Raw genomic sequence first — 576,716 nt, 5'->3', positions numbered from 1 at the left:
CGTATAGCTGATTCATTTTGCTGTACAATAGAAACTAACACAACATTGTAAAACAACTATACTTCAATAAAAATTAATTAAAATAAAAGTCACAGAAGACCAACAGAATAAAAAGCTGAGACCAGAACCCAGGTCTTCTGTCTCCCAGTACAATGGGCCTACAAGCAAAAATAGCATTGAGAACAGAAACTAATGGATGAACAGCTAATGTTCATTGAGCATTTACTATGTGTCAGCCATCGTTCTAAGCACTGTGTTGTGCATTATCTCATTTCAGTCTCACAAAGACTCTAAGAGGCAGGTCCTACTGATATCATTCCCTTTTGCAGATGAGGAAACTGAGGCTCAGAGAGACTGAGAGACTCGCCGAAGATGCCACAATTAAGAAGCAGCACAGACAGAATTTTTATGATGCCCAAATCAAACTATCTTGCTAAGTAATGCCAGCCCCTGGGCTCGAGGAGACAGGTATTTGTGATGTTTTAGGGGCGTAGAGAAGGGGGACCTTATCTGACCTTGTGTAAGTAGGTGAGAGGGAGCCGAAGAAGGCGACATCCAGGCAGACTCTGAAATGACTCAGATTCAACCATTTTTTACTGAGTGTCCGCTGTGTGCTGAGCAATCCGCCAGCCATTTAAGGTCTCATTAAACCTGCCTAGCCCTGGGATGGAAGCATCAGTGTGACCAATGAGGAAACTGACAATTTTCAGGAAGAGGACCACCGCCCAGGGCCTTCCAGGTTATGAGTGAGGCAGGATGTGAACTCAGGTCATTCTGACTCTACTGCGTGCTGGGTCCTCAGCCCAGGATGGGAGCACCTGAAGTGGAGTGAGATGCTGGGGGATGGGGTGTGCCCTAAGGACACCAACCCAAGAGAAAGCTGAGGGGCCCAGAGTCAAGAGCCCCTTCCCCATCCCAAGAGTCACGACACCTGGGTTCTAGTCTCTGGTCTCCCGCCAGTCCAAACTAAGACCTTGGGCAGTCACTCAGCCGCCACATCTGCACCTTGGAACAACTAGACTAAAGACCCCTTCAGATCTAGGATTCGATGCTCTTGTCCACCCCCATCAGCCTGGCCTGGGACAGAGCCATCTCTTCTCACCTGAACCTGACCATGCACCAACTCAGGGGTAAACTCATGCTGTCTCTCCAGCCCAGAGGGTCAAGTTCACACACTGAGACCCACCTTCAAGGCCCTTCACACTCCGTCCCCCAACCTCCCCTTCCCCTCTGACCCTCCCCCAATCCCATGCCCCTGCATGTCATCACCAGCCCCTCTGTTCCGTTTCCCCCCTCCTCCACCTCCCCCTCCATGAAGCCAGAAATACGAGAGTCAATCTTGATTCCTCCTCAACCCTGTGACCACTGACTGGTCACCACATCCTGTAGATTGTCTCTGAAACACATCTCATCTAACCCCCATTTCCCCGCAGCCGGTGGTTCCTCACTGTCACCACTGTAGCCCAGGCCACATCTCTTCCCTTGGCACATTGCAACACCACCGTCCAGGGGCTCTCTCCCTCCCACCTTCCCCTCCAGGTCGCCCTCCACACCTCCTGAAACAACAAAAATTGTTTGCACAAGTGGTGTTTTATTATAGGAGACCATCTAATTTACAAATCAATACACATTTCAAGGAAAACATTGAGGCATCACAAAAGGATGCACAAATATAAAAATTTCAATGTGCAAAATTCAACAAGGAAAGGCACATGAAAACTTAGGTTTGGACCATGTGGTTATTCCTGTGCCACCGTAAAGGCAAAATAAAACTCCCAGAATCCCAAAATGGAGGAAGATCTTAAGAATGTAACAGAAGCATTTCCATACACTGGTTTCAATAGTCTGGTGCGTGCAGAAATGCTTCCTCAAGACTAGTGAGTGGTCTTTGGAAGGAGAGGAGGGAAGGTGTTTCACGTGACTGCCCTTTTGGACCTTCCGCTGCTCTACAGTGCCACTGATGGTTGATTCTCACGAGCTTCTGAGGCTTGTCAGGATGCTCAGCTTCCCAGGGTACCGGATTGGTTTTTTTTTTTTTTTTCAATGATTACAACAAGTTTCCGACAATGGAATGGAATGCAAGGGAATGAACAGCAACCATTCTCATACCCATTAAGGAGGCTACTATCACAAAAGAAAAGAAAAGACTAAGGATTGACAGGGATGTGGAGAAACTGGAACCCTGTGCATTGCTGGTGGGGGGGTGAAAAATGGCGCAGCTACTGTGCGCCAATTCTTCAAAAAGTTAAAAATAGAACTACCAAATGATCCAGCAATTCCCTTTTAGGTTTATACCCCAAAGAATTGAAAGCAGGGACTCAAACAAATATTTGTGCACCCATGTGCATAGCAGCATTATTCACAAGAGCCAAAAGGTGGAAGCCAAGTGTCCACTCACGGATGGATAAAGAAAATGTGATCTATACATAAAATGGAATATTATTTAGCCTTAAAAAGAAATGAAATTCTGACACACGCTACAACGTGGATGAACCTTGAGGACATTACGCTAAGTGAAATAAGCCAGCCACAAAAAGACAAATACTGTCTAACTCCACTTATATGAGGTACTTAAAATAGTCACGTTCAGAGAGAGAGAAAGTAGATAGTGGTTGCTAGGGGCTGAGGGGGGAAGGGGAGTGACTATCTAATGGATAGAGAGTTTAAGTTCTGCAAGATGAAAAGAATTCTGGAGATGGATGGTGGTGATGGCTGTACAACAATATGAATATATTTAATACCACAGTACTGTACACTTAAAAATAGTTTAAGTGGTACATTTTATGTTATGTCTCTTTTGCCACAATTCAAAAATTTTTCAGTGTATCCAAAAAAGGTGTGGGGAGGATAGATGGCAAAAGATGAGGCTCTGATCACTGCAAAGGTTACAAGAACTGCTAGTGAAATAAGTTCTTTCTCCCTCATCAGGATCAGGAGTTGGGGAAGTCTGTGGTTGGTCTCAGGGGGCAGCCTGGTGGGTGCAGCTGAGTGGAAAGAAGATGCTGATGAGCACATGTGTTGAGGTCATCCTCCTGCTCATGACCTTCCCTGGTTTCCCTGGCATCCCAAGACGCCCCTGAGCCCCTTTCCAGTCAAATCACTCCTGAATACAGGCAAACGTGCCATTCTAAAGTCAAGCCCTACACTCTGCACACATCCTGCCCATATTATTCCTTCCGCCTGGAAGTTCTTTGCCTGTTGCTTGTTAAGACCTGATACATCCTTCTCTAGGAAGACTTCCCAAGTCCAACTACTCCGAATGTCACACTCAGGCTATTTTCATGCCCTGAATCCTTGTTTTATAGCTTCCTGCTGGACGGGCCTTTCTAAGCACAGATGTCCCATGACAGAGTCATCCTGTATCCCCACCGGTGCCTACAACTGTGCTCTCCATACAGTAGATATAGCCACTAAGCCTGGATTTGTCTCCATATAACCCAAAAACTCAGAAGAACGGTAGGTTTAAAAGGAAGGACGTGCATTCCTCTCTCAAGTCAAAGAAACAGGCATCAGGAACCCAGAGACCTTCTGTCTTTCTGCTCCACTTCTCTCAGTGTGGCTGCCCTTTGCAAATCCACCTCATCGTCATCCAGGGTGGCTGCTGGAATTCTGACTACCACGCCCTGCAGGCAGGAAGGAGGAGAACGCAGGAAAGGGTGATGTAAGGAATGGGCGCCCTGTAAGCCGTCTCCCTGAAGGCATCCCCTAATCTTCTGTTTAGATTTCACTGGGCATAACTTGGTCCCCCGGACACATCTTAAAAAGGACCCTGGTTGGAGCTTTGTGACCACCTAGAGGGGTGGGATGGGGAGTGTGGGAGGGAGACGCAAGAAGGAGGAGATATGGGGATGTATGTATACATATAGCTGATTCACTTTGTTATAAAGCGGAAACTAACACACCATTGTAAAGCAATTATACTCTAATAAAGATGTTAAAAAAAAAGGACCCTGGGAAATATAATCTTTCAGATGGGCATACTGGCATCCCAAATAAGATTGTGATTCTGTTACAAAGAGGGGATGGGTTTTGGATGGAAACTAGCAAACTCTCCAACGGTAGACACTAACCCACAGTGAGCAGCTGAGTGAGCCAGGGAACAAATGATCCCTGGGATCACCACGGGCCGAGCCTCTTGAGAAAGCTTTGGTAAGACAAAGCTGGGCATTAATCACTCCTCCAGGACTGTTGCACCCCTGCAAGACCCCAGCTCTATGGAATGATGAAGTCACAAATATATATTTGGGGTCACCCATTTCACCCCTGTCATTGTCCACTTTCCTTTCATGGGAGACAAGACAAGAAGCAAGAAGTCACTTTGGAGACTGAAGGTTCTCCATTCAAATCCTGGGGACAGCACTTCCCAGCTTTAGGACCCACACAAGATGTTTCTCCAAACCTCAGTTTCCTTATCTGCAAAGTGGGAATAACGTCCCATCTCCGAGAACTGTGGAGCCTGGTATCTCGTAGGCCTCCTTCCTGCTGTTCCCACTCCTGCCCTGGTGCCTCATTCTCTGAGATCTGGGGCTCAGCCGGCTGCCAGCCAGTCTCCACCAAGAGGCTTGTAGTGAAAATCGGACGTAGTATATATACAACACCTGTCCCAGACCTGGCACAGGGTCGGGCTGGTGTGGAGGTGGGAACAGCGGCACCAGTGTGTGTTTCTCAAGAAGTATTTCCATTGTAACTGGGAGGGGAAAATGCATTTGAAACCAAAAGAAGTAGCTGTCAAACAATGTAATGCATCACTGTAGCAGAGTCAGCGAGATGCTGAAAAAGGGTCATTTGGTGGCTCCCCCTGAAGGATCCCATGAAAGCAGCCACCCGTTACAGCCACAGGTAAGGCCACCTGGCCTTTCCAAACTAACCTCCCTCCCAGACTGCTGCTTTGCTTTATTTTGTTTTGTTTTATCTGATTGCTTTATGGAAACCAGCCTCTCTCGGGGCCTTGTGATAGCTCCTGAATAAGCTCTTAGACTCTTCCTTAGAAAAAGCTCAGAAAAATAACGATAGCTAACATGTATTGAAGACTTATAAAGTTTCAGGCACTGTGCTAGAACTTTACATCTACTATCTCACGCCTTCTTTACCAAAACTTTTTGAGATGTGTACCATTATTAAATCCATTTCACAGAAAAGAAAACTGAGGCACAGAGAGGTTAGGTCGTTAATGCATGGTCACACAGCTAGCAGGCAGAGGAGCCAAGACTGGAAGGCAGGCTTCTGGCTCCAGGCTGTACCAGGTGAGATGGCCGTGCCTGATTGCCTTGTCAGAACTTCGGCCCTCTCCATCTGTAAAGTTACAATACCATCCTGCTCTAGTCAAGGGAACACGGGAGGAGCAAAGAGAATCATGGAAAGCAAAGTGCTTTCTAAACCCAAAGGATGACACATGAGTTTAAGTCTCACCTCTGCCCAGGTGATCTTTGTCCTTTTCAGGAGAGGGCCTCAGTTTCCCAGTCTTAGAAATGGGTTGCATTGAATTGTTTCTTCTAACTCTAGCATGAACTAAATTTTGATTTCCTTTTTGCATCATTGAGCCAAACAAGGAAATTATTGCCTCTGTGAACAATCCTTATCAGACTTTTTCAACCTGAAACTTGACTCTCCTAGACTGAAAAAGAAAGCGTCAAAAATCCCCAGAAGTCAACAAAGCTGCAGTTAAGTCACCCAGCAGAACACCTGTGTTCACATTGGTGCCCTGAGCATATGGAGTGTCACAGCCGATTGCTGAGCAGGAACTGTGGAGGGTGGTCAAATGTCACTTGAATCTATGTATCCCCCTTCTATACCTTCCTGCACAGCAAGACTCAGAGGTTAAAAACTACATTTCCCAGATGTCCTTGCAGTTAAGGATCCGGAGTTAAATCAGACTCCATCCATGAGACGCATTCCTGTGGGATTCAGCAGTCAGAAGGGAGGTCCCTGTGAGTGGGACCTTGGCCCATGAACTTTGCTGGAGTGTGGGATGTTGAATGGAATGTTTTCCCTTTGCTTCTGAGGACCACTTAGATCAGTGCTGCTACTCAGAGTGGCGTCTGTGGACAAGCTGCTTCAGCATCACTTGGGAACTTTGAAGTAAAGCAAGGCTCTGAGGTCCCGCCCCAAACTCACTGAATATGAAACTCCGGGGTGCGACACAGGCATCTGTGTATAACACACTCTCTAGGTGATTTTCATGCATGTTAAAGTTTGGGAACCACAGGCTCAGAGTGCCTTACTGTGGGACCCTAGCTCTGGAAGTACCTGACATCTTCCATTGGGACCCCAGTTGTTAACATGCACACACGCACACGCACACACACACACACACACACACACACATGGGGTCTACTATCTGATTTTTGTTAATATTTATAATTGCTTTATTCACCTTTTTAATAATATCCATACAATGACACGCAATACTCATGCATACGGTTTGATTAATCTTTCCATTTGTACACACTCGTGAAGCCGCCACCCAGTCAAGGTATAGAACATTTCCAGCCCCCCATCACACTTTACACCCCCTCCAAATCAATTCTCCCCAAACGAAACTACTATTCTGAGCACCGTCTCCATAGAGTACCTTTGCCTGTTCTTAACGTTTCATATAAATGGGATTATGCCATAAGCACTCTTTTGTATCCTACTTCCTGCTCTTGGTATTGCATTTGTGACATTCTCTGTATCATCGTGTATAACACCTATTTGCTCTTTTTGATCATTGTGTAGTATTTCATTAGATGGATATGCCACAATCTATCCATCCTACCACTGATGGGCATTCAGACTATGTCCAATTTGGAACTATTATGAATAAAGCTGCTGGGAGTATTTTTGTACTTGTCGTATATAGAACATAAACACTCGTTTCTGTCGGATGGATAGATACCCAGGGTGGAGTTGCTGATGTTCAGCTTGTGTAGATACTGCAGACTTTCCAAAAACCTGGAACAACTTTCATCTGACAACAACGTCTACAAGTTTATATTTCATTTAATATAAACAGTTCAGCAAAGACTTTCCCCCTCTCACACTTACAGATAAGAAAATCAGACTCAGAGATGTCACGTCACTTTCCCAAGACTCTAGGTCAACTCCTGACGTGCCCTGTCAACGTGGGCAACTTGCTTCCTCCATCTGGGCTTCAGCCTCCTCATCTGTAAAATGGGTGCGGGAAGGCTGGCCAAACTATTTAGCCACAGGACTTATTCTTCAAATGAAATCTTATGCTGAAGCACAACATATAACAGGAAAAAGAAATAAGAGTTAGGGTTAGCTCTGATTTAAGCTGGAGGGGCACAGAGTCCTCCCACCCCCACCCCCCTCCATCACCTGAACTCCAAGCGTTCCTCAGGCCCAAGTTTGACCCCCGGGGGGCCAGGTTAACTCAGAGTCTCTGATCCATTCTATGCATCTGGGAATCTTCTCAACTCTCGCGAGACATTGCCTGTCTGCCAGGGCCAGCCTGAGCCTGCAGGAAAGCAGGGGAGGAAGAGGAAACAACACAAGCCTGCCCTGAGAAATGCCCTTTCTGGAGGAAGTTTCCTTTGGACTGGTCCTCTTCTGTACCCTGTTGAGCCTGAAACTCTGGAAACAAATGTCCATGGTGGGAAACGCTGACGGTCCCTTAACTAATGACAGTTGAATGAAAAGAGAACATGGTTTACCCCAGGTAATGCCATGGTGATGGTTCATTTGCATACTGTCGAGATGCAGTATGTGAACTTCTGAAGAAGGAAAAAAAATAGTGATTTGGGGAAAAAAAAAAAAAAAAGGCACTCGCTTATTCCTGGAGCCACTTCCGGGCTCTGGTGACAGAGAATGAAAGATGGAGGGAAGAACAAACGATCAGAAGCCAGGAAGAGGAGCACAGAGGAGGAGAGTGCCCCGGGCCGTTGTATTCCCTGGTGTGAACCGCACAGAAAGCCATGCTGTGTACCAGTGACCACCATGCATCTCCCCTCTAATTTTATCAGTTCAGCTCCCACCCCTCCAGCCCCCAAAGAGCACCCTGTTTCTTCCCTTCCCACCTTCATTCAAAAATTCAACAAGCACTGAAGGAGTACCCATTAGGTGTGTCAGGCATTGTTGTAGGCAGTGGACCCGCCAATGGTGTGTCAGGCATTGTTGTAGGCAGTGGACCCTCCAATGAACTGAACTGGTGACCAACGGAAAGTTTCCATTCTCCTGCACTGCTGTGTCTCTCCGAAGGTAACCCAGGTGACCTTCCTTCTGGTGACCACCATGCTCTGATGCAGCAGAGGCTGCCACTGTCCCCACATGGTCTCCTTTCCTCAGTCTCTCGTTCCAGTTCTTGCTCCACTAGGGTTGCACTGACCTCCACACAACCCTGTCTGGGATCCCATCATGTCCTGATTAACCCTTCCCTGAGCCCCTACTGCTGTGAGGATGGAGTCACAACTCTTATTGTCCAAGGCCTCTCACATGTATCCCATGACTTCTTCTATGCTGCACTTCTGCCACAAACATCTGTAGTGTCCCAAACACACCCATTACCCATTTGCATCTTCTTTTCTCTGCCCCGAATGTCCACCCTATTTATCCTCTGACAAACTCCTACTCATACCTCAGAACCCAATTCAAAGTGTGTTTTTGTATTCTGTATTCAAAATGGAATTTTGTGATACCTTCTTGTCCCACCTTCTTATGAGTTAACACTTCTTCCTGGAGGTACTTAGTACCAACCTCTGATGTGGTTCTCACCTGCACTGTATCATAGTAAGATATTTGAGAGTCTTTTCCTCCACACTAAGCTGTGAGCACCTCCAGGGTAGGGCCTGTGTCTTATTCACCTGTGTATCCCCAGGGCCTGGCAGATCTCTCAGTACATGCCAAATCAGTGAATGGATGGAGGGATGGAGGAATGACTATATTGTTCCCAAAACATTTGGTTTCATATAATCACATAATGATACAGCTAGGAAGAAGATGAATGATTTCCAAAACATTTGATTTTGCATAGAATCAGCTGGCAAGGCCTGCATTTGTTAGGGTGAAAATTCAGCTGAATTAAAGAACCAGGAAATTTCTCTCTCGCACAACAGAACTCACAGAAGTAGCCCAGGTCGGTGAGCAGCTCTGTTCTACCCGGCCCAGATCAGGGACCCATTTCCTTCCTTTTTTTTTTTTTTTTTTTTGCTCCTCCAACTTCTAGGACAGTTTCATCATCTTGTGGTCAACATTGTTTCACCGTCGTGTTCAGGTACCAACTCACGGGAAAGGAAAAGAGTACAGAAGAGGCACAGCTAAGGTCTAAAGCCCAGATCCAGACATGGTACACCTGTTGGTGAGGCCGTAGCCCCCCAGGCCTGATGACCAGGGAGGCTAAGAAATAAAGCACATGCCCAACTATAGTGTAATCACTGTGGACAAAGGGGAGAAGGAATTTGGGTTGATACCCACCAGGCTCTATAACCCCCTCATTGTACATATGGGAACTAAGGTTCAGAGTGGGGAATCACTCGGCCAAGGTCATGGAGCTGATCTTCTCTTTCCCAGGCCACTTTCCCAGTTCTCAGGATAAATGTCTATTCTCATTTGTCTGGTCATAGAGCATATTCCTGGGAAACAGACTCTAAGACAAAGACCTACATGCAAGTGGTTTACTGGCCAGGGAGTGGGGTAGTCTCAGGACTGACACTTGGGAGGCAGTAAAGTATAAAAGATCAGGCAGAGGGAGAAACGGAATTATAACGTAGTTGTAACAGAGGGCTCGGCCAGTCCCCAAAGGAGCTCTGAATTGCAAAGTGATGATCCTATAGAGTTATCCCAAGTGGAGGTAAGGGGGCTCGGCTTTTTACCCCAAACCCTATGTGTTGCCCCAGATCTTGGGTCGGGTGCCTCCCTTCAGCTATGGGCAATTGAGCCAAAGCAGTCCACGCTTCCAGCCTTTGGGAGAGCCTGGGTCCTGATGGGGGACCTGGGTGGCATGTGACAGCATCTACTACAGTCTCTCTATGACCCAAATAATCCAGCCCAGGGCCTGGCTCCTACAAGATGTCCAATAGTTTGTGGATTGTATGGTTGTTTCTCAAGTTTGTGTGACACTATTTTATGATTTACCCTTTCTGGTGGACCTCTCTCTCTCTCTCTCTCTCTCCCCCCAATTGCTCTGTGCAGGTGTGCAACACCCCATGCTGGAAGGCGCCATGTGGAGCATGGCAGACGGTTTTAGCGATAAAAAAGACAATCTCTACCATCTAAGATTTCGCGATCTAGCAGGGACAGGTAAGACAAATTGAAAAAGAGATATAAGATGTGATGAAATATGATGAGGGTTCATAGTAGACCCTAGGCAAACGTCTGCAAAAATAACATGAAATCTGTTTGAGGAGATCAGACAAGGCTCCCTTTCATACTTCTTTTGATTCACTTGGAAATTAAAAAGAAATGGTGAACTCAATACTAGGAAGGGGTCAAAGATTTGAGGAGCTTGAAATGACCCTATGATCACATGACATGAGGGGTCTAAATGAAAGAGAAAATAAACAGGAAAAGGGGAAACTGAAAAGAAAATCTGAGAAAGAAGTATGAAGAGATAAGCAGCTTTTGGGTTCCCCGTGCATTTCCAAGCACTCATGTGGCAGCCTGTGGGTTCTAGATCGGATGTCCTGGGCCTTGTCTTGATTCTGGTTCTGCCTGGTCTCAGCCCTCTGCCTAGGTCATCTTTGGGCTCCATCGGTGGCCACTCTCAATGCCGAGCTGCCCCTGCCCCCAGCACAGAGCAACCATCCCTCAAGATGGGTCCTGCAATTCCAGAAGGTCCTCAGACATCAACTAGCTCAGCCCTCTGATTTTATCAAAGGAAAAAACGGAGGTCCAGAGAGGCTAAGGATGCCGTCAAGACAATCCAGTCAAGCCAGAGACAGAGCTGGGGCTACAACCTGTACAGTAAAATTTCCACCACGCATGGCAGTGCCACACCCCACCATACATACACACACTCATGACTTACACGCGTGTCTCCCACTTTTATCTCCTCCCTCCCCCTCTCCAGTACTTTTGTTTATTAAGTTCAGATATGTGGGTTAGAGTTTGGTGCATGGACAATGAAAAATTACTTTTAAATGAATTTGGATTGCTCTTTTCCCCCATAAATGCCTTAAAATGATGCTATAATGATGATTCTGAAGTCCCTCACCTTCTCTGTTAATCTAAAATAAAGGAGAGAGAATTATCCATAATTGGAAGCTGACTGGGGCCTCTGAACTTGGTATATCAACTCCTTGGATCCTCACCCCAACCCAGTGAGATGGGTGTGTTCACCCCATTTTATATGATGGGGTTTCGGCTCAGAGATGTGGTGTGATCTGTGAATAGTGGAGCTGAAGCTTGAGGCCAGTCTTCGTGATCTCAGAACCCGGCTGTACCTGTGAGAGTGTGGGTGACAGGCAGCATTGCCACTTCCAGCTGACATCCTTTCTGGAGGATACCCGGGGGCTTGTATTTGCCTGCAGGAGCCAGCAAGGGACAGCTGAGCAGTGGCTCAGGAATGAGATGCTTGAGGTCTAGAGCACATTTGCATCCTCTGACAGGCACACTGCCACAAGCAGGACTCATCTCAGAGGTATTCATCCAGCCCAGCAGGAGAGGAGATTATTCTAAATAACATACAGTCTGACGTGACATTATTATTCTTAGACTATAAATCAATAACCAAAATAAAGTAAATTGTTAGGTCTGGGTGGCATAAAATACGGGCACAGACAAAAGAGACTTAGGGGTACAATTTGCTCTAAGTCAGTTTAACCACCTTGTAGCTTCTGGCATTAAGTCTTAATCTAGCACATTAGCGAGATTAGTACGTGGTTTTTGCAATTACATTGCATATTTTATCACTTCTCCTTCTTTCATGCTATATAAACTTCCAGGATATTACAGGCTCATAAACTGTGGCATAAAGCATGAAGCGGTAGGAAGTGGAGAAACCAGCAAGGCATTTGGGGGCAGTTGGTTCCACGCTCCTTATATTTATTTGATTTTAGAAAGTCCTCCATTCAGGTAAAGAAATTTCAATGGACAGATTTAGAGATGAGTCTTTTGATGCACATAACTGGGCCCCTGGGGATTACAGTGTGGTTTTTACTGCTATGAGAAAATGTTTGAGATTTTAATAGAGATGGGTTGAGGGGGTAGGTTATTCTGCTCTAAGAGCAAGAAAAACACATTTTCTTCTGAGTTTTGATTACTGACTTCACCATGGGCCTAATACACATGATCAGGAATCAGAATCTATTACTTAGTAAATTAGAGAGTGAAGTCCATTTCATAGGGGCCTATCCGGTGAGCTATTTCCTGTGACTTTGTCCTTGTGATGTTTGAGGGAGTAATGCATGATGCACACACACACACACACACATGCACAGTCTTTCACAGATCAAATCCCTTTCCTGGAAATAACTCCATTCTCCAACAGGTCAGAAGCCCCAAGTCCATAGCTTAGCACATATTTCAAGGGCTGGACCTGGAAGGATCTTCCAGCTCATCTTCTAGAGCCCTGTCCTATGAAGCCTGAAACACAGAAAGTCTGGGAACTTACCAAGTCTCGTAAGGTCTCGAAGCAAGGTGCTGACAGAGGTGAGACCGGAAGTTACAAAGCTGTACAAACTCAGTCCCCTGCCCTACACCTGCTTCGGTTTGGCAATCCTAACTCCCATCGCTGCCTGTGACATCATCCATGTTGGCAAATGGCAGTCACCAACCTCAGACTGGACCTACAGCCTGGGGTACAGCCATCTTGACCCTCAAGCCTTAGACTGACCACTGCTCAAGTGGTCAGAGGCCATGTTGAGTTAGTCTCAGTCCTGCAGAAAACTATAAACAAGATCCAAAGAAGTGAGTAGAAGTACCAGGACCTGCAGCTATACTAATGAAAGCAGAGTTCACCTGTGCCCGCCATTGTTCTAAGCATTTTTCTTATAAGTCATTTTTTTCCTCACAACAGTCCCTACTGGAGGGTAGTTGCTATTACCTTCCCCATCTTATTGGTAAGGAAACTAAGGCACAAAGAGGTTAAATAGTTTCCCCAAACCACGTAGCTACTGAGTGGCAGAAACAAGATGGTACCCAGGCAGTTTGGCTCCACCACTGGGCTGAGCTGCTTCTTAGAACCTATGTGTGTACGTAGGCTCTTGGCTCCAATGGAGCACCAGCCCCAGGAACCCCTTCTGGCTGTGCAAAGTGAGACGCAGACAGTCTACAAAAGCCCATCATCCTGGAACCCGTCTCTGCTGGCCACTTACTACTCCTGCCACAACAGCCATCCTTTTGGCTAAGAGCAATACGCCACCTTTTATTTAAGCAATGATTGGGTGGAATTGTTGCTTTTGCCTCCTGAAAATGTGTCAGACAAAAGCACATGCACGTGTCTGGGTGGGAGGGAATTATCAACTATCAAGTTACCTGGCTACACATTAGAATCATCTGGGAGCTATTAAAGCTCCTGATGCCCAGGCAGCACCCCAGACCAATTACATCAGCATCTTTGGGGTTGGCCAGCATTACCATTTTTTTTTTTTCTTTTGCTACACGGGCCTCTCGCTGCTGTGGCCTCTCCTGTTGCGGAGCACAGGCTCCGGACGCACAGGCTCAGCGGCCATGGCTCACGGGCCCAGCCGCTCTGCGGCACGCGGGATCCTCCTGGACGGGGGCACGAACCCATGTCCCCTGCGCCGGCAGGTGGACTCTCAACCACTGCGCCACCAGGGAAGCCCCAGCATTACCATTTTTTAAAGCTCCCCAGGTGACTGCAACATGCAGCCAAGTTTGAGAACCACTACTCCAGACTAATTTCTTGGTAGGCAGACCACGAATGGAGAGACCCATGAAAAGTTAAATCACCACTTGACGACTTCTGCTCAGCGTCTGGGGTATAGGAGAGAGCCATGAAGGCTTCCTGGAAGAAGCAGCACTTGCTCTGGGCTGTGAAGACAGACTAAGTCTGGAGAGGTGGCCATGAAGATTTTTCTTTAGCCCTGAACTCAGCCCCATCTTCAGAAGCCGCAGCCGCCCCCCAACAATCTTTCCTCCTTCTCTCCCCCTCCAGCCGCATCCCCACACGGTTCCTCATGTCCCCCAGGAGTGAGCCAAGCACTCCAGACAAACGTGATGTTGGATGAAGAACATATGTCCTGCCTGCGTTTAGGGAGCACTTCTCTTCCTCTTCACCAGTCTCATCGGGAAATAAGTTCTCTCGGCTTTCACATTTTAGGGATGAGCAGATGGCAAAAGTTTTGATTCAGGAATAATGTCCATCTGAAAGGCCCACGCTCAAGGGCCCCTGACTGTCATCAAAGGACCGTCATGGACACACAATCTGGACTCTTAAAAGTTCCTCTTTTGGGCTTCCCTGGTGGCGCAGTGGTTGAGAGTCCGCCTGCCGATGCAGGGGACACGGGTTCGTGCCCTGGTCCGGGAAAATCCCACATGCTGCGAAGCGGCTGGGCCCGTGAGCCATGGCCACGGGGCCTGCACGTCCAGAGCCTGTGCTCCGCAACGGGAGAGGCCACAGCGGTGAGAGGCCTGCGTGCCGGAAAAAAAGAAAAAAAGAAAAAAAAGTTCCTCTTTCATCCAAAACGGAAATCTTCACCTACCCACCCCCGGCCCAGCTTCTCCTCCTGTGTCCCTGTCTCGGTAAGTGGAACCCGCATCACCGCAGCCCTGACTGCTCTGACTAGCCCTGTCAATTGCGCCTCCTGAGTGCGTCTTGACTCGGCCCTCTCCTCTCTGCTCCTGCCCTTCCCAGCCTGAGCTCAGGGCTCCCCACATATCCCACGGGCCGCGCCCCAGCCTCCCCACTGCTCTCCTTCCCTCCAGCTCCCTCTCTTCCATCAGCACTTGTTCTTCATTGTGGCCTCAGAACTTTCTAGAACACATCCCTGTTTAACAACCTCCGATGACTTCACCCTGCCTGCAGCATGTTTCCTGCCTTTGTCATTCCATGGCTTACCTTGAAAATGGAACTATTTATCCAGCATGTTGGAGAAAACAGATGAGCTGCTTGTTGCTGGGAGCAACCAGCCCTGGAGCCCTGGCTAAGGGCTGAGGGGCTTTGGAGTTCAGGACTGTTATAAACCACTTGCATCTGACTGACTGGGAAGCTCAGGCCGACAGCTATGGATCCCAAACATGAGTGACCATCAGAACTGTCTGGGGACCTTTTTGAAAATGCAGATCCCCAGGCCTCCTCTGACCAGTACTCCTCCCCTACCTCCCACCTATTTTAGGGTCTCACGGACCTGGGCTTTTTTCCTTAAGAGCACTTATCTCATTGGTAATTATACAATCAGATGTATCAGGATCTGATTATAGATTACCTCACTTACCATAAACCATAAACTCCACTAGCCCTACTGTGCACCCAGTCTTCCTAGCTCAGATCAAGTGCTGCTCCTTCCACGAAGCTTTCAAGGATCTTTTATTCTTGGTACCCCAGACTGTCCACCTTCATCAGGCATATGTGATGGGCATTGATCCTGTGAGATGTCGCCTGGCACATAGTAGATGCTCCAAAAACATCTGTTCATGATGGGTGGATGGATGGATGGATGGATGGACGGAGGATAGATTAGAAGGAGGATAAATGATGGATGGAGTTTGGCTCTGCTGAGCTCTCCAGACTTCTTTTCCACCGTATCGTCATAGACGTGCCAAAAGCTCACAAAATTGAAAGCTGTCATGACTGTGTTTTTACATGGTTTTGTCCTTTTAAAAGAGGAGTCATTTTGCTATTTGAAGAGGCTTTTCTGCTCCCAGGAAACAGTTCTGGGAAGAACAGGAAGAGATGTTTCCAAAAAAGTCATTTCCAAGATGCAGCTTTGACGCCAAAATAAAAACTTCATAGCCTTGTACACTCCCCTTCGGCTGCAGGGGAAGTGGCATCAACACCCAGGGGGAAGATCAAGAATAGCTTTATTATTAAGCATGTTTCATCATCCAGCATGGGACACCAAGCAGAGAGAAGGCTGTGAGTCCAATCCAATAACTCTGCAGCTGGATCGAGCTGAGGGTTCAAGGTGAGCTGTTACCCATGGTAACAGCAGCAGTAATATTAGCTACCGTTCTGGTTGAGCACATCCCACGTGCCAGGCACTCTGCTGAGAACCTTATGCACAGTATCTCCTTTAATCCCACCAAATTTACACTGTAGGAAGCACCCTAAGTGGACTCTGGATCCCTACCGCCTGGGTTCAAATCCTACCTGCCCCTCCTAGTGGCTACATGGTGTTGGGCAAGATATGTCATCTCTCCCTTTCTCTGTTTCTCATCCGTGAAATGGGCATGATTCTATTGGCTACTTTGTGGAGTAGTGAGAATGAAATGAATTAATATATACAGGTGAAGTGCTTTAAATACAGTCCAGGCACATAGTAAGCATTCATTAGTTGTTAGCTATTATTAGTAGTAACTCTATTTAACAAATGAGGAAACTGAGACTCAGAGAGTTTACATAGTAACCAAGTAGCAGAGTTGGGATCCGAATCCATCTCTGTCTAGTCAAAGCCCATATTCCTAACCACCAGGCAGTGCTGCTCTGGTACCCTGGATGTGTGGTCTCCACCTCAGGTGCCTTCCACCTCTGTTCCATTGTATCTGGCAATTTCATCCTCTAGATGCAGTCTGCCAGTCTTAAATAATTCCTGTGTGATTGCGGCATGCTGGCACCAGGTGGATACATAAAAGGATCAGACACAATGCCTACCTCCAGATGGTTTCTGCCTAGTAGTTAAAGACCTGGCTATGAGTATTAAGGTACAAAGTAGAAAGGGAGTTGTGTGTATTGCACACCTACTGTGTGCTGAGCCAGGATCCTCCTCATTTCCACCTCGCTCTATGAGGTAGTGTTAGTATTCCCGTTTTATAGATGCAGGAACCAAGGCCCAGAGAGGTTCGATCACCTGCCCAAGGTTGCACAGCTAGGAAAGAATTTGAAGTAAGGTCTGTCTGATTCTGATCCACTCAGAGTACTCTGAGCTAAAGGATGACTCACTCTAGCATGGGTGATGGACACTGTACTGGGATACGTGGGTCCTGGGGACAGTATCATCTAAGGGTCACAGAGCCTCAGGTTGAGAGGAACTCCATGGGAAGGGCTCAGATGGTGATGACAATAAATTAGCCAAAATTGTCAATTTTCTAAAGGCATATAACTTATTGAAATGGACTTGAAAGGAAATGTCAACCTTAAGAGGTCTATAATCATTACAGAAATGTAATCAGTAATTTAATGTCTACACACACACAGGAGTACAAAAGGCACACACACATACACACAGGAGTACAAGTAAAACTGGGGAAATCTAAATAAGATCAATGGATTGTACTAAGCGATCTCTCCACTGTGATCTTACATTGCTCTTTTGCAAAATGTTTCTATTGGGGGAAACTGGACAAAGTGTTCTGTGGATCTTTCTGTATTATTTCTTATGACTGTATGTGAATCAATAATTATGCCAAAAATTTTTTCAACTAAAAACTCAACGATAAAATAAAATCCCAACAGGAAAGTGAGCAAAGTATATGAGCAGGCAATTCATGGAAGAGAAAGCATAAATGGCCAATAAACATATGTAGAGACAATCAAATTAAAACAATGAAGTAACATTTCACACCAAGTTAATTGCCAATTTTTAAAAAAAATTTGATAACACCAAAATTGGCCAGGATAGAAGAAAAAAGGTATTCACTCACTGCTGTTGAGAATACAAATTGGTACAAGCACTTGGGAAAGCAATTTGGCAGTATGTAGTAAGCTACAGATGCACACATTCTCAGCAACTCGGCTTTAGGTCCCTACCCTAGAAACACTCTCATATATACACACAGGGAGACATTTACAAAGACGCTTGCTATAGCACTGTTTATATAACAAAATAACCCCACTGTCCTTCGACAGCAGACTACAGAAATAGCGATTTGTTAATACAGTGGAATATAAGGTAGAAGTTAAAACAGCTAAAACTGATCAACATGGAATAAACTTAACAACAAACTCTTAAGAGGGGGGGAAAGCAAGTTGCAAAATAATGGGAGAACATTTATTTTAAAAAATTAAACCTGTAATACTCTGCTGTATATTGCTGATGGAAACATACATATATAATGGAAGGTCAGATATACATGTGAAAATTGTGTGGAAATGATGCACACAGGAGAGTGGGTACCTCTGCCAGGAAAGTAAGGGAAAGGATCAAGGTGAGCTCTCCATGCAGCTATGATATTTGTTGTCTTTAAAAGAGAGAGAGAGAGATGAAGGCAATGTGGCAAATGTATATGCATGTTATATCTGAGAAATGAGTATGGGTGTGGGTAACAGTTATTTCTTTACATTTTAATAACTATTGTGATGCTTCAGAATTAAAAAGAAAAAATATGATTATGAGAGCATTATAATTACTGATTCAGCTACGCCTATTTTAGGAATGTAGCCAACCGATAATTTTGTGCATGTACTCATGAACAAATATTTTTCTTGTAGCATTGTTTGTAATAGCAAAAACCTGAAAACAAGCCAAAAGCCTATTCATTGGTGACTGATTACACAAAATATATAACATCTGTAAAATGGAATACTATGCAACCATTGAAATGAATGACACGGCTCCTCTGTGTGCTGATATGGAATAGTCTCTAAGGTGTAATATTAAACGGGAAAAAAGCAAGGTACATAACATTATGTATAGCATGACCCTCAGTGTGTTTATGTATGTGCATGTGTGTTTCAAAGGAGTCATGCAAAAATTCTTGTATACACATAACAACTTAGGAAACACCATACGGTGGGGAATAGAATGAAGAAGAGAGATTTTAGAACTAATCTGATAGGAGAGACAAGCATAAAAAGGAATATAACCAAGATGCCCAGTGGACTCTCCTGGTCCTCAAGAGATGCAGGTGCCTGCCTCAGACATCCTCATTCCAAGAGTACAAAGCACTTCTCATGACTTCTCATTCCCAGAGACGTGTGTCTTCCAGGACCCCTCTGCCTACACCTTCGTCTGAGGCTGCTCTCTCTGCGTCTACTCTAAATCCTCTCCAAAGCAGAACCTGAACTTTGCCAATTTCCCAACATGTGCACAAGCATCTGTGAGTGATATAGACTTACCTAAAGGTCTTGAGGGGAAGATGGTGGAGGCATAGTGCACATCCTACAGTGATCAACTTAAAACTCTCATCTCACACACTCTCCGTCCCCCTAAATGCCTTCTCAGCTGCCCTGCTGGTGGAGGGGAGCTTTCCACCTCTGGCTCTGCCCCCATACAGTGTCCAATCTCAGGGACTCCTCTCTCCCTGGCCCCCACCCCAAATTATTTTCCCATCCCCCAACCCCATTCCTGGATCTTCAAGCTTCTCTCCCTCCATCACAAAAAGTTATTCAACTTTGGCTCCTGCCTAGATGTTGTTTATACACAAATACAACGAGGTGCTTGGCTGAACAAAAGTTTGCCTAGTAACTTAATCCACTCTCTTTAAGAGCAATTTGGCTTATAAACAGGAAAAGAAAAATTTATTACGCACAACAAAAGTTACAACACAGTGTGATAAACACTGCACCAGAGAAAGATGGGCAAGGTGTATGGGAGCGGCGGGGATGTGAATTCTGCCCAAGGGAGCATTAGGGAGGCCTCCCCAAGGTGATGTTGGCAGTTTTTGACAGGCAGGGAATAGAGGAAGCACATGACCGACAGAAGGAAGAGCATGTACCAAAGTGCAGAGATGGGAAAGTTCATGGTCAATGTGTGGGGCAGCTCATGGGGGGGTCCCAGGACAAATCGTGAGTGGGGAGGGGCTGAGGAAGTGAGTCAGGTGAGGTTGGCAGGACCCCAATCACGAACGGTCTTAGAAGCCAGTGAGCAGATAGATTCGTCCAGGAGGTGAGGGGAAGCCATTAGCAGATTTTTAAGCAGAACGGTGACATAGTCAGATTTTGTTTAGAAAGATCAGGTTGGTCATGAGTTTGGAGGAGAATTTGGAAGGCTGATGGGAAAGGGTAGAATTGGTGGGACCACGAGGTGGTTAGGAGGCTGTTGCAGTGATTGGGGCTGGAAGTGATGGTGACCTGATGGGAATGAGGGGAAGGGAGTGAGACACACTGCAGAACTTGGTGGCCCCTTGAAGGAGGGATAATTATCTGTCTTCCCCCTAAAATGTAAGCCCCTCGACAGTGGGTCCAGACTTCTCTCTGTCTGTATTCCCATCATAGGATCCTGCACAGGGTAGCCCCTCACAGCTTCATGCCTGCATGAATGAAGGAATGAGCACTGATGAATGAGCTCCAAGCGTTCTGCCTCGGGCAATGAGTGAGAGGCTGCCCCCACTGAGATGGGAACCCAAGACAAGGCACCAGTTTCAGAACCCAGGACTATGTTCAAATTCTGCTCATTGAAAAAGCTACAGTAGACCCAGACAAGATGTGAGGCAGGGATCCCTGAAGAGGTAAGGTCACCTGGAGTCCCCACCTCAGTCGGGAAATAGGTCACAAGGTGAGCAGCCCTGCAGAATGGAAGTACTCAGGATGCTGAGCACAGATCACGGCAGGGTAGGCGGTTCATGGCTAGGTTGGTGAAGGAGTCTCCAAGATCTACTTTTCTGTGGCACTGAATCAGACAGACATGCCAAAAGGAGCCTCAAAGAACCAACCAAGGGAAGAATTTCAAGCAATAGTCCATTTCTGCCCTGTATCAGGAAGCTGATGCTGCCTAACAAACCACCCCAGAACTCAGTGGCTTGAAGTACGAGGCATTTCTTCTCGTGCTCAAGTCATGCAGAGATGCAGGTCATTGTAGTTTGGCTGATGAAGGCTGGACTGCCTGGGCAGCTCCACTTCTGCCTGCACTCCAGCTGGGCTGGGTTGGGCTTGGGTTCAGGCTGCAGGTTTGCCTTGAGGCCACTTCAATGTCTCTCAAGTTCCTTGCACCGATGGCGCATTCTTCTCATGGCAAATGGTAGATGCATGAGAGCCCAAACCAAACTGTAGGAACACATGTAAGGTCTCTGAACAAATCTCATCCACTATCAATCCATTGGCTAAAGCAACTCAGGCAGACAAGCCCAATATATACTCCACAGTGTGCAAGGCATGGCAAAAGGTGCAAATGTATTATCCTATTACAGTGGAGTGAAGAATTGGAACCAATAACCCAGTCTATCACACACCATCTTACTTATCCAGAATCTCCAGTCTCCCTCAAACCCTACAGCACAATCATCATGCAAAATGCTCCCACCTAGAGGGACATGCAAAATTCATGGGAAAGCACAGCTAATAGAGGTCTAGTTAACCATATCATCTGGACCTCATCCACTTATTCATACAACCCACACATCTAAAGTAATTAGGAGTCTTTTAAGGAAGGTTAAGTTGGAGGGCCTAAGAAATTGACAATGTCCTTACGAAAAATCTTCCATTTCCTTGGGAAGACCACAGTGGGGACTTCCTTAGCAAATTCCATCCACGTAAGTCATAGCCACCAAGGTTAGCTCTAATGTCACCCACTCCTTTGTCAGCAAGCTCCTCCCTGCATCCACTTCATGCATCTTTTATTACCACCTTAACGCCTTTATGAAATATTGATTGCTCATTCCAGTGGCCCAGCCAAGGGCCCCAAAATGAGCTTGTGTGCTGATGTCGGGAGTTTGGGACATGCCACAGATGACAGAACCCACCTGGGGGGACTGGGAAGACCCTCTAGCCCCAGGCTGGAAAGGATACTGGGGAGTTATATGAACATTGTGTTTACTAATGAGAAAGTGAGGATCTAGGAGGGGGGTTCATGAGAAGGGAGATGAAAGGAAATAAAAAGGTCAGGAGGAAGGAAAAGGAAGCTTCTGAGTTGATGGTGGGACCAGGCTGAAAGCCTGATCATCAGCTGCATTTGTTGTTAAATTTAATGGGCTGTAAGTGTTGATTGCTCAATCCATAAAATGAGCTATTAATTTGCTGTTCTAACAGGATAGAACCTATCTTATGCAAATTGATTTGAAAGCCAGCATCAGCTCTCAAAGAATGGTTCAGACCTCTCTAAGCAAAAAGTTTCCAGGCTTTCCTTTGGAGGGCGCTCAGCCTGCTTGCTGCTGTGCAGAGGGATGGTCCGCCTGGTGGAGGGTCCCTGAAGTCAGAAGACCTAAGTCCCTTGTTCATCCCCTACTAGACATGAGCTCCTTAAGGCAGGGCTATGCCTGCCCTGTTCACCTCTGTACCCCAGCACCTAGCATGGTACCTGGAACCTAGAAGTATCTGTTGGAAGAATAAATGTGTGAAGGCCAATGGTAGGTCCCCGTGTGTGACTTAGGGCAAGTTACTGTCCTTCTCTCAGCTGGTTCCACCATATATAAAGGGGAGGGTTTGGACCCAGTGCTGTCATGGAACTTCCATTGTCTGGGTCACCCATCATCTCTGGGCATGTCCTACGGAAGCCATGAGTCACTGAGAGATGAGAAGGTAGGTGGAGAGCTGGGAGGCTTCTGACAGCCCTGGATCTCACGTGTTTCCATGGAGCTATTCTTCTGGACACAGGGCTTGTTGACCCAGGTTTCAGGGAGCCCTGGCCTGAAAGACCTCACCTCCAGTCCTGCTCTAGTGCTGACTTGCTGGGAGACAGTCACTTTTCTTCTATGGGAATAATGACTTTGACCTCCCAAGGCTGTGGGAGGCTCAAGCTGAAACAATGGGGGGAAACTGTGCCTTAAAACCAAAATGTTCTGTGAACATGTCAGGTGAAAGAGGGTGGGCTTTGGGGACAAGGTGGTAAGGGTTCAAATCCCAGCTGCGTAACTTTGGGCAAATAACTTAACCTCTCTGAGCTTCAGTTTCCACAACAGTAAGGCTAGAATGATCATTCCTACCTCACAGGATTTGTCAGGAGAATTAAATGAAAGAAGGTATGAATAATGCATAGTATCACAGCACCTAAGTACTACAGGACTGGCTACACAATTGACAGGACCCAGTGTGAAATAAAAATGCAGGGACCCTTGTTCCAAATTATGAAAAATTTTAAGGTGTGATCTCAGAGCATTAGAACAAGTGCAGGACCCCTCTGGGTGCGAGGTCCTGTGCCATCCACAGGTCACACACAGGAACCCAACATTGCTGACACACAATAGCTGCCTAAGATTTGCGGGACCTTTTTCTTTCCTCTACCTTGGACCTTGCCCTCCTCAACACATATAAATAGGATTTGGAAACTTTTTTTAGAAGAAAATCACTATTATTATTCTTGAGGCAGCTTCATTTTTCCTCCCCTGAGTGGAACAGAGTCACCCATCCTGATAGACATCAGATAAAGGTAGAAAGAAATCAAACTCCTGGTTGCTGGCAAATGCTGTCGCTGGAGGAACAGCTTTACAGGATAAGCCAGGAATTAGAACAGGGAAGACGTGACCAGCAATGATTTTCCACCCATGGCAGGAAACCATGAGCAAGTTACTAAACACACCATGTCCCTTGTTTGTGAACCTCAGTGGCTCCTCCTCCGGCACCTTCAAAGTAAAGTTCATGGGCTTCCCTGGTGGCGTAAGTGGTTGAGAGTCCGCCTGCTGATGCAGGGGACACGGGTTCGTGCCCTGGTCCGGGAAGATCCCACATGCCGCGGAGCGGCTGGGCCTGTGAGCCATGGCCACTGAGCCTGCGCGTCCGGAGCCTGTGCTCTGCAATGGGAGAGGCCACAGCAGTGAGAGGCCCACGTACCGCAAAAAAAAAAAAAAAAAAAGGTTGTAGGGAAGAGGAGGAGTTTCTCACAGGAGCCTCAAAATGAACTGTCTACGTTTTGCTAGAAACGTTGCAAATGTCGTCTGATTCTGCAAGGAATTGTCTTTGTAAATCACTCAGTTTTTCAAGTGAATGAGAAGAACCACGGGGAAACCCTGAGCTGGATGGTGATTTAGGTCTCAGCCTCAAACAAGGGAGCAGACAGTTCCCTTAAGAATGAATGGGAAAACAAGCAAAGAAACTTACTCTCCCACAAATTCCTCCAGCATCTCCCGGACAGTTATTTCTATAGAAAATTCACAAATCTCAGCTATGTCTTTACCATCTCTGTAGCCCTGGGCAAGCTGCTCCACTGCTGTGAGTCTCCATTTCCTCCAGTGGTGAGAGGCGTCAGGAGGACACTCTGTTAAAAGATGAAATGAGATACTGGGTGAAAAGCACCTTGTCAGTGCCAGGCACGGAGCGGCCACACAGAAGGTATTAGCTCCTTTTCCCCTCACTGTGTTGGGAAGGAAATCCTACTTGCTTCAGAGTCAGATGATTAGAAAGGGTTCTCCAGAGAAACAGAACCTGTAGGATGTATATAGAGAGAAATAAATGCATTCTCAGGAATTGGCTCACATGATTATAGAGGCTGACAAATCCCAAGATCTGCCATCTGCAAGTTGGAGACCCAAGGGAACTGTTGGAGTAGTTCCAGTCAGAAGACCAGCAGACTCAAGACCCAGGAAGAGGGACTTCCCTGGTGGTCCAGTGGTTAAGACCCCACACTCCCAATACAGGGGGCCCAGGTTCTATCCCTGGTCAGGGAACTAGATCCTGCGTGCCGCAACTAAAAATCCCACATGCTGCAAGCAAAGATCCTGCATGCTACAACAAAGATCCTGCACGTGGCAACATAGGTCCCACGTTCTGCAACTAAGACCTGGTGTAGCCAAGTAAGTAAATAAATATTTTTTAAAAAAAGACCCAGAAAGAGCTGACGTTTCAGTTTGAGTCCCAAGGCAGGAAAAAACCACCAATGTCTCAGCTTAAAGCCAGTCATCCAGGAAGAATTCCCACTCATTCATGAGAGGATTAATCCTCTGTTCTATTCAAACCTTCAACTGATAAAACGAGGCCCACCCACGTTAGAGAAAGCAATCTGCTTTCTTCAGTCTATCAATCTAAATGTTAAACTCATCCCAAAACACCCTAACAGAAACACCCAGAATAACGTTTGGTCAGATATCTGGGCACTCCATGGCCCAGTCAAGCTGACACACAAAATTAACCAACACAATTCCTAAATCAGATGCCAAGGTACTCTAAGGGGACAGTGCTGTTCACATCTCGCGTGGAAGTGCATCTGATTACTTTCTATCTGCCACGCTACTGGGAGAATCTCAGCAACCAAAGCACAGAGGGCTTGGTACCATCATCATTTATCATAAAAGAAGTCACCCTCTCAGGCTATTTCCCACTCTGTTAAAAGGAGACCAAAAAAAAAAAAAAAAGGTCATAAAGAACCTAGGGGTAAGATGGGAATAAAGACACAGACCTACTAGAGAATGGACTTGAGGATATGGGGAGGGGGAAGGGTAAGCTGTGACAAAGTGAGAGAGTGGCCTGGACATATATACACTACCAAATGTAAAATAGATAGCTAGTGGGAAGCAGCTGCATAGCACAGGGAGATCAGCTCAGTGCTTTGTGACCACCTAGAGGGGTGGGATAAGGAGGGTGGGAGGGAGGGAGACGCAAGAGGGAAGAGATATGGGAACATATGTATAACTGATTCACTTTGTTATAAAGCAGAAACTAATGCACCATTGTAAAGCAATTATACTCCAATAAAGATGTTTAAAAAAAAAGGAGACAACAAGCCTTTGGTACTAATGAGACACTGTCAAAGGTTAAAAGGAAGAATTTTATATGCATATGTGTGAGGCTATGAGTAATATACTCTGCGGTACCATATATGCAGGAGAAATCAGGGCAGCCTCCTGGACCTGTTGCACAAGTGGACTGCAAGTAACAGAATAAGCCAATAAGTAATTCCTTGAGTAATAAAGATACACAATCATCTCACATGACAAGAAACCCAGATTTCTATCCAAGATCGGCTTCTTCAGCAGCTCAGTAGCATCAGAGTACTGGGTCAGCCCCTCGGAGGGTCTTCTGGCTTTCCCGTTAGGGTCTCAAAAGGGCTGAAGTAGCTCACATTCCTCACTGGACAGTGGCCAGCACTGGAAAGGAGGAAAGGAATGGGGAAAGGGCTTTCTCCTCCTTCGTATCCTCCTTTTAAGACAGGAAAATCTTTCTCGAACTCTCCCCACAGACTTCCCCTCACATCTCATCCACATGACCTCTGCCAAGAAGAACAGTATCTCCATGATTGTCTTGGACCAATCCTGATTATCCCCTGATGCTGGGCACATTTCTCCCAACCAAAATCAAGATTCAATCAGCATGAAAGAAAAGAGGGTAATTGGATGGGCAACCAGCAGTGTCCACCTTTGCTTTCTTATAAGCAGTATGTCAGTGTAAGGCAGTGTTAAGTGGCTATGAAAATACACAGGATTAGGTGTGAAAAAAAGTATATCCCAGATAAAATGGGCCGTTTTTAATCTAAGGATTATGCCTCCATCTTGAGCAGAAAGGTCCCCCAAAAATCAGTAGAAATGCAAGAAGCATGAACTAAAGAAAACCTGGTTTTAGCGACCACAGCCAACTCTATAGCGATATCAAACTGACATCATATGATCATCAAATAGGTTTTTTTTTCCCCAGGGGGGAGTTGAATTCTCAGTAGTAAATAGTAGTTTATTATTAATTCCTTTACTTTGCTCTAAAAGTTATGTCTTATTAAGTTTGTATGATGCTTACTTAGTTTTGCTATTTGCTCATGAATAGTTTATCTTTTGTTCATAAACTTGGAGAATCCAGAGTTCTTATTTCTCTGATTTCTAAATCAAAGATTTATGTTCTTAGAGATACTCTGCCAGACTCTTAGATCATCAGCTGTCAAGTACCTGATACCTGTTTGCCCAAGGGCAGTAGTATCAGAGCATAGAGGTAAAACTCCCTGGTGGAATCTGTAAGATCAAGTCAAAAAGATATTGATCACAGTAGGTGCACAATATATGTTTGTTTAATTAACTAATTCTCAAGCACAACGAATCAGCTATAGCAAGGATATGACATCCTCCTCAGTTCCCTCCTAGGGCAGGCTATGTAGCTTGTTGGTTAGCTGGTTCGTTGGTTAACTGGTCGTTTGGTCGATTGGTTGGTTGGTTGGTTGGTTGGTTGGTTGGTTGGTTCCTACTATATGTAGAGCAGTCTGCTCAGTTCTGCTCCTCAAAAAGCATCTGGCAGGAATGGGACATGAAGACTAATCCATCTATTCCTCCACCTCATCTAAACCAGGACCTATGCTGGGTAACTATTAGGCTGGAGAGATGGAAAAGTCCTATAAAAACCAGGAGACAGCAGATCCAGTGCTTAGGTATACAGGCATTAGCATTTGACGCCCGTATGAAGTCTGCACCACCACTAACTCACTGGGTGACCTTGTACAAGTCTCTGAACCTCTCTGTGCCAGGATTGTGGTGGGAATTAAATGGAAAATTCATGAAAAGAGTTTAATACAGGGCTTATCCTAGAGTAAGAGCTCAAGACATTTATTACAATCATTATCAGGAAGGTCAGAGGAACTTTGATGGGGAAGAGGGTACTTGAACTGAGCTGCAAAGTGTGAGTAGATGTTCACCAGGGTGGGTATTCAGGATGATAGAAAGTGTGAGCAGAGACAGAAAACTGGGAAAGGCCTGGTGTGTTTAGGAAATTGCTGGAAGTTTGGGGTGAGCTGGACAGGATGGCAAACTAAAAAGCCCAGATAACACGACACTGGTTCCCTCCCCCAAGGCAAGCCCCAAAGGACCTGGAGAGAGGACACCAAGAAGCAAGTCAACGGTGATGAACCCCTTGGGGAAGGATCCTTTTTAAATGGGTGGAGGAGTGATTTTGACCCAAACAAGGAACCAGCCCAGCTGGATAGGTGGATAAAAGAGGAAAGGAACTGATTGTTTATTCTTCCTTCTCAGCCACCATTGTCCTGGGACAAACAGTGCCTCTCTTACACCTGCAGGGACTCACACCAGTGGCCCAGGTATCCTCAGGAGTGACATCAGGGAAATACAGGAGCCCTGTGCTTGGGAAAGGCTGAGAAAAACAGATGGGGGTTAGTTAACTTCAGGAATCCTTTCCCCACCTTCTCCCCTCCACACCCAAGGCTGGGGGACTGCAATCCAAGGAGGATTTCCTCCAAATTCTGCTTTGCTCTGGGGCAAAGGGTGAGGCCTCAAGCTAAAAACCTGTCAGGTGGGGCGAGGGTAACTGGCTGTGGTTTTGTGATGCTATGGCCTGTCCACTCCCCCAGCCTGCCCACTGAGTCCACTGAGCCTGGTACTGGCTGCCGCCCCCATGTATGTTCCCTGGGGAAAAATTAGTTCACAGGGAAACACTACTAAATATTTGAGAAGCAAACCTATACGAAAAGAAAGAAAATACACTAGCATTCTGGAATACAAATTCCATCGAGAAGCAAAACTATTACATCAGAAGGAATAAGAATTTAAAATTAGCCTAATCAACCCATAAAAGAAGATGAGGGAAGATATTTGCCATATGAAACAAGAAGAACAGAAGAAAACTAAAAAGATCGAGCAGAACATTGCAAAGAGAAAATAGAATTGTTTCTATAATGAACAAAGCAGTTGGGATATATAGCTAAAGAATGAATTAGTCAATGGGAAAAGAGATTGAGAAAAACTCCCTGAAGGAAAAAGAATGAACTAGTTAATTAATTAATTAATTAATTAATTAATTGAAAGAACAACTAATCCAGGGAGCAGAAATCAAAGTACTGACATCGAGATAGGAGATCCGGAAAGAGAGAAATGATAATGGAGATGAAAAAATATTTAAGAGAATAATGAAAATAAATGTCCTGCAGTTTCTCTTTAAAAAGGTAAAAAAATTCAAGAGGAAAGGTCTGAGAGGGGCAAAGAGAAGAGGCAAGGACCCCACACACTTCATGAGATACATTCAAGACAAAGGACAGGATGGAGCCAAGAAGGCTTGGAGCAAGAGGAGGGGGAACTCTGGGTCCAAACCTACCTCTGACTTGAGCCCCGCCAGTCCCCAGACTAGAGATCCCCATCCTCTGCTTTATGGTCTCATGGAACCCTAGGGTTTTCCTTCAAGTCCAAGTTTGTCGGGCTGGTTTCTTTGTGTGATTATTCAATTCAGGTCTCCTTCTCCACTGAGTGTCATAACAACAAAGACTCCACCTCTTCTGGGGCTTCCCTGGTGGTGCAGTTGTTGAGAGTCCGCCTGCCGATGCAGGGGACACGGGTTCGTGCCCCAGTCCGGGAAGATCCCACATGCCGCGGAGCATCTGGGCCCATGAGCCATGGCCACTGAGCCTGCGCGTCCGGAGCCTGTGCTCCGCAACGGGAGAGGCCACAACAGTGAGAGAGGCCCACGTACCACAAAAAAATAAAAATTAAAAAAAAGACTCCACCTCTTTGTCCCCTGGGGTATATTGAACACATGTAGTTGCCACTGAGTTACTGCTTGTTGAATGGACTAATTCATATTCCAATCTGAGTGTCTCAAGGCCCAGGGACCATTCTTTGTGCCCATCTCCTTCCATGGGGGTCTGGCCTGCTGGGCTGGGACCCTGACATCCCACCTAACTGTGGCCAACCCCTTCCCCCTCAGAGGACTAGATCCAGCCTCCTCCATCCCCTATGCCATTCACAGAAGGTGCTCACGCCAACCCCTTACCCACAGCCTGGACACTCACTCTGAATGCCCAGTCCCAGTGTTGGATTTCAAAAGCCTAACTCAGAGAAGGGAATGGACTTGCCATGGTCACATGGTACCAGGGTGAGGACCTCAGATCTCCTGATTCCCAAACCATGATGCTCTGTCCTGCTCCACATTGCCTTCAGAGGACACCCATAAACACAAGTTTTCTAAAGTAGGTCACTTTATAGCTTTATGGAGTCAGACAAGCATGGCTATCCTCTTTCTGTCATTCATGTGGCATTGGCTCTGGAGTCAGATAGACCAAGGTTTCCATTCCAGCTCTGCCACTGACCAGCTGCATGACCTTCAGCAATTACTTCTCTCGCTGAGCCTCTGTCTCCTCCCCCTCTAAAGGGCAGGTATTAATCCCCAAGTCCCAGGGGTGAGGACAAAAGCAAATCACGTGTGTAAAGTACTTAGCACCATCCGTGGCACACAGTAGGCACTTGATAAGTCTACTTTCCTACCAGCTTACTTCAGTGTTGCAAGGAATTCTGTGATCACTGAGATCACAGTACTCTAGCTCACCTTTCCATCTCCACACACGGATGGAGGTATGGGAGACACTTAATAGATATTTGTTGACTGAGTGGATGGATGGATGGACAGATGATGGATGGATGGATGCATGGATGGATAGATGCATGCATGCATGCATGCATGCATGTATGCATGGATGAATGGATGGATGGATGGGTAGATGGGTGGATGGATGGGTGGGTAGGAGGATGGATGGATGCATGAAGGAATGAATGAGTCAATGAATGAAAAGTTTTCCATTCTGATTATGCTGGGGAATTGATAGGAGGTGTTAGCTTGTATGATGGCCTTTGTTGGTATAGAATAAGTCACTGAAATGAGGCAAAGGAATCCTTTCTGTCATATTACTAAATCCAAGGCAATCCTCACCCAGGAATTTATTGGGCCAAGCTCTCTGTGTCAGGAAAATGGCTAAATTCTCAAGAGAAGAGTAGTCAGTTATGCCACGTAATCTCAGCCTGTAATACTTAATATTATAATCTCTACTAATAACTCCAGGTCACTTGTCTGGGGAAGAAAGATAAGCATTTGAAAATTATGCATATTAGCATGTGTAATCTACCACGCAATGTCGTTGACTCTGAGATTGAGATATTTTAATTCACTCCCCCTCACCACCACCCCACTTGCCCTCCAACAACACAGTTATTTAAGGAGAAATAAATGGAAAGAGATGATGGTTATATGGTTCCATTCTGGAAATTTTATTCCATGTAAACTCGTTTCCACCCATATTGCTAAGATAAGTCCTTTCTCTGGAGGGAAGGAAATGTTTCTGGAGCTAAATAGGAGCAATGATACCCTAAAGTTTAAGTCTGGGCTCTCCTAGTGGTCTGCTGTGTGGCTTTCTACAAATTGAGTAACTTCTCAATGCCTGTTCATTCATTTATTTATTCCCTGCCTTCCTCCACCTCCTGAATCCACACTAACTTAAAACCGGAATATAGAGGTCCTCTTTCCTAGCAGATTAAAGATAGCTGCAAATTCTTTGACCCTCCTCCGATCAAGAGATGAGCTGTATGTGCCTGCTCCTTGAATCTGGCCATGTGCTGTGGCTGATTTGAGCAACAGAATACGGCAGAAGTGATGGTGTGCCAGTTTTCAGGGGGGCCAGTTTTCAGGCCCCACGTTGAGAAACCAGCAGCTTCTACTTCTTGTATCTGGGACCACTCTCTCTGGGAGCTCCGAACGTTCTTGAAAGAAGCCCAGCTTCCCTGAAACAGCCTCACTGGAGATGACCCCGGTAGGTACTGTCGTTGGCAGTCCAGCCAAGCCCAGCCTTCCAGCCATCCCCACCAGGGCGCCAGATGTGTGAGTGAAGGAGCATCTTGGGAGTGGATATTCCAGCCCCAGCTGCCCCAGGAGATGCCACGTTTTTCAGTGACTAACTGTCCGGCTGAGCCTTCCCCAAATTCCCGACCCTCAAATTATGAGCAAAATAAAATGGTTGCTTTAAGCCACCAAGTTTTGGAGTAGTCTGTTACACAGTAATAGATTACAAAACATCTTTTCTACAGGGAACAGCAGAGCCCACTGAGATTCAATCTAAAGCTTGTTTGCTCTTGAGTTCTTGCTTTTGTTGTTCATTTGGGAAACTCATGTCTGTAGACAAAAAGCCAGAGAGAAACGAGCACCTAGAAAAAGGGGGATGATCAAACAGAAACAGGCAATTCAAAAAAGAAGAAATACGAGTAGCCAGTAAACATTACAATCTTTCTTTGACCATGAAAGACATGCAATCTAAAATAAGAATGAGGGCCTCCCTGGTGGCGCAAGTGGTTGAGAGTCCGCCTGCCGACGCAGGGGATACGGGTTCGTGCCCCGGTCTGGGAGGATCCCATATGCCGCGGAGCGGCTGGGCCCGTGAGCCATGGCCGCTGAGCCTGCGCGTCCGGAGCCTGTGCTCCGCAACGGGGGAGGCCACAGCAGTGAGAGGCCCGCATACCGCAAAAAAAAAGAAGGAAAAAAAAATAAAATAAAATAAGAATGAGTACTTTTTTCGCCAGTTTCTTTTTCCTCATAATAGTTTACGCTGGTGAAGGGAGCGGGGGGAGCGGGGGGAGCGGGGGGGGCGGGGGGGGCGGGGGGGGCGGGGGGGGGCGGCGGGGCGGGCATTGGACATCTTCACAGACTGCTGAAAAGAGTAACACTTGGGTATGATATTTCTGGAAAGCAAATTGACTAGTAAGTTTTAGATCTGCGTATTTCTCTGAGGAAAATCATCTGATACATGGACAAAGATGGATGCGCAACATATGCTCATCACAGTATCACTCGTAATAGGAAAATATTGTGGGTAGAAAAACTTAAATGTTGGATCTGGGGCAATGGCTAAGTAAATGGAACTGTCTGTACAAGATAGAATATTGTGCCACCACTACAAATGACGCTTGTGAAGTGTTCTTAATGACATGGAAAAATGCTAATGATATAACATTAAGTAAAAGAGCAAGATAGAAAAAGGTTATAAAGTATGATTCCAACTACTTTGAAAAGTATAAAAAGACTGGAATGAAATATGGTAAAACGTTAATAGTGTTTATCTGTGGGTGGTGGCATTATGGGTGGTTGTTTTTCTTATTTATTCTTTGCTGTATTTTCAACATGGGGAATGCATTACTTTTGCAGTTTAATTTTTTTCTTTTAATCAGAAAAGAAATGGTTAACAATGGTCAATCTTAGGTCCAAATGGAGAAGAATGAAAATGGAAAAAAGGATATTGGGAGATTTTTAAGAGTCCCTGGAATTGAAAACCCGTGGTAATGCAGACCCTTCAGTGTGAAGTTTACTTTTGTCCTTGTCTTTAAAAGGAACAATATTTGCTGAATGCATGAACGGTGTAAACACAGAGTCTGCTTCCACAGCGGGGCTTAATTTGATAAATAAACCCCACCTCCTTCCCAAGAAATAGAAATTCTGGGTTTACCACATGAAAACTGCTTGGGACTGAGAAACTTATATTCACCAGAGCAAGTGGGAATAGGTCAGAATCCAGGTAAATTGTCCTCAGACTGAAAGTGACAAACTCCTTGAATTTCAGACACCAGGAATCTGCCTCTGTGGTTCCTTGGGCCCCTGTTTGGGGCTTTTCCTGGCAATTTCATATGGTGTTATTTATGGAAAAAGGAATGAGAGAACTGAACTGCTTAAGGACTTAGAATTATAGAATCTCGGGGTCTGGACAGGTGAGGTGTGGGAGTGGGTAGGGTTTCAAGAGTATTTCTAGTCCAAACCTTTGTTTTACTAATGAGAAACAGAGCTACAAAGAGGTAAGGTGCTTTGCCCAAGGTCAGCCAGTGAGTCAGTGCAGAGATGGGACTCAAACATGGCTCTCCCCTGGGCCTCAGTAGCATCAACTTACTGGGTAATATTCAGCTCATTTTTGTTTTATGGGTTTTCTTGTTTCTTGGTTTTTGGGTTTTTTTGGTTTTTTAGGTTGTTCTTTGTATCTCCCCATAAGGGCATAAACCTTGTTTACCTGGCACACAGTAGGTGCTCAATAAATATTTGTTGAATGGATGAGTAGATGGATGAATGGATGGGTGAATGAGTGGATGACAGATGGATAGTTGGAAGGATGGATGAATGGGTGGACAAACTTAGGCAGAATGGTAAAATGGAAAGACCATGTGTTTTGGAGTCCTGTTGGCCTGGGCTCAAATCCCAGCACTGCCACTTATTGGCTGTATATCCTCAAGCAAGTCACACAACCTCTCTGAGTCTCAGATACTTCTCCTGTAAAATGGGGGTGATAATATCTCAAAAGGGGTTCTGAGAGTTAAATGAGATAATATATAAAGGACATAAAACTTTTTGCTAAATTCCTGCCACTGCAGTAATTGCTAATTAAATGTTACCTTCTCTTCTCCCTCCCATGAAACCAAATCTGAGGTATAGTTATTATATAGCTATTATATAGCTATAAATCTGAGTCTTGAAATGGAGACTCCAGTTGTGTCCTGACTTCAGATGTCCAGGTGTGATCAACTGGGACAACATCTGCATATATTATATCCACCAAAATGAGAGTCAGGTGAATTCAATAGGATTTATTAAGCTTCTATTAGGTGGCCAGATCAATGCTAAGACCTAGGGAGGACACAGAGGAGAATGGTCTTTGCCTTCACGTTTTGGTACAGAAAGAAACCATACATGTTCAGCCCATGAGGAAGCCTGTGCATCCACGGTTCCTCAGGTCAGATGAGGAATAACAATGTCCCTACAGCGGGCACACATGGTTATAAGAGAAAAGTTCAGCCCTGCTCAGAATCGTCCCACTTACACAGAACTCCCCAGGAGATATGCCCCATGAATGCAAACTCTTAGACCTCCTGGCTGAGATTGTAGGTAGCTTCTGCCGTTTCTTCCTCAGACACTCTGGGTATAGGCATGAGCTCAGGATCTACTCAAACCCAGGGCCATCACCAATAGATCCAACTGGCAAATAAAAGGATACCTACTTGCCATCCCTGAACCAGTCGTTGATTGGGGTAAGATTTGGGAGGCAGCATGGTGCAATGACAAAATCCTAACATCGAAAGTCAGACAGACCTGACTTTCTGTGGTGTTAGTTACATTGCTTTGTGGTGTTAGTTACATTGATTAGTCATCTCTCTCAACCTTAATTGTTTCTTTAACAAACGTTTTTGTAGCATTTACTATATGCCAGGCACTCCTCTAAGCACTTTATAAATTTTAGGTCATTTGTCCACTGCCACCCTGTAAGCTGATTGCCATTATTACACCCATTTTACAAATGAGGAAATTAAGACACAGAAAAGTTAAGCAACTTTCCCAAGGTCAAAATATTTTTAACTGAATGATGATGAAAATATCAAAATTTATAGGATGCAGCTACGACTGTGCACAGAGGGAAGAGAGTAGACTTAATTGCATATATTAGAAAAGAAAAAGGTTGACAATCAATGATCTAAGCTTCCATCTTAAGAAGTTAGATAAAGACAGCAAAATAAAGCTTTAAGAAGTAGGAGAAAGGAAATAAAAAGCAGAAATTAATGAAAGAGAACACAGAGTACAATAGAGTTGATTAACAAAGGCCAAATTTGATTCTTTTTTTTAATTAACTTTTATCGGAGTATAGTTGGTTTACAATGCAAATTTGATTTTTTTTTTTTTTTTCAGTACGCGGGCCTCTCACCATCGTGGCCTCTCCCGTTGCGGAGCACAGGCTCCGGATGCACAGGCTCAGCGGCCATGGCTCACGGGCCTAGTTGCTCCGTGGCATGTGGGATCCTCCCAGACCGGGGCACGAACCCATGTCCCCTGCATCGGCAGGCGGACTCTCAACCACGGCGCCACCAGGGAAGCCCCAAATTTGATTCTTTGAAGTTTAATAATACTGATAAGCCCCTGGCAAATCAGATCAAGGAATAAGAGAAATAGCAAGAGAGCACTAATAACAATACCCAATGTCAGTAATAACAAGGGGAACACCACTGCAGGATTGTATAGGAATTCAAAATATAATAGGATATTATGAACAACTTTCTGTCAATAAATTTGAAAATAAAACTTGAAATTGACAAATCCCTAGAAAAACACAACCCACTGAAACTGACACAAGACAACAAATAATCTGACTACTGTCCCATATCCGTCAAGGAAATTGAATTCATAAAGGAAACCTTCCCCCCAAGAAACTCGATCCACCCAAGCGGCTTCATGAACGAGTTCCACTCAGTACTTAGGGAATGATGCCATTTTACACAAGCTCTTCCAGAGAATATAAATACTTCTCAACTCGTTTCATTTTATAAGGCCAGCATCATCTTGATACCAAAACCTGAAAAATAAATTGTCAGAAAAGTACAGGGGCTTTCCTGGTGGCGCAGTGGTTGAGCGTCTGCCTGCTAATGCGGGGGACGCGGGTTCGAGCCCTGGTCTGGGAAGATCCCACATGCCACGGAGCAACTGGACCCGTGAGCCACAACTACTGAGCCTGCGCGTCTGGAGCCTGTGCTCCGTGACAGGAGAGGCCACAACAGTGAGAGGCCTGCGCACTGCAATGAGGAGTGGACCCCACTCGCCACAACTAGAGAAAGCCCTCACACAGAAACGAAGACCCAACACAGCCAAAGATAATAAATAAATAAATAAAATGTGACACCTTTATAAAAAAGTACAGACTAATTTTTCCCATGAACCCAGTAGTAGAAATCCTCAGCAATATATTAACAAGCAATTATTAACAGCAATATATTTACTATAGTGAGTTGATTCCTTTCCCTTATTGGAGGCAACTTTGGATAGTAAAGTTGCCCGTGGAAATCCTAAACTTAGTGATAAACTGAGGTCCTTTTTTCCTACTAGGAAGGAGGGAGGCCTAGAATTTCAGAGATGCCATCATCACTTTTGAGGGAAGGAAAGAAGGAAGGAAGGGACTCTTCCAAAATAAATTTCTGTGGATAAGCCACCCAGTTGGTGTACTTTGTTAAGGCAGCCCTAGCAAACTGACACACCCAATCAAACCTTAATCACCCATCAGACAGCGTCTTAGATGTCCTTCCTCCCTCCAGGGAGTCTTCCCTGACCACCACCCCCCCACTGTGGGTTAAATGCCTAAACTCTGTGCTCCCAAAGCATCCTGCTCTTCCTCTATGTCATCACCCGTCACCCTGCATAGTCTCCATGTGGGCGCCTGTCTCTGTACCCTCATGGTCACCTCGAGGGCAGGCCATCAACACTCTGGCTCGCTGCTGTGTTCCAGAGCCCAGGGCAGAGAAGGCCCCAATATGTGTTTCTCGGATGAATGAGTGAATGAATGAATGGGCACAGGCTAATAACAGCCAGGACTAATGACCAGAAACTCAAAAACTCAGTGCCCACAAAGGTGTGGGCGACTCAGGCTGGACTGAAGCAGCTGTGAAAGCTCAGGGCAGGTTGGGTAGGAGCCACGTTCAATCAGACAGACCCCAGCCTGACTCAGGCTGTGCTTTGGAGAAGAGTACCAAGTAGTTTCGGGGGTGGGGAGGGGGGAGGTCCATCCAGGAACCCACTCATGAAGGGCAGGACTTCTAAGAACTGGATCCCCCCCAGGCGAGCAAGGCGCCATTTGAGTTCACATTTTAGCCTCAGATCAGCAAAATCCAGACTGTGGGAAATTTGACAGGACTAATTACCTGGTTTCATCAACCAAATATTGCAATGAAAGAAAAGAGAGATGGAAAGGGAACCTACAGATTGAAATAAAGGCAGACGGTGGGGATGGGGAGAATGTCTTTTCATGCCCAGCACAGAAACCAAGGCCAAACCCCATGGACTGAGCTGAGTGAGTGAGTTTCAGGGCACCCAGGAAGCAGGCTCCCTGGAGAGTGAGCTCAAAGCAAAGACCAACCTAGAGTCTGCCCACTGGAGTGCTGACATGAGCTGCCCACCGTCTGGACTGGCGGGAACGGCAGGGGTGTACCCACTGATGAAGGAAGGAGGGGCCCTCAGGGTGGGAAAGTTTCCTGCATTCCCTCTAGGGTCCCTGAGGTTGATACAGGTCACACAGGCAAGCACCTGGTGCTGCAGAGGTGGGAGAGGAGCCCGGCCAGTCAGGGAGACTGGGCAGTTAACAGGCAGCAGCAGCATCAGGTGGTGTGTGAGTGTAGACACACGTGGGAACCGCAGACTGGGAGATGGGGGGCACCTTGCTCCGCCGTGACGTGGCGGTGGGGAGGGGGTCAGGATGAGCTTGAGTGCCCTAAGCACAGGGATGAGGCCAGTGTGGCCAGACCAAAGTCAGGAGGGATTTTCAAGATCAGAGAAGCAGCCAGGGGCCAGGTACCCTGTCATTCTCGGCTTCAGCTCTGTAAGGACTTTTGGATTTTTCACTGAGGTGGAGGACTTCGAGCAGATAGATGTTATGATCTTATTCTGCTTTGAGAACAACTGGCTGTTACAGAGAAAAGAGACTCAAAAGGATAAAGTTAGTGGCCTAAAAAGCACCTGTGCTCTGGAAAACACATCTGGGTTCAAATGTCTGCTTCAGATCAGCAAAATCCTGACTGTGGGACACTTGACAGAACTAATTACCTGGTTTCAGCAACAAAATATTGCAAAGAGGGAAAACAGAAATGGAGAGGGGAGCTACAGATTGAAATAAAGTTAAGCCATGAATCAACCTATCATGATCCGACTCAAAGCCCGAACCAGAAATGGCCGGGGGAGATACAGACACAGCGGATATTTAATTTCGTAAGGAACTGCTGTTAATTTCATTTACGTGGGAAATGGTGTTTGTTTCTTAAGTCCTTATCTTTTCGAAATAGGATCTGAAATACTTAGAGATTAAATTATTTTTTTAACATACAGCTTCACTGTTTGCGTGCTATGTGACGTCTAGCAAGCCGCTTCAATCCTCTGAACCTCAGTTTCCTCACCTTTAAAATGAGTATGAGGAGATTCAGTGGGAAAGTGCCTGGCACACGGTAGACTCTTGGTACTTGGCAGGGGTTATTGTGACCAGTGCCTCCACTGGACACAGGATTTTCTCATTGACCTGGCAACCCCTAGGATGGCCCCTCTGATGGGGTCTCAGAAGATGAAGGGAACTACATTTCCAAGGCAAGCCCCCTGAGAGCCCCCTGAGAGCTGGAAAGACTGGGAGTCTCTCCAGATCAGAGTTCCAGCCCCAGGGTAGCCCCCAAGCCAAGGCCAGGTCTGCCCCCTAAACCTCTCCCAGCTCAGCCTCACTCTCAGAAGGTCCAGGCAGGAGGTGGGGTCAGCAGATGAAATCCCCCAGGGGACAGCCCCTCCAACTCCCAGGTCCCCCATGTCCCCAGGCAGCAGGGCATGGGCATTTCTGAGCAGCAGCCAGACGGCCAGTGGGGTTATAATGAGGCTGGTTCCTGTGTCCTCCCGGGGCTACTCTGCCCTCTCCCTTTGGTCATTTTGCTTGTCAGATGGTCCCCCCTGGGTCACAACCACTTCTCGGAATGGACTTTGACTAAAATCCAGTGAAGCTGAACAACAAGCCAGATTCACAGGAGACGGAAACCTCAGCCACTACCTCAGGGAACTCAGCTTAATTCACTCTTCACACAGGGGAAAGGTTGGCCCCAGAAGTGGACCTTGGACCACGGGGAGTGGCGGCTTTGAGCCCCTTCCCTGCACCAGGCCTACGAATGACGTTCTCTCACTTGTTTACCAGGGTGGGAGGTCTTTCTATGTGCGCCTCTCCTAGGAACCCCTAAAGTCAGAACAGAAGCTGCAGGCTTCTACTGCCACTGTCCCCTGTAACTGGGTGTCACTCCACTGCTTCTCTGCCCTGGATGCCATCTTTCCATGACAGTCAGATGTGACCACCCCCAAAGCCAGCGGAGTTAACGCCTTGCTTCTCTTCTCCCCCCACCCATTTTCTTTACGGCACTTAACACACAGCATGATGGTAAGTCAGGCACATGCCCACCGCCCCCCAGACTACAAATTCCTTGAAGGTTTTTTCCAAACTGTAGAATGCTGAAATGAGCACGGGAACAGTGGCCCATAAGGAACAGTGGAGGAGCTGGGATGGAGAAAGTGAATAATAAGAATAATACTTGTGTCTCCTACCTCCTGGGCACTGAGCCAGGTCCTTGACCTTTGGAAGTCCACCCAAAAGATGGGGACGCTGAGGCTTCGCATTGAAAACATTTCTCCTCCGGCACAAAAGCTCCCTAACACAGATGGGCTAGAAAGCCAGAGCTAGTTAGGGAACACAACTGACAACATTGCACCCCTTCCCCGATTCCATCCCAGGACAAACTAACAAGTTGGAAGGAAACCAGCTTAGAGCAGGGGGCCGACACTTACAGTTTCAGCTGTTCTTTCGTCTGAGTAGCTGTCATTTAACTTGATTGTGAGAAACGCATTGGTTTTGATATGATACAATATGTTGTTTCAGTTTCGTCTGATTGGGGTTAATTAATCAAACTGCTATTTTGAGGTGCCATGACAAAATAATCTCAAAATCTATTGGGAAAAATTCTCTCATTATTCAAACTCCTACGAGAAAATAACTAATTGTGAGTTTGAAACGGTTACTCACTTTTTCCCCCCTCATCGAAAACAAAAATTGTTTCTAAAATACAAGTTTTGAGAATGTGAGGTTTTCATAGGAATGCAGCTGTCATGTTATCACCAATCAGGCTGTATCGTTCCCATTTTACAGACGGAGAAACCATGCCACAGGCTAAGTGACTGCATCACAGTCACCATCGAGTTACATGCAGAAGTAAGATCATCTCTAGAATACACCTAGAAATAGAACTGCTGGGTGTATTAGATAGGGCCAAATTCTGCAGCTAAATCAAGTACCATTATATGAGTAAAACATTTAAGCTTTCCAGTTTCCTTTTAAAAATATACCAATCTATAAAAAGCAAGTTTATTTTTATTTTAGAATCTATCGCTTTAGTTATCAGTGAGGTTGAGCATCTTTCAGACATTTATTCCTTTTTTTCTCTGGAAAGGTTCTGATTATACCTTTTGCCCATTTTTCTCTTTTGCTCTTCCACTGGAATTTCTAAGAACTTTCATTAATAAGAAAATGTTCTCTCTGTCATTTGTTGCAAATAGGTTTACCAGTTCAGTGTTTGCCTTTTAGCTTATTTATGGCATTCTCACCAGACAGAAATATTTTAAATTATATATAATGCATTTGTCTATCTCTTTTGGTTTTATGTGATGTTTAGAAGAACGTTTGCCACTCCCATATTCCTCTTTTTTGTTTTAACATCTTTATTGGAGTATAATTGCTTTACAACGGTGTGTTAGTTTCTGCTGTATAACAAAGTGAATCAGTTATACATATACATATATCCCCATATCCCTGCCCTCTTGCGTGTCCCTCCCACCCTCCCTGTCCCACCCCTCTAGGTGATCACAAAGCACCGAGCTGATCTCCCTGTGCTATGCGGCTGCTTCCCACTAGCTATCTGTTTTACATTTGGTAGTGTATATATGTCCATGCCACTCTCTCACTTCATCCCAGCTTACCCTTCCCCCTCCCCGTGTCCTCAAGTCCATTCTCTACATCTGCATCATTATTCCTGTCCTGCCCCTAGGTTCTTCAGAACCTTTTTTTTTTTTTTAAGATTCCATATATATGTGTTAGCATATGGTATTTGTTTTTCTCTTTCTGACTTACTTCACTGTGTATGACATCCACCTCACTACAAATAACTCAATTTTGTTTCTTTTTATGACTGAGTAATATTCCATTGTATATATGCACCACATCTTCTTTATCCATTCATCTGTCGACGGACACTTAGGTTGCTTCCATGTCCTGGCTATTGTAAATAGAGCTGCAATGAACATTGTGGTACATGACTCTTTTTGAATTATGGTTTTCTCAGGGTATATGCCCAGTAGTGGGATTGCTGGGTCATATGGTAGTTCTAGTTGTAGTTTTTTAAGGAACCTCCATACTGTTCTCCATAGTGGTTGTATCAGTTTACATTCCCACCAACAGTGCAAGAGGGGTCCCTTTTCTCCACACCCTCTCCAGCATTGATTGTAGATTTTTTGATGATGGCCATTCTGACTGGTGTGAGGTGATACCTCATTGTAGTTTTGATTTGCATTTCTCTAATGATTAGTGATGTTGAAGCTCTTTAAATCAAATATTTAGGGAGGGAATATTTACCTGCATGTCCTCAAGGAAGCATTTCTGGTCTTAAAGGCAAACGTACGCTGCAGCAACCATGAATGATATAGGCATGGGGAGTATAATTTCTTTAATTCTCACAACCCATGAGGTGTGCTCTTAGCATCAGTGTTTTATAGATAAGGATACTGAGGCTCAGAGTGATTACATGAACTTTCTCAAGGTTAGTCAGCTGGTAAGCAGAAGGGCAGGAATTCAAATCTCAGCCTCCTGACTCGGGGCTCACGTGCTACCTGGTACCCAGGCTTGGTGTGGGCAGGAGGCTGAGAGCCAGGGTGATACACAGGCATTAGCCAGCCGACACAGTGGTGCCCACCCTCGCTGAAGGCAGAGCAGGGGCATGGAGGGGGGGGTCACAGAAGAAGCAAAATAAACCAAAGCCCGAATTAAGAGTGCGTGCAACCCATTTGTAGAACTGAATGGAGCTGTGGCCGGAACCTGGAAAGCCAGAGTCAGGCGTGAGAGCTGAAAAGAGACCTCGTGGGGCCAGTTAAGGAGCTTGGAGTTTACCTGAGGGTCCTGGGGAGCTGTAGGTGGCACTGGAGAGCTAGGGAGCACTGAGTGACCAGCATTGTATTTTAGGACACATCCTGAGTGGGTCCTTGATGCCCGATGCCCAGCACTGAGCCAGGAGCAAAGAACTCAGAGAAGAAGATACGACAAGCTCCAATCTTGAGAAAGAGGAGCAAACCAACATTTACTCTCTTTCGGGCACTGAGCCAGGCTCTACACGATTATATCCTTACAGGATGGCTCCTAAATTCCCACTGTGTACAGGAGTGAACTGAGGCCTAAGGAGGTCAAAGGGGACACGGCCTAACAGTGAAGACAAATACAAAAATGGCCAACCACACTGCACTGTAGCAATAATTACAGCAACCAGCTCTGATTAAGCCCTTTATTAAGTCAAGGTCACTAGGCCATGCACTTTCCCAGTGCATACACTTCCCCAATTTTCTAGCTACTAAGAGCTAACTATCCTCAATCTACAGGAATGAAGAAACTGAGGCTCAAAGTAGTGAAGTAACCTGCCCAAAGTCACACAGCTAGCAAGGGCCAGAGCACACTCATTCTTAGCCATCATGTCTCACTGCCACGCTGCAACCCCATGTGTCCACAGAGCAGGGTAAGCACGAGAGAAGGGGCTTAACCAAGTTGATGAGGTTCGAGCTGGCCCTCGAGGAGGAGGGGAGGAGGTGTTCCCCAGGCAGAGAAGGAGGGAAAGGGCATTCCATGCACTTGACAGCATCCACGGACAGTCAAGTGCATAGTGGGTTCAGGATGTCTGCAGTGTGGGGAACGTGGTAGGAAATTCAGTCAGAGGGAAGCTGGGTTAGAACCTGGAGGGCATTGAACGCCAAGCTAAGGAGTTGTGACTTTATCCTGCAGGCAAAGGGAAGCCCTCAGAGGGGCTGTTGGGCTCATGTGGGGTTGAAGGCGCATTGTGGAGGCTTTGGGACTGGAATAGAGGAATGGCAGCCAGGATGTTGGCTGCTATGACCATGATTTTGAGGAACCCCCAAATATCGAGCATCTACGGTGCCAAGCACCGTACAATCTTCTTCTGTAGTCTTCATTTTTTTTAACTTCTTATTTTATATTGGAGTATAGCCGATTAACAATGTTATGATAGTTTCAGGTGCACAGCAAAGTGACTCAGCCATACATATACATGTATCCTTTCTCCCCCAAAGTCCCGTCCCATCCAGAGTGCCACATAACATTGAGCAGAGTTCCCTGTGCTATACAGGAGGTCCTTGTTGGTTATCTATTTTAAACATAGCAGTGTGTACATGTCAATCCCGAACTCCCTAAGTATCCCTTCCCACCTCCTTTCCTCCTGGTAGCCATAAGTTTGTTCTCTAAGTCTGTGAGTCTGTTTCTAGTCTTTACTAGACTGGGACAGGCAGACGTCATTGTCTCCCGTGTACAGATGGGGAAGTAGGCTGCAGGAGGGCGTGCCCGGGAGACGGTCCCTCCCGCCTCCCTGGTCATCCTCCTCAATGACGCATGACCGCTCCTGCTGCCCTCCTGAGAGACCAGGAACTGATGGGATCTTTGTCCCTTCACCCTGTCCTCCAGGGTCCTTCCTGGACTCCTACTATGTGCCAGTCCCCACTGGGCTCCGGGAAAGAGCCCCAGACAAGACACATCGCACTGTCACTGCTGAGGTCATCAAAAGCAAAGAAATCAGTCTGAATCCTGGGCTGGCAGTCCCAGTGCCATCCCCACCCCCAGCTCCAGTCCTGGACTCTCTAAACAATCACGTCCAGGCACTTTAGCAGCCTCGAGCTAAATGCTGAACTGTGTGTTTCCTGCTCCGAGGGACCAGTTATCGCTGACTCTGCAAGGGTTGCTCTAAGTGCTTGAGAGCTGGGGAAGGGGTCTGGCTTAGAGAAGGCTGGACCAGAGTGTGGTGCAGCCCTCTCCCCACACAGCTCAGGGCCCTCATATTTAAGGAGCAGGAGCTACCGGGGAGAGGGGCTCACGGTTAAATGCATTCTTTAAAGGCAAAACACCAGACAATTTTTGCAAGCCACAAATGGAGAGGGGTGGCCAGAAAAAGAGAAGGGGGTCTGGTTAATGGGAGGAGTAGAAATTGGAGCAGCAAATAGGATGGAGATGGTGGAAGAATGCCAAAGTGCTTTTTGGCCTGGGATTAAGGTATTTCTGAGGGTTCCCAGGTCCAAGGAGCCGCTCAAGTTCCATTCACGTCCACAAACATTTACTGAGAAATTGCCTTGATGTCAAGGTCACACAGGTGGCTGCCAGGATCACCTTGCAGCTTTGAGAGTCAAATGACACTAAGTCTGAACCCCCCTCTCACCTTGCAGGTCAAAAACCCAAAGTCACTTCCAGCCTCCCTTTGAGCTTCCTGAATGTGGAATTTAAATTTCTCCCACTTCGGCTCTGGCTCCCAGCATGTGTTTCTGCTGCAGAGATTCTGCTTACACCTTGTAAGCACTGTCCCTTTTCCACCTCACCTGCAGTGACACATCCTGACTTCCTCTCCCCCTCTTACCAGCGTCCCTGCCCCACAGTTGTGTGAGAGGCAGGCTTTGCTGAAGGTATCTGGGCAAACGGCAGAGTTCCCACAACCCTCCTGCACCCACATCTCCAACCAAGGCACCATGCTGGTCCCAGACACCCTCCTGTCTCCCTGCATGGTCTGACCCCTCCTTTCTTTCCAGGCTGGTCTCACCCCACCTACCCTCTTGCACCCTGAGATCTAACCACTCTCACATTCCTCACTCTACTGAACACACCACACTCCTTCCTGCCTCAGGGCCTTTGCACAAGCTGTTTGCTTTGTCTGCAATGCTCTTTCTCTGTTTTTCCCCTGGGGAAGTAGGAGAGGACGCCTACTCAGTTCTCAGCACAAACATCACTTACTCCGTGAGGGTTCCCATGACTCCCTAAGCTAACCATTTACCAGTATGTTCTAGTCTTCGTTATTCTTTTGCTTTGTTGCACACGTCACAATTTATAAGTGTGTGTGCGTGTGTGTGTGTGTGTTAAATGTCAAACTCTCCCACAAGATCGCAAGCTGTATGAAGGTAAAGATCAAATGTCTAGCGGATGGTCAACAAATGTTTGTTGAAAAAAACAAATGCCAGTTGAATTAATGAATGAATGATATGTATAGGATACGGAAGTAGGCTAAGAGGTATGGTAAATATCTGTCATGTTGAGGGAGGCTTCAGAAGGTTAGCAACACCTAAGAAGCGTGCTCAGATCAGAGGGCAGGGGCCGAAATTCTTTGGGGAGAACAGCCAGAGGGTATGGGAGAGAACAGCCAGAGGGTACAGAAGAGAACACGTATTTGGGGGAATTACATATGGTTTCATCTGACTGGGGAGTTAAATGCAAGAGAAAAGGCAGTTTGGGATGAGGCTGAAAAGATGGGCAGGAGAGGAAGGGAGAGCTTAATAACAAGGCAATGGGGAGCCAGTGAAGGATTGTGAGCAAGAGTGATGTGGGCAGAGCTGACTTCAGAATCAGGAAGCTGGTGCCCATGAGGAGGGAAGAGACCAGGGAGGGTTGGGGAGGGAAGAGCGATCAGAGGGCTGTTGTGGTGACCGGGGCTGCGGGTGGTTCGGTGACTCAGGTGTGTGCACTGAAGTGAGGGTTCACTCAGGAGGATGGGCTTGTGGGTGGAGATAGTTGATCGGGTTTGGGACATATAGAGTGGGAGGTGCCTACATTCACCCCAGTGGGGGTGTCCATGATCTGTGATCAGGAGCACCTAAGGAAGGCACCTAGGCCGGAGGTGACAGTCTGGGAGGCCAGCTTGGAGGTGGCACCTGAAACCGAGGGCACAGGAAGAATGCTGGAGGCATACGAGCTCCCGAGCACCTTCCAGTCCTGACAGCAGTGATTTCACAGGAGCTGGAAACTCTATCTGCGAGGGGAAGGGGAAAAGTGAAGTTCGTGCTCTCAGGTCCAGACGTGAGAGCCAGGCGGAGTGGGAGAGATAGAAAGGGCTTATTATCCTCCATCTCCTGGCATCAGGCCACACTCAGGCTGGCATCTGATTGCTGGAGCTAATGAAATGGCACGCCTGCAGCCCAGCAGCCTGTAGTTGGGGGCTCGCGAGGCTGGGCTGGACTGCCAGAGCCACTGGTTCCATCCCCCTGAAACCTGGCAGGTGGGAGCCCCATATGCCTTCAGGGCCACGTGGCTGGTCTTCTGCAGGGTGGATTTTCACCCCAGATGTTGGCCTTTCAGAGGGACAGGGACCCGTGGAATATTCACTAGCAAAAGTCAGAATCTATGTTTCGTGAGGGACAAGAACTGGAGGCCTCAACCTGGAGAAGAGAGAAAGTACAAATCCCGGGACGCTGTACTGGGCCAGGCAGCAGATATGACCTGGGGGTGACAGTGGTAAGCTCCCTGTCACTGGGAGTGAAGTCTGAACATCCCTGCGGAGATGGTGCTATGGAGAAGTGTCAAATCTTGAAGAAGGTCTTGAACGAGGTAACTCTTGAGGCCCCTGCTGACCCTTAGAATCTAATGCTTAACCATCCACATGCCAAGTCTTCTCTGGGTATCCATTCTCACATCGCACATCCCCAAATCCAGAGAGTTCTACCCAGCATCCCACCTCAAACCCTATGGCCACAGTCTCAGGTCCATGTGCCCATGTGAAGTGGCTAAAAACATTCAGGAGCCACACATGACGTTTAACCGGATGCTGTCAGCCCCTCCCCGCTGGCCCACCCCATCCCTGCCAGCCTGCATAAGTGCTGGACACCAGGAAGAGGGAAGCTGAGAGCCCAGGTGTCAGCACTGTGCAAACGGAAATCGGTCGCCACCTCAGGGAACTTGGCTCAGTCCCTGGCCTTCTCTGGGTCTCAGTTTACCATGTTGGAATACGGGAATTGGGGAGATGTTTGTATTGGCTGGGGTTTCAGCTGCAAAATCACGAAGGGTTTTACTGTAAAGTATTACATGTGTCTCAGGCCTTCTTACTGAAACCCTGTGCTCTTTCCACCTGACTCCAGTGACAGAGAGACGGTAGACACTCGGGAATGTTGTAGCCAGGACCAGGGTTTACTTCAGACAATGACTCTGTTGGTCTGGAGTTATCTTTTCTTAATTTAGAAGAAGTTATGTACAGTGGCACTTTGTGCTACAAGGGAGATGTTAGGCCTGACGCCGTTTCCTCCTCCCAGAAATCCCCTGCCAGCCTCCACATCACCTGCCTGGGAAACGCTGGCTGGACCTAAAACAGGGCATTGGTAGAAAAAAACAGTAAAAGTTTGACATACCGTTTAAATACAATAAATACAAATTCTAGGAGACACTTGTCCCCAACATGAACCAGATTTGTCAATATTAAAAACCATCTCAGTGAGGATGAAAAGTGATTGCCTCTGGTGAGTGTAATTCGGGGAACCCTACTGCTTTTCTTTTTCAATTATTTTATTTTTCAATCAGATCGTTTCATTTTTAAAGCACATGCATGTATTATTTTTATTCAATAACATTTAATTATTAAAATAGTAAATAATATATTTGCCAATGATTTTATATTTCTAATACATTAAATATATATTTTGATGTATAATATATATTATATATTGTTAAATATATATATTGTGTACACTTGGAGAGTCTTAATTTCATGACAAAGGGTAATCATGTAAGTTGAATAAATTTAGCTTTATGAAAAACTGACTTTTAAAAAATATCTGCCATGGCAAGTAACTTTATTCCTGAATTATCTTCTTTAGGATTCAGAAAAACATTTTCTCTTATGCCAACTCTATCCCTTTTTTTCATGCTAGCCCTGGTTTACAACGTGATGTCTTTTTTTTTTTCTTTTTTGCTTGCATTCTCCCATTTTATTATTTTTGCAAGACTTGGCAAAGGGCTTGGGTAGTGGCCTTTCCATAGATTATCATGATGTTAAAGGCACATTTTTCTGCATCGGTTTTAAGGAACTCTGCATTAAACAGATCTCTTCTGTCCCACAAATTTTAAAATTTGGAGTATAACTGTCAAGCTCCCATCCCACGAAATACCACGAGCAAAGCTGCAATCGCTAATGGCTCCCTGTGCAATCAGGCAGGAGTATGCACACTTACCTACTCTCATTCCAGTCTCAATAACCTCTGCCCCTGTGCTCTGGAACTTCAAGATTGAGACGGGGGCTGGCATTCAAGGCCCTGCTGAGAGTAGTGTGTCCTCAAGGCCTATGAAGTCTGGCCCCACCTACTTTTGAAAATTAACTCTTGCTACTTTCCATCACACACCCCACTCCAGCCAAGTACCCCTTCCCTACACTATACCTTTACTCACTCCATTCTCTCCTTTAAAATGCTATCTCACGTGTCCAACTCCTCAAAGTGAACTACAAGAATAAAGAATAGCCAATAAGGTGAGCCGTTATTATGTGCATGAGGATTCCTGCAGGGATTTTGAAGTAGTGAGTATAATGACTCGTATAAAGTTCTTTGCACCCATTTTCATTTAATCTGCACAACATCCTACAAGACCCACCTCAGGAAAATGAGCAACAGAGTTAAATAAATTGCCCAAGTTCTCCCAACCAGTAAAGCGTGAGGGCAGGATATGAAGCCGGCAGCTCATTACCAGAGTCATACTCTTCACTACGACACTATACCAGGTCTGGGGAGGCAATAGGTACACCACAAATAATTGTCATCACAGAAGAAAGCTAGAAACACCTCAAAAAGTTAAACATAGCGTTACCATATGACCTAGCAATTCCACTCATAGATATATATCCAAGAGAAATGGAAACATATGGGCACACAGAAACATGTACATGAATGCTCACAGCAGCATCATTCACAATAGCCAAAAGATGGAAATAACACAAATGTCCATTAACAGATGAATGGATAAGTAAGTTGTGGTATATCCATACAATGGAATAGTATGCAGTCATAAAAAGGAATGAAATAATGATACCTGTTACAATGTGGATGAATCTTGAAAACATTGTGCTAAGTGGAAGAAGCCAGCCACAAAAGCCCACTGAAAGATGGTGATAGCAAGGGAAGCTCTGCATATGTACATATGGGGGATCAGGGATACATGGAAATCTCTGGACCTTCTGCTTAATTTTGCTGTGATCCTAAGACTGCACTAAAAAATAAAGTCTATTTTTTTAAAAAGGTCACTGTATTAGTTCACTGTAACAAAACAGCACAACCTGGGTGGCTTAAACAACAGAAATTTATTTTCTCCCTGTTCTGGAGGTTAGAAGTTTGGGATCAAGGTGTGACAGGGTTTGTTCCTTCCAAGGCCTCTCTCCTTGGCCTGTAGATGGTCATGCTTTCCTGTGTCTTCACATAGTCTTCTATCTGTATGTGCCTGTGTCCTAGTCTCCTCTTCTTATAAGGGCACCAATCATATTGGAGTAGGGCCTACCTTAATAACCTCAATTTAATTTAATTTCCTCTTCAAAAACCCTATCTCCAAAAACAGTCACATTCTAACGTACTGGGTGTTAGGACTTCAACATACAAATTTTGAGGGACACAATTTAGCCATAAGCCATACATTATATGATTCCTTTTATATGGCCTATCTAGAATAGACAAATCCATGGAGACAGAAAACAGATTAGTGGTTGCCAGGGGCCAGGGGAAGGGGGAAATGGGGAGGGAATACTTAATGGGTACAGGGTTTTCTTTTGAAATGTTTTGAAACTAGAGAGAGCTGGTGGCTGCACAGCATTGTGACTCACCAAATGCCACTGAATCATACAGTTCAAATGGTTAATTATATGTTATGTGAATTTCACCTAAGTTATTATTTTAAAGCTAAAAATAAAGACTATAAACATAGGTAACTCATAGGATTGCGATTCCCCCCTCTCCCTCCCAGCCAAACTTTGAGGTCTCTTAGTCTCTTTACCCAGAAGAAGATGGGACTCTGGGGGCTGATGGGACCCTGAGTTTTCCTAAGTATGACATAAGATTAAGTCAAGTTTGCCAAAGAGAGAAAGATGAAAATGGCCCCCACTTCAGGAGAATGTAAATGAAACCAATGCTCCAAGAAGAATATCAGTCCAAAGAACCAACTGCCAAACGTCTGAGACAGGCCAGGTGTGAAGTTTATTCCTTTGTTCCTCTGCCAGTGCTTGCTGGGGGGTCTATAAATGCCACTGGCTGAGAGCTACTTCCCAGACTTGGCCTGTTGGCCTGAGAATGGGGAGTCAGAAAAACGGGGCAGCTAAATTGAGGAACGCTGAGAGGTTGTATTATGCCTCCTGGCGGCTGCAGCCTGGACCCCACCTCTTCTCAGGAGCCTCTGTGACACCTCCCTCCCAGGTCCCTCAAGCCTCAACCGTCTCCATAGAGTTGTGGATTTCCTCAACCCCAATACTTCCCAGGGTGCATCGTAAGTGTCTGCCTCTTTAGCTATGTCCCACTCAGGACTGGGAGAGCAAGGACAAGGTCTCATTCTATCATGGAACCCCATTAACCAGCCTAGGGTCTGAAACAAAAGAGATGCTCAACTAAAGTCAATGAAAGGAAGAGATGGAGGAATGAAGAAAAGAAAGAAGGCATTTAATAGGAAGGTGATGGCATGTTTAGAAACAATTCATTTGACCTTGAGATCCAATTATCTCAGGTCTCTGTCTCCAGAAGACCAAAGAAAAAATATTCTGGAAATGACTCAAACAAGCACAGGTTTTGAAGACTATGCATCATACAAGACTCTGTCCTTACTCATTGTCGAGACCATACCAGAGGCGTTCACAGCACAAACAGCATCACCTGCCATCTTGGAAATGTAAACACCATCCCTTAGGCCATGGGCATGACTATGGTGTTACTTCACCCTGGGCTCCTGGAAAACATCCATCACTTGAAGTAGAAGGAGAACCGACAGTCACAAAATACCTGCCCTTGACAGAAGACACCTCTACCATCTTGTGAGGAAATTGAGAATCAGGGAAGCTAAATAGCTAGAATCATACAGCCAGGGTGAAAGAGCCAGAATTAGAAGCTAGTTCTATCTGACAAGTTCCACTTATCACCCCCACCATGATCTCCCCAAATTTAATGCTCTGACACTAAGTCCTGTGTTTCTAACTCAGCACATGGTCAATCCTTGCTTGACTACATGATCTGTATCCCTGGCTGGTCTGGGATTACATCTAGACATCCGTCCTCACCACAGTGTCTTGCATATGGCAAGCGCTGGATAAGCGCTTGATGGTGGAGGTAGGGAACCAGTAAAATAGAGAGAGCCCAGGACTGGAGGCTGGGGGACCTAAGTCACATCCAGTCCCAGCCACTTACCAGCTTTGAGTTTTAGCTAAACACATCCTTTCTGTTCCATAGTTTCCTCATCTGTGTTTGGGCTCAGTCTTAAATGACACATGCAGATATTCTTTATTAACTAACATATATCGTGTGCCTGCCTGTACCATGTGCTTCCCACACACTGATGCACTGAATTCCACACAAGATGGAAGGAATCCTTCTAAGTGGAAGAAAGAGAAATCTCTTTGAGGTCGATTGTTTTTTTTATTTGTTTCGTGTGAGTCTGAATTCTTTTCAAAGGTGACTCTGTGTTTTATCTCTGTGGTGGTTTTGCAAGTACCTTAGAATATAAAATCGTGGGGATAGACCTGCCGTGTGTTAATTCATGCTAAAGTTTGGAGTGTTTGCACTAAAATCGTCTATAACTATTACTTGTTGAACCTTTGTGCTTTTATGTTGGAATTTTAAAAACCTGGGAATAGGCCAAAAATATCTAGGAATTATTTGGTCTTTGGGGATATCTGGAATGGAATTGGACTGAAATGTGCCGTAATCCAGTTGTTTTTGGATATTTTATGGCTGGTTCATGGGGAGCCCAGCTCAGTCAATAGTGTGGGAGCTTCATGACATCAGGGATGCTGCTCTTTTCAGGTGAGAGTTCGTATGTTTTCATGTTTTGGGCCAATCTTGATGAATAATTTGGGTAAAAGTGAGAACATAGAACCCTGATTTTAAAAGTACATACCTGAGGGCCTCTAAGAAATGGGAAGGTGAGGGTGAATAGAGTTTAACAATGGCTCTAGTAAAAGGAAAGATAGTGGGGGAAGAAATAGATGGACAGCTGTGGCTTCTTCCACCTTGTACATGGCTGGTAGGAATGTAAATGATGCAGCCACTGTGGAAAACAGTTTGGTGGTTCCTCAAAAAGTTAATCATAGAATTACCATGTCACCCAGTAGTTCCACTCCTAGGTATGTAACCAAAAGAATTGAAAATAGAGACTCAGACACTTATACACAATGTTGATTGCAGCATTATCATAATAACCAAAAGGTGGAAACAACACCAGTGTCCATCAACAGATGAATGGATAAGCAAAACGTGGTATACACATAAGGGAATATTATTCAGCCATAAAAAGTACAAATATTGTATGATTCTACTTATGTGAAATCTCTAGAATAGGCAACTTCAAAGAGACAGAAAGTAAATTAGAGGTAGGCAGGGAGAGGGGGAATGGGGAGTTATTGCTTTTAATGGTACAGAGTTTTGTTCAGGGTGTTGGCGGCATAACACTGTGAATGTAATTAATGCCATTGAATTGTACACTAAAAAATGATTTAAAGGGCAACTTTTATTGTTGTACATATTTTACCACAATTTTTTTTAAGTTGGGAATAGTGAGGAAGAAAAACAAAGAAACCCTTATAGATATCTGTGGAGCTGAACTGACTGGAAAATGTTTGGGGGTTCTTCAAAAAAAACAAACAACCCAATCCAAAAATGGGCAGAAGACCTAAATAGACATTTCTCCAAAGAAGATATACAGACTGCCAACAAACACATGAAAGAATGCTCAACATCATTAATCATTAGAGAATGCAAATGAAAACTACAATGAGATATCATCTCACACCAGTCAGAATGGCCATCATCAAAAAATCTACAAACAATAAATGCTGGAGAGGGTGTGGAGAAAAGGGAACCCTCTTGCACTGCTGGTGGGAATGTGAATTGGTACAGTCACTATGGAAAACAGTATGGAGGTTCCTTAAAAAACTACAACTAGAACTACCATATGACACAGCAATCCCACTACTGGGCATATACCCTGAGAAAACCATAATTCAAAAAGAGTCATGTACCAAAATGTTCATTGCAGCTCTATTTACAATAGCCCGGAGATGGAAACAACCTAAGTGTCCATCATCAGATGAACGGATAAAGAAGATGTAGCACATATATACAATGGAATATTACTCAGCCATAAAAAGAAACGAAATTGAGCTATTTCTAGTGAGGTGGATGGACCTAGAGTCTGTCATACAGAGTGAAGTAAGTCAGAAAGAGCAAGACAAATACCGTATGATAACACATATATATGGAATTTAAGAAAAAAAATGTCATGAAGAACCTAGGGGTAAAACAGGAATAAAGACACAGATCTACTTGAGAATGGACTTGAGGATATGGGGAGGGGTAGGGTAAGCTGTGACAAAGCGAGAGAGAGGCGTGGATATATATACACTACCAAACGTAAGGTAGATAGCTAGTGGGAAGCAGCCACATAGCACAGGGAGATCAGCTTGGTGCTTTGTGACTGCCTGGAGGGGTGGGATAGGGAGGGCGGGAGGGAGGGAGACGCAAGAGGGAAGGGATATGGGAACAGATGTATATGTATAACTGATTCACTTTGTTATAAAGCAGAAACTAACATGCCATTGTGAAGCAATTATACTCCAATAAAGTTGTAAAAAAAATGTTTGGGGGTTCTTGATTGATTTCATTGTTCAACTGCCGGTACATTTGCAATACATTCATGATATACAAATAACATTAGTGATTAGAGAGTGTCAATTTCTGTCTCGTTAAAGCATTAAAGACTTTCTTTTCCAACTCTCCAAAAAAAAAAAATTAAGGTTTGGAGTTCCAGTAGAGAAAACTAGGAGAGGATTTTAAACAAAACCTTCAACATCTGTATTTGTCTATCTTCGGCCTTTGATTTTCATCTTTATTATGTATTCAGAGAGTCTATCTGTGATACTGAAAGCGTGTGTGCCACATCTGAACTTCAACCTGAGGGCAAATTGCCCCCGTCCTCTGCTCCCCACCACTGGAATGTAATATTTGTGAAACTATGCAGTATAGGGGGTGTTTAGTACAAGAAGAGTTGAAATTAAAATTAAAGGAGCCAGTGCAGGTGGTCTCTCCTCCCCGCCAGAATACAGACTTTTTTGGATTGTTTCAGTCAGAACTTTACTCTTGGTCCTCCAGAGTGCAATGAAATGAAACAGAAACAAAAAAAGTTTGTCAGACTTTGGGTAACAGAGTGATGAGAAAATTTAAATTTAGAGGACATAACACAATGGTTTAAAATACACTGAGGGATAGCAACGCCTGGAACAATGAGATAAAGTAGGTCAGGGCTGTTCACAGTGGCCAGAGAATGCTGCTCATGGGCCTGGCAAAGAGCGAGTCGGTGTTGGGTATTGGGGTAGTTGGTATTTTCTGTTGCTTAAAACACAGAATTATAATATTTCAGAGTATTGTTATTCATCCATAATAGTAGCAAAGTAATAAGAAGGAAGGGAGGGAGGGAGGGAGGGAGGAAAGAAGGGAGGAAATGAGGAAAATCACAAATGGGTTCCTTTCAACAGGGAGATAAAAAATGTAAAAGTCACTTGGGGAAAGTGGGATGATATTAAATGTAAATTATTGATCAGAGGGAATCTCTGGTCTAGGAGGATGGGAAAGTATCAGGGTATCTAGAAAAACACCAAAACAGTAGTTGGTAAATTCAGGAGAGACTCTGCAGACCACTCAGATCTTGTTGAGGTAGAGAGATGAAACCAGGAGAAAAAACAGGCAGAACTGCGGAATGGTTACTTTTTTTTTTTTAATCTCAAGAGGGAAGCCCACTTGGGAAAGACAAAAATCTCCATCAAAGCCAACCGCTAATATTTCACTCCCTGGTGCCCTGGAAATAGAAAACCACTTTATACTAATGATATTACAATAAGGAGAAGGACATTTAGAAATGAAGAAACAGTAAATGCAGGGGGGTATTTGTTTCCTTTCGCCTCTTTAACAAATTACTGTGAATTTAGTGGCTTAAAACCACACAGGTGTATTTATTATCTTGCAGTTCTGGATGTCAGCTGTCTGAAATGGGTTTCACTAGGCTAAAACCAACGTGTTTGCTGGGAAGCGTTCCTTCTAGAGGCTGTAGGAGAGAATCTGTTTTGTTTCCTTGCCTTTTCCAGCTCCTAGAGGCCAACCTGCATCCTTGGCTCAAGGCCTCTCCCTCCATCATCAAAGCCAATAGAAGAGCATCTTTATATCTCTCTCTTTCTAACTCTGACTTCTCTCGTGCCTCCCTCTTCCACTTTTTAGGACCCTGTGATTCTATTCGGGCCATCTGGATAATCTTCCTCTTTTAAGGTCACATGAGTAACGATGTTAATTCCATCTGCGATCTTAATTCCTCTGTGCCATGTAACACAACATATTCAGGTTCTGGGATTAAGACAGGTACCTTTGGGGGAAGCTTTTATTCTGTGGGGGAACCACACATGTTATAATTAGCACAACCCTAAGGAAAGATCTGAAGAGAAGTTTGGAAGGGGCTGTGCCCCAGACCATAAAATATACATGAGGAAAGACTCTTGACATATGGCCAGTGTGAGCCTCCAGCCTAAGGAGAGTTTTACCGTCCAAGTCTTGTCGACCTGTTGTTTCTCCTCCTCAATGAAGCCAGATTCTGTGTTGAGTAGTAAATCACGTAGCTGTATATCCAAGCTGCGTAACCAGGTTGACTCATCAGCATCGCTGCCCAGAGCAAAGCGCAGATTTCCTCAGTCAAGTATGGAGAAAAGCAGATGTTCACCATCCTGGGGCTCCACGTAAGGAGGAAGTGAGGAAGTCCACAGCTTACGGTATTTCCTTGTCCTTAGCATCTTCCTGGAAGGTAGGGCCCATCCAGAGGTGGGGCGTGGACCAGGAGTCAACAGTAGGCTTTACTATCAGACTCATCCTAAAGATGAAAAAACTAAAGCCTAGAGGTTCAATGAGCTGTCCATCATCCGTTGAAGAGTAAGCCGTGGAACTGGGATGTGGATCCAGATCTGTCTGACCCCCCAAAGCTTAGCTATTCACTCAATAAGTATGGGTGTGCCATTATATTGGATTATAGGTACACAGATATAAGACCCAGTGTCTACTTTCAATGGATTCAGTTTTAAGGGGACCCTGGCATTTATTCAGTTAGACACGGCTGCATAGGTGTCTGTAGATCAGAAAGCCCAGGAAGCTGTGGGAGCTCATAGGAAGGACAACTCATCCTGCCTTGTTAGTTTTAAGTTTATAACAAGGGACAGCTAAGCCGAGTCATCAGAATTAGATAGGCATTGCCCTGGTGAAGGGGTCAGTAACAGACAAAACTTGGGAGGAATCACAGTCAGCTGCGTCCCTGCTCCCTGTTGTCAGTCATAATGGCAGAGACACGGGAGATGATCATGGCAAACCACGTGCGGCTCCTGAAGCTTCTTCCTTGAAGTCACACACATCACTTCTCCTCCACTTATTGGACAGAGAAAGTCACATGGCCAATCCTAATGCAAATGAAGGGCCAACAGGGAGGAGCCACACATATAAGCGATTCAGGATGTGACCTGTCTTGCAAAGTGCGCCAGGATTTGGGAACCAGCTCAATCCTGCATTTATCACAACAACCTAACTCACACAGGATTTGATCTTTCTTTCCCAGAGGCACGAAATCATCACAGGGAGCAAAAACTTGCGTCCATGACACAGTGTCAGATGGACCAATGCCTGGCTGTGGGAGCAGCACCTCTCCCAAGATTTCTTCATAATAAATGAACAAAAACAGTCCACTGAACTCTTTAAACAGATAGAGGAGCTTAATTATAAGAATTTAATTTTCAGAAGCAAAAAGCTGCTTTTATACAATTACAGCGAGGCAACTTTTAATTAACTTTGGAAACTTTCTTTTGCTTGGAAAATCCAATTAAAAATACTTAGGGAACTATTAACATAACAAGATTCAGGAAGGGGGGTAGAAATAATATTGGGAAGGTGTGGAAAAGAGACAGAGGAAAGGTATCCTTGGGGACTTAGGGCCCCCTAAGTTTCCCCAAGCATTCAAAGGTTCCCGTCCCTCTCAAGCTCTCGGGACATCAAGGGGAGATTTTGCCAACACCAGTAGCTCTGTGGATTCCTCTAAGCCGTGGAGTCTGCCTTTTCCTCTTTCTACTTTGGGACTCCCTCATCTCTGATGTAGGGAATGGAGAGGAGAGGGTGAGTGATTAGATTTGAGAGTCAGAAGAAATTCAAAAAGTGATGTGATAACCATAAAACATCAGGGGACAGCAGAGTGGATGCTTACTAGCTTTGCACCTTATCTGCCCTAGCATGTGCCCAGGGGATGAGAGTGTGGTCTCAACCACCTTGGTTGTCAGAGTGTGGTCGGCATCACCAGGGAGCTTGTTAGACATAATACAGATTCTTGGGCCCCCGCCTCAGATCTACTGAATCTGAACAGGCATTTAAACACAACGCTTGGTTGATTTGTAGACACATTAAGGTCTGAGAAGCACTAGAACTTGTCTGGGTGAACCCCAATTATGATCTGCCAACGACCTGCTTCAGAATTCTTTGAGGAGTCTGTCTAGAGAATGGATCCCCAGGCCCTACCCCAAACCTAGTGAATCAGAATCCTTGGAGGTGGGGCTTAGGGACCGATATTTCAAAGAATTTCCCCAAGAGTTGGTAGAGCAGTGGCCCACGGAAGAATCCAAGCTCGAGATCGGGGAAACTGACCTCCACCTACTGGCTGAGGGAGCCTCTCAACCTTTCTTTCTTTCTCAGACTCCTCATCTGTGAGATGGAGAGGGCAGTGCCCCCCACTTGCAAGTTCACTGAGCACCAGCTGAGAGAGTGGCCGGGAAGCTCTACATAACTGACAGCTGGGGATGTAAACACGAGCCTTCTTTGCTGGTGACATCACATCCCAGGCTGGTTCCACGGAAATCGGAGCCAGGTGGAGGTTAGGAGACCGAGATTCTATCCTGGCCCTGCCACTAACTCCCTGCAAGACTTTGGGCCAATCTGGCCACCTCTCTGGTCTCAGTTTCTCAACTTTCTGAACAACCAAGCAGAAAGTTGTCAAATGTGCAGGATCATCGGAGATCTAGGTCATCTCTGAGATTCCCTAGGGCTCTGGAATCTGTCATTTGCATAGAACTGCCCTTTAGGTGGACCCCACCTTACCAGGTGAAAGCAGAGACAGAAGCCGTCTCCACCAACCCATCAGGGACATCAGGTAGGGAAGGGCGTGGTCCTCTCCATGTTACAGAAATGCGACTTTCTCAGGAAGTTCCTTCTGAAACTCTTCAGATCAACGAAAAAAAGAAAACAAACAAAACTGATTCTCAAGTGGCTCTGCATCCCCCAGCCCACCTTGCCTTGTGCCTGCCCACCAGGGGTTCCAAGTATAACCAGCTGACCCAGATTCCTGAACCCAAGGGCCTCCATCAGGGTATGTGTGCCGGGCAGAGCTGTCCGGAGGAACTTTAATGCTACACTGACCCCCTGTGGAAGTCAGAGGCGGCAGCGACTCCTCCCACCTCGAGCATCCCCTCTCCCCCCTCCCTCCCATCCCCACCCCCACCGTCCCAACCAGGCCCTCCGGCAGCAGCCCAGGATGCTCTCAAGGAGGGCCATTCACCAGCTGCCACCTCTGAGGCAGAGACAACAGGGCAGACGGGATTGTATCCCGGGGAACCCCCGCCGCCAAGGTCGGACAGAAGACAAAGGGAGGGGGCGTGCCCTCCACTCCAGCTGTTGTCACCCACCGGCCTAGCTGGGATGCCGCTACAGACTTCTCAGTAGCCTCCCAAACCCTGGATTCATCCTGCACTGGAGTGAAGTCTCTTTCCTGCTCAAAAGCCTTCACCAGCTCCTTGTAGCCCACGGGATGAAGTTCAGTCCTCAGTCAGGCTGGCAAGGCTTCCCAGCATCTAGCCCTGACCTACCTCTCCAGCTTCCTCACCCAGGCTCAGCAAGGCCAGGAGTGTAGGCGTATCCCCGCATACTGCAGTTTCCCACACCGTGCCTCTGCCCGGGCTGTCCCTCCTCCCAAAGGCCTCCCCCTAGCCTCCCTGTGTCCACGCCTCACCCAGACTTGGGAGGCCAGCGGAAGTGCTTCCTCGTCACCAAGCCTTCCCTGATCATGCCAGCTCCTATAGCAGAAGGTGGCCAGAGACCTGGGTCTGCACGCATGGAAGCCACTTCCCCTCCCTGAGCCTCAGTTTTCTCAGGTGTAAAGTGAAGGTAATGACTCCAGTCTTGTGTAGTTCCTAGGATAGGCACTGAGATGTAATGAGGTTACGGGAGAGCTTTGGAAAGTGTTAAGAAAGTACCAGGCTTACTTTACGTTACGGAGGTTTGTGCCATGCTTTGTCCTGCATCACACAGAGGTTTTGTCTCGCATGCTAGCTCCGAATGCTGGAAAGTGACCATCAGAGCCAGTGGGTGGCAGGGTCGAGCCTGGAACCCTGAGGCCCAACTCTGTGTCAGATGCCAGAGACACCCAGATGCCCTCAAAGAGCCTTTGGCTAGTGAAGGAGACAGAGCCATGAGGATGACAGTTCAGCTTGATGAGGACTAGGATAGAGGTAGGTACAGAGTAGGGTCCTTGACCCAGGCTTGGAAGTCAGGGAAGGCTTCCTGGAAGAGGTGGCATCTGAATTGAGAACTGGAAGACCAGTGTGAATTGGCCAAAAGGATCATGAGTGTGGGCAGGGAAGTGCTACCGGAGGAATCTTAAGAGTCCAGTGTGGCCGGGCCGAGACTTGGGGGGAAAGGCAGGACGGCAGGAGGGGCCAAATCATACAAAGACTCCAGGTGCGAGCATAGTAGGAGCCTCTGCCAAGTTCCAAACAGGAAGTCAAGTGGTCAGATTATCATCTGAGAAACAGTCCTCTGACTCAGGGTCGGTGGCCATGCCACCAGGGAGCAACCCCTGATTTGACAGGCGACTTGGGGGACAGTAATGGGACATCCCAGACACAGCTTCCCTGTTTCATTCACCTCCTAGACCCTTTAGACTTCACTCCTGAGGGTTTTCCTTCCATTTGCAAATTTCTGGAAAGTGTGTGTGTGTGTGTGTGTGTGTGTGTGTACAAGTTTTTCTGCCCGTGTGTACATGTCTGTGTTGGGGTATATTGTGTGTTTGCCTTTCAATGTTTTGGGGTGATTTTGTACATCTCTTTATGGTACACTCTGCTTGACATTCAAATGTGTGGGTTACATTTGCCCACCTGAGGGCGTCCGTGTTGGAATCCATGCACGTAGCAGGAAGTGTACAGTTGGGAGTTCTGTTGTGGGTCCATTATCTACACCACAGGCACCCAAGTAAACTTACTACAATGCTAATCTGACCCCAGTGTCCTCCTCTCATCTTGATTTCTAGGACAGCCCATCCGTCTCTCCACGAGAAGCCTGGGAGCAGACAGTGCACAGTGGTTGGTGTCCATGATCTAGAGACTGACACCAGGGGTGTGAGTCCCAGCTCACCTCTCACTAGCTGGTGACCTCGGGGAGATGAGATAACTACTCTGTACCTCAATTTACTCAACTGTCAAATGGGGTTGATGGTCAAGCCCATGACACAGATTCGTCAGCACATGTGCACAGCAGTCAGCTCTTATTCTGAGCCCGAACATGCCAGGCCTTTGTTCATTCATGTGAGTCCATCAGCCTGGCCTGGCCTCCTCCTGCCAAGTCCTACTTTTTCTCCAGCCATTCATCAAATATTCAACTGGCCCGTAAGACAAACACTCTGTGAGTCATGAACAAGCTGAGGGTAACTGCCCTCCGAACTCCAGGTGAAGGGAGATGCTGAAGGAAGCAGACAACGCCCGTGCCAGGAACGGGGAGTGTGTTGGGGGGGTGCAGGGGGTGCAGTGGAGGGCCAGAGGATCAGGGAAGCCTTCCTGGAGGAGGAGGTATCTAAGCCATAACCCAAAACGAAAGGAGGCATTATCTGAGTGAAGGGAGGAAGGAGAGAGAGCCAAGCAGAGGGCACAGGTGAGAAAGGGAGGAGCTTAGTTGTGGAAACTGATGGAGGATGGAGCAGAGAAGGTGAGGGGAGGACTGGGGAGAGAGGACAATGGGAATGCCAGCTGGACCCCGCGGCACAGACATCCTGCTGATGAGAGTGGACTTCCGTAAAGGAAAAAGGAAATGGCGCCCTCAGAGGTGCATTTTAGAAAAATCCAATCAATGCGAAGAAGAGGATTAGTGGGAGGGGACTAAACCAGACTCAGGAAGACAGGGAGTGTTTCCTGTGGGCCAGGCATGGCCCTCAGCACCATACCTGTTTATTAACTCATTTCCTTCTCACCAGAAACGATGGTGGAGGAACTACTGTTATCCCCACTTTCCAGATGAGAAAGCTGAGGCTCAGAGAGTTTACGTAACTTGTCCAAGGTCACACAGCAGTAAGGATGCAGTGAGTGGAGAAGACTGGCTGGCCTCAAAGAACAGAGAGCATGCCAGGGCCTCAGGGACAGGGCTGCTTGGGACCAGGGCTCCACCTTGTGAGGCTGGGTGTAGGGTCCCAAGAACCCTGGCTCTGGGACAACAAGCCCTAGGAAGGCTTTCCTGCTCTGCTCATTCAGCTCCACGAGCTCAGACAACTGATGTCTCCTCTCGGCCTCCTCGGCTGCAGAGTGCACATGATGAGACACATGAGGATGAGCAGAAATTCTACCCTTCAGAAATAATGTTCATGTGAACATTTCAGTGAACGTTCTTCCAGATGGTCAGGAAATGAAAGTATAAGAAGGGGTAAGCACCCATGAGGGGCCCCCATCACCTCCCCTGCAGGGCAGCCTGCCGAGCCTCCACAGGCACACACCCAAACACCAGGCGCTGACAGTGGAGAGCAACTCCCCTGCCCTGCCTTGTTTCTCCCCTCATAAGCTCACATCACTGCCCTCATGGCCCACGTTTAGGAGTCTCATTCTCGTGTGTACTGAGAAGATGCATGGAGAATGCTGTTCATCGCAGCAGGAAGGAGCCTCTCCCTAACACCCAGGAGGAATGGCTCTCTCAGCCTCTCTCAGGAATAGGATCTTCCTCTATAAATAAGTTGTAGGTGCTCCTTGCCCTCTTTGCTTTGGCTGCCGGGGAGCTCAGAGCCATGTATAAATTTGATCATCCAGCCCTATCAGTTTTCTAGGGCTCACTGAGAGGGGACAATGTAGAGGGTCTTTCCACAAATGCAGAGGACTCCCCAGTGTACATTTGGGGGAACAAACATTCCCTTGGGTATATCTTATGTCACTACATTTATTTACTCCTAGTTCCAATTTCCTTACTCTTTTTCCCCCAAAACAAAAATACATACCTACCACTTGAAATTCTACCCTTCAGAGATGACGTTCATGTGAACATTTCGGTGAACATTCTTCCAGATGGTCATGAAATGAAAATATAATTTTATAAAAATGGGATTGTATAATCAACTCAACTACATGTCATGGATAGCTTTTCATGTCAATGACTATAAATCCACATGACATATAGATTATCATAATTTATTTAGCCAGATCCCTATTTCTGTGCATTTAGGTTTTTTCTCATTTTGACAATTACAAATCAAGCTGCCATGGAATTCCTGGTGCAATTATTTTTCCCATTTCTGCAATATTCTTCTGATGAAAAATTCTCAGATATACTCTCTTACTTTTGTTTTCAGTCTGACAGTATTCTTTTCATTTTGTGACTGGTAAATCTTTGGAGGAACAAGAAGAAAAAAATACTTATAAGATAAAATAAATGATGGCATATTTAACCATTTATCAAAGCAATGGAATATTATTTAGCCATAGAAAGGAATGAAGTACTGACACATGCCACAACTTGCAAACATTATGCTAAGTAACAAAGCCTATCACCAAAGACCATGTATTGTATGATTCTATTTATATGAAATGCCCACAACTGGAAAATCTATAAAGACAGAACGTAGGTTAGTAGTTACCTAGGGCTGGGAGGGATGGTGGGTTGGAGGGTGACAGCTAAAGGATAATGGGCTTTCTTTAAAGAAGATGAAAATATTTGAAAATTGACAAAGGTGATGGTTGCACAACTTGGTGAATACCATTCAGTTGTACCATTGAATTATACCCTTTAAATGGGTAAATTGTATGGTATATATCTCAAAAAAAGCTGTTACAAAAACTAAACTATACTAAACTAAACTAAACTAAACTAAGCTGAAATAAAACAAAATAACTGTGAACAGATCCTTAGGAGCCTGAGGGGAGACAAGAGCTCTGTTGGAAGACAGGGGACAAAGGAGCTGCCATCATGGGGCTCCTCACCCTGGGGAAGAAACCAGGAGGCATGTCTTGGCCCCCAGACCTGAGACAGAGGAAGTGGTGGCGGATGACTCCCTCTGAGGTTTGGGGGGACACAGGAGACATTCCCAGGCCTGCAGGGCCTCCTGCCAGTCCAGCCTGTGTCCCCAACCCCGCATCCCCAAGCAGCTGTCTCCTTCCAGCTATGAAGGCCACGAAGGCAGGTGGAGACTCCTCGGGCACTCATATCTTCAGTGATAGATGGCTCGAAGTTCTCTGATTATAATCACTTTTATCATTTCCCCAGCAAACTTATTCCCCTGAAATTTGCTAATAAAAGCCAAGAAGCAAGAAACTGAAAAGAGGAAGAGAGAAAACGCCGTCAGCGTTCCAGTAGCTGGGAAGGGAGAGAGGAAGAAGTGGCCCAGTTAGGGCCCATTTCTCACCCCCATTTTATTGGGCTGGATCTCTGGGATCATCTGAGGGGGGTCCCCCCAGTAGACTGCAGGTAAAGCCAATAATCCCACCACAGCTCCACTCCAGCTTCAGCCTCTAAATGCCTGGCAGAGAAATGGGCCACAGAGATTCTGCCATCTGTACTCCAACAGCCAGGGCCCAGGGAGGAGGGCAGTTGGCCACCACAGGCTACCAGTTGGCCCCCAATATCCAGAAATGTCCCTCCTTCCCTGTCACCCTCAGAAAGGCCTTCGCCACATACCAGCCCATCCACTGTGTGGAACATATGCTTAGAGTCAGGCCGGGGCTTACATCCCATTTCCCAGCTCCAGGACTCTGAGCTAGTGACTTCCTCTCTCTGAGCCTCAGTTTCCTCATCTGTAAAATGGACAGTGATGGCCAATCTACCTTTTGCTCATTTCCTTGGGTGTTGTGTAGCGAAGATCAACTGAGCCACCAGACAAGATAAAGGGAATTAAGACAGCAGTTCCTTAATGCCAGACTGACTGCCCCAAAATCCCTGTGGGCACATGTTAAAATACAGATTCCTGAGTCCCCTTTCAAAAGAGGAACGGCTCATTGAATATAGGGTGGGGCCCAGGAATCTGTATCTGGAAAAGCCACTCACACTTCTGATGGGTGGCCAGGCATGGAGAACCTCTACTTTACAAACCAATGTGGCGTGGCCTCTCCGTGAGGGGCAGGGGTCCGACAGTCAGCCCTGGAGAAGCGGCTCTCACCTGGGCCAGTTACTTTTCTGCTCTGAGACTCAGTTTCCTCACCTGGAAAATGGGGAGCCACCTACCTTTCAGGATGTGAAGTACTCAGCATATGATGAGTCCTCGATAGATGGTAGTTGTTATCATTTTTATATTAGTTTATCATTTTTATTATTACTAGATATTATTATCAATCATTCAGATAACTTAGAACCTAAAAGCCAGCAGTTTTTAATGTTCTTTACCTACAATTTTTCTCTAATTTTTTTCTTTTTCCATTCAAAAAGTGCAGGTATTCTCAGTAATGCACATTCATTATGAAAATTCAAGACATCTAGAAGTATTAAATCTCACCATTTATAGTGTAGAGCATAGTTTTCCAGACATTTCTCTATAAACCAGGATAAACATATGGCTGACATTTCACACACAGACAGAAATGGCATCATACGTTGCAAGTTGTCCTGAAACTTGCTTTCTTCTCCACTCAACCATCTATCGTGGACAGCCTTCCACACTGGTATATTGATCTATTGAATTAAGGGACCAAAAGGGTTCCATTACATGGACGCACCCTGATTTATTTTACTAGGCCCCCTCTGATGGGCATTTAGGTAGTTTCTGATTTCCAACGCTTATAAACAAACCTGCAGCGCCCATCTTTGGACAGTTATCTGTCAGGTAAGCTATCCTGGACAGCCACCATGTACCTGGTGCCAAAGACTTCAAATACATTTGTTTCACTTCAACCTCATCACACCTCTGCCAGATTGGACAGATGAAGAGATTGTGACAGAGTTTCAAGGCCCATGCCTCTGCTCACATAACTAGAGGTGGCAGCGTGAAGATGGAGGAAGATGGAGCCTGTGGTAGGTTGACTGCTTTGCTGGCCCCAAGTTTTGCTGCCTCCCTGGATCCCTCCCCCTTTGTAAGTCCCTCCCACGCTGACTCTGGGCGTGGCCACATCACTTACGTTAGCCAATGAGACAGTAGCAAACCAGAGGCCAGCTGAAACCTGGATGCTTCCGCTTACAGAATACACGAAGCATCACATCCAAAGTCATCCTAGACCAGCCAGCCCCCAGCCCACCTGCCAGTTGACCCAAGATATGTGAACAAGCCCAGCCAAGATTAGCCGATCCAGCCCAGATCAGCAGAATAGCATAAGTGACCTGCAGAGTCTTGAAAAGTAATAAATAGTCCTTATTTTAAGCCACTACGTTTTGGTATGATTTGTTATGCAGCAATAGCTAACTGGTACAGAGCCAAACTCTCGTTCACAATCGCTACTATCTCCAACTCCACTGTCTTCATTCAGGGTCAAAGCCCTACACGTCGCCCACATGCAACAGACCCTGTGCTGACAGATCTGGAGGTTCAAGACTAAATGAGATATTGCCCTGCCACCGAGGAACTGACAGTCCAGTGAGCAAGAACAACTGAGCAAATGATTACCATTCACAGATAGGACCCTGGGGCTCAGAAGGGGCTTTTGATTCGATCATCGTCACACAGTACTTTAGTGACAAAGAGAAACCCCAGGCCTCCTGACCCAAAAGCCAGAGTTCCTGTGGCCCCTCAAACCTTTGAACATCCTTGAATGCCAGTACAAACTACGTGCCTAGATCCCAGCAACCCCAGAGAGAGCCTGTTTCCAATTTAGTGAGTCAAGTCAAAGCGCTCCAGTTTCCTTCTGAGGGTATTAACTGCAAATTTATATTTGAGGCTCTGTGTGCAGTTTTTTTATGCATCCTTAAATACCAAAACATAACTACCAATGTCAATACATAATGTTTATTTCTTTCAGAACTGACATTTTAATTTTCCTGAACAGGCGGGAAAAATGATATGCATAAAAATAATGACAAATATTAAAAGTCTCCCAAATAAGGGACCAGATCACCTGCGTAATCCTAGATTTAAATGCATTCACAATCACAGCCATATTAAAGGTCTGATAAGCCAAATTAAGTTCCATGTAAGCATAATTAATCTTCTTTTTCAATGAAGATATTACAAGGGCGTTAATTTGAATCCCAAAGGCCTTTGAGAAATTGAATTATATAGATAAATCAAATATTTGACCTTTTGCAGATAATTACTATTTTAAAAAAAATTCACAATGCAAATGAACTGCAAGTAAACCTTGGGTGTCACCAAGCCTGCCGAAATGAAGTTCGTTATAAATATTCAGTTATTGCATTCTATTCAGCCCCTCAGCTTTTTATTTCAAATTTGGAAGTGTAAAACTCCAGCTGGGGGTCTTGGTGTTTATTAACAAATAATTGAATGGAATTGGCCAGCGCAGATTATGTCAAATTTGCAAATTATCTGGTATCATTCATAGGTCATTAAATTTCAAAAGACATAAAGCAGTGGTGCCACAGTGATGACCCTGGGGCCAGCATTAAATGAGGCTAATGCTTATCCGGGTACATGACTCGCCATAGGAAAGGTGCTCCTGTCACCTGTGAGTCAGGTTCCTGGGTCCCCAAGCAAGATGGGAGGAGGGGATCCCCATCAGCACCACGGCCCATCCCCTTAAGCTGCCTGGTGGCCTCAAAGATGAAGATCGGGGGCCTAGGACCAAATCCTGGTCCTGCAGCTCATGGACTGAATGGCACTGGATCATCTCTAGTCTCAGTCTTCTCCACAGTAAATGAGCAGAATCGCACCAATGGTCAGGACCCCTGGGAATATGAAAGGCGATCAAAGATTTGGAGTGTTAACACCTGAGACACTTGGAGTTGGTCAGACCTGCATTGGCATCCTGGTGTCAACCCCCATCCCCACTGGTGATCAGATCTCCTGAGCTTCCCAATCTGCAAAATGGGTCTCCCGCACTATTGAGATATCCTGTGGTTCTCGTGAAGATTGTTACAAACGGGCTTACAAGGCATTTTTCAGAGAGTAAGTGCTCCTTGAGGGTTGACCCTATGTCAGAATGCTAAGTCACTTCCCACGCTCCCAGAAAGTAGCCATGTACCTTGGCCCCTTCCCCAATTCCAGAACACACTGAGTCTCTGGGCCCAAAGAGACATTGCTGGAACCCAGAACCTCAAACAATCCCTCCTGAAGACTGTTCCTGCCACTTCTGACACTGATCCATAGAGAAATGCAAACATCCCCTGCTGCTGAGGCCAGTACTACTGAGGGTTGACCTGTGAGCCGTCCTAAGAGCTTCATGTTGCGATTTCATTTAATCCTCTAGCGTTTCTACAAGGAAAGCCTGTGGACATCCCCATCTTACAGATGAGGAAACCGTGACCTGGAGAGCTTAAGGCAGTCCCCGAAGTGGTAGCACTAGGGCTCATACCCGCGGTCTGGCTCCAGGGCTCACAGTTTTTACCCCATCGGTACTGCCACCCAACCCAGCCACATGCCATGGCCACCCTGGGCTCAGATTCCCTATCCTTTCTCAGTGGCCTGAGATAGGAGCCTACCCCTCACCAAAAGCTAGGGCCTTTATGTCCATTAACCCACTCTAGCAGATACCCCAGGGTCCTGGCTGGTCAGGCCTGCAGCTGGAGTAGACCATGATCCTATGACACAAAGGGGCTGGCCTGAGGGTCTCCCTGGTCCCCAGCATGGCCAACATTGTAGAATGGTGTCTGCCTCAGTTTCCTTCTAATACTGAGCTTGGCCCCAGCTAGATGGGACAGAAATGGCCTGAGTTCAATCTGACTAGTGCTTCCTTGAGAAAAGCAGATGTGTGACAAGAGATACTGATGTTGAGCCACGATGGGACAGAGCAGAGTGACCTGATTTGCCTGGGGGAATTGATGACTTGGCCTTCAGACGGGACATTTTGAGTGGGCTTTGAAGGATGCATACGAGATCACCAGGTGGAGCAGGGGAGAAAGGGCATTACTAATGGAGAAAACAGCAAGACAAAGAGAGGGAGGTACATGGAGCACAGGCTGGGGGGTCAAGGCACTCTCTGCCAGCCTTGGTCATCACTCCTTGGGCAACGTTTCCAGCTCCAGACTCCCCTCAGCCCAGAGGGTTGCCACCAGGTACTTGGACTCATCCTTGGACCCACAGGGGCTGGCAGGATGCAAAGCTGGGCCAGCTCAGAGCAGAGCAGAGGGATGAGTTCTTCCTATGACACTATTCGCCATCATGTTCCAAGCTCTGCCAGAGGCATCATTCAAAGGCTGTCCAGGAAAAGAGGATATTGACATATCAAGATCAGGTAAGGAAGCGCCACCAAACCCTTGCCCTTCCCACAGCCCTGGCAAGGCCAGTCCAGAGGCCTCAGCTCCCAAGAAGTGTTAAACAAAGACATTTTCCCTGTCATTATCACACTGGAGTTTTCTCTCTCTCTGATTAGAGCAGAATTGAATCTGGTCGGGCAAAATTGAATTTGTACATTTCCCTAATCATACAATCTTCAAACACTGAACGTTCTAGTCCCAATTAGTCTGCCCTAATCTGGAAGGAGCAGGGAGACATCCTTATCGACAAAAGGAGAGTTACTGGTGATTGATCCCAAATTAAAGTCAGGGCCTCCCCGGATGCCAGGAGGTTACCTCCCCTCCGGGTAGGGGATGGGCCTTGGTGAGGTCCACCTGCAGTGGGCAAGGATTTAGGGCATTTCCTGGGCCTTTCCATATGGCAGAGGTACTTCCACAGGAGATATTTGTTGTGGGTCAAGTAACTTCTTGACCTCGATCGCCTGGCGGGCTCCACAGCCAAGAACAGAACCCACGTTAAACCACAGGCTGGGCTCAGACCTTCTCCAGGTCCCCCTTTGCTCATCACAATGGTGGTCCTCCTGCAACCTCTTCTTGCACCAGACACACTTTCTTGGTGATTTAATCTGCCCCTCCAGCTTTAGTTACCGTCTCCACCCCCAGACCTCTCTCTTGAGCTCCAAACCCAGGGATCCAGTAACCCCCTGGACATCTGGGGATGTCCAAGATGCCTCCAACTCCACATGGCCCCAGTGAAGTCAGCATCTTCATTTATTGAGAGCACCAGGCCAATCAGAATGAATGAAACCCCAGGCTGGGCACTGTTCTAAGTGTCTAAATCCATGCATATTTCACTAAGCGCTCTAACAATCCTGTAGGGAAGAACTGTTACGAGCCCTATCTGACAGTTGCAGAAACAGTTTACCTTTCTGTATGTAAGATTCTTTGGAAGAACAGAAAATCACTGGGCCATGACTCTGTAGATGCTAGTTTGTTTTCTCAGAGGAAGTCTGAAGCCAGCCTCACTTGTTCATTGCTGGGTCACCTCTTAGGTGTGTCACTTTCTCCTGCCAGGATCCTTGCATGTTAGTGGCTTTGATCATTTTCTTTGTCATTCAACACATTACCCAGGGTCTGCCCACTGGCTTGGTCAGGAAGGAGGGGACTTTTTTGACCTGCACAGTCTGTCTTTAAATTCTGCCTTGGTGCCAATTGTCTTGTCTTTCCTCAAGAAGTGCCGTCATATCGATATTGCCCCATCTTTTCTGTTTTTATCCTTTCTTCTGACTTCCAAGGGAGACTTTTAAGATTGTCCTCCATACCCCTGACTTGATTTTCCATCCAGTCGATTCGGCTGTTGTGATGCTTCCCAGGACATTGTAACGATACTATCGCCTTGTGGGTCCCTTGGAAATCTTCCTTATCTCATCCATCTCTCTTTATATTTTATCAAGGTATCTGTTCATCTCAGCTTCCTCTCCCTATGACTTTCTGCTCTAATTTCATAAAAACCACCCTCTCCTTGCACTTACATGAGGTTCCTCACAAGATTCTAAAATTTTCTTCTGGATCAAGAGAAAACACTTTTCAGAGATCTCGCCATCCTCTGAACTTTGAACAGTATTATTCTTCAATTCTCCAGCAATTGTTTTCCAGAGGTCCCAAACCATTTCTTGAAGAAGAATATAAAAGCACACTCATTTATTCATCAAGTATTTCCTAAGCATCTTTATGTCCCAAACTGCAAAGAATGCTGGAGGGCTCCCTGCTACTCAGTGGTCCAGAGAAACGTGAAATGTGTTTCTCCTTAGCCCAGGGGGAAACTCAACAAGGGCAGGGGACAGGACTGTCTTCCGCTGCTGCCACAAGCCTGGCAGAGCGCCCACGGATGGGTCACTGGATCGAAAAGTACTAATCATTCAGGAGAGGGAAATGGTGACCCTTGATGTCCTTTCTGAAGCCTGGATTTAGACAAGAAGTTCCCAAGAGATTATTTCATCTCTTTTGTGATGGAGCCAACTTTCCTTCCGAGCCCTTCCTTTGCCTGTTGAAACAGAGATCAACCATGGAGTGGGGAGCCCGGATCCTGCAGTGCGGAAGGGAAACTGAGAGCAGCCGGTTCCAGAGCCGAGCACAGGAGTGACCAAAGCAATAATGGCTAAAAGGCTGACTCCTAACAGCCCTGCTCAGATCCTCACCACCCAAACCACGCCCCCTCCACCACACATTCTAAACCACGCCCCCTCCACCACCCTGGGACTTGGTGCTTGCCATTTCAGAACAGAACAGCAGTGGCTTGGGCAAGGCAATCATGAGGAAAGAGAAAGGTTTTGTTGTCCACAAGAGAAGTGTTTTTTTTAAACAGCTGAACTGAGGTTAAAAAACTGCATATATTTGATGTATACAATTTGATGAGTTTGGCAGTATGCATGCACCTGTGATACATCACCACAAGGAAGATAATAAAGAGATCCATCACCACCAAAAGGCTCCTTGTGTCCCTTTCTTTCTTTGCCTGTTTTTGGTTTTTTGTGGTAAGAACACTTAACATGATATCTAACCTCTTAAACATTTAAGCGCACGACTCGGTATTGTTAACTTCAGACACTGTTATTGGTTATTGATCACAGGTATTGTTAACTCCTGTCATACAGGAGATATCTAGAATTTATTCATCTTGTGTGACTGAAACTGTGTATCAGTGGAATAACGGATTCCCCATTTCGCCCTCCCCCAACCCTTGGTAACCGCCACTCTATAGCTTGACTATTTTAAATACCTCTTAGAAGTGGAATCATGCAATATTTGTTCTCTGTGGCCGGCTTATTTCACTTAGCATAATGTCCTCGAGGTTCATCCATGTCGCAAGTGGCAGAATTTCCTTCTTTTTTTTAAGGCTGGATAATAGTCCACTTTATGTATACACCACATTTTCTTTTTCCATTCATCTGTCGGTGGACGTTTGGGTTATTTCCACATGTTGGCTATTGTGAGTAATGCTGCAATGTACATGGGAGTGCAGATAAAGAGAGAATTTCCTTAACCTTCCCAGATCAAAGGGAAGGTCCTGTGGGAGAAATGACAGGGGAAGAAACTCCTTACAAGATTCACAGGAGAGAGCGGGTGCTATATCTCCTATCTGCTCCTTTAAGGAGCAGATATAATTTAGCAGGAAAAAAGGACGGAACAACATGTGAACCAAGCAAATACACGTGTGCATGTTTGATTATTTCAGAGGTGCACCAATTCTGTGCATCTTAGCGGCATCTACTAAATAAGGTGTAGAAATTCATGATGTCTGAGACTTGCCACTCAAGTGCAACCCTGGAGGACCAGCTGCTCTACCTGGGAACATGTTAGAAATGCAAATTCTCAGGCCCCATCACAGACCTACTAAATCAGAATCTGGAATTTAACAAGATTCCCAGGTGATTTCTTAGCACATTAAATATTGAAAAGCACCGATTTAAAAGGAAAACAGCACTGATTTAACAGAGAGAGAAGAGAGAAAAGGGCGAGTGAAGCAAATAGAGACAAATATTGCTAACTGTTGAATCCAGATATGGATATACGAGAGCCCATTGTACTATTCACGGCTTTTGCATTTATCTGAAAATGTCTGAAGTAAAAAGGCAGTGCCCTGACGGATTGACAGAGGAAACCATGGTCAGAGACAGCAGCGATTGCCTCAGGAGAGACGCTCCTGGGGCCATGTCACAAATGCAAATAGCCATGCCAGCCCTGGGTACAAGAACATGATCAGATTTTATGTCAAAGGGCTGCATCTGGATGCCGGGGGGCTAGCTGTGGCCTCAAAGAACAGAGAGCACCAAGGCCACGCAGCATAAATGAAAAAGACAGACACGGGGTGCCTCCTGGTGAGGCTTCAGCACTCCTCAGATACAGAGAACATTTCAAAAGCTTCAGAGAGCAAAAGCACAGAACCTAGAGATGCTAGCTGCCCCCTGGATACTGCAGGCCTGGATGCTGTAGAGCTGTGCCTCTGTGTCAGCCTCCTATGGCCGCTGTGACAAACCACCCCAAACTCTGAGGCTTAAAACTACACAAGTGTGCTCGCTTACAGTCCGGAGGCCAGCAGTCTGAAATCAGCCTCACAGGGTGGAAAGCACGGTGTCCGACTGTGCTCCCTCCAGAGACCCTAGGGAAAAACATATTTCCTTGCCTTGCCTTTTCCAGCTTCTAGAGCTTCTCTCCTCACATTCCTTGGCTCAGGGCCCCTTCCTTCATCTTCAAAGCTAGCAGGTAGCATCTTGCCTCAGTGGCCACGTTGCCTTCTTCCTCTGTAAACAGATCTCCCTCTGTAAACAAATCTCCCTCTGCCTCCCTCTTATAAGGACACTTGTGGTTACATTTAGGGCCCCCCTGGATAATCCAGGGCAATCTCCCCATCTCAATATCCTTGATCACATCTGCAAAGTCCCATTTGTCATAAAAGGTAATATCCATGGGTTCCGGGATGTTCTGGATATTTGGGGGGGGGCATTATTCAGCCCGTCGCAGCTTTCAGGTTCCAAGGAAAAGTGTTTTTATCCAAGGATTCTATACAAACTATTAAATAGGGGGAGGGCAAAATAAAGATATTTTATGATTCCCAGGAACTCAGGATTTTACTGCTCTGCCCCCAAATTAAAAACATGTGTATTAAGATGCTTCTACAACCAAATAACAATATTTTTAAAAATATTTCAACAACAGAGAGACAAACAACCCAGTCTAAAGATGCACAAAGGACTTGATACTATCGCAAAGAAGATACACAATAACCAATAAGCACATGGAAAGGTGCTCAGCATCACTAGTCATCAGGGAAATGCAAATCAAAACCAGAGCTACTGCTTACACCAAGAAGGACAGCTAGCAGCAAAAACCGGAAGATAACAAGTGGTGGCAAGAGGATGGATAGAGGATGTGGAGAAATTAGAACCTTCGTACATTGCTGGTGGGAATGTAAACTGGTGCAGCCACTGTGCAAAACAGTTTGGCAGTTCATCAATAAGTTAAACATAGAATTATCATAGGACCCAGTAATTCCACTCCTAGGTATATACCCAAAAGAACTAAAAGCAGGGACTCGAACAGATACTGTACACAAATGGTCATAGCAGCACTATTCACAATAGCCAAAAGGTGGAAACAACCAAGACATCCATCACTTTTTGAGTAAATAAACAAAATGTGGTCTATCCATACACTGGAATATCATTCAGTCACAAACAAGGGAGGAAGTAGTGTTACACGCTACAACACAGATGAACCTTGAAAACATTATGTCACGTGAAAGAAGCCAGATGCCAAGAGCCACATAGCACACGAGTCCATTTACATTAAATACACACAATAGACAATCCACAAAGATAGAAAGAATATTAGTAGTTGCCAGGGGCTGGTGGGAGAGAGGCATGAGGAATAATTGTTTAACGGGTACAGGGTTTCCTTTTGAAGCAATGAAAGAGTTCTTCTGGAGCTAGATAGTGGTGATGGATGCATAACATGGTGAATGTACTTAGTTGTACACTTTAAAATAATTAAAATAGTAAATTTTATGTTAAACAAACTTAGGAAAGAGAAAAAGAGTAAACATGGGAAACAGTGGCAGTTAAGGATAAGTTAGGATCAAGGAAAGTGCAAACAAAATTACAGGAGAATCCACTGGCCCTGGTGTTTAGAACATTCCTAACAAAGCAGCAAAGCTTTCAAGACATAGGATTACATTCTCTTACCTATAGATCTAATCACATCACTTAGTTCTGCAGTGAATATTTCCGTAGCCTAAAGTATATAAATGGCATTTTATTGGGTTTAAAATTTTAGAACCAACCTATAGAGAAATCATGAACGACCATTATAGTAACAGAGAGAATGGAAGTGTTACGAAGTTGGACCAGGTAAGAATAATTATTTAACAAGAATTGGGAGGTGTGCAGGAGAAGAAGAAGGTATAAGACCACCGACAAAACAAATGAAAGATGTCTTTATTTTTCATAGCAGAGATCAGTACTTATAGTTCAAAATGAATAAATCAAGAAATAGAGATTTAGTATGGTATTAAAAGTTACATAGGCAATCTGTAGAAGAATTCAGAATAATACCATAACTACAAAATTCAGTAAAGGAAAGAAGAGGTGAAAGATAGTAAACTGTGCTCAATTTCTCATTTTTCTTAGCAGAGAGGAAATAGATACTGACTAAAGGACATAAGTCAAGAAATAGAATTATAATACTTAAAGACTTCAGTTGTTGGTACATATCTGTTTTTGTCTGGTTTCAGATACCTTCTTTCTTTGGCGATTATCCACTTGTGTGGTCAAGGTGGGGTTGACCTATCCTTTTGGCCATGAGGGTGGTCACATGACTCAGCCTGGCCAATCAGAACCTCCCCTGGGACTTTTTGGTCAGTACTCCTAGGGAAGATACCAACTCTTAGCCAGGGTTGTCAAGTTTGGGGAATGTGAACCTGGGCTTGTCTGTGTCCATCTTCTTACTACTGGGCATGAGTCCAAGTACAGGCTGAAGCAAATCAGGGCAAATGGCATTAGTGAGTCCCTAGATGTGCTGAAATTTATATCATGTTCTGGTTTCTGTTATCCAACTCAGTGAATTCCCCTTTTGCTTGAAATAAGTAAATAAAATGCCCTGGGCAGTCATCTGGCTCACATGCTGTGCTGATGGGTGGTACTGATCCAAGGAATCTTCTAGGAGGAAGTGGGGTTCACTGGCATTGAAAAAGAAGTAGAACAACAACCCATGTGATGACCCTAAGGTGTTACCCATCTGTGCTCCATTCTGCCATCCAGGAGCTGCACAACTTAGATGCGATTCTTAACCACACTGACCTCAGCTTCCCTGGTACCCAAAGAGGTTGGGGACTATCCCATGGGGTTGTGAAGATGGTTGAAATAACAGATGAAAATATACTTTATAAACCACACCGGGTTTTCTTTTTTATGATGATTGGTTTGGTCCCTGGGTTGGTCAGTTAAACTGGTTCTGTTCTCTGACCACAGACTGAATCCCTAATTGTACCCCAACCACCCCATGAATGTAAGCTATAGTCCCAGGTGGTGAGGGTGAGAGAGCCTGAAGGATTCACTGCAGCCTCTTCTAACTACTGGGGAGAAAAACCTATCCCAGCAATCACTGTCACTCAACTGAAATTGCCATCATTTTCTCCTCCTGCCTCTCCTTCCTCTTTCTACAAGGTATGGCACCCTTCTAGCTAGTTCTTCTTTTAGCTCTACTGTCTTATAAAAAAAATTTTTTTTTTGGTTTTATAAATGCCATCCTCGGACTTCCCTGGCGGCACAGTGCTTAAGAATCCGCCTGCCAATGCAGGGGACACGGATTTGTTCCTTGGTCCAGGAAGATCCCACATGCCGAGAAGCAACTAAGCCCATGTTCCACAACTACTGAGCCTGCGCTCTAGAGCCTGCAAGCCACAACTACTGAGCCCACATGCTGCAACTACTGAAGCCCACGTGCCTAGAGCCCGTGCTCCGCAACAAGAGGAGCCACCACAATGAGAAGTCTGTGCACCAGAACAAAGAGTAGCCCCCGCTCACTGCAACTAGAGAAAACCTGTGCGCAGCAACAAAGACCCAATGCAGCCAAAAATAAATTAATTAAATAAATAAATTTAAAAAAAAGAAGACAATAAAAATAAAAATAAATGCCATTCTCATGAAGTGACAAAGGGGACTTTTTAAGGTAGCAGGATATAAATTCAGGTGACCTGTGCCTCTGGAGAGACAGTAAGAAAATCCACTGTAATGGCTTTACACTGAGATAGTATCATTTACAAATTATGTAGGGTTAAGTTCCTTTTGTAAACTTTTACGCTTTTTTTTTCTTATTCGAAAAATAATATTGTTTACGTTAATTTTTTACTGTAAGTAATATAAGTAATATTGCTTATTGCCGAAAACGATGAAAGATAAAGAAGGAAATAAAAGTCACCCACAATCCCACAATCCAGATACAAACCCTGTTAACATTTTGGTGGCTTTTCTTCCATGCTGTTTTACTAACACCTCTGAAATCATGTCATATATTGCACCCTGCTCTTTCCATTCAACACTATATTGTGAGTGTATCCTCACTTCATTAAAAATTCTTAAAAAAATTTTTTTTACCAGCGTAATACCCCAGGGTACCAAAATCTGTTTAATCAAGTTCCTAATATTGAATATTTTAGATCTTCTAGTTGTTCACTACTGATCTCTCAGCCTAACATTTTTTTATCTGTTCATTTGTATGTGTTGTCATAACTGATGGGTTTAGCCTTGCAGCTCCCGTGGTTTCCGGTACCACATCCGTGATGCTAGGCAGCGGGTCCTGAGGGATGCCACCATCACCTACACACAGGGACAGTCCCCCTTCCCCAAAGGGCAGCGTTACTTCACAGGCCCTCCCTTGCTTCTGATCCTCAACCAGGGCCACGCCAGAGCTCCCTGACCGAGCTCCCATGTTTGTATCTCCGGAAACAGAAGTTCTCAGCCATGTCCTTCTAGAAGGCTCTGTGCTCCTTATGTGAATAAGCCCCTCCCTCTCAGCCCCCCAGCCCCAGAAGGTGAATGTGAAGTTTTCTAAACCCCCAAAATAAACGGCTGCCTTCCACCCTAACCCCCGAGAATCCGGTGCCTACTGACCTTGCATCTGCATAATTAAGGTCCCCCATCTGTCCCATCTGCAAGGGGAGGGGGCACGAGAGGAGATTAGAGGCCAGAGAGGACCCACCGGAGAGATCCTGGAGCCAGTGCCCATCCTCCAAGCCAGGAAGTGGAGCTCACGTCGGAGAAGGGATGGCATTGCTCCACACTCACGACTTCTCATCGGATGCCCCATCCAGTTGGACTTACTCACTACCTCTCATTATGCTAGGGTCTGGGCTAGGGAAGGGGAGGCCTGGGGTCTCGCTGCAGCTCTACCACGAGCATCCTGTGTTAGTGGCATGACCTCCAGAAGGTCACTTTCTAGCAGCTCCCAGAGGCCATGCTGTTTCTCCTCCTAATCATCGCGGACTCATTCAGAAGGCGCCTCCTCCCACCTCCGTGTCCTCCCAGCCCCCCTCCCTCCCCGATCCTAGCCCCCATGTAGCCCGTGTTATAAGGACGGTACCATCTGACTGTGAGTTCAGCGAAGGCAAAGGCTCTGTCCAACTCCAAGTGGGCACTCAGCACTCAACCCCAGGCCCAGCCCCAGCACACAGAGGGTACTCAGTGCCAAGGGCCCACATGCCTGCCCGAGGCATGATGGGGGAAGGAGCCCCACCGTCGCTCCCCCCGGGGCCACCACTCCAATGGTCGGAGCAGTACAGTCAGGGGTCAGTCTTGGGGTCCCAGACACTGGTCCCCAGAAGTGGCCTCCCTGTGATGGGCCCTCAGCCCCCAGCATTGTTTTGAGATGGCCCCCAGGGAGTTTCAGGTCCTGTGAAGGAGCAATTTGTACTTCAGGCTGTTTGTGAATCCCTGAACAGAGGAATTAATTACTGTCTGTCAAAATTAGACTTCTCCCTTCCTTCGAGATGCATCTTCTTTTTATTCTTAATTAATTTTTAAAATTACAGAGTTAGTGTGGTCTAATTTATTTTACTTTTAGCATTATTTCTCTGATAAGCAATTTCGTTTTATGCCAGGCACTCGCCTCGGCACCAGTTTGTCACATCGGCTCTCCCTTCCTGGGGCTGTGTCAGACCCGAAAGCCCAAGAACCAGGGGCCTCAGATGAGTTGCTCCCTTCCTGGGCCTCAGTTTCCCTGCTGAGAGATGAACACATTCCACTAATCCACTCCTGAGGGCCCCTACCTGCCCCGTTGTTTGTGGTTCCATGAGCTCATCCCTCCCTGGCCCCAGGATCGATGGAAGGGGGTATACTGAGGCGCTGGCCTTGTAAACGCACAGCCCTCGAGTTTATGATGTGCTTCCCCATGCATGTCTCACTGACCCTACAAAAACCCTCCAAAGCAGGGTCTGCCATCCCATTTTACAGGTGAGGAAACTGACACCCAAAAAGGAGGCATTACTCGGACATGTTGGAAAAAAGGATTTCAATCCAGGCTCCGACTCCAAATCTGACAACTCTTCCACTTCATCCTGAAACCGAAATGGTGATGGTTATAAATTTCCACTTGAAGACCTGTGATTGAGACCCAGATGCTGACAGGACAGGTCCTGCAGGATTCCAGTTTTAGTCTGCCCCTTACCCCTTCTCCCTTCTCCTGGTAAACTCATCCTCTTGTTTGGGGGTCTGCTCCCCCACCCGACCTCCCCACCCCACATGCTAGCCAGGAACCCAAATGAGAGGAACTCGCTTCATCTGGGACCCTCCTCTCAGCCACGAGGACTGCTCACAGGGTGACCCCATGACTCAATTCAAGCCAATCAGGGGCTTCCCTGGGATTTTTCTCACCACAGCTGCAGGGAGAGAGCATTTTCCTCTCTAGTTATGAAGCTGAGAAGGCGTGAGCCAGAAAGCGGCTACGGCCGTGTCCCCCACCTCCAGCCCACCCAGGAGGGAGGGGGTCAGACACAGAGATAAGGTGAAGCTAAGTTGTGTGAGTCCCTGGTTCCAGCTCTTCCCCAGGCCGGCTCCACCCTTGGCCTCCCAGCTGGGCACACAGACAATAAACCTCCTTTGTGGTCCAAATTGGTCTGAATGGGGTTTCTTTCACTTGCTGCCCTAGGGGGTCTGATGGGCATAAATTGGCTTGTAGAGCTGGAAGAAAATAGGAGCCCAGCCTGATGTGTCCAGGAACTGCCTTTAGTCAGTGAAGCCAAACACCACGGGCTAAGGGGCTAAAAGTGGATGTTCTGAAACCCAGGAATGTCCCTGCCTGCTTGTCCCTTCCCCCTTCCAGAGGAGGAAGCCACGAGGAAGCCAGGCCCTCCAGGCTCCAGCCCACACTTCCTCCAGCTCAACTCCCACAACAGTGTCTGTCACACACAGCCTCACCTCACCAGGTATCCACAGCAGTGTGGGGACCAGACCTTGCCACACTTCTGCACACTGGTTCCCTCAGCCAGGCCCTCCTACCACCACCTACCTACTCATCTCAGACCACACGTCCACCGAAGGCCTTCTGGCCACCCCAGAAAGAGGGACTCACCCACTCCCTCGGCCATGCCATTCTAACTATTGGTGAATATGGCACCTGAGTTGGAATTCTTAGCTTACGTTGTCCCCCATGATATTGTGAGCCTTTAAGCTCCATGTATCAGTCTCCCCAGTGGAGCGTCATTCACCCAACAAGTGTTTTCTGAGTGCACACTAGGTGTCATTCAAATGAGCAAAATGGACAAGGTCCCTGCTCTCATGGAGCTTACAGGCTATGATGTGAATATAGACAACAAACAATAAGTACAACACACATGTCATGGATAGCTTTTCATGTCAATGACTATAAATCCACATGACATATGGATTATCATAATTTATTTAGCCAGATCCCTATTTCTGTGCATTTAGGTTATTTCATCAAGCCGGCTAAGTGGGAGCTGGAGCACAGGGGGCAGGTTGTGATCGTATAGGGGTCAGCATAGGCCCCACTGATAGGGGACATCTGAGCAAAGTCTCTAAGGAGGTGAGGGAATAATCCACAGAGAGGCTGGGGAAGGGCATTCCAGGCCGACGGAGCACCCAAACTTTGAGGCAGGAGCACCCCAGGCATGTTTGGGGAAAGAGCAAAGCAGCAGGGTGGCTGGGCTGGAGGGAGTGATAGGAAAGATGATGGGGGTGAGGGCAGAGAGTGACCACCTGGGAGGCTGGAAGATTCAGGCCTAACTTGTTAAAAAGCACAGGATGTGCTCGAACAAACTGAACGGTGATTTGAGAAGGTTCTTATAGTCTAGGTAGCAAGAACTATATAAATAATTACAATTGGGGAACACAGATGACCTGACATGGCTATATGGTGATCAGGGGATAACTGGGTGGAATAAGCCAGGGGAATCTCAGAGGCTGTGATTGAGCCGAGACTGGGGACACGTGTCTACACGTGTCACTCTGGCCGAGTGTGGAGCGTGAGCACAGGCCCCAGAGGGCCACTGTAACAAGATACCACCAACTGGGTGGCTTAAAATTTCTCCTCTCACAATTCTGGAGGTTCGATGTCCAAAATCAAGGCATCATCTGGACCAGGCTCCCTACCAGACTCTGGGTAGAATCCTTCCCTGCCGTCCGTTCCCTGTTTCTGGTGTGGCCGGCAATCCTCGGCCTTCCTTACTCGCAGCTCACTCCAGCCTCTGCCTCTGTTGTTACATGGCTTTCTCTGTGTGTCATTGTGTCTTCACTTGGTGTTTCCCCCCATGTCTGTCTCACCTCTGCTTATAAGGACACCAGTTTCCTTGAGTTAAGGGCCTACCCCCTCCAGTATGGCCTCATCTTACTTACATAAGATGCAACGACTCTGTTTCCACTAAGGTCACATTCTGAGATACTGGGGGTTAGGACATCAAAGTATCTTTCTGGAGGGACACAGCTCCACCCATACCAGAGGCCACACCCCCCAGGGACACGCTGTGTGACCTTGGTTGTGCCCATTCCCTCTCTGGGCCTCAGCCTGTCCTCCTGTAAGACAGGGGCTGGCACATCACCCCTCTGGTGCTGCCTGTGTTTCTCCAAGTCCTTCTGAAGAATCTGTTCCCCTCCCCTCACTGCACCGCCTCTGATCTCCGGCAAGGTGGCACGGGGAAAAGAGCTCAGATGACTCCAGACTGTATCTTCACCATAAAACAAATATCATGAAAGCCGTTTGATGTCACCCTGACGGAGTGCAGAAAACCCCCTTCAAGCCCCCCACCCCACCTTTGCGCTTTTAATTGGATCCTTTTTGCTATTTTTTCTTCTCCTTTACAGCTTGTGTTTGCTTTCATGTTACGCATTATTTATTTAGTTGCTTGTCAATTAGTGTCTATTCTCCAAGTGACAAGCACATTAGCAGCTGCAGAGATTAGAATTAAAATGTGCAGCCCAGTTGGTGCCACCAAAGCCACGCCTACCCAACTGAGAGAACAGCACCTCTTTGTCATTTCAAAAGATGACCTTCTCCTTCTCCCCGGTCCTGGCTCCTGATTTAATTCCAGCTGACTGCTCCATGGTCACTGCACGATGATGGCTTCGAGATGGAACTTTTTCAGATGCACAAAGGAAGATGCAGGCTCCTGTTAACAGCGGCCTTTGATGACGGTTAGTGTAAAGAAGGAGTCGCTGGATTTGAGAATAACGGGCTCCGATGGCCTGTTAATGGTTCTCAATCAGCCGGCCCAACGTGCCACACCTCTGGCCCACAGTTCAGCCAACATTCCTGACATGGCAGCGTGACCAGCTCCTTGATTCACTGGGTATGTGACCCTGGGCAAGTGAATTAACGTCACAGATTTATTTCCTCCTCTGCAAAATGGGGGGATTAAAACCAACTACATACAGATGTTGTAAGAACTGAGGTTATATGCGTAGAGCTTTGCAAAGAAAGCTTCAGCATCTGTTTCTTCCAGTGAATCTGAGGAGTTTACTGGCACGAGTTAATCACGTGGCCAGGAGGGCTTTTGTGAAGGGAGCCTCCCTGGGCAGAGACAGGCTGGGATCTGACCACTGTGCACCTCAATGCTGCAAGCAGAGGTGGAGGGACCGCAAGCCTAAGTCAGGTGGCTTCAGAGCCCAGTGACAAGGCAGATAACCAGGGAACTGGGAGGCAGCATTTTCCCTTTCTGCCCGTCCCGGCTTCCCGCAGAGCTGACCCCTTGGTCTGCTTGTATATGAGATTCTTTCAGAAGAAGGGGTTCCAGTTCCCCCAGAAGGTATTTGGGGACCACGGGCAGGACGATGGCTGGGACGGGAGATGCTGGCGTTGCCAGGTCTGGACCTTGCATGGATCGCCTCATCCATCAAGGATCCACCCTCCCCATCTGTCTAAAGGAGGGTTGGACCAAAGGACCCCAAAGTGTCCTCCCAACTCGGAAGCTCGGGTATCCTGATTTCACCCCAGCAGAACCATCATGAAGGAAGCGTGGGAACCGGGTGAAGACGGACAATTATCACCACCCAATATTACACTCTAATGGCAGAATCTTTTACATTAGAATAGATATTATGGAGCACAGTTCCATCAAGTGAATATAATAGACTTGCTTTATATTACAATGCACACTGTAATTACATATTTCAACAATTCCTTCAATGCATTACATAGAAGCGTTCTGAAGTAATGGAGTCCTGGAAGCATATATAATAAATCACCTAAGGGGAGGACGCCGTGGGTGGTAACAGGGTGACAAAGAGGCCTCCTAGCCGGCCGGGAGAGCCATCATCTCAGCCCAGGGCCGCTTGGCTGTGACTCTGCTCTCTGGAGGCTCTTCAGAGGAGGCCCTTTGTCCAAGCCCCTGCCCATGTAGGCAGGAATCCCCTCTCTGACATCCCCAATTGCACGTCTGCAACCACACCTCTAGGGACCACGGGGAGCCCACCCCCCCAGGCTACCTATTGGAAGGGCCCTGTCATTAAGAAATTACACTACTGCATGCATATGGCACGCGATCTCTAAATTCATATGATCATATCTATCCTATTTAAAACTTTATAGTAGATTCCTATTGCTGCTATAACAAAGCACAGCAAACTTAGTGGCTTAAGACAAAGTTATTCTCCTATGTTTCTACAGATCAGGAGTCTGACCTGGGTCCAACTGGGCTAAAATCAAGGAGTTGGCAGGACTGTGCCCCTTTCTGGAGTTTCTAGGAGCACATCTGCTTCCCTGCCTTTTCCAGCTCCTCCATGTCGCCTGCACTCCTTGACTCGTGGCCGCTTCCCTCCACCTTCAAAGCCAGCCACTCTGACCCCTTTTCTGTTGTCACGTCTCTCTGACCGTGGCTGGGAATGGTTCTCCTCTTTTAAGGACTCGTGTAATCAGCGTGTCCCACCTGGATAATCCAGGATAACCTCCCTAGCTCAAGGTTTTTCACATTAAGCACATCTGTAAATTCCCTTTTGCCATGTAATGTAAATATTCACAAGTTCTGGGGATTAGAGGTTGGACATCTCTGGGGGACACTGTTCTGCCTACCATGGGCGTTATTTTATTATTATAATACCAAACAGACTGTGAGTTCCTCCTCATCTGTAAAAGGACATGACAGTTTGTAGGATTAAGTGTGACAATATATGTGTAGAGCGTGGCATATACATGCTTGATGAATGGAAAACAAATTCAATGAACCAGGGTGAAAATATCAATGAGATAATCTACTTTGTCAATATCCCTCCAAAAGCAAGTCATGGGAAATGACCTCAAGGCCCTCAGTGCAGTATGGCAAACATGGACAGAGCAAGACTATTCACCAACCTTGTTTGGACTCTATATCTCTATTAATGCAGCCAAGGTACCATTAGCATTTGAGGTCCCTTCTTCTTCGGTCTCAGTTAACTTAGCTGATTGTAGTCAATTAAAACCCTAAATCTGTCTCTGGTTCCAAGGGGCAAATAAGGTCATGCCCATTTTATAGGGGGACAAACTGAGGCTTAAAGATGGAGACCCAGAGGTGACGGCTGAGATGAGTCTTTTTTTTTTTTTCATTCTCACAATGTTGGTTCTTCCAATCCAAGAACATGGTACATCTCTCCATCTATTTGTATCATCTTTAATTTCTTTCATCAGTGTCTTATAATTTTCTGCATACAGGTCTTTTGTCTCCTTAGGTAGGTTTATTCCTAGATATTTTATTCTTTTTGTTGCAATGGTAAATGGGAGTGTTTCCTTGATTTCACTTTCAGATTTTTCATCATTAGTATATAGGAATGCCAGAGATTTCTGCGCATTAATTTTGTATCCTGCAACTTTACCAAATTCATTGATTAGCTCTAGTAGTTTTCTGGTAGCATCTTTAGGATTCTCTATGTATAGTATCATGTCATCTGCAAACAGTGACAGCTTTACTTCTTCTTTTCCCATTTGGATTCCTTTTATTTCCTTTTCTTCTCTGATTGCTGTGGCTAAAACTTCCAAAACTATGTTGAATAAGAGTGGTGAGAGTGGGCAACCTTGTCTTGTTCCTGATCTTAGTGGAAATGGTTTCAGTTTTTCACCATTGAGGACGATGCTGGCTGTGGGTTTGTCATATATGGCCTTTATTATGTTGAGGAAAGTTCCCTCTATGCCTACTTTCTGCAGGGTTTTTATCATAAATGGGTGTTGAATTTTGTCAAAAGCTTTCTCTGCATCTATTGAGATGATCATATGGTTTTTCTCCTTCAGTTTGTTAATATGGTGTATCACATTGATTGATTTGCGTATATTGAAGAATCCTTGCATTCCTGGAATAAACCCCACTTGATCATGGTGTATGATGCTTTTAATGTGCTGTTGGATTCTGTTTGCTAGTATTTTGTTGAGGATTTTTGCATCTATGTTCATCAGTGATATTGGCCTGTAGTTTTCTTTCTTTGTGACATCCTTGTCTGGTTTTGGTATCAAGGTGATGGTGGCCTCGTAGAATGAGTTTGGGAGTATTCCTCCCTCTGCTATATTTTGGAAGAGTTTGAGAAGGATAGGTGTTAGCTCTTCTCTAAATGCTTGATAGAATTCCCCTGTGAAGCCATCTGGTCCTGGGCTCTTGTTTGTTGGAAGATTTTTAATCACAGTTTCAATTTCAGTGCTTGTGATTGGTCTGTTCATATTTTCTATTTCTTCCTGATTCAGTCTTGGCAGGTTGTGCATTTCTAAGAATTTGTCCATTTCTTCCAGGTTGTCCATTTTATTGGCATAGAGTTGCTTATAGTAATCTCTCATGATCTTTTGTATTTCTGCAGTGTCAGTTGTTACTTCTCCTTTTTCATTTCTAATTCTATTGATTTGAGTCTTCTCCCTTTTTTTCTTGATGAGTCTGGCTAATGGTTTATCAATTTTGTTTATCTTCTCAAAGAACCAGCTTTTAGTTTTATTGATCTTTGCTATCGTTTCCTTCATTTCTTTTTCATTTATTTCTGATCTGATTTTTATGATTTCTTTCCTTCTCCTAACTTTGGGATGTTTTTGTTCTTCTTTCTCTAATTGCTTTAGGTGCAAGGTTAGGTTGTTTATTCGAGATATTTCCTGTTTCTTAAGGTGGGATTGTATTGCCATAAACTTCCCTCTTAGAACTGCTTTTGCTGCATCCCATAGGTTTTGGGTCGTCGTGTCTCCATTGTCATTTGTTTCTAGGTATTTTTTAATTTCCTCTTTGATTTCTTCAGTGATCACTTCGTTATTAAGTAGTGTATTGTTTAGCCTCCATGTGTTTGTATGTTTTACAGCTCTTTTCCTGTAAGTGATATCTAGTCTCATAGCATTGTGGTCGGAAAAGATACTTGATACAATTTCAATTTTCTTAAATTTACCAAGGCTTGATTTGTGACCCAAGATATGATCTATCCTGGAGAATGTTCCATGAGCACTTGAGAAAAATGTGTATTCTGTTGTTTTTGGATGGAATGTCCTATAAATATCAATTAAGTCCATCTTGTTTAATGTATCATTTAAAGCTTGTGTTTCCTTATTTATTTTCATTTTGGATGACCTGTCCATTGGTGAAAGTGGGGTGTTAAAGTCCCCTACTAGGATTGTGTTACTGTCGATTTCTCCTTTTATGGCTGTTAATATTTCCCTTATGTATTGAGGTGCTCCTATGTTTGGTGCATAAATATTTACAATTGTTATATCTTCTTCTTGGATTGATCCCTTGATCATTATGTAGTGTCCTTCTTTGTCTCTTCTAGTAGTCTTTATTTTAAAGTCTATTTTGTCTGATATGAGAATTGCTACTCCAGCTTTCTTTTGGTTTCCATTTGCATGGAATATCTTTTTCCATCCCCTTACGTTCAGTCTGTATGTGTCTCTAGGTCTGAAGTGGGTCTCTTGTAGACAGCATATATATGGGTCTTGTTTTTGTATCCATTCAGCCAGTCTGTGTCTTTTGGTGGGAGCATTTAGTCCATTTACATTTAAGGTAATTATTGATATGTATGTTCCTATTCCCATTTTCTTAATTGTTTTGGGTTCGTTATTGTAGTTCTTTTCTTTCTGTTGTGTTTCTTGCCTAGAGAAGTTCCTTTAGCATTTGTTGTAAAGCTGGTTTGGTGGTGCTGAACTCTCTCAGCTTTTGCTTGTCTGTAAACGTTTTAATTTCTCCATCAAATCTGAATGAGATCCTTGCTGGGTAGAGTAATCTTGGTTGCAGGTTTTTCTCCTTCATCACTTTAAGTATGTCCTGCCACTCCCTTCTGGCTTGTAGAGTTTCTGCTGAGAGATCAGCTGTTATCCTGATGGGGATTCCCTTGTGTGTTATTTGTTGTTTTTGCCTTGCTGCTTTTAATATGATTTCTTTGTGTTTAATTTTTGACAGTTTGATTAATATGTGTCTTGGTGTACTTCTCCTTGGATTTATTCTGTATGGGACTCTCTGTGCCTCCTGGACTTGATTAACTATTTCCTTTCCCATATTAGGGAAGTTTTCAACTATAATCTCTTCAAATATTTTCTCAGTCCCTTTCTTTTTCTCTTCTTCTTCTGGAACCCCTATAATTCGAATGTTGGTGCGTTTAATGTTGTCCCAGAGGTCTCTGAGACTGTCCTCTGTTCTTTTCATTCTTTTTTCTTTATTTTGCTGTGCAGCAGTTATTTCCACTATTTTATCTTCCACCTCACTTATCCGTTCTTCTGCCTCAGTTATTCTGCTATTGATCCCATCTAGAGTATTTTTTATTTCATTTATTGTGTTTTTAATCGATGCTTGATTCGTCTTTAGTTCTTCTAGGTCCTTGTTAACTGTTTCTTGCATTTTGTCTATTCTATTTCCAAGATTTTGGATCATCTTTACCATCATTATTCTGAATTCTTTTTCAGATAGACTGCCTATTACCTCTTCATTTGTTAGGTCTGGTGGGTTTTTATCTTGCTCCTTCTCCTGCTGTGTGTTTTTCTGTCTTCTCATTTTGCTTATGTTACTGTGTTTGGGGTCTCCTTTTTGCAGGCTGCAGGTTCGTAGTTCCCGTTGTTTTTGGTGTCTGTTCCCAGTGGCTAAGGTTGGTTTAGTGGGTTACTAGTGGAGGGGTGGAGGGGACTAGTGCCTGTGTTCTGGTGGATGAGGCTGGATCTTGTCTTTCTGGTGGGCAGGTCCACGTCTGGTGGTGTGTTTTGGGGTGTCTGCGGACTTTTTATGATTTTAGCCCACCTCTCTGCTAATGCGTGGCGTTGTGTTCCTGTCTTGCTAGTTGTTTGGCATAGGGTGTCCAGCACTGTAGCTTGCTGGTCGTTGAGTGAAGCTGGGTGCTGGTGTTGAGATGGAGATCTCTGGAAGATTTTCGCCGTTTGATATTATGTGGAGCTGGGAGGTCTCTTGTGGACCAGTTTCCTGAAGTTCACTCTCCCACCTCAGAGGCACAGCACTGACTCCTGGCTCCTCAATTTGGGATGATTTGTTGTCTATTCATGTATTCCACAGATGCAGGGTACATGAAGTTGATTGTGGAGCTTTAATCCGCTGCTTCTGAGGCTGCTGGGAGAGGTTTCCCTTTCTCTTCTTTGTTCTCTGAGATGAGTCTTTAAGGATGAGTGGAGTGAGTCAGGCTGAGGATGTGGGAGATACCTGTGCAAAGTCCAGAGCTGCAGAGAACAGGAGGTGCCTTCAGGGCCTATGAGGAGTGTGGCAAGTCTGGCCTTCATGGGTGGGAGTGGGGTTAACATCCAAAGATACTGGAGATGAAGGCCAGGGTCCGACCGGGGAGAGCTTGCATGCCGAGGAGGAAGGGAGGGGCACGTGGTCTTGGGAGGGTGTGTGCAAGCAGGGAGTGAAATGATGGGGCTTGTGATTGACAAGCTCACCTGGGCTGTGCACAGAGACCGGACGGGACAGGCAGGGGCAGGAGACAGGGAGACCCGTGGGGACCCAGGCCAGTAAGGAGGAGGCGGATGGAGAGGAGAGGATGGAGGCTGGGTGGGCTGGTGAGAGGCAGTGAGAGGACATCCTTCTGGGGAGACTGAAGTATCTAGGGGGTCAAGGGAGCCGATCTCAAAGACAGGGAGCCCCCAAGGGAGGAAGTGATCTGGGGGGAAAGGGATGCATATTACCCCCACCTTAAAGATGAGAAACTGAGGCCGGGAGCGTTCAGGGCCCTCCCCGAGGTCAGCTGGTAGTCGTGGGGCTGAATCCTGGGTCCTTCCTACACAACTGCGTGGTCCTGCCACCCTCGGGTCACCGGGTCACTCTAGGGCGAGATGCAGAGTCGGCAGATGAAACAAGAGTCCCAGCTGGTCCCCGGGAGGCCACCTCCAGGCGGGTCTCCTCCCCACTGCCCCTGAACCAGGCTTCCTGCAGCAGCAGCAAGAAGAGAGCGGGATCCCGTGTCCCCAGAGCCGTGGCTCCCTCGCCTGGAGATGGTCTGAGTCCCCCACCAGCCTTATTTCCAGCTTTTCTCTTCCTGCCTGTCCCCCTTTCCCTGGGCTTTCTCTCTCCTCTCACTGCAACCATCACCACTGGTTCCCCAAGGCCACAAAATAAAAGGCCCCAACTCTGGGCATCCCATGTATAACTTCACGCTTGACACCCTGGCCTCGAGTCACCACCACGGGTCTCCTGGTGGCCTCTGTGCCTTTGCACAGGCTGTTCCCTCTGCCTGGAGCGCCCCTTCCCTACACCTCACCCCCATAACACTCTGCCTATTTTGAAGGACACAGGAGGCATGAACACCCTCCCCACTGCGGAGCCAGACCCAGACTCCTCTCCCTCACCCTCACCGACACGCACGCACACATGTACGCACAGCCCCCAACACCCGCGCACACACACAGCTCCCCACGTCCTCCTAAGAGTCTTGAATCCACCTCGCTGCCCTGTGCCTGGCCCTGGCCCTGGCCTGGATCCTCCCAGCAGCTTCACCTCGTCCCCTGACTGCCCCCCCGCGCTGTCCCTTCCCTGCCAGCTTGGCCTTTGCCCTGACACCCTCCTGGGAGCCCTGCTGCTCCCAGGATGCCTGGGGCTGCTGCCTGGGGCTGCTGGCACCTAAGGCCTCGTCAACCTCTCCAAGCCATCTGTCCCCACAAGTTCCTAGCCGGCCTTCGCCACTCGCCCACAGCATGCAGGGCATCTTCCCTGCCCACCTGCAAGGCCTTTTTCCAGGTGTCCTTGTTATCATTTACAGGACGTAACATAATGGGGTGCTGGCCTCTCACCCACCAGCTCTGGGCGAAGGTGAGTGACGGAAGATGGTGAATTTAATTAAAAACAAATGTCTTTGAAACCCTTCCTATGCTGACAGTCCAGCCCCAACCCCCCGAGAAATGGTCTTGCCTGCAGGCAGAGGCCACAGCATCAGCTAGGTTCTCTGAACGCTCTAGGGGGAGAATATGAGGGGACCCTGAATTACCAGAAACACCAGTGTCATCAAAATAAAGTGACCTTTGCCAAGAGAACCGTGGTGAAATGGAAGCCAAAATCATAGTTTGCCCATTTTGCAGAGAAGAAAACTGAGGCTTCAAGAGGGAAAGAAAAAGAGAAGAAAAGAACACACACACACACTCTCAGGCTTCCAACCATTGGCTTCTGCAGCCAAAGAGCCTCAGGATCTGGTTTCCCCTGTCTGTGACCCCCGACCCCACCGTCATTTTGGAACCAGGACGGCCATTTTTCTTTCTTCCCTGCCGTCTGCCGTCACCGGCATCCAGCACCACAAGTGAGCTGGGGCCACACGTTGTTCTGTTTGGAAGAAGAAGATAGCATTAATACAAACAGAGGATCTTTTAAAAGCTGAAAACCTGTAATTATGCTCTCATGTGAATGCCTGTTAAAAACGACGTGATTCCAGCATTTGAGAGAGGAGCGTGTGGGAAGGTGGCCGGTGAAAACACTGTGTGGTTTTATTAACATCGTGGTCCAGTAGGAGAGGGGCTCACCAGGCCCAGTGCTGCCATTTGGGGTCAGGTGGGGGTAACTGCTTCTCCAAGGATGGGGTCAAAATGAATGAGCTGAAAGGGCCCTGGGAAACCTGGACGGAGGCTAGAGGGGTGAGCTAGCTAGAGGCGGCTTCAGCTCCCCGTCTCCTGTTCAGGATGGAGAGGCTGAGGCCAAGCCTGGGACAGGGCGGGCTTTGGAACTGGAGGCAGGAAACTTCTGGACACCTTGCCAGTGAGGATCACACCCCAGCCCACCTGAGCCACCTTGCACGTACCATACTGAACTGTGCTTGCACGCAGCACAGTGGTGGGGACCTGGGCTCTGCAGCCTGCTGGCCTCCATCTGAATCCAGCTTCATGGTCGACTGGCCATGTGATCTTGGGCAGGTCACTCTGTGTCCCAGTCAGTCCTTTATCTGAGAAAAGCAGCATCTCCCCCTTAGGGTTTCACATGATGGCCTGTGATAACGTTACAATGCCTGCCCAGCTCACAGGAGACCCTGAACAAGCCTTCCTTATTGGCCTCATTACTTGTCTGTTCTCCCCATCAATCTGAGTCCTTCCAGAAGGTAGTGGGAGAAGTTTTGGGGATGTCTGGTGAGTGAATATATTTGCTGGCCTGTGGCTGGCACTGGGGCCAGAGTGGTGAGCAAATCACACGGGGTCTGTGCCTTCATGCCCTCCCAGCTAGTGATGGGGGGAGGGGGCATAAGCCCCCCAAAATCACACTCACACAATCCAAAGCCACATCTGTGGCCATGTGCCAGTGAGGGGGAATCATCATATGTGAGAGTGAGTGATTGGGGCTCCTGATCGTAAAGAATCCTCTGACTAGGCTCTGAGGCAACTAGCAAGAGAAACAAGGGAAGCCAGGGAAGTGGACGGGAGCGTGCTAGGCAGGGGGCAGCATGTGCAAAGGCCCTGTGGCTGGAGAGAGGAACGCCCTATGAAACTGGAGCATGGAGAGCTGAGAGGGCAGGCGGCTGGTGGGGAAGGAGGAATAGGCAGGGCTCAGCACACCCAGGGCCTGCTGGCGATGCGATGCTAAGTGCAATGGGAAGCATTCAACATTTTAAACCAAGATAATAGGATCAGCTTTACATTTTGAGCTCTAGCTATGGGTGGGGACATTTGCAGAGGGTAGGGGTGGATGTGGGGAGGCCAGCTGGGAAGCCATTGCAGCAAGTGGTCTAGGTGAGAGACGACGGTCCAAGGTGGACCATCTGGAGATGAGTGAGGAATGGCCTTGAGAGGTAGAGTGGATAGTGAGGCCATGGTCGTGGACAAGATACAGCGGGTGAGGGAGAAGGAGGCGTCGAGGACGCCTCCAGCACATGCTGATGGCCAGAGGCAGGACCTTCACGGAGATGATCGAACAAGCAAACCCCAGTGATTTGGCCAATGTCCAGGCCTCCCAGCCGTTATAAATCTTTATCCTTCCCCATCATCATCTTGCAGATGAGGGAATGGAAGCAGGTTCTATTAGGAGGCCCAAGGGCCACAGCAAGACCCTGGGTCTCTGGACCCGCCCACGCCCACCCCACCTGGCACCCAGCAGAGTGAGCTGGGAAGGCCCCATCTGCGGCAAGAGGTAAACACAACTGGCCCCGAAGGCAGCGTCCTGGGCTCCTCTGGAGACGGGATGAGTAATTTCGATAATTGAATTTTTGAGTTAGACTTAAAATATGGCCAAGAGTGAAGAGGCAATTTGGCAGGGTCGGGAGCCCCCAGGCAGGTTTCTCTGCTTCACACCGCGGAGAACTTATTAACAAGATCACTCTTCCTCCCATCCACAGCCCCATTTACAAGCAGTTCTCAGGGATGCTGTGGCGAAGAATTCAATTGTGTGTCTCTGGGCTCCAGCTCTGGTCACCCGAAGACGTCTTGGTGGAAAGGGTAGAGAGAGAATACTTGGGTTGAAACACAGGGAAGGGCTGCAGGTTTTGGAAGACACAGCGTTTCAGGGAGACCCTGTATAATTCAGAGGACAGGATCATTTCGAGAACAGGTTTCAACAGACTTGGGTTCAAATTCTGGCTCCAGCACGTGCTCAGGTGACGCTCCACCCCTCAGTTTTCTCACTTGTAAAATGGGCAGGTGATACAGATAAACGAGACAATGCCCAGTGTGGCTACTGCTAATCAGGTGGGCGCCAGCCTGTGGGGGGCAAGCGGGCTCACGGACAGAGGGCTGGTGCCTCTCTCCCCCTCCTTCTCGCTGGGTATTTAGCCCCTGCAGCTGCTTCTTTCAGGTGGCTCCTCAGACACACGTGGTGGTTAATTTCACCAAGGGGGAATCTGACACTGGTTCTGATTAGGGCTTCAGAGCCTCCAGAATTCAGCTGCTGGTAAAATTAACTCACCAGGGACAATGGAACTTTCCCGGAGGGTCCAAATTGTCTTTATTTGTGGAGTTTGTTCCTGGCCCTAATCCAGCCCAGACACGTCGGGCTGCTCGCTCCTCCACCTCCCAGAGGAGGGCAGGCCTTCACTAGCCCAAGGCTGGGAATATTTTACACGATTCCAAACTGGGCGATAAAAATACACTTTGCTTTAGATTACTGTGTTCCTGAAAAGCTGTGGGTGACTAAAGCAAATGGCCAGCTGGATTCCCAGAAGCCCCTGCTCTCAGACATCCTGGGTTTACCACCCAATGGGCCGGGATGAACCACGGTCCCCCCTCACAGCCTTTCCAGCTCCCACAGGCCAACCACATGCCAGGCAATATACTCAGAACTAGCAATGAAACAGGCACGAACTGTGGGTGCATCTGAATCGGGGTCTGGCTTCCAAGGCTAGCCTGAGCTCTAACCACTGCACTACACCACCTAACCCCCAACTCCACCCCTACCCCCCACTTACACTCCTGCGTTTGTGCACATCAACCATGGGAATTTAAAACAGTGCTTCCAAAACTCGCTTGAGACTAGCCACTGAAGAAGAGTCACTGATTTTTGGAAAGGCTCTTATTGTTCAGCTATTTCCAAATTACACAGGGTCACCCCGTGTGAGCAGGGCTGGGCTGAAAGGTAATCCCCATTTCACGGGTCTAGAGACCTGTAACAGAAGCGTCTAGACCCACTCGGGTCTAGATCCCGGCCTCCCGCTCCCTCCGCAGCGCCATGACAGGAACCCAAGCGGAGAAGGTCCTTACTGACCACGTACCCGCCCACCACTTGATGGGTAAGAGAAGAGGTGCGGCCCTGGGATGAGAGGCCCAGGCCGACTCCCAGCCCGGCCTCTGCTCCCCTACGCCCCCTGCCTCCAGCTGATGCAATCACATCACCTCAGGTCACCGTCGTGTCTCGGGAGCTGCAGGAGCAGCAGCGCAGAGCGGGTCGGGGTTTGGAAGGACAGGAGGGGTCAAGGCCCGGCCCTACCAACCACTCATAAGCTAAGGACCTTGGACAGATCACTCGGCTGTCCTGTGACCACAGGAGTGGTCCTGACCTCCCCAGAGTCCCCACCTCCAAGGAGGTCACGGCGGGGCGGGGGGGGGGCAGTGGGGAGCCCACAGACCGTGACGGACTGAGCAATGGAACCACATCACTCCGCAACCCCACAGCGGGGGGCGGATTCCTGAAGGACCACTCGAAGCTGCGTCGGCAAGCAAGTGGTGGGAGAGCGTTCCAGAGAGGGAGCATCCCGGGCCGAGGCTGGGAAGCTCCCCGGAGCTGGAGTCAGCGCAGTCTGCCTGGAGCGTGGAGGCAAGGGGGCGAGGTGAGGTGCAGACCACGGCCCCGGGGACTTGTTAGGGGTGAGGGAGGGGCGGCATGGTGGTCAGACCCGCTTTCTCTCTACACCTGGTCTGCTGCAGGGCCAAGGAGGGACCAGCTGGGAAAGGAAAAGGAACCACAGAAAGGAGCCTGTGGACAGGGACAGAGGTAAAGGGAGCAGAGATGAGGATCTCCAAGCGGTCCAAGCAGAGGGCGGGGACAAGGGAGTGAGCAGGCTGACGGGCAGGAGGCGGCGGACAGAGGGCAGAATGTCAGCACGAGGGGTGCACAGGGAGAGCAAACCAGGGCGGATGCAGAAAGGCCCAGGACGAGGGCCGGAAGAGGGACAGGGAGGAGACCCAGTCGGGATTGAAGACGCTCCCAGCTGCGGGCTGACAAACGAGGCCCAGCTGCCCGGCTGCTCAGTGGCTCCGAGGTGGTGGGCACGGGGCCGGGAGGCAGAGAGAGCAGAGCTGGGCGTGCAGCGTCGCGTCAGGGCATGGCCGGGGAGCCCCCCTCGGTCAGTGCCTCTTGGGGTGCCCTGGGCCAGTCTGCAGGCTCATCTGAACCCGGGGCCAAGCCCTACCCTGTTTACTTCTCGGGGACACTGTGAAGCTCAGGCAGGACAAATACAGCTCAGGTGTGGCAAATGCACCAGGCAGGACAGTGGGGAGGAAAGACCACCACCATCGTCAGGACACTGCAATGCCAAGCCCCCACCCCAGGTCTCGCTGGGCCTTTCCCATGCTGGGCATGGCACCCCCGCAGGGCGCTGCTCCGGACGTCACCGTGCCATCACTATGCAGTGCCGACGGCGCACCAGGCACCCTGGCCGCACCACGTGGCATCGTTCCTCTCTGGACACTGGGTGGCTCAGCACAAAGCTCAGGCGACCTCTGAGGGCCACGCCAGTCCCAAGACCCCCAGGCTGTCCTGGGCTTTAGGCTCTGCACAAAATAACTGCATCACCAGGTTGAAATGAGTCGTTTAGTGAGCATATTCCAACTGCGGGGCTGGCTGAGCACCAAGCAAATCCGGGGTTGGGGGGAGCGGGGGGGAACGCGAGCCCACCCCCATGCCTGAGAGTAATGCCTCAGCTCTGCGCCGGCCCCGGAGGTGAGAGGCCTGGCGCCTGGAAGCTCCCACCCTATCTGACAATAACTCCACGCCAATCTTAAGGTGAAAGATAGGCCTCCTTTGGCCAGACAGCCCTCCTCCCCTCAATAGGCAGGAACCACGCTTGTAACAAAGAGACAGGACGAGCTAAGTGGGGAACCACAAGCTTTATTGGCTGAAAGTTCTCCTCAGGAGCCTGGCCTGCTGGGACTGGACGTTCCAGGATGGGCACTCCCGGGCCTAAGCTAGGAGAAGGGAGGGGAAAAAATGAGAATTTTAGGTCCCACGGAGGGTTGTTTCTGGAGTAAGATTACTGACAGAATTAATGGTGAGAATGCTATTCTGAAACTACTTTCAAAGACATACTGTTTGATCAGTAAATATTTATAGAACCAGATGATAATGAAATATTTATCAAACGCCTACTATGTGCCAGGCATCATTTGCTGTATTTCTCACTGGTAAAAAAAACAGCATACCAATAATTAGAACAACCATCAAAAACACGGCATGATGAAATGAAGCTTTTCATGCGCTGCTGGCAGAAAAATACAACTGACAGAGAACACGTGACCAGGTTTCACCTTCAACTTCGTTTTTCAAAAGAAGTCATTGCCAGCCCCACACCCACTCCCATCCCCCAAATGGCTTTCTCAAGGGGCATCACCTCCAGGTTTCCTCTGGCCTTCCGAAGGATTTTGTGCGTAACAACCACTAAGGAAAGAGCAAAGAACGGGATGATTAGACACAGATGCCCAGGAAGACAGTGTAAAAGCCAAACGCAGGGAGGAGCCCCCCAGCCCCACATGGTTCAGGCATGTGGTCAGCCCTGTAGCATCCAGACCCAGACGTGTAAGGCCCTACCTGCCCCATCACACATCCCAGCATCAAATAACCCAACAGAGAGGGTGGACCAGAGACCCCTCCTCAAGTCCAGGCTAAGCCACAACCTCAGCGATACTCGAAGGCAGAGCGAGCGACACCACGTTATAGACGGAAACTGAGGCTCTGCAGGGCCAGCGGGACCCCCAGGGCCTGCCTCTGCGGGCTGGGCTCGTGGTGCTGGGCAGGGGAGAGGCCTGCACCTGACTAGGGCCCCTCAGCCCCCCGGAGAAGCAGCGCCGGGAAGGGTGTGTGCCCGTTCCAAGCAAACCCACAAGTGAAGGCCAAGTCAAGGGTCGAGGGCACAGCAGTCCTTGGAGTGGGGGCCTGATGACGGGGAGGAGGACCGGACCGTGGGCATCTCTCTCCTGAGCTGCCCTCCAGTGGCCCCCTGGGCCAGGCACACTCTACCTGGACAACAACGGGCGGGGTGGGATGATCTCACAGGCCCCTGTGATCTGACTTCTGCCCTCTGAGCTGCGTGAGGCAGATCCCCAGCGCATCAGAACCCACAGCGGGCGGTGGGGGGGGTGGGGGGGAGTGCCCGCTCTCAGGGCAGCAACTGTAAAGTAAGGTGGCTTCTGCCCTCAGTCCTTGTCTTGTCCGACAAACGCCAGCAGCAGCAGGAATGCCGCCACTGAGGGGAGATCGGCCCGATAAGGGATCCGCCTTCAACAGGCTTTGGTGATGGCCAGGGACTCCGGCTACCCCCAGGGAGGACACACAGGCTTCTGGAACTGGGCCTTTGGCCAGTGGGGCCCAAGGCTGAGACAGTCTCTCTGTCGGTACACACGGCCCAGCTGCCCAATGGCTTATTCGGGATAGGTGCCATGTGGTGGCCTTGAGAAAACGTTTCTTGGCTCACGAAAATTTCCGTCTGGAGGTAACGAAGTCTGTTTGCAATCTGTGACACCGCGGGAGGGGACGGATGGTGTGGGCTTTGTTTTTAACTGGGCAAAGTGAATTTCAGAGGTGCCCACTGCCTCTCTGTGCCCCGCCCCGGCCCCACGCCGCAGGGCAGACATTCTTAAGCTGGGCCCAAGGCTATGTGTTGCAGCGTCCTAAATCCTCAGAAACCATGTGCACATCTCTGTGTGTACAAGGATGCGTGCATCCTTCTGGGGAGAGAGATCCCCTCTCCTGAGGTTCGCCAAGGAGCCTGTGACCCAGAAAAGATTCGGTACCATGGCTGTGGAGGTTAAAAATAATGTTAAAACAGTACTAAAAGTACGGAACGAGCTAAGTCTCACCTGGCGCAAGTGTGAAAGAGCCCCACGTCTGAGCAGCACTGCCCACGTTCAGAGCAAGAAACTCCCACTGAGATGAGAAGCCCAAGGGACAGAGCGGGGAAGAGCCTGTCCCAAATCCAGGCTGGCCCCAGGCAGAGGCGTGACTAGAACCCAGGCCTGTCTGACTCAGCACCTGCCCTTTCCACCTCAGCAGGGCACTGGCAAAGAAGACACCAGCCTCAGCGGCGTCCAGCGGTGACAGTGGTTTGCCAGCTGTGACCTCAGGGCACACCCCCCCGGGATTCCTGTCTACAGGCGGGAAGTGAAGTGGGCGGTTCCAGGTCACGTGGGGAGGGTCTCACGGTCACCCTTTCCCTCCTCTCCCTGCACACTCTGGGAGGAGCTGGAGTGTTCGCCTTGGCCCAGGCAGGGAGCAGCCCCAGGCCCTTTGCTCTTCCTCGTCACCAGGCGGGGAAGGGAGAGGAGGGGACACTACCCCAACTTCCACTCAGTCTCTTAGAGCCAGAGCAGATCCTGGGAGGCTGGAGGGGTTTGGGGTCTTTGGGGCAAGTCACAGGCCCGGCTCAGTCACCAGCTGTGCAAGCTTGGGCAAGCCCTCCCCTCAGCCCACACCGACTCTGTGCCGGGCCTCGGAGGGAGATGCGGAGCGGGGGCACCGTCTTGAGCACGGGAGACGCTACGACACGTTTGAGGTCTTTCTGACTATTAAGGGTTTGCCACCACCTGCATGCACAGTATTCAGTCTGACCTCATGGAATAAAGGAGTCAGAGAACTATCACTTACTGAGCACCCCTTCTGTCCCAGGAAGAGTACCAGAAAGCTGAGGTATCGCTACCATCCCTCTTTTACAGAGGAGAAAACAGGGGAGCTTTTTTATAAAGCTGTGATGAGAAATCCAGGCCCATCCGGCCAGTCCGAGTCCTCTTGAATTACCGTCTCCGGTGAGAGATAAGGAATCTAAAGCTCAGAGAGTTCAAATCATTTATCCCAGGTCACGCAGGAGAGCGGAGGTCTGAGCCACGCTCACTGACAATGGCAGGCTCAGCGACCCGGGCCTCAGGGCTGGGTTCTGTCCTCTGGACCCGCCGTGGTAACTCACCCATCTGAACCTACTTCCGAAATACGCTCACCTGCAAATGGGGGTAACTCCATGTTCCCTGTGACTGTCTGGGACAACGGCTACAGGGCAACGCCAACGCCGAGAGCGCCAGTGTTCCCTGGACCTGGGGGCTGTACAAAAGCACGTTTCCCACCTCCTCAAAAGCTGCTCCAGGGGCCTGACCCACCTGGCCCACAGCTACCTCAGGCACGGCCTCGATGGCTCTCGCCCCACCCCGCCACCTCCAGCGCTCGTCTTCTCTGCCAGTGACTTGAACCCCCAGGCGGGAACCCCACAGGCACCCACCGGTCTGCCAGGGCCGCCTCCTCACCACCTTTCAGTCCCTCCCCGTCTCCCAGCCCCTCTGTGCTCAGCCAAAGGGACCTAACACACGACGGACACCGTGAGCCCCGCGGCTCCTTCTCGGGTCTGGTCCACCAAGGCCCCTCGTGACTCAGGGATGTTGAGGGGCTGGCCACCCAAGGCCTGGTGGGGCCTGTGCTGCTAGGAGGCTCCGCCGCGCGCACGAGGGCATGGGTGCCGGGGGCTGAAAGCGGGCAGGTGGTTTGCGCCCCTGAAGCCCCCGGGCCAGGGCTGGGGCCACCTTACAAGCGTTACTGGATGTCTCCGGCCTTGCGTTTCCGTGTCTGTCTAGGAGTGTCTTTCTCAAATCGGTGCCCTCCTCTGGATCCCACTGCCCGGCCGTAGGCCCTCCTCACCTGCCTGGACCGGCCACCAGCAAGCCCTTCTCGACGTAGATGGACAGCCCGCTTGGAGGGGCAGCCCCCGCGGCTGCCACCCGAGGCCTCTCACGCGGCGGCCCCGGTCCCACAGGCCCCTCCCACCTCCACCTGCCACGGGCAGCGCCAGCTCCAGCAACGTGAGCTGCTGTCGGCTTTCCTCACAGGCAGTCTCCCTCCTTGTCCCTCTGCCCTTGCCCACACTGTCCCCTGTCCACCTGACCAACACTGACTCCTCCTTGAAGACTCAGGTCAGGTGTCTCTTCGTCCAAGAAGGCACCTCCCAGGACAGAGTGACCCCCTCCCCATCCCACCTCAGTGCTCCCTGAGCCCCTACACATGTTCCCATCACTGCACGCCACACACCTGTCTCCCCAGGGAGGGGACAGTCCCTGGCACCGAGCGGCCCCTCTACAGAGGTCTGTTAAGTGAATTCATCTGTCTGGGTGCATCAGGATGGGTGAAGTATGAAAGGAAACCCATAAACAGGAGGTGTGAGGACAACCCAGGGCTGGGTTTTTAGTCCTCAGAGGCAGGCAGTGGTCAGACGCGGTGGCCACTGCCCAACTACTCACACTGATCAAAGATGACTTTCTCCTGGTTCTTGCTCAGCTGCAACAGCTTCATGGTGTTTTGCAACTTCTTTTCTTGTTCAAAGAATTTTTTGTGTAGTCTGCTGATCTCTGCCTTCAACTCTCCAGTCTAAAGAGAAAGGGAATTAGAAGAATGAACAAAGAATATAAACGTCAGATCATACAGAAAGAATTACAAAACCACATAAAAAGTGCCCAACCTTACAAACAAAGGTATGTGAATAAGAACTAGAAGCCTAGTTTTCTAGGCTTGTTCTGCTGGTCAGATGGTGGTGAGGGTGTGGGCAAAGCCCTCTCACGACTGCTGGTGGAGCTGTGAACTGGCACAGCCCAGGTGGAACCACGCCCGGCGAGATGCAGCAGAATGTAAAATGTGCTCAACCCTCTGACCCAGCAATTCTACACTTGGGCATCTACCCCAAGGAATGGTAACGCAGGCACGAGAAGATGCCTGCGCTCCAGGATGTTCACCTCAGCACTGCTCACAGCAGGACAAAAAAAACCCCTGATTTGTTTCAATGGGGATTTAGATAACTCAACTACGGTACTTATGTACTATGGAATGATTTTGCAGCTATTAAAAATGATGTTGTAGAACTTCATTTATTGACATTGAAAGATGATCATAATTAGTGACAATAGTGCCCAGAACAGTTATTGTGCACCACACACACCTGTTCCGTAAAATTGAACACATATATTTCTATCCATAGGTGTGTATATCAAGATGTCTAAACTATTTGATGAGAGAGACATCACGAAATGTTTATAGTGTTTTATTTCTGAGAGATGGGATCTGGAGTAATCATTTTCTTAATTTATCAGCATTGAGGGTTTTTTTCCCAAAAACTATAATGCTGGTATTTTTTTAATGCTTAAATCTTTTTTTTTAAAATCGGAGTATAATTGTTTTATGATGTTGTATTAGTGTCTGCTGTACAATGGAGTGAATCAGCTGTATGTATACCTATATCCCCTCCCTCGTGGGCCTCCCTCCCTCCCACCCACCTATGTCATCACAGAGCACTGAGCTCAGCTTCTTGTGCTTTACAGCAGGGTTTCCACTAGCTATCTACTTTACACAAGGAGAATATAAAGGTATTATTAGGGGAGTATGATCTATTAGGAGAACCTGCTTTGATTTTCCAGAGGTGAGGAGAGTGGATGGGTGGCAAAACCAGAGTCCCCAGACCCCTGAAGTGAAAATGTGAACACCATCGTGGCTGTCTTAACCAATCTCCACTGAACTAGTTCACGGGGTTAAGGACACTCCCTTCCTCATAAAATACCTGGACTGTAAGATACCCCGGGCACAGGCCACCCTGTGCTACACTGAAATACCTCTGCCCCAAGAGGGGAGATGTTGGGCTGTCAGCTTACGAAGAGCCACTTTAGTTTGTCCCCAAACTTGTTTATGGCTGTTGTAATCAGTTATATGATTTAATTATTAAGTAAACCTATGAAATATGTGTATGAAAAGAGAGAACCGGTTGAATGAAAACTAACATATGTTTCAGGAAAAACTTGATAAAGACGAGCCACTAAAAAAACCACATTTCTGGCAAATTAGGTGTGGGTGAATAAAAGATGTAGGAGGAACAGTCTAGAAGGATTCTATATTCAAATTGCTTTGCAAGGGCCTAAGTTTTTTCTTCATCTTAAAGAAATGGAAATTGGAAGTGACAGACATACATTATGGATATAGTTTATGAAAGAAAGAAGATGTGGAACTTCAATCAGCAGACCCATATTCAAAGAAAAGGCACTGGCCCTATATCAAAAGAGTGGCAAATGAATGTACATTTAACTGTTTTAAGTTAAACTGAAATGTTTAAGGTACGTATCATTTTTTGATTCCCTACTTTAACCTACTTTTAAGATTAACCAATTGTGTCGGCTACAAGGACTTCAACTGTGCTTCCAAAACAGATCCTAATTTAAACATAAGGTTTTCTTTGATTCTTCCTCAAGCTGGGAGCCCAGAGATTTGTGTCCTGGTGGTGGCTTTGTAGGCCACACATTCTGGGACAAAGTCACTCTACATTCAGAGCCTTAGGTCCACATCTGTAAAACAGGGATGATGCCTGACCCTCTCATCACACTGCAGTACAGTGAGACTCAGATGAGAGGATGCCTGAAGACAGGGAGAATGATTATCGCTCACCTCGCCTGGCCAACCTCTATTGCTCTTTCTAAAGTCAGCTCAGGCATGACCCCCTCCAGGTCTCCTTCAGACTCTTCTCTACCAGGAGTCTAGGTTGGTTACTGCTCCTTTGGGCACCCATCTTGCCCAGTGCTTCCTCTAACATTGCCCATTTCATGGTGGATTGTAACTGGTCATTTACTTGTTTGCCTCCCCTCCTAGACTACAAGCTCCTGAGGGCAGAACTCAATTCTTCCCTCTGACCCCCAGTGTCTGCCATGGAGTAGGTGCTGTGAGACCATCTGTCAAGTGGTGGGTTCACCTGTGCTCTCAAAACACCCCTGAACGCCCTGAATTCTATCCGGCACTGCGGACGAGGAATTTTAATTATTTATGTGTCTGCTGTTCCTCTGAACTAAAATCTTCATTGTTACAGGGTGAAGACACCATGGTAAAAACAGCAGGGCTCCAGAGCCCAGCTCCGATGCTTCTAGCTGCTAAGATGATGGAGCAAGGGAGTTTCAGTTCTTACTTCCAGAAAATGGGAATACTACTACTTAACCCTCTGAAGGCTCCCGTAAGGGATAAAAGGAGTTGCTGAATGTACAGCAGAGTACCTGACACCCAGCAGGAGCTCAACAGAGCAACTCTTCCTCAGGGCCACAGAGCTGGGCTCAGAGCTGAGCTCAGACCTGGGACTTACTCATGAGCGTGCTGCCCGACTTCTGGAACTGTTTGTTTTGTTTTGTTTTGTTTTGTTTCTTGGTTGGTTGTTTTGTTTTGTCAAATGAAAAATCTCAAACATTTACAAAAGTAGAAACAATAAGATAATGAACCACCAGTTTCAGCAGCTATCAAATCATGGCCAGACTTGTTTATTCTATATCCCTGCCCATCCTCGCCCTAAAATTATTTTTAAAATCAATCCTAGAAGCCAATCATATTTCATCCATAAAATATTTTAGTACATAGCTCTAGAAGAAAAAGATTCTTTAAAAAAAAAACCCCACAATGTCATTATCACATCTAAAATAATGAGAATGACTGCTTAGTATCACCGACTAGATGTCAGTAGATACACTGCCCGGACTGCATCATAATTTTATAATTTTTTTTAAACAACTGGTTTGATTCAGCATACAAATAAATGCCACGTTTTGCATTTGACTGTTATGTCTCCAGCTCCTTTTAATCCAGTGGGTCTCAGAGCTCCCAAGAAGACTTGGAAAAAACAGACCACTGGGGCCACTCCCAGACTTCCTGATTCAGTAGGTCTGGGGTGAGGCCTGAAAATTTGCCCTTCCAAGTGTCCAGATGATGCTGGTGCTGACAGTCCAGGGACCATAATCTGAGAACCACTGTAAATCTGCAAGTTTCATTCTCTCTTTTCTCTCTTTTTTCTTAGGATGAAAAGGTGTTCTAAGCTCATACTGTACATTTCCTGCCCCAGACCTAGAATCAAGCCATTTCTCCAAGGAGTCCTAGTTCCTTTTAGTAAGAAAAGGTATTTAGAAACCATAATTTGGCGCCAGTGGTGCTCACTGGCACTGCATTGAACGTTTTTAGAGCCTTTTAAGTAAAAAGAACTAGTAAATTTTTAAAATAGAAAATACATCATGAGTTCATACTGGTATTTCCAATTCAAATTAGGGATTACAGGATTTTTACTTCTTTGATTTTTTTATTTGTATCTCTTCCCTGACAGTAAAAATTTCAACATAATAAGTTATTTGTTTTATCCTACGATAAAATTTAATAATTCCAAAACATACATACAAATATCATTACTAACAATATAATCACTGAAAACAGTTAAAAAAATGTTGGCAGTTCTTTTTGCCCACTAGGAACACATAGTCAAATTATTGTGTTTTAGGCATTGAAATGTTTCCTTTTTTTTTTTTTTCTTCTTTTTTTTGGCCATGCCATGCGGCTTGCAGGATCTTAGTTCCCTGACCAGGGATTGAGCCTGTGCCACCTGCAGCGGAAGGACGGAGTCCTAACCACTGCACCGCCAGGGAATTCCTGAAATGTTCCCTCTTTGTGTGGTTATGCCTCCGATACTATACACAGGAAAGTTGGTTTGTTTCATCTTGTTACGAATTTTTAAAAATTGCTTTTTTCCCCACTTGCATTTATTTTTATTTATAATTATGTAAAGCATTTATACAGTTTCAAAGTCAAATTTATGAAACAAGGTCAGTTCAGAGAAGTCTACCCTCTATCCCTGTCCTTCCATCCTCTTCCTTCCCACCCCTACATGTAGACTGTTCTATGACTGTTTATCCTTCCACTTAAAAACATTTTTATAAATGAATATGTGTACATATTTGTATCTCTCCCCACAACTTTCTTAGATAAACTGATATATATGATATACACTTTCCAGAGTAGTCCCAGGGACTAACTGCAGGAGATGCAAAAGGCAATTTAATGACGCTCAGAGAAAACACCAGGTAGTAAAAAACCACTGGAGCTGCTGGTGGAAACTTGGAAATCTGCTTTGCACAGATTTCACACCAAGAAAAAGGCACTGTGTGAAACATAGACAGGGACAGAAAAGTGGCTAGAGGCAATTTAACACCACACAGGGGTCTGTGTGCACCAGCAGCCATATCAGAGCATCTCCAAGGTCCTTTTTCTGGTTCTAAAATTCTGTGATGCTGAAGTGAGCATAATCAATTACCCGAGAAACCCTCGGAAATAAGGGGCAAATCATCTCAAGCACTGACCAGTCCCTAGACTAATTTGCTAGCGGGGGAGACCAATGTGACTCTAATTTGTATTTATACACACTCACATAATAGAAATAAGAACTGCGTTCCATCTATTTAACAGACATTACTATGTACTGAGGTCAAAAGCACTGCATCAAGGGTGAAATGTTTAGTTCAGACACAGGCTTTAAAAATCATATGGGCGAGTACCAGTTTGGCAGGATGAGAGGAAATTACTCATTCATTCATTCAAAAATATGAACAAAATAGACACGGCCCCTCATGGAAAACAGAGGGGCACAGACATTAAACAGACAAGTATGTAATTATAACTTGTGATAAGGGCTAGGATGAAGCTGAAGAGGATGCTATGATAAAGTGACCGGGAACCCTCTCTGACCTCGAAGTAACATTTAAGCTGAGAACTGAGAGGTGAGAAGGAGCCAGTCGGCCGGGAGGGAGCACCTGTGTCTTCTGGGCTCAAGATGGAAGAGAGCTTGGTGGGCTAGGAGGAAAGGCAAGGCCAGTGTGGGGCTGGAACCCAGTGGGCCGCCCTTCCTCTCCAACACGCTGTCTTCCACTCCGTGCACAGATTTCCCTGCACAATGACTGCTCGTGTACTTCCCCGAGCTTACGGCACCAAACTTCCTCCCCAGGATCCTAAGACAGAAACCTAAGCACAGGCTCAGCAGAACCTTCCGAGGTGAGAGAGCTGCTTCACTGCTACTTCTTTGCCATGGTTGGGAGATCTGAGAGCTGTCAGAGGGGTGAACTAAGTGAGTGATGACGTGGAATGCACATTTCCCTTCTGCCTTCCTGCTGGCCTTTGGCAAAAATTTATAGGTTAGATAAAGGGGAAATATCTATCGGGCCACCAAGCAAAGAGCTCTAACTCTTCCTCAACAAGCAGGCTCCTTCTTCCAGGGAGGTTTCCCTGATTATCAGAGCAGGTGCTCACCTTGTCATAATACGACATGTTTCCCACACACACAGACCCGGGGGACAGGCTCTGCTCTGCCTGACGCCTGATCTGTGCCATGGCAGATGGGGATGCAGATGGAGATGGGAGCAACTGTCCTTAATTCAGTCACGTTCAAGTTACTGCAACGTCTAGCTTTGAAGGGAAATTTCAATGGTTTTGTAATAAATCATTTTGTTTGGTTAAAAAAAAAAAGTAGTTTCTAAGTAGTTAAAATAGATTTACAAACCCCACTGAAATAGGATGCTGAAAGCTATCAAAAGGGATCACAGTCCAGAGAAAGGCATCAGAAATGAAAGACATTCTGAGCAGAATGGAATGACCTAGTCCATGAGGAAAACCTGGGACTTAAAGCCTATAAATCAAAGTCTGTCCTTGGGATTCAACACTTGTGCCTTCAAAACCAGCTCTGTACCCTTGAGTATGTGGCTCACTCCCCAAACCTCAGTTTCCTCATGTGTAGAACGTGGACAGGGTTTCCCTCAACAAAGATGGGCTGGCAGTGGGGACACGGTCGGGTCCAGGCGGCAGGCCAAGCTTGCAGGCCCCAGGGGATCAGGTCAGAACCGGCCTGGAGCAGCCAGCGCGGTGTCAAGACATGTCACTCGACCAACATGGCGCCCTCCCTGCCCCCCGCCACATTCCCCAAACTGAGGGCACACCTGCTAGAGGAAAGGTTCCGGGCTGGACATGGAGAAGCCTGAGACACAGGCCCCAGGGGCACCCTCGAGCCTCTGCATCCACGTGCCACCACCCACCTGTTCACAGTGGAGCGTGCACTGGCCACTGGTGGGCAGTGAGACCCTCCAGAGGAGCGTCAGTAACCTCGAGGCCTCATCCAGGGTCAGCCTGGCCGCGCCGACATCGGTGACGAAGCTGCTCAGGGGCGCCGAGTGTGGATGCTGCGTGGGGGGACGAGAAGGCTGTTACGTGCAGCCTTGAAAAAGATTACGGACGAGCCGGCTTTACCGGGCAGCATAAATCCCCAGACCGCAGGGCCTGTGCCCCCCCACCCCGAGCAAGAGCCTGCTGCCGGGCGCCACCAATTCATTCTTCTTAAAGACGGTGACTTACAGATTACGAGAGAACTTCGGTGGTGATTTTAGCCCGGTCAATAAGCATGATTAATGGCCACCTGAGTTCACTCCATTTACTATGCCAAGAAGAGGGTCCCCACAGCCACGGAGCCTCTCCGCAAGGTGAACGACGCCAACGGCAAGCGACGTGACATGAGTGTTTCCCCTGGAGCCTGCATGGCACCGCGGGAGGCGGAGGCGCCCACACAGGTGAGGGGGGTGACCTGCAACGCTCTTCAGGGAGCAGGATGATGGAGAAAGAGAGTGCCTTGGAGGACAGAGACCTGGGTTCCAATCCGACTGCTCTGAGTTACTTTGCCTCAGCGCCTGCACAGCGGGAATGACATCACCCACTGTAAAGGCTGCTCTGGGAGGAAAGAAAATACGATCCTAAAAGGTCCTGTGCAAGAAGAAACAGTGGCCGCCCACCATCTTGAGGCGGGTGCAGGGCGGCTCGCGGCGGCAAGCGCATCACAAGTGGCAGTGTGGTGGACCAGACCCCATGCTGTGTGAGGACCAGAACCTCAGGCATCCTGTTCACCACAGCAGCCCCAGAGCCTGCGCACAGAGGCCGGGAAGGTGACGGACAGGTGACTGGGTGGGAGAAGGGATGGACACACTGCAGGACTGAAGGATAGAGGGATGGACGAGAGACTGGACAGGCCATGGGGGGCAGTGCAGCGGAGCCCAGCGAAGCGACCGCGGTAACACAGGCACAAAGCTCAGCAGGTGGCCCTCCCACAGAACAACAAACAGCCTCGCAGGCCGGACCTGACCTCATGAGTTTCATGCGCTACGCTCCCTGGGCCCTCTTCCCGGGGCCTTACTGAGGACTCGTGAGCCCCTCGACCCCCCAGTGCCCTCGGCCAACACTTCCACCTCCTGTTCCCCTATGCGTCCCTCTCCCTCCAGCTCTGTCGCTCAGGTTACCTTTGTTGCCAGCTCTGGACTCATGGGGCTGGGAGCCTCCTGGATCTGAATGTCCAGCTCGGCAAGGAGCTTCTGGCCCCGGCCAATCTGCTCGCACAAGGCATCGTAGTCCTCAATCAGGCCCAGGACGTGGCAGCCACTCTTGCTGGCCCAAAGGCTGTGGCCAGGGACCAGGCGGGACACATGTGAGGCGCTGGTGATCGAGCTGCCACTGTCGCAGGAGAGGGTGTCCATGTCGTTTCCAGAGAGTGGAGGAGTCTCTGAAGCTACACAATGAGGAGGATGTCAGACCTCTCTGGGGCGGCACCCTGCATTCGATGAGCTGCGTTCAACGATGTCTAGCCAGCCAGGAGGGTTAAGAGCCCTCAGGCCCAATTGCTACCTGACACAGCCCCGAGGGGAAAAAGGCCTGGAGCCAGGACCTCAGTCTGGGTACTACCTGCCGTAGGTTTATTCATCCTGTGGGAGAAGCTCATTTCAATCCAACCAACACTCATCAGGCACCGGCTCTGCAGAAGAGCCCTGATTCACACAGATGAATCAAGCCTGGGCCTGCGCTTCAGGGGCCCGTGGTCTAATCGGAACACAGATGCCACGTGGGACGTGTAACAGCATGACGACAAAGAGCCGGAGCTTGGTGGACAGAATAATCAAGCCTCTGTGCGGGAAGGGAGATCAGGGACGGCTTCCTAGAAGCAGCAACAATTGCACTGGGCTGAATGGGTAGTAAGAATTATGCTACACAGAGGTAAAAGCCTGCCGCTTTCTACCTTTGGATCAACAGAAGCACGGATGGATAATTCTGACCGGGGCCAGCAGGGAAGACATTTCCCTGGGCAGTTTGCATTCAGGATGAGTCTTCAGGAAGCAGCAGGAATTTCACTGGCACAGAAGCAGGCAAAGTCAGTCTGGCAAAGGCAGGAGCCACACTGCACAGTCCCAGTGACAGGGAAGTGCAGGCCCAACTGCAGGATGGTTTGACCCATCCGTGTGGCACCAGGAGGGCAGAGGGGTGTGGCTGGATGGGCCCGCTCGGGCTGGATGCTGCAGGGCCTTGAAGCCACGATAAGGCAGTCACACTTTAATCCAGGGCAACAGGGAGCGAAACCAATGATGTCGCTAAGGTTGGTAACACCTAGGCTTGGAGAACGAGATTGGCAGCTAGAAATGCTGAGAACACAAACCCCCAACTCGTGCTAAATACCCTGCTGAGTTGGGACCAGGGACCCCCCTTTCCTCCAATTTAAAAAGTCCCACTGCCAAACCCAACTGTGCCATAGTTACCCAGACTTTAGCTTTGTACCTGATCTTGGTGACACTGCTGGGGTGGAATCAAACAGATCATATGAATTGTCAGCTGCCACGGGATACTTGTCACCATCTACAGAATGCAAAATAAGGGAAATAAACCATCAAACGTTTTAGTTCCACTCTCATCAGCATTTGAGAGAGAACTGAATGAAAACACAGTGAAGTACCAGACACACACAAGCGTTCATTCAGGTCCTCACTAGGCATCTCTCCCGCCAGGCCCCGCGCAGGACGCAGGGGATACAGAGTGAGCAGGCCCACCTGGCTGCCTCCCCGGAAGGACCCTCTTGTCCGGACAAGTAAACAAGCTGTTTCCCCTCAGGGGTCAGGGCTAAGGGAGGGAGGCACGGGGGCTGTGGGAGCTCACGTGAGGGGGTAACCCGAGGAGGGACAGAAATGTAGGCAGAGGAAGGAGAAGATGCCAAGGCACAGAGGAGGGAGCCCTCGTGACACATTCAGGGAGCGTGAAGTGGGGGACGTCAGGCGGGACAATGTCAGGCTGAGACCTGTTTGGGGCTGGAGGAGTGAGCCTGGAGACGGCTGCAGTAACCCACGTAAGACAGAAGAGTGACCCGAAGTAGGATTTGGGAGGTGATGCATTCGAAACAATGTAAGGAGGCAAGACCAGTCATATGCGGGGCGAGATGACGGGCCACACTCTATAATTCAGGAAAAGCACTTTCACATCTGAACTCTCAGTAGCTCGGGGGCAGGATGGCACTGTGATTCAGGTTTCCTGGAAAAGGAGACCAATGGGCAGAGACAGGAAGTGATCTGCCTAGCATCACCCAGAGGGTCCGTGGCCGAGAGAGGACTGTGTCCAGGCCTCAAGGTGTCCTGCCCAGCTTGTTCCCCACCCAGGCCCCTCCAAAGAGTGCACTTCAATTTTGGGGCCAAGATGCCCGGGGGTCAGCTCTGTGGAGCTGGCCCGAGAGCGATCACTTCCTGCAAAAACAGCAGTCTTTAGGCCAGCACTTTCAGACAGCTGCATTTAAATATCGTCCTGAAAAGTCCTGTGCAAAGGAAGAAATGCTGCTGCCTACTGTATCATTCTAATCTTCACTTGAGGAAACTGGAAAACTTCTCCACGGAGACGGTGCTGTGAATTTTGAGCACATTCTCCTAGATGCCTCTTTGGAGACCCCCCCGCAGGGCTGACCCTGGACAGATTTCAAGAACGGGCAAAGGCTGTTCAATGGCCTCACTTCAACTGCCTCAAAGCTCCTTCCTGGGCGCCCCAATCACTGAACTGTTCTCCCTGCTTCAATCACCCTAGCTCACACCGACAACCTCCTTGGTCCCATCTCCTCAAAGCCCTAAGGAGGGCCAGGAGCAGAGTGGACCCCTATTGAAACATGGCAAGGCCCACTGCTGACGTAACCCCTGTGCAGAAGGCGGCAGTAGGGCCCCCCCAACCCTGTGAGGTTCCCCTTGCAGGATTTTATCCTAAGAATACTGTTTAACAGAAAAAGCGTGTTAACGCTGATGTTTATTAAAGCTCCAAATCAGAGACCACTTTAATAATCATCAGGGTAATGGTTTGGTGACGACAATCATCTGAAAACAATAATTAGGAAGCCCGTGTGAAACAAGGGGAAACACTTACGTAATATTGGGCAAAAACAAAGAAAGGACACAGAATGGCACAAAAACCAATTTGAACATTATAAATTCACACCTACATTTGATTACCAGACGAAGAGACACATACAAAGCAAAAAATTATTATTTTGTAACCACGAAGCATTTTTTTTTTTTCATATCGTCACATCACATTTTTGGTTCAAATTTTAAAATCCTTACCAAGGAGAAGCCCACGAGCGAGTCACTGTAAGTTCCAGAGTTGGGTGACTAGGTGCTCTTTGAGAGATTTTAATTTTTTAAATGAAAGGCGACAGATGTAATTCCCAATCTAAGTAAAGGTAAGTCCAAACTTTTCTACACTACTTGCTTATAAAGTCTGTTGGCATTCCTTGTCCCCTGGATGCGCACACCCATCCACCTGGGCATTGGGATGATGACCCCCAGACACCAGGGCTCCTGAAGGCCAGGTGGTACTTCACACACAGCACTGGACCTGGATCTGGAAATGATTTCTAGCTCCAGCTCTGCTACCTACATGCTGTGTGACTTTGGGCAAGTCCAGTACCCTCTCTGGGGTTTAGTTCCTTCATCCAAAGAGCAAAGAGGATGGCCTGGCTGACTGATTTGAGCCTGGCCACCTGCCGGTTTATGCCCGGCCCTAGGCAGGAGTCGGGCAGACGAGGCCCAGTCTGTCCTCTTTCTGCTCCCTACGCAGCCTCTGCAGGGCTAGGCGATAAACCCAGAGGTAAACGCCAAACTGAACCAGTTTTCAAGCCTGCCGGGAAGCTTTTGAGATCCTGAGACGCTGACAACCGGAGGAAGAGGTGAAGATTCTCGTTTAAAGGCAGTAAGAGGGACTGAAAAGGATTTTCAGCAGCAGGTGATGTGGACAGGACTAAGGGGGTGGCAGAGAGCAGGACTGGAGGCGTTACGTGGGGCTGGAAGCCCAAACCCCACTGCCCTGAGAATCAGCAGGCCCCACAGATGACACTGTTTTGCCAAAGGTGACAGCTACTTAGCGGTCAGGTCCCAAGCTCCCAGGGTACACGGCGTGTCTGCTGTCAGTGAGAAGACACCTCCACGGGGCAAGGGCGGGATTCAGAAGCTCACACGTGCCACGCAGACGCGCAGGGCTGCATTTCACACAGTGAGATGAGGGAGGGCAGTACCGGGCTTGTCCAGCTGCTGGGGCCGCTCGGGGACAGACAGGGTCTGGAGAGCCGAAGTGAGATCTGCCTCCTGGGCCTTCTCCCCGCCCTGTGCCAGCTGCTCCTCCAGCCTGCTCTGCAGCGTGCTGTTGGCTTCGATGCTCCTTTCCAGCTGCGCCCGCAGAGCCTGGATCTCTGTCAGGAGGCCATGCAGGTGGCCGAAAGGGTCCTGCCCCCTCCAGCCTTCTCCCGTTGCCTCTGCCCTGGTCTCTGCAAACACAAGCAAAGGGAAGCCTCGACACTGTCAACCACCAGAGGGTCAGCCGTCGAAGACAAGTGACGGTGCTTTCCACACGCTGCCATCACCACCCTCCCCTGCCTAAGACCTAGGTACCATGGAACATAACAACTCGACCTGAAAAACAAAAATACTGGCAGACTTAATTGCTGCTATTCCACAGGCTAAATAAGAGCTGGAAATTAATTTTTGCTTCTGGCCATAAAGGCCTAACAAATTGCACACCAAACCCTGAAATTATGTCTAGTAGTAATAAAATCTATTTGGGCTGGAATTATATAATGAAAGGGCTGATTTTAAGAGCCACGGTATATTTAAAAGACACAACAGCAAGAATAAGAAAAGCAACCTGAGGAGAAAATGAGAGCTGAGAGGTGACCCTTTTCTAGGTAAACTTTCAATAGGGAGAAACCATCTGGAAAATGAGTTGCGAAAAAAAAAAAAAAAAAAGAAAAAAACCCCACCACACCTCAAAAGTGATTCTAAAACATTAGAGTTTATAGTCAAGTCGCTCTGATCTGGTATCTCTCTAGGATATAGCGAGGCCCAGGGCCAGCAACGATCTCTAGAGCAACGTTCAGCCCGTAGTAGGTGCTCCATAATTATCTGCTGAATGAATGGGCAAAAAGAAAACAAAAACAAACATACACTAGCAGGGAAATCATCATAAAAGTGATTTCTTGAGTGTCTACTACGTGCCAGGTACTGTGCTAGGATGCTCTTAATAAATGATTTCATTTAATTTTCACAACTGTACACAACAGAGATTAGTAGACATGTTTTTCAGAGAAAGGAGCAGGCCCAAAGGGATGAGGTGACCTGTGGAAGGCACACACTGGGACGCGAGGCCGTGAGAACCCAGACCACCGCTCGCCGGACTCCTGAGCCTAAGTCCTTCCATGTTTCCCACTGCCACTCGAGAAGAAGGGTGGCCCAGAGAGCCTACCTCAGCATCGACCTACTCCACCCTGGAGGCAAGCCTGGGGTTTCAGGGCAGCGTTTCAGTAAAGAGGGCAGCCCGCCATCTGGGGGAGCTCACAGGCCAGAGCGCCCAGTACCTCGCGGCCTCCTGTGCTCTTCATCCAGCTTCTCGTACACCTTCAGCTCCACCCGGAGGGACTGCAGTAGCTTGTCGTTCTGTGCGAGCAGCTGCCGCCTCACGTTCGCCTCCTCCTGCACCCTGGAAAGGCCCCGGCGCCAGGGGAGGAGAGGTTATTCTCACGCAGGGGCTTACTTGACCCACAGGGCAGGCAATTCCACCGTCAGCCGGCGAGTGTGGACAAGAGTGACAGCGTGGGGAGGAGTGCCCCTCACAGCACTGCTTCCCGAGGGCTCCTCCAGGCCCAGCCCTTTACAGACGTGATCTCACGTCATCTTCAGACACCCTAAAAGGTATGTGCTCTCTAATCCCCAATTCATGGATATGAGGAAGTGGAGCTCAAAAAGGTTATGTCTCACCCAGGGGTGCACAGCACAGGAGAGAGGCCAGCACTGTGTGATGGCGAAGACAGTGACCTTGCAAATCACCGCACCACCCTGGGGAAGCGAGGGCGAGGTCAGGAACTAAAGGTGTGGGGCGTCTGGAGTGCTGACGAAACCACCGAAACACGTAGGACAAGATGGGAGCCTCCGGGGGACTGCAGAGGGCAGTCGGCGTGATGCGCTCACAGCCTAAGGCAGGCTCCCACACGCCTCTGTGCAAAAACTCCCGTGGCTTCCTGAGTCACTCGACGTGAAAACCGAGGTCCTCACCAGGCCTCGGGGTCCTGCGGGACTCGGCCTCCAGTCACCTCCGTGCCCTCCTCTACCTCGGCCTCTCCTCCAGCTGCACTGGGCCCTGGCTCTGCCCTGCACAGGCCAAGGACACCCCGCCTCGGGTGTGACCCTTTCCAAGGAAAAGGATCTTCCCCCAGGATCTGCAGAGCTCACGCCCTCATGGCCTCCAGATGGCCGCTCAGATGGCATCCTTTCAGAGAGGCCAGCCCTGAACCACCCTGGATGAAACAAGCAATCCGCCCCCAGGCCCTGTCCCCCTTCCTTAGATGACTTCGCTCCTCGTATTTTATTCCCACCTGACGTGCCACATGTTGTGTGCTTAGTGTCCGTCCCCGGGCGGCCGGGCAGGGCCGGCAGGCCCGGGGCACCCTGACCCCTACCTGTTCAGCTCGCTGCGGCCGTGGCAGACCTCCCGGAGCAGCCGCTGGTTCTGACTCTCCTTCTCGTCCACCTCCCTCTGCAGTCTGTCCTTCTCCGCCCTCACACAGGCGAACTCCCGCTGAAGGTGCTCCAGGCCGGCGGTCTTCCTGGAGAGGGACTCGCGCAATTTCTCATTCTCCTTCTGTTTATCTGCGTGTGCAAAAAAGCACCAATGAGAGGAAACACCATTTGTTTTTTCCAACTTTATTATGCAAATATGGCGCTTCGGCTGGAGCACTCAAGAGAATACAAAAGAGTACGAGATTTCATCTGGCATTTATGATTGTGACATTCCAATTATCTCCTGCATTTGGGGCAGATAAATCTGTCAACATCTAGGGTGCAGATTAAACATCACTGGGATGAAATGGGCCCGTTTAGTCTTCTACTAAATAATGAGCCGTGCAAACCTAGTTACCTTGCCTTCACAGAGCAAACAGTAGGTAGAAATTAAAGACAGGGGCAAGAAACAGGGCCCCGAACTCTGGCGACGGGTGTTGGGAAAGTCCAAAAGCCTCCCAAGGGAGGCCAGCAGGGCTGTGCGGACAGCAACCCAGCCGTCACTCTCAGGCCATGAGGCCAGCACGCCTGCTGAGGGATGAGGAACATGGGGGCACGGGGAACAATGGTCAAGGGCACAGCCTGGAGGCAGAGGGGAATGCTGGAGTGAGGCTCTTCCGTTTACTCAAGAGTACCCCATACGCGACCCCACAACCTTGAGCCAGGCTCTTCACTCCTCTGTGCCTCAGTTTCCTCATATGTGTGGCCGGGAGTAGTAACTGAGTCACTACATGTAAGGGCTTCGCACAGGGCCTCACAGCACGCTGAAGGCTGCCAGCACTCCGGCAGGCTGTTAGCCGTGCTGGTGGTGGTAACAGCGGACATCGCCGCCGTGCTCACTGCAGGCATCACCTTAGCACCTCCCCACGTGTCATCCTGCTTGCTCTTCAGAGCGCACCTCCATGTAGGTACTTTTTTACTCCCCATTTTCCACATAGGAAACTAAGGATCAAAGAGCCTAAGACTTCACCGAAGTCACATAGCCAGTAAGTGGCAGAACCAGGATTCAGACCCAGGTTTTCTGGTTCTACTCTTAACCACAGCATGATCATCTCTGAGCAAGCTTTATCCTCTTCCCTCAGACTGCAGCCACACTGAGCTTCCTATAACTCCTGACTAGTCCAGACTCCCCCCACAACAGCCTCTAACCCTCGGGCCTCTGTCCACTCTCTTCTATTTAAAATGCCCTGGGGCTTCCCTGGTGGTGCAGTGGATGAGAGTCCGCCTGCCGATGCAGGGGACTCGGGTTCATGCCCCGGTCCGGGAAGATCCCACATGCCGCAGAGCGGCTGGGCCCGTGAGCCATGGCCACTGAGCCTGCGCGTCCGGAGCCTGTGCTCCGCAACGGGAGAGGCCACAACAGTGAGAGGCCATGTACCGCAAAAAAATAAATAAATATAAATAAATAAATAAATAAATAAATAATAAAATGCCTTGCCTCTTCTAAACCTTAGGTCCCTCAGCTAACCCCTACTAATGCTCCAGACTCAGCTCTTAAAGACCAGCCTCCCCTGGGTCAGGATGCTTTCTCCTGGGTCCTACACTCCCTGAGCCTTTATCATGGCTAATCCTCACCCTGATCTGCCATGGGTTGCCTGGCTCTCTCTCCCATCAGACCATGAACCCCTGAGGGAAGGAACCGGGTCTAGCTCAATTCTGTATCAGAATCTACACAGGCTGTGATACAGAAGAGGAACCCAGGAAACGTTTGCTGAATGAATGAATGAATGAATGAATGAATGAATATCTGCAGAAGCCCCAGTTTCATCTCTTAAGCCAGAATCAGCATCAGTATCCTCTAGTGAAAGTGGGATAAACGGGCCCAAATTCCAGCTCCACCACCTTCTAGCTCTGTGACCGCAGGGCAGTCAATTCCCCAGGCCTCAGTTTCTTACCTGTAAAATAGGACTAACAATAACGTCATTCCAGAAACATTTTAAGTGTTGAAACAAATAAGTGAAAGCTCTTTGTGGGTTAAGCTCCAAACAGAAGGAATTAAAAAAAGCGATCTTTAAAATACTGGAAAAACTTTCCTGATAGTAGGAAATCTCTGAAATTTGGGGAGCAATGTATTTCCAGCCCTTCTCTCCCATTGTGAACTAAGCCAAGCTGAGAAGTGGCTGCACAGAGGGGAGGGTGACAAGTAAAGAAAGTAACATTTACTAAGCCCCTGTCAGAGGCACCATGCTGCGGGCTTTACGGTGCTTAGCTGTCACAAAAGCCCTCTGAGGCATTCCTATTTTACAGCTAAAACATACTGAGGTTCCGCGACGTTAAGTGACCTGCCCAAAGCCACAGGAGCCACAGGACCTGGTCTCACTCCCGCGCCTGCATTCCTTCCACGCCACAGAGGGCTGTGCAGCTCCAGGCTGCAGACGGCTCCTCTAGTTTTTACCTCTGGATCCTTTAGCGAGCATTGTATTGAGGGCCTCGTTCTGCTTCCTCAGGAAACGTATTTCTGATGTCAGAGAATTATGTAGCTCTGAACCATAAGCAAAAATGTTTGAAGAACCTATAAAAACACACATAAGTAGTAATTTACAGATAGTCTCCAGGCCCGTATGGATGGAACTTTTTGGAAAACAGTTTTAAATAATGAGGAAACACAACACACAATGAAAATGACTCCTGTGAACTATCTAAGGTACTACCAGAGCCCAAAGGGAGATGAGAGTGAGCCTGAAAGAGGAGACGGAGGGGACTCCCTACATCCGACCTGTCCTCGGGGTGAACAAAGGAGGAACCGGGCTGGCGGGGCGGGTGACGGTCTTAACCTCCACGATTTCTCTCCTGAGGTCCAAACCCTCAGGGGACCTCTCCACTGAGGCTCCGGTCCACTCTTCACCTTTCCCCCCAACCCTTCCAAACCCGCCCTCCCTCCTGTTTCCTGCCGGTGTAGACGGTCTCGCCTCTATCCCTAACCGGAGCTGGAAACCTGGGAGCCAGACTAAAGGCCTCTCTCTTCCACAGCCCAGTCAGGCAATCATGACTGCCGACTCTTCCTCCAAAACGCCTCACACGCTGGCCCCCTCTTTTCTCCCCCTGTAGTTCAGCCTTATACCTTGCCCCATTGCCTTTGCCAATGAGCTTATCATCTTAAATATGATCCATTCAGGTTTTTTTCTGCTCAGAAATACGTGATGGCCCCACCATCACGTATTTGTGTTTGGTTGTGTAATTGGCAAAAGACAATCACATGACCAAACACAAGGTCCAGACTTCAGATCTCTATTATTTGGCTCGAATCTCAAGGCCTACACCCCACTCCCTCTCACACTAGACCCTGGTGCCCTCAAACGCAGCCAAACTGAGCCATGCGTGCTCCAAACACACACCACACACATGGTCACACGCCTCACTGGCTTTACAGGATGAGGTATTCCCTTTGCCTAGAATGCCTATCATCTTCTTCCCCTGTCAAAACCACACTCACCTTTCAACTCGTAGCTCATACTCGCTGCCCCAAAGTGTAGACTGAAAAGACCAGGATCTACAGCTAGACAGACTGGGTCTGAGGAAACTTACAAACTGATCGGTCTCCTTATCTGTAAATACCTGCCCGGGTACTGTCTATCTCCTGAAATCCTAGCCCTCCCTCCGGCCGCGCAGCTCCCTTGACACGCCACCTCAGCACTGCCCGTGCTCTGAACTTTCTACGGCTGCACCATATATGATGTTCATGTTCACAGCGACCCCTGGAGAGCGCTTGTTGTGTGCAAGGCACTTTCTACACTTGGCAGGCAGATGATTCCCGGCCTTCCTTACTGATGGAGTCTACCACACCGCAGAGCCCAAATGCCAGACACCTGCTCTTCCAGTATGGCTAGAACACGGTCATGTGCCACTTCTGGTCGATGAAACTTGACAGGAAGCCTGCTGGGAGCTTCTGGGAAAGCTTTTCCACCCGGATGAACAAAGAAGGACAGGCAGGAGCAGGCAGGAGCACGTCCCACCCTCTTCTTTCCCTGCTCTGGACTCTGTCCTGAGAGGAAGGGATGCTGCAGCCGCCGCAGGTACTAACCCCGTGCCCTGCTACCAATCAATCAGACTTCAGACCTGCCTTAGAAATGCCTGCCTCTGGATTTCTTGTTATGTACGAAGACATAAATCCCCATTGTTTACACCAGTTTTTACTCATATTCTGTTATCTGCAGCTGAAAACGTCCTGATACACAATTGATGACCTGTAATATTCAAACTCCCTCTAAGGAAGGTATGGTATTGTGTCTCCCAGAAGCCAGAGTTCATTCTCTTTCCACTCTACAAGCACTACCTTTTTCTCACGCTAATGATTCACTGATTACAATGTCATATGTTTTTTTTTAATTCACGTTTATCTCTCCCCACTATCCTCCTCCACTCTCCCCTATGAACTCTGGTGTCTTTCCAGAGACACCTGGGTTTAAACCATGGCTCTGGCTTCTTAGGAGCTGCATGATCTCAGGCAAGTCACATAACTTCCCTAAAGCCTCTATTAACTCAATAAAAATGATGGATGGATGTTACTGTTACTGCTATTACCATATTTGTTAATACACTACTGATGACAGGCTGGAGCCAAAAGAAGACCAAAGAGCAATCTGGATGAACAGGAAAAATTCTACAGAAGATGTCTCCTACAACCACAGCTAAGGTGGTCACTTTTCAAAGGAATAATCAGGCCGAGGAACAGTTCCTGACAAAGCCTGAGCTAGCAGGGTCCACTTCGGATGCTATGAGGCCCACCTTTCCTCCGAACATCATCACTATAAGCTTGTATAACTGGTGACAAGCCGGAAGATGTAACACATGAGATGACAGTTTTTAACAATGTTCCACCTCAACATTACAAGGAGCCATGCCTTTCTCAAACCTGCTCCCAAGATGAACATTTCACAGCAGGAGGGAGGCAGAACCACTATTATTTCTTTGTCTTTTCAGGGATTGTGACAACATGGTGAGAACAGCACGTCTTCCCACCAGCATAAATACTTTATGAATGCCTTTTTGTAAACCTTCCCATCGGAGTGAATTGCTCTCCAGAGCAATTGCCTGCTCCACTGTAGCTGGTGGCCATTTGAGCCCCCAAATAATTCTATAATTGGATTTGTCAGGGAAAATGTAAAACAGAATGAATCTAATTCAGGCATTACCAAGAGTGACTGTGATGGGCCCAGGCGTGTATTTCCTCCCTGTGTTTGATGTGACTAATAACTCAGATTAATCAATTTCCCTGGGAGTATGAAGGGGAGGAGGGGGAGGATGCTTGCGGGGGAGGAGGGGGGAGGGGAGGGGGAGGGGAGGGGAGGGGAGGGGAGGGGGAGAGAGAGGGAGGGGAAGGAGGGGAGGGAGGGAGGGAGGGAGGGAGAGAGAGATGGAACCTTTCTGTGTACCTTGCAAGCTACAGCATATACGGTACTTTGAAAAGATGTCCTTCTAAGCTAATGGCCATGATGGGCTAGAAAGCAGTGACTAGGGGTCCAAAGAAGCAAGTGCTGCCACTGACTACATCTTTCCAGAGCTCAGTTATCTCATCCCTAGAAATGGCAATGACATTAGTGTCCCCACCCACTGCAGAGCTTAGAGCTTTGCAATGTTAAACTAATAATGTTATACAAAATAAAACAGTAAAATAAAACTGATGATGATGAAGAAAACCACCATCTCTTGAGTGAGGCACTGAGCAAGGCCCTATGTATAACACTGTCCCATTTAATCTCACAATGACCCCGTTTTGTAAGATAATGAAGACTGGAAGGGAGAGGTGACTTGCCCAAAGTCATGAAGCTCATCAACAGAAGAGCTGGGTCCCTACCGAGGTCAGTCCAGCTCCCAAACAAACTCAGGCTTTTCCTGGTGCACAAAGCTGCTCTCAAGATATATTTTGAACACAGTGAGGACACTCTCTTTGGAGCAACAAGGAAAGATGACCAAAACAGATTATTCAATGAAAAAAGGAACAGAACAGTGATATAAAGCATTCTAACTTTCGGGCAGGTGAAGGAGAGAATAAGAATATACATCTGTATCTGCATTAAGACTGTAAGGATAGAGAAGAAAACTAACAAAAGTGGGAGGAGAGAAGGGAGAACAGGACTAATGGGTACAGGATGGCGGTATTAATTTTTGAACCACATGAATGTCTTGCCTATGGGGGAAAATATGTATTTTTAAGCTTCTCATGGAAGAATAGTCCATTCTGAGCTAACTGTGGTTATGTAAGAGCACTGGTGACCTCGTGATTGGCACGTGGGAGTTACCAGATTGCCAAAATGCATTATTAACAAAAAGACAAGATACTGCTTTGTTTTATTTGAACATACCTATCTATTTTGCTTCAGCTTCTAGAGTCAAATGAGGAGGCAACCACAATTCACGATGCCAGAGGCTGGCAGACTCCTCCAACGACCGGGAAACGAACATTTATCAAGTACCTGTTCTGCGCCAGGGGCTATGGGACACTCCGCTTAAGTTAGCACACTTAATTCTCATCGCCACCAGAATAAAAATGGAAATTATTATCCTCATTTAACAGAGAAATTACTGTAACTGAGAGTCAGCAAGGTGAAGTAAACAGCAAAGTCAGGATTTGAACTGAAATCTCTCTGGCCACAAGTCCAAAGCTCTTCCCAATACACAGCACGCTTATCCAGGCAAATGCGCCACAAAGGAAGCCCTCACCGCCCTTTGGGAAGGTCCACCTTACCTTGGTCAATTTCAGAGCCTTGTCGCTCCAGCTGTCTCCGTAGCTTCTCATTTGTTTTAATAGATTCTTCTAAACGTTTTCTCAAGCTTCGAATTTCTTGTATATGTTCCATTAGTAAGTCTACAGGAAGGAGGACATTTTTAATTTAAAGTCTGAAGCCCCTAACAAACTGAATAATTTATAGACTACGCAGTGATCTTGAAATTCTAAATAGTACTGGGTATGTTAAGAGAGTCTTCCTTAGGCCTGGGGAGGCAGATCTACTGCCCACAACCCACAGCCAGTCTGTGATGATTCTCTGCAGCCCTCTACAAAGAGGATACTTTATACCACATGGAAAAATTACACACCATACAATTTCAATGCTAACTCTAATACAGCCTTTTATTCTTCTAAATATCAAATATTAATTTAAAATCTTCCTTTCGGTGAAACTAAAAGATCACTTTCAAGTTCGCCTGAATTGCCTGAGAGTTGATTAAGCCACCTTCATAACGATCTCAGATATTTTTGAGACTAATCCTCTGAGAGGAATATGTTAACCATTGATCATTTACTAATTCAAGACTTAAAAACAAAGCAAAACAATAATCCCAACACTAGTGAGAATGGTAAGAAGGGTGCTCTCCAGGAGTTCATCCTGTTAGCACGAGTATAAACGTGTATGACTCTGGGGACTATTTTTGTCATTAGCCTTAGAAAGGTTCTTTCCAATGTATTTTTACGAAATAATTCTACTTCTAGGAATCTATTTAAAGAGATCACCAGAGATGCTGACCATCATTTGTCAGAATGTTTGGAAAGGTTCATCTTAGCCCTATTTATAACAGTCCGAACTGAAAATAATGCAAATGATTAAATTAATTGCATTACATCCCTTATGATGCAGTGTTACGCAGCTATTAAAATTATATTATGAAGACCATATAATATCATGAAAAAATACAGATACAAAATGGGTTATTCAGCATAATCACAACTCTGTTTAAAAATCTGCAGACAGGAAAGACACATATACGCAAAAGAAGGAAATACAGTTAAATATTAACAGAGGTTGCCTTTAGGTGGTAGATCTTAGGCTTCTCAAAACTTTAATACTATATCTTAACATAATATTTAACAATATACAGAAATTTAAATTTTCTGAATTTTCTAAAATGAGCATGCTTTTATTTTCTCAGCCTCTGCCACATCTCACTTTAACAAAGAAAAAAGGAGGTGCAGTTCCAGTCCAGAGGTAGGTTTCTAGTATCAGTGTTTACAGCATAATCACATTAAGTATCCAAAGGCAAAACTAATGTCTTTAATTCATCAATTAGGGCATACTCGGTTTTGTCTTGGTAATGTTTGTTTAAAAACATTATACTAATGTTATGACCCAGTTTTAATTCCTCCAAAATGACTTTCATTTAAAAGTATCACAATGTTCCAGATCTTTTCCTAATTAAATAGTAATTCTGCCATGAATTTGAATGTTTATGAGATGACTTAATTCCCAGATCTTCAGCTATCTCCTATTAATGCCAGGAGTGCAGCAAGTCATTTGGCGGACTGTCTGTGGACCCTGCCTGCAATAAACTGAAGCAGCACGGCAACACACCTCCCGTTCCTGCCTTGCTGCCTTGCAAATCTTCCAGCGGCCAGTCAGGTCTCAGTGAGTCAGAAACTTATCTGTTCTGACTGCAGCCTTCCTTCCTGGTTTATCCACGTCACATACTGCCGGCTTCTGGGGCAAAAACCCTCAGCAGCGATCGGTATAACACATCTTCTACTGAGACTGGTTGGAAGCTGGAATCATCCCTTGGCCTTAAGGAAACATTCCCGGTCGAATTGGACACCGCTTGTTAATTATGCAGCCCTAACTGGTCAGAAAGAAATACTATACTCATCTTAACACAGGAGAAAAATATCTGTCCCTCTTACAATAATACCCTTCTGACAAACGCCGACTCTTTAAACCCATAAATCCTGCAAGAAGCAGCCACCAAAAACGACAGTATAAATATCTTTTGCCTAGTAGTTCCAATTTATAGAATCTAGGTTAAGAAAATGCCCCAGAATAAGGGGAAAGCTTTATGTTCGAAGATACTCCCTGAAGTACTGTTCACAATTGTGAAATTTTAGAAAATTACTTAAATGTTCAGCAACAGGGGAACATAAGGAAAACTGCAGTTCAGCCATTCAACGGACTATTCCAAAGCCACTGAAAATGATGTTATGTAACACGTCGGAAAACTTATGACATAATGCTAAGTGAAAAAAGGACAAGTACTAAATTATCTTTCTGCTCAGATCACAAGCATGACAAAAGGAAAAACAGATGCAGAGACCAAAAGTCTGAAGAGAAACAAACCCAAAAAAGCTAACAGTGGGTTAATTAGGACAGCTCCAGAGAGCACTGTCCCCATTCAGGAAAGTGCCTGATAATCCACTTGAGAAGCCCAAGGTCATAGGTCCTCAGAGGAAATAAGAAGTAAAAGATGGTTCTACACTGGAAATAAACCAAGGCTGGGGTGGCGGACGGGGTCTAGAGTGAAAAACAGGAGGGCAGGCTGGGGGAGAAAGAGGAAGTGCCTGGTACCACCGAAGCAGGAGGGTCTTAAAGAACAGGGATCACAAATATCCCGTCAATGATCAGGCTTGCTGCATTGTGGACCCCGCCCCTCTAGTCCCTGACACCTCAGTCTGCTCCTCCCACAAAGGCCCTGTGGGAGTGGTCTCGGGCAGCAGGAGGCGGCACAAGGCAGCACAAGGGACAGGGAAACAATTCATGGTCTAACCCAAAGCAGGAGAAGGCAGAGAGCAGAGCCAGAAATAACCGAGAGAAACCAAGTACACAGAAACTCACAGAAACTGCAGAGGGATACGGCCAGGAATCCAAAGAAAGCACATCTAGGTAACTGGGTACTGGAGGACCCCAGCTGATACCTGAGTTACATCAAACATATACACTTCATGCTCTAGGATGATTCCAAACCGTGCTCCCCTGGCCCCTGCGTATCCTAAAGGAGCCTCGGAGGCGCCACTGGGGATAAAGGCTCCATTCCTTTGGAAAAAATGTGTATCTTTTATATATCTTTTATATATATTCAGTTTCATCTGAAAAAAAAAGGGAGGGGGGATTTCTGCTGCTAAAACAATAGATTTAGGGCCTCCCTGGTGGCGCAAGTGGTTGAGAGTCCGCCTGCCGATGCAGGGGATACGGGTTCGTGCCCCGGTCTGGGAGGATCCCATATGCCGCGGAGCGGCTGGGCCCGTGAGCCGTGGCCGCTGAGCCTGCGCATCCGGAGCCTGCGCGTCCGGAGCCTGTGCTCCGCAACGGGGGAGGCCACAACAGTGAGAGGCCCGCATACCGCAAAAAAAAAAAAAAAAAAAAAAAAAACAATAGATTTAAAATTTTTGAAACCCTGGTTCTAATGTGATCCGGTGTCAACAAAGAGTTTTTAGCAGGGAGGTGTCTGATTTGTTCCCTGGGTCCCTTCTGGGCACCTTACAAACAACCCACTGGAAAAAGGAGAGACCAGAGGCTATCAGCTGAGGCCCAGAGTCTATACCAGGGCTCAGAAAACTATGGCCCCTGTGTCAACTCCACCCACCACCTGTTTTGGTAAATAAAGTCTTATTGGAACATACCCACACTCATGCATTTACGTATCTTCTCCAGCTGCATTATGCTGCGACAGCACGACTGAGTAACTGCAACGGAGACCATATGCTCTGCAGAGCCTAAGGCACATAGTATCCAGCCTTTCACTGGAAAAGGTCTGTCTGTTCTGGTCTATACTAGTCCTTGAACTTATGAACAGTAAGCCCTACCTAACGCCCAACAGGAGGCAATCAAGACTGCAAACACAGAAGGGGTAAAGGGGAGCTCAGAGGCAGGTGGGGTCACGGGAGGCTGATTCTGCCAACTGAGCCCACGGCTCTGTGCCCAGAGGCAGGACAAGGGGCTGACGGAAAGGGCCGAGGGTCACACTAAAGAGAAACACAGCAGATTTACTGAATTCAAAAACTCCAAACAGGGGGTTAGGTACTCTCGGGCCCCTGTACAGTTCAAAGCAACGGTCCTCAAAGTGACACCACCTTAGGAAGAGCTTGAAAGAGACAGCAAGAAATGGACCAGACCCAGACCTGATCCATAACCCCAGTGCTTTCCAGCCTGCCAGATAAGGAACGGCAAGTCATATAACACGTCATCATTAAAAAATAAAAATGACTTTTTCCCAATCTCCAACACTTTCAACAACCGTAGCTTTCCCCGGTGATAAATGATACTCTGAACAATGGGCCTGGGCCCTCGCAGGATCTCCTCTCACCTGGTAACTATTCAAATGTCACTATACTCTGCTTTAGTGCGAAGGCAGGACAGCAAATTATCGTTCAAAGCAGGAAACTTTGGCTAGGTTTACGACGCTCAGTGAAGCTTGGCTTACCTTGAGAAACGTTGTTTGCCAGGACCGAAGTCGTCTCGGTCTCGCTGTCTTGCTTCTGGTCTCGTGAGAAGGAGGACTTCTCGGACACTTCACAGTCGGACAGCATGTGACAGTCGGACGGCGCGCGTGAGGCTGAGGGCACAGGAGACTCGGGGAGAATGTGTTGGTAGCTTAAGTTGTCTTCCTCAATCCTTGACCATTGGGATTGAAAGAGAAATCGTTTTCCACACTGAGATCCCAAACCAGGACCATGACTTAAGAACACTTAAGATGACTGGCTCTTTGTAATTTACCCATATTTGCAATGGTGTTCTGGAGGCTTTTTGTTTCCCTAGAGCATTTTTCAACAAGGATATTCTAAAAACAAACAGAAAAAGGGCTCAATGGGCTTGATTTGGAGCCAGTGAAGGAGAGGGAGCCACCGTCTGGCTGGTAGTGGAAGGACCCTGAGAGAGGGCGTGAGTCAGTGGCAGCTGCTTATCAACTGGCCACTCTGCACCAGGCATTTTACACAGACTGTCCTCCTTGGTCCTCACAGAATCCCTCTGAGGTAGGGAGGACCATCCTCATTTAGAGCTGTGGGGACGGAGGCGCATCAGAACCTTGCCAGCGGTCTCACAGCTTGTACGTAGCAGAGCACACATCTGAATCCACGTCTGTCTGGCTCCAAGGCCCCAGGAGAATGTGGGGGGCCAACCCAAACCCACGAGGTGGACTTACGGGTTTAAAAACCTCAAAACCCTCACGGTCCGCAAGCAGATTCCGGTATCACCATTGAGGCAATCATCTGGTTAGTGACCTGTATTTCCCAAGGGCCACCTAAGCCGGGAGGAAAACCACCCTGAACTCTGTGAAAAGCCCACGTGAATCCCTATTACAGATAAGCTCCTTAATTTAAGCTCTTTTTTCTCCCACTTTTTCCTATTACTTCTGGTCTCATTATTCATGAGCTCAGACAAGAGCAAAGGACTCTAAAACTGCAACGCATTCATTAACAGGTAAACAGCAGATGCAACTGTGCTCAGACAGCGTGATGGATGCGATGACTTGCTGCTGCCTTGCAAAGTGCAGAAGGGGCCGAGGGCACCCATTTAATTAGCGTGAGCACTAAGCCTACAGCTGAAAACAGCAGAACAGAAGGAACAGAAACAAACCTGCCAGAAAGGGAAGGGTGGCACGTGGCTGAGGAAGGCCAAAAGAGGCTCCCTGCCATTCTCGAAGCAACCACAGTCGGCTTTCAAAATGGCCAATCTGATCATGTCTAGTCCCAGCTTACTCTCCTTCAAAGGCTCCCCTCTTCCTGTAGAACAGGATTTGGGCTCTTAATGCAGTATCTGAGGACCAGCCCAAGGCAGCCCTGCCTGCCTCTCTAGCCTCACGTTCCATGCACCAGCCACGCAGCTCAAAGGGGTCGTGTCTCCGTCACCTCGAGGGGGGACACTCTTCCAACAAGCCACGCCCCGGAGCCTCATGCTTCAGATCGCAGCGAAGACTATCTCCACTCGGGGAGGCCCTTACTGCCCTCTCCGCAGCCTGCCGGTGGGACATGACCCACCGTTATGATCAGGACGGAAGTGGAGGGTTGAACTGGGAGAGGCCTTGAGAATACTGCAGTGGGAGAGGAAAGTTTCTTCTAAACTTACAGAAGCCCTGATTAAAATGTCCTCCGGTGAGCTGTGATACCTCCCTGCCTGCTCACTCTAATGATGCTGGTGGCCTTCATGATGCCAGTAAAATCTAAAACTCTGCGCCCCAGACTGGTCTTTATTTCTTTATTTTGCCGCCAGGAGTCCAAAGGGTCGCAGCTCCAAAGATGAGGGAAACATCAGTGGTACTAACGACAGTCAGAACCTTGAACAAGTCAACAGCGCAGGGCAAGGCCTTGACGTTTCCAGTTGGCCACAGAGGGGAGCTAAGAGTGCTTGCAATCCATTTATTCCATGAACATTTTTTTAAAATGCCAACCACATGCCAGATAGCTGGGGCTAGAGCAGGTGTGCAGATATTAAAGAAGTCTTTGCCCTCAAAAGGCAACGTGAAATAACAATAAGAGCCCAGGTGTTGGAGTATAACAGGTTCAAGTTCAAATCCCACTTCTGCCTCTTAATGGCAAGTATGCGACTCTGACCCTCAGGCTCCTCCTCCTAAACTGGGAACAATCATGCTCACCTTGTAGGGTCAGAAATAACGGATGTGAATGCCCAGGGCAGGAGCTGGCACACACCATAGCTAGTTAATGCTGTCTCCTTACCTCTTTCAAGGAATCCTGGGCACAGAAAGATAAATGCAGAAAATATTATACTACCATGTGGTAAGTGCTCTAGTGTAATTATGTGCCAAGTGCTATAGGAAGGACCACTGATGCTGGGACGCAGTGGAGAGACGGGGGTGGCAGGGAGAGCAAGGTCCGTTTCCATGTGAACTGACTCTGAAGACGGATTTTTACATTACAAGAGGAAGAAGGCAGAGTGTACCGCTTGTGTACAGGCATGGTCTGGAGGACAATCAAAAGTAAGATTAAGACCGAAGCATGGGGTACATGATGAAAAGGAAAGATGGGTCAGGCTCAGGAGTCTGGAATGCATCCTGCAAGTATCCAGGAGCCAACGGAAGGAATGTGTCATCTGGGTCAAATCACCCGACAGAAACGCCAAGGGCAACCTAACGCAAAGGAATGAAGGCTGCAGGACATACGGCATGAACTTCTGGTTTTGTATGACCATTGTCAGTTTCACAGGTGTTTTGGCTTTATTTACAAGGCGCAGGAAACTAATAGAACAGGAGGGAGAACACTCAAAACGCTGGCAGACAAACCTACCCCATAACGTCTTCTTACCAAAATGCCACACACTCACCTCTCTCTCAGTTCTTTCTGGGTGTTCGTTTCCACTTCAACTGAATTTCCTGGAAGCAGAGATAACATCAAGAAGGAAAACATTAAAAAAAAAAAGTGCTCCTTAATAATTCCTTCCTCATCCATTTGTTTAAATAAATGTTTAAACACTCTTCATAACAGTCCTGGATATTTAAAGTAGGATTACCAAGAATACCACTCAGACTCTAGACTCCTCCTTTATCACTGCTCCGGCGCTAGTTCCAGGAGGAAGGTGACAAGCACTGAATCTAGGAAGCAATCACAAAGGCGCTGCTGGGGGCAGGCTCTTCTTCCTTCTCTAAAACTCTGAAACTAACAGAGTACAGGCTTGTTACAGGAAACGGGCAACAGAATCAAGAGAAAGAAGATCGCTACCCTCCAGGTACCCACCACAGACGTGTTACTGGCTTTCCTTCCATTCTTTCTTCCACGCATTTTGACATGGGTGATACTGTATTACAACTTAATTTTTCACTTTGGCCTTTATTATGAGCATTTCACTATTATGAGCATTTCACTTACCAAATTTGCCTTAGTAACGGTGTGTTTAAGGAGTACATGAATATTCCCTTGGAGGTGGACATGGACCAGTTTCTGCCAGTTCCCTAGCTGATGTCTAGGACCTCACCAATTTTTCACTTAAAAAAAAAAAATAAAATAAACATCTTTGTGCATACAGCTCTATCTACACTGAAACTATCTCCTCCGGAAAGGCTCTCAGAAGTGGGATTCCTAGGACAAGGAGGCCGTGAGTGCAGCTAAAAAAGCTGGTGCCTGCAGCAGGGGGAATGACTAGAAGCAATGATAAAAGAAAACAAAATAAGTGGCTCAGAACGCAGTCGGGGACAATGCTCTGCACCCCCTGCGTGTCATCATGCGCTGTTTGAAAGGAACACGTGAGCCCAGATTTCAGAGATGAACAACTTTAGTTTAAAGATACTTCAGAACGCTGGAAACTGCAGACGGGGAGGAGCTCGATGAAGAAACGAACGCGTGGCTAAAGGAAAAACAAGCCTCCTACGGCAGCGCTGGAAAGATGAGGCTATAATTAAACTGCACCCACACGTACCATTTTCAAAACTACTCATAAAAGGAAAAGTTCTCAAACACCACAGTGCGGAAGAAAAGATCACGGGAGACACGCACATCTGCTCTGTATCTTGTGGTTCCCACCCACAAGCTCCCCAGGCCGTCTGGGTGGCTGCCAGGGCTCCCTCTCTGCCCACCGGGCCGGGCCCTGGGCACCAGCACCATGCAGGGCGCACGGGCTCCGGGAATGGGTGCTGAGGGCGGTTCCTCGGTAGCCACCGTCTCCTTCAGGCCTCACAACAACCCTACGGGCACAGTGTCCAGATCTCCGTTTGAAGGTAAAGACATGAAATCCAGGAGGTTGAATGTTCCCACTCTCCCATTCTCCCCACTTCCCACTCTCACCTACTTTACTGCTTCGGTGAAGCAAGGTCAATGGAGACATTCTCACACCTGCCCCACCACAAATCCATATCTCCATCCTCCGGTTCCATCATGACCGAAACTGGTGTGATATCTGGACTCCCCAAGAGGTAGGGAGAGGTGGACAGGCCTCCACCCCAGGGGATGCTCTCAAGGGCTCCCCCTCTCTGTCCCCTGCATCCCATCTCAAGGGGGGAATCTACATCTGATACCCCTGACTGGTCAGATTCTAAGACCCTGACATTCCAAGTCCCACATGAAAGGGCATGGATGAGCGTATCTTAGAAGAACTCACTTGGCGTTTTCCTCTCACCCCTGCACAGGGCTGCTTACTAATGTTCAGTTAATGATACGATTTTGGCCCTTAGACCCTAAGGATGGGCCGTCTGCCCCAGCCTAGCCTTCCAAAGAGCTCAGGGCTCTACACGTACTAGCCAGGCAAGCAATAGCGCGACATCTGCTTCACACTTACCGGCGTCCTTTAGAGGCACGTGCCTCAGGGATTACAACTGGCCCAGCACAGGCTTCAAGCACTCTGGCTCACCTAACCGTAAACTCATCTTAAAACCAGCAAAACCTCTCCTCGATTCCTAACTAAGTCCACGACCACAGAAGGAGTCCATGACCCGGATGCCACCAGCAACCCTGGGCTCCCCTTCTTCAAACCAGAGATGCTCTGGGGAGCTTGTAAGGACTCAACAATTGTACTCCACTCGTTTCGCTTCCACCACAGAGTTCTTGAAAACCAAGTGGCAAATTGTTATTGTGGGACTCATAGGGAGATCGTCAGTACCACTGATGCATTGAATTTCTTGGTGGAATCTGCCTTCACACAGGTGACAGGGTACCATCTGTCAGGCTATTCCAGAAGCTTAGGAAGCACGTCATGGAAACACTCTCCCACCTCTCAGGCAAATCTTATTGCTACACCTAAAAAGCTGTGGAGTATGTGGCAGTGGGGGGGTTTCATCTTTCCAGATAAAGAGACATCTAGTTATCCAATACGTAGCTGAACAAGCACGAGAATCACGATGCAGGACAGGCTTGTAACTGATGGACCCGCCTTCAGTCCCCTCCCCTCACTGACCCCTCTGTACTCGGCCACCACGTAAGAAGCCTCTTCTGAAATGGCACTCCCTAGGTCTAGGTCAAAGCCCATCAATCGTACAAAATTAAGTTCAAATATCAGAGCCTGGCATCTCCTACATGACCCAAATGCTTCTTCCTTTCCATCTCACTGGTAATTCGTATTAAATATTGACAGTCCCCCTCCCGGGTGCCTGTGCCCGATACTGAGGATATAGAGATGAATGAGGGGCCCGCCCCAGTGAGTTCACAGCTGAGCGGGGACGGTGGACCCAAAAGACAACTACACGGCAGCGCTGTGACAGAGGCAGCGTCGGATGCTGGGGGAGGACCCACAGAGGAGACCAGCACGATCCAGCCTGGACCATCAGAGAACTCACAGGAGGCGACAACTGATCTAGATCTTTCAGGCAGGAAAGAACTGCTTTATAAAGGTAAGAGGCAGCTAAGGGGCTGTGTGGAGGGCAGATTCCACAGATACTCGGGAGAGAAGGTCCTCCCCTTCCACTGGACAGCCTGGCTCACATAGCTAACCAGAGCCTGCACGCCCCATCACCACTCCTGAGACGCCCTTTCCCACCAGCTGTGAATCCTCCCAGTGTGGAAGACTGAGCTCCAATATCCTTTCCTCCCGGAAGCCTCCCTTCAGAGTCCACAGTGCCCTCCCTCCAAGCTCAACTATGTGGGCCAGACAGAGGCAGACCACATTTCATCCAAGGTTTATGTAGTATGGACCAGAGCCAGTCCATACCACATAAAACTCCCAGCAGCAGCATCAAATCCTGACGGGGCACTACTTGTCTGGTCCCTTCCCAGGCTGGGAGGCCAGGACAAGACCAGGCCCCCACCTTCCAGGAGCTTACGCTCTGAAGAAATAAAATATGCCCACAAGAAATCACTGCTGTCACCGCCTGAGCTCCCACTACTGGCCAGGAGGACACCAGATGCTTTAATGATCTCAATCCTCACCAATAACTCTGCCAGACAGGTGCTATTACCCCACAGAGGAAATCTGACCCTTAACCACAGAGGTGGGATTTGAACTCAGGCCTGTCTGGTTCCAAGGATTCTGTTCTCTCCACCCCATCACATGGCGCCCATCACAAGGCCAGAAGTGATGCCATATGCGAGCTACAACTAATCCAGCAACAAAGAAAATGAATAGGTTTGCTTTCACTTGAAGTGAACAAAGGAAGCTTCCTGGAGGACGGGCAGAATTTCTAGAAGTGGAGAGGGAGTAAAAGCCTTTTAGAAAAGGACTGATTTGAACAAAGTCCCAGAAGTGGGGAAATGCAAAGCCAGGCCCACGGAAATTGTTGACAAGGACACCCAATTTGACAGGAGTGTGAGGGGCATGACCTCATGCGGGTCAGGTTAGGCTGTAAAAACAAGCTGCCTGGGCTCAAATCCAAAGTGGGCCACTTCCTGTGTGACCTTGAGCAAGTAAATTAACCTCTCTGCTCCTCATTATTAAATTAGGATATTAAATAGTAGGCTGAGAACAATGCCTGGCACACAGTAAGACCAGCCCTCCTCATTGGTTCTCCTTCATAATCATCATTATCATTCCCAGGTTAGAGGGCTGGAAAAGGCAGACCGTGGAAGCCCTTGAAAGAAATGGATGCTTTGGTCCAGAAGAGAGTGGATATATGTATATGCATAACTGATTCACTTTGCTGTACACCTGAAACTAATACAGCACTGTAAAGCAACTATACTCCAATAAAAATTAATTAAAAAAAAAAAAAAGAAATGGATGCTTCGGGTTCATCCCTGTGGCAAAGGAGCACCAAGGGAAGGGATCCCAGCACTGGCTTCTACTCATGTGGCTAAACCCTGACACACACGGTGAGCTCTCTGAGGACAGGGACTACCTCACCATCTTCTTCCTCGGCACTCATTCAAAAATACCTGAAGACAAAAACACGGCCCTCCTGATTCATGCCACTGCTCTCAGGAGGCACCACGGACAAGGATACAGTGGAAAACCTGGGACTGCAACACCAGTCCTTGATCTATTTGGGGTCTCATCCCGCTTTGAGAATCTAAAATTTATAGACTATCACCCCAGAAAAACACCCACACTCACAAAACCTGGAGCAGGGCTCCAGACCCCTAGTGAACTCCCTACCTAGCCTATGGAGCGAGGCAAGAATCCCAGCTCTAATCCTTACCAGCATTAAGAAAGCACACTACCATCCTACTTCTTGGGTTCTACCAGTTAAATATCATTAAGGAAATAGCAAGGATATGCACAAAGATTCCAATCCACTGTCCTTTATCATAGCCCCAAACTGGAAATGACCTAAAAATCCATCTAATGGGGAATGATTAATTATGGTACATTCATACAAAAGAATGCTCTGTAGCCACTAAAACCTACAACGTAGATTAACATTTATTATCTATAATTGAACAAAGGGAGAGGTTGCAAATCGTCCTACTTCCACCAAAAATACACACACGTATAAAAAAGGTCTGGAAAGTATACACTCCAGGGTGTTCATGTTTTGCTGTATAAATGATAAAATTATGGGAGTATTCGCTTATCTGCTATCCCACAATAAACATGTACCGTTTTGTATTAATAAAAAAAAAAGGGCTACATTTAAATTTTTTAAGAGCTCATGCTATGCAACTACCTGAAATATAAAATGACTTTATGGTAAGCTCATTTCATAATCCAGGAGCCAGACTCTTCAGATGGTATCCCAGAAAGACCCACCTCTGTGACATTTTATTCTCTAAGAAAAAGAGTTGCTGTAGTGAGGATCCTGAGACTTCTATGCCTTTTGTAGAAGAGAATTAGGTTCTGTGTTTGTGTTGTCTGCTAAGCCCGAAATGCTTCTGCTTCCAGACCCATAGGAAACAAGAAGTGAGATCTCCCTGGGCTTGTCAAGGTAAATAACTAAAAAATAAATCAAGGGGAGGCGGGTGGATGAGGGAGGGAGGGCATCTGGTGCCAGAGGCAGTCTCTCTCAGCCTCCCACTCCCAGGTTGAGGGCCTGTAGGAAGAAAAGAGACAGATGGAAAATGCCTCGGGCCAGGAAGACACAGCTCTCTCTTGAGGACCCACTTATCCCTCCAATAATAAAATGGAAACTAGCTTATTTGGAAAACCTTAGCCAGAAAAAAAGTAGATTTCATAAAGCTGGAAAAAGCCAAGTGCTCCTGTGTCAGAGGTCCCGGGAGCTGGTACTAGAAAATCAGCCTGTGACGCACCTAAGCGGTTGGGCCCTTCTTAAAAATGGAGGGAAAACATTCCCTGGGCCCAGAAGGCCAAACTACCCCCACGTTCTATCTTGGCATCACACTGAACACACGTGGACCCTCATGACCCATCTGTGTGGATGTATGAAGACTGAGGTCAAATCCAGGTTCTGCCATGTCAGTTGTGACTTTGAGCAACTGACCTCCCTCTGTTAAGGCCAAGTTCCTCACATAAATCAAGTTGCTCTGAGGATGAAGCCCCCAGGCTCACAAGTACAGATGCGAGTAAGCACTCAGGACTCCAGGGCCATGCACCGAGCCACGCACTCTGCCAAGGCCTCACGTCCATGATTTAACTTGACCCTCATGACTCACAAAGGAACGCCTTTGATGCTGAGCAGAGAGCGGTCATGACCTGACTTACACTTTGTAAAGGACACTCTGGCTACAGTGAGAACGGACCGCTGTGGGACAAGGGTGGAAGCACAGAGGCTAGAGGAGAGGACCACAACCACCCAGGCGAGGTCATGGCAGCCAGCTGGAGCCGTGGCGGCAGGGAAGGGGAAACCCGCTCAGATCTGGAACCGGCGCTGAAGGCAGGGCTTCAAAGGGGCAGCCAGTGGGGTGGGCGGGAGTACTGACTCTGAATGGTGTCTTCTTAGGAGCCAAGGGAGGATGAGATTCCCCAAGGAAGAAGGAGCAACCGCAACCACTCTCAGAGGGTTAGGAAAGATTATCAGTAATGTGTGTGTGTGGGTATATATGTATGTGTGTATCTATCTAGAGAGAAAAAGAGAATGAGAGAGGAAGCATGGCAAAACAGATGAAGCTGGATGAAGGTATAAGGGAGATCTTTGTTGAGATCTCAAACAAAATGCAAATTATTATTTTTTAATTGTAATGCGATAACATCTATTCAAGTACCTAGCACGTAGCAAACGTTTTCTTTCATCCTTTCTCTGACCACCTCTGGCCCCTGAATATGTTGTTAACCAATGAAAGTTTGAGTTTTCTTGTTTGTTTGTTTTGTTTGTTGCTGCCAACATTTAAAATCCACAAGTCTTTACCTGCCAAACCCTGGTTTCCATCTTCTCTTGAAAATTTGGAGGAACTGGCAACCACGTGGCCACGCCTCACCAGCCTGGCCCCCGAGGCCCCTCCACTGGACCCCAGGTTTGGAACACTGTAGACTGCCAACCACGCAGAAGTGGCCACCAGGAAGAAGCAGCCACCAGAAGGAAGCAGCGGCCGGTGGGGCTCTGCCATCATCTCATCAGGGCCGAGGGGCAAAAGGTGAGGCCAAGGAGTCCGTTCCTCCTGGGCCCCTCCAAGAAGTCCTGGATCAATTCCTGATGGGTCTTAAGATCCGCAGTCCCTCGCCCCACTTACCCTTGAGAAACAGATTTTCCAACTGCTTCAGCAGCTCTGCACACTGATTCAGCTGCTCCTGGAAACCCTCGGCCACACGGCAATCCACGTCGCTGGCCTGCAGCAGCTCCTCAAAGGCCTTGATCATGGCGTTCATGTGCCGACGATAAACGACACAGATGCCGTGGCTGTCCTTAATCTGCTGTCGTTGAAGGGAGAGCTCCCTGGCTTGGGCCTGAACTAATGAATCATATCTGATAAAAGGAGGGAAAAGAAAATGCTTGGACCGCTTTAGAATTGAATTTCCATGACTTGAACACTAATTGGAGAAATGACAGAGCACAATTTTGAAAAGCCTGCAGCTATGCAAGTATCTATACTTCTGGAAAAATTGCAACTGTACAAGGTCACTCCTCCTTCGATTTCAAAACAGCCAACAAATGCTGGAACAAAGGCTGTTCTGCAATATTTTTAACCTTACGAAGCCCCCAATTAAAGTACAGATTGGCAAGGACTCAGGAGAACAATCAGTTTGCACTCACTCTTCAAAAATACTACTCCGAATTGTAGAAACGAGTGCTCCAAGGGTCAGGGGACCCAGCACAAATTCTCACGAAGGACAGAAAAGAAACTGTAAGGCAGGAAAACAAAAACAGGACTCTCTCCTCTCACGTGAAAGGTCAGAGGATAATCATAATCCTAACTACCATTTACGGAGGGTCTACGACCTGTCAGCCACTGAATTAAGTGTTTTTTTATAAGTTATCTGTTCCTCTCAATCTCGCAACAACTGTATGAACACCCCGTTTACAGGAGAGCAAACTGACTCTTGGAGATGGCAGGTTGGTTAAACAGTGAAGACTTCTCACTCAAACACAGCTCTGCCTTCAAAGCCCAACTCTGTTATTTGCAGTGAGGGGGATGGACCTAGAGTCTGTCATACAGAGTGAAGTAAGTCAGAAAGAGAAAATCAAATACCGTATGCTAACACATATATATGGAATCTAAAAAAATAATGGTTCTGACGAACCTAGGGGCAGGACAGGAATAAAGACGCAGACGTAGAGAATGGACCTGAGGACACGGGGAGGGGCAAGGGTAAGCTGTGATGCAGTGAGAGAGTGGCATGGACACATATACACTACCAAATGTAAAACAGACAGCTAGTGGGAAGCAGCCGCATAGCACAGGGAGATCAGCTCAGTGCTTTGTGACCACCCAGAGGAGTGGGATAGGGAGGGTGGGAGGGAGACGCAAGAGGGTGGGGATATGGGGATATATGTATACGTATAGCTGATTCACTTTGTTATACAGCAGCAACTAACACAACACTGTAAAGCAATTATACTCCAATAAAGGTGTTAAAAAAAAAAAGCCCAACTCTGTCCATACAACACCGCCTCCTGATGCCACATCCGCCTTTCCCTATGTGAGCCCACAAGTATTAGTCGGCACTGAGAAAAACGCAAGTTCAGGAAGCATGGCTCTGTCTTCCTTACCAACTGTGGGCGCACGAAGCTGGCCACAGAGTGGCTTGCCAGAGACCCTGACCCTTCCGTTCGCCATGTTCCCCGTTCCCTGAAACGATGACTGGCAACCACCTTCAACCCCACGTAAGCACAGAGAGATCACGTGTCAGCAGCACTGCAGGTGGGGCCGGTTTAATGGACGAGAAAGAGCCCGAGCATCAGCACAGGGTACCGTGGACCGGACCAGCTGGCTCTGCGAACCCTCCCAGGCCACCTTCTCAGTCACGGCAGCCTCTCTGGGGCCCCATTTCCTCACCTACAAACACACAGTTTAAGAACAACTCGTTCTGGGCTTCCCTGGTGGCGCAGTCGTTGAGAGTCCGCCTGCCGATGCAGGGGACGTGGGTTTGTGCCCTGGTCTGGGAAGATCCCACATGCCGTGGAGCGGCTGGGCCCGTGAGCCATGGCCGCTGAGCCTGTGCATCCGGAGCCTGTGCTCCGCAACGGGAGAGGCCCGCGTACCGCAAAAAAAAAAAAAAAAAAAAAAGAACACCTCACTCTCAGGTGACTGTGAGGGTTAAGTAAGAAAAGTGCCTCACTAGGGGTCTGACCCAACTGCCACTCACTAAATACCAGCTGCCCTCAAGCACACGGTCTGGGAGGTTATGAAACATGCACTCTGGCTCCTGCCAATTCAGAACAATGTGTTTGTCTCAAATTAGTGTCGAATGAAGGTCAGCTTTACAAATGAGCCCATGTTTGTCGAAGCTCGTGAAGCAAAACTGTATATATCTATGCCCGTAAAACGTATCTTCGTGACCTGAGGATTCTTCTCTTTCAACACAGGCTTATGTCTCTAAGATGACCTTGAAGGGTACAGATGTGGCCAGGATTTACTTTCCTCCCACCCTGCCTAGGACATCAGTTTCAGCACTGCCCTCTCCCCGCTGAACCCCTCCACCTCACCACCCCCCCGCCAGCACAGTAAAAGCCATTAACAGGGTCAGGGGTAAACACTGCCATTCGGCAAACTTACTATAACTCACCAGGTGACTGGTATAAAACCTTTAACCCCGAGTCCGCAGCCTGAGGAGGGCAAAACCTGCTTGGCCAATTTCAGAAGACACAGACTAGTATGTGCACAGCCACTGTTCCTTGTGGCCTCACATGTCCCTTCCCCGCAGGCATAGCTGCCTTAACGGTGCCTTCAAGCCTTCCCCAGCACACACCGGACCCCCATCACAGGGCAGCATTCCCTTTTAGCTCAGGGGCGCCGACCTAGTGGCAAGTTGGGGAACTGCAGGCTTAAACCTGGGAGAAGACAGGTGGGACATACCTTGAGGGTGAGAGATCTCTGAACTTATTCTGCAGGTTATGGATTTCACCGAAAAGTTCCATGTTCAAATTCTTCTCCTTCTGCAGCTCATATTCCTGGTCCACCAGCTGCAGTCTGAGGCTCTCCAGCGCCCTGCCGTCAATCATCTCTGGGGCCAGCGCGTGGAGGATTTTCATGTGTTTCACATAACGTACTTGGTGCAAACCTGAAAAGGTCATTTCTTCTTCATCGGTACTGCCCTTGGACTTGTTCAAGCCGTCCTGGGCCCCTTCTCTCCCGCACAAAACTGTGATGATGGCCTCACTGAACTGGGAGTGCTTTTGAAGCTGCATTATGAAGTTCCGGTAGACCTCGAGCTCGGTTTCCAAGTCACAGATTTTCCGTTTTAAGGTTTCTTTATCATTTGAGGTATCGCCGTTCTCCAGCTGATCAGTCTCAACCACAGTGACTTTAGCGGAAAACGGACTCTTAGGACTCAAGTATGTAGCTACGGAAGTGGGGCCTGGAAAATCTTCAGAAGTATTCTCTTCGCATGGTGGAAAGATGGCAAGGTCATCAGGCTGGTAAATTTCGGAGTCTGAAAATCAAAACACATTCATGTCGGTGTCTCCATCTCCACTGCTGAAATCCATCCCCTCGGTCCTTCCTCACAGCCACCGCCAAGCAGAAACCACCGCGGGAGCCTCCCACCAAGCCCCTCTGGCTCTTGGCCTTCCCTCTTCCCTCTCAATCCATCCTCTTCCTCAGAGCGACTGTTCTAAAAAGTGAATTCAACCACGATAACCACCAACTCCCACCTAAATCGAAACTTTTTCTCACGGCATCTGAGACCCTGCTTGATCTACTTCCAGGCAACCTTTTCAGGAACATCCCCTGGCACCACCTATGGAGAGTCCCTACTAAATTAACCATAATTCCCTGCACACACCAGGCTGCTCATGCCTCCGTGCTTTTGCACATGCTGTTCCCCTGCCTGGAATACGCCTGGCTCCCTCCTTAACTCCTCCTCAGTGAACTCCTCATCCTTCAGCACCTAGACCTGATTTTCTCTCCTCTGCAAGCCCATCTCCAAGCTATGCAAAACAGTCACTCCCCTCTGTGCTTCCACAGCACCTTATACATAACACCCGAGACAGAGGTACCACGTGCTCGGTGCTGGCATATGACTGACCATTGGCTTACTCATTTATTTACACAGCACTTAGTTACTTGGGTTCCTCTCTCCCTCACTGGATGGCAAGTTCCTTCCCAGCAGGGACTGGCCTTACATCTTCCCATTCTCAGTGCCTTGTTCAGTACCCAGCCCAGACCTGGTGTCAATGAAGGGCTGAAAAACTACTGGGGAATGAGTGAAGGAACATCAAAACCCAGTAATTCTAAAGTCCACAGCAGATGAGAGTCATCCTCTCATCTCCACATCGACAAGTTTCCGGAGATGCCGTGATGTCCCCTGTAGCGAGCTGTTTCACTGACTCACAATCCTACCAGGAAATACCTCCTTACAGCTAGTTTAAATCCCCAGGTATGTGGCCAAACTCCTGTGGGAGGCAGAATGGTACTGCAGAAAGAATACGCAGCTTTGAAGCCAAAGAGAAGGGGGCACATACCCAGCTTTGCTACTCGCTGGCTGCACAGCGTTAGGCAAGTAACTCACTGCCCAGAGCCTCAGTTTCCCCAAAGAGATGTCTTATGTGCCTGTTGTGAGGTTTCAAGGTCGGGCCTGAGTCTAGAGCTTCTGTCCTTAACCACGTACCACAATGCCTGCTGTCCAGGGAAAGCTCAGCTCAATACAAGGAGTGGTTTGAATACTTAAGCAGCAGCAGAATATAGTAGAAAAACCCGTCTCTGAAATCCAACGGATCTGGTTTCAAACTCTGGCTCTGCCGCTTACTAGCTGCGTGACCTTAGGCAAGTGACTTAGCCTCTCTGAGCCTCAGTAGCTTCATTTGCAAAATGGAGAGAACATCAATTACGGCGAAGCCTAAGGCTTCTGTTTTGTTTTCAGGATCAAATGGGACAATACCCGCAAAAAGGCTAACAGTGTCTGGCACACAGCAGCGAAGGAGACCAACTAATACGAATATCCTTTGCTTCCCTGAAAGTGTTCAAAGATGGAAGAGAACACCTATCACAGGAGGCTCGCGAACAAAGCCTTGTAGACTTGGGGAAACGCTGCCAGGGCAGCAACGTGGGTTGGATGAGATGACCTAGGAGACCTCTCAGAAGGAAAGGCGCATACAAATCCTTGTCAGACTGTATATTCCAATTTCTGGGTTCTGCGGCTGCTCCTCGTGGCTTTAAGCCCATCCTTGTCTCTCTGCTCATGATGCAAATACCATAAAATAAACTTTTTTACTTTAGAAAGCTGGTGCTACGTGACCTCAAGGAAGCACTCCTGATGGAGCATTTTTAGTGCACAAAATTTGTCAGAAAAACTCATCTCTTGAGGTCCTTTAGGGTGGAGACCATGTCATTCACCTGTTTCTCCAGTGTCTGGCATGGGGCCTGGAGCAGAGAAGGTACTCAGTAAGTCCTGCTGGCTGAACGAGTGTAAGAGACACAGAGGGAGAAATCTCAACAAGGCTTTTCTCCAGTGAATCACACTCCAAGATAAGGAAATATCTTTGCTATAACAACCTCATGATAATGGAATTTCATGGCAAGAAGTGATGTTCACGCATGGGAATAAAGATCAGTTTTGATGACTTTCGTTAAGTGATCATGAGGCAAAGACAAATGTAAGCCCTGTACACGTGTCCTTTTGTGACACAGACTGTTTAGACACACGCACACACACACACCCTCATCGTGTCTGGGAGGTGTCACCCTCACGTCCACACTTGGACCCCCACTTTAAACTCTGCTCCTTAAACACACTCAGACACTCGACACTCATAATTTTGACTTGAGAAGTGTCCCTAACCTACAGCAATTTGTGACTTCACAGAGGCAAGGATCTGACTTCTAGGCTCCCAGGCCAGTACATGGCAAGTCTCACAGCTCAGCATCAGCATGGCGATGCGGCTTTGCATTCTCTGTTCCATAGCCCTCAATAAAGGTCCAAAGGAGGATATTTTCATTTAAAAAAATCACTGCATAGGGCTTCCCTGGTGGCGCAGTGGTTAAGAGTCCGCCTGCCGATGCAGGGGACACGGGTTCGTGCCCCGGTCCGGGAAGATCCCACATGCCACGGAGTGGCTGGGCCCGTGAGCCATGGCCACTGAGCCTGCGCGTCCAGAGCCCATGCTCCGCAACAGGAGAGGCCACAACAGTGAGAGGCCCGCATACCACACACACAAAAAAAAAAAAAAAAAAAAATCACTGCATAGAGGGTGTGAGAGATGGAGGATTATAAGCCGTAGTGTACAGTGTGAACCTGCAGGTGTATCAAGGCGTCAGGACACGTTAACTCTGTGCTGGGACCTGGCCCAGGCACCCAGCTCTATGCTGTCCACTTAATCGTCACAACAACCCTGTGAGGCGTCACTCATAATCCCATTTTACAAAACAGGAAACTGAGGTTTAGAGGTAAGAACTTGCCCAAGGTTCGGGGCAAGTAAGCAGCAGAGCCCCCTGTCCGAGCCTGGTGGTCCAACCATCTGAATACTGCCTCCTGATATATCCCTCCTGCAACTGGGGTCCCCATCTCAGGGGGGCATAACAAGGAAAGACAGTCCTCAACCCTCGATGTGAAGGCCAGTAATGACTGTGGCACCCCCTTCATCCATTTCTCAAGTTTCTGTCCAAGAGCTACTGAGGAAGAGCCAGCAGTGAAGCTGTCACAGGCAGTACCCGCCTCGTGGAGGGCAGTCACTGAGCAAAGTCGCTATGAGACCAAAACGTGGTGGTGGGCAGATGCAAATGTTCAGGAAGGCCTTCCCTGGAAAGTGACGTTTAAGCAGAGACCAGAAGGAGGAGGCATCAGCTGGGCAACAGTTAAAGGGAGGAAATTCAGGCGGAGGCAAGCACAATAAGAAAAAGGAAGAAAGGTCACGAATGATGGGGATTTGAGAGGAAAGGGGAAACTGCCAATCAGTCAAGAAGCCTTTAGTAACCAACTAACCACGAACGGGAAATCAAAAGATGTCCCCAGGACCATTTATTTACATTATAGGAAACAGTGCAATTCTGGACCTTCCTACAGTTCAGCTAAAGGGCACTTGATTATCTGGGAGAGTGGCTTTCTCCTCAAAGCCCAGAACACGCGGAAGCCTGTGACCACGTATTCAGTGTACTGACTGGAGGCCTTGGGAAGCATACGCCATTGGGAATAGGGCCCACAGCTCAGTATTTCCCCAGAGACTACATTTCCCCATGGCCACCCCATGACAAATTTAGGATCTTGAAGACAATGATTTCTTCCAGAGTGAATCGGGGCCACCTTAATGGTGATTTTTTTTTTTAAATTAAGGGGGAAAAAGGAATCTAAGGTAAAAGAAAAAATGTAAGCATCTGTTCGTGGTTGAATGGGATCATGAATATTGTTATTACTCTTTGTGCTTATCTGTACGCCTGCAATACTTCATCATTCTAAGAAGGATACAGCTTGCCTGGGGCCTCACTCATGTCTCTGCACCTTTCCCACTGACCCACCTGACAAACCCCCAAACCAGGTGTCAGCTCAGGCTTGCCCCTCGTCCACCCCACCCCCGGGCAGTGGGAGGCCAACCGTGCACACCTACCAACAGCCAGCACTGCAGGGACGCTGAGGACGGCTGGCTGAGGGCGAGGCCCCTGAGGGCAGGCCCTGAGTCCTCTGAGGCTGAACCACCAGAGCCCAGCCCACTGCCTGTTAGAAAAGTGTCAGACAAGTGGACTATAAGCTCTGACACCCTACTATACCTTGACTCTCAAACCCCTCAGCCTCCTCAAGTGTTATATGGGAACAGTGATGACGCCCTAGGATGGCTGTTGCAGGGCTTAGTAATAATTTTTGTATAAAACACCCCAAATGGTGCCCGGCACAAAGTAGCTGTTCAAGAGGCATAGGGGGTGAATTCTGACCGGTCTCGCAGCTGGCCTGTTGATCCTTGTCCCTTTCCTTGTCTCTCCAGACACAGGGCGTGGCTTTGAGTCCTTCTTGCTCTCCCAGGCTGTCCTGGTAGGCTGCTCCCATGTGGGGCTGGGCTACAGGCATCCACAAAGAGAAAGAAAACCAGATAAAACCATAGGCTTGAAACTTAGCCAAGCAACTAAGAAAAACACAAAGATACAACAGGGAAAATAAAAACACTGGGGAGGCAAAATGCAATTCATAAGATAAAATTAATCTATCGAGCTGCCATAACAGGACATAAAAAGCATAAATATACTGCAGCTTGTCTGAAACGGTTTAAGTCCAGGCTCTTCTAAAACCATGAGTGAGAAAATGAATTCTATAGACTCATGCCCGCTTTTCCCAAGAAGACGGGCCTCAGGGGCCTTCCAGGCAGCTGCAGAAGCAGCCCCTGGCTGAGGCGCCCCAGGGTCTCAGCAAGAAATCAAAACATTGTTAAGCACAAATGGCAAGCCCTGGGCAAGGTGCCAGGGCCCCTGTGCGGCTCAGCCACCTTTGCCGCGGTCCCTGTCCCCGCCCCAGGAGACAGGGAGCCCTCAGAAGGCAGAGACTGCATCTTCTTCCTCTCTCTCCCCTACACCCTGTGCGTGAGGCCAGGTACACAGCAGGCGCTCAGGGAATATTCACTGCATGCGTGAACGGGTGCCCGGATGGGTAGATGGATGGAGGAAGGACGCTGGGAAAGGAAGGAGGGAGGGAAGAGCAATCCTACCAAAGCCCAACTTATCTTAAAACCTCAACTGTGGTAAACCCAAAAGACAACCTAAGATTAAACAGAAAATACCTCTGGCTACGTGGCTCATCGTAAAATCCATACACACGGTATCATATACTAGGCTCCCAGAAACAGTAGGGGGAAAGTAAAGGCTCCGAAATCAGGCAGGCTGGTTCCGATCCGGGTTGGGATGTCAGCAACAGTGTGACCGTAGCCAAGTCCCTTTATCTCTGAAATGCCTCGACGATCAAATGGGAATAATTAGTGTCCCTGCCTCAGAGGACTGTTAGGAGGATTCAACAAGATCATGGATGTAAGGTGGACAGTGGGGGCTTCCCTGGTGGTGCAGTGGTTGAGAGTCTGCCTGCCAATGCAGGGGACACGGGTTCGAGCCCTGGTCTGGGAAGATCCCACATGCCGCGGAGCAACTAGGCCCGTGAGCCACAACTACTGAGCCTGCACGTCTGGAGCCTGTGCTCCGCAACAAGAGAGGCCGCGATAGTGAGAGGCCCGCGCACCGCGATGAAGAGTGGCCCCCGCTTGCCACAACTAGAGAAAGCCCTCGCACAGAAACGAAGACCCAAGACAGCCAAAAAAATAAATAAATAAACAAATGTGGCGTTTAAAAAAAAAAAAAGAAAAGAATTTAAAAAATAAAGAAATAAAGTGGACAGTGGGGTCCAGTAAGTAACGGGCACTCATTTTATTTTACCACCATGGGCAGGCCGAGGCCCCCAGGCACCTCCCAGGCCTGAACTGCTCTGAAAACCCCCCGCTCGGACGCTATCGTCCACCTGTGTCTCCAACCCTTCCTCAGCAAACACTGCTTCTCCTGCCACCTCCCCAGGAGTGGGTGCTTCTCTCCCTTCTACTATAGGCCTGGAAGTGTGTGAGCACCTTTGTTCTTCACTGACACTTCCAGACCATTCTCTCTCTTCCCTAAGAACTCTGGCTTCACAGCTCATGCTGTGAGACTATACCAGTGACAACACCCGCCTTCCTGCAGACACCCACCGTCCCGATTCATGGAATCCCTCGAGATTCATGGCCACGTGGCCCCCGCCTGTCCTGCTCCTCTCCACCCCTCCATGGCGACCCCCCCGCCACCGAGTTGCCTATTCTTGTATCCAATTTCTCTCCTCCCTTCTCTCCAGAACCCACGCCAGTAGCCCTGCCCGCTCCATGGAAACAGCGCCCTTCAAGGTCCCCAAAGGACTCCCCCAACGCTAAATCCCAAGGCCAAGTCCCAGTCCTTGACTTACTTGTCTCACTAGCACATCCGACACAGCTAATCTGCTCCGCACTCGGCTTCGGGAGGCCATGCTCCCTGGGCCGCCCACCCCACTGGCTGCTCCTTCTCAGGCCCAGGCTCGGTTCCCAGACCTACCTCCTTTGTCTCCAAGCCTCAGAGCTTCAAATACCAGCAACATGCTGACCTGGCCCAGACCTCTCCTCCAACAGGCATCTCAAGAGTTCCAAACCAGACCCCTGAGGCCCCCTGAGCCTGGCTCTCCTCAATCCTTCCATCTCAGGGTATGACATCTCCATCCTTCCCATGGTTCACATTAAAAGTGATCCTTTAGGACTTCCCTGGTGGCTCAGTGGTTAAGAATCCACCTGCCAATGCAGGGGACAGAGGTTCGAGCCCTGGTCCGAGAAGATCCCACATGCCGTGGAGCAACAAAGCCCATGCGCCACAACTACTGAGCCCACGTGCCACAACTACTGAAGCCCACGCACCTCGAGCCTGTGCTCCACAGCAAGAGAAGCCACCACAATGAGAAGCCCGTGCACTGCAACGAAGAGTTGCCCCTGCTCGCTGCAACTAGAGAAAGCCCGCACGCAGCAACAAAGACCCAAAGCAGCCAAAATTAAATAAATAAATGAATGAATAAATAAAATTATATTTTTAAAAAAGTGATCCTTTAAAGCAGAGGCCAGCCTACTTTTCTTCAAAAGCCAAATAACGAATATTTGAGACTGCAAGCCCCGGGGTCTCCATCACAACTACTCAACCCTGCATCACAGCGCAAAGACCATCACAGACAAGGTGCAAATGAACGCAGGGGGCCGTGCTCCCATAGAACTTTACAAAAACCCACAGCGAGCCTGGTCCACAGGACACAGTTTGCCAATCCCTGCTTTAAAGCATAAGTCAGATCACGTGACTCTGCTGCTCAAAACCCTCTGGCCGTTTCCAACCTTACCCGGAGTAAAAGACAAAGCCCTAGGCTGGCCTATGAGGGCCTAGCGGGTCTGCCACCACCCTGACCCCTTCTCCTCCTGGTTCCGCCCGAATATCGCCTCATCGGGGAGGCGCTCTCTATGACTCCACGTACCTTAGCAAACCTGACCCCCGCTCCACGTTACCCATGTCCTTCACCGGCTTTATCTCCCTCCACAGCACCGATCATTTCACACACGATACATCTGCTCACGGCTTACTGTCTTCCTCCCCCTGTGATATACGAGCTGGACACAGACTCGGTCTCTTTTGTTCACTATCTCCCCGGTGCCTGGCACACAGGAGGACCTGATACATCCTTTCCGAATAAATACATAAAAGACCACTGTTGCTGTTCTTGTTATTGTGTGCTGTTGTCATTCGCTTAGAGCAGAAGTTCAAAATCAGGAGTCAAGGGCTTCCCTGGTGGCGCAGTGGTTGAGAGTCCGCCTGCCGATGCAGGGGACACGGGTTCGTGCCCCGGGCCAGGAAGATCCCACATGCCGCAGAGCGGCTGGGCCCGTGAGTCATGGCCGCTGAGCCTGCGCATCCGGAGCCTGTGCTCCGCAACGGGAGAGGCCACAACAGTGAGAGGCCCGCGTATTGCAAAAAAAAAAACAAAAAAAAAAACAATCAGGAGTCAACAGAATCCAGCTCTTGTGGATTCACGAGCGCTCTACAGATGATGGACGGTGCTACACGCATGAGAAGGCCCTCAGCTTTCCCCAGACTCTCAAAGGGGCAATATCTCTTAAGCACCACTGTCTCGGGCTAGAGGATCCCACTGACATGCTCCCTCCAAGTCTAGGAGTCTCACCCTGATACTCTGTAACCCCAAGGCTCTCTACTTGGGGAGCTCCCAGTAGAGCAAAGACAGCAGATTCCAAGTGAGTAGGGAGGCAGGTCACTTCTAGAAGCCATAAAGTCAGTAGGGTTTGGAATGAGCCCCGAAGAACCCAAACAACTGCGGCCTGGCCATCCAGAGAACCCTGCAAAGAGGACTGAGGCCTCCACAGATGGAGCCCCCAGACAACTGCAAGTGAAGGGGGCAGTGACCTCACAAGGCCTGGGAGCATGACCAGTCCCCCTCTGCCCCTCTGGAATAAAAGCAACAAATGAGCTTTCCTTATCATGTTCCCTCGATTGTATATTTGTCAAGAGGCAAGATTAGTCACTGCAATTCATGAAATTTACACTCAAACGTATTGCAATTCCAAACAACGCGGCTGACATTTCTGGCCGTCCCGTCACGCCGTTCATCTTCTCGCAGAGGATACGGTTTCCTTGGTGCTTACCTTTCAGGAGCGCTTTGTCTGGTGCTGGCCTCCCCTCCATCACTGCTTCAGCCAGAATTAACTTCTGGTGACATTGCTTGCTGGGAATTTTAAACTCCTTCAGCTCCCCCTGCTGCTGGGCCACCACCTCCTGGGGGGCAGGGAGCCGGCACACACTCCCCAGTGACTGCGATGCTTTTATCAGGATGGGCAAGCGGGACTTCTTCACATGCTGAAAGTACACCCAGGGAGACAATGAATACACTTCCTCTGGTCGCATAGTCAACACGCTCGTGCCAACCTTATGAAACAGGACTCAAAGTGCCTGTCCAGATAACGGCACCTCCGTTTATCCCCCAGCCTGCAGATCTGTGTCTTGGCAGGTCCCTCCTCTGACTGACAAGTGTCAAGCTGTTCCTCCTCGACACCCTCCTAAGCCCGGCCGTGTCTCTCTGAACGTTCCACATGCTCCCTACACAGCAGTCCTTTTCCCCACACAACCTTCTGGGAAACGTTTTCTAGCTCCTTATCTATTTCCTCACTTCCCACCCTCTCCTAAGCCTAAGTCAATCTGCCTCTCACCCCGCCAGGCCACCAGAACCACCCCTTACTAAGGTTTTCGGGGGCTACTAGGTGCCTAGTCCCATGGCTATTTCTCAGAGCTCTGAACCTGCCCAACCTACACATTTCTGACGGCCCACCAGCCCTTTCAAGTCAACTGAAAACTGGGCTCTTTCATTCTATCACCCCAGGCCCACATCCCACAGCTCCAGCACTCCGACGACCTCTGTCTCGGTGAATCAGACCACCCTCCACTTGCTGCACAGACCAAAACTGGCAGCCATTTTTAAAATGCCCTGAGGGAACTTGCACAAGCCTCTTAGATAGCCTCATCCACCAGAAAGCAGACAGCAGAAGCAAGAAGAACTACAATCCTGCAGCCTGTGGAACAAAAACCACATTCACAGAAAGACAGACAAGATGAAAAGGCAGAGAGCTATGTACCAGATGAAGGAACAAGATAAAACCCCAGAAAAACAACTAAATGAAGGGAGATAGGCAGCCTATCCAGAAAAAGAGTTCAGAATAATGATAGTGAAGATGATCCAGGACCTTGGAAAAAGAATGGAGGCAAAGATGGAGAAGATGCAAGAAATGTTTAACAAAGATGAACAATACAATAACTGAAATGAAAACTACACTAGAAGGAATCAATAGCAGAATAACTGAGGCAGAAGAACGGATAAGTGACCTAGAAGACAGAATGGTGGAATTCACTGCTGTGGAACAGAATAAAGAAAAAAGAATGAAGAGAAATGAAGACAGCCTAAGAGACCTCTGGGACAACATTAAACGCAACAACATTCGCATTATAGGGGTCCCAGAAGGAGAAGAGAGAGAGAAAGGACCCAAGAAAATACTTGAAGAGATTATAGTCAAAAACTTCCCTAACATGGGAAAGGAAATAGTCACCCAAGTCCAGGAAGCGCAGCGAGTCCCATACCGGATAAACCCAAGGAGAAACACGCTGAGACAAATAATAATGAAATTGGCAAAAATTAAAGACAAAGAAAAATTATTGAAAGCAGCAAGGGGAAAATGACAAATAACATACAAGGAAACTCCCATAATGTTAACAGCTGATTTCTCAGCAGAAACTCTACAAGCCAGAAGGGAGTGGCATGATATACTTAAAGTGATGAAAGGGAAGAAACTACAACCAAGATTACTCTACCCTGCAAAGATCCCATTCAGATTTGATGGAGAAATCAAAAGCTTTCCAGACAAGCAAAAGCTAAGAGAATTCAGCACCACCAAACCAGCTCTACAACAAATGCTAAAGGAACTTCTCTAAGTGGGAAACACAAGAGAAGAAAAGGACCTACAAAAACAAACCCAAAACAATTAAGAAAATGGTCACAGGAACATACATATCGATAATCACCTTAAACATGAATGGATTAAATATTCCAACCAAAAGACACAGGCTTGCTGAATGGATACAAAATCAAGACCCATATATATGCTGTCTACAAGAGACCCACTTCAGACCTAGGAAAACATACAGACTGAAAGTGAGTGGATGGAAAAAGATATTCCATGCCAATAGAAATCAAAAGAAAGCTGGAGTAGCAATACTCATATCAGATAGAATAGACTTTAAAATAAAGAATGTTACAAGAGACAAGGAAGGACACTACATAATGATCAAAGGATCAATCCAAGAAGAAGATATAACAATTATAAATATATACGCAACCAACATAGGAGCACCTCAATACATAAGGCAACTGCTAACAGCTATAAAAGAGGAAATAGACAGTAACACAGTAATAGTGGGGGACTTTAACACCTCACACCAATGGACAGATCATCCAAAATGAAAATAAATAAGGAAATAGAAGCTTTAAATGACACAATAGACCAGATAGATTTAGTTGATATTTATAGGACATTCCATCCAGAAACAGCAGATTATACTTTCTTCTCAAGTGCGTACGGAACATTCTCCAGTACAGATCACATCTTGGGTCACAAATCAAGCCGCAGTAAATTTAAGAAAACTGAAATCATATTGAGCATCTTTTCTGACCACAACGCTATGAGATTAGAAATGAATTACAGGGGAAAAAACGTAAAAAACAGAAACACATGTAGGCTAAACAATATGTTACTAAATAACCAAGAGATCACTGAATAAATCAAAGAAGAAATAAAAAAATACCTAGAGGCAAATGACAATGAAAACACGATGATCCAAAACCTATGGGATGCAGCAAAAGCAGTTCTAAGAGGGAAGTTTATAGCTATACAAGCCTACCTCAGGAAACAAGAAAAGTCTCAAATAAACAATCTAACCTTATACCTAAAGGAACTAGAGAAAGAAGAACAAACAAAACCCAAAGTTAGCAGAAGGAAAGATATCATAAAGATCAGAACAGAAATAAATGAAATAGAAAAAAGAAAACAATAGCAGGGATCAAGAAAACTAAAAGCTGGTTCTTTGAGAAGATAAACAAAATTGATAAACCATTAGCCAGACTCATCAAGAAAAAGAGGGAGAGGACTCAAATCAATAAAATTAGAAATGAAAAAGGAGAAGTTACAACAGACACTGCAGAAATACAAAGCATCCTAAGAGACTACTGTAACAAGCAACTCTATGCCAATAAAATGGACAACCTGGAAGAAATGGACAAATTCTTAGAAAGGTATAACCTTCCAAGACTGAACCAGGAAGAAATAGAAAATATGAACAGACCAATCACAAGTAATGAAATTGAAACTGTAATTAAAAATCTTCCAACAAACAAAAGTCCAGGATCAGATGGCTTCACAGGTGAATTCTATCAAACATTTAGAGAAGAGCTAACACCCATACTTCTCAAACTCTTCCAAAAAATTGCAGAGGGAGGAACACTCCCAAACTCATTCCATGAGGCCACCATCACCCTGATACCAAAACCAGACAAAGATACTACAAAAAAGGAAATTACAGACCACTATCACTGATGAATACTGATGCGAAAATCCTCAACAAAATACTAGTAAACAGAATCCAACAACACATTAAAAGGATCATACACCATGATCAAGTGGGATTTATCCCAGGGATGCAAGGATTCTTCAATATACATAAATCAATCAATGTGATAAACCATATTAACAAATTGAAGGAGAAAAACCATATGATCATCTCAATAGATGCAGAAAAGGCTTTTAACAAAATTCAACATCCATTTATGATAAAAACTCTCCAGAAAGTGGGCATAGAGGGAACCTACCTCAACATAATAAAGGCCATATACGACAAACCCACAGCAAACATCATTCTCAGTGGTGAAAAACAGAAAGCATTTCCTCTAAGATCAGGAACAAGACAAGGATGTCCACTCTCACCACTATTATTCAACATAGTTTTGGAAGTCCTAGCCACAGCAGAGAAGAAAAAGAAATAAAAGGAATACAAGTTGGAAAAGAAGAAGTAAAACTGTCACTGTTTGCAGATGACACAATACTATACATAGAGAATCCTAAAGATGCCACCAGAAAACTACTAGAGCTAATCAATGAATTTGGTAAAGTTGCAGGATACAAAGTTAATGCACAGAAATCTCTTGCATTCCTATATACTAATGACGAAAAATCTGAAAGAGCAATTAAGGAAACAGTCCCATTTACCACCACAACAAAAAGAATAAAATACCTAGGAATAAACCTACCTAGGGAGACAAAAGACCTGTATGCAGAAAACTCTAAGACACTGATGAAAGAAATTAAAGATGATACCAACTGATGGAGAGATATACCATGTTCTTGGATTGGAAGGATCAATATTGTGAAAATCACTTTACTACCCACAGCAATGTGCAGATTCAATGTAATCCCTGTCAAATTACCAATGGCATTTTTTACGGAACTAGAACAAAAAATCTTTTTTTTTTTTTTTTTTTGTGGTAGGCGGGCCTCTCACTGTTGTGGCCTCTCCTGTTGCGGAGCACAGGCTCCGATGCGCAGGCTCAGTGGCCATGGCTCACGGGCCCAGCTGCTCCGCGGCATGTGGGATTTTCCCGGACCGGGGCACGAACCCGTATCCCCTGCATCAGCAGGCGGACTCTCAACCACTGCGCCACCAGGGAAGCCCTAGAACAAAAAATCTTAAAATTTGTTTGGAGACACAAAAGACCCCGAATAGTCAAAGCAGTCTTCAGGGAAAAAAAGAGAGCTGGAGGAATCAGACTCCCTGACTTCAGACTATACTACAAAGCTACAGTAATCAAGACAATATGGTACTGGCATAAAAACAGAAACATAGGTCAAAGGAACAAGATAGAAAGCCCAGAGATAAACCCACACACCTATGGTCAACTAATCTATGACAAAGGAGGCAAGGATATGCAATGGAGAAAAGACAGTCTCTTCAATAAGTGGGTGCTGGGAAAACTGGACAGCTACATGTAAAAGAATGAAATTAGAACACTCCCTACACCATACACAAAAATAAACTCAAAATGGATTAGAGACCTAAATGTAAGACCGGATACTATAAAACTCTTAGAGGAAAACATAGGAAGAACACTCTTTGACATAAATCACAGCAAGATCTTTTTTGATCCACCTCCTAGAGTAATGGAAATAAAAACAAAAATAAACAAATGGACCTAATGAAACTTCAAAGCTTTTGCACAGCAAAGGAAACCATAAACAAGACCAAAAGACAGCCCTCAGAATGGGAGAAAATATTTGCAAATGAAATCAACGGACAAAGGATTAATCTCCAAAATATATAAACAGCTTATGCAGCCCAATATTAAAAAAACAAACAACCCAATCAAAAAATGGGCAGAACACCTAAATAGACATTTCTCCAAAGAAGACATACAGATGGCCAAGAAGCACATGAAAAGCTGCTCAACATCACTAATTATTAGAGAAATGCAAATCAAAACTACAATGAGGTTATCACCTCACACCAGTTAGAATGGGCATCATCAGAAAATCTACAAACAACAAATGCTGGAGAGGGTATGGAGAACAGGGAACCCCTTGCACTGTTGGTGGGAATGTACATTGATACAGCCACTATGGAGAACAGTATGGAGGTTCCTTAAAAAACTAAAAATTGAATTACCAATGACCCAGCAATCCCACTACTGGGCATATACACAGAGAAAACCATAATTCAAAAAGACACATGCGGGCTTCCCTGGTGGCGCAGTTGTTGAGAGTCCGCCTGCCAATGCAGGGGACACAGGTTCGTGCCCCAGTCCGGGAAGATCCCACATGCTGCGGAGCAGCTGGGCCCGTGAGCCATGGCCGTTGAGCCTGCGCGTCCGGAGCCTGTGCTCCGCAATGGGAGAGGCCACAACAGTGAGAGGCCCACATACCGCAAAAAAAAAAAAAAAAAAAAGACACATGCACCCCAATGTTCATTGCAACACTATTTACAATGGCCCGGTCATGGAAGCAACCTAAATACCCAATGACAGACGAATGGATAAGGAAGATGTGGTACATATATACAGTGGAATATTACTCAGCCATAAAAAGGAACGAAATTGGGTCATTTGTAAAGACGTGGGTGGATCTAGAGACTGTCATACAGAGTGAAGTAAGTCAGCAAGAGAAAAACAAGTATCGTATGTCAGCGCATATATGTGGAACCTAGAAAAATGGTACAGATGAACCGGTTTGCAGGGCAGAAATTGAGACACAGACGTAGAGAACAAACGTATGGACACCAAGGGGGGAACGCGGTGGGGGGATGATAAAAAAATAAAATAAAATAAAATAAAATTCCCTTTATGCACCTCACCCAACTGCATCACTCACCAGGTTTCACTAACTCCAACTCCCTAGGTGTCTATGAATTCTTCTGTTGCTTCTCATCCTCCGCGGCCACCGCCCAACTCCAAGAGGCTGTGAGCTCTCATCCAGGCTACAGAAACAGCCTCCTGAGGTGTCTCCCCACACTCATTCTTGCCCTTTGTAACCCACTTGCCATACTGTACCAAAACAGGCAACACACCCCCGCTCCTGCTTAAAACTATTTTAATTGTTCCCCAGTTCTCATATGGCAAAGGTCACAGTCTTTACCAGAGCCCACATGTTGTGCACTACTGCAGCCTAAGTTACTGCCCCTCCCCACCCCCACCCCAACCTCCAGCCAGAGACCTCCTATCCATTCCTCAAAATGGTTTGTTCCTTCCACCTCAGGACCTTGGCATATGCTATCTCCTCTGCCTAGAATACTTTTTCTTGCCTACCCCCACCTCTCCCACTAATCCCAACACATTCATTAGGACTCAGATCAAATGTGCCTTCCTCAGGAGAATGGGCCTTGATTTCCCTGTTACATACTCACTGCCCCCTCGGAATTCTCCTCAGAAAAACATTAGGACCATAATAATTAAATGCCTATGTAATTACTTGTTCTTTGTCTATCTTCTGCACCAGCCTATAAGCTTCAGGATTCATGGATTCTGTGTTTCTTATTCATACTCTATCCACAGCTTTGAGCACAAGAACTAGTAATATAGTAGGTGCTCAACGACTATTTGTGGAATGAACATACAAATAATAACTTAAGAGGCCTAAGACTTCCCTGGTGGCTCAGTGGTTAAGAATCCACCTGCCAGTGCAGGGGACACGGGTTCGATCCCTGGTCCGGGAAGATCCCACATGCCGTGGAGCAACTAAGCCCGTGCGCCACAACTACTGAGCCTGAAAGCCACAACTACTGAGCCCACGTGCCACAACTACTGAAGTCCACGTGCCTAGAGCCTGTGCTCTGCAACCAGAGAAACCACCACAATGAGAAGCCTGTGCACTGAAATGAAGAGTAGCCCCCGCTCGCTGCAACTAGAGAAAGCTCGCCTGCGGCAACAAAGACCCAACGCAGCCATAAATAAATAAATAAACACAAATAACTCAGTTAAAAGATGGGCAAAGGATCTGCAAGACATTTCTCAAAAGCAGACATACATATGGTCAATAAGCACATGCAAAGATGTTCAAATCATTCATCATCAGGGAAATGCAAATCAAATCATAATGAAATACCACCACTCCCTACCCATTAGGATGGCTATAATCGAAAAGATAATAACAATTGCTGGTGAGGATGTGGAGGAATTGGAGCCCTCACATGCTGGTGAAAACTTTTGTAAACTAGCTGCAGCCACTTTAGAAAAGAGTCTGGCAGTTCCTCAAACCGTTAAACAGAGTTACTACATGACCTAGCAATTCCACTCCTAGATCTATATCCCGGAGAACTAAAAACACATGTACACACAAAAACTTGTACATGAATGTTCACAGCAACATTATTCATAATATCTGAAAGGTTGCAACTGCCCAAATGTCCATCAACTAATGAATGGATAAATAAAATGTGGTATATCCATACAATGGACTATCACTGGGCCATAAAAAGAAATGAACTACGGATACCTGCTACAGCACGAACGAACCTTAAAAGTGGAAGAAGCTAGTCACCAAAGATCACAGACTACGTGATTCCATTTATATGAAATATCCAGAACAGGCAAATCTATAAAGACAGAAAAAAGCTTAGTGGCTGCCTTCAGCTAGGGGTGCGCAGGTGGGGGAAATAGTAAGTGACTGCTAATGGGCTCGGGGCTTCTGCCTGGGATAAGGTTATGTTCTAAAATTGATTGTAGTCAATAATGGCTGGGACCCTGGAAAGGAGGAAATCAGCAGAGCCTCTCAAGAAGGAAAGAAGAAGAAGGAGCCCTTCTTGCACGTTCTAGGATGTCAAATGCTTTCAAGCATGCACTCCCGTAATCCTCGGGTGAACTCTGCATTCCCAGAGCTCAGAGGATTACAGAAGTTATTATACCTATTCTCCAGATGAAGAACTGAGACGTCAAACAACCAGCCCAGTATCATACAATAAGAAGGCTGGAGAGCTGAGCCTCAGACTAGCTCTTCAACCTCCACTGCCCAGTTAAGAAAAGTGAGAGACTTTCTGCCCTGAAATTCCACACAAGAGGAGAGAACAGGTTCAAGGACAAGAACAGTCTGCGGTGGTGTCAGGGACCCCTCGGGAGGAGGTGGACACCTCGTCAAAAAGGGCTGGAAAATAAGTCACTTGCTTGGGCCTCAGTCTCCACCAATCTCTATTCTTGGATCCAAATCTGTGTGTCATATGGCAGCAGGGAAGATAGCTGCAAGTGCACAAATGCCAAAGCCAATTTCAGGCTGGAAGGCTGCCGTCAGTCACCCTAATGCCGCTTCCAAAATAACACCACACAAAATGCTACCTTATGGATGCCGAACAGAATCCCACCTACCACCTTATTAGAGGTGGCATCCTGGAACTTCTCACTTGGGGAGGGAAAGGGGACAGGAAGGCACACACCCTGAGCTCCCACCACGGACACGGCCTGAGGCACTCGGCACACACTGCTTCACTGAGCCAGCACGCCAGCCCCGGGTGCCAGGTCACAATGATCCCGTTGGAGCCACTGAAAGTCAGGTGACTGACCCAAGGACTCAGAGCAGGTGAGCGGCGAGGCCCAATGCAATCACGGGTGTATCTGTACAGCCCAGCATCTCGCCTCTGTAACTCAACCAGAAGTATGTCCCGTCTCCCTGTTTTGCCCCTGGGCTGCAAAGAGGTTCTTTTTATTAACAGGATGCCACAGTTCTAGCCTAAGCTCAAGGATTACTGATTCCTTGACTAACCAAAGACCACAGAGAAGACCATTAAATTTTCTTCTATGTTGCATAGACCGAAGGCCAAACTGGTGGTAAGAGAGCTCCTCCCTCCCTGAGAAAGATGGGTTACAATATCCCTGTCTGCCTCTAAAACCAGACTCCACTTTACGCCCCTGCTACTCCTCTCAACGACTGAGTCACTCAGGACAATTTTCTGAGCCTTTCAGAGCTTATATTTCTTCACATGCAAAATGTAGGCAATACCTACCTAACTCATATGCTTGGTGAGAAGATTAACTGTGATGATACATGAATAGAATATCTAGCACAATCCTGGCATATATAGCAGATGCTAAAAAATAAACACAGTAGCCTTCCTTTTGAAGATACCAGCAGGAAGATAATCCCAAATGGAAAATTTTTTTCAATATATTTGGGGAAATTAAGTTCATTTGATTATCTAATTTTCCTGAATATAGGATGCTATCTCCCTCACAGATAGCAGGGGGGAAAAAACACATGCACACACACAACATCTAGTTTTCCTAATACACAGGTACAAACTAAACTAGCTGGGGCAGATGAGAGCATCTCTATTCTAGCCAAATTGCACAAATCTGCATCTCGAGTACTGTTAATATAATGGCAGTGTCTTTTTTTTTTTTTTTTTTTTTTTGGTCTCTACTGATATCTTTAGAAACCCTTTTCTAGAAATTACAGTTTTGGTGCATAATTTAAAACAATCAAAAGCAATTTTGCTAATGATATATCTAACTCTCTTTGGTATGCACAAAAGCAGTAATTTACTGGTCAGAAAATAAACTTAATTCTCCATTCTGATGCTATGAAGCAGTGTGCACAGCTGATTTCTCAGAGACAAAACACCCATCAGAAACAAGAAGACCAGTCGCTGGAGCCCTACCACAAACACGACCTCTCTCCTTCTCTCCCAAGCCGCTCCCATATCCCTGCTATGGGGCCCCTCAATCCCAACCCCTCCTCCCCAGGAGGGTTTTAGTAAAAGGTCCGATCAAACACTGCCAGGAGAGTCTGGTTTTTCACAATCTGGCATATTTGATGGTATCTGAGGAGAGGCATCTAGAAAAAGGATCTTGACTGAAGCAAAATGCAAGCATTCACCCACCAAAACCAGACCCCACCACTCAAGCCAGCACAGGCTAGACAGGAGCCTGACCCAGGGAAAGGGCACGGCTGTGCAGTCAGGCCCCTCACAGCTGGCTGACCATGGGCACTCGGGACCTGCTTCCTCATCTTTGACAGGTGTTGTAAGGATAAGAGAATGGAGACAAAGCCCACAGAACGGTACCTCTAAGACACAAAGTCCGTACAAAATAAAACCTAGGTTCTCGTCCCTACCCCTAAAGTCAGGTCATTCCAGTTTTACTGCAACTGGCAAAAGTAAAGGTCCATCAACAGGGGAAAATTATGTAAACTTTGGTACATTCCCCACAGTGGAATCTTAGCAGCCATTACAAGGAAAGATGTTCCTGATGCATAACATGGAACAGTAAGCTACAGACAGATGTACACACATGACTCTGCTTTTATAATGAAAACACACAGATATCATGAGTTATAGATAAATAAGAGAGGGCTGGGATGGGGGAGGAGAGAGGGAGGGAGGAAATGTTGGTAACACTTTGGGGAAGATCAGGACGGACACACACCTCTAGGTAGAGGCCAAGATAAGTACAGGCAGAGAGAGACACCAGACTTTATAGAAATTTTTTAAAAGTAGTGGGATCGGAGGTGATTTAAGTTTTTTGTCTATATTTAATAAGTAACTAAGTAAGTAATATGTGGAAAAACTTACTTTTTCGGTCCCCCTGGGGAAGGAGGGAGCAGCGGCCTGCCGCCCTGGCATCCTGCACAAGTTCTCCGGCTGATGCTCGGCACTGAATACGGCGTCTGTTGGTTTCTCTTCCCAAGGCTCTCTCGTGCCCACATGTCTGAATCTGACTGTGTCGCCCTCCACAGCCATGGTCTGCACGGAGGCATCTTTCTGTTCCACCTTGGACGCCTCCGCCACCTTTGCTAGCTGGGCTCCCGGAGGCCACTTGAGTTCATCACGTGGCTTGGAAGACAAGTTGGCTTGGATGAAACGTCCGAGTTCACCTCTTAGCTGAACGGCCATCTGCCTAAGTGTCTTCTCCGTTTTCCCGTCAAGGTGTTCTCCCGAAGCTTCCTGCTCTCTCAAGCATGTCTGTTCCAGAAGCAGTTCTCGGAGAACCTTCAGAAGGTCCGGCCTGTTTTTCCAAAAGGGAAGGAAGTGGGAGGACTCAGCTTTCTGCTATGGCCTTGTCACCGACCCACTTTCCTAAGTTTTCCCCATCGATTCTGGCCCAGATTCTGTTGAATTTAAACACAGTGAGCACCTGCCACGTGCCAGGACCCACGCCAACTCTGTTATCCAGGTCACCTCAGAACAACCACACCAGGTAGGTACCACGTGTCTCCTTCATGGAGGAGAAGGAGAGAACTGATTTGACGCAGGTGCATAGCAAGTGAGGGGGGCACACAGCTACCTGGATGCAGGCTGGGCTTCGGAAGAGCAAACAGAGGCATAAGGTACGTGTGACGGTTGCAAGGTCCGCCCACCCCCCTGGGCCCATCCCTACATTCAGGGGCAAGTATGGCTTTGGATGAATCTAGCCAACCTGGCAGATCCACGAGCCACATGGTGCACAGTCGGTGCTCAGAAAAGGTATCGAATGAAGGGATGCTGGGAACTGCTCTGGATAAAAAGATCAGTGGCTTTGAAATCAGACAAAATGGCTTCAGATTCTAACTCTGTGATTCTTGGAAAGCAAGATGGGTCTTCCTCCACAGGACGCTGAGAGGATTAAACGAGAGCGTATATGGGTAGCAGACGCTTCTCACGCCCCTTGCCACACGGCCTGGGCCTCCCTGGGATTTCAGCTGCAGCTGCGTTGATGGCTCTTATAAACAGACAGTCCCTCCGCCAGCGCCCACGGCATCTCTCTGCTGCCTTGGGCCCTTTCCCAGAGCTCTCTGAGCCGGCCAGCAGGGCAGCGGGCAAGTGCAGACCCATGTATGGCTCCAGGGGAAACCCTAACCAGTGGAGGAAGAGAGCCATTGGGTGAATGTTCCAGTCTCCCGTCCTTCAGAGGGCCAGCGCTGACGCAGGGTCTACACCATCCCTCAGAGGGTGGCTGGCAGGGCAGAAGCCCAGCTGCCCACAGCAGCAACCAGATCATAACGCAGCCTTCCTGGCTTTGCCTCCATCCCTACCTTAGTCTCCCTCCTCCCTCCTTCCTTCTGCCTGGAGTCACATCCCAAATAAACCACTTGTACCCAAGTGGTTACCTCAGGCTCTGCTTTCCCAGGAACTCAAACTAAGCCAATATGTAGAAGACTCTGGAGCAGTTCCAGAAGAATCCCTTGTGAGTGTGTTTCTTGGGCCAGACACCATAATGGGCGCTGGGGCTGCAGAAGTGCCTGCAGGGCCTGGTGTTAGAGGCAGATGTGTAAACAAATCACTACTCCACAGGCTAAAAAGAGAAACACAGGCACTGTGGAAGTCTGGGAAGCTTACGGGCAAGCATCCCAGGGTGTCCAGACTGTGGGTGGCAGGAAGAACACCAAAAAAGGGCCTCTAGGGTTGATGAGAGGTTAGCTGGGGGAAGGGAAATGGAACCTTCTAAGCATGGAAAACAATATGAATGGAGTCAAGACACACTGTGGAGAGCAGGGAGGTGAGGCTGGAAGACCTCATCCATGTTAGGGAAAGGAGAGCCACTGGGAGACTCTGTGTGACAGCATGCATGGCCACACACGTGCCATGTGTAGAGAATGAATGGAGAGATTGCCCGTCAGGACGGTGGTGAGAGTACACTCAAGAGCCCCTACCATCTGCTCTAAACATACATAAAGGACAGCAAAACAGACAAGACAAAAAAATGGTCAAGGTGCACTACAGGACTCAGAATCAAATAAGATGTATCCAAAGGTCAGAAACAGAGGAGGAGACCCATTGCCATGATAAAGAGGGCATCCGCAGAAAGCAGAAATTTAACTCCCATGGTTGGAAGAAGACCCATGCAAATTTCATGCCCCTAAAGTAAGACCTAGAGGGACAAGTCAAGGCAACTTCAAAACCACCGCATGGGGAGGAGCAAGGATGGCGGGCAGAGCAGGGCTGCTGACACAAACCACTGTTGCAAACAAAACCCACTATTATGAAAGACAGCAATCTAAAAGATGAGAGAGTTCACACTCAAGGAAATAAAAATAATAAAGCAATCTGAAGAAGACTTAAAATAAGTATATGTCAATCATCTAAAAAATAAAGGAGACCCTTCTCCTCTCTGCAGTTTCTCCTGCCTGCATTATTTCAAAAAACCTTGTCAGAGACCGGAACAACTGACTGCCTTAACAGACCTTGGCCTCCCCGTCCTCTGTATCTTTGTTATCACTGGAAGTGACAGGTACCCTCATGTTGTCTCCCCACTGAGCCCTCTAAGGGCAGGGATGAAGCCTTAACTCTTACCTGGATTCCTAACATCCAGCTCTGGGGCAGAATCAATTTAATTCAACTTAAACAGCTACAGCACACTGAAACAGGGTAAAAACTAGAAGTATGAAAAACAAAACTAAAACGTGTGGTACATTTTTCATTTCTAATATGGAATCATCTAGACTACACAAACCATCTTAAAATTTAGTAAACCCAGACTTCAAAAAATATTTCTGGTATTTCAAGCATGTTAAACTAAATTTTCCTTCCCTCTCCTTCCCTTAATATAGATTGAAAATAATAACAGTTGCTAGTGAGCTAGCCAAAGGAGGACCATTACTCACTACCAAACAACACACAATAAAATCCAGGAAAGAAGACTTACAAATGGGTAGTAAAAGGTGGTGAAAGAGGCCATTATAATATACTAAAGTAGCAGAGCTGCTAACATTTCAAGTGTTACTCTGCTAGAAATCTGAACAGCAGATTCATTAAGCTATCGCCATAATCAGGACCGTTTTAATGGTTCAGTCCGAGGGTCCTGTCAGAGGCCCAAACGTTGTTTATATACCCTGAGCATCTTTGCCACATAGAAGGCATAAGGGGAAAGGAACTGACATTTACTAAGCACTTAACGGTGTGCCAGATCCCTTAAATACACTAAATAGCTTTAGTCCTCACAGTAAGACTGAGATGGGGGCTGTTACTAACCCCATTTCACAGATGAAGAAAACAGGCTCGTGAAGATTCAAGATCTCCCAGCAAAGTGGCAGAAGAAAGAATGCAGACGCAGACCTTTCTGACTCCAAAGAAGCACTGCATTCTTTTTAGTTTTCTAAACGTAAACCTTCTGTTATGATGCTGAGCTTCTTTTTTTTTTTTCTTTTTTTTTGTGGTATGCGGGCCTCTCACTGCTGTGGCCTCTCCCGTTGCGGAGCACAGGCTCCGGACGCGCAGGCCCAGCGGCCACGGCTCACGGGCCCAGCCACTCCGCGGCATATGGGATCCTCCCAGACCGGGGCACGAACCCGTATCCCCTGCATCGGCAGGCGGACTCTCAACCACTGCGCCACCAGGGAGGCCCATGATGCTGAGCTTCTAATTGTCTGCACAGTCATTCAAATATTCATTGAGCCTCTCCCATGTGTCACGTAAGGCGGTGGAAATGCATGGTGAAAAAGAATCATGGCGCTGACGTTTCACTGAGGAGACAGACATCCATACAGACACGGGTAACTAAATAAGACAGTGCAAGGCAAGGAGAAATACAAGGAAGGAGGGACGAGAAGGAGGGGAGGAGGGCGGCAGTCCTGAGACAACGTGTAGAAGCAGGGATTCTTGTTAGACCAAGTGGTCAGGAAAGGCCTCTCTACAGGGCTGAGACACCACATCCCGGGAAAAGAGCGTGCCAGGTAGCGGGAACTGCTACTGCAAAGGCCCTGAGGTGAGAACAAGCTTGGATGACTGAGGAACAGAAAGGTGAGTGTGAACAAGAGAGGTAGCTGATAAAGACACAGAAACAGGCAGAGGCCAGGCCAAGGAGCTCTGATCTTACTCTAAAGGTAACGGAAAGCCATCGGAAAGCTTTAAGCACAGAAGAAACATAATCTCATCTAAGTTTTTGAAAGCTGGCTCTGGCTCGTCTGTGGAGAATGGCTACAGAGGGGCAAAAACGGAAGCAGGGAGACACTTTAGAAGGCTGTGCTCTTGGAGTTCAGGCATGAGATGTGACAGTTTGGACTAAGCTGGACTAAGAGGGCAGCCGTAGAGACGTGAGTGGGTGGATGAGGGATACATTTTCCAGGTGGAACAACAGGACTTACTGATAGTTGTGAGGACTGTGGAAGCCACACCTTCGGCCACAGCAGTGCTATTAAGTAACTCGTGGAAGAACAGCAGAGAAGCACATTAGAACAGGGGGGTGGGTTTTAAACCAATTAGAGGGACTTCCCTGGTGGCGCAGTGGTTAAGAATCTGCCTGCCAATACAGGGGACACGGGTTTGATCCCTGGTCCGGGAAGATCCCACATGCCGCAGAGCAACTAAACCCGTGCGCCACAACTACTGAGCCTGCGCTCTAGAGCCCACGAACCACAACTACTGAGCCCGCGTGCCTAGAGCCTATGCTCCACAACAAGAGAAGCCACCGCAATGAGAAGCCTGCGCACCACGAAGAAGAGTAGCCCAACTAGAGGAAGCCCATGCGCAGCAACGAAGACCCAATGCAGCGAAAAATAAATAAATCAATACATTTTTTTTAATTAAAAATTTTTTTAAATAAAAGAAAATAAACCGATTAGAGTTGAAAGCACCTGTCAGACACACAGGTGGAGACAGCAAGTAGGCAGCTGACCCGGTGATCTGAAGGGGGGAGTCTGGGCCGTGGGTATGAATTTGGAAGTCACACAGCATACTCTGCAGCCGTGGACAAAGGAGGTACAGAGAGGGAAAGGGAGCTAGAACGGAGCTCCGGGACACTCCAACATCCAGCGTCCAGCATCCAGCAGAGGAAGAGGAGCCAGCACAGGAGGCTGAGGAGGAGAGGCCAGTGAGGGAGAAGGAAAATAGAGAGGGGAGCTGTGAACAGAGGCCGGGGAGCGTGGCCACCGCTGCGGGAAAGCGAACACTGGCCACTGGATTCACAACTTGCAAACTGGCGTTGACCTTGATAAGTGAAGCAAAGGGTATGGAAGCACTTGGCCTGAGATGAAGAGGCCTAGGTAACCCCTCACCTGTCCTATCCAACCCTGCCTTCAGACCTGGGCTTGGTCAGCTACTCGTGCTACAGGCGTTCTCGGGACGGGTCACACTTTGTATTGATCATCACTCATTTCAAAATGAGCGCTCAGCACCGCTCGGCAGCTTCTCTTCTCCCCGCCCCAGCTGACGACCTTGACCTGCTCAGGGGAGGGGAGCGCGGAGGAAGCAACCGTGAGTGCCCATCCGGAGGGACCAGCACGTGCCCAGGCTCTGAAACGAGATGAAAGGGGTCTCGTTCCAGGGACTAGAAGGACTGTGTTCCAGGGCCAGAGCACAGAAAGCAAGCCGGGGACAGTGTGAACAGAGCCGAAGGAGGGGGTCGCCAGATCACACGGGGCCCGGCAGGCTGTGCTAAGGACTCTGGTCCCAAGAAAAGTGGAGCGTCTCCAAGGGGTCTTAAGTAGAGGAGTGACTTCACTGCATTTTAAGTAACCGCTCTGGATACAGCATGGAAAACAGACTGGAAGGGGGACGGATGGCTGCAGGGGACTAGTTAGGAGGCAACTGCGGGGATGCCGGAGAAGTGCAACGGAAGCGAGGAGTGGAGAGGAGGAGACAGGGATGGGAGAAGCACATGTGGGTGGTGGAGGGTAAGGACTTGGGTTTGGGAGGTGAAGGGAAGGGGAGGATCAAGGAGGACCCCGGGGGCTTCCCTGGTGGTGCAGTGGTTGAGAGTCCCCCTGCCGATTCAGGGGACACGGGTTCGTGCCCCGGTCCGGGAAGATCCCGCATGCTGCGGAGTGGCTGGGCCCGTGAGCCATGGCTACTGAGCCTGTGCATCTGGAGCCTGTGCTCCGCAGCGGGAGAGGCCACAACAGTGAGAGGCCCACGTACCACAAAAAAAAAAAAAAGGAGGACCCCGGGTTTCTGTCTGAAGCCCACAGACCCAGTCCCTCTGTAACACAGGATCTGCCTGCAAGCACCAGCCACGTCCTCTCCCCTGCAGCCCGCACACCCAAGTCTCCTTGGCTCTTTCTCTGCTAACGTCTTCAGACGCCTCGCCAGCTCCACGCTCTGGTGGTCCCTTACCTGTCCGTTCACCATGCCCAGAAGAGCAGACCCACGTTTTTAGGAGAGTTATTTTCTCTACATCTACTAGGTATGGCTCAAGAATGTAATACTAGCCTTGAAAAAAAAAAAATCCCCAAGGGCTCCCCTTTTAGACTTTTTCAAATGTCACACCTAAGTTTAGCTACAAAGACTGAAACACAGGTAATAAATCCTAAACCATGTCCTCTAGGGAATGGGGCAAACGAACCAGAAGGACATGAAGAGAGGGTTGGGAACCACACACACGGTGAAGACCATGGGAGAGCAGGGCCGGCCAGCCCGTCCTCCACGAGCTGACCCTTCACTCCAGCCCCGGTGAACGAGTGCTCGGCTTGGTCAAGTGCAAGACAGCTAATGAGGCTACGGTGCTTCCTTATTCCATCCCAGTGGATGGGTAAGTTGAATCAGATTTACTCCTGGGGCCCAGCTACTCTGCTAGCCTGTTAGGCCCCAGGGTGGACGGCTAGAGGGTGGAAGAGCTCAGAGGCCTGAGTCTCAGGCCTAAGCCTGCCGCACTCCACATCAGGGTATCAGACGTGGGCTCAGTGATGAACACAGAGGCCTGAATCACGGGCTGGCCGACGTATCTTGCATATGGTATGAATCTTATCTGAGGGTAACGGGAAAGGGTAGGAGTAACTGGCCAGGCGCATTTTAAGCAGTAATATCACCAAAGCCCCACTTAATACCAACCTGGATCCATATGTACACACATTATTTCATTTCATCCTCACAAGATCCCTACAGGGTCGATAAGTATCATCACCCCCCACTTTACAGGTGAGGAAACCAAGATGGGGAGATGAGTCACAAGGTCTAAACGGTACAGCTGGACTGGAGCACAGGTCTGTCTGACTCTAATACCCTGCTTTTTTGGGGGATCAAAACACTGAACTCCTGGAGAGACTTTCTGGGCAGAAAAGTAGTGTTTCCCTGGCCAATGAGAATCCTAGTTACCCAAGCGGTCTTTTTAAAAGACCACAGCTGGGCCTTCAGGAGGGCCCTGGGAGCCATGACCCTGCCATCCTGGGGCTCAGCAGTGCACCATGAAAGGCAGCTGCACAGAGAGCAGGATCAGAGCAGCAGATCCTGGCCAGCATTTAAGAAAGCCTTTTCTAACACTAGAACTGGCCCACGATGGCCTGGAAGCCAATGGAACAGACACACCTACAAGGGAACAGGTAACTGAATGGCTGATGTCCCAAGCTTGCCTGCAGAGTGTCAGCCCGTAAAGCGCTTTCTTTAAAACTGTAATGAAGTCTACATTTTCAAAAATCAGGAGATTGAGCAGACAAATTCTGGGCTTCTACTGAAAGACTAGAAGCTCTGAGGCCACGTGCTGGCATGACAACCATGATTTGGGGCTGAAAAGCTCCTCCCTGCCAGGAGGGAGCACGTGGGCCCCAATTCCCTGCACTCCCACCACAGTCCACTGTACTTTCCCAGGTCACATCACCCAAGTGCATTCCTAGGTGGTCCTCAGAGAGAGCGAGGTGCATCTTTTAACTCGTAACACAGGAGCCCCTGATGCTGAGGAAATCCTCCACTTCTCAAGTGTCATTATGGTCACCCAACTCCCTGTGATAATATACCAGAAGAGCCACTGGGCGTGTCCCCCTAGCATGAGGACTCACGCTAGAAAAATGTTAAGCAGGTGTCAGGGGCTGGGGAGGGTAGCCTCCCGGAGCTCACAGAACACTACCATCCTTTTTCAGCTGAAAAGACGTCCACGAGGCTGAACCCACCAAGGACATGAGAACTACTAGGCTCCTGCTAGCTGTCCTGGGTGGTGGTACCAGCTCCCTTTCTCTGTCTGTGCTGGAGGAGAACGAAAGGTTTCACTGAACACACGCCACATGTCAGCCATTCTCCTTGAACAGCAGTTTTTCCACTCCTCACAGCAACCCCAAGAAGTGGTCAGAGAAACAGAGGCACTGAGACAGGAAAGCAAGCACAGCTCCTTCTGGCTCCAAAGCCCAGAGCAGCTGCTACAGTGGCCTGGAAAGAAGGGAAATCTGCTCCTAAAGGACTAACTTTAAAAATACAAATGTACTGAATATTTCTCCTTTTTTGTTTAAAGGAAAACAACCTGTAGTGTTTCCTCACATAGGAAAGACTCTCGGCAGATATAATGAGAAGGGAATTGTAGTTCAAGCTCAACAAAAAACAGCAGAGTCACAAGTACAATGGCAGTTTTTTAAGCTGTTGTAGAAAGTGGAAGGGATTTCGGGAGGGCTGATTCCTCGCGCTGACAGCCAGGCAGCCCTTTCCGGGCTCCCAGGAACAATTGTGAAGGAAGCTTTCTCTCTCCTCTTTATGCTGGTCTTGCATGCGGCTTTGCTGAATGAGGTCCCCTCGTAGCCAAGGCAGGCAGCCTAATTACTTAATTGCATGACTGGCAAGATTCCTTCCAAGCCATTTCGGGAGCTCTCCCAGTTAAATTACACAGCACCACCATCTAAATCCATTTAGCAAAATGAGTTTGTTCTCCCCTCAAACCAGAGACAACTGCAGTGCCTGGGCCCCATGTCTACCTGGATTCCAGTAACCATATGGCCTTCTCGCTGAAGAGCGGGGCAAGCAGGCTCAGGAGTTCGCCTTCTTCCAGACTCTGGTCTCCGGGGCAGCCGGATTTGTGGGCTCCGTCGGAGTCTAAAATATTGGAATCTGTGTGCCTTAAATATCCATTTTTGCAGCCCCCTTTGGAATTGACCTCCATAATCTGCAAATTAAAGTATGTGGTCAGATAATGGACTACAAAGGAGGGGAAGGGGGTTACGTGGAAAAGAGAGAAAGGATGGAGACAAACAGTGATGAGTGAGGGCAAGTAAACCCGAGAGAAAATGAGGGGAGAGGGAGGGTGCACGCGGCCCACACACGCTCATCTGACGCCACGGAGATGTTTACGTCACATCCTCTCACCCTCAGTTTCCTCATCCGTAACTAGGCACAGTAACGCCACTTCCCATGGCGGCTACGAGAACAAAATGAGATGGCTGGCCCACTTAAGTTCCTGGCGCAGTGTCTTACCTGCTACAGCTCTGTTCCCTCAGCCCACGGCCTACTTCCTGTAAATTCTTTCTAAGAAGGGTCCGGAACATTGTTAACTGCCATTAACAATGCTTTGGACATTTATTATATGCTTCTTGCAGTGTATTCTCCTCATTATATATCAGAAAGCCAACCTCTTTACAGACACATCCTAATTACTGTGACTTTGATTTGTCTCATCAGGACGGTGGAGAGTTCCTAATTCCCATGGAGACGTGTTCTTTACAGATCCACCTTCTTGGGTCACTGAGGGTCCCAGAGGAGTGGTACCAAGGAAACATCTAGTTAAAGCCTGTGCTGGGCATGTCTTGTGGTGCTGCAATTAGCATTCTTTCTCCTGCTTTCCAAAGCTGTAAATTTCTTCTACCAGTCTATAAATAACTCCTCTTGACTTCATTACTGCTGGTGATATACACACTGGCCATCACACCCCTCTCTCCACATGTGTAAAATGATGAAGATTTTTAAACGGAAGACAAGACCCACACAGATGAGCTGTCATTTATAGGGTCTTGTTTGCCACCAATCTAGTTATTAAATCCACCTAAATAAGCAACCTCCACAGAAGGAAAAGTCTAGAATATAATAATAAAAAGAGCAATTGCTACCATTTACTGAGCACTTAGTACATACCTTCTATTTAAATATCACAGGGAACGGTGTTATTATCTTCATTGATGGGGAAACTCCGACTCGGGGGTTAAGCAAGGGTTAACCCAAGGTCACAGAGATCGTGACCAAGACTCATAATCAGACCTGATTCTGGAGCCCCCACTTTTAACTGCTTTGCGCTCCAAAACGCGCATGAGAATGATCTCTCACTCAAGATTCCACGAACCTGAACACCCTGAAGCCCACAAACGCCCAATCTGCAGCCTCCTGTCTCCCACCACATCCCAGTCTTTACGGTTCTTTCAACCCTGGAGAATATTTGCTCCAAATGTTCACTTCAGTGTGCCTGGAGTGAAATTCTCAACAACGCCCAGATGACACTAAGCTGGGTTTCAGATTGGGACATTGCAGACGGACCCAGAGGAGGAAAGTCTGGCTCTATCAGTGGTTCCTTACACTGCACACAGATGACCTGGGAGTTCACAGCAGTCCAGAGACAAGGGCTCTGTCACTGCCTTACTCGGAGCCCCAGATAAACCATCTCCCCTCCTAGGCCTCAGTTTCCAACGCGTAAAATGAATGCGTTGGGTTAGAGCTCTAAAGAGCTGCCCAGGTCCAGTGTCCAATGCCTGCGATGCTCCTGTAACAGCCTCGTTTTTATGTGCAACTGTATGTTTGTTTTCCTGGTTCATGACTGGCTCTACCACCCCGTCTGTAACTTCCAGAAAGGAACAGACCTCCTCTCTTTGCTCCCCGCTGGCACACGGCAGGCACTCCACACAGATGGAAGGAACAGAAAACCCGTCGGACTCGTTCCAGGCTGGAGGCGGGCTTGGGCACAGAGAGGGGCAGATGTTCCTACCTTGTTCCTCTGATCCAGACACTCGCCACTCAGCAGATTATTCTTGTCATCCTCTCCACTTCTGCTCGAGTCCTCGTCCTCCTTGCTAGCCAGAAGCTACATGGAGCATGGAATGGTGTGAAAATGCAACCCAAAAATGAGTGCAGCATGAATATGTATGAATAAGTCGGTGATGTCTTTTTTAAAAGATGCAGAACAAAAAACAAACCAAAAAAAGAGGCAGAGACAAATGCCAAAGCCATGAAATAAAAATTAGCCAAAGTCAGAGCTGCTAGTTCTGGCAAATCACACACAGCTGCCTGGGATCAGGCATAATTTAAGGACAAATTCCCCAAGAAATAAGTAAAGCCATTTCCCCCTGCCCTCGCATGGCCTTCCTGAGCTGCTGGAAATTGACTGTGCTGGCCGGTGTGCTGCTCCCATCCCTGCCATTGCTGAATTCACCTTCAGATTATATAAAAGTAACAAGATTTTGGAAAACAGCTATTGATGGAATTGAAACTCTCAAATAGCGAGAAAGCAGTAAATGAAATTTATGGTGTGCCCAATTTATGCATCCCTTCTATTTAGCACAGGGGATAAACCTCTTTTTGGACTGTCACACATCTGAGATGGGCAGTCTCAGCCACACTGCCATTTTGCTGACAAAAAAGTCCTCATCTCTAATGAGTATCAAGCTTCCTTGACAATAACTTTATGCTTTTGAAAATGAAGGAGAGTTATTTCTAAAGACTGAGTAAATCCCTAATGCTCTAAAGAAGTGTAAACCCCAAAGCTTCTGCAGTTTGCATTCTACAGAACAGACAATTCAGTGTTCTCAAAAGGGCCAGATCTCAGCTCTCTGGAAAAGGGAAAATTCTAGGCATGAGACACCCGGATTAACCAAATAAAAAGTGAGAGGGAAGGTAGCCAACGCTGTTTCAAAAACTGTACCAAACCTCATCTCACCAATGAAGTACTGACCACTGCACCAAAGCGTTAAAACATGAGCTGAGTCCCAGCCGCCTGCTGGGCATGTTGTACATATGACATATCTAAGGTTCTATCTCCATACCGTGATTTCATGAATTCCCACATTTAGTCAATCACCCCATAATTTTCCGAGCCCAAGTTAAACTTTTCTGATCTTCCTTCCAAAAGAAATGCTTTTTTGGAAGAAGAAAAACAAAACAAAGCAAAGTGACTTCACAAAGTCTTTTATAGAAAACTTCCCAGGATCAGAATACATTCAACCCAACCATCCTAATCAGGATCAAAGAGGACTGATGAGTCTACAAATCTTACTACACTATCAAGCATTTAATAGGCTAAACATGTGTAAGTGTATTTCCTAAGGCATAAAAGTTTCTAAATATGGATGAGGAACTTCTCTCCCTCTGTTGGTTTCTTCCCTCATTATTAAAACATGCTCAAGTTACCAACTAGGACAATCAAATTTGTTGGCGGGAGTATAAAATGTTAAAGTACTTTAGAAGAAGTACTGGCAATTTCTTATAAAGCTAATAACCCTATGATCCAGGAATTCCCCTCCCAGGTATTCATCAAGAGAAATGAAAACGTATGTCCACATAAAGATTTGTATATGCATGGTCACATCAGCTTTTATCATAATAACCAAAACCTGAAACAATCCAAATGTACATCAATAGCAGAATGAACAAAGAATTAGAATATATCTGTACAATGGAATACTACTTAGCAATAAAAAGGAACAAATTACTGATTCACGTAACAACATGGATGAATCTCAAAAACACGCCAAGTGAAGGCAGCTTCACACAGAAGAGAAGATGCTTTATGACTCCGTTTCTATGAAAGTCTAGTACAGGCAAAACTAATGGTGGAAGAAAATGAGAAGAGCGGCTGGAGCGGGGGCGAGTGGGAATCAACTAGAAGGGACACGAGGGATCGTGATGGAAGTTTGGGTGACACAGGTACATACGTTTGTAAAACTTAGCAAACAAAGACTTACGACTTCTATATTTCATCGTGTGTAAATTTAAACTTAAAAGAAAAAATAACTATAAACACATATTGAAGGAAAAGATATACATGTTGAAGTATTTAGGGGGAAGCGTATTGATGTTTGTGATTTATACTAAAATTTATCAAAAAGATATGATGGCTGGTGGGAACGGTTAATAGTAGAATCTAAGGGGTGAGTATATGGGTGTCTACCGTGAAGTTCTTTTCACTTTGCTAGAATTTTTTCATAATAAAATGCTGGGAGGCATGGACACATATACACTACCAAACGTAAGGTAGATAGCTAGTGGGAAGCAGCCGCATAGCACAGGGAGATCAGCTCGGTGCTTTGTGACGGCCTGGAGGGGTGGGATAGGGAGGGTGGGAGGGAGGGAGACGCAAGAGGGAAGAGATATGGGAACATATGTATATGTATAACTGATTCACTTTGTTATAAAGCAGAAACTAACACACCACTGTAAGGCAATTATACTCCAATAAAGATGTAAATAAATAAATAGATAGATAGATAAATAAATAAATGCTGGGGAAAAGCCACTCTCATCTGAAAAAAAGCAAAGTAACTACGTTTTTCCTTCCTGGTTCATCAGCAGCTCTGGCCACTGAGTGCTGCCTGCCTCTCTCCAAGCTTCTTGAAAGAACTCTCCATCCTCACCTTCTGCAACGTGGCTTTTGCTGCCAACGCTCTCCAGAAACTGCTCATGAAAGCTCCCCAAGACCTTCTAATGCAGGAGATGGAACCAACCCTCCTGGGATCAGGGAAGAGGCAGCGAGGCGCTCCTCCCCAACCCCGTGGATCAGAGAAGGGTCTCCCTGAAGTTTAGCCAAGCAGAGTACTATTAACCCATGTCATTCCAGTTGACGCAGCAAAAGCATGCGAGTTATTCTTCACTTCCAGAACCACAACCACACCGTGACTCAACAGACTGAAATAAAAATTCTCTTTCATTTCTCTTTACCTCTGCTGATGTGGTTAAAATTAAAAGTCAGTTTCCAGCAATGATCAAGAAATTCAATGCTGTGGACACAGAGAAATGTCCCGCATGCCACGTGTGACTTATCAGTTTTCAAAGACAACATCCCAGAGAGACCGAAGCGTCGCTGCAGGTGGGCTCTGTTTCGGGCCCACCACCACCTGGAGAAGTGCCCCACACTTCCAAGCGCCCACCGGCTCTTCCTTCATTTCCCCACCTTCATCGCTCCTCCATCCGCCACCACGTGGCCTCGGTCCCCCTCACTCTGCGGAAACTGCCCAGGTCACGAACGATTTCCCAGCCGCTTTTCTCGTTTCCTCAGGGTACGTGACACTGTAAGCACGCCCTCCCTAAGCATCGCTCCCTAACAACTGCACTGGCCTGGTTCTCCCCCTGCCTCTTGAGCTACTCTTTCTTGACCTTTGCAGGCCCCCTGCTTCCTCCAGGAGGAAATTCCCTTGACCTCAGAAGAGGAGGCCGGGCCCATCTCCACGCCCACGTGCGCTCCTCCAGGCCCTCGCCAAGCTCCGCTTCTCTGCATCACGGACTCCACGGGGCAGGGACCGTGTCTGTGTTCAGTTTTAACACCAGGGCCCGGTGCTCAAGACAACACTGCTAAAAGGACAAACAAATGAATCAAGACTTTTTTCAAAAGGACAGCTGGAACCAACAGGTTTTCAGGATTATCCCGGTCTTGCTACTCCAAGTGTAGTCTTTGGAGCAACGAAAGCTTGTGAGAAATGCAGACTCCCGGGCCCCGTGCCAGGCTCACTGAGCCAGAATCTTCACGTTAACAAGGTCCCCAGGAAATTCACACGCACGGTAAACTTTAGAAGCACTGCCCTATGGTGTTGCTAAAACAACACTGAATAGAGTCAGAAAAGGGTTTAGTTCCAACTCTGCCGCTAATTTACTAAAAAAGTAAAATTAAAATAGCTGTGTTTTACATATTGAGTGCCTACTACATGCCAGGCACGGTGCCAAGGGCTTTATAAATCGGGCACAACTCATAATAACTTATGAAGTCAAAATGTTAGAAACTTCCTCCTTTCAATGAAATTCAATCTGCTTCTGACAAACCTTTTTTTTTTTTTTTTTTTTTTTTTTGCGGTACGCGGGCCTCTCACTGTTGTGGCCTCTCCCGTTGCGGAGCACAGGCTCCGGACGCGCAGGCTCAGCAGCCATGGCTCACAGGCCCAGCCACTCCGCGGCATGTGGGATCTTCCCGGACCAGGGCATGAACCCGTGTCCCCTGCATCGGCAGGCAGACTCTCAACCACTGCGCCACCAGGGAAGCCCCCTGACAAACCAAATTTTATTCTGTTGCTAATAACAGATGGTAACAAGCACCTTCTACTTCTGAGTACCACTTCTGTCCTCTGAGTCACACAAGGTCTATTTCTTATTCAAAAGGACAGCCCTACATATATCTGAGTTCAATTAAATTATGCCCCTCAATCCATGTTTCCTCTCCATGCAAAAAAAAATCAGTTTTCTAACCATCCCCTAAAAATGACAACGTAAGTAAGTAATGACAGCGACTAAGCATTTCTGAGCGCTCGCCCACGAATTCCACCCCCCAGGGGTGACAACTGCACGTCACACAGCTCATGGCTTACAATGCTCACCACCCCACCCCCGACTGCAGTCCACTCAAATCACTCCTGAACGGCAATTCTCAACCACACCGTTCTGTAATACATAAACTATAACCAGTAAATAAATACAAGGAAATAGGGGCAACCTCATTACAGATTTTTTCTTTTTTTTCTTGATGTACTTTAAAATAAAAGGATGCCTGTTCTTGGCCTTTTGTTGGTTTGGCTGGTTTTTCAGTGACGTGCCCGCATGCAGGGAATAAGCGCTGTGTGCCCAGCAGGAGGGAATCCAGCCCAGGGCCACCGTTTTAAAGACACAGCTGCCAAAATGAATCAAGGGCCTCCTACTCTTTATAGCCTTTGTTGAATTAAAAGTTGCAGAGGCAGGGGGGTGTAATACGAAAATAAATCACGTGCCTATTTTATACACATATCTATCTGTGTCTGTACCTTTGACCTAATCATTACTCATCTGGGAACACGGTCTAAGGGAAAAAAAGCCTACACCCAGAAAATGATTTGTGTCCAAAGACACTCATCAGGTAATCTAAAATAGTGCATCACGGGAAATATCTACAAGTCCAACAACAGTGACGCAGCTAGCATCCCTAAGATGGCGTAAGAGGTTATAATACAGCAGCCACTGGAAAGAAACAGGAAAACAGGACTGTGTATGTACTGTGTGTGGGCACGCACATGTTCAAATACACAAATAGAGGAGGAAAGATTCCAGGATGTTAATTAACTGTGTTTTAATGTGACAGGATTAGGGGTCATTTCTTTATTTTCCACGTTTTAGGCAATGCTGTGGGTTAATTAAATATTGGAGGAAAAACTACTGAATTTTAAAAATACAGAATATATTTGCTGTCTTTTTTTTTCCCTTTTCTGATTTGTAGGCTCCCGGAGCACTGGAGCAGTGCCAGCCCCTACTCCACAAGCCCTGCTGCCCAGGAAAGGCTGTGGACCACGGAGGCATTTCCCGTTTGTCTCTGCCTCGTTGCTCATCCGAGGAGAGCCACACACACTCCCAGGGAACAGCAGCCTCTCCGTGCTGCCATCCCACCCTCACCCCTAACAACCTCTCCTCCCGCAGCTCAGGATTAGCGTGGGAGCACCATCCTGCCCGTGCGGATCTTCCCGTCGCGTGCCGGGGCAGACGGGGCCTGTGCTGCAAAGGACACGGCTATTCACAGGGAACATCAAGTTGATGTGCAACCTGACGAATGACTCCAATCTGAATCGGCTGCTATTAAGATCTCAGAGTGGCAAGAGGAAAATCCCTCGGTTCTCCAAAGGATATAATAGGACATTTAACAGATTTCTTTCAAAGGGCAAATGAACAAACACTCGCCATCTGACACTCAAATGAAGCAGGTGACGAATGGGTTGCTTATTAAAAATGCCACCGTTGGAAAAAACAAACCAAGAGACTTGTTTCTCCCTAAATGGACTGCAGATATTCTTGTTTTTCAAAATTATCTGGAGGCTAAGCTCAATAACATTCCCTCTCTCCAAGGGAGCAGATGGCCAGAGCCCAGCATGAACACCTTTGAGCGCTTCCCACCTTGAAGGTGGGAGGAGACAGCTTAAGGCTGACAAATCTTTCCCCAGAAATGGTGTGGCAATGAGACCTCCATTTACCTGGCACGATGCCAGGTTGAGTTCAAGACAACCTCAACCAGGAAGGTTCTGGGGGATCCAAGTACAAAAGGCCCTAGTGCATTTCATGATGAGAACAGTTCCAGTCTTCTGAAACTAACTAGCGTAACACAGGCATGGAGCAAGGCGCTTCCTGGGGGAGCGTCAGGCCAGGCAGGGGCCAGAGGGAGGAAATGGCCAGCTCCTCCTCGCTGTCACACATCAGGGCCCCCTACTGTGCAGTCGAGTGGAGAACAGAGAAAATCGGAGCCAACACACCACAAAGATGAGCAGAGAGCCAGAGTCACAGGGTGAAGTGGCTCCTTCCGCTTTCCCTGGAGTAGGCTCATGGAACGGGCCCACACCCTCAGTGAGTACAAAAGCCCAGGAACCACATGCTCTTTAGTGCAGACACCAGATTTCACCTTCCGTGGCCCTTCTAGACTTTCAAATGCCACCAGTGGAAAAAACTCCCATGGTCAGGAAGCTGAATTTGTGGGCTCACGGGACACCGACTCTTTACTCCCTGTCGGGTCGTCGGTACACAGCAGAGTGCAGGGGTTCCTGGGTACGCGTGGGAATAAACTGCACACGTCTGGTCAAATCCAGAAGCCAGATGCCGTGGGAGTGAGAGGATGCATTTAGAGGGTTAAAACAAAAAGTAAACGAAAAGTATGTTTTCTCGTTTGTTTTTCCATGGTAATGGGTTCATTAATGTTGCATCTACACTACCCAAGTTATGTGGGTGATGTGGCAATTCTCCAGGCCCCTGAGACCAGACCAATCATCCAGATGTGGCATCTACAGCCCAGATCCCAGGGCCGGACTTGGAGTCCAAAGCATCACAGAACATCGAGTGTGTCCACGCAGATACGACCCAAACTTGCGGAATGCTCCGACAGACCTGCTGACCTAAGAGGGCCCTCAAACCCCGTCCACGGCAAAGGGAGTTTCAACAGAGACCTCCCCAGAAGAGATGCAGACTGGAGACGTGTTGGGGGGGGGGTGTTACTCTTTGTAATTAGCACGCGAGGACGAGAATATTGTTTCTTACCTCCATCTGATCTACTGACTCAGGCCTGTCCTCTCCCGGGAAACCCATGCAGGAGAGATCAAAAATAGTTTTCTTCAGGTGCTGGTTGTCCGCGTACAGCTCCTTCACCAGCTGGATAAGGTCAGCGACCTGGGAGATAAGAGCAGGAGAGGACTGACTACCCACGGGCACGGCTACGGAGAAGACGTCCTGCATCACAGTCACGGAGAGTCAGGCGGCCTGATTCCAGGCTTCAGGCTACCCTGGGTACAGTGAGAAAAACACCAGCATTTCTGTATTCTAACCCCAGCGCCAGACTTCAAGGCAAAGAGATCCTGGGCAAGCTGCCTGGTCTAAGTCTCCGTTTCTACATCTGTGGAATGGGTTCCCGTGAGAACTAAACGTGATCACGGTCACAGCACACGCCCTCGGCACGGTCTAAGTACGCTGTCCATGACAGCAAATATGACCTCTGTCTTGTACTTGAGACCCTCTGGAGGAAAATCCCCCAAGACTGAAACTTCTGAGGCTTGTCAGAGGCTTATTTTACAGCATCCGCCTTCCTCTTTCTACACCTCTCTAGCACTGTCCATAATAACAACAGTCCTCAATTATAAAGCAATTCACGGCTGCTAAAATACTCCCACAAGCTTTAGTCAATCATTCCTTACAAAAATCCCGAGGAGGTGGACAGCGGTATGACTGTCCCTGTTTTACAACAAGAAGCCCGAGACACAAACAAGTTCACTGCCCAAGGTCCCAGAGTTGGGGTGCCTGGAGAATTAAGTGACATATAACAACAGCCAAAGCGCCCGGTCATGTGGGCAGGGGCAGCTGCCCGCACAGAGGCAGAGCCGGGCCTGGACTCCCGGTCCAGTGCTCCTCCTTAAGGCACAGGTCTTGTGAGGCCAGGTACATAAAAAGCATCTGAGCAGACACCACCTTCATTCCCTGCAAACTTCAAATCACAATGGCTAGTGATTTTCCAAACCCTTCTTAAGGGGGTCATCGTTAGCCCCTCAAAGAAAGTGGGAAATCCCACCCTGACCACACACAGCAGGTGTCCACCGCACCAAAACATGAACACAAATCGGACCCAACCTCAAGGAGGCTATATCATAGAGGGAAGAAGAAAACATTCTGATTCTACAAACATTCACTAAGTGCCGACAAAGGGAACTAGCTCCTGCCCTTAACACAACCATAGTAGGTATGAGCAGTGGCTGTTACCATCTCTGTTTTCTTCATCTTCGAAACACTAACAGATGCCTCAGTGCTTCTTGTTCCACTCCTCCCAAAACACCAACATTTTTATAGTTCTCCTTCTTGTTTCTTCTGCATCTTACACCTGCTCTTTTTCCTCTCTCTCTCTCTCTGCTGAAAAAGCCTTCCAACTAGATAAACTCCTATTCAACCTCCAAAACCACTTCAGGTCTCACTTCTATTGAGAAGTTTCCTCGGGTCCAGTGAGTGCCTCCCAACCCCCGACAGCTAACCTCTCCTCCTCGGCTATAGCCCTAAACCTCGCACCTCTGCCGATTACAGCCACCCTCGCACTCCACACTGCCACTGCTGCTTCACATGTCTGTCTACTCTACCGGCATGTGAGTTACTCCCAGACAGAAACTGAACCTGTCACACAGAGATCGTAATTTTATAATAACTCACAGTGTCCTCTGAGCTCACACTTCCTATTCTTATCAATGGCCCTTAGAACCTTGAAATACTAAGCCACTCGAACCACACCAATGATCAACAGATTGAAAAATCTTTCCAGTTTTAGAAAAGATTTACTGATCAAACCTGAACCTTTATTCTTTCAAAGAGCATCAATTACCTCCCACTATGTGTGCCAGGCACTGGGAAATCAGAAATAAATAAGATACACTCACTCGCTTTAAGATGTTCACAGCCTAGTGGGGATACAGAAGAATAACCAGATAATTATAGATCAGTATGAGAAGGACATCAATGCAGTCAGGTACAGGAAGAGAGGAAAATGACCTGAGGGAAAGGTGGCTAATTCTAGGGGGTATAGAGAGCATTTCCCAGGGGAGACGGAGCCTGGGTGGGGTCCTCAAGCCTCAGAAGGCGTGCATCAGACACGGGGTAGGGACTCCAGGGAACGTACATCAAGGGGAAAAAAGACAGGCAGGGAGAGAGGGAGGAGAGGCGGTAAGAAGGGCTTTCAGAATCTTACGCCTCTGATCAGGAACCCAAGAGACAACAAATAACCAACAAAGCACTGAAAGTTAATAGGTCAATACCTTTTCCTTAAGCTCTTCTTGAGAAAAATGTTCCACTTGAAACCGATTGTGCTCTTCAAGGCAAATACTCAGATAAGATGTTTGATCACTATAAAATGAAAATGGTTCTTCTGCACCAAAAGAAAAAAAAAATGGGGAGGAGGAGAAAAAGAACATCAGAAGTAGATCCTTCCCAGACAATTCCCCATGCAATCCATCTAAGGCACTTTGAATTGGGTAGCAGGGGAAAGGGAGATAAGCACACACAGGGAGTTTAATGCACCACCTTTGGAGCAAAAGTAATTTTCTTCTTTCTCTACAGGCTGGTATCTCAATGTATGGTTTCATCGTGGGCTGTAGGCTTTCACTGTGGCCAACTCTGAATTATAATTTGCATGTCCAGTGCTGTACCTGGAGACCATTCTGAGTGGCACAAGCAAATGGTGATTTTCAATTGAAATGGGGGAGTGATTCTGTTTAAGTGAAAATACAGGAAAATTAGATGTGAGCCTCAAGGGTAGAACTCAAAAGTGCCTGATGTGTTTTTTACTGGCCCCAGAGCCCGCCATGGGAGCGAGCACACTAAGTACAGAAACCGCCTATGAGATCTACGGTGAGAGACTCTTGGGTCACCCACGGAAGGGTCGGCCTTCTCTGCAGCAAAGGTCACACTCTCACAGGGAGCAAAGGCGCAGAGAAGGGTCACGCTATTCACTAAGTGGAGCATGATCTCACTCAACACATGTGGGTAAGAGCTGATGCGCCTCGTATAGAGGAAAGAGCTAGACTTCAAAGGAAGATGGCCTGCCTCCAATCTGGGTAGATCAACCCCCACTGCCACCTCGGTTTCTTCACCTGTAATGCGACATCAACGCCTACTCGATCCAGTGGGACAACGGTCAGGAACAGAGGTGAGAAGTTAAGTGCCTGCAGCTGTGCCTGGTACACAGCAGGCGCTCAGGAAATGTCAAACCTGCCACTGCTATTACTGATTGTAAGCAGGAATTACAATCAGTAATAAGGAAGAGAAAGGAAAGGAAGGCTAGAGATAAGGAAAGGAAGACACCAACCCAGACACCATGGGGCTCAGATTCTAGCAAAGCGGGGAGCCAAATACAGCTGTCATGAGCACAGCAGTGCACGTACCACAGGACCCTCCCTAGCTGAATCCACTTGCGGTCATGACAGTGTGAAACGCAATGCTTCAGCAGGAAACAGCGGTTTCACCTGCACGTGTCTGTGCAGTGGGGCTCTCTGCAGTGGGTGCCGCGGTAGGCAGAGCCCAGATGTTTAGGGTGACGAGGGCCATTGACCAGAGAAAGCGGATGGCAAGGCCCCAAGGTTATCTGGAGTTAGAAGAGTCAAACAATGCAGGACACAGCAGAGGCAGCGAGGAAGCAGTCCCGCAGCAGGCCCCCTGAGGAATTAACACTACCTGCTGGGCCCTTCGACTCGGCAAGCCGAAGCCAGCCAGGTACAGACTAGGAGAGCGACAGTAACACCATCACTGCAAAAAAGGCTTCCCAGATGACATCCCTGGGGTGCCTCGTCTCCTACTGCAGTCTTAGGATTCTCTTAAAGTTCAGCCAAGGCCCTCCAAGTGGGAAAACCAAAGGGAAATACATACAAGACAGCATGTACCTTCCCGCCGCCGGATTTCACTGATCTGCTCCTCCAGGGCCTTCTGCAGGTTCTGATAGGAGAGCACATCCCGCTCCAGCCGCTTCCGCAGGGCATAGATGCTGTTCAACTCAGCCTGCAGGTTGCTGACACTTGGTGAAACAAGACACCAGAATTTTAAAACAGACCTACTTGTGCCTTAAGATGCAAAGCCCAGCAAGCCTTCCTTTGATTTTTATGTCATTTGTGGGGCTTTTTCTGGTTATAAAAGTAAATACATGCTTACAGAACATTTAAAATAGAAACGTATTAAAAAAAAAAGCAAAAGTTACCATAACCCGACTACCAAAAAACACATGGCAGACTATTTCCTCCCAATCTTTTTCCCTGAGTATTTCTATAAGGTTGAAATAATTCTGGACATATAATACTAAGTTGTGCATGTCTCATTTAAATATTTCCCTACATTTTCAGAAATAATTTGCAAACATCATTTTTAATGACTATATAACATTAAATCGGGTGAATGTCCCACCATTTAACTCATCCCCTATTAGTGGACATTTGGGTCATTTCCAAGTTTTTGCTACACATGTAGCTAGGTGGAAGTAATTTAATTCCCCAGAATGTTTCTCTGGAATAACGCCTTGCATGGGCTTTGGTATGGAAGGAAGGCTCTCCACAGAAGAGAAGGCGACAAGGAGAACGTCGGCCATGCCACCCCTAAAAGAGGTGGTACTGGAGGTAAAGGTGAGGGGCAGGAGGGACAAGAAAAAAGAAAAGGAGAAGACTGAGAGTCAGTAATAGGAGGAAGAGAAGGACCAATTTAGGGGTCAGAAGAAGTCTACAGTAATGGGTTGGCCACTCACAAATGCGGAGTAGAATGGCTTTTTATTGGAGGGGTGGTGATGTCAAGTATCACGTCTGGGTCAGCGTAATATGGTACAGACCTGCACAGAGAGCCTGCACGAAACCAGCAACCCAGAACCCAGAGGAGGCCATGAAAAAGCACACCTCCCAGAACCTGCATTGACGGGGGGGAGGACTGTCCCACAGACCTTCCTCCAATGATGCAGATGTTCTGTATCGGCGCTGCTGAATACGGTACCCACTAGCCGAACGTGCCTACTGAACGTCTGAAATGCGGCTACATGCTGAGGAACTGAATGCTTAATTTTTTAATTCATATGTATGTAGTCACATGGCTAGTGCCTACTAAACTAGGCAGTGCAGTTCCTCAAGCAGGGCTCCGGACTCCTACGGATGTGCCCGTGGCAGGGGTCTGAACCGGTCCTCTCAGAGGAACAGAGGCTCCAGCAGACACCTGAGTAACGTAAGTATTGTTTCAATGAAAATCTCTGCACCTAAAGCCTTGTTTCACACTCAGGGTTAGCTTCTTAAGATGGATTCCCAGCAGTGCAATTACTGGGTCAAAGTCTGTGAGCATTTTTTGAGACTACCAAAACACCTTAACATATCAGAAAGCCTCCTTTTTTTAAATCCCAAGAAATATGTCACTCTGTCCAGCGTCTGACCTATTTTTCCCTGAAAGGGTCCATCAACACTTTGAAACTGTCAGAAAAAGTGTATGAAAATGTGGATTTGTTTTAGGGAGAGGGTCCATGAGTTTTCATCAGATTGTTCGAGAGGGGTCCACAGCCCCAAAATGGTTAGGAGCCATCGCTCTAAAATATGTGTGCCACAGACTCAAGCCCCACATATCCTCCAGCGATTTCTTCCAGCTCCATCCATCGAACTGCACACATAAATCAACATCTATTGGAAGGAAAATAAACCATTATGTCTAATCTTCTATGCTTGCTGCTTTGAAGATGGTTCACTGTGAAGCAGCCTCCTTGCAAGGGAAGCCCCCCCCCCAGCAACCTGTACCTAGTTCCATTTCAAGACAATCATAATGATCAATTTGTAAGGCTGATGGAAACCGTACAGAGGTGTCACAGCACAGCACTCGCTTGGATACGGTCATGCCACAGACACGTTTAACCAGGGGGGAGAAAAGGAGATTGTTTTAGCGAAGCTCCTGCAGTGAGGGCTGGGGAAAGCTGACTGCTTCACTCCCTCTTCCATCTTCTGACAGGGTGAAAAGTACACAGCTGCTGCTCCTGTGTCTGTCATTTCTGTTTCCCCAACTCCACGATCTCTGCAAGGTGTGAGCAGTCGGTGGAACAAAAGGAGCTTCACTCAGAAAGAAAGGACAGTCCTGAGCCTTCCTCTTTCTGGAGTGGAGTCGGGGAGGAGCCGGAGGACACACGCCCCCACAGTGCCACCACTCACGAGCTCCATGACCTTGGCGGTCAGCTAAACTGCCCGAGTCCTGCTAGCCTCATCCGTAAAGTGGGGACAGTGCCTTTCCTTCAAGAGTGTTTTGAGGATTAAATGAGATGTTATAACGGAAAAAGCTTAGCACAGTGCCTGACACACACGAGGTGCTCAACAAACATCACCTCCTTCCTTCCACGTATTCTGACTCCCATACAGCAGATATTTATATGCCAAGCTTTCTGCTACTCCTGAGTTACAGGCGTGATTTTCATCTGGAGATGATTTAAACCCCCCAGGGCACATGTGGCAATTCTGGAGACACTGTTCGTTGTCACAACTGGTGCAGGGAGGGTGCTACTGCCACGTAGTGGCAAAAGCCAGAGACGTCGCTAAACATCCTACAATGCACAAGACAGCCCCTCAAAAAAAAGGACAAAAAGTTATCTAGCCCCAAATCCCAATAGTGCTGAGGTTGAGAAAGCCTGAGTTATAGGCAAAGTATAAACTGTCCTAGTCCTCCAGATGAGAGCTGTCTCAGTAAGGGCCTGGGCTCAGGAGCCACGGAGATCTGAGCTCTGAGAATTCCTAAGTGTAGGAGCCTGGGAAATACCCTTAACATCTCCAAGAGCAGATTTCCACTTCTGTGATATGGGGTTGAAGTGTCACTGTGAGGAATAAATCGTAAAGGGAAAGGACCAGGCACACAGCTGCCCTTGGTCAGTTCCTCCCTCCCCGCTCCCCCTTTCCACCTTTAGTTACAAGTACGTCCTACGTCTCCAGAGTCATCCAGCTTTCACTGCCAGTTTCCAGAGAGTGCGCAATGCTGGAGTTACCCCAGGGGGCTCCACCGGCCTTAGCCCACAGTTCTGCCCTCTCGCTATGGCAAGGTCTGAAGACTCAAAACCCCCTGCAAGCTGAGTTTATGTACAGTGGCATACTGAGGCACATGGAGGCTTTTCACACTGCGGTTAGTCTTAATAAACGTTGCCATTTATTGAGTGCTTACTACGTGCCAGGCAGAATTAGGACTTTACACATTATCATCTCGTTCCAAACAACCCTGGAAGGTAGGTAGGGAGGTAGGTAAACAGGTAGGTCTATAGGCAGGCCAATCTCAATTGCACAAATACATATCCTGAGCCTCAGGGTGAAAAGTGACTTACCCAAGAGCTCAGAGCTGCTGAATGTATTTTGACTCTGAAGGTGAACAGGAAACCTTTTAAGCATCCTTATTAGTCACAGCCCTGACCCACCTTGGTCCCATGTACCTTGTTATTCACTAAGGAAGAGCCTATGAAACTCAGAGCCGCCATCTGTGACGCTGAGGAAGCCTGACAGCGGCCTCATCCACCCCAGGGCCTCTCAGTGCCCAGAGCAGAACTGGCTCCCATCCGAGTAGCCACACAATTACACCCGCTGTGCCCATTCCCCCTCTGAGGTTCCTGGCGCTACTCAACCCCTCCCCCAAGTGAAATGACGAGCGGCTGAGGCTTCTTGAAAAAGCTCCCTTTCAGAGACTTTCATCAGCATGTTTTCATGTTCCTTAAACTCGCTTCAGATTAAAAATCCTGAAAACTCATAACTTAGAAGAGTTGGGAGGGGGTTCATCCACTGAACATCTCCCGAGTGCCTACTCCATACCAGCCCCCGTGACAGGCACTGGGAAATGCAGACGGCAAGACAGAACCCCTGCCCTGAGGGTGCTCACCGTCCAGGCTGAGTCACAGGCCATACCAGCCAAGTAACAAAGGGAGGTGAGGGCAGCTGTGAGGGCAGCAGAACAGAGCGGGCCTCCTGACAAGGGGAACCCCTGAGGCAAATCCTCAAGGATGAGGGGGACGCAGAGCAGGGTGCAGACAGCTGCTGAAGGCAGAGGCAGGAGACACCCGGCCCCGGAACAGCGAGGACCCCGTTAGGGCTGCAGTGAAGGGGAGAAGAGAAGCCGCGGTGAGGGGTGGGTTTCCTTAACTTGTTATTATGGGAAATTTTAGACATTAGCACATGAAGACAAGTCAGTATAATGAGCCCCCCCCCGCCCCCGACACCTGCCCACACCCCTGTCCCAACAACCAGGGAGCCGTGGCCAACCTTGTTCCATCGGTGTCCCCGCCCGCTCCCTGCGCTGCTGTGCAGTGTGGAAATGAACCCCAGACATCATATCCTTCCACCTGTAACCATCCCAGTGTGCAGAGAGGTGACTCCTCCACGGGAGAAATCACTGAGGCCAACCCAGTGCTGGGCAAAGAGAGGCCCAGATGTGTCACGTGCCCATGGACACAGGCAGGGCAGTGGCAAGACCACTAGCCTATAATCAGCTCTCCTCCCCACATCTCATTGCACCAAATCACCTCGGCAATTCTGTGAAGACACAAGTCACTCCGAGTCACTTATGGAAAATAGGGATAATACTATTACTTACCTCACAGAACAGCAGTAAGGATTATAAGAGATAATACACGTGGAGGCACTTTCTAAATCTATAATAAAGTATCATAAAAACCTCGGTAATTAGTATTAATGATATTTTTATCCTACATTTGCTGCCAAAAAATCAGACAATTCCTGCTAGGAAATAGGTATATCTGATTTAAATAAGGCAATCACCATCCAAGCACTTTAAGCTTCCTAAGCAGAGTGGGAAGGCTTCACTGCCTCAGAAACTACCAGCATTTATTCAAAATATGTGTGTTACGCATGCATGCGCGTGATGTCCAAACAGAAACCCTTACCTGTCTGAGTCCTGCAGAGATTTTACCAGATGTGTATAGATGTCCTGCTCTTTCTTTAAGACCTGAATCAGCTCTTCATAGCCTAATTGTTGTTTTTCCTGAAAACGACAATGGGCATCTGACATTAAGAGAAGAATTCTGAAAGCGCACATCCTTACATTATGCAAACACATGTGGATAGTTCTGGTTTATAAATCCAGACAAAGGTGATCCCCTGCGCCAGGCTCCAGATCAGGCCGCAGTCAGAGGGCACCCCCTGCAGGGGGAGTGGGGAATGACCGCACATCACTCACGGAGGAAGAAAGCTGAGCGCTGTGCTGCCGACAATACCCAACTGCCCTTTGAGAAACTTCCTCTGCCCTCCGCCCCCCAACCCAGCTCAGAGCTGCTGGTCATTGTTTTCACAAAACTACAAAGAATGCCCTTCCACGCTTGTTCTTGCTACAAAGAAAAGAAATTCATCAACCAAAACCTGACAAGTTTTAGGGACAAGGGACTTACATTAAAATAGAAGAGGTCAGGTGAGCCACGCTTTCAAGGCACCATGAACAGACTGATGATAAAGAGATCTGAGGTGGATCTCTGCCACTTACTAGCTATGTGACCTCAGCTAACCAGCTTAACAAACCTCTATGAGGTTCAGGCTCCTCATTTATGAAGTGAGGATGTAATTTTGTGAATTTCACAAATGTGAACATTTTTTGAGAGTTCAGATTTTGGCTCTGTCGCTTACTGGTTCTGGGACCCCAGGAAGTTACTTACTAGAGCCACCTGTAAAATGCTGGACGACAGCCACCACCTTATGGAGTTACAGAGCAGATAAAAGTTCAATTGTGTGCTGCAAGGAATCAAGGATCCCAGGGGAAATGGCCAATTCCAGTACTGATGCAATGAAATTCAAAAGCAATCCATGTCTACAGCATTTTGTCACACCAGAGAATAAGGAAGTGTTTAAATAATGGCGCACCATCAAAAGGATACAGGAGCCAGTTTGAAAAGGCCAAGCCTGGGACAATTGAGCATCAAAATAATGATAGTGACAGATTATAACCCACTGAGTGAAACAGAAATTCATGTCCACACGGACATGAGTAAATGAGTACATGGGAAGACGAACGGGCTTTTCTTTACAGAACAACTAATAAGTGTAGAAGGAATCATGGAATTAGAAGAATCACCATTTGCTAACCATCATGGTAAGAAATTATTCAGCCAAGAAACACAAAAGGAGGCTAAAACTAACGGGTGAAAGTTTGAAGAAGATCAGCGTATTTACATAGACCCAAAATACCTCCCCTCAAATACTTACTAAATTACAAAGGAAAAAAGAGTAACTGCATAGTCAAGACACCATGCAGACACCACCTTCACAAAGTTACCCAAGACAGCGTGGCCGGTAACGCTTAGGTAACAAACCTAAGCCGTGTACTGTCGGGTAGGACACACTGAGGACACAGCTCTGGTCCTGTGACCCTCCTGCCAAGGATGCCTCACCTGAACCCAGGCACCGAGAAACATCAGACAGACCCAACTGAAGGACGCTCCACAACAGAACTGGCCTGGACGCTTCAAAAGTCTCAGGGCCGTGAAAGTCAAGGGAAGACTGAAGACTCAAGTCTATTAAATGCAACACAAGATCCTGAATTGGCTCCTTCTACTACAAAGGGCTTTACGGGGCGGCTGGTGAGACACGAATGAGCCTGAGGGTTCGATGGCAGTCTGAGGGTCTCTGCTCAGTCCCTGGCTGTGATGGCTGTGCTGTGTCACACAGCAAAAGGCCCCTGCTGACACGAAGTACACACTCAAGGATTCAGAACTGACAGGGCTCCACACAGGCAACTTACTCTCAGAGGGCTCAGGCCAAGTAAAGCCCTTTACTCTTGTAACTTGCCTATACATCTGATATTATTTCAAAATAAGAAGAAAATGTTAAAATAAAGAAGTAAAGTGTGCAGGACACCTGGCACAGCGCCTGGCACAGACCAGAAGCTCCTTAATGCTAGGGAGACACGGGGTCAGTGGAGAGAGAGGGGCTGCAAGCAGCCCTTGTGCCTCATGTGGACTCAGCCTGTCGCTTAAAGTTCAGATAACGACCTAGGACAGGGCTTCTGACCCTAATGAAAACTCAAACATGAACGAGGGGAAAAAGGTACATCTTTATTTCCGCTAACCTCTAACTGAAATTTAGCATTTCCTTCATTTAGGGGTTGAAGGAACACTGTTACTGCTGCAAACCATAGTAGTACTCGTGTTTTCCTGAGATGCTGTCATCAGAAGAAATCGTTACTTTGTATATGTTGCAAGTATCTCAAATTATTTATTCTCATCACTATCTCAAAACTACAGCAGTCACTCTGTTCACCACTAGATCTTGTTATTTAACACATTAATAAAGAAGCACCATTTCTACAGCTGATTTTTTTTATACTGTGATAACCAAATCTCAAAATAATTGGTTTCCTTTGTAATCCTGTGCACGTATTTTGTGCACTTAAATACTTTTCCAGGGAAGAGGTCCTTGGCTCCAGCACACTACCAAAGGGATGCAGATGGCAAAAAGGTTAGCAGCCCCTGACCCAGGAGAACGCTGCTGTGCTTCTAGCCCTGAACGAAACAAGGCCAAGGCACTACCACCCGCCAATTGAGGGTTTTAAATGCTAACCCACCAGTTTGGTCATGAGAAGCTGGCCACCCACACTGCTAGACACGTCAGGCCCTTTTATAAGTCGTGTCACGTGACACCGGCACAAGGAGCTCCCACCGGCCTTCTGTGCACAGTCACCCGTGTCAGCTCCCACCCATACACACCACACGTGGACAGAGGGCCCCAGGGGAGCGCCTGGGAGGAACTCACCCGGGGATCAAGACGAAGAGGCTACCACGTCCTCAGGATGTCAGCCGTGGTACAAAGTGCTCTCCAGCATTTTCTCGTTTAATCCTCACAAGCCAGTGAGCTCAAGCATTACCACTCTCCCCATTCTGGTGATGAGGGAACTGAGGCACGGAGTCAGGGTAGTGAAGCAGGGCGTGGACCCAGGCAGCCAGGCTCCAGGGCCTGTGCTCTTTGGTCCACCCGTGAATGACCCATGGTGGATGCAAAGCACTGGGAGTTTGACAAAGGTGACACAGTCACTGTCAGCCACAGAAAGGGCAGCCAACGAAAATAAGAAAACCTACTGCTTCTTGAGCATCTACCACCAAGGGCAGGGACTGTTAAGAGCGTGTGACCTCATTAGCTGTGTGACCTTGAACAAGTTACTCAGTGTCTCTGTGCTTCAGTATCCTCACCTGTAAGTAGAGGTAATAATTCTACATATCTCATAGGGCTGTGAAACAGAGTAACTGAGCTAATCTATACAAAATTCTCACACGGATGCCTGGCACAGAGTAAACACTTAAGGAGTGTCAACCGTAACTACCATTCCCACACTCCAATGCTAGGCCAGGTCCTTCACATAGGTCACCTCTAATCACGATAACAACCAAGGAGGTATATTAATCTTCCCACTTTTCAGATGAATAAACTGATTCTCTGAGAGGACAGGTCATGTATTTAAGTCCATTCAGCTAATAAGTGGCAGTCAGAATTTGTGCTTAGATACGTAACCAACCAAGAAGGACTAGGAAAAAAGATGAATAAATGTGGACCTCAGGTGGATGTGGGAGACTCAGCTGTGGGATGTACATATCCAGTGAAAGAATCCCGACCCTGTATCTTAACTGGATCACCGTGGGCCTGGCTGGAAGCCCTAGAGGACTGCCCACTACGGTGCAGGGCCTGGGTGCCCGGCTTGGTTCTCCTCCCCTCCTTTCAGGCAGCCATTCCAAACCTTCACCAGGTTCTCCAGGTCACTGCTCACCTCAGCCCCCACCCTCCACCTGCCAGCCAGCCACACCTGTGCTTGCTTTCCTGCCCTTCCATCTCCGTGGAACCAGGAAACTCCCTCCTCCTCCTCAGAGACCACGCTCCATCAGTCGAGCCCTCTCCACTGACACCCTCCACGGTCCCTTACAGAGACCCTCCTCCAGCCCCACGGCACCCTGGTTCACCTTCACCTTCACCCAGAGCTCGTGTACTAACCACGTGTTCACAGGCCTGGGGACCCCTTGCGGGCAGCAGCATCCCAAGCCAGGCACAGTGCTTGCCACAGATGCTCGCTGAAATGATGATTAAAAAGGTAAGAGGGGAACACAGGGACCAACATGACTCTTCAGAGCAGAGATTCCTGTGGATATTTTGCATAATGGAAGTCAGAGAGAGTCAACGTCTTCCTAGAAGCAAACTGCTCACCCATGTTAACTAAATGAACTCTTCAGAGCCATTTGGGTCCCATTTCATCAATCACCTGTTCCCCTGCGCTGAATCATGCCCCATTAGAATGAAGTCATTTGGCTCCCTCGGCAGAGCTGGCAAACCAGTGGATCTCCTCGGCACAGAGGCAGAGGGCCAAGCGGCCCGGGGTGGGGGTGGGGGGCCTGCTCAGCAGGAGCAACCAATCCCCCTGTCCCCTACCCTCTGCCCTCCATCCCCACTCTCCACCCCCGCCCTCCACCTTGCCTCTCCAAACAAGACAGAGCCCAAGAGTCTACGACCCTTGGCATCTGTGAGACTCTCCAGTATGTTCCCAGTAAACACTCCCTTTCATTGTTGTCTTGCTCAAACGCTTCAGCGTTGGATCCTACAGCTTGCAATCAAAAGAACCTTAACAAATACACTCGCATTATTTTTAATCCTCTCAGGATGCAGGCATGTAACTCCCCATTTACAGACTAGGAAGGTGAGTTTCGGCCAGAGGAGGTGACTTGCCCAAGGTCACAGAGCTAATAAGCGGCAGAACGGACATTCTGACACCAAAGCCGAGGCATTTTTCTACTCCACCATAGTTTCCTCAATGACTTGAAGGAAACGCATGTAACGGGCAGACCACAATCTGAAGAAGCAGCAGATATGTGTAAAGAGAAACCTTAATGGCTCACTTCTTGGTAATCAGGGCAATTTAGTGGCCTGGTAGACAGATGGTGTCTATTTCAGTAGCTATATCACAGCTCTGCAACAAAGACATTTATTTTAATACTCAGGAAATTCAGCTGCAGTGTCCCAACCATGTCAATAGCCAAACTATAAATCACTGGCTGCAGCAAGTTAAATATGGTCAGTGTGTTTTACTCTCTGTTCTTCAATTCCCTGGTCATCCAGCATTAATTCTCAGGATCACACATGATTAGAAGGAAAACAGACTGCCCAGAGCCAACGGAGACATCATCACAGCCTCAAGTTCTTCGTAGAAATGGGCAGAGGATAAACCCTAAATCAACACAAAATGGCCAAGGGCAGAGCAGAAGAAATCTGTGTTTTCTACAAAGAAAGAACTACAACCTGAAAAGTATACCTTTCTCGGGGGCAAAATACCGTAGGCTGCAACAGCTGGGATTTCTTAAACTGACACCTAGACATGTTCAATTGCTAAATGATCATTTATAATCTTTTATCCTCGGTTTGCAACTACTCTTACAGAACAGAATTAAAACCTTTGCTAAACTATGTAGGTATTTTGCACAGTCATTTAAGCATCACCAGGATCTAAAATATGACTGAAATGCCCATGGGATGACTTTATACTTGTGTTTCTAAGAAGTACAGACAGCGGCCAGCACAAAAAACTAAAAACAATGTAGTACAGATGATCAAACTAGTGACATGAAATATTAAAATACTCTGTTCAGTAAAATTAGAAACATTTTGTTCAACATTTAGACACTTTTTACATATCTAAAACATGATTCAAAATAGTAAAGTTTAACTAAATGTATTCAAATTAGTGATTATTTGTCCATCTAAAAAACCTGATGGGCTGCTAGCTTGTTTCAAAACAGACTGTGCCTCGTGAAAAGATGCTCAACATCGCTAATCATTAGAGAAAATGCAAATCCAAACCACAATGAGGTACCACCTCACAGCAGGCAGAATGGCCACCATCAGAAAGTCTACACATAATAAACGCTGGAGGGGGTGTGGAGAAAAGGAACCCTCCTGCACTGTTGGTAGGAATGTAAATGGGTGCAGCCACTATGGAGAACAGGATGGAGGTTCCTTAAAAAACTAAACGGAGGGCTACCATATGATCCTGCAATCCCACTCCTGGGCATATATCTGGAGAAAACTCTAATTCAAAAAGGCACATGCACCCCAATGTTCACAGCAGCAGTATTCACGATAGCCAAGACATGGAAGCAACCTAAATGTCCATCGACAGCTCAATGGATAAAGAAGATGTAATGGAATATTACTCAGCCATAAAAAAAGAATGAAATAATGCCATTTGCAGCAACATGGATGGACCTAGAGCTGATCATACTAAGTGAAGCAAGTCAGAAAGAGAAAGACAAATACATGATACCACTTATATGTGGACTCTAAAACAATATGATACAAATGAACTTATTTACAAAACATAAAGAGACTCACAGACATAGAAAACAAACTTATGGTTACCAAAGGGGAAAGGGGGAGGGGATAAATTGAGAATTTGGGACGAACAGATATGCCCTACTATATATAAAATAAACAACAAGGACCTACAATATAGCACAGGGAACTATATTCAGTATCTTGTAATAACCTATAATGGAAAAGAATCTGAAAAAGAATATATGTACACACACACACACACACACACACACACGTGTATAACTGAATCACTTCGCTGTATACCTAAAACTAACACAACATTGTAAATTAACTATACTTCAACTTTTAAAAACCAGTTAAAAAAAACAAGACTGTGTCTGATTATGGGTTAACGTGCATCTTAATATCCAACTAAATTTGGTCAAAATAAAGCAACCATTCACAAAATAAAGCAACTAAATCACAAAACATTAGCCCTCTGAGATTTAGTTAGTGGACTTGCCCAAGGTCACTCCAGTGACGTGACAGAGCCAAGAGAGGACTCCAGGCCTCCAGACTCCTGGCCCAGCCCAACGGCCAAGTCCTCGCTGACATTCTTACTCAAGAGGGGTGGCAAAACACAAATCCACAAATGGTCAGAGTTAAGAAGGAGCTCCCACCGCTCAGGCAGCGGTGCCCTCCAGGACCAGAGCTGATACGGAGAGGATACACAGTGCAACGGCCGGTACTGGTGCTAAAATACCGAAACACGTCTACACCAGTTGTAAACTACCCCCTGATCCATACACCCCAACCACCCCAGCCCCTCTCCAAGACCCAGGAACTACAGGCACAAGAGCAGGCCTCCGGGACTCCACTCCAGCCCTAGCGCCTGAGTCTGTTCTGATGGCTGTGCCCGTGCTGCACTGGTTGTTAATTATTTTGAGAATCATCCTTCACAAAAACCACAAGGCGTGCGTTGGTGGTATAGTGGTGAGCATAGCTGCCTTCCACAAAAACCACAAGGCATGATCAGAGTCATTCATCAGAGAACTAATCTGCATAATAATTCCCTATTTTCTGAACGTATGTACTTAATTAAAGCCAGGCTTAAAAAAAAACAACAAACCTTGGCCGACAGTGAACGCCTTTCTTTCCCATCTCTGGCTGCCTAGCCGTATTACAGGCAAGCTGCACGTCAGAACAATCTGGACGCATCTCCGCAAACCAATATCATCAGTCATTCAATCAACAAACGTCCACTGAGCCAGGCACTGGGATTCAGACACGAACGCCAGTTCCCTTCCCCTGAGGTGCCTCCCGGGGTGCGCAGGGCTCGAAGGAGGGGAAGCAGCAAGGCGGCTCCGTAACGTCAACCCAAGGGCTAAGCGCTACGGTGGATGGATGTGCAAAGTGCCGCACAAGGTGGGGGACAAGGAGACGTAGCGTTCAGCAGGCCAGGCAAGGAGCCCAGAGAAGGTGACAGCAGAGCAGCAGCCCTAGGGGTGTGCAGGAGCCACCAGGTCAACAAGGAAGAAGAAGGCATTCCAGGCAGACGGAACAGCATGTGCAAAGGCACAGGGAGGCACAAACACAGAGTTCTCGGGAATCTGCAGGAAGTGAGGTTTTGCTAGAGATGATGGGGGATGAAAGAAAAGGAGAATGGCAAGCTAGCTTGGGGCCAGATCACGAAGGGCCCGCTGTGCCATTGTAGGTGTGCATGGAAATGTTCAACTGGAAAATGTTCTTACCTCGAGATTACATAGTTCTTGAGAGAGTTGCCCCCAGGAGGGCAAACATGAGGCTCATCTTTGAACAAGCTCTAGTTTCTCGGTTTCCTGAGCAGTGCAAATACGAACACTCAGCTGAAGGATACTAAACTGTAAGGAGGAAAGACTGAGAACCCCTCCTCCTACCCGCTGTTAGCTCATTTACCAGCACAAGAGCCTTGGAGGATCCTTAGGTCAGAGGAGTCATCAAATATGTGTCAGGAAAGGATATGAATTTGCATGTGAATGTCCAATTTCAGTCGAGCTTACCTCGGAGAAGATGCTTTTGCCGCCTGGTGACTGAGAAGAGCACTTTTCTGTTATTAAGTCTTCACTCCTGAACTCGAGATCCCCCGCAGTCATTAAATAACGGTTCTGCTGTATTGCTTCCAAGTCTTTTTCATTGAATTTCTAAGGAAGAAAACAAATCATAAGGAAGTTGTCATCAAGAAAAAAATACTAAGAGATGGTCCCAAACTCTTTAAGGGAAGATTTACTGTTTTTCCCAATTTAAACAATTTCCACCATCCCAAAATATTAGGCAATTACAAATGGTAATGCAATCCCTTTGTGCATTATTACAACCAGGAGAGCAGCACGCCAGCAAGGCATGGGCAAAGACAGTGGCAGTCATTACAAACCTCCCCGCTTGCCACCACCGGGACACCTCCCAGCGGGTACAAGAAGACAAAGCCCAGGCTCTGGCCCCACGACCCAGGCTCCAATCCTGGGTCCTCCTTGGCCAGGGTGTGATTTCTGAGTCTGTTTCCCATGCTACAGGGTTAGTGCAGTGATTAGAGGGACTGTGTATCAAAACCCAACAAAGTCGGGCTTCCCTGGTGGTGCAGTGTTTGAGAGTCCGCCTGCCAATGCAGGGGACACGGGTTTGTGCCCGGGTCCAGGAAGATCCCACATGCCGCGGAGCAGCTGGGCCCGTGAGCCATGGCCGCTGAGCCTGCACGTCCAGAGCCTGTGCTCCGCAACGGGAGAGGCCACAACAGTGAGAGGCCCAAGTACCGCAACAAAACAAAAGAAAACAAAAAAAACCAAAACCCAACAAAGTCTAGGCACTCCTGAAACATTACAAATTTGACAAAACTTGAACCGTCCATATCTACGAGGAGATTTGACTTCCAGGAAGAAAAAGGCAAGACTGCAACTACTTTGGGGGTCTGGTCCCAGGTGAAAGCTCCTCCTTCACGACGAGACACAATACAGCCCGCTTCACCAACCCCTTCAGAAGAGGTGACATCCAACGATACTACAGGCCTGGAAACCACTTCTCTGGTCTTTTGGCCAACTTCAAGCACAGAATCCATTCCTAACGATTTAAAGCCTGGTAACTCCTGAAATAGGTGTCCGTCCACTCTCTGTGGGAAATTAAGGGTGAGAACCTCATCTCATTCCTAGCCACCCATCAGAATTAATTCATCATGTCAAACATTTCTAAAATAGTTGAACACAAACAAGAAAGTAGAAGCAATTTTTTGTAAAAACCTATTGAAGCACTGGGAATTAAATAACCAAAACAGAAATTCTAGAATTACCATCATACAGTTGTGCTTGAGTTACAATTTTCATTTTTATTTCTTAAAAGTCCAACTATACATACACATTAACAAACGGGGCCACAAGGGTTAGAAGGGAACAGCCACCCTTAACTCGCCACTTCTCACCTCTGAGTCCCACTCGCAGAAAAAAACAGCTTTTGACTCTACTGATTTCTGTTATTTACTTCCATGTTTCTACATGTGTTCCTACGCTCACATTGCTTGATTTCCTAAGGTTAGATTTTATTAACTGGCTCCTGTCACAGAAGTTTAAGGATGTAGCTCTCACATCATCTACCCCCCAACGCTTTTCCTAATAGTTACATCACGATTTTGGTTAAATCAACATTCTGCATTTACGTGATTATGGCCACGCACATACTGTCCACAGCCCAGCCAAATGGTGTTCCATGGTGACATTTCCGTTCATGTTTAATTCCTTGCTTTTCTTGGAATTAGCAACAACTGCTTTGTTGTGTTTACTTAGTTCATAAAACTAAATTATGTACTTAGTGTTAATTTATCTCCAAACTTATAAATTCTTCTACATGGAGTCAAGACACATCAGGTAAATGATGGGCTCTGTTTCAGTTTCTTGAAAAAATCCCAACTAAGTCCTCCCTCAATGGCTCAAATCTGGGCTTCTATGTAGGTGGCTGGGATCTTCCTTCCCCACATCCCAGGTAAATTCCTTACTTTCTGGATCCCATTCTGTGTTACTTCCTCATTTGTACGGACTCGTCCTACAGCAGCTTCCTGCATGGAGCACATGGAGGCAGGTGATTTTAGGCATCAAATATCTGAAATTGCCTTCATTGGGCCCTCATTCTTGCTGTCAGCTTGGCTGGCTACAGAACGCTGGATTGGAAACCACTTTTCCTCAAAACTGAAAGCACTGTCCTGTCTCCTGGCTTCCAGTGTTGCTGCTGAGAATTCTGATGTCGTTTCGGGTCTGGGTCCTTTGTATGGGACCTATTATTTTCCTCTCTCTGGAAGCCCTTCAGATCCTCCCTTTGCCCCTGTGTTCTGAAATTTCACAATGACACAGGATTGTGAAATTGCGACAGAGGTCTTTCTTCATTCACCGTGCCAGAAACAGAGCAGGCCCTTTCAAGGTAGAGATATCTGCCCTTGCATTCTGAAAAGTTTTCTCCTGTTACTTTGAACTTTTCCTTCCCTCTGCTTTGCCTCTTCTTTCTGGAACTTCTGTTCGTCATATATTGGAGCCCTTGACTCGAGCCTCTGATTTTCTTATCTTTCTTCTCTCATTTGCTCACCTTTTTGTTTGTTTCTGTGTTTAACTATATTTTCTGGAAGATGTACTTGACTCTCGTGCAACTTTTCTAACTCTTTTATTAGGCTCTTTATATCTGTAATATACTTCCAATTTCCAATAAGGTCATTCCTTTTTCCCAAATATCTTTTTTATCAGATGCCGAACTCATTTCTTATCTGAAGATGTTACAATACTGAGTTTTTTGAAAAGCTGCCTAGTTTTCTTCTCTGCCTCCACTGTTTCTGTTTCCTCTACGTAGCTTTGTTCTGTCTTTGTCTTTCCTCTTAGACGCTTTTCTCCTGTTTGAGGAACTCGGGCCACCCACGTATCTTTAAGGGTAGAAGTGTCCAGAAGCTCTGTGAGTGTGGAAAAGGTACATCAACGGCAGCCTCACTGTGAGGTGATCAGGCAGGGACTCGGCTGTTTTGCTGAAGGACCCCCTACTGTCAGTCAGCATCTTTCAGTCTTCTCGGTCCACAGAGGACTCTCCGCGCTGGTACACACACTTCCACTCCTTCTCATTGAGGGATACACTACTGTTTTCAGCTGCACCTGGTGAGCCCCAGGCCAGAGCTTCTCTGGTTTAAGGTCCCCACAGAGTAAACCTCTCATATACTGCTGGTGACAATAAGGCCACCTAACTGCCCAGCATTCCAGCAACCTCTGTTGCTGACAAAGGTACCAGGTACCCCCACTGCCTGCTGAGCCTTTCTGGGTTCTGTAGGATTAATCAGCTTCTTCTTGTTGGCTTTTCATCCCCAAGGCATGAGGCAGAGGGGAGAAAGCTGAATCCTATGTAGTTATTCGAATAGCAACCTGACCTTCCACCATTCCCATTCTCCTGGTCCTGTGCGTTTATACCTTTTCACCCCTTCACCGTCACGTTAATGAGGCTTCAGGAGGAAGCAGTGTTAAACACGCATGTTCACTCCACCATGGTTACCTGTAATTCTGAGCTGAATCAAAAATCCAATATACCATCAAATGATAAGGGTAGTCCAAGACAAAAAAGGAACAGATAGAAGTAAAGTACAGAGGAGTGAGAGAGCATGGCACAAAGGAAAGCCAGTACTGCAGCAGAAGGCTGGCGCTAGAGCAAAGCAGGCTGGGGCCTGAATCAGGCCCTGCCATTTACTAGTCACGTGACCCAGGACAACTCCCTTCTCTTCTCGAAGCTTTCATTTCTCCAAACTTACCTCCCTGGTGGCTGAGGTCCAAATGACATAAAGAAAGCTCTACAGTGCTCCGATTAATAATAGTGAAGACCACACTCTTTTTTTTTGCCCAGCCTTACCTTTTTATAAGCATTCCTGTAAAAAAGTTTAAAAAACAAAGCAAAACAAAAAAACCTATGCCGAAGTCAAAAGATTTAAACACAAAAGAAAAAATGTTGTGGTACCTGAAGCAACAAGTCCTTCTGACTGGCATTTTCTGTTAGACTTCTGATCACTTGCTCTGGACTGTGCAATTTTTTATTACTTTCATCCAAAAGACTCTTGTAACGATTCTCCACTGCTTTCTCTCTTTCATTCACTTCATTGCGTAATTTCTCAACTTCATTTCTAAGGTCCTACCAGAAGAAAAAAGAAAAAATGGAATTCACTTGACAAAAATTTCAAGGTAATCTTTCACCTGTTTACCTTACTGCTGTAAGAGAGCAAGGTACATAGATATATTTTACAAACGTGATCTTCCTTCTCATTTAAAGTCTTATAAAACCAACTTTTAAGAATAATAAATTTGGGGAAAGCTTCATGCACAGACATTTATCACAAAATTATTAACAATACTGAAAAGCCAGAAAGAAACTAAATGTCTAAATCTAGCAACAGAGAATTAATTATAAAAAGCATATGGGGGGCCTCCCTGGTGGCGCAGGTGGTTGACAGTCCGCCTGCCGATGCAGGGGATGCGGGTTCGTGCCCCGGTCTGGGAGGATCCCATGTGCCGCGGAGCGGCTGGGCCCGTGAGCCATGGCCGCTGAGCCTGCGCGTCCGGAGCTTGCGCGTCCGGAGCCTGTGCTCCGCAACGGGGGAGGCCACAACAGTGAGAGGCCCGCATACCGCAAAAAAAAAAAAAAAAAAAAAAAAAAGCATATGGGGGCTTCCCTGGTGGCGCAGTGGTTGAGAGTCAGCCTGCCGATGCAGGAGACATGGGTTCGTGCCCCGGTCTGGGAAGATCCCACGTGCCGTGGAGCGGCTAGGCCAGTGAGCCATGGCCGCTGAGCCTGTGCATCCGGAGCCTGTGCTCCGCAACGGGAGAGGCCACAACAGTGAGAGGCCCGCGTAGCACACACACACACACACACACACACACACACACACACACAAAAAGCATATGGTATAAAAATATCACAATTATGAGTAAAAACAAAGCAGGATACTATGTAATATGATGCTGATTGTTTTCTAAGCGTTTACACAAAATATTGTCAAGGCTATGGGGAAACACACCAAAATAATGACAGTATCCCCAAGCAGAGGGATTATGGGTGACTTTGCATTGATTTTCATTTTTCTGAGTTTCTAAAATCTCTAAATAAGTCTGTATGACTTTCATAATCAGAAAAAAAAAACTGTCTTAAAAAATGACATTTATAATAACATGGAAAATGCTTATGTTAGAATGTTAGGGAAAAAAACAGAAAACAAACAGTATACAGTGTGATTTTTAACTACCTCAAAATCTATACTATTTATAATATTGAAGCACTATTCATAACAGCAAAAGGCTGGAAACAACCCAGATGTCCACCCACGGAGGAACAAACTCTGTTGCATTCTCACAGTGGAGCACTCTTAAGCTATAAAGGAAAAGGAATGAGGACTCTACAAATATCCCGCCCTCAAGTAATCTTCTAAACATATTGCTCGGGTGGGCATGTGGGGTGGAGGGTGGTGTGGACCCCAAGAGAAAAAAAAAGTATGTCTAGCATACTGCCATTTAGTTAACCATAAATAATGGCTGCCTATATGGAAAAGGAGAGAACAAGGTGCAGGAGAGAGTAGACTCATTTTACAGATGTGTCAGTGAAGCTGTTTAAATGTTTAGATAGTTATTTTAAAAATAAAATAATAATCTCCTAAAACTAAAAGCAAAAGAAACAGAAAAAGAATTTAACTGTGTATCAAGCTGACTGGTTAACCAACCAGAGAGGAATGATTTCAGTAACGTAAAAGCAGATTAATTTGTACACCCCTAGTGGGATATTTCTCCAATGTCAAAGGGACTGCTGCAAAAATCGTAAACTGTTTTCAGTAATCATGTTGCAGGAAATAATATTCGTACTGTTACTCTGAAACTGTGTGTGCACAGATATATACATATTTATTAAATAAGTAATTATCACTATCATAAGAACCAAGCCTCAGAGAAAACAAATACAAATATAAAAGAAGTTAAAACATGTAATTCTAAATTTGAATTGGAAATACGAATATAAACTTACATTTTGTTATTTCTTTCCTTTCACTGAAAAAGCCTAGAATCAGTATCCTCCCTAGCATGCAGGCTGTAGTCTCTAAATATCATTGCTCACCAAAAAAAAAAAAAAACAACAACAACAGGGTTCTTTAAAACAGTGGTTCTCAAAGTATAGTCCCTAGAACAGAGTTAGCAGCACCACCTGGGAACCGCAAATGCAAATCACTGGGCCCTAACCCACACCTATTAAATCAGAAACTCTGAAAGGAGGGAGGGAGGGCCCAACTATCTGTGTTTTAATAAGCCCTCCAGGTGATTCTAAATCACACCAGAGTTTGCCTTATAGAAAGGGATGATTCCAGGCCTGGGGCAGGAGTATATCGTATAAGCCCAGACATCTTATCATGTCAGAAAGGAAGGAAGCTGTCAAAGACTACACATTCACGTCCAAAGAACTCAGGAATCAACTCGAATAAGCTTTTTCACTGTCGAAAGATAGGACAATTAGAATATCAAGGATAATGACAATGAATTAAAATACGTCAAAAATGTTAAAAAGCTATGAGTTCATAATAATTAAAAAATAAAAAACCTTTTGGTCACTGTGATAGGCAGAATTACGGCCCCCCAAAGATGTTCACATCCTAATCCCCAGAATCTCTGACTATGCTGAATTACATGGCAAAGGGTAATAAAAGTTGAAGATGGAATGGAGGTAGCTAATCAGCTGACCTTAAAATAGAGAGATTACCCAGGTGGGCCCAATATAATCACAAAGGTCCTTAAAAGTGGAAGAGGGAAGCACGAAAAAGACTACACCAGCCATTGCTGGCTTTGAAGATGGATGGGGGTCATGGGTCTAGATGTGCAGACAGCCTCTAGAAGCTGGAAAAAGCAAGGAAATGGATCTTCTCCTGGAGCCTTCAGAAGGAACACAGCCCTGCCATGGTAAGACCCATTTCAGATTTCTGACTTCCAGAACTACAGGGTAGGTTTGTGTTGGAAAGCAGCCAAGGGTGTGGTGATTTGTTACAGCAGCGATAGGAAACTATTACAGTCACCTTTGGAAGATTTTAGGGAATTCTTCCATTGTCTTTCTTGTATGAACTACACCCCAGAGTAACTAAATAGATAATGAAAAACAAATTTTTCTTCATACAAGTATACAGCTATAAAAGAAGAAGGAATGATGAAATTAAATTATCACCATTTTGCAAACAATCATCAATGGCTAGTAACATCACAAAAACAGGGACTATCAGATACAATGTACCTCCTGTTGGAAGTACAAATGACCACCTATGATGTAATCTTGTCAAAAAAATTAAACCTGAATTTGATCGTGCACCTTATCTAACTACCAATTTACTAGAAATAAAAGTCAGCAGAGAAACAAGTTGAATGACATTACAAAAATACAATCAGCAAAATCCAGAACGTGGAAAACAATAAAGGACAAAGGATCCAACTTATTCAACAAATACATTTCAAAGAAAAAAAAGGAGAGAGAACCTGTGGATTAAATAATTATTAAGAAAGTTAGGGAAGGCTAGTGTGAACTCACAAATTCATACTGATTCTACTGATTCATTCTGAGTTCATTCTAGCTTCCCTTTCTTTTTTTTTTTTTTTTTTTTTTTTTCAGTATGCGGGCCTCTCACTGTTGTGGCCTCCCCCGTTGCGGAGCACAGGCTCCGGACGCGCAGGCTCCGGACGCGCAGGCTCAGCGGCCACGGCTCACGGGCCCAGCCGCTCCGCGGCATATGGGATCCTCCCAGACCGGGGCACGAACCCGTATCCCCTGCATCGGCAGGCGGACTCTCAACCACTTGCGCCACCAGGGAGGCCCTAGCTTCCCTTTCTTAATACACACACACACACACTTGCTCACAGAGATGGACATAGAAATAAATACAGATGTGTATGTGCATGTATGCAAACATATTTTCAAGCTCTGTCTACTGCCAAGGTCTAGAAGTATTGACACCCCAGTAGTAATGAGGATACCTGTCATTCAGATCTTGGTTCCTAAATATCATTCTCCAATAAAAGAAACCAGAGATCCTTAGAGAAATGGTTGATTCCAGGATTGGGTTAGGGAAAATACAAGAAGAGTCCAGGACATCCTGTGACCCTAACAAGTGTGGAAGTGCTCAAGAAATGTTAAAGACACAGGAATTAACTTGAAGGAGTTCCCAATGGCCATATCTGGGCCAATCTGAACAAGAAAATAAAACACGCTAGTAACAGCTTAACAACCTACAGAATAGAACAAATATCCATGAGTCCATACTGATATAAACAACTATATAATAAATAACTGCAGGAGAAGGGGCAGCCCTTCCTTACAGTAGAATTACAATTAGTAAGTGTAGAAGGAATGACGGAAAATCACCACTAAGCAAACACCACAGTAATGACTGTTGTAGGTAAGGGTCATCAATAAGATTCTTAAAAGTATGAGGAGAAACAAGACATTTACATAGTGTCAAAGTATTTTCCCCCAAAATACTTATCACAAATGGAGAATAGTAACTTTACTGTGGAGAAACCCAGGAGACCCCCACCTTAACCAAGTGACCAACACTAACTGCACCAGAAATAAGACGGATTGACGTTATGCACCTCCAGATATGACATAGCCTGTCTATGCTATTCTTGCCAAAAATGTATAACCTCAATCTAATCATGAGAGAAACATCAGACAAGCCCAAATTGAGGGACAGTAACAAGATAACTGATCAGTACTCTTCAAAGGAGTCAAGGTCACAAAAGACAATGACTTGAGCAACTGTCCCAGATTAGACAAAACTAAGGAGACGTGACAATTAAAGGCAATGTGGATCCTGGACCAGAAAAGAGGCATTAATGGGAGAACTGGCAAAATTCAAATACAGTCTGCAGATAACAATATTTTATCAGTGTTAATCTCCTGATTCTGTTGAGTGTTCCATAGTTATGTAAAACGTGAACACTGGGGAAGTGGGACGAAGGATACATGGGAACTCTGTTATTATTTCAAATCTTTACTCTATGTCTAAAATTATTTCAAAAGTAAAACTTTTTTAAAAAGAGACTTATCAATCAATACAACGTCCAGATCATGATTTGAACAAACTGTTTACAACAATTTTTAAATAAGACAGGGAAATCTAAACATTAATTGGCTAGTTGGTAATATTAAGAAATTATTAATCTTTCTGAAGTGGAAAAAAATATTTTTTTAACATACTGAAAAACCAACAAAATAATATGCCTGGGAATTGCTTAAAATACTTGAGTGTTGAACGAGAGGGAGTTGGGAGGAGGGTATAGCTGAAACAAGGTTGGCTATGAGTTGATGAGTGCTGAGCTGGGTGACAAGTACCAGAGGGTCAATGTACTATCCTCTCTCCTTTTCTGTGCATTTGCGTTTTTCTTTAATAAGTACTTTTTTTGAAAGCAATGATTAAAAACCTGAAAGAAATTACCAAAACGCATGATTACGGATGATCTTTTCAATTATTTTTTCTCAATTTTTAAAATATTTTATACTAAATATAGACCACATTCATAATGGGGGATAAAGTAAACATTTTTAAAGTAACATTTTTTAAAAAGAGAGAAACCACTTCAAAAATTAAATGTTACTCTTTTTCTTGGGCAAACAGATGAAGATAAGATTGTCTTAAGCCTTTAATCCAAAACAACCGGACCAAGAACCTATCATGAATTATAAATGTAAACAGAAATTCAATTCTAGAGGGAGGAAAGAAGAGCTTATTATAAGGCAACGGTAACAGAATTCTAAAGCTAAAGAATAAAAACCTTCTCCCACAATACAGTTGGGCCAACAAATTAAGACATTTTCCCACTGCAGACGTTCCTGTCAGCCCTTGTCCATCTGCAGCCATAATTTTTATACAATTTTAACTTTGGTTTGGATTTTTTCCTAAAAATGTTACTTTATTCCATTACACCATGAGCTACAAAGAGCACACACCAATTAAACAATGACGACACATAAAGAAAAAATCTTAAAAGTTAAAAAGAAAAGTTTAAGAGTATAACGTCCAGAAAATAATTATTAAAAAAAAAAAATACAAAAGACGGAGGTCCACGGAGCTGCTGCGCCTGAGCTTACAACTTGGCTCTCCTCCTCTGAGTCCAGGAGAAAGGCTAGATGAGGTCACCGGGTGATGCTGAGTGAAAGATACCACGCAATCTTCCTATCTATCCATTTGAATGAGAGTATCCTACGTCTCCTATTTCCCCACCGTCTCTGTCTGCTCTTACGGGTAATAGAGCAAAGAATAGCTCTGTGCATAAAACAGGTTTTCTCTAACTTCTGGTTTGTTTTCTTAGGCTAAATCTCCAAGAGTGGAATTACTAGGCCAAAGAGTAATAATAATAAGCATGGTTCGAGGATTCTCTCTACAAAAGAATTCACTTTCTTCCCAAAAGACAGTGGCTGAAATGCCACCAACAAAGCCTAAGTTTCCTGTTTCACCACAATCTCACCAGTACTATTTTCTTAAATCTTTGCTAATTTAATTGGTATCAGATGGTCCTTCACAAGGGTTTGAATGCGCATATCTCTGATGGCCCCCACCATCAGCTTTGATATATCTGACTATCTGGATTTCCCCTTGTGCAAACTGTCTTTAGCCATTCATGAAAGTAGTTTCGAGGACGGTTCTAAGGAAAAGCCGATCTCTCAAGAATCGCCCACGGTGAGCGTACACAAGCACACACACACACACTCGCACACTCTCGCACAGTCCCCCCCGACATCAGAAAGGCCACCAGGACAAAGTCCACCTGTCTTACTAATGCTACCAGAGAACAGGCAGATGATGAACGTTTCGTGATCGTTTTGCCTTCCTGACGGCTTAGCGAGCTGTCCTAGTCCGAACGAGGACGGGGCGCAAGCGCAGAGGAGCAGCCAGGGCTGGTGGGCAGTAGCCTGGGGCCGCCCCGGGACCGCCCACGCCTGGGTTCCATTGGTAAGAAAAGCTGCGGCAGGTCAAATCACATTAACCCACGTAACCTTTGCAACCCACGTGGCCTGCAAGGCTTTACTCCACCTGGACCCCCACTACCTCGCTGACCTCTTCCGCTGCCGTCCCCTCACTTGTTCCGCTCTGGCAGCCCCGGCTTTCTTGCCGTCTCTCTTACATACCACGTACACTCCCAGCTTAAGGCTCTTCTACTTGCTCCTCTCTCTGCCTGGAAAATTCCCCAAGGCTGCTCCCTCACTTCCATCAAGTCTGAGCTCAAATGTCACCTTCTCAGTCCAGTCTTCCCAAGCCCGTCCCACCTAAAATAACCACCACGAGTCCCACCGCAACCTCACTCCCCATATCCCTTCCCTTCGTTATTCTTCCTCATCGCGTCTGCTAATGCGGTGTTTAATTATGTGTATGTTTTGGTTGTAGTCTCCCCTACCAGGATGTAAGCTCCATGAAAGCAGGGGGGTTTGTGTATTTTGTTTACTGTTGTATCTCCAGCACCTAGAATGGTACCTGGCACATAGTAGGCACTCATGGCAGATTTAAGATAGCCATAAACTCTTTGACCTTCCCATCGAAAGGTGTGGCGTCTGTGTCCCCTCCTATTAAGTCTGGGCAGTGCGGTGACTACCAGGACCAAGAGAATATGGCAGAAGTAACACTAAGCCAGTTTCTGGGTCCAGCCTTTAAGAAACTGGCAGCCTCCAACTCGTGTCTCTTGGGACTAGGAGTCACCATCCGAAAAACACAACTACCCTAATGCTGCCATGCTGCAGAGGCCACACACAGGTCTCCAGCTGACAATCCCAGCTGTGTCAGCTTTCCAGCCATCCCCCAAAAGGCAGCAGACACGTGAGTGAAGAGTTACGGATCCTCCAGACCAGCCCATCCACCAGCTGAATGCCATGAGTGACCTGGGCCATGGAGAGCAGAAAATCACCCAGCTGAGCCCTGCCCAAACCCTTAAGCCACAAAATCATGAGATATAATAAAATGGTAATGTTTTGAGACACCAAGTTCAGGGGTAATTTGTTATGTAGCAATAGACAACCAAAACAGCACTCAGTAAATATCTGTTGGACGACTGAATAAATGAAGGAGGTAGATGGGACTGCTCCCATTTTATGAACGAGGAAAGAGGTCCAGATAGGTAAAGCAATTCTCCCAAAACCACAGTCACTAAGGGACAGCACCTGTCTGATTCCAAGCCTCTCAGTTCGTTTCCACACAATGACAAGGCTTTGGATTTCTTCGTTATCAGCCACTAATGCAATGATCCCAATCCACTCAATGGTCATCTGACACTTGCTTTTAAACAAACCTCCCCCTGAAAACTGCTGAGACAGGGACAATGAAATCTTTTGTTAAGCCACTTAGGTACATCTTTAAATTCACAATAAATTCACCTGCCATCCTAGAAAGATCCTGTCTACTTTTTAATTTTAAAATATGTGTGTATTATGCTAAGTAGAAAGTATACACTGCTCATGTGCACAGTAATTACAGGTCCACTTACATCACTTCCCAGATTCAGTTCCCTCCTTTATAAAACACCTATCAGACCCGTATTTTGATGTCTGGTCAAGTTTTTGTCTATGTGCGTGTGTTCGGCAATCATTTATGCCATCCTCCAGTTCTTTTTTTTTTTTTTAATTTTAATTCAGCAACGTAGGTTAACAACTTCTTACATGTTTTACTTGATAAAAGCCACTATGTTGTTGCTTTTCTCCCCCATATTATCCCTCAACCTAACAGAGCTGACAACGTGAAAACAACATACCTGTTCCAGAATCCCACCAAGGACGTATAGTTTTGTCATTCCTCCAGATTGGGGGGTTCTTAACCTGAGGGCCACTGAACAGGTCGGTCCCTGGGAGTCCATGGAAATTTGTTCACGTGTACATTTTGGGGGTAGAGCGCTCTCAGCATAAATCAGGAGTTCAAGGAAAGTCGGGACACCAAAGGGTACAAACTGTTTCTCTTCTTGTAAGCTTAGTAACAGAACTACTATTTACCAAGGCCAAGGCATTTTTACATAAAACATCTCTAACCCTTAAAACTGTCTACACAGTAAGTATTATTAGTCCTGTGTTTACAGAGAGGAACCTAGGGCTTGTAGAGACTGAACGATTTTCACAAAGCTTTATAACAAGAAAGTTCTGGGGCTTCCCTGGTGGCGCAGTGGTTGAGAGTCCGCCTGCCGGTGCAGGGGAACACGGGTTCGTGCCCCGGTCTGGGAAGATCCCACATGCCGCAGAACGGCTGGGCCCGTGAGCCATGGCCGCTGAGCCTGCACGTCCGGAGCCTGTGCTCCGCAACGGGAGAGGCCACAACAGTGAGAGGCCCGCGTACCGCAAAAAAAAAAGAAAGTTCTGGTGCTGAAATTCAAACCCAAGTCAGTTTGACCTCACATTCTGTGCTCTTCCCACTCAGCTGCACTACTGGTAAAACCAAAGCAAGTATTAAACCACCCTGCAACACGGGCCTCCACTGGTCAATAATCCACCCCCCGGAGCTAACTTTATAGTTTCTCAAGGACTCGGGATGGATGGAATAAACCAGCTAATGAACGAGGCAGGACCAAGGATCTTGGACCTCACATGAAGAGCAGTCGGGGAAGGCCTGGAGTCAAAGGACTACTGCAGGGAGGGGGGAAACGTGTGCCAAGGTGGCCTTGAGGAGGAGTGGCTGCCATGGTAACAGAGACAGCTGATGGGCTCGTGGGCTCGGCACCAGCAGTTATAATCAAGGTTTAGGGGAGGTATGGCAACGGCATGTCTCGCCTGAGCAAAACCATCAGAGATGAAAATTGATAAACTTGGGCGGTTTCCCCAAACCTCCTGCAATATTTCTGGGCTGTGAAGACAGACAGACCTAGCCTTGAATCCTGGCTCTACCGCTAACTAGCTGTGCGGCCAGAGATAGATAACTTAAATCTTTGTTTCCTTTCCAGTAAATGGAGATACTAATATAGATTCCTAGCATCCTTGGAGGGTTAATTGAAAGATGGGTGCCCGGCACAGAAGCAGGTGCCCCGGAGACAATGCTGTGTCACCTCCATCTCTCCCTGCAGCCCCCAACCCCCGCTCCAGAATGACCTCTCCTCCCACCCTTCCTCGTCTGGGCACAGCATCATCATCCAAGGTTCAGCTCTTCCCCCTGCCTCTCACACACACCTCCTCATCCAACAGGAGACCCAGGCCTGAAGGTCCAGCGCATCCTCCACACAGAGCCCGTAAGAGATGAAGAGTGCGGCTTTGATGCTTCCACATGGCCACGAGTGCCCAAGTCCTGCCCTGCCATCCACTCCTACTGCCCTCCCCACACCCCCAGAGTTCTCAGAGGCACTGAACATATGAAACAATCGCAGACTGAAAAGCAAAGTACAAGTCTGGACAATCTCATATCCAAAGTAGAGCTTTCTAATAAAACTGACGGCTGTTTTTTTTTTTTTCGGGGTGGGGGGAACAGGGAGGGGATATGCAGCTTAAGGGAGCCATCCGAGTCCTCTCACTCAAGTAGAGGCAGAAGTGGAAAAAGAAGACGACTGAGGAAATGAGGATGTCAGCCCGCCCAGCAAGGGCCAAGCCCGGCTAGGTCTGCAGCAGGAAAGCAGAAGAATCCAGAAGCTGGGCTCTTAAGGTACAGGAACCCATGAGCAAGGACGGCGCAATGAATATCCTGGACTCTGATTAACCAGATCAGCCCCTCCTCCTCCCTGGAGGAGGCATTAGAAGGGAGGACGGGCAAAGCTGAAGCACTGGGGGCAGAGAGAGAAGTATCCCCTCCCTCCCTCCAGCCCACCGCACTGCCTTCTTCAGCACGTGGCTCCCATCTGGTCAACGGCAACCGCTGTCTAAGTGCTCTCCTGACTCTGCGTTCACCCACCAAACCACATGCACTCCTTTGATCATGACATCTCTGCCCAGAACCCTTCAGGGACTCTGAGTTAACTGCAGGACGATGCTACCTAACAAGCAGTCACTCTGGGCTCCCCTCAGTGGGCTCCCTCCAGCAGCTCCAGCTTACCTTCTATCTAGCCTTATCTCACCCAGCTGCTCCATCAGCACTCCAGGCCCCCACCTGCCTCCAGCCCGTCCCCTCCATCTGGAAACAAAATAATAAAATCTCCCCAGTTCTGCCTGGAGACAGCACGCTTATCTTACAAGGGCCAATCCGAGGGCCACCCCTTCGAACAAAGCCCTCCCTGATTACTCTGGCCCCCAGCAATCATCCTCCCAAAATGCTACCCACCACTTTATTCTATAAACCTCTACAGCACTTCGGAGAGTGCTGGGTACTTTACATCCATCACACCTCATCCACCTCTCACAGCAGCCCTACGAAGTAGAGGTTCTGATTACACCCATTGTACCAATCAGGAAACTGCAGTTCAGAGAGCTCAAGCAACTTAACCAAAGTAAAAAGTGGTGGAATCAGGATTTAAAACCAGGTCTATCTGTGTTCTTTTTACTAAACTAGTGGTTTTTCAAACCGAACTTGCGAAGCCCTCGGATTAGCAATGCCCAAGCCTGGCCGGCTATCAGCATCATCTAACTACATGTTCCCGGGCCTTCCTCCAGAAACTGAGTCGGTTGGCTGGGGGAAAAGCATGGAAATTTATATTTGGTTTTAATGCAGGAATCTGCAGAGCTCCCTTAGTACATTTGTTTATTTGCTTCTGAACAAAGAGACAGGGGGAAAAAGTTTGAAGACCCCTATCCTACACCAGACCACCATCCTGCTTTAAAGTGAGAGTGGCCCCAGCAAGTCTGCGTGACGCCATGAACTGAGCAGCCTCAATTTCCATCCAAATGGGCCATATTCCTCGAAGATTCCCAGGCACACTCTGGGCCAACACTGAGCTGAGCAATGCCTTTGCATATCAGAGCTCTCTTAGGGCAGTTTTTGTTGTTGTTGTTGTTTTTAAAGTGGGCTGTATGAAAAATAAAATACCCCTGTAATCTTAGAATCACGTTAGAAATGAAAAGCCAGGCCCTCACACTTCCTTCTCCAGGCAGCTGGTTTGTTTTATCTCTAGCCAGATGGAGAATGAGAAGGTTCTCATCCATCAAATTTCCATCTTATCAGGTTTCACTGTGAGAAAGCTTGTCAAAGTGCTCAGTAGTTACCTTTAAATATACAAAGGAAACTTCTCCAAAATCTTAATGAGGTACAGGAACTCAGTGATGTAAGAATCTCCAGAATTAGTAGGAGATACTGGCGTTCCAGCCACGCTCTATGGAGCCTCGTGGCTGCTGGGGGCTGAGGCAGGAGTGGGATGAGGTGGGGTGAGAGGGGCTCCCAGGACTCCTACCTCACCCCACCCCACCCTGAGCAGCTCCACTTTTCTAAGTTTTCTCTCCAGAAGAGTTGATTTGAACAAAGGATTCATATGCTCAAAACATAAATAAACAGAAACCACTGAAATGAGACAGTCTTTGCCTAAGAGACCGACAAACATGCGTGGTACTGGCTGCGAGCAGTGCAGCTCTGAGCAGGGAGCTCCGTGCAGGCTCCACCAGGAAGCTGGGGAAGAACGAACGGACAAAGGTGGCGAAGCTCAAGCTGTGCAGGGGCCGAGGCCCAGCTGTCAGGCGCCAGGCGAGGCACCACACGTCTCTAAAACCCCACCTGAACGATGCAGCAGAACACACCTGCCCTCTCCTCCAGCCCCCTCCCCGCTCCCCGGGTGCCAGGCTCATTCATGCCCCAGCCTTTGCACAGGCCTTCCCTCTACCAGGAACGCATTTCCACCTCCTGTCTCCCTCATCCCCAGGCAAACTGCTACTTAGCCTTCAGGTCTCAGCTCAAACCCACCTCTTGGGTGAAGCCTCCCTCCCCCTCCCCAGCACCTCTCTCAGCACAGTTGCATTCTCTGTGTTCCCAAGGCACTTGGGCCATCCCTCTATCAGCACTCATCATGCTATACTTTAATTAGCTCTTGTCTGCATTTCTATTATATTTCTCTACGAGATTTCTTCAGAGACTGTGTCTGACTTGATTCAGTCCTGTACTCTCAGTGCCCAGGACAGAGCCTAGCACAGAACTTATGAAGGAAGAACCAGAGATGAGGGAAAGCCTCTCTGTTTGCACCCCAGAGAGACGATAGCAATTCCCCAATTCCCCGTGAAAAGCGATGGGAACAGTCTTCTAAACCAGCTTCCCCAGCAGGCCCACGCAGGAGCCACTCACACCCCAGGGCCTGTCACTCCAAAAGGGTTCTGACGCCCTTCCTAGAGGGATTAATCAGTTGAAAAGGAACAAACAAGCACTTTCTTCAGAGGAGAGGTGAGTGCTGATCAACGAAGGAATTTACAGCTTTGTTGCCTGGACTGGTGAAAGGGCAGAACACATTTATTAGTCAGCAGCGCCTGTTAGAGAGTCTAGTGGGCTGGGCTGTGTCACCCCAGGTCTTGAGACAGCTCCCGCCACACCATTAAAAGCAGGAAGAGAGGAAGGAAAAGAAGGGATCTATGTAATAAGCATCGCCCTCTGTGAGCCAGGAACCGCAGCAGGCATTCACTCCTGCATTCAATGTTATTATCCATTTATTTAATCTTAGATTAGATATCATCAACCCCATTTTAGGGGAGTAAACATCAGTTTAGAAAAATTAAGTAACTGGCTTGGAAGCTCAGAGTTAAGCACCTGCTGATGCTGAGATTCCAACCCAAGTCCGGCACTGTTTTCCCCTGTCCCAAACATACCCACTAAATTGCAAAGTTTCTAGCACCCAAGGCAGTGACGTCATCACCATCAACAAAAGAGCTACTATTTATTGATCATTGATGATGCGCCAGGTGTAACGCTAAGTGCTATACCTTATCTCATAGAATCCTCACAACTGATGTCTGTTTTTCTGACAAGAAATGGACACCGCAGTCTGCAGAGGCAAAGTAGCTGGTTCCCAGCCGCAAAGCTAGCAAGCGATGGAACCGGGATTCAAATCCGGTCTGACTCCCAAGTCTCTGCATTTGTGCCTCTCTTATGAGAAACTGGAATTTGCAAAGACAAAACTTCTCCCACACAGGTCATTTAAACTGCACATTCTACAAGGATACCGACTCAAAATCTTTACAGCTGACCTTAAGAAAAAGGGTGGGGGGAGCTCTTGACCCTTGGTAAAAATCACACTACCACCTCAGGTCTGTGGTCTCAGCCCTAAACCAACTAGCCTACAGCCTACAGACACTGTCTCCAAATGCCAGGTTTTGATGATGGTTCACCAAAAGATGTCCTGAATGTTCCCGCAACCTCATCTGGAGCTATCCGTCAATAAACACACGTGAGAACCGGAGGGGTTCAGGCTGAGCCACCCTGAAATTACACCCGCTCCTGTCAAAGCACACAGGATTAGCCAGCTGGGTGACGGGTACAACTTTAATTAGATCTTTGGGCTGTAGCCAGAAAATGCATCCCCACAGAGCGAAGGGCCCAGGTACTGAAGCACACACTTGTCAGAGTGGTGGGTGACAGGTCTCGTAACAGATGAGAGCATTATGAGACAGTCTGGGGAACAGGCTAAACCAATGTCTAATAAACGGTGCTTATAAAGGAGAAGAAAAAGACTATGACTTGTCCCTCTCCTCCCTGCACCCACCCCGAGCAGCACACAGAACGCCTGAACCAGAGACAGCAAATCTAGAAACAAGATTTACCTCTATCACCAAACACACACACACACACACACACACACACACACACACGCACAGAAGTGCCTTGAGTCTCTGGAGCCAAACAAGGTATCGAAGCCAGAGATGTGAGGGCAAGGATGTGAGAATCTAAGCAGCATTGCTGTTAGACCACAGAACCTAGGACATTTTAAACATCACAGTTAGGACACCGACTTGGGAATACTGGGGGGTTTTCTTTGTTTTTTGCAAAGGCCTCCTGAATTTCTTTGAAGGGATGTGGGTCCCTCTGGTGGCAAGGAGGTATAACACAATAAAGGGAATCTATCCGTGAGACCCTCACTTTTTGACCTTTCTTTTTGTAAGACTTCGAGGTGGAAGCCAAAGCTTGGATTCACCTGTGCCTACCGACGGTGCCTGCACTACTGCAAGTGGTCAATAAATGTCCCTTGAATAAACAAATGAGCAAACTGCAAATTACCACACATGCTGAGTTGCCTGGCACTACTAGGTCACTGCAATCACAGGCAATTAAAACAAACAAACAATGAACTGACTCTCACAGCCAAACGTCTCAGTGTTCACGCACCATTAGACACAGTGAATTCAGATGCCTCGGATCCAAGCTGCATTTTCAGACAGGCATTGTCTCCCTCCAGAATGCTTAAGAGCAGGCACAATGAGACAGCAATACATGTTTTTGGCATGAGCAAAGGATGGTTTGATCACATCCAAGAGAGGCTGGCTTGCCATCAGAACGAATTCAAGGAATGCCACAAAAGCCCATACTGCTTGACAGGGGACCACCGCAAAGGCTTTGAGTTGGGGATCATCTCTCAACAGGGCTGCAGTATTTCCCACTTATTTTGAAATTCTGGTCCAAGAAATGAGAATAATGGGAAACAGCTAGAGAGAGTCCTGGGGACTGAAAACCTTAATACTTACAAGCTTAACAGACTTGGGTGACATTGATCTGGCCCTGTGCAAAACTGCTTCTACTGAATGGGGTATTGTCGAAGAGTCTGTATACTGCTCTGAGAACTCTTTATAAAAACCCACCAGAGGAAATACTTCCCTCAGGCCTCAGTGCCAGCAAAAGCTGTCCCTTTACCTTAACGTGCTCTTCTTATAGACACCGGAGACCTTGTAACTGAATTTCCCTTTTTACTTTCGCTGCCAGGAGCCCCACCTGGATTTTAAGTCCCCCTCTTCAGCACTGTGACGGCTCTCACAAGTGGCACTTCTCCTCACTCACCTGCCTCCATTTCACTGGTCACACTTATTGTTCCGTGACCCTAATGCCTTTCACCTCATTTAATTTTATGACTTTCCATAAACCTCTGAAGATGTTTTTGAAACACAGAAAGAAAGAAATTAGAAGTCTGAAAGCTTCAAATAACCAAAATACTTCAAGGTGGGTGGTCTTGAAAATGGATTATTGTAGTCCGCTGAAAAGCTGAAATTGTATCAATCTTCCTTTTTGCTAAAAGCACAGTATTCTTAACATAAATATTGTTTGCCATAGCCTCAGCATGGTATCTTAGGTGAAGTCCTGAAATTAAGAGTCCACAGACTTGGATCCATGTCACATATTTATCACTTTCTATGTGACCATGATCAAGCCATTTAAATTCGAGGCTCCGGGGCTTCCCTGGTGGCACAGTGGTTAAGAATCTGCCTGCCAGTGCCAGGGACATGGGTTCGAGCCCTGGTCAGGTAAGATCCCACATGTCGTGGAGCAACTAAGCCCATGCGCCACAACTACTGCGCTCGAGTGCCCGCGAGCCACAACTACTGAGCCCACGTGCTGCAACTACTGAAGCCTGTGTGCCTAGAGCCCGTGCTCCACAAGAGAAGCCACCGCAATGAGAAGCCTGTTCACCTCAACGCAGAGTAGCCCCGGCTCACCGCAACTAGAGAAAGCCCGCGCACAGCAACAAAGACCCAACGCAGAGAAAAATAAATAAATAAATAAATTTATTAAAGAAAAAAAATTCTGAGGCTCTGATTAATCTGTAAAATGGGAAAAACCTTTTGCATGCCCAATCACAGGGCTGTGAGCACCAAGGGAAAGACAGGCAGTCCTTGTATTAACTGTAAAGTACACTGGAGAAGAATACACCTAAGAAATCATATCTGCTTCACTTCTATCACTCTGTAACAGCAGTTTTCATTAACAGAGGGTGTTGAGGATTGAGCTGAATGTGGACTGAGAAAAAGACCAGTGTTTGGAACACATTTTCTTACCGGTGTTTTTCAGCCCTACCTGTGGGATGCGGTGAAGTTTGAGTAAATGCTGAGTATTCACGAATCCTGGAGGGGAGCTTTAGTACGCACCCAGACAGCCCAGAAGCCACACCTGAGCGGCATTACAGAGGAGCAGGTTCCTCCTCTTTCCCCTCTATCCCCGACCTCCCGGAGCCTGACACACATCACGTGCCTTTTCTCATCTTCTTGTCTCCAGGCTCTCCGCAGCCAACCCATTCTCCAGACCTCCATCAGACAAGTCTCTCTAAACTGCAAATCTGATCCTAACAGTCCTCTGCTTAACTCCCCCTCGACAGGGGCCCCCCACTGCCTGTAGGTCAAGTCCACACTCCCAAACTCTGTATCCAAGGCCCTCTACAATTCAGCCTCTCTCTAGGTTAAAGCCACCCTTCACAACAGCCCCAAACTCTTCTTCCCCCAAACACCACACTCGCTCACACCTGTGTACCTTCACCTCCTATACGAGACTCTCCTCTCCCTCGCCTAGCTCGTAACCTTCAACTCAAACTTCAGAACCAGTTGGAAAGTTACTTTCCCGGGGAGCCTTCTCCGATCCTGCTCTGTGCTCCCGTGGTTGCTCTGTTCCTATCTCCATCCCGGAACTGTCCCCAGGCAGAGCTGAGGGGCTGCACAAAGCGTTCAATGTGGCTGAACGCATGCAGGGAGTCCTTTCCATTGCCAAGCCAGACACAGAGGCCACCAAAAGGCCTGGGGTTTTGTTTGTTTCAATCCAAAAGCAACAGCAATAGCAGCTGGTGAGTGGGAGGCTCTAGTTAATTAAAGAGCCTAGTTAGCAGAACCAGCTGATAAGCCATGCAAGGCTGGTGGGTTACACTCTACCTCTGCAAGCGTCCTAGCACCATAAGGCAAAGTCACCCCAGCAGGTTTCCCCAGACACTGAACAGGCCAGTGCCCCCAAGATTGGGTGCAAAGCATGCTCACAAGATGGACACAGTCAAATTCTTAGGATAAAACCAGAAGTTAAGAAGAGATACCGTTGTGATGCGATACATGCTCAAAAAGAAAGAAACCACGGCCAGATCGTCTTGTCAGAAACATGCATGACTCAATGTAGAAAAGCAGCCGTGATGAAACACTAGGAAGCCCTGAGTCACAGGCACGCTCACCTGAGGTGAGCATCCAGAGGCATAGCTGCTATTTTGGTGCCCACTGCCCTGAAACAAAGCCGCGCCTTCTCTGGATAACCGCTCACTCCCTCCAAACATGTGGTTCTAGGGGAAGCTGCCAGTGATGATACACGAGCTCACACACACACACACACACATGCACACACCCACTTCTGACAAAGAATGAGCATGTGACCCAAGCTGGGCCTCTCGATACCTCACCTGTCTGACCCTCCCGACCAGGGGACAACAGGGGTAGTGGGGTGTGAGAGTCCTCCTTCATCTCATGTACTAAACTGGGGAGCTGTGATCCCAGCAAGGCTGGCAATGGTGGGTCCAACCACTTGGAGCTGGCGTAAGAGGACGCAAGAAAGAGAAGCCAGCTCTCAGAGAGACATGGACTCGGTCCCGGCAGAGTTCCTGTGACCCCTGCCCTTCCAGCCGTTTAGTTACCCAAGGCAATGCATTCCCCTTTCTGCCTAAGTTACTTAAAGCCCACCCGCAGTATACTTCACTCCAGTCTCTCCTTCTCACTGTCACATGCCCCTTCCATTCCTTGCCAAGCATTCCTTGCTTCCTTATGAAGACGTATGCATGTTACTTAGGAATAAATCTTCTTATCAACAGCAGTCCAAAATTCTTTTAGAAGCACTAGGGTTTTCATGAACAAGTGAATAATGGAACCAACATTGTCTGATAATAGAGGGATTGGTAAATAAATTACAGCGTATCCACTTGATGTAATGTTATATAGCCATTTCAAGTGTAAGTTATAATGTAAAGAAACAATTAAGTATTTTATACACCTAGGTGTGTGTGTGTGTTTGTGTGTGTCTCCCGAATCCAATTTCTATTGAATAAACATTTTTATATGATACAGGGGGATGGAGGGGACAAACTAAACTGAAAAAAAAAATGTTATCCAACAGTGAAGGATCTAAGAATTGGTTATGAAAACTGACCTCTATAGAAGGACCCTCTGGCCAGTCTTTTCTTTACCTCATCCACAGAGGAACACGACTCAGACCTCACACTGCTCACTCAACTTAAGTGTCATCTCCTCTAGAAGGCTCCCCTGACTACTCTGCCCCACAAGGATCTTTCGCACTGACTATGTAAGCTGCACGAATTAGCTCTGGGTTTTACACTGCTTTGCATTTTGTCATGTATAACATTTTCACCTCCCTTAAGGAAAAAATAAAACATTCAGGGCTCATGCCATGTATTTCCATCAGCATCTCACCTAGATATATTTGGTGTTCAGTAACACTGAATAAATATGAGACAGGTCTTTTAATAACATGCAATAAACTGGTATACACCAATATTGCTGGTGGCATCATAAACTGGGCGAGCCCTTTGGACAAATAATTTGGCAGCATGATTAACTAGTATAATCCTCAGAATCTATCCTTGGGATTTCAAATAAAAAAAAATGCCTTTATGCCCAAAGATGATCATTGTGGCATTACTTAAACAGCCAAAATGTCCAAGAGAGGAGGTAATTATTAAGTAAATCATGTGAAATCTATTCGATGAAGCGTATGCATCATTCAGCGTGACGGCTCTGGAGCCTACACAACACAGGGAGATGGCCAAGAGAGAGAAAGTGATCAAAGAACACACAACAGTATTTAGCCTCTGATTGGACTGGGGCCCCAAATGCACCAGGACTAAAGGGTGATACTGAAAAACAGAGTTACTTTATGAGGGTGGTGGAATTATAGGCGACATTTTCTTATTTTCCTAAGTTTCCATTATTGCTCTCTTGATGTTCGTTAAAATTTCTGTTAAAATAGACAAACATTTATATTTCAGTCCTCCTGTCAGTGCCAGCCTTAGGATTTCACACTATGGTCCTGACGTCCCGTCCCTGCCAACAGCAGCCACCAGAGAACCAACCTCTGGTACCTGCGGGCTCTCCTTCGAGCTCTCGACTCCAGTGACTCTGCCTGCCCCAGGCGCCCGTGCAGGGAATTCGTTTAACCTGAGTGTCAACGATCACTCAGACTCAGTCCCTGTGCTACCCGACTGCACCGAGGCTGTGGATCTGGACGTGACTCTCAGGATGCTGAATACTTACGTTTAAACATGACAGAAACTGTAAAAGATCAACTTCTTTGTCTACCAGATTCAGAGAGAATTTCTTAAATACTAACATCCAATGCTAAATAGAGTAGTCTTAAAAAAAGATCACTCTCACCTAGGGAAACGTGGTGTAATCTTCCTGGAGAACAATTTGGGTGTATCTATAAAATAGTCTTTAAAATATTCATACTCTTTGACCCAGTAATTATACCTCTATCAGGAAATAAACAGTGGATAAATATTTATGGTCAAGGATGTTTGCTGCAGCATTTGTTATAAGGCAAATATATATATATATAATGAACTAAACATCCTACAGTAAGGACTAGTTAAATAAACTGTAGCACATTCAAGTGATGAACCATTATGTTCACACACAAAAAAACACGTTTTTGAAGAACACTCATGACGGCCCCACACCGAAGGGAGAACACTGAATAAAAAAAAAAAAAAAAAAGAAACAATACAAAAATGCATTTTCAGCTTGACACCAATAATGTGCACACGTGTGTGTGTGTGTGCGTGTGTGTGACAGAAAGAGAGAGAGAGAGAGAATAAAAGGACTAGAACATCAAATAGCTAAGACTGGTCATTTTTAGGTGACGAGATGGTGAGTGAAATATTTTATATTCTTCCGGTTTTTCTAAGTTTTCGGCGATGAATATCTGTCTCCCTAAAACAGCCGAAGAGCCCCGGCCAGCGCAAGCACCCTGCCCACTACCTCGAGGGCCGAGCAGCACTCACGTGGGTGATGCGGTCTCCCTTGCTCCTCTCTCGGTGGGCTGCCCCCAGCTCCTTCTCCAGTCTCTCCCTCTCCTGCTGCAGGTCGCTCAGCTCCCGGCTGACTCTCTTAATGCTCCTACGCAGTCTGTGGTTCTCTGTGCTCTTGGTGAGGTTTTCTGAGCGCAGCTCAGCCAAAAGGGCTGACTTTTCTAACAGAGCAGCCTCGTAATCTTCAGACCCCTAGAAGAAAAGGAGGGGAAGGGGAGCTGGGATGATTTTCACAGCTCAGTAAACAAACCAAGAAATCGGTGCTCCTTGTTCACCAGTTTTGTTTTGTTTTTTTGGTCGGGGCGGGGTGGAGGGAGGTGGAAATTAACATAACATTCAGGACCCACAGCACAAATAATATGAAAGTTTTGAAATAACACAGGGTGGTGTTTATGTTATGACGTTGATGTTAAGGGGGAAAAGGCTACAATTATTGTGTAAAAGAACTTTTTTTTTTAAAGATGAGAAAGAAAAGCACAGAATGTTAATAGTAACTGTATTTAGTAGGGTGGGAATACAGATGATTTTTTTCCTTTATTTCTCTGTATTTTCAAATGTCGTAAGGTTAGTGAGCATGTTATTTCTGTAATAGTTTAAGTTATTTTTAAAAGATAGAAAATAAAGAATTTTATTTGAAAAGCAGAGATGGATTCAAGTACTGGCAATGTTCATCTCTGATAGAGATGAACCCACAGTCATCTAGAGAAAAAGGAGTGGTCAGCCTAGTAATCGATAGCCACCTCAAGAGACTACAAGTTCAGCAGAGTCGGAGGTCTACACGTGTCAAGAACATGTTTATTTCATTAATACAGTTTATTAGAGAAAATACATATGTGATTATCATGCATATGAAAAAATGTCGTAACTCACCAATAATCAAAAAGAGTAAACTAAAACAAGCTTTCACTTAACAAGTGAGATTGTTTTAATGAGATTATCCAGTGCTGGCAAGCTTATTGGGAAATGGCACAATTAACATTCACGTTTCAAGAACTGACCAAGCATCTAGAAGCCAAGAAATATGCTGGCAGGAATGTACATTGATAGAACTCCCCGTGGGCAGATTATGTACATCAAGTATGTGTGTATTATATAAAGATGTTCATAATCATCCCAATAATTCCATTCCTAGGATTCAATCTCAGAGAAAAATCCAAAATATAAGGGGGAAAAGCCTTATATACAAAGTCACTGGGGTTTCCCTGGTGGCGCAGTGGTTGGGAGTCCGCCTGCCAGTGCAGGGGACACGGGTTCGAGCCCTGATCCGGGAGGATCCCACATGCTGCAGTACGGCTAGGCCCGTGCGCCACAACTACTGAGCCTGAGAGCCACAACTGCTGACGCCCCTGCACCTGGAGCCCATGCTCCGCAGCGGGAGAGACCACCACAGTGAGAAGCCTGTGCACCACGGCAGGGAGTAGCTCCTGATTGCCGCAAGTAGAGAAAAGCCCACGTGCAGCAATGAAGACCCAAAAACAGCCAATAAATAAATAAATAAATAATAAATTCTTTCAAAACAAAACAAAGTCATTCATCAAAGAATTACTTAAAACAGTGAAAAATAAGAAACAACCTAAATGTGCAAGAATATGAAAACGAATAAACTATGACAAAGCCACACAATAAAACCTTAAAACTATATTTACAAAAACTTGATAATATGTGAATATTTCTAAGTCACTATGTTACATTAAAAAAAAAAAAAAATCCCTGGTGGCTCAGTGGTTAAGAATCCGCCTGCCAATGCAGGGGAGAAGGGTTCAATCCCTGGACCGGGAAGATACCACATGCCGTAGAGCAACTAAGCCCGTGTTCCACAACTACTGAGCCTGCGCTCTAGAGCCCGCGAGCCACAACTACTGAAGCCCGAGCGCCTAGAGCCCGTACTCCACAACAAGAGAAGCCACCACATTGAGAAGCCCACGCACCAACGAAGAATAGCCCCCGCTCGCCGCAACTAGAGAAAGCCTGCGTTCAGCAATGAAGGCCCAACACAGCCAAAAATAAATAAATTAAAAAAAAATCAAATTGTAAATGATCTACAAAATAAAATCTATGCATAGGAGAAAGCCTAGAAGGAAAAACAACAAGGCGTTAGTAGTGGTTGGGGAACTTCCTGATGTCCCTTTTTTCCCTTCTTGCCAGTCTTCTGAAAAAAATTTTGAAACATATATAATACTTATACTCAGAAGAAAATTAACTTTTTAAAAAATCTGACTTTTGAATTAGATTGAGGACAAGATTAAAAATTTTAAAGCAAGGGACACTCGAGCTGTCAAGGTCGTAGCTCAGACTGTGGAGTAAAGGGACTGGCCCCAGCTTCCGGGCCTTCCCAAGAAATCCATCTCTGCCTCTGTCGACAGTGAAGTCCTAGCTGCTCAGCAGAGGTGGGCTACAACCACGGTCACTCCAGAGGCAGAGGGGTTCCACTGTTCCCGGGCCCCTACAACCCAGCCATCTGGTCCCATGCTTCCCCAACTATTGTCTAGGACACAGCAACAGAGGCTGAGGGAGAAAGCCATTCAAATTCCAAAGTAGGTTTTATAGAAGCTTCTGTTTTAGTTTCCTTTAAAATTAAAATAAATAAAAAGAAATGGGAAACCCAGGTCACAGGCGCACCCAAAAAATGTATCTGGGGCAGTGCTTATTTAAATAAACTCAAAAAGAGAAAAGAAGATAAACAATGATTTGGGAAAACGCTCACCTTGAACAATTTTCATAGTTACCTTTTATTAAGCACTGATTATGTATGAGGGACTAAACCAGGCACTTTTACACATATTATATCTCAGTCTCTCATAGGACCCTACAAAGTACACATTATTATCCCTATTTAAGTAACTGAGGCTCAAAACTGTTAAATGACTAGCCTGTCAACAGACTATAAGTGATTAAATTCGGGATTCAAACGACTCCAGAGCCTGTGTTCTTCCCAGAGCACTATTCTGTCTTGCCCATTCCAGGGAAGATTCCAGTTAACACCAATAAACTACAAAAAATTAAAACAAGCAGACTGAATTCAAGGGGAGAACACCAGTTAGGAGCTTGTTAAACAAAGGATAGCAATGGTTGATACTAAAATAATAGAGATTATAAAGTGATCAATGTTCTGTGGGATTATCATGTAAATAATAACAAAGCCTCTTTAAAAATCTAAGCTCGAATTCAAATTCATACATTCGATTCACTTCATAAAAATACTTTCCATGTTAATTTTCCCTGAGATGGCCCTCTGGAAAACTTCTTTGGAGAATTTTTTTTACCTTTTGCTGCAAGACACTCTGACTTTCAGATTCTATAACACCAGTCAGGTGCTTATAAATCAGGTGGCAAATACCTGACCCAGTTAGACATGGTCAGAAACTAAAGCACCCCCCTACCCCCCCCAAAAAAGAAACTAAAGCCCAAACAACATGAAACAAATTGTTCTTCCCCACAGTACAGAAACATGATGAGTTCAATAAAGAAAGAGTCAGAAGGCCCAGAGTTCAAAGACCAGTTCTAGCTGTGTGACTTGGGAGAAGTTAACTTCTCTGAAGTTCTGTTTCCTCGTGTGTGAGAATGATCTCTATCTCACAGGGTTGTTGTGAAGATAAAATCTGACACATAAAGTCCCATTTCAGCAGGTGCAGGATAAATAAATCTAGGTTCCCTTTTCCATCACTTACTCCATTATCTTTCATTCCCAATCAAGAGAAAATATGGAGAGTTTCCTCAAACTAAAAGCTACGTGTAGAACACCATTAACTGAGAATCTGAAAATAGACCACAGTAAAAACTACTATATTTTTATGCCAGAACTACATCACCCAACTTAAGCATGAGTTAACATTTACTGAGTTACCACCTGTGCCCAGATACATGTTCTTATTTAATCCTTGTAAGGATTATGTGACATAAATGTGACCATCCAGATTTTACAATGTGCAAGCAGACTGGGAGAGTGCAAATATCTTGCCCAAGATGATACAAGTTAGTGAAGCGGAGTTAGGATTCAAATTCATGTCCCACCCCAGGTTCTTCAGAGTAAAAATAATATGATATATACATATAATGGACTATATGCAGCCGTTTAAAAAGACTGTATAAAAAGCACAGAGATACACACAACACACACACACACACACAAATGACTGCATGTCAAACTGCTGAAATCTGAGCAAGGTCAACAGATTGCACCAATATCCTGGTTGTGACATTGTCCTATGTCACATAAGGTGCTAACTTTGGGAGAACTAGGTAAAGAGTATACAGAAGTCTACTGCATGTGAATCTACAATTATCTCAAAATATATTCTTTTAAAGATTGGTTAGATCTATATATACTGCCAGGGAAAGAATGTTAAATGAAAACAGAAGAGATTATATAACAAAACACATATTATAATGTTATTTAATTTTTCAAAGGTGATATATATATATATGTACAAATACGCTTTGAAAAGAGTCAAGGTGCTAACGGTGAACATCTTTATACGTGAGTTTACTGGTGACTCTTATCAACCTCTTTCCACCATTTTAAATATTTTATGAGTTTCCTGCAATGTGCAATTTTACTTTTATAAAGCCGAGCAGAGAGGGGAGGAGACATAACCGCTACTTCCAATTTGAAAATACATTGTTTAAATGGCTTCAGAGGTAGCACAGCCAGGCCACACTGCAACCTTCACAGAGTCACACCTGTGATTAGAATCTACCTCCCTGCACTGTGGCAACTGCTCCAAGAGTCTGAATACCACTTGCTGCTGCTTCACTGTCACGCTTGATGCCACCCCTGTGAGCTTTAGCTCTTATACTCATGCTGCAATTAGTTCAAATCATGTGACATCCCAAAAAGGTCCCAAAATGTGAAAGACAATGCATTTTCAAATGTCTGTGCAATATTCAAATTATACATACCTCGCAATGAATTAGCCGATATAAGGGTCTGGTGTGTATTGCCTCACACACAGAATCAGAAAAATGGAAAGAGGAGAGACTTTGGAGTCAGACTTTGAGTTCAAGTACTGGCAACCCGGCAAACGGGTGAGCACTCCGCCTCTGTGGGTAAGGATTAAATGAGCGCTCTCTGAACAGGCAACGTGCCATGCAGAACCTGAGGAATTTCAACAGTGTCTGATCTCCATACTTTGCAAGATGAGAAACCCGGCCAACACTGTTAACTACAAGACCTCGCAGATCACTTTTAGACTAGGACTGAGGGTTATGAAATTAATCAATGGATGTAATAAGTCTGGGTAACGCGTAAACGTATAAGACTCTTTTCTTTCCTTCAAGGTCCAACAACAAGTAAAATATCACAACACGTAAGGATGTCTGGTCTCTGCTTATCAATTGCCACCATACACTTTTTTTTCTCAAGGAATGGGAAATACAGACGGTTTTGCTTTTAAGGCTTGTTATTTTCTAAGCAAGGAAAAAAAACTCAGTGTAAAGTGTAATCTCAGCTCCACTTCATCAACCACTGTCAAAAGGGTGGGGAAGGCAAGTCTGAGAGTCCAAAGACAGAGATTTGTCTCTGCTTCTAGTGCGCCCGGACTTAAGCCAAATTACTCCAATTACTCTTACTGTGAACCAAAGCTCTGAAAAGATAAGGCATGGGATATGAATCTGAGGAGCCAAACAGTCTTAAATTAGATTTAACTCCTAACTTCTACTTTATAACCAAAAACAACACGGGAGGAAGAAGTGGGAGGGCGGAGCTTTAAGGCAGTATGGGCTTAATCCCATGATGGAGCATTACTGATTCATTAGTTATTAGTAACAGGTATACACTGTAGAGGGAAACTAGAAACATGGGAAGAAAATGTTAATTCAAAACACAGACCTAAAATTAGCAAGAAAGAGGGAAGATTGAGGCGATGACCCGCAGGACCCCTTGCTGTGCAACGTTGGAGGGAAAAAGAAGGTGGGTCAAATAACCAAAGCCTGGAACAGAAAGCTGGCAGGGAGCAGGCAAGCCAGGTGAAGAGAGGTAGCGGGTGAAGGGAAAAGCACAGACTTGGGAGCAAGACTGATTCTGGGGTCAAATCCTAGGTCTTTCACTTACCGCTTCTGTGACCCTGAGCAAGCTACTTGTATCTCTGAACCTGGATTTCCTCAGCAGTAAACAAGGATATTAACAGTGCCTACTTCATGGCGCTGTCGTACAGATTTATTGAGCTAATCCACGGAGAACACCTGGCACAGGGCTTGACACATAGTACATGTTCAATAAATGCCAGCTTTTATTAGCAGTAGCTACTACATTTAAACCCTGGTCCTGTCATTGGCAAAGCTGTGTGACCGTGAATAAACTGTATACCCTCACTGGACTTCAAAAACCCCTCAAATACAAGGGGGGTGAAAATTACCTTCCCCACAGGGTGGTGAAGATTAAATGAGATAATCCACACATCTCGCACGGTCTACTCCTGGCACAGCCTAAGCTCAGCACTCCTAACTGTGGGCGTAGTTGTCACCATCATCACTGTCATACTGAGGAAGGGGCTGGAGAAGCACCCAAAGCCGCAGAAGATGCTCCTTTAATTAGACTGAGTGAACTCTTCTACTAAAGACCACTCGGAGGACTTCACTGGTGGCACAGTGGTTAAGAATCCACCTGCTTGGGCTTCCCTGGTGGCGCAGTGGTTGAGAGTCCGTCTGCCAATGCAGGGGACACGGGTTCGTGCCCCGGTCTGGGAAGATCCCACATGCCGCCAAGCGGCTAGGCCTGTGAGCCATGGCCGCTGGGCCTGCGCGTCCAGAGCCTGTGCTCTGCAACGGGAGAGGTCACAACAGTGAGAGGCCCGCGTACTGCGCAAAAAAAAAAAAAAAAAAAGAATCCACCTGCCGATTCAGGGGACACGGGTTCAAGCCCTGGTCCAGGAAGATCCCACATGCCTCGGAGCAACTAAACCCGTGCGCCACAACTACTGAGCCTGCATGCCACAACTACTGAAGCTCGCTCGCCTCGAGCCAGTGCTCCGCAACAAGAGAAGCCACCACAATGAGAAGCCCATGCACCGCAACGAAGAGTAGCCCCCGCTCGCCGCAACTAGAGAGAGCCCGCGCGCAGCAACAAAGACCCAACGCAGCCAAAAATTAATTAATTAATTAATTAAAAAAAAAAAAAAAAAAAAAACCACTCAGAGCTCCCTTGGTTCCTTTCAGCTGCAAAGCCCTGACATCACCAGGAGTAAGGATCATGGACAGAGCCACTTCAAACAAAGCCAACACTTACCTGGAATTTCTGGGTCTGTGCTTTCTGGGGGGCCTCTCGGGCTTTAGCAAAGGCAGCATTGAGCTCTTCAATTTCAGAGTTAAGTTCTTCAATCTGGGTAAAAATAAGGAAGAACAGCCAAGTATGCAACTGGGCTCTCCTCTCTGAGCTCAGCCCACAAGCTTTTCCTGCTGAACTGGGGAGTGCTAACAACCGAGGGCTCTGTAGTCAGAAAAGTGGGATTTCTAGTTTGGCTGTCTACTAGCTGGATGACTTCAGGCCAGGCACTTCATCTCTTTGAGACTTAATTCCCTCAACTATAAAACAAGGATATGACCACTCACCCAACCACAGCACTGTTAGGCTTGAATAACGTTAATAGGTCCCCAAACTCCACACCCTCCAGTGACCTTCTCCTCTGGCCCAGAGTCAGCCAGGAACTCCCCTGGCCACACCCTGGACTCTGCCAGCAGCCAGAACGGCCCTACCACTGGTGGGTGCCCTGCACAGCAGAGGGTCTCCGACGACCACTGAGCCCTGAACTCCCAACACACGAGACAAATCACACTGACCACGATTATGAACCAAACCTCCGCTGTGGCGGACACTGGTGGTTACTCAAACTCCTACCTCCTCGGCTTCCTCAACCCCAGTTTCCTGGTCAGCGTCCCACTCCTGCAGCTATTCCTCCTGCCCCCCTTTGTGCATTCCTCTCCCTGTTCCTGAAATTTGCTGTCCCCTGCGGCCCGCTGCTCAGCCTCCTTTCCCACCCCACGCTATCCTTGGATAAGTAGATCAACCCTCAGAATTTTCACTCGTATCTGTATACGACTGACTCCCAGACCTATACCTCCAGGCCTGGGCCTTCTCCAAGCTTCAGACTCGCGTATCTATCTGCCTCCTGGACTTCTCACCTGAACGATCCATGGGCTTCTCAAAGTCGGCACCTTCTAAACAGGCTCATCACCTCCATTGCCGCCCCCATCTCATCATGATCCTCCATTTTCTATGCTTTTAAGGGAGTTGGTGGCACCACCATATCCCCATTCACGCAGCCAGAAGTCACCCTTGACTGCTCCTTCTCTCAAGTCCTACATCTAATCATCAAATTTCCCCAAATTCACTTCTTATTTTTAATTATTCCTAGTTGTATTTCTTTTCTCTTCTTTTTTTTTTTTTTTTGCGGTACGCGGACCTCTCACTGTTGTGGCCTCTCCCGTTGCGGAGCACAGGCTCCAGACGCACAGGCTCAGCGGCCATGGCTCACGGGCCCAGCCGCTCCGCAGCATGTGGGATCCTCCTGGACCAGGGCACGAATCCACGTCCCCTGCATCGGCAGGTGGACTCTCAACCACTGTGCCACCAGGGAAGCCGTATTTCTAGTTGTATTTCTTGAATAAGCCCCACCCCTCCACTCGTACTTACTGTGACCGCTGCTCTAATTCAGCCTTTCTGAATTAGGGGGCTCTCACCTCAGCTACTGGCCTCCCTGCCTCCGTTCTCACCCTTCTGCCATCCCCTTTCCCAATGCAGCCACAGGCTGCTCTCGGATGCAAATGTGACCGGATGCAAACGTGACCACACCCTTCCGCTCGGAGCCTTCAGTGGCCTTGCTACCCTCGGGAGTTCCACCACCTCCGCTGCCCCTTGCAACCTCTCCAGCTTCTTCTCTCGCCCCACTTCAGCTCTGCACTTGATGCTCTAAGAACCTCAAACCGTTCTGCTTCCACAAACACACAAGGGGCTCTTTCCTAATGTAAGGCCCTGACCAGCATTCTCCCCTCTGTGCAAAATGGCCTCCCAGTCTCTGCCTCCCTTCCCAGCTAACTCCTGGTCCTCCTTTAAGATTCAGCTCAGACACCTCCTCCAGGAAGCAGCACTCCCCGCTCCCCGCATTCACACCCTAACCTGGACTAGGCCCCCTTCCCTCTGCTTCCACAGCCCCCTGCACTTCCCTCAATCACAACACCTTCACGCTGTCTTTTTTCCCCACTAGACTGGCAAGCAGAGCTGTGTTTTCTTCTCTGTATCTGTGCCGAGGAGTTACTGAGACATAACTGATGGCTATACTCATGACAGGAGAACCGCAAAGAACCATGAGCCACCACCTTGGATCCCAAAGGCAACAAGCCAGGTAGCGGAAGTCAAGGGCGACTTCTGGCTGGCACGACTAGGGATACGGTGGTGCCACCAACACAGACAAGAGCAGAGAAAATGGAGTAGGATGGTGAGATGGGGGCAGCGATGGAGGTGATGGGTCTGTTGAGAAAGTGCCGGCTCTGAGGAGCCTGCAGACCACCCAGGTGAGATGCCGCAGTCATGGCCTTGCCTCCCAAAACTCCTTTATCTCAATTTTCTGTTGTCTTTCAAAAGATGAGACCTACACTGTCCAATATGGTGACAAAGTCAGAGTTTAAAAATGTTAAAACCTCATTGCTATTTTTCTTTTATTGATTACATGTTGACATCTGGCATATATGTATTTTAAAGTTAATTTCACTTGTTTCTTTTTTTTTTTTTTTTTTTTTTTTTTTTTTTTTTTGCGGTATGCGGGCCTCTCACTGTTGTGGCCTCCCCCGTTGCGGAGCACAGGCTCCGGACGCGCAGGCTCAGTGGCCATGGCTCACGGGCCCAGCCGCTCCGCGGCATATGGGATCCTCCCAGACCGGGGCACGAACCCGTATCCCCTGCATCGGCAGGCGGACTCTCAACCACTTGCGCCACCAGGGAGGCCCTCACTTGTTTCTTTTTACTTCTTTTAATGTGGCTACTAGAAAATTTTAAATTACATACATAACTCGCATTATAGTCATACTGGACAGCACTGAATTACTCTACAAAAGAACTTCTAATTGACTACAGGACCCTTTCCCCACTTTCTATACTCATCTCAGCTCTCTTATAAACTTTTTACCTAAAGTTAAAAATTCAGGGTAAGACAGGCCTGTCACAGAAGCTAATAAAGAAAAGTCTCACTTCAGGTGTATCAGACGTACCTCTTTTTCCTTCGACTTTAGTGCCATGGTTAGACCCTGAATGGCTTTATCCCTCTTTAAACTATTTTTCTTTTCCGTAGCAATTTCTCTTTCCTTCTCTCTCAGGTCCTTCTGAAGAGCCTAAATTAGATCAGAAAAAGATTCACTAAGTTGATGCATTCTAACCAAAATGCACTGTAAATATAACTTTAAGAGCACACTCAAATGCAGTTATTCTATCATTCCTGTCAACCTGTGATTAATGTTTCCAAGTAGAGCTGAGAATCGTGGCATCAGCTCCGAGTTACTGTTTTACCGCTCGCGGCAACAGGGCCGGGTGTAGGAAGGGGATCAGATCAGTTAAGACGATGACAGCTACTCCCGAGGAAAGGACTCCAATGCCTTCTGGAATCTGAATACAGTCACAGCAGAGCCTTTGAAACCGTACCAGGTTATTTGGGGGAAATAACAGATCATTAATTTCACTCCTTAATGCTACAAAAGTCAGCAGAGAATTCGGTTTGATGGAGACCGAATATATACATTTATAGTCTCAGTTCATTTCTAAAGATATTCACCGCTGCCTCCCTCCCGGGCTGTTGTGAGAATCAAATGAGATAATGGCCATGAAAGCACTTTCTACGCTGGCAGGCGCTACACAAATAGCGGCCGCTGTGACTAGGGGACCCTGCAGCAGTGGCTCTGCGATTGGCCTGGCAGGTCTGAATCCTTGCTACGCCTCTTCCAACTCTGTGACCCTGGGGACGGAGCCTCACCTCTCTGAGCCCCATGTGTTACATCTGCAAAATGGGAACACCTACTCCAGAGTTATCGCGAAGGCTACGAAACCCTCCTCTCTGACACACCTAGAGCTTGACTCAACGAGTGACAGCTACTGTCACACAGGATTATCTGTTGCACTCAGAAGAAAGCAAGAGGCAGGGATAAATCCTCAATACGTTTGTAAAAATTGTATCCACATACCTGGATCCTCTCTTCAAAGCGATTTCTCTCCTTCTCCTCCTCCATTTGTGCAGCCTAAGAAAAGGCATTCATTGGTGCCCGGAAGGGACCCACAATCCAGCAGCTTCCCCAGAACGGTTAGAATGAACACTACATTTACTTTCTATTCCCCACCCCACTGCTGAGGAACTCATGAAAACAAGCATCCACTCCTTCTGTCTCCCCGGAAATCCACCCGAGTTAAGAAAATGTAAAGACAAGCAACCCGCACTGGCTGACCACCAGCCCCATGGAGCGGGAACCAAAGAGCTACAGGACGGCGCAAAAGCCACGAAAGCACAGCGCCCGCGGGGCGAGAAGGGCCGGGAGGAGCAGACGTGGGCCAATCACAGCCAACAACTAGCCGGTGAGGCTGGAGGGTGCGCTGCTGTGGTCGGGACGAAGGAGACCCCGCTCCACAAAGCGACTGAGACAGTCCATGAGCGCTGAGACGTCCCCTGGCGTTTAGGGACCACACGCAGCAGCCACCCTGGGTCCAACCAGGACCGGAAGGCTGCTACCAGGCCTGCCTGCACCTCCAGGCCTGCCCACCCGCTTCAAAACAGCTGGGCATGGAGGCGGCCTGTGGGGGGCAGGGGTCCAGGGGGGCTTTGGGGTCTCTACCAGCGACCCACCTCTTGGAGCCTGGGAAAATATCACAACGCCTCTGAGTGTGTTTCTCTACCCGACGAGGGGACCATGATCTCTGCCTTGCAAGGTGCCAGGATTAATTGAGGTGCACGCTGACACCCTTCGAGTACTGCCAGGCCCGATACAAGTTATTTCCCTTCCCCACTGCCTCTGAAGTTTCCGACCGAAGGTGGCCTCAAGTCTGCCTCTAACCACAGAGACAAACCAAACCCAGTGGGTGCAAATAAAGTTCCCGGGCATCGACAAGTTAACCCACAGGAAAACAGAGGCGCGCAGGTATAGACTATTTTTTTTGTTGGTTTTTTGGTTTTTTTAAAGGTTTTTTTTTTTTTTTTTTTGGCTACGTGGCTGCATTGGGTCTTAGTTGCGGCACGCAGGCTCTTCGTTGCGGGTTTATTTGCCCCGCGGCATGTGGGATCTTAGTTGCCTGACCAGGGATCGAACCCGCGTCCCCTGCATTGGAAGGTGGATTCTTTACCACTGGACCACTGGGGAAGTCCCTGGACTGTTTTTTTCAACCGACTCTACGTGAACACGAGTCTGGAAGGATAAAAAAAATGCCAGGGCCCCCGACAAAGGAGCTTTCTGGTAATTCCTCAGCAGACAACAGGGAACTAATATTTTGAAGGCCACTGTGCGCAAACCCTGGGGACTGAATGTGCATCCATGTCCCACAGGGGGATCAGGTCTGCTAATTAAAGTCCCCCTCCATGTCCTGTCACCTCACCTCGGTCTCTCTCTCCTCGTCTCCCCTCAGAGCAGCAGAAAGTCCTCGGAGCTCTCCAGATGACACGTTTTCATCTGGAGATGCCATCCGAGATTTCTCCTCTTTCAGGCACTGAATTAAAGCTTCTTTGCTCTTCAAAGACAGCTTCAACTCCTCAATCAGTCTGAAAGAGAACAAAATTTAAATATTAATTCTAAGCTGTCCTCTTAGCTCAGTGTAGCAAGAGGAGGTAGGAAACAGGGCCAGACATCGTCAAAGTAGACGCGTCCAACGACCGAAAATAAACGGAGCCGCATTTTGCAGGTGGGAGATTTGGGGCCAGAATTCGCCTCCAGCCCAGCCCTGGTCAATCCATCCTCTGAGCTGCCAGACTACGGTCTGATCGAGTCACACTCCCGCTCAAAGACTTTCACTGGCCCCCACCATCGACAGCAGTGGATTACGAATTTGGGGGGCTGGGGGGTGGCAAGGAATCTCTCCCTAAGGAATCTGTCAGTGAGACTCAACAAACATGACGAGTAAAGTAGAACGGTTCCAGTGAGCGTGAAAACCAGAGAGCGTCCCGCCAAGGCTTCCCGGGGCAAAGTCTAAAACAGACTGGCTTCCAAAATAAAGGCCAAACTCCTCAGCAAGGCGATCGCGGCCCTGTCTTTTAGGGCCTAGGAGATCAGAGGTGCCGCTGACGGCGTCCGTCTCACCTCTCACAGGAAACGGTCACCCTCTTCACTGGCTCTCAGAGCCTCACTCCCAAGCCTCTCCAGGAGCTGGGCTGCCCTGCGCACACCACTCCCCATACCCAGAATGCCCTTCACACCTCTGCTCCCGCCTCCACCTGAGAAACACCCATTCATCCCGCCACGGCCAGGGAGGCGTTACCTCCCCTCAAGACCCCAGAGGCCCCCTCAGGAAGAGCTGAGCACACCCTTCTCCGGGCCACCGAATTTCCCCTGACCTCGGCCAAGTTACTTAACCTCCCTGAGCCTGCATTGCCTCGGCTATAAAGTGGCCATAACTTGCTTATGTGGAATGGAGATAAGCTATTTAAAATGCTGCACAACTCCAGGCACGTGGCAGAACTCAACAAATAACAGTGGCTGTGTGGCTATGATTACTTTTTCTTTAAACACTGAGCAATTAGCATTTTGTCAAAGGACCCTCAGAAGAGTCTCTCCAGCTAAGCCTAGAAAGCACCTCAGTAGGGTAGAGGGAGCAAAGGCTTGGAAGTCTGAGAGAGCTTCCCGAGCTCCCAAGGTGAAGGTGAGGAGTGAGCGAAAAGCAGTTGAAGCGCCTAGCAATGCGTATTTATTTGAGTATCTGAAAATTTGTGTCCACCCAAAATTCTTATACTGAAATCCTAACCCCCAAAGGTGATAGGATTAGGAGGCGGGGCATTCGGGAGGAGATAAGATCGTGAGGGTGGAACTCGCATGAACAGCAGCACAAATGGAGCTCCAGAAAGATCCCCCACCCCTTCCGCCAGGTGGGGAGACAATAAGTCTGAGACGTGGAAGAGGGCCCTCGCCCAACCATGCTGGCGCCCTGATCTCGGACTTCTGGCCTCCAGAACTGTAAGAAATAAGCTTCCATTGTTTGTAAGCTACCCAATCTGTGGTATTTTGTTATGGCGCCCCAAAAGGACTAAAATAGTTGGGTACAGAGGGAACCGGGCAGCGCCAGCATGATGCCCCCCAAAACTCGGAGGAGTAAGACTGCCCTCTAGGGGTTCAACTTTGAAATCATCACACAGTCAACTGGAGAGGTAAAAAGTCACTGAACTATACACTTAAAATGGATGTGTCATGCTGTGTGCAACTTATACTTCGATAAAATTGATTTGCTTTAGTTACCTAAAAGCAAGTTCTAGATAGGGATGGAAATGAGCAGGGAAGGCCTGTGGGGACTGTAGCCAGCCTAGTGCACCGCCCCCCTAAGGGAGCAGCCTCAGTCCAGCAAGACCCTGGCCCAGTCCTGCCACGCCTTCCAGGTTTTCAAGAGAAGCTGGAAATGTAGACTTTCACGTGAAATTAGGCGTTGTTTTTTTTTTTTTTTTTTTTTTAACATCACAACGAATTCCTTCTTTTCCAAGTACTGTTTGGGTCAAATAAAACATGTCTGTCGGCCATACTGACCCGCAGGGCTCCTCAAGGCTGACTGTCTTAGAGATACGGACTAGCTGTAAGGTTCAGTTAAAGGAAATCAAGGAGCTAAAGCATGTACCTTTGAAAAGGGTGGCGGGAGGCCAGGACACGGGCAGTGTCCGTCCTGGTGAGGGCCCTGCTCAGCGGCGGTCAGTCGTGTGGCAGATCTGGATCCCGCTCACCAAGGCGTGACCAAGGGCCCCTGCTCCACCCACTTCACTCACACCTCTGACCTCAGTTTAGCTTCCTGGGCAGGCCTGCCTTCAGGGAGGGAACACACTGATCCCAGTCCCAGGAGAGTTCCACCACAGAGGGCCACACCCAAGCGAGCAGGCAGAAACCCAGAGCTGGCTGCCGGGAGTGTGGCTGAGGCACCTCTATCCCTGAGAGACGGGTGCACTTGCAGGACTGACACATCACGTTTCGGTGCCTCCCCAGCAGGACCGGTAGGAGACCCCAGGAGCAGGCAGCCTTAGGGAGGCCCCGACATGATCACCCACATCCATGGAGACCCCGCTGCCCGGACCACAGTCAGTACTCAGCAAGCACTAACCCTTCCCAAAAAGGGCTCCGTCTCCCAAAATGATGAGCAGCCAAGCTTCTACAGCGAATGCTAACAGGGACCGAGGCTGCTCTAAACTGTGCCACGCGGCACACCTTTGAGGGTGGCTCACCCCAAGCCCAGAGCTCTCCTCTCACAAGCTCTCCCTGCCCCACACCCACGCAGAGCTGATCACTCCCTGGCTTTTGTCACAGCCCAGACCCGGAACTTACCTCCAGCACCAATCGTGACTTTCTGGTTGTTTTTTTTTTGTTTTTTTGCGGTACGCGGGCCTCTCACTGCTGTGGCCTCCCCCGCCGCGGCTCACAGGCCCAGCCGCTCCACAGCATGTGGGATCTTCCCGGACCAGGGCACGAACCCGTGTCCCGTGTCGCCTGCCTCAGCAGGTGGACTCTCAACCACTGCGCCACCAGGGAAGCCCCACGTGACTTCCTGTTTTTAACGCGTGTTCCCTCCCCAACATGGGAGCTCCATATAAGGAAGACAGTGTTCACCTCTGCATTCCCGGCACCCAGCCCGAGGCTATGCTCAGCAGCTGGTGAAGGAATGAACCTGCATCTCCTTTAATTCACGCCTTACTCCATAGGGCCAGCATCTCCTGAACTCTCCTCTTGGATGCCTGCAATCCCTCAACCCAATGTGTCCCAACTGAAAGCTCATCTTCCCACCTCCTCCACCCCAAAACATCTCCTCTTTCTCCCCTTTTCCCACAAACTCAGCAAACTGCCCTACCGTCCCACGGTTGCTCATGCTCAAGACCTGGGTCAGGGGGACCTCTGCAGCCTTTTCCCTCATCCACAGACCCAGCAGCCATCAAGACCTTCAAGCCATCAGGCCAATCCAACCTTCCCAGCATCTCTGCCTGCTCTTCCCCAACCCGAGTTCTGTCACCTCGGTCCTCGTCACCATCACCTCTTATCCAAACTTCAGCATCATCCCCCCTGCCAATCCATCCTCCAGGGGGCAGCCAGAGGGATCTCTCTAAATTTAAATCTGATCCTGTCATTCCCCCCACCCCCATCCTTAGCTCTTCAGTGGCTCCTCACATGCCCTGAGGACAAAACCCAAACTCTACCAAAAGGCCCACAGGACCTGCCCCAGCTTCCCGCTCCCCAGCTCCTCCTACCGCGCCCCCCCTTCCAGAACACGACACTCGGCCAGGCTGTACTCTTCCAGTTCCTTGATCGTGCTTTAGAACAATTTCTGTCGGCTTCCAAACTAGCCTGGCTCTTCAATGGATGGGCCAGAGGTTAGCTGGAAGCCTCACTTCTATTTAGTTAACTCAACCTTCCACTTAGTAACCACCAAAGCAAGGCAAGAGTATCAAAATGCAAGAACGGTAAAGAATAAAACCTCCACTCTCTCCTGACCAGTTTTGATTCAAAGTTTGGTTGCAAGACATAAAGGGCATTAAAGATTGCCAAAAAGCCGTATGGCCCACCCACTTCTCTGGACCAAATGGCACACGTTTTATTTCTGGACCATTGAAGAGCTCTGTACTTGGTCTACGTTGGTTTGGTCCCTCGCACTGCACTAATCTGGGCCCTCAGCCTGCATTAAAAGATATGATGGAAAACAGGTCACAAAAAATTCACTAGTATTTCACTGTGGGGATGGAGTCACTTACTGTTCCCTTTGGGAAAATCTACAAGAGAAATGTCTCTCTGACAATGACAAGTAAAACTGGGCTTCTCCTGAGTTACTAGCTTGTTTTGTCTTGTGAGCAATGTGAATCTTAGGTCCACCAAAATTGTTTTTCCCTTTTTCCTTTGGCTACCAGGAAGCTTAGAGCCAAAACCTGAATGCTAAATTTAATATCGGAGTAGAACTTTTCAGCATGAACTTCTGTCTACTAATTCTATCTCTGTCCTCATATCACTACCCTATTCCTTTCCCTTTCACCCTGATTTTATCCCTAGTTTTCTCACTATGGGGAACAAGTAGAAAAAGAAGGGGAAAAGGGTAGGAAGGCAACAACCCCTTCCGTTTTTTTTTGGATCATGCTGCCAGATAAATGGATGTCAGAGCATCACAGGGGTAAGAGCCAGACCTGTCCTTCTCTTCCAGGACCAGAGCCGTCTCCAGATCCCCCTCGTGCATCTTCTTCATCTCTGAAAGCTTGTTTTCCAAGCTTAACCGAAGAGCCTTCTCTGTTTCTGTTCCAGCAAAGGCCTTTTCCAGCTCTGCTTGGGCGGCTTTCACATCCTAGAGTTAAATTAAACGCATTTGATGCAATTTTTCAATACAATTGGGAACACTTTGAAAGGAAATTGGATTAAAATATAAATATTTATGACTTTTTCTCCAGCACATTTCCCCTCCCTGAATTGTACTACACATCGGGAGAATCAGTAATAAATACATTCACCAGCCATTTTTCCCTTCTTGTATCCTGAAGAGTAATAGGCATTTCCAATGGAAAAGACTCTCTACAAGAACCGTATTTTGGGTTTTGAAAAATCCGATCAATATTTACAGTTTCAATGAGAACGAGGAGAAATGTGCCTCTCAATACCTAAACATACATAAATTCCTAGGAGTATCCATAATCTCCATACAAATTCTTCCCACACCACACTGCCCCCTCACTATTTTTAAGATAATGACTACACAACTCTAAAGTGCAGTTTCTGTATCTCCAAGGTGATTTAAGTGGTAAAAAACTCTTATGTTCTTCCTGAGAGCTCAGAGAAGCCAAAAAGGAAATTGCCTAAATCATGCAGGCAGCGTCTGTGTTCGGGAAAAAGGTCCTGGTGCTCAGGAAAGTGACCAAATAGTAGACGTGAGTCTCCAAGCCCTCATGCCATCTGACTGCATCACGAAGATGAAAGGCAAATCGAACTGGATTCAAAACCCAGTTCTCGGGCCTCCCTGGTGGCGCAGTGGTTGGGGGTCCGCCTGCCGATGCAGGGGATACGGGTTCGTGCCCCGGTCTGGGAGGATCCCATATGCCGCGGAGCGGCTGGGCCCGTGAGCCATGGCCGCTGGGCCTGCGCATCCGGAGCCTGTGCTCCGCAACGGGAGAGGCCACAACAGTGAGAGGCCCACATAACGCAAAAAGGAAAAAAAAAAAAAAAAAAAAAAAAAAACCCAGTTCTCCCACCACTTATTTGCTGGGTGACCTTGAGTAGTCCCTTAACCTCCCTGAGCCCGTTTCCCAACCTATAAAACAGGGATAACCACCGTCTCAAAGAATTGCTGGGCGACTCTGTCAAATGCCTGCTGCGTCACAGGAAGCTCAAAAAACGTGGGCTTCCTCTTCCCTGACCTTCCCTCCACGGTGCCTCGTCCACCACCGTCTCCCCAAGAGGGTGACAGCCTGCCAATATCACCGATAGCTGGGGAAAACCACTTCCCCATATTCTGAGAGGAAAAAAACAGCAAAAACTATTATTTACTGAGTGCCTACTGATGCCGGGCTTTGAGCACGGAGCTTTATTTATACTATCTTTGATCCTCACTCAATCCTAGAAAGCTACATACTGACAGAGAGACTCGACCAGCCCAGAATGCAGGCTCTACAGCCAGACCACCTGGCATGTACTACCTGGGTGACCTTGTGCCAAGTGACTTGGCCACTCTGTGCCTGTGTCATCATGTTTTTGGTTTTGTTCTTAAAAAGGGATAGTAAAAGTATTTACCTCATATGTTTACTGAAGGGATGAACTAAGTCAGTGTATGAAAAGGCTGAGAAGGGTGCCTCAGACACGGTAAGCCCTCCATAAATCATTAGTTCACTGCGGTTATTACAATTACTATTGCAGGACAGACACCACTGGCCTCATTTCACAGATGAAGCAGCAGAGGCTCGGAGAAGGCAAATGTCTTCTCCAACAAGCTAGTGACAGAGCAGGGATTCAGTCCAGTACCGTCAGTCACGCTGCTACCCTAAAACCCGGGGAAGCACTTACTGGGAAAAATAAGATGACTGAACCAACAGATTAAGTCTCTTAAAAGTCTCAGAATTACATTTTAACTAAAGTTCAGAATTTGGGCTCAGAAGACCCTCCTTTTGGTTTCAGCTCTACTGCTTATGACCAAGACGAAGTTTCCCAGCTCTCTGAGCCTGTCTCCTCATCTGTAGTTTGGACCTAGGATCTACACACCCCCATGGGGCTGATGTGAACATGACAAATGGAAAAGACCATTATAAGCTGTAAAATACAGTACAAATGAATCTGCTCTTTGTATCTAGAAGTACTTTGTGGTGTCATTTCTCCTCTTATCTGCCAAGAAGAATCAGGGTTTTGGGTAGAGAAACAACAGACTTCAAAGATCAAGAATTAAAAGGAACTGGTATCACTCGATGATGAGCTTAACATGGAGGAAAGCTTTTCAACATCTAGGAGATAAAGTTTTTTGGCCAAGGAGCATCCTGACTCCCACCACAGGCTGAGAATGGGGGGCAAGAAGAGCTACACACAGCGGCTCCCCGAGAGGAAGCAGGCAGTGGGCACAGGTGGGATGGAGGGATGGAGGCTGGGCTCTGGGAACAGGGGCTGCGTGGCCACGCATGGCCTACAAGTCAGGAAACCTGGCTCCAAGCTTAGCTGTGTTAGGCGGGTCGCCTCCCCTCTCCGGGCCTCAGGCCTCAGCTCCCTCTTCTGTAAAGTAAAGGAACTAAACTAGATAAAAAGAAGGGTGGTGTTGCAGTCAGGACACAGGCTGTAAAATCAGCTGTTGTAACTTAAATCCGGGACTAAACGTGGACTAGTTAGTATTTCTCTCTGTACTTCCGTGTCCTCATCTAGAGCATGGAGACAATAAAGGCCAGCGCGCAGGGTATAAGGGTATAAATTCCATATGCTAAGTGCCTAGAACGGGGTTGGAGCCCAAGAGGTGCTCAGCAACGGGGGGCTCTTGTCCCTGCTGAAACCCTGACAGTTTATGACAAGAGGAACAAAATTCTGCCCACTCGGTTATGAACGCGCTGTAGGAAACACATTCTCCTCAGGGCTTCCAGACTTGCCTCTTCTTTTTTTTTTTTTTGGCCGAACCGCGCAGCATGCGGGATCTGGTTCCCCGACCAGGGATCAAACCCACGCCCTGTGCAGTGGAAGCACAGAGTCTTAACCACTGGACAGCCAGGGAAGTCTGGACTTGCCTCTTCTAAAAGGAGTATTCTCTTGGTTAGGAGCTCTTCGACCTGCCGCACCTTCTTCTGAGCATCTTCCTTCACCCGCTGAATTTCAGAGCGACCTCCTCCGGCGAGGCTCTCAACTGCTTTGCTGCGAATAGAGGCAAAGGCGTAAAATGCACAAGAGTGACAGTCAGATGGTGATTCCAACCGCTCCAAAGAGACAAAGAATATTTGTTGGTCACTTCTCCCACAGACCTGTGCTGAGCTTTTTTTTTTTAATTAAGATTTGTAATTCAAAAGCACAGATAATGCAATATATAAATGTATCAAGTCAACAGTGCAGTATACCTTGAACTTACACAATGTTATATGCCAATTACATCTCAATTAAAACACATATATAGGGGCTTCCCTGGTGGTGCAGTGGTTGAGAATCCGCCTGCCAATGCAGGGGACACGGGTTCAAGCCCTGGTCCAGGAAGATCCCACGTGCCATGGAGCAGCTAAGCCCGTGCGCCACAACTACTGAACTGGCGCTCTAGAGCCCACGAGCCACAACTGCTGAGCCCACGAGCCACAACTGCTGAGCCCACGTGCCACAACTACTGAAGCCCATGCGCCTAGAGCCCGTGCTCCGCAACAAGATGAAGCCACCACAATGAGAAGCCCATGCACCACAACGAAGACCCAATGCAGCCAAAAATAAATTAAATAAATAAATAAATGTTTTTAATAAATAAAACACATATATATGATATATACATATAGTTTGCATACTATCCAGTGATTTCCTTAGGGTCAACTCCTAGAAAGGGAATTACTAGGTTAAAGGATAAGCTCGTTTTTAAGACACTCGGCAGCTATTGCCAAATTCCCCACCACGAAACTTCCGATAAAGTACACCTCCACCGGCGGCAGGAAAGGCAGAGAGCTGGTGTGACAAACCAGTGTGCAAGGAGCTGGAGACAACGAAAATAAACCTGCTGGTAAAGGTCTTCTGCCACTGGAGGGGGGAGCATCTCAAACACAGCACGACCACTTGGCGAGCAGGAGCGGTGACTGAGGGCCTGAGGAGAGGAGGTTACCCGCCCTCCACGTTCCTCCACCACCTCTAACATAAAAGGCAGACTTCACATCGCCGGGCATCGTGGAACATTCTCTCTGCTCGACCAGCATGGTGGGGGTGGCCCACCAACACCAGACACAGCGCTACGACCACAGACGCCTTTCATTTTGGTTCTCGAAAAACAGTGTCAGATGTGAATTTGTGAGACACAAGACTCAGAGGCAGGTCTCATCAGATTTCTAAAATGACTGCAGGTTTCCAGAAGGCAGAATAATGAAGGCGATGGCTCCACCTAAAGCTAGCTTTTCAGAAAAACTGCAAAAGGATAAATCTATTCCCCACCAGCCTCCCATGCCCTACTTTAAGGGTATATAACATTCTTCCAACCAGGGGCCACGTGATCAGACACTCACATGTACGGGCCATGTGAATTTCTGCCTGAGAACAATGGAAAGTCAAGAGGGCCATCCTTGCTGTCTCGAACATGAGTCGCCTGCAAATAAAGACTTTATTCATATCTTGTTTCCTTTCACCAATAAGCCTTCAGAAGGCCCCAGTGTCATGATATCATTTTAATGGAATTCAATGTGAACAATTGGAAAGAAAGAACAGGGGCTCTGAGGCTGAACAGATCTGCTTCCAAATTTTGACTCTATTATGTCCTCAGCGTGACTCTGGGTAAATTACCTCTTATACCTCAGTTTCCTCATTTGAAAAGTGAGACGATTACCTCTTAGAAGTAACGTGCTAACACACGTGGTGGCCGTAGCGCGGTGCCCTCCCTCTCTGATCCGAGGGCTGCCTGCTAGCCTGTTGTCCCCGAGGCCACCGCAGCACCGGCGGCCCCTGCTGCGCCGCCGTAAGAGGCCTCATTCCATCCCCTCCGCTGGCACCTGAGCTGAGAATGGCTCCTCTCTGGCCAGAACTAAGGCCACCACGGTCACCTCCTGATTAATGCTGTGAAAGGTCCTGAGCCACCACTCCCTCGGCTCATTTCCTGATCAGTACTGTCTGGAATTCACAGTGATTCACAATCACCTCCACCGCTCCTCAAGAGGCATTATACACGGCTGGAAGATTTCGGTACTAGAAGCTTTTCCCTCCTGAGCCTTGGACACAGGATTTTTCCAGTCCCAAATTTCCACTAACCGCCAGAAATGTCTTAGCCCTTGGGCTTCATAGAGACTCCTCTAGAAAATGGCCCACTCGACTGCCTCCCCCTCCCCCGCCTCCACCACCCAGCACGTGCAAATACACCAGCTCCCTCCTATCGGCCCAGATCAAACATTTCTGTTTTGCAGTCTGAATCATACACATTGTCGAGGGGCTGACTACAATTTTTAACAAGCACTGGTATTATTTAGTTTGGCTGCACTTTAGTTATACCAATAAAATATATTCCCAATAACAAATGTTCCAACTTTTCATTTATCATCTTTGTATCTCTGTAGCAATAAAATTTATACTCAGCAGTATGGCGCAATTTTCCCCTACTGATGGAATTATTGTTTTTGTTTGTGTTTTAAAGCCACAGAGATAAAATTTACTCCCGACAATATGTCTGCTTTCGTTTTTAATGCCCCCTTATTGTAAGTCAGCCATACGATAATAGAAAGCCAGCAAACTATATATTTACTCCAGAGCAAGGCAGAGCGGGCTCCGGACCAGGCCAGTCCCAGTTCTGTGACCAACCTGGGCAAGACTTCCTACTCCTCTGAGCCTCAGTTTTCTTTTCACTCAAATGGGAACACTGGCTGCCTCAAACAGCTGTTGTAAAATCAACTGCAATAAAGCATGTCAAGTGCCAGGCACAGGGTTTGGGGCAAAGCAGGATCTCAGGAAACATTCGTTCTCTCCTTCTACCCGTTCTCTCTTTATAGAGTCTGGGGCAACAGAGGAGATCGACAGCAAGCCCTAAGGAGAGGAAAGGTTTACAGAAACTGGTCTAATCCAGCTTTCCACCCAATACAAGACAGAACTTTCTACAAACACCACCCTCGCTATCCTTTCTAACCCTCAACATTTCCTCTTGACCCTTTCCATTCTAATTATAGTTCTTTAGGAAAAAGCAGGGGCTTTTCCTGTGACAGGTGCTGGGCATTTCGGGGTAAAGAAAGGCACCTTTAGCAGATGTGTGGTGGACAGGGTGCCTAGCCCGTGGCAGGTAATCCTCACAAAGGCCCCATGAAGTAGGAACAGCTGAGAAGCCAAGACTCAGAAGCCAAAGACCCACCTACTGGCAGAGCCAACCCAGAGCCCCTGCCCCTTCCACTGGCCCCATCTCCACTCAAGTAGGGGAACAGGCTCCTGGCCTCACAAGACGTATGGTCATGTTAGAGAAATGAGAATCACATACAGGAAAATAAAGAACATGAAACCTAGTGCTAGGCTAAAAGTCAGGGACTTGAGTTCTAATCCCAGCTCTGATCTTTCTAAGTGATTTTGTCATGGTCCTTCCCATCTCCAGGCCTAAGTTCCCCCCGCTACAAAAGGTTTTCCTAGAAAGTTGCCTAGCTCCCAGGATAATGATGGAATGTATCAATAAATGGATGTGAAAGCGTTTTATAAACTGTAAAGTATGACATACACATGGGATTGTCATTATATGCCAGAGCAGTCTGTACAGAGGTTGAGATGTGGACCATTGGCAGCCACGGGACTCAGCATGAACCTTTACGGAGGGGAGGCGACAGGAAAGGCATCTGGGCCAGGAGGGGACGGGAAGCAGGAGAGATCTGCCAAGGCAAAGCTAGAGCAGCAGGGGCAGGACATTTTCAGTGCCTGCGCACTATCTGGGATAAAGTGTTGGTGGAGAGAAAGCTGGAACAGTGAAGTCACCGTGACTTTCTTCAACAGAACCCCTGCCCTAGAAGGCATCCTTGACATCGCCCTTCCCACCATTACCAAGCCCTGTGGACTTTGCTTCCCAACCGTCTCCCCAGTCCCCCCATGCAGCTCATCACGCATCTCTTGCCTAAACTACTGGCCCAGCCTCCTAACTCGACTCCCTGCTTCCACCCCGGCTCCCTCCACAAAACATTCCCCACTCAGCAACCAGAGTGACCTTTTAAAAAACAAAGCCCTGATTGTGTCAGCTGCTTAAAACCCATGACTGTTTTCCATCTGATCTCAGGATAAAGATCAAAATCTCTAGTGAGGCCTCAAGACCGAGCCCCCCAGACTTGTCGTATCTCCTGAGACCTGCACATTCCCTCCTCCTTCAACACCTTCTCCCCGCTTTCCCCTGGTCAAGGCCTACTTACCCCCAGATCCAATCTCATCTCAAACGCCACCTTCCCGGCCACACACCTACAGCTACGGACCTATTCCTGCTGCTCTAACTCTCACAGCTTCCTCCCTTTCGCTCACAGCTCTTTTCCCAACTTGTACTTATATATCTATTACTCTAAGTATTCTGTCCCCATCACTCCTTCCAGAATGTAAGCCCCGTGTGTCTGTTTGGATCACAGCTCTATTTCCAGGAACCTAGGCCAGTGCCACACACGACAACTGCTTGATAAATATTTTCTGAATACATTAATAAAGCTGGTCAGACCAAAAAGGGTCTTGGACACCAGTCTGGGCGGCTGGAAAATCTGTGCATACAAACACGGGCACCAGCCCCCAAACACTCAGCTCAGTGCGTTGGTACTGAGGCGTGCACGTGGCCTTTTTGAGTCTGGGTTTCCATGTGCACACGCCTGGCTAGAAACAAGTCCTGGCTGAGATCTGCAGCAGGCAGGGTGAACAGAGTAGGAAACAGACTGAATTCTGCTACTGACTTCTAGCCTTGGTAAAGTCGATTTGACTTCCTGCCCAGAGAACGATGTGCTTCCAAACAACAACAACAACAAAAGCAACCAACAAAAACAACGTGTTAAGGGAATTCCCTGGCAGTCCAGTGGTCAGGACTCGGCGCTTTCACTGCCTTGAGCCCGGGTTCGATGGGGAACAAAGATCACGCAAGCCCAGTAGCGTGGCCAAAAAAAAAAAAAAAAGCGTCAATCTAGTTTGTTCATTCATTCATTCATCACTCAACTCACTCAGAAAATACCACGTGTGCAGAGTCAGCGTAACTCAGAGAAGCCTGGGCCAGGGAACCTCTAGTCTACTCAGAGCCCACAGCAGTCCATGCTGGCTGCTGGCTGTGTGACAATAAAAGGAATTGTGTGGCCTGGCCCAGAGCAGCGCAGCTGTGCCCTAGGCCAAAGGCCCCATGCCCCTGGGCAGCCGTATCCAGCAGGAGCTCTGCTGCTAGGACAGATGAAGCATTGCCACGTAAGCTTCCAGCCAGGTCCTTGGTGGGTCAACTCTGGGAAGTCTTACTCCTCTCTCACCAAGCGAAACTCAGCACACTTTGGTGCCTCACCTCGTGCCCACAAACGTCCTCTGTCACTGCACCTCCAGCATACCCCGTTCACAGGCTCACCCGTCTCCAATGAGCTCCTGAGGGCAGGGACATCTCTTCTCAAATCCTCAGCGTGTGGCACACTTACGTGAGAAATGTTTATGAATGAATGAATGACCCACTGAGTCACAGACTGTATCCTCTGAACTGTGCTTGTTGTTCAATAAATACTTAAATTAATTAACTGATTGATTGACTAAAATAATAGTTTTCAAATTTTTTAAAGCAGTAGAACCCCTCTTATAAACTAAATATGACAAGGGACCCTAGTACATAAAACACATACAAGAACGAGCTCCTCTGGTTGAAGCCCCACCCTCTGCCCCCCTGCCTTACCCACCGCAGGAGTCCTTCAGGACCCCGAGGCCCCCCAGCCTTTCACAGCAATGAAAATGAAGGAGCTGCTGATGTAACTGACAACAGGGATGGATTTCACAGACACATGGCTAAGGAAAGAGGCCAGACACAAAAGGGCGGGTGCACAGTGTACGATTCCTTTTCTATGCAGTTCAAAAACAGGCAGAACTAAGCAATGCGGATGCTAGCGGTGAGCAGTGGTTCTCTTTGTGGGAGAAGGGTAAGTTCTGGGAGCACAAAGGAAGCGTCTAGGGGGGCTGGTGATGTTCTGGTTTCTGATCTGGAAGGTGGCCCACAGCTGTGTCTGCTTTGTGAAAATCATCATGCTGTGTGTACACTTACGATCGGTTCATCTTCCTGTAAGTATGTTACATTTTAAAAGTTCATTGAAAAATAATTAAATAAAAATGAAAATTTCCTCGCAGTCCTCAGAGCCCCGCTGGGGAAGAACTGGCTTAGAAACACAAGGTTCTCTTGTACCGACGCACCCAGCCTCCACCACCAGAACCCTGGGCGACCTGTGAGCTCGCGGCAGGGGGAGAGGTACTCACGAGGCTTTGATGAGCAGCCGCTCTCTCTCCTGGAGCTCCCGCTTCAGACTCTCTACTTCCACCTTGAGCTCGATGTTCTTCCAGACAAGATTAGGAAAGAAAAGAAACAGTGTGAAGCACAGGACATCCGAATGCCTATAGTGGGAAACCTGCTTTCAGCACGGACTGGCTCCGTGATGCTCATAATAGACAGATATTAGATTCAAACCCTCATTAGCCTCGGGGCACAGGGAAAAGGGAATTACTGAACACTGGTGGGCTCCGAAGAAGGCCCTGGATTTCTCCAGCCTTGGAACAATTATGTAAATTTTCCAAGCTTCTAACAGCCAGAGCATTCAAACATTCAGGCATAAATGTCATACAAGTGAGGCTGATTTAAAAATTGTTTGCCCTCCACCAGGCAAATTTACAATCAATTCTGCAGCTTGCTTTTACCATTCCAAGGCAATTACTTCTGGTTGTTTGCAATCATGCATGTGGTGGTTGTAGCAGTGGGAATGTGTTACAGCGTCAAAAAAATAAAACCTGTGCATGGATAAGCAGGAGGCCACACCACTGCCTGTCTCATTTCAATGTAAGATTTCAGGGTGCTCCCTTCCCAAAGAGCCATGACCAAACAGGGCCAGCTGTCTATAGGGGACACCACAGTGTTCCCCAGCCGTCTTCCTCTTAAGTGACTGGAACAAAGGGAGACACAGGCTCTTGGGCTTGTAACTCACGTGAGAATCCAAAGACAGACTCTTTGGCACACGGATCACAACCTGAGGCAGCGGGGAGTGATCAGCTTCGCAAACCAGTCCACAGATGTAGCCCGGGCGGAATATTAGGTGAATTCGTGCAGTAAAGAGGAAGGTCTGAGTGCGCAGCCTGCAGAGGACTGCTGTAAATCCAGGATTTCCCTAATCTTGCTCCTGCTTTATTTTAAGAGTTTATGCCAACTTTACATTTTATTCCATACTACATGTGTATTATTTTAAATAAAAATAACATTTCCAGTAAAATTTACAATCTCCGAGGACAGGTCTCCCTCCTTTTAGCCAAGGAGCCCTGGGGGGAGGAGCACCCCTGACCGAGAAGTCAGCCAGAATGGAAAGGCCACAGCCTTGGGACTAGACGGACCTGGGTTCAAATTCTGCCTCCACTCCTTCCCAGGAGGAAACCGTGGCAAGTCAGTGGATGCTCGTTTATTTACTCACTCCTTCACTTCACAGACATACACCAACCCCTGTGACAGGCCAAGCACAGGCTAAGCACCAAGGCCACCACGGCAGACAAGGCAGACACAGGCCCTGCCTTCCTGCTCACATCCAATGTGAAAGTGCAAGTGCGAGCCTGTAACTGTCCTTAGAAACAAAAGCCCAGGAGGTCGGAAAGCAAGGTGTCCCCTTTTGGATCCCTCAAGTGTCACACGAAAAACATAAAGCCCACCTGACGTGGTGGATTTGAGGATTGAATGAACGAACAAATGAGAAGAGGCTACGAGACAGGGCTCAGACTGTGTTGTTTTTTTCACTGTCAAACAACAGGAACTAAAGAAGTCATCTCTGCAGCAGAACTTTTTCTAGAAGAAACTGATCTTCGCATAAAGGATACTGAGTGACAGTGCACAGCGTCTTCAACTGTGGTTTTGTGAAAACTGCAGAAACACCCTTCAAAGAGAAGATTCCTGTTCCAGCTCTCTGAAGGGCAGAGAGCTTCTATGTAACAGCTGACATCATATGTTCTAAGTGCTGTGCTTTCTCATGAACCAACTGGCACCCCAGCCCAGCAAATTTAAAAGACTAGACTGCTAACATGTCCACTAGACTTTTTTTTTGAAAGCTCAATATTTCAAGTTATAAACTTATATACATGGCAACCGTAACGTCTAAACCAAAAATCAAGACACCTTATAAGCATAAAATAGAATATCACTATAAAAAAGAATGAAGAAACTCTTAAACCACTAAGAAGGAAAGATATTCAAGATATTGTTAAGGAAAAATGCGAGGTACAAAGCAGAACATGCTCGCATTTATGTAAAAAGGGGGTTTGTACACATATACGTACACACACAATGCTTGCTTGTGTACACATAAAATTTCTCTGCCTGAGGAATTAATGATATTGGTTAAATCTAGGAGACAAGGGTGGAAGAAAGTCTTTCCAGTGTACACCTTTTATGCTTTTTGATTTTGAACCATGTACACCTATCCAAAAAATTAAAATTTAAATAAAGTGCAATCAAATCAAGTCATCTAGCCAAACAATGGAAAAGAAGAGCTGAAACTGTGTAGTAGAATGAGGTAGGCAGACCCGGGTCCAAAACCCATCTCACAGAGCAGCTATATGACATCGAGCAAGTTGCTGATCTTCCCTGAGCTTCAGCTGCCTCTCCTGCAAAATGAGGAACATCTCCATTGTACAGGACTGTCTTGAGAATTAAAATAAGATGATGAATGCACAAATGCCCAGGACAGGTGCCTGACCAGGAGTAAGCAATTAACTTACTTTGATTTCCTAACACCCATATTCGTTCTGAGATACATGATAATCATACTTGCATCCAAAATATTTTAGGTTACTGGGTTTTCTTTAAAATTCTGATTGCACCACCACTTCCTTCCAGAAAAGGGGAGATCCTCATTGTCCTTCTCTCCCACAATAAAGAAAAAGAAATCGTGTCTTGAGGGACAAGGGAGCTTTTCAATTGTTGAAAATGCTCAGAAGTACAGTACAATCCCTCTTCAAGACAAGCCCATTTAAGTCCATCCGCTAAAATCAAGGAGAGTTCTTTTTCCTCCTTCAAAAGCTTCCACTGGTGCAAACTTCCGAATAGAAAAAAATGGAAGAATTCTCAGGCCAAGGGCTAATCTCCTAGAGAAAGTCAAGAAACGGGCACTAAAATACTGTTTGTACTCATGTCTTTTCAAGGAAGCCAAGTTCCTTTTTCAACTTTCAGAACCAAGGTTTGTTTTCAGGCAGAGACCTCCAGGTCAAGACTTGAGATAGGAATAGACTCTTTTTTCTGACAGTGATAAGCAAGCACACAAGGAATACAGAAGAGTCAGATCACAGGAAAAATGACAAGCCTACCTTCGGGCTGCCCACGGAAGCCCCCATAAGACAGTGATCATCATTGTCAAGCGCTGACTGGGTGCTGAGGCTTTTCATCTGTCAACTTATTTTAATCCACACAAATAACCCCAAGACAGAGGGATTATCACTTAACTCTGGAAGCAAGCCCAGAGAGCTGAAGTGACTTGCCTACAGTTACACTAGTTAGTAACAATAGGATTCAATTCCAAAGACACTCTACCATTTCACTGTCTTTGTCTAAATTATCAATAATGAGAAAAAGGCAATTGAGACATGGTAAATCAGAATGCCCATTTTAAGAAGAGAGAAAGACTCCCTTAAAATTAATCTCGTGTTGCCTTGTTTAATATTAAGGTCATGCTATTATCTTTATGCTCCCTGTAATCAATTCAAATGAAGTGAAGGCAGCGCTCTCTACCCATGCCAACTCTGAGAACAAATATTCATCAAACGTCTGCTTGGAATGACTGTTAGAAAAGACAATGGGGATGGCGGCAAGAAGCAGGCACTCACAGTTTTGTAGACGTGTTCAGTGGGGCCACCAAATTCCTGCTGCATCCTTTCCTCGAGGAAATAGATGCGGAGCTTTAGGTTAAAGTTTTCTTTCTTCAGTTCGGTGATTTGCTAGAAAATAAGCACAGATGGGTCATCAAAAGTAAGATCTTAAGGGACAATACCTGCATGAATCCCCATAGCTTCCAAGGCTACAAATGGAGTAAAAGCTTACCTTTGCTGTAACCGTACTAACCCAGACGTAAGAGCCAGACTCAGGACAATCTGAGCACTGAAATGAATGATGACTGAGTGGAGAGAGAATTCATGACTCCACACTGATAGTGAGTAAATAGGTAAAGAAAGAAAAGGAAAGGAAAATGGGAAGCTCTTCTTTACAACAGAAATCCAGTTAATAAATGTAGAAGAATAACAGGAAGAGAAAAATCACCCTTATACAACTGCTATAGTAATAACTGACTCAGGCAGGAATCATCAATGCGTAAAGCATCAGGTGAAAGAACACTGGAAGACACGATATTCCCACTGTCTCAAGATATCACCCCACAGATGGCTTGTTATTTACAAAAGGAGAGTATCTTCACAATATAGAAACCTACTAGACACCACCCTAATCAAGAGAATATAGTTAATACCACCTCCTGGTAGAACAAAATGACATCTCGTGCCTCCTGAACTAAGTCACTGAAAGTAAGCAATTTCATTTAAAATGTTAAAACACCTACAATCTTTTTGTTTTTTCTTTTTGCACCTCACCATTTGCAGGATCTTAGTTCCCCAATCAGGGGTTAAACCCAGGCCCGGCAGTGAAAGCGCCGAGTCCTAACCACTGGACCGCCACGGAATTCCCAAAATGCCTAGAGCCTTTAACTTGCGTCTAATCAAGAGTTGTCAGTCAGACCAATCCAAATTGAAAGACATTCTACAAACAATGGGCCTGGACTCTTCAAAAATTTTAATGACAATCTTAAGGCAAAAATGGCTGGGGGACTCTTCTAAATAAATGGAAGTAACAGAGGCCTGACTACTAAGTACAGTGAAATCATACGGTGACTCTTGAAATTTTTTTAAGCTATATGGAGATAACTGGGGGAATCTGAGTAACAATTTTATATAAGGTAAGAGTATTATGATTTTGTAGGAGAATTATCCTAAGTAAGAGATACATGCTGAAGTACTTAAGGGTGCTGTCACATGCCTGCAACGAGCTCTCTAATAAGTGGGGAGGGAGGGGAAAAAAGAGATAAAGCAGATGTAGCAAAATATTAACTGATAAATCTAGATGAAGAATATATGGTTGTTTGTTGTACTATTTTGCAACTTTTCTATAAGTTTAAGATTTGTTAAAATTAAAAGTTGGAAATTTAAAAAAAAAACAGATTAAGAAAACTGGTATTTACCAAGACCCTACTAGGTAAGAGACACTGAGCTTAGCTAATTTAAATACAATATCTGCATCCCTAAAACAACTCTGAGAGCAGATTACCCCCGCTATACACATGATCAAAAATCACATAACCAGTGGAAAAGCTGAGATTCATATCCTGCTCTGTCTGGCTCTAGTGACTATGATGTGTCAAGTAAACCTTATTGCCTATAGAAAACACCTGATTTATTTGTTTGTAACATCCAGCAAGCTTTCTGAAGCAGGTTAACCTAACTCCAAGAACAGAAATTAGCATACACACTAAAGCTACTTATATGTTCACTTTTTTGATAATTTATTGAACCGTTCTCATGTGATTTAAACGTGCTCCTACATGTATGTTACAGTTCATTTTTGAAAGTCAACAGTCCATGGTTATAAGTAAATTGTGATATGGCCACTCAACAGAATCTTATGGAGCCACTAAATAGAATAAGAGATCACTCTGTGCACTCAAAGGAAGTTATCAAGACACACTGTTAAACAAAAACACTATGGTATAGAATATTATATGTGGCAGGCTATCATTTTAAAAAGTAAGGGGAAGATATGCTTACTTGCTTGATATAAATGGTATGTATCTGGAAGTATATGCTATATAACCTTTTTACCTTTTGAATTTTTTTAGTATAAATTTCCTAACAAAAAATAACTTAAAAATAATATTAGATGAAGGCATCCTTTTTAAAGACTATTTGAACTGGGAAGAGATGATGATGATGATGATGTTTTATTAAACCCAGTGTGTCTGCCCAGGCCATAACTCATGCATCTGTTGTTCCCCTTCCATTCTCCAAGTCACCACTCCAGCTCAGTTCTCAAAGGCAAAGCAGAAAGATCAGGGGCTTTGGAGACAACATTAAGTTCAATCCTAACTCTTCTCATAGAGTAACCCTAGATTTGTTACCTTTCAGAGCCTCAGTTTCTTCACTTATAATACAGAGATAATAGGCTTTTGTCAATACTAAATGAAATAAAATACTGTATAGAGGATGCCTAAGACAGGGTCAACAAAATGCACAAAGAATGAAGAAGAAATTATATGATTTGATTATATCAAAATGTAAAACTTCTAACTACAAAAAGACTCATAAACATGGCTTAAAGTCAAGTGATTACGATGTTGGCAAAATGCCAACACACAGGGTGAACTGTCTTGAAATTTATGGCAAAATAAAGTCTCAGCAGAGAAACAGAAAACATAGAAAAGAACCAAATAAAAATTTTAGAAATGGAAAATACAAAAACCAAATAAAAATGGACTGGATGGGCTCAACAAATGGGGATGACACAGTAGTCAATGAACTTGAAGACAGATCAATAAAAATTATCCAATATGAAAACAGGGGGGAAAAAACTTAGAAAAGAAAAAATTAAGAGAGCCTCAGGGACCTCTGAGACAATACCAAAAGGTCTTTCATCAGAGTCCCAGAAAAATAGGAGAAAATTAGGAGAGTGTAGTAGAAAAAAAAAAAAATGGAAGAAATACAACTTAGAACTTTCCAATTTTTGAAAAAGGCATAAAACATACAGACTAAAGAGGCTTATCAAACACCAAACAGGATAAGTTCAAAGAAATTCACACCTAGCAACCACTGAAAAATAAAGACAAAAAACATAGAACAAAAACAAACAAACAAACAAACAAACAAAAAAACTCTTGAAAGCAGCCAGAGAAAAATGACACATATATGAGGAACAATGATTCAAATAACAGCAGATTTCTCAGTCAAAACCATAGAGGCCAGAGGGCAGTGGAACAATATTATTAAAATGCTGAAAGAAACTGTCATGCTAGAATTCTTAAGCAGTGAAGGTAAAATGAAGGCATTCTCAAATGAAGGAGAACCAAGTGAATCCACTGCCAAAAGATCTGCTCGCTCTAAAAGAAATGCTAAAGGAGGTTCTTCAGACCAAAGGGAAATGATACTACAGAGAAAGGTGGAAACTTCAAAAATGAAGGAAGAGAAAAGCAAGTGGTAGTAAATCAACTATACTTCAATTTTTTAAAAATGATAAATATCTAGATAACTATCTAGAAGAACAGTAGAAATGAAAACCCCTCAAGTTCTTTAAAACATTTATGACAGTAAAGCAAAAGTTAAAACATAGTCTGGTGGTATTTTCAATGTTTTTGGATATAAAATATACTGGGGATAGGTGCGGCAACGTTTTTACATTTCACTTATGGGGAAATGAAAAGTTCCTATAATCTCTAAAGCAACCACTAAAAATTCTTTAATGTTTTAAAATAAACTATACAAAGAGATATGTTCAAAAACTCAATAGATAAATTTAGATGAAACAGTAAAATAATTCAAATAATCCAAAAGAAGATTTAAAAGGGGAAACAGAAGAATCAAAAACAGAAGAAACAACAGAAAACAAGTAAGAAAATGGTGGGCCTAAATTAAAATGCATTGATATATGTTAAATGTAAATGATATACATAACAATTAAAATACAGAGATTATGAGAATGGATAAAAAACCCAAAGCTGTATACAAGAAACCCACTTCAAATATGATGATAGAGGTAGATTAAAAATAAAAGTTAGAAAAAGATGTACCATGCAAACACTAATTAAAAGAAAGCTGGAATGGTTATTCATATCTGAGAAAAGTATTCAGGCATAAAAGGGACATTACATAATAATGAAAAATAACAATCCTAATTGTGTATGTACCTAACATTAAAGCCTCAAATTCATGAAGCAAAAACTGATAGAATTGAAAGGAGAAATGAACAAATCCACAATTATTGTTTGAGACATCAATACTCCTCTCTCAAAGAAAAAGTAGAACAAAAAAATATATATATAAAAATGCTGAGCAACACCATCAACCAACTAGATCTAATTTACACTTATAAAATACTCTAGGGGGCCTCCCTGGTGGCGCAAGTGGTTGAGGGTCCGCCTGCCGATGCAGGGGATACGGGTTCGTGCCCCGGTCTGGGAGGATCCCATATGCCGCGGAGCGGCTGGGCCCGTGAGCCATGGCCGCTGAGCCTGCGCGTCCGGAGCCTGCGCGTCCGGAGCCTGTGCTCCGCAACGGGGGAGGCCACAACAGTGAGAGGCCCGCATACCGCAAAAAAAAAAAAAAAAAAAAAAAATACTCTAGGGATTCCCTTGGTGGTTCAGTGGTTAAGAATCCACCTGCCAACGCAGGCGACACAGGTTCGAGCCCTGGTCCAGGAAGATCCCACATGCTGCGGAGCAACTAAGCCTGGGCACCACAACTACTGAGCCTGTGCTCCAGAGCGCATGAGCCACAGCTACTGAGCCCATGTGCCACAACTACTGAAGCCCGCGCGCCTAGAGCCCATGCTCCGCAACAAGAGAAGCCACCGCAATGAGAAGCCCGCGCACCGCAACAAAGAGTAGCCCCCACTCACCGCAACTAGAGAAAGCCCGTGCGCAGCAACAAAGACCCAACGCAGCCAAAAATAAATAAATTTATAAAAATACTCTACCCAACAACTCAAGTGAACATGGAACAGTTCCCAAGATATCCTGGCTCATAAAACAAACCTTAACAAATTTAAAAGAACTAAAATCAAACTATATTCCCTGACCATAATGGACATAAACTAGAAAATCAGTAACAGAAAGAAAACTGGAAAATTCCCAAGTACTTAGAAATTAAATAGCACAGTTCTAAACAACCCATGGGTAAAAGAGAAAAATCAAAAGATATTTTGAATAAATGAAAATGAAAATAAATCAAAATTTGTAGGATGCACTTAGAGTAATATTTAGAGGGAAATTTATATTATTAAATGCTTTGGAAAAGAAGAAATATATACCTATTATATATAAAGTAGATAACTAATAAGGACCTACTGTATAGCACAGGGAACTCTACTCAATACTCCGTATTCCTATACGGGAAAAGAATCTAAAAGAGTGGATATATGTATATGTATAACTGATTCACTTTGCTGTACAGGGGAAACTGACCCAACATTGTAAATCAACTATACTCCAATAAAAATTTTTTTAAAAAGGAAGAAATATCTCAAATCAATAATCTAAGCTTCTATTTTAAGAAACCATGAAGAGAGCAAAATAAACCCAAAGCAAAATGAATGAAGGATATAATAAACATAAGAGCAGAAATCAATGAAATGGAAAAGAGAAAAACAATAGAGAAAAATCAATTTAAAAAGGAGATATGGGGATATATGTATATGTATAGCTGATTCATTTTGTTATAAAGCAGAAACTAACATACCACTGCAAAGCAATTATACTCCAATAAAGATGTTAAAAAAAAAAGATAGCTCTATGATCAATGAAACTGATACCTCTAGCAAGACTGGCAAAAAAAAAAAAAAAAAGAGAAGACATAAATTACCAATATCAAGAATGAAAGAGGAGTTATCATTACAGATCCCACAGTAATTAAAAGGATAATATGAAAATAATGCATACAAATCTATGCATGTAAATTGGAGAACTTAGATGAAATAACACAATTCCTTCAAATGTACAAATTATCAAAATTCACCAAAGAAGAAATAAGAGAAACTGAATAGTCCTATAGCTATTTCAAAACTTAAATTTGTAATAAAAAACCTTCCAAAAAAGAAAATTCCAAATCAAGATGATTTCAGTAGCAATTTCCACCAAATACTTAAATTCCTACCAATTCTACACAATCTCTTCCAGAAAATAGAAGATGAGGGAACTTTCACACTTCATTTTGTTAGGGCACCGTTACCCTCATAAAATCAGACCAAAATATTACAAGAAAACTACAGACTAAATCCTTCAGGAATGATAGACACAAAATCCTCAACTAAATTTTAACGAGTTGGAAAAACACATTAACACATCGTGAGTGGGATTTATCCCAGGAATGTAAGGTTACTTCAATATTCCAAAGTCAATCCATGTAATCCACCAAACTAAAGGACTAAAGAAGAAAAAATACATACGATCACATCAACAGAGGCAGGAAAAAGCATTTGACACTCAACAGCCTCTCAGGATAAAAACTCAGCAAACTAGGAATTAAAGGAAACTTCCTTTATCTTCTAAAGGACGTCTACAAAAACACCCACAAACCTACAAAAAACATATTTACTTAAAGATGAAGAACTGAATGCTATTCCCCTAACATCAAGAATAAGGAAAGGATATTGGCTCTCACAGTTCCTATTCAACACTGTATTTGAAGTCCCAGACAGTGCAGTAAGGCAAGGGAAGAAAACAAAAGGCATCCAGATTGGAAAGGAAGAAATAAAACCATCTTTATTTGCATATAATGACCATACGTATAAAAAATCCCAAGGGGGCTTCCCTGGTGGCGCAGTGGTTGAGAGTCCGCCTGCCGATGCAGGGGACATGGGTTCATGCCCCGGTCCGGGAAGATCCCACATGCCACAGAGCGGCTAGGCCCGTGAGCCATGGCCGCTGAGCCTGCATGTCCGGAGCCCGTGCTCCGCAACGGGAGAGGCCACAACAGTGAGAGGCCCGCGTACTGCAAAAAAAAAAAAAAAAAAAAAAAAAAATCCCAAGGAATCTACAAAAACAGCCCCCAGAATTCATTAAGTGAGTTTAGCAAAGTCAACTTGCAGATATCAATCATATTTCAATATACTAGCAATGAACAATCAGAAACTGAAAATTTTTTAAATACCATTTACAATATCTCCAAAAAATGAAATTTTTAAGTATAAACCTAATAAGACTTTATATATGCTTAAAAGCACAAAATGCTGATGAAATCAAGACCCTAAATAAGTGAGGAGGCTTACTTACCAAATTCGTGGATTGGAAACCTCAATATAATAAAGTTGTCAATTCTCTCCAAATTGATCTATAGATTTAACACAATCCCAATCAAAATCCCTACAAGAGTTCTTATACATAAAGACATGCTGATTATGAAATTTATTTGGAACAGTAAAAGAGTTAGGTGGGTGAAAACAATTTTGAAAAAGAATCCAGTGAAATAGAATACAGAAATAGACCCATACAACTATGGCCAATTGATTTTTGACAAAGGTGCAATGGAGAAAGGATAGTGTTTTCATTTTCAACATATGACATTGGAACAATCAAACATTTACAAAAAAATGAACCCTGATCTATCATACCTTAAACAAGCAGTAACTCAAATTAGATCACTGATCTAAATGTAAAATGTAAAATTGTATCTTTTAGAAGAACACACAGGGAAAAATCTCTGGGACCCACAGCGAGGCAGAGGTCTTAGCTATAACATGATCCATAAAAAACTTCTTTTTAAAATCAATAAACTGAGCTTCATCAAAATCTAAAACGTTTGCTTTGGAAAGCACAGTGTTAAGAGAATGAAAAGACAAGCTACACACTGAGAGAAAACATTTGCAAATCACAAATCCAAGACAGGAACTGCATCTAAAATACATAAATAACTCCCAAGATGTAATTGTTAGAAAACAACTCAATTAAAAAAAAAAACAGGCAAAAGATTTGAAAAGGAACTTCACAGGAGAAGATACACAGATGACAAATAAGCACGAGAAAAGATCTTTAACATCTTCAGCCATTAGGAAAAAGCAAATTAAAACTACAATGAGGGCTTCCCTGGTGGCGCAGTGGTTGACAGTCCGCCTGCCGATGCAGGGGACACGGGTTCGTGCCCAGGTCCAGGAAGATCCCACATGCCGCGGAGCGGCTGGGCCCGTGAGCCATGGCCACTGAGCCTGCGCGTCCGGAGCCTGCGCGTCCAGACCCTGTGCTCCGCAACGGGAGAGGCCACAACAGTGAGAGGCCTGCGTAACACACACACACACACACAAAAACTACAATGAGATACCACTACACAGATATTAGAATGACTAAAAAAAAATCTTTTAGTTGACAATACCAAATGCTGATAAGGATGTGGAACAAATGGAATTCTCATACTCTGCTGGTGGGAATGCAAAATGGCACAATCACTCTGGATGACAGTTTGGCGGTTTCTTACCAAAAAAAAAAAAACTACACTTACCATATGGCTCAACAATTCCAGTCCTAGGTATTTTCCCTAGTGAAACAAAAACCTATGTCCACAAAAAAAAAAACTTATACAGGAATGTTTACTGCAGCTTTATTAATAACCACCAAAACATGGAAAGAACCTGAATGTTCTTCAAAGGGTGAATGAATAAAGTGTACATCCATATGATGGAAAAATATTCAACTACTGTGATAAACGACAACATGAATGAATTTCAAAGATACATGAATGAATTTCAAAGATATTATGGTGAGGAAAAGAAGCTAGCCTCAAAGAGTACATACTGTATGCTTCCATTTATATCATATCTGGAAAAAGCAAAATTATAGGGACTAAGAACAGAGGATTAGCTGCCAGAGGTCTGGGGTGCACAGTCTGACCACAAAGAGGCAACACATGGGCAGTTTTTGGCATTACGGAACATTCTGATTGTGGCTGACAGTCACATGAGCCTAAAACTGTATACACATATACCAAAAAAATTAAAAATAAATATATATTTTTTTTTCGATTATGACGAAAGTTACAAGAGACTATACATATGTCAAAACTCAGCCAACGCTTAAAACTGGTTTTATTTCATGTAAATTATATCTCAATAAAGTTGATTTTAAAATAAGTAAAATAAAATATAGCAAAATATTAATAGCCATAATTGAATGCCAATACAGCACCATAAACATACGTTCATTGGCATTTTTCTTCAGCATTTTTAAAAATAATTGGTAATAGTATATAATACTCTTTCTAATAAACTTTTTAATACTTTTATGACTGATAAAAGAAAGTGATTAACATACTCTACATTAAGTATATTTCAAACTTTCTGCCCCTGGCCCCTTGTTAACACTTAAGGTTTCAATTTTGTGGCTAAGAAGAACAGCGCAAGAAACAATTGGTAGGTTCATTAAAGCCTCCTTTTAAATGTTTTAAGGAAACAGCACATAAAACATTCATTCAAACAAAAAAGTCTACCCCGCCAGATGCTTCCTATAAAGAGAAACCTTATTCTATTACTCGGCTACCAATAAATTATTTATGGAGTGGGCTTAGAATGCCCACATTGTGCACACTGCTAGAATTCTTAGTAACACTTGAAAGAATATTTGTCCTATTTATAGGTAAAGAAGTTTTTGGGCTTTTTTCTTTAATGAGAGGAAGGTAAATAAGCCTTCAGAAGGTCACTGCAAATGCCAGACAAGCCCAAATGAATACAATGAAATACAGGCACCATCTTTTCTGCAACAATGCCAGCCTCATTCTCTGCTTAATACCACTGCCCTCATTAAGTTTTCTCTAACTACCCCATCAGGCTGTACTGGGGTCCTTCTAAATGTTTCCACACACCCTCTAATTTCTTTATCATGGCAACTATCACACTGCATTGTACCAGTTGGGTTATTTGTCTTTCTACCCAATCCATCTCTAAGAGATGGGGAACCATATCTTTGTGTGTATTCTAGTCTAAAACATAAGAGATGGTCACTAAATACCCAATGGCCGGATGGACGGACACATTTAAGAATTTCTTGAAGGCAAAGTGATGCAAGGAGAGACCCATAGGCTTCAGAGTCAGACAAATCTGGTTAACATCACTCCATTCATTGCTTTTTTTCTATCACTCTTGGAATAAAGCTTCCTGCCGTGGCCCCAGGGTTGTGTGATCTGGCTCCGCTATCGGCCTCGGGTAGAGCCCTCACCCTCACTGCAATGCTCCAGCCTCCCTGGCCTCCCTTCCAGTCCTCACATAAGCCACCCTGTCTGCCTGCACAGCTCTTCCTGCAGCACTTCCTGGGGTGGCTCAGTCTCAGCCTTTCCACCTCAGCTCAAATGTCAGCACCTCAGAGACGCCCTTCCTAGCCACCTGCTCGAAAGCAGACCTGTCTCCACCACCTCCACCAAGTTACTCTCTAACACAGACCTCTTGTCTTCTTGCTAGAGGTTGCACAATCTGTATTCATATTATTTATTTACACGTGTGTTCTTTACTATCATGCTTGTCATATGAATATAATCCACTTCTAGAGGGCAGGCACCTTATTATCTATCTGCTCATGGCTATTTCCCCTGAGGTTTTAGCACAGTGTCTGGAAAACAGCAGACATTTGTTGAATTTGTTGACATTCAACATTTGTTGAATGAATGAATAAATTAATGAATGAATACGGTCCAGACTACCTTACTAGCTGTATGACCTTAGTCAAGTTCATTTTTCTGTGTGCCTCAGTTCCTTTATCTATAAAAATGGGATTATAATAATGCCTATTTCAGAGAGCTATTATAAGGATTAAAGGAAATTAATTGGGATGTTTAGTACTGTGCCTGGCACAGCATAAGAACTTAAAACATTAATATTCTTTTCATTTGTACTTTTCATCTGTACTTGAAACAAGTTCAAGAAATGAAAAAAAAAATTGAGTGGAAACACTGGAAACAGCTTATCATACAGCAGTAATAAATACCTCAAAATATAAAACCCACCAAATATGACAGAACCTCAATGCTCAAAAGTAATAAGCTAGGGACGTCCCTGGTGGCACAGTGGTTAAGAATCCGCCTGCCAATGAAGGAGACAGGGGTTCGAGCCCTGGTGCAGGAAGATCCCACATCCCGCGGAGCAACTAAGGCCGTGCGCCACAACTACTGAGCCTGCGCTCTAGAGCCCGTGAGCCACAACTACTGAGCCCGCATGCCACAACTACTGAAGCCTGCGCGCCTAGAGCCCATGCCCCACAACAAGAGAAGCCACCGCAAGGAGAAGCCCGTGCACCACAACGAAGAGTAGCCCCCGCTCCCCGCAACTAGAGAAAGCCCGCGTGCAGCAACGAAGACCCAACACAGCCAAAAATAAATAAATAAATAAAATAATAAATTTAAAAAATAAAAATAGTACTTAAAAAAAAAAAAAGTAAGCTAACACAAGGCTGTACCTGCCACATTCCCGCTCCTGCAACTCAAGTGTGACTGTGGAGCTGCAACATCTGAAATGGGAACCATCCCAACTTGATCATGGGGTGGAGCTTTCAGAAGCTGGAGCAGCCGCAGCTCAGCAGCAGGACAGACCCTCAAGGAGCTACTCGTTGGTCACTATGGCTTCCTCCCATTCCCACTCCCAACCCCACCCCCTATCAAAGGCCTTCCTAGCCTACAGCACATCAAAAAGGGAAGAAAAACAAAAGCCAACAACATAAAAAAGAATCAGGGCAACTCCAACCAACTGAACTCTCAGCAAGGTGCCTAACTCTGGCAATCAGTTTCAATGGCTTGCAAGAGCCTGAGCCTCCAAAGCTGAAGCTCACCCACCAGATCACCTTTCAATTCACGGCACAAGGAATAAGAGCAAGGGCCCTGGGGTCAGCGGAATAGGAAACAGATGAACTCCCAATGCTGTCACTTGGAAGCCGTGTAACCTTGGGAAAACTATTTAACACCTTTGAGTCACTGTTGGCTCATCTATAAAATGAGGATAAAACTCAATTACCTCACAGGGGTGTTGTGACAACTAAACGAGGTAAAGTACCTGGCAGAGCCTGGCACAGAGCAAGCAGAAAACACAGGATAGCTTTCAAAAGGAATCCATTTCTCACTCAAGCCCTCAATACGCAGATCTTCGGGCCACTGTCAATTTTTTAACTTCTTTGAAAGTCCAAAAACTGTTAGACCATTCACTAGACAACACAAAAACCATGAAACCTTGCTGCCCAGAGTTCACCTCCGGTAAACAATACCGCATGTAAGGCAATTCTGCCAGCAGCAACTAAGTGAGGTTAGTACAATGAGGAAGACACTTTGGAATTAGTTCCTGATTCCAGTACTCTCCCAGTGTCCTCAAATCATCCAGAAAACTGTTACTAGGAAAACATCTATTTATTAACAAACAATACTGTAGCAATAACAGAATTTTAAAACTGAACCCCAAATAACACTTGGAATACAACTATCTTACGAAATCAACTCTATTTATATTCTTTTCAGCCTTTGCTCATGAATACACATTTTTTGTAAAATTATAACATAAGTGAATTTGTGTAATCCATTGCTTTCCCCTAACATATCTTAAATATTTTCATGTTGCTGCATAATTCACATAATTATCACTTAAAATGACTGCACTAAATTCCACTGAATTGATTCACAGTCAATTACTTAACCCCTTCTCTATTGAGCACTTATGGATCCAGTGTGCTCTAGGAGAAAGCCTACAGGCTTTACAACCAGAAAGACGAGGTTTGAATTTTGCCTTCTTTTTTAAAATGTTTTATTTTATTTATTTATTTAGATGCGCCGGGTCTTTAGTTGGGGCATGTGGGATCTAGTTTCCTGATCAGGGATCGAACCTGGCCCCCCTGCATTGGGAGCACGGAGTCTTAACCACTGGACCACCAAGGAAGTCCCAATTTTGCCTTCTTTTTGTTTCTCAGTCATGCTAAACTCATGGGCAAGTCATTAATCTCTTCAACCTCCACTTCCTCACCTGTGAAATACCTTCATCACAAGCTTGTTGCAATAAGCCAAAAAGATAACAAACGTAAAATATAATTCCCTTGTTCCCAATTTTTCCCAATTACATACAATGTGGCGACAAACACCGTCATGCCCAGAGCTTTTTTCCTTCCACTGGGTTGTCTCCTCAGGACAAATTTTCACCAAATGGATTATCGGGCTCAAGAGTAATATTATTTGTATGACCATCAAAATCTCTTTTCAAATGGCCTTCAAAAAGATTGTAAAGATGTCTTGTTATTGTGTAATGCTTAAGTTGTATGTCACTGTTTGAAATTTTTAAAACCTATAGTAGCTTGCTTAAAATTACAAAAGAGAAAAAAGCGTTCACATAAAAATAATTTTAAAATAGTGAATTTTGAGCATTATGTCATTTTAGGAAACAGCAATAAGATTGCAACATCATTTTTCTGGATCACATTTATAAACAAAATTCATCACTTTGGATCATTTCCACAAATCTTTTAACTTGTTACTTGTAAAAAGTTACAAATAAAAGTTGAGTTTTGCTTCATTAAAAATAAAAAATTGTAAAAATTTACACTGCCCAGCCCGCCATCTGGCCAGGTCTTTGGAGGGCATGGCTGGGACGTGCAGAGGTCCGAGAACTCAGAGCATTCGATCCGGCATGCAGGAGGTCATCTGGCCAGGTCTTTGGAGGGCATGGCTGGGACGTGCAGAGGTCCGAGAACTCAGAGCATTCGATCCGGCATGCAGGAGGCCATCCTACTACACAGGTGAACCTCTGCACGGAGCACAGACATCCCACAGCCAGAAGCCCAACTTGATTCCCAAGGCCCTTGGCACTGACAGGCCCCATCTCCTGCAGAGCCAGCACCCCAGTGTGGCGGCGACACCCACCCTGTCAGCTCCAGACTTGGCCTCAACCACGTCCACCGGCCTGCACCGCACGCGATTCTTGCTCTCCTGCCTGGTTCTAAAGGCGTCCCTGTTCTCCTTCTCAGCCTCCCCTTGCCCTCATCACTGCCTGCTCTCCTAAGACTGGGGCATCTGCGTGCTCCCTCCCTGCTGCTACACTGCTCCAGCCACTTGATTCACAAGAACGTAGCAGCCACCCCCATCTGCATAAGACCCGGGATACCAGGCACTGTCCTGGCATATGTTACTTCATCCTCACCACGGCCCTAGGAGTTAAATATTACTTTTCCCATTTCACAGATAAGGCAACCAAAATTTACAGCTTTAGTATCTTTTTTTTGCGGTACGTGGGCCTCTCACTGTTGTGGCCTCTCCCGTTACGGAGCACAGGCTTCGGACGCGCAGGCTCAGCGGTCATGGCTCACGGGCCCAGCCGCCCCGCGGCACGTGGGATCTTCCCAGACCGGGGCACGAACCCGTGTCCCCTGCATCGGCAGGCGGACTCTCCACCACTGCGCCACCAGGGAAGCCCAGCTTTAGTATCTTATACAAGGTCACACATTCATCTTATCAACAAGAATTAATTAAGTGACTACCATCTTGCTCAGTTGGGCGCTGAGCACTAGGGACCAAGCAGAGGAGACACATATTAAGCAACCACACCAAGAAAACACACAATTCCAAACAGTCATAAGACTCACGGTGGAAAAGACTGGGTACCGAGGGCTTGCTGGGTCCCTAGCGAGCTGGGGAAGGGAGTTAGGGACGGCCTCTCTAACAAGGTCACATGAAGGCTGAGACATGAAGGTCAAGAGGCCTGCCCCTCGGGAGGAGAAGAAAGGGCGGTCCCAGCAGAGGGAGGCGACCTGTGAAGGCCCAGCTGCGCGGCTGAGAGCAGCCTGCGTGCTAGAGCACAAAGTGTGCCGCCGATGACACAGCGCAGGGTGTCAGGGACCGTGGCAAGAAGTTAGGGATTTCATTCCAAAGTCAGAGAAACATCACAGAAGGATCAGCCGAAGCTGACAACTGACGGGGCAGAACCGAGGGGCTGGCTGTAACAGAATCCTCAGATCAGAGGGGACACCGGCAGGCACTGAGCACCCACTGTGTGCCAGGCATCACGCTAGGCGCTTTCCACACCAGAACTCATATAACCCTCATGACAGTTCTGAATGAAAGACCGTATCAGCCCCCAGGTCAGTTCGTGGCAGGGCCAAGACCTAAAACCCAATTCTGGTCATTTCCAAGTGCGTGTCATGTCCTTGTACCACCGTGCTTCTGAAGCTTCAAGGGCCGTGCAGACTGGGCGGGGCTGGAGCGTGAGGGGGCGCTATTCTCTGGGAGGAAGTAAGTCACCACCTGGAGGTTACAGAGCAAATCTGAAGATGCAAACCTCCTGGCCATACCGCAGCTAAAACATTAAACTTGACCAACCGCCACAGCTCAGACCAAGACTGACCGACAAAAAGGAGTAAGGGCCTTGAAACAAGAACACCAGCACCTCAGGGCAGGTGGATGGGAAACAAGGGCAGCAGAGTCTATCCTAAGGAAATAACCACATAACTGTACAAAGACACATGCACCAGGATATTCACCACAGCTTTGTTTATAATAGTGAAGAATTAGAAACAATCTGAACGTTGCACAGGAAGAGTTTACGTAAATTATGGTTCAATCCATCCCTTTGAAAACAAGTCTTTATGAACTTAAGACAGTCATTAAATAACAGTAGCCACTTGTATCAACAGAGGTGGAAAGCTACACGTGTCACTCTCTGTCACAGTAAAAGCCAGAATTAAACGCTTCTACATACGGATAAAGACAGCTACCCGGACTGGACACGCTGAACCAGATTCTAGGTCTCCCCACTTGCTCAAAACATTTTGAAAGAAACAAAGGAAGAGAGAGAGACAGAGAGAGAGAGAAACTGTAGTCTCTGAAACAGATCACACCAGGTAAGCACAGTCCTTTACAAAACACATCTCAGCCAAGCCTCCTCTGGTCCGGGGAGCTCCCCACTATATTATCATCTAGAAAGGACCAACAAGACAGGCTCCCACTGAAGACCAAACTGATAACTAATTTGCCAACCTCCTGCTATAAGGCCTGCCGTGCAGGTGATTACACCTCAGCTGATGAGGGCACTAGACAATGGATCACCAGTTTAAAGACCCACAAGAAGGCGTGTGGCTTTTACACGTCAGAAGAGGATTCAGAGTGTAACAGAAAGACCTCCTGTGCCAGAGGCCTGGGGTCAGAACCCAAAGAAGTCCCTCTGCCTCTCTGGGCTTGAGTCCCCGCGTGTCAGATGGAGGGCCTGGGTGAGTCGACGATGCCGGCAGACTTGCTTCCCAACACCTCCGGACCCCTCCCCTTAGCTCAGGCATCATCCCTCCCCCCGCCCCCCCACCACTCACTGCAGTCTTTCAACCCGTCACGGCACCACCAGCCTCGCTCCCTCCTCCGTCCAGATAGTCACCAGCCTGGCTGATCTTTTGAAGCATGATTCCCGTCACCTCCCTTCCCAGATGAAAATCCACCACTGGCTCCCCTTCATCTTCAGGACAAAACTAAAAAGAAGCAGCGTAGCATCCAGGAGCCTGCAGAATCTGACCCCTGCCTGCTTCAGTGGCCTCACTTCTCTCAGGCCCTCCATCCCACCGCCTCCTTCCAGCCAAAGGGAACTTAGACTCCCAGCCTCCTCACACGCTGTCATGGCTCTCGCTACGTCGTCACATGTGAGCCCTTGTGCCTGGGTGCTCTCCCAGTCCTCTCACCTTAGCTAACCCTAATCCCTCCTTGTCCTGATGACCCTCCTCCAGGGAGGCTGCCCTAAGTCCCCTAGGCCAGGTTCGGGGCCCCTGCTCTGTGCCCCAGAGCACCCTGTACTTAACCCCTATCACTGCACTATTTTGCTATCCATCTCCCTAACTAGACTGCGAGCGTCTTGACAGGGAGACTTACAGGGTCTTAATTTACTGCCAGTTCCCTAGCCCCTGGCACAGCCTGGCACAGGACATGTATTTGAAAATATTCACTGATGAATGGATGAACTCTAAGCAAAACCAGGAGGCCCGTATTTTGCTAGACCCTTGCTAATAGACTCTGATGTTCAGATATCCGTCATCTAAGACCAGAATAAAAGAAATCACGAGTTCCCCCTTTAAATCAAAAGTATTCTAGCCCCCTCTTTAATATGCACGCGGACTTTAAAATTAGCATCAGATGCCAGGAGCATTTCCTATAAGCATCCCAACACAGAGATCATGCATTTAGTAGCTCAGGCCAGATGAAAATTTTCAGTGTTCTATAAAGACCTGAAAGCGAGCCACTGAGAACAGTGTGGTCATTTCAATTTCAACTGCAGAATTTGCTCTTGAAAATGCTACAATAAACAATATCAATGCCATAAAAAACCTAACAGCAGCCAAAGGACCCCAGTCATGAAGGAAAAACATAAATCCTAAAACATACTGGCAGAGAAGGCTCTCCCTCACCTTTAAGAAAATCAGTATTGGGGTCATCAAGAACACATCTGAGCAAGGGAAACGTGAATCACGTGGCAGAGTAGACAAAAATAACAACAATAAATAGAACAGTAAGAAGGAGAAATAGGTAACACACAGAATGAACTCTGTGCTAGGCATCTGTGTTTCACATATATTTACTCATGAATCTACACGACAGCCCTATGAAGTGGGAACTAGTAACATGTCCATTTTAAAGACAAAGAAAGTACACAGAGGTTAAGTGACTGGCCCAAGGTCACCCAGCAGAAGTGGATGAGCAGGCAGTCTGGCTCCAGAGGCCGTGGTCCTCAGGCAGCACAGACTGCCTCTGAAAACAGCTTTGCCATGTCACATCCCTCAGCCTCTGTTTCTCCTACGTATAATAAAGAGGGTTGGATTCAATTCAGAGATTTCTCCCAGTTCAAAAGGCAGACAACAAAATGTGAAGCCAAAATTCTAAGATTCTGTTAAACTTTTCCATCTAGAAATAAAAATCAAAACTGTGCCCTTCAAAACTTAAATAACTCTGTATCTTGCAGAGCTGCTTCAATATTAAAGTAATATATATGAAGAGCTTAACGCTTCAAGTTCCCAGCTCAGAGCAAGAGCTCAATAAACAGTAGCTAGTATTACTCTTATGATAAAACAGGAACAACCATTTAATAGTAGAGCACATTTTAATTATACACGATGTGGAATAATCAAATCTCATCTGTTTCAGGCCCCAGGCCCCACAGCATAGATCGGGTTGTACAGTTGAAATTGTAATAACTCAAAGCTCAGAAATTACTTGTTTCCATTAGAGATCTGACAAGTCATTTATTCAATTGGTCACTGGTGGTTTGCAGATAACTATTAGCAGTAATGAGTATTCTAAATTAAATCCAGAGACAGTACCACTCTGTTCAGGAAAGACAGCTGGAGAGAGAGAACATGATGGTGGTGTGTCCTTCCCTCTGTGTCCTCCATCTTCTCTCTGATAAATATCTCCCGTGTCTGGCATAGTATGGATTTCATTGGGTTACAAATGAAGAAGAGTCTAGATCTTCCCAGGACAAATGAGAGCGTTGAGCAGGTAACTTGTTAAGGAGAACTGGAATTGGGAAAATAACCTTCTTTTCCTGTTACTTGACAACAAACCCCGCCCACTAACAAATGAAACACACAATGCTGGAAGACAGCAAGCACTGAAGCTAAATCCATCACTGAGCAATCCATTCTTAGACAATTGCCAACCGCACAGCAGTGGGAACAGGCCGCTCATGTTTCATTCGACAGCAACAAAGATGCAGCCTGCAAAATGCAAGGAGGCCACACAGCGCAGCAAAAAGAATAACGGCTTTGGAGTCATTAAAAACCTGGATTCAAACCCCAGCTCTGTCACTCAAGTATGATGTGACCGTAAGCGAGTCTCCCCTAGTCCTAAGATTCTTTACCTGTAAAATGGGGATAATACAAAATACCTCAGCCACAGCGAGGATTCAATGGGGACCATAAATAACACTCCCTACATCACAGGAAAGCCCTTAATACATGTTAGTGCCTCTCAGCTGTGCTACATGGTGACATCCTCTCATTTGGGACACCAGAAATACACCAAACTCCCCAAGGCTGGAAACCACTGATCCTGTTGGAACCCGTAACTGGCCTGTGTGCAAAGGGCCATCTGTGTAGGAATGTGAGGGTCGCCCAGAGAGCGCCCACGAGCTCTGGCATTCCTCCTAACCCTGGCCTTATCCAGTCTGGATGCTTCTTAAGAAATACAGCTCCCTCCTGGGTCTGGCTGGACAGTGGCTGCAGATGTGATTTGTGAGGGATGGTAATTTGGTATCTCCACTTACGTTTTCAAAGTCCTTCATGTTCCGGGCTCTGGTGGGAGACACCGTTTCTTCCGACACATGTGGGAGCACTATAAAAAGATAAAACAGACACAGGAAAACGTCACCGTATGCAAACTGCCCAGCAGCCCTATTAGCGAAGAAAAAAAAAAAAATGACTAGCTTCCATAATATATTCTGTCCTGTGATTTGAGTCTACAGAAAGCTCTAAGCCATTATATTTCAAATATTTACAAATTACTTGAACCAGCCCCAATGTAACAATGTAAATGTCAGAAGATGAACCCAAAGAATGCATGGGGCAAACAAAGCAGAACTGTCCCGCTATGTACTTCCTTACAGCTTGTCATAAAATTATTTTGCTGAACAGGATATCATCTTCACATGTCAGCAATTCAAACAAACCAGATCTGACTGACTTGACTGCAGGGGTTGGCAAACTTTTTCTTAAAATGCCGGACAATAAACATTTGAGGCTTTGCAGGCCATACACAAAGCCTCAAATCTGTCACAAACACTCAACACAAAAATAGCCACGGAAAATTCAAAAACAAAGAAGCTCTGATCCAATAAAAGTTTATTTTCAAAAGCAGGCAGTGGGTCAGAAACTGCCAAATCCTGCTTCAGAGTGATTCAAGACTTTGCCAGTACCCAAATCTTTCCACAGCTTCTTTAATTCAACAAACACTTATTACACCCCTCCTCTGCGCCAAGCACCACGCGAGGTGCTAGGGAAGCAACGGTGACAGAGACATGGATCCTGCACCCAAGAGGATCCTGATCCCGTGGACGAGACGGAGATGTAAGCAAACTGTTCCACGCTGCACAACTGTGTGGCGCTTTTCAGGTGTTGAGGAAATGTGTGCTGAGTGAATGAATGAATTCACTCTTCCCACAAGAATGCGCTGAGGGCCTACTCTCTGCTTGGCACCATTCTAGAAACAGAACAAACAGCAGGAGCTGACAGTCTAGAAAGAGGAGACAGACAATAAACAAAACAATAGGTAATTACAGAGTATGTTCAAAGGTGATAAATGCTACAGAGAAAAATACAGTTGGGCAAGGATAGGAAATACCAACAGCAAGGGTGGGGTGAGGACTTGCAGTTTCGAATAAGGTGGTTAAATTGAGGAAGGGCTCACTGCGGAGATGACCTCTGGGCAAACGTGGAGAAGGCACAGGGGAAAGGCCTGGGGTGGGAGATGCCCAGTGGATCTGAGGACCAGCCACGAGGCCAATGGATGCGAGAGCAATAAAGGGGCATGTGTGGGTGAGCCAGGTGGGTGAGCCAGGTGCTGGCAGACGGGCTGTGTATGGCCTCACTGGCTCCTCTCAGGATGCCGAGGATTCTGAGCTCAGGAGTAGCGTTATGGGACTTGGGTTTCCACAGGCTCCCTCTGCCTGCCTCGCTGAGAACAGATTAAAAGCCGCTTCGAGAGAAACAAGGAGACCAGTTAGGAGAACAGCGGGAGAATCCAGGCCAGAGGTCCTGATGGCTTAGACCAGGGAGGGAGGGTGAGAAGGGGTCTGATTCTGGGTACTCGTTAAGTAGCCAACGGGAATAGATGAAACGAACTGCAGTGAAATACATACAGTTCAGAGAGGAAAGCACACCTAAGGCGGCCTAGGGAGAGCCAAGGAGGCGGTGGGCTTGAGCTGAGTCATAAAGACTCAGGCAGGCAGCAGGCAGATGAGGGAAAAGGCCCAGAGGAGGGAGCAGGCGTGGCGCTCAGCATTCAGCAGACAAGCGGCTCAGGAGCCGGGCAGCGGGGGACTGTGCAGAGCCCCGTGCGCCAGACCGAGGGCACCCAGGTCGCCTTCCTGTTTCTCAGATGGGCTGTGCTCTGTCAACTGTGTCTGTGTCCCCACCGAGGTCCCACTCATTCTTCAAGTCTTGGCTCCAGTTCAGCTTCTTGGGAAACTCCAGCCCACCCCACCTCCTTCATCTGAGGGTAAATCTCCTTCTCATCCCCCCTCACAGCTCCTTTCACGTCTTCGCTCGTTACACTGACTGTGCGATCTATCCTGATAATTCTTTAGCTGTCTGCCTTCTAGGCTTGATCGGAACCATGACCGGAATCCCAGCACTGAGCCCAGAGCCTGGCATGAAGCAGGTGTATACTATGGGCTGAATTAAGGAGGAGGCCTATCACTTTTCTGCCCCTAACTGCCTGGGCAGGAAAAAGAGAAACCAGAACTGCTGGATTGTATGTTTAAAGTAAAAGTTAATAGGTTCTAAAGAAAAACCTGAGGGTGGCCTGTAAGTTAAAACAGTCTCCAGAAATAAACCTTGTGAAACTTATGTCGTCTGCTCTAAAACCTTCTTCCTTTTGCACATATTTGGTGGGGGGGCGGGGAACAAGGCAAAATATCTCTAAGATATTCCAACATGGCAAATTATCAGCACTTCCCACAGACACTTATGATAGCATCCACTTTTTTCAGAAACAAAAATTATGAAGAACGCTTAGCAAAACCCAAACTGCAAAACAGAAAGTCTCCTCATGGTCCAGCTTCAACACAGCAGACTGCTTATTTCCTCAGCGCTGTCTCCTGTGGTCTAACCAACTATTTGTCTCCCAAGGGCAGGCCCGTGTAGGAATGCTGGGCCTCAGCGGGCAACTGGAATCCAGCAGCCTGCCAGGAAGGCCTTTGCACACTGAAGTTTGGACAGCAGCCCTCAGGGGCCTCCAGCCACTCGGTAGCAGGGACCAACAGATCCTCCGAACCTGACCGAGTCACCAATTCAGCATCCAGCCTCCACTGGTCATTCAGTTCAGCAAACACTGGCTGAACCCCTATAAGCGTGGTAGCAAGAAATGAAACTCATGAAATATGGCCCAAAGGACATCAATTCCTCTAGTCCAGTGTTTATGAAAGGACTAAGTAGCAGGTCAATATGTATACAAAATACTGTGTACCTCCTGGGAGCACCAAGCCATGCCAGGCTAGCTCTGGGCCCTGGAACCATCCAAGCTCAGGCCCAGGCTCAAGGCCTGAAGGCCCTCGTGGCCTCGCGTCTACTTCCCTTGATCTTACTTTGTGTACTTACCACCATTTCCCAAACCAGCAATGGGGCCGATGTCATCCGGGTCATCTGGTACATTGGGAACAAGGCCACTAGGAGAGAACACGTGTGATAAAAGAAGAGTCAGTGTTTGAACAGCAGAGACTATCAGACGGACTGTCCGTCATCAGGTCACAGCCAGCCAGCTACCTGTGAGGCGTGCAGTGCAGAGGTTAAGAACTCAGGCTTTGGGGCGGAGGTCTGGCTCTAACACTTAACAGCTAAGTAAGGTCAGTCATTCATTCACATGTCAAGGGTTCTGTGGGCCATAGACGGGCTAGGTGCAGAGGCACCATGCCAAATATAAGCTACTGACGTTCCTGAGTCTTACTTTGTTAATTCGTTACATGGGGATACCACCTTCTACCTGTAAAGATTAAATGAGTTAATGTATCAATATATAAACACTCAGCCCACAGTAAGTGCTCGTTAAATGGCATCTAGCGGTGTTTGTGTCATTACTATTATTACCATTATTAAAATGCCTATCACAACCAAAAATTAAGCTTCCAAGAATCAGGCACCAATTCGGATGCTTTGGGAATATCAAACAAAAATGCAAAATTCACTGATTCAAGAAGTTTTACTGGTTGAATTATAAAAATAGGTTCAGTGAGAATCTGGAGACACTGATAGAAAACTGTACCATAATAGAGGTGTGGTTCAACACAAAACACGCCTCCCTGGATTCTGTTCTAAACTCTGCCACATACCTTTCCCAACCTCGCTGCCTTCATCTGTAAAAGGAGAACAGCAGCTACTTGATACAGCAACTGGCAATCAAATAAGACAACAAGTGTCCAGCAAGTACCTGGCATATTGTGAGTATCCCACAAATCGGAGCAAAACACCCCTGTCACCTTGAAACATACAATGCTCTATAACTTACAAAAGATTTACCATCATGAGAACTGCCCAATTCCCTGAGGGTCTACGCATTTCTCAAAGGAAGGTGTTAAAGCCCAGATAATTTCAACAGTCTACTCAGTCTCATGGCAGTTAAGTAGAGAACCAAGTCCAGAATCCGAGCCTTTTACGTCTAACCCCCAATAATGCTTCCCTGTCCCAAGCTGTAAACTAGGAGATGATGGAACCGCAGCTTGACTTCTTGGCAATTTGCTCTTTCCATGCCTCTAAATTCAGATCCATTCTGTTCCTAGGACAATTTTGCCTGACAACCAAACTTTGGAGTTGGAATGAACCTTCAAGATCAGAACCAAGCCAAAAACTGGATGTCGTAAAATTCCATCATCAAGAAAATGATTACATTAAAAGTGTCTGCTATGAGGATAACTGGAAAAAAAAAAAAAACTAAGTAGAATACTCCTTCAATTATAGAAAAAAAAAATACATGTACACTAAAGACACCTCAAATCCTTCTTGGAAACTAGGTGGGCTTTAAATACATATAACAAGACAACTGAAATATTAAAAATCATAATTTGCAGGGAAATGAGAGATATTTTCCTCCTTTTTAATTTTCTACAATTCTCAATTTCCTCCAATAAGTATCACTAGAAAGACAAACTCCATTTTCTAAACTGAATTGTAAAAATTAAAATCAAGTTCGATCACCACCCTTTCCGGATGGTGGCCCAGTGGCCCAAGATCACACACCAGGTTATTGGTCAAGCTTAGCCTACAGTCTGGTCTCTACATTCACAAGTTTGGGGTTCTCTCCACCACAGCTATTAATTTACTACTATTGGAGGAAATGGCCCATCAGTTACTCAAGCCAAGATCAATCACCGTTGAAAACCACGTGGCAGGCAAAGCCAAAGAATTTGGTCTTAGGCAAATTTCCAACAGGCAAACAGCGAAGTTTGAAAAATGACATTTGACACCGCAACTCCGAAGAAACCACTATTTAATGCAGCAATTCCGGCCTGGCTCCTGCCAAATTTCCATTTGGGCTTTACCTGCCCACTTTTTAAATGCCATGGACCTCTGTCATGCGCAGTCTCAGTCAGTTCCAGCCACAGCTCCACCTTTAAGAATTCACCTTTTCGTATCCCATTCTGATCATTCACTCTAGGCCTGAGAACTAAAGTTGGGGCTTCATGGGGCCCCACCCGAAGTCAAAACTAGGCAAGCAAAGGAAAAGGGTTTAGACATGATTTTGTCATGGTATGGATGGGGGAGACTAAGGCCCAGAAAGGGAAGGAACATATTTGCTCAAAATCACAAGCAGTTGTAGTAAAGCTGAGACCAAAATCCAGGTGTCTCTGTGTCCTTGCCACTCGCTAACCAGCGTCCGGGCTGCCCAAAGCTCCTACTCAATGGGGCACATAGTCAGGGCCAGTTTCCTCGCATGCAAAACACAGCATAAGCGTAACCACTACCCTGCAGGGGCACCGCACTGAACAGACACCACGCTCAGGGACAGGCAGCCTCCCGCCTACTCCCCACCGCAGCCCTTCAGTGGTAGGTGGTAGTTTTTAGATGTTGCCATTTTTTTTTAATGAGGAAAAGGGAGGCCCAGGAAAGTTAATAAACTGAAAGACCAAGCTGGCCTGATTCGAAAGCCCATGCTCTTAGCCTCTACACCAGCCTGGCCCCCGCCAGCGCCTTCCTCAAGGGGCTATGGTGAGGTCCCCATGAATCAAGGCAGGGCCTTCCAGAGTCTCCTTCCTGTCCACTATGTGTCAGGTAAACGAACGAACGCTCACCTGCGCTTCACCAACCACTTCATCCTCCTAGCTCGCTCCACCGCCACCCAAAAGGGGCGATCTCCTGAGTCTGTACATGGCAGCCAACAACTGTCCATCCACGCAAGGCCCAGCGAGGATGGAATGTTTCATGCACAAAGCGTTATGAGAGCCGTGGACAGACTAGACATCACATTCAGAAAACAACTACACCAAGTACAGTCTTGTCTGTCTTTCAACAACTTGTTTTTCACTCTATGTCATGTATTCTTAATGAGAGAAAAATATATATAAATACAAACTAGACAGACAAGCTTCAAGTTCTCCTTGACTACTCACTCCCATCTTGGTCTCCTCCTAAGAGGTAACCACGCTTGTCAGCAAGACATTCCAAACCTTTCCCTATGTTTGTAATTGTATATGCAGCATCGTTTCTTCACTAATGTGTCCTAAAGATGTCTTCATGACAGTACAAACAGATCTACCTCAGTGTTTTTAACTCCTACAGAGCATTGTACAGCAGTGTTTGCAAATTTTATTGACCCCAACCCATAGAAGGAAATATATTACCCTTCATTCTTGAAATTCTTGAAATTCTGTTCTACTCAATTTTTTTTTTTTAATTCTGGTTGCAACCTACTACATTCAGTTTCATGAATTGCCAATGGGTCACAGTCTGAAAGACACTTGTGAAAGGATGTGTATTTACCAGGTCTCCTGATGGTAATTCAATGTTTCTAAATTGTTCCTTTTACAAACAATGCTGGATCTCCTTATACAGGTCTCATTGTGCACATGTGTGAGGATTTCTCTAGTTAGATAGATAGCAAGAAGTGGAATTGCTGGGTCTAAACACATTCACATTTTATTAATGGGCAAAGGATTTGAAAACATACAAAAGGCTAATAAGCACATGAAAAAATGTTCAACATCATTAGTCCTTAGGGAAATGCAAATCAATACCACAGTGAGGTACCCTGTCACATCCCCAAGGATAGCTATAAGCAAAGACAAACAATAACAAGTGTTGACACAGCAATGGAGAAATAAGAACCCTCATATACTGCTGGTGAGCATGTAAGATGGTGCAGCCACTTTGGAAGAGAGTTGGGCAGTTCCTCAGAAAGTTAAACAGACAGAGTTACCATATGACCCAGCAACCCTACTCCCAGAGAAACAAAAATTTATGTCCACACAAAAACTTGTACACAAATGTTTATAGCAACGTTATTCATAACTGCCAAAAAAGCAGAAACAACCCAAATGTCATCAACCAATGAATGAATAAACAAAATATGGCATCAATACATGTATATAATGGAATACTATTCAGGCACAGAAAAGCATGAAGTACTAATACATGTTACAACATGAATGAACCTCACTAAAGACCACATATAGTAAAATCCCATTTATATGAAATGTCTGGAATAGGCAAAGCTATAGACAAAAAGTAGATAGTGGTTGCCTAGGGCTGGGGGGAGGGGAAGGAGGAGAAATGTGGAATGTTATAGACTAAATGTTTGTGGCCCCCCAGAATTCATATGATGAAACCCTACCTACCCACCCACCCCCCAAGTGATGGTATTAGGAGGTGGGCCTTTGGGAGGGAGTTAAGTCTAGATGAGGTAATGAGGGTGGAACCCTTGGGAATGGGATTAGTGCCCTTAAGGGTTCCCAGAGCTCTTGCTTCCTCTCTCTGTTCTCCACCATGTGAGGATACAATGAGAAGTATCAATAGGTAGTCTGCAACCCGGAACAGGGTCCTCACTAGAACCTGACCATGCTGGCACCCTGATCTTGGACTTCCAGTCTCTAGAACTGCGAGAAATAAACTTCTGTTGTCTATAAGTCACCCAGTCTACAGTTTTTTTGTTACAGCAGCCCAAGCTAAGACAGGGAGTGAATGTTAATGGGCACAGGGTTTCTTTTTTGGATGATGAAAATGTTCTAAAATTAAGATTATGGTGATGACTGCACAACTCTGTAAATATACTAAAAAAAAACATTGAATAGTGTATTTCAAATGGGTGAACTTTACGGCATATAAATCAGATTTATATCTGTTTAAAAAGCTGCTAAAAAAAAAAACACAAGGCACATTTTTAACGCCAAACTGTGTTCCACGAAGACTGTACCAGTTGACACTCTGTTGTGCACTTTTTCACACAGTGATTACAAAGCAGCATTTTACTACTAAATATGGAGCTTATATTCACGGTATTTATCTTTTCAAACGGAGACTGAACAAAATTGATTTATTCAACAAATATTTGTTGAGCTTGTACCATGTGCCAGACACAGTTCTAGGGCAGATACAGTGGGGAAGAAGCCAGACGTGCTCCCTGCCCTGACTGAGCTAACTCTGGCAACGGAGAGCACCTCCTCAAACCTCACAGCCTAGGGGTACCTCTGGTCCAAGGTCGGCCTTAGATTAAGCTTTCAAGCCTTCACCAGAAATTTCATTCCACCATCCTCTTTCTCAACCTCCTTCTACAAAATCCATAAAGGCACTCACTCTTTGCCTGAGAAAGTACAAACTGTGTACAAAGCTATAAGAAACATGTCTTTTTGGTCTGCCCCTAACTGGGCAGCAAGCACTTAATGGCCATGTACTTGAGGAACCCACAGATGTACAAGCCTGGGCCAGGCCTTAGGAAGCTCACAGGGAGAGGCAGAATCCTGGGCATGAAAACAAACGGGTGAACCCAGGGGTGTGGGCACAGAGGACTTTGTCCGGGAAACAGTACAACATGGTTAACGGTAAAACAAAAACAGCCAACATTTAATGTACTCCCCAGTCGGTGCTAGGTACTTAATACATACAATTTTGCTTCATCCACAAAGTCACCCAACAAAACAGATATTATCACTGAAGAGAAACTGAGGATTAGGAGGGTTAAGCAAATTACTCAAACAGCACAGCTAGTGACTGGCTGAGGCAGGATGCAGACACAGACATCCTGCGTACAAAGTGCAGGTTCTTTCAACACCATCAGGCAGGACCTAATGAAGGGCCTTGGCTCAGGCGAGGCTCCAGGGGCCAGAGCTCTTGGGGCACCCACAGGTGATCAGGTTTGGAGAGAATAACACACACTGACCTAATTTAACAGAAGTCCAAGGACAAACTGGACTCTGGTCTAGTCTCTAAAACTGGGGCTTGGATGTTAGCAAGCAGAAGAGTACTCATGTTAGCATAAAAAGAGATTTTACTGCAGGGATTTTTCTCATCCACTGTGACCACCTGACAGAGAAGGTGACTCTCTCAGGACATTTCTGCCACTCTTTGACGGCCAGTTCAAGCACCAGCAGCTCCAAAAAATCCTCCCAGAATCCTCTCAGAATTGGTTCAGAGAACTGGCTGGAAGGCAAGACATGCTACTGATAGCCAGGCTTTGGAGTCTGTAGGCCTGGATTCAAATCCTGGCTCGATCATGTACTTTTTGTGGGATCCCAGACCATTCATTTCACCTCTCTGAACCTCAGTGTCCTCACCTGTAAAAGAGGGATAAAACTGTCCCCCCACCAGATCATTGTTTATTCAGTGATTTAACAAATGGTTACTGAGCCCCTACTATGAACCAGATACCACATTAGGAAGTCGGGTTACAAAGATGATCAACATGCAGCCCCTGCTCTCACGTAGGTCAGACTCTAATCTGGGAGACAGACAAGTTAACAGTCATACCTGCAGTGGCCAGTACAGGAGCCACCAGCCACCTGGACCTTACTGAGCACCTGAAATGTGGCTCATTCAAGTTGAGAAAGGCTGTAAGTGTAAAACACATACTGGACTTCAAAGATTTAGTAAGATCAAAAAGAAGGTAAAATATCTCATTAATAATTTTTTTCACAAGTTAGAATGATAATATATGGAAATATTGGGTTAAATAAACATTATTAACATTAATTTCACCAGTCTCTTTTTACTTTTTTAATGCAGTTATTAGAAAGTTTTAAATTACATACGTGGCTCAAATTATATGCTGACTGGACCACACTAGTTAATAAATTTCAGTGAAGTCATGGGACTTCCCTGGCAGCCCAGTGGTTAAGACTCTGAGCTTCCATTGCAGGAGGTGTGGGTTCGATCCCTGGTCGGGGAACTAAGATCCTGCATGCCGTGTAGTGTGGCCAAAAAAACCAAGAAAATTCAGTGAAGTCAATGAGGGCTGTGAACAGGTCAGTGATGGGGGGACTAGAGAACAGAGGACCCAGGTGGGGATAGGGGGATATCAGTGAAGACTTCCTGGCAATACCATCTAAACTGAGACCTGAAAAATAATAAGGCAAAGGGCGGGGGAGGAGGAGGGAAGGCAATCCAGCCCGCAGGGACAGCGAGTGCACAGGCCCAGCTGTAAGAAAGAACAAGGCAGATCATTCATAACAGTTTGGCAGCCAGCAAGAGTGACGGGCATGGGGAGGAGACAGGGAAGGAAGAGGGAGGGCAGGAGGTTAGTGAGGTAGATGCGCCAGAGTATAAAGAGCTCAGAAGCCATATTAAAGAACTTTATCCTGAGGGCAGAGAGGAGCCAGGGAGGGTATGAAGCAGGTGAGTAAGAGATTAGTTACCAGGAACGTACGCAGCACCAGGATCACCAGCAAAGGCAGGGAGAGGAGGGAAAGGAGAATATCTGATGCTCTGTTGAGCTGCTACTCTGGGTCAGACATTACACTAAACCCTTTTAGACTCACCCATGTTACAGATAATGAAAACTGAGGCTCACAGGGGGTGACTTGCCCAAGGTCACAGGATTGTTAAGTGGAAGAATTGGATTGAAACCCAGTTAGGTCTAGGTCCCAAAACCCAAGTGCTTGGCCAACTGGTGCTGAGATGTGAAAAGCTGTCTGAGAGAATAATAATGGACCTTACCTTAACAGCAATGAAAAGCATTAAACATGTAAAACAGCAGACTGTGACAATCAGATTTATATTTTAAAAAGAGCTTTGGGGCCTCCCTGGTGGCGCAGTGGTTGAGAGTCCGCCTGCCGATGCAGGGGATACGGGTTCGTGCCCCGGTCTGGGAGGATCCCATATGCCGTGGAGCGGCTGGGCCCGTGAGCCATGGCCGCTGGGCCTGCGCGTCCGGAGCCTGTGCTCCGCAACGGGAGAGGCCACAACAGTGAGAGGCCCGCGTACCGCAAAAAGAAAAAGAAAAAAAAAAGAGCTTTGAAGCTGTAGTATAAAAGGCTATCAGAGGTGTGCAGGAAACCAGGACAATCCAGATGAGAGGTCATACTGCAATATACTGGGGCAGTGGCAGACAGATGAAGAGAAAGGGACATGACGATCCTACCTTAGGATCCAATTAGCAGGAGCTGCAAAGGGCCTTGCTCTGTGCCTGATAACTAGTAGGTCCTCAATAAACAGAGTAACCATTTGTCCAAGGTTTGCCCAAGACAGGACCTGTTTATGCCTGCTGCTCAGGCATAAATTAATTGTGCCCATTTTACTCTTAAAACTGTCCAGATTTGCACAACAAATAACATGTCACTGTTTCAGTTAGGATCTGTTGACTAAAAGCAGCAGCCTGGCCCTAGCAGAGCTGGATAAACACTGCAGATTCTCAGTTAGGGATCACCTCTGAGACCTTCTACTCTCTCACCAACCAGGAGCCCAGGACAACCAAAGGGCCCCAACCCTGCAGCAGTGCAGGGCTTTGTCAGGCCATCCTACCAGGAGAGACCCCTGCCGCACCAGCAATGCGGACTCCAACTGCCTCTTGGGACAGGTGCATTGGGAGGCCACTCTCAGACACTATTCCCCAATTTGTATTACTGTTGATGATGATGATGATGATGATAACACCGAATCTCTTTTCTCTTTTTTTATCTTTTGGCCTCGCCCCATGGCATGTGGAATCTTAGTTCTCCCACTAAGGATCGAACCCGCACCCCCTGCATTGGTGTCGTCGAGTCTTAACCACTGGGCCGCCAGGGAAGTCCCCCGAATCATTTTTTAAGCACTGACTATATGCCAGGCACTACTCCTGCCAAGCAAATTGCTGGCTGGGCATCTTCTCTTTTGATCCTCACCCCAACTCTGTTGGGTGGATATTACTAACAGCCTCCTTTTACAGATGGGAAAGTAGATTAAACCATTTTATCAAGAGCATAGAGCTAGTTAGTTTAAAGGGCTGGATTTGAATCCAGTTCTGTTCAACTCCAGCCAAGGTTCCTAACCACTGCACTCCATGGCCCGAGTCTTGGTGGCCACTGTATGACCCCATAGGCAAAGTCTGTACAGACCAACTGCACTCCCCATAATGAAAGCAAATCCCCAAACCAGCATGAACCATCAAGTACCCTCGAGGTCCCCGCCCCTCAACCAGCCCCCACTAATTGCACACTCCAAGAGGTCCCCATCTCCCACCTTTTCAGAGAACCCTTTACCTGTCCCTCACCTCCTCTTCAAAGTATGTCCCGAAATGCGAGAGGCGGGCGTGGGGCAGGTCGGGACCGCCCAACCACCTACACTCAGTATCAGTGGGCGGGTCCCCAAAGAGATTCCCCCCAACACAAGAAACCCATCCTACATACTGCCCAGTACCCTCAAACACCCAAACAGCAAACCCCAAGTCTCGGATGGAGCAAAACCCCATCAGCGGGAACCCCGGCCTGGTTACCGCGAACCCCCAAAGGCCGGGCCGCACCTGCAGCCGCTGCGTATCCCGGGGAGAGTGACGTCCTCTTCCAACACCGAGTCCATCATGGACACAGAGGAGGTGGTGGCGTTGGTGTCTGGCGGCGTCGCCACTGGTTTCCCTCCCCGCCGCCGCCCCCGGTCGTGACCCGCCCGGCTCCCCAGGTCCCCGCCCCCTCCAACCCAGGTCTCGTTCGGACTCCGGCGGCGCCGCTGGAATTCAAACCGCAGCCGCTGCCATCTTTCCCGGTGCTTCTTCCTACGGAAACGAGGCGGGGTCACCGAGACGCGCGCTGTGAAGCCGAGGCCGGGCCGGGCAGCGCGGGCGGGCGCCATCTTAACTAATGGCAGGTTGGCGGGGGGTCAGCGCTTGCGCCAGCAAGACTTAAGGAAAGAGAGGCAGGATGCCATTTTTAGTGAGGGCACTAGGGCCGAGGCCAGGGCAGGTGCCATCTTTGTTGAGGGCTGAATCGGCCTTGGGCCGTTAATTTAAGCGGGAGATGGGAATCCAGCACCTCTTGCGACCCGCGGAGTTCCTAAGCACGTGTGTACTTTTCTAGAATAATGACTCCGAACCTTAGGGTCTGGGCATCCCAAAGGCTTCCGCCTTGAGTTGAAACTCAGGTAATCCGGTGCTGCCTCGCTTTAGAAAAATCCTACCTACAGAATCCTGACTCAAGCAGTAATTTGCACACTTAGTTTGAAACGAAGAAGCTCATCCCTATGAGCCTAGTGGTCAGGGACTCTCCCTCTCCAATCTCTCACCTGGTGAACCTTTATTACCGTTAGGGCTCAAATGCACCTGAGATCAGTAAACTGAGCCCAAGAGAGAGGAAAGTCTCACCGAAGGTCATGTACCATAAGTCGGTCAACTGGAACCAGACCCGTGGTTCCTGCCAACTATATTCGAGCTCTCTGCATAACCCTGGCTGCCTTTCTTAAAGCAAATAGCAATCACCAAACACCTAGGTAATTTGGCAGAGCTTGGCCAGTAAAATCGACCTTCCTCTCTTCACTCAGTGTTGCTACCCTTTCTCTGCAGACTGTCAGGACTGTTCTCAGTCCTGCCTGAAAGTAACTTGAAAAGATGAGTGACTGGGTGGATGTACCTGTCCTCCATCAGCCTCAGTTTCCTCGTTCTTTCCAAAAGAGGCCTTCTTTAATCCTCTAATCTACATCAAGCCCTTTCTTGTATTCTTAGCCATCTGTGTTTTTCCTCTGTGGCGCTTACCACATTTTGCAGTTCTATACTTCCATATATAATTTTTTTAACTGTATCCCTTTTGCAGTAGACTGGAAGCTCGGTGAGGGCAAAGTCTGTGTTCTGAATTGTTCACGGCTATATCCCCAACACTTAGCACTGTGCTTGCCACCCAGCAGGTGTTTAAATATATATGTTGAGTGAATGATTCAATCAATCTGGAAAATAGGGCTAATACCTATCCTGCAAGGTTTTTTTTTAATCCATTTTATTGAAGAATTATTGATTTACAATGTTGTGTTAGTTTCTGCTGTACAGCAAAGTGATTCAGTTACATGTATATACATATATACATTCTTTTTCATATTCTTTTCCATATAGTTTATTACAGAATATTAAATATAGTTCCCAGTGCTATACAGTAGGACCTTGTTGTTTATCCATTCTATATATAATAGTTTGCATATTATCCTGCAAGGTTTTTATGACAATGTGGAGATGACCTAAGATACCTTTAGTAGCTCAGTCAATGGTAATCCCATCTCTCTCTCTCTCTCTCTCTCTCTCTCTCTCTCTCTCTCTCTCTCTCTCTCTCTCATACACACACACACACATACACACACACACACCCCTTTAGTGAAGGCTACAAGGCTCATGGTCCTGCATGGTCCCTCTTCCATTCCCAGATCTTCAACCAGCCCCAGAATCAGCAATAAAATAACAGCCTGAAAGAGAGTGGGCAGGAACCAGCTGGCACACAGGGAAGGGGAAGTCCCTGAATCCCTGGAACCAACAGTCCTTGCCAACGCTAAGTTCAACCAGTGAGATGAGTGTATCCAAAAGCAGGGAAGCTGGGGTGTCAGGATTCCTGCCCTGGTTCTGCCACTGACTCTCTCTGATCTTTGCCAGACTGCTCCTCTTCTCTGGGCCTCAGTTTCCACAGCTGTAAAATGAGAGGGTGGGACTGGATGGGTGTCTCAGGACCTCACAGCTCTGGAGCAGATTTCTTTGTGTTGATTTCAAAGCTACTAACGCACAACCAGCTCTATTCTGGTGAGGGAGTCTGAGTTACACATCATCACTTCCCAGATGAAGGAACTAACTTTCCATCCAGCAGATGAAAGCTCTTGAGAAAGGACACAAGGAAGAGGATGTGCACAGTTTGACATTCCTTACGTGACACTTGTACTGGGTACTATCACAGGCACCACCGCATCTAACCCTCACAACCACCCTCAGCATAGGTGTTACTGTTATCCCCATTTCTCTTACAGATGAGAAGACTGAGGCTGAAAGAGGTAAAAATAATTTATGGTCTCCCTGCTGCTAAGTGGCAGAGCTGGGATTTGAGCCCAGGTCCCTCTGAACCCCAAAACCCTAATTGTTTCAGGAAGCCTGTCTTCTCTATTTGTTTGTTTTTCTCCACTTTAGAATTTAGGATGAAGAGGTGAGGTCTACGTTCAGACAACGGTATTTCAGGGATGTGTTCACCAGACTCTACTCCTTGGACATGTGCTTCAAGGTGGCCATGAGATGCATCTGAGTGTGGGTAATATAATTTCAGGACTGGAAGTCTGGGCGCCTGGATTCTGACTTTGGAAAGTCCTCCAACTTATCCTGGGACCTGGCGTCTCTTCCCCTTGCTCCTCCTTGGTTTTTCCTGTGTAAAATGGGACAGACAATGCTGAGCTCACTCGGTTACATTAGATACTTTGGAATCTATAAAGAAGAAAGAGCCGGGGAGGAATTCTCCTTATGATTAATCCATTGCCCATTCGGTGAATGGCCATATTCCTGGCTTGTGTGCTAAACATTTTAGTGAACCTGGGAACTGAAAATAGAATCAATTGCACAAAAGATGGGCTATTTGGGAAGTTGTTTTCCTGTTTTCATGGTCAGGGACGAAGCCCTTTGCCCTGTCTCTGTCTCACCATGGCCTTTCTTTCTGCCAAGCCTGGAGGTGACGTCACTACCACCAGCTGTTTGGGCTATCTGGCGCCATCTCCTTGACGACAGCCACCCAGCCACAAAGCTGGCATTATTATTTCCTTGGGCAAGGTCATACTGAATGGCTGGGAGGAAGTCGCTTGCAGCCAGATGTTTCTCATTAGGGTAGAACCCTCAAGACACAGGAGCTGCCATTACTAACAGCAAGAATAACTTTTTATAGCATCAATACATACACACTGCTGCTTTGCACTATTTCATTTTATCCTTAGAACACTGTGAAGTAGATTGGGATGACTGCCCTGCTCTTCAGGTCAGGAAACAAGACTCAGGGAGGGGAAGAGATTTGCCCAAGGCCACACTTCCTTCCTTCCTTTCTCTCTGTCTCCCTTTCTCCCTTTCATCCTTAGCTTTTTGTTTGGAAATAATTTTAGGCTTAGAAAAAAGTTGCAAAAGTGTGCAAAGATTTCCTTGTATAGCCTTCACCCAGCTTCCTAAATAACTAACATTTTAGGATTGGCCAAAAAGTTCGTTTGGATTTTTCCATGACATCGTAGAGAAAAACCCGAATGAATGTTTTGGCCAACCCAATACATAACCATAGCACAATTGTCAAAAATAAGAAGTTACATTGATAGGATACGATTCACTACAGACATTTTAAAATTTAATCCATTTTCCCATTAATGCCATTTTTCTGGCTCAGGATCCAATCCAGGATTTGACATTGCATTTAGCTGTTACGTCTCCTCACCCCCCTCCAACCTGTGGCAATTCCTCTGTCCATGCCTTTCATCATGTTGACACTTCAGAAAAGTTCTTGCCAGTTATTTGATAGAATGTTCCTAATTTGGGGTTCGTGTGGTGTTACCTCGTGATAAAACTGCGGTTGTGCACTTTGGGCAAAAGTACCACAAAAGTGATGCTGTGCCTTTCTCAGGTACCAGGAGGTGGATGATGTCAATATGTCTCATTAATTGGTGCTGTTAACTCTGTTTTCTTGCATAACGTAGTATCTGCCAAGATTCTCCATGGTAAAATTACTATTTTTTATAATTAATAAAAATCTTGTGTTGATATTTGAAACTATGTAAATATCCTGTTTTTCATCAAATTTTCACCCACTTATTTTAGCATCCATTGATAATTTTTTTTTTTTTTTTGGCTGCGTTGGGTCTTCATTGCTGCACGCAGGCTTTCTCCAGTTGCAGTGAGCGGAGGCTACTCTTCCTTGCGGTGTGTGAGCTTCTCTTTGCGTTGGCTTCTCTTGTTGCTGAGCACGGGCTCTAGGTGCATGGGCTTCAGTAGTTGTGGCACGCAGGCTCAGTAGTTGTGGCTTGCAGGCTCTAGAGTGCAGGCTCAGTAGTTGTAGCCCACGGGCTTAGTTGTTCCCCAGCATGTGGGATCTTCCTGGACCAGGGCTCAAACCGCTGTCTCTTGCATTGGCAGACAGATTCTTAACCACTGCACCACCAGGGAAGTCCCCATTGATAATTCTTACCCAAACAATTATCACAGTGCTGTTTGCCAGTTGATGATGTCCTGTTTTCATCATTCCTTCTATCTTTATTAATTGGAACTCTACTGTAAGGAAGAGCTTTCTCTTCTCCCCCATTTATTCAGTTGTTTATTTAAACCAGTATGAACTCGTGGATATTTGCTTTATTTTGTGAGCTAAAATACATTACTATCATTATTTCTTTTGTTGCCCAAATTGTCCTAGATTTGGCCAAGTCATCCTTTGAATAGGTGTGCCAAGATTCAAACCCAGGTCTGTCTGGTCCCAAGGTCAGCAGTATTTCTGGCTTGTCACCTGCCCCCTTGCTCACAAGAACTCTTCCCAGCCAACCCTGACCACCAGCAGTCCCTGACCAGTTCCCAGTTGTTACCCACTGTCTTCCGCATAGTGTGCTCGGTCGCTAAGCCAGTGATGCCTTCTAGGACCAGCATCTAACCCCAGGCTGTGCACATAGCTCAATGCCAGTTTGCCAAATTAACTCAAGTCCTAACTTCTCAAGATGGGAAGAAAACTGAGAAATACTCCATATCAAGGGAAGAGCATGTAGATCATTAGGCTAGAAGGGTAATACACATCAACACCATATGATCTCAGACCTGCCAATTCTACTTTCTCAGCTTCTTTTCTTACCTGTAAACTCAGTACATTAAACAAAAACATGGAGGCTCCCTTCAGCTCTGACATTCCATGAATAACTGATACCAGTTACCATGTACTGAGTGCTTCCTATGTGCCAGGCACTATGTTAAAACCTTACATTCAATCCTCACAATAACCATTTGAAACAGGGACTGATTACGCTCCAATTTTATAGTTGACAAAACTGAGGCTTAGAGAGGAGAGGGATTTGCCTGGCCATCCAGCTGCTAAATGTTGGAGCTGGGAGCTGAACCCAAATTTTATTCTAAATCCCAGGCTCTTAATCACTATGCCATTTGCCTTTCACTGAATTACTAGTATCCCTGCAGTCACCAGCTGGTTAAAATGCAGATAAGTAATTATAAATCAAAGTAAAACATTTTAAATACTTTGTTAGTATAAGAAAAATAAGTGTAAGATTCTAGGGACACAAAAAAAAGAGATGAGTCATTCTGACTGAGAGGTTGGGGGAAGGTGTTTTATAAGCAAGATCTATGCCCTGCAGAAGCAGGGTAGAAACCTGTATGTGCCATATGGGCACCAACTGCTCACTTTTTAATGCCAGCAGAAATAAAATAAAATTGCTATTTGATGCAACGCCATTTACAAAGCCCATGTCACCTTCATAATTCAGATGTTTGTTATCCTTTATGAATAAGGAAACTGATTCTCAAGAGACATGAACTGATTTTCCCAAAGTCACACAATAAGCTAGTGACAGAGAAAGAAACTTGGACTTCAGTTTTCTAATTCCCAAAAGGTGGTGCTCCTGAATTTTTTTTTTTTTTTTGAAACTTACAGAAGGTATCCCAAATCAAGATCTCCCTGCCTAAATTGATATTGCTCAGTACCATGGCCAGATCCCCATGCAGATAACCCAGAGGCTTGGCTGTAACAGAGTCAAAGACTTCTGGGAAAACTGTCCTAAGGTACCAGGGAAAGCTTTCAAGCACCTTCCCAGCTGCACACTTGAATATGTCCAACAACAACAGCTGTAGGCAAAGAAGGATAATTGAACTAATCAACTGTCTGGACATTTTGCAGCTTAAAAGAATCTTGATGTCTTCATAGTGATTAAATGTGGTGAATTCCTAATAAAAGAACAGACCAGGACCTAGCAAAGGCGGACTGCAAAGAGGTGGCTACAGCACCTATTTCCTCAAAGGGATCAATGTAAAGGCCCTTTGCCTTTGCATATGCCTTCCCCTCTGTGTGGCAAGCCACCAGGTACACTGCACAGGTTGTGCCCTGTTGAGGACACCCAGCCAAGGACGGGCGGCGGCTTGAAGTCCAGTCCATGCTCTGCTTGCCAGGCTGTGGGCTCTGCTTCCCAAGCTGAGTCCGTTCCAAAGCAGAGGCATCTCTTCCTAACTCTCCCAAAGGAACTCTTTGTGCTAGTGTTTTGTTTTTTTTTTTTAATATTTGTTTATTTGGCTGCACCAGGTCTTAGTTGCGGCACGCGGGATCTTTGTTGCCATGTGTGGGATCTTTAGTTGCGGCCTGTGGTATCTAGTTCTGTGACCAGGGATTGAACCTGGGCCCCCTGCATTGGGAGCACGGAATCCCAGCCACTGGACCACCAGGGATGTCCCTGTGCTGGTGGTTCTTAAGAGTCTAGAATACCTTTCCTTCCTCTTCTCTGCCTAATTCCCAGAGTTTCCCCAACCATAGTTGAAGAGAATGTCCTGGGCCACAATCTGTATAGCTGCCCCACCTCTGAACTTCCAGAACACCCTGGTCTTATTTATGGCACTTACACAGCTCTATAACTGTCCATGAACTTGCCTGTCTCCTCTATTAGACTGAGCTGGACTTTATTTTAAATCAGTTTTATTGAGATATAATTTATATGCAGTAAAATGCACCCAATTTAAGTATACATTCTGATGTGTTTTGACAAATGTGTACACCCATGTAACCACCACCACAGCCAAGGTATAGAACAGTGCTTTCCAAAAGAACTTTCTGGGATGATGGAAATGTTCTGAATTAGCACTGTCCAATAGGGTAGCCACTGGCCACATGTGGCTATTGAACCCTGGAATTGTAGTTATGGGAATGAGGAACTTAAGTCTTTTATCTTTTTTTGGCGGGGGGAGGGCCTCACCTCGTAGCATGTGGGATCTTAGTTCCCCGACCAGGGATGGAATCCACGCCCCCTGCGGTGGAAGCACACAGTCTTAACCACTGGACCGCCATGGAAGTCCCAGTTTTTATCTTTTTTTGAAGTATAGTTGATTTACAATATTGGGTTAGTTTCAGGTGTACAACATAGTAATTTGTTTTTTGCTTTGTTTTTTTTTTGCAGATTATATTCCGTTATAGGTTATTACAAGATATTGGGTATAATTCCCTGTGCTATACAGTAAATCCTTTTTGCTTCTCTATTTTATGTATTTTACTTTGAATCTGTTAATCCCATACTCCTAATTTGTCCCTCCCCCATCCCTCTCCCGTTTGGTAACCATAAGTTTGTTTTCTAGGACTGAGAGTCTGTTTCTGTTTTGTATATGGATTTTTTTGTATTATTTTTTAGATTCTACATATAAGTGATATCATTAAGTATTTGTAAAATTTTTATCTTAAATTTAAATAGCCACATGAGGCTAGTGGCAACTGTATTAGCATTGATATAAAACATTTCCATCACCCCAAAAAGTTCCTATGTGATCCAGTCCCAATCAATCTCCGTTCCACTTCAGGAAACCATGATCTACTTTCTATCATTAAAGATTTGCCTTTTCTAGAGTTTCAGGTACCTGGCATCATACAGTATGTACACTTTCTGTGCCTGGCTTCTTTTGAAAACAGGTACTTTTAATTCTATATCCTAAAGTCTATCATAGTGCCTGGCAGATAATAGGTGTTTAATAAATGTTGGTGAAAGAGTGAATTATAAACCTTAATTAGAATTAATGATCTTATCCCAAACACTCTTTTTTCCTCACCTAACAGAATACAAGAGTGAAAAAGGCCCTCACAGAGACCATTTAACTAAATCTCTTGGATGTACCAATGGAAATACTGAGACCCAGGTGGGTTCCATGGCCTGTCCCAGTTCACTCTGTAAACGTAGAGCGAGGGTTACAGCCTACATGTGCAGACACAAGGCTTGTACTCTTCTCACTTCCCAATGCCCACCTCCCATCCATTTCCCACAGGCAAACATGGCAACTCTGTGAATCCCCGTGGGACCACAGGGATGCCTGCAAGATGCCATGCTGCCTACTTCAGCCTCCTGTGGATGCCATCCTGGCCCCAGATCACCTACCGAAGCACAGAAACAGCAGCAATTAAACTCAGAAAAGTATCTCATTTCATTCCAAGCATACCTAAAACCTAGGAGTGACCTTCCTCCAATACTGGGCTGTGGGTTGGTTTTCTGCTCAGAAAACCAGCCACCCGGTACCGCTCAATAGAGAAAGAATAACACTGCATTTTGGGGGTAACACTTTTATTGAAGACCTCCTAAATAAAAGGGAGAGAGGAAAGGACCTACCATTCATTATAGATGCGGCATGTGCTGGGGTGCTTCACATATGATTTCATTTAACCTCAGTGCGACCTTAAGAGGTCAGCATCACCTATTCCTTCTACAGGTGAGGACAGTAGGATTAAGAGCCATCAGTTATCTTGCCCAGGATACTACAGTGTGGAGCCTGCACTGGAATCCTCTCTGCTTCCAAAGCTGATACTTTGTACTACAACCTATTGTTTTAGAACTCAGTTAAAGAGCTTTTCTATCGATGTTCCAGGATGCATCCTTTCATTAGTAAAAGCTAAGTAATCTATATTGTTGTTTGCTGGGAAACTCAGCTAAATTAGGTGCCAATTGCTAATGTAGCCTTAGCCTAGCTTTGCTGGTGTACTCCTCCTACCTCCTCTTTGGTATACTAAACGGGTACTTTCATCCTTTATTTAGTGGTTTAATGATCTCTGTCTTTTAATACAAAAGGTGAGGTACAGATTATAAGTAAATGAAGTTCATTCTTTACTCAGGACTAATAACCTGTTATCACTGCTACCTTTTCATTTTAACTGAAGGAGATTCAAAATGTAACTGTTGCCAAACTCTGATCCTTGCTCCAGCATATAAAGGGCTCTCCATTTCAGACAATTGCTTTGGAGATTAATGGCCCATTGGAGTCTATACAATTTGCTGAATTGCCCCCAAATTATTATCTCAACTAAAACAGAATCTTAAGAGACAACCATTAATGTCTTTATCCTTGTCTGGAAGAATCTCATGTCTTGGCAAAAATAGCTTCTTCAAATGAAACTGCATAATCCCCTGGCCATGGTGATTAAAGATAACAATGGCTCATTTAAAAAATGTTTTGGGGGAATTAAAAAGCTGAGATTTAGCCTGTTCTGCAAGCTATTGAAAATAAAGGCAGGCAGGGGAGGACAACAAAAGCATCCATATATCAGACTAAGTTTGCTTCCTACCCAGTCAGCACAGGCCACAATGTTTGAGGATACGCAATCCAGTCTGTGGGCGAGATCTCTCTCTGCACTATAGGAGTGAGCTTCATCGGCACCGTTTCGCTGAAGGAAATTTTGTGCTGTTTGTTCCCAGTGTCACTCAGAAACATCCCTATTTACAAATGACTTGGTGCTGCCCCAGATAACAGTCTACTTGGGTTTTGGTTTAGGCTTGCATTACTTTAAAGCTTACAAACTGCAGTTCTTACACGCCTTTACCGTATTTACCAGTGTAAACCCTGCAGTACAGCAGATTCCATCACTCATTCATTCACTAACATTTATTGAGCACCTTTTGGTACCAGGGCTACCAGGGCTTGGCAATGGCATTAAAAGATTATACAGATATTTCCTTCTAAACATTTTCTGTATATGCATTTTTTCAAGAGTTGAAGTCATGTGTATCCATCAGTTTTTATCCTATTAAAATTTTTCACCATGTTACATAAATATCAGAGTATACGTGTATGTGTGTATACACACACACAGTGTTTAAATACAATGAAAACCCATGTACACACACACTACTTAAGAAAGAATATTACCAATACTTTTGGAGTCATCTGTGCATGCCCCTCTCCCTTCCAAGGTTATCTTTACTTTTGTATTAATCATTCGTTTTCCTTTACAGTTTTCCCACATAATGTTTTGTTTGTTTGGTTTTTTTTTGCAGTACGCTGGCCTCCCACCGCCGCGGCCTCTCCCGCCGCGGAGCACAGGCTCCGGACGCGCAGGCCAAGCGGCCATGGCCCACGGGCCCAGCCGCTCCGCGGCATGCGGGACTCCCCCGGACCGGGGCACGAACCCGCGTCCCCCGCATCGGCAGGCGGACTCCCAACCACTGCGCCACCAGGGAAGCCCACACATAATGTATTTTTAAACACCATATTCCATTTCCCATTTTTGGCCATTATATAAAAGAAATTATATTGTATATATTCTATGACTAGCTTTTTTTGCTTGACATGTTTTGAGACTCATCCATGATGTATATAGCTGTACTTCATTCATTCATTTTCAACTACTGTATAAAATTCTGTTCAAAGTATATGGATAGACCACAATTTATCCATTCTTCTACTGACAAACAATTGGGATATTTCCAGTTATTTTGCTATAACAAATGATACTGCAATGAAGAGTTTGAAACGCGGGTCCTGGTACACATACATAAGAGCTTCTCTAAACTGTATACCAGAAGTAGAATTGCATGCACATTTTCAAAATATTCTATTTTTTTCACTTAATTTTATTGTTTTTAATCATCTTCCTTAGTCTTTTTTTAAAATAAATTTATTTATTTATTTGTTTATTTTTGGCTGTGTTGAGTCTTTGCTGCTGCACGCAGGCTTTCTCTAGTTGCGGTAGGCGGGAGCTACTCTTCGTTGCAGTGCACGGGCTTCTCATTGCAGTGGCTTCTCTTGTTGCGGAGCATGGGCTCTAGGCACGCGGGCTTCAGTAGTTGTGGCTCGCAGGCTCTAGAGCTCAGGCTCGGTAGTTGTGGCACACGGGCTTAACTGCTCCCCAGCATGTGGGATCTTCCCAGACCAGGGATCAAACCCACGTCCCCTGCATTGGCATGCGGATTCTTAACCACTACACCACGAGAGAAGCCCCATTCTTCCTTATTATTAATGACAATATGTTAATTCAGCAGGTGTATGCACTAAGCCATGTCTCTGTTGTTGAACATCTAGAGTTTGTCTCCATTTTTTTGAACTTTATACACGACTCTGGGGAAAAAGAAATTTGGGAGGGGGGGCACAGAAGTCTCTGCTTTTTAGGTCATTTCCTTATGAGAGATTCCCAGAAGTGGATTCCTTGAATCAAGGCTGTACCAATTTACATTCAGTGGGGGAGGGGATTATTGCTGAAATACATAAAGTTATCCCCATCCTAATAGCTGTTAATCCTTTCGGGATCATAGATCCTTTAGATACTGTGATTAAGGGAATGGACCTTTTCTCCAGGAAAAAAACCCACACACAAATTGTTTGTATTCACAAGTAAGCATACAATCTCAAGAGTTTCTCAGACCCTCTGAACCCTGTATGCTGACATCTCTATTAAATAGAAACATTGTCTTACCCACTGAATATAAAATTTCTTATAATACCTCACCAAATAAGTTCACAGACCAACTGTTGTATCTGTCAAATACTTTTTGTTTTAAACCACCATTTACTGAGTACCCATAACATGCCAGCACTATGCCAGGTACAGGAGACAGAAGAGGAAATGCTTGTAGCCTCAAGGAATGCAGTCTACTGAGGAAGACATAATATAACAAGTATTTGTAATAAAATATGTGCAATAAGAGAGGTCTTCACTAGGCAAATGGAGATATAAATTAAGGACTTATCAACCTTCTTTTATCAAGGGTTTGCAAAGAATGAATAAACATTCTCAAGGATGTTATAGATAGAAGAAATAGTACCAGCAAAGGGAGAAAGACATCATATAACCTGGCATATATAGGAAATTTTACATGAGTTTATACAGTTGGGTTAGAATGGTAGTGAGCATAAGAAAGGGCTAAGACTCTTCCTTATTTGGAGCAGAGATTAAGAAAAACCTATTGACATTACAGGACTTTAGCAACTGGTCTGACAACACAAAGGAAACCACAAAAGAAGATCTCCTCCCAAACACTTCATTACCCAAACCTACTCTTATTACATACAAAGAAAACATTTTGCCTGCTTTCTCTGCAACTGTCTGAAGTTTAGTGTTCAACACACAACATGTGTATTCTTCCTTTTTTAAAATTTATTTTATTTATTTATTTTTGGCTGCATTGGGTCTTCGTTGCTGTGCGCAGGCTTTCTCTAGCTGCGGAGGGTGGGGGCCGCTCTTGCGGTGCACGGGCTTCTCCCTGAGGTGGCTTCTCTTGTTGCGGAGCATGGGCTCTAGAGCACAGGCTCAGTTAGTTGTAGCACACGGGCTCCGTAGTTGTGGCTTGTGGGCTCTAGAGTGCAGGCTCAGTAGTTGTGGCACATGGGCTTAGTTGCTCCGCGGCATGCTGGATCCTCCCGGACCAGGGTTCGAACCCATGTCCCCTGCATTGGCAGGTGGACTCTCAACCACTGCGCCACCAGGGAAGCCCCAAAAACAGGATTTTAAAGTTCAAATATCAACCAGCTGAAGCTGAATAAACCAACTGAAGTTTATAAAGCTCTCAGGACAAACAAAGGCCTGACTTATTTTTTCTTATTTTTCAGGGTACCCCTTGGATCTCTAGATGGCATCCTTTGAGCTTTGTCAAAATAGAGGATCTCCAAGGGTACCTCAAAAGAGTAAAAAGATGTACTTTCATTACAGGTTATCTAACAAACACATAGAACATGGTTCCCTTCATATTCTAAAGAAAGGACGTTTTTTACATGCATGAAAAAGAAATCCAAAAGAGCAAGTTTTTTTCTGTAATATTTTCATGGAAAACCCAATGGATCTCATCGGAGGCAAGTAAAAGCACAAAAAAGAATATATGTTAGGGCTTCCCTGGTGGCGCAGTGGTTGAGAGTCCGCCTGCCAAGCAGGGAACACGGGTTTGTGCCCCGGTCCGGGAAGATCCCACTTGCCGCGGAGTGGCTGGGCCCGTGAGCCATGGCCGCTGAGCCTGCGAGTCCGGAGCCTGTGCTCCACAACGGGAGAGGCCACAACAGTGAGAGGCCCGCGTACCGCAAAAAAAAAAAAAAAAAAAAAAAAGAATATATGTTAATATATGCTTTTTTCTCAGGGTGTTTTGTTTTGTTCTGAGGGGGGGAATCTTCTTCGTGTGACATTTCTTTTCCTAAGTGGAAAACATTCTTTAAAGGAACTTCTTAAAACAGAAAGCATGGTCAGTAAATGAAGGGTTCAAAGACTTTCATGAAGTGGTTTGAAAATGAGTGATCTGTGCCATATATTAAAAGACTTCCCAAAACTCTGACCACATAAAAAAGCAAAACAACAAATCTACAATAGGTACAAATTATATACATTTATTTTTTAATAATTTTAAATAACACTCTTGTATAAATTCTTTCATATATTCAAATCATACACAAATTTAGAAATGCATCATGAAGCCTAGTACAGCATATGCATGAGACATGTTTTTAAAATTTGTGTTAGAATTTTAGTGACATAAATACAAGTTTAATGTTTCAGAAACACTCCCCAATTGCTTGGGCTGAAATTTAACGTAGTACAGAGTGCTTGTGCCTAGCATGAAAACGTCACTGTAAATCAGTTAGCTCTTGGACTAGTGCAGACCTAAAGCCTGGGCTCACGTTCTAGGGCTGCTGGTTCAGTTACTGCGTATGCATGATAAGTAAGAAAGGTTCCCAATGACCTTTGAAAAAGCATCATTCAACCACTGACATTGTGATGATCCAGAACTGTTCTAGTCCACGTGATGTCATTTGACTTCTTCCGCTGAATCAGTGTGTTCTTCCTGCTTCTCCCCTTGGCATAATCACTGGCTCGGGGCTGAAGGGAAAACTTGCATTAACCTTCCGTTACTCCCCTGCACACACCAAACTCATTTTAGCTTCCAAATTCCTATCAAGATGATCATAATAGACCAAAGGTTCTTCGTGGATGAGGCCAGAAATGCTTTCTTTGCTCTAACAGATTACATTGGGTTGCTTTTTACTTCTCTGACATTTCTGTCAGAGAGGTTTCCTTGAGATATATAAATTCAACTCCTTCCCACATACCTCAAAATATAAGAACCAGGGAATGTTCATCATAAGTGGTGCTACGTTCACCATATGTGCTACAGAAAATACAAGACCAAGGTGAACGATTTAATAACCCAGTCCAAACTGAGGCTGTCAGGAAGAAGTACTGTTGCTTCAGCTCTCTGGCTCCAAAATAGCACAAGAAGGACTAAGTGTCCTCAAGGCACTCAGCTGACCAAAATGAACTAGTGGGTCAGTGAGTATTGCTTTAATGGTCAATTTGCTGGGAATACTGGGGCTAGAGAGTAGACATATAATTTGATGCTTCCACAAATCCTCTCCCCCCACATCTCTCTCCTCCCATTCCACGTCCGCTCTGTTCTCCTCTCTTAAAATTCAGGTATCCCTAAGAGTAACACACTAGGTCCATAGGACATTAGTATAAATGAGGTTTAGTTTTTATTATCATTTTTCTCTATAACTGGAGAAATTCCATTAGAAGAGACCTCTGGGAGGCAGAGGATGGAGGGAGGGAGGGAGGGAGGGGAAGGTAAGGGAGGACAGACATACTTAACAACACTACCGAGGGCATCTGTCAGAAATGCGCAAGGGCTTACTAAAACGAATTAATGAAGATAGAAGTATCACTTCATAGCAGTATCTGTCATTCATCAATAAGATTCATACTAGTCTTATCTCATTTGAAAATAAACACATTTCTAATCCTTAGAAAAAAGTTCTTCCAATATTAGCCTTTCTAAAGGACGTATGGGATCCTGGTGCTAAATGCCATAGTTCATGGGGATCACGCCTTTAGAGAAATGACTATTGTGCAATGCATTCCATACTGGTCTCCTAGTCTGATTTTGGTGGTAGATCACTTCATGATTGATTTCATTTTAGAGCAAAATTATTTCCACCAGCAGAAGCATGGGACACTAAAGAATATTATTTAAAACAGATTTTAAGACTTTAATTTTTTCCATCAGGACAAATTGAGAACATGCCCTAGGAACTGTTCATAAATATTTAAAGGTAAACGTTCTTTGTGATTCAGTTTTTGCAATATCTTTTAAAGTGGGTTTCATGGAATCTCTACATGGCCAGAATCCGGACTATTTGGCTTTGGCTCTTAGACCCCAACAAACTTTCTTTCTCTATTCGGTTACCTTCTGTTTAACAAACGCTTATTTCTCACCATCCTCAATCCCTGGCTTGAGGAGGTAGTAATCTGGGGGAAAGGCAGGTATGTCACTTTACACAATTCCTTGGAACTATGCACTGCACAGTCTATAGACGCATATGTGGCAGCTGCTGGGGAAATCAGGTGTTCTTTCCCTGCTTGGAAGGATTAGTTCACTTTAATGAAGCACAAACTGGTATTTTAATTTTCTTATCACCAATACTGGCTTCAGAGAGTAATCCTCCTGTGTTCTTTCCACAAAGTCCTTCATGGCTGTATGGCCCTGGACTGTACCTTGTACTTAGAAAAATTAGAAACATTCACAGATGGGCTCTTCCTCCCAGCCTTCTTGTGTTCATGGCTGGGCAATTTCTGCACAAGCATATGGTTGAAAGAACATGTGCTTCAGAGTTAGGAGTCCTGATTCCAAGCCTAATAATGACATATTATATAGCTTTGAACAAGACATTTAACCTCACCTATAAAATGGGAACAACAATTACTTCCTCAGGGGCCTATGGTGAGGAACAAAGGACACACATATAGAAAGATGCTTTGCAAACTGCAAAGGGCTATAGAAATAGTAACTAATTTTAATGTAATGTAATCTCTACTTTCACAAACCATGGCCAAACATTCGGAGCACCTAAGGTTAATAGAAGTAGATTATCTGCCTGTGCATCCTCCAGAGCATCATCTCCAAACCCTGAGAACAACTACAGAGGGATGACCAAATTCCAGGTTTTTCTCTGGGGAAGTTAGGCAAAGTTATCAACTTGGATTTCCGAGGTCTAATCTTTGTTTTTTTTTTTCTAACCACTTGACAGTTTGCTCTCCTTCCTAATAAATATCTATATTTGACTTCTGGCTGCTTTTCCTGGCTTGCTTAATCTACAATCTGTCAATATCATAATTAGATGAGAGCAAAGGTAGAGATGGTCTCTAAGAAAAAACTGCATCTAAAAGCAAGGACCAACTATAGCCACTCAACTACAGAGCTACCCTCTAACCAGACAAGAAGAAGATACAAGAACTGTAGCACTGCAGAGAGATGGTACACACCTCATGGCATGTGAGTGACAGGCTACGTTCAAATGTAGGAAGTATTTTGGGGTGGGGGGAGAATATAAATATTTCACAGGCATGATATTTCACAGGGGATCCCAAGTAATATGATGGCTTTTCTTTTGGAACTAAAATATTTCTAATTCCTTTGGAAGACTATGTTTTACATTAAAAAAATTCTTTAATGAGAATATATTCTACATTAATCTATGTAAAATATATAGAGGCTAATGTCTAATTAGGTGAGTAGTTTGGAGAGTGCAGCCTGTGTCCCAGCTTAACAAACACTGTCTGCAAAATCTATTGCTTGAATCTATAGGAAGCCAAGACCATAGAACTCTATTTTTAGATTGTAAAGGGAAAGAAAAATTAGAAACATCCAACCTCTTATAAATTTCAACAGTGTCCAAAGAGGGACTAAAAATGACTGGTGCTCACCAGAGTCCCAGCTCTAGCAATATTGCCATCTATTTTACAGTATTTTAACCCCATATTTTCTTTTTACAACTCCATTAACTGCTGTACAAATAAATTCTAGATGATAAAATATGACACGATTTTTTTTTACAAATAGATACAAATACAATGCTGACCAGATATTCTACATTAACTATATACACCTTATTTCTCTAGAGGCAGGAATATTCCTTATTTTTAGATAATTTATCATTTACACTGAGACCCCAAGGAGGACCATCAGCTTCCTGCTCCCAGATGTTGCCTTCCTCTCTCTACCATTAGAAGCTTATCCTGTGCTTTAATCTTATCATTGAGCAAGAATTCTGGAAGGAAAAATCAAACCCTTCTAAAGATCTTCTTGGGACTTTTCTGCCCCTATTCTGGAAATAATCAAGGTTGTTTATTGTGATACAGCCCAAACATCAGCTTATCACCCCTGACCCCTCCTTTAAAAAAATGTGTTTCAGGAATGGAGATGAAGTCTTCTGGCAGTCCTTTCCCCGTCCACATCCATCATCCTGTTTCCGCTGGTCTGATAAACACTTCCCCAGGAGTCTATTTGGAGGTCAAAGTGGATTTGGGCTGCACTATGCGGTTCCGCCTTTCTATACTCCCATGTGGTTTGGTACAAAAATATACTTTACTTCAAGTCCTTATTGTCAGTGACTGCTTCAGATCTTCATGGGAAATCTAAGAGTAATAGGCTAAGTACATTATAAATTTGTACCTGAAAATTTCAGATGCACTATATGCCTTTGCTTTCTCATCTCAGTGACTCTACCCAGGCTTTGTTTGGCCCAGGGGCTGATGCTGTTTTAGTAAGCACTGTGGTCTCACAATCCAGGAGAACAGCTCTAGCTCCTTAGGCTTTATAGTTATGTATTGGTGTCGTCAGGGTCAGTTGCCCATTGGGAGCCACTTCATTGCCGTCATCTTCCAACAATCCTGACACATCTGCATTGGGAATGCTGTCATGGTAGCTGCTGAAACTGATATTGTCTTCTTTCAGCTCAATGGTCCAAAAGGGGGCGTTGAGTTTCCGGTTTTGGTACTCCCGGTACATATATACGGCCCCCACAAAACCCATCAGCAGCACCACCACGATGATGATGACTGTCAAAATGATGATGTTAAACTGGGTCCATGATACATCAGCTAAAGCTGATGTGCTATTTTCAGCAGAGCTTACTGAAAAGATAGTCTGCAGAGTTGTAGGGGTAAATGTACTATTTATAACAGGGGTGGGCACTGATGTGGTCAGAGAGGCATTGGAAACCAAAATGGTAGAACCTTCAGGTGTTGGAACAATAACTTCTGAAAATAAAAACAGAGAATGAAATGTAAAAGACAAAATATCTTGTTTTAAGAAACCATAGAAGAAATACACATGGGAGTGGAAATTGATATGGAATGCTGACATGATACTCTGCTTTAAGGTAATGCAAGTTAAAAATAACTTTTTAAGAACTGTCATGAAAGGAGTCAGGGTCTAGAAAGCTAGATTATTACATCCATGGCTGTTATCCAAAATGTATAACATCTATGCTAAAATCTTTGGGAAAATTCTAATGTTGGAGTTTTCCAACCTTCTGTACTCTTGAATAGATTCATACAAATTCCTGAAAAGGTAGTAAATATGTCACTAGAGACTTCTAAATCACTTGGTTAAAAGCGATTTAGATAATAATCATTTGAACTAAGATAAGTTCAACATGTCTGATGGCATTTCATAAAGGTAAAATTCTCTTCAATGGAAGCAAAAACAAAATAGGAAAAATTGTATTTCTGGTTACTTCTGAAAAACACAATTTAAATATCCAAAGTTGATATCAGCCAAGACAGAAAACAGCCATTGCAAGCGTAGTGATTCTTCCTTTATGTAGGTTATAGCTATTTTATAACTAAGGTACTATACTTTGTACTTTTTTTTTTTTTTTTTTTTGCGGTACGCAGGCCTCTCACTGTTGTGGCCTCTCCCGTTGCGGAGCACAGGCTCCGGACGTGCAGGCTCAGCGGCCATGGCTCACAGGCCCAGCTGCTCCACGGCATGTGGGATCTTCCCGGATCAGGGCACGAACCCGCGTCCCCTGCATCGGCAGGCAGACTCGCAACCACTGCGCCACCAGGGAAGGCCAATATACTTTGTACTTTTTTTTTTTTTTTTTTTTTTTTTTTTTTTTTTTTTTTTGCGGTATGCGGGCCTCTCACTGTTGTGGCCTCTCCCGTTGCGGAGCACAGGCTCCGGATGCGCAGGCCCAGCGGCCATGGCTCACGGGCCCAGCCGCTCCGCGGCATATGGGATCCTCCCAGACCGGGGCACGAACCCGTATCCCCTGCATCGGCAGGCGGACTCTTAACCACTGCGCCACCAGGGAGGCCCTACTTTGTACTTTTAATGCAGCATAGCTCAGTAGAAATACCAAAAGCTTTGGAATCAAGTAGAACTGTGTGGCAATAAATAAGTCAGTTAATCTTTTTAAAACTGAAGTTCCTCATCAATAAAACGGGAATAATGATATCTACTTTGCAGAGTTCTTGGGAAGGATTAAATTAGATAATGTACTATATAACATTCTCACATTTAATGTTTACAGTGCTTGGCACATAGTAGGCACTCAACAAAATGATTACTATTATCATTACAATTCATCACTAAAGTCAGACACATCAGTCTATCCTAAAAAGAGGCATGTTTTACATTTCCTAATAACTAGTAAGAAAAATCATCACAGTCCTGTCAGCTAAGTATGGACAAGGTATGCCTCTAGTGGGAAAGAGAATTGAGTGACAGGACCTCCAGGCTAATGACAGGGTTCAATCTGAGCTTTTGAGCCTTGATAACAGCAGAATAAGGATATCAAGATGGCAGAAGGATAACCCTTGCCACAGACCAACTGCCTATCAGCCCAGTATTCAGCATCTGTCAGAATATCAAAGAATGGTTTATAGGAGAGCATGGCCTAATCTCTATGACCTAATAAAGCCTGAATATCCCTAATTCATCCTAAATTTCTAATCATTAATTTTTATCTAAACCCTTACTGAACTTCCCTGAAAGAAACATTTTGCCATATGAATAACTTTTTCTTTTAAAAATTGAGGAATATTTTTACTGTTTCCTCCATCACACCTGGGAAAACTTAAGCCCAAAGTTAGGACAGAAGTTAGAATAAACCCTTGTTTCTCAGCTGGAACTTCTAACCAGATACAGGTTTCTACTTTAAAAGACCTTTGATGATCACTGGAAGTGATGAGAATACAGGAAGCAAAGGATAAAAGAAATGATAGGACTTTTAAAATATTTTTTTAAAAATAGATGAAGAGAAAATGTGAGAACACTGCAATGACTTTGTCTTGGTCCTCAGATTTCTAGAGTTGACTCTGGAGTCTCAGGAGAGCAACAGGAATAGAAGGAAATCTCTTTAGGCAAATATCTGTCAAAATCTATTTCCAGAAAACTTCTCTGGTAGGATTGGAAGCTTTTACAAAGCTAAAAGTAGCTGTCCTGAAATTTTCACTGCTAGGTTTAAATATTAAATTTACAACCTTAGGTGAAGTTTTACCTTTCTTGATGCAATTTCCCTCGAGGTCTTGAACATAACCTTCTAGGCAGTTCTCACACCAAAACCCAGTGGTGTTATGGAGGCAGCTGATGCACTCACCACTCTCAGGCTTACAAATCTTTGGAGTTTTAACTGGGTCCACATGGCCATGACACTGGCACTCCATACAGATGCTGTCAGAATTGTAATAGCCATTGTCACATTCATTGCAGTTCTGGCCCATGTAACCATCTTTACACCGGACACATTCAGGTTCCAATTCACCCAGTTCTGAAAGAGAGAGAACATCAAAATAATTTAGTAAAATTTCAAGCTACAATTGGAAATGCAAAACTACTACTAGTCCCCCCACCAAAACAGTTTACACACCCTGCCTACTATCTCCTCTCAAACTTAAGAAACACATGAGATTCAAACTAATAATTTACACCTTATTTATTAATTGTCCAGTTTGTTGTGAGAATGATAGGGCCACCCAGAAAATCTATTTAGGTAGAGAAGGAAAGAAGTGTGCTTACATAAAGAATCTGAGTAATTGAGATGGATAGGCACTCAAAATTTTTTTATTCCTTCCTCTTTAGTCATGTCAGATGGAACAAAATACAGTTTTAACAAAAACTTCCTCATCCCTCCCTCATGTCTCATTTCACATATGTATTTGGCTTTGACTGAAAATTCCTAGAAAGGAAAACCTATACTGTTTTTATAACTCCCTTTCACCTACAGCATCTAGAACTTTATCAACAGACTTTCTACCTATTGATAATTGATTCACTGATTTTTCCTCTAAAAATGAAGATTTAGGGAAAGGCCTTACTTATGATACAACTGCCTGTAGATGTCACTGCTGAACAGGGACAGCGAAGACATTCTTTAGTGGCATCAGGACTCTGATAAAATCCTTCTTTGCATTCTTCACAATGATCCCCTCTGCTATTATTCTGGCAATTTAAACAAGCACCTAAAAGAAGCAAATCATTTCAAGAAGTTACAGATTCAAGAAGTTAAAGATTTACTCTGAAAGCACAGTAACTTTAAATAAATCATACCTGCAACCAAAAAACCTTAAGAGTTAACCAGAAAAAGTTATCCAACAGAGATTGCACAGAGTTCAGTTTCTACCCCATCTTATTTCTATACTAAACAGGCCTATCAGTTCTGTGTCCCCTACTAGATTGTAAACTCTTTAGGGAAAGGCTAGGTACATGACTAGAGTCGCAATAAGCCCTTGTTGATTGACTGACTACATACCAAAAGCAGGCCAACAATTTGCAAAGAAAAAATAAAAACAACCTAAAGACCTATTAAAAGAAGAATAGATAAATTGTATTATTTTAATAGTTGGGATACTGTAGTTAAATTAGTGAACTACACCATATGTATGAACACACATAAATCCTAAAAACAACATTGGTTGAAAAAAGCAAATTGTAGAATGATACACAAAGAAGGAGAGTGCTTACTTATTTTGTAAAAATTGATTGATTGATTGAAATAAAAAATTTAAAAACCACACTAAACAATACTAAGCAAATGGATACATAATACTCTAGGCAGATGGATACATACATATGCAGTAAAAACTAAATCCAGACTGACAGGGTATAGGCAAGTTATATGCTGTTTGTCTCTGTAGAGGGAGGGAGAAAAACGAGAGCAGGGAAGAAAACAAAGAGGAAGAGTTCCAGCTCTATTTGAAATTTTCTATTTCAAATATATAACTACAAATATGTATAAATATTAAGCAAAATACCAAAGTGTTAATATTTATTAATTCTTTGTTATATTATTCTCCATATTTTTTTAAGATTTTTTTTTGATGTGGACCATTCTTAAAGTCTTTATTGAATTTGCTAAAATATTGCTTCTGTTTTTTATGTTTTTGGTTTTTTGGCCCCAAGCCATATGAGATCTTAGCTCCCCAACCAGGGATCAAAACCACACCCTCCCCCTGCATTGGAAGGCAAAGTCTTAACCACTGGACCACCAGGGAAGTCCCTCTCCATATGGCTTTATATTTAAAAATTCAAAATAAAAATGAAAACAATTAATAAAGGAAATGAAAAGGAAGGAGGCAAGCAAAGTTATGTGTTTCTTAATAATACTCCTTTGGTTCCCTACTAGTAAGGACATTCTACAGGCACTGAAGCAGCATAACATCTGCAAACAGGAAACAAAAATGCGTAGTGTAATTTACATTCCACAAAGATTCAAAGGGACACTCAGAACTCCTATTACAAAAATAAGTGAGTAAACTCTACAAAGAAATCTAGGAAGACAATGAAATTTTTACATGATAAGCTAAATATAGTTCAGTGCAAAAGTATCATAAGTAATTTTATTTGATTTCTTTTCCTTACTAGTGAAATATTTACAAAAAAAGGGGAGCGAGAGTGAGGATGTGGAATAAAATGGTCTGACAACTGGAACAAGATTTGAAAAACCGAAAGAATGAAAATTAACGTACATCTCAAATCTCAATTCTTATGTGATTACAGCAAAGTTCCTTGAAACTTCATGAACTTATTTAGAAAGACATTTTTTTAAAGTTTATTATATGAACACTTAACTCTGAATTAAATCAAATTTGCATGTAAATATCACTTTTAATGATATAATTTTTTAAGGCCTGATAGTGTTAATGATGTATTTCATATATGTAACAAAGTAGTATATCCTCATACGCTGATAAACACTTAAGGTACTGGTTTCTTCGTAGATCTTCTTATATCCTGATCCCTCTTTAGCTATGTTTCATTGTGACAATAAAAATAGCTGAAAAATACATACTAGGAAACTGTAGATTTTGGCTCTAAAAATAAAATAAATGTCAAAGTGTTCTGCAGGTTGGAAAAGTCAAAACCTGCTTTATGTATAAAATCTGTCTACCTGCTCTCCCCCTATTAAAAATGTCCAACAGAAATAATTTTCAAGAAAAATTTCTGATAATGTCCTAAACTTTAATATAAAAATATCTCAAAAATTAATAGTTCTGAAACAGAATAAGGATGCATTCCAATAACATGCCGTTTGCAATGTGGCAAGAAAAGGTCTTATTAAAAAACAGTATATATATATATACTTTTAATACTTTGCTCCTACAATGTTACTGGACCTACATGCTTATTATTTTGGGGCTTTCTACTATTCTAGGTAAGACCTTCAAAAGTTTGTCGCTGTGCTTATCACAATACAGCTTCACTCTCCTAAACCATTTATATTAGAATATTTAATATTTTTTTCCAGAAGATTTTCTTATTTCAATTTGTTTTATGCCACAAGCCACAATGAGAAATCAATAAGAAAAAATAAGCCTACATGGTAAATATGTTATCTGAAAAGTAAAGGAGGAAACAAGTATAAAAATAAAACTCATCAGTTTTAAAAAACTTATCACTCTACATTGCTTTAAAAATAGCATGTACCTGGAACACAGCTATAGAAAAAGAAAATTAATAAATTAAAGACAGATAAGACATAAATACACCAGAATGCTAACAATAGTGTGAGGGGCAACAGTCCTTTAAGTGTTTTTTTCCCCTCTAATTTTTTTTTTGTGTGTGTGTGGTACGCGGGCCTCTCACTGTTGTGGCCTCTCCCGTTGCAGAGCACAGGCTCCGGACGCGCAGGCTCAGTGGCCATGGCTCACGGGCCCAGCCGCTCCGCGGCATGTGGGATCTTCCCGGACCGGGGCACGAACCCGTGTCCCCTGCATCGGCAGGCGGACTCTCAACCACTGAGCCACCAGGGAAGCCCCTCCCCTCTAATTTTTAAATTGTCTCTAGTATGCACTTATCACTTTTATTTTTACTATCTTAATTTTTTTTCTGATTACAAAATTAATACATTGTAAAATCTATCAAATGCATATTGTAAAATATTTCAAAAGCTCAAGCAATTTCAAAACATTTCATGTACAAATTGAAGATTGATTTTTACAATAAAAATAAAGATCATAACTTTTAAAGTCCATATAGAGCAGGAACGAATAATATGAATTTGCTTTTCTAACAGCTTAGAACTCCTCTTTGGGAGGCAACATAACATAAGAAAAACGGTATGGGGCCTCCCTGGTGGCGCAGTGGTTGAGAGTCCGCCTGCCGATGCAGGGGATACGGGTTCGTGCCCCGGTCTGGGAGGATCCCATATGCCGCGGAGCGGCTGGGCCCGTGAGCCATGGCCGCTGAGCCTGCGCGTCCGGAGCCTGCGCGTCCGGAGCCTGTGCTCCGCAACGGGAGAGGCCACAACAGTGAGAGGCCCGCATACCAAAAAAAAAAAAAAAAAAAAGAAAAACGGTATGTATTTCATGTCAGATATGAGTTCCATTCTCAGCTGAACCTCTTACAGCTATGTGACCTTCAGCAAATAGCTTCTCTGAGTTTCACTTTTTTTAATGTGTAAAATGGGATAATAATTCCTTGCCAAATGATTTAATGTAATGTAAACATTTCAGAGGGTATATGTAAATATTCCATAGGATATAATGCTTCAAATTCCTCCTCTACAGGGCTCCCCTGGTGGCGCAGTGGTTGAGAGTCCACCTGCCGATGCAGGGGACACGGGTTTGTACCCTGGTCCGGGAAGATCTCACATGCCGCGGAGCGGCTGGGCCCGTGAGCCATGGCCGCTGAGCCTGCACGTCCGGAGCCTGTGCTCCGCAACGGGAGAGGCCACAACAGTGAGAGGCCCGCGTACTGCAAAAAAAAAAAAAATTCCTCCTCTACAAACTAGGAAAGATGAGATTTAAGTTCCCTTTAAAATCTGAAATTTGCGAATCTTTCTTTTATGATAAATGACATATAAAAATTAGCTGAAGTGTAACTTTGTTCATTATGCTCTGCCTGGAACCTCCCAAATATAACAATACTGCCTTAAAATTCACATTTTCTTTGCTGCAAGATGGCCAAAGGAGTGAATCCAAAAAAAAGAATAAGTGTTTCCTGAAGATGATCTCATGCTCTTTGGCTAAGCATCAAAAAAATCTGGTGGGGGTAACCAAGAAAATAACTGGTCAAAGAAAAGAATGTAGGGTTCTTTTCCAACCAAATTCAGTGACAAAGCTTTGAAAGCATAAGTCGCCACCTGTAAAAAGCCTTTTCCTTATTTATTTCGTTACCTCTAGTTCACATATAAACCTGTCAGAAATGCAGCAAGGTACTTTGTTATAAAAAGAGATGCCTAATCTTCTCTATGCAACAGAAGACAAACGTCAACCTGTTAAACAGAAAGAAGGCCAGCCTAAGCAAACAAGGGAGAGGGTAACAGAAGATAAGGTCAGAGAGAAAGGCAGAGGCCAAAAAAATGTAGTCATGGAAGGAAGTTTGAATTTTATTCCAAGAGGGATAGGAAGACTTTGGAGGGTCTGAGCATGCGAACGACATGATCTGGTTTTACATTTTTAAAAGATCACGCTGGTTGTTATATGAGACTGGACTGTGGTGGGGTGGGGGTCAGAGGATGAGAGGACAAGAGAGAAGGCAGAATGATCAGATGAGAGCATGTTAAAGTAGTTCAAAGAGATGACAGCTGCTTAGACAAGGATGATAGCAATGAAGGTCATGTTGAATGTCAGGCTGACAGAACTTGCTGACGGACTGGATCTGCAGTAAGCAAAAGAAGCAAATGTGACTCCTATGGTGCCAGTCACCAAAATGAAGAACACTAGGAGTAAAGCGGGCTTAGCTTATACAGTAAAATAAAGAGTTGTTTTGGATGTGTTAAGGCTACCTTGCCACTTAGAGCTGCGGTCCCCAACCTTTTGACACCAGGGACTGGTTTCATGGAAGACAATTTTGCCATGGAGGGGGGTGGGGGGGTGGGGGCATGGTTCAGGCGGTAATGGGAGCGATGGGGAGCGGCAGACGAAGCTTCACTTGCTCATCCGCCGCTCACCTCCTGCTGTGAGGCCTGGGTCCTAACAGGAACCGGTCCACTGGTACCGGTCCACTGCCCGGGGGTTGGGGATCCCTGACTTAGAGCATTCAAATGAAGATGTCAAGTGCACTGTTAGATCTTTGAGTGTAGAGATCAAGGGAGAAATGTAAATCTGGTAATTAGCTCATTTGTAGATGGCATTTAAATTAAATCCAAGGGACTGAATGAGATCATTTAGGGAGAGTATAAATGCAGAAGACAAATGTGTCAAGGCAAACAAACCTCTGAGGCACTCCAGTGCTTATAGGTGAAAAGAAGAAGATCTAGCAGAGCTGACTGAGGAGGAAAAAAAAAAAAAAAACAGGAAAGTGTGATATCTTAAAGTGAAGAAAGTCACTGACGAATGAAGGATGAAGGAGTGGTCAACTCAGTCAAGCTACTGACAAGTCAAGGTACTCACCGTGAGACACTACGAATACACGAAGTCGCCTTAAATTCTTAAAAAGAGGTACACTATGTGAACATAAAGGTTTAGCTTAAAAATGACAGTCCCTCCCACCTCCATTTTAAGGGAAGTATCTAGAAAAATATCTAGAAAAATACAGGAGAATAGAAACAAGATAAAAATCATCCAAAGAAATCTGTCATTAAGATTTTGAATACTTTTCCTTGCATCTCTCCTTATATAGAGAAGTTTGGGTTTTGCTTTTTAAATAGTCTAAACATATGGCACATGTCATTGTATACCCTGCTTCTTTCACTCTCTCATGTCGTTATGTTTCATTCTTTAAAACATTTTCATGGCAACATAACAATAGTTGCCATTTACTGACTGCTTGTAACTAGCCAGGCACTGTACATATTGCATTGAATCTTCACAACATCTCATTAGGCAGTTACTGTTATAATCCCAAATTTCTAAGTGAAAAAACAAGGCTAAGTAATTTGTACAAGGTAAGTCAAGATTTCACTTTCTGTGCTCTTATCACGTATTGCCTAGATAACATAATTTGCTTCATTCCCTGCTGTTAGAAATAGAGTTGTCTTATTTTTTAGAATTATAACTGCCACTGTGGTGAGCATCTTTGAACATAAAGCTTTTTATGAATTTCAAATTATTTCCTAAGAATTGATTCCTGAAAACAGAATTACTGGATCAGCGAAATATTTTTAAGACATATTTCTTTCCAAAATATTTTTCTCAATATATTGTATCATGAAAAGGTTACTTTAAAAATTTACTTCAATCTAAAACACAAGGTATAGATAAAGACTAGGCGGGTGGGGGAAATAAGAACTGCAAAAACACAGTAAGTGGCCACCAGAGGGCAACCGTATCACAACACTGTTGAAAAAAATTCTTTTCAAAGTTTGAGACAAAAGGAAAGACTGATTTTATATTAAGCTGGCAGTTTTATATTATTTGCACTCTTTCACATTAGATACCACTTTTATTATATTTCCAAACAGAGAAACCATTTATTTCTTATTACTAGATGCTTTAGAAATCATAACCATGAAAAGGATTTCTTTTGCCTTAAATTATCTCCTGAGCAAAAACAGGTTGGGATTTATATGACACTAAAGAAAGTTACCTTGCTGCTGCAAGGAAAATTAGAAATGAGAACCAGCAATGTAGACTGCTTCCTGGTACCATAAATGACCTAGGGAGCAATTTAAATCAACTCAGCATGATGAAGCATTTCTGTCCTTATCCAGGATTGAAACTCATCTTTGCTTTGTAAGTTTCCCCATTCATTTGTTCATTTATTCAACAAAAATTTAGCAAATACTTACTATGTGCAAATATCTTTGCTAAATATTGTATAAAATGGTGAACAAAACTGGTATGAAAACTTACAATGTAGTGAATAAACCATATATGACTCATAATCACAAATAAATATATAATTACAAACTGTGATATGTGCTATGAAAAAAGTACAAGCGTATATGAGAGTGTATAATTGGGAATTATCATTTAGCCTGGAGCATGAACTGCTTTCTAATGAAGTCACTTTTAACTGAAGGCCTGAAGGAAGGATATGGTTTAATAAGGCAAAGGGGCCAGGGGTCGGCGTACAGGTATATTAGAAAGACCATTCTAGGCAGAGGAAAGATCATGTATGAGAATCTTGGGACAGGGGAACATAACACGTTTTAGGAGTAGAAGCCAGTATGACTGGATCACAAACAGTAAAGAAAAAGAATAGCACAAAATAGAACTGGCAAGTAGGCAGGGACCAGATCACATAATTGAAAAAAAAAAAAACACAATTTCTTCTAAATCAATTTGTTTCACCACAGACTACAGGATTAGAATGAAGAATAAGATTTCAACACATTTTTCCAGGGTACTTTCTTTTCAAATATTCTGCTACCTTGGTCTCATAAAAACACTTGTACTTGTCAGACTAGTATGTTCTGATTTTTTTTGTTGGGGAAAAAGAGATTTCCAAGGAAGTATCTCTAATCCTTACATTTAGGAAAACTGAAGAGCAGAAAAGTTAATTGTCTTTAGTTTTAAATAGTTTAACTAAGTAAGCCTAGATGTGGTTTTCTTTGTTTTTATACTGCCTATGGTTTGCTGAGTTGTTTGAATCTGTGGGTTGATGTCTTTCATTAATTTGGAAAACTCTTGGACATTATCTCTTTAGATATTTGCTTCTGTCCCAATATCTCTCCCCTTTCATTCTGAGTCTTCAAGTACATTTATGTGAGACCTTTTGGCTATTTCCCACATGTCTTTCCTGCTCTGTTCTTTCCATTGCATTTTTTTCCTCCATGCTGCAGTTTGGATATTTCAAATTGAGCTGTATTTAAATCTACTAACCTTGTCTTCACTGTATACAATGGTATATAACCTTGTCTTCACAGTATATACTGTATACTGCTGTTAAGTCCATGCAATGAGGTATTAATTTCAGACATACTTTTCAGTTCTAGATTATTCTTTTGATTATTTTTACAGATTCCAAATCTCTTGATATTTTGCCTCTTTTCTCCTGTCTGTTTTTTCCTCTATTTTCTTAAAATATTAATTTTAGTTATTTTAAAGTCATTTTATGCTACCTCTAACACTTGGGTAATCTGTGGGTCTGCTTCCATTGTTTTTCTCTTTATTATTGGTCACATTTTCCTACCTGAGCATTGTCTAGTGTTTTGATTGCCAGACACATATACAAAGAACCACAGATGATTCCCCTTTCCTCTGTTAGAAAGATATAATGAGAGGATCACCTCAATTCAATCAGAAATTGAGATAGGTTGAGGATGGACTGCAATATTAGTATGAATCAGTTCACCTATGGTTCATCACTACTTCTTTGTCATGACCCTCTAAGGCTTTTGACTGAAAACCTAGCAGGCATGTCTCCTCAACTCTGAAAGACTGCAACAGATTAGTACTTCCCTTAAGTAATGTGAGCCTAAGTCCCACTCCACGCACCTCTGAATATGGCAATGTCTTGAGAGAGAGATGGTTATATGTTGTAGCAGGTCCTCTCTTTCTAAAGAGGTTTTGTCTCCTAAGCACCACAAGACTGAGAAATTTCTTTCTACCTTTTGGGACAGCCTTCCATCTCTTGCACAGTCAGCTTATGTCCTGTGGGAAAATTGGCCTTGTGCTTAGGGCTCCTCTAGTTTCCAATTCATCACGCAAGCCCCAAATGACTGCCAGAAGCTCTTCTTGTATCTCTTTCCTCAAGAAGAATTCTTTTACTTGGACCAAGCCTGCTCCTTAGTCTGTGCCCAGAATCAGCAATGTCCCTTGAAAGGAAAAAGGCTGGTTGATCATCAGCTTACTTAGGAATACCCTGTCTGGAATTTTAGTTCATATAGTTTTCCTTTCTTCCATGGATCTCCAACCAATATGATTTTTGAAATTTATATATCTTTTTAAAGTTGTTGTAGCAGGAGTTTGGCCTGTTATGACCTATTACATCCTACTTAGAAGAGAAAGACCCTTACAAACTATTTGGGAGAATCAACTCATAGGTGAAGGACTTCAAAGTGAAAAGAACAGTGGAATAATTATATAAAAAGGTAAGGAAAGGGTGTACCTGTGAGGGCATCACAACTGGCAGACCGATTATTGCATTGGCAGGGCAAGCAGCCATTCCTATTAAAGTCATAATATCCATCTTGGCATCTATCACATGAAGAGCCGGTGACACCCACTTTGCACTGACATTTCCCAGAACTGCAAATAAAAGCAAAGACAATGAACAAAAGTAAATAAGTTTGAAAGTTTTGTTGCCTAACATCCCATCATAGATGATCTTAATGTAGAAATAGTTTCAACTAGATTCTAGTCACTAGATGTACTGAGTGATTTTTATTTTGAATTGGAAGTTGAGCAGCTTCATGACTATATGAATTCAACTAACGTAGTACTAACACTAATCATTTTTGACAATTTAATCCTCTGCACTTAGGTAGTTTAAAATAGATGATAAAGGAACCATGGAGAGTACAAGTCCCTGGTCCTTCAAAATCTTTATTTACTAAAAGCACTGGGGAATAGAACTGGCACTACTGCTACATCTCATTCCTGAATCATTCCACAGTTCCCTCAGCATCTACATTGCCCAATCTGGAGAAGAAATACCACCCAGCCCTCATGCAATCTAGCTTTTGGCTGAAGAATATGAAGACCAGGACCTTAATGAATGTGCTGGAAACTCGACATGATTTTCTACTTTCCGTCAATGCTGTATTAAAATATTTCTGATAATTAACTGGAATTCATAGCTAAGTAAATATGACTATAATGGGGACCTCTATTGGTTTCTGAATTAAAACCATATAAAAACTCTAGATTGTCAACCCAAAAAGAAGACTAAAAATCTAAAGTAAGAAAAATATTTTATTTAGTATCCCATCTCTTCCTATTAACCTGTTTCCTTAGAGGTCAATTACATCAGTGACATCATCTCTCTCTAATCAGTGAAACTTACATCTTTGTTGTAATTTTCACCTCTCCTCTCTCTACCCCATGCTCTTCCAATCACTCCCTCAAATCCAATATATCAGCAATTACGGTCAAATTTTCTTTCAAATTTTCTCTTCTTATTTACTCTATAGTCACCCCTCTTAGAATATCTTTCCTCTTCTTCACCTCTCAAAATTTTTCCTGCTTTCAGGCTCATCTTTTCCCATGAAACTCTTCCCTGACTGGTCGACAGAGATCTTTTGGCCTCCTGACATCACACACTCTATACCATACATTTTATTCCTAATTATGGACCTTTCTATATTCTTTCATATATGTAACTCTTGTTTCTCTAGTTAGATTGGTAAAGACCTGAGGCAAAGGCCATATCATGCAGTTTTTTAGAAGGTTATCTTCAAGACTTAGCACGAGCCTAGGAATAGTGTACTCTAACTATTTTCATGTCATACATCTTACTCGGTAAGTTTGCTGAGTTCAGGGACCATATCTTAGCCATCTTGGTATGCTCAGATTCTAGTATAGTTCCTGGTTTGCTGCAGGCACTTAATATATGCTTGATAAATAAATACTCAATACACAAGCTGAGTTTTAGAGTTAAGCACTGGAAGGGAAAAAGAAAGATGAAAGACTATATTAATTACTAGAGTTCTCAAAACAGCTAAAGTACTTTCCCTTTTTCAACCTTTCTTTATATGCTCATTCTGGACAGCAAGTTTTTAGACTTCATCTCAGTAAAATTTTGGCACCAGTCATATTGGATGGGAGACAATATAAGGTAGATCTGCATTTCAATATAATTATTTTAGAGACTGAGCTCCTAATAATGAGCCCCTATGGGGTTGTTCATTTTAGTTCAGAAGACTTAGCTAAAATTATTAATACTTACACAGCTCTTACATATGTCAGTTAAAGTAATCCCCTACTGCTTCCCATATTCCTATTTCTGTAATAAAAATAGAAGTTCTAAATTTGAGTTATTGGAACTTTGGGTTGAACTTTGCAGAATGGAAGTAAAGCAATTTTCAGCTGTGTGTATTCTACTTGTAGCATACAAACCTAAGAATTATTTTTTTAATTTGAGATGTGCCTCTCTGTTTATCAGCATGCCCTGGGCTAAATAATGAGGCTTTTGCCTTCTATCCTAAAGAACTATTTTGAGCAGCTAGAGTTGAAGTTTACTTCTCTCTCCCACTTACCATGCTTCTTTGCAATATCCCAGGGTATGCCAAAAAAGAGTAGAAAAACAGTTCTACATGTTATATTTTTAAGGCATAACTCAAAACCATTCCAGAAAGGAAAGAAAGCCAGGCTTATGTAAATAATAAATACTTAACATATCTTAAAGCCTTATATCCTGAGAAGTCACCTATCAAACTCTGTATTTCTATCTTAAAGCTGCCTAATATACTTGGTTACGTAATTTCTTGACTTACAAATAATTTTACAGAAAGTGTAAAATGGAACAATGTCATCATTTATTGAGGGTCTATGTCAATAAATATATATTCTCTCTAATCCTCAAAATAACTCTACAAGGTGGCGGTCATAACCCTCATTTTACTACAGAGGGAATTCAGAGGGTTAAAGTTACTGTCCACACCTAGTAAAGGCAGGTTTATTTATACAAAGCCAGACTTTCCCACTCTGCTACCGACCCTTTCCTCAGTTTAACTCTATATTTGTACAGGAAATCTGACTGCCAAATAATCTGATACCCACTTGTGTATCAAGCTTCATTCTGTAGATTCCAAGCACCAAAATTCACCATTTATTTAGGTTCTGACCCCAGTGAGCTGTTTCTGCCTTGCCCAGAATAAATCCCAGTCTCTTTTCTCACTGCCAGTAAGCTTCAGGTCTTCCTTAACAAAAGCTGAGAGTTCTTTCTGCTTGAAGAGACTGCAGCCTAACAAAGTCCAAGGTTCTCAGAGACACAAGCCCAGATACTTTGATGTTTAGTTAAAACTTAATTAAAGCTTGTATGGATCATACTATAGAAGATGATTATTCTCTTTAAAAATGCAACAGAAATGTACATTTCCAAGTCTCTCAAGTAACTTTGCAAAAAAGAAAACAACTGAAAAAAAAACCCAAAAACCCACCTGCATACATATACGCAGTCTTACACCAGAATACCCCAAGGTATTTAAAGATCTAGCAAAGTAAATCTGTATTCGTCAAATATGAAGTTCAGGATTATCTTATGACTCAACAAGAAGGAATCAGTCAACGTAAGTCTCACTATACTGTCAGAAAATTATAAAGGATATAATGTACCTTTTGGAGACTGGCCTTAGCCAATTTCCAAGGCTTTAAAAATGTTCATCAAGGGCCTCCCTGGTGGCGCAGTGGTTGAGAGTCCGCCTGCCGATGCAGGGGATACGGGTTCGTGCCCCGGTCTGGGAGGATCCCATATGCCGCGGAGCGGCTGGGCCCGTGAGCCATGGCCGCTGGGCCTGCGCGTCCGGAGCCTGTGCTCCGCAACGGGAGAGGCCACAGCAGTGAGAGGCCCGCATACCGCAAAAAAAAAAATAAATAAATAAAAATGTTCATCAAAATATTCTTGCTCCCCATTTCTCTATAGACATTAGGTTATTTGGTATACAAAAGAATAAACGGTTACTTTTAATGACAGTGTCTGCCCAATCCACCACCTATAAGAAAAAGGTATTACCTTGGAATACCTAATCACCTAATAATATCTCAACACCATAATACAGCCAGTGTTCCCAAAGTAGTTGCTATTCCTGTAAGTGACCTTTCTCTTCATAGTTCTGCTCTAGACACTCAGAAGACTGATTCAAGCAGGCATCTTTCTCCCTGGAGAATATGCTCCTTAGTTCTTCATTTAAAAAAAAAAAAGTGGCTTTATGAATCTTGATGAGGTGGTTGACTAGTCTAGATACCATGCATCACTTTTCCTGGTTAGATTTTAAAACAACAAGAAAGGAGGTGTTTTTTCTCTCTTTTAAAAAAAATATAGAATGGAGTGGGGAAGTTTGGTTGTGAGCCTGCAACTAGTAGTGCTTTTCCATCAGTTACTCATGGCCCATGGCCAATTTCTGCATGTATAAGAATTAAATCACTCAGCAAATATAAAGCTTTCCCTGTGTGACTTCTTTTACAGAATAAAGCCTTTACAACACCACTTTTCATGGTCTCCCTCTGTTAAAGACTGCTGAATGCTTTTTGAAGCAAAGGTCAATGATATAAATGCAATGAAATTTTTTAAAAAAAGAAAAGAAAAAAAAGGCCTGTTAACAGACCACTTATGCTTATCCATAGGTTTAAAATGAAAGAACCAAAGACTCACATCTTCATATCTGGAGAATAAGGGCACAGAGCTGGATTTTGAAAAGTCAGAAATCTATACTACTGAGATCAACTAACAAAGAATTTAAGATGGAATTTCCTCATCTGGCATCACTTTTTATAGACATGAGTTAGTTGCTAGTAAAGAACCAATGAAGTATGGATAATTATATCAGAAAGAAGAATATGGAATTATTTATAAAGGAAGCACATTGTGGAACTAAGCTACACTGAGTATAACTAAACATATATTACACATTCTTAAATTATCCCAGACAGAATTATCAGATTTTCTTATGGTGTCAGTGCTTAATTATAGAATTTATCATACTCACAGGTGTGAACAACTATTACAAGGTTTAAACACTTGAAAAATTCTCTCTTAAAATGTAAACAAAGAATGTATTTTCTGACATGAAGTTATTCGTTTTTCAAAAGGAAATTCAATGGTGTGTCATCTCAAGATATTGTACATATTTATGTCATACAAGTAGTAACCAAAATATCATTTTAAGCATTCTGTTTTAAGATGAGTGGGTGGAGAATCTTCAGAATTTCCATTATTTTACTAGGGTAGGAAGGGTGGAACACAGGAAGGGAGGTATCAGGGTCTATGGAAAATTCATAGCCTGAGGAGACAGAGAGAGAGCTTGGTTCAAATTCCAGCTCTGCTAGTAACTAGCTGGGACTAAGTTCTTATTCTATCTTGGACTCAGTATTCTCATTTGTAAAATGAAGATAATTATACCAAACTTTGTAAAGTTCTTGTGAGGATTAAAGATCACATATTCAGGGTACTTAGCACAGTGTCTGGCACATAATCAGTACTCAAAGATGAAAGAACTATGAAGGTGATGACAGTGGTCCTAGATCTTTAATTTTTTCTGTGAATTGTAAAGAGAATGAGTTAGAATCTCTACTAGGCAAAAACAGACAAGATTATTTACTTTTTAAATTCTGTTAACAAACCTAGAAAAATGGCAAGAATTTATGGGGTAATTACTAGTTTGGAGCAAAAATGTGGCTAGGAAAAGAGAGCACATTATGAACACATGGTAGAAAATTTAAAAGTTGAGAAGGGAAAGAATCAGCAAAATCCTACATTAGGTGGGACCAAAGCCAGCAAGAACTGATATGCTTTTGTACCAACTAGCTAATTGATTTAACTTTTTTCTAAATTGCCAAATGTCTTGACATGTTTTACATTATCAAAAACATTGTCTATTTTCTTCCTAAGATTTACAAGGTATAAATTATGTGCATGGCATACCTTTATATATAATGTTATCAATTTTAATTCAAACAGTCACAGAGTAACTACAAAGGTATAGTTCTAATTAGGGGAAATTAATTTATTCAGAAGCCTTGTTTTTCCTCCTTCCTCAGACAGCTTACATGTTGTCACTCTGACATGGAAAGAACAAGAAACAGAAAAAGAGAGATAATTAAATGTATCAATTTTCTTCTTCTGCCTCTTTTAATAACTAAAAGCAATTTAGTTTAGGAAGAGACTTAAACTACTAGTTAAAACAGAATCTGAAATTAGAAAATTGCTGATTGCAAGCTCTCCAAATATATTAAAAATAATATTAAAAGGCAGCTAGCAAAAGTTTTTCTAACCAGAAAAAGCTTTTACATGGGAAAATAAACAACATGAAAAGTTATGAACAATCCTTAATATCATGTTTGGCTCATGGTTTGTAAAGGTAATGAAAAAAATAGTTTCTCCTTTTTGTGAAAGAAACTCAATAATCAGACATTTTGGCAAAAGACTATTTGCATTTAGTGTTCCTCTGTCTCCTCTGTCTTTCTACCATCATGGAAAAGACCATTATGCAATGAGCAAAGCTCCTTTTCTGGAGGAAAAAAGAAGATAGCTTTATTGTTGAAAACATTGGGCTATTATGCTAAACATTCCTTGTTTTTTCGAGTCTAAAATATGTTTAGAGGAAATTCTATTTGAACAGAAATCCTTCATACTCAAAAAGGGCACTGCCTAAGTGTAAAAATATTTTCTGATAGCTGGTCTTACCAAAGTCAAATTTTAAAGTTTATTTGAAAAGCCAGAAGTAAAACTTAATGGTAAAAAAAATAAAAGTATCATATTTCCAGAGCCACAACTTGGGAGGGCAAACTTAAACTAGGAAAGTTATTTTTTATTTCCTTCACTTTTTTTTTTTTTTTCTTTTTGCAGTATGCGGGCCTCTCACTGTTGTGGCCTCTCCCGTTGCGGAGCACAGGCTCCGGATGCGCAGGCCCAGCGGCCATGGCTCACGGGCCCAGCCGCTCCGCGGCATATGGGATCCTCCCAGACCGGGGCACGAACCCGTATCCCCTGCATCGGCAGGCGGACTCTTAACCACTGCGCCACCAGGGAGGCCCCCTTCACTTTTTTTTTAATGGAAGAAATATAGCCATAAGAATTCGCAAACCCACACAATTACTCCATTATTTGATAGTGATTTCTGCATTTCAGAAGTCATTTTGAAAACAGAAAAAGCATGAAGTCCCAGTATCATCTTCTTGAAAAGATGATGCTTCTCACATGTTAACATTTGTATTCTTTTGTAACCACTGTAAAAGGTTTGCTTAGTAAAACGACAATTATTAATACTTAATTTGTTTTCACGCTGAGTTCTAAAAATTAACTTGTAGCGCTTAGAATTTAGAACTCATTTTCTCACAGAAATGACAGCATAAGTGGTGGCTTAGTTTCCAGATGAGCGAACAAAAACCTGTTTAACTCAAAATGTTGATATCAACAGTACTGAGGACCAAGTCCTTTATACCCAAGTCCTAACTAAGCCTTTGTGTTCTGAACCCTGTAGGGGGTGGAGTGGTCAGGGGGGCAATATTAACATTTATTGAATTCCTACTATGGGAATTATAAATAAAGTGCATAGAGCAATACTTATCTACACATTACTTAATTTTGTCCTTACAATATGACATTCATTAGTTTCAGTTTTGTCACTTTCTTGCTGTTTGATTATTGGGCAAGTTAAGTTTCCACATCTGAAAAATAAGAATAATAAGCCCTGTTTCAAAACATTGTAATCATTGGCTAAATTTACATATTTAATTGTCTTCCGAATATTAGTAGCTCCATATATGGTAAAACACTAATATTGTCAACATCCCCAATTGTTAGAAAATCAGCAATGTGAACGACTCAATTTTCGAGGTCACACAGCCAGAGAGTAATCAGAATCAGAGCCTAGGTCTTCTGCCTACTAATACAATGTTTTTTTCTCTCTCTTCTATATTACAGATTACCTCTATGTACATAATGAAAGCAGTTCAGAAGGATTTAATGTGCTCATCTCTATAGACTTGCAAAACTCCTAGAAGAAGCTTTTTATGTTGATCTTCTCCTGGCTCAGTCGTCAGTCATTTAAATATCTCCTCAGTTGAATGAGACTTTAAAACAATTGCCAAAGAAATAAGACATTGCTTCCGACCTGTCTCAATACAATTACAAGACTTAGGAGCTCTTGTTTCCTACCTGTATCTAGCACGATTTGCAAATGCCCCTATAAGAGCCAGTTTCCTTGCAAAGTTTTCTTTTTCCCCCTACCAACTTTATTGATATAATTTTGCAAAAGTTTTTCAGTCTTTATTTTTAAATTATGAAATATTCTTTCAAAAGTAGACAAATTTAGGGCTTCCCTGGTGGTGCAGTGGTTAAGAGTCTGCCTGCCAATGCAGGGGACACGGGTTCAAGCCCCGGTCCGGGAAGACCCTACATGCTGCAGAGCAACTAAGCCTGTGCGCCACAAGTACTGAGCCTGCGCTCTAGAGCCCGCGAGCCACAACTACTGAAGCCCATGTGCCTAGAGCCTGTGCTCCTCAACAAGAGAAGCCACCGCAATGAGAAGCCCGCGCACCGCAACGAAGAGTAGCCCCCACTTGTTGCAACTAGAGAAAGCCCACGCGCAGCAACAAAGACCCAAAGCCGCCGAAAATAAATAAAATAAATAAGTTTATTTTTAAAAAAAACAGAAGTAGACAAATTTAAAGACAATACAATCATCTTTGAGTTATTTAAAGAACAATAAACTCAAAACTTTGATACCCACTAGTGAGACATTTGAAGCCCTTTAAGTGTCCCTCCTCAACTGCACCCTTTCTCTTGCCCCAGAAGCAACTAAGTTTTAATCATTCTTTAGCTTTTTAAGAGTTTTACCATCTCTGTATGTATTACTAAATAATATATAGTTTTGCCTGCTCTTAAACATCATTAATAAAAATAATTATGTATAGTTCGATTCACTATTTTCTTGCTCAGTAGAATATTACGTTTTTGAAATTCATCACTGTAAATTTGTATAGCTGTAGTCATTCATTCTTCTCTGCTGTATATTTCATCATATGAATATAACCCTATGTATTTATTCATTCTTCTAGACATTTGGGCTGTTTTCATTTGTTATTGTGGATACCAAAGGCTTCTGTGAACCTTCTTGTATGTCCCTTCTGGTACACATGAGCATGCTTTTCTCTAGGGTATTTACCAAGGAATGGAACAGCAAGGTAATAGTTTGTGCATGATCAACTTTACTAGGCAATGCTTAACTGTTTTCCAAAGTGGTAGCAACAATTCACACTCCCACTACTAGTGGAATAGTGGTCTCATTGCTCTGTATCCTCACCAACGCTTGATGTCATCACCTTTTTAAATTTTGGGCAATTTGGCAGCTTGAAGCGGTATCACGTTCTGGTTTTAAATTGCATTCTCCTGATTATTAATGAGATGGAACATGTTTTCTGGAACATGTTTTCATGTTTATTAGCCATTTAAGCTTCCTCTTCTATGAAGAGTCTGCCCAAGTATTTCTGACATTGATTTGTACACATTCTTTAGGTATTCCTGGAAAAGCAAACCTTTATCAGTATAATGTGCTACAATTATCTTCTTCTCAGTTTATGGCTTGTCTTTCCACTCTTTTCATAAGTTTCGTAGTTTAATGAAGTGTTAAGATATGAACTCTGGCGCTTAACGACCTGGATTCAAATCCTGGTTTTATCACCTACTAGCCATATGACCTTAAGTAAATCATTTAAACTCTTTGTGCCTCAGTTTCCTCAGTTATAAAATGGAGAAAATAATAGTACCTCTCTTATAGGTTTGTTGTGATGATTAACTTAGTTAATGTGTCAAGCATATAGTACAGTGCCTGACACATAGTAAAGACTATGTAAGTACTGTCATAACATTAACATTATTGTTTAGGAAATCCTTCCCCACCTCAAGGTCATTAAGACGCTTTATGTTTTGCCTTTCACATTTAGGTCTTTAATCCACCTGATCTTTATTTCTGCATATGAAGAAAGTTAGAGGTCCAATCTCATTTTCTTCCTTACAGATAATCAAAGCTCTAGTACAATTCATAGAAAAGTCCATCCTTTTATCCCTAAGCTTTAATACTTCCTATGCCATATGTCAAATGTCTTCACAATCATGGATTGCTTCTGAGCTTTCTTTTTTGTTCTATTTATCTGTTTGTCTATTCCTGAACCAATACCACACTGTCTTAATTACTATAGCTTTATTTCCCTCCCCCCCATTTTTCACATAAAATATTTTGAAAATATAGATATATTGAAAGAACAGTATTTTGAGTATCTGTGTATATATTTTGCTTTACCTAGTACTCCCCTAGCCCCTTCTCCCAACTCACATCACTTCAGCCACAATCACCCTGCTTTTGCTCAAATATGCTAGGCATATTCCTGCATCAGGAACCCTGTACTTGCTGTTCCCTCTATTAGCAATACCCTTTCCCTAGGGGATCCACATGGCATGCTCCCTAACTTCTTTTTGTTATTTATTCAAATGTCATATTCTCAACAAGGCCTTGGCTAGCTACACTATCTAAAATTATAATATCTCTTACTATTTAACATAATATATATTTTATTTCCTTGTTTATTCTCTCTCTCCCCATCAAGAATGTCAGCTCTTAAAAAACAAAAGGATGGGCCTCCCTGGTGGCGCAAGTGGTTGAGAGTCCGCCTGCCGATGCAGGGGATACGGGTTCGTGCCCCGGTCTGGGAGGATCCCATATGCCGCGGAGCGGCTGGGCCCGTGAGCCATGGCCGCTGAGCCTGCGCGTCCGGAGCCTGCGCGTCCGGAGCCTGTGCTCCGCAACGGGGGAGGCCACAACAGTGAGAGGCCCGCATACCGCAAAAAAAAAAAAAAAAAAAAAAAAAAAAAGGATGTCAGCTCTATGAAATCAGGGTGTTTTATCTGTTTTTTTCCACTGCTGTATTCCCACGGCCTAGCACAGTGCCTGGCACATGATAGACACTCAAACTTTTTTGTTTAATGATTATGTAATCTGGCTCCAAAATCTATGTACCTTTTTTTCATTAACTCTGATGCCTTCTGAGTGCACTATTTGTCTTCAATTTAGTCCATTTAATATTTTCCAAGCACCTAATCCTGATGCTTTATATCACATTTAAATAAACCTCCTAGAATCTTAGAAATAGGATATTTATTCTAGGTGAGCAAAATGAGACATTTAATGACTGGTCCATGATGGGTCAATCAACCTTGGAAGACAGTGATCCCTTGGGTTTGTTCTTTAAAGTAGGACAAAGAAGAGCAGATAAAAATAAAATTACTAGCCCTCAAAGAAAATGCTATGTTACTTAACTTCAATATTCTATTATGACCCTGTTAAAAGGGCCTCTTTAACGTTTATAATCCTTATATAAACAAAGAACAGAGACTAGAATGCCTGCTGGTTTTCTCCTGCATGTAAGTTGACATTAGGTTTTAGGGGGCAACATTGTCCACTAGATCAGTGGTGCTCAAACTTAGGCATGCATCTGGAAAGCTTGTTATAACACTGACTACCCGGCCCTATCCCAGGATTTCTGATTCAGATAGGTCTAGGGCTGGCCCCAAGAATTTTCATTTCTGATTAATACCTAGGTTATGCTGATACTGGTCTGAAGACCATACTTGGAGAACCACTGCACTAGACTAACTGGGAAAAAGATCATTGTTCTTATTTCACTCCCTACTTTTAATACTCTTAGCCCTGACTTAATTTCCACCTCTAGGCTTAGTGCTGAACCCTTTATTTGGTATCAGTTCTGACCTAAGGAGAGGGTACTTACAGCCGTCAACCTCAGTGATGTCTGTCATCAAGTTCCATTTGCTTACTGGTTCCTTTGACCTCAGTCCCCTGTATTCTCAATGACTGAATTACAACTATTGTCCCTAGCTTCTCAATGCCTGGCTCCTGGTCCCAGTTGCCCTGCCTCCCCACTTCCCACCTCAATGGCTAGGTCCATGACACTTGTTTTCAGATCTCCTGCATGTCAAATGCCTGCCATTTAGGCTCCAGCAAGTCAGGTGGACTCAGCTTTGATATTCATTAATGTGCTAAGTCCTACCTTTCAAATGATTCTCTACACATACTCTCATTATTTCAAATTGCCTTCTTCTATGCAATATTTATTTTTATTGCCCAGATCTGACTTCTAGATTTATGTCTCCATGAGCCAGTTCCTAGGTGGATGAATCATGCTAACCACACCCAGAACTTCACTTACACTGAGCCGCTGCCATATCTAATCTTGCCCATTCTATTTTAGGGTACAGTGGGGAGAATCTTGGAGTCAGACAGACCTAGTCTCAAATCTAAGCTCTGCCACTTATTAGTTATGCCATATTGCTAAGTAACTTAGCCTCTAAGAGCAAGATAGCTAAGTTGTTCTGAGAAGTCAGAGAGGTTATATGTGTAAAGCATCAAGCATAGAGGTTCAACAGTGTTCATTAGATGTTAGTTTCCTTCTGATCCTCCTGCTAAATTATGCAGCTTCCTTAGGTAAACAGTTTAGTCAAGAAAGCTAAAACTATTTCCCTGCAAAAACCTTTCTTTCAAATACCTATAGTATCTGTTTTACTGGACATTCTATTTAACTGTAGAACTTTAAAAAAAAATCAACTCAAGACCAGGAAAAATAAAAATTAAAGAGATGGTTGTAGTGTATGTGTTGGGAATTGGCAGAAGAGACGAAGGGATTCCGGTACTGATAATATAAGCCATATTTTCATTACTGCTTTTGGCAATGTGAGAAGAACATCTATGCCCTTCCTGTATAGTATTCAGAAAACTTCTTACACTTGATGGTATCTCAGATCTCTTTGAGAATCGACTGAATGTTGCAGACCTTCTCCACAGAAAAATGCACAGATTCACCATTACATTTCATGTGCTTCCCCCTCTTAGGTTAAGAACTCCTGACCTCGAGCACAGCGGGGTATACTTACCCAGAACTGCAAGCCATGGGAGTTTAATGCAACAGAAAGAACATGGAATATGGTGTCAGAAGACCTTGAGATGACTCTTCTCACTCTGGTATGTAATAGATATCCAACTTTGGGCTTATCATGTAACCTTTCAAATATTAATTCTCATGTGTAATTTGGTGGATAACAATTTTTACCTCCCTCTCAGGGTTGTTGTCAGAATCGAATGAGAAAATGTACAGGAGAAAAGAACACTATTACTTCTAAATGACTTTACAGATATTAGTTATTAACATTCTCTGGAAACCTACTGAATTTATAAACACAGAGGCAAGCTTGAAAATCCCAAATTATGGAAACTAATGGAATATATCATACCAGAGAATTATCTTAATAAATAAAAAAGCATAATAATGATTTTAATAATAATGAAATTAATAATTTTAAACTAGTCCTATACACTTTGAATGTCAAAATTATCATGGCTGAAGCACTTATGCTCCTTTTTAAAGGAAATCTTGAGAAACTTCAAGCCCAAATCTCTAACTGGGATTGAGAAATTTAGATATTTTGAGTGCAAATCAAATCCAAGGAGAAAAAAGATGAATAGTCCCATATTTCTCTCTACCCTACAGGAAACATATTTCTTGCTATGAAAAAACCATCTGAGACGGAGAAAGTCATGCTGATTTAATTTTCTTTCAAGGGACACAGGGGAAGACAAAGCCTTCTCTGTGGGAACAAGCGTCCTTCTATTTTAGCCTAAGTCTACTAACATTTTAGAAGCTCTTCTTTTAAAACTTTAGAGAAAGAAGATATTTAAAATATTAAAGTAGGCTACAAATTTGATCATATATTCTAACCACAACGTCATACATCTAAAATGGCAGATCTCCATGACAACAACGTAAGTTTATTTCCTTATCCTGATTCCTCTTATGGATCTAAGGCTAAAAATTGTCACCAGGACCAATTCTGCCCTCATAGTAAGACAGTAATGCTATCCATATTCCCTTGACTGACTGTTCCAAATAACAATTCTATTAACTTTTTATTTTGAAATAATCTTAGATTTAAAGAAAAGTTGTAAAGATAGTGCAGAGGGTTCTTGTATACCATTCATGCAACTTCCCCTAATGTTAACTTCTCATGTAACCATGGTATATTCATCAAAACTGAAAATTAACATCATTACAATGCTGCTAGCTAAACTATAGACTTTGTCAGATTTTCCTAATTTTTACACTAAGGTTCTTTTTCTGTTCCAGGATCCAATCCAGGATATTACCTTACATTTACTCATCTCCTTAGCCTCTTCCAATCTGACAGTTTCTTGGTCTTTCTTTGTCTTTTATTACCTTGAACCTTTTGAAAAGTACTGGTCAGGTATTTTGTAAAATGTTCCTCAATTTGAGTTTGTCTGATGTTTTGTCATGATTAGACTGAAGTTATGAATTTGGGGTAAGGATATCACAGCGGTAACATGCCCTTCTCATTTCATCATATCAGAGAGTACAGGATACTCACATGACTTATTACTGATGATGTTATCTTTACCACTCAAAGGATAATTTTTCATGCTAGGAATCTGTCTATATGGTAGCTAAACCTAGGATGGTTACCACGCTTATTTGGAAAATAAGCAGAGGTTCAGCTGCTCAACTAAGAAACTCTGGGAACTACTGAAGGCAGTATAGTCAGACAGGTATTGGTTTGAGTCTGTTTCTGCCACTTACTAGTTGTCTGTTGGGGGGCAAATTACTCAAGTCTCAGTTTCTTCACCTGTAAAATGAGAATAATACCACTTCAACAAGTTGTTCTTTTATCCTTACAAGATAGTATATATAAAGCACTTAGCTTGGCACATAGTAAATTTAGTAAGTTTTTAGAGTGAAGAGGCCCCACTGTCCTGAGAGAAGGGTTTAACAAGACCTTTTGTATTGGGGAAGAAGGGAGATTTATAGTTTGTTAGGTAAAAGATTCTACAAAATGTCCTCAACCAGTACTCTTGGAACTGGCTTATACACTGGGATGTAGCTGCACATATAAACTAAAGGAGCCAGTTGTTAAATCTCTATAACTTCCGAGCCCCAATTCAGAGTATAATTGAAGGAACTTGGAACCCAGGGAGTGGGTTCATCCTACCTCAAAGAAGCGTTGCTGCCAACGATTCTGGACCAGTAAAAGCATCATCTCAGTAGTGAGCAAGGATCATCTGTCAGGTTGTTCAGGGTCAAAATTCAATATAAGAGTAAGAAACAATAAGATCAGTGAACTGATCAGAATCATGTTCCCCTGATACTCAGCATTAGAGGGGGATTGACTCCTAGAGCTACTGGAAAATTAGTAATTAATTGTTGGGGAATGGATTGATGCAAAAAAGAGGGCACTGGATTTATGCTACTGAGGCATATGAGTGTCAGAGTAATTAATTGTAAAATAAAAGAGGTACGCCTATATTTGAAGCCCGTTCGTGGAAAGTTTATCAGTTGTATAAGCTTTCAACTTCCCTACATCTGTTGTTTGCTACCCCCACAGGCCTCTCTATAAAGACGAATAGTTTTTAAAATGCTTAAAAGGTAAAGGGCCCCTGGATTTATTTTTAGCAACACAGAAAGAACATGAGTATGGGGACATGGCTTGACACTTAGCAGCAAGGTTTATGAGGGAATAAAAATCCCATGGGATACAGTGGGTGGTAGCAACTACTGAAGCATAGGAAAGCAGATTCAATTCCTGCAGCCTGCAACAAAGGAAGAACGGTAAGCATACAGGGAGGGTATCGGCCTAAGAAGGAATCCCGGGGCTGAGCCCTTGCCTAAATTCAACTTAGAAACACAAACTGCCTTTAGATTTGTGTGCATGTATTAATGCAAAACTCATAAACTGTCTAGAGAACTATGCACAGAAACACTATCATGGGGCAGATCACCATTCTCCTTTCTCTCCGCAGTCTCTCCAATCTCACAGTTTTCATTCTGCCTCTGATCTCCCCCTACTTATATCCACCCAATCTACGACTGCTAGAACACAGTGCTGATCTTTTCCCTGCTTAAAATTGCTTTGTGAATAAAATCCAAATCATGTGTCTGGCCCTTAAGGCCCTCTGGGACCTGACCCCAGCAGGACTTGCCAGATTTATCTCCTCTGCCCCGCTGCTCTTCCACCTTACATCCTGTGTAAGCACATCTCTGAGATGTTAATCTTGCTGTTTCTATTCTGTAACGTTCTTTTCCACTTTTTGCATTTCTGTATGTCTAAATCCTTTCCTTCCTTCAAACTGAGGTCAAAAGCTATCTCCTCAATGAAATCATCTCTGATTTTTCCAGCTATGAGTGATATCTCCCAGTTTCTTAATCCCCTTAACATTTTATCTTTCTATTTTATGATGTGGCTCAGTTTTTACCTTGTATTATATATATATGTATATATATATGTATTTCTTAATGACCTTACTAGACCAGAAGCTCCTTTGGTCTTCACATTGTCTTATTTATTTCCCACAAGGTCTGTTAAAGTATCCTGCACATAATTTGTTAAACAAATAAATACCTTGGTACCAAATACTACATTTATATGAACTTGATTATCTGTACTATTAGCATATATATAACTACAGGTGTGGGGGAGCGTCTCAGAAGAAGCAAAATAAATAATCTTTTAATATTATCAATAATAAAACTTTAACTTTAAAAGATTTCTTTTGAAGATTCCAAACTGACCTAAAACTGGCTTCATAAAATGAAAGAAGCAGAGGATTCTGCAATATGGTTTAGGAAAAATTACGCATTTGATCAACAGCAACTACATCAATTCACTGTGACATGTTACGTTAATGTTCACAAAGGTCACCGATAGCTGGGAGGAGAAAGTGTTTTGCTTGTTCTTTTCATTCGACTACAGATGATATCTAGTTAATAATTAGAAGACCAGGAGGGCAGATCATGTTCTGTATTGAAAGGAGGATTTAAGACAGAGTGCACTGAAAAACATACAAAGCTTTCCAAACTGTAATAGACATGCATTATTTACACTTAAACCTCAATGCACTCAGTGCCTTTTCTAAATAAGCCCCTGTCTGGCTATTTATTAACATTCAAATTTTATTCTAATCTGTTTTACCATGAACTTTACATGATTTATTTTCTAAGATATAAACCATTTGGAACTGTAGAAACATTTATTGAAACAAATGAACCATGATAGGATAAGGGCTGAGATCAGTTACCTGCTTCTGACCAAGAAAGCTACCTTTTAAAATTCTACCAGCAAGGAAAAAAATACTGAAGTGTACCAAAAAAAAAAAAAAAAAGTAATTTAAACTAGAGATTGGTATAATTGCAAGAATAATAACAGGGGTATAGAATAAAGTTATTTTTAAGTAAAATTAAAGCTATGAGGCTTTGTTCTGTTTTCCTTAGAAAATGCTAGTTTCCTTTCCTAAGAATATGCTAGCTAGTTTACAAGATTTCTTGAGTTTGGCACACAATGCATGTGCAACTGTCTACCAGACACCACTATCTGAATGTCCCATAGAAAATGAACACGTTGAAGCCTAAGATCATAATCATCTCCTTCCAACTTGCTTATCCACCTGTATTCTTTATCTAGTTAATAGAATATCTCTTCACTCATGTGCCTGTGTCAGAGCCAGAGCCAGAGCAAAAAACATGGGAGTCATATCTATCTCTCTCTTACTCTATAAATACAATCAAACATCTAGTTCTGTAGATTTTCTCTCTTATGCTGGTTCCCTCCTCTCCAGCACCATTGCCAATGTCAGTGTCAATGCCTTAGATCAGCCCTTTAATTTCTCTTGCTTGGAGAGTTGCACGATAGCCTTCTCCCTGGTCTCTCTGCCTGAGCTCACTCTCTCTATCCACCAGACTTCTGATGGAGTAATTGTTCTAACGAGCAAATCCGATGTTACTCCTTACTCAGTATTCTTCAATGGACAAACTAATTTACATGGCATATCAGGCCCTTTGTGGTCTGGCCCTGTTTACTCTTAACCATTCACTCATTCTGTTCATTCATCAAGTATTTACTGAGTCTACTTTGTACCAGGCATTATTCTAGGTATTAGAGATACAACAGTAAACAAACAAACATCTCATCTTTTCAACCTTTCCTCTCTACCACTGCCAAGGGTTCCCTGCCATCAAGAAACAGTGAACCACTTGCAGTCTACGAAACCACGGCTGTTCTTTCGCGCAAACTTCTACTCATCCTTCAAATGTCAACTTAAATGCAACTTCCTCTCTCAAGACCTCCTGAATCTCCTGTGTACTTTATAAATACTCATATTAGGTTTGTGTGTCTATCTTTCCATTTCAAGTTTCTTGAGCACAGAAATAATATCTTTTGACATATAGTTGGCAAATGCAATGTCTGTTAAATGAAATAAGTGAATAAAATGACAAAGGTTTCCTCAAGTTTTAATTGTTTCTAGTGATCAAATAACTTTTTCTTGATGTCCCAGAGTTGCAGGCAAAGTAATAAGTAAGAGTTTACACAAGCAACTGTTACTCCTTATTATTACACAACAGATGATTTTCAGAGCCCCATATGAACGTAAGTCTTGGCGATTTTGTCATCTTTCTATTTGACATTTATTTCAGCCTAAGTTTATTTCATGAGTAAAATTTTGCCCTCTGCCCTGCGGCATATTCCCATAATTAAAAATGCAAAGTAGTAAATATTTCAACATACACTATACAGCAGCAACCACAGGTTTTATGGGAAAGGATATTACGCAACGACAGAACTTTGTTATCTCACAGAGACAGTTTTAAATGATGCATCTTGTATACTAACCTACTATGGATACATTAAAAAATCTCAAATCAGTATATGACTGCCTACATATAAGTCAACCATGACGACATTCTAAGGCTATATTAAGAGAGTTAGGCTCTCACTAGGCATACTGCTTTATTGAGATAAAATGCTATCTGATTTCTCCATTCATTTATCCAACATATGTCCAAATGTGAACCAGGAAAATATTAGAAATGCATTCCAAAAGCAAAAGTGAAAATATAGATATTGTAGACCAAATCCTTCCCAATTAAACAGGTTGGAACACCACTGTTGATGTGAGGGGTGGCCATCTGTCAGTACATAAAGGAACTTGTGTTTGCACACAAAGACATTGCTCAACCCACATCTGGCTCCTGCAGCCAAATTCTACCCTCACTGGGGCAACTCCCACTGAAATATATGGGCATAAAGATCAGGCAAAAAAAAAAAGAACAGGCAAATAAATTTTTAAAAAGCCAGCTATTCATTCATGGACAGCAGATGTATCAGAGAATCTGGATAGAATTGAGTCCACATTTCTACTTTCATTTAAAAAAAAAAAGAGAGAGAAAGAAGGTCATGACAGAAGAGAATTTGCATATGTGTTAGGAGATCATATTCCTCATCTTATTGTATAAACTTAGGAAATTCTCTTGGATTCACATGTTTTTTCTCTTCTCATCTCTCTTCTCAAATCATAACCTGTAAGGCACAACTCAGTTCCTACCTCCTCTGGGAATCCTTTCCTAATTATTCCTGCTTTTTTCCTACTCTAAACTACTCTACTTAGAAATTTAGCATATATTTATAAACTTCCTCTAATATTCTCAATGTCAACTAAGCTAAAACTGGGATTACTCTTTCCCAAGAAGAGTTATTTATATAGCACCAACTATATAATCAGAAGAAATTCCTATAAAATATCAAGTAGTTGGCACCACAGCATAAAAGTTTCTTACAATACTCACTCACTTTGCTCAATATCTGAGATTTCGAGAGGGACTATACCAACATAATGGATAGGAATATATACTATAGATCCAGACTGCATATGTTTCAATTCCAACTCTTATTTACTGGCTATTGTATCGTAAGTTAGGCAAATTACCTAACTTGCAACTCTTTTCCTGTACAAATGAAAATAATAATAATAGTGCCTTCCTAATATGGTTGCTGTGAGGATTAAATTAATCACTACATGCAAAGGCCTTAGGATAGTGCCTAGCATGCATTCAATTCATTTTAGCTGTTATTATTCTGAAGTATGAAATGTCCAATTTAAAAAAGCATATATGGGTTTCTTTAAAATGGAAGAAAATAAGCTAAACTTTTTTTTCTTCTACAGTGAACAATTTCTTCTTTAGCCTACCAACAGAAACAGATATCCCAACCCCTACTCATACCCAAGACTGGTTGACTTAATTCTCCTCTTTTGTGAGTCACCAATTCTATTCCTCACTTAAAAACAAAAACAGGGGACTTCCCTGTTGGTGCAGTGGTTAAGAATCCACCTGCCAATTCAGGGGACACAGGTTCAAGCTCTGGTCTAGGAAGATCCCACATGCCGCAGAGTAACTAAGCCTATGTGCCACAACTACCGAGCCTGAGCTTTAGAGCCCACGAGCCACAACTAGTGAGCCCGTGTGCCACAACTACCGAAGCCCATGCACCTAGAGCCCGTGCTCCACAACGAAGAGAAGCCACTGCAATGAGAAGCCCTTGCACTGCAACGAACAGTAGCCCTGCTTGCTGCAACTAGAGAGAAAGCCCATGTGCAGCAACAAAAACCCAATGCAGCCAAAAATAAAAATAAATAAATAAATTTATAATAAATAAATAAATTTTTTTAAAAATTAAAAAACAGACTCAACTACTGGGGGGTTACTGAGCCGAATCTAAGTGCCAGTTACAACGTAAGTGGGTATACACACACACAATTTAATTCTCACAAAAATTCTTCATGCTACATTTATGAATCCTATTTTACAGATGAAAACACTGAGGCTCAGAGAGGTCAAATATCTTAAGATTGTACAGTTAGTAAGTGGCTAAATCAAGAATGGAATCAAAGTACTAATTTCAGATTCTACCTCCTTTCTGCTACATATCACACTACTTGCCTACAATTTCCTTTTTCCCTTAACTTACCCACATATAATTTAGAGCAGAGCAGAACACAGAGGTGTTTCCTCAGAGTCCACCCATATGTTCTTGCCAAAGTACATAGTCCCGCAACTTCCCATTTCTGTTCCTCAAGTCTCATGTCAAATTAACTTCCTTTCTTATAGTAAGAAATGCAGTGCTTACAATTTGTATGGAAACACAAAAGACCCCGAATAGCCAAAGCAATCTTGAGAATGAAAAACGGAGCTGGAGGAATCAGGTTCCCAGACTTCGGACTATACTACAAAGCTACAGTAATCAAGACAGTATGGAACTGGCACAAACAGAGAAACATAGATCAGTGGAACAGGATAGAAAGCCCAGAGATAAATCCATGTACATATGGTCACCTTATTTTTGATAAAGGAGGCAAGCATACACAATGGAGAAAAGACAGCCTCTTCAGTAAGTGGTGCTGGGAAAACTGGACAGCTACATGTAAAAGAATGAAACTAGAACACTCCCTAACACCACAAAAATAAACTGAAAATGGATTAAAGACCTAAATATAAGGCCAGACACTATAAAAATCTTAGAGGAAAACATAGGCAGAACACTCGATGACATAAATCACAGCAAGATCCTTTTTGACCCACCTCCTAGAGAAATGGAAATAAAAACAAAAATAAACACATGGGACCTAATGAAAGTTAAAAGCTTTTGCACAGCAAAGGAAAACATAAACAAGACAAAAAGACAGCTCTCAGAATGGGAGAAAATATTTGCAAATGAAGTAACTGATAAAGGATTAACTTCCAAAATTTACAAGCAGCTCATGCAGCTCAATAGCAAAAAAACAAACAACCCAATCCAAAAATGGGCAGAAGACCTAAAGAGACATTTCTCCAAAGAAGATATACAGATTGCCAACAAACACATGAAAGGATGCTCAACATCACTAATCATTAGAGAAATACAAATCAAAGCTACAGTGAGGTATCACCTTACACCAGTCAGAATGGCCATCATCAAAAAATCTACAAACAATAAATGCTGGAGAGGGTGTGGAGAAAAGGGAACCCTCTTGCACTGTTGGTGGGAATGTAAATTCATACAGCCACTGTGGAGAACAGTATGGAGGTTCCTTAAAAAACTAGAAATAGAACTAGCATACGACCCAGCAATCGCACTACTGGGCATATACCCTGAGAAAACCGTAATTCAAAAAGAGTCACGTACCACAGTGTTCACTGCAGCTCTATTTACAATAGCCAGGACATGGAAGCAACCTAAGTGTCCATTGACAGATGAATGGATAAAGAAGATGTGGCACATATATACAATGGAATATTAGCCATAAAAAGAAACAAAATTGAGCTATTTGTAGTGAGATGGATGGACCTAGAGTCTGTCAGTAAGTGACAGTAAGCCAGAAAAAGAAAAACAAATACTGTATGCTAACACATATATATGGAATCTAAAAAAAAAAAAAAAAGGTTCTGAAGAACCTAGGGGCAGGACAGGAATAACGCTGACGTAGAGAATGGACTTGAGGACACGGGGAAGCGGAAGGGTAAGTTGGGATGAAGTGAAAGAGTGGCATGGACATATATACACTACCAAATGTAAAATAGATAGCTAGTGGGAAGCAGCCGCATAGCACAGGGAGATCAGCTCGGTGCTTTGTGACCACCTAGAGGGACGAGATAGGGCGGGTGGGAGGGAGACACAAGAGGGAGGAGATATGGGGATGTATGTATACGTATAGCTGATTCACTTTGTTATAAAGCAGAAACTAACACACCATTGTAAAGCAATTATACTCCAATAAAGATGTTAAAAACATTTTTTAATAAAATAAAAAGTCGAAAAGAAAAAAAAAAGAAATGCAGTGCTTAGAGCTGGATTCTGAGCTCCCATGCCTTCCTTCTAATGACTTTCTTTAAGCACAAGTTTTTAAATGACTTTTGTGATGCACTGCTTGCTCTGACAAATTGCCTGACATTTTGAAATAATATTATTTTAAAATTTTAATTAGGGCTTCCCTGGTGGCGCAGTGGTTGAGAGTCCGCCTGCCGATGCAGGGGACATGGGCTCGTGCCCCGGTCCGGCAGGATCCCACATGCTGCGGAGCGGCTGGGCCCGTGAGCCATGGCCGCTGAGCCTGCGCGTCCGGAGCCTGTGCTCCGCAACGGGAGAGGCCACAGCAGTGAGAGGCCCGCGTACCGCAAAAAAAAAAAAAAAAAATTTAATTAAATATTACTCTGTAGTAACTCATAGAAAAGAATTATGGATTTATCTCAAAATTTTAATATGCCTACCCTTGGGGCCAAAACAATCAAGAAATGAGGCTTCTGTGCTCCGATGGAACTTTATTTACAAAAACAGACAGTGGACTGGATTTGGTTCATGGATTTGGTTTACAGACCCCTGCCCTAGACCTTCGAATGTCCAGTGCACTTTTCCACTACTTTATAGTTACTACCTATTTTCAGAATGGTGTTTCAGCCTGTGTCACTTGATGACATTCACTGTCAGGGAAAAGATAAATAAAAAGTAATTTGTAAAAGACCTATGAAAACAGCAGTATACTACATAAACATTAGTATTACTTTTTTCCCTCTTCTCCAGCTTTTCAAACTCTCTCTACTCTTCTCATTTCTTTCTCCTCTAATAAGGTAGTTTGGCCTATAAGTAAACACAACACTTTTTTATCTTTCCAAAAGTACTCAAAGCAAATGTGTTTGCAGAATCTTATTTTAAAAGAAGTAGTGGACAGGGGACTTCCCTGGTGGTCCAGTGGTTAAGAATCCACCTTCAAATGCAGGGGACACGGGTTCAATCCTTGGTCGGGGAACTAAGATCCCACATGCCATGGAGCAACTACTGAGCCCACGTGCCACAACTAGAGAGCCTGCATGCCGCAACTACAGAGCCCATGTGCTCTGGAGCCCACACGCTGCAACTAGGGAGGAGCCCACACACCACAACAAATATCCCGAGTGCCGCAACTAAGACTCAGCACAGCCAAATAAATAAATATTATTAAAAAAAAGTAGTGGACATGCCTTTAGGTACCAGAATGAACAAAACTTATGCAAATCTCATCTTTTAAAATGGTAAGAAATGTAAGCCTTCTGAATATAATTTGTGTCGGCATGTTTTAGGGGAGGAAAGGGAGCAATGGTAAGCAACCGTTATATTCTCAAATTCAAGTAACAAAGTGATTATCAGTTTTCTCATTATAGAAGCTATACGGCATGATGATAAGAATACTGGACTTAGTACTGGAAGACCAAATTTGGAATTCCTTTTCTGTCACTTACTATCTTTGTGATTTAATAACCGACATAAAAGGAGTTGCTATGAGGATTTAGACAGTTAACTATTTAAAAATACCAAGCATCATAAACATCAATTATTGGTGTATTTGAAATTATAAACTTCTTAAGTTCACATCTATATTTTTAATAGAAGTACAATATGATACAGTATTGTACAATACAATTTTTTGCGGGGGGCTGTGCTGCACTGCATGTGGGATCTTAGTTCCCCGACCAGGGATCAAACCCAGGCCCCCTGCAGTGGAAGCGTGGAGTCTTAACCACTGGACCACTAGGGAAGTCCCTGTACTATATGATTTATAAAGCATCCAAAATATCTACTGCTAACTATAAAGAAACTTTTCTGCCAAGGAGCTAAAAATTATTTAAAATACTCCCTCATCAAGCCAACAATATTCCTCTGAAATTGAAAGAAACCAGAATTAATTGAGTGATGTGTGCTGGGTATTTTACATAGATTCTACTCATTTAACCTTCACAACAACCTTAAAAAGAAACTGAGGTGCAGAGAAGTGAAATAAGTTGCTGAAATCACAAAGCTCCTAAGTGGCAGCCGATCTTAGATCCATACCCAGGTTGATCCTAAAGCTCTGTTCTTTTCATCACATAACACTGCCTCTTCAGCTTTTTCACTTGGGGTCCACAGAAAGCTAAGTACCTCACACAAGGTCAAATGATAATTACTTTCAGTGGAGTAGAAGGCAAATCCTTAGATTACAGGGCACTGTTCTACTAGATTAAGTCACCTACAAATAATTTACTATTTTAAAGGTAATTTCCAGACAATTTCTGCTTAATCTAGTTTTGGTCCCCCAAAATGTATATACTGGTACATAGAGTGAAACCAGTCTTTTTCACACTAATTAAAGACATTAGGAAATTACCAAGTTTAAGCCTTATATGTGCAAAGAAACAGCTTTAGAATTTTGAAAAGAGAAAAAATAAACCAAAGAATAAGTTTCCTGAAACTCTAATGGTATGTTAATAAACATAACAAGGACATTTTCACTGGAAATGCCTGGAAGTTATTGCTTCCAGGAAGCAGACTGTTTTCTCAATACTTTTTTTCCATGAAATTTAGAGAAACTATTACAAGGCAAAATTGGTTACCGAGATGCTTTTGAAGAACTAAATCAGTAAATTAGAAGCTTTTAAATCTTGACATTAAATATAATTCACACAATGATAAAAATATGTGAAATATTTTGTAAATCTATGGCCCCTTTATTTAAACCAGTCTGGTCCTTGAGAACAGAAGCCTTTTTGTGTGTGTGATAAAATAAAATTAATTTTACCTTCAACTTCTGCTGCTTACCTGTTGCAGAGTATGCTGAGGGCTCCACGTGGACTACAGTCACATGGCAGACAGAGCCTGGAAGTACGATTCAGGTACAAACCCTCCTTGCAGGTTTCACAGCGAAGACCCTGATAACCTGGCTGACACTCGCATTGCCCTGTGGTCTGGTTGCAGCGATTCACATCCAGGCTTCCGACCACAGAGCAGTTACATACATATCCTGCAAAGAAAAGAGGGAAAGAGATATCAACTAAGGTTTAATGCTTTCCTAATAAAATGAACTCTATTTTATCTTTCTTAATAAATATTCATGACAACTTTGTAAGGATGGATAAAATTAAGTCTAGTTCAAATTCATTTTCTATCTTAGTTTATTTAAATTGGGAATTATATACAGTAAAGTACATAAACTAATTATAAAGCTAACATTCTCAATTTCTTTTTCAGCACTCTTCATCTTCTAGCCCTCTTACCCTATACTCCAATGTGTGGGTGGGTTTGTATATTATTAGTTTTTCTGGATTAGAAATCTCCAAAGGCAGGGCCTATGCTTATCTACATGGCACTGAGAGCACACGATGGAAATGACAACATGTTAAATAATAAATAATCCCACTGTATAGCAGCAAAAGTGCAGACGGTTGACTGTGGTAACTTATACAGGTCAGACAAGATTGTGCTACAGCTGGAATCATGAACTAGTATGTTCTTCCCAGGAAAAAATTAACGGAGAATTGAAACTTTAAGGTGAGGAAATGACAAACAATAAATCCCAGATGAGAACGTTTACAGGGGCATCCTGATCAGTGGGTTAAAACCAATCACAATTTGAATCTCTTTCCCAAATTAAAAGATTTAGAAAATAAACATTTTCTTTAGATATTCAAAGTTTTTTGAATGAAAATATTTAGAAGTAGTTGGCTTTAGCTTTTTAAAAAAAAAAAACAAAATCATTTCCAGGGGGCTTCCCTGGTGGCACAGTGGTTGGAGTCTGCCTGCCGATGCAGGGGACACGGGTTCGTGCCCAGGTCCGGGAAGATACCACATGCCGCAGAGCGGCTGGGCCTGTGAGCCATGGCCGCTGAGCCTGCGCGCCCAGAGCCCGTGCTCCGCAACGGGAGAGGCCACAACAGTGAGAGGCCCGCGTACCGCCAAAAAAAAAAAAGTTTAGCTTGAATAAAAATTGTTAACATAACTTTTGATGATTTTTAAAAAGATACTGGATAAACTGCAAATCCAGAGTCTTAAAAAGAAAGCTATAAAGAGATTTGCTTCTCTATTCTAGACAACGAAATTAACCTTCAAGATTCTTTATGTCATCACAAATAGCTTATGCACACAAGTCCAAACAAAGGATTCCACAAAGATATTCTCACTTGGCCAACTCTTGGCCCACACTTCTTCAGTTCCTAACCTTTGGTGTCAGGTTATCTCCCTGCTCTTCACACCTCTTCTAATTTGTAAATATACCAAATGAATGAATATGTAAGTGATTTGTTTATTTTATGTATATTTTAAGCTTGAGTGGTGAATTAGTTACAAAACCCAGAGGAGAGTTCAGATTTCTTAAGCCCCAAACTTAGGAAAGGAATAAGCTTCCCATCTCAATCAGGATTCTTATTTTTACTAAGCTACATAAGCATGACATTTCTGTGACAGAGTTACATGTTTTCACATTATTTCTAGTTTCTGGGTTTGTGTGTGTGTGTGTGTGTGTGTGTGGTTTTTGTAAATAAGGAAGCCGTGTTTAGTGGCCTGTAAACCTGCCAATAACAACTTCATGGCAAGGCCTTCACTCTACCAAAAATGACCAGAATGCTAAAAATAACATTTTCTTCCAAAATCTGGCAGAACTCCAACATACATTCAATTCCTCCTGCTGGACCAATTTCATCACAAGTTAAACCAAGCAAATTGTGCTGGTGTGGGCAGAATTAGCTCAAGAAAAATGAATGGACTAAAAAACTCTATAATAAAGACTGAGAATTTTATTCTATTATTTCTTTACTAATGTGCTTCCATGTGAAACCTGAATCAGTGTTCCCAATGAGTAATATTTTTAGTAAAACTGTTACGAACTTTGAGATAAAAACTAAGTATTTTTTTCAATCAAGTCTTATGGATAAAACTTCAGTAGTAACCAAGTTTGCTGGTTATTTATTATTTCTATAGAACTGATTCAGCCTTTTCATTATCCCCTGAACATACTCTTTTCAGTCCCATTCTGTGCTCCTTGTAATGTTCTCTCCTCTCCACATATTTAAATCTGTCCCTTATTTCAAGAATCAGCTGAAATTTACTCCTCCATAAACTCTAATTCTATTGCCCCTTGTTTGAACCCACAACAACAACTACCACCCATGACCCTCATACGACAGTAATTTAAAGAGGCAGTAAAGTGAAGCAGATATGAGCACAGACTATAGAAGCAGACAGCTACAGGTTCAAATCCAGCTCCATCACTTACTAACTTTATGACCTTAGGCAAGGTAGTTAACCTCCTTGTGCCTTCCTTCTCTCATCTGTAAATAGGCATAATACAGTACCTATAACACTCAGGCCCAACACATAAACTGGAAGTGGTTTGGAGTGCCAAAATAATTACTACAATAGCTGGAAGAAAGGGATTCCAAAAAAAATAATAGAAACACAATTTAGATGGCCAGATTCACAGGCCACAGCTTTGTGATGAGATCTGAAAGCCTGGGATTAGGTTTATTACCATGTCAGTTTTGGACAATGTCTGTGAAATAGAATTAGTGTCCTGACATTCAGGAATTTAAGCTGTGGGTTAGGTAGAGAAGAACAGCGTATCCTTCATATGCTGGGCTCTATACATTACCAACATGGGTGCCTACAAATACAACGATGAAAACAAAAGGGTATAGGACATGGTTTCAGAGGGGAAAAAAGGAGCATTTATTGATTATATGCCCTTGGTACTAATCATCCTAACAGTAGTGGGGTGAATTGCAAATATTTCACCAAGAGAAGAGACGATCACCCTAGTGCCAGGATGAAGTGCTATCACCTGACATAGCAAGACAAAAATACACTATCACATTAACATTCCTCCCCAGATTAACCAAAGGGAAGGAAGCTGAAGTAAAGAATACCAAGTGCCAGGGAACATATGCATCTTTTCGGTTTGGAGCTCAGAATCTGAGGCCCTATCCCAGTGTTTAACCTCAAGTGAAATGATCCAAATTAAATGAATAGTATGAGCAACAGTAATAAATATAAAGGACTATGAACATGCGTTAAATTGTGTCAGGATAACTCATTAGCTTGTAAGTAAACTCTCAGAGCCTTCACAGTTCTTGACATTCATACGGAACCAGATAGGAGTTAATGCAGAAACAATGCAATTTTCTAGGAGACTGGCAATATGAAAAAAGAAGAAAAGACATGTCAATCGATAAAAGCAGTGGGAAGGACCTATAGCCAAAGACAAGAGATGAAGTGCTGACTTTTTAATGAGGTAGAATCTTAGACACCAGAGCGGCACAAAGGAGTCTGTGACATGACTGATGGTAAGGCACTAGTGTGTATGTTAATGGGAGTGAAACAAGATGAAGAGGACACAAAACGCTAATCACAGTCAAGTCTGGATGAAACGCCAAAAGGCTCATTTGGTTGCCTATGAGTAAATGTGGAATAAACTCGCCATCATTTGAGTAGCGTTTTTCCTTTCAGTGCCCTATAATTCTTAGGAAAACTCTACAGAAAAATAGAGAAGAGTAACGTATATATTAGCAGGGAGACATTTTTCTTTTTGTTCAGCTTCTGAAGAACAATGAAATACAGTGAATTGAACCCCGAAGAAGAGTAAGAAACTAAAATCTGGAGCCAAACTGATTAAAAACAGAAATATAGGGCTTCCCTGGTGGTGCAGTGGTTAAGAATCCACCTCAGTGCAGGGGACACAGGTTCGAGCCCTGGTCTGGGAAGATCCCACATGCCATGGAGCAACTAAGACCGTGCACCACAACTACTGAGCCCATGCTCTAGAGCCCGTGAGCCAAAACTACTGGAGCCTGTGCGCCTAGAGCCTGTGCTCCGCAATAAGAGAAGCCACCGCAGTGAGAAGCCCACGCAATGCAATGAAGAGTAGCCCCTGCTCGCTGCAACTAGAGAAAGCCCGCACGCAGCAACAAAGACGCAACGCCGCCTAAAATAAATAAATGTATTAAAAATTAATTAATTAAACACTGCAGTTTTCAAACATCCCTTACCAAAGTCAAAAGATGAAAATTTTAGCACTAAAGAAAAAAAAAAGTAATTTTGTTAAGAAGTCCCATAAGTCCCCTCTTTATGCAAAAACACCTGTCCTGGTAAGAGATTATCTCCTTGAACATATTAAAGATCTTCTCCGGGTTTTTCATACACCTGGTAGGCTTCTCCCTGCATTCAACTTTTAACCAACTCATGTCATTAGCTCAGTAAAAAGTCCATTATATCATCTACAGAATTTGAATTATGTTTTGGTATCTGCAGCTACTTTGATGGGAGTTTTTAGAAAAATATTAATTGTAGTAATATGGCCTAATTAATGTGTCCTTTGTTTCTCTGTGCCTGTTTCTGAAGTCCTTTCTGAGTGCTGTAATTAACTATGATGTCTGAAGACTAAAGCAGTTTGATACAATAGTGTGTTAGCCTTTTGCAGATAAAAAAGAACTAGGGGCTTCCCTGGTGGCGCAGTGGTTGAGAGTCCGCCTGCCAGTGCAGGGGACACGGGTTCGTGCCCCGGTGCGGGAGGATCCCACATGCTGCGGAGCAGCTGGGCCCATGAGCCATGGCCGCTGGGCCTGCGTGTCTGGAGCCTGTGCTCCGCAACGGGAGAGGCCACAGTGGTGAAAGGCCCGCGTACCGCAAAAAAAAAAAAAAAAAAAAAAAAAAGAACTATAAAAGAAGTGAAAGATTTGAATAAGATTGAATAAGAAAGTGAAAAAAATTGTGTCCTCAGTCAATTCATGATGCAAATCTCATAAAGAAATGTTCATTGATATCAGCACTGTTGCTGAACTAAAATGATTACAAAACAAGTATTGCACTTAAGCATAGATACTGAAAAAAATACTGGTAAATACAACTAACACAGAGCACTCACAGGAATCTGATTCAGGAATATAGCCTGAAATTCTATCTATAGCCTCTTGCAAAACTGTGGAAATACCTTTGCAAAACTCAATCTCTGACTCCATTCCTTCAACAATCATTTCACTCTTGCTTTTCAATATCTTCAGATATTGAAAGAATACAAAAAATATATCTATTAAGAATACCAAAAAAAAAAAAAGAAAGAAAAACTGCTTTCGGCTATTCTAAAACTTTTCATTCTTCTCCATATTCAGAAGACATAGTAAATGTACTATAATATTGATGGCATCTTCTGTTCAATCTCAAAGCAGCAAAAACTAGAAGATAAGTATTTAAAATATATTAAGACTCAGTACTTAATCTTATAATGAAAATTTAAAACATTAAAAATTCAAGTTTAGTAAGTTTAAAATTATCTGAAAATATACACTTAAGTAAAAAATAAATACACTTTAGTATCTCCTTCAGGAAAACATAATTATTTTGCAAGGCACTATCTAGAGGTCACTTATAATTATGGAGAAACTGAGTTTCTCAGGCTTATCATTAGATGGTAATAAGCTGATTCCAGGATATAAAATATTTGGGGAGCTTTATGAATGGAGGTCATATGACAAGAGTTATGGCAGCACTCATCATACTGGTACAATTGTCACCACTTCCTGCTTTGTACCCTAAAGCCAAAGAAAAAAACATATCTTCCCAACTTCCCAAAGAATAACCTCTTATTCCTCTACTTTCTCCTTTTCCTTCTTTTCTCTCTATTAACTGTATTCTAATGTTTAAAAGTATTCTCTACACACACAACGCAACCATTATGACAGCATCTACTGAATGGAAGTCAAAGAGCAAATTGCACAGTAAGAGGCAATGAATACCCACCTGTTAGAATGGCTCAAGTTAAATAAACAAAACAAAAAAATGACAATATCTATTGCTGGGAAGGATGCAGAGGAATTGAAACTTTCAAAAACGATTGCTGTGAATGCAAAATAGTACAGACACTTTGGAAAATAGTTTGACAGTTTCTTATAAATTAAATATACCTTCATCATATGACTCAGCAATTCCACTCCTAGGTATTTATCAAGGAAAATGAAAACCTATGTTCACACAAAAACTTGTATTAAAATGTTTATAGAGCTATATTCATAATCACCCAAATCTGGAAACAACCCAGATGTCCTTCAACTAGTGAACTGGATAGGGTGTGGTACTTCCTTACAATGGAATACTACTCAGCAATGAAAAGGAAGGAAGCATTGACATGCAAGGATGTGATGGACCTCAAATGCATTATGCTAAATGAAGAAAGCCAGACTCAAAAACGTACATATTATATTATTCCATTTAATGATATTCTGGAAAAGGCAAAACTATAAGAGCAAAGAAAAGATCAGGGGTTTTCCAGGAATTGGGGGGGGCGGGTAGGGGGAAGGGCTAACTACAAGCTCAAGGGAATTTTGAGGGAGTAATGAAATTGTTTTGTATATTGATTGTGCATTTGTCAAAACTGATAAAACTGAGAACCAAATGAGTAAATTTTATTGGATATAAATTTTAAAATTAAAAAAAACTTTTAAAAAAAGCAATGAGGTTTTACTAGACTAGATTCTTAAATTTTGCTAGAGGGAAGCCATGGTGTACCACAAGCAACGATTTTAGCTGGACTGTGGCACTAAAGTCAACATGGGACCCAACTAATAACTCAGTCTTTTTCAAAGCTAATGTTACAGTTAAGACAGGGAGAACTGATTAACGCTTCAGCTGATTACTGCATAAGGAGTTGTGGAACATTTTAGGATTTAAAATGCTATTTAACTAAAAGAAGTAGAATTTTCCTTTTTCCTTTGGCTTCAACTAAAGTCTTGGATTGTAATTGCTCCTGTGCAGAATAAGGGAGAAGAGGGAAAAAATGAAAGATAAAGATGTATAGGATTTCCAACCCCTTTTCATATACAATTGCTTATTTCCCTTTGAGATTGATCATTAAAAATCCTACTCTATTTAAACAAAGACCAGGAAAACAACTTTGAATCTATCCAACATAAAACTTCATCCTTTTTCACAAACCTAGGATAGCATCTACAAAAATAACATCTCTCCTGATTTTCAAGTTGAAAAGAAAGGAAAAATAATTGTTGGAAATAGGAATACTTAATTCAAACCTCTGCCTGCACATCAAAAGAACAGAAAATTACAACAACAACAAATTATACTGTCTTGACTATAGACCTGATTTCCTAAGTGTATGGGGTATTTATTTCAAAACGTAATTTTTATTAGGCCCATATTTCATCCTTGTAGGTTTAGAGTACAGGAATCTCAGAAAGGCCTCATTCTAGGGAAAAGGAATTATCAACATAGAGTTCTTATTTTTATAAAAGGTCCTACTCTAGCATAACACTGATACTCAAATTATATTTCACATTTATGTTATGCCAGTGTAAGGTCACAAATCTTTGCAAAGCTGGGAAATAATATTAAAGTTGATGAGTTTTTGAGTTAAACCAGGCTTGTAGAAATATGGAAAGTTTTAAAGCCACCACTTTTAAAGAAAGCTTTACCTTTTAAAATAAAAATATATCCATTAAAATTCCCAATCACAATTCACTATTGCAAAACATTTCTTCTACTTTATGGTAGACATATGAAAAAAAAAGTGTAGCATGACATAGGTTTTGTGGAAAATTTTCTGTCTCATGCTTTAAGGACCATATTGTTAGTGCTTGTCCCTGGCTCACTGCCAGTTTTCCACAATTCAAAGACAATTCATCTAATTAATGAGACAAGACAGCAAGTTCTGGGAAAGGCTATAACAACTACCTTTTACTACAAATAGTAACAGAGATGATATTACCAGTTATTGAGCATGTGCTGTATGTATATCAAACTTCACATTAGAAACTTTACACATATGGCCTCCTTTAGTCTTCACCACAATCCTGTGAGGAAGGTTCTTTGAAGGAGGCAATTGAGTCTTAGAGAGATGAAACAAATCATACAACTAACCAGCACAGGAGAACAAACTGGAACTCAAACTAAATAACACCAAAGTACACGTTTCTTCACTATAAGAAGCTTCTGCTTTCACTTTGTTATAAAGCAGAAACTGACACACCATTGTAAAGCAATTATACTCTAATAAAGATGTTTAAAAAAAAAAAAAGAAGCTTCTGCCTATGAAAACGAGTAGTAAAAACACTAGACAGACCCAGCAATCCCACTACTGGGTATATAACCAGAGAAAACCCTAATTCAAAAAGACACATGCACCCCAATGTTCACTGCAGCACTATTTACAATAGCCAGGTCATGGAAGCAACCTAAATGCCCATGAACAGACGAATGGATAAAGAAGACGTGGTACATATATACAATGGAATATTACTCAGCCATATAAAGGAACGAAATTGGATCATTTGTAGAGACGTGGATGGATCTAGAGACTGTCATACAGAGTGAAGTAAGTCAGAAAGAGAAGAACAAATATCGTATATTAACGCATATATGTGGAACCTAGAAAAGTGGTACAGATGAACCGGTTTGCAGGGCAGAAACTGAGACACAGATGTAGAGAACAAGCGTATGGACACCAAGGGAGGAAAGCGGCAGGGGTGGGGGGGTGATGAACTGGGCGATTGGGATTGACATGTATACACTGATGTGTATAAAATTGATGACTAATAAGAATCTACTGTATAAAAAAGTAAATAAAATTAAATTAAAAAAACAAAACAAAACAAAACACTAGAGAGACCCAGGACACCTGGGTCTGAAAAACCAGAATATGCTGCTAATTAACTATCTCCGTGACCTTCAGTAAGTCTAACTGTTCTGTGTTTCGGTGTCTCAGTTCTATAAAATATGGATAATTCTTGCCATCTCTCTATATGAAATACTTAGATATAAAGTAAAATAGTATGTGTATGGTTTTTATGCTAAAAACTGCAAAACACTGATGAAAGAAACCAGAAAGACCTACATAAATGGAGAGACATACCATAACAATTAGATCTACAGAGCTGATGAACCCTGATCAAAATATCAGCAGGATTTTTTGGTTGAAACTTGAATAGCCAAACAGAAATAAAGTTGGAGGAGTCTCAGTAACTGATTTCAAGACAATCTAAAGCTGCAGTAATCACGACAATGTGTTATCGGTGAAAGAATAAACACAAAGATCAACAGAATGGAATAGAGAGCCCAAGAATAGACTTTCACAAATATCATCAACTAATTTTTGACAAAGCACAGAGGCAATTCAATGGAGAAAAAAATAGCTTTTTGGGGGCTTCCCTGGTGGCGCAGTGGTTAAGAATCTGCCTGCTAATGCAGGGGACAAGGGTTGGAGCCCTGTTCCAGGAAGATCCCACATGCCGTGGAGCAACTAAGCCCGTGCGCCACAACTACTGAGCCTGCGCTCCAGAGCCCGCAAGCCACAACTACTGAGCCCACGTGCCACAACTACTGAAGCCCGCACACCTAGTGCCTGTGCTCCATAACAAGAGAAGCCACCGCAATGAGAAGCCCGCACACCACAACGAAGAGCAGCCCCCACTCACCGCAACCAGAGAAAGCCCACACACAGCAACGAAGACCCAACACACCCAAAAATAAAAAATAAATAAAATTTTTTAAAAATAGCTTTTTTCAATAAATGGGGTTGGAACAGCTGGACATCCATATGTGGAAAACTGAACCTTGAGTTAACCTCACACCCTGTAAAAAATTAAGTCAAAATAGATCATAGCCCTAAAAGTAAAATGTAAAACTATAACACCTCAAGAAGAAAACATAAGAGAAAATCTGATTGACCTTGGGTCAGGCAAAGAACTTTTAGATACACACCAAAAGCAAAATCCGTAAGAGAAAAATTTATAAATTGGACTTTATTAAAATAAATTTAAAACTTTTGTTCTTTGGAACACTACTGAGAGAATGAAAACACAGCCACTGACTGTGTGAAAACACAATCACACAGTTTCACTGTGTGAAAACACAATCACATTTCTGTCAAAGGACTTGTATCAAGAATATACAAAGAACTCTCAAAACTCAATAAGGAAACAATGTAATTTAAAAACGGGGGAAAGGTCGGAATAGACCCTTCACCAAATATGTGTGTATGGCAAATAAGCACTTGAAAAGATGTTCAACATCTTTCATTAGGAAAATGCAAATTAAAACCATAATGACATACTACTAAATACCTAATAGATTGGTTAAATTTCAAAAAACTGGCAATACCAAGAGCTGACAAAGATGCTGAGTAACTAGAACTCTTATATGTTGCTGAGAGGAATACTTGGAAAACAAGTTTCTTATAAGGTTAAATTTACACCTCCCATATGACCCAGCAATTCCACTCATATGGATCTACCCAAGAGAAATGAAACTTATGTTCACACATCAGTGTAAGTGAATGTTTATGGCAGTGTGCTTCATCATCACTAAAAGTTGGAAGCAACCTAAATGTCCTTCAACCAGTGAATTGTTAAATAAACTATGGTCCTTTTTATAACATATATTAATATATCTTTTCACATCAGTATCTGTTTCTGATTTTGAAATTGATCTATTCTTGTGCCAGTACAGTAAAAAAAAAAAAAAAGGTTTTAATAACTACAGCTTTATAATATGTTTCACTGCTATTCTTCTTTACATTTTCTTTCAGTGGTTCATAGTACTTATGTTTTCATCTGAACTCTGTTTGCCATATTTCCTCCAAAAAAGATCCTACTGTAATTTTTCCAGTAATTCTACTTATTCTAAAAGTTAATGTATTAAGAACTGATAGTTTTACGATATTCAATTTTCCCATCTATGAGCACTGGCACGCCTCTCCATTTATTCAGTCTTCTTTTAAATCTCTCAGTGAAATTTCATAATTAAAAATATATTTATATGAGTTTCACACATATCTTGGTGAGATTATTCCTAAACTTTTTATCATTAGTGGTAGTGGTAGCAGTAGTGGTTAGAACTGTGATCTTTTTTTCCATTATCTCTTCTAATTAGTTTTAGTTAATAAAACTTATTCACTTGGATTTCTTGGGATATAAACATAGTTATTTTGATGAAGTCTCTTATTATTTCTAATGGTTTTTCCCTTGATTCTTTTGAGTAAGGACTCTATTTTTAAGCTACGTGGAATGAGGTCTTCCATTGAGTTACATTTTGCTTGGCTAAAAACAGATACAATTCTGAGTTTCCTCAACCACAATAGTTTGTTGGTAAAATAGAGCAGGCCATTTCATATAACTTCTTATCTTAATCCCTAGGTTAGTTTTATTATTAATTATAATAAAAGTAGTTACCACTTACTATTACCTACAATGTCTCGGCCTTTGTCACACATTTTACTTGTATGAACATTTACCTTCACAACAACCTTGCAAAGGTTGTTTATAAATAGGAAAACTAGAACTTATAGAAGGTAAGTACTTGCCCAAGGCCACAGAGTTACAGTAAGTGGTTGAGACAGCATTCAAACCCAGGTTCCTCTTACTCCAATGCCCTTCCTCATTCCACGTCACCACAGAGCTTTCTTCCTTGGTAAAGAAGGGGAGGAGAGAAGTGGGGAAGGAAGGAAGGGAGGAAGGAGGAAGGAAGGAAATAAGAAAGAAGGGAAATAAGAAAGAAAAGAAAGGAGGGAAGGAGGGAAAGGAAAAAAGGAGGAAGGGTAGAAAGAAAGAAGAAGAAAAAGAAGAGGAAGGAGGAGTAGTAGCAGTAATAATAGTAGTAGTAGTAGTAGAAGAAAGAAATTCCACCTAGTATTGTTTAAAGCAATTTTTTTTCCTCGTGAGAAAGTAACATCAAGTCAAATGACTGCCAAACAGTATGGTAGGGGGAAACAGTTGCTCCAGCTACAAAAATAATTCTCAACTGGCGACTCACAACACCTTGTATATGCTTTGGGCTGGAGAGTCTTAATATATTGCTCAAAGTTAAACATGCATGCTCATGGTTTAGTATTTGGGACCTGTTTATTTAAATGTATTCTCATAGCTAAAAGAATACTGCTAATTAATATTTCCAGTATCTCTCTAAAAGAAGTGTAGTGATTTAGGAGTCAAGGGTTACGGATATGGAATATGCTAAACTGCCAAACTGCTACCTGAACCTTAACAAAAATTTTTTCTTTATGTGCCAACATTTTCCCATTTGTTTGCATTTTTCAAGCCTTTAAAAAAAAAAACTAAATTTGCCATTTAATAAGAGTCAATTGCTTACTTTTTGAAAGTGCATTTTATCCTTTCAGGCCACCATCAAATTCAGAATGCACTGACAGAATTAACCAAATACTGCCCATATGGCTTGGAAGAATAACTATTCTATCAAACTTTGAATTTCTGTGAGCTTTTTTATTTACAGCATTTTTACAGTATCCTTGAGTTTAAGGGGAGGTAAGGAGCGGGGAGGGGAGCAAATACAGAAAGTGAATTAACATGTGAAATCTGGTTCCAGGCCATAGTAGAAAAAGATGAGTCTATGAGGTGAAGGGACCTGGGTTCAAACACAGAAACCACTGTTTATAAGCCCTATGATCTTAAAGTTCATGACCTCTTTTCATAAAATTGGGATAATTATACCTAACTTATAAGAATGTTTTAAAAATTAGAGGAGACAAGGCAAAGAAAACACCTATGACACGGCCTTCTCCTCCCCATCCTACAATTTTATTATAAGTAATCTTTTTAACAAAGCAGCATTCTTAGATGTTACTAAAAATTGCAAGAATTGAGAACTAAAAGGGATCAGCAATCTCAGAATGCACTCAAATTACCCTAAATAATTTCATTAATACCTTAATTTTGTAGCAACAGAACAGAAAAGGTAAAAAAAATAAAAGAACTTCAAGTACTGCTGATTGCTTCTGGGGTTGAGACTTAGATTTGCTCTCTATTTACAGAGCACAGCTGAGCAACTTAAAGGCTAGAACTATTTGCTCATAATACCTGAAAAATGAGTTCAGAGAAAAGGAGTGCAAACAGAGCAAGAGGAAAGGTCAAGTTAAAAATACTATCTTAAGGCACCCAGTGATGTAACCTAGGAACTGTTTCCTAATTTTCAAAAAAGGGAAGGTTGGTCCCATATTATAGTTTAACATTCATCCCCAGCCAATCTTTAAACGTTGTTAAATAGATGGTTTATGGATTACTAGAAATACATATTTGATCACAAAATTACGCCATACCATCCTGGGAAAATACCTGGTGTATACAGGGAAGCATGAGTAGACAGAAAATCTTACTATGGTTTCAACAGACTAATAGGAAGGAACATAGGAGAAAATACATATCTAAAGGGTTTACTGGGGCCCTGAACTCCAGACTAAGGAGTCTACACTTCATCCTACATGGAATGATTCTCCAGATAAGGTCACAGTACCATCTGCTTCAAAATCCCCTGGGGAGCACACTGAAATTCTGACTCCTGGGTCCCATCCTAGACCTACTGAATAGAAACCTCTATTTCTATTTGGGGGAGAGGGGGCTCAGGAATATGCCTTTTTTACAAGTTTCAAAGTGATTCTGATGTACCCAAAAAGTTTGCTATAAGCAAAAGGGAATATGAAAATTTCTTGAGCAGAGTAATGATGTGGCCAGGGTTGGGCTTCAGAAGTAAAAACAACAACTAAGACAAAATAGCAACAATAATAATGACAATAGTAACACTCTCTACTACTATTCATTATTTGTTACTTATTTACTTTTTACATACCAGGCACTGTTTCATGTACTCTACATACACTTACATTTAAAACTTTCAAGGAATCAATAAGGTAGGTAGGTATAAGGTGATACAGGGGATAAGATAAGGAAATGAAGGCACAGAAAAATAATTTCCTCAAGGTCAGATGGCCATAAGGAGCCCAGCTGGGATTAGATTATCCTTAGCAGCAGTGTGAAGGAAGGATTAGAGAGGAGAGACTGGAGGTGATAGATTTACTGATAAATATCGTAGCAGCCTAACATGAAAATCTGAATTGAGGCAGTCTCACTAGTAAAAATTGCTTCTGCAAACATACAGATACCTGTCTGTAATTCATAAAGTGAAATTAAGTCTGCTTGCTTTCAGAATAAATAAATACTGCAAGGTGGAAAATATACCTGTCTGCAGTGCTAAAAGTTTAAAAGATTTGAAGTTAAGAGTCAAGTGAAATAGCTGAGCCTTGAGTTATTCCAAAGGACCCTTGAAAGAAGTACTTTTTTCTTTTGGAACTGGATGTGGGCTATCTTACTTTGTGTTCCCTATCTAATCCTCTTACTCCTCAAAACATGTTGACAAATTCTTCCCACTCTCCTGTCACACTTCACTATTATCAAACACTTATACAGTATCAGCATTGTTCTACACTGCAAGCTGTGAAGTTCTTTGCCTTATCATCATGACTAAGCATTTGGGTAACACTTCAGATTCAAAAATAAGGGCACAAGAGAGAAGAAACTCCTCTTCCAACTCTACTGCTCACTCCTGCTCTTCCTGTACATACCATTAGTGGAATCCAATTGTCCCTCCTTCCGAAAACACATGCATACACTCACAGGATCCTCAAAAGAAAACTGAAATGGTCAGAAGTCACAGTTCTAAAACATGGATTGGGAGGCTTCTTCTTCTTTTTTTTTTTTTTTTAACAAGAATTTGGGAGCACCAAGATGTCAAAGATCTTGTTCAAGTTTGCAAACAATACAAAACACAACTTTCAAACTTTCCCTAATCATTGCTAAAGCACTACTGGAAGTTAACCATCTCAGAAATTTTCAGGGACCAGTGGTCATAAGCCAAAAAAAAAAAAAGAAATAATTTGGCTTCCTCCTCCACTCCTAAAGTATTAATAATAGTCTTGGAGAAGCAAGCAATGTTAGCTAAAATATCTAAGGGAAACAGATGCTGGCAAAGTGAAAATTACCTTCACACCAGTAGAATTTACCTATTCTTCCTACCTCACTTCTGATTTCACATATCCCATTCGCTACTTTCTGTGCCATTAAAAGACGTCACCACACTGTTGGTAGAATTGTAAAATGGTGCAACCACTATGGAAAATAGTATAGAGGCTCCCCCAGAATTTTAAAATAGAATTACCATATGATCCAGCAATCCCACTTCTGGGTATATATCCAAAAGAAGTGAAAGAAGGGTCTCGAAGAGATATTTGCACACCCCTGTTCATATCAGCATTATTCATAATAGCCAAGATGTGGAAGCAACCCAAATGTCCATCAACAGGTGAATGAATAAACAAAATGTGGGATATACATACCACAAAATATTATGCAGCCTTAAAAAGCAGGGAAATCCTGTCACATACTACAACATGGATGAAACAAAGTCATTATGTTAAATGAAATCAGTCATAAAAAGACAAATACTACAAGATTCCATTTATAAGAGGTATCTAAAGGAGTCAAATTCAGAGAAACAGAGTAGAATGGCAGTTACCAGGGATGAGGAGAAAAGGGAGAGTTCTGTTTAATGAATATAGAGTTTCAACTTTGCAAAATGAAAAAGTTCTGAAGATCTGTTTCACAACAATGTAAATTAACACTCCTGAAACTGTACACTTAAAGATGGTTACAGTGGTACATTTTATGTGTGCTTTTTAATTATAACAGAAAAGACAGGTGGGTAGAAGCTATCATCATACAATATGTGTGTATGCATTTCTTAATTTACCAAAGAAGCTAGGAAATCTTAAGTGCTGGGAGTTAAGGATCTAATTATCTGATCTACTCCCTTTTTACAGGTAACTGAAACTAAGAGCAGTAAACTAATTTCCCATATAAACCTTGAAGCCAGACAGGTTAGACTACAAACACTGGCTGTAATACTTAGCTGTGAGCTTGTACAAATACGGGGATTAAATGAAACAATGTAGCATGGTGCCTGACGCACAGTTCTCCTTCCCTTTCAGCATCTGGGATAGTTCATCTTATATAGCCTGAGCCCTGTCTGGGCTGACAATGGAAAATGGAGTATTTGGAAAAAAACAAGTGAATTTTTAGAAAATTATTTAATTAAAATCTATATATCTATATAATTTAGATCAATTCCTAAGAAATACTGTAGTTAAGCTAACTATCCTCTGAAATAATTTTATTATTTCATGCTTTCCCACCCAAAAATCTTTCTAATTTTAAGAAGAGAGTGGCTGCAGATTACATTTAAATAGTTATCTAGAAGAGGCTACTCCTGGGACAACCAAATCCCTCATACACTCCTGCTGGAAATATAAACCTGTACGACATCGTCAAAGAAGAGCGTGGCAGTATCTAGAAAGATAATGATGTGCCATAACCTACTATTGCCTTGCAACTCAAAGTGTGGTCCATGGATCTGCATCACCTGGGAACTTGTAAGAAATGCAGATTCTCAGGCCCGCCTCAGACCAACTGAGACAGAATCTACATTTTAACAAGATACCCAGGTGATTCCTATGCATGTTAATTGCAATGCACGGCCCCAGAGAAAGCCTCCTATTTGTGAAGAAAGAGACATGGGCAAGTTCATTGCAGCTTTATTTGAAATAGTAAAGAAAAGCATTATTTGAAATAGCTATCAATAATAAAATGGATACACTGTGGTATATTCATATAGTGGCAAACTACACAGCAACTTAGACAATCTAGAGTTACATGAACCAGCAAAGATAAATCTAAAAAAAAAATGTTGAGTGAAAAAAGCATGGGAAGATGCTAATATGCAAAGTTTAAAACGTTAAAACAACCCTATATTGTGCATGTGTGTGTATGCACGTGTGTGCACACGCACGAGCACACACAGAACCAAATTCAGAATAGCGGTTACATCTAAGTAGAGAAAGAAGACAATTGGATAAAAGAAGGACACTGGAGGCTTTAGTCATATCTAGTATTTTCATTCAAAACAAAACAAAAAAACCCGAAGCAAATGTGGGAGACAATTCAGATATTACAAAGCTGAGAGGAAAGTATACAGGGGATGCTTACCACATTACTTTCTATGCTTTTCTGGAAGCTTGATATATTTCACACAATATGAAATATTGTATTGAATATAATATGATATACAAGACATACATTTCTCCCCAGTGATTAATATTCCCCATTATTAATATTATCCTACTCAACCTTGTACTATATTTATTTATCTACTTGTCATATTTAGGTTCTAGAAGAACAGGTTTCACATCTGATCTATCTCTGAATGTATACTCACCCCTCCCCAATACAAACATACATGGCTCTTTGGGCTTCAGACACCAGGTTAGGAGATGCAGAAATCAGATTTAAGTTGAGTAATGGTCACCTGAGGCTATAAAATGGATAACAGGATTTGCCTGGGGTAGCCAAGATTATGGCCTCAAAATAGGACTAAATGTAAAAGTCCCAAAAATGAAAGACAGGAAAAATAAACAGCACAGTACTGGAAGCAGGACTGAATCAGGGGCACCGAAAGAGTAAAGAAGAAAGAGACGCACATTTAAGGGTATGAATGTATTCATTCATTCAGCAAATATATATATATTGGTTCACCATGTGCCAAACACTGTATTAGGTGTTGCGGATGCAGCAGTAAATAAAACAAACCAAAATTCATGCCCTCATGGCCCTCACCTCGAAGCAGGGGGAGACATACAATAAGTAACTTAAACAGGTTAAATATCTAGTACGTTAGAAGAGTTAAATAGTAATGAGGGAAAGCAATACAAGGAAGCAAAACATGGCGGCTGTGGCAGGGAGAGGAAGGACTATATGTGTGTGTATTAAAGAGTCCAAGCTTCGATAGGATAGACAACGGAAGCACACACATGTACTTTCCACATGCTTCTGGGCAAGGTATGGAGGTTGAAGAGGTTCAAAGCAATTCTGTTGAATAATTAAATGAATAAAAAAGTTAATGAATGAATATGACTAGAAGATGAGGAGAAAAATATCAAGAATGTGAAAACAGAGAATCGTAATTTTTCTCTGATGTTGTTAAAGATTCTTGGCAATGCACATGATTATTAATTCAATCATTCAACATATTAGTTTTGTACCAGAAATGAGTAGTATAATTTCTAGATGCTGAAGATATAACAATGTGGAAAAAAAGAAAAGGTTCCTGCCCTTATACAGCTTAAGGTCTAATAGAGAGAAAAACAAAGTAGCAATATAGTGTGATAAGTACTAAAATGGAAATATGCCACAATGTTATGGGAAAACATGGCACGTGTTTGCACAGGGAGAAACACCTAATTAAGACTTTCCAGAGGAAGAAATCTAGACTGGGACATAAAGAATGAGGAGGTTTAGCCATGCTAAGAGTAGAGAGGAAGAATATCCCAAACACCAACGTTTGTGTAATGACCTGGAAGTAAAACAGGGCACAGAGAACTGAGAAAAGTTCATTATAGCTCTGACATAGAATAGGAGGCAGGAGTGGTGACAGGTTAAGGGCTTTCTTAAGGGCAACTGGGTAGCCATGGAAGAGATTTATACAAAAGAGCATAACATGATCATACCTTCATTTTAGAAATATAACTGACTGCATGTAAAGAATGGATTGGGAAAGAATGAAGGCAAAGAGACCTTTCAGCAGCCTGCTAAAATCAAATAATCCAGTTGAGAGACAAAGATAGCCAGAAAAGTAAATGCCAAGAGCATATGCACACTATTATAATCAGAGAAAATTTATCGTTACCTGGGCCAGATGGTATGCTCATGTCCTAAAAACCTACTTTTCTATTGTCGCAAAAACAAATCATATGTGCCAATGAATTATCAATGTCTCTTACCCAGAAGAAAGGAAAATTGCATTAAATCAAAGACCCTAATAAAACAGGGCTACAAAAATGTTATCAGAGTTGTGCTTGATAACAACCTTAAAGTCATTACGCTCTTCCCTGAGAGAGTGCATTCATTGCACATCATGTCAATATCTGATAACAATTTTCATCCTTTCCCTTCCCAAAACAATTTTTCCACCTATTTTAACAGCTTCTGAGACCTTGAGATTCACGCCTGACTGTATAAGAGACAAGCACAGCTTTTCAGCTGAATAAACAAAGACAGACAATGAGGGCAATGTGGCAAACAAATCTGCCCACTCAGATATTTTCCAAAGTAGGAGTTCATGCTGGGCTCCCTCAGCTGGAAAGCCCAGGGGAATAAACATTCCAGATATATAACTGAACCAATATCAAAGATGTATTTCAGCAGCACTATCATTTCTGTTAATTGTGGACCCGACAGTGTATAAAACTTTCGGGAAATTAAGAGGTCCAAGGGCTTAAAAATTAAAGAACAGAAATAAAAAAGGCTGGTATACTGGGGTATTTTGTAATCAAAATTGGCACCACTCAGAATGGAAGTTATTTTTATGTTAGGGTATACTCTAAAAGACTAATGTTTTATATCACCTATACAGCAGATGTAAAATATTTGACTTGAGTGTTGCAATGTTTGAGGCAGCTTCACTAACCTTTTTTCTCATTCAAAATGAGCAGTACATTCCTAACCAGGTCTGCTCAGACACCCAGGGTGCTAGCGAATGGTAACACAGACTCTTCAGTGACCAAGCAACCAATATCCTGGAATTTGAAAAGAACTTTTTATAATGAAATGTTCTACTATCAATAGACCATTTGCTTGAGTTGTTTTCAGAGTTGCAACTGATCCTCTGCTGGAGACCAAAATTTCGCCTGTATTAGCCCTAAAGTCACTCCACCAGCTAAAAATTAGGATAGGACAGAGGAGGGAGAAAGTACTTTAAAATTCTAAGACAACAAAAGATAAAAGAAATTAGCTGATCAAAGGGAAGAATGTCCTTGTTATAAAAATAATGTGGGCCATAGACATTTAAAAAGAAATATAAATAGTAAGTTTCTCGAACTCAAATATTTATGGAATGAGCATGGTTCAAATGACAAATTTCAGCACAAGTTGTTTGCAGGTTATATGACCATTGACAAACCATTTCTTTGAGTTAGTTTACTCACACGTAAAAACCAGATAATAATATGCACCCAGTTCTACCCAAACAATTCAAGGAGTCCTCATATTGCTAGTTTTCATCCTTAGTTGGGTTATATGAGGTGTTTAGCAATGTCAGAAATGATAACAAAAAGACTACCAATTTTCATTACTACTCCTCCAAACTGATCGATCAAGTCTCTAGATTTAGCTTTGAAAAAGGGGAAAGGGAGGGACTTCCCTGGTGGCACAGTGGGTAAGACTCTGTGTTCCCAATGCAGGGGGCCTGGGTTTGATCCCTGGTCTGGGAACTAGATCCAGCACGCCACAATGAAGATCCTGTGTGCTGAAACTAAGACCCAGTGGAGTCTAAGTAAATAAAATTATTTTTTAAATGTTAATAAAGAAAAAAAAATAGAAAGGGGAATTCCCTGACGGTCCAGTGGTTAGCACTCAGTGCTTCCACTGCAGGGGGCACTGGTTCTAGCCCTGGTTGGGGAACTAAGATCCCACAAGCCATGTGGCATGGCCAAAAAAAAAAGGAAAGATTTTCCCCCTCATCATAAAGAAAGCATTTTGATGATATTAAGAAACTGTTCATTTTTTCATTTAAATATGATAACAGTATTCTGGCTATTTAAGAAAAATGGGAGAAGACATATTTTAGAAACACATTCTGAAATATTCACAGACAAAATGATATGATGTCTAGGATTTATTTCAAAATAAAACAGGAGAGGGGTAAATGGATGGGGTACGGATGAGGCAGGATTGGCCCGAATGGTTGTCCAGATGGGTGATAGGTATGAGAGAAGTCGGTACACTGTTCCGTCAACTTTTGTTTATTTTCAAAATTTTCCATAATAAAGAAAAGTTTAGAGTGTCTTTATGCTAGTTTCACAGGCATATTTTCATAGGTGTTTGTGATACCAAGGTCATTCACTGATCCCCTGAACCAGAGGTCAGATTTCAAACATGCATGCCAGGCAAAAGCTCTTCAGCAAGATTAATTTGAATAAGGTAGGTTGATTTAAATGCATTTTAACAAAATTTCCTGAACGTCTGGAAAAAGATGAGTTGCTATTCCAAAGACAATTTTAACAGCTAACATTTAGGTAATTCTTTCCTTATGCTTCCCCTGTTTTAACATTATCTCACAACAGTACTCTCAACTCTATGAAGTGGGCTGACAGACTTAGGGTAAATGATGGAACTGCGATTTGAATCCAGACAATACGACTTTAGAGCCTGCACTTTTAATCACCAATGACTGGATCTTTTGAGGCTCAATTGGTTTGGGTAGTGTTTGAAAGAGTTAAGAAAATATGGGAAGAAAACTACTTCAGGCTTGGAAATAATACATATGCATTATCTTGTCAGAGGAAGCTAAATATATGATGGGAGGGAAGAAACACTCTGGAGCTGGGTAGATGGAATACTGAATTGTAGCTATCTACCATTAATCATTACATAAATACCTCTCTTAGTAGAGCTTTAAAATTCTCACCATAATAACAACAAGAAGGTAATTTTGTGAGGTGAAGGATATGTTAACTCAACTTATCCTGGTAAACATTTTGCAATATAAATGTGCACTGAATCATCACATTCTGGCCTTAAACTTAGACAATGTTATACATTAATCATGTCTTAATAAAGCTAGAAAAAATCTCTCTCTTATCCTGCATTTCCTCATCCATACTTTGAAGGTTTGAGATAAGGATAGAAAGTGAAAACGTAAGTAAAGGAATCTAGTACATAAGTATCCTAAAGCATTTGTATACAAGTCTATCCCTCCAACAGATTGTAAACGCCTAAGTCATTCACCGTTTTATCCTCAGCTCCACAGTGCCTGTCACACAGGAAGTACTTGGGTTGGTTCAGTCTAACACCAGATCCATTAAGAGGTCCAGCACCAATTGCTGACTTTATTTGTCAAGTCTCTAATTTCAGTCACCTAGGTCTGTGTGTTATACCAACAAGCAAAATAGGTTTCAAATGTTTGCTTAATAAGAGAGAATAGAAAACTAGTTCATATCCCCTCCTACTATTATATTATCTTAGCATTTAAACGCTTTAACCCAAAATTAATGATGGGAAAGATTTAGAGGGGCAGTCAGTGGCCTCTAATCATCTTTGCTGGGGATCACTTTTAGGAGTGCCCTGCAGTTTCCATACTGATCTAAAACTCAAACCGTACCATACCACTTCAGGGCTTAGAGCTCTTTGCTGCTTTTAGAATAAATTTCTGAGCATGACACATAAAGCACTTCATGATTTGACAAGTGCCAGCTGTTCCAGCCTCAACTCTCACCATTCCCCATTCCACACTCACATATGCTCGCCTTTCCTACTGGAGCCACCCAGGACTTCAGTTCCCTGAACAGGCCGTGCATGTGCTTTCTTACCTCCATACTTTTCATGTGCAGTTGCCTTTTCCTGGAGTGTCCTCCCCCTCCTCCGCTTGGCTAATTCCTATTTGTGCTTAAGACTCAGCTCAGAGAAAACTTCCTCCAGAAAGGACATCATCTTTCACCCCCCGCCCCCGCAAAAGTCTGGGTGAGGAGTCCTCTCTTTGCTCGTGTAGTACATGCATACCACTATGGTGGAACTTATCCAACTGTAGTCTGACTTTCTGTATCCTCCACTATGCTCTCAAGGACAGAAAACACATCTCATTTGTCTCTCTTGCATCCATCCAGTCCAGCAGTAGGTGCATAGCAAGGGATTAACTACGATCAGATAGATGAATAGAAGAAACTTATTTTGTTAACATAGAAAGCCCAATGTAAAGTTATTGACAATAGCATACCCTTTGGGCTTCCCTGGTGGCGCAGTGGTTAAGAATTCACCTGCCAACGCAGGGGAAACAGGTTCGAGCCCTGGTCCGGGAAGATCCCACATGCTGCGGAGCAACTAAGCCCGTGCGCCACAACTACTGAGCCTGCACTCTAGAGCCTGCGAGCCACAACTACTGAAGCCCGCGTGCCTCGAGCCCGTGCTCCTCAACAAGAGAAGCCACCGCAACGAGGAGTAGCCCCCACTCACGGCAACTAGAGAAAGCCCGTGCCCAGCAACGAAGACCCAACTCAGCCAAAAATAAATTAATTAATTATTTTTTTTAAAAAGCATACCCTTTTCCCTATTACTTAAATAAAAGTGAATGCAATGTCTTAAGCTGAACCATCTAGTGAAACACAGGTGAAGGCCAGTTTTAGCGTGGTGAGACCCCCCCACCCCCCAAACAAAAACCAAGTGAAAAAGGATCTGAAATCTTGTCTGATTAACAGTGAAAGGAAAGAAGGAAGGAAGGAAGGAAGGGAGGGAGGGAGGGGAAAGGAGGAAGAAAGAGAGAGAGGGAGGGAGGGAGGGAGGAAGGAAGGAAAAGGAAGGAAAAAAAGAAAGGGGGAGAGAGAGAGAGGGAGGGAGGGAGGGAAGAAAGGAAGCAAAGAAAAGAAAGAGGAAGATACCATTGCAGATTGGTTAAGCAATAAGAAAGTACAAAGTAACAGCTTGTGACACTTGGGGCTTTATTCCCTGAAGACTACTTAATCACTGATTTTCTAACCGAGTGATCTATTGTATGAGATTATCAACCAAAAGAAATACAGCAAAGAGAAATGCTTACTTTCTGATAAATTGTTAAAACGGCTGTTGTTAACAAGAAAGATCATATGCTAAGAAAAAGAATTCTCTCAAACTAAGTTTAAGTAAACTTTTTTTTTTGCAACAAATGTCTGGAGTCCATTTCTAATTTCTCAATAGAAGTTTAATGCACAAGTTAAACAATGATTAATGCACAGAAAAGTACTTTACTAGGCTGCAAAGCTTTTGTAGCAACTCAATATCATTATTTGTTGCTGTCTCTGTTTCTGACAATCTTGTGTTTCACCTGTTGCACCAGCTGAAATGGCCCTCAGTTGGGCGTATTCTATTTGTCCTTAAACGCCACCCTGGCTAATGTATAAAATTACTCATCTGACTCATAACACTACGTCTTCTTTCCTGGCAACAATCCACTGTACAGATCAATTAAGCTAACAAAAAAATGAAAGTGAAATTAAAATGAACAGTCATAGTAGTATGTGAGGATATGCTTTGATCTTTCAAATAAAATACATACTTTCTACTACAAAAAGAATCAAGAAGACCACCAAAGAGGGCAGTACACAGACCTACGGTATGGACAGAAAAACAATGACTACAAGTCAGGAAAGTGAGTGAAGGTGGCAGGGGGAAAAAAGAGGCATTAAAACTAACAGGAGAGGGCCTCCCTGGTGGCGCAGTGGTTGAGAGTCCGCCTGCCGATGCAGGGGATACGGGTTCGTGCCCCGGTCTGGGAGGATCCCATATGCCGCGGAGCGGCTGGGCCCGTGAGCCATGGCCGCTGGGCCTGCGCATCCGGAGCCTGTGCTCCGCAACGGGAGAGGCCACAACAGTGAGAGGCCCACATACCGCAAAAAGAAAAAAAAAAAAAAAAAAACTAACAGGAGTTACGGGGACTTCCCTGGTGGCCCAGTGGTTAGGACTCCATGCTTCCACTGCAGGGGGCACAGGTTCGACCCCTGGTTGGGGAACTAAAATCCCGCATGCCAGACGGTGCGGCCAAAAAACAATCAATCAAACAAACAAACAAAAACTAACAGGGGTTAGAAGGATATAATAGAGCACAATCTACTTTTAGCATACTATTTTGCCATGATAGAAAGCGCTTCCAAAAAGGAGAGATCTTGGTTTGAATTCCAGCTAACTAGTATTTCCAAGCTCTGTGACTATTGAGCAAACAACTTAACCTCATCTCAAACTCAGGTTCTTTGTAAAATGGGGTGATACTACTAATTCAGAATGGAGAGGATTAGCGGTAGTGAAGAATTAAAAAGATTGTGAGTAGCATTCCAATAAGTAAATGGGTATTCAAAATATAAAAATGAAAAGAACAGCTAATATTTAGAAGGCCTACTTATGCCAGGCAGTCTAAGTACTTCACATATGTTATCATTTAATCCTTGTAATAACCCTGTGAGGTAGATGCTATTATTATGCCCATTTTACAGATGAGGAAATTGAGACACATCCCAAGGTCACACAATAAGTAAGTGGTAGAAAAATTATTCAAACCTGGCTCCAGAGCTGATAGTTACCACATAACAATAATTCTTCAGTTCGCTTGAACAAAAGTTCTCTTTCAGCTTGACATAATTATGCTTGTGTCCCTCCAAAAAGCTAACCTCTAAAAGCTACAGAACTCTGGTCTACATATAGTACATCTCTGCCACTCCACTACCCGTGTATAAATCATTCCACAATTATGGGTCTTCATTTCTTCAAAATGAAATGCTACCACCCTAGGTTATTAAACTTTTTAAAACAGCATACAAGACAGTTTGCCTAAAAGCCTTTTCTTCCCAGAATAGACTGCATCTATCAAGACATAGTTGGTTATACAAAAGGAGACAAAAAAGATTTCATGTCAAGCAGGTATGGTACTTTAGGCCATTTTTGTGGCTAGTGACTATGGTGGTAGGTCTGGGAAAGAATTCCTAACTGCCCTTTTCTGGTTATGCTTCTGGATAGGAGCAAGAGGTAACTAGAGATGAACAAGGCAGTTTCTGGCTTCATACTATATGTGGTCTAGTTGTAAATTATGATAGAGTGCTTTGAATCTGCCATTCACATTCAAAGGATTTTCTGACAGCACCATTCCCAGAAATAAAGAATGTACTATTTAGGAATATTCATTTATTCTATAAACACTTGCTGAGGTCCCAGCATATGTTAGTAATTAATCTAGGTGCTGGGGAGACAGTGGTTTAAAAAAAAAAAAAAACAGAAAGAAAGACAAATACAAACATCCCTGCCCTTGTGGAACTTACATTCTAGTGGTGGTGGGCAAGGAGGATTTATGCCTCAATTCAGTTCAGCTTTTTATTGAGTACTTCCTATGTGCTGAATGCTGAACACTATCCTAGGTAGGCAGATGTTAGACAGTACAAACATCAGTAAGACAGCCTATGAGCTACTTGAGAGTAGGTTACAGAGGAGTCAGTTACATTAACAAGTAATACTTAAAACAAGAATCCTTAAAAAGCAAGTAATCAAAAAATATGTACAGTAATATTAGAATGTATAAGGTAAAACAGTATGGGAGGCTGCATGGATGATGTTTCTCAAGGACAAATAAGTTTCTCAGGTAAAAGAAAGGGATATGGTAGACATATGTCATTCTTTTTGGCATCCTGCTAATTCCTTCGTATACTGGGAAATTCTCCATCTTTTAAGGCTTGCTATCCCACCACAAAGGTTCACAATGCCAGATTATTGTTTTCCCTGCCTCCCCTACATCCAGGGCACGAGCAAGTGATTGAGGCCCCAGTAAGCACAAGCACCCTCACCTGGCTTGTAATTAGAAACTAATGATCCTAAGGAATGAGCATGAGGCCCTTCTCTGGTGGCAGAGGGGGTGATGGCTGCAGTATGACAAGTGGCAATAGTACTTGCTATTGCATCCAGTACCCAGTGTTAGGAATGTTGATGGTGCAAAACTAGAGCATCTAATGCTCAGTGGTGATGGCGGTGGCATATTCAGTGCACCTCTCTGTGTATGACTGGGCCTTATCTCTAGCTCCATGTCCTGAACTTGGTTCCCCTGGAGATTCTGTGAACTCTTTAACAATCTTTTAGTAAAGTCCATTTCTGATTACATCAACAAGCATTCATTTCTGTTTTAAGGCCTGTATTAAAACTGAAGAGAAGCGCATTCCAGGCTGAGGGAGGAGCAGAAGCAAAGTAAACGAGAGGCCAGTTAGCTTAGTGATTAAGAGAGGAGCCTCTCAGGCTAGAGAGATCTAAATGTGAATCAAGGTTCTACATTTTACTAGCTGTGAGACCTAATTCAATGTATTTAAACTCTCAAACCTCAACTCCTGCTTAGTAAAATGGAGATAATAATACATATTTATTATAGGTTTTTTGAGAATTAAACAAGGTGATGATAATTCATTTAAAGCTCTTAGTATCTCACACAGAGTAAAACCTCCACAGATAATTGTTTTATTAGTAATATTTATGATGTAATAACCATGATATTTGGGGGTAAATACAAGCAATCTGATTCTGTTGGAGTTTAAAGCACAAGGAGAGGGGTGGTAAGAAATGAGGGCGGAGACAGATTACAGAGAAGTTTTAAATCACATTGGGAAACTTGAGCCTTACGCACTGGGGTCACTCATGGTGAACACATAGGAGAATTATCTTAAGTATAAATATTGTATTAAATTATTAACTAGGAGACTGATGTGACCAGGTTTTGCGCTATATGTGTATTCTCCACAGCTATAGTTATATAGTTGCACTTGACCACGGTACTTGTGCACTTGCAGGATGTCATAATATATTATACATTGTTACTGTTGAGTCCTGATGCCATACAAACTGAAGCTATTTGATTCTAAATCAAATCCTCCAACATTGTGTATATCATCTGTCAATATGTTTGCAACTGGATCAGAAGAGGTTGGTTCTATACTTGAAATAATAGCTTCTCCTTGTCCGATATGAGAGACAAGTAGCCCTTCAGTGAGGAGGGAAGTTTATAAAATGGGGACGGGGAATGCATCCTCGGGTGACTGGCAGAAGTATGAATCACATTTGCAAGTCTGAGATTCTTCAATGACTTTTGTATAATCAAATATCACCTGCCACTTTTTACAACATGTTGTTTTGCACCAGCATCTTCATCTAGAGTCCATATTAAGTTAAAGATGAAAGGTTTCATTGTCAAGTCAAGAACAATCAATACTATCATTTTGCAGTGTGTGGTATTTCTTGCCAAATGCTAATAAGCATCACATTGTCTCTGTTAGCCCCGATCCTTCTGGCGCTGAGTAGACAATCTCATAGTTACTGTTCGGTTATGCTTTACATTTACATGTAGTCTACCTGCTTACCCTCATCTAATTTCTACCATTATCTCCTCTCCCTACCTGCACTCCACACCCATATCTACCTCTGAGAAACACTCTTTGATCTAATTTTGATTTTCACAGCAGCTACTGAAATCAAAGCTGAGTCAAAACTGTGTAATTCAGAACAAGCGCTGAGAAGGACAATGTATGGGCTTGCTGGTGGAGGCTCTGGGAGGCTAGGGAAGGCAACAAAAATGGAACCCAAAATGTGCTCTGTAACCACTGAATGCTTCATTTCATTTTCTGCTACTCCCATCTGCTTTGGCAATGCAGCACAGTTTAGTCAAAAGAAAAAAAAAAGCAAAACACAGACTTTTAAGTCAGCCAGAGCTGGGTTTGAATTCTAGGTCAACACTCAAGAACCCTATTAGGTTGGTACTATTATACTCATGTTACTGACAACAGTATAGAAGCCCAGGGAGATTACGTGACTTGCCCTGTGTCTGTGCATGTAACAGGTCTCATTTTATAGTCAGAGAAACTAAGTCACAGAGCCATTAAAAAAAAAATGTGCTCCGGAACTTACAAAGTGAATGAAAAGAAAGACTGGAATTTATTTCTTCTGACTGCTATTCCACTGATTAGCTGGACCATTCAGCCCTGCCTTTGTGGACAAGTTGAAGCAACAAACTAACTTAAAAACTAAAACCAGTTGAACAGGATAGGTTTGTAGGCAATACACCAACAATTCAGTATAATAATAAATACCCAACAGCTAGCTTGCTTTGTGGTTTTGGTACACTCTATAACCATTCATTCACCCACACATCAAGGGATGGTGGGGTTACCTTGTTAAAGCAGTTCATATAGAACAGGTAATCAAAACACGCTGTAGTGTTATAAGGAATATGAAGTCAAATGAGAAATCTACAGCAAAAAAAGCCCAAAGTCTTCCTCTAATCAAGCCTCAATAGATATAAAACAGGATAAATACGTTGGAATACGAAGCATTCCATCTTTTCCCTCATTATTACCGTTAACCCTTCCCAAACTGCCATTTCATCCCTATAAACAGCAGAGAGGACTGAAGAGAACCTAAAAGCTACTCGGTTCATGCAATTTCCTTCAGAGGAGACAACTTTCCCTAGAATATGTTTAGAGGAATTTCACTTTTAAAGACCATTTCCAAAATTAAAAGGAACGAGAGAATACGATGTTCTCCTTACAATTAACAGTGTTACTCCTAACCTCTTCTTTTTGCTCACATACATCAAATACAAACTAAACAATAAAAATCTAATAAGATCCCTGGTGATACGCCAGTTTCTAGGAAGCATGCAAGACTGAAACAAAAGTTTCCAAAATCAGTTATCTAAAGAGTGTAAAATTTACTAAACAAAGGTTATTTAACGTTCTCCAGCCAGGTTGAAAACATTCCTACCCCTTATCATTTTCCCTGTGACTAGGCAGAATACATTCCTTTTTCCAACTGAATATATTTCCCCTTCCCTCAGACCTTAGCTGTCTCCCTGGCAAGGATATCATATAGAACAGCTGTTGTATTACCAGTATTAAAGCAATCCCATCTGATCTAATTGCAAAACATATGGATAGACTGAAACCAAACCTTGGGGAGCTCTGTATCTTTAAAGGACGAGATAACCAAAGACCATCTATTAGTAAAGGCTGTGAACAATGTCATGAATTCAAATTCTGCACAATTTAAACAAGATTTATTTCAAAAAGCTACTTTAATTAACTTTTAAGTTCATGCTTTAAATTCCCTAGACAGGGCCTCCCCGGCAGTACAGTGGTTGAGAGTCCGCCTGCCGATGCAGGGGACATGGGTTCGTGCCCCGGTCCGGGAAGATCCCACATGCCGCGGAGCGGCTGGGCCCGTGAGCCATGGCCGCTGAGGCTGCGTGTCCGGAGCCTGTGCTCCGCAACGGGAGAGGCCACAACAGTGAGAGGCCCGCGTACCGCAAAAAAAAAAAAAAAAAAAAATTCCCTAGACAGAATGAAATGGATAAAGAATCAGCTCTGTTTTCAGCCTCTGCTAAGATCTCAGTTAAACCTTCCCTAAAGGTACCAAATCTTAGATGTGTCTTCACTACCCTGATTTGTCAGGTGTCAGGAACAGTTTCCTTTCTTGGGTATTGTCTTCAGCAAATCTCCTTTCTTCAGAACCACAACTCACTGAGACTAAGCAAATATCTCTGATGCAGATCAAAACTGGTGAATCAATCGCAGAAATTAGAAAGTGGCCCAGGGTAATATCGCCTGAGTTGGTCTCATATAAGTGGAGGCTTATCAAGCTTATCATAACTTTTTATTCATTTTTTCACACTATACATTTATATTTATGACTGTAAAATTAAAATTGGATACATTCATTGAAAAAAAAACTTGGAAAATACAAAGAAACACAGAGAAGGAAATTAAAAAGACCCATAATCCCATTACTTAGCTTTAGCCACTTAATATTTTGGTGTATTTCTCTCCCTCTATGTATACTGCTACTTAACATAATGTAAGCATTTTAATAGATGCATAATAGTTCAGAGATTACCATAATTTCTTTATCATAGAATTTTAGAGTAGAAAAATTCCTATTTCAAATATCTCTACTGAAAAAAACAAACCCAATATATAAACCAGATGAGAGTGGAGCTGATTGAAGTGTGGGCGGTGATGCGGGGGTGTGAGGTGAAGGTGGGGGTGGAGGGCCCAGAAGTAGACCCACTTGGCCTCCTGAGTCCCTATACTGGCTCCCAAACACATCTAAGGAACCCTGGCTTCCCAAATAATACAGTTTAGAAACAACAAATCTAGCCTCTCTCATTTTACAGATGAAATTACTTGCCCAAGATTACAGAACCAGTAAGAGAACTGTGAAAGACCTTAGGGTCCCATGTCTTACATACAAGGGCTCTGCTTTTCCAACTTTAGCTACTTTTTCTACAAAAGGCATCAGATGTACATCTGTATATTGCTGTTCTTCCTTTAAGAAAAATAGAAGGGACAAAGTTATGTAACAACAAATGAATAATTAATGTAATTTGCTAGATCTCAAAGAACTCCACTTGCCTAAGTAGGTTCTCATACTATTCCTATGAGTAATGGAGAAAAGGAGAAAAGTTCATTTCTCAACTAAGGAAAAGGCCATGAGATTACATTATTTTCCTCAAGAATACACTACACATCTAGTGTAGCTACAAACCACTCCTTCTTCTTCACTCATTCAATCCTTAAATTTTTATTCAGAATCTATTTTGGGCTGGACGCTGGGGATACAATTGTGAACAGAACAAACAGAAGTCCCTGCCCTCATGGACTTCGTAAGCCTGACAGTTTGAGCAAGCTGCTTTCTCTTTCTGAATCTCAGTATTTGCCACCCATAAAGTAAGGATAATAATATTTAACTACTGCTTTGTCTAAGAATTAAATAACATGATGTAAGTAAAAAAAAAAATCCTGGTAGGTAACTAGGCATATAATAGGTGCTCAGTTAACATTAATTACCTTTCCTCCCAGAGTGTTAAATATTAGATTGGTAATGAGAGGTGAAAGAGTACCAAGTTCCTTTGCTACTCACACTGATTTGAGGCAACAGAACAAGTATGTTAAAATAATTCCAAACAGATTCCTACACTAGGAAAGAAGTAAGTAATATTTCCATCTGAAGAAATGAAATTTACATGAGTTCTCCCAGTCAAGTTCTGTAGTTTGCGTTGCTACCTCCATCACCATTTACTTTCAATTACTGGGCTCTTTCCATAACATTCAGCCCCATATAGTACTTAGGAAATAAAATATAAAGTAAACAATCCTCTTCCCCAAATGCTATTTTTCCATCCCGTAAATATGGACAGTTAAACCAGTCAAAGATTTACATTCAACAAAATAAACTTAAAGGACAACAGTTTGGGACTTCCCTGGTGGCACAGTGGTTAAGTATCTGCCTGCCAATGCGGGGGACACAGATTTGATCCCTGGCCGGGGAAGATCACACATGCCGCGGAGCAACTAAGCCCGTGAGCCACAACTACTAAGCCTGCGCTCTAGAACCCGTGAGCCACAACTACTGAGCCCACGTGCCACAACTACAGAAGCCCGCGGGCCTAGAGCCCATGCTCCGCAACAAGAGAAGCCACCGCAATGAGAAGCCTGTGCCCAGCGAAGAGTAGCCCCCACTGGTGGCAACTAGAGAAAGCCCATGCACAGCAACGAAGACCCAACGCAGACAAAAAAATAAATAAATAAAATAAAAAGGAAAAGAAAAGACACCAGTTTGATTTCTTTTTTTTGGCCACACCATGCGGCTTGTGGGATCTTAGTTCCCCAAGACAACAGTTTGAAATACAAAATACCAAATGTGAAACCCACCAAAAACCTATAAAGTTTTCGTCTATATTCACCAACATAAGTACCAACAGAGGTCAGAATCTGAGGTTTTACTGACTCATATAATACCCAGAAATCTATAAAATATGGATGCCAAAGTCTCAGAGATTCTAAAAGCACCTTGTAAACCATAAAGCACTGCATACCTGTTAATTATTAGAAGCACTCTGTTCACTATTAACTTTAATTAGATTTCTACAGGGGAAATTCTATCATTCAAAAGATCAAATATTTGCTTCTCAACCAAATTAAACCTCTTATATTGCTGTTTAGCCCAAATACACCTACCCAACAAAAACAGCTCATATTATTCATAAATAGAAAAAGAAATCTGCTACTTGTTCAAAGTACTGGATTTTTTTTTTTTGGAGGCAGATAACTTCTGTTATGACAGGTTTTTTTTTTCTGTATTTTCCTCAGGAGAAGGAAAAAAAACAAAAACAAAAACTGGACAATAAAGAATATCCAGAACAAAAAGAAAATCTTTTCTTTCATTTTTTTCTAAAAGAAAGAATTAACACCATATCCTGAATATTGTATAAACTATGACATTTTCTTATCAAGTGGGCTTAATAATCTAAGTTAAACAGACTTTAAAAACAAATTCATAGGGAAAAAGTCAAAGTCACAAAGAAAGACAGGTTTTGTTCTGAGTGCAAAGTGTTCAACCCTGTGCACCCTGTTACCAGAACGTCTTCAAGGACCTTTTGTTCCCCTGGAAAGACTTCTTGGAAGAATTAGGCTTTGAGGAGGCATTGAAGGAGGACAAATGGGAAATTGTTAAGTTGAGAGGATAATTTGGTTCCTTAAAGAACATGAAAGAATGGATGGGTCCCAGAATAAGAGACAGGAGTAAGAAGAACATACAGAGGAGCTTAAAGTGAAAAAAAAAATGAGCAAGAAGAACAGAAGATTTTATTTTAAGGAAGAAAAAGTAATAGGGAAAGATTTTTCAGACGGTAATACTTATCTGTGGAACAGTGGCATTATTAGAGGGATTATTCTGACACACATTTATCACATGTACTTAAAAAGACACAGTTAAAAAGAGCTGAGTAAACCTTCACTGTGATTCAAACACATATGTATCCAGACATAATCTTTATCTTTTTCATGACAATTTTTAAAATATCTCCCTTCAAAGTTACCAGTGCAGTTAGGGTAGCTGTTTCTAGTGAAAAACAGATAAACCAAAACGCATACTTGAAAAAAAGAATAAGTGACCAAGAAGAGATACCTATAAAATAATCTCAACATTAGTATTAAAGATGTTTATATTATATCTAAAGAAAACAAACAAAAATAAAGATCAAGGCAAAAAGCATGAATTAAAGCTATTTTTAACTAAAAATATCACCTAACACTGTCTTTCAGCCAAACAGATCTTATATTTCTATTCTCTTCTGATCTATTAAGTGCCCTAGAGCAGTAATCTCTCTACCCATAATCTACCCATCAGTAAAAACAGCACCATGATACTTTTCTTCTATTCTTTTTATAAGGGTGCCAAGATGTCTGGAAGTTAATATATACATGCTTAGAAATGCTGAGATGAAAAGTAATGCTCACTTTAATTTTATGGATCTTTATAAAAAATCAAGATAAAAAGACCTAGTTAGATTATTTCAATGTGTAAATTTTCAACTAGCCAGAAGGCTTCCTGGGGACATAATTCAGTAGATTTGAAACTAATGCTTTAGAGTTTAACTGTGCTGTTCCAGAAACTAATCAGACTAAGGAATTTCTGCAGAAAGCTAGGCACTCAGGCCAGGAATAAGATATAGTGAATTTGAGACGTCCCTGGGCCTAGCCCTAAAAAGACTACAGACAATCCTCCCTATCGCAGACCATATTAGAACCTAATCAAAGGAAGAGTTAGAGCTATAATTGTACAACATTGTAAAACAGAAATTTTGAGGAGGTGACTAAAGAGCACACAAGAGAATGAAGAGAGTAAATGCCAAAGAACAGGTGAAAAATTTTCAGACTAGTATCCAAGGGCAAATATTTTTAGCAAAATGGTTTCCTTCTCTTATCCTCTATGTAACTATTTCTTTAAATGCCAATAATATGGATTCTGGAACCACAAAGGCTGGGTTTGAATCCAGGCTCCACCATAGCTAGGCTTCTCTGAGTCTCAGTTTCCTTATCTATAAAATGAAGATAGTAATAGTACCTAACTCGATTATACCTAAATGTTGTGAGGATTAAGTAAGGTAACGTATGTAAGGCACTTAAAACAGTACCTGTAGCATAGTAAGTACTATATGTGCTTGCAATTACTATTACAGTGGTCCACAGTCCCTCAGACCTGATGTAAATACCAGAAGATCCAAAAAACCAAAAATTTTTCTGTTATTCATTTGGCAGCAAAACCTGACCTGAACAAATGCAAGGCTATTTATAGCTTTTAAAAAAACCCACTCAGTGTGAATATACATGCATTTTGCTGCGAGTATCTTCATGTGTTTGATTACAGGATGCTGCCCTAGACTTCACTGGGGTGTATTTATTAACTTCCTAAAATCTGAAAAATTCTAAATTCTGAAACACACCCAGCCCCACAGGTTTTTGATAAAAGATGATGAACATACATTATCTTTGAAGCCTGAACAATTTCTATTTCCTTAAAATGAATGGTATCTTCTTAAATAACCATAAGCAAATGACACCCTGAACCTAGCTGTACAGAATTTTAGGATGAAGAAAACATTTCCCAGTACAGGCAGGAGGGCCCTGAATTCCCAGAATGCTCCTTTCAAATAAAATCCGTTCACAATATTTTATTTACATGCCATAGTAGTCAGAGCTTTCAAACTCTAAATTCTAGGACTTGCTTGAAAAAAAGCCTATTCTCTTAAATTAGATCACAAATAAATGATTAAGGCTCATTTCGGGGGCATTCATGTGCCCTGAATCATGTGTACCAAATCATCACAGAACTTTACAGCTGGAAGAGACCCTTGAGAACTAATCTAAATCATTATTCCTTCCCTTCCAAACTGTTTCATCATCCATAAATGTACTCTCCCCTATGAGGTAAGAACAACCTGCCCTAACTTGTCCTTAGAATCTGTCTATAGGAACACCCTGTAGGTGAATGTGAATAAACTGGGTGGGGTACATTGACAGACTCGGGATCCAAAATGATGGGTTGAATCTAACACAATAAATCCTTACATGCTTGGCAAATGTCTCCGTTTACACTTAAGAAAATAACAAGAGTTTCCAAGTCCAGAATGAAGAAAGACTCATCGACTCCGTGTCTTTAAAAGAAGAAAAAGAAGACTTAACTATCTTAATGGACTCAATGAGTCAACTACATAATGTGGCTGCTAAAAAAGCTACTGTGATTAGGAACTAACTACGTCAACAGTAGTACAGCATCCAGAAAGAACAAGGTAACCACCTTCTCTACTATGAGCTGGTTAGAGCACATCTGGAGCAATACGTTCAGCTCTGTGCTCAACACTCCAGGAGAGTCACAGAAAAACTGAAAAAGTCCAGAAGAGGGGTAACCAGGATAGTAAGGGAATCTGAAACCATTTCACATTAACAGTTGAGGGAGCTGAAGTTATTTAGTCCAGACTCAGAGGGAACATGATCACTGTCTGCAGATCCCTGAAGAACTGTCATGGCCCAGAGAGAGCTGACTTGTTCTGTATGGCCCCAAACGGCAGAGCCAGAACCAGCTGGTGTTAACCACAGTGAGAAATATTTCAGCTAAGTCCACGGAAGTGTTTCTAGCAATGTAGAGCCACATTAGGACGCAGTGGCTTCTAAAGTCGTATCTAGCCCTGAAGGTCCATAATTTTAAAAATCAAACATTTGTCATCTCTTCGGCCTCTTACTGTTGATAACTATTATTCTCTAGTACAACAGCTTCTGCCTTCATCCTTCTTAAAATGTTCTACCCAGCCAACCAATCAGTCAAATGTTTTGCCAGGTCTGTGGGAGGAAAATGCTTGCTTGCTGGGCAATTAGTTTCAGTTTGCAGATCAGTGTCCCTACAAACAAAAGACAGCCCTAATTGAGGGGCAGGCAAGAGCTCTGAGCTAGACCTCCTTGAAAGAAATTCTTATTAATTCAAAGAGCAGCTAGAAGACCCATCCAAACACGTAATATATTATCTACGGTGTTCAGTCCTTACAGGAACATTAAAATAAAACACCCTGTACCCGTCTTCCCAAATGCCAGAGAATCCAACTTTGCCAACCTAACTAGGTCTCTCAAATTCAGTTAGAAGTTTTCCTTCTGTCAAAGAGATGCGTTTACTGTTTGAAGTAGACTAGAACCCATGCTCAGATAGAAAGGCCATACTCGATCACATTACTGTAAAGCTAAAATTGCCCATCAGTAGGCCCATAGAGGCAGTTCAACTTCTGAGAACTAGACACGGGCAATCCATAGTGAATTCACAGAAAACTACAAGCTATGAAAAATTTAAAACGCAGGAGAGCTACAAAAATTGGACATCCTTCTAAAACTTCTGTTGCTCAAAGACCACCACAGACATAGATATATGGTAGTCCATGGAAGTTACTAAAAGCCTTGAACAGCTCAGATGGCAAATATTACTCAATCCAGCTTTACTTCTCTTGAAACTGATTTGGAGTCTACAAAACTCCAGCCAAAGTATTAGAGAATATAACATATACGTGATGGACTGACCAAGAACACATTCTTCCCTGTGCTTTTTAAAGTGAAGCCCAGAAGCAATCTAAGTGTCCATAAACAAGGGATTGGTTAAATAAGTTATGGTATACACTTACAACGAAAAATGCAACTGCTGAAAAGAATAAGGTAGACCTTAGGTACTGACATGAAAAAAACAGTCCATGATACATAGTTAAGTGGATACAGCAAGTCGCAAAACTCTACGACTTGCTATAACCATATATAATTAATATATGTAACATACACAATTAATATATAATTATTTCATTTTGAGTTTTTAAAACCTATTTTTAAAAACCCTGTGTTTATGTTCATATATGCCTAGAAAAATGTCTGAGAAAAGATCAAACTGCTAACAGTAGTGACCTTTAGGAACTGACTGGAACTGGGAGGCAGTAAAGGAGTGACTTTCACTCTTTCCTTTGTAGACTTCTGGTTCTTTGTAAGTTTTGCAAGTAAAGGTCACCTTTGCGGACAAATGCCGTATGAGTTCCCCTGTATGAGGAACCTGGAGTAGGCAAATTCACTGAGACAGGAAGTAGAATGGTTGTTGCCAGGAATTAGGGCGATGGGGTTGGGAAGTTATTGTTTAATGAATACAGAGTTTAAGTTGGGGAAGATAAAAAAGTCCCGAAGATGGATGGTAGTGATGGCTGTACAATTTGAATGTACTTAATACCACTAAACTGTACACTTAAAAATGGTTAAAATGGCAAATTTTATGTTATGTATATTTTATCACAATGAAAAAGCAACTTAAAAAGGAAAAAGTTACCTTTGTGATTTAAAAATAACAATACAAAAATTATTAAGGCAAAATAACATCAATTACACAGACATTATATACTAACCATTCAAAATAAGCAATCTTCCTACATAAAACTATGGTGTGCTTCAAACTTCGGAAAATCTAATTCATCCTTTTCTACTATATTTTACTAAAACAAATAAAAATCACCACAAGTCTCTACTAGGTTTCTCAAATGCTTTCTATCCCACAAAAAAAAAAAAAGAAGAAGAAGAAGACCTAGTCATAAGGAGAGCTAACACACACACCCACAGTGCTTGTTTACTCTGCACGGGGAACGGTTATTCTAAGCTTTATAAATGTACTAAATTATTTAATTTTCACAACCATCCTATGAGCTAAACACTATTATTATCTTCATTTCTCAGATGAAGAGAGGTTAAGCGACCCGCCCAAGATTACACAGTTAATAAAGGGCAGAACTAGGATTCAAACCTAAGAATGGACTCCAGAGTCCATACTCTCAACCTCTATGCTTCCTGCCTCTCAGTAATATATCAGTCTCTCTATAGGAAGGCCAAAAAGGGTTACAGTCAAAATCCAGCTAGTTAGTACAGCCCTTGAAGCTGGAAGAAATACAAACTTGGCTTTTTATGGGTGAATAATCTGCATTCCTTCTTATGTCAATGCCAAGCTCAAATCCAAGATGTGACTGTATTAAGGCTCATAATCATGTGGGAAAACTCTCTACAAATTCAATTATAGTCCAAAGTCCATACCTGACTCCACAGTAAATCACTGAGCCTAAGAATTAGGTCAGAGATCCATTAATAAAAATACAGCTAGACAAAATGGTTTGGACAAATCAAACCCCAACTCAAAGCAAAGGAATTCAGAAACTCTTGACTAACATCTTGACAAGGTACGTTTTATTTGTTTAGTTCCAGGCCCACTTTAGATCTCAAGGGGGAAAGAACAGAAGTTGTCTCTAACTTTGCTTGAAGACTTCAATCAGCAGGAAGAAGAGCTTTCTACGAGGACTCATGACAGAAATTGGCTTTTATTAGCATCAGCAAAACTGAACATTCCCCTTAAGGGGGAAAAAGCCGGCATCCCTGCTTAAAATGTGTATTTGTCCAAATATATTGACCTTGTAATTGAAGAAGGGGGAAAAAATGGTGCAAGGAAGGGATTTAACCTAATTTATAAATGTGCTCAACCTAGATACACACCTGCCCCAAATGACCTACTGAATCTATTTATTTGCAGGGAAAACATGGATTACAATGTCTTTTTTTTTTGGCCTCAAGTGGTCTGTACTACTGTTTGTAAACAAAATCCTCTCAATATCTTTTCCACCTGTCACATGCACATCTGATATTTATATAAACAAGGAGAAATGAACAAGGAAAGTGGAGCTGTAGGAGGAATCCCTTAGACTCAGTTTTTGACCAGTTGGCTTCAGAAGGTACTGGGCTGGCTTTCAAACTTCCCCAAATCACCCAGGCGGAGAGGCAAGGTGAGCGAACCGAACGCAAAAGTTTGCGCCCATTCAGCCTGACAAAGGCCAGAGAGCCCTGTTTGGAAGGACGTGCGATGCCTTTCCACGCAGCAGCCGCCCCCCTCCCGAGGAAGCACAGCCCAAGGGGGGGACAAAAGACTTTCCAGATTGGGGGCTGGGGGGCAGGCTAGCTGGAGCTTGGACCTCCCCTTGAGAGTCTAAATCTGGGGAACCTTTGGGGCAAGAAATGATCCATTCCAGCCAAGAGCCCAACGCTAGAGGCCAGGGCTGGGGAAAGGCACTGGCAGCCGCTGGGAGGGTCCGGCGGGCGAGGAAGCGCTGAGACTCACCTGGGGGAGGCGGCGAGGGGGCCTCGGTGGCAGGTGGGGTGGGCGGGACGCTGCTGCTGCTGCCGCCGCCGGGGAGAATGGAGGTCGGAATCGGGGGAGTGGTGGGCGCCGGCACCGTGGTCGCTACTGGGGTGGTCGGCGCTGGGCCAGTGGTCGTCGAGATGGTGGTCGGCGCGGGTCTGGTCGTCGCCCGAGCGGTGGTCCGAGTACGTTCCACCGCAGTAGGTGTGATCGGCGAGGAGCCGAGCGGCGCCCGAAAGGTGGTCGGAGCGGGTCCGGCACTGGCCCGAGAAGGGGTGGTTGCCAGGGGCTGGGCTGAAGAGGACAGGGCTCGGTGGACGGTAGCGCGCGGGGGTCCGGTCCTCTGGGCCTGGGTCGTGGGAGCCATGGCATTAGAGAAAGGGTGACTGGGCTCGCCCCCCAGCCCCGGGCCCGGCGACGCGTCCACCTGCCCCACGGCCCCGCCGCCACCGGTGACATTCCCCGCTGAGGTTGCTGAGGCGGCGGCGGCGGCGGCGGCGCACAACAGGGCGAGGCCGCCCAGGCTCGGCAGGCTCCTCATGGCGCGCTCGGCTTCGCCATTCATTCATTCAGTCAGTCGGTCGGTCAGTCATCTTCTCCTCCCTGCACTCGGACCAGGGAAGCCGCCGCAGCCGCCACCGCCACCGGGCGCACCATCGCCACCTCCCTCTGACAGGCGGCCGGCCCCGCGGGCGGGCCCCAGCGCGGAGGGAGCGACCGGGCCGTGCGAGGACAGCCCGCCCTCCCCGATTGGCAGCCTGACCCGACCAATGGGAGGCCAGGCTAACTCACGTGACCCACCCGCTTCCCGGCCTCTTTGTGGCCCCGCGGGCCAATCAGAGGACGTCAAGGAGAGGGGGCGGTGCTAAGGCGGGAAGAGGGTGGTGCGAGCACAGCACCAGCCGGTCCGGCTAACGGCAGACACGGCTTTGTCTGCCCAAGGAGTGGGGCGCGGGCCTCGGGCACCGGGCGCCACGGAGCAGACAAAGGACGCGCCCCGAGCGGCAGAAGCCGGGCCAAGTCGTCTGCTCCACTGGGCGGCGAGCGCGACCCGGAGCGGGGAGTCCGCTCTTGAGAGCTTCCCCGCCCTCTTGAACAATGGGGCGCCGGCAGCGCGCCCGGGCTCGGGTGGAGACGGAGCTGGAACCCCAGCGATGGGTGAGGGCGGCTGCAGCGAGGATGTGGAGCCCAGCATTCCCTCTGCTGCCCGAGAGCACCTGGCCTCGGCCCTGCGAGGTCTGCGCTGCATTCCGATTTCAGAGATGGGGAAACTGAGGTCCTTGTTGAGGACCTCACCGAACCAAGACCCACGCCCTCATCAGACACCTGCAGTGGGCTAGGCTCTGTGCCTGGCAGGACGGGGGTTCTAAGAGACCCGTCAGGAGCCGGAGATGCAAGCTTCCTGAGTGGGGGAGACAGGCTCACATGCACACTTTACCCTAAAACGCCCGGGAGAGTGGGATCGGATGGGGTTGAACCCCAGCTCCAAGTTTCCTGCTGAGTGGCTTTGTGGCCTGAGCGCAGTATTCTCACCTCTAAAAAGGGGTGATAGAGAGCTAACACCCCCAACGCCCCCATCCCCCTCTTACAGAGCTGGTGTGAGAATTAAGTAATGAATTGAAAGGGCTTAACGCAGTGCCTGGCCCACAGTAAACCCTCATTTATGCTTACTAACACTCAGTGTACTGTTAGGACAAGACCCATGCCGCAGCCCTGCGTGTACCCAAAGCCGCCTGCCTCTTGGGGTGGGTCTGATAGCAGAGCTTGACCCTGGGTGACACTCAACCCTGTGTAAAGCTGGAATTCCGGTGCGCAGCCTCGCACCATCGCCCAGGATTCAGAGCTCGCTCAGGCGCAGCAGCCTCGGCTCAGCAGCTTCTAGTGGCAGCCGGGCAGGGCGCGTTTGTCATCTGACAGGGCTTAATCCCAGCCCCACCGCCAACCCATTCCTGGCCTCCCCTGCGTGATGCTCGCTTTGTGTATGGCTTCCCATTAGTCACTGGCCTCCAACAAGAACGGGGCGATGAGATTTGCAGGCGAACCCGTGTATATGTGAATTAAAAATGCATTTCTTTACCTGCATGAGGAGTGGGTGGGGAGAGGATAGTTTTGTGCTTGTGTAATGAAAACATAAACATGTTTGAGTCTGTGTGTATGAGTATTATGTGTATTTGTATGAGCTTATGAGTATGGGAGCTAGTATCTATTTTTGCGTATTGTATGTTTTAAGTATCTGCATGTGTACTGATGTGTGTTTTATGTGTATTTTCTGTGTGTTTTTGCATTTGTGAGTACCTATTAGTGTGTCTTGGTAGGTCCATGTATATATGTAAGGGGAGGGGGCAAACTGGGAGGGCTGTGTGTGGGTTCTGGTTTCAGAACCATTCAGAATTCAGAATTCTGGTTTCAGACCAATATTTAGGAAGCACAAATCAAGATTCTGTTTTTACTTCTCTTGGAGAAGGAAGGGGACAGGTCATGCCTCTTTCCCATATTCTTTTGCTGAATCTTTCTAGCCCTTCAAACCCCAACCCAAATACCATATCCTCTAAGAGACTCTTCTGGATCTCTGAGTGGGAATTAATCTCCCCCTCCCCATTTTCCCACTGCCATTTGTTTGTTCATTGATTATAGTCCTGATCTATCAATCTATCTCTCCCCTGCCTCTTCCTAAAAGGATTAAGGATGGCTTTCAGAAATACATACAACAGGATAAATAGAACTGCCCACGTGATTTTATTACTTCTCACAGGCTTGCATCAGCGGGAATACTAGAACTTGTGATTTCTGTGTCTGTCTCTCCCATTAGGCTGTTCTCTCTGTTCTCAGTGCTTAGCAAGGGGTAATATGTGTGAGCATTGACCCATGCTGGTTAAATTGAATTAAATTGAAAAGAGATCCTGTGGTGCCCTGGGAAGAGCTTGTATCTTTAGCGTCAGACAGATCTGGGTCATGATTCTACCAGCTGTGTGACCTTGAAAGAAACCTTTCACCACTCTGAGCCTCAGTTTCCTCATCTATAAAATGGGACCAATGAATTCTGTCTCACTTAGTTGAGCTGAGGCCTGAAGAGAATGTTTTTACAGAGCCTGGCACACAGAAGTTGTCCGATCTGTGAAGGCTCATTTCATTTATACCAGTGCTAACTTTGAGTCTTTTTTTTTTTTTTTTTTTTTTTTTGCTGTACACAGGCCTCTCACTGCTGTGGCCTCTCCCATTGCGGAGCACAGGCTCCGGACGCGCAGGCTCAGCGGCCATGGCTCACGGGCCCAGCCGCTCTGCAGCATGTGGGATCTTCCCAGACCGGGGTACGAACACGTGTCCCTTGCATCAGCAGGCAGACTCTCAACCACTGTGCCACCAGGGAAGCCCCTAACTTTGAGTCTTGTTGGCCTAAGGACCACAACCGGAAACAACTTCCCCATCAGGTGACATGGCCTGACAGTCACCCTACCAGATATCCCAAGTGATAGCTGAAAAATGCTGGGTTGGCCCTAAGCTGTGCTGTATCAGAGATTCAATGGCACTAGGAGAGAAAAGCTGATGCAGCTTCTTTGCCTGAAGAATCACAGAGAAAAGACTAGAAGGCCTTGCCAAAGTAATCCAGGCCAGCTCCCTGCCTCAGACAGGGATCACCCCCACCATAGGTTCTAAAACAAGTTAATTACCCTGTAATAAGTATAGAAAATGTGGAATTTTTTGGAAAGGTGATTAAAGTGTATTAACGTTGATCCACTCAACATTTAATCCTTAAATTTCCTGTTCTGCCTTTATCTCTAAAGTGCAAGATAACATTTTTGTTTGTTTCTTAGGAATAATATTTTATTTTTGTGTTTAAAAATTGGAAATGCTCCAAATATCCAAATCAGAGAAAGTTGTTATTAAATCTCTTCAATTTAATCATATAAAGTCATTGTAAGGGCGGCTATGAAGACATTATAGTGAATATTAATAATCGACCATTGAGCTCTTACTACATACTAGACATTATACTAAGAGCTACACATTAATTCTTTTGTTTAATCCTAAGAACAACCCCAGGAAGTAGGTACTATTATTATCCCTATTTTACAGTTAAGGAAACTAGGCCACAGGGAGGTTAAGCAACTTGCCCAAGGTCACTTAGTAAATGATAGAGCCAGAAATCAAACTGAGGCTGGCTGGCTCTAGCTGGCACCCTTAACAATTCTGCTCTAAAAGGAAAATGCTTATGAAATAATTTTAAGAAAAGAGAAAATAAAAATTAGAGCTATGACTCTCTGCGTAACAGAATGTCGTTTGGTACTTTTCCTGTGGCTCCAGAATTGCAGCTAAGGCCCAGGGCTCTAAAGAGAGCTGTCAACCCATCCATGGCATCCGGGGCCTCTGGACTTAATGGGGGGTGGTGAGGAGGTGCAGAACAGCAGGGGGCAGAGAGGGCTGATTCCTCTTTGTATCTTCGGCACCTAGCACAGTGGCAAATACAGAGAAGTGAATTGTATGTTGAGCTAAACAAGGCCTTATGATGTGGCAGACACTGTTCCAGGAGTTTTGCATTCGTAACCCATTTATTCCCCAAAGGTAGGACTATCATCTGTAATTGAAAGGAGGAGAAACGGAGCCTCTGAGAGGTTAAGGGACTTGCCCAACATCTGCCCAGCTCCAAAATCCAGGCTCTTCTCCAGACTCCAAAGGCCATTTACGTAGCTACTATGCCTTGCACATAGTAGGAGCTCAATGAACACAAAGAAAGAACAGGTATACACCAAATTTAACCCTCCTGCTAGAGCAGCATTTAAGAAAAGAGAAGCTTTGAGGGCTTCCCTGGTGGCGCAGTGGTTGAGAGTCCGCCTGCCGATGCAGGGGACACGGGTTCGTGCCCCCGTCTGGGAAGATCCCACATGCTGCGGAGTGGCTGGGCCGGTGAGCCATGGCCGCTGAGCCTGCGCATCCGGAGCCTGTGCTCCACAACGGGAGAGGCCACAACAGTGAGAGGCCCGCGTACCACAAAAAAAAAAAAAAAAAAAAAAAAAAGAGAAGCTTTGAGAGTAAGGAAAGAAGGCATAATAATATAATCAGCAAAATGACTTCATCTCCAGATTTCAATAAAACACAGAAACTTTCCCCTTTCTGGTTTCATTGAAACAGCAGTGCTGACATGGACTTTTTTTTTTTTTTTAACATCTTTATTGGAGTATAATTGCTTTACAATGTTGTGTTAGTTTCTGCTGTATAACAAAGTGAATCAGCTATATGTATACATATATCCCTGTATTCCCTCCCTCTTGCATCTCCCTCCCACCCTCCCTATCCCATCCCTCTAGGTGGTCACAAAGCACTGAGCTGATCTCCCCATGTGATGCAGCTGCTTCCCACTAGCTATCTATTTTACGTTTGGTAGTGTATATATGTCCATGCCACTCTCTCACTTTGTCACAGCTTACCCTTTCCCCTCCCCACGTCCTCAAGTCCATTCTCTACGTCTGTGTCATGGACTATTTCTAATCCTGCCAGAGCCTGGGCTCCTATAAGATGCGGCCAGATGCAAGGTTTGGCATCATCTGTAGACAACTTTAGTTACTGGGGCCACTATTAGCAAAGCCTGCTCAGCAGAGTCACAGAAAGAGAAATACAAATGGCTGAGCCACATAAAGCACTGTGTATTCAACTTAAGTCATCAAAGATTTGCAAACTGAGACAATAAATTACCATTTTTTTTAACCTATTGATTTGGCAAGGATTTTTTAAAACTGGTAATACTTGTTGCTGGCAAGGGAATGCCTCACATAACTGATGAGAATGTAAAATGATACAACCTTTCCAGGAAGCCTTAAAAGTGTTTGTACTCTTTGACTCGTTATTTCCACTTTTAAGAATCCATTCAAGGGCTTCCCTGGTGGCGCAGTGGTTGAGAGTCTGCCTGCTGATGCAGGGGACATGGGTTCGTGCCCCGGTCCGGGAAGATCCCTCATGCCGCGGAGCGGCTGGGCCCGTGAGCCGTGGCCGCTGAGCCTGCACGTCCGGAGCCTGTGCTCTGCAACGGGAGAGGCCACAACAGTGAGAGGCCCGTGTACCGCAAAAAAAAAAAAAAAAAAAAAAAAAAAGAATCCATTGAAGAGAAATAAACAATTAGATGTAAATAAAGCTTTATGTATGAAAATGTTCATCAGAGTGTTATGGATAATAATGAAAATTAGGAAAATCTAAACAGATAACAGGGAATTCCCTGGCGGTCCAGTGATTAGGACTCCACGCTCTCACTGCCGAGGGCCTGGGTTCAACTCCTGATCTGGGAACTAAGATCCCACAAGCCAAGTGGCTCGGCCAAAACATATAAAAATAAACAGATAACAGTAAGGGAGAGGTTAAATACTTTGTGCTGTGATGCCCTCCCTATGTTGGAACACTATACATCTATAAAAAATGATATTCATGGGGGCTTCCCTGGTGGCGCAGTGGTTGAGAATCTGCCTGCCAATGCAGGGAACACGGGTTCGAGCCCTGGTCTGGGAAGATCCCACATGCCGCGAAGCAACTAGGCCCGTGAGCCAGAACTACTGAGCCTGCGCGTCTGGAACCTGTGCTCCGCAACAAGAGAGGCCGCGACAGTGAGAGGCCTGCGCACCACGATGAAGAGTGGCCCCCGCTCACCGCAACTAGAGAAAGCCCTCGCAGAGAAACGAAGACCGAACACAGCCAAAAATAATAAATAAATTTACAAAAAAACAAACAACAACAACAAAAAACCTGATATTCATGAAGGAAATGCTTGCAATATAAAATTGTGGAAAAAATAGGTTATACACCTCTGAGAATAGCCAAAATCCAAAACTCTGACGACACTAAATACAGGAGAGGATGTGGAGCGGGAGATAGTCTCACTCACTGCTGGTGGGATGCAAAATGGTGCAGCCACTTTGGAAGACACTTTGGTGGTTTCTTACAAAACTGAACATACTCTAACCATATGATCCAGCAATTGTTTTCTTTGGTATTTACCCAACGGAGTTGAACACTTATGTTCGTACCGAAACCTGTACAAGGATGTTTACAGCAGCTTTATTCATAACTGCCAAAACTTGGAAGCAGCCAAGATGCCCTTCAGTAGGTGAATGGATAAACTGTGGTGCATCCAGACAATGGAATATTATTCGGCACTAAAAAGAAATGAGCTATCAAGCCATGAAAGGACATGGAGGAAACTTAAATGAGTATTACAGAGTGAAAGGAGCCGATTTGAAAAGTCCATATACTGTATGACTCCAGCTGCATGACATCCTGGAAAAGGCAAAATTATGGAGACAGTTAAAAGTTCAGTGGTTGCCAGGGTGCGGTGGGGCGAGGAGGGATGAATAAGTGGAGCACAGAGGATTTTTAGGGCAAACAAAACTACTCTGAATGATATTATAATGATGTATACATGTCGTTATATATTTCTCCAAACCCATAGAATGTACAACACCAAGAGTAAACCATAATGGACTGAGTGAATATGATGTGTCAGTGTGGTTCATTAAGTTTAACAAGTGTACCACTCTCTCTTAATAGTGAGGGAGGTTATGCATGTGTGGGGCAGTGGATATATGGGAAGTCCCTATACCTTCTCAATTTTGCTGTGAACCAAAAACTGCAATAAAAAAATAGTTTTATTAAAAAATAGGTTACATGGTTATTTGTACTATGATCTCAATTATGTAAAATAATATGCAAATATATATCCATATATTACTATATTCATATATTGTTTTACATATTATAAATAATACATGAATATATTAATTATATAATATGAATATATTATTAATTATATATAGTATTAACTATATATTAATATGAATATAACATTTTATATATACATAAAATAAAGGACTAAAAGGGAATATACCAAAACATTAACAATCTCTGGCTCTGAATGATTGTATTATGGGTATTTACATTTTTTTCTCCTTCATACTTTTTCATATTTTTCAAAATTTTTTTTTTTGCAGTAAGCACATATTACTTAAATAATCAGAAATAACCCACAATAGAACTCATTTGGATCTGGGGATATGTCTGCCAACCACATCCTGGATCTGCCTCCATGGTATCTCTTCTCAAGATGATGAGGAAGAGAAAGTTTTAAGTTGTAAACTCGCATTAACTGCAGAGTGCCTTCCCCAAGGAAGCTAAATGTTGAAATCCTGCTTCAAAGTCCTTCTGATGCTAAAATAAGCTCAGAAAAGCATTTGCTGCAGTTCTTGGAGATCCACTGAAGGACGTCATTCACAGTGGGCACCAAATCAAGCCCTCACTCGTCATCAGCGCTGGCTGCAGAGCAAAGAATTTGAACCATCTAGAGGAGGAATGGGGTCAGAGCCTCACAGATAACTCTTTCCCTTAGGTTGCTATAATTATAATACAGGGGATTACTGACAGGTGCAGAACACACAAAGCTTTCCCAATCATTGTCTTGTTTGAGCTTTGCAACCACTCTGGAGAGAAGGTGGTGGTGGTATTAGTAATAGTAGTAGTAGTAGTAGTAGTGTAATAATAATAATAGTGACTAACGTTTACTGAGCACTTATTATATGCCAGACATCCATGCAAAACACTTCATGCACATTATCCCTTTTAATCTTATACTGTGAGGTAAGAGTGATTATCCCCACTTTATAGGTCAGTAAACTATTGCTTAAAGAATTCAAATGACTTGCCCAAGGTCACCAAACTAATAAATGGAAGAACTAGGATTCATAGCCATATTTTTAGTCCTCAAGTCCAGAGTGATTTCCACAACTGCTTACTGAACTTCCTCAACTTTAATTTTTATTGTTATTGTTATTAGGAGAGACATTAGTGCAGCAGTAAAGAGTGCCTGGCTCGAGGAGCAACTAAGCCCGTGCACCACAACTACTGAGGCTATGCTCTAGAGCCCACGAGCCACAACTACTGAAGCCCACGTGCCACAATTACTGAAACCTGCATGCCTAGGCCCTATGCTCCACAACAAGAGAAGCCACCGCAATGAGAAGCCCTCGCACCGCAACAAAGAGGAGCACCTACTCATTGCAACTAGAGAAAGCCCACGCACAGCAACGGAAGACCCAACGCAGCCATAATAAATAAATAAATAAATAAATAAATAAATAAAATCTTAAAAAAAAAGAGTGCCCAGATCAATCCTGGTCTTTCTAGCTGTATAACTTTGGACAAGTCACTTTAGCTCCGTGTTTCAACATCCTCCTCTGTAGAATGAGAATCATAATATCTATCTCACAGGTCGAGGTCAAACAAAGCAATGTACACAAAGTGTTGAGCTAAAGCCTGCCCCATAGTAAACACTCAGAAGACATTGAAACATATCTGATTTTCCTAAACCTTGTCTTTTCACATAGTGGGTCAAGGCCAGGAGAATACAATGAACTTGGGGGTCAATGCCCAGTATTCATACTCCCCATGACCTCAGCCCTCTTGAAGAGCCTCCTTCACTGGAGTGAGTACCTGTCATTGGAATGTGTACCTAGTATCTAGGGCTAGGAGAGTGGCAGGAGTGCACACCTGGCTCCCCGGGTGTCCCTGAGAAACCCAGGCCTTTGGGACTAAGATGCTCTTTGTTGAATTATTTTAAGGTAGCCATGTTGATTTCATGCTGACTTCTGAGGGCTGGAAGATAAGGAAACCCAGTCCTAGTGGGGAGCAAATGTTTCCTGAAAAAAGCCACAGAAAGAGCAAATATCAGAGCTGGAAGAGGACTCAGGAATTAGCCCCTCCAAACCTGTCCTTGGACCAGTGATAAACCAAGACCCAGAGAAGAAAAGGGCCTTGACCAGATTCCATGCTGCACATTAGTGACAGAGCCGGGGTCAGATCCAAACCCTCTGCCTCTCAGGCCACCAACAGACCCAAATCTTTCCTCACAAAGGTGGCAGCTGAGGGCCAGCAAGGGACAAAGTGTCTGCTGGCTGGGAGATCCAGGCCCTTCCCACCCACATCACTGCCCTTCTGGCTTCGGGTCCAGGGCTTTTTATGTCACCAGGCTCCCTCACCAGGAACTTTCCTCCTGGAATCAAAGAAATGGTACCCAGCTGTCAGCTCTTTACCAATGGCCAAGGCAGTATTTTAAATGATAACGATAATCAAGGTCTGATCTCAGGCAGTATTTGAGACCTCAAAAATGGCAAAAATCTGCCAAATTAGGCCACATGAAACTAAAGGAACTAGAAACAACATCTTTCCCATTCCATCAGGCCTAAATTAGAACAGCTCTGAAGAGGACCCTGGGAGATCAGGCCAGCTCTCAGGCCTGTGGGTTTGATTTTCTTCCTCAAGCAGTCACTGCACTTTTCTTGTGATCATTGGGTGTTTATTAGGTGTGTGTGATGCCTCAGTGCAGCCTGGAATTCGGAACTGATTGTAATCCTTAGCCACATACAGGCGCCTCTTTAGAGATAGGAACTTTGGAATCTCTGCCATCTGGTCCCATGTTGTGGAATTAGTCTATGAATCAGCCAAGCTGGGTTCCCAAGCCAGAGTCTATCTCCCCTCAAGGTGAAATAGTCTAGCCGGAAGAGATCATAATCTAGGGCCTGGCTACGCTACTTCCAGTCTATGTGACTAGGGCAAGAATCCATCTCTCTAAGCTTCAGGGTTTTTTTGTTTTTTGCGGTAGCGGGCCTCTCACTGTTGTGGCCTCTCCCGTTGCGGAGCACAGGCTCCGGACGCACAGGCTCAGAGGCCATGGCTCACGGGCCCAGCTGCTCCGTGGCATGTGGGATCTTCCCAGACTGGGGCACGAACCCGTGTCCCCTGCATCGGCAGGCGGACTCTCAAACACTGCGCCACCAGGGGAGCCCTAAGCTTCAGTTTTGACATCTGTAAAGTGAGCATATAATGCCTGGTCTATTCATTGTGCTGCTAGGAGGATTCAATTCATTCATTCATTTATTCATTCATTCATTCAGCAGAAATGTATTAAACACTGATCAAGAGATACCCTAGTGAACAACACAAGAAAAGGGAGAGTACCTTGCACTCATGGTGCTTACATTATATCAAGTGAGATAACCAATTAACATATAAACAGGTAAATAAGCAAGGTATTTACAGCTTATGATAAATACTACAAGGGAGATAAAAGGGTGCTGTGACACAAAGAAACTGGGAAACATTCCCTTAGGGAGGTCAAGGAAAGCATCTTTGAGGATGTAGCATTCAATCCGAAATCAAAAGAAGCTGGTTCTGCAAAAACCACAAGGAACAGCAAGTGCAAGGCCATGAGGTGGGAAAGGGTCTGAAAGGAGGCCAGAACACACAAAGCATATTGAGGGAGAGAGTACTAAGTGGTACAAAATAAGGTGGGAGCTGGAAATGCAGAGCTCTGTAGCCATGTAAGTAGGCTGGATTTTCTCCTAAGAGCAGTTTGAAGTCCAGGGAGAATTTTCAGGAGGAGATGGAGGTGGATCAGAGGGCGGCAAGGGCGGGAGCATGGTGAGAAGGCTGAGTGGTCCAGGTGTGAGAAGGTGGTGGCCTGCACGGGCCTAGAGGAGATTCAGGATCAATTTTAGATGTGGGGTGTCAAGACTTGCTATTGGGTTGGGTGTGGGGTGGGGGAAAGAAAGAAAACAAGAATGATTCCTAGATGGGGAGATCAATAGAATCACTCATTGCACAATCATCAATGAAGCACGTAGATCTGCGTGACCCTATGCTTGGTGTTGTAGACAAAGACAGGGATGAAGAGCATAGCTTAGTCAGGGAGGTAGACCGGAAAATAGGCAAATGCATGCATTTAAATAAGTTTAGTAGATGTTAGAGAACATCTAACTCTGCTAAAGGAAAAGGATCAAAGAGGTCTTCTGGGCTTCCCTGGTGGCGCAATGGTTGAGAGTCCGCTTGCTGATCCAGGGGACACAGGTTTGTGCCTCGGTCTGGGAAGATCCCACATGCCGCGGAGCGGCTGGGCCCATGAGCCATGGCTGCTGAACCTGCGAGTCCGGAGCCTGTGCTCTGCAACAAGAGAGGCCGCGACAGCGAGAGGCCTGTGCACCGTGATGAAGAGTGGCCCCCGCTCGCCGCAACTAGAGAAAGCCCTCGCACAGAAACGAAGACCGAACACAGCCCAAAATAAATAAATAAATAAATATTAAAAAAAATCTTTCCTCTGAGAATCTAACCCCTGTGTTTGCATAGGTATGTGTATTACACAGAGCATTAAAAAGGTAATGGTTCATTTTTAATCCCCAATTCCCAGCCTGGAGTTAGCTCAGAGAAGATACTTGGGAAATATTTACTCAACGACTCGGTTTTCTGAGCCTCTCACTCTTATAAGAACCCTACAGGGTGAAAGAAAGAGCTGGCTCAGGACAGAGAATGGTCCCAGGAACCCAGTGCTAGGCTTTCCTGTTCTTCCAAAGTGGTTGTGCCTAAGACTAATTCAGATGAATTTCAGGAAAGCAGAATGAAACTATAAAACATCATGAAATCACCACAGGGCATCATGAAAAGTCTCCTTTTCACAACATCCCCTTTCCACTCCAGGTGCAGGAACACAGGGAGGCTGCCACAGCCAGGGAGGTCTTGGGATAAAGGCCACCCAAGGAGTCCCTACACTGTCAGTGACAGAGGCACAAAGTCCCTCTCCTGGTGTGGAGAAAAGGGAACCTCCTACACTGTTGGTAGAAATGTAAGCTGGTGCAGCCACTATGGAAAACAGTATGGAAGTTCCTCAGAAAACTAAAAATAGAGCTACCATATGATCTAGCTATCCCACTCCTGGGCATATACCGGGACAAAACTATAATTCAAAAACATACATGCACCCCTATGTCCATAGCAGCACTATTCACAATAGCCAAGACATGGAGACAACCTAAATGTCCATGGACAGATGAATGGATAAAGAAGATGTGGTGCATATATACAATGGAATGCTACTCAGCCATAAAAAAGAACAAAATAAAGTCATTTGCAGCAACATGGATGCAACTAGAGATTATCATACTAAGTGAAGTGAGTCAGAAAGGGAAAGACAAATACCATATGATATCACTTATAAGTGGAATCTAAAAAAAGGGTACAAATGAACCTATCTAAAAAACAGAAACAAACTCACAGGCATAGAGAACAGACTTGTGGTTGCCAAGGGGGAGGGGGAGAAGGAGAGGGATGGACTGGGAGTTTGGGGGTAGGAATGCAAACTATTACATTTAGAATGGATAAACAACAAGGTCCTACTGTATAGCACAGGGAACTATATCCAATCTCCTGGGATAAACCATAACAGAAAATAATATAAAAAAGAATGTATATATATATATGTATAACTGAGTCACTTTGCTGTATAGCAGAAATTAGTACAACATTGTAAATCAATTATACATCTATTTAAAATACATTTTTTTTAAATTCCTGCCCCTTGGATGAGCAGCCCCATCAGGGGTGCTGGTGGGACAGCCTCCAGGGTGACTCTGGACCAGATTCAGCTCATCTCTCTCCTGATGGACATGCCGGGCTCTGCCCACCGAGAAGCTTGCATGCCGATGTCATCTGCCCAGCCAACACTGTGACTAAACACAGACACTCGGAGAAGACTTGAGATTCTGATGACGGACGTCAGGGGTCTTGGTTCCTTGCCAGGCTGCCCACTAAGAAAGATGTCCTGCTGAAGAATTGGAGCCTGGCACAAGCCCTGGCCACAGGTCTGAGGTTTGCTGGGTAGCCTCCTGGAATGTTAGGATTCCAAGAGAGGCCCTTAGAAAGCATCGAGGTCTAATCCAAATATTCTCGTTTTTCCAGAAATACATACCAAGGCTCAGAGAGGGAAAGAACTTAGTCAAACTCACACAGCAACTTGGCAACAGAACCAGGTCTGGAACTCATATTTTTTCGAGGTGCTGTACTCCTGATTCAGTCGATCAGCTTTTCAGTGCAAAGCAAAGAGCAGGTGGGACAGATGTGGTTACTCACCAGTGCACTGGCTCTGGGGGTCACCGACCTTTAACCCTGGCACAAAATTAGCATCTTAAATAGACATTTCACCAAAGAAGATATACAGAGTGCCAACAAACACATGAAAGAATGCTCAACATCATTCATCATTAGAGAAATGCAAATCAAAACTACAATGAGATACCATCTCACACCGGTCAGAATGGCCATCATCAAAAAATCTACAAACAATAAATGCTGGAGAGGGTGTGGAGAAAAGGGAACACTCTTGCACTGCTGGTGGGAATGTGAAATGGTACAGCCACTATGGAGAACAGTATGGAGGTTCCTTAAAAAACTAAAAATAGAACTACCATATGACCCAGCAATCCCACTACTGGGCATATACCCTGAGAAAACCATAATTCAAAAAGAGACATGTACCAAAATGTTCATTGCAGCTCTATTTACAATAGCCAGGAGATGGAAACAACCTAAGTGTCCATCATTGGATGAATGGGTAAAGAAGATGTGGCACATATATACAATGGAATATTACTCAGCCATAAAAAGAAACGAAATTGAGTTATTTATAGTGAGGTGGATGGACCTAGAGTCTGTCATACAGAGTGAAGTAAATCAGAAAGAGAAAGACAAATACTGTATGCTAACACATATATATGGAATCTAAGAAAAAGAAAAATGTCATGAAGAACCTAGGGGTAAGACAGGAATAAAGACACAGACCTACTAGAGAATGGACTTGAGGACATGGGGAGGGGGAAGGGTAAGCTGTGACAAAGTGAGAGAGTGGCATGGACATATATACACTACCAAATGTAAAATAGATAGCTAGTGGGAAGCAGCCACATAGCACAGGGAGATCAGCTTGGTGCTTTGTGACCACCTAGAGGGGTGGGATAGGGAGGGTGGGAGGGAGGGAGACACAAGAGGGAGGAGATATGGGGATGTATGTATATGTATAACTGATTCACTTTGTTATAAAGCAGAAACTAACACACCATTGTAAAGCAATTATACTCCAATAAAGATGTAAAAAAAAAAAAAAAAATCCAGTCTGTCACTCCCTGAAGGCCCTGCAGGCCACAGGTGGAGGATTAGAAATAAACTCCTCTCTTCCAAGGCCCTGAAAATTGGAGATGAAATGGCTCACAAAGATCATCTGATCTAGTTCCCTCAGCAATGCCAAGTCCCCAGCATCCATGTTGAGGCCAGTTCCAAGTACCTGTGAGCTCAGCGAGCTTGCAGGTTGGCAGGCAGGGCCCATGGACGGATGGACCAGGTGTAAAGCTAGCCGAGGTAAGCAGCAGCATGATCTTTCAGCCTCTGGCAGCTCTGCTCAAAAGTACAATTTACATCCACCTCAAGTCTGTCTCTATGAGCTTCTGCCCAATGGGTCCAGTCTGCTGCTTCTTCAGGCTTGGGTAGAGGAGGTGGCCCAAGTCACCCCGTAAGTGAAACTACCAAGTTAGGCAGGAACCCTGATCTGCATGCCGTCCAGCCAGGAGGGCTCTCTCCCGTGGTTTATCCCACTCAGGAGAAGAATGAGAAAACCGAACGAACAAGAGTGGGGGCAGCTCTGCCTGGGATTCTTGGATGGATTCCCCTGTATTTGCCAGCTCTCAGCAGAGAACAGAATAGCCTTTGACCCTGCCCTTGTGGAGCTGATGTTCTGGTTATGGAGTCAGACAGTATGTGGCTAAATAAATGAATAAAATAGTTTGAGGAAATGACAGTGCTAAGAAGAAAACATAGGGTGATAATGGGATAGTAAAAGGACCCAAGGGGCAGCATGACCTCTTGGGAAAGGTGCCCACTGAACTGAAGGTTGAATGAGGACAAGGAGGTGAGCATGGGATGATCTAAGGAGAGGGAACGCGGCATGCAAAGTCTCTGGGGCAGGAACAAGCTTAGTGTATTTGAGGAAGAGAAAAGCCAGGATAGAACATGGTGAATGACGGGAAGCGGGGGAGGAGATAAACTCTGAGAGGCGGTCGTGGTCTGAGCCACAGCGTATTGCACTGGGCTTGGCTAAAGATTAAATCACGGTGCCAAGTCTACTGCCAGAGTAGCAGAGCCTCCACAGAGCAGGAATCACAGCATCATTGTGAGGATAACTGTGAAAGCCAGGTGCTCACATGCAATGTGGCTGGGATGGGGTCACCGGAAAACTCCACTGGGACCTGCGGTTCTAGTCTCAAATCCAACAGGAAACATCCATCCCAGGGTTCTGTTGAAGCCCAACAACCCTGAGGGGCCTTGTCTGCAACTCCCCTGGGAGCACTGCACTCCTGGCGGAGTCCCACAGGTCAAAGGCAGTAGAGAAGGAAGCCTAGGTTTTAAGAGATTTTGTGAAAGGCTGGACTCTGAGCTTCACCTGCTTCCTGGGGCCATTTCTCTTGCTTTCAGGGTCTTCACTGGGTCTCTTCACCTCCTTCCCCCATCAGGCCTGTTCTCAGAGCCAGAGATGATACAGTCGTTCACCCTGGGGTATAAATGGCACTGTGCCCTCTCCTGTGTTTTATCAAAAGTCAAAGTCCTGATCTAGAGGAATGCATCTGAAATTGTGTAATTTCAGTCATCAGTGCTCCAAGGTTGGGGTGGGAGGGAGCGCTTGCTGAGTCAACAGGTTGATGGCAAGGCCCTGCCTGGAGCTTGGTCTCCTGACTCCAGGGTGGGTGCTGTGCTCCCTCCACCATGTTGCCTTGTTCTGGTAAAACATTGATTCCCACCCAAAACAGGCATTTGGCTCTCTCTTGGGAATTCACGGGAAATTCTAGAGAGCACCCAGCTCTGTGCTAACTGCCAAGGTACAATTCCAGCAGAGGTAGTTGAGGAGGTGGAGTGGCCCTGGATAGACTGAGGGTCTAAGGACCCAGATATCAGTTGAGGATGTTCTCACAGAAAAGAAAAATCCAGCCCCTTCCAGAAAATTCTGCCCGGCTCAGCAAATTGTCCTGTCACCTCATTGGCACTGCTTCTGCATTTTTTCCCCACTTCAGACTGGAAAGACCATGTGGGCAATCTCCACGCATTGGTTTTATCTTCCTTCAGGATGATCTAACCTTCAGGAAAGGCCAAGAAGCCCTATTCTTATCCTTTGCCTCCTTAATCTGCTTCCAGGAATTTATTATAAGGGCATACTTACCAAGATTGATTTAAAATCTTGTTTTGGACTTCCCTGGTGGCGCAGTGGTTAAGAATCCACCAGCCAATGCAGGGGACACAGGTTCGAGCCCTGGTCTGGGAAGATCCCACATGCCGCGGAGCAAGTAAGCCCGTGCACCACAACTACTGAGCCTGTGCTCTAAGAGAGCCCATGAGCCACAACTACTGAATCCCGCGTGCCTAGAGTCTGTGCTCCACAACAAGAGAAGCCACCACAGTGAGAAGCCTGCACACCGCAACAGAGTAGCCCCCGCTCACCGCAACTAGAGAAAGCCCGCACGCAGCGAAGACCCAACACAGCCCAAAATAAATAAATTAATTAATTTTTAAAAAAATAAATAAATAAAATCTTGTTTTAATAAAGGTTGATAGTATATATATAATAGCAGAAAGTTAGAACTACCCAGGCATCAAATGACAGGCGGATGAACAAACTCTGGCCCATTCACTTGAAGGAATACTATGAGAAGCTTAAAAATGATAAAGATAAATCTAGTCGAGACACGGAAAAATATATGTGAAGGAATGTCCAATGAAAATATTAGAAACCCAAACTGTACAAGTCTATCTTCTTTTTGTTTCTTTTTTTTAAACCTCCTCACTGTGACCTTGAAAGGCCCTTGAAAGGCTACCTGTCTACCTTTCTAGTTTCCTCTTGTTAACGGCTGAAGTCAGGGAAACATTGCCCCGTGTGAACTGGGCCCCATGACTAGGGTTTCCTTCAAGGATGAAGAAAAACAGCCAGTACCAATTCCAATTTACTTTTTACCATCTCTAAGACTTGTCCTTAATAAACAGTTAGCTCTCAGAATCTACAAGTTTCCCATCCTCAGATACAGAGAGCTGACTGGAGGCCTATAGATGAAAACCTGAAGAGCTCAAGAAAGATTTAAATAAAACTGAAATAAAGCCTATCTTCTTTTTCATGGGTATTTGTGTGCTTCGAAAAGTTAAATAAAATAATCCCTGTGAAAATGCTTTCTAACTTTTTTTTTTTTTGGCGGTACGCAGGCCTCTTACTGTTGTGGCCTCTCCCGTTGCGGAGCACAGGCTCCGGACGCGCAGGCTCAGCAGCCATGGCTCACGGGCCCAGCCGCTCCGCGGCATGTGGGATCCTCCCAGACGGGGGCATGAACCCATGTCCCCTATATCGGCAGGCGGACTCTCAACCACTGTGCCACCAGGGAAGCCCAATGCTTTCTACCTTTTAAGTGCTATTCAATATAAAATTATTACTCCCTTTCTTCAAAACGTAAAACGTCACTTTAATAACTGCTAATTGCTCAATTCTGCATTAGGTGGTTGGGACAGAAAAATGATTTGTTTGCTACCCAAGATTCAGAAGAGCCGGGGTGGAGTCTTGACCAGGCCTCCCCTTCCCAGGTTACTTTGGCAGTTGGGTTACAGAGAAGAAATAGTGCATGCTCACACCCAAAGGATGGGAGGTCGCTTTCTCCGTCACACTTGTGCTGGACCTGGGGAAACTGCCCATCTGGCCCAATCGGCCTGTCCTCCTAGAAAACTGCCTTGCTCCCCCAAGTAATAACTGTATCAGTTAGGATTCTTAGCTGCAAACAACAAAAATCTACCCTGGATAGTTTAATAGTAACAACTATTATTATTGTTATTTTCATCATTAGTGTCACGGTTGTTATATGCGGGCACTTGCTAGGCCTGGTGGTAAGGGTTTTCAATGCATTATTTCTTTTTATCTATAACTTTGAAAAGGAGGCAATTCCTCCCCGGTAAAAATGAAGTAATCGAGCTTTGGAAAAGTTGAGAAACTTGCCCCAAGGCCAGAGATTTAGTAAGTGGTGGAGATGGTTTTCAAAGCTAGAACAGACTACAAAGCTGGAGGTCTGCATTGCCAGGTCCTGCTCTCTCGACAACAAAGCTCCTTCTGGGCTTCAGCAAGAATCCACCAAAGGGGCGATGGGGCCTCCATCCTCTGGAGGCCTCTCCTGGCCTTCATACTTCAGGGCAATTTCCAGAGGGCTGGCTAGAGGTGGCTGTTGGCATTCCCACCAGCAGAACCATGGAACCAGCTTTCCCAGCAGCCACATGAACTGGCAAGAAGCAGAAATGCTCTCATAGCCTCAGGAAACATCTGCAAGTCCTCAAGGAGGCAAGACCTGCTCCTTTATTGCCTTTCCAGAGGAGAGAGTGGGCCTGTCCCATCTGTAGAGATTGGACAAACTTACTGCTTTTACTTTCCAGGCCGGGTTTCTGCAAATGGAACCATTCACTCCTACTACGCTTTTAGGACTGGGCGCTTGGGAGCAGACCCTGTACTGGGCAGTGGGGTTGCAGTCCTGAAATCAGAGCCACCAAATGCCTTCTAGGGCTCACAGGCAATGATGGAGACAGTGACAAGTAGCATTTGCAATTCAAGGTGTTTGTTGCAGGAGAGGGGATGTGGGGAAAGGGGAAAAGTATGAACTTTGGAGTCCGAAAGACCCGTTTCCTCACATCCTGGTAGTGTGACTTCGGGCAAATTTTCTAACCTCACTCAGGTTGTTTCTTCATCTGAAAGAAATGTAAATAATTATATTTTTATTGCATAATTCCCATAAGAATGAAAAGGACAAAGTACATCAATACTTAAAACTGACTAGTGGGCTTCCCTGGTGGCGCAGTGGTTGAGAGTCTGACTGTCGATGCAGGGGACACGGGTTCGTGCCCCAGTCCGGGAAGATCCCACATGCTGCGGAGCGGCTGAGCCCGTGAGCCATGGCCGCTGAGCCTGCGCGTCCGGAGCCTGTGCTCCACAACGGGAGAGGCCACAACAGTGAGAGGCCCGCATACCACAAAAAAATAATAATAATAAAATAAAAATAAATAAAGTAAAAATCAAACACATTTAAAAATTTTAAAAAAACTGCCTAGCACATAGTGGGGTCTCACTGAATGATAATTACTAGTATTAATATTACTAGCATTATTGTAAAGTCTCTAGGAGGGGCAACTATAAATGGTGTTTTTAAGGAGACAACAACAGAAGAGACTTATAAGCTGGGTTTTGACAGGTAAGTAGGAGTCTGTTGAGTGGCTGGTGGGCAGGAAGAGTTTTCTAGTTAGAACAACAGCAAGAGCAGCTTCCTGAAGGAGCATGGAATGTTCAGGCAGCGTAAGAGGACCAGTCAGGAACTACTGAAATATTCCCATCAAGAGATAAGGGCCTTGCCTCAGGCAAGATGACGCTCTGAAATCCTCTTTCTACTGTTCTCAAATAAAGGGCCCTCATTGACTTAGTGTAAATTCATAGACCAGCATTCTTACAATCTGTGCTACCTTGAGGGAAGCAGCCTCCACGCCCCTGGCCAGCGGGTCTACAGAGAATAAATGAAGCTCAGAGCTTCCTCCAGGCATCCAAGCCTCTGGCTCACCTTCCCCGGAGCTATACAGGCTTGGGTTTCTTTCCCGGTGGAGCCGCTCTCCTTGCTGTATAACCCTGGCAAGCCCCTCGTCTCTCTACCCTCTCAGTTGTGTTATCTGAAACGATGGGAATAATGACACAGTACATAGAGGTCCTTACACACCATCTCAGCTCCCAGCACACAGCAGGTACCCTGCTTCCAAGAGCAAGGGGCTGCTCCAGCAGCTGAACTTATCGCAGAATCGGGGCAGGACCGACAGAGTCCTGGGGAAGCCTCACAATATCAACCGCTACAGATAGAAAAAAAGACTTCCACAATAATGGTATACTTTAGATATTGCTCTGCAACTTTGCTTTTTTCAATGAATAAGAGATCATGTCAATAGACATCTTCCTCATTCTTTTTTTAGCTGAGATAGAATTCACATCCCATAAAGTTCACTTATTTTTTATTTTATTTATTTATTTATTTACTTATTTACTTATTTATGGCTGTGTTGGGTCTTCATTGCTATGCATGGGCTTTCTCTAGTTGCAGCGGGCAGGGGCTACTCTTTGTTGTGGTGCTCTGGCTTCTCATTGTGGTGGCTTCTCCTGTTGCAGAGCACGGGTTCTAGACACGTGGGCTTCAGTAGTTGCGGCACGTGGGCTCAGTAGTTGTGGAGCATGGGCTTAGTTGCTCCACGGCATGTGGGATCTTCCCAGACCAGGGATCGAACCTGTGTCCCTTGCATTGGCAGGAGGATCGGCCACTGCGCCACCAGGGAAGCCCCAAGTTCACTAGTTTAAAGTGTACAATTCAGTGGGTTTTAGTATATTCACAAGGATATGGAACCATCACTACTATATAATTCCAGAACAATTTCATCATCCCCCAAAGAAACCCCAATACCCATTAGCAATCATTCCCCATTCTTCCCTCCTACCAACCTCCAGTGACTACTTAGCTTGTTTTCTGTCTCTATGGATTTGCCTATTCTGGGTATTTCATATAAATGGAATCATCTGAGGCCTTCTGTGTCTGACTTCTTTCACTTAGCATATTTTCAAGGTTCATCCGTGTTGTAGCATGTATCAGAACTTCATTCCTTTCTATGATTGAATGAGATCCCACGGTATGGATATTATACCACATTTTGTTTATCTATTCATTATTTGATGGACATTTGGATTGTTTTTACTTTTGGGCTATTCTGAGTAATCCCCATTCTTTTTAATGCATAGTGTTCTATTGATTGGATGTAACATAGTTTATTTAAGCACTTCCTACTTAAGAATAGTTCTGGTCTTTCCCATTTGGGGCCGGTGCAAAATGCTAAAGCAAAAAATGTTGCCACAACATCCTTCTGGTCTTCCATAACAGGTAGTCAAAACTTACCCCATTTCCTAAGGAAATTATTCAACTGAAGCAAAAAGTTATGTTGACAAAGATATTAACTGAAGCAATTTTTGCAGTAACACAAATGGAACTACTTAAAGAGTCCACAATAAGGAGCTCTTTCGATAAATTCTATTATTTGATGAAATAATGTAGTCAGTAAAAATGAGAATTATGAAGGCAATGGAGCAACAAGGGAATTGCTAATGATGATCTTAAGTTTAAAAGAAAATACAGGGCTTCCCTGGTGGCGCAGTGGTTGAGAGTCCGCCTGCCGATGCAGGGGACATGGGTTCGTGCCCCTGTCCGGGAGGATCTCACATGCCGCGGAGTGGCTGGATCTGTGAGCCATGGCCGCTGAGCTTGCGCGTCCGGAGCCTGTGCTCCGCAACGGGAGAGGCCACAGCAGTGAGAGGCCCACGTACTGCAAAAAAAAAAAAAAGAAAGAAAGAAAGAAAATACAACAAAATGCAAAATGGTATCACTTGCCCACGCTGGTTCTCACAATAGCAAGACATGGGGCTGGGAAGCACACCCATGCCCTCTGTCCTCAAGGGTCCCATCTCTGCCACATCACCATGACAAACAGAAGCTGGGCTTCCTCTCTAAGGAGCAGACTGGGGGTCACTGCCGCCCTGCACTGCTGAGGGTGCCATGAGAGGATCGCTCAGTAGTGGGGGCAGCAGTCACAGTGCCTTCCCTAAGTTTAAGATGCCAACTCCTTATGTTGTCAGAGGCTGGGTCATAGCTGGCTGTGTAACCGTGATAAGCATCATGGATCAAGGTCATCTTGGGGCTGTGGAGCCAGTCATTCGTGGAGGTAATGGGTGACCTGCTGTGATGGGTACCCTCTCAACTTCCCATGTGCTATGCTGGAGTCTCTTGCCAGCATTCAGCGTCTGGGACAAAGGCTGCCTTCTCAGAGTGCTGCTTGATACTGTACTGTCCAGAGTAGTGATTGCAAATACGTTCAACTGTAGCAGTTGTGAATGTATTCATGTGAATCTCTTTTTTTTAATGTATGCTTTCTATTGTCATAATCATGTATACTACAATCATTGGCATTAAAGTTACACAATGCAGCTACAGAACAGACTTGTGGTTGCCAAAAGGGAGGAGTGGTGGGGGAGGGATGGACTGGGAGTTTGGGGTTAGCAGATGCAAACTATTATATAGAGAATGGATAAACAACAAGGTGCTACTGTATAGCACAGGGAACCATATTCAATATCCTGTGATAAACCATAATGGAAAAGAATGTACATATATGTATAACCGAATCACTGGGCAGAAATTAACACAACATTGTAAATCAACTACATTTGAATAAAATAAATTAAAAAAAAGAATATACAGTGTAGCAAAACCAGTGATGAACATGCAGTCTTTAAAATATTAATGGGAAAAATTTAGCCCCAATGGAGGACGTTGGCTGTATGCTCGTAGTTGTGATTTTTTTTTTTTTTTTTTGCAGTACGCGGGCCTCTCACTGTTGTGGCCTCTCCCGCTGCGGAGCACAGGCTCCGGACGCGCAGGCTCAGTGGCCATGGCTCACGGGCTTAGTTGCTCCACGGCATGTGGGATCTTCCCGGACCGGGGCACGAACCCATGTCCCCTGCATCGGCAGGCGGACTCTCAACCATTGTGCCACCAGGGAAGCCCTCGTAGTTGTGATTTTTGTGATTTTTTGTGATGGGTTCTATCAATACACTTAGATTATATTATCTATTATGTCTTAGGTTATAAGTTATAATAAATAGCAACAGATTACAGGTGTTATTCATAAACATTCTAAACTTAAAATATACTAAATATATAATTTTTGTGAAATCAAAGTTTATATGAAGGAATAGAAAAGACCAATATTTTATGGTATTCTGTAAAGTGCATAGTGACTTCCAATCAGCTCCATGCTCTGCTACTAGCCTCTACTCAGCTCCATGAACTGTGAAATGACCTCCAAAATCTCCCAAATCTTTGGCAGAGGTTTAAGGTTGTGGTTGTTAGGGTCACAGCTAAGCTGCTATAACAAAGAGATACTAAAATAGAGTGGTCCAAACACGATGAAATTAATTTCTCTTAAAAACAGTCGGCCAGTCTGGGCTGGTGAGGTGACTTTGCTATGGACAGGCACAAGGTTCCCCGTTGCTCTGCCATCCCCTGCGGGGTCATTATTTGCTTAATCAAAGCTGGGTTGCTACTCCTGGGAAAGAGGAAGGAGCCAGCATCTAAAATAAGGAGCTTAAGTTAGAGATGACTCAGAAAATGCGCCCATCACTTCCTTTTATATCCTACTAGTCCGAACTTAATCATGGGCACATCCAGCTGCAAGGCTCAGAAATGGACTCTCTACTCTGTCCAGGAAGAGGGAGAGGAGGGATTTGGGAGAACAACTAGGAATCGGCAGAAGAGATTTTTTTTTTTAATTAAAAAAATGTGTAACAATAGAATTATATCACTTCACACAACTGCTGACATTTCTCTATGGTTCCTTCCACACTTGATATGTACATATCTTTTTACAAAGTTGTAAAAATAGTGTCTATGCAATTTACGTTCTGCTAGAATAAAACGACATGATTAAAATAAATGATATACTATTTTTCATCTGTGATATTGGCAAAGATTTTTTTTAAAACACAGTAGCCGGGCCTCCCTGGTGGCGCAAGTGGTTGAGAGTCCGCCTGCCGATGCAGGGGATACGGGTTCGTGCCCCGGTCTGGGAGGATCCCATATGCCGCGGAGCGGCTGGGCCCGTGAGCCATGGCCGCTGAGCCTGCGCGTCCGGAGCCTGCGCGTCCGGAGCCTGTGCTCCGCAACGGGGGAGGCCACAACAGTGAGAGGCCCGCATACCGCAAAAAAAAAAAAAAAAAACAAAACAAAAAAAACACAGTAGCCAATGATGGGGAAATGATGGAGAAATAGCCACTCTCAAATATTACTAATGAGGATGTAAATTTGTGCAACTTCTCTGGAGGGCAATTTGATGATACATCACAAAGGCTTTACAAATCTAAGGGGGAAAATTCAGAGGCCTGTATACAGATTTGTATAAAAGGCTAGCCACCAAAGCCTTATTTATAGTGCTAAAAAACTGAACCAATCTAAATAATCCACAGCAGGAAATTGTTTAAATGAATTATGACCCATCCATCCATACGATAGACTACCACACAGCCATTAGAATCATGATTTTGGTAAGTCAGAAAGAGAAAGACAAATACCATATGATATCACTTAAATGTGGAATCTAAAATATGGCACAAATGAACCTATCTACAAGATAGAAACAGACTCACAGACGTAGAGAACAGACTTGTGGGTACCAAGAGGGAGGGGGAGTGAGGGAGGGATGGACTGGGAGTTTGGGGTTAGCAAATGCAAACTATTACATATAGAATGGATAAACAACAAGGTCCTACTGTATAGCACAGGGAACTATATTCAATATCCTGGGATAAACCATAATGGAAAAGAATATATATATGTGTATTACTGAGTCACTTTGCTATACAGCAGAAATTAACACAACATTGTAAATCAACTACGCTTCCATAAAAAAAAAATTAAAAAAAGAAACTTTGAGATACCTAAAAAAAAAATCATGCTTTTGTAGAACATTAATGATATGAAAATTATGATAATATATTAACTGAGAGAAACACATTGCAAAAGAGCGTATGTGATCTGTGTTGATGAAAATAATCAATAAACAATCTACAATAGGAATAGAAAAGAGTTTTATTTGAGCCAAAGTGAGAACTATAGCCAGAAGACAGCCTCTCAGATTACTCTGAGGAACTGCTCTGGAGAACCATGGTTTTCAGCACAGCTTTATGTCTTGTCAGAACAAGGAACATCAAACACATCAGGGGGACTTCCCTGGTGCTCCAGTGGTTAAGAATCTGCCTGCCAACGCAGGGGACAAGGGTTCAATCCCTGGTTGGGGAACTAAGATCCCACATGCCGCAGGGCAACTAAGCCTGTGTGCTCTGGAGCCCACATGCCACAACTAGAGAGAAGCCCGCATGCCACAACAAAGATCCCACGTGCCACAACTAAGACCCGAGGCAGCCAATAAATTTAAAAATTTTTGGTTTTTTTATAGGTTTATTTCTGGACTCTTTATTGTGTTCCATTGATCTGTACATCTATCCCTCTGTCAGTACCACATTGTCTTGATTATGGTTGCTTTGCAGTAAATTTTAATATAGGAAACTTTGAGTGCTTCAACTTTTGGGTTTTTTTCCAAGATTGCTTTGGCTACTCTGGGTGATTTGAGATTCCATATTATTTTTAGGATCAGCTTGCTGATTTTACAGAGAAGCCAAATAAATGTTAAAACAAAACAAAACCAAAAAACACGTCAGGGATATATTTCTTTCAAAGTTTCAAAAAAAGCAGATCAGCACACGCACAGCAAGTCAGGATGGCCTTGGCACCCAGGAAGGGAGTCTTATTATCGAAGGAGGACCGGCATTGGTGTCCCAGGAAAGAAGGCATTTAATCTGGATTTTTAACATGGACATTCTTTACTTCTGGTCAATGTGCCCTTTCCTTTAATAATTAAAGCAGATGTACAATGTACAAACAGGCTGTTTTAGTTAGCAGAAAATTCAAGTTAACTCATGTATAAGCCAGAATTACTTCCCTATCCCTCAAATTGTGAAAATATCTTTTATCATCTAATTCCAATTTTTTTTCACTTAAAATTATCCAGAGTTATAAAAAGGGCTTGACGAATATTCACCAAATGTTAACAGTGGTTCTTGTGGGTGAGTGGTGTAAGCAGTGATTTTTACTTCCTTATTTCTTCTTTTTAGTATTTTTCAAATTTTTTGCAATGAATATATGTTACGTTTATAATAAAGGGGTTATTTAAAATGCTGAATCAGACGTACAGAATCCTAACACATTAGAGCAGGATGGCTCCTCGGCAATAACTCCCTCAAATTTCTAAAAACAATTTCACCTCTGACAACTTAGTCCATGTTGAGGTGAATACAAAACAAAACGTGTATGGAGGACTCAAAATAACTTAAAACACACATGCACACACTCCCCAAACTTCCGATACAACCAGTGCTAATGGGAAAATATACACTGGGAAAACAAACATTGACATTGGCACAGATAGGAGATGAGAACTTCATTCATTCATTAAAAATCTATTTGTGAGCACCTGCTATATGACGTTTTTGACACACTAGATCCTGATAATCAATGATGAACAGATATGGTTCTTGCTCTTCTTGTCTTACAGTATTTAAAGTCTGCTAATGGATGCCGAATGTCTATTATACACTATACATTTTCACAGACATCTCTCCGTCCTATTACACCAATAGTATTAATCCCCACTTACTGAGTTAGGGCTTAACTGTTACGCATGGTTACATAGGCACTATTTCTAATCTCACAGCAACCCTATGAAACAGCTATCATTAACCCCCTTTTACAGATGAGAGAACTGAGAACCAGAGAGACAAAGAGAATTTCTCAAGATTGCACAGATAATTAGTGGCAGAGCTGTTTTCCAATGCATGTCTCTCTGCCCTAAAGCCTAGGGTCCTGTAGCCTACCCAGAGCTTCGCCCTCCAGCACCACTCACCCCAAAGCCTAAATAAAAGCCCAGGACTCAATAAATTTGGACCTAACCAGACTTACTGAACTTACTGAGATAGGGCCCAGGAATCTTCTGCTCTTTTTTTTTTTTTAAATCAGTTGTCAGATTTATTTTGAAAGTGTTTGTCAGAATCTTCTGTTCTTAATAAGATCCCATACTCATCCTAAAGTTTAGGACCACGGCCTTAATCTCTTTATCTCCCTCAAAATCCATTCTGCAGAAATTATTTAAGTGAAATGGAAGGGTGGAACTTGTAAAACAAAACATAAGAAGAGGCCTTTGTGGAGACAGAAGTCTGTCTGGATCTGGTATGTGTACCTGGGAGTGAGGAGGTGGGTACCTGCAGCCTGGGGAAAAGGCTGATGGAGGGGGCAGAGAGGATAGGCCGGAGGAGAGGCCTTTAAGGTCAGCTATTGCCTCACCCGGGTGTTGTCTTGGGATAAACACTGCCTGCCCCTTTCCATTAGAAACCAGCAGCACAGGTAGCCACATGGGTCAGCCTATCAGAAAAGCAAAAAGCCCCCAATGAGAAAACAAATCAAATGGAACCAGAGATGACACCCTAGAGAGACCGCTGCCTCCCAGTGCTTTACTACTGAATATTTAAGGACAAATCCCTGCCCAGAGAATCAATCCCACATAGAAAGGTGGGAATAAACCAGAGGGGCCAAGAGTGATTCTGTGGGTCCTGAGGTCCTGTGTTCTGGGGCTTATCCCCTCCTCTCTCCTTAAACCCAGAGACTAGAGCCTGGTCTTCAGCCCTCCCCCCTGAAAACACTACAGAGGAGCTGCTGTCCCAGGGGACCATGAGCTCCTAGACCAAACTAATGAGCCACCTGAGAAACACAACCACAGTAAAAGAGGACAAACATCTACCAGGACCAACATCTACCATCTGAAGCAAGATGATTGGAATAGACTGGCCAAGAATATGCTTGATAAATACACTTAGGAAAATAAGGGCTTTTAAAGTATAAAGCAAGAACAGGAAATCATTTTTTTACAACTTGAATGGTATATAATTAACATATAATAAGATGCACATGTTGAAAGTATTCAGTTCGATGAGTTTTGACATAAATATAATGAATGGTGAAACCATCACTATTATCAAGATAATGAAGATCTCCATCACCTCCCCCCAAAGTTTCCTCCTGCCCCTTGTAATCCATCCTTCCCTCCACTTCCATCCCCACCCAGCTGTTGATCTGTTTTCTGTCTCTTGAGGTTAGTTTTATTTTACATAGAGAATTTTGTATAAATAGAATCATATAGTTTTAATTCTTTTGAGTATTGTTTATTTCACACAGCATAATAATTTTTAAGTTCATCCATGTTATTATATGATGATAATTTTTCCTTTTTTTTTTTAAGAAGATGTTGGGGGTAGGAGTTTATTAATTAATTTATTTATTTTTGCTGTGTTGGGTCTTCGTTTCTGTGCAAGGGCTTTCTCTAGTTGTGGCAAGTGGGGGCCACTCTTCATCGCGGTGCGCGGGCCTCTCACTATCGCGGCCTCTCCTGTTGTGGAGCACAGGCTCCAGACGTGCAGGCTCAGTAGTCGTGGCTCACGGGCCTAGTTGCTCCGCGGCATGTGGGATCCTCCCAGACCAGGGCTCGAACCCATGTCCCCTGCATTAGCAGGCAGATTCTCAACCACTGCGCCACCAGGGAAGCCCGATAATTTTTCCTTTTTTATTGCTGAGTAGAATTCTACCATATGGATATACCTCAATTTATTTATCCATTTAAAAACAGTAAAACACATCAGTCGAGGTACTCCTAAAACTTTTGTACATTGAGTCTACTTCTTCTAAATCACTTTTCAAGTCAAGATTGTCAGTGTCTGTGATTTTCCATATAATATCTTCCCCTATGATATCAAGAGCCCTCGTTTTTTTTTTTTTGTTTTTTTTTTTGTGTGTGTTACACGGGCCTCTCACTGCTGTGGCCTCTCCCCTTGCGGAGCACAGGCTCCGGACGCACAGGCTCAGTGGCCATGGCTCACGGGCCCAGCCGCTTCGAGGCACGTGGGATCTTCCCGGACCGGGACACGAACTCGTGTCCCCTGCATTGGCAGGCGGACTCCCAACCACTGCGCCACCAGGGAAGCCCAAGAGCACTGGTTTTGCAGCATTTCTTTAAAAAAATTAATGAAAGAATTAAACGCCTATACTACTGAGCTCTAAAGCCAGATTTGCAATTATATATGATGCTAACTTACTTTTTTGGTACTTTTTCTTTTTTTTTAATTTATTTTATTTATTTCTTTATTTTTGGCAGCTTTCGGTCTTTGTTGCTGCACGCGGGCTTTCTCTAGTTGCGGTGAGCAGGGGCTACTCTTCGTTGCAGTGCACGGGCTTCTCACTGCAGTGGCTTCTCTTGTTGTGGAGCACGGGCTCTAGGCACGCGGCTTTAGTAGTTGTGGCACGTGGGCTCTAGAGCTCAGGCTCAGTAGTTGTGGCGCACGGGCTTAGTTGCTCCGCGGCATGTGGGATCTTCCCAGACCAGAGCTTGAACCTGTGTCCCCTGCATTGGCAGGCGGATTCTTAACCACTGTGCCACCAGGGAAGCCCGGTACTTTTTCTTATTGTAGTAAAGTGTATATAAAATAAAATTTGCCATTTTAACCATCTTAGTTCAGTGGCATTAATCACACTCACAATGTTGTGCAACCGTTACCATTACCCAGTTCCAAAATTTTTCATCACCCTCAATAGAAACTCTGTGTCTATTAAGCAATAACTTCTCATTCTCTCCTGCCCCAAGCCTATGTATAACTGAATCACTTTGCTGTACACTTGAAACTAACACAACATTGTAAGTTAATGACAAGTGTTGAAAAGACTGTGGGAATATGGAAACCCTCATTCATTGATGGTGGGAGAGAAGACGGGGGCAGCCATTCTGGTATAATCTGACAGTATTTAGTCATATGAGGCATTCACGCCTCCCCCCTGCCCCAGTGGAGAGAAGCTAATGGGAAACCCAGGAAGGCAGCCTGGCCAGAGATCCAGCATCCAGGGAAAAGAGAAACTTGGGCCAGGGCTGTCCCCATGATCTGCAACAGTGCTCCACCCAAGTGCATCCTGTTCCGGAAAGTCCTGGTTCCCCCAGGGGCACCTTTACCTCTTACCTGGACCACACCACCTTGTGATCTCATCCAGGTGCTGGAGGGAAACCTTGAGGCACACAAATGCCCAGGAAGGCATGAGTAAATCTTTGTGATGGGGAAGTCACGAGATGGGTGGGAAAACCCCTGGTTTGTGGATAAACAGACCTATGTTTGCTACCAGCCCCTTGGTCTCGGGCAAATTTAGCTCTGTAAGCCTCAGCTCTCAAATGTTAGTGGGGACAAAACATTAGATGACATCTGTAGAAGTGTGTGGCATAGACTGGATGCTCAGTATTAATTCCGCTGACCACATTTTTGACACGCCAGTGCTGAAAGTCTCTGGGGACACAGGGGCTCTTTTTTCTTGTTACCCTGAAGGATAGCTCTAAGCAGTCTTCCCCATGCTAAATCCAAATCTACCTTCCATAATGTTAAAAAAAGTTTTTTAATATTCAAAATAAAATTAAATAGAGCGTGAAAAGAAAAACAGTTTTACACTCAGAATGAAAGAATACACTTGGAATAAAACCGGCAGTTTGTGCCCTATTCTTTCCCATCCCTGAGTCCTGCTCTACAGAGAGCCACAGAGCTGATTGCCTCCTCCCCCCACATACTTAACTCCATATTTTTAAATGTGTGTTTATACAGCTATTTCTTTCTTAGGAATTTATCTCCTACGTGAGAATTTAGCACTGTTGAATGAACTGTCCTTTCAGCATCCTCATCTGCTAAATTAGTCATCATTCCTCCATACACAGCTGCTTTTAACTTCAAAAATATTCTCAGGAGTCTCCCATTTATCGATGCATTCTCCTCAGCTTCCTTTGCCCTTGTGTGTTTATATACTGTTTTTTATTCTTTACTGTCATGTTGGGTCTATAGAAGGGGAGAAAATAAAGGCAAGATGAACTTGCCATCTTTTTAAACAGAAGCCCCATGAGAGAGCTTCTTGGAACAAAACTTTATTGAAAAAAAAAGGTCATTTACATCATTTTTGGTGAGTAGTTACTTCTTGGTCATTAAGTCTGAAACTGTGGTTAAATATCTTTTGCCCTTGCTGAATATATATGCATGAGTTGAGATTCTCCAATCTGGTTAACGTCAAAACTGAAATTTTGAATTGGATTACTGATGAAGAATTTATCTTCATCTTTAAAAAAACACAACTAATATTGAACTGAACATTCCTTTAATATTAACTGATCATAAACAATTCCTTCTCTTAAGGAACTGATTTTCAGGTATGCATTTTTGTCAATTGATTTGTTATCACTTGTAATTCATTGGAATTTAAAATTTGTAATTTAAGAGATGAATAGCCCTATTTGATTCCTACTATATTTCTTTTTAGTAGCTTCTAACTTTGGCATTTGCCAAAATCAGAGATCATTTAACTTTCTCTAGGCTAGACTTTTTCTTTTAAAATAAGGAATGGGGTGGAAATATCCGGACCCCAAGATAGCTGGAGACCAGGTGAAGACAGGGTTCAAACCCGTGCCCAGGCTAAACCACTGGATCGCCAGGGAAGTCCCAAGACTTCTGTTGCTTTTTATTCTCTACCCAAAAATGTGTTTTACAAAAGTCAGATATTATCTCACTGGTTTCAACCCTCCCTTGGGAGAGGGCTTTTGGTTTTTTTCTCCATACTAGAGCAGATCTAAACCTTTCATCAATTTGGAGGGGAAAGCCAGTTTTGTCAATCTGCTTCAAAATTGGGGGGAGGGGTCCTGGCCCCATTATAACATCAGAGACAGGAACAGAGTTCCAATCATGATTCCTTTATTTCATTTCCAGCAGATTAAATGGGCAGGTCGTTCTCTGCTATTTAGTAGCAACTTTAAACAGTAAGAAGGCACAATCTGGGGGCTAAATTTTCTCACAGAAACTTTGCAAACGCTACATGGTTCATTTGTGGCAATGATGTAAAATGGATCTTTCTGAGAAAGGTCCATATGTATTTTAGTTTGAGAACAATCATAATTTATGCCCACCTTTTTTCCTGAGAGACAGGAAAAGATTTTAAATATATCCTGGGTGTCAGGAAGCTTTCAGTGTATAAAGGGACATTTGACTGAGGGATTCTTAGAAATACAACTTGATGGCAAGTGATAAATAGCTTTCCTTTAAAATAAATTCATACAAGAAAAAGCAGTTGTTTCAAAGAAAAACATTAAGTGTGCAGAAATGATAACTCCAGGGTGGTATTTGAATACCAAAAGGTCTTGAAAACATTGTTTAGTCCATTTATTTTTTCCAGAAATATTTATTGAGTAGCTTCTAGCTTTCAGGCAATCTTTTGGGCACAGAATACAGAGGTGAGTGAAAAATTGTTTGAAAGCTCCAAAATATAGAACTCACAGAATGTTATATCTGGACAGGCTCTGAATAGCCACCTAGCCCAAGTCTCCTCTTTTTACTGACCGGGAAACTGAGGCTGAGAGAGCAGACATGACTTTCCCAGCTCACACATTTTGTTTGTGTGAAAGGAAAACGAAGGAATCCTGCCAATTCCCCATCCAGCGCGTCACTGTGTCTTCATCCCTCTGAATCCCGGTTCTCTGGAGTCTGTTCCTGGGACTGGCATCTCCAAGACTTTTGTCATGAAGGTTCTGCCCTGGCATCACCCATATTGGAGGCAGCGCAGTTTACACCTGGGAGAAGTCACCCTCAGGAGAAGGACTGCTCCGTTCTTATCTCAGGTTCTACTCCCATGATCAACATTAGCCAATCAGTGCCAACTGCCAGAAAATGCTGGCCTTGCTTCATTCTGAAGAAGCTACCCCAGTGTTTGTGGAGGGAGGAATGAATTTTAACTACATTTATGGTGACCTAGTCTTCTCTTTTTTCTCTCATATGTGTCCAGGAAATCAGGATGCCTCCAGTTTTTTTACTACAGATTTTGCTTACAGTCACATAATTCATTTTGATTCTGTACATCATACAGTGCTATATGATAAAACCAAAAGAGAATTAAGGAAAATTAAAATTGTGGCTGCAGGGTCTTCCCTGTTGGCGCAGTGGTTAAGAATCCGCCTGCCAATGCAGGGAACACAGGTTTGAGCCCTGGTCTGGGAAGATCCCACATGCCGTGGAGCCACTAAGCCCGTGTGCCACAACTACTGGAGCCCGTGAGCCACAACTACTGAAGCCCGCGTGCCTAAAGTCCATGCTCTGCAACAAGAGAAGCCAGCGCAATGAGAAGCCCGCGCACCACAATGAAGAGTAGCCCCCACTCGCCGCAACTAGAGAAAGCCCATGCGCAGCAACAAAGACCCAACGCAGCCAAAAATAAAATAAGTTAATTAATAAAAGAAAATTAGTAAGTTTTAAAAAAAGAAATCATCAGTGGCTGCAGAGGGGAGCTTGCCAGAGATAAAAGCACACCTCTCAGAGATCAAAGCACATTTATAATAGCCCCTGGTTTTGTTAATCCTTCTCAACCAAATCTCATCCATGTCATTGGAATCGATCACCATGGAGAAGTGCAAGAGCCGTATTGTTTGTTGCGCTGCCTGCCTGCCATCATAAGAGCAGAAATGGTGTTCCACAGTGATAGCAAATGGCTTTATTTTCTATACAGCTCGTGTACTAAGTGAGATTCCTGAGAATTCCTCCCTGTTGGCTCAGGGATGTATCAATTCACTGGGCCAAGATGACAAACAGCCACATACCAAGGTTTGAAACCAGAAACCCAGTTCCGGGTTTCCCTGGTGGCGCAGTGGTTGAGAATCTGCCTGCCAATGCAGGGGACACAGGTTCGAGCCCTGGTCTGGGAAGATCCCACATGCCGCGGAGCCACTAGGCCCGTGAGCCACAACTACTGAGCCTGCGCGTCTGGAGCCTGTGCTCCGCAACAAGAGAGACCGCAATAGTGAGAGGCCCGTGCACTGCGATGAAGAGTGGCCCCCACTTGCCACAACTGGAGAAAGCCCTCGCACAGAAACGAAGACCCAACACAGCCATAAATAAATAAATTAATTAATTTTTTTTTTAAAAAAGAAAGAAACCCAGTTCTTGTGGATCCTGCAGAGTTCACTGTGTGCATTTCACCTCTTTTGGAGGGAAAATTATAAGAATATTCTACAATTTATACAAAGCATAGAGATGTGCAAACTTCTGGCTCTTCAAACCTGATAATTTACAAAACGAGCTGCAGCAAATTTCTGGGAAGAATCTTGCAGTATTACATCACAGTAGGGTCAGGAGAGGTAATTCATGGCCTGACATGTCTCCTTCCTGGCACTTCTTCTTGAAGAAAAGTGACTTTGCTTACTACAGCCAGAGGACGGCCCTCAGCAAGCTCATTTATGGAAATATGCACAGGAGTCCATTTGTACTGCTCATTGACATTGAAGAGATGGTGCTGCAGATCAGGTGCCGGGAGTGGAAGGCTATGGTAGGGGAGCTCAGGCATTTACATCCGGACGGGGGGATTTTCCTGTTTAAAAACTTTGTCTCCCCCAGTACTGTTCAACATAAATCCCAGTATTACAGGTCTTCATGGAAGCATCGCCTTGGGGGTGAATGTGCTGCAGTCTACTTATAAGGAGCAGGACTGGTTTAAGTCATGGAAATCCAAGACAATGTTGGTTAAGCCAAAGAAAGTTCAAATTTCAGCACACACTGTCCTGGAGAGGTGTGGTCTCTCCTTTGATGTGCCCCTAGATTCAGATGCTGGCTTTCCTTTACCATTGCAGAAAGCCCCTCCTGAGGGACGAAACAATAGGGCAAAGTAGTAAGTCTGTAATTTAAAATGTGGGCTTTGTGCTAAGTAAATTATACTTGACAAAAAAAGTTCCTAGATTTCCTCTTAAAAGGAGAGAGAACCCTGAGTTAACTTTTGACAGGAGGCCCAAAGTCAGGTCCAGATGCTCCAAGTCATCTAATACAGCTAAACCAGACTCTAGTGGGACTTCTCAAATACAATTACTATTGAGTGGAAAACTCCCTAGAAGAGCAGAGAGAGTCAGCAATTTGAGCAGTCACCTGACAGAAACATCCATTAGCTTTTGAATCTATGGGAAAGAGATGATCCTAGGTCTTAACAGGTTCTCTCTATATATTTGAAGGACATTCTTTTCCAAGGACATTTAGTTAAAAGTACAGTATTTCAATTTTTCTTTCTTTTTGTCTTTAGAATAATGTTATTGGAAGCAGAGAAGAAAAACCTTGTATTTGAGACCTAGATCATGAAATACTTCTCTAAAAAAGGTCTTTGACTTTGCTATATCAAAGCTCTTCTCAAAATCATGTCTATCAAAATGTTGTGGTGCTGAAGATGTTAGATGTCTATAAGCAAGTAAGAGATGCCTACTTGAATGCTGATTGTATTTTTGAAAGGATGTTTTTTCTTTTATAAGGATTTCACGGCATTTCTTGAGGGAGGCGCTCCTGGCATTCCGGATGGAGCAGTTCTTTGTTGTGCTGGAACATGTCACGCACGTCAGGAAGTTTGGCGTCACTAGCCCTGAGGCACAGAACAGTCTAGTAACCTAGGTCCTTGGACAGCCACCTACAGATCCTACCACTGGACAAAGTCAGCAGTACCAAGTGCCTCTGATCCAGGCACCATGGCCAGCATTTGAGACACAGACATGAAACAGAAAAGCACACCCATTGCCCTCAAGGAACTTACAGTCTAATGGAGAAGGCAGACATCAAACGACTCAGATCAGGGGCTCTGGCCCAGTAGGGCCCACTGAGCTCGGCCAGCCTAGAAGTCAGGAAGGCCGCCTTGTGAAGGACTGTGCCACTGACCCCCAGGTTGAGTAGGCGGTAGCTCACAAGGCATCATCTGTTGTGTTTAGTTCTTATGTTGCTTCTAGTTTAGTCTTCGCTTCTAAAATAATTTCTAATTCTTTTCTGAATTCTTCATTTTTGAGTTTTTCTAATTCTGATTTATGCAGTTCTTTTCTGTCTTAGGCCACTTATTCAATGTATATTCATTTGTTTTTAAATAACTGACTGTTTTGAACTGTTTCTGACATCTCTGAGGTGTGCTTTCATTGTCTATGGGGATATCATTCTGCTCCCTCTTATTCTTTTAATAAGTTTGGGTGGAAATTGGCCTTGATACTTTCCTATTGTTTACTTTTATGCAAAATTATTTTTCCTGACTTTTTGGAATGAGGCTATATTCAGGAAAGATTTTCAACCTTCACAGAGCTCACTCTTTTGTTGTTTTTGTGTGGAGTGTAAAAATAAAGCAGCTTGATTTCTGGGATTTCCTGCCTCTGTCCTTATCCTTTCTTGGGTCTGGTCCATCTCATTCTTTCCTTGTCCTCAAACTCTGGTAGTGTCTTACATGTTCCTCTATCAGCTACAAAGACCACCCCCCCTCGCCCCACCACGCCCCATGAGTAATACAGCCTCTCTCTCTATGTGTCTCTCTCTGTTTCTCTTCTCTCATCTTAGTCCTGCTCAATTCTGATTTTAGTCCTAGAAGACAGCAGGTCAGCCTCATGAGCTTATAAGGGCTACGCTGCTCCAGTCCTTTCAGGTGTTCTTACCATAGGCACTTGCACTCACCCACTGTTGGGGAGGACAAACACTCTTCCAGCTTCAGCTGACATTTTCGGGTTGGTTGCCCAACTCTCCAGTGATCACCGTTGCCCATTTGGGTTCTGTTCTCAGGTCCATGATATACTTAGCCCTGTTCCTTCTTTCTTTTTTTCCTTCTCCTCTTACACAAATGCTGTTCCTGTGGCAGTTTTTGGTTTGCCCCTCTAGCTTGTATTTTGGGGCTCATGGAGTTACCTTGTTACCAATTTTGTTGTAAGTATTGTCTGGTTTTTTGGTCTTGCTATTTAGTTGTTATTTTTATGTGGGGATTCGAAAAGATTGAAGAACTATGCCACTACCACCAACCACCTGCTCCTTTTGTGTTGAGTGTCAGGTGTTTACAATGATTTTGTCTTCAAATTCTGGTAGTGTCCTATATGTACTTACATTGATTGTAAAGACCCCTGTGAGTAATACAGTCCAGCCAACCACATGTATCCTGGAGCCCTTTAACAAAGGCTGGTAATTTACAGGCTGTTTGCATCTAGACTCATCTTAGCTTGGGAACTTGATGGAGGGTTACTTCCTCTGGGAAATCTTGGTTATCACCCCAAGAAGAACTTCTCCCTTCTTTGAGCTTCCTTCATTACACCTCTTGGGATTTTGTGTGTACTATCCCAGAGAACCGGGAGCCCCTAGAAGCAGGGCCCATACACAATTCTCTCTGTATCCCCAGGCCCTAGCACAATGCTTGGTACAAAGTAGGGACCTAACATTTCCTGATAGAAGGAATTTGAGCTAAATGATGCCTGCAGCTATATTACATACTCATACGAAAGTTTTTTTAAATTATTCTTAAAAATAACTTATGCTCATCATAAAACATTTAGAAAATACCCCTCCCAGAAAAAAGCATACAGAAAATATTCACCTATAATCTCATCCCCAAGAGAGAACCATTATTACCCTTCTGGTATATTTCATTTTGTTCCTGTGCATATTTAAATCATTTAATTTGAATCATGCTGTATGCCATTTACAAAAATTTATAATAACTTAATTTTTAAAACATCTTTATTGGAGTATAATTGCTTTACAATGTTGTGTTAGTTTCCGCTGTACAACAAAGTGAATCAGCTATATGTATACATATATTCCCATATCCCCTCCCTCTTGCGTCTCCCTCCCACCCTTCCTATCCCACCCCTCTAGGTGGTCACAAAGCACCGAGCTGATCTCCCTGTGCTATGCAGCTGCTTCCCACTAGCTGTCTATTTTACATTTGGTAGTATATATAAGTCCATGCCACTCTCTCACTTTGTCCCAGCTTACCCTTCCCCCTCCTTGTGTCCTTAAGTCCATTCTCTACGTCTGCGTCTTTATTCCTGTCCTGTCCCTAGGTTCGTCAGAAGCATTGTGTTTTTTTTAGATTCCAGATATATGTGTTAGCATATGGTATTTGTTTTTCTCTTTCTTACTTCACACTGTATGACAGACTCTAGGTCCATCCACCTCACTACAAATAACTCAATTTCCTTTCCTTTTATGGCTGAGTAATATTCCATTGTATATATGTGCCACATCTTCTTTATCCACTCATCTGTCGATGGACACTTAGGTTTCTTCCATGTCCTGGCTATTGTAAATAGTGCTGCAATGGTACATGACTCTTTTTGAATTATGGTTTTCTCAGGGTGTGTATGCCATTTTTAATCCTGTTTTTTTCACCTTAAGTTTTTGCATTTCCCCCACAAATTATTCTTCGTAGCATTATTTGACAGCTGTGTATTATTCCAGTGTATGATAAGAGAAATTTTAATACAAAATTAAAGGTATTTATTTATAAAACAATAGGGAAGAGTTTATGTAGTCTGCCTACTGATGTCTTGACAGGAAATGCGCTATAATAACTGAAAATAAAGTAGAAGGCAACTCCAGTTTTGGAACACATTCAGAGTGGCTGTAATTTTAAGTGCAAGAAAGTTCTTAGTATAATTAACGTATTCTACAGCAACCGACTTCTGCTCAACTCATTGCCAGATGCTATTCCCAAGAATTCCACTAGATGGCAGAACAGGCTAGGTAAGAGCCATGGTTCTCAACCTTAGCGATCGCAGGAACCACCTGCCTAACTCCAGCCTCAGTTTCTGATTCATTAGGTCTGGGGGTCTGGCCCAATAATTTTCATTTCTACCAAGTTCCCAGGTGATATGAATGTGGTGGAAGGATATCACACACATTAGGAACATTGGATTATAGGAATCAATGCAGACCAAGACAAAGTCCATTCACCCACATATCCATCCAGCCCCTCCTTCCAAGTTTATATTAAGCCAGTTCTAGGCAATATGGGCAGAGAGAAGAGTAAGACACAGTTCCTGTTCGCAAGACATAGTCTTATGGGGTAGAAAAAAAGAAATTAAGAAAACAATGCTTAGTGTTGTCAGCTTATGCTGACACATAGCCTTCCTAAGTGTTTTTTGTTTCTCTGATTCCCTCTCAAAGAGTTCAAGCAGGAATTCCCCTGTCGGTCCACTGGTTAGGATTCAGCACTTTCACTGCTGTGGCCTGGGTTCTATCCCTGGCCAGGGAACTAAGAATCTGCAAGCCCCGCAGTACAGCCAGGGAAAAAAAAAAAAAAAAGAGATCAAGCTTTATGACCTTAAAGCTTGAATGATCAACAAGCTCAATCTGCTGAACTAACAACCTCAGGAATGTTTGCTCTCCTGCAAAACCTCACAGATGGAAAATCTCCTCACCGAACTCACAGAGGCCTGAAATATAAAAGCACACCTGACAACACCCTCTGCATTAATGAGTAAAAATAAAACACTAGGATGACTATGTTCTTGGAATCTGTACTTGGTTGCCTTCTGAATTAGTTCCTCAATTTAAATTTCAACACATTAGTTTTGGAAAAAACCTTTTGATTCATGATTGCCCACATTTTCCTTTAAATATTATTAATCACCTGTGGTATATCTTCATTAGGAAAAGTTTAAATTAAGACAGCTCTATATATCCAGTACTGTTGACTGGCTCTCTTCTGAAGTTCTAGACCTACTCTGACAGGCAATGCAGTTTATGACATATCATGTTAATTACTGGGATGTAAACAGCGATTGTTGATAGGTTTACTTAACGTGAATCCTTTTATGGAATGAAAGAAAACTTCAATGCATGCCTTGGGTTGAATTCTTACTTTCAAGTGATGCCTAGATTAGTGAAATGCTATTTGTGACTATAATTCATCTCAATGTTTCCCAAGTTTTTGAAAATGTAATAAAAATAAATGGGTAAAAGAAGAAGACAGAGTTCAGAAGAAATATAAATAAGCACACATAAAAATATGTCTTCACATGTTAAAGAAATGACAATTAAAGCAACCTTGAGATACCTTGTTTGTACCTACTAAATTGGCCATTTCAAATAACCACTCAACACTGATGATGTTGTGTTGAAACATGTACACTCCATCCAGTAAGGTGACAACATAAATCCCTTTAACCCATTTGGAAAGCCACATGATAAATATGAAGCAAAAGCCACAAAGTGTTCCTTCCTGGAAACAGAGGAGGTTTCTGGGGACCCAGAAATGTTCTTTCTTGACTTGGATAGTGGCTAGACAGGCATTCACTCTATAACTACTCAATACACTGTGTGTGTTTTATGGTCTCTTCCATGTCTATAACAAAAAAATGTTAAGAAAAAAATTTCCTTTGCTTTTACCAATAAGTCATCTACTGGGAACTTGTTCTAAGGAAATCATGCGCAAAGAAGTTCTCTGTAGCATTACCTAAAAAGCAAAACTAGAAACTACCAATTATTCACCAAAACAGGAATGGTTTAGCAAATTTTATGTAATAAAGGAATATTACAAAGTATTATGGTAATTGCAAAGACAGCACAATTCTGACAACACAATACAAAACAATGATTTGTAATTACATAAATCTATACATATATGCATAAGGATTAGAAGAGAATATTAAAAATTGATATGACAAAGGAGTCTGGGTAATTTTCTCCAAAAGTTTGTGTTATTGTTAGATGATCTTTGCCACAAAGAGAACAGAACATGTGGTTAAAATGCAAAGAACAGGAACATCCCACTGGCAAGGACTACCCTTGTCTAATCACAGAGTGATCGTCAAACATTGTTCAAGTGTACTCAGAACACTTTAGATGTTTATAGAACACGGCAGAACAATGCACCCCTATGTTCACAGCAGTACTATTCACAATAGCCAAGACATGGAGACAACCTGAATGTCCAAAAATGGATGGATAAAGAAGATGTGGTAGGGGCTTCCCTGGTGGCGCAGTGGGTGGGAGCCCGCCTGCCGATGCAGGGGACACGGGTTCGTGCCCCGGTCCGGGAGGATCCCACATGCCGCGGAGCGGCTGGGCCCGTGAGCCATGGCCGCTGAGCCTGCGCGTCTGAGCCTGTGCTGCGCGACAGTGAGAAGCCCGCGTACCGCAAAAAAAAAAAAAATGTGGTAGACACATACAATGGAATACAGTAAGTCCCCTACATACAAACCTTCAAGTTGCAAACTTTCAAAGATGTGAATGTGCGTGCATCCTCTACAAGTGGTTGTGCTTTTGTGTACTTTACTGAACAGTCCTGAATAGAGCACAGTATCTTTATTTCAAGCCCAGGATGTCTGGAAGCAAGAGGGTAGATAGAATTGAATCCAGCAAGGAACCAGAACCTGTGCCATCAGCGTCAGGCGTGAGCGAAACTGCACCTTGCCCTCCGTCTCCTGTTGCTGACGATCCTTCAGCTCTACCATCTCCCACCCCCTCTCCCTCCTCCAGTCAGTAACTCTTCTTGCCTGTTCACTCGATGCCAGCCCCTGTACGCCAGCTGTTGTACAGTACTACTGTACTTTTCAAGGTACTGTACTGTAAAACTATTTGTTTTTTATGTATTATTTGTGTGAAGTGTTATAAACCTATTACAGTACAGTACTGTATACCCGATTGTGTTAGTTGGGTACCTAGGCTAACTATGTTGGACTTACGAACAAATTGGACTTAAGAACGTGCTCTCAGAATGGAACTCGTTCGTGTGCAAGGGACTTACTGTACTGCGCAGCCATAAAATAATAATGAAGTAATGCCATTTGCAGCAACACGGATGGACCTAGAGATTATCATACTAAATGAAGACATAGACAAATACCGACTGACATATATACACCAATATGCATAAAATAGATAAGAACCTGTGTATAAAAAATAAAATTCAAAAAGACAAATACCATATGATATCACTTGTGGAATCTAAAATACAACACAAATGAACTTACCTACGAAACAGAAACAGACTCACAGACAAAGAGAACAGACTTGTGGCTGCCAAGGGGTAGTGGGGTGGGGGAGGGATGGATTGGGAGTTTGGGGTTAGTAGATGCAAACTATTATATATAGAATGGATAAACAACAAGGTCCTACTGTATAGCACAGGGAACTATAATCAATATCCTGTGATAAACCATAATGGAAAAGAATTTATATATAACTGAATCCCTTTGCTGTACAGCAGAAATTAACACAACATTGTAAATCAACTATACTTTAATTAAAAAAAAAATACGGCGGAGCAGGGAAGTGTAAGAGAGGGAGAGCTGTGTATAATTGGTCTTTCATTTTGCTTCAAGGCTCTGACATTCTCAAGTTATTTTTCCTCCATAACATGTAGCCCCTAAGATAATTCATGGAATTTATTAAAATATCAAGAATTTCTTGAGCATCTCGTAAGAACTCAATCTTAAAATGTTACTGGAGAGACAAAGCATTCACCTAAATTTTGAAAAATGTATGGCTTAAGGGTAAAAGTTAATGGTTTGCCAACTGCAAAAGGTACTACATGATGAATTGCCAAATGAATTGCACACCTACGTACCCTGGAACAAAACACTGAGTCAGGCCCAGTGGGGGGCAGGGGGCGGTGGTCGCCAGAGCTTTAAAGATGGTGGGAGGTTAATGGGATCCTACAGGCTGGCCCAAAGACAGGTTGGAAAGAGCACAGAGGGCTTACCCACGAGGACGTGGGAGGACCCAAGGTGCAAAGGCAGGAAACGAAAGAGCAAGAGTCCTTTGAAGAGATGAGCTGGGACTCAATTACACTGATAGAGCTAGACACCCCCTGCTGATAACAGGGAGTCATTAAGGTTGTTAACAGAGATACTTGCTCATAAGAGTGGTTGGGGAGAGGCCCTGGAAGCAGAGTCATGGTGGCTCAAGAGGTACACATGAGTGGTGAAGGCAGACGGCAGCGGGCCAGGTCTGGATTGAAGAGACTGAAGTAGAGAAAATGGGAAGGGAAACAAGGAAAGGCAGGAAAAATCCAGGTCTGCAGAGGCTAAACATCAGGGCCCCAGCCTCATCCTCGCTACTTACTACTCCTCTAAGCAATTAGCCACTCTTTCAAGCCTCAACTCCTTTTATTTTTAAAATAAATTTATCTACCTATTTATTTATTTATATTTTTGGCTGCATTGGGTCTTCGTTGCTACGTGTGGGCTTTCTCTAGTTGTGGTGCGTGGGCTTCTCGCTGCGGTGGCTTCTCTTGTCATGGAGCACGGGCTCTAGGTGCCCAGGCTTCAGTAGTTGTGGCTCGCGGGCTTGGTCGCTCCGCGCAAGCCTCAACTTCTCATCTGTAAAACAGGAAGGACAATCTGCCCTGTCATGGTGCTGCTGGGGATCAAAAGTACAGGACCATGTTTGATGACAAGGAGTCCTACAAGTTTAAATTAAGAAGAAAGAATGAACCAACCTGGGGACGTGCTCAACAGAGGAGGGCAAAAGAGAGGAAGCTGATCCCAAGGTCTCGGCCCTGCATAAACGTACTTGCCCTCCATCTGCATCTATTCGTGAAGGTCACCAAATTCCTTCCCTGCATTTTACTTGTAAATTTATTGTTTTCCCTCTTGGATCTCATTCAGAAATTGTTACATTGTTAGACTTACATTCTAGAACATGCAGAAACAGTAGAAGAACAGAGTCACTTTAGATCACTCGAGGGGCAGTTTCATTTCTAAAGATGCATTCTAAAACACTCGCTTTTGAAAAGTTTCCTTGGAATTAGTTGGGGGAAAAAAGCAAGAAAATAGTCTTAACTACAGAATGTAATTTTTAAGGAAATGCAGCTTTATTTCTTTCAAGTACAAACAATAACTTGGGCTTGGCTAACCAAATGTTGCCTAATCAAGGGAACCTGCTTTAATGTATAGATATAAATGATTTACAGTTAGCACAATCACTCACAGGTAGAAGAATGCTTCTATGATGCATGAAAATAACTTCTCGTCTTATAGAGACATCTTGTTCCACAATCACTCCACTATTTGCTTAAGCAATCCCTTCTCCCCCACCCACCCACCCCACAGACAGTTCAAATATAAACTTCATTTCATTCCCCCTAGATCACAACATACATCAAATAAGTGAAACATAAGTTCCATGTTGCCACAGATGTTGGATTGGTGAGGCCAGTCTTTTTCAACCTGAGCATTCTTATCAAGAGTACTAAGTCTAAATGAGTGAAATATGTTCACAATGTGAGTATATGGACACCAAACAATTGTGAGCTTTTATCATCTGAATTCATAATTTGCCAGGTTTAAATATAGAAAAACTTTTTTTTTTTTTTTGCGGTACGTGGGCCTCTCACTGTTGTGGTCTCTCCCGCTGCGGAGCACAGGCCCCAGACCCGCAGGCTCAGCAGCCATGGCTCACGGGCCCAGCCACTCCGCGGCATGTGGGATCCTCCCGGACTGGGGCCTGAACCCGTGTCCCCTGCATCGGCAGGCAGACTCTCAACCAATGCGCCACCAGGGAAGCCCAGAAAAACACATTTTTATTTGAGCATATTCATGAAGAGTAGAAGTAGCTGGATTCTTTAAGCTGCAATAATTAAGTATGTTTACACTGGTCAAGACTGTAGTACTAGCTTTAAGCAACTATACCATTCTGGGGGAGACTGGAAACGCACTGAAACAACTTGACAGCAAAACACCTTTTTGCACTGAGCTTGATCATTCAGCCTGATTAGGCTGAAGGGAGTGATACAAAGACTATCCAGTAATCCATGTGAGGAATTATCCTGAAAGAAATTCACTTTCCTAGAGTAAGTACAGGGAGCTACGGATCAGGACACTGCCAAAGATGGCTGGTAGGCATTTCTGTCAAGAATGCTAACCTGTTCTCTCCATCAGACATCCTATCTGGGGACTGCAGAATTCTCGAGTGTCTTGGTTGTCTTAAGTATCTTGGCAAGCACCAGCATAACCAGGTAGGAAGGCTGTGTCAAGGGGACAGACCTAAGGTGTCTCTCCCCTATACTGACAACTCTATGGCCCTAAAGGCAAAAGTCACAGTGTGCCCTGGCCCAGGCTGCATCCTAGGGCAGCAATCTGACTACACACTTCCCTACAGAGGATGGCAAGTGGTTCAGACACCAAGGCCCAGTAGAGGCCCAGACAAGGAGGAGGCACTGGGAACTAGAAGAGGGACGATGGGAAGATTCACCTCTAGGCTCCCGAGAAGCCAGGGCAACAGTCACGGCTTCAAGGAGTCGGCTGGGTTTGGCCAAAGCAACGTGCAAAGCCAGGCTCTACTCTCCTTAGCTACTTCTGTTTGGTTGAATCGCCTCACCTAACAGAAACAAATTCTTCATGTCTAACGTAATACTGTTTCCAGAAGTATTTCTTTTCTCCCTAAGATTTACAAATGCAGAGCAGTAATCATTCTCCTGAGAGCAAATATTAGGATGATTACATAACCCTCATTCACATTTTACTGAGCATTTTTAGTGGCCAGCACAGATTAATTTTAAACTATGAAAAATGAAGTACACAGCTTAAAATAGCAATATTCCCCATCTTCCATTTAAAAGCTATTCAAACACATGTACTTCCTGTGGAACGTCTTCAAAGTCTAGCCCCTGTCCTGGAGGAAGTCTTTCTTCCTACTTCTCTGACAGGTCTAAGAGGTCAGGTTTGACAACACTTATTACTTCAAATAATGGGGCTGGCTGGAGGAAACTAGTTCCTTTGGAATGGGAACAAAGTCTACTAAAACCACACTCACTCAGCTCTCCTGGACCCCGTCCTCCCCTGGAGCCTGGAGTTCTTATGGTTCCCTACACAAACCGGAGAGGAAAGAAGCCCCCCTTCTACCACACCAGGGCCACTCAAGAAATCCAACACTCATAAAGAAAGATATAGTCTATTTGCTGATGATTAAGAATTTTTCAGAAATGAGAATATTCACAAAAGAAGAGGCAAAGGCAAATCCCTTGCCTCTGAGCTAAGGAAGCAGAAGTCAGTATATAGGGAAGAGAGGCCCCTAACTCCATGAAGGAGACTGAGTTATCCCCTACCCACTGCTCTCACTGACTCCCCACCTTACTTTATTTCTTTTTAAAGGATAAGTTAAGTTTTCCATTTGTATAAAAGCTGACAATACTATGAATAAAGCTAGCATCCATAAAGCAATTAAATAAAATGCTCAGGTGAAACAAAGACCTCTGTGAGGAGGATCAAAGTTAGGACTCTAAGCACTGCTGTCAAAATCAGCTGTACTACCTTGATGATAACTTTGGTATTCACCTCTGAAAACTGAAATGGGACATGCCATACAGGTTTCAGGTTTGTCATTTTCAAAAACTTTTTCCCACAAATGACTATAGTTATAATTGCTTGGTCTTTGAAGCTATTAGATATATCTGATGGTGAGGTGGGAATAGGGATGGTCATTAGATCAGTAATCTCAGTTTTTTTGTTCTGGCTGGATGAAAAGGAGTTAAGTTGCTTTACCCTTATCATGGCCCAAAGCCTCCTGAGGTTCCTGCAAAATAGATTCCAGCTTCTAATCTGGTTCCACTTCTTGAAGGACCGAGCAGAGCTCACACACAGAACTCAATGTGAAATGGATTTGGGGGACGGAGAAAGATAATTGTTCTTTTACGTAATTCCCTCAGAGCCTCAACATGGGTATTAACTAAACCCGTCCTTGAAACCAACCATCAAAATTCTCTGAAACACTAACTTTGCAGCATTCAGAGGTCCACTGTCAGGCTCTCGGCTGACAGGATTCTGGGAGAGCTGTGTCCCCACTGTACTTTGAATCATTCTCAGCTCTGCCAGCAACCCTTTTCCTACCTGAAAAACAGATTTGCTTTATATCAGAGTTAAGAAGAAGAATGAATACCTCATATTCCCAGGCAAAGGCTCTCACTCAGGTTCCCGTTAAGTTCATCTTCAAACTAGTTTCCTGTTGGTCTGTGAATGAAATGCCCCCCTCACTCCTCTGTAACACAACGGGGAAGAGCTGAATTCTTCCTTCTACTTGCTCCCTCGACTTTCTCCCTAATGCTTGTGACAGTTATGTTAAAACAGTTCCACTGACGAATCACAGCATTATCTAATTTACAGGAATGAGAGGGTGGAGAATACAAACTGGCAGCCCGCAGACATGCTTTGTTTAGCCCACTACATCTTGAATGATCTTCGAGTCGCTGTCAGCATTTTTAAAATTAGGGGATTACAAATACAATTCTGGAGTTGACCTCCTTCTAAAATATCAGAAGACCTGCCGAACACTAGACTTGTTTCTGCCTAACACTTAGGGCTCCATAACTGCCCTGCCAGATAAGCTTCCCCTGGTGCAGCCCCATCCTACGCAGCATGCTGCACTCACTTATGTTTATCTCCGTGGCTCCCCTGGGCGTGTGGCTTTGCGAACCTTAATCTAGGGCAATTCCTTCATTTCCAACAGAAAGTTAACCTGCCTGAGGCTACACATCAAGTTAGAGGCAAAGGAGGACGAAAGTCAGGGTCAGGGACCTTTCTTTCTAATATGGCACACTGCCTCTCTAGAGGACCACAGCTGCTCTCAGCATTTCTTCTACCAATCATTTACATTTTTAAAGTGGAACATGTAACATTTTCTACATTCCCTCTTATCCATTCTTTTTTGTACGTTTGGATTTCCTTATAGGTGACAACCTTCTATCAGTAATTTCATTTATATATTATCTCCAAACCTAAAGAAGCAATGAATCAACAATCAGACAAAACTGAAATATCAACTTTTGCACACCTCAGCAGACACAGGACCAGAAGGAATCTTAGAAACCAAGTGACAGCCTAACAACTAGCTATACAGACAGGGAAAATGGGGACCAGAGAAGTATATGCCTGGGGTGCAGGGTTCCTAGGTAACAGAGCCAGTCTTCAGTCTGCCAGCTCAGTGTTCTTTCTACTGTACCACGTCACCTCTGTGCAGTCACCTAGGCTGTGGGGGACCAAGGACCAGCTTGCTCCACCTAGAAACAAAAACTACATAACTTCCTCACATCTCAGACATGGCCCACCTTCACTCTGTCAAGAACTAGGGTTTAGAATGTGTTACAAACCATCAATTTATAGAGCTGGATTTGCACTGGAAGACAACTTTTCTTTAGAACTGGTACTTGGTGGACAGTATGAATGTCAAAGAATCTGGCGGTCTTTATAACACGGGTTGTTATAAAAGCTAAGCCCCATGTAAGAAAAGTTGCTGTAACAACATCATAGCACCTTTGCTTCAACTTCAGAAGAGAAAAAGGCAATGGTAAAAAGCTTTGATAATAGACTGAATGTGTTTTTATAGGCAACCAATTAGCAGATTAATGAGCCATTTAAATATCTTTACTTAAAACCAATATTCAAGGAAGATGAACCCCAAATGCAGCCTCTTATACTGACCCACATAACTAAGTACGAATGAAGTCAGTGGTGCACCCCATCAGCATGCTGCGGCGTATGTCAACAAAATGAGCCCTCCCCCACCCCGAGCCCTGGCCCCCTGGCAAACAGAGATAAATGATTGTGCACTGCGTGATGATACCATTAGGTGAGAACTTTGGTTCATGCAGTCGGCTGCCACAGAGGTTGCACTCAAAACCCGCAGCCCCGGCGCCCGACGTCAGTCAGCGGCGCAGCTCGCGGCATCAGCCGTGCTCCTTCCACAACACCAGGTGAATACTGTGGTCGGGCATGCTGGTGGCAAAGACCAAGCCCGTGTCATTGTGCCCATCCAGTCCATTCAGCCAGGACGCTTCGCCTGCCAGGAAGCTGGAGCCTCTCTTGGATTTCCTATACTCTGGGAGAGGCCAGCGGCTAATCAGGCTCTCTGTCCGCAAGTCCATGATATACAGGTAGTGGTTGTCAAACAGCAGGGCAAAGATATCTCCAAAGCCAAGCAAGGCCAAGTTCGCTATCTCAGGAGTCTTGATGACCCTACAAGGATGAGAGTTAATAAACATGAACCAGAAGGCAACTGTGCTTCTGTTTATGCTACTGTAATTTTTTCTGGAGACATTTAAAACCAATGCAAAATTCAAGCAGCAAATTTAGAATTAAATGAAACATTTTTATAAAAAGGAAAATATGAGGACAAAAAGCTCACCCTCCTTTAGAAAAAAGGCCGGAGAGAAGAGCCCTTCATAACGATAAGGTAATATAACATAGGCATATAAGGAGATGAATATTTATAAAAACACAAAATGCCCATCTAAGCTGTAAAGGATCTTACAGATTATCTCGTTTAATACTCACTTCTAAGATGTGAAAACTGAAGTACAGCCAGGGTAAATAATTTGGCTAAGGATTCACAACTAGTTAGTTACCAGTCAGAACGAGAGAGTAACACTCAACTCTTACCACTAGGTAAAAACTACTATACAGTCATCCCTTGTTATCCAAAGGGATTGGTTCCTGGACGCCCTCAGATACCCAAATCTGAGGATGCTCCAGTCCCTTACATAAAATGGTGTAGTACAGCTGGCCCTCAACATCCATGGATGCAGAGCACACGGATATGGAGGGCCGATGGTACTGGCCTAGGGGAACCTCCCCAAGCCCAGAACAAAGACTAAAAACCAAGTGACTCAGACTCAGTGCTTCTCTATTCGGCACGTAGCAAACACAGGTTCCTCTCTAAGAACAGCAGAGGCTGAAAATATAAAGTTCCCCCCAATAATTCAGAAACATTTACTAATAGATTGATAATAAGTTAGAGAAAACTGTGAGAGTTGGAAGAACAGCCTTAACCTTTTCAGGTTGGCAGTTCCTAAAACATCGACGACAAAGGCAGAGAGTGGGAGGGACCTTGCCAGACAGGAACACAAATGAAAAAAAACAAAACAAAACGAAACCCTTCGTCTCTCTCATCTGCACATTTAGTAAGGTGAAAAGTTGATATCCTCTTTGGAGGCACTAGGAAAAGAGCTATAAGACAAGGGATATACAAATTCTGCTGTGACAATATATTTGAGCCTAGGTGAGACTCCAGTTTATCCTACATCTTAACAAGGACACTACCAACTAGTGTATGTCCAAGAGGTCAATCAGAAGGGACAGGGCCTGGTAACTAGGACAAGCAAGGAACAGCTGAAGAATATGAGCTTGAGGCGGGGAGAAAGCAAAGTGGCAGGGACAGGGAAGCTATACACGATCATCACCTTTCAACAGTGAAGGATGCGTGAGAGGCCAGGCATTAGGCGCTCTAGCAGAGAGAATGAAGGTCAAAGGGAAAGACCGTTACAAAGGAGCAGATTTTAGTCTGGTATCAGGAAGGGAGGGGATTTAGCAGTGAAGAATAAGACCTGTTCCTCACACTCAACCAGTCCAAAACAACCTTCTTAACCTGTTTCTCTTCTTCATTTCCTTGCTTGCTCATTCACCCAGCTGCTCAAGCTAGGAAACATGGCAATCACGCAAATATCAACCCACAAATCCAATCACCCAGATCTACTGATTTTACCTCCTAAACTTTCCCTTAATTTATTCACTACTACCTGAACTGCCCCAACTCTGACCCAGGACATCACCTTTGCCTGCACTGCTACCAAGAGTTTGCAATGGGTGCCCCCACGTCTGCCCTTGGCCCCTTCCAATCAGTTAACCTCACACTAAAATCTAATCCTATCGTATTTTAAACTTTTAAACCCTTCAATAGCTCTCTCCTGCGCACACGTCTGCCACTCTGGCCTTCTTTCAGTCACTCAAAGGCACCGGGCTCTGGCGTCCCAGGGCCTTTCAGCAGACTCTGCCCTCGCGTCTACAATGCTCCTCGCTGCACCCTCGCCCCTGGCGCTTAGTGAAATGCGTCTACTCATCCTTTAGAGCTCGGCCCCAATCTCCTCCTCAAAGAAGCTTTCCTTTACTCCTCAAACTAGGCAGGGTCTCAAAAGTACCCCGAGCCATGTTGCTCTTACCCCAACCATGAAAACACCTGCATGTAGTCAGCTGTTGAATGTCAGCCTTCCCTGGTCAGTCATTTCCACAAGTTTGGTAAAAGTATCTCTGCTGGTTCCCAGTGTGCATCACAGTGCCTAACACATGGGTTAAATAAATAAGTGTCTGCTAATGACTAGAGAAGTGGTGCAGTAAGCATGGGAAAATACAAATTCCTACAAGAGAGAGCCAAAGGAAACTGGGGAAAGCAGCAGGAAAGTCTAGTAAGTCCCACATCATCAACACAAGCAGAAAATGACCAGAAACTTGGAAAACAGAGTGGCTAGGGGACAGGACTTAAGCCTGAGGAAGTTGAGCTGACTCCAAAGACCCCAGCACAAATGTGCTGCAGGACAGAACACAGGTCCTGACAGGCTCACAGCACCTTCTACTTTGATTACTTTAGAACTGTAAACACATCCCTGCTGTGCACTCTGGGCCCTTAAACCTACAAAACCCCACCTGCTGTACTGAGATAAACTAGCTCAAGGGATTGCACCATAACTTAGCTTTATGGAGCAACATGCTACTACTTGTGCTTTCTTTTCAATTAGCATCAAAGCTTACAGAATGCAACCTGGTCCTGGCAACTGAGGTCACAGGATTTGTACAAGATTTCAAAAAGAGGCTGTTATGTTCATGTTTGAGGGGGAAAAGCAAGAGATAAAATAGCCCCTCCTCAAAAAAAAAAAAATCTGAACTTAGTACTTGCTAGCAGCAAACAATCTTGCCTGTTTATTGGTTACAGCTAGTATATCGAAACATCAAAAATTAACAGAACTGGGCTTCCCTGGTGGCGCAGCGGTTGAGAGTCCGCCTGCCAATGCAGGGGACACGGGTTCGTGCCCCGGTCTGGGAGGATCCCACATGCCGTGGAGCGGCTAGGCCCGTGAGCCATGGCCATTTAGCCTGTGCGTCCAGAGCCTGTGCTCTGCAACGGGAGAGGCCACGACAGCGTGAGGCCCACATACCGCAAAAAAAAAAATAAAATAAAATAAAAATAAATTAAAAAAATAAATAAATCCCAACAGTCTGTTTAAAAAAAAAAAAAATTAACAGAACTTTCATCTGGGACTCTGGACTCTATATGCCATTCTGAGTAAGAAGCACACACGAGAATATAGGATCAAATTAAACCTTTAGAGACTCTCAAACTCTAAGCATTAATCAGATTATAATACCTCTATTCTACCTCGCCTCTTCACCCCTCTCTCCCAAATTTTAATTCAAAACAAAAACAATATTAAACTATCAAAGATCTGATCTTCCCACGGTGACTAAGGTCATATCTGCGGGGAACTGGTTCCAGGACCCCCTTGGATAACAAAATGCATGGACGCTCAAGTCCTTTGTATAAAATGGTGCAGTATCTGCATATAACCTACACACGTCCTCCCGTATACTTCAAACCATCTCTAGATTACTTACATCTAATACAATGCAAATGCTATGTAAATAGTTGCTGGTGCACGGCAAATTCAAGTTTTGCTTTTTGGAACTTTCTGGACATTTTTTAAAAAATATTTTCGATCCTCAGTTGGTTGAATCTGTGGGTGCAGAACCCATGGCCAAATGTACTTCAATTTCTTACTTTGCAAAGACTCAAGTTCTTTCAAAAGTTCCTTCTCTCTGGCTTGCTGGTTCCTTAAGCATATGCCTGCCCGATGATCCAACCACGGATGGATGGATGGATGGATGCTGGACTAGGGTGAGCTGTGGGATACTGGGCAAGGCCCTTATCCTCTCTCAGCTTCAGTTTCCCCATCTATAAAATGAAGAGGTTGGACTAATGTTTTCTGGCATCTGTTCCAGTCTTTTTTGTCAAAATGTAATTATCAATCATTTCTAGAAATTATTCTGACAGCTTGCAAATCTAACTGGTTAGAAACGTAGGTCTAACTCCAGGAAGACATAAATGAGGTTGTAACTTTACGACCAGAGAGACTGGGCCCACCAAAGTCCTGCTGGCTAGTAGGATCAGATCCCATACAAGTTGACCTCAAACAGTCATGCATAAAAACAATGAAGAAAATGTTCAGTTTCTGTCCCCAGGCCAGCACTTCCTGAAGCATGCTATGGAACACTAATTCTGTGAGCTGTTAACATGTGCTCCTCAAAACAAGGGCTCTGTGCACAATACATGTGAGGTACAGTAGGTTAAACAAATTAGAACAGGTTTCTTTATGTAGGACTTCTCACACGTATTAGTAATAAAAATCTGTCAGGTCCTCTGCTAGGTCCTCATTACAGGCATTTCGTTTAACCTTTACTTTACAGGTGAGACAATTCAGACACAGAAAGGTTAAGAAAGTTACATAAAATCACACAGCTCATAAGAAAGAGAACTAGGTCTTAAACCAAGGTTTATTTATCAACAAAGTAGGTTCTCTTAATCACCATATGTCACTGGCTTCCATCAGCCTCCAATATGCTAACAGATATCGCCAGTCTCCAAGAGGGGTCTATGATATACAGTGAATCACAAAATTATTTGTCTATAGACCTCTATTTCTTTCTTTGGAGAGAAACTCTGCAGGTTGTAACTTTCTCCAAGTTTCTCTGTCTTTCTGCTAGTCAGCAGAAAGCCACTCAATCCCTCAACACAGAATTTCAACTGACCAGGAAGTAGAATGTAAAATATTAGAACTAGGGCTTCCCTGGTGGCGCAGTGGTTGAGAGTCTGCCTGCCGATGCAGGGGACACAGGTTCGTGCCCCGGTCCGGGAAGATCCCACATGCCGCGGAGCGGCTGGGCCCGTGAGCCGTGGCCACTGAGCCTGCGCGTCTGGAGCCTATGCTCCACAACGGGAGAGGCCACAACAGTGAGAGGCCCACGTACCACAAAAACAAAAAAACAAACAAACAAAAAACTTAGAACTAGAGGAGATCTGAAAGATCTTTTCATCCAAACTCTTCATTTTCCAGAGAAGCTGGAAGGGGAATTCAGAAATTCTTAAAGTGGAAGTAACTCAGAGTAAGAAGACGACTTAGAATCTAGACCCTCTACATTCTAACATATAACTCTTTCTAATTTAATTACTGCCTTTAAAACATTTTTATGTGTGAGATTTTCAGCACACAACTGATGGAGTAAACATTTCCCCAAAGCAAGTTACTAACTGGTTTATGGAAATATTTAGTCTTGCCTTTATTATTAAACTGCAACAGACTGTTAAAGGTAAAGGCCCAAGGGAATATTACCTGAGAATATCATAACTGGCAAAGTCCCACTGGTAGAGACCCAGTGCCGAACTACAGACAATGTATTTGCCATCAAAATGAAGTCTTGGCTGCAGGCAGATACTTCTATCCTCAGAGACAGACAATGTCTTTAAGCACTTACAGTTAATTTCTCTCCCAATTGGCCAAATCTACAGATAAGAGAAAATTAGGAAAGGTGAGAGATCACATCACCATAGAAAAGCTTGTCCTTAAGCAATGTGGCTTGTGTTTGCTGACGTCCAATACAAAGTGAAGTAAACTGGAGAGACCATGGGTTTTACAGCTGAAGCATGGGTTCAGATTCGGATTTGGCACATATGTGTGGTGTAATCCTGGGTAAAACATTTAACCTCTTTGAACCTCAGTTCCTGCAGTGACGATGGTCAGTGCCTACATATGGAACAGTTTAAAAGATGCAATAAACATACATGTAAGAGTGTTCTGTCAACTTGTTTGCAAATTGCTGTTATTATTATACAAGTAGATGTTTATGTTTTCATACTTTGGATCTAAGAACTGAGGAGAAAAGGAGATATATGTCTTAAGAAAAGGTAAGAACGCATCAAAGATAAATTTCTGTGGATTTTTTTCCCCCTTCATTTACAAATCAGAGTCAGAAACTGCCTAGAACACAAGAAAATGAACAATTCTCTTTCCAGTGGGTTTAAGAGGGCTTAAAGACATTCCTTCCTCCCTTGAAATATTCCCCCTGTGCCACACTCTTTCATAAGGCAAAGCAATGGAGGAAAAAAAACCTCACCTTGATCTCATATTTGTCTGCACTTAAGAGGATGTAGTCTCCAGGGCTGTGCAAGAGAGACTTGACTTTGCACTTTTGCAAGACCACCTAGAAATAATAAATATCCATGTTACAGAAAGATCCTTTTAGTACTGTTCCTATCCCTTTTAATTAAAATATGAAAAAGAGCTCAAAATGATATGGTATATGAGTAATCTATAACTCTCTTAACTGTAACACAAGTTAACCTTTGCTAGGAGTTTTACTATTACCTGTTTCTTTAGATTATTAGCAAGACCTACAAGTGTCTAATGTTGGCAGCATTTACTCTTAGCTTTAGTTTGGAAGCAAACATTAGGACTTTAAAAATTATAAAACGTGACTTCATAAAAAATGTGAGGGATAGGAAAGAAAAAAGTCCATTCACATAGTAGATACAAAGAACCTGTTTTCATAAGCATGTGCATCATAAAGGGAAAAGCACTCGACTTGGGACCAGAATGTTGACTGGGACCAGTCATATGTTGACTCTGCAACCTTGGGCAGGACCATCTAACCTCTTCATTTCTCAGTTTCCTCATCTTTAAAATAGGGGATGGGGCACCTATTATCTCAAATAATTGTAGTGAAAATGAAATAAAATAATGAAAATAATAATGTAAGAGAAGCTAACATTCCATTAGCATGTGGGATAATCTGTAAACACTAGCTTCTGGTTATTTTAGGAATAAATCAGCATAAAGTGAGAGGGGAGGCCAGGCTCACTCATTCATAAGCCTGGGTTGCAGATTCAAATGAAACTGACAGACCTGCTACTGACTGCCAGGCACCTTGCTGGGTTCTGTCTCATCATCTCATTTAGTACTCACAGGAACATTTAGCAGATGATGAAACTCAGGCCCCGAAGGGAAGAGTAACTTATCTAAGACATCTCAGTCAGTGTCCTGGCCCCAAGTTCACTGTTTTTAACATAACACCAAATTATATAACTTTTCTATTTAAAATTGAATGCACCCAGTACAGAATTTTTTTCCCAATGTTTTTATTGTGGTAAAATACACATAACATAAAATGTAGAATCTTAACCATTTTTAAGTGTACAGTTTGGTGGTATTACTGGTCTTCTCACACAATCACCCACCCAGTCTAAAACCCACTAGTCATCGGATTCTTTCTTCTTCTTTGTTCCCCATGAGTACGTTCAGTTGGCTTTACCTTAAAGACACATCCTTCGTGTATGCCCTTCTCTTTCTTTATTGCCACCCAAGTCCAAGCCGTGGGTCTCTTTTGCTTAGACTGCTGCAAAAACCTAACTGGCCACCCTGCATCCACTTGTGCCCCACTGTAACCCATTTTTCACTCAGCAGTTATTTTTTTTTAAACTTGCTTTTTAATTAATCAATTAATTTATTTATTTTTGGCTGTGTTGGGTCTTCATTTCTGTGCGAGGGCTTTCTCTAGTTGCGGCAAGCGGGGGCCACTCTTCATCGTGGTGCGCGGGCCTCTCCCTATCGCGGCCTCTTGCTGAGCACAGGCTCCAGACGCGCGGGCTCAGTAGTTGTGGCTCATGGGCCTAGTTGCTCTGCGGCATGTGGGATCTTCCCAGACCAGGGCTCGAACCTGTGTCCCCTGCATTGGCAGGCTGATTCTCAACCACTGCGCCATGAGGGAAGCCCAGCAGTTATCTTCTTAAAACATGAATCACACCAGGCTCTTGCTCAGAACTCATCAATTGCTTTCTACTATACTTACAATAATCCAGAATCCTTAATGAGCTCTAGTAAAGCGTACGTGATGTCCCCTCTCCCACACATCCCCCCCCCCCCAACTACAGCACAGCTCCGCTGGCCTTCCAGGGCAATCAGCTTATCAAATGTTCTAGGCTCTTTCCCACCCCAGGGCCTGTGCACATACGGTACCCTCTGAAACACTCTATCTACACAGTTACCTCCCATTTATTCTTCACATTTGGCCCCTTCTTTAAAAGATTTCACTGAATCAAAATGAATTAGACCCTGCACTTTTCCTCCATAGCACTTAACACAATTTGTGAACTTGTGAAATTACTAATAACTATTCCTCCTACTAGACTAACATTCGCATCAAGCCTGGGTCTGTTCTGCTCACTCCTGCATCCTTAGCCCCTCACAGAATAGCATGATAAGCTCAAGAAAAGTGTTTCTGCATGGCATTTCCAGTTTTTACATGGCTTTTGATCCTCACAGCAATCGTTTTTTTGAAAACTAGAAGACATGACAACATTCTTCTCAAGATCCTGTACATTTTTGTTTCACTTCTTGCGGGCATTATTTTCTCCTCCTTCCTCCTTCCCTTTCTTTGCAATTCATTTAAACTAAAAAACCAAAAAACACTGTCCACCCATTTCTCCCACTCCCCACATCCCACCCCCTGCCTCTGGCAACCACCAGTCTGTTCTCTGTATCTATGAGCTTGGCTTTTTTTCCCCCTGTAGAGTCCACATATAAGAGAGATCGTATGGTATTTGCCTCTTTTTTGTCTTACTTCACTTAGCATAATGCCCTTGAGGTCCATCCATTTGCCACATATGGCAAGATTTCATTCTTTTTTTTACGGCTAAATAATATTTCAATACATATACCCCTTCATCCATCTATGGACACTCTGGTTGTTTCCATATCTTGGCTATTATAAATAATGCTGCAATGAACATGGGGGTGCATGTATCTTTCTGAGTTAGTGTTTTCAATTTCTTTGGATAAATACCCAGAAGTGGAATTCCTGGATCACGTGGAAGTTCTATTTTTCATCCTTTGAGGAACTTCCAAACTGTTTTCCATAGTGGCTGCACCAATTTACATTCCCCTAAAAGTGAACAAAGGTTCCCTTTTCTCCACAATATCACGAACACCTGTTATTTCTTGTCTTTTTGATAACAGTCATTCTAACTAGCATGACGTGATAACTCATTGTGGGTTTTTTCCCCCCTAATATTTATTTAGTTAGTTGGCTGTGCTGGGTCTTAGTTGTGGCATGTGGGATCTTCATTGCCACGTGTGGGATCTTTGTTGCAGCATGCGGGATCTTTTTTATAGTTGCAGCATGCAGGATCTAGTTCCCTGACCAGGGATCGAACCTGGACCCCCTGCATTGGGAGTGCAGAGTCTTAACCACTGGACCACCACGGAAGTCCCTCATTGTGGTTTTGATCTGCATTTCCCTGATGATTAATTATGTTGAACATCTTTTCATTTACTTGTTAGTTGTTGTTTTCATTTATCATCTATATGTCTTCTTTGGAAAAATGTTCAGATCTGCTGCCCATTTTTTAATCAGATTGTTTGGTTTTTTGCTATTGAGTTGTATGAGTTATTTATCTATTTTGGATATTAGCCCCGATCTGATATATAATTTGAAAATATTTTCTCCCATTCAGTAGGTTACCTCTTAATTTTGTTAAGTTTCTTTTGCTGTGCAGAAGCTTTTTAGTATGGTGTAGTCCCACTTATTTATTTTTGCTTTTGTTGCTTCTGGTGTCAGATTCAAAAAATCATTGCCAAAACCTATGTCAAGACGCTTACTATGTCTTCTTCTAGTCTTAAGTTTTATGATTTCAGGTGTTAAGAAGTTCAAATCTTTACTCGATTTTGAGTTAATTTTTATGTATGGTGTAAGACAGTGGTTGAGTTTCATTCTTTTGTATGTGGCTGTTCAGTTTTCCCAACACCATTTATTGAAGACACTGCCCTTTCCCCATTGTATATTCTTGGCTCCTTTGTCATAAATGAATTGACCATATATACATGGGCTTATTTCTGGGCTATCAATTCTGTTCCACTGATCTATGTGTCTGTTCCGCCAATACCATAGTTTTAACTACTATATCTTTGTCATATAGTTTAAAAGCATGATGCCTTCAGCTTTGTGCTTTTTCAAGATTGCTTTGGCTTTTTGAGTTTTTTTTGTGGTTCCATACAAATTTTAGGATTATTTGTCTTATTTCCTTGAAAAATGCCATTTGAATTCTGATAGGGATTGCACTGAATCTGCAGATTGCTTTGGGTAGTATGGACAATTTAACAATACCGATTGTTCCAATCCATGAGCACGAACTACCTTTCTATTTATTTGTGTCTACTTCAATTCCCTTCATTAAGGCCTGGCAGTTTTCAATATACAGGTCTTTCTGTTATGTACTGGTTACACTTATTCCTAGGTATTTTATTCTTTTTGATGCAATTGTAAATGGGACTGTTTTCTTTCTTTCTCCTTCTGATAGTTCATTATTAGTGTACAGAAAGGCAACAGATTTTTGTGTATAGATTTTACATCTTGCAACTTTACATGTAGTTTACAAGTTCTAACAGTTTTCTGGTGGAGTCATCAAAATATCATGCATCTGCAAATACTGACAGTTTTACCTCTTCCTTTCCAACATGGATCCCTTTTTTTCCTTTTCTGCTCTGTCTAGGACTTCCAATTATATGTTGAATAAAAGTGGCTAGAAACCAGCACAATGTTCTTTTAAAGAGCCTGTACATTTTTCTTCCACTTCTTGCAAGCATTTTCTTTTTTAAAATGAAAATTACTTTTCTGATTTAAAAATATGCTTATCCTCAAGGGAAAAAAGTACTCAATTCCACAAGAAATAATCATCTTCAACATTTTAGCGCAAAAACACATTTAGAAACTGTCATCACACTCTACATAGTTTTTTGTATGTAACCTGTCTTATTTGCTCCCTCTACCCACCTAATATATTGTGGGCATCTTTCCATGTCCATAAGTCACTCATTCATGAAACTATTTACCGAGTGTCTTTTACATGCTGGTCACTGTGATACACCATCATGCTTTGTGGTTGTATCTATCCCATCTTTTGACTCATCTACCACTTACGAGGCAGCATCTACCATCCCCCATCCCACCCCCAGCTCCCCCACCCTCAGCAAGACTGATGTCAACATTTCTTCTGTAAGTCTTCCTACCTTGGTGACCCATTCTGTGTGCCCGGTGAGTGTGTTCAGGCACGTCCCAGCAGATAAAGCCCATACTTTCACAGTGAAGTCTGCAGAGCCACTCACCAAGATGTCCAGTTCATCATTGTAGTCGACGCTAAACACTAGTATATACAACACACACAAAGTTAAAATACGCCTTTGCCTGTGGGTCTTTCATAGTAGAGTTCAATTACATTTATTCTCCCTAGCTGCCCAACTGTATAATTTCTCAACCAGAACTACTGTAGGAATGATGCTTTCTCAACTAGCAATTTTATGCTAAAAAATATATCTATTTCAAAATTCTTGTTATTACCATAGCTTATAATTCTAAGGATGAAAAGTTCCTGGAATAGTACAATCTCTTATACTTGTACTAGGTTCAGAGTGAGAGGTACATCAGTGTAGGAGATAATGGCATTTCTTCTCAGGACTGCCTGCCTGATACTACACGTAACTTATCTAGCCTATGCAGGAAAAACAGAACATAGGTGGACCTAATCAGATTTGTACTATTTACTGCAGTAAGATAAAATGTCAAGAGTATAAGCTGCAAAACAATACCCATACTGAAGAAGAGCCAGTGTAATGAGAAAAACAAAACAAAGATCTTAAAGGTCAGACTGAGCCATTCTCTCAAACTGTCTGATTTTCTTTAGAGCTCTATCCCCAGCACCTAAAACAGTGCCTGAGTATAGCAAGTACTCAAATATTTGTTTTTAAATGCCTGCCAAGCTCTAAAGGAACACTGGGGACCCAAAGATGAAGACACTGCTCTTTTCTTTAAGGAACTCAGACTAAGTGAGGGGTGGAAGAGGAAGTCCAAAAAATAAAAAATAAATGTTTACCTCTTGCTAGGGAAACACCAAGGAGAATGACTAACTCTGCCCAGGGGTATCAGGGAGGACTTCAGGGAAGAGGCGATATTGGAGATGGGCCCTGAAGGATGAGTAGAATTTATCAAGAAAAGAAAGAGAATACTGCAGGTAGAGGGAACAGCAAAGGCACGGAGTTAGGTAAAGCCACAGCAATGTCCAGGGAACAGCAAAGAGGAAATTTTTTATAACAGGGCTCTCAAAGCTGGCCAGGTATAAAATCACCTGGAAGTCAATGTACAACCCTGGACACTGTGGAACATTACACTCAGTTCGATATATAAGTTCCATGTTAAATCATATATCTTCAAAATATTAATTTCTACAACAAACAAGTGGTAGCAGAGAAGACTGAAGAAAAATGTACAGGATGATGCATAAAATGGGGGGGACTTGGCTTTTTGCCATAGAACAGCTAGGTTTACATTAAAGAATTACTGAGTACTAGGTATGGTGCAAGGAATTCAGGACCTAAGTGTGAATAAGACAGGCAGGATCCCTGTCCTTCTGGAGCTTACAGGTTGGTGGGGAAACAAGGTTATCATACTTACTTGAATTGATATGATAAGTGTTACACACGTATTGGGAAACCTACAGCAGAGAAACTCAACCCGTTTAGGGAGTCCAGGAAGGCTGCTCATAAGTGTCTCAAGAGCATAGACTATGATTCTCAGGGGCTAATGCAGTGGGTAAAGGGCAGAAAGGAAGAAGGGAGCAGCTGCACAAGAGGCTGGGAACTACATCAACATGATTTCTGCACAGAGCTCCAAAATACAGTGAAGCAGAGGGAGAAGCTCAGATCTGAAGGCTATGCTCAAATGACCAGTTTTTTACAAACTAAGGCTGCTGTAAAATTATTGTCAACCAAGCTCCAATTTGATGTAATCTGTATAGTCACTCCAAATGATTTCCAGTCCTAATTCTACAAATAAAGTAGACTGAATTTACAAGTGTAGCACTTACTCAATTTGGAGGTATGGAATCCGATCAAAACAGAGGGGGCTGACTGTTCAATAGGATATAGATGAAATAGGGGAAAAGAAGAACTGCCTCTCCTAGCATAAGGGTATGAAGGACATAAGAGTTAAAAAATGGGCCAAGGAAAAGCAAAATTAGGGGGAAAATTCCAAAAAAGAATAACTTGAATAAAGGGATTAACTGTAGTGACTGAGAAAGAAATTGGGGGAAAGACAGGTTAAATTAAAAAACAAAAACAATAAAGGGATCACATTCTTGGCTCCTGGCTTTAAGGAATGAGGGTAGAGTAGCTGTTGAAACCCTTCAAGAAAGGCAACCCACCCGCCCCCGTGTGCCCCCGGAAGTGCTGGGTCCTGGCTCCGGAACTCCATTCCCAGCAGGCCACAGTGTTGTCAAAGGAGCCTGTCACAAGCTTCTGCTCATCAAACTTCACCGCTGCACAAGTGTGGGTCTGGATGCCATAAACACACTGCCCTGTGCTCACATCCCATAGTTTTGCAGACAAGTCATCTGACCCTTCAAGAGAAAAACAGGGAGGTTAGTAAGAAAACAAACACTAAAGAAGGAAAACCAATTCCCCAAACCATGGTATTCTTAAAGGAGAACCTTAACAGTCACCTCCTCTAGCACTCTCACTTAATAGCTGGGAAAACCAAAGCATGGGGACAGTAACACAACTTGCGCTGGGTCACCAGAATACTGTTAACAGCCCTGGTCCTGTTCCCTTAACTTTCCAGGCTATAGTGTGGTATTAGACTAAAGCACCCCTTGGTGCTTCCACTTGTAAATTTTCCCAAATCTTTGCCTATCATGAGCTCTCTGATTTAAGCTTAAAATGGTGGGCGCCACCTATGACTGGATGTGTACACTTGCATGCCTGTCCATTACCCAACAATTCTGAACAAATAAAGAATGGTGAATAGTAAAGTTGTCTGCTGGAACATGTTCTACTCTAAGGCAAATCATAGATAAGCCTCCAATCACTGGTTAACTTCTGCAAAGGCTAACTGCTAACTTCTTGAGCCATCTTGAACTATGTGAAGGAACTTCAAAGAAAACTAGACATAAATTATTCTCAGATGTTCACAACAACCCAACAAAGAGCTTGTAAAGCCTCTTAAGATTCTGCAGGAAAGAGGGTAGGTTTTACTCCTGCCTCTGATGAAAATATTATACTGATTATGGTGACAGTTCAGGACTTTGTCTTAATCACATTTAAAATCCTAACGATGAACTCATGTCTCACAATTTACCTGTATAAAAGTAAGAATAAGAACTGACAAAGAGGGAATTCCCTGGCGGTCCAGTGGTTAGGACTCTGCGCTTCCACTGCAGGAGGAACAGGTTCGATCCCCCATCAGAGAACTAAGATACCGCATGCTGCACAGAGCAGCCAAAAAAAAAAAAAAAAAAAAAGAACTGACAAAGAAAAAACCTTTCTGAAGCTACAAAAATGTAGTCCCTGTAATAAGGACATGGTATCTTGGAAAAGCACCAACTGATCAGTTTTCTAAAAGCTTAAATGACTAAATAAAGTTAGCCACAATGCCACCTTTAAGGGTTGATCAAGAGCCACTGTTTCAGACAATGGAAAAATAGCTATCAGTTATGAAAGAGGCAGAGTATGAGTTTCAACTGTGGCAAACCCTATGAGAGCATACTGAAATGAAGACTATACTTGTTGTTATTTTACTATTTAAGGATTCAGTTTCCTCTCTACAAAATGAAAGGTGAGAGTTGGCTGGTGGTTCTCAATGGGCATATGAGGCATCAGAATCATCTGCGGAGCTTTATCAAAACACACGTGCAGGGCCCTATCTTCAGAGATTCTAACTTAGAACATCTGAGGTAGGATCTAATTACTGTAAAAGCTTGCCAGGTGATTCTAATGTATTAGCAATGCATTGAGAACCAATGATCTAGAACAATACCGTCCAATAGAAATATAAGGCAAGACACATACACAATTTAAAATTTTCTAATATCTACTTTAAAAAGTACAAAAAAAAGGGGACTTCCCTGGTGGTGCAGTGGTTAAGAATCCGCCTGCCAATGCAGGGGACATGGGTTCGAGCTCTGGTCCGGGAAGACCCCACATGCCGCAGAGTAGCTAAGCCTGTGTGCATCACAACTACTGAGCCTGCGCTCTATGAGCCCGCAAGCCACAACTACTGAGCCCACGTGCCACAACTACTGAAGCCTGCCTGCCTAGAGCCTGTGCTCTGCAACAAGAGAAGCCACCGAATGAGAAGCCCACACACCGCAATGAAGAGTAGCCCCTGCTCGCCACAACTAGAGAAAGCCCACACGCAGCAATGAAGACCCAACGCAGCCAAAAATAAATAAATTTATTTTAAAAAGTACAAAACAGGGAAAATAATTTAATATTTTTAACTCAGTATGCCAAAAATATTATCATCTAACATGTAATCAATATAGAAATTAATGAAGTAGTTTACATTCTAAGTCTTCAAAATCCAGTGAGTACTTCCTATTTCACATCTCAGTTTGAACTAGCCGTATCTCAAGCGCTCAAAAGCCATACGTGTTGAGTGGCTACCACACTAGACAGCACAGGTCTAGATAATCTTTAAGGTCCTCTCAGCTTTTTGGTCCAGTCAGCATTTTGTGACTATATTTCTAGGAAGCAAAGCAGGAAAAGAAATCATTTCAGATCCTATCTGAGCTTGGTTCTGATTTATTGCCAGTGTTCAGCCAGGGTCTCATTCATTCATTCATTCAACCCATATTTAGAGAACTTGTGTGTCAGGCAGGGCTCTTGCTCTTATGGTGCTTAGTCTTCCTAGGAAGACAAAAAGGCTAAACAAACAATAATAATTCAGTACAGTAAGTGGTGGGCAGTACAAAAGCCCATAGCAAATACAAGGTGGGGGATAAAAGGAGAAAGCGCCCCAGGTGAAGCTCTGCTGAGTTTACAATCACGCTCCTCAACATCGAGGTGTTCCACGAACACGCCTCAGGAGATGGAGCGACTGGCTCCATAGCTATATCCTCTGCTCTGCTGTTAAGCCGGGCTGTGCTGTAGGATTGCTGGAAGGAATTTCATGGCTTAAAAAAAAACCCAAACTTTCAGGTATTAACTAGCTGAAATCTAAAGGATGAATAAAGTAATCAGCACCCTCTCCCCAACCGAAAAAAGCAGTATATGCCAGAGCTCAGCCAAAATTTCTGTAAAAGACTAGACAGTAAATATACTAGGCTTTTTGAGCCCTAGAGTCTCTGTGGTAATTACTCCACTCTGCTGGATCCAGCCCCTGCAGTTCGTGGTTTACCAGTCGCTGGAATATAACTATTAAAGCACCTACTGAATATCCCTATATATTACACAAATATATGTGAATAGGCATTGGGGTCGATTCATAAAGAACTACTTGAATCCATTCTAAAAACTACCTAGGAATTAGTTACAATGCTTGTCAAAATGCATTGCCTAGGGCCTCCCTGGTGGCGCAGTGGTTGAGAGTCCGCCTGCCGATGCAGGGGATACGGGTTCGTGCCCCGGTCTGGGAGGATCCCATATGCCGCGGAGCAGCTGGGCCCGTGAGCCATGGCCGCTGAGCCTGCGCGTCCGGAGCCTGCGCGTCCGGAGCCTGTGCTCCGCGACGGGGGAGGCCACAACAGTGAGAGGCCCGCATACCGCAAAAAAAAAAAAAAAAAAAAAAAAAAAAATGCATTGCCTAAAACTTGGACACGGATAACAGTTCGGTATGACTGGGAAATAGTGGCAAGGTCAGGCTGGAGAACTCGTTGGGAGGATGTTTAACTATGAGCTTATCTGCATTTCTGAAAGATCACTATGGCTGCATCAGAGAAAATGGTTTGAAGGGGAGCAAAACTGGAAGCAGGAAGGCCAGTTATAAACTAGGAGGGAGGATAAAGAAAATGTGGCCTATACATACAAAGGATTATTATTCAGCCTTAAGAAGGAAGGAAATTCTGACATACGTGGCAACATGGAGGAACCATGGAGACATTATGCTAAGTGAAATTCAGTCAGTCACAAAAGAACAAGCACCGTAAGAATCTACCCGTGAGGCACCTAGAGTAGTCAAATTCAGAGACAGAAAGTAGAATGGTGGTTGCCAGGGGCTGCGGAGGAGGGAATAGGGTGCCAGTGATTAATGAGTACAGTTTCAGTTTGGGAAGATGCTAAAAGTTCTGGAGATAGATGGTGGTGATGTCTGCACAACAATGCACTTAAAATGATAAATCATATATACTTTACCACAATCTGATAAAAAAAGGGAAGGAGATTATCTAAATTAATTATTTAAACTAGTTTATATGGGAAAACATGAGGCCATTCAGTTTTACACCCTAATAAACATCAGAAAACAATCAGGTTGGGTAAAGAGGTTGTAAATGATACAGTGTAGAGGAAAGTGAAAGGGGACTAAATGTAGACTGTTTTTCATTATATAAAAGGGGGAAAAAGCCCTCTCAACTCGGAAAACAGGGTGAAAACAATCTTTGATATAAAAATTACAGAGATGGGTAATGTAACAAAGGTAAGCAGAAAAATGAGCCGTAACCCAAACAGAGTAAGCTATCTTATCAAGTTAGGTTTAAATATTTAACTGGTAGAATCAGATCTCAGCTCTCAAACCACCCCTCTGAGTTATTTGACTCTGTTAACCAACTGAATAAACATTTACCAGTGCCTCTTCAAGTCAGGCAACTTTCATTCTCCTTCTTGAAACTCTCTTCATTACCCTTGTTTTTTTATCTCTCCCCTTTCTGTGAGTACACACTCAAAGGATCCCCACTATGCTCTATCTTCTCCTCTCTCCATCTCCTTTTAAAATTTCACTTACAGCCATAGCTGTGAGGTGACTAACCCCTAAAGCATTCTCTCTAGCCCTGAGCACTCTCCAAAGCTCTCACCCAGCATTTCCAGATACTGTGGGAATCTCCACTTAGACATCCAACTGGATTCAGTTCATCCCAAATTGAATTCCATCTATCCTCTTGAATTTATCCCTTCATTTTCTATTCTTTTACTACTACTACTACTATCTTCCCAGTTACACACGCAGCTAGAAGCCTTCAGCCATTTTTGAAATTTCCCTATTCCTTACCACATATCCGATTCACTGCCAAATCCTGTCAATTCTATTTCAATAGCTGCTCTTCTCTGCAACTGCTACTTTTAAAAATCTCTACCCTTACTATCCTATATCTAGACCTATTTAAGCTCATCTAAACGGCAAGACTAGTAATTTAAATTGCAAGCGCAAGATGTGCCTATGTCAAAGGGTATCAATAGAATTAGTATCATCTCCTAGGGGGAACACTTCAGAAATTTCTAGGGTGGCTTCACTGTCACAATCAGAGGACATTACTGGCATCTACTGGGCAGAGTCCGGGAATGCTGGACATCCTGCAATGTTTGCAGAGCACAAAAAGAATCTGTATTCTGTATGACATTCCATAAGGTTCTGCCAGATATTTGTAAGTGAAAATCTTAGTTATCTGACTGAACCTAAAATCTGTTTTACAAAGAGTATTAGCAGTTTAACTGTATACCTAATTTTCTATGAGTGTAACTACCAGATAAACTGAGGAACGGCATACTTTCCTGGGAACTCTGCTAAGAGTCTTTCACCATTTGAAAAGATGGCGTCACAGATGGTGTCTGTGACACAAACACAACATTTTGCATTCACAGTTGTCATGTTCACAATAACAGTACACATAGGTGTAAACATCTGATTACTTTACCACCTTCTAAGCCATGCTTGAGCACGTGTTCAATATGTATTACTTTAAATCACAGTCCTCTTATTTCTCCTCTGGATCAAAGTTTCAGTATTATATTGATTTTTAAAATGTGTACTTATAGATAAGTTACTTCCATGATTTTTACTTCATGATGGGAGAATACTGTAAAATATGTCATCATAGAGGACCTGGGTCTGACAGAAACAAGAAACTCTAGTTTATCTGAAATGGAAAGCTCTGAACTCGGCCCTTTTTCTACTCAAAAATCTTTCATAGTTTATAGAAAACTGTCCAAATACATGTTCCTGGCATTCCAGGCTTGTGAAAACACAACCCAAGCCTATTTCTTCAGATTGTACTCTAGGAGTCTCTCCCTAATTATATTCTAAGATTTCAGCCAATATGGGTTTTCTTTATTTTCATCCTCCATGCTTCATGCTTGGCCCTTTCGAATGCCGATATTCCTATTGGAAAGCGCTGTGTATCTCAACTCTCCAAAAATCTATACATTCTTCAAGACCCAACATAAACACTGCTCTACTTTCCCAAGTGGAAGAAATTATTCCTTCTTCTGAACAACTGTATAATTTTATTCCCTCATACAATTCAACAGTATCACTTTTTTGGTTGGTCTCTCTTTTAATTAAGATATAATTGACATATAACATTATATTAATTCCAGGTGTGTAATGTAATGATTTGATATCCGTATATACTGTGAAATGTTCATCACAGTAAGCCTAGTTAAATATATCATTTGATCGTACCTCTTTTATAGCTCTCGTTTTTCCCATTCGACTGTAAGCCAGCTATTAACAAATATTTCTCACTAGTAACAGTCCCAGGAATGCTGCTTTAAACTAATGCTTTGGATCATTTTCAATTAACAAAGCATAATTTTCCATATGCAAACCTGGTGAATTTAATCATACTAAAAATAACACAGCATATAGACGCACCTGGAGAATAATCTTAAAATGCAGGGTTGGGTCCACAGTTATCTGCAGATATTAACTGTCCAGGTAGTTAAGGAATTCAGTGAATGTATTCCATTTACTTCTGTGCCAAGTAACAGGTTTTACGGCATTTTAAATGCGAAGTTTAACAAGAAATTTTTTAAAAAAAAGCTGCAATTGGTTCTGAAAATGAGTCAACTGCCAGTATTGACCCAAGTGTGAATAAATGCCAAGCTCAAAGGCAATATGGCACCTTAATCTTTAAAAAAAAATTACCTACCGGTGAGCATGACACAAAAAGGATATTGAAAAGCCATCACCACAGCTGGGAAAGTACATCAAAGTATAAAAGAACAGATGATGTTGTTCCAGTAATCAGGTTTTTTACAGGACAGGGAAAATAATGTAAGCACGGAGTAATTTCAGGACGGCAAACAAACAAAACCATGAAATGCCTTAAATTTAATGTTTATTTTATAAAAGTGACAGTGTCTAGCATTTCAGAGAATGTCACCACGTGAGAAAATGTACATCCTCAATGAATAAAGAAATGCCATTTTAAAACAATACTGAGAAATCATACTTCTCTTAATTATTAAAAATATTAAAACTGGGTCTGGTAGGACTCTGAGGGAGAAGCAGGTTACTTTAGACTTTGCTGTGGGCATAGCATCAATCCAATATATCTGGAAAGGACACTTAAGAGAAGCTAGAAAATCATTCATACGTCTGGATCTGGTGATTCTACTCTGAGGTTTCTGCCCCAAATAAGTAATTCAAGGGGAAAAAATAATGCAAACAAAAATATTCATAAAAATAGAAACAACCTGAATATGCATAATATGGAAATGGCTAAATAATTATGATATACTTACACAAAGGAACAGTATATACTATTAAAAATGACAACTATATGATTTAGGTAATACTCAAGTATTTATTAGAAATCATCCTGGATGATTTCTAATCATCCAGAACATGGAGTATCCCTATACTATATATATTATATACGATGGAAATGAATAGGCATTGCTATCATTGATTAAGAACTGCCTAGAGCATTCTAAACTTTGCTTGAGAATTATTTACAAAACCTATCAAAATGTATTGCCTAAAACATAGGCACTAATTATAATCACATGTAGAAACACATGCCCATTATAATTGGAAGATGCACATATTTCTAATTTTAATGATTACATTTGTTATAAAAGTTACCTAACTACTTGCTTAGTTTTAAAATACCCAACTGTCTTCATTCCCATGCCCAAACTCTTCTAATTCTTCTCACCACAGGATCTTAGAGCAAGAGAGAAATATCTCCTTTTCCATATTTTACAGACAAGGGAACAAACACAGAGAGGTTACATAATTCTTCCAAAATGACCTATTTGCTAGGACTACACAACAACTTTTCTACTGTTTTTCCCCCTAAAATCATAACTGATAGAAAAAAAAAAACCCAACATGGAGGACTGTACATGGAAGAAAAGCACAGAAACAAGTAGAGCTTTCTGACACACATCACATTTAAAAAAATGTCTGGAGCTTTCTTCTCATAAAATTTTATAAAAATAATTGTCTTCTCAGAGTGAAAAAGGATAAAGAGGAGAAAAACCAGTCAGGGATGGAGGGATAATGCCCTTATAGGTATCTTTTATAATTAACAATTGCCATTCTCAAGCCTGAGGAGTATTTTGTTCTATTTGTAAGATTACACTCTATGAAATGCAAAAAAAAGTTCCAGGCTCTCTTACCTGTACAGAGGAGTCCATCTTTGTAGTAAAGTGCATACACTCTGGCACTGTGTCCAATTAATGATGAGGTCTCAAAGGCTTCATGGCCCTCCAGTTGCTTCATTCTCAAAATAGCCTTCAAATAAACCTTCTTCCAGTGCAAAGCGTCCTGAACAGAATCATCTATCTGCCAGCCCAAATTTTTACAGGCAGTCTGCCACACCTCTGTACAGGCACTTATCACCTTATTCCACTGTTTAGAGACGAGGCAGCATGTGAGTAAAGTCTGAGGATCGAGCCATTTTAACAAATAAAAACTGAGCTCCAGGGGAAGGAGTTTGAGGAAGTCCCGCTTGAGGAGAGTCTCCAGGTTATTGGAGAGATGCCTGAGCTGGACTGCCCCACTCAGACTAATCAGGTGATCCAGAGTTTCATTTTTCTGCAAGTCCGTCAGAGAAAGAAATGTAACAGAAATGTTATCAAGCCATGTCTCAAAGTCCTTTCTCTCCATAAGGTTATGGAAAAATTTACCTGTGGCACATCAAAATATTGTATTAGTTCTGCTCAAAATGACCATTCAAGCAAGACTGCTAACAAATGAAGTATTAAAAATTAGTGTAAAAAACTTGGCATTACAACATTATGCTTAGTTACAACTTTACAGTTAATACACTGTATTTATCTGAAAAATTTCCATGCACACAAAAGAAAATACATTTGTGAAATCATACTTTAACAAATCATGACCTCCAAAACATAACTCAATGAAATTTATGCTGGTGTGTGCGTGATTTGCTCCTTTTGGAGTCTAGCACATGCTACATGCATCTTCACAGTAAAAGGTTTACAGAGTATTCATTCCTTATGAAACAGTGTATTCTATACAATGGAACCCCCATCAAAACCATCATAATACCATTTGCTTAATACACTCTATTTCGGCACTGAAATCACAAAAATAAGCACAAGGATGTGACAACCAGAAAGCAAGTCTCCGGAGCAGTAATTTGAGACATTGGTCATCATGCTAGGTACGACATGACCTGTTACTATAATCACAGAACTGACTACTGGCTTTTACAACAGATATTCAGGCAAAAAGGTTTGGGGAAGAAAAATAAGCAGATGCAGTAAGTTATACGGCTCATGTACTCTGGTTCTTCCACTTCCTTTATGGCACTGCCTGTTATAACGTGAATTACCAAAGGCCTTATCTGGCCTTACATAGTCCGTTTTTATAAGCCTCATATGAGCTGGTGACAACTCTTAACCTCATGTACCCCCAGAGAGCCATGAGGGTCCTGGAAGCCTGCACAAATAAGACAAATTAGTAACCCTCATGCTTAAAAAACACCCAAAGAAAGGGACCATCATCTTCACTTTGCAGATGAGGAAGCTGCAGGTCAGAGAAGGTGATTTGCCTATAGCCAACAGAGCAGACTGAAAGCCAGTGCTCTCAAGATCAGTACTCTCCTAAACACACCAAGTGTCTCTCTCTGAAGCCAGCTACCACCAGGAGAACTGCAACCTTGGGATAAAATCTGGGAGCACCGAGCCTGATTATATACCACCTTCCCCTTTAGGGCTAAATACAACAAAAAAAATTTACAAGTATCCAGCAAAACATACTATGTCAAGGTGTCAACACACTCTTAACAACGGGGACTAAACTAACAGGAAGAGAACAAAAAATAAAGCAAATCACGTGAATACCATCTTTCCCAATATAGGCCATGTTGGTAGATATTAGTGCTGGGTGATGGGTACATGGAGGTTTTTTATTCTATTTTCATATGTTGAAACATTTCAATGATTAAAAAAAAAGAATAAAAACTTTCCTTCTAATCTGATCACTCAGTTTCCCATCAGATTATCATACTAATTTAAAAACTTTATGTCCAAATTAAGGGCTTCCCTGGTGGCGCAGTGGTTAAGAATCTGCCTGCCAATGCAGGGGACAAGGGTTCAAGCCCTGGTCCGGGAAGATCCCACATGCCACGGAGCAACTAAGCCTGTGCGCCACAACTACTGAAGCCCGTGTGCCTAGAGCCCATGCTCTGCAACAAGAGAAGCCACCGCAATGAGAAGCCCTCGCACCACAATGAAGAGAAGTCCCCGCTCGCCGCAACTAGAGAAAACCTGCGCGAAGCAACGAAGACCCAATGCAGCCAAAAATAAATAAATAAAATAAATAAATTTATTTAAAAAAAACTTTATATCCAAATTAAGGTAGAAGAGGAAAATAAACTCCTTTCCATATATGTCACCTAGATCAAGGTTTACACAAATATCCAGATCTCATCGTCCACCTTTGTTAATGTTAAGGTATGTAAAAATCATTTTCATTAATTTCCCAATATCAAATTTGGTGGGAATGTTATCAGACAAAAAGCAGTCAAAGCAAATAAACCTCTTCCAATCACATCATCTGTTGTCTAATATTTTTGAACAGTGAATGGACTTTAACCCTCAGGGTTTGGGCTAGGTAGGATTTATTAATTTAAGGATTTACTTGGCTGCCAAAAAACGATGATTTCACCAAACGTTTTATCAACTTAACACAAGATAACAAGCCTCCTGGGACTTCCCTGGCGGTCCAGTGGTTAGGACTCTGCGCTTTCACTGCCAAGGGCCTGGGTTCGATCCCTGGTCGGGGAACTAAGATCCCACGAGCCACTCGGCGCAGCCAAAAAAACAAAACAAAACAAACAAACAAACAAAAAACCAAAATAACAAGCCTCCTCCTTTTTCTGTACCCTAACAACCTTTTATCTATAATATTTCTGGAAAGGTTTTACTTTAAAAAAATCATTCACAGCAAGACCAAAAAAAAAAGTTTCTGTGGACATTCACAAAATGTCACAATAGCTAATTAGTTAATACTGGCCAAGTAAAAACATAACCAAAACATCTGCCCAAGCATCATTTTTTACAGTGAAGAAGCAGGGGGGCTTCCTCTATCTCACCTGCACCGCCACACACACACAGTATGCCACAGGTCCATCACAGAAACGCTGACATTTATGTAAGACGAACTGTTATTTAAATGGACACAATGCAAATTTATAATACCCGTGAAAACCATATCATTACCAAATAACTAAGAGACATCATACAGCATGCCAAATCAACGTACCCGTGGCACCACAGAGATTATGGGACGAGTTTTCCAACGAGCATCTTTAAAAACCCAGCCATTTCTGATATGTATATACTCTCCTAACTCCTAATAAGAATTTTTCTTCCCACTCTTACATTAGAAATTGCCCTTTAAGCTACTGAACCCTTTACGGGAGGCTCTTTTCCAGTTCTTCATCTTTCACTGTCATGAAAAAGGCATCTTTTTAAAATAAAGCAGGCCCCATTAACTTTGCAGAATGCACTATTTTAAAAAAATCAGCTTTTGTTTCTCTAAAAAATTGAACTGACTCTGCAGAGAACTTTCTTAAGGTCACAGCTCTAAACTGAACTCTTAGAGAGCCTCTAGGAATATCATGTACTGGCAGCAAAGGTCCCATGGGGAAAACTTCAGGAAGTGGGATTTCAATTCAACTGAAGGAGGAGATTTTAAAACACCAGAGCTTTCCAATAATGGAACAGCTGCCTCCAGAGTGGTGAGCTTCCCATTACTGGGAATGGTCAAGGACAGCTGGATACAGAGGCAGAATGAGGTAAATGAAAATGCTTTGGGGCAGTCAAACCTTTTACTGATTCAGCCACTTCCTCTGTGATCATGGACATGTTCAACTAACTTCTAAGCTTCCGTTTTGTCATCTGTAAAATGGAAGCTAGCTCACCTTGAGGGCTGTGAGAATCAGGACCAGAGGAGGGACATGCCTAGCACAGAGCCCTTGTAAGTTTTATTACTATGAATACCTGGCAGGAAAGCTCCACTAACATCCCTTTCAACCCTATGACATTACTACTGTTTATCTTAAGATGGCTTAAAATATACGGACCAAAAAACTCAAGTGCTCAAACTTACTGGGAATTTAATTTTATAATTAAGGGCAGTTACTGAGGCTATGATTTCCCACTAGGTGCATTTTCTCTCCACACTCCATGGTGTCTCATCCTTTTTTTCCCCCTCACTTAAGACTAAACATTAAACTTGCCCTTCTGTCCTCAACAGTAACAATCACAAACCTCTGAAACAGGTGGATGATGAAAAGATTCCTAAACTGGGAGATGGGAGACCCGGGTTTGGTCTCTGGTTCTGCCATTAACTCCCTATGTTCCCTTAGGCAACTCTCATCTTTGTCCTGCTTTGACAGACTAAAGTACTACTCATAGATATTACCTCACTTGATTTTCACAACCTTGTGGAAGGTATCAGAACTGCCCTTAACTAATAAGTGAGGAAATTTATGGCCCCAAAGGTGGAGTGACTGTCCCAGGGTCCCACAGGAAGGAGCAGGTGCAACATCTTTCCCAGCCCCCACCCTCCAAAACCAAAACCAAACCAAACCCATACTCCCAGGTCTTATTAAAGATACAACATTCTCGATTAAACATGATGAATGCATTTTCCTCTCCTCCCTCAGGACCCGGCCTAATCAAGAGAGAAAACAAGACACTTGTTGCCCTTGGCTTCATCTTCCCTCTCTTTTCTTATTAAGTATAGCCAGCAGTTTAAGAGTACAGAGGCTCTGAACTTATCTAAATGAACTTACATACTTATATTCTGAATATTCAAGAAGCTAGTAACACTGGTTGCTTCCAGAGAAAGCTGGAGGGCTGAGGAATAGGGGTGAGGGTCCCTTTATGAATTTAAAACCGTGTGAATATCCGTTCTACGTAAATCCGCCTTCAGTTTTAAGATGAACTTTTAAAAGCTTTGAAAGAATACAAATAGTGTTTCTAAAATAAGGGCTCTGCAACCCCACTTGTTGCTGGGTGACCCTGGGCAAATCGCTTCACCGATCTCAAGCCCAGTTTCCTCACTTATAAAAGGTAACCACGAACAGATAACCCTCCAAGGGTTTTTACGAGGAATAAACAGGATAATGCACTTAAAACGTTTAGCACAGTACCCGCACACTGTAAGCCTACAAGAAATGCCGATTACCATCATTATTCAGCATTAACCTTGTTATCTTTATTGCAAGCAGCACTCCACATACACACCTGTTTCCATGGCATACCCACAATTATGGCGCAGTCCCTCACATTAGTACAGCGCTTTGTACTTCATAAACCACCTCTCCACACTTCATCATCTTTCAAACTCATGGCAGCCCTGGGATATCACTATTAACTTATTTCGCAGCTAAGGAAACTGAGGCACTAGGAGGCAGTCACTCCGAGACTCAATTCTCCCATCTCTAAAATCAACTCCAGATCCCTTCAACCCGTTCGTCGCTCCCGGATCCCCTGCTCCCGGAGCCGTGTTCCGCGCGGCACTGACCTGAGCGAGCGCCCCGGGGCCCGGGACCTCGCGCCGGGCTCACACCGACTAGGCGCGCTCGGGCCGCCAGAGCCTCGCAGCGGCCGGGTCCGCTCCGCAGCCATGGCGCCTGCAGGGAGAGAAAGACAAACAGCCCGAGGCGCGGCGGGTCAGCAGAGGCGCGGGCGGCAGGCAACCCCCTCCCCGACCCGGCCCCGCCTCATATACAGACCTGGACCTGCGGCCGCCGCTCGGGATCCGCAGCCTCACAGGGGAGCGGCTTCCGGTGCTGCTTGCGTCATCTCCGCGCGCCCCTCCACCCACGGCGCCCAGCGGACAAGGCTGCACTTCCGGCCCCGCCTTAAAGGGGAAGTGGGAGAGCTGAGGAGCGTAGAGGGAGGCGGAACATGCGTAAGTCCGCTTAGACCTGTGGCACACGGACTAAAGTTTACTTCCAGGCTGTACACACGAATTTGTCCCGCAGGTTTATGTCTGTCATCCAATCTGATCTTGCACCGACCGTGCGGCACTTTTTTCTTATTATGCTTACTTTACGGAGGAGAGAGGGAGAATTTAAGAGACGTGTCCAAAGTCAAACAACGCATAGACATAACATTTATATAGACAATAAGACACCCGTATGTCCAGTTAGTGGTAGAGCACATCTAGGGTACTTGAAACATGGGAAATAAAAAGTTGATTCTTTGTGGTGGAAACTAAGTATGGAGTCCGGAAAGTCAGGTCTCAAAGAGAGCAGATTTGATATGGTTTGATTTGATTTGGAAGCCTCTGTGAACTTCGAAGCCAGGGAGTGACTGATGACAACATTACAAGAAAATTTAGGAAGACATGGGTACACAGATTGGATAACCTTTATGAAAGAAAAGGCAGTGCTAAGGTAATAAGAAAACCAGGCACCCCTATCTATTTGCAGCAAATGGTCTCAACCCCAGGATGGTAGGAGTTTGATGAATGAAACTGAAAATTCCAGATGGAACTGCCCCAGAGACAACATTGTTTCAACCTCTCATGGACAAAGAAACCAAATTGTCTAAGTTTAAGCCCAGAGGCTATCCAGGAGCAAAATTTTTTTTCCTTTTTTTTTCAGGAGCAAAATTTATGGCTTACTAAAAAATGAAAAGAAAATTGCAAAATAGAATTTGTATTTAATTAAATTCAACACCTGTGTAATCATTCAATTTAGTATATGTAAAAATTCCCTATCATTTGAATTTTTTTTAGGATATATATTCCCACTCTGTAAAAATCTCCAAGATTGCACAATGATTGTTGAGAAAAACATAGCCAACTTTAAAATGTAATGAATTATTCCTAGCCAAATAACTACAAAAACTGCTATAAATGGCATGTAGGAAGATCAACACACAAAAAGAAAAACATGAAATATGGCCTGGCATAGGAACAGAATGATCAGTACAACTGCTTATGTGACAGGAACATAAAAATATGCTGGATGCTTTTTCTTTCCCTCCCTCCTTCCTTCCTTCCTTCTTCTTTCTTTCATAAACTTGCTGCTCAAATGGTATTTGGAGTAATTCCTACACTTTCACGCAATAGGAAAATTGCAAACATCAAATGCTTAGTTTCTCTGATTCAGGCTAAAATGGACTACACGTTGTTTTCCATTTTGAGATAAAGTTGCCTGGGAAAGGTAGATGGATGACATATAATTTATTTAGGAATGTTCTTCCATGGCCTATACTAGGAATACAAAATCCTTCTTGACGAGACATACGCCAAACCACACCATAAGTTTCTTTGGGTAGGAAAAAAATGCACCCACTAGGGATGACAAGTATACCTTGATATTTAACACATTTGTTGCATGTGCAGGTACCAGGGAGCAGAAACTACTCCAACTGTTTAGTTTCTTGAGATGCACTCCTTCTGTGATGATGCTATGGAGAGATGATATGGGTGAAGTAACTGTTCTTTCAATTCCCACACATATTTCACCAGGCACTTCACCAGGGTCATTTTCAAGAGGTAAATAAGGTTGGAAGCATTTGAAGAGGTTTGCTTTCTAGTCTTTGTTCTGGATTCACTTTAGCTGTAACATGATCAGCACTTGCTGTCCTATGGAGCCAGCAGGTATTCTGGGACAAAAGCTCAGGTTGATTGACAAGAAACCTTATCCTTAAAGTCTCAGGCACAAGGTACTGTACCTCAATTGCTGTTAGACTGAGTGATCCTGAGATACATTTGGGCATACTTTGGCATCTGGACTCAATAATTTCCAAAGCCCTGAAATCGTTCACAGACAACATGCAGGCAAGTTTCTTATAATCTTTGAAGCATTTTATATCTATTAAAAAAAGCTTTTAGTAGGCTGAAGTTTCTTCTGTGTGTAAATCATCAGAATTGAGAAAATGGAAAGGAGTTCAGATTATAATTGAGAGTTTGTTTTGCTTTGTTGGTTTTTCCTATTCAACAGACACGGGAAAGTAAAAGATGGAACTCAGGATTCTCTAGTGGTTAAGAGTGAGCTTTGAAATCTGACAGATTTGAGTTCAAATCATGGCCCTACCTCACCCTCTTATTCACTGAGAGATCTTGGGCAAATTCCTATACTGCCTGTATACTCAGCTGAGGTTTGAAGATAACATATCTGAAAGGGATATTACCAGGGCTGAATGAGTTCAGGCATGTAGAGTGCTTAGCACAGTGCCTTGCCCCCAGCAAGCGCTCAGGAAGAGGTAAGTGTCATTAGGGGAGTCTTTGTTGATTGAAGCTCCAATGAATAGAGATTTAATTCCTCCAATGTCCCCTGGCTCTGTATATTGCAATACTACATTGTATATGCTCTTCCAGATGGAAAGTTTCCATCTCTTTTGATAGGTGAAGTAAGCTTGGCACAGGTATGTCCTAGATCTCTGAAGAGGTTCTATACAGATAGCAGGAATCTGGCCATGTTGATAGATGCGTCAGATGGATTAGGGGACATTGTCAAAGCAATGTCAGAATTTATTGTTAAATTGAAAAGTCATGCTAGAAGAATGTAAATGTTTGATAGTAGCCATTGTTCAGTGGCCAACAAAAGCTACCACTCCATTGAAAAACAGCTCTTGACCTTTGTAGTTACAGAAGAAACTGATCCAAGTGCTTCAATTCCAGAAAGAATATCATATATTTTCCTGTAGGCTTTTAGCACGATGGCACTTGTTACTTTATATCCATGTGTCTATGTCTGATTTCTCTTTGCTTCCCCAGTGTCTAACACAGTGCCTCGTATATAGTAAGTAGGCTTTCCTCCAAGCAAGAAAACAACCAACATTTTATTCATGATGCCTGCTGTCCAGGGGGCCATGATATAGTGGGAGAGACAGATAACAGAACTAAATAATGAACACTTAAAACAGTGTAGCGCTAAGCGTTGTGAGAGGTACATATAGTGTTCAGTGGGGACAAAAACAGAAATGGAGATGGAGCTTGAATGTGTGTTCTTTTATTTAGGTGACATTCTGCAGACTTCGGACTCACCAGTGGTGTTTCATTCTGTTTAATGTTATTCTATTTCATGCCTTGCTTTTTGGGGCTGATTTTGTGGAAGAATATTTTCTTCATGCTTTGCCTTATGTAGATATGAAAGTTCTTGAAATTAAGGATAAGGCAAGAAAATTGAACATGGAGCCCCTAAGAAGTAATCTTTCCAAATACTATATCCTGAGCCAGTCGGAGGTGTGTAAAGGGAAGAACATATTTTTGCTCTCTCTTATCTTCAGTAGCCCAGGAAATGGAACAAGGCGGGACCTCATCAGGAAAACCTGGGGTAACGTGACCAGTGTCCGAGGGCATCCCATTCTCACACTGTTTGCTTTGGGAATGCCTGTTTTGGTGACTGCCCAGCAAGAGATAGACAAAGAGTCCCAAAAGAATAATGATATAATTGAAGGCATCTTCTCGGACAGTGCTGAGAATCAAACTCTGAAGATTATCACCATGACGCAGTGGGCTGTGACTTTCTGCCCTAACGCCCAGTTCATTCTCAAGGTTGATGAAGAGATGTTTGTCAATCTACCAAGCTTGGTAGACTACCTCCTCAATCTGAAAGAACACCTTGAAGATATCTACGTAGGAAGAGTTATCCATCAGGATACACCCAACAGAGACCCTAATAGCCAAGAATTTGTCCCTTTCAGCGAGTACCCAGAAAAGTACTACCCAGATTACTGCAGTGGTGAGGCCTTTGTTATGTCCCAAGATGTGGCTCGGATGATGTACGTAGTTTTCAAAGAAGTCCCCATAATGGTGCCTGCTGATGTGTTTGTAGGAATTTGTGCTAAATCCATTGGCCTAATACCCATACACAGTTCAAGGTTTTCTGGGAAAAGCCACATCAGATACAACAGATGTTGCTATAAGTTCATTTTCACATCCTCAGAAACTACAGATGCTGAAATGCCCCTGGCATGGGAGGAAATTAACAGTGGGAAAGAATGTACGCTGTTTGAAACCTACTATGGGCTCATTTCCTGCAAACTTCTGACATACCTTGACAGCTTTAAACTTTTTCACATGGGTACCATAAAAAATAATGTCATGTATTATGGTGATTAGGATTTCTTTGTTTTTCTTAAAAGTGTGTTCTTTAAAAATTACCTCCTACCTTGTTACAGAAAGTGTCCCTCCTTCCTTGTGTTTTTTTTTTTTTTTCTTTTTTGCGGTACGCGGGCCTCTCACTGTTGTGGCCTCTCCCGTTGCGGAGCACAGGCTCCGGACGGGCAGTCTCAGCGGCCATGGCTCACAGGCCCAGCTGCTCTGCAGCATGTTGGATCTTCCCAGACCGGGGCACGAACCCGTGTCCCCTGCATTGGCAGGCGGACTCTCAACCACTGCGCCACCAGGGAAGCCCCTTCCTTGTGTTTTATGTAGTTTCTCTGAATCTTTAATTGTACTCAGCAAGTTGCAGTGTTCTTAATGCTCTGATGTACTACATTGAATTGAGATCTCATTTTAAGAAATTTACATTGGTGTAGCATGATTCTTTTCAAAATAATACCTTTTGTCTAGAAAAGAGAGAACATTAAATTTAATTATAACCAAGAGTCTTGTTTCTCTTTACAATTAATGGATTTCTAAAAATCATTCTATGGAACTGTCATGACTCAATGATAGCAGCTGTGACTGATTTTTGAGAATTCTCAGAATTAAAGGAGAACACTAAATAAGGAATTTAACAAAATGTTCATCTTGTCTGTAAGATGAAACATTTTAGTAATCTGGGTGGTGGAATTACACTTAAAAGTTTTAGCTACCTAGTATATACTAACTTAAATCTCACTAGTGTAAAAACTTGGATCTCTAATTTTTTGTGAAACAATTTTCATCAAGTCCTAATTAGGCAGTATTTTACAAACGGGATGCAACAAATACACATTTCATGTTATGTATACACTCTATTAGTTTCCTAAAGATGCCTAACAGAGTACAGCTAGGTAGCTTAAAACAACAGAAATTTAATGGTATTAGCAGTAGGAAAATGGCCCATATGGAAAGATGGAAAAAGGGGACTCATGGATACCAGAGATGGCGGAACAGAGATGACTAATCTAGGGACAAGAAAATTCCAGTCACTTGAGAATCATTTTGTAACAGAGCAGGGCTGGTTTATCAACATCACCACCATGGCTTGAAAGAAACCTCTCTCTCCATTCTGAACCATCACACTCTGATAACATATTCATGTAGAAACCTCTGGATTGGTGATCACTTTGCTGTTTAGAGAGCACAGCACTGGAAAACAGGTGGGGACATTTTTTGTCAATGAAAAGCAAGTGCATCCTTTGTTAATCAGTAAGATGGTATCCTGGTTTAGGCATAGTGACCCCTCCATTCTGACTCTAGTTATTAGGAGTCAGTTTCCCTCTCTCTGATCAACTCAACGTGGACCTGATGGATCTCAGAAATTAAAAGCAAAGCTCTCAACAACGATGCCCCACCAATAAATAAAATGACAGTTTGGGGACCTTTCTGGTTTAGCATGTTATCACTCCTCCCCACCCACAACCACAACACAGTAAGATGCCTTGATAAACAGCAAAAAAAAAGCATCGAGGAACACTAGAAACATTTTAAAAAGATTTATTATCTATTTTTCAAAGGAATAATAGTAACAAAAAAGCAAAAGAGACCTTATTAATAAAAGTATTTATTCTTAGTATAGGGAACATAATTTTAAGATTGCATATTACTTGTTATTCAAAGAATATTTATATCCAAGACTTTGAAAGTGGAATCAGAAGGGAAAAAAAGACCAAAAAAATAAGGGAGTGGGGGGATAGAAAGAATTCAGAAACAATTTGGTTCCATTTTAGTTAAAGTGGATTTTAAAATAAGATGGTGAGTAAGTCCATGAAAATTTTCTGGGAGAAGAACAAAACTTCCATCTTCTTGCAAAGACTAAGGCAGTCAAAGGAATCTGAGAAATATCTGGTTCAATTACGATCAAGTTTGCCTGCTTTCCTGGCTTTACACTGAATTTCAATGGAGAAACACAACAAATGTTGGTGATAAAATTACATTAGACACTCCATGATAATTCTGGTGGGAGGGAAGTCTCTGTTTTGTAAAATACAGATGGAGTCAAATGCCTCAGGAGAAATTTTGGTCAATAAATGGTCCAAACTCTAGAAGAAATCACTCTGCTCCTTCCACTGCTGTTGTGGAAATAGGTTTCACATAGTATGGACCTTCGCTCAGGTAAGTTCTGAGCCTCAAATAATTTGGGTTCCCAAAGATTTCTGCAATTGTCTTAGAATTGGCAAGTGCTTTCACCAGTTCATATTTGGCATCCTTTGAAGCTTTGTCACGCTCTACGGACCGGTCCATCACATATTCTACAAAACCTGGACTGTTAAACATAAGTTTCTGAGCCCAGGGTTGGTTTGCAATGGCCTGAAATAGAAGGGGAAAAGAACACAATTCCTCTGAGCCTTAAGTTAAGTTTGTTAATGGGATGGCACAAACCTTAGAAAGAAATTTGGCAACATGAACCTTAAAAATGTTACATTTTGCCCAAGTAAATTCCCTCCTGAAACTATAACTTAAGAAAATAATCAAAATATTTAAAAAATCTGTAAACAAAGATGCTCATCACACTGTGAAAGGTACACTATAAATCCCTAATAGTGGGAAGATGAGTTAGTAAATTATGGTATATAGCAATAATAAATAAACATTAAGAATAAAGTTTATAAAGGATAGGTAAATCTGTTATATGAAAAAAGTAGATCCAAATTATATACATGGCATAGTTACAACAGTGGAAAACTCAAGACAAAGACTTGAGAAGAAAAGACTACCCTAAAGAAACTCTCATACATGTTCCTAAGAGGATATTTTCGAGAATGTTCATTGTAGCATCATTTGTAATAGATGCTATCTAAATCTTCATTTACTGGAGATTGACACACTGTGGCTATACAATGAAATACTAATGCCTTTCTAATTGCCTCTTTTAATATAGATAAATCTTAAAAACATAACATTAGGGAGAAAAAGGAAATTGCAGAATGATATGAAGAGCACAATACCATTTGCAAAGTTTAAGGATATTTAAAATACTGTAATTTAAGCATATATGCATAGATAGTAAAAGTACAAAATCACGGGTGCACTTGTAAACCCTGAATTCATGAAAGTGATTACATTCAGAGAGGGAGGAAGGGGAATTGGATTGGGCAGAGGTAGCAAGGTATGACTGTATGTTTGAAATATTACACCAATAAATAGATAAATACTAATACCAATACTAAAAGGAAACACCTTAAAGTCATACCAAACAGGTATGACTCTATGTGCTTTAAAAAATTTCTACTTCTCAATCTTTTCCAAATTTAAAAATAATGAATAAGCAACGTTTATAAAAAATGTTTTTAAAAACCTCACTACTATATTCTAATGTAGAACAAGGCACAATCAAGTTTACAGCCTATGTCTTCCTCTCAAAATGTGTTCTGCAGACCATCAGCTTCAGCATCACCTGTGAACTTGTTAGAAATTCAGGATCTCAGGCTCTATTCCAGAACCAATGAATGAGAATCTACATTTTAACAAGACATTACAGTTTGAGAAACATCAGCCTACTTAACAATAGTTGAGGATGGGTGGGTTGAAATAAAAACAGCTGCCCAAACCAGTAAATCAAAAATTATCTCTACAACTATGGCTAAGTGGAGCATAAGGTAGAAGAGTGGGAAAAAAAAACAAATAATGAGAATACCAGCGCAGGAGCCAAAATGACCATCACAGTGACTACTAACAAGGATGAAACAGTCTAAAAACAACATTCTTGAAGTTGACAGGTATCCTGTATCCTTCAAGACGCAGATCCTGTATCACATCCTGCAGGAAGCCTTCCCACTTTTTAAAAAAATTTTCTTTATTTTTGGCTGCGTTGGGTCTTTGTTGCTGCGCATGGGCTTTCTCTAGTTGCGGCGAGCGGGGGCTACTGTTCGTTGCGGTGTGCAGGCTTCTCACTGTGGTGGCTTCTCTTGTTGTGGAGCATGGGCTCTAGGCGCGCAGGCTTCAGTAGTTGCAGCACATGGGCTCAGCAGTTGTGGCTCGTGGGCTCTAGAGCACAGGCCCAGTAGTTGTGGTGCACGGGTTTAGTTGCTCCGTGGCATGTGGGATCTTCCCAGACCAGGGCTCAAACCCGTGTCCCCTGCACTGGCAGGCGGATTCTTAACCACTGCGCCACCAGGGAAGTCCAGCCTTCCCTCTCTTGTTGCCCCCCCTCTCCTTGTTCCCTCCCTCTCTAGGCCAAGCATGCTGCCTGAGATCCCATTATTAAGATTACTAAAGTGATGACTACATTTCTATGAGCCCAGGGAACCACAGCAAGTGCTGAAGCTACAAAGTTAAATCAGCTATGGCTCCTATTTTCAATAAACTCTGTTGAATAGGTCAATAAATAAACATTTTCAACAAAGGGTAATAAACAGAACACAGAGGTATGATCCTTACCACAACTATAATTATACAGTTAACTTTATAATTATATTTACTGCTTGAGTCCTTCAGTAGACGATGAGCTACATGAAAGGAAGGTCTTTGTATCTTTTGTTCACTACTATATCCCCAGAACCTAGCAAAGAAAATAAACTCGACAAATATTTCCTGAATAAATGAATAAATGCAAAGTAGGAAAGCCAGCACTGCTTAACTCAACCATGTGGGTTTGGGCAAAGCTTGCTGAAGAGACATCTGAGTTAGTCCTTGAAGAATAAATAAGAGATTAACAAGCAAGCTCAGGGAAGAGTGTTGAATGTAGAGCGTACACAAGGGTCCAGAGATATGAAGCAAGCAGTCTGCTATCACTAGAGCTGCCAGTGCCAGAAGTGAATGGCAGGAAATAAGGCTGAGGAAAACCAGGGCTAAGGTAGTAAGGGCTTGCTTGATGGCAGATAAGGAATGAGGAATTAATTGTGATCCCACAGCACCCTCGAACATTTTGCCACAGCACCTAATATCTTTTACTGAAACCATTTGTTTACATATTTGTCTCCCTAATTAGTCTACGCTAATAGTAGAGGGCAGAAACTTCCTATGCACTTGTGCATCCCCAGGGCATGGCAGAGAGACTGGCTCATTGTAAGTACACATGTGTTGAACTGGCAGAGTCCCAGAAGGCATGGAAAAGAAGAGGATGCCTACCGTGAACACTTTTAAGGCAGCACAGTGTAGTTCAAGGAAGGGTTGATTACTGATGCCACGGAAGAGCTCCAGCGGGTCCTGAGATAAAGAAGAAAACCAGGATTCTGTCATCCTCAGGAGGTCATCAGTCTGCTGCTCAGGCTACAAGACAGAAAAGGAAAACCTCAAGACATTAGGAAGCCAGGAAACCTGGGTTCTGATCATACCCTGTCATTAACTAGCTGTGTGAGCTCTGCCAAGTCTGGAGCATTCTTCCCCCTCAGCCCAGACTTCCCCAGTTTTGTTTCTTTTTTTTTTTTTTTTTTTTTTTTGCGGTATGCGGGCCTCTCACTGTTGTGGCCTCTCCCGTTGGGGAGCACAGGCTCCGGACGCGCAGGCTCAGTGGCCATGGCTCACAGGCCCAGCTGCTCCATGGCCTGTGGGATCTTCCTGGACCGGGGCACGAACCCATGTCCCCTGCATCAGCAGGTGGACTCTCAACCACTGCGCCACCAGGGAAGCCTTGTCTTGTTTCTTTTTTGATGGGGTTGATTAAGCAATCTCTAGGGTCCTATCCAGTTCTAATACTCTATGATTCCATTTTAACTTTAAAAATGTCACTAGTGATATAATGAGGGTTATCTTCTTTCACTAAGAGTGAGAAAGATGGCATTTATTTGGTCAACATTTATAGTAAGTTAACTAGTATTATACAGATTTATTCTCCCCCAGATATACCACTGTTCTTCATTAATTTCCCAATCTACTTACTGGTAAATAAAAAAGAGATGAAATTGCATCCAAACACCTAATTTTGAGCTCTGTTGAGGCATTCTTTGCTTGATATCCTATTCTCATCAGCAAGCGTTCAAAGCGAGCTCCTTTGAAGAATAACAAGATATTTTTTATTGTGGTAAAATACACATAACATAAAGTTTATCATTTTAACCATTTTTAAGCATACAGCTCAGTACATTCACACTGTTGGGCAACCATCACCACCACCCATCTCCAGAACTTTTTCATCATCTCAAACTGTAACTCTGTACTCATTAATCAACAACTCTCCTTTCCCCCCACCCCCCGTCCCCTGGTAACCACTATTCTATTTTCTGTCTCTGTGAATTTGACTATTCTAGGTACCATGTATAAGTGGAATCATACAATATTTGTCTTTTTGTGTTTGGCTTATTTCACTTAGCACTATATCTTCAAGGTTCCCCCATGATGTAGCATGTGTCAGAATTACATTCCTTTTTAAGACTGAATAATATGCCTTTGAATGTATATATCACATTTTGTTTATCCACTCATTCATCAATGAACACTGGGTTGTTTCTACCCTTTTTGGTTATTGTGAATAACGGTGTTAATGAACACAGATGTACAAACATCTATTTAACCCCGTTTTCAATTCTTTTGGGTATATACCTAGAAGTGGAATTGCTGGATCATATGGTAATTCTATGTTTAATTTTTTGAGGAACCACCATGTTTCCACAGCAGCTGTACCATTTTACATTCCCACCAGATATGCACAAGGGTTCCAATTTCTCACATCCTGTCAACATTTGTTATTTTCTGTTTTTTAAAAAAATAATAGCCATCCTAATGGGTGTTAAGTGAACAATGAGATTTTTAAAAGTATGCTTTCATATACTATGACTGCTACCAACCTAAACCAATATAAAAATAAACATGTGGTCAGAAACCAAGTGACAGGCCTAAAACACATTCATATGCAATACAGCATATGTAAGTTAAAGTGTAGAGCTCTGGAATCAAATGACCTGGATTTGAGTAGCAGCTGCCCCACAGTCTGAATGATCTTAGAAAATTTTCTCAACTTCTCTGAGTGTCACCTACCTTATCTGTAAAATGAGAATGACAACAGTATGTTCTTTGCAAGATTGTAAAAGGATCATATGTCATAGGTACAAGCAGTTAGAAAAGTACACATAACCTGGATACTAGCTGTGATAAACAGCATATATAATTTTCAACATATATTTCACAAGGGTTTTAACAGTGCTGTACATTTTTTTGTGTGTAGAATTCATAGTACTTGCAAGATACTCATGGATGTGCCATTAAAGTATCACTCCTTTTTTTTTTTTTTTTTTTTTTGCGATACGCGGGCCTCTCACTGCTGTGGCCTCTCCCGTTGCGGAGCACAGGCTCCAGACGCGCAGGCTCAGCGGCCATGGCTCACGGGCCCAGCCGCTCCGCGGCATGTGGGATCTTCCCGGACCGGGGCACGAACCCATGTCCCCTGCATCGGCAGGCAGACTTTCAACCACTTGCGCCACCAGGGAAGCCCTAAAGTATCACTCTTAACATAAAATCTTGTAACATATTTTTGTTTCCCTTCCTTGACATATAAATATAAAACAAATGTGTCTTTTCAGTAAATATTCACAACAACCCTGAGAAGTAGTTGTTATACTCTTTTTATATATAAGGAAAGTGAGGCCTAGAGTAGTGAAGTGAGTAAGTGAAGCTCAAAAAGCTAAGTTAGTGTTAGAACTGGGACATGAATCCAGGTCTTTCTGACTTCAGACTATGGCCTTTGTACTATGAACACTATTTAAGAAAGATGTAGAGGGGAAAGAGTGCTTGGTCCAGCCAAGTTAAAAAAAAATTCAGTAATAATTATGAGACTTTTTAGGGATTAGTCCAAGGTCATGGTAAAAAGACTGTCATCTGTAAAAGTAGTTTCTACTATGCAGTTAACATACAAGCAAATGAACTTATATGATGAATTCTTGTCCCCCCCCCAAAAAAGAGATATCCTTAAGGAAAGCCAAAACAAGTCATACCAACCTGTTTTCTGTAAAACTTGTTTTCCTTCAACATTGGATCCTAGAATTCCAATTGTGTCCACTGCTATACCAATCATGGTGGGGTCTTGACTTTCTGTCATTTCAAAGACTTTTTCCACAAAGACAGGATAACGCTCACAGATCTGCTGAGGACTATCCATGATAGCCAGGTTTCCAAAAAACTTCACAAATCCTAAAGATATTTACAAGAATATATTTTAACAGAAAAAGAAGATAGCATAAATTGTGGGCCCTAGGTTTTCATGGGACAGTAATAAACTTTAGGTCAGAAAGAGGAGAAAGGTTACAGTACTGTGTTGCCTGGAAATCAGACAGACCATAAGGAGATACTGAAGGACCTGTGATGTGTGGTCCTGACGGAATAGAAATCTCAGGGTGTCAACGGAGCTGGGTCCGAATACTGAAGCATTGTCATATGCAAGAGGGAGAATAAAGAACAAGGACCAGCAGATACAAATTATAGGAAGGCAAGTTTGGAGTCATTATCAGGAAGAAATTTTTAAACAGAGATGTTCATTGACGAAATAAGCGAGGCTATCTAAAATTAATTTCCAATTTCTGGAAGTGCTCAAGAAAAACGAATCAACCAAGTCCTAGAACAGAATGGCTAGAATAATTCTATATTAGATAAAGATTCCAACTCAAGATTTGATGAATCGGTGAAATATACTGTAAGTATCATTACCAGTAGTTTTATTATGGTTCTTTTGGCTAAGGTTCAAGGGAAACAGCCTAATGCTCTAAACAGCAATATTTCCAGAAAATTAGAATCAACAGTGCATGGCTCCCAAAGCAATAGATTCCACTTCATTAAGGAGCTATGGGTATCATCTTAAGGGAATGAGCTCTACAGAAAACAATCCCTGGCCTCCCCTGTCAGAAATAACTCTGGAACAAAACATACACTGTCATTTCCACAAGTGTCAGTATTTCTTACCTGGCAAATAGAAGCTAGAGAAAGGGTCTGAATCTGCCCCAACAATTATATTAGAAATCTGGTCAATTACTCCTTCTTGAGCGAGGTACTGTCGTCCATGATGAGTATATGCCAGTGACGTCACCATTTCTATACAGGTGGCTCTGTAATGCCAAGATTTTGCATATGATTAGTATAGTTTATAAACTGTTTTCATATAGGTTATTTTATTTAATTCTTCCCACCAAGTGTGAAAGGTGACTGATCCTGGCTCTACTTTTCAGATCAGGACACAAAGATGAGAAAATTGTAACTTGTCCAGAATCACATTGTTTTTACAAGGCAGTTAAGACTTAAATCATGACCTTCTGATTTGAGGCCCATTATTGTTTCCATTAAAACACAACTACCTCTTCAAAGAGTTTTTCAACCTTTGTTTTATTTTGAAATGTCAAACATGAATATTTTCTCACAAAATTATAATGCTTTACCACATATTTAAAAAATGATTCTTGGGGGCTTCCCTGGTGGCGCAGTGGTTGAGAGTCCGCCTGCCGATGCGGGGGACACGGGTTCGTGCCCCGGTCTGGGAGGATCCCACATGCCGCGGAGCGGCTGGACCCGTGAGCCATGGCCGCCGAGCTTGTGCGTCCGCAGCCTGTGCTCCGCAGCGGGAGAGGCCACAACAGTGAGAGACCCGCGTACCGCAAAAAAAAAAAAAAAAAAAAAAAAAAAAAAAAAATGATTCTTTGGTATCATCTAAAGCCTACCCATGACCAAATTTCCTCAATTAACTAAAAAAAGTATTTTTATAGTTGATCCTAAGGTATTTTAACTGACTATTTGCAAGGTTGTTTCCTATGTCACAAAGTCTGATACTAAGTTAAAGAAATTTAACAAAATAATTTCCTTATTAGGAAGGCTTTGAAACAATGTAACTCAAATGCTCTGAAACAGTATGACTGAGGACTGGTTTATGCATGTGAGTTCAACAAATTCAATCACATTTAAAGAACACAGGACAATCAGAAAATCATTTAAGATAAGGAAAGCAAAGTCCTGTGTACACAAAGGTAACTATAGTGCTCTTATAACAGCAAAATACTTGAACCAAGTATTCAACAGTGGGGATGTGTTAGTAAATTGTGGAATATCCAAGGAAACACTTGGCAGATATTCAAGGGGACTTAAGGAATAGGGGCTGGGAGTAAAGAGACTGGAATTAACATTTTTTTGAGAGCCTGTATCGGCCATTGTACTGGTCTCTATGGTCAATTCACTTAATCCTCATATTATCTTCTTTACACAATTGTCATTGTTCCATTTAAGAGATAAGGAAACTCAGGTGCAGACAGGTTACAATAATTTGTCTAAGGTCAAACAGCTACTAAGTAGTAGAGATGCATGTAAGCCCAATTCTCACTCATTTTCAAAAGTCTATGTTTCTTCTATCATGCCGTAGTGCTATTATTTAAAGACATCAAAAAACGTGCATGTTGGGAATTCTCTGGCAGTCTAGTGGTTAAAAGTCGGCGCTTTCACTGCTGAGGGCCTGAGTTCAATCCCTTGTTGCGGAACTATGTTCCCATAAACCACACGGCATGGCCAAAAAAAAAAAGAAAAAATTCTCTCTCTCTCTCTATATATATATATAATGTGCATGTTAACACATTAAGTAACACAAAATGACAGTTACCATGTGATTGGCAACTTTTAAACAGCACACATGCCTAAGGACAGGGAACACTGTTATTCAAAAGTAGCTGAATTGTCATGCTAAGTTCCGGTATGTTGTCACCATGTAAGTTGAGCAATTTTCAAAAAGCCCCTTCTTCAGGACATAATCAGTCATGAGATTGCAACCTGAGCATAGGCTCCACTAGGGGAGATCACACTAAGTTCCGAGGTTGTCTCCTGGCACCCCAAGAAAGGACATTTTGCTTTAAGAACTCTCTCCGTCAACATACCTTACTAACACATCCTCACCGGTCAGCTCTCGGAGAAGCTGCGTTACCAATCCACTGGTGGTACAGTAGTTTAAAGATTCTGGTGACACAGAAGATATCTCCACAATTAGCTGAAAGAAAACAGAAAAAGCAGAAAGGTCAAAATAGCCCCAAACTTGTTAGATGGCATTTTAAGCTAAATGCAGGACTAGGAAGTATATTACATACTATTATATACTAGTATAAATTATATACTTAATATAATTGAATTTTTAAAAATCCATTATTTGTCTCCACAAGCAGGAAAACTTCATTGAACACACAAGAAATTACTCTGGCACAGAAACACTCACCCAGATATACCTGGGTATATCTGCCCTTTTTAAAAAAGAAACCATCAATCGGGACAAAAGCCCCTATCAACAACAACGAACAGATTGTAAAAATCATCCATTCATTCATTCTATCAGTCGGCCATTCACTTACTCGTTCAACAAGTATGTTCTGAGGGCTTACTGAGAGATCTAGGACACCGAGTATTTTAAGCAGAGGAATGATAGAATCAGATTTCGATTTTTAAAAGATCATTCTGACTACATGTGGCGATAGACTAGTGGTGACAAAAATGGGAGTAGACCAGTTTGGATGCAAATACAGTAGTCCAGGTGAGAGATACTGGTAGCTTAGACTAGGGTGGTGGTGGCTATAGCAAAGCAGAGAAATGCAGGAGTTTACGTAAAACTGACACAATGTGATGACTGAGTGGATACACGGCAGGGAGGACACGGCCTCACAGAGAATAAGCTGGCGGTCCAACAGCCAGCCACATGGACTGGGAGACGGGGCCAGTTTGTTGCTGCTGTTTTTATTAGGGGCATGAGGTGGATGGAGAAGATCAGGAGTTTGGTTTGAACATGAGCATAAGGGCCCTAGCTTGCCTTCACAAACTCCAGCGATTAAAGGCTCAATAGAGACTAAGGAGCCAGGAGACCAAGAAGAAACAGCTACAGAAGCAGAAGGAAAATCAAGATTGCATTATATTAACAATGCAAAGTAAGACATTGTTCTGAAGAGGGAATCAGACTGTAAACGGTTCTGTTTTGAATATACAATCTATTAATTGCATGGCCTTGGGTCAATGACTCCATCAACAGCGAGATTAATGATAATGAAGTATCAGGTTTACTGTGAGAATTGAAGAGAATATATATGAGAGGATTTAGCACACTGCTCAGTACAAAGCTTCTTCTTACTACCACTTCACTAATTTTTTCAAAGTCTAATTTCAATGGTATCTCCTCTATTATAGTACTCAGAGTGCAGTGTAAATATTTTTTATATGACTGTCTCACACACTAGGCTGGGAGTTCATCCCTACATCCCGAGCACCTGGTATATATAGGGCCTAACATAGACTATATACTCAATAAATACATGTTAAATGAGCCACCTCGCCTTCTGACGTAAGCCTTGATACATTCTGAATTATAGGCACCAGAAAGGATGCTTTTAGTCTTACCTCATACACCCTGTATCGAACAATGTCATTTGTTTCCATTACACTTTTCAAATCATCCAGCAGATTACTTTCAAATAAAGCCTCCAGTCCAGCCTGGGTCAGTGATATTCTTGACAGGGATTTAATGGCCTTATAAGGAAAGAAAATATCTCTTAAGTCATAAAAATACCAAACTGTACTTTCTACTTCATAAGATTTATATGAAAATTAGTGTATGGAACGCAGCTTACCCAAGGAGAATTCACTACATTTTAGCTATAATTACTTGTAACTGGAAAAAATACATAGTATTCCCAACAGAAAATAGAAAAAGCTTCTTATCAAGCAACCCAATGTAAGCTCTATGATGGTTAATTTAGAAATGTGCATTCTAGAAAATAAAAGGGGTTTACTAGTTTTATTTTGATGCCACTTATTTATTTCATACCATCGATATGAGGCTGCAAATTCAATTACGCAAATCATTCATTCTAAACCTCCACCTCTCAATCCAGAAGGTCTTTCTCTGTCATTTAGGACATTAATGTCTCTGCATGTTTAGGCTGATGGTTGTAGCTGACTCACCGCTTTAGCTACAGATAGGTTCTCTCCACCAATACAATAAACGATTTGTTTTAATAATTCAGCATTATTTAGAATCTCAGTAACAGCATCAGAATTTTCAATAATTCTTCCAACCTGAAGGGAAAAAAACAATCAGAAATACTCTTCCAAGGTAGGGCAACATGGAGACACATGATGGTCAAATTTCCTTAGTGTGCAGTTATTTTAGGAGTTACTAACTACAGCTATGAGTCATTAAATTCCAAATGACCCAAATTCATTAAAGCCAAACACACAGATGGTATAGTCACATCTTTGAAAAGAAAGAAAAAACAAAACAAAACAGGTGAGTTAAGACTTGAGACACCTCAGTGAGTGAAAACAATACAAATCTTAGTTCTACCAACTTTCAGTTCTTGATCTTGAGCATATCAAATAACTTTTTTTGAGCCTAATTTTTTGTCTGTAAAATGGGAATACAATACTTAACTGCAGGATAGTAATAAAGATTAAATGAAACTAAATAGGTAAAGCACCTCCTACGGAGTTTTGCACATAAATGGTCTATGGATAAATCGATCCTTTCTCCTTTTCTTGAATAAATACTTCAGAGAAGAAAAGAAAAAACAGTAGTTGAACATCTAGTGGATAACTAACTGCTCAGCTTCTATCCCTTCAAGGTAATCCTCGGCAGCAGCTCTTGACCCGAACACTAGCATGTTTGGTTACCGGGGTGGTTAGAGTTACTGTCTCAATTTGTTGGTAGAGTGACCTTTATAACAGTACTTCACTCATGCCACTATAATAAGACTTACCATGGCAATCTTTTTCTCTAGACTAGGGGCTCCTTGGAGGGAAGAAACAGGCTTTATTTATCTTGGTAGCTCTAACAGCATATGGCACAATGCCTGATAAAAGGAACTCAGTATTTGATGACTAACTGATTCAGACGGTACTCAGTGGAACTTCTTACTTTAGCTTGTATCTGCCGGTTATAGTTAGCTACGCACACTGGAATAGACTAGATACTCCCTACAGAGAGAGCACGTGTTTTCTTCACCTCTCTGTCTCTGTCTCCCAGCATACACCCTGGCTCAGGGCAGGTGGTCACTAAATGTTGATTCCCTTACTATGTGCTAGTAAAATTTCATACCTGGGACAGAGTGAGGATTTTTACAGAATCATTGGGGTGAGTCAGTCCCCTCTGCAGGTCAACCCTGAGGTTCCGGGCCACGTGAACTGGCTCCAAAGCTTGCAGCAATCTCTCCAGGATGGATACACACAAAGTAGTCTGTTCCCTAAAACAGACACCACAGATCTCATCAATTCATGTCCTACCAGGTAGGAAGCAGCAACCTAATATCTGACACCTAGCTTAAAATGAGGCTCTCCTCCACACAGACTTCCCTTTGAAACACCAGCTTCTACTAGTTTATTCAAATTTACCTAGTACCGGGCTTCCCTGGTGGCACAGTAGTTAAGAATCTGCCTGCCAATGCAGGGGACATGGGTTTGAGCTCTGGTCTGGGAAGATCCCATGTGCCATGGAGCAACTAAGCCCGTGTGCCACAACTACTGAGCCTGTGCACTAGAGCCCATGAGCCACAACTACTGAAGCCCACGAGCCACAACTACTGAAGCCCATGTGCCACAACTACTGAAGCCCTCATGCCTAGAGCCCGTGCTCCACAACAAGAAGCCCCCGCACTGCAATGAAGAGTAGCCCCCGCCCACCGCAACTAGAGAAAGCCTGTGTGTAGCAATGAAGACCCAATGCAGCCATAAATAAATAAATAAAACTAAACTAAACAAAAAACAAACTAACCTAATACCTATTATGTGCCATGCCTGTGCCAGGATAATACATATAAGACATATTCTCTAAGGATAAGATATATTCTCTAATCTCAAGGAGCTCAGTTTAATGGATGACACAGAAAAATAAAAAGGCAACTATAATCCAAGTAGATAAATGCTATAGGTTAGGTCTGGAAGCTGAGGGAGCTCAGAAAAGAACACAGGGTTCGGCGAAGGCCTCCCAGAGGGTAACACCTGAGCTAAAATGTGGGATTTATCTAAGAGAAGAGAGGGGTTCCGGGTAGAGGGGGTAGTCGCACATAAAAGACACAGAGGAATGAGACTGTTATGCATTCAAGGAACCACAAGTCACTTGGTATGATGGGGTGGGGAGAAGGATGAATGACAAGAAATGAGACAGGAAAGATGCACAGAAGCTGGATTCTGATAGGTCTTTTATGTCCTGCTATGGAATTTAGCCTCTTCCCAGAAGGCAATGGAAAGCCATGAAGTGGTTTTAAAGCAGAGAAGGAACACAATGAGCTCTGACTTACAGAAATCACTCCTCATCAGTTTTAGAGAAAGAATTTTCAGTTAAAAGGTAGTTGATGGTGAGACGTGATGAAGGAGCAAAACAGGGAAGTAGCAGTGGGAATGGAGAAGAGGGAAAAGATTCAAGACCTATTAAGGAGGCAAATTAAGCAGAACTTGATGACTACCAGATGTAGATACAGAGGTGTTTCACTAATAACTTCTTTGTCTCTTAATAGGCAGTACAAATAAACGGGCACTCATATATTGCTAATAGGAGTATACGGTTAAATTGGTGCCTTCCTAAAAGGTGATTAAGCAGTACATAGCAATATACAGCAAATGAACATATCCTTTTAACTTAGTGATTGCACTTTGCACAATCAAGGGTAAGGGAGTGATTAAGAATGTTTTTATACCCAAGATAAATGAAAACATGTCCACACAAAAATTTGTATGCCAATTTTTCATAGCAGTGGAAAAACCCCAAATGTCCATCAATTAATGAATGCATAAGTGTGTAGATCCACTTAATGGAATATTATTCAACCATGAAAAAGGAATGAAGTACTAATACATGGTACAATGTGGATGAACCTTGAAAATATTATGCTAAGTGAAAAAAGCCAGACACAAAAGGCTTCCTTTTGATGTGATTATTTCGTTTACATGAAATGTCCAGAACAGACAAATCCATAGAGACAGAAAGCAGATTCCTGGTTGCCAGGGGATGAGGGAGAGATGAGAAGGGGGATGGGGAGTGATTGCTAATAGGTATAGGTTTCTTTTCTTTTTTAAAAGAAATGTAATTGTCTATGCTATAAAATTCACCATTTTAACCATTTTTCAATGTATAGTTCTGTGGCATTAAATACAGTCACATTGTTGTGCAACCATCACCACCATCCATCTCCTGAACATTTTCATCTTCCCAAACTGAAACTCTGTATTCATTAAACACGACTCATTTTCCCCTCCCCTTGGCCCCTGGCAACCACCATTCCACTTTCTGTCTCTATGAATTTGACTACTCTAAGTACCTCATATAAGTGGAATCATACAATATTTACCTACCGTTTTGTATCTGGTTTATTTCACTTAATATGTCTTCAGGGGCTTCCCTGGTGGCACAGTGGCTAAGTATCCGCCTGCCGATGCAGGGGACACAGGTTCGTGCCCTGGTCCAGGAAGATCCCACACGCTGCGGAGCAACTAAGCCCGTGCGCCACAACTACTGAGCCTGCGCTCTAGAGCCTGCGAGCCACAATTACTGAGCCTGCGTGCTACAACTACTGAAGCCCGCGCGCCTAGAGCCCATGCTCCACAACGACAGAAGCCACCACAATGAGAAGCTCGCACACCGCAACGAAGGGTAGCTCCCACTCGCTGCAACTAAAGAAAGCCTGTGCGCGGCAACAAAGACCCAACACAGCCAAATAAAGAAAGAAAGAAAATAAAGAAATAGAAAAAAAAATTTTAAATGTCTTCAAAGTTCATCCATGTGTCAGAATTCTCTTCCTTTTTAAGGCTGAATAATATTCCATTGTGTATATGTGTATACCATATTTTGTTTATCCATTCATCCATTGATGGACACTTGGGTTGCTTCAATGTTTCTGTTTGTTTGTTTTAGCCATTCTAGTAGGTATGTAGTAGAATCTCAGTGTGATTTTAATTTACATTTCCCTAATGACTAATGATGTTGAGTATCTTTTCATTTGCTGATTTGTTATCCACACATCTTGTTCAAATATTCTGCCCATTTTAAAACTGGGTTCTTCTTATGTGTTTTGAGAGTTCTTTATGTATTCTGAATACAAGTCCTTTATCAGATATATTCTTTGCAAAGACTTTTCTCCATTTGTGACTCGCCTTTTCATTCTCTTAACTGTGACCTCTGAAGAGCAGAATGTTTAATTTTGATGAAGTCCAATTTATGAATTTGTTCTCCTATGGATCATTCTTTTGGTGTCACATTAAAGAAATTTTTGTTTAAGCCAAGGTCACAAAATTTTTTTTCTATGTTTTCTTCTAGAAGTTTTAGTTTTAGGTTTTATATTTAAGCTTATAATCCACTCTCATACACTTCTGGTAGGAATGTAAAATGATATAATCACTTTGGAAAACAGTTTGGCAGTTTCTTCAAAGTTAAACATACACCTACCATATGATCCAGTCATTCCACTCCTAGGTATTTACTCAAAGAGAAAAGAAAAAAAATGTGTCTATGTAAAGACTTGTACACAAATGTTCATAGCAGTGTTACGGTAATATACCCACACGGAGATAACTCAAATGTCCATCAACAGGTGGTTCATAAACAAACTGTGATTCATCTATACAATGGAGAACTACTCAGAAATAAAAAGGAATCAAGTATTCATTCACACCACATGGATAAATTTTAAAATAACTGCCAAGTGAAAGAAAGCAAACAAAAGAGTATATGCTGTATGACACCACTTATATGAAACTCTTGAAAAAAAAATGGCAAACTCATCTATAGAGACATCTTTGCTACCTTGATTGTAGTGATGGTTTCATGAGTATATACATGTCAAAACTTGTCAAACTGCATATTTTATTATGTGCAGTTTATTTTAGGTAAATTATATCTCAATAAAGCTTTTTTTTTTTTTTAAAGCAATGGTAGATTAAACTGTATATTGCACAGATTTAAGGTCACATGTGGCCCTTTGGTACCAAGAAGCCAAAGAATTAATAATGTACAATCAGTCTTGCTTGCCTTCCATGTTGTAAAGCAGTGATCTTAGGACTTACTTTCTCTCACAAAAACTCCGGTCAAGATTCTAGGTTTATGGACTTCCCTGGTGGCGCAGTGGTTAAGAATCTGCCTGTCAATGCAGGGACATGGGTTCGAGCCCTGGTCCGGGAAGATCCCACATGCCACGGAGCAACTAAGCCCATGAGACACAACTACTGAGCCCACATGCCGCAACTACTGAAGCCTGCGCACCTAGAACCCGTGCTCTGCAACAAGAGAAGCCACCGCAACTAGAAGCCCGCACACCGCAACTAAGAGTAGTCCCTGCTCGCCGCAATTAGAGAGAAAGCCCGTGCACAGTAACGAAGACCCAGTGCAGCCAAAAATAAATAAATAAATTTATTTTTTTAAAAATGATTCTAGGTTTACATCTATCCGAAAAGATCTCGAACCAATATATAGTGCAGGAAAACAGCCATATATCTAGAGACTGCTAATCCACTATCCAGAGAATTATTCCCACAAATTGCAATTGGTGTCTACAATGTACTAAGTTCTGAATTACCTTGTCTTTAAATTTCCATTAAAATTGTTTCCTAGAGAGCTGCTCCTTTATTCAGCAAACCATGACCCCACAGACCTTATTCTTCAAACTCCCCTTCATTTCAGTTCCTAGTGCATGTCTGGTGTTAACTCACAGATCACTGAAAGTCTCTTCATCTATAATATGAAGTGGTTGGACTAGGTGGGCTCTCTAAAATTTATGAGTTTAATCTTTTATTTGGCATATATTGTATTATGTGCTGCACCCTAAGAGGGATGCAGAGATGAATTCTTCAAAGAATTTACAAACAAGACAGAAACACACATGGAATTACAACATAAGGCAATAGTGTCAAGTATTATTAAGAGAAGTAATGATAATGTCCTTCAGGAGATCTAAGGCCAGTCACGTGTAACTGGAGTGACCAAGAAAGACTTTTTGGAGGGGGTGGCGCTTCACCTGGGCCTTAAAAGATGGACAGATTTGGAGGGGAAGGCATTTCAGTTAGAAGGACTGGCATGAACAAAGTTAGGAAAGTGCCAAGTCATGCTCAAGGGAAAGTAATGCCACTTGGTAGCTGGAGCAGATGAAATATGTGTAGAGTGGAAAAAGATGAGGCTGGAAAAGTAGGATGGAAATATATTGTAAAGGTCCAAGTGCCAGACTAACAAGTCATGATTTTACACTGGAGGCAATGAGAAACCATGGCAAAGATGTGAGCCAAATACCCTGAGGAGTTCTCTGTGGTTGCAACGTGGGAAGAACACACTAGAAAAGGAAACTCAGAGGTAATGAGAAGTCAGACTAATGCAACAGACCTAGCGAGAGGGAGAAAATGAGGGCCTGAATTAAAATGGACAAGTAGAGATTTCATAGGCAGACCTGAATAATGTTAATTAACAGAATTAATGAAGGGAGAACACATATGAAAAAGGGAGGATTCTTAGAAGGTCAGAGCCAAGAAAGCCCTCTGAAATCATCCAGTGTTGATTCAGTGATTCATTATCTTTTCAAGAAGAAAGGTCACTTTTAAATTTCTGGATCACAAACATTTAAAAAGTCTTTTAAGTTATCAGATGATCAAATACAAAGTGTTTTTAAATCAAATACTACAGATGTACATAAAAAGTAAAAGTTGCCATCCTACCATTCTAAGTTCCACTACCATATTAATAGTTTCTGATGTATCTTTCAGCTATTCCAAAAGCTACACTGGCCTGTGTTCAAGTGGGTGTGGGGGGTGGTAATCCTTTTTAAAAATTACGCATAACGGGATTACAAACTCCTACAATTTTCTTCTTTCATTCAGCAACATATATTAGAGATCTTTCTATGTCCACATATATAGATCTACCTCAATTTTCCTAATAGCTGCATAGTATTACAGTCGCGTCATAATTTAAGAATCCCCTTTTAATAGATATTCAGGTGGTTCCTAGTTTTTTTGTTTGGTTTGGTTTGGTTTTTTGCTGCCTCCTTCTGTTATGAATATTCCTGTATATACAGTACATTTTGTGTGTGAGTATACCTGCATGTTAAATTTCTGTAACAGGGAATTACTGGATCAAAGGTATGTGAATTTAAAATATCGATGGATCCTTCCAAATTGCCAGGATAGGACCCCTTCTTAAGAGGTGGGAAAAAGTCAAGAACTTGGATACGTGATTGTGGAGTCCTCCCCGTAGGTGGGCAACCTTGCTTTCCTCCTCTTATTTCAAGGATGAAGGCAGTGAGGCCAGGCGACGGCCACCTCAGAGCCTGGGCTTGAACCCCGTCTCTCGCCTCTCAGCCCAGGATCCTTCCCTCTCTGAAATTTCAGCGATATTCAACCTTCACTGGGACTGGGAAAAGCCTCCCCCGTCACCACCACCCCCATCCCCGTCTCCATACTTGGGGGTGTCGCTCTCCCCCGCTCAAGCTGCGGGGTCATCTCACCGATGGTTCTCGTTGAGCAGGGAGAAAAGCGGGCCAAGGTGCAGTTCCGCCGCTTGCTCGCGGAGCTCGCTGAGAGGCACCGACTGCAGCACCGACTGCAGAGCGCGCAGCTCCTCCAGCGGCGCTTCCAGCCGAGACACCTCCCTCAGAAGCGACACCGCCTGGGCCGCCATGACGCCCCCTCCCGCCGGGGCTCCCCAGTCAACCCTCCCAGCTCCCGGCTCCCGGCGCGCTTTTCCAAGCCTCGCGAGATCTGCCCGGCGCAGACTCCCTTCCCCGAGTTTTGACTGGGCCAAAACGGCCCGGACTGCACCAATAGAGTTGCGGAGCTGCCGGACAGCGCGCGCTCGGGGGCTGCCAAGCCTCGCGAGAGCGGGGCTGACTAGAGTCGCTGGTGGTTACGGGGTCGCATCGCGGCGTCATGTTGGGCGCTGCTCAGTTCGTCCTGCCGTCCGACTCTCCGGCTGGTTTGCTTCTGTCCCACTGAGAACGAAGGCTGGGTAAATGCCCGGCAAGCGGAGTGGTGAGAATGAGGACTAGCCAAAGGTTGAACGGCCTTGGGGGCGGCCCCCTGGCTCTAAAACCAGGCTCTCGGCAGCGGCTATGGTGGACGCCGCTGCGGCTTGGGCAGGGGCTTAGGCCGCCCGGGGCGGGGCGGAGGCGGTGGGCATTCTGCTCCCGGGCCAGACACGTATTAAGAGGAGCGGAGGGTCATGTCTTTGGAAGACGAGATGAAAATTCTCGAGAAGCTGGGAGAAGGGTTTGCGCACCCTTAAGCAAAACGAGGAGGCGGTCAGGACCAGCATGGAGAGTGTTTCACCCGTCTGCTCCTAGGTGCTGTGCATTCCTCAGGAGGTAAACATCGAGAAGATGGAGACGAATTAATCTTTGGGGTCTAGGATTAGACCAGAGGAGGAGGGGGCAGCCTCTGACGCTGAAGGCCATCTGCAGCCCGGCCAAACGGGTTTACATGCAACTGGTGGAAACCACTGGCAAGGGCAACCCAGAGAAGTTTCATGCGAGCAAGGGATGGTTGGAGAAGTTTAGAAATCGCTATAGGCTGCTGAATTCGAGGTTGATAGGGAAGAACCGTTAAATACCCACGTATTCCAAGCAACTCCAGAAACTGATCAGAGTTAGTGGCTTTGTACCTCAGCAGGTCTTCACCGCCAAGCAGATGAGCCTGTTTTGGAAGTGCTTGCCTTCGCATACTTTTGGGGAAAAAGACAAAATTCCGGAAAGCTTAGAGGAAGCTAAGGACTGGATTTCTTTCATTTTTTGTTCCAGTGCCGCAGGTGACAAAACCATTGCTGCTTTATGAAGTAGCACCTGTTTCATGGAAAAAAATATAAAACGCCTTCCTGTTTTCCGGCGATCACTAACAGTATCATTAACAGCTGCCCTCATTTTGGATTGGCTTCGTAATTGTTTTATTCATTGAACCTGGAGTTATTTAACAGAAAAAAATCTTGCCTTCAGAGTGTTGCTGTTTTTGGACAGAGGTCTCAGTCACCCAGACTCCATTCTTTGCTCATCCCAATGATGATATTGTGTTTCTCCATCTGGAGCGCAGTAGCTATTCTTAAGCCCTTGGATCAGGGTATAATTGAAGCATTCAGGAGGTAATACACCAAGCATATATTTGACTACTTTGCCGACTTTTTGAAAAAAAAAAACACCTTGCCTCACTTTGAAAGAAACATGGCAACAGGACAACTTTGCTGATGCTTTGGTAGTAATAAAAGAGGTGATGGATGATATAAAAACCAGCCTCTCTTAATAAAGCCTGGTGGAACCTTTGGGATGATGTTGTGAATGATTATGCAGGTTTCCCTAGAGCTAATGAAGATGCTGAAAAAAACCATAAAGTCTGAAAATGGATGGGCTTTAAATTCATCGATATTGATGAAAGTGAAATTAATAAGCTACTTAAGTTTCAAGCTTTGGCAATAACAGAGAGAGTCTATATCTGTAGATGAGGAAGAAGGCAAATCTCTGGAACCAGAGATAAAGTTGAGCTTAAGGAAACAATTCTGTCTTACACCAGGTGTCAGACCTCATTGAAGCTGCAATTGATATGGGTTCTGTACTGGATTGGAGTTTGACCTTTAAAAAAGATTTCAGTAAATTGTTGTATACCTATAAAGAGGCCCAAAAGAACCTTCAAAATAAAGCAAAGGAGATGAAGAAAGAGAAGGAAGACACAAACAATAAAGAGGAAGTAGTGTGGGTGAAAGAGATGGGTACAGACTCTGACTCTGAAGAGGATTCTGAGTCCATATCTGAATCCAGTAAGGAGGAGGAGAGAAAGAGGGTAAGAAGCCTCCAGAGGAAGAACTTATAATCTCAGGCAGTGACACTGAGGCTCTTACTAGATCTGAAGAATCTGCCAAAGCCATAAATGCAGAATTGGACTTTTGGAATCTAACCTTGGAATTGGACCTGAAGAGAGTAGAAGTGCCTGAGTTGAAATAAGAAGAGAATCCAGAAGCAGTTTCTTCCAAATAACAGTTCATCTCTTGCCATCCTTCCCCTGCTGCCCCAGCATCACCTTCATCATGACCATCCTTAAAATCAACAAACATTTATTGAGCATAATCTCTGTGGGATCCTGTGCTAAACTCTGGGACATCATCTCAGGATCTAAGGTAAAATGGTCATTAGCAGTGGCCTTTCTTATTAATGTAATAGATTTAAAAGATCATTGCCTTGATTTATTTTAGTGGACTTGGAATATAAAGGGTTTTTTTTTTAGGATCACTCAGCCTCATTTTCTCTAACCCTGGTTTCTTCACACACGCTAAGTTCTTCAATCACAAATGGAGATTTTCTGAGTTAACCTTGTTTGGTAGTTGACATGAGACTACTTGCTCATGAAACGCTGACATGGTCTTACATTTTATAAAGCACTCTTATATTAATCTTCTCTGTTAATCCTCACTTTAGACCTATGAAGGAGGTATTAGCCCTTCCTTTACCAAAAAAAACCCCAAAAAGCTCAGAGAGGTTAAGTTATTTGCCTGAGTCCACATAGCTATTGATGTAAATGATAGGACTAGGGCTACAGCTGACTTTGTTAGACACTTTGCCAGGAAGTGTATCAGGCCTTTAAGAATTTATAGTCCCAAGGAATGAGACAGACAGGTAAACAGGTAATTAAAATAAACACAGAGGCTGTGAACTGGCAGCCTGCAGGCCAATTTAGCTAACAGGTGTGTTTTGTTTCGTCTGCCCAGTTTAAAACAATTTTGAATTGGTTTTCAGCATTCCCCGCCTCCTTTGTTTAAGGTACTATTTACATACAACGCAATTCACCAATTTAAGTGTATAGTTTGTTGAATTTTTTAATGTTTGTGTAACCACTACCACAGTCAAGCTATAGAATAGTTTCCTTGGCTTAAAATTTACTTATGGCCTTGTGTATTCAATTTCTTCCCCTGAAGTGTCGTCATTTAAAAATTAAGATATTTCACATTAAAAAGCTGGATTAAAAAATTGGAAACCCTGACAACAGTGGACTCTGCATCCCCAAAGGGCAACAGTCAGTCCTTAGCTTGCTGCTTTTAAAGATTTGTTTAATAGTTGATGTTAAATGCTGCAACGGAAATGTGGACAAAGTGCCTTAGGGGAAAGAGAGGACTGTGGGGATTAACCTTGGGAAAGACTGCACAGAGCAGCTGGCCTGGAAAGACATGAGTTCACAGGGAGAGCAATCAGCAGCCAGAGTGTGTACTCTAAGCCAGAGAGGAAATCGGAAGGGAGATCCTGGGAGGAGGGAGTGATGTGTGGGGGACAGGAAAGGGAAGGCAGCCATGTGTGTGCTTCATTTATTTGGGTTTTTTTGGTGGGATGGTCCTCTACAGCGGTTCCCAACTTTTTTTTTTTTTTTTTTGGCGGTACGCGGGCCTCTCACTGTTGTGGCCTCTCCCGCTGCGGAGCACAGGCTCCGGACGCGCAGGCCCAGCGGCCATGGCTCACGGGCCCAGCTGCTCCGCGGCATATGGGATCCTCCCGGACCGGGTCACGTACCCGTGTCCCCTGCATCGGCAGGCGGACTCCCAACCACTGCGCCACCAGGGAAGCCCGGTCCCCAACTTTTTTGGCATCAGGGACCGTTTTCGTGGAAGACAGTTTTTTCCAAGGATGGGGGGGTGGGGGGGAATGGTTTCGGGATGATTAAAGCGCATTCCATTTATCGTGCCCTGTATTTCTATTATTATTACATCAGCTCCACCTCAGATCATCAGGCATTAGATCCCGGGGGTTGGCGACCCCTGCAAAGTGGAAGAGTTTTGTGTATGTGTGTTTGTGTTTGGGCTGACGATTTTATATATCTAAGAAACTTAGGTCTTTTAATCTGTACATCTCTGGGGATTTTATGGTTTTTTTGTATGTGTATGTTAGAATGGGAAGGGAAAATTAGTATTTTTACTTTTGCAGGGGTTGGAGGTTTGCATATGGTGCTTGGGTTGTATGTGTCCAGAAGGAGAGTTGCCCAGTGAAAAATTACTCCCTCTTTCCCCGCCCCCTCCACTATCTCCTTCCGGCCAGCCTTGCTGGGACCTGGCTGGGCAGTGGGGCAGGCAGCAGGTGGTAAGGGGAGAGGGCAGTTCAGGCCCTTCGTGCCCGCCCATCAGCCAGCAACTCGGCCTCAGGCCACAGTTCCAATAGGCTGTGCTGCTAAATTACCAGCGACGCCATGGACAGGCTGGGCTCACGGTGCCCTTTGCCAGGCTGCGCGCGGCCCTCTGTCCTTTTATGCCTCTTGGTGAGTGTTCCACGCTACGATGCTATGAACCCTCTCACCTCTAAACCTCCAACCTGGGGATTGAGGGAAGAACGTGCATTTCTCTTTTACTCTTCCTGGGATTTTGAGCTGGGGGTGGGCAGGTAGTGGGTGGATGGTAAAAATCCTTGGAGGCACCACCCTGTGTCTTGGAGATTGTGGTGTGGATGTGAAGATTACCAGCACCTCTTTATGCCCTGCCTTGTGAGGAGTGACTGGGCTGTGTTTCACTGCCAGGGTCCTTGGGGTGGTGAGGGGTGTCTGCTGGTGAGTTCTCATGTAAGGGTCACATGATAGGTTCTTTCCCTCTTTCCAGTGCAGTTACCATCTCATCTTTCTGGGGGCTTTGTTTTCTCATCTCTGAAGTATGTTAAAATTTAAAGTTGGCAGTGGCTAGAGTCCCTACAGTGGTGCTGGTGGTCGCAGTGGGCGGGGGCTGAGTGGGGTGGGGTGCGGGGGTGGTGGAAGGGAGAGCTGTGTGGGAGGGCCACAAGCCTAAGGGTCTAGCCCAGCTTTGCTGCTCACTTTTCGGTGATTTCTTCCCCTCTCTGGCCCTTAATTAACTGACAGATCAGTGGCTCAACATTTTGGGGACATTTCTTGATTTTGTGTGTGTATGTGTGTGAGTGCAAGTCTGGATTTGCACCCAAGGGAAGTGTATAAACACAATGTCAATTTCAGAGCATTCACAGATTCCTTAAAACTAGATGGATTACAAATTTAGAACCACTGGGTGGTTTCTGAGGCCCCTTCTGCCTTAACACAGATAGTAAAGTCAACCATAATCTCTTAAAGGCTAGGCAAATAATGCAGGACGAAAAAAGAATGAAATAATTGAAAGGGTACATAAAATATCTTAAACGAATGTAAAATTAGAAAAGGTATATAGTAAAGACATATATATGAAAATGCTATAAACTTACAGTAAATCTTTTCCTGTTATAATGTTTCTGTTAGGGAATATGGTGATGTGTGTATTTTGCATTCATATAATATCACGTTCTAATATACTGTAGTCCACTTTTGTTTCCAAACCGACCTTTCATGCTTCTGATTCTTTGTTGATATGGTTCACAAACATTTCTCAAGCCCATACTCCTTGTCAGGGGGTTATAAAGTGCTGGGGATACAGAAATGTATGAGGCCAAAGAGCTCACGTCTAATGAGGGAGACATATGTAAACAACTGTCTGTATTTCAGTGTGATTGATGGTACAGTAGAAGGATGTTAGGCAGCAGTCCTGACCTCTACCCACTAGATGCCAATGGCATCTCCTCCCCAGTCATGACAATCAAAATTGTCCCTAGATGTTGCCAGATGTCCCCTGGGGGGAAAAATTGCCCCAAGTTGAGAGGCGCTGGATTAAGTGAAGCTGAAATAAACCCACTGTATCAATTCCTAGTCGTGCTCCTTGCAGTTCAGAGAACCCAGAAAAGGAGGCAGGAGTCTTGGATTCAAGTCTTGCTTCTGTCACAGAATTTCTGTATGTTCTGCCTCAGTAACATTATCTGTTAAATGAAGGGTTGTCTTAGATAATACCCGAGGGCCCCAAGTACCTCTTAGTTTTTTTTTTTTTTTTGGCGGTACGCGGGCCTCTCACTGCTGTGGCCTCTCCCGCTGCGGAGCACAGGCTCCGGACGCGCAGGCTCAGCGGCCATGGCTCACGGGCCCAGCTGCTCCGCGGCATGTGGGATCTTCCCGGACCGGGGCATGAACCCGTGTCCCCTGCATCGGCAGGCAGACTCTCAACCACTGCACCACCAGGGAAGCCTCCTCTTAGTATTTTTTGACTGTGAGTTCATACAAGAGTTTCAATACATTTTAGGTGAGTTTATCCTATTAGCCCTGTGTTACCCTGATAACTGCTGGCTGAAATGCCCTAGATCTTCCTTAGGAATGGTTTTTTTGGTTGAGGGACAGACCAATCTCCTTTTGTTTAGAGTCTGTACAGGAAGCCACCTTAGAGTCATGTAGTTGACCCCTTAGAGTTTTTTAGTTTGTCCGATTCTCTGCCAAAAGCTCTGTGGGTTACCCAAAAGCCCTACTTACTTCACAAGGCTATTTTGTCTCAATATCAACATCTTGCTGGTGTACTAATTCACCAGTCTACAAGTTATTTCTTGAGAACCTGCTGTGTGCCGTGAACTGTCCTGGGGACACAGTGATGAGCAAACCACAGTCCCTTCCTTTATTGGATTAGTGATTATATATTGTTTTTCCTATCTTGTTTGAACCCATGGCAGCTCTGAGGCAGGCAGCACAGATGTCATAATCTCCAGTTTCTAGATAACATTTATAGAAGGCAAAGGAAGTAACTTGTTGAAGACCACAGGCAGCGGTACTGGCACTAGGATTTAAATCCCGCTCTTTAGTGCCTTTAGTTTTTTCCTATATAATCTAATTGAGTTGTCACCAAAAGCTTCATTGAAAAGCCTGGTTCTTTTTTTCTTGTGTGGTCACTGGTTTAGTTCAGAGGACTAGTGTGTTGGATTGGAGGTGTTGGAGGTAGTGGGAGGGAATGAGAAACCCACCCCAGACAGGCTTCTAGTCAAACTGAAGCTAAAGACATAAAAACGCTACTCAGGCCCTGCCAAGAAGTAGGAGCCAGGCAGGGCCGGACAATAACGTAGGAGTGGGAGGACAGAGGTTTATTTGAGAGAGATGTGAGCCCCTGGCTGGGAGGCAGGAGAAGCACGCTCTTGTTCAGTCTTGCCTGAGTCACAGCGGGACTCCTTGCAAGTTGCCTCTATCCCTATTAATGACTCCTTTGTATCCCCCCAGCACAGAACCCTGGAATAGAAGATGTCCTCCAGTTCTTTTCATTTCCTCTTATTTTAAAAGTTTGTCATTAAAAAAGCAAGAAAAATTATATCTTGACTGTCTTTTCCTCTCACAGTGTCACTGCCATTTTCTTAGCTCAAGATCTTAATGTCTTTTTCCTGGAACATTATAATGGCCTTTTGAATAGACTGCCTTCTGGTTACTCCCCATCTTCCTTCAGCTTAATCATATTATTACTCTTCTACTTTAAAACCTGCAAAAGCACCTTATCACTTGAGTACGAACCCTACATTCCTTAGCCTGACCCTTTATAGTTCTAGCCAGTCTCATTTTCCTCCCAGTCTCTTGCCCACAGACTAAGACCCATGCAGACTAGATAGCTTATCTGTCCCTACATACCTCTTGAGTTTGTATATATTATCATATCTCCCTCTTTTGTAATTCTGCTTATTATTTCAGTTCCAACTTAGACAGTACCTTCTTTTCAAAGCCTTTTCCTGTCCCCAACAGGTAGAGCCTTCCTCGTGGACCCTCCAGTTGTCTGTCACAGTAGCACAGGTCACATTGCTTTAGAATTAGCCTTCCTTTTCCACTAGACTCCCTGTAGCACCTGTCACATACACAATTGAACGAAGGTGAAATTAACTCCCTAAAACATCGACAGGTGTAAAACTTACCATTCATAATAATCTCCATAGGACGATAGCAGTTCAGTGGATGCCGATTGGCGTTACCTCCAGTAGCAGTTTTGTACAGTAGGAATGGATTTCAAGTTATCCAGACTCAACTCCTAATCTTGGCTTCAGTTAAAAGCTGTGTGATTTTTTTTTTTGGCCACACTGCATGGCTTGTGGGATCTTAGTTCCCCTACCAGGGATCGAACCCGGCAGTGAGAGCGCCGAGTCCTAACCACTGGACCGCCTGGGAATTCCCAAAGCTGTGTGATTTTGAGCAAGTTTCTTGATTTTTGAGCCTCTATTTTTTTCTTTTTTTTTTTACCATTTGTAAAATGCAGAGGCAAATAATCTAGACATGAAAACTTTAAGCACTAAAACTCAATACAGATCCCAGGAATTATTTTATGGTTGGGAAATAGGGATGAAAATATGATGCTCAGCTTTGGTTCCAGTCTGCTTGAGCTGGCAAATAGTGAGTTGACCATGTCACTGCTGATCTGTGCTTCTCTTTTCCCACCGTGTAGATCCTGACTGCTTCTTTCCTGACATACTCCATGCTCAGGACCCTTAGCCAGCAGCTCCTTTCAGTTGTCACTGGCAGCTATGTCTCCGGCACTTACTCCATCGTTTTTGTCAACTGTCCCAACGAGCAGATTGCCAGAGATATTGCCAGGTATGGTGAAGGGGCTTAGGTGCTGCCCCAGGAGGCTTGGGAGCTACCAGGATGCTCCAGAGGGGCCACTCTGGGGGTACTTCTCTTGCTTTTGACAACCCCATCTGTCCAGTGATGAACTACACAGCTGTCTGCTTGGGGTGATGTGAGAAGCATGGCTGAATGACACTTAGATGGATCCTGCTGCTGGGCCTGAAAATGCTGAGTGGTGCATGGGGGCGTAAAAGTGATATGAGACCCAGAGAGATAGATGGCTTGTGCAAGGTGTTAAGATAAGAGAACAGTGGAACTCTGCAGGTTGAGAATTTAAGAGTCCTAATTCCCGACCCAGCTCTCTTTTTGGAGCTAGTCTTTGCTCAGTCCCAGAGGTGCTCACCATGCCAAGAGCAGGAGGAGACCAATTCCAAGTATATGGCAGATTTCTAAAAGCAGCTGTGCTGTGGTGGAAGGAGCACTGGACTTGTAATCAGAACACTTTGAATCTTGGCTCTGCCACTTGCTGTGTGACCTTGGGCAAGTTGCTTCCCTTCTCTAAACATTAGTTTTCTGAATTATAGACTAGGATAATGCCACCTACCTCACAGTGTTGTTGAGAGGATTATATATGTACAGTCCTTATTCCAGTATCTCAAATGTAGTAGACGCTCAAAAAATGTTTGTTGTATCTGAATTTCTACCCTTCACTTCTCTTTTAGTTTTTTAAATTTATTTTTCTTTTTTGGCCCCGCCTTGCGGCTTGCAGTATCTTAGTTCCCGGAACAGGGATAGAACCCAGGGCCACGGCAGTAAAAGCGCCGAATCCTAACCACTGGACTGCTAGGGAAGCTCCCCTGCCCTTCAGTCCTTTACAGCTGCAGCTTTGAAGAGGGTTAGTGGGGCTGAGGGGTAATGGATTTGGCTCCTGGCTCCCTTTCTTCTTGCTCTACAACTCAGCATTCTTGAAGTTTGATGACAGCTTAAGTTACAGTGTTTTATGTGTCGAATTCAGTCTTTGGGGGCACATAGCCTCCAAACTGATGGTCACAGGTTAACTTTGCATTTGATTCCATCTTTCCTGCCCCTAACCAGAATGTCTATTTTTTCCTTATTTACATTACTTTTGGAGAACAGCTCTTGTCTAAAAGAACATGTGATTACTCCAGAAATATGACCTAGTATTGTATTTAGCAGCTAGGAATTGAAATCCCTTCTGTGCTTCTGGTATACCCAGGATCTGTGCTGAACTCACTGGACCCCTGGATTAGCCACTCTGGGTCCTGTCCGGGAACAACTTCAGCTGACATCTGTGAGGTGTTGGGTATCAGGAGGAGAAGGATTCTTAGGCCTGGATTCTAAAGACAGTAGTTGAAAGGCCAGGTAAATGGATCAGTACCAGCTTGGAGAGGGGTCTCTATTGTCTTTGCATCCAAGGTTGCTGATGAGAGGTCAGGAATGGGGTCTCATTCCTTCATAGGTAATGCTTTTTCTCCCTGGTTTTTCTCCTAGTTTTTAGGAGTTTCTCTTTGTCTTAATGTTCAAGTATTACTTTGTTAAATATAGTCTCTCTACTCTCTCTATTCTTTCTGCATCACGCTTTCCTGGAACTCCTTATAGATAGATGTTGAATTTGTTTTCTGTGACTGAACTTTATAGTTTTCTTTAGACTGAATTTTATAGTTTTCCTTTTCAAGATTTCAGATTGTTTTTAATAACCAACTGCTCTTGCTTTGTAATTGTTTGATCTTGTTTTATAAATGCAATAATCTTGCTTTATCGTTCTGTGGATAGTAATTATACTTATTTTATGCTTAATTTTCTTCCAGCTTTATTGAGATATAATTGACACATAACATTGTGTAAGTTGAAGGTATACAACATGATGATTTTATATGTGTATATATTACAAAATGATTACGACAATAAGGTTAGTTAAACATCCATCATCTCAGTTACTTTTTTGTGTGATAAGAACTCTTTAAGATCTACTCTCCTAGCAATTTTCAAGTATACATAATTGTACTTATTTTAAAATCTTGGTTTCAGTTATCCTCATGTAAATTCTTCTGTTGTTGAATTTTAAGTCTCTCATGGTGTTGACTTTCCTCAAATACTTTGACCTCTCTCATCTTCTTAGCTATGCTTATGAGGAAGTGCAGAAACAAATGCAGGAATTGACCTTAGGTGGCACTCTGCAGTGTGTGTGTGGGGGGCATGTGGACATTCTGCTGGCTGGGGTACCCAAGTAACTGGTCTTCTGGGCACGCACTCTCCCTTTTGTCCTTGGCTGTCACCAGCCACTAGGACAGTGTTTTGCCTTTTGTCCAAAATTCCCATGCTCACTGCTCTGCCTGTATCAAACATCCCATTACTGTTGCCTGGGCCATGGGAGATTTAGGGGGTCTCCCTGCTCCTGCTGTGGCATTCCAACTATTTACCTTGATGGTTGCCTCCAAGTTCCTGCCTGCTCTGGTTCCCATTACATCTAGATCACAGACTGTTGCTTTCATTTTCTCTCCCCCCTCTCCTGCCCCAAGTTCAAAAAGGCACATTTATTTACAAAGGAACAGTATAACTGTAATAAGGAACAAAGGAAATAAAATAATAGGCATACATATTTACATAGCAGGTGTAGGGAAAACTAAGAAGATTCTTGAAATACTTCTACAATCTAGGATTCAACAGTTAAAATCAGTTTCTAAGAATAATTTATCACCTCAAGAAGAATTTTTAGGATGGTCAACTTATATGATTCAAACTATGGCTATGTTAATGAAAAAATTGTAATTTTATATTCTTCAAAATTCTCCAGGTTGCTGGAGGCCAAGAAAACCAGATCACTGCCAATGTTTAAAAGATTCAAAGGCTCTTAAGTTAGGAAGTCCCCCTACATGCTCCCATGCATGTCTCAGCACTGCCTTTTTTCTTCAGGGCCTCCTCCTAGTTTCTCGTGCATAAAGCGTGCTCCTTACTGTGCTCTGGCACGGCGAGGAAGTGTTTTGTTGTTTCTGGTGTGGGGTGTAAGAGGGAGGTTGCAGTGTGTGTGCAGCCCACCGGCTGAGCTGGAAGTCTCAAGTGGACTCCGGAGTGATGTGGCAGTGGAGCTCTCCCCTCAGCTCTTCTGTTCAGTAGTTTTCATTAATGATTTGGGTAGAAGAGAGGCAAACAGGTTTCGCTTCCAGGATTTGTAGAAGGAGAGTAAGTGGGTACATGGTGGGGAGGGCCCCACAAATGTTAGCCGGCAGGAACCCCAGCTCTGCCTGCGGAACTAGTGCTGGGACGAGGTCTTTCAGCTCCAGTTTAGTGCTCTTTCTTCTTTAGGGCTCTTTAGCGTTCAGTCTGCTGCCTGTCAGTTCTGGTTCAGTTCCATTCTGGTTCCTGGCAGTGTTCTTAGGGCTCTTCATTGACAGATACATTCTAAACTGGAAAAGTCTCTTACCGGGGCTAGGGTGAAAACGTGAATGTTGAACCACGAGACCTGGATTCTAGTTTCCTTTTTGCTGCCAACACCACATAGGACCTTAGACAAGTCTTCCTTCTCTGGGCTTTGATTTCATACGTAGGGAGAGGGAATTGGATTAGGCCAGGGTCACAGACAGAGATATCACAAGCAGGCAACTTAAATGAGTGAAGTGGGCTGGGGTGTTGCGCTGAAGAATGACTGTAGTTAGCAACCCTTACTCGTCCCAGGTGTTGAGAGGGAGAACAGCGGAAACTGACTGACCCGAGAAGCATATGTTGTGCCTAGAGGGACTCGCCCCTGCTCAGCTCTAGCTAAACCTGACCTTGTAGGACTACAGGTCCAAAATGTTATAAGATTCATTTTTTGGTGAGAAGCTAGGTAATGTGTATTTTTTTAATGTGAAATACCCTGACAGTAAATATTGGTAGCAAAATCAAGATTTTTTTTAAATGCCGTGAGAGCCAAACCATGTATCTGGTCTGTGAGCCTCTAGTCTGTGAACTTTGCAGTTTCTGGAGACCCCAGAAGCTCTGTCTTCTGCTTTACTCAGATGAGCATAAGGGCATGAGCTTTCCGTCTGTGACTCACTGCTAGGCTTTAGTGTGTGTGTTTGTTTTTGTTTGTTTGGCCACAGGAGCTTTTTGAATAACATAGTCCTCCATTACTTTACAGTCTTTTACCCAAGGACAGGTTGCTGTGATTACTCAGGAGTTCACACTACCAAAGAGATTGGAGGCCCGTGAGGCAATGGATTATTTTTTTCTAGAGGTTTAACTCACTCCCTGTGTTTGTGTGCCACCTTCAGAACCAGTGAAGTGTAATTTCTCAGCAGATCATTTGATTGAGTGAGCAAGACTTGCAGCCGTTGCTTAAACAAATTTGTGCCGTGTGCCTCTCCTTACAGTCAGAGATTTATGTACCACCTGGAACTTTCCAAGGGAATGAGGGTGGTGGTAATACCACATTAAAGTGGAGCCTTAAATAGAGCACTGTTCAGCCTGGAGCTCAGGGGAAGAGAAAGTAGGTCAGTTCTCTTGGCAGCAGTCAAGGGAAGGAGAGATCAGTAAGCAGGGTTCAGATTAGGGTTATCTGGCAGGGGCCACACACTTCAGAGGACTGAGACCAGGCCCCCTTGGCTGACTGAGACCTGAGAGGGGGTTGTCAGGGCCTGCCTGATTCCGAGGGCTTGAGGTTTGATACTTGGGGACACTTCTTTGCATCGATGACTTGGTGGTGCTTTTGTTTCTATGACACTTGTACTAGTTCAGGCACTTTTTATTGTGTTCACCAGGGCTCTGCACAGGAGTCAGGCTATCAGAGCAGGAATTCCAACCTGTGGTCTGTCAAAGAAAGTTTTTAGAGGTCTGCAAAGGTGATGATGATTGTGCTCTTAGGGTTGTGGTAGGAACCTTCACAAAAATAAAAAGTGAAAAGAGCCTGTGTTTGCCAAAGACAAACATAGGATAGGATGCCTTTTTTTGCTTTTCCTTGGAGTTATATCAGTTCCATGTGGTCACATGATATCTACAGACCAGAAACCCTGTCAGCCTAGTACATATCCGAGAGAGAAAAGAAGAAGGTGACATAATAAAAGGAGTTTTTGGGTGGTGAAAAGAGTTGGAAACCACCGACTGAACCAGTCCTCTGATTGTACAGCAGCAGTCAGGTTGAGTGACGGGGTCGTGCCTGTCTTGGATAGGTGCTCAAATACTTATTTCTGGAATGAAAGAAAGAGCTTGCATAAGGTCACACAGCCATCCTACTGCAGGGCTGGATTGGAATCCAGGTCTTTTTGTTCTCCGTCCATTGCTAATAAATTCCCATTCCCCAAGCAGACTAGGCCTGTCCTTTAAAACTGCCTTCCCATAGCTGCTTCCCTACTTCTCTCCCCACCCAGGGAAGGACTTAGAAACAACTCTGTCTTCAGAGGTTCTGTGCACAGTAGCTCTGAAACATGTTGGTTTGAGTTGGGAGGGGCACTCTAAATGGTTATCTATTTAGAATTAGGTTTCCGGAGTAGTTCCCAGGAACTGCTGGACACTTGCCCCAGTAACTGTCACTCTCTCTTTGCTTTAGGGCTATACTGGATAAGAAGCTGACTGCCTCTGTGAACATCCTGCCTAAGGCATACTCACTGTGAGTTTGGCTGTGGCCAGTGGAAGGGTGTGGGAGTGCTAGGTCAGGTCCTGCCTGGTGGAAAGAGCACTGAACTAATGGGGAATTGTCAAAGAACAACTCAAAGGTGTTTAATTAATCAATAGTTCACTGTCAATCTCTATTTAGAGGAAATCAACCAGTGGGTTTATGTCATTCAACAAAAGCAAAAACAGGCTGTGTTTAGAGAGGGGAGAAAAAAATCTACGGTTTAGGAACAGTGAATCTTGTCTGCACATTCTTTGTTTAAATCAATTAGCTTGCTTTTAGCAAAGAAGTCAAACTGGGCATTCCATCCCTGAGTAAGCCAACTAGGGATATCAAAGATTATAATTTCCATTACTTTTGGATTCTCTGGAAAACTTTGAGAGTTTAGCCTATGCGACAGGCTGTTTCTGTGTATTGTCTGCCTTTCATTTCATCAGCTCCTTTACTTAAGCCTGGTCTGCACCATTTACCTCATCAAAATATGTCAGTATCCCAGTACTGCAGGATTTGTCTTGTGCCTTAATTTCTCTGATCAGCCTGTTTCTCATCTCCTTCCTCCCCTGATGAGGGAGAGAGAGGGAGGGAGGGAGGGAGGGAGGGAGGGAGGGGGAGAGAGAGAGAGAGAGAGAGAGAGAGAGAGAGAGAGAGAGAGAGAAATGACGTCTACTCTAAAGGTCAGAACAGAGACGTGCTATATAATGAAAGCTTTCCCCTGCCCAGCAGTGTCGTTCCCTAAGTGGCTCACATCACCTATAGCTATGGTTCCCAAATTTGGCTATGCTTTAGATTCCTGAGCTCCCTCCTGGATCTACTCAATCAGTCTCCCTGAGGATGGGGCTTGAATCTGAATTTTTAGGAGGTTATGGAAGTGATTCACATAAAGCCAGTCTGGGAGCTACTGCTTTGGAGCTAGAACAGAATTTTAGCCTACTGTTCCCCTCATGTGTTCATCCTTCCTTGTAATTCATCCTTTTACCACAGCTCTGTGAGATGAGGCCAGTGTCCTAAGTCATCTTAGATTTGCCCTGGGTCAGCATAGGCATGCTCAGGCCGAATTTCTTTCCCTTCCCATGATGCTGTTCTCGTACTCTTTTCTAAACATTGTCACTGACTTTGTTTTTAACTTTTGGACCTGTTTCCATATTTTATAAGGCTTACTTCCCTGAATCTTCCTGTGCTTTTTCATTTACCCATTGGTGGGCACTCAGCTTTGAGAGTCAGTGATACAGATAGCACCAGTCCAAAGGATGGGGAGGTGCCTGGAAGCCAAGAGTATGGGATGAGCATTGAAAAAGCTGGAGATGCCCAGTTTAGAGGAGAGAACATATAGGAGTTTCTGTAGGGCTGTCCTGAGGTGGTTCTTCATGTGGAAGTTGGGGAAAACAATTGGGTGGCAAATGTTGGCACACCATAAGAAAAACCATCTCACGTGAAAACCTTTCAGGAGATGGTGAGCCTCTCACCTCCAGGAAAGTTAAAGCAGGTGCTAGAAGCGTGCATTAGAATGTTTAGACTAGATGACCTGTAGTGCCTTGGCCAACTCTAGGCTTTTTTATATGGGCTTGGAAAGATTTTAAAGTTTCCACCTTAGTAAGTCACCTAATTGGGCCAGGTTTATTTCACTGAACTCATCTTGTAAGCATGATAATTTTTGTTGTTGTTGTTCTCTTCTCCAGATACTATTGGAATGGAGAAATAGAAGAAGCCACTGAAATCCTGCTGGTGAGTGAGGATAGGGGGATGCGGCCTTGATAGGGAAAGAGTGCGAGCACGGTTCCAATTAAAAATTAGCAAAGATCAATTAACTGAGGTTCTTGCCCCACATAAGATGCCCTAGGTTCATTAGTAAGCTACTAACAGGGCCTGGGGACCCGGAGGAATGCTGTCTCCTAAACAGCCAGATGAATGAGCAGCTGCAGAGCTGGGGCTGAGCTCCTGAAGCAGTGATTTTTTTTTTTTTTTCTTTTACAGTTAATAAAGACAAAGACTTCCAAGGTCCATATGCTGTCCAGCTACATCAGGTAATAGTGCAATCTCTTCCCATCCGGGACATGCTGGGAACTAAGTGAAATGAGCTTGAGAAGTAGGAGACCTAGAGCTTAGTCACCAGCCTCCCATGTGACCCTGGGTATGGCCCTGTCCCTCAGACTCTCCATCTGTAAAGTGAGTGAGTTTTAAACCAGCGGTTCTCAAAATTTTGGTCTCAGGATCCCTTTACACTTTTAAAAATTATTAAGGACCCAAAGACCTTTGTTTATGTGGGTTATGTCAAAGTTTACTGTATTAGAAATTAAAGCTGAGAAGTTTTTAAAATATGTATTTTTAGTTCATTTAAATTAACAGTAATAGAACAATTACATAGTAACATAAATACAGGCATACCTCAGACAGCTTTGGTTCCAGACCACTGCAATAAAGTGAATCTTATTTTTTTTTTGGTTTCCCAGTGCATATAAAAGTTATGTTTAACCTATACTGCAGTGTATTACGTGTGTTAATAGCGTTATGTCTAAGAAAACAATGTACATACCTTAATTTAAAAATACAAAACAAAAAACAATTATAGTAACATCAAAGATCACTGAAGACATCACCATAACACATATAATAATCATGAAAAAGTTTGAAATTTTGCAAGAATTAGCAGAATGTGTCACAGAGACACAAAATGAGCAAATGTAGCATCAGTAGACTTGCTTGATGCAGGGTTGCCACAAACCTTCAATTTCTAAAAAAAACACAGTATCTGTAATAAAGTGTAGTGCAATAAAACAGGGTATGCTAGTAATGTATTTTTATGGAAAGTAACCATATTTTCCAAAAAACAAAAAAGTGAGAAGAATGGCATCATTTTACATTTTTGCAAAATCTGGCTTCATAAGAGAGCTGGATCTTGTCAAAAGCATCTTTAAGTGTTGGGACACTTTTAAGCTCACGATGATAAATTCAGGTTTTCCAAACTTCTGATTTTTGCTTAAAAACATGAATTTTTTTTAATTTACAATATTGTGTTTAATTTCTGCTGTATAGCAAAGTGACTCATTTATATATATATATATATATATATATTCTTTTTCATATTCTTCTCCATTATGGTTTATCAAAGGATAGGGAATATAGTTCCCTGTGCTATACGGTAGGACCTTCTTGTTTACCCATCCTATATATAATAGTTTGCATCTGCTAATCCCAGACTCCCAGTCCTTCCCTCCCCAACCCCCAAAACATGAATTTTTTGATTGGCATTAAATGATATAAATTGTCTTCGTTTGAGTGACGGGCCCACTTTGTTCATATTTGAGAAAATGTCTACCTAATACTCAAACCTGAGTAACCTTAATTTGTAAAACTGACAAATGATGGTTACTCAGGCTTGAAAGTAAAAATGGTATTCTTTGGGAAAAGTCTAGTTTAGCTTGTGTCTCAGTCAGACAAGTTTAAGACACCATTGAACTTAGGTATATAGCAGAAGTGCTTTATGTATGCTTCCCGTTCTGTCACACACAGTATTAAAAAGGCACACTCAAGGGTCAAACTTTAATAAAAATAGTAATTTTTACCACATTATCAAGAATGTTCTTAAGTGAATTTGACTTTTTTAAAATGCAAGTATTGTGGTGGTGAAGAATACAGTGATAGCTAGTACAGTTTGGTGCCGTTGTCTTGATGCATGCTAAGGTGCCACCAGTTTTACCCATCATTGCTTTTGTACCATCAGTGCAAATGTCAACATAAGTGAAAAGATAAATAACAGTATTATTATGAAAATAGTTTTGGCCTCATGGACCTCCTGAAAGAGGCTTGGAGTTCCCCAGGGGTCAGTGGACTCCACTTGAGAACCACTGGTGTAAATCCTTATTTATCATTCAGAGTGTAGTTTTGTAATAATTGGCATCACCTGGAAGCTTGCCATAAATGCAGAATCTCACACTCACCCCAAACCTACTGAATCAAACTACAGTTTAACAAGATCCCCAGGTGATTCCTATGCACAGTAAAAGCTTGAGATTCTCTGGTCTAAACCAGTGATTTTTGATGTTGGCTACATATTATAATCACATGGAGACTTTTTCAAATTACCAAGTTGGGCTCCACCTCAGATTCTGACCTAATTCATCTGGAATGGGGATCAAATATGGTGTTCTCCAAAGCACCCAGGTTGACTCTCCCTGCAGCCAGGATGCAAGTCACCTGTCTGGATGATAAAACCCTTTCCTTTCACATCTTAGGGAACCAGGCAGGATTCTATGGTTATATGGCTAGACTGGGTCTCAGATCTATTGGTAGAGAAGGCCCTCATGTTACTGCCTTAGCGCAGGTGTGGAAATAGGGCATCTTTGGTAGAACCAGTGCTGTTGAGAAATTACAGCCTGACTGGTGAAAGACAGCTTCAGGGTTAAGACAGTGAACCCCAGAGCTTGACCTCCAGCATCAAATCCTGGCTCCTCCGCTTGCTGGTTGTAGCATAAGTGCATGCAAATTACTTTCTGTGCCTCAGTTGCCCCATCTATAAAATGGGGACTATACTAGTACTTTGGGTTGTTATGCATATTGGAAAGAATTTATGTCAAGTATACACATGAATTGCTGTATCAGTGACAGCTCTTTATACTAAAGTGTTATTAAAATGTCTTATACTGAATGCTATTCTGACATACATACACTGAATTCTGTATGTCTGCTTATAAGAACACATACACTGGTCTAGGTATCCATGAAATAAGAAAATTCATTTTTCTCAGGCATTAGATAAAATTACCCAGCTTACTGCTGATGTTTAAGCACCTATACATACACGTGTTGTGATTTAGTAAGCATCCTATCTCATGAGAACTTTACAGTGCCTAACTCAGCAAAAAAGAAGCAGAGAATTATTACTCCTGTGTGACAGATGGGACCAAGGCCCAAGGCCTTATGTTTATTCAGTTTGGAAAGTGAAGAGAATTGGCATTTTGTGCCAGGACTAGGTGAAAGAAATGGGGAAAAGGGAGAGATTGCTGTGGGTTTGGATAGTCAAGGAAGATCCCTGGGGAAAGGTCAGTGGTTGAGTTGAGCCTTGAGGAACAGAGAGGCTTTTGATTTATCAGCAGGAACAGGGAGAACTTTCTAGGTGGAGAAGAGAATACAGAGGTACAGGGGAAGGGGGAGTTGTTTGGGGAAGGCACAGTGATGAGTGGAGGATAGTAATAAAAACAGTAGCTAACATTTACTGAATGCATACAGCGCCAGTGTACCCCGTATGTGCCTTATATACCTTGTCTCATTTAATCCTCAGCAATCCAGTCACACAGGTACTATTTTTATCCCCTCTTTTGCAGGGCCTTTAGGGAAATTAAGTGATTTGTCCATGCTTACGTAGCTAGTAAGTGGCAGGCTTAGAATTTGAGCCCATGTCTGTGAGACTCTAAAGCCATCCGGCCTGACTCATCACTTGGTGACAGATGGGTAACAGGCGTAGGAGTGGTGGGCTGTGGGGCTGGAGCAGTGGACTGCAGGCATATTGCAGAGGGCCTCAAGTGAGCTGCCCAGTTGGGTTTTACTGCATAGGCTGACTAATCCTGGTCACTCACAGAGCTCTGCTTTCTTTCCAAAGGTTGGTGCATCCTTTTGAAATCCCAGAGGTCTTCAGTCTTCCCATGGACCAAGGAGATGTGCACTATTTAAAGTGGCTGGAGGAGGGCATGGAGGAGGAATGAGTGCCTCCTGCCGGCTGACTCTGACCTTCCTCAGCTGTTCTCTGGGGGAGGGAAGGCTTCCTCTGCCCCCTTGCATCTCTGGATTCCATGCTTTTGTCAGCACAGAGGAGTTAAGTAACCTGTGGAGGGTGAAGGTCCAAGGCTTCTGAGGCTGGAAGAGGACACTGGGCCAGTCAGGCCAAGCAGGAACCCAGTGGATCTTGTCTCTGAGGGCATCATGCGTAAAGGTGGCTGGGGGTGGGAGGGCGAGGGTGATTGTGTATGGGGACCAAGGGGAGGCGGCAGGGAGGGTGAGGTTTGTCATCTACGTTCACTGAGCCTATATTGAGCGCCTAGTATGTTATTACTCTCCTGCCTCTCATGAGGAATGGACCTCTTGACCTGTCACCCAGAAGTGTGTGGGGTGAATACCACCTTCTAGGGGAAATGGAAGTGCTTAATCCGAAAGCATGAATTGCTAATGGTAGAATTTCAGGGACAAGCAGGACTTTATTTCTTCTGGCTAAAGATGGTGTTTGTTATTCCTGAGTCCTGAGGAAGTGGGACTAGGAGTGGGCTTCCTGAGTGCACGTAGGACTAGGGGAGTATTAGGGCTTAGACACAGCCTCACGGGTTGGGAGTAGGTCTTGACTCTTTCCTAGCCTGAAGGGGCAGGCGTCAGAAGGTTCTGGTGCCTTGCTCAGTGGAGACATGGGTTCTGAGCCCACCATACTAACCTCTGCACTAGAGCATTGAAACAGCATCCTGAAGTCGGAAGAACCCAGGGGGACTGCTAGACAAGTGCTTTTCAGACTTGCTCCACAGAACCTCAGGGGTTCACAGAAGGCACCCTGGGGGCTACTCATACTTCAACCAGTGCAACTGTGCTTTTATTATTTTTATGTATTGAGCTAAGTTTCTGTTGTTAAAAGTTTGTAAACCAGTGGCCTAAGCCAGTCTCCATTTTATAGGAAAGGAAACTGAACTGCAGTGAGGTCCAGAAAGTGGGTGGCATGTTGAGTTACAGACGGGATAGCCAAGGCTGCTCACTCTGTCTGGTGCTCTCCTAAACCTGCTCCACAGGTGTCTTCTCCACAGGGAAGATCGCTGTGGGGTGAGAAGAGAGACCTGATCTAGGCTGCTTCCATGGCTCTGTCACAAGGTGACTCCACTCTGGGGACACTATGGGCAGTTTGGGTGGGAGTCCACAGACATCTGCGGTATCCTAGGTCTTCCTTCTCAAGAGGGAAGGGTGTGTGGGAAGGGTGTTACCAGGCTCTGGTTCTGACACCTTCTGTGCTTCTTGGACCTTAGTTCCTCCAGATATAAAATGAGGGAGGATCTGCAAGGACCCTTCCATGAAGACCTCGTAGCGCCTTCAGGCTGAGCCCCTTCCAGAGGTCCAGAGGATCCTGTCTGTGATAGTGGGGAGTTTGGTGGGCTGCCTCAGGAGAAGAAAGAAAATGATAATGGTGATGTCCTTTTTTTTACGACAGATGTTTCTGGTGCATGTGAAAATCTTGTGTAAAGTAAACCCTACCGAAAATGTACTGGGGACCCCAAATGGACTGTCCGTATTGCTTTCACGATAAAGTCAATTACTTGGTCTGGATTTCAAGGCCCTTCGGAGCCTTGCCTCAACTCAGTTTTCCATCCTCACCTACTCTGGCATGTAGGTGCTCCAGTATGCTGTGAAGTTACTCCTGTGTTCAGGCCACGCCCTCTGCCTGATCACCCTTCTGCATGAGTGCTTAAGAAGTCTCCTTGGCAAGGCCTGGCATCCCTGGTTGGAAGGAATCTCCCCTGCCTTGATGTCCTGTTATCCTTGTGCGTCACAGTCAGTCTCCTGTTTCTAGATTGTGAGCTGCTCGAGGTGAGGGATATGTTTGAATCCATTTGGTCTCTTGCACTGGGTTTGGCAGATATTTCCTGAATTGATGTTTCAAGGATTTGAATAGCTAAAGCTTTCTTTATGGTCCACAATTACTTCCTAATTTATGGAGTTGGCAAAATCCAACTTGTTTTCCTTCAACTTTTTTTAGGTGGGACTAATTCCCAAGGAGGTTTTTCTTTCTGGCCTTCATTGGTTCATTTTCTGTGCTGACTGTGCATTGAAAACTGTTTCTTGGTGGCCTTCCTTTGTCACAGTGTCACAGCTGACTATAGGAAATAGGAGAAGACAGGGACAAGACACCAGCTGTCTCTGCCAGGCACTGCCCTAGGTTCTTAACCTTATTTTATCCTTACAAGTCAATGTTTTCCTCATTTTGCAGTTGAAACCTGAAGTCAGAGAGCAGGAAACACTTAAAGCAAATGGCAGAACTAGGCTCCTAACCCAAGTCTCTGATTCTAAATCTGATGCTCTTCCTGCCTCTTTCAAAGAGGTTGGATGTATCCCTTTGTAGGCCAAAGATCCAGAGAACCTGCTGTAGCCAACTCTAAAGGAAGAGTTATTCGTTCCTAAAACATCTGTGTGGTAGTTGGTATTGACATATTGCATCACTTCTCCCCACAGATCTGGATGTTGGTGATAATATCTTCAATTCTACAGATGAGGGAACGGATTTAGAGGAGTTTAATGGTTAGGGTCTGTGTGACTCCAACTTACATGGTTTGGCCACTATACCACTGTCTTCCCAGATGATGCTGTGGGAGCTGGGGCTAGGACCTTCATCAGGGTTTCCACGTGGGAATTCCCTCCCAGCATTTCTCAGGAAACTTATGTTTTTTGATCCCAGAATCCCTGGGAGAGTCAGTTGAGGAAATGTGAAAAAGTATTAAAATTTTATCTGTGAACACTAAAGCTTAAAAGCATAGAGACATTGCTGGTTTGAGGGAATCCAGCTTCATCAAATAAAAAACTAGAGCAAGAAATGCTAACATAGAGTTGAAGACTAAGAGAACCAGGACAGGAGCACGTAGAAGAGAAATGGTTTCCACATAGTCAGTCTTGCCTGTGATTGTTGGCATGTCCTAAGAGTGTGTGTCTAGCCCTGTCTGCCACATACTGTGAGTTATTCTTGCAAATAAGTTAAGTTTATACACGTAGTGTACTTTATACAAATCCTATGAGCAGTGTTCCAAGAAATAAGCTTTGGAAGCAAAGTAAGTTCTTAATTTGGCAATTTAGACACATGATTCTATATACTGTTAACCTTGTTAGGATATTTGAATGTTACGTTATTTGAATATTATCCAATAATGTTCCCTGGTGTTTTCCAGTGTTTAAGTATTCCCTAGAGGCTGTAGTTCCTCCTAAATTCTACTAAGCTTAGTATTCCTATTTGTTAATTTTTTTTCCAGATATCTGTAATAACGGGGGAAGTAATGAAGAATGTTCGCAGTATTTTAAGAATCAGTTATGATTTAGGGAATTTGTGAGAATTCTAATTTCTTGCTCCTAAATTCTAAACGTAGATAGATATGTGTTGTAAATTTGTAAACACTAACGTAGACCACACAGGAACAGGGACTCCCCAGCTTGGGGAGGACCACTCACCTCAGGAGGGTATATAGGGCTATTCACTGTAGAACTTGGACTAGAACCCAAATCTCTGGATGCTTGGTGCCATTCACTTTTTATTCCATCACACTGATTTCAGCCCAGAGAATAATCCCATCCTGTATCCCGCCCCAGCTCCAACTGTGGTTTTGTTCCAAGGGCAGTTATAAGGTTGCAGCAGAAAGAGTGGTAGGAAAAAGCAGGAGCCATAGTTGAAGACGATTTTTTTTTTCTTTTTTTTTTTTTTTTTTTTTTGCGGTATGTGGGCCTCTCACTGCCGTGGCCTCTCCCGTTGCGGAGCACAGGCTCCGGATGCGCAGGCCCAGCGGCCATGGCTCACGGGCCCAGCCGCTCCGCGGCACATGGGATCCTCCCAGACCGGGGCACGAACCCGTATCCCCTGCATCGGCAGGCGGACTCTTAACCACTGCGCCACCAGGGAGGCCCGAAGACGATTTTTAAGGGCAGACATTAACACTCGGGGTTTAACATGCTACACTAACCTCTGAAAACAGTTCAGTTGAACTCATAGCCTTCAGGTCCCTGTAGCTTTTTCCTATCCCTTCATGCTGCCTCTTTTTCTCTCTCCAAACTACCCCCGATTTAGAGTTTAAGGTGGTAATCCATCACATTCATATGTGAGAGGGTTCCCTCAATATCTGGGATGCTGAATACAGCGGGGATTCTCCCAGGCATGTGAAGGGTGAGGAACTGGAGCAAAGGAACCTGACATAGTGGTGCAGGTTCCAACCAGCAGAGCCAGGCCAGGAATGCACTTCAGATTTCTACAACTGTGTGCTTGCGAACTCTGAAGTTTTACAGTGCCTGTACTTAAGCATCTTCACAGGGTCATATTCTAAACTCAGTCCCCAGCTTTCACTTCTCTGTGGCCCTCAGCAAATGTTTTTTGCCCCGTGGGTCAGATACTCACAGAAAAAAGGTTCCACATCCTTCTGGTGGCAGAGGTGAGACTATTGCTGAGAGAATGTGGTGGGGGTAGGCGTGGCACGGTGGCCAGAGCGAGGGTGGGGCCTCACCATTCCTCTCCACCGTCCAGGAAGCCAGAGCTAATTCCTCCTGGCACCCAAGAGCTGATACTTCACTAGGGGAATGAGGCAGTTTTTCAAAGGAAGCCTTTAAATTGTCAATCAGACACATTAATTATAATTTTAATATAACAAATGTTATTAAAAGCAGCAATTCAAAACCGTAAATCTTTTTGAAGGTGCACAGGGTTATGATAAGGTCAGTTGGCAGTAATGCAGCTATTTTCAGGTATGAATGAAATGCTGGGGTGTGGAGTCAGTGTGACCTTGCCAGGCCTTACACTGACCTCCAGGTGAGGAAGACACTCTCCCTCCTTCCTCCTCTTCAAGGCCAGAGCCTCTGGAGCTTGAGTAGAGGAGGTGCAGGTACACTGACAGGCTGTGTTCATCCTGCACTTTCTCAGAAGCCTGGAAGGCAGGCCTGGGAGGCTGCTGTGTTCTCTGGAGCCAGGCAGGAGGCCCCCGGTTAGATCTGGCCCCATACTTCAGGCGGCTGGCTGGGGGCTGCCTTCTCAGCTCCCCTTCCACCTGGCCCCAGTTGGGGCCTTCAGTGGCAGCAGCTGTGGAACTGAGAAGGGAGAGAACTGGGCCCAACCAGCTTGTTCCTGCCTGGACCATGCTGGGAAGCAGAAGGAAGTGGGTGGACTGTGTACAGGAGGTGAGGTCCCAGTTGAAAGGCACTGTTGGGGCTGAGGTTTGAGGCAAGGGGCATCTGAACTCTCTCAGGGACCCCCCTGAATGCCCACAGATGGGGAGGGGTCAGCCTAATGGAAAAACCAGCTCCAGGCCTGCTGCTCTCAGCTCATTGTTCACCCCCCTTCACCTTGCAGCCGGCAGCCTCCAAAACCCAGCCGAGCTGGAGGCCACAGAAGCAGTTGGCAAGGATGGTCCCCCTCAGGTACACCCCTCGCCCCAGTCAAGGCACTTCTTTCCAATCAAGTGAGTCAGTTTCTAATACCTCTGGAAGCAGCAAAAATGAGGGGTCTCCTCCCCCTCCCATTTTTGGTCTCCCTCCAGGTGGGTCTGAGTTTTAATGGTGGTTCTAAGACTCTATGTATACTCCCACTGACAAAGGCTTCCCTTTGAGGGGACTTAATGACTCAGGCCCTTTAAAAAAATCCCAACCTGCCCCAAAAGTGATTGTCAGTTTCAGAACAAGGCAGGGGATAAGGAAGAGCGTATGAGTCCCCTGTGCCTCCCTCTAGGGTGACAGCTGGTTCACGGGCAGGTGCTGGACGTTCACATTGAGTTGCAGCACGTGGCCCCCAGAAGAGGGCCAAGGAAAAGCCAAGGGCAGGAGCCACGCTGGCACCCGAAGGAGAGTGTGTGAGTGAGTGAGAGAGAGAGAGAGAGAGAGAGAGAGAGAGAGAGAGAGAGAGAGAGAGAGAGAGAGAGAGAGAGAGAGAGTGTGTGTGTGTGTGTGTGTGTGTGTGTGTGTGTGTGTGTGTGTGTGTGTGTGTGTGTGTGTGTGTGTGTGTGTGTGTGTGTGTGTGTGTGTGTACACCTGGAGGCCAGGGCCCGTGTGTGTGCCTGGAGGTGAAAGCACACACACAGATGGAAGCTTCTGTGTGTGGAGTGAGTCTGGGGGTGGGAGGCAGAGGAGACAGTCTGAGGTGTAGCAGGACACGGCTTCCTTTCCTCCAGCCTCAGGTTTGCAAGGCCAGGCCCAGCTCCATGGTAACAGAGAGGGATGTGGCCAGGGGAGGGAACACGGGTCTCAGAAGCTGACGCCTGCAGCCTGCACTCTGGGCCTTAATAACTGGGCTCTGGTGCTGGTGCCTTTGGAAGCAGGGGCCCAGCCTCCTCATGCCTCAGATCCTGAGGGTCCCAGGGCCTCTGCCACACAGGCTTTCCAGAGGCATTCTCTCTCCCACCCTCACCACCTCTTCCCAAGGGCAGAAGGAGAGGCAGGAAAGTGAGAGGGAAAGGCTCCTCAAGGCATCCCCTTAGCCACCTTCACCCAGTCTTTCTCAAAGGTTTCTGTCCTCATGATGTGGTCCCTGGGATGGGTCAGGTGTAAGGATGTCCAGTGGAGGGTTGGGTGTGTAAACACACACACCCAAAAGGGGAAGGAAAGGTAAAGGGACGCACTGGGGACAAAGACTCGGGCCTCAGGAACAGGCCACAGAGCCAGCAGGACACTAATTCAGAGGAACAGGTAAACAGTTTGAGGGAGTGTGTGGAGACACTGAGAAATAGCCAGCGGGACCTCAGAGACACAGGCAAAGAGGTGGTGAGCCTGAGGGGGCCGGAGAGCAGAACGGGCACAGCGGAGGCACAGCCCTGGCAGGCGGGCAGGCAGGGCTCTGGCCAGGCACTTGCAGCTCCGTCTTGCTTCCCTCCCCCACCCCAGCCTGGAGAGAACTGGGGAGCCTGTGGCTTCCGCTGTCTCTCCTTTGGTTTCCAGGACTGCTGGCATCCTTTGGGGGCTGGTCAGTAAGGGGTAGTCCCTTCCCACTCCACCAGGTACTGAACCTTGCCCTCAGGCGTGACCCTCCGAGCCAGCACCTGGTACTTCTCCCCACAGGCTAACCGCCCGGCTGCGCCAAAATAGTTGGTGATGGATGACTTGAGGTGGGACAAGGACGAGTCATCTTCACTGATGCTCTCGAACGTGTGGCTGTCGATGCCCTCGTCGGGCCGCTCGGGGCCTGAGGCCCCCTCTGCGCTGCTGTCGGAGGGGCAGCGTCCACCCAGCTCGGCCGCCCGCCGCTTTGCCCGCAGTGGCATGTACGCTTTGGCTGCCAGCTTCCTCTTGCGGCTGCCCACTGTCCGTCTGTATCGGAAGGGGAGGAGGAGGACGACGGGAATGAAACGGGATTATCCCACCAAGTCCCTGTCCCTGAGCGCTCTGGGCACCAGGCCCTGGGCACCGATGATCCCCCTGGATCCCTACAACAGCCCTGAGGAGGCTCCAGAGGAGAAACCACCAGCCGGGGAGTGGCAGAGCCCGGATTCAAACCTAGGTGTGTCCAGCTCTAAAACCGTGTTTCTTATGCTGAGGAGCTCAGTGTGGCCTGAGTCCAGGAGCACCGTCCTCTGTGCTTCCTGCAGCCATGCAGTGCAGAGGCCCTGCTTACTCTGCCTAGTCGGTCACCTGGACTCACTGTAGCTGGAGGCGTCACGCAGGGGTAGGGATGGGGAGGCAGACATGTATCCCCTCTCCTCCCCTCTCCCCTCCACAGGGGCAGAAAGAGGCGGACGGGGGGGAAAGAAACACACACAAAAGAAGAGGTACACAGTCACAGATAATTAGAAACAAACCAGGACCCAAAGAGCTAGTGAGAACCGAAGAAATAAAAAAATACAGAGGCAACAGCAGAGAAAGACAGAGATGTTTGGAGACAAGACACACTTCGATGGGCATTACACTGATGCTTTAAATTCTACTCTTTGCAAGGGCCTCAAGTATCCTAAATACAGTTAAAAGAGCCTCAGTTAAAAAGTTGTCTGTGTGCTTTGCAGCACCACCCTCGCTTTGCTGCTGAGGACCAGCTGTTGCCAAGCAGGCTGTACCCTTAGCTAGGCCTCCAGGGATTTCTGTGCCCTCTCCTAGTCCTTACACTGCAGGATGCCATTTCCCCTCTACCAGGCTCTTTTCCTTAAAGACTCACAAGACAGACACCAGGTTCAGACAGCCAAGAACCAGGGTCGGGGACCCTGCAGTCAGAGGCACAGACATTGCAAAATCATGGCAAGCAGAGGCCAAGAACCCCAGAATGGAAGAACCCTGGATCTGAAACTGCCCAGCAAGAGGTGTCACATAACCTGTAGCAGGCTAAGAGGAGCGGCCCGAACGCCCACAACTTGGAACCGGAGGGTCCCAAACCCTCACACACTTAAAGGCGGCCAGGTCCTGAGACTCAGATGCACAGAGTGAGCCACACATCACAAAGGGGGTTGGGGGTTCTGGGGGGAGCAACGGAACTTGAATCCATCGTGCTGGGAAGCTAACCTGGAGTCGTAGGAAAGGCTGGTGGAAGCGGAGCCAGAGGTGCTGGCAGCATCAGTGGAGTCCACGTCGGAGAAGAAGGTCTGGCCTGAGCTGGCGCTAAGAGGGAGGAGAGGGTGAGCCAGCCGCTGATCCTCAGCGCCCCTTGGGACCTCCCCATCGTCTCCTGGTCCCTCTCACGTGCATCCTTCGTCCCAGCCGAAGCCACCTTCCCACTGAGCTTCCCGCCACCACAGCTGCAGTGGCACCTCCTCTCTCCTGAACGTTTCCTACCCATCCAGCCTTCAAAGTCCAAGGAGTCACAAAAGCCTTCCCTGAGCACCCTCCCCTGGCATTGACATAAGCACTGCGACAGTCATTAGAGATGATAATGACCATGATCCCAGACACTCGTGCAACACCTTACGGGCCGGGAGTGCTTTTGTGTACAGGATTTCGAGTTTCATAACAACCGTGCAGGAACAGGTGAGGAGGTTCAGAGAGGTTAAAGAATTTTGCTGAAGTTACACAGCTGGCAACTGGGAACTAGGGGCTGGAGCCCAGGCCTGACTGACCTGAGCCCCTGCTCTCTCCATGCCTACAGGAAAGCACGAAATGACCTTCAATAAATAGTTCTGGAAATAAAACGATGGATGCAGCCCCCCCACCTTGGGTGTACCAAGCACGAGGCTCTGTGGGAATACACAAGGAGCATCCGCCACAGCCTGGGGAGGGTTAGGGAAGGCTCCCTGGAGGAACGTGAACGTGGGGTGATCACAGCAGTTTTGGTATCAGGCGTGAGGCAAGGACAAGTGGGAGAGGTAGGGAGGGCTGGGCTAGGCAGACCTTGAGCGCCGCCCCGCGGAGCTGTCCCCGGGAGCCCTGCAGGCTTACAGCACGGGTGTTAGGCTGAAAGCCCTAATGCAGACAGACCTTTCAGGCAGCCTTCTGCAATGCGGACCCTTTAACTCAGTGACCCCAAGGGAGCTTCCCTCCCCTCCAAAGGCTCTCTGCTTCACATCTTCCAGAGCTGCAGGAATGGCGGTCTCCCTGCTGGGTTCCATCCCAGTCTCCAGAGCAGACCTCTCTGCCGGGTCCCTCATTGTTACCTCTTTAAACTCTGTATCTCATCCAGCGTGAAGTCAAATATGCTGGCCAGGTGGTGGTTGGTGCTCCAGGCCGAAGTAAAGTCACTCTGTGGACACAGGAAGGAGGGGTGGTCAGCCAGCGAGCATCACTTCCACCTTCCACAGCACCCTCCTCCCCGCTGAGGGCCGCACAGGCTGCGTGGGGCCAGCTGGCCTTCTGAGGGTCAGACTTGTCCCTTCCTCTTTTTTCCAGTCCTGACCAGGGAGCCAGGTCATGTCAATTCTAGTCCTGGCTCTGTCTCTGGCCAGTTGTCTGACTGTCCCATCTCTGGGCTTGAGTCACCTCAACTGCAAAAGGTGGATAATAACCCCTTCTGAGCTTCACTCTTAGGAGGTGTCAGGGAGCGCGGCAGAATGAAATGACAGCTGTGAAGGTGCCATATAAATGGTCCAGGGGAGACACGGCTAACGTTACTGCCCACAGCGAGGGCTTCAGTGAGGATGCAGGGCTACTGAAGAAGGTAAGAATGCTCTGGAGCCCTGGTTCTGGGCTGGGCTCTGCCACTGCCTGAGGTGTGACCTCAGGAGGGTCACTGCCCTCCTGGGCCCTCAGTTTCCCCACCTGGACGGTGGAGGCAAGGATATTACCTGCCCTTGCCCAGCCCCGCTCTGGGTTCTTGGGAGAACTTGGGGAGGTGAAGGAGTCGTCTCGCAGTGCCTGGCCCTTCCTTGTTTAACCAGCTGTAAAAGGATCCTTTCGGGGCCGTGGGAGAGTCCCCTGGGCCTGGGGGACTTCGTTTTCTGCACAGGAATCCCTAGTATGTGCTGACCCTGAGTGTGAAAGTGGAGAGTGAGAAAACGAGAAACTAACACTGGGGATAGCATCTTCCAGCAAAAACTTTGATCTTTTTCTTCTATAAACTCGCCTTTTCTGCTGCTGGAATTCATGAGGCAACAAACTGTGGAGACAGAAAAGGGAAAGGGTGGCCCAGTCAGAGCCTGAAGGCCCAGAGGGTGGCCCTGAAGGAGGAGCGGCTGGGCAGGGGTGGGGTCGCAGCGTGGGAGTGGGCACAGGCCCTCCTTTACGAGGAGACCTGGGGCGGCGGGTGTGCGAGGGTGGCGGGGTATAGTGGGCAGGCAGGAGAGGGGGTGCCTCTCCTGCCTCAGGCATCCAGGTGTTCTGCCCCCCACCCCCCGATGCCAGGAAGAGGGGGCTGGGCTCAGCCGGGAGCGCTAGGGACCCCTTACACACTGACTGCCCCTTGACCTCTCTGCCTCAGCCCTAAGCCAGCAAGACTGGGTCCCGTGATCTGGCTTTCCCTCCAAGCAAGGCCACAAGGGGCTGTGGCTGAAGGAGCGGGGACGTGGGATCAGGTCCCGGCTCAGCCACTGACTGGCCGGTTCAGGGTGCCTCCAGCTGGGACTAACTGGCTGGACGCCTGCCTGGCTCACTTGGATGCCACCACACAGCCCATCGGAGGGGCTGCAGCTGGAGCCGGGAGCAGAGGACCCGAGGTCGGCTGCGGCCCCGGCCCTGGGGCCCCAGGCACTGACCCAGGCTTGCTCTTTCCTCTCTTACGCAGCTCAGAGGCGCCGTTCTCGGTGGGCACCAGGCCCTTGTCGGGCAGCAGCTTCCCGGGGGGGTTGGGCGGGACGCGGATGCGCAGGCGGAAGATGCACTTCTTCTTCTTGATCTCCTTGCCGCAGAGGAACCTGGGGGTGGGCAGGGAGAGGAGAAAGCTGGAGCCTGTCCGTCCATCCTCCTGGGGAGGAGAGTCAAGTGTTAAAACCTCCCTCTGCCTCCCGGGACCCAGAGCTAAAACCCAGAGAGGCCCGTGGAGACACTTGATTCCTCGAAGCCTGTGGGATCAGGGGCACCAGGTGGCGGCTCCTCCCCGTCCTTCCCTGTCTTGTGTGTGGCTCCTGCTGCTCCTCCCTTTTCTTCTCTGCCTCAACCAGCCCCAAGGCCTCTGCCTACAGGAAGCCCTCCTCCAGCTCCCCATGGAACCCCGTGGTCAAAACACTGCATTCCACACCACTCTGTTCTCTGCTCTCCCCAAGGAGACTGAAAGCACCTCCAGGCACTTCCCTCACCCTTTCATCACTGGCTGAGCTGCCATGAGGCTGCAGAGGTGACTTAGCCACAGTCCTACCCTCAGGAGACCATCCACAGAGCAGTCAGGAGGCCCCACGTACTCAGGTAGAGGGCTGTGTCTGGGCCCCAAACCGTGACAAGATGAAAGAGAGTGGACAGTTCTGTCTAGAGATGTCTGGGGAGGTTTCACAGAAGCAGGGACCGTGTCTTATTCACGGTGTCCTCAGTACCTACACAGGGCTGACACAGAGCAGTTCAATAAATAGTCACTGATGGAACAAATGAATGAAAGGCATCGAAGAGCATCCTAGGTGAAGAAAGAGTGTGAGCAAAAGCACTGAGTAGGAAAGGAAAGGGTTCAGAATGGCTGACACCCAGAATAAATCAAGCAAAGGGTCCGTGGCAGAAGGTAGAAGGTATGGGCAGGGTCTGATCATAAGAGGCCTTGAATGCCATGCTAAGGAGCTTGGGCATTCTCTGTGGTGTTAGCGAGGGGCATGCCAGCCTTGTGTTCTGAGAAGAACTCAGTAGTCTGGATGGGCAGACATGGGCTGGGGACAGGTGATGAATCCGTGCTCCAGTGCCTGGCCCAGAACCATAGATGGCTAGTGCAGGGGGGCCCTCAGAGAGCAGGGGTTGCAGCCCCCTATGGAGCTGAGTCCAGTATCAAAATGTGTCTGGCTGCTGGAGTGGTCAGGGGAGGCATCCCAAATGAAGTGGGTGCTCCCTGATCTTGGAGGACAGGTAATATTCATAGAGTCAAACAGAAGTGGAGGGAGACCCAGGTGGGAGCATAGCTTGTGCAAAGGTTATGAGGTAGGAAGACACTTTAACTGCAATCCAACCTGTCAGGGGGCCCACAGCACTCCCTCCCTTCCCTGCACGCACCGGCTTTTATAACTGTTCAGGGCGTTCAGGAGATGCGGTCCTCGGTCCGTCACGGGGGTGCTGGTGAGCTAGCGGGGAGCAGGGCAGAGGACAGTCAGACCTGGCGCATGGCATCTGAGAAGACCTCAGCCCCTGTCTCCACCCTCCCCTCAATCTCCTGATGCCCCGAGTCCTCCAGGTGAGGACCACTGGCTTGTTCCATGATCTCAGACAAGTCTTTTCACCTCTGAGCTCACGTCCCCATCTGTAAATGAGGAGCGTTAACTCCTGTCCTAAATGTATCAAGAGCCTTAAAAATGTCCATGCCCTTGACCCAGTAATGCTGCTCCGTGGAACCTATCATACAGACATGACACACAAATAAAGCTTTACGTACAAAAAAGTTCACCGCGTCATTTTCCTAATGATGGGAAAGAAACTACATGCCCAACAGGAAGGAAACAAGTAAACTATGGTGGAAACCATGCAGCCATGAAAAATGTTGATTAAAAACTCTTTCATAACATGGAAAAGTATTTATGATATAATGTAAACTGAAAAAAATGACTTAAAATTGTATATACTGTCTCTGTTTTGTATACAGATTCATTTGTATTATTTTTTAGATTCTACATACAAGTGACATATTTGTCTGACCTACTTCACTTAGTATAATATTCTCTAGGTCCATTCATGTTGCTGCAAATGGTAATATTTCATTCTTTTTATGGCTGAGTAATACTCCATTGTATATATACACCACATCTTCTTAAACCAATCATCTATTGATGGGAAATGGAGTTGTTTCCATGTCTTGGCTATTGTAAATAGTGCTATGACCATTGGGGTGCAGGTGTCTTTTCGAATTAGAGTTTTCATCTTTTTTGAATATATGCCCAAGAGTGCAGTTACTGGATCGTATGGTAGCTCTATTTTTAGTTTTCTAAGGAACTTTCATTCTGTTTTCTATAGTGGCTGCACCAATTTACATTCCCACAAACTTATGGTTACCAAAGAGGAAAAGGAGGGGGAAGGGATAAATTAGAGGAGTATGGGATTAACATATACACACTACTATACATAAAATATATAAACAACAAGGATTTACTGTATACCACAGGGCACTATATTCAATACCTTGTAATAACCTATAATGGAAAATAATCTGGATAAAATATATGTGTGTGTATGTATATATATATATGTATATATATATGTATATACATGTACAGACAAGTGACATGTATATATATGTATATACACACACACACACATATATATATGACTGAATCACTTTGCTGTATGCCTCGAACAAAATATTGTAAATCAACTATACTTCAATAAAAAATTGTAAATACCGTATAATCTAAGCCATATAAAAAGAAAAATAGATGTAAATGAGAGGACTGAACTATGTGCACCTATGTGTGTTAGCAGTGGATGTTTCTGAGTGGTGAGATGCAGGAGTATGGATGGTTTTCTTTTAAGTATACTTTTCTTATACTTTTTGGTACTTTGAAAATTTTCGACCAGGAACATGTATGATTTTTTTTTAATAAATCAGGAAAAAAATTATTTAAAAAAATACCAGTTCGACCTATCTTTTAGGGCTTTATAATATGAATGCCTTTTATAAATTATCAAGCACTGTAAATGAAGATGTTACTGTATGAAGAACTTCTGCCGAGCATAAAGTTACTTTAAAAAAAAAAGCCCTATTTCAGTAAAGGATTTGGGACAGTCAGCAGAGAAGATGCCTCACTCTGGATGTGGTGGAGAGGATTCAGAGGGTGTCATTAAAGGGTGCGTGGCCCTGCCGTGGAAGTGGCTGGGGAAGCCCTGGCTCAGCTCTCCACCTCTGACATCCTGAAAGTCTCTGGTTTGTGACTTCACTCCGTGAATCCCAGCTCCCAGACCCCTGGTGATCTCTTCTGCTATTCAGAGTACGACCGGCAGAGGGCAGGCCCACTCCACTTTCCATCCTAGCCAGTGGGTCACACAGCTCTGTAGGGAGATCTCCTCCAGCCAGACTCGACCCCCAGATCCCTACAGCTGAGCTGGTGAGGCCCTAACCCACCCACTACCAAAGCCTCGGTTAGGAAGCTCCTTGCAGGGAACAGGCTCAGATGCCTGGACTCAGAGATGCAACGGCTCAAAGGCTCTGGGTCTTTGTCCCCACTCAGCAGCCCCCACAGACAGCCAGTGTTCCTGAAGAACTGTGCTCAGAGACCCAGATCCTAGTGCGGCGCCGTGTGACCCTGGGCAAGTCTCTCACCTCTCTGGACTTAGGGAACCCTGCTGTGGAACGGATTCCCGCCACTCTGACGTCCCACTGTCTTGCATACCTTGCCAAGCTGCAGGAGCTCCCAGTGGTGGTTGACGAAGGCCAGAATCTCCTCAAAGTCAAAGTACTTCTTCTTGCTCTGCACCCCCAGGTTGTAGAGGGCCAGGTGAACCACATCGACCCTGGGCAAGGGTGCAAGGAGGCGGGCCCAAGTGAGCTGGCAGCCTGTGCAGCCAGGGCTGGAGCATCCTGGGTCCAGGCTGAAGGGCAGGGGCAAGGCTGGGACCTGGTGGCTGGAGATGGAATTGTTCCCGGAGGGAGGAGGGAAGGGAGAAACTGGGAAGGGACAGGAGTGGGCCTGGGCCAAGCCCCACCCTCTCACCATCGCAGGGGCAACCTCTCGATGTACTCTGGACCCTGGTTGCACACGGAGCAGAAAAACAGGTAGAACCTGTGGGTGGGTGAAAAGGGGGCCTGTGGTAGGAGGGGCTCTGACACCCCACCCTGGTCCAGCGCCCTCACCCCCCCGCCTGCTTTCCCGTAGTCAGCATTGTCCTCATTCCCTCTGAGGAGGGGATAAAGATGGGGCAGAACAGGGACCAGGAACTACTCCCGTACCCGCTTCTAACCTGTACCTCAAACCCTTTCCCAAATATCACTGCCCTGGAGGGTGGCTGAGTTCAGAGTGAGCTGAACTAGGCTGGGCTGCAGGGACCACCCTCTTCCCCTCTGCCTGACACACACACACACACGCACGCAATCACAAACCACGTGAGACACCAACCAAGACACACACAGTATCCTGTTTGACACACATAAGCCTTCCACTAGCTCAGCCCCCTTGGTTAGAAGCCAGATCAAGTCATCCATTTCCCCCATTGCCTCCTCCAACAACCCCGGTCAGGGCTGGGGCAGGGCCTGTGTCTCTCCCCCTTCCCCAGACACTTGAAGCGTCTGGGGCTTAGGGAAGGTGGGGCTGCGACTGGGGATGTGGCCCAGCGTGTCCCTCTACTGGGAAGGCCCCCTCACCCTGAGCTGCCTCTGTAGACGGGGACACACTGTCCCAGCCCCCCACTGGGGGTCTAGGGCCTGGCAGGCAACCTGAAGGAGTTGCTGCAGCTGCTGCCCCCATCCCCCCACCTCGCCCCCAAGGCTGAGCCAGACCAGATTAGCACCTACCGGTCTCCGAACATCATGGGCTCATTGAGACACTGGGTGCAGGCCTCGTGGAACCACTGCCTGCACCGGTAACACTGCAGCATCCTCAGGTACCATCTGGAGAGCCAGAGGAGCCAGGGTCAGCCAGGCCCACACTCCCAGCCAGGGATCAGCCTCAGCAACCTTTCCCAACACAAACTCGCCGTCCAGCGGGGGAAAGGGAAGAGAACTCACAGTTACTGAGCACTGGGCTGTGCCAGGGGACGCCCTGGCAGCAGGGCTTAGGCTGTCTCATTTGATCTCACCATCTGGTCCAACACGGGCTGCTGACCACACTTTACAGGTGAGTCAGAGGTTAAATAGCTTGTTCAAGGTCACTCAGGAGGCAAGTGGTGGATGGTGACTCAATTCCTAGCCTCCCTGACTTCAAAGCCCATGCTCCTTGTGCCACACTGGAGCCCCCATCTCTGGTCTGTGCCTCACACACTGCTTCCCAAACACTACTGATGGGGAAAGGTTTGCCCCGGAGACTTCATGGGAGAATAAAGGCTCCTATAAGCCCCTCACCTGGTAATGTATCTACCCTATCACAACCATTCAACAACTACTCATTGAATAAGAATGAAAACCAAAAAGGTGTTTTCTTAATTAACAGTCAATGCTTTGTTCACACCTTGTCGGGTGTGGTCCTTGGACCACCTGCATCAGAATCACCTGGGGTCCAGGTTAAAATGCAGAAGATTCCTTGACCCGTTCCAGGCCTACTCAATCTTTGGGATAGCCCCTGGGAGACACACTTTTGACAATCACCCGAGCAACTCTGCCCGGTAAGCATTGAGAGTCACCACCTCAATGCTGCAAAGGTCTCTATAAGCACTTCTCCATCTGTTATCCCAAAGGCCTCAACACCCACGGAAGGATGATGGGGCCGAGGTTATTAATCCCGCTTGAGAGATGAAGTACTTCAAGTGATTTGCCCAAATCACCCAGCTAGGTCGTAAGCACAGCCTCCAGACCCCTAGTGCTTGTCAGCAGAACTTGGGGATGACACTCAGGACTTCAGGGTGAACTGTAGGCTGTTTCCTGAGGGCAGAGGTTCCACCTCTCACTTCTGTGGTTCCTCCCACAGTGTTGGTGCAGTCAGCCCAAGGGAACAGGCTCAATCAGCCATGGCTGCATGGAGGCCCAGGCCACCAGGAAGAATCAAAGACTCCCATCCTACATATAGTCAGGGTAAGAACCCCCTCCACAGCGTCCCCAAGGTATTCCCCCCAACCCCTGCTTGCACACCTCCAGGGAAAAGGACCTTCATATCTCATCAGCAGCCTGTCTCATTGACTCTGGCAATGGAAAGGTTTATCTCAACGTCCATGCACCAACAGTAACAGCTCACATTTGTTAAAGTGCTTACCAAGTGCCAGGCACTGTGTGAGCCTTTACGTGAAGGACCTAATTCACCCACCGCTCACAGCCACCATGTCACGGGACAACTACGATGAGAACGGAGGCTCAGGGGTAGCACAGCTCTAAGGGGCTGGGAAAATTTGGACACTGGGGGCCAGTCTGGTAACCACTCTTCAATACTGCCTTCTTTTCCACGGTGCCCCAAGAAAACACCGCCACTCCCCTGCGGCCCGCTGCGGAGAGCGCTAGCCCTATGCTCTCGGGCCCCGCGCGCGCTCAGGTGTCATCCCCGAGGCCTGAGGGAGGATACGGGCTCTTCCATGGGGGTCTGGCTCCCCCAGCCAGCCGCGCCTACCCCGCTTTCCTGGGGCCCCGCCCCGCGCCCCGCCCCTCAGAGAGGCCCCGCCCCGCCCCGCCCCGCCCCCGCGGCCTTACTCTCCCGGCCCGCCGCAGTAGCAGTAGCATTGCTGCTGGTTGGTGCGGTGGGGCGAGTCCCACTCCAGCTCCTCGGGCTGGTAGGACAACACCATCTTCACAGCCTGCAGGGTCCTGGCGATGGCGCCCTTCTTCAGCGCGCCGCCTTTCTGCGGGAAGATGAGGGCCCGAGTTACCCGCGGGGGTCCCGGTTGGGCCACACGTGGCTCCCTGTCAAGGCTAATGCCGACCAGGTGGAACACGATATTCCAGTGTAGTCAGAAACGCACAAAGCCTCTTCTCATCAATCCCAGATCCATCCTCTCTCTATCCCCAAGGAGCTGCATTTTCAATCATATTAATAGTAATAAGCACAACAATAAAAGTAACAATAATAACCAACACATATTGAGAGTGGGCGCTTATATGGATTTTCCCTCTTAATAGTGATTTCTCACTATTTGTTGGGGGCCTCCTACTCCTGACACCAAACCTGTATCCATTTAAAGAGCACTTTTTTGGGGGGGCCGCACAGCACGTGGCATCTTAATCCCCCCACCAGGGATCGAACCTGTGCCCCCTGCATTGGAAGCGCGGAGTCTTAACCACTGGACCACCAGGGAAGTCCCCAAACCTGCATGCATTTAACAGCCCAGGAAACAGGCTCAGGGAGGCTAAGGAACCTGCACGAGGACATACAGCGGGTTAAGTGGCCGTCGCTGTCTGCCTCCAAAGCCAGGCTCTGTGACCCCAGAGGCCCGAGCCCAGGGAGTCTCTGGGCTTCCAGACGGGAGGATGGGGAGGAGCAGGGTGGGAAGGATGGAGGGCTCACCCGCACAGCCAGCGCAAAGATGCAGCGTCGGCAGAACCAAGGTGTGAGCAGAGGCCGGTCGGCACTGCCCGCTCTGGGGATGTGGCACTGCTGGTGGTAACCTACGGCAGAGGAGGGGGGTGAGCGCCCGCGAGGGGGCGGTGGCCCGAGGCCCGCCAGCCCGGAGGCGGCAGGCGGGGCGCTGTGGCAAGCCCGGCCCGAGGAGCTGTGTGCCCGCCCGCTGCCAGGGGGCTGGCTGGTGTCCAAGCAGGCCACGGAGAGCCAGCACTGGCCCAGAGCGGGAAGCACCAAAGGTCTGGCTTCAGCCTCTGTGCCCCCCCTCCCCTACCCATCCTCTCCACCCACGGGGGCTCCCAAGTACGTAACTCCTCTCACTTTCCAGAAGCCCCGGCTCTCCCCAAGGATCACCTCCCTGGGCCCTCATTCCCAGAGACTGGCCCCGTGTCACTCTGGAGCGCCACAAGAAACAGGAAGCCGGCTAAGGCCCCAGTGGTCGGAGGCGATGCAGGTCCCGAGCCAGCGGGGAATGGGGACCCACAGGTCTGGGCCTTCTCCATGCCCTGCTCATCACACTCACCCAGGCCACACTTCCCACAGATGAGGATCTCATTCAGGGGTCCTGATGTCTTCCCCAGGCAGATGTTGCACTTGGGTTCCTCTCCCGGAACACCGGCTGAAAGAAAGAGGCCCTCTAGGGTCAGGTTGGGCTCACAGGAAAGAGCACTTTTAAAATTACATTCCAGGTGCTGAGCCTCTACTGAGTGCTGGGCCCCATAGGCCAACTCACTGAATCTCCCCAACCAGTCTGAGCTGCCTATTACCATTAGCCCATTCTAAAGATGGGGAAATTGAGGCTCGGAGAGGTTAAGTCCCATGCTCAGCTGGGTAGGTTGGGGGGGGGGATTCAAACCCGCAGCTATCTGACATCAAATTATTTGTCCTTTTCACCACGTCATGCTGCCTCTCCTGCTCAATTTAACTTGATTTGTTAAAGTTTTTGATGTTAAATAATTTTTTTAAAAAATTTATTATGGAATAACAGAACGTTATAATGAAACTCCAAGTTCTTATCAACAATCATGAACTCACGGCCAATCTTGTTTTGACTATATTCCCACTCACTCCCCCCTCTCCTGTATTAAATATTTCAGTACATATCGCTGAAAGTTCAGGACTCTAAAAAAAACCAATAACTACAGCACCTTTATTGCACCTAAAAATGAAAAATAAATTCTTAATATCAACAAATTCAGTTAGTGTTCACATAAATTGTCTCAAAAAAGTCATAACAATTTTAAATTTGATCAATTGCTTTTAATCTACAGTTTCCCTCTCCATCTCTCTTTTTTTTCCTTTGCTATTTGGCATTGTTGAAGAAGAAATATGTATTTATGACTGAAGGGTTTGAGTGAATAAAGATACATTTTGATGTGTGTTTCTGTCTCATTTCCCCTAGCAGACGGAAAGTTCTGTAAGGGCAGAAAAGGTATCTGTTCATCTCTGTGTCCCCAGGACCTCTTATGGGGTGTGGCACATAACACGTGTTCAAGACATGTTTGTTGAATAAATGGTGTCTTGCCTCTTATCCCTGAATATGCTCCCAGGAAGGCGGGACCCACTGTGGGTCGCAGTAAGTCTTCACTGGCTTAATGAAGTGATGGATCAGTAACTACTGCGTGCTCAGCCTTATGCTCTAATCTTGGGCGACCCCAGAGGGCTGCTGTCCTACCTGTGAGGAGCAGTGATCTGGCTGGGGAGCCACACGGTTCCCCAGGTGAGCACTGCAGCACCTCCTTGGTGCCTGGCACACAGTGGGCCTTCTATTCATGGTGTGCTACTTCGATCCACGGTTTGGACTGTCTTTCCTCACCAGCTGGCTCCTTCTGCTTTCAAAAAGAAGGTAGCCCAGGAGAGGAGACCCTCGTTGCTTTGGATTTTTAAATAATACCTTTAGGGTGACAGGGGCTTGGAGAAGCATCAGCCTGCACTAGCCACAATATCTTGGAGAAAAAGGCAATTTGGAAGCTCGACTAACTGGCTGGGTTCTGTGGCCTCTGCTTGGCAGGCTCTTGAAATCATCTCTTACGGTAACAAATTCTTCAGAAACAGCTTCCCTGTAACTCAGCAGCACTGGGCTAAGCATCTAACCGCACTGTGAGGCCAGTACGTTCAGTCTCCTTTTTCTCAGATGAAGAAACAGGCTCACAGAGGTTATGTCACTCACCCAAAGATATGCAGCAGTAAGTGGCAGAGCTAGAATATCTTGGTCCGAGGAATACTGGACCCTAAAACCTGCCTCTTCCCCACATACCGCCATGTCGGTTCTCCTGTTACAGCATAAATGGCAAAAAAAAAAAAAAAAGTCTCTTCTCTCATGGTAACTCTGATTGGTAGTGGCTGCCTGGAGCTCCATGTTGAAAATATACAAGTGTTGTGATTGATTAGTGATGTCTGTCATGTACATGGCAAAGAAGAAAGGTGGCAAGAATGCCCCCAATCTGTCATCTCTGTAAGACAGTGTCAGCTCTCTGAGGGCAGGGATGGTACCCAACCCAGCTCCCTTTCAACTCTGAAAACTGGCCTAGCTCCATCCCGGTAAGTCCATCATCACCTTGCCTGGTTCATATTTGCTTGTTCGGTCTTTCCCCCATGGAGAGAGCCGCCTCCCTAGTTTTCTTACCATGCTAACAGGGGACACTGTGCTTATACCAAAAGGTGACAATTCTGATTGCCTGGGCCCTTCCCTGTTCCCTAGCCCCAGAGTGACCCAGAGCTTTGGGCAGCAAGGAAGCAAACACAGGCCTAGGACCCAACCCTGCTCTCCCAGCACCTCCCTGAGCCACTTTCTCCATCTGCCTGCCTCCCTCATGAGGTAGTACTCAAGGGGATGACAGATGTTATAAGTGTGTTTCCACATAAATGTACAGCTGGTAATCCAATCAGCATCTCAGGTGCGCCTGGGGCTCCAAGGACAAGGCCAGATGCCAGAAGTTAGAGACAGAAGGAGAGAAGGAAAAAATGGAGGGAGAGGCGGAGAGAGGATCGGGGGTTGGGCGGGGGGGGAGGTGCCTGAAATCACAGGAATACTCACCATGCTGTATGTCCTTCCACAAGACCCAGTATTTGGAGTTATCTTCAAAAGTTACAAGGCAGCTCTGCTTAGAACTGCTGACCTGGGGCAGAGAGGGAGGGGCAGTGTGAGACAGTCGTGGGGAAAAGCCACTTGAACACCGTCTTCCTCTCCCATTTCTGTCCCCACAGGTCAGAGGCTTTAGACCTCTCCTTGTGCTGCAAAAAGGAGAGCCAGGCTAGAAGGGGAAGGAGGGTGGCAGTTCCGGAGGTAGTATACACCCACTCACTGGAGTTGTGCAGTCAGGGACTGGGGGACGGCAACTTGGCGGGAACGCCGAGGACAGAACAGGCCAGGTGATCATTTGTGATCCCCTCCAACCTGATTTTGTTTTGTTTCGTAGGCTCACAGAGCACTTTTCTAAAGATGTTGGCCCTCAGAATGGCACCTGCTTTTGCAGGCTCCGCCTCCTTCCACTTTCCGTTTGGAGCATTAAGGACAAGGCGGGCATTTCCCAGCAATCTCTCACCCTCCATCACTGGTCTGAGGCCGAGACCAGAGGATGAGCAGAGAGATGCTGAGCCTGGGAACTGGGGCCAGGGAGGAAAGGTTTACCCTCTTGATCTTCCCGAGATAATACAGTCCATCTGTCCACCGGCACAGCACATACTGGCCCTCTGTCAGCTTGGACATCAGGTCTTTGAAGTTGTTCTTGGCTTTTGCCAGGGCCCCCTTGTTGGGGAGGTGGCTGGTGGCACCATAGGAGTCCCGAGTCCCTGGGTCCAGACCTCGATTCTCCATCAGCTTCCACTGACACTGGAAGAGAAAGGGAAAGGGGTTTTTACTCCTTACTTCAGGAGAAGGGGAAGGAAGGAAAGAAACAACCATTTATGTAACCTGTGCTATGTGCCAGATGCTTTTATCATCTCACTGGATCCCGCTGACAACGCTGTGAGGGAGGCATTATTATTCCCATTTTACCAGTCAGGAAACTGAGGTTTGGCAAGGGGAAGTGGCTATGGGGTCAGAGGCAGAGCCATGGTCCATAATCAGGCGAGCTGATTCTAAGTCCTGCTCTCTCCCCACCCATACCATGCAGCCTTCTAAATAGAAAGGCTCTCTCAACCAACTACGGAGCAAAACCTCCCTGCCCAGTGGGGCCTGAACCTCACTCCCTGGCTTCACAGCCAGAGGTTTTATCCCTAAAGCAAACACTCCGTGTTCTCTGAGTGGAGGACCTTCTCCAGCGGAGCAGCGGGAAGTTCTCAGACCCCTGACCCCTACCCTGAGAGCTGGCCAGAGAAAACTCACCTGGAGAGGAAAACTCCTGGGTGGCTTGTGAACTGGTATAGACTTGGCCATCTGTGTCTTCTGCAATCTCCTTTTCTGTTCTCAATTATGGGATGATTTAATGGACACCAATTCTGGGACATTTAAACTCACTTATGCCTTTGCTCAGATGCAAACCGGCTCCAAGCAGTGAAGGCATTGCCATGCCAACCTCTCCACATCTGTCTTTCACCATCCTACAAACGTGCTGCTCCCCTTGCTTTCGCTTCTTCCTGCTAATGGTACTACTATGGTCCCCAGACCCCCAAGCATCTTAGACTTCTCCAACCGATGAGGTGCCACAGCAGCCAAGCAGAGTGACTTCTGGCACCCTACTCCTCTTTTTCATCCCCCTGTCCTGGTCTGAGTTCAGGCCTCATCTTGCCTGGGCCATTCATTCATTCAATAACTGTTTCCTGAGCCTTGTGCTCACTCACCTATGCTGGGCACCTGGGATTCCGAATAGAACCACCAGCGCCCAGTGCTAAACAGGCCACTCCCTGTTTCCTGCCTCCCCACCAGATTCTTCCACAGGGCCATCAATTCCCAACTTCTTATTCTCCCAGAAACCTTCTGTGGCTCCCCAGTACCTTCAATGGCATTCAAAGCCCCCCCATGGCCCCCTCCTCCTCAATCTGGGCTCACCTGGCTCCAGGCCCCTCCACACACTCTCCACTAAGCCAAAAACACAGCATCCCTCTGTTCCCTGCACCCGCTACTCTGGTCCCCTCCTTCTCTGCCAAGGCGCTGGGCACCTGGTGTTATGATTACCTGTAGACAGGGAGAGAGTCCTGTGTTTTTTTCCCTGTAAGTGTGTATGTACTCCTGTGAGACTGTGTTTGATGTCTACAGCCTTATGTCAGTGAGCATATGAAATGGAATACATGTGTGTGCATGTCAAGGGCCCTGGGGCAGGCAGGGCCTTGCTGGGGTCTTCACTCTCCAGATGGTGGCGCGGCCACGTCCCCTCTTGCCTACCAACCCACCCCCCGCCCCCGCCCCTCCTCCCCCCCATTCCTCTCTTTTCTCCAGGGCAGAGCGCGCAGGCACCGGGCAGGGTGTGCAGTCCAAATCTCTGCCTTCTCCCTGCCACCTGGCTCCCGGGCGCTGCAAGGTCCCTGCCCGCCGGGCCTGGGGCCCGGGCCCGCGGCAGGTTCACAAACTGACACTTCCTCCCCCGCCGCGCCGTTGGGAGCAGGCCCGGTCGCCGCACCCCCCCTGGCGGGGCGGGGGCCCTCGGGTGGCGGCCCCCCCAACCGCGCCTCCATCCTCCCGGAGCGGGCCCCCGCGGGCTGTGATTGGCTGATTCAAACCCATCTGCAAAGAAATGCCTGTTTGCGGGTTCCCGTCGGCGTCCAGTTCAAATCCGCGGCACCCGGATCGCGGGGCCGGGCGGGGGCAGGAAGCGAGGATGATTCATGCGCAGGGGCCTCTCCCAGGGCGGCCGTTGGCTTTTTAAAAAGGGTGTTTGGGAGGGGAAAAAGCTTGCAGAAGTACCCCCTTCGGGTTCAAGCGCTCCTCTCTTTAGTCGCTCCGACGCCAAGCCTCCCCCATCCCAATCCTGCCGCAGCCTGACTTCGGACGTGAGCAAAATTCCAAACGCCCCCGTCGGTCTCCAAGCCACCCCCCCCCGACACACACAACAGGAAAAATAAAGATTTTAGGCACAGGACTAGTGACCTGTCACACACGCCCCGCAAAGGCTCAGGGACCCGGGCGGGGCTCCCGCCACCCCGCGGACACCGTTCACCCCTCTCCACCCCCAAGGCGTGCGGCTTCCCAGGACTCCAACGCCCCCGGAGGCGTCTGACCCGCCAAAGTTCAGGAAATTTCCAAAAGAGGGATGATTGCAGGGAAAGGCGAGTGTGGCGGGGAGTCCCCCAGCCCGGGCCGGCAGCCCGCAGCGCTGAACTTACCGCGAGGCTGCGTGTCCGCCGGTCCCACTTGGAGTCTGGCCACCAGGCGCATCGGCGGCGGAGGTGGCTGCGCTCGGCCCGCGCCTGCCCGGCCGAGTGTCCGCCCGTGGGGCCGGGGTCGGGGTCTCGGCGGGGGCGGGGCGGGGCGGGGGCGCCGCAGGGAGGAGGGGGGGCGGAGGAGGAGGGAGGGGCCGGGGCGCTCAGGAAGGGGCCCCCCGGGCGCGGGGCGCCATCTTTTTCGCGTTTTCCCGCGAATTATTGACGTCTCGCTTATGTAATTAGCGGGGGCCGCGCCGGCCTCGCCATTGGAGCCCGCGGCCGCGGGGCCCCGCAGCACCGCCCGCCCGCCGGCTCGCCCACTCCCGCCCCCGGGCCGCCCCCGCGCCGCGCCCCGGCCTCCGCCCCCGCCCCCGCCCCCGCGGGCGCGCATCCTCCGCAGCCACCGAGCGCTGGACGCAGACAAGCGGCGCGAGCGCACACGGACGCGGAGCCTGCGCCCCGGCACGACCGCCCGGCGGAGGCGCAGGCACAACGCGGGCACACGAGGAGGCGCGCGCGGCACTCCGAGCCGGCACACACTTGTTGAGGAAACACAACTCTGCGCGCAGGGCACAGACGTCAGCTGGCACAGACACACAGCGGGGAGGTGCAGATGCACACGGACTCCCTGCATAGGCACAGACCTAGAACAACCCAAACGGGATTCGCACAACAGAAACACACAAACATCCTGCACTTGCGGTGTAGAGAGCACACACAGAAACAGATCCACAACGCGCACGGCACAAACACAAATTCACAACACATGATACACACGACACAACACACAATAAAGAGGCAATTACAAAGTATGGACATAGATACATAGGAGAGACACACCGTGTACACAGCATGGACACACAACAAAACATACACATAAAGTAGACAAACAGGCATAGAGCCACAACACAGTAACACAGGCACACAAGAGAAACAGAGTGCACCAACAGCAAATTGCACACAAACGTAATGCACGGAAACACAACACAAAGATACAGTTGCAAATACATAACACACACACAAACACAACATTTAAATAAGTGGCACACAGTGAAAGACAGCATACAGAGTCATAGGAATAGCAGATTGAGGAAAGGGGCGTGGCTCCAGTCATATCCAGTCCTTGCCCTGGGGAGAATGGGCAGAAATGTCCCCATCCAGACTTACTCTTTGGGCGTTGGGGGCTGGAGAATACTTGCCAACCCCTCTCCTTATCCCTCAGCCCTCTTCTCACCTGCTACCATCACACTGCACAGACCCCCGTGAGGCTGTGGAGTGTGGACATCATGGGTGTAGCGGGTGGACCATACTCCCCCAGCCCCCAGTCCTTCCTGTTGACTGTCAGGTTGCCCACTCTTGGCCTCCTGCCTCTGGCCTTGGGGTGTGATCTCTCTGGCTGGCTGGGTCTACCTTTAGGATGCACAGGGCAGAGATTATAGTTGGAAGCACTTACCTCTGGGTCTCACAGGCCAACTCCACTGATTACCGGCCGTGGGATCCTGAGCATAGCACTTCAGCTCTTAAACCCCAGTCTCCTCATAGAGTTGTTGGGAAGGTTAGGGTGAATGTATGCAAAGCCCCCCGCAGCCAGTGGGTATGCAGTAAGTGATTACCGTACTTTTTCAAGAAATTATATATTCATTGAGTGCCCCCCTGGGTAGGACTAGAACTGGGAGCTACGGGGCCCACAGTCTCATGGGGGAGTCAGGTGTTGGCTCAAGCAGCAACAACACGCATATATAAATATGAGGGGCATGGTGCAGCGAGCTGGACATGGAATTGGAGGAGTCCTGGCTTCAAGTCCACCTCTGCCTCTGAGCCAGAGTAAGATGTTGGGTGAACAATTCCCCCTGTAGGCCACGTTCCCTATCTGTTCAAAGAGGGTAGTGGTACTACCCCAACTCACAGGGCCATTGCAGAGATGAGGACAAAATAGCATAATGCAGGGGCGGGTGTTTTTGTCAATGAAAAAGTGATGGCCAAGATGAGGAGTGGTTAAAATACTACAAAAGGAGCAATGATAAATGCCACTAGAAAGGTAGAGTTTCACCTGACCGTTTAGAGGCAAATCCAACTTTGATTTGAGAACTATCACAGAAAAGGTGGCATTCAGAGGAAATGTGGAGATAGGAGGGAGACATTCCAGGCCTAGGGCATGGTGTGTGCAGTAGGCCTGGGACGGAGTGAATTGTGTCTGCTGGACCGGAGTTCAGGGTGCAGACAGTAAGGCTGGAGGAGAAGGTGGGGCTGAGTGTCCTGGGCTGAGCTTGGTTTTCAGCCCACGGCAAATCAGGACCACTGAGCAAGGTTATAAGTTATGTGTATCCTAGAGAGCCTCGGGGAGTTTAGAACTGAGAAGGGCCATGATCTGAGTTTGCTTTGGGATCTGGCAGAAGTAGGTTGAAAGCATGGACAAACCAGAGAAAGACAAACGATCATTTTTTTTAAAAAAATGGGTTAAGACTATCAACAGGCAATTCACAAAAGAGGAAACCTAGGTGGCCAAAAATGTAAAAAGATGTTCAACCTCACGGGTCATGGGAGAGATGCAAATGAAAAGAGCTGTGAGACGCCATTTCACATCTCCGGACTGGCAAGGAGTAAGCATTCTATCAATGTTGGGAGAAGGGTGGAGGGGGTGAAGAGGTGGCACCCTTGGAACCCTTGTACAGTCTTGATGGACGTGTAAATTGGTACAACTTCTCTGAAGAAGAGGTTTGGCAACATCTAATAAAGTTGAAGATGCTCTTGTCTGCAATTCAGTGACTTCACTCACTCAGCACATAATTATGAAAAATGAGGAATTGATTAATTGTCCATCAACAGCAGTGCAGATAGATAAATTGTGATCTCTCTGTGCAATGGAATAATATACTGGGAGGGAAAATAAACTGAGGCTGTAGCCTCAACATAGATACAGTCTAGAAAAAAAAAAGGGAACATCAAGTGGTAGAATAGTGTGATACCAAAAGTTTTTTTTTTAATTCAAAACTATGCTATATATGTATTTTTAGGGATACAGTCAGATAGTGAAAGTGTTCAAACATGCATAGGAAATCAAAGACACTAAATTTAGAATAGTAGTTACCTCTGGGAAGGGAGGGATGGGAATGAGATCAGAAAGAGGAACACAGGGGATTTAATTTTATCTGTAATGTTCTATTTTTCAGAAAAAAAAATCTGAAGCATATATGGCAAGGTGTCAAGATTTGGCAAAGCTGGGGGTCTTGTCTGTAATTCTTCGCAATGATCCTTCTCCTTCTCACGTCCAAAACTTTTTCTCTATTCTCTGTACGTTTGAAATATTTGGTAATTTTAAAGATGGGGGCAGGGGCTGGGAGATTACAGCAAAGGAGGTTTAGTCACAGCACTAACCTGTCACATGTGCAGGGCCATCAGACCTCACAGTGTCCTAACATGTCTGTTCCCTGAGACTTGTCACAGCGTGGTGAACCAGGGATGGCAGGCATCAGATCTGTTCACAGGGGAAAGAAAAAAAGCTTGGAGAGGTAGAGTGACTTCCCCAAGGCCACACAAAGTAGGGAGGAGTACTCTTACCCTCCGCTGTGTCTCAGGGGAGACCAGCAAAGGCCAAGGAATGTCGAGAGAAGGTCTCCCACCTTGCAAGAATCCATCTTCTTCCATCTGCGGCCCTCTTCTATTTTTGCTTTCAATTAAGGACACCATGGAAAATATGGAAAAGCACAAGGAAGAAAATAAAAGTCACTTGTGGTTTTCACTGTCTTACTTTTTAAGTCAGCTTTATTGAGGTATAGGTAATTCACATTAAAAAATTCACCTATTTTGGGCTTCCCTGGTGGCGCAGTGGTTGAGAGTCTGCCTGCCGATGCAGGGGATACGGGTTCGTGCCCCGGTCCGGGAAGATCCCACATGCCGCGGAGCGGCTGGGCCCGTGAGCCATGGCCGCTGAGCCTGCGCGTCCGGAGCCAGTGCACCGCAACGGGAGAGGCCACAACAGTGAGAGGCCCGCGTACCACAAAAAAAAAAAAAAAAATTCACCTATTTTAAATGTGCAACAGTACCTTAATTCTAGAGGACGTATTTATTTGAGTCCTAGACCAGTTAGTATATATGAAAGTGCTCTACAAAGAAGAAAACACTTTTCACAAATTTGAATAATTATGATTATAATAAAGGTTTTGGAAATCATTGACAATAATTATTTGGAAATAATTAAGATTTCATCCATGAAAGCAGATGGCCGGTAGGCGGGCCTGTGTTTTGTTGCCTGAATTTGGGAGTCAGTTTATAATGGCCTCAGCATGGAGGTGCTGAGAGCTTTCAAATTATAGTAGAAAGGATGACTTTTAACACCATTTAGAAATTAAAAAAAAAAGAAAAGAAATAGTTGACAGGGTCAGACTGTGGCCTATTGAAGTGCTTGTGGCCTTCGTTGGCTGCCAAGCCATAAACACTTTTACCTGTGGCTTTTGTGGGGAAACGAGAGACATCAAGTGTCTGTCCTCTGTGGGAGCCCAGGAACACCTCCATTGGGATGTAGGAGATCCTGTTGACCCTCCCCGCAAGCTTGCTATGGAATCAGGGGTGGGTCCCTTCTCTTCTCTGATTTGGTCTCTCCATCTGTTAAAAATAAAGTACAGCTTTATTCACACTTGCAACATTCAGTAGCCGGTTAGGGCAATGTGCTGGGGGCAGGCACCCCTAGGAATAAGGGTCAGGGCAGAGGGAGATGTGCCATAAAGATAAATAAATCCCAGCCTTTGACATCAAGAAGCCCATATCCAGCAGTAGCCTTGGCGGACAGACACATCAACAGGCCACTGATAGTCTGTTAAGAGATGGGATCAAGCAACACTCAGGATTGTCAGAAAGTTTATTTTTTTGCCAATACAAACTTTGTATTTTTATTTCTCATTGTGTTTTAATTTTTATTACTGTAATTACTATTAAATTTTTTTCACATATATTAAAAAAAGAAATGGCTCAAGACAAGGAGTGGTTGTTTCTGAGTAAATACCCATGATCTCTAAAGTACCTCTGACTATGAAAGTATTTGATTTTATGAACTTAATCTGAGCTTTGTTTCTCCCTCACTGGGTAACCTTGAATAAATCACTTCTCCGGTCTAGGCTTCAGATTTACTCACTGGTCAAAGCATAACGTTTAAACAAACGAGTAGTTCCCAATCTTGCTACACAAAGGATCTTATAGAAAGATTTGAGGGACTTCCCTGGCGGTCCAGTGGTTAAGACTCCAGGCTTCCACTGCAGGGGGCACGAGTTCTATCCCTGGTCGTGGAACTAAGATTCCACATGCCGCAGCACCGCCATAAAAGAGATTTGATCCACCAAACATCTCATTTATTATTTGAGAGTTATTTTGTCTTCTTTTTTTATGAATTTGGTCCATATATTATATTCAATCAGAGATTTTGATTGGTATGATACAAATAATGTGATTATAAAAGATAGAATTAGATAAGTAAATTGAATAAGTAAATAGAATTCTAGCCCAAAGCAAGGGCACTGTGTCTTTTGTTAATCTATGCCATTGTACAACAGATACTTCTGGGGAGGAGTAAAGCTATCTTTCAAATTATCCCCATATTAAAATACAGAGGAGAATTTTGTTAGTGAATTCCAGTATTTACAAGGCATCTTTTCTAGAATCAAGCAACCTCGTGAGTCTGTCAACTTGGTGGCTGAGCGCCCAGCCCCAAGCTGAGCAGATAGGAAACAGACAAGAACTGGTCCCCAGGAGCCAACCCCTTGCTGGGCATTTCATGAAGGAGACAAACTATTAACTGCTCAAGAAATAATCAGAGGAGAGCCAAAAAGAAGACAGTGGATATCACATGATCATTTGTATGATTCAGCTAGTAGAATGGAGGTTTGAACCCAGTGAGGTCTGGTGTATTCAAAAGCCAATGACCAGCAAAGCACAGGGAGATCAGCTTGGTGCTTTGTGTCCACCTAGAGGGGTGGGATAGGGAGGGTGGGAGGGAGACACAAGAGAGAGGAGATATGGGGATGTATGTATATGTATAGCTGATTCACTTTGTTATACAGCAGAAACTAACACACCATTGTAAAGCAATTATACTCCAATAAAGATGTTAAAAAAAAAAAACCAACGGCCATCCCACTGCCCCACCCTGCCTCCTTGCTTCATGATAGGAAGATAATCATGATAATCATCAGCGTTGCTAGAGAGCACACCACATGCCAGGCGCTGCCCTGGGTTTCACATGTGCTATTCTTAACCCAGTTTACTCATGAGGAAACTGGTAAAGGTGGGAGAGCTGAGCCACAAACCCAAGCAGGCTGGGTCCAGAGCCTTTGACCACCATGCCTTTCTGCCCCTATGAATACTGCTATTTGGTCTTGTAGCTTCTTATGCAATTAAGACACCCTAGATACATCATACCATGATATTTCATCTTGCACTAATACTTCATATATGAATAGCTCTTTGGAGTTTACACAGGGTATTTTCACATCTCCCATTCCATCCCCACAGCAACGCTACAAGATGAACAAGGCTAGGATTATGAATCCCCCATTTTGCAGATGATGAAACTGAGGTTAAGGAGGTTGAGTGAGGTACCCAAGGTCATGCAGCTGGACGGTATTAGACACAAGTCTCAGGGTCAGGTAGTCACAACTGGAGAGGACCTTCCAAGTCACGTTACCCAACTGCTCATGTTCAGATAGGCAAACTGGTACCTGGAGAGCAGGTGAGGCTTGCTCAAGGTCATCCAGGAAAGACTTGTTCAAGGTCAAGTGGTAAATCAGCAAAACAGCCATAGTTTGATCAAGGTTTCTGCCTGCCTGCTGAGAGATTTACACCCTGTTGCTTTTGTCAGATCTCCGGCAATCCTCTTGGGTTTTCTTACTGCCAAAATGTATTTTAAAACCCTTCTTGTTCAGTGTTCTGGGATATATGACATTCTCCTGAATTTCTGAGGGAGTCCTTGCCTGGGTGGGGGAATGTCTAGGTGACAATCAGCTTGGAGAGGCCTTGAGTCTCTAGCGATTTAAAGAGAACCTTTGCGCTTTTGCGGCTCTCAGAAGAAACTCCCAAGGCTGCTCTCTCTCTGTGGTCTGTTCTGCTCCTAACCTTTGGGCCTAAACTGGGGCAACGGCTTTGAGAGGTTTAGCTGGGACCACCTGGATCTGTGTCTTACAGCTGCCCCGTCCAAGATTACAGTTCAAGACCCCATACATCTCCTGCCACGGACGGGAAACATCTGGGCCAGAGCTGCGTGGAGGGAGCCCAATTTGTGAGACACCCTGGGTAGGAGGAGCCTGTGAGCCGAGAGCTGTTCACTTCAGATGCGGTTCAGACCACTGGGGTCTGGATGCCACCTGGGAGGCTTCGACAGGCCCAGGGTGTGTGTGGTGGCTGAGGTGGGGGCAGTTAGAGAAAGGGAGAGGGAATCCAGAGTGGTAGGCATCCAGGAAAGAGGCCCTGGGACTTAGGTTGGTGGGAACAGTAGGCACAGTTTGTATGAACATTCAGCCGAAAGAGAGATGCTGCGGCAGCTGGACATAAAAAGGTCAGGGGCGGGGGGTGGCCACCGGGAAAGGGAAAGGCAGGGACAGGACTCCGCAGCGAGGGGTTTTGTCTGCAGGTCGCAGCATAAGCAGAGAGAGCACAGGCTCAAACCATGAGTAATCTGTTCGCAAACCCTTCACAGCCAACCTGGCTTTGGCAATGAACCCTTGGTGAGACCGAGGACCATGTTCTCGTCTGCAGTCAGGAGATGACCCAATGCCAAACTGAGTGTTTCTCACTCCAATCGCTGGTCCATCCTGTCCGTAGTCACCCCCCCCTCTGACAATCCCAGGAGGTACCAACCTGGGATGACCCTTCCGTGAGGGTTAATTTTAGCACCCAGTTATTTAATCAAATGTGGATCTAGGTGGGGCTGTGAAGGGATTTTGTAGCTGTGATTAACATCTCCAGGCAGTGAAGATGACCCTGGTAGTGTGTGGGAGGGCCTCATCCAGTCACCTGGAGGCCCGAAGAGCGAAAACTGATGTTTCCCAGAGAAGAAGAAAAGCTGTGTCAAGAGCACAGCAGCATCAACTCGTGCCTGCGTTTGAGCCTGTCAGCCGGCCCTGGACTTGGCAGTGCCCCCATCCCGTGAGCCAGTTTCTTAAAATAAAGGTATTTCTTTTAAAAACTGTATATACATACTTATTTTATAGCTATCTACCATCTATGTATCTATCTATGTGTCCATCTGTGTATCTATGTCTGTATCTATCCTCTCTGTATCTATCAATCAATCTACCTATCTTTGTATCTATGTATCTTGTACCTATCAACGTATGTATCTATGTACCTATGTACCTATCTATCTATCTCCATCGGTTCTGTTTTTCTGGAGAATCCTGACTGATGATCCCTCTTTCATAGCCTTGAGAACAGATCACTGATCAGACCCTTCCCAGACCATCTCCTGGCACATATTCGGGTCCCCTTATTCCTCTCCCTCCTGCCCCTCTGTCCGTGTACTCCAGCCCATTGCTCCTTCAGCAGTCCACACCCATGGGTTTTACCTCAGCCTCCATCTCTACACTCATAACCCTTAAAAGGCCAGAAGGACCCAGATGAGAATGGAATCCCATAGAAGAGCAAGCTTGGTAGCAGCTTGAAGGGCTGAGAGGTCTGGACCAAGGGCGCAGCCATGGGAGCCACAGGAACCCCAGCCAAGGGAATGCTGCAGGCAGACTGATCTGGGGCTCTCTGCTGAGTGTGATTTTGACCTCCAAGGGTCCTCTCACCACTCACTCAAGAGTCAGTCCCAGGAGGGAGTATCTGATTGGCGGAGGTTGTATTTCACATGTGCCTATCCGCTGTCTGGGCAGGAGATGCTGGGGAAGCACTGGGTTTCACTAGGCTTACATGGTGATGGTGCCACGGGAGGTGGTGCTAGTTTCCCTTCCTCACAATGGGGGAATTCCCTCAAAAGAGAAATCAGGTTCTAAGATGAGGGCAGATACTAGACAGATTATAAGTTGCAGCTAAACCTCTTGGAGCTGTTGTTCAACTTAAGCCAATAACGGTTAGATGGTGTTGCTTAAAAAGGAGCAGGGTGGAGGGACAGAACGTAGGTTCTGAATATGGATGACCCAAGGTTGAATTCTACCCCTTATTACTGTTGTGACTCTGGGCAAGTTACCTAACCTCTACGAGCCTCAGTTTCCTCCTCTGAAAAATGGGGATAATAACATTACCTACAGCTCCCCAAATTACACGTGAAAACACTTCGTAAACTCTAACGTATTTTGAGCCCTTGGGGGCAGTGGGGATGGGGCAATCATGCCTAAGGCATCGTCTCAGCTTGGTGCCCAGCTCAAGCCTGGTACCCAGTAAATGCCCAGCAAGTGTTTGTTGAGTGAATGGATAAAGTGATCATGGGATTATCATCATCGTTCTAACTTGACCATCAGCTTTGCAGAAAAACCCAGGCAGATGCTGTTGGACTCTGATGTGAGTTTTGTGAGCTGAGCTGCATCTTTTTCTTTTCTTTCTTTCTTTTTTTTTTTTAAACAACGCTTTTGACGTTTTCATTTTAATATGTGAAACCTGGCTACTTGTCTCAGGGAAAGTTTATGGAAAAAAAGCTTCCAGCTGGCTTTGGGGCAGCCCATAAAAATGTACTGAAAACTTTGACCAGTTAGAATTTAGGAGCTGTTGGATGACAGAGATCAGTGATGCCATAAACCCTGGTAAGGCCCACAGTATTTCAATAATTAGCTCTCTGGGCAAGAGGATGCGTTCTTTATTCCTTCCCGGTTCCTAGTCAAAGGATGGGGCCCAGAATCTGCTAAAGAGAAACCACAGCTTTCAAATAACCGACAAACACAACTCTAAACAGGGGCAGCTTGTGATTCAAATGGTTTCAAAGGGTGTGGGGGAGGGAAGCGTTTTGAAGAGGTTTAACAGTAGCAAGCTGATCAGAATACCCACACCTCTCCCTCCCGGCCAGCTTTCCAAAGCCTCCTCCCTCCCTCAGCTCAAGTCTGACCTCCTCCAGGAAGCCCTCCTTGATAAACCCAGCCCATTATGGATTTGTTCATCCATATGACTCTTGGACTTAAAGCCCTCCAGAAGTTCCTCTGAGCCTCAGGGCAAAATTCAATCTCCCTAGCTTGGCATGCAAGGCCTTTTGTGATTTGGCCCCTTCCTGCCTCTGTGGCCTCTTCGCATATTCCTTCCCCCTACCGTTGACTCAGCTGCACCAGACAACCTTCCGCTCTATCTCTTCCCCCTCTCCGTTTGGGCCTCAGAGTCTTGGACTGTACCCTTGCTTTGGCTGGGATTCTCCTTCTCCTTCTTTATGTGGCTGGATGGTATTTATTCCCAAAATTCAGCCCAGGCCTCTCCTCCAGAGGATGGGGTGGTGGAGAGTTTGAGTCCCCCAGGCTGGCTTAGGGGTCTCCATTTGGGTTCCCAGAGTACTCATCACACTTACTCTGACAGTCCACTTACCTCCATCCTCTCTGCTCTCCCGGGAGCCTTCCTCATCTCAGTATCTCTCCAGCTGATACCAGACCTGGCCCAGAGAACATGGTCCTTTTTAAGCCCTGCCCCTCACACCTGGCAGTCCTCTGGGATAACCTGGGGAGCTTTAAAATGCTGACGCCTGTGTTCTCCTCAGAGATTCAGATTTAATTGGTCTGGGAGGTGGCCTGGGCCTGAGGATGGGTTGAAAAGTTCTCCAGGTGGTTCTGACGTGCAGCCAAGGGCAAGCACCACTGTGATTGACAGCACCTGCCTCAGGACACCCCAGAGACTCAGCGGAGCTACACTCTGGGCATCTGTCAGGGAGCATGATCTTGAACTCACAGCCCCACTGTAATTGCCAAAAGCTGTGTTCAAAGGAACACTATTCATCCATCTACCTGGATCGGTGGTGCTGAGCAGCTATACAGTCACTCTTGTGCCCCAGCCAGCCATCCAGCCCATCAGGAGAGACGCCTGCACCTCAATACCTGTTAGAAAGACTGAGCCCCACCCCAGATCCAAGGAGCTCGGCCTGGGACCCCGCACTGTAAACAGTTACTGACTGCTGCTGACGCACACCAATGTGACACAACTCAAAATATCCCAAACCAGGGCCGCAAGCCCCTGACAACTTGCAAAGCCAGGTAGGGAAGTTGAAAACAAAAAGGGCCTCAGGGAACCATGGAGGGATCATCGGAAAACTACTCAGCTCAAGCCAGTTCTCATCCTTAGGGAATGTGGGTCCCAGGTAGTCAAATCCTTTTTTTTTTGCGGTACGCGGGCCTCTCACTGCTGTGGCCTCTCCCACTGCGGAGCACAGGCTCCGGACGTGCAGGCTCAGCGGCCGTGGCTCATGGGCCCAGCCACTCCGCGGCATGTGGGATCCTCCCGGACCGGGGCACGAACCCGCGTCCCCTGCATCGGCAGGCGGACTCTCAACCACTGCGCCACCAGGGAGGCCTCCATTTTTTTTTTTTTAAAACAGACCGTCAAAATCTGGCTTTTTAGGTGAAATTTCCTAACCGTTTAAAGTTGGCAATGAATCCAAACCGTTTAAGTATACTTCTCAGGCCAAACAGAGCTTACCTGAGGACTGCATGTAGCTAGCAGCCTGCCAGTTTGTTCTGAATGTTTCCTATAAACGCTGCGTGGGGATTAAACCAGAGAATGGAGATGGGCAGGCCTGTCCTGCGCTGTGATCTCCCCCCTGAGCTGCTTTCCGCTTTGGGACTTGGGCCAGCCCGGAGGGGAGCACAGGAAACAGCCCCCGGGGCCTGTGCTGCACGTGCAGCCTGTACGCCGTTTGGGGACATTGCTCCCTATGTTCCACCGTGTTCTCCCCACGCCAACTCCCTAGGAAAAGGCCTCTCTGGTCTTAGGGCCCAGGAGAGTCATGTTTTCCTGCAGCCTCTGATTCGTTGGTATCTTATGGACCCTGAACCTCGTGGGATTAGATTTTGGCCACTAGAAAGCTCAGAGGACAATTTGGGGCTTGTCTCCTGTAACCCAGAGGACCACGAGCTCTGCCTTTTGTCTGCCTGTCTTATTCCCGGGTTCCTCTGACCTTTCCAGCTTCTGTTTTCCATTTGGCAACCATCACATGACCACTCCTCTAAAATTTTTATTCTCTTGTACATCAAGAAGTTATGTTAAGTGCTTTCTGGAATAAGGCATGCTATAAATAAAGAAGCCCATACAAAAGAGTAAGTGCTCAACAAGAAAAAAAAGAAAGCTTGTTGAATCGGTGACTTCTTGAATGATTCATCTGCGGTCCCTCCCAGGGCCGTGCAGGGAGCAGGTGTTCAGGAAATGAAGGTCAGGGTGATAGAGAGGAAAGTGACGGTTTAGAGATGGTGAGACAGTAGCCCTGTCATTTCCTAGAGACTAGGACCTTGACCAAGTTATTTAAGCTCCCTTAGCCTCAGTTTCCTCATCTGAAAAATGGGGATAATCTCAGAACCCACTTTCTGGAGGTTGTTGGGAGGACTGAACGAGGTTTTGTATGTAAAAGGCCTGGTGCATAATAGACACGATAAACGGCAGCTGTGATTATTAATTATGAAAACCTCCTTGTGTGGCGATGTCATTATTTAATAGCCTAATTTATAAGGTGTGCCACATGGATAAGGGTGCTCTTGCTCTGCTCAGGTCGGCTAGACGCTGAAAAAGAAGCCACATGTAAACACTGGCGGAATAAAATGGAAATGCATTCCGAGAACCCCTTGCTTTCCTCAGCTCTCTGTCCCAGCTCTCTGCTTACCAGGCCCCGGGCCCCCCTGGTTTCAGCGGTGATGCAGGTAGCTTCCTCTCCAAGTCTGCAGCTGCCCCATCACTCTCTTCCCAGCACGCTCAGCTCCTGTCCTGCCTTCCACATCACTCAACTCTCCAGCCGTCCTGTACGTCCCTTTCTTGGAAGCCACTGTCAGTTTTCTCCAAGCCTTCCAGCTCTTTCTTTTGCTCTGACTGTCCCCTCTCCTGATGGTCACTTAAGGAAGCAAATTCATCATCGACAATCACTTGTCCTCATTGCTCAATGGATGCACCCCACTTTAGGAAGTCTGTGCCCTGTGGTGTCCAGGAGGAGCACTCAGACGACTGAACGTAGTATGGGGAGCGGGGCATTCCCCTGAGGGTGGGACAGTCAGGAATGGAACCCTCTATTCTTGGTATAGGGAAGGCAGCTCATCATACATCCTTGCCATGGAAAGTGGCCCACGGTGAAAGTTGCATCTCCCTAATCACTGAAAATTTATTCAGAGGGGGCACCATAGTATAGGCAGAGTTTCCCAAAGTGTGGTCCTGGACCAAGAGCATCAGCATTAACTGGGAACGTGTGACAAATGCAAATTCTCTGGCTCCACCCCAGAGCCACTGAGTTTAAAAATCTGGGGGTGGACCCAGCACTCTGTTATTTATTTATTTATTTTTTTGCGGTGCGCGGGCCTCTCACTGCCGTGGCCTCTCCCATCGCAGAGCACAGGCTCCGGATGCACAGGCTCGGCGGCCATGGCTCAGGGGCCCAGCCACTCCGTGGCACGTGGGATCCTCCCGGACCGGGGCACGAACCCACGTCCCCTGCATCGGCAGGCGGACCCCCAACCACTGTGCCACCAGGCAAGCCCTGTTATTTTTTTTAATTAATTAATTTTTTTGGCCATGCCACGTGGCTTGTGGGATCTTAGTTCCCTGACCAGGGATCAAACCCGGGTCCCTGGCAGTGGAAGCTCAGACTCCTAATCACTGGACCGCCAGGAAATTCCCCTAGCACTCTGTTTCAACAAGCCCTCAGCCTGGTTCAGGTGAGTGGCAGTTTGCAGACCTCTGGAGTGGAGGGAAGGGCAAAGCCTGGATTCCAGTTCTGAGCCTCAGTCATCTCCTCTGTAAACAGGGACCATGCTTAAGGCAGGGGCCTTCTGTCAGGGAAGTGAGATTAGTGTGGGACTCATGCCCGCACATGGTGGGTGCTCAGCCATCCCTCACCCAGTCATTCATCAAAGCAACCACTGAGGGTCAAGTGTGACCTGACACTGCTCTGTGATAGGCCCAGAATCAATCATGTACCCCAAGACTCCTGACTCTGTCAAGGAGGGGAAGTAAGACAAAGTTACAGGAAACCTGATTAGAAAGATTTGGGGGGGGCCTGCATGCCCAATTTAGGATTTTTAATTTAATTTTATTATTTTATTTCATTATTTCCTTTTTAAGAAATTGAAGTATAGCTGATTTACAATGTTGTGTTAATTACTGCTGTGCAGCAAAGTGCTCAGTTTATATATATATATATATATATATATATATATATATATATATATATATATATAATTTTTCATATTCTTTTCCATTATGGTTTATCACAGGATATTGAATATAGTTTCCTGTGCTATACAGTAGAATTTTTATTTTAAATGTTTCTATTACTTATCTACAACAAAGCAACCAGATGCTGTGATTCCAGTGGCCCCTGGGGTCACTTGATCTCTTCTCTCCAGGCCACCTCCCAGTCCCTGCCAGGGCCGTGGAGGAGCAGCTACAGAGCATCGGGGACACCCGCCACCCTCCTCCCGCTGACCTTGACATTGCGCAGGTGGAAGGCAGCCTCGGGGAGGCCCTCTTATCAGGCACTGAGGCCCTGGCTGCCTGCAGAAGGCCTGGCACGGTTCAGGAAAAGGCGCCTGGGAGAGCAGAACCGCGTGTTTGGAATGCTGGAGCTGCTCAATGCATTCCATATGGCTGCGGGTGCTGGCGGCCTGGCCCGACCCAGGGGACCGAGGGAGGGGGACGGACTCTGGCAATCAGCCGCTCCCCCATTAGGCCCTTGCCAGCCCCTCCCTGCAGGAAGGCACATTTATTTGTGCTCATTTACTGTCTGTCTCCTTTCTGCCCTGTGCTGGGATGTTGAACACTGATTGTCAAGACTAGCCCAGTGCCAGGAACATAGATGTTGGGAGGATTTGATGAGTGAACACCTAATAAACAACTTATTGGTAGAAGGCTTTAGGGATTCTTCCTCTTAAATAAGCCCAGCACACAATCCCCCAGAGCACTCAGCTTCAGCTAACATTCCTGGGAATCTTCTGTGTGTCTGGACCTCACATGTGTCATCCAGCTGCCCCTCATAACCCCACCAGTTGAGAACTGTGTCACCCAGCTTTGCCCATGAGGGCAGTTGGGCTCAGAGCTGGTGATGTGACTTGCCCAAGGTCTCACAGCCAGCAAGGGTAAGGATCTGAAAGCAGGTTAAAGGATTCCAGGTCCAGTGCCCTTTCTGTCCAAGCTCCAGAGGGAGGGAAGTCCCGCTGAAGCTTTTTTTTTTTTTTTGACACATTGTCTTATTTTATTCAAAGAGCCGTCTGCTCACACATGGTCCAAGAACACCCAAATAACAAAGCAAAGACTGGTCTTCAAACATTAAAGCCAATGATGCCACGCTTGCCTATGATCTCGCCAACATAAAACCACATCCACACCTCAGTGGCCACCAAACCATTCAGTAGAGCTTCCTTAACTGTAAGCTGTTTGAAGCTACAAGTTTGAGCACTACTGATAATTTTTTGCAAGCTCTGAATAGCTGTAGGGATCTCAGCAGGAGTTGGAGGGACCAGCTCAACCTTGGCATTGTGCCAAAATGTGGCCAATTGAGGCTTCGAGTAAGTCACAGCAGCGCTGACCAGCGCCAGGGCCTTCTCCGCGAGGTTACAGACAAACTGGGCCATGGTTCTAGGACGGAAAGCCCGTCGCGCCGACTCCGCTGAAGCTTTAATCTACCCTGACTTCCCGGGGTTTGTCCTCACTCAGATTCCAGAGTTCCTCAGACTCGTAAAGTAAGGAACTGACCCGTTAAGAAAACAAGGCACAGAAACCTCCAGCAACCTTAAAATTTTTTCCCCCAGTTTTACTGATGTATAAATAACAAACTTGTCAGAAGTTCTGAGCTTTCAGATTTACGGGAGAACAATTGCCTTAAAGAGGAGTCTGTGATTTTCATGTTGTGTTTATGTAATAGCTCTAGAGGCCTGATGGCTTGATTAATAGGCTCTTTGGGTAAAACCGTGGAAGTCCTCCAATCAAAATTAGGAACTCAATAAAGAATAGGACCCAATACTATTATTCAACATTGATCTGAAAGTTTTAGCCATTGCCGTAATGGGAAGCAAGGAGGTGACTTAGGAAAAAGACTATACCACTTCCTAAGGATTCTGCAATTGGAGATTATATTAAATATCTTATTTTACTGAATACTCATAGCACCTCAACAAGATACATAGTTATTTTATGTATTAGCATTGTTTCCATTTTTTTCCTTATAAGGGAATCGAAGTTCATAGATAATAAGTAACTTGCTTATGTTTCTCCATCAAATGATCCTTGTGGCTCCAGAGTGTTGCTGCTATTTGTAAAGGAATCAAAATTATGCTGATTTAAACAGGATTTGTTTGTCCATCTTGAAAACCAGTCACATTAACTGAAAAAGCTACCAGAATAAATAAGAGAATTCAGCAAGGTGACTGGATATAAAAGGCAGTCACCATCCTATACATCTGTACCACCCTACATACTAATATAATCAATTAGAAAGCATAAGTTTAAAAAATTTCGGTCATAACATATCAATAACTAACCTTAACAAGAAATGTGAAAGACTGATAAGAAGACAGCTACACATCTTTACTGAGAAACAGGAAAAGATAAAAAATGAAGCTTCCTTCCTACTGTGGTCTTGGATAGGAAAACTGGATGTTGTAAAGATGTCAACTTTTCTCAAGGTAATTGGCAAGTTTAATGAGACGCCCATAGAAATCTCTGAAATATTTTTTATCATGTTTGTTCCATCTGCAAGAATAAAAAGTCAAAAAATGTTGAAAAATACAAGTAATACCAAAAAAGGGTTAATTTGATGTGTGGAGGAAACCAACACCTGTCATGTCACATTTTAAAACATACTCTGAAAATTTAGTAATCAAAAATAGCATGGTAAGGACATAAGAAATGGTAATGGATCAGAAGAACAAAAATAGCCCAGAAACAGTCCTTATCATTTACAGGCTTCAGTGTGTAAGAAAGGTGGTGACCAAATCACCAGGTAAAGGAAGAATGATTCAACCTCAAGGCTAAGACAATTGGCCAGCCATCTGGAAAAGAATTAAGTCAGTCTCATCTCTCACTTTATATCAAATAAATTTCTGATGGAGAAAGAGTTAAAATATGAGTCCATAAAACTTAGAAGAAAATCTAAATAATACTTTTCAACTTAAAAAAAACTTTTTTAACCTTGTATTTGGAAATAATTTGACTCACATAAAGTTGCAAAAATAGTACAGAATTCTTGTGTACCCCATCACATAGTTTTCCCTAATCATAACCTCTTACATAACCATGGTGCATTTTCATAACCAAGGAATTGAAGCCGGTATGATGCTATCAAGAAACTACAGGGCTTCCCTGGTGGCGCAGTGGTTGAGAGTCTGCCTGCCGATGCAGGGGACACGGGTTCGTGCCCTGGTCCGGGAGGATCCCACATGCCGTGAAGCGGCTGGGCCCGTGAGCCATGGCCGTTGAGCCTGCGCGTCCGGAGCCTGTGCTCCGCAACGGGAGAGGCCACAACAGTGAGAGGCCCACATACCGTGAAAAAAAAAAAAAAAGAAAAAAGAAACTAAAGATCTGGCACATATATGTAATGGAATATTACTCAGCCATAAAAAGAAATGAAATTGAGTTATCTGTAGTGAGGTGGATGGACCTAGAGTCTGTCCTACAGAGTGAAGTAAGTCAGAAAGAGAAAAACAAATACCGTATGCTAACACATATATAGACAATCTAAAAAAAAAAAAAAAAGGTTCTGAAGAACCTAGGGGCAGGACAGGAATAAAGATGCAGACGTAGAGAATGGACTTGAGGACACAGGGAGGGGGAAGGGTAAGCGGAGACGAAGTGAGGGAGTGGCACTGACATATATACACTACCAAATGTAAAATAGACAGCTAGTGGGAAGCAGCTGCATGGCACAGGGAGATAAGCTTGGTGCTTTGTGACCACCTAGAGGGGTGGGATACGGAGGGTGGGAGGGAGACACAAGAGGGAGGGGATATGGGGATATATGTATACATATAGCTGATTCACTTTGTTATACAGCAGCGACTAATACAACGATGCAAAGCAGTTATACTCCAATAAAGATGTTAAAAAAAAAAAAAAAAAGAAACTACAGAACTGGGACTTCCCTGGTGGTCTAGTGGTTAAGAATCCGCCTTCCAATGCAGGGGACACGGGTTCCCCTGGTCAGGGAGCTAAGATCCCACATGCCGCAACTAAGACCCAGGGCAGCCAAAACAAATAAAATAAATTAAAAATAAAAAAGAAACTACAGACCTTATTTGAATGGGGACATTTTAAACAATAAGAAATACCACTCCCTTTGAAAAATTAAAATCTTTAGTGTATTAAAAAATCATAAAAGAAATCAGAAAGGCAAATAACAAAGTGAGAAAAATACTTGCAATAAGTGTGACCGATGAATAGTAATTACCATGCTTTGTGATAAGTTAATAAGAAAAATACTAACACATATATAGAAATTTGGACACAGGGCATGTGTAGACAATTCACATAAAATGAAATGCAGATGGTTACTAACCATGTGAAACAGGTTCATCCTTCCTAGATACCAAAGGCAACTGTGTTAAATTTAAAATGCCATTTCTCATCTAGTAAATTAACAAATATTTTAAAAATATAGCAATACTTAGTGAGATGAGATATATACTTCAATACACTACTTGGGAAAGTTTAAATTAGTACGTCATTTCTGCAAAACATTTTTCAATATGTATCAAGAGCCTTAAAATTGTTCACATCTTCGATCCAGGCATAGCACTTCTAAACACCTCTCCTCTGGCTGTGATCAGAGGTAACACCAAAGACTTGTCAAGACTGTTCATCATACGGACTTCCCTGGTGGTGCAGTGGTTAAGAATCCACCTGCCAATGCAGGGGACACGGGTTCGAGCCCGGGTCCTGGTTGGTCCCACACGTCACGGAGCAACTAAGCCCGTGCGCCACAACTACTGAGCCTGCGCTTTAGAGCCCGCGAGCCACAACTACTGAAGACCGCGCACCTAGAGCCCGTGCTCCACAACAAAAGCCACAGCAAAGAGAAGCCCACGCACCACAACGAGGAGTAGCCCCCGCTCGCTGCAACTAGAGAAAGTCCATGCACAGCAATGAAGATCCAACGCAGCCAAACATAAATAAATAAATAAATAAATTTAAAAAAAAGATGATTCGTCGCAGTGGGTAAAAGCTGAATTATCTGACAGTTAGGGGATGGTTACATTACTTCTGTCTCTTCCACATAATGGAATATAACACTGTCATGACAATATGTTTTCATAGATTTTTAATGGCATGGAAAAATGTTAATAATAATATGAAATGGAAAATGAAAGATAAAGATTGGTATATGTATATGTTACCAATTTTGAGGACTGTGAGTGTGTGTGTATGTATCTGGTATACATAGCTATATATCTATATCTGGCAAGAAATACACCACCATGTTAATAGTAGTTATCTCTGAGTAGTGGGATACTCTTCTGTATTTCTCCCTTCTTTTTAAAAATAATGAGCAGTTATCGCTTTAATATTATTATTTTAATGGCTTTATTGAAATATAATTTACTTATCATAAAATGCACCCTACCTTTATATTATTTTAAATGATTATGTATTTTGTTCATTTAAAAACAAATTTATGTATTTTTAATTTTTATTTATTTACTTATTTGTTTGCTTGTTTGTTTTTTTATTTATTGGCTGCAACGGCGGCATGAGGGAGTGGACCCGGGCCCCCTGCAGTGGAAGCACAGAGTCCTAACCACTAGACCACCAGGGAATTCCCTAACAAATTTATATTTGGAAAATAGAACAGTATTTAAAACTAAAAACAAGTCTTCTAGACTGCAACTGTATCAGTTAGGGTTCCACCAAAGAAAGAGAAAAAAATATATAAATGCCATTGAATTGTACACTTTAAATGGGTGAATTGTATGGTATGTGCGTTATATCTTAATTATAACTTCCTAAAGCTGTTACCAAAAAATTCCTGGCTCTGCCTCTCACCAGATGTGTGACCTTGAAAAGTGACCTCACCTCCCTCAGCCTCAGTTTCTTCATCTGTTAAATGGGGATGATGACAACAGTGACCTCATGAATTGTTGGGATGTTTTGCTGAGAGGACACAGTAAGTCCTTGGTAAATACTAACAATAGCGATTGTTTACTGAGGAGGGCTCCCCAGTGCCTGGCTCGGGGCTGGGCACTTATGTTCATGACCTCACTTTGTCCTCTGACCCCTCCTACGCCGATTGTACAGCGGAGGAGACCGAGGCTGAGGGCTCCAGCAGACAGGCAGCATCGAAACCCGGGTGTTCTAGAGGCCGGCACCTGAGTTCTAACCACAGGGTAATCCTGGTTTTCGTGTCGTGTTGCCTTTCCATACGTGTTGGTGCTTTCATTACTGGGACCCACTGCAACAGGAGATGTCAGCTGTACACCTGGAAGCTTCATCCACCTCCCTCCCTCCTTCCAAATGGATTCTCTCCTTTTCTCTGGCTTAGAATACTTTCCAAGGTAGAAAACGCTCCAGAGAAATGCCACCCACGAACTGGTGACTTCCTCCGGTCCCTGAGCAGGTCAGGCCTTGGGGAGGAAGACTCAGACTCAGCTCTGCCCCCTCCTCGCTTGGAGAGACCTCTGAGCCTCGGGCTCGTCACAGAAAACGTGCAGATTATGATAGTATTTCCTTGCCAGGGATGTTGCAAGGCTGACTTATGCTCCCTGAGAGGCCCCAGCACCAGGGTGTCAGCTCCTCCTGAGATCCCCGTTGGCAGGGACAGGGCAGGCCTGGGGCTGGCCCCCACCCAGCAAGCCTCAGAGTTAGCTATGTGGAGCCAGCGAGTACAGCTGCTAAAAATAGAAGTCACATCTAGCAGGGACATGGGTTGGCCCAGAGGCAGGGCTCAGCTCAGGCAGATGGGAGTGGCGAGGGGGGGCCAGGACACTCGCCCACCACCAAGGCCCCTCACCTGCAGTGTGTGCATGTGTGTGTGTGTGTGTGTGTGTTGGGGGTGTGTGATTCCCTTACTCAGTTAAGGCCCCATCCCCAGCTACAACAGAGGGGTGGAGACTGCTCCTTCATCAGGACGACGAGAAAAGTCCTCTAGGGATGTTCAGTAGACATATAATGTGAGCTACACGTGTAATTGTCAATTTCCTAATACAAACATTAAAAAAAGATCAGGGGAAATTACTTTTAATAAATTGTATTTAATCTAAAGTAATGAAATGTTGATCATTTCAACATGTCATCAATATAAAAATATTAAGGAAATCAATGAAATTCTCTTTTTCATACTAAGTCTTCAAAATATGGTATGTAGGGCTTCCCTGGTGGCACAGTGGTTAAGAATCCGCCTGCCAGTGCAGGGGACATGGGTTCGAGCCCTGGTCCAGGAAGATCCCACATGCCGCGGAGCAACTAATCCCGTGCACCACAACTACTGAGCCTGCGCTCTAGAGCCCGCGAGCCACAACTACTGAGCACGTGTGCCACAACTACTGAAGCCCACGCGCCTAGAGCCTGTGCTCTGCAACAAGAGAAGCCACCGCAATGAGAAGCCTGCGCACCACAACAAAAGAGTAGACCCCCCCGTGCTCTGCAACTAGAGAAAGCCCGCACACAGCAACGAAGACCCAATGCAGCCAAAAATAAATAAAGAAATAAATTCATTTAAAAAAATATGGTATGTATTTTAGGACTCATGGCTCATCTCAATTTGGAGTGGTCACGTCAAGTGCCATATTAGTTTTCAACCACTGCTGTAACACATTAACACTTAGTGCTTTGAAACAGCATGGATTTATTATCTTACAGTCTGGAGGTTAGAAAGTTGGAAATGAGTCTCAGGGGGCTAAAATCAAGATGTTGGCAGGGCTGTGTTCGTCCTGGAGACTCCCGGGGAGAATTCGTTCCTTGTCTTCTCCAGCCCGCCTTCCATCCATCCATCCATCCAGCCATCCATCCAGCCAGCCATCCACCCACCCACCCACCCATCCATCCATCCCTTCCTCCATCTTCAAAGTGCATATCTCAAACTGCTTCTCTTGTCACATCTTCTCTCCCTCTGCTTTACTTGTCGCTTTGCCTTCTCTGACTCTGACCCTTGACTCCCTCTTACAGGACCCTTATGATGATATTGGGCCTGCCCAAATAATCCAGGATAACCCCCCCTCTCAAGATCCTTAATCACATCTGCAAAGTCCCTTTTGCCATGTAAAGTAGCATACTCACAGATCCGAGGATTAGGGTGTAGACACCTTTGGAGAGCGTTATTCAGCTGGCCACACACATTTTACAGGCACGCGTGTCAGCGGCTGCTGAACTGGACAGTATTGCTCTAGGGAAGTAAGGGGAAAAAATCTAGTTAGAGCTTCTACCTACCCCCTCCTGCTCAGTCACTAAGCCCCTGTGGGATCTCAGGCAAGTCAACTCACGTCCCTGATTGTCCATAATTACCTTGCGTGTAAAGTGAGGTTGACAGTAACCCAAGCTTGGGAAAATGCAACAAGCTAGGAGGCACATCCATGCTTATTTAACTGTAAAATAGGGGGCAGTTCAATTGGCAGGTTGGAGGGGCTGCTGCCCTGTGGTAGGAGAATTGAATACCAGGAGGGTTCTCAGAGGCCATTGGGTTCTCAGCTGCCCCATTTTACAGATGGGAAAACTGAGGCCCAGAGTAGAGAAGAGGCTTGCCAGAGGTCCCCAGTGAGTTGGTAGCTGAGCCAGGGAGGGGATCCAGTGGGAAAACTGTTCCCTGCCACATCACACTGCCTATCCGTCTGAGTTTCCTCACTTATAAAACGCAAATAGTGATGGCATATTATCAGGGCTGTTGTGAAGATCAAAGGACCTCCTAGGTGTGAATGTGCTCTGTGAACAGCTAAAGGGTTGTGTAAAAGAAGGTCACGATGACACCTGGGCACAGGTGTTTATGGTCTCCCTCTAGGGCGAAGGCTGGCTTCACCCTCTACCTCCCTGGCCTGCAGTGCCCTGGGCACCTTGTGTCAGTCCTGTCTTTCCATCTTTCCCCTTTCCCACTTCTAGAACCAAGTCTCGGAGCCTCAGGAGGCAGGCCTTCCCCTGGTTGACAAGGGGCCCTTAGCCCTTTCCTGAAAAGTGACCTCCTCTGGGCTTGGCCCTCCCTAACCTCTGCTCCTCCTGTGGGGACCGTGTTCTGGTCGGGGCAGGGGCCAGGTAAGCGCTCTTCCAGGCCTGGGTGGAGGAGCCTGGGTCCCCTGCTGGCTGGCTGTGCAAACCTGGGCACGTTCCTTGGCCTCCCTGTGCCCATCTGCACAGTGGGTGACAGGGGTTAGACCAGAGATGCTCACAGCCCCCTGAGACCTAACATTCTGGGGATCCCTTCACTGTCTTCACAGAGGCCCAAAGACAAACTATTCCTGATTCAAACTCTCACCTGCACCGGTGGGCAGGGCCGGCGGGCGGGCGGGAGCCAGGGCGAGCGGCAGTAGAGCAGGAACGCAGGATGGCCTCCATCTGTGTCAGGCTCTACAACCCTGCCAGCCTTCCAGCTCCACCCCGGACCTTGGGCAGAGGGCAGGGCTGTCCTGCGGAGCCACAAAGAGGCCTCTGGGCCGGAAGGAACGGGTGCCGGCATCAGTGAGTGGTGAGGCTCTGAAAACACCTGACTGCAATGCAAAAAGGAACTCTCTGGATCTTAACAACCCAACGCACGGTTTAGGCAGGTTCCATGCCAGAGGGAGGAAGGGGTGTATGTTCCCTCCTCCTCAAGTCCTGATGCTGCTGGGCTTTGCAGAAACACCCGCAGAGGTGCACAGCACCCAGCCTGTGGAAGATCTGTTCGTGATTGTCTCCTAAGTGCCAGCTCTGTGCTGTGTCTCGCGACCCAGAGTGAAGTCCAAGTGTCATTTTCTACGTGAGGTCACTGAGGCCCCACAAGGGTAAGGAGCTGGCCTCTGGTGGGTCAGTGATCGGAGACACAGCCAGGGCTAGTGGGAAGAGAGCTGTATGGCCTTGACTCATGGCTCCTCAGTGGGCTGGAGCCTGCGGGTTAAGACCTTAATAATAATTGTAGCAGGAATACTACATGCCGCTCACACTAGGGGCTCCGTCTAAATTCCTGCCATGTGTTGGCTTGCTTCATTCCCACACATCCCTACAAGGTAGGAATTTATCATCACCTTTTTACACTTGGGGAAATGGAGGCACAGAGAAGTTAAAGAACTTGCCCAAGCACACACAGCTACTAAGTGACAGAGCTGGGACTTGAAATGGACTATTGGACTCCAACACCTGCTCTTGACCAAATGCAAGTGCGAGGCTGGGGGGAGACAGTCTGAAGTGATCTGCACGCCCTGACCAGGGCATGCTGCTCACGTGCCGTGGGGAAGAGGGCCTCCTTCGGTCTGACGCTTTGCGCCCAGAATCCCACATGGTCAGCACTGTATCTTTCCCCACCCACCTGTCCACTATGCAGATGGGAACGTGAGCTCAGATTTGCCTTTGTGTGGTTTTTTGTTGTTGTTTTGCTGCACCATGCAGCATGTGGCATCTTCCCTGACCAGGGATCGAACCCATGCCCCCTGCATTGGGAGCGTGGAGTCTTAACCACTGGACCTCCAGGGAAGTCCTTGGGAACGTGAACTCAGAGATGGCAGGTGACTGGCCCAGGGTCCCACAGCAAGAGTACAGAGTCCCTGGCAGGCTGAACACCGGACACTCAATGGTCTAGGGGGTTGGGAGCGCACTCATACCCCCATCCCGCCCCCAGGAGACATCCGAGGGGCAGGCAGCTTCCCAGGGGGCACAGTAGCAGCAGAGAGGACCTTTTCTCCCACCCCCTCAGTCCCAGACACCCGTGTCCCTGGTGGATTCCACTCCGTTGCTGGCCCCGGGATTTCTCCCCAGATGGAGCTGTGCTTGTGAGAGGGAGCGGGGATAGAAATCAGTTGTTTCCATAGAGAGAACCTTCAATATTGAAATCGACAAGTTAGTGGGTACAGCCCAAGGGCAGGGGTGTGTGGCAGCGGACCCAGGTCCTAAGAGGCTCTGCCTCTAGGCACCTGGCTGCCCCGAGGGAGTTGCTCTTCTCTGAGCTCCTGCTTTTCATCTGTACAAAGCGAACAGGGGCCCTACTGCTGGAAGAATGGATCCAACTGCCCAGAGGGCGGCAGGAGGGTGAGAGCAACAGGCGGGGAGGGACGATGGCTCGGCTGACCTCCTCCCACCAGAGAGGAATCACAGGCCATCATAGCCAAGCCACTGACCTGCTGGGTGACCTTCACCTCCCTGCCTTACCAGGATTGGCTGGGACAGCTATGATGACGTTCGCACCATACACCCCGGATTTTCTACGGAGGAAATGCCTTGAGACAGGTGGGAGTTGAGGAAAGGACCTGAAAAGGAAGAAATGTCATCAGCCAGATGACTGTAATATCCCAGCCTCTCTGGAATGGTCCCCAAACTCTGTGCCATATGAATGTGCTTTGCTTAATCGAACACAAGTTCCAGATGCCAAGGCAGCAAATGAGATCCAGCTCCTGGCAAAGGCTCAGGGGCCCACCAGCAGCTGCCCTGATTTCGTCCTTCCCCTTTCCCGTGGCCTGTGTCAATCTTACCCAAGAGGTCCCGCCAGGTGGAGTGCTCCAGGCAGGCACATCTCCCCTGGAGGAGAAGAGCTGGTGGCTGGTCCAGAAGGGACATCACATCCATCTGACCCTCTCCTGCTCCCCAAAGCACTGGAGAGGACACCACCGTGGGTAAAATCTCTCATTGTGGAGGCAGAGACCTGCCTATTAGCTGTGTAACGTTGGGGAAGTTGCCTGGCCTGAGATTGTTTCTTCATCTATAAAGTGAGGAAAACAGTGCCTTCCTCCTAGGTTAGTTATCAATATTAAGGGTGGTACTTGCAGGTAATGCAAGTAAAGTATGTGCTCAATAAGCTGTAGTTCTCATCATAGTTATGCGTGTTTAAAAATGAACCTGAAGTCTGTGCAGACCTAAAACTGATCTCACTTTTCCGTACCATTTTCACATTATGCTGATCACATCATGGCCTAAGGGTTTGAATCTGGCATAGACTGATCTGGGTCCAAGTCCTGGCTCCCGGCACTTGTGTGACCTTGGGTGGGTGATTTTTACTCCTCAGAGCCTGGGTTTCCTCCTCTATAAAACAGGGGTGATAGGGCTTCCCTGGTGGCGCAGTGGTTGAGAGTCTACCTGCCGATGCAGGGGACATGGGTTCGTGCCCCAGTCCAGGAAGATCCCACATGCCGCGGAGCAGCTGGGCCCGTGAGCCATGGCCGCTGAGCCTGCCGTCCGGAGCCTGCGCTCCACAACGGGAGAGGCCACAGCGGTGAGAGGCCCGCGTACCGCAAAAAAAAAAAAAAAAAAAAAAAAAAAAAAATAGGGGTGATAATAATCACACCTCCTCTTGGGGTTTTTATGCTAGTTTCATGCAATGATGCTGTGAGCCCTCAGCTCAGTGTCTACTGGTAGGCTCGGCAGTCCATGACTGTTTTGGATTCTTGTTTCTGTTATTATTAGACTGGGACCCCACAGTGTCCAAAACTAGTGGTTTCCACAACCTTGGCATCCTCATAGCAACACTGTGAGGCTAGGATTTTCACTTTCATGCAGAAGTGGAAACCGAGGTTTAGCAAGTCTCTGCTCTGGAGCTCAGTAGGGGAGCAGGGGTCGTTAAGGGGAAGTGGGTCCTGTCTGCTCCACTGGGGTACAGCCGCTTGAAAGCACAGGAAGCACCACTCTCCCCGGCCCAGGTGGGCACAGCGTCCCGCCCACTGGCTTCTGGACCCACGGTCTCTTTCAGACCTACAGAGCAAATCCTCTCCTGAGATCTCCGGGAGCCCTGCCCAGACACCAGATGAAAGGCAGAGAAGAGTCCAGGAGCCCTGCAGTCACGTGACCTCAGACAGGCTGCTCCTCTTGGGGTCTCCGTTTCTCCATCTGAGTGTGAATCACATCCAAAGTGTGAATCCTGATCCACCACTGATTCAGATTGGGCTTGAACACAGTATCTCCCTCTTCTTAGTGTCCGTGGCTTCGCCTATGAACGGGGGCTAACGGAAGAATGGGATAAGGGGGTGTTAAGTGAACAAAGGAGAGCATAAAGCTGTAATTAGTATGATTTAAATGCATTTTTTAAAGTCTGTGTGTGTATGTGCGTGTGTGTGTGTTTGTATCTACTGCTTCAAAAAGACAAAATTTATTTAAATGTTTCTAGTAGTACTCTCTGGACACTGGACTCATGACTGATTTTTACTTCCTTTTGTATATTACATTTGTAGTTTTCCAGTTTTTCTACCATGAGTATGTGTCTCTTACAATCAGAAATGAACAACTAAAGGCATAAATAGTTGTCCATATGGCTCAGGGTGGTCCGAGGATCACCTGTGGACACCCCCGAGGAGGCCTGTGAGCCGCCGGGTGACAGCAAACGTTCCCTTTGCTGACTGTGCTCACGTGCCCCTCCTGGGCACCATTGGGGTGACGTTGTGGTTCCCACGGGCAGGACCTCTGGCTGGGAGCAGAGGGAACCGTTGCCTCCCAGGGCTTCCCGTGAAGATGTGACCTCATCTTGGCTGAAGACACAAAAGGAACTGAAGATTCCTCATCAATCTAAAAGAAGGAAAGTAACTAGAAGCAAAGACATGGCTTCTAATTCCACTGCCTCCCTTTCTCCCACCTGACATTAGGCAGGGCACCTGGCCTCTCTGGCCTCAGTTTCCCAGTCTCTAAAAGGGGATTACACCATGCTTGCCTCACAAGGGTTTTGTGAGGATCCAATGAAACAGCAGCTTTGCCTGCGTCTTGCCTCCCCTCCTCTTGAATTGTCTGTAAGAGGTGAGACATCAGGTGTTTGGTGCACTTAACATAGGGCTTTGGTGGAAGGTAAATTAGTAACAGTTTCAAATCATCGTCTCATCCTGCTGTTAACAGCCTGAAAGGTCACACGCAGGTTGATTGGGGAACCTCCCACCCAGTGCTGCTACTTTCGGGCAGTTGGGACCACCTTAGATGCCTTCTGTGCTCCAGCCCATCCTGTCTTCCTGCCTTCCTCTCCGCGGTTCCGCCTCCCAGACCTTACCTGAGGGCAAGACTGCATCCCATCTCTGGGTCTTTACTGTCCCTCACACCCCTATCCTCTGCATCTCAAAAATATTTTAAGGGGCTTCCCTGGTGGCGCAGTGGTTGAGAGTCCGCCTGCCGATGCAGGGGACACGGGTTCGTGCCCCGATCCCGGAAGATCCCACATGCCGCGGAGCGGCTGGGCCCGCGAGCCATGGCCGCGGAGCCTGTGTGTCCGGAGCCTGTGCTTCGCAACGGGAGAGGCCACAGCAGTGAGAGGCCCGCGTACAGCAAAAAAAAAAAAAAAAAAAAAAAAAAAAAAAAAAAAAAAAAAAATTTTAAGGGTGAGTTTACAGGCCACCTCTTCCAGGAAGCCCTCCACGCTTCAACCAACGGATCTGAGTTCCTGTGCTGTCTCTGAGCCTCTCTTATCTATCAGCTTCAATGAGCTACTTATATACCTGTTTCACCCACTGCACTAAGAGTTTCTTGAGTGTAGGCTGCACATCTTACCGTTCCCCACGCCCTAGGGGCCAGCACAGTAGGTCTCAATAAAGCTTTACCGAAAGACTGGCTGCAGCTCACAGTGTCTGAAGAGAGTATGTGTCCTTTCCCATCAGATATAAGCGATGAAAGGCACAGAGTGATATTTGTCCCTAGTAGTGCTTGTCCCACAAATCGCTTGTTAGCTTAGTGAGTAGGGATGATTTTTTGGTTTTTGTTTTTTTTTTTGGCCAGGACACCAGCTTTGAGACAGATGTCCCCATCACTAGCTGGGCCAGACCTTTCTTTCTACACACATCAAGGAAGCAAGTCAGCCTCATGACAGGTTGTCAGCAGCGGGGACGAGAAAAAGAAGCCCTGACACGTTTGTAGCCTATCACGTGTGGCAAGATGCCATTACACTACAAAGCACTAGGGCTCGGGTATCATATTTGGGCCTCGTGAAAACTTTGTGAGCTGGGTAGGGCCAGGCAGGATGCTTCCCCGTGTTTGTAAATGAAGAGGCTGAGGCATGATGGGATACCAGGTCTGGACTAGGGGTGGGTCTGGGTTTTCTGATATACTGATCCCACTGGGCCGTGCTGCTCCATCACCTCTTATGTGAGCAGCATCCTCACAAATGCTGGACTAGAGAGGACAGGCAAGGCTGCTGACCCATTTCACAGATGAGAACCCTGAGGGTGTGAGGCGTGAAGCCCATCACAGCCTCGGCAAATAGAGGAAGAGTAAGCTGCAGGGAAGCCTGGTGGGGAGAGGAGTGGGGGACCTGCCATGCATCTCTGAGCGGCAACGTGCAGCCTCAGGGCTCTGGAAAGACGGGCGAGGGTCCCTACAGGAACTGGTTGTGTAGGGACCTCCAAGGTGAGAAGACAAGCATGGGCCGCGGCCAGGCCAGGCCAGGTGGGCAGTGGTGCCCGGGCCTTTCTCTCTCTAGCCTCTCCTGTGTAGCATCTCCTTTGAGGTCACAGAACTCAGCGAGGGAGGCGGGCTGGGGCGGTTCCCCCATTACAGACAGAAGACTGAGGCAGAGAGGCATGTTCCTGCCAGCACACCAGCCTTGGATGCCACCTGCAAAACTGGCAGCACCACCCAGAGCTCACAGGTCACCACCAACTCCCACAACCAGACCCTTTATGAAAAGTGCAAAAGAGATTTTTTAAAAATTCTTTCTTTGGTTTTATACAAATAAAAGGACAACATCTGCGGGTGGCTCAGCGGTCCTGATCCATCAACTAGAGATGTGGTTGCCTTCGTTCATCGGGCGACACGGGATTCTGGAAATGGCCGAGAGTGGGGCCCCCAGGCAGGCAGCGTGGAGAGTCTGTGCCCCTCTCCTTCTCCACGCTCCTTCCAGCTGCCTCTGGGAGCTAGGGACCTGGTTTCACCTGGAGGAGGTGGAGGGGCACTCAGCTGGGGGAGGCGCAGGATGCAGGGCCTCTGCGTGGCTCTGCGTGGAGGGCAAGCAGACCGCCGGGCCCTGGGTGGCAGGTGCCGTGCGGGTCAGCTCAGCCCACCTGGCAGTACTGAATGTGAATCAGGAAACTGGAGGGCATCGGGCACCTGAATGTTTCCAGACCCCCCGCGGCACTAGGCCTCATCTGGCCCAGGAGGCCTAGAGTCAGAGACTCTGGGCTGGAAGGAACCATGAAGGTCTTCAAAACCACCCCTCCCCCCATTTGATGCCCTCCCCGCAGCATAGCCCCCTGGTTTTGCTTGTTCACCTCCAGTGCTGGGGAACTCGGTCCAGGCTGGGACAGATTGAATTCGCACTGGCACCCTGTCACTTCCACCCCCTGGTCCTGGTTCTGATCCCAAGCAGGACGAGAGCAAGCTCACTCTCCATGGCGGCCTGCAGAGGCCTTCCCATCCCTGGAGCTTCTTTGCTGAGGTCCCACACCTCCAGCTCCCCATCCACGCCCCAGCCTGGTCCCCACACCCTCCCCATCTTGGCCGGAGTCCATCTCAACATTCAGGGCCGGGTGGCTCTCAGAGCTCCAGTGCTGCATGGTCAGTGCAGGGGGATCAGTCCTGCACCACCTCCTTTGGGACCCTCTGCCTTTGTGGGCCCAGTCCAAGGTCCTGCCACACTAAGGTGATAGCTAGCCACGGTCAATCTGTCAGCTCGGCTCACATTATGCCAGCCGCGGCCCATCACGGTGCCTTGGGATCTTGGGCGCCAAGGGCAGGACCTCAGTCATCTTGCTGAACCCCCGTCTGAGCGGGTGCTCCCCTGGGACCCGGGTGCGGCTTGCTCGGCCCCTCCTGCCCTAAGCGTTTGTCTCCACGATGCACTTGAGGAACATGGTGTCGTCCTTCACGTAGGCATGCTTGGGCGACTGCAGCTTGTTGAGGGGGAAGAAGAGCGGGCAGCCGCTGGCCACATTGGTTTCGCTCTGGGGCCGCTGGAAGGATGCTGAGTTCAGGTCAGGCCGGAAGGCGTCGATGGCGTGCTCACGGTTGTTCTGGTCGAGCAGCATGAAAGTGACCTGCGGGGCGGAGGCCAGTGGGAGGTCAGGGGCAGGGTCTGTGCCTGTCACCCGTGCAGCCCCTCTAACCCTGAGCTCACACGGATCAGGAGTCAAAGAAACATGTAAGGACCACACATGGCGTACAGGAAGAGCCTGGAAACGGAAGCACCTGGTACGTGAGCAGGCTTCAGCAGTGTCCCATGATTAGAGCTCAGGTGTTCTAACAGGAAGGGGGAATTCAGATGCCACTGCCAGTGGCTGTTGGGGGCTAAAGGGGGGACTAAGCCGGGACAAGGAGGCTGGACTCCATAACCCAAGATGTCCCTTCCTGCACTGAGATGTCTGCCTGATCCTTCAAACACAGCTGGACCCTCCCAGGCAAGAGCAGACAAGCCTTCCACTGAGCGGATGGCAATCAACACCCTGAAACACGAACCCAGCTTCTGGTCTGTACAGGGGCCCTATGTGCCTCCGAGAAGCCAACGATCTCAAAGTGACACACAGCCTCCTCCCTGGCACACGTCACTGAAATGCCCATCGCCCACGGCAGCAGTTCTCAAACTTGGCTGCACTTTAGAATTCCCTGGGAAGGTTTGAAAATTCCCGATGCTCAGGCCTCACCATCTATGGTAGTGAGACCCAGTCATTAGTATTTTGAAAATCCCCCCAGCACATATGGGAACCACTGACCTTGTGACTCATAGCCAGACCACTGTGGCACTACCGCTTCCACCCCACCCGCTTGCCCTATCTTCCTCCACCCCAGCTGAGGTGTGGAGTCCACACCCTCCCCTTCCCTCCCCCACTCCCTTGCTGCCGCCATTCACCTGCGGGGAATCCCTGCCACAGTCCCACCTCCGGTGGCCCTTTTAAGCATTTTTAACAAACTTTATTTTTCAGAGCAATTTTAGGTGCACAGCAAAATTGAATGGACAACACAGAGATTTCCAAGTACATATCCCCACACAACCTCCTACACTGTCAACATCCACACCAAAGCGGTACATTTGCTACAGTTGATGAACCTATGTTGATGCATCATATTCACCCAAAGTCCCTAGTTTAAGGTTCATTCTTAGCATTGTACATTCTATGGGTTTGGACAAATGTATAAGGACGTGAATCTTATCATTATAATATCATTCAGAGTATTTACACTGCCCTAAAAACCCTCTGCGTTCCACCTATTCATCTCTCCTCCCCTCCATGAAATCCTGGCAACCACTGATCTTTTTACTATCTCCACAGTTTTGCCTTTTCCAGAATGTCATATAATTGGAACCATACAGTATCTAGCTTTTTCAGATGGGCTTCTTTCACTCAGTAATATGCATTTAAGCTTCCTCCATATCTTTTCATGGCTTGGTAGCTTATTTCTTTACAGCACTGAATAATATTCCATTGTCTAGATTTACCAGAGCTTATTTATCCATTCACCTACTGAGGGACATCTTGGCTGCTTCCAAGTTTTGGCGATTATGAATAAAGTTTCTGTAAATATCTGTCTGCAGGGGTTTTGTGTGGATGTAAGTTTTCAACGCATTTGGGTAAATACCAAGGAGTGTGATTTTCTGGGTCACATGATCCAAGAATGTTTAATTTTGTAAGAAACCGCCAAACTATCTTCCAAAGTGGCTTTACCATTTTATAGTCCCACCAGCAGTGAGTGAGAGTTCCTGTTGCACCACATCCTTGCCAGCACTGGGTGTTGTCAGCGTCTGGGAGTTTGGCCATTCTAAAAGGTGTGCAGTGGCATCTGCCTCCTCCTTCCCTTTTTCTGACAATGCTGTCAGTTCAGGCTATCCCCACAGGACCTCCTCCAAGAAGTTTGCCTTATTCAGCCACCAAGTGAACTTCATCTCTACATGTCTTCCAGGGTCGCTGGTCCAAACACTTTAGCTCCTAGACTCAGAATGCAGCAAAGAGCCTTGGCTACTAGATGTGAACTCAGGCTCTTGTTTTATGAGGGGAAACTGACAGCACGAAGGGCAAAGGGACTGCCGAGGTCACACAGGCAAGTTCATGGCTAAATCAGGACCAGGACCGAAGTTTCCTCCACCCCACCCCCACTGTCCCCCAGGCCCATACCTTGTTCCGGAAAGGCCACGGCAGTAGAGCATCATACTCCCCTCTCATGATCACGATGAAGAGGGACATGTGGGTCCTCTTCCCCGTCCCGTCCCCATTCAGGTAGAGCCGCAGGCACAACTTGTATCCGTACTTGGCAGTGTAGAAAGCTGAAATGAGGAAGACAGAGTCAGCGCCAAGGCAGCTGGAGAGTGCTGGACTTTGCAGATGAGGAAACTGGGACTGGCAGTTAGGCATGCCCAAGTCATGGCTCAAAACTACAAAACTGGGACTTCCCTGGTGGCACGGTGGTTAAGAATCTGCCTGCCAATGCAGGGGGCACAGTTTTGACCCCTGGTCCGGGAAAACCTCACATGCTGCAGAGCAACTAAGCCTGTGCGCCACAACTACTGAGCCTGTGCTCTAAAGCCCACGAGCCACAACTACTGAGCCCGCGCACCACAACTACTGAAGCCTGCGTGCCTAGAGCCCATGTTCCGCAACAAGAGAAGCCACTGCAATGAAAATCTCGCGCACCACAACGAAGACCCAATGCAGCCAAAAAATAAAAACAAAAAAATGAAATCTGGGGATGGAGCTCAGCGTTCTTCTCCATTATAGAGCATCAAATCTTGGAGATCATCTGGCCTGGTGGCTGTCAAAGGCCATCAGAATCACAGATTGCCCCTGGAGCTTCTGACTCAGTAGTGCTGGGGTGAGGACTGAGAATTGGCATTTCTAACAGGGGATAGAGATGCTGCTGGCCCTGGGATCACACTTCTGATTTAACCAACCTGCGTTCTGTAGTCGGGAACCCAAGCCCAGCAAGGGGAAGTGGCTGGCCACAGTGTCACAGTGTACTGGGGGCAGAGACAGAATTAGGGGCCAGGCCTCCTACCTCCCAACATGGACTTCTTTCTGCTGCCCTAGGCCAAGGGGTTGGGGTCTCCTGGAGGCTGGGAGAGAGTGCGGCGGCTCACAGTGCTGCCGGCCACCACTGGCAAAGGCCCCCGGGATGAATCATCCCCTGGTGATTAGGCCCAGGGGCCTGTGGGCTCTCTCCCTGGGCAGCTGAAAGAGCCATCCGAGTGTGGGTTCCAGTAGCCGTCACCATGAGGGCCCTTCTGGGAGGGGCTGAACGGGGACAGGGTGTGGAGGGCGTGCGGGAAGGAGTGGAGGGGACAGGCTGACAGTCTGACTCATCTGTGCCCCTTGTGTTTTGGTAGAACAGGAAGCCAGAGACACTGCTTGCTTTTTCCCTCTCTGGAAAGAAGCCAGGACAAAAAAGCTTACGTGTAGGAGGCGAGGCCACCCCCTGAAGGGGCTGTCCCTGTTCCTGAGGAAAGGGGGCTGGCTTTGGGACCCAGCCTGCTCTGTGGTGTGGGGCAAGCTCCCATGCCCCTCTGAATCCCAGCACTGTTGACCTTGGGTGTGTCAGAGGAGCAGATGGCCAGGAAAGGCATGAGGCTGGAGCAGGTGTGAGTGGTGGTTAAAACTGCCATCGGCAGAAATCCTCCTTAACGACCCACCCGTTTACTTAGAGGCACACGAGTGAGGCCAGGGGAAAAGCACACAGATCGGAGCACAAATATACACATTGTTACATAGACAGCTATCAGTTAATTAAGAGAAACAACAACCCAGTAACTGCCTACTTTATGCAAGACATCGTGCCAGGCCCAGGGGCCCCAGAAATGACTAAGAACTGCCCCAGTTTACACAATACTCAATCACGAGCTCCCCACAGTGGTACACAGGAGTTCTCCACTTGTCTTATTTCAGACCACTGGGGTCTCTGAGGGCAGGGCCCCATGGTATTTACCTGCGAAAGTCACCCTGGGCTTCCCTCGCATCTACACAAACTTTGGTTCACAGCATACTCTCTTTCACAACAGATACCCACACAACGTAGATCATTTTATTCCTAGTTGCAGACCGTGACGGATGTCCAGGTATGCCTGGTGCAAACAGCCCCTGATCCACGCGGCTGAGCGGGGAGGGGCCTCCTACCTCTGCGGGCCTGGTAGGGCCAGGGGCCTGAATGGACACAGCCCGCCTGTCAGAGCGGAACACCCACCCACCGACCCCCGCCCACCTCCCCCAGCTGGTGTCTGTGCCCCCGGGGAGGCCTTACCTGGGGAGAAGAGGCTGACGGTCCTGCCGCAGGCTGACTCATGGCACCGCCTGGTAACACTGGTGACCTTCCATAGGAAGGTGCCGTCGTAGGAGGCCTCTTCCATGAGGCGGAAGCCCTGCTCCAGCTTGCTCAGGGCCTGGTCTTTCTGGGCCAAGGTCTGCTGCAGCTCCACCACCTGGGGCGGGGAAGCCCATTCAGCCAGGGGCACCAGAACCCAGCTTGGCGGTGGGATGGGGACAGCGGGATGTAGAGACAGAGCTGCCCCTGAATTTGCTTTCCTTGCCTCCCTCAGCCATGTGCATCTGCCTTTGTATATGCTGTCCCTCCTGCCTGGGATTCCTTTCCCTTCCTTGTCCACTGGCCAACTCCTGTTCGTCCGTCAGGAGCCTGGCTCACAGACTTCTTCCTCTGCGAAACACTTAACCACTGCCCTAGCTCAGCTGGTTTCTCTCTTTCATTTTCGATCTTATAGAGGCTTTACAACCATCTGAGATAAATTTTTCTGCCTTTCCAACAGGATAGATGGTCTCCCCTATCAACAGCTGGGTCCATGCTCATTTTATCTGTGTCCATGCCTTGCACAGTGCCTGGCACGTAAGAGTAGAGCCAGGAAATTCGTTAACGAACTGAAGACACAGTCACTGCCCTCGGGGAGGCCATCACCTTCCAACTGGGGCAAGAGTTACATAAATAAATCCTTTACTTCGCCACTCAAACCCAGTGCCTGGCTCTTCTGGTAGGTTCCTCAACTGACATTTGAAAGAATACAAATTTATTCTTGGGTGTACTCAGGTAGGGAAGTCAGGAATGGAAGTGAGTGTCCTTAAAGAAAATTGAATCCCTAATTTTATGGATGGGAAAGTTGCAGTCCTGTGACTTGCTCAGATCTATACAGCAAGTTAATGGTGGACCTGGAAGTAAAATCCAGGCCTAACTCAACATGAGACGGTGAAGTAATGTTGCTGCCCCCCCCAAAAAAAGCAACATTAACATTGTGACTGGTTATATTAAGAAAAGTATAAGCTCTGGAACAAAGGAGGGGACAGTCTGGCGCAACCAAGAACTGTCAGAGAAGTGCATTATCTGGTGGTTTGGGACCACCACTCTGAGTGTGTGGAATCCTTTAGAGGCTGAGCCAGAACATATGAGGACAGCATGAAACAATGTGCTCTGATGAAGTGGTGAAGGCACTGGGGGTGTTTAGCCTAAAGAAGGAAACAATCAGGATATTATTACTGACTGCTCATCTCTGAAGGGCTTCCATGGGGGCTAGAAGTCAGATGTTTTGGGGGCCCCGAGGGGCAGGGAAGACACAGGAGGCTGATTTCAGTTAAGTATGAGGGAGAACTTTCTAGCGGTGCAAAACGTCCAGCTGTGGAATGAGATGCTTGGGGTGGGAATAGTCTATTGCAGAAGTTCAAGCAAAGGAAAGGAAGCACTGGACAGGGGAGTTTGACCTTGACTATAACTTCTGACTCGGTCCTCTTCCTAGAAGGTTTTGGGATTCAGAAGAGATATTTTTGGAGGAGGAGTGACTGGTCTGTGCAGGGAGAATACTTAGGAGGAAGGCTGGTCCTCTGCTCTGGAGACAAGATGGGGCGGCGGGGGTGTGTGCGCCTGAGCTGCCTTGAGGGTGAACGTGCCTCCCATGCTCACCCTCCGTTCCAAGTTCAGGATGTGCTCGCGGTCCAGCCGGCTCTGGTGGATGGAGGCGGCCAGGGCCAGGTGGGAGGCCTCCACCTCCTTGTTGAGGACGGCGACAATGTTCTCAAACACGCACAGCTTCCCCTCCAGCTCAGTCAGGAGCTTCTCCTTCACGAAGTGCTGCAGGGCCAGCTCCTCCTGGCTCTCGGAGCAGGGGGCCCGGTAGCAGTCCACCTCTAGGTCCCCAGCTGCCTCCACAGCCCCCTGCAGCTGCAGGTCTGACAGATTCTGCTCCAGGGCCATGGGTCCGGACCCCAGGCCAGAGCCCAGCTGGGCCTTCCACTGTTTCATGAACCCTAACAGCAGGTTCAGGTGGGTGGCCTGGGAGGTGACCTCATGCTCCTGCATGAACTTTGGGCCCCCCTGCCAAGAGAGTGGGGCTGATCAGTGAAAACAGAGGGGGAGGGAGGACCAGGGAGCAGTGGAGACTCCTGCCACCAAAGGCTGCCAAGGGAAGTCATATCCATTCACCCGGCCAAGGGAAGTGTACAGCAAGAGGGATTTGGAGAAGGACCCTGGCATCAGACATACCCATGGTGAGCTGTGTCCATCCCAGCCTCCAGAGCAACAATTCTGCCATGGCCTTGAGCACACTGATGATTCAGGACCATGGAGAGAAGCAAAGGGGTTTTTGGGGGTGCGGGCGGTGGTCATTTTTGTGATGCTACAATGCCCAGGTGAGACATTAAGAAGAACGCCCCTGAGTATGAAGATGATTTACTAGTGATTTTGTTGCTTGGGAAAGTCATGTAAGGTACATCCAGAGGCGTAGCTTGATGTTGTGGGAACATCCCGGAGGGGCTGAGTGGGAAGGTCTGAGACTGTAGTGTACAGATCTCCTCTCTCACGCTCAGATGCTTACCTTGAAGGAGCAGCCAACACCTGCAAAGGGACACCCAACTCCAGCCTCAGCCACCTCAGGGTGATCCTGGAAATAAGAACCATGTCACTGGATGTTATGGGGGTCCCAGTGGCACTGGGGCTCTCCGCAAAGCACCAGCATCCACCAGGCATGAGCTGGGCTGGGCCACAAAACTTTGCACATGCTGTTCCTTCTGCTTCAGCCGTCCTGTAACCCTCCTTCAGAACAAGAGCAGGGCCCCTGCTGTGATCCTGGGAAGCGCTGCCACCTCTCCTGAGGGTACATGTTCCACTCAGCCCTGTAATCATCATTTACTTTTTGGTTGCCCCCACTGGTCTGGGGGCTCCGTGAGGGCCCCTAACAAGCAACTTGACAATACTGTTAACCTATGTATAAGTCTGAGTTTACAAAATGCTTTCATAGTCATAATTCTTCCTAGGGCCCCTAACAACACTTGGGGGTAGCAGGGTCGGTTTTTTGTTCCCATTTGATTGATGAAGAAACTGAAGCTCACAGAGGGGCAGGGATTTACTCAAGGAGGAACAGCTAGGAAGCAGCACAGCTCCAGGGATCTTCCTACCCCATATCTCTATCTCTTATCAAGAGTAAGCCCAGGGCTTCCCTGGTGGTGCAGTGGTTGGGAGTCCGCCTGCCGATGCAGGGGACGCGGGTTCGTGCCCCGGTCCGGGAGGATCCCGTGTGCCGCGGAGCGGCTGGGCCCGTGAGCCATGGCCGCTGGGCCTGCGTGTCCGGAGCCTGTGCTCTGCAACAGGAGAGGCCACAGCAGTGAGAGGCCCGCGTACCGCAAAAAAAAAAAAAAAAAAAAAAAGTGTAAGCCCAGGAGAGACTGGGAGAACATTTTTTCCTAGACATAGACCTGGAAAGGGCTTATATCCAGAATATATAAAGAACTCTTACAATTCAATAAGACAAACAACCTAATACAAAATGGGTAAAATACTGAACAGATACTTCACAAAATGAGATATACAAATGACAAGCCTATGTAAAGATGTTCAACATCACCGGTCATCAGAGAAACGCAAATTGTAACGAAATGCCACTGTCCACTCACTAAATGGCTAAAATTTACAAAGAACGATAATATCGAGCTTTGGTGAGGATGTGGAGGAACTGAAACACTCATAGGTTGCTAGTGGGAATGCAAAATGGTACAACCGCTTTGGGAAAATCTATGGAAGTATCTCATAAAGTTAAATCATACTTACAAAGTAACTTACTTACAGACCGTGCCTATCAAGTTATCGGACAACCCACACATTCCACTCCTAGGAATTTACCCAAGAGAAAGTGAGAATATGTCCGGGTGTATGTAAATGTTCACGGCAGCTTTACTCATAATAGGCCCACACTGGCAGCAATCCAAGTATCCATCAACTGGTGGATGGATGAACAAAGTGTGGTATATCCATACTCCAGGACACTACTCAGCAGTCAGATGGACTAAATGACTAATATGTGCAATAACATGGAGGGACCTCAAAACATGCTAAATGAAAAGAGTCAAACACCAAAGACTACATACTAGGATTCTATTCTTACAAGATTCTAGAAAAGGCAAAACTATAGTGACAGAAAATAGACCAGTGGCTTCCTGGGCTGCAGCTGGGGGAGACTGACTAAACAAGGGCACAAGGAAGCTTTTTCTGGTGCAGAATCATTCATCCTCCTGACTGCAGGTCACACGGCTGTATACATTTCCCGGCATTCATCAATCTGTACACTTAAAATGAGTGAATTTTGTTACATGTAAATAATATCTTGATTTTCCAAGAGCTTTGTTGTTGTTTTTAAGAATAACCTCATGGGGTGATGTGAAGGGAGATTTGGATGAAAGGACGGGAGGACAGAGGTCTTTTGGGCTGAGCAAATACAAAGCCACACTAGTTATTATTCTCTAAAAGTAAAATAAGTGAGAGCTGTGGGCTTAATGAGTACAGTTGGATTGGGACACAGAGCACAGCCCAGCAAAAGGCCACGCCCCACTTTGCCCCATTGCCCCGGGCTTCAAGCACAAGTTACTCCCGATAAAGAACAGAAAACAGATGTCTTACTGGGGAGGGGTGGGTCGCCTTGTCAGGGAGACTGCAATGGCTTTGGAAAGTGCCCTGTGATGCAGCCTCTCCCAGCAGGTAGCTTCCCGACATGAGGGAAGGATGGAGGGCCTGAGGCCAGTGAGGAACCTGGCGAATGCACGAGGGGCCATCTCTCAGGCCCTGAAACTCCCTACGAGCCCATGATTCAAATCCTCTGCAGTTTCTAACGGTATATGTTTGAAGTGAGAGTCAGAGGGAGGTAAAAAGTGAAAGTGATAAAACTAACGGCGGGAGTCCAGAATCGCCCATAGGTGGAGGGGCACGTGTTCCTTTGGCAGCTGAGCCCTGTGGTGCTGTGTCTGTGCAATGAAAGCCCATGCAGGCTGGCAAGTGCTACATGGGTGGAGCGGGCATCCTTATTACCATGTACAATGGGAGTGGGCTGGGACCAGCCTCTCACGTCTGGCAGAGGAGGGGCAGGGGGTAACTTGAGAGGCTGCTGGTGGCCAGCCAGGCTGCCCAGAGTCCCACCATCAGTCACACAGTCTCTCATTCCTTGGGGTGCTTTCCAGGGTTAAGGGGGTGGGCTCTGGAGCCAGCCTGTCGGGGTGCAAAGTGCATCTCTGTCACTTCACACACTAGCTGTGTGGCCCTGGGAGAGTTATTAACTTCTCTATGTCTCAGTTTCCCAGTCTGCAAAATGAGGATAATAACAGAACTCCCCCTTATAGAGTTATGGTGAGGATTAAATGCCACAATACATGTAAATTCTGACATGACTGACCTATCGTGCTATAACAAAATACCACAAGCTTATTGGCTTAAAACAACCCCCACTGAGACTTCCCTGGTGGCATAGTGGTTAAGACTCTGCGCTCCCAATGCAGGGAGGCTGGGTTTGATCCCTGGCCAGGGAACTAGATCCCACATGCATGCCGCAACTAAGGAGCCCACCCACGTACTGCAACTAAGGAGCCAGTGAGCCACAACTAAGGAACCCGTGAGCTGCAACTAAGACCTGGCGCAACCAAATAAATAAACAAACAACAACAAAAAACCAACCCAGGGGCCTCCCTGGTGGCGCAAGTGGTTGAGAGTCCGCCTGCCGATGCAGGGGATACGGGTTCGTGCCCCGGTCTGGGAGGATCCCATATGCCGCGGAGCGGCTGGGCCCGTGAGCCATGGCCGCTGAGCCTGCGCGTCCGGAGCCTGCGCGTCCGGAGCCTGTGCTCCGCAACGGGGGAGGCCACAACAGTGAGAGGCCCGCATACCGCAAAAAAAAAAAAAAAAAAAAAAAACCAACCCACATTTTTTGGGTTGGCCAAAAAGTTCGTTCTGGTTTTTCATGTCATGGAAAGGCCCGAACGAACTTTTTGCCCAGCCCAGTATTATCTTACAGACCTGGAGATCAGAAGTCCGAAAAGCGAGCAGGATCGTGCCCCTTCTGGAGGTCCAAGGTGAGCACCTGTTTTCTTGTTTTTCCAGCTTCTGGAGGCCGCCCGCATTCCTTGGCTCAGGGTCCCTCCCTCCATATTAAAAGCTAGCAGCAGAGCATCTTCCAATCTCGCTCTGATTCTGATTCTCTTGTCTCCCTCTTTTGGGGACCCTTGTGATAACAATAGGCTCACCAAATAAGCCAGTGTCATCTCCCCATCACAAGATCCTTAATTTAATCACATCTGCAAAGTCCCTTTTGCCATTGTTATGGGCTGAGTAGTGTCTCCCCACCCCAAATTCATATGGGGAAGTCCTAGCCCCCATGAACATGACTGTATTTGGAGACAGAGTCTTTAAAAGAGGTAATTAAGTTAAAATGAGGTCATTAGGGGGGCTTCCCTGGTGGCGCAGTGGTTGAGAATCTGCCTGCCAATGCAGGGGACACGGGTTCGAGCCCTGGTCTGGGAAGATCCCACATGCCGCGGAGCAACTAGGCCTGTGAGCCATAATTACTGAGCCTGCGCATCTGGAGCCTGTGCTCCACAACAAGAGAAGCCGCGATAGTGAGAGGCCCGCGCACCACGATGAAGAGTGGCCCCCACTTGCCGCAACTAGAGAAAGCCCTCACACAGAAACAAAGACCCAACACAGCCATAAATAAATAAATAAATAAATAAATAAAAATTTATTTTAAAAAAATGAGGTCATTAGGGTGAACCCTATTCCAATATGACTGGTGTCCTTATAAGAAGAGAAAATTAGGACACAGACATCCAGAGGGAAGATGATGGGGAGATGCTGGGAGAAGAGGGCATCCACAAGCCAAGGAGAGAGGCCTCAGAAGAAACCAACTCTGTCTAGAACTTCTTGCCTCCAGAACTGTGAGAAAACAGATTTCTGTTGTTCACACCACCCAGTCTGTGGTACTTAGTTACGGCAGCCCGAGCAGACTAATAGAGCCATGTGAGGTGACATATTCACAGGTTCTGGGGATTAACGTGTGGACATCTTTGGGGAGCAACATTCTGCCTGACGCGGCACTCAATAAATGTTACCCATGATTAGTAGTAGTAGTACTATTATTAGCAAAATTATTCCTATGGATTAAGCACTGCCCTTGGGACATCTTTTTCCTTTTGCTAATGGCTGTCACATACACGCATCTGGATTTCCTTGGGGGTGGGTAGGGGTAAGGAACATCCCTAAATGCATTTGTATTTATACAGGACCAAAGCATTTTTGCAGGTTACCTCATAGGATCCTTACAATAATCCTCTGAGGCAGGCAGGGGGGATTAGTTTCACCTTAATACAGGGTGGGAAACCTGGGCGAGCAGCTTGCTCCACGGCACACCAAGCTTGCACATGTGAGAAGCCGACTGAATCTGGGTCTCCTGTCCCCCAGTTACGAGCCCTTCTGGGCTTGCTGCTCTCTCCACACCTGCGTGAGCACGGCCCCATCAGATCTCCCAGGGCCACGAGGAGGAGGTCGGGGCTTTGAGGTTCTGCCTCTCTCGTGTAGGTGAGGAAGCTGAAGCTCAGAGATGGCCGGTGACTTGCAGGATGCAAGCTTGGGGTGAGGCTGTGGCAGAGGCCAGGGGCCAGGAATCTACATCCAGGGTCCTTCCTCCTCACCAGGAGTCCTCACCTTGACTAAAGGGTAGCCTCATCTGAAGCCCAGGGACCGAGGGGACTGGAGAGGGAAGGGGCTGGGGTCGCAGAGGAAGAACGGGGCATCTGTCCTGAGCCAAGCCTGTGCCTGTCTGGTGCCACAGGAGGCCCCTGTGTGAGCGGTCTCATTGCTTGCAAACTGCTAAAAATAAAATTCGCAGTGGAATTTCCTCTGAGGAGGAAACAGAGAAAACAAAATCCCAGCCCTGAGGGAACACTTGTCCTTCTGTCCACGTCCGAGAAGTCTGGGGGTGTGTGGTGTTCCCAGCTTCCCTGCTTACCCAGGCCCTTTGTGACGGGGTCAGCAGAGAGCTCCATCAAAGGGCCCCCACTTGGGGACCTGGGGGCCTCCAAGAATGTAAGTGTCAAGAGGGTGCCGGGAGCATGAGAGCTGCCTCCGTGAAGCTACTGCACAGAGCGGAGGGTCTGCAATGTGCCAGGCACTTCCCACGCTGCTGTGCTGGGCACTGAGGCTGGCCAAGGTCTTGGATGCCTGGAGGGGCTGTTTTTGCTTGGGTCTCAGCTAGTGCTGAGGGAGAGGCACTCTACAGTGACAGGGTGGACTCGGTCCGCTCGCCAGTTCCTGCCCACCTCTGTACCTGAGTCAGTTTCCTTTCTGGCAACCTCTGCTTGGCTCGACTGCCACCTCCTCCAGGAAGTCCTGCCTGATTCCCCTAGTTGAAAGTAGTCTTGCCCATTCCTGTTTCCACAGCATTTGGTGGATTCCAGCACTTAAGGCTGACTGTGTATTTAAACCTGTGTAAAACATTTGGGGGTGATCCACCATCTGGAGGCAGCAGAGAGGAGATGTCAGCAGCCTAAGGGGCAGGAGTGGGAGCCTGGCTCTGTCCCCCCTTTGCTGTATGACTGGTGCAGGCACACCTCTTCACTGCACCTCGATATATTAGCCACTGGTGAAATAGGGGTATCACCACTGCCCATGACACAGGATGTCACGGGATCGATAAGGTTACAGATGCAATTGTCAAGCTCAGAAGTGTAAGGGGGTTCATTCCCAGGCATTACATTTCAAAGGACACAGATATGCACAGAGGCTGAGGAGAGACTCGAGAGGGACGTGGTCAGCGTCCTTCCACAGACTCAGGACCGCCTCAGGGGACAGGAGGCGGACTGACTTACTTTTTGTGGCCCCAAGGGAGACAGACTTCAGCTCAGTACAAACAAAGAGGAAAATGGTACAACAGTTAGTTCCCCATGGTGGAAGTGGTGCTTTCGTGCAGTAATGAGCTCCCTGTCACTGGACGGATACAAAGCCACTTGGCAGGAATCCAGTACAGAGCGGAAATTGGACTAGACAGCTTGACCTCCTATCATTTTCTGATTCTAGAATAATTTAAGGCGCTCTTGTAAGCCACTGGCAGCAGATGCCAGCTTGCTTTTGACCTTCCTGAGTGACCTCAGAGGGAAGAGAGTGAGAGAAACAATCCCATTCACAGGGTCTCAGGCAGACAGAATTGACTGCTATTTCCCAGCCACCGGGTCGTCCCCTACTTCATTGTCACTCCTGTAGGAAGGTCATTCTAGGCAAGAACCAAGTCTCTAACCAGGTCAACAGTTATCCTTTAATATCTGCTTCTTACATGAGCTAATCGGTCTAGGGCTTTGAACACTTCTTAGAGAGACATTAATCTAATGAAGTCAGAGGAGGGGGACAAACTGATAAGCAGATGGCATGGAAAGTGTTGCAAGAATGGGCACCTCGGGGCTTAGCTCAGCTGGTCTCCGGCCTGGCCTGTCCACCGCACCTTCACTTCCCAGGTTTCCCCAGATGCACAAACTGCAGAATCACCACGTATGCAAAGTGTTGATTTATAATCAGCTGCTTTCCTTTGGTCAAAAGTCCCCCCAAAGTTCCCATTGGGTCAGAAGCTGAAGGAGTCCCTGGTCTTTCCACTTGTGGCTTTGCGCAGGTGTCAGACCACTGGCTCACGCCACCCCCCAGCTTTCCACTGGGGGTGTACCCTCCTCCCACTCTGTAGCCTGTTCCAGTGCCTGTAATTCCATCATAAGAGTCACTTCATTTGGTTTAAGGCAGCAAGTTTCAAACTGTGCTCTGCAGGGCCCTAGGAATCCCCAGTGTCTCTGAGGGCCTGGGACAGGAGAAGGAAGTGGGGTAACCAAAAGGACAGGGCTCCAGGCTCCCCTTTAATCAGAATGCTTCTACCTTCATCTGATTTCACATTAACAAAGATGAAAAAATTAAGACTACTGGGTTGAGAGATATTAAAATATCTCATCTTTATGTTATCTAAGATTTGTACAATGAATCTGTATTCATTTTGTTAAGAGGCAAGAAAAAAACAAGTCAAAACAATAGTCCTGATACCTTCAGACAGGCAGGTGCCTTAGAAAGCATCTAGCCCATGTCCTCTCTTTCGAGGGTGGAGTACAAAGATGCTCAAATAGGGAGGCTTGGAAATTTATTCCATGGGTGTTAATCCTATTAGCTCGTAACCACATTGTAGAGTAGAAAGTTCTGGGGAAATGCACTGGATCCTTACTATTATTCCCTTGAGGACCTGCGGGGGGAGAGGGTTGCTGACAAGAAGACAGGAAAGCCCTCAAAAAGACAAATACCGTATGCTAACACATATATATGGAATTTAGGGGAAAAAAAATGTCATGAAGAACCTAGGGGTAAAACAGGAATAAAGACACAGACCTACTTGAGAATGGACTTGAGGATATGGGGAGGGGGAAGGGTAAGCTGTGACAAAGTGAGAGAGAGGCATGGACATATATACACTACCAAACGTAAGGTAGATAGCTAGTGGGAAGCAGCTGCATAGCACAGGGAGATCAGCTCGGTGGTTTGTGACCGACTGGAGGGGTGGGATAGGGAGGGTGGGAGGGAGGGAGACGCAAGAGGGAAGGGATATAGGAACAGATGTATATGTATAACTGATTCACTTTGTTATAAAGCAGAAACTAATACACCATTGTGAAGCAATTATACTCCAATAAAGTTGTAAAAAAAAAAAAAAAACAGCTCTGGTGGGACAGGAAATTCCTCCAACTCTCCGCAGGAGAGGGGCCAGAGCGGAGAAGGGGTAAGAAGGTGTGGAGACCTGCCTGCCTCTGGTTCCACAGTGGGAGGGAGAGCCGCCCTGTCAGCCATTGACTGGCAGTGGGACATTGCAGGTGCTGGAAAGACCCTGCACAGTCAACCTGGCATCTTCATTTTACAGGTGGGGACAGGGGAGTCATCTCAGCCATGCACTGAATTATAGAGCCATCCTCAGACACCAGGCTCCTGACCCCTGGGCCATGGTTCAGGCAAGGGTGGAGCTTTGGTTGAAAGGAGCCGGTGCCTCACAGTGTGGACAGTGCTGGTGGCCAAGTTGGCGAGACCCTGGTCATGAGGGAGCTTTGCAATGAGACGCCCCTGTGGGTGTCGGGGCCCATGTGTAAGAGGGGTTAGATTTACAGCAGGGATTCTTAAAGCTTTGGATTCACAGACCAATACCAGTTTGTTTGCTTTTTAAATTAGGAGATTAACATAAAGATTGCCATTTTAAAATTTTACTAAATAAAGGCTTTACCCCGAATTCTATCACCAATCACGATCATTTCCTTTATACAAAGACATGAATAGGAAGGGCATCATCTCAGAGTAAAGGTTGACTCTATAAATGGAAAGAATTTAGTTTTATAAGAAAAACTCATGACAATTTCCTTATTTTTTTTTTATCATTTTTGTCATGAACTGGTGGGAATGGACCAGGGCTGGTAAACATGTGGGAACCTCTGGGCTGGACAGATGACCTGAGAGGGTTCTTCCCCAGCTCAGAAGAGCTGGGGTTCTAAACTGATGCCTGAGGGTATCTCTTTGGCCCCTCACACTACCAGAGTTGCATCTTATACCTGGAAGCATGGTTTGGCAGAGCCAGAGAAGTGAGATGAGGATGGCCTGTCCCTGTCTGAGGGCAAACAGGGCCAGAAAGAACTGTCTAGGTCAAGAGTTGGCCAACTTTTCCTGTCAAGAGCCAGATAGTGAATATTTTGGGCTGTGAGGCCTCTGTTGCAACTATTCACCTCTACTGTTTTAGGACAGAAGCAGCTACAGGGACTTCCCTGGTAGCACAGTGGATAAAACTCCATGCTCCCAATGCAGCAGGCCCAGGTTCGATCCCTGGTCAGGGAACTAGATCCCACATGCATGCCGCAACTAAGAGTTCGCATGCCACAACTCAGGAGCCTGCCTGCTGCAACTAAGACCCGGCACAACCAAATAAATATAAATAAATAAATAAATAAATATTATAAATAGAAAAGCAGCCACACACAAGGCATATATACATGAGTGAGTTGTGGCTGTGAACCAATATAACTTTATTTAGGGACCTGGAAGTTTGAATGCCTTATAATTTTCATGTGTCACAAAATCTCATCCTCTTTTCAATTTTTAGAAACCTTTGAAGTGTAAAAACCATCCTTTGCTCGTAAGCTGTACTAACAGGTGGCAGGCTGAGTTGGGCCCGCAGGCTGTGGTGTGTTGACCCCTGTCTAGATGCTGTTTTCACCCTGAGTCTGTCACAGGTCGGCCAGGTGGCTTGGGGCAAGTTGCTTCCCCACCGCGAGTGTCAGTCTCCTCACTGCTGACAAAAATGAATTCAGTCTAGACTCAGACAAAGAAGGAGCCATCTGGCAGGGACTAGGTGGGCAGATACCTACTTGGCCTCTTCCCCTGCCAACAGAGACAAATGACAGACAGTCTTTCCTGGCAGTGCCAACTTACCTGCTCCTGAGACAGAAGGCTTCCTGGCCTTTCGGATGGTGTGTCATCCCCTTTGCATTTGGGACAAATCCGATCTTCACCATTCCTGGGGACACATGAACAAATGCCACTAAGTGAGGCATTCACGACTCCATGGCACCAACCTCCGTCCCCAGAGTTCCAAAAGCGTAGGCCTTGCCCAGTGTGGCAGCTGACATCAATGAGCACGCAGCTCCACAATCCCAGACCCAGCATTCCCAAACCAATGTTTTCCTGTAGTTTGCAGTGAGCTTCTCTGGCAGCCAAACCTGATCTGAACTGACTAGAGGCTATTAAAGCCCCTACTTATCCCACTTAGTGTGAATATTTATGTTTGCAGAAATATTCATTGCTTAATTATAAGGTGCATCCCCAATCCCCGCTGGAAGAATTACATAGTAATGCACTGACTTGCTTTTCTAAAATCTGAAAAACTTCTGCATTCCAAACTACATCTGACCCCAGGGGTTCAGACAAAGGACTGTGGATGTGCAGCTATATTAGTTCTTCTCAGCTTCCTCTATTTTATTTTGGTCTCTTATTTTTAGTAATTACAGATGACCATGGCCTCTCAGAATAAGAAGGGACCTCCGAGAACACCTAGCCTGAGGTTCTTAACCAGGAGTGGGTGCCAGACTCTGAATGGGGTGACACATGGGCCTATGTGCTTTAGCAAAGCTCCCAAGCCATCTGATCCTCAGTGAGAGCCACTGGTCAGGTCCATTTTACAGGAAGGAGAATGAGGCCTCAGAAGACGTATGGATCAACCAAGGTCGAGTGAGGCAGGGGCAGAGCTGGGCAGAGCTCTTCAGGCCTCAGGCCTGGATCCCTCTCCCGCCTCTGCCAGGATTTGGAAGAACAGCGAAGGAAGCCAAGAGACCCATTGCAAAAGCCTGAGATGAAGCCAGGATGGTAAAACCAGTCAAGCTTTTCTCCTCCCCCACACGTGCCCTTTTCACCACCACCTCTCCCCTCCTTCTCTCAGCCTCCTCCTTTGTGAAAGCATTGGAACTCCTCAAGCTTGCCTGAGAAGTTTCCCACCTTCTTAAACTGTAAAGTCCCAAACAAAGGTCATGCTGGGGGTGCACGGCAGTTTAAGAACACATCTGCCAGGAAACTGACCTGGGGCAAACTGACCTCATCTGTCCATTAGGCCTCATTGTCCTCATTTGTAAAATAGGGTAATAATAGTATCCACCTTTCCAAGGCTCTTCTGAAGACACAAGGAAAGAGGGCTTGGCACACAGTTGGTACATAATAGTTGCTTAAGGTGGGATACTGATGATCATATTGATGTCACACCTGAGTTATTTATATTTTAAATATAAACATACACATATTTTAATATATAATACACAATGTAAATTATATACGTATATTTTATAAACATGCAAAGTGTGTGCATTATATATAGATATTTATATGCAAATATATACATATTTTATATATACATATATAAATATATAATACATGAATATAGTAGATATTTTTGTCCCCTTTAAAAGCATTCCCAGCAAACAGTCTGAGGTGATGGGTGATATTGTGGAAGAAGATATATTTGTACAGCAGTTTGTCATTTACCAGGGAGTTTATATTCATTATTACAAGAATTTTTTGGAATGTTATTGACTGGGCCTTGTAACAATCCTGGGAGGTAGAAAATCACTTTACAGGCATTTTACAGACAAGGAGGCTGAGTCTTCAAGACATCAAGCAATTTGCACAGGCCACACAGTAAGTAGCCCAGCTGGACCCAGAGGCTCTCCCCCTGACCCCGGATGGCCTTCTGCTAAGGGAGCTGACGTTTGTCTGTGGCTACTTCTCCTTCCACCAACAGTCAGATGGGGCAGTGTCCGGGACCGCGAGGAACAGGTGTGGAAGCTGAGTCCAGAGAGGTGAAGTCACCTGCCCAAAACCACGGTTCCTCTCACCCTTGCCTCCCGTGATGGGTCCCTCCCTGGCACCTCCGTCCCACCCGCCTCTTCTCCTCCGACCCCTCACCTCACGTTCTCAGAGAGACAGACGGCACAGCAGAGGGGCCTGGGCTCTGGTGGGTCCTGGCAGACGGTGGGGGGGCACCCAAAGGGGAACTCGTTCTCATCGGGGGCCGGGCGGGGGCTGCTGGCCGAGCCAGAGGCCATCTTGGGGTCCCAGGCTGGCTGGTGGGGGGGCCCTGTTCAAGCTCCTCTGGGGAGGGGACCAGCTCCGTGGAGTCTGTGTTGGGAGAAGAGGTGAGTGCTGGCCGGGCCACCCTCTCTGATGAGCAGGAGTCTGATGATTTTATCTTCTCGCTGGCTTGTGTGGTTCAACGTCACAGCTGAGTCACAGCAGGGATGAGACAGGAATTACCCTTTGTGGTGAAAAAAATCCCCTGGATGGTGACTGCAGGCTCTAGGAGTGTCCAGTCATTCTTTTGAGCAAGAGGGAGGGGAGGGCGAGTCAGAGAGAAAAAAGAACCATGTCACGGACTTTTAGGAACCACAGCTAGTTTCCCCTGTCGGAGGACCTCAGGCTGCCACTGGCTTCCTCCACTTCCTCCCCAGGGGAAAGGGGCAGAGAGAGCCCCAGTCGGTGACTTGTCTATGTTCCCTGGAACCTCCGAGCAGCCTAGGATACTCGGTGTGGGTGTTCACTGCCCCAGTGGAAATCCCCAGGGTTCTGGAGTCAGGTCCAAAAATGCAAGTTCCATGCATATTAGCTCTGCCCTGTCCAGAGTATCTTAGGTAAAAGTCACTTTTGCACAGCGGGTCTCGGTTACCCCATCTGTAAAAAAAAAAAAAAGAGGAATTGCAACAGGATTCTCTCCAAGACTTCTCTGGGGTCTAAACTTCTGGGACCCCATGGCCAAGGCCAGCAGGAAGGCTTCTGATGGCCCAGCCCTGCCCGTGGCGTTCTTCATCAGTATGTGTGACACCTGGCCCTCCCCTCTGAAGTCCAAGGCCTCAGGACCATGGACTGCTCAGGGCCCTACCTCCACGGCCCCACTCAGGAAGTCATAGGTGGCCACAGACTCGGATCAGGTGCCACCACTTCCTGGCCCTGAGGAGAACAAAGGTCTAAATAAATACAAAGTCACGAGGAGTTGGTCTCAGCAGCCAAGTGGGATGCAGATCCATGGTTGTGTGGGAAGCGTGGCTCCTGGCACATCTACCATGCCCCAGGCAACGTTTTCCTTCCTATTCCTTAGAGCAACCTGTTAGGAATTCCGCAGGCATGTGGAGGCACAGAGGAGCAAGATGCCTGGTCCAAAGTCACCCAGCACCTGGTGGTACAGCATGATGACCACCAGGTCTGTAGGACTCTAAGCTCTGTGTTCTTCCTCCCATTCAAGAGAGGCAAAAACAAGGCAGCTTGGTGGAGCCTACAGAGCCCAGGGTGGAGTCAGAGCTTCTAGCCTTTGTTTTCTCACCTACCAAATGGAAAAGATGATCACTCCACATCTTTCTATTCTGCTGGGTTGCTACTAAGGGTTTTGCAAACTTTCATAGTAGTTTCAAATCACAGGCTTTGAGGTCTAACAGATCTGAGTTGGGATCCTGAGTTCATCACTTACTAGCTGTGGGTCCTGGGACAAGGTCAGTAACTTCTCTGCACCTCAGTTTCTACATCTGCAAAATGGGGTTAATATTAATACCTACTTCACCTGACTTGTAATAACTAAATGAGATCATGGGTGAAAGCATGGCATGGTGCACGGCCCAAGTGAAGTGCTCGAAAAGCTTTGATATTGATGATGGCCACAGCCCTTCCAGCTCCTCAAGGTCACGAAGAAAGATTAAAATGGTAAGTTATGCTTATATAGTGTTTTCACATCCATCAACTTTAGATGAGCCTCACAAGTGGGCAAGGCAGGTCAGACATTGTCCTCTGACCCTAGTAAATTCAACTGTCCACCTTCCCGGGAGCGATGCTGAGTCTGCCAGGGGTTGCTGGCAAAGAGGGCATGGCACCCTACCCTACTGGCTGCAGTGGAAATCAGGACCTCCACCCTCACCTGGGCCAGCCCTGACCTGGCCCTCTCAGCAAACGACCTTGAGGCCTACTTCAGAGAAAGACTATCAGAAAGCCACTCACTTAACCACATACCCCAAACCTGCAAACTTCCCTGCGTCCCCACCTGCTCCCTCCTTCCCTTGGTTTGGCACAGGAACCCAAGATTTCTCTCTCCATCCAAGTTCTTGGGTCCCTTTCTCTCTGCTCCCTTTTCTCTCCCCTCTGTCTTCAATGCCTCCCAGCTCCCTCCTATCAGCAGCAAAATATGCGCAAGCTGCTCTGATAATTACAAGTGAAAAGTAACAGGTACTTTTAGTGCTGTGTTAAGTGCTTTTACAGGCACCATCTCATCTAATCTTCACGTGAACCCTATGAGGCAGGTATTGTCATCTTCATCCCCATTTTACGGAAAAGGGAACTGAGGCCCCAAGAGGTTCAGTGACATGCCCAAGGACTCCCCGATAGTGAGCGGGGACTCGGGAGCCCTGAGCCTGTGTTCTAACCACACATGGTGCTTTAAAACGCCCTTTACCCTCATTCCACCTTCCTCTCCAGCATCTACACCTTCTCACTTTAACATAACTTCTAGAAAATACTGTCTACACGGGCGCTCTGCATCATCACTCCAATCTCCATGGAACCATCTCCCCAAGGTTCTCAAGGTCGAGGTTGCCAAATGCCCGGGGCTTGTCCCAGTTCCTATCCAACCAGCCCTGTGGCCAGCACCTGACACGCCTCTTGGCGCCTCCTTTCCAGTTCCCTTCCTTGCTGTGGCTTCCTGCACCCCTTCCGTGCTCCCCCCCGCCCCCACTTCTGTGGCTGCTCCTCCCTGTGTCTCCTTGACCCCCTTCTCTTCCACTCTGAACCGCCACCAGCCCCATCTCCGCGGCCCCACCCGCGGGGCCCGTAGACGCGGAGTCTCTGCGCTGCACACCCGCGTCTCCCCAGCCTTCCACTTGTCCTTCGGGGCGCAGCGGGACCAGACCCCACTTTCCCTGGGAGTCCCGGTGGGCCGCCCCAGGATGAGGTTGGGCTCCCAGCTTTGCGATCCTACCGCGTCCCGCAGCTGGAGCACAATCCCCCCCGCCCGGCTCAGTGATGCCGGATGACCTGTCCGTGGCCCCCAGCCCCGTTCGTGCGCCCCCCGCGGGCTGGTGACGGCCGTCTCGCCACCGCCACATCTCCGGATGCGTGCGCAGCGATGGGAGCAGAGCGGCGCCCGCGACTATTCAAGGATAAGCCACCGCAGGGCTGCCCCGGGCGCCCGCAGGAAGGGCGGGGGCAGCGAGTCCCGGGCAGGGCTCTGCAGCCGGGATTCCAGGTCCCGGAGGCGCGCGCGGGGGGGTGGCCCGCACTTGGGCAACCCCAGCCCCAGAGAGCTGGAGCCGGGCTGTCCCGGGCGGGGAGGGCTGGGGCGGCGGCCCGGAGCCTCCGCAGTCCCGGGGCGGGTGGGGGCGGGGTGCAGTGCAACCAACCTTGGCGCCGCCGCCGCCGCCGCCGCCTCCCAGCGGTCCGGCGGGAGCTTCCGGTGGCGCGAGGACTCGGCCCAGGCGGCGGAAACCGGGGAGGGCAAACCCGGGGTCGGTTCCTGCAGCCGGAGCCGCCTTTCCGAGGCGGCCTCGGGGGCGGGGCGAGCGCTCCCCGATGGGGAAAGTAGGCCCGGGGCGGTATCCACGGCGTCGCAGACTGTTTTTCCACTGAAGACTGACCTTCTGTTCTCCTTCTCCCCGCGCGAGTTCCTGGCTCGTGTGTGGGACTCAAAGTATTCGCAGACTAAACGAACACGGACCTGGGACTTGAACCCCCATCCTGTCCCCTGCCTGCCTGCAGTCCCGCGTGGGGTGGGGCGAGCAGCAGCAAAACCCAAGTCTTAGCCCTCTTAGATTCCTGCAAAGATCCTAGCACAGTGTCAGGCTCGTCCAAGCTTATTGGGTTGGAGCAATCAGCGAAGAGGTGTAAACAGCGGTTCTGAAGGCACGGCGCTTCCACAACACTGGGTGTTTTCAGAAACTGTTTCTGGTTTTGTCTAAACACACACACAGCCACTTATTCCTTATGAGTTTTGTGTATATCAATCAAAATAGTTATGGTACTTAGTGTTGGGATAGAATTTTTGTCTAAAAGGTACAAACAACCTTTATTTTTGTGAATTTGATAAAGGCTCCTTCTCCATCAAGACCTAACATCTGCAGGACTGTTAGCTGAGGAAGCAGTGAGCCTGCCTACTTTGTTGGTTTTGTTTCCTTTTTGTTGCTCAGAGGCACCCATTACATTCTCTATGTATTAG

At 45.1% G+C, this 576,716-nt stretch overlaps 9 protein-coding genes across 24 annotated transcripts; 2 read left to right on the top strand and 7 right to left on the bottom strand.

Moving 5' to 3' along the window:
• Positions 1-95,907: 95,907 nt before the first annotated feature.
• Positions 95,908-281,319, bottom strand: CDK5RAP2 (CDK5 regulatory subunit associated protein 2). 4 transcript variants are annotated; one of them, XM_060100621.1, is made up of 38 exons: positions 281,182-281,319; positions 271,866-271,933; positions 268,817-268,884; positions 249,664-249,774; positions 246,073-246,149; positions 239,715-239,838; positions 236,661-236,815; positions 231,911-232,073; positions 230,515-230,568; positions 229,552-229,671; positions 226,577-226,669; positions 219,328-219,546; positions 198,452-198,622; positions 194,497-194,637; positions 186,070-186,167; positions 181,079-181,209; positions 179,459-179,568; positions 177,213-177,341; positions 169,960-170,055; positions 167,969-168,156; positions 158,961-159,393; positions 147,965-148,175; positions 143,679-143,801; positions 138,675-139,251; positions 135,891-136,123; positions 128,734-128,782; positions 125,879-126,069; positions 121,446-121,565; positions 117,156-117,272; positions 114,661-114,850; positions 113,563-113,684; positions 112,228-112,476; positions 109,467-109,544; positions 108,164-108,429; positions 106,916-107,059; positions 100,301-100,427; positions 96,421-96,467; positions 95,908-95,993 (listed from the first exon to the last, which is right to left on the bottom strand). In XM_060100621.1, the coding sequence occupies exons 1-38, from the start codon at positions 281,238-281,240 to the stop codon at positions 95,922-95,924; spliced, it is 5,724 nt and encodes a 1,907-aa protein (XP_059956604.1). In that variant the 5' UTR covers positions 281,241-281,319; the 3' UTR covers positions 95,908-95,921. The 4 variants fall into 4 exon arrangements, with proteins under 4 accessions (XP_059956604.1, XP_059956606.1, XP_059956605.1 ...); XM_060100622.1 differs by having other exon boundaries at positions 95,917-95,998; XM_060100623.1 differs by lacking the exon at positions 143,679-143,801.
• A 13,601-nt stretch (positions 281,320-294,920) lies between these two features.
• MEGF9 (multiple EGF like domains 9) lies at positions 294,921-377,195 on the bottom strand. 2 transcript variants are annotated; one of them, XM_060101930.1, is made up of 6 exons: positions 376,478-377,195; positions 336,870-337,071; positions 311,835-311,974; positions 302,717-302,860; positions 301,900-302,169; positions 294,921-299,650 (listed from the first exon to the last, which is right to left on the bottom strand). In XM_060101930.1, the coding sequence occupies exons 1-6, from the start codon at positions 377,061-377,063 to the stop codon at positions 299,199-299,201; spliced, it is 1,794 nt and encodes a 597-aa protein (XP_059957913.1). In that variant the 5' UTR covers positions 377,064-377,195; the 3' UTR covers positions 294,921-299,198. The 2 variants fall into 2 exon arrangements, with proteins under 2 accessions (XP_059957913.1, XP_059957915.1); XM_060101932.1 differs by having other exon boundaries at positions 301,999-302,169.
• A 43,512-nt stretch (positions 377,196-420,707) lies between these two features.
• On the bottom strand, positions 420,708-452,767 carry FBXW2 (F-box and WD repeat domain containing 2). The gene is made up of 8 exons (XM_060100605.1): positions 452,706-452,767; positions 452,495-452,603; positions 447,109-447,618; positions 438,975-439,169; positions 436,789-436,922; positions 431,843-431,929; positions 431,062-431,231; positions 420,708-425,863 (listed from the first exon to the last, which is right to left on the bottom strand). The coding sequence occupies exons 3-8, from the start codon at positions 447,596-447,598 to the stop codon at positions 425,575-425,577; spliced, it is 1,365 nt and encodes a 454-aa protein (XP_059956588.1). The 5' UTR covers positions 447,599-447,618; positions 452,495-452,603; positions 452,706-452,767; the 3' UTR covers positions 420,708-425,574.
• Positions 450,604-457,051, top strand: B3GALT9 (beta-1,3-galactosyltransferase 9). Its single transcript, XM_060100455.1, has 4 exons — positions 450,604-450,701; positions 451,220-451,288; positions 452,428-452,884; positions 455,948-457,051. Exons 1-4 carry the CDS (start codon positions 450,604-450,606, stop codon positions 457,049-457,051), a joined length of 1,728 nt encoding a protein of 575 aa, XP_059956438.1.
• A 1,508-nt stretch (positions 457,052-458,559) lies between these two features.
• On the bottom strand, positions 458,560-477,664 carry PSMD5 (proteasome 26S subunit, non-ATPase 5). Its single transcript, XM_060101941.1, has 10 exons — positions 477,427-477,664; positions 471,048-471,192; positions 469,916-470,029; positions 469,352-469,480; positions 467,854-467,963; positions 465,908-466,050; positions 464,951-465,142; positions 462,899-463,008; positions 462,149-462,289; positions 458,560-459,388 (listed from the first exon to the last, which is right to left on the bottom strand). The coding sequence occupies exons 1-10, from the start codon at positions 477,597-477,599 to the stop codon at positions 459,131-459,133; spliced, it is 1,515 nt and encodes a 504-aa protein (XP_059957924.1). The 5' UTR covers positions 477,600-477,664; the 3' UTR covers positions 458,560-459,130.
• A 165-nt stretch (positions 477,665-477,829) lies between these two features.
• On the top strand, positions 477,830-499,572 carry LOC132492603 (protein CutA homolog). Of its 6 annotated transcripts, XM_060102307.1 has the most exons (8): positions 477,830-480,074; positions 486,195-486,343; positions 491,859-491,918; positions 493,601-493,646; positions 493,896-493,945; positions 497,518-497,847; positions 498,683-498,761; positions 498,914-499,572. In XM_060102307.1, the coding sequence occupies exons 1-6, from the start codon at positions 479,985-479,987 to the stop codon at positions 497,618-497,620; spliced, it is 498 nt and encodes a 165-aa protein (XP_059958290.1). In that variant the 5' UTR covers positions 477,830-479,984; the 3' UTR covers positions 497,621-497,847; positions 498,683-498,761; positions 498,914-499,572. The 6 variants fall into 6 exon arrangements, with proteins under 6 accessions (XP_059958290.1, XP_059958293.1, XP_059958289.1 ...); XM_060102310.1 differs by lacking the exon at positions 497,518-497,847; XM_060102306.1 differs by having other exon boundaries at positions 498,683-499,572.
• Positions 499,573-502,242: 2,670 nt separating this feature from the next.
• PHF19 (PHD finger protein 19) lies at positions 502,243-522,787 on the bottom strand. 2 transcript variants are annotated; one of them, XM_060100592.1, is made up of 15 exons: positions 522,536-522,787; positions 519,906-520,106; positions 519,312-519,393; positions 516,798-516,893; positions 516,221-516,321; positions 515,410-515,558; positions 513,592-513,687; positions 512,795-512,863; positions 512,474-512,594; positions 510,150-510,217; positions 508,721-508,879; positions 508,038-508,125; positions 507,188-507,273; positions 506,103-506,198; positions 502,243-504,923 (listed from the first exon to the last, which is right to left on the bottom strand). In XM_060100592.1, the coding sequence occupies exons 2-15, from the start codon at positions 520,089-520,091 to the stop codon at positions 504,581-504,583; spliced, it is 1,740 nt and encodes a 579-aa protein (XP_059956575.1). In that variant the 5' UTR covers positions 520,092-520,106; positions 522,536-522,787; the 3' UTR covers positions 502,243-504,580. The 2 variants fall into 2 exon arrangements, with proteins under 2 accessions (XP_059956575.1, XP_059956576.1); XM_060100593.1 differs by lacking the exons at positions 502,243-504,923; positions 506,103-506,198; positions 507,188-507,273 and adding an exon at positions 507,928-507,997 and having other exon boundaries at positions 508,093-508,125; positions 522,536-522,619.
• A 15,128-nt stretch (positions 522,788-537,915) lies between these two features.
• LOC132492423 (ATP synthase subunit g, mitochondrial-like) lies at positions 537,916-538,311 on the bottom strand. Its single transcript, XM_060101939.1, has one exon. It carries the CDS (start codon positions 538,285-538,287, stop codon positions 537,976-537,978), a length of 312 nt encoding a protein of 103 aa, XP_059957922.1. The 5' UTR covers positions 538,288-538,311; the 3' UTR covers positions 537,916-537,975.
• A 14,116-nt stretch (positions 538,312-552,427) lies between these two features.
• On the bottom strand, positions 552,428-576,088 carry TRAF1 (TNF receptor associated factor 1). 6 transcript variants are annotated; one of them, XM_060101719.1, is made up of 8 exons: positions 575,905-576,087; positions 572,438-572,846; positions 570,419-570,503; positions 560,496-560,561; positions 559,586-559,996; positions 557,927-558,104; positions 555,814-555,962; positions 552,428-553,743 (listed from the first exon to the last, which is right to left on the bottom strand). In XM_060101719.1, exons 2-8 carry the CDS (start codon positions 572,575-572,577, stop codon positions 553,525-553,527), a joined length of 1,248 nt encoding a protein of 415 aa, XP_059957702.1. In that variant the 5' UTR covers positions 572,578-572,846; positions 575,905-576,087; the 3' UTR covers positions 552,428-553,524. The 6 variants fall into 6 exon arrangements, with proteins under 6 accessions (XP_059957702.1, XP_059957698.1, XP_059957699.1 ...); XM_060101715.1 differs by having other exon boundaries at positions 572,438-573,199; positions 575,905-576,086; XM_060101716.1 differs by lacking the exon at positions 575,905-576,087 and adding an exon at positions 575,484-575,835 and having other exon boundaries at positions 572,438-573,199.
• Positions 576,089-576,716: the final 628 nt, after the last annotated feature.

Source organism: Mesoplodon densirostris, chromosome 6 (genome assembly GCF_025265405.1).
Source record: "Mesoplodon densirostris isolate mMesDen1 chromosome 6, mMesDen1 primary haplotype, whole genome shotgun sequence".
Taxonomy (NCBI): domain Eukaryota; kingdom Metazoa; phylum Chordata; class Mammalia; order Artiodactyla; family Ziphiidae; genus Mesoplodon; species Mesoplodon densirostris.
Note: the sequence above shows the minus strand (reverse complement) of the source record. Positions and strands in the feature narration are given on the sequence as shown.

Bases quoted from the DNA above. Each gene is read 5' to 3' on its own strand.
- LOC132492603 (XM_060102307.1), top strand. From the start codon at position 479,985: ATGACCATCCTTAAAATCAACAAACATTTATTGAGCATAATCTCTGTG. The intron at 480,075-486,194 runs GTAAAATGGTCA...CCCACCGTGTAG, and splicing joins ACATCATCTCAGGATCTAAG to ATCCTGACTGCTTCTTTCCT. The intron at 486,344-491,858 runs GTATGGTGAAGG...TCTTTGCTTTAG, and splicing joins ATTGCCAGAGATATTGCCAG to GGCTATACTGGATAAGAAGC.
- MEGF9 (XM_060101930.1), bottom strand. From the start codon at position 377,063: ATGAATGGCGAAGCCGAGCGCGCCATGAGGAGCCTGCCGAGCCTGGGC. The intron at 337,072-376,477 runs GTGAGTCTCAGC...TTTTCTTTGCAG, and splicing joins CCCCTCGCCGCCTCCCCCAG to GATATGTATGTAACTGCTCT. The intron at 302,170-302,716 runs GTAAGGCCTTTC...TCTCTCTTTCAG, and splicing joins TACAGGCAGTTGTATCATAA to AACTGGGTGAATTGGAACCT.
- B3GALT9 (XM_060100455.1), top strand. From the start codon at position 450,604: ATGGGGAAAACTTCAGGAAGTGGGATTTCAATTCAACTGAAGGAGGAG. The intron at 450,702-451,219 runs GTGAGCTTCCCA...TGTCCTCAACAG, and splicing joins GAACAGCTGCCTCCAGAGTG to TAACAATCACAAACCTCTGA. The intron at 452,885-455,947 runs GTAAGTCCGCTT...TCTTTTATTTAG, and splicing joins TAGAGGGAGGCGGAACATGC to GTGACATTCTGCAGACTTCG.
- PSMD5 (XM_060101941.1), bottom strand. From the start codon at position 477,599: ATGGCGGCCCAGGCGGTGTCGCTTCTGAGGGAGGTGTCTCGGCTGGAA. The intron at 467,964-469,351 runs GTAAGACTAAAA...GTTTTCTTTCAG, and splicing joins TTCGATACAGGGTGTATGAG to CTAATTGTGGAGATATCTTC. The intron at 463,009-464,950 runs GTTGGTATGACT...TATTCTTCAAAG, and splicing joins ACAAGTTTTACAGAAAACAG to GAGCTCGCTTTGAACGCTTG.
- TRAF1 (XM_060101719.1), bottom strand. From the start codon at position 572,577: ATGGCCTCTGGCTCGGCCAGCAGCCCCCGCCCGGCCCCCGATGAGAAC. The intron at 559,997-560,495 runs GTAAGCATCTGA...CTCTCTTGGCAG, and splicing joins GTGTTGGCTGCTCCTTCAAG to GGGGGCCCAAAGTTCATGCA. The intron at 555,963-557,926 runs GTAAGGCCTCCC...TCCTCATTTCAG, and splicing joins CGTCAGCCTCTTCTCCCCAG to CTTTCTACACTGCCAAGTAC.
- CDK5RAP2 (XM_060100621.1), bottom strand. From the start codon at position 281,240: ATGATGGACTCGGTGTTGGAAGAGGACGTCACTCTCCCCGGGATACGC. The intron at 143,802-147,964 runs GTAAGCACCAAG...GGATGCCTGTAG, and splicing joins AGACAAAGCGCTCCTGAAAG to CCCAGCCCCACATGGGAGCA. The intron at 128,783-135,890 runs GTAAGTGGGGCG...CTCTGCTTCCAG, and splicing joins GGAAAATCTGTTTCTCAAGG to GAAATTCAGTTGAAGTGGAA.
- PHF19 (XM_060100592.1), bottom strand. From the start codon at position 520,091: ATGGAGAATCGAGGTCTGGACCCAGGGACTCGGGACTCCTATGGTGCC. The intron at 508,880-510,149 runs GTGCGTGCAGGG...GCCCACCCCCAG, and splicing joins CTGAACAGTTATAAAAGCCG to GTTCCTCTGCGGCAAGGAGA. The intron at 508,126-508,720 runs GTCAGTGCCTGG...CTGTCTCCACAG, and splicing joins AGAGGAAAGAGCAAGCCTGG to TTTGTTGCCTCATGAATTCC.
- LOC132492423 (XM_060101939.1), bottom strand. From the start codon at position 538,287: ATGGCCCAGTTTGTCTGTAACCTCGCGGAGAAGGCCCTGGCGCTGGTC.
- FBXW2 (XM_060100605.1), bottom strand. From the start codon at position 447,598: ATGGAGAGAAAGGACTTTGAGACATGGCTTGATAACATTTCTGTTACA. The intron at 439,170-447,108 runs GTAAGAGAGCCT...TTTCTCTTGAAG, and splicing joins AGATGGACTCCTCTGTACAG to GGTCAGATGACTTGTCTGCA. The intron at 431,930-436,788 runs GTAGGAAGACTT...TATTATTTCTAG, and splicing joins ACACAGAATGGGTCACCAAG to GTGGTCTTGCAAAAGTGCAA.